This window comes from Mustela lutreola, chromosome 7 (genome assembly GCF_030435805.1).
Source record: "Mustela lutreola isolate mMusLut2 chromosome 7, mMusLut2.pri, whole genome shotgun sequence".
Lineage (NCBI taxonomy): Eukaryota > Metazoa > Chordata > Mammalia > Carnivora > Mustelidae > Mustela > Mustela lutreola.
The window spans coordinates 147,899,732-148,425,486 of record NC_081296.1 but is presented as its reverse complement, the minus strand read 5'-3'; the positions used below and the strand labels follow the sequence as shown (position 1 = coordinate 148,425,486).

General features: G+C 52.3%; 6 protein-coding genes and 1 long non-coding RNA gene across 18 annotated transcripts; 1 reads left to right on the top strand and 6 right to left on the bottom strand.

Annotated features, from left to right (window-relative positions):
* Positions 1–8,890: 8,890 nt before the first annotated feature.
* Positions 8,891–38,895, bottom strand: YY1 (YY1 transcription factor). Its single transcript, XM_059183103.1, has 5 exons — positions 38,210–38,895; positions 20,589–20,751; positions 12,701–12,761; positions 10,906–11,064; positions 8,891–10,067 (listed from the first exon to the last, which is right to left on the bottom strand). The coding sequence occupies exons 1-5, from the start codon at positions 38,874–38,876 to the stop codon at positions 9,885–9,887; spliced, it is 1,233 nt and encodes a 410-aa protein (XP_059039086.1). The 5' UTR covers positions 38,877–38,895; the 3' UTR covers positions 8,891–9,884.
* A 41,492-nt stretch (positions 38,896–80,387) lies between these two features.
* Positions 80,388–81,907, bottom strand: LOC131835397 (uncharacterized). Its single transcript, XR_009355177.1, has 3 exons — positions 81,728–81,907; positions 81,480–81,630; positions 80,388–81,014 (listed from the first exon to the last, which is right to left on the bottom strand). It is a non-coding gene; the product is annotated as an uncharacterized LOC131835397 (long non-coding RNA).
* A 6,403-nt stretch (positions 81,908–88,310) lies between these two features.
* Positions 88,311–107,657, top strand: DEGS2 (delta 4-desaturase, sphingolipid 2). Of its 2 annotated transcripts, none has more exons than XM_059183101.1 (3): positions 88,311–88,422; positions 104,738–105,480; positions 107,038–107,657. In XM_059183101.1, exons 1-3 carry the CDS (start codon positions 88,341–88,343, stop codon positions 107,182–107,184), a joined length of 972 nt encoding a protein of 323 aa, XP_059039084.1. In that variant the 5' UTR covers positions 88,311–88,340; the 3' UTR covers positions 107,185–107,657. The 2 variants fall into 2 exon arrangements, with proteins under 2 accessions (XP_059039084.1, XP_059039085.1); XM_059183102.1 differs by lacking the exon at positions 88,311–88,422 and adding an exon at positions 98,643–98,873.
* Positions 107,658–109,444: 1,787 nt separating this feature from the next.
* EVL (Enah/Vasp-like) lies at positions 109,445–250,249 on the bottom strand. 7 transcript variants are annotated; one of them, XM_059183094.1, is made up of 14 exons: positions 249,570–250,249; positions 161,521–161,689; positions 155,190–155,367; positions 126,126–126,189; positions 122,945–123,012; positions 121,105–121,346; positions 120,348–120,469; positions 117,760–117,820; positions 116,956–117,019; positions 115,759–115,825; positions 115,605–115,667; positions 112,043–112,109; positions 111,448–111,505; positions 109,445–109,932 (listed from the first exon to the last, which is right to left on the bottom strand). In XM_059183094.1, exons 1-14 carry the CDS (start codon positions 249,572–249,574, stop codon positions 109,895–109,897), a joined length of 1,266 nt encoding a protein of 421 aa, XP_059039077.1. In that variant the 5' UTR covers positions 249,575–250,249; the 3' UTR covers positions 109,445–109,894. The 7 variants fall into 7 exon arrangements, with proteins under 7 accessions (XP_059039077.1, XP_059039078.1, XP_059039079.1 ...); XM_059183095.1 differs by having other exon boundaries at positions 121,117–121,346; positions 249,570–249,844; XM_059183096.1 differs by lacking the exon at positions 249,570–250,249 and adding an exon at positions 213,449–213,583.
* A 16,040-nt stretch (positions 250,250–266,289) lies between these two features.
* On the bottom strand, positions 266,290–439,292 carry EML1 (EMAP like 1). Of its 5 annotated transcripts, XR_009355867.1 has the most exons (24): positions 389,237–389,459; positions 340,425–340,607; positions 326,269–326,404; positions 312,692–312,826; positions 302,694–302,722; positions 301,715–301,771; positions 299,045–299,174; positions 295,285–295,434; positions 294,446–294,515; positions 292,001–292,111; positions 291,079–291,174; positions 289,323–289,457; positions 288,561–288,660; positions 287,377–287,531; positions 284,731–284,856; positions 284,328–284,459; positions 281,695–281,762; positions 279,416–279,504; positions 271,683–271,780; positions 271,491–271,578; positions 269,988–270,083; positions 268,489–268,619; positions 266,694–267,850; positions 266,290–266,544 (listed from the first exon to the last, which is right to left on the bottom strand). XR_009355867.1 is itself a non-coding variant. In XM_059183091.1 (23 exons), exons 1-23 carry the CDS (start codon positions 439,112–439,114, stop codon positions 267,725–267,727), a joined length of 2,469 nt encoding a protein of 822 aa, XP_059039074.1. In that variant the 5' UTR covers positions 439,115–439,292; the 3' UTR covers positions 266,290–267,724. The 5 variants fall into 5 exon arrangements, 4 of the variants coding, with proteins under 4 accessions (XP_059039074.1, XP_059039075.1, XP_059039072.1 ...); XM_059183091.1 differs by lacking the exon at positions 389,237–389,459 and adding an exon at positions 439,087–439,292 and having other exon boundaries at positions 266,290–267,850; XM_059183092.1 differs by lacking the exon at positions 389,237–389,459 and adding an exon at positions 408,125–408,233 and having other exon boundaries at positions 266,290–267,850.
* An 8,675-nt stretch (positions 439,293–447,967) lies between these two features.
* Positions 447,968–480,699, bottom strand: LOC131836979 (cholesterol 24-hydroxylase). The gene is made up of 15 exons (XM_059183088.1): positions 480,440–480,699; positions 473,832–473,912; positions 473,207–473,288; positions 467,604–467,677; positions 467,053–467,139; positions 465,868–466,006; positions 465,002–465,112; positions 464,017–464,167; positions 463,743–463,805; positions 462,647–462,719; positions 460,273–460,357; positions 459,396–459,506; positions 449,762–449,850; positions 448,946–449,012; positions 447,968–448,751 (listed from the first exon to the last, which is right to left on the bottom strand). Exons 1-15 carry the CDS (start codon positions 480,559–480,561, stop codon positions 448,584–448,586), a joined length of 1,503 nt encoding a protein of 500 aa, XP_059039071.1. The 5' UTR covers positions 480,562–480,699; the 3' UTR covers positions 447,968–448,583.
* Positions 480,700–482,772: 2,073 nt separating this feature from the next.
* Positions 482,773–515,918, bottom strand: HHIPL1 (HHIP like 1). The gene is made up of 9 exons (XM_059183087.1): positions 515,634–515,918; positions 509,601–510,247; positions 506,897–507,040; positions 504,466–504,794; positions 503,876–504,002; positions 501,134–501,279; positions 498,617–498,698; positions 489,220–489,302; positions 482,773–487,120 (listed from the first exon to the last, which is right to left on the bottom strand). Exons 1-9 carry the CDS (start codon positions 515,901–515,903, stop codon positions 486,564–486,566), a joined length of 2,385 nt encoding a protein of 794 aa, XP_059039070.1. The 5' UTR covers positions 515,904–515,918; the 3' UTR covers positions 482,773–486,563.
* Between the last annotated feature and the right edge of the window lie 9,837 nt (positions 515,919–525,755).

Here is a 525,755-nt window from a genome sequence, read left to right as displayed (position 1 = left end):
ACACCAGTGGTGCAACCTGACGTTAATTTTCTTGAAGGTCTGAGGCCAGGAGTGTGGGATCCCATGGCCAGTAGTGGCTGGTGGACCTTGGCTGGGAGACATCGTGCTCCAGACTGCCCCTCTGTCTGCACTCGGCTGCCCCCTTGGACACCTGTGTCTCCAGCTGTTATCAGGACACTGTCACTGGCACACGGCCCAGGCCTCCTCTAGTATGACCTCAGTTTGACCACATCTGCAAAGACCCTGTACCTGGGCTGAGGACTTCAACCTTTCTGGGGGACACAGTTCACCTCACAACAGTGACCTTCTCCCTGATGAGTGGGTTCTAGTTGGCCACGGTTTTGTTAATAGTTGTATGGGGTCTCGCCAGATAAGCTCTCTTACTTTATTTACCCCACCAGGCTCGGGACAGTCCTCCTGGAGATATCTGAACTCTGAGTGGGGCCGCAGCCCATGGGGCCACAGCGGGGACAGTGGGGCTGGAGCCCTGGGACCAGATGGAGCAGAGTTCCACAGGCGGAGGGCGGAGGAGGGGAAGGGCGGTGTGGGTCGTGGCAGGGGCGATGAGGTTGGAGAGGGCCACCAGGCCAGGTCACATAGCAGTGCGGAGCCTCCTAGGTGTCCTTTCCTGATGGGACCCAGAATGTTCTGGGCTTCAGCGTGTCTGGATGAGAATACCCTTCCAGACTCCCTTGCAGCTGGAGGAGGCCACGTGTCCCAGGTCTGGGCAGGGAAAGCAGTGGCTGAGGCTTCTGAGAAAGATTTGTAGGAGGGACACATGCCCCACGGCACACCCCGTGACTTCTGACCCAAGGAAACGGGGCTGGATGCCCGCAGGGACAGCGAAGGCAGAGGCAGGCCTGGCCCAGTCTGGTCTTCCTCGGGGTCTCTGCCATGCATCATGGCCACAGCCAGGAGTCTGCTGGTGTCCCCCCTCCCCCCCGAGGGGGGGTGGCTAGTAGGCTCTGGTTTGTGCCTTAGAGATGCCACAGGAGGCCACAGTGGTGAGAAGAGGAGGCCTGAGTGCCGGGGGGATGGGGTCTGAACCAAAGGGCAGCCCATGGCTGGGAAGGGAGGGCCGCAGCTGCAGGCAGCCGGAGCACACAGAAAGAAACGGTGATGGATGAAAACCCCCGCCGTGGCAGTTTGAGGGAAACTGAGTCAACGCAGACTGTCTTCCCCCAGCTGCTCCAGTGCTGGAGGCCAGCCATGGGAGCAAGTGCCAGCCACCTCCTCGAGCGCGCACATGGGGACTGACTGCTCTTTCTTTCCCCTCTGGGCCTCCGGCGCAAGGACAGACTGGCATCGTCCCGCTCAGCCCCTCTCCTCGATGGCCACTTTCACGGAGCTGTGCAGCGGCACGCAGAAATCCGGAGCCCCTTGTCCCAGAGCGGGGCCTTCTGAGCCACCTGTAGCCAGCAGGTTCTGCGAGTGAGGACAGCTCAGGCAGCCTCTACCGCCCCCCCACTGCAATCGTCCATTTGCAGCACCAGCTAGGGTGGGGGGAGGGGCTTGCACAGCCCTCGCCACACCCCTGCTGCAGACTTGGCGGTGCATCCGCTGGGCCGCCCTTCGCCCCGGCAGCAGGAGTGTCACGAGAGCCAGGATCGGCCCCGGGAAACGTGGACAGCACTGGGACCCTGGGTGCTCCTTGGTCTCCGCTTCCTTTCGACAACGGCCCCCTACCCTGACCTCCTGGCACCCACCCACCCTGGGGCTGGTGATGCTGGTGTCCACCGTGTCCCGGGCACACCAGAGAAGGGGCAGTGGCTGAGAGCCTAGCCTGTGGGGACACTGGCTCCCACCCTGTCCTGGCCACACTCTCCTGGGCCAGCTGACTTCACTCGGGCTATGACCATCAGTCTTCCTTCAAGGAAGGCCCCACCTGACCCCCGCCCCACAAGGCCACGGTGCTTCCATAGTTTCCATGAAAGTGCCACCAAATGGGAAGCCTGGCAGGAAACCTCTGCAGTGCCAAGCTGCATCTCGTTCCTGGAGCCCCCTGGCTGTGTCACCACCATGTGGGAGGGTTGGGAGGCTCCTTGGCCTGGTGGGCAGACCCTGAAAGCCTCCCTGTGGACATCCCAGCAGGTTTGGGCAGCAAAGTGGGCAGGACTAATACCGGAGTATATGGTAGGGGGGTGGCGGGGGGTGGGGGGTGGGGGGTGGGGAGGGAGGAGGCCATCGGACAGGCCCCACGGGAATTCTGGTTGGAATGTCGTGGGAACATTCACACGATGGGGACACAGGACAGGGAGCACACGTGGAGGGACCTGCTGGGGCACAGGGGTTTAGCGAATGCGTGAGCAGGCGGATGGATAAGGGCAAAGGCTGTGGGGTACAGGCCCCGTGGGGTTCTGCCAGGCAAGTCAGAGGAGCAGGGGCCAAGGTAGGAGGAAGTGAAGCCAGAACAAGGGGCTTGGACAGGATTAGGCTTGGGGAGCCCAGGTTGAGGCTGCGGTGAGACCCTGAGGAGGCAGGAGGAGCAGAGAGCAGGACCCCAGGGCAGAGACTACAGTGGGCAGGTGTCCGGGAAGACAAGGTTTGGGAGCCCCGATGGCCAACGCAGGCTGTGGTGGGGTCACCATGAGGCCAAGAAAAGCCTGGTCAGATGGAGGTGGCCCATCCCTGGGGCCGGATGTTGAGGTCACCAGGGACGATGTGTGGGGGCCAGTGACCAGTCATTTGAACGGGCACAGCGGCGTGTGGAGGGGCAGGGTAAGACGCGAGCCGAAATGCTCCGTGGAGGGGGACCAGCCCACGCCGCCATGCCATGCGGTGCGGCGGTGGGGGTGGGGGGCTTCCGGCCGCGGCTCCCACTGAAGCCCACCGGCCGGGCCGCTCGGCTCCCACCCTCCGCGGCTCCAGGTCCCGACTTCACCAGGACGGCCGTGGTCGGCCACGGGGGACCTCTGTTCGCCCTGCCATCTCCCCCCATCTCCGGGGGAGCCACCCCCTCGTGGTCTGGGGGTGCACCAGGACCCTCCTGGGATGGCTCTGGCGGCGGCCGCTGGCTGGCGGCAGGAGCCTCCCCCTCCGCGACGGGCTCTCGCGGCCCCGGCTACCCTCCCACGCCTCACTAGCGAGCCGGCCTCCCGGCCCGGGCGGAGGAAGATGAAGCCCCGGGGACCCAAGGTCATGCGCACGCGGGTCTGCGCTCCCCCGCACCTTCCCACCGGCCGCGCTCGCGCCCCGGCACGCTCGGCGGCAGGGCCGGCCGCGCCGGAGGGGGCCCCAAGCGTCCCCAGCCCAGCGGGCCCCGGAAGTCTCCGGGCGTCCCCAGAAGGGCCGGCTTCCCCGGGGTCCCGGCCGTCCCGGCCGCGCGCACGCGCACCTGCCCCTCCCCACGCCGCGCAGCGCGAGAGCGGCCGGAGCAGCGCCCCCCGGCGGCCGGAGGTGGAGGCGCACCCGCCGCGGCGGGCCGGGCCGGGGCCGGGTGACCCGGGAGGGAGAGGAGGGGAGGGCCGAGGCCAGAAGGCCTTTGCAAGGCGCAGCACAGGCAGGAGCCCCCGCTGGGGCTGGTCTCCCGGGGTCTAGTACACAAGCAACATGTAGCAACAGGCGATGGGCGTGGGGGGCTCGGGCCAGGTCACTGGCTGCCCGGCGCTAGCGTCCTCGGAGCCCGCCCCGCCACCGCCCCGCCGGGTGTGAAGCGGGTTCCTTAGCCCCTGACACAGAATTTGGCCTCCAGATTGCTGCATGAATGAGCGAACCCAGGAATTCAAGGACAGGGTAAGGCTTGGAAATGAAAACTGCGAAGGGAAGGGGAGGAGAGGTAGAGAGGCTGGAGCCGTGGGTCGGGGCTGTGGCCCGGTTTCCACAGTAGGTGAGAGCTCTGGATTTTGTTCTGCGGGGCTGGGGTTGGGCTGGTCAGAGCCCACTAGGAGGCTGGCACAGTACGGTGACCCCAGGAAGCTGGAGAGGAGCAGCTGGGGCCAGAACAAGGGGTTGAGGCGTGCTGGCCATGGGCAGACCGGGGAGCCAGCTTCCAAGGGCAGGGCTGGGGTGGAGGCCGGCATAGTTCCTCTCCATATCAATAAGGAAGGGGGCTTCTCGGTAAGGGGTCAGAGGGGCCCGTGGCTCTCGCCCCTCCCTGAGGCAGTGCGGCAGAACTCCTCAGTTCAGTCTGGAGTACACGCAACCGTGTCCTCGATGCTCAACACAGTCCTGGGCCCCGTAGGTCCTCTACACGTGGCCACAGCCAGCAGGAGCGTGGAGGGACATTGGCCTCACTGTTACCTGGGGGCGCCCGCAGAAAGCAGCTCCACAGCCCTCGACCTCCTCAGTTCCTTCCAATCTAAAATCTGAAGTTGCCCACATGACTTTTCACCGCGGCCACCCCTCAGCTCAAATCACTCAGCAGCTCCAGGCCTTCCGTGGGCCCAGAACCCACCACCTCCCCGGCACTGTCAGCAGCCCCTTCTGCCATGAACAGAAAGAAGGGGCAGACCCACGAATTACGGAGAGTAAGACTGAAGGTCCCGGCGCGGCACCTCAAACACCAGGGCTCCAGCCAGGGAAGGGCAGAGCGAGGCCCCTCTCTTCGTCTGCCTTTTGGCCAAATCCTCACGAGCTCTCGGTCTAGTTGGTCCAGTTTCTAAGCCCATCCCCATCATTAAGTCCTTTCTGGTGCCGGAGCTCCCAGAACTAACACTAGGGGTCGTGGGCCCCAGTGCGTGAGCATGTCTTTGGGCTGTGCCTTCCGACAAGTGGGTGATGTTCTCCCTGGAACTCGGGCCCGCTAGCCCATCCTGGAGCTGAAAGATGGAGGCCGCGTTTCCGGCTGGTGTGGGTGGAGGCGTGGGAGTTCCCATTCCTGCACCAGAAGGGAAGCCGTGAGGGGCTGTCCCGGGAGGTCCGGGTAGCCATCGGGCCTGGCAGGAGCCTGCCGCCAGGCTGTCATCAGGCTCCGCAGGAGGGCTGGAGGACGGAGGAGAAGCAAGAACCACACGCGTTAGAAAGCTTCACAACATTATGCGTTTATTGTATTTTATAGAGCCATGTTACACATGCGTGGTGCTTCAAACGGAGTTATCGGTAAGTGTTTCTCTGGATGCAAAGCCATCTGATGCTTGATGCCTTAAATACTATAATATTTCTGCATCTATGACCTATGAGCTAAGGAAAAACCAAGGACAATTCCAGAAATGGCAAAGAACATTTAAGAAAAGATGTACATGAGACACAATGCTAAGTCCTTGAGTCAGGGCCTACAGAAGTTACCAGAAAGCAAATAAAAACAGAATTGTTCTATGAAAATGGCTTGACCAATCACCATCTGCAGATCATAGAGCCTCACAACAGTTATGGATGTTGTAGAAAAAGGTTATTCTGTTTGGTACTGATGCCCCCTCCCCTCTGCTCTGTGTGCGAACACTGCGGCCGACAGAGCAGCGAACAGAACACAGCACGGCAGCCGCCCCCTCCCCACCACATCCCGATGCTGTTTCTTATGGCGTCTGAGTGTCCTGGAGGAAAAGCAATTGGATCCAACTTGCCACTTGATGGAAAATCACTGGGACTCAGAAGAACGTGGCACCACCACACACTGGCCCACGGCAGACACCCAGGATGCTGGTCAGAAACGGAAAGCAGGGTGACCGGCCCGCAGTAAGCTAGATTTGCCTGCTGCCCTAAACTAACAGCCATGTTCACGGTCAACATTCCCTTCCCGTGTTGACAAGGGGAATGGAGAAGGTGCATCGACAGGAGGCCACCCACCCCTCCCACATCTCCACAGGGTCCCAGCTTAAACATCTCCTCCAGCACCCTGCTGACCCCTCCACCCTGGAGAGGACACCGTAGCCTTCCAGCCAGGGATACCCGACTTGTGCAGGGGCCAGCCTCCTTCTAGAAGCCCGATGCTGCTGCTCTAATGGGCCTGCACTCACACTGAATTCACGCAACCAGGGAACCTGAACCTAACATGAGCAGTAACCAAGCTAGCCAAGGCCAGTAAGTTCGGGTGCAGGAGACCTAGCCAGACAGTCAACTGCGTCTGCACACGGGAGAGGGAATCTGAAGGACCTTCTGGCAAGTCCAAGTGCCGGCCACGGCATGCATGACCGGAGCTGCAAGGAAGCAGAGCTTGTGGTCTGGGTGGCACGCACGGGCCCCGGCCCGCTGGACTTCCACTAACGGCAGCAGGAGCTGGGACGCGGGCTACCACGTCAGACAAGCGCCCGGGTCTGAGGCCATCTGACGACAGGCGGGCCGCGGGCTTCCGCAGGCCAGCGGCGCAGCCAAGGAGGAAGCCTCTGGGTGGGCCGGGGCATGGAGGGGATGCCTGTCAGCAGCTTCCGCTCCCCCGCTCTACTGACCTCTCGGGATCCTTGCTCTTGCTGGTGGTCAAGATGTCCAGAAAACAGAAGGAACTTCAGGAATCCAAGATTCGTAACACGGCTTTCCTGAGCTCTGCCAATCCCTGGCCACAAAGGAGTCAGACAAGGAGCCATCAATTCTCTCTACCTGCGACGCGGGCGGTCATCGGCTCCCACTCAGCAACTTGGGGGCGGCCAGGTGTTCCGGCGCCGCGGACACACACTGGGAGGTGCGCGATGACAGCTAGGTGGGGCGGGGCGGGGGCAGCCAGCAAGCCCCCCGCCCCCCATCCGCACTGCGGCGACCCCTCGGGGTCTCTGGGTTTTTGCTGAACGGAAGTGACTCTACCTGTGAAGAAACCATCTAGAACTCTGCTTGGCAACCCCAGCAGGCATCGAGATACTATTCTGTCAAAGGGCCTCGCCTGACTCAAGTTCAGCAAAGTGACATTTAAAAGAACCCGCACGTAAAAACCAAACAGGGGGGGAAAGTCTTGATTTTCCTCAAATCCTCAGGCCTCGAATCTAGGCACAGCACACAAACACCATATGAAACCAACAGCGTGAGTTCAATGTCACCTTGGAAAATAAATGTCACTCTGGGGTGACAGTTCTTTATACAAATATTATGCTTCCCCCTAAGCCCCCGCTACCAAAAAAGGGGGGAAAATCATAAGAAATCCAAAAATAGAAAACAACATCTTGTTAAATGTAAACTTATCCTCTGGAGCTTTTATATTACATATGCTAGAAACATGCATTTATTTCAGTTCGGATGTAAGAAAATATGTCTATCAGTAATTACTTACAAATCAGGTTAATTCTCCAGACAAGGGACTCACTGTTAGAAGACCACTTCAAACTGCAGTAAATTACATCTTTAGCAAAATTATAAATTCTAACCACAAGCACGACGGGTTTCGGTTACAGCCCACGAGGACAACGGCTCTTCTTCCACTGCCGCTCCCCAAGGAGCTTCCTACACTAACGGGAATCGAGAGTGCCCCGCCAACCAGGAACCTGGGACACGCCACCGCCTTCAAACCCCCACTTCAACTCCTGTCAGAGATGAACTCTGCAGACCGTGAGAGAAAGACACACGGACAAAGGGGCAGGGGGAGCGACGGCTGTTCCCCTCAGAGACAGAAGGGGTGGAAGAGATGACCAGGGCATCCCCCAAGGGGTCAAGGCACAGAGGAAGAGGGGACCTTGCTCACACGGGAGCCCGGCTTCTCTGTAGGTCTCGGCGTGGCTCGGGGTGAGGGTTGCTGGTGACACCTCCCCACGGTTAAGTCAGCCTGGCCGTGGGCCCCAGGGCGGGAGTCCTGGGGACAGCGCTGGGCCCAGGCTCCCATGTGGCAGTGCTGGGCAAGGGTGGCGTGGTGCCGGACTCCTAATGCAGTCACCGCCCCGAGACCGCTCCCCTGATGGTGGAGAGGGGACGTGAGGGCACTTACACCACGGGCCTCAGGGGAGGCCTCCGCCCCAGGTCTGCTCAGAGAACCTCATGTTGGCACTGGGGCACGCAGCTTCGAAGGGGATCTCTGCCACCGGCTTACCTCTCTCCTGACTGCCAGATACAGCAAAGCCGGGCTTATCCCGAAAACATTGGGGGTCTTCTGATTAACTCAGTTCCATCAAACTACCCAAGGGATACCAGATTCTGAACGAATAAGAAAAAGTGTCTCAAGTTAAATTTGTCATTTAGGATTCAGAAGGCACTTCAAAATTCTGGAGAGCCCCAGGGTCACTGTTACTAGGTCACCGACCGATGGAGAAGCTGTAAGAGACAGGGCTGCGATTCTGACCTGAGGGGTGTCCTGGACATCTGGTACACAGACCTCAGACCGCAGCCAGCTCGCCAGTGACCTCGCGGAGTCAGGCGTGCGGCACACACGGCATGTTTGCGTTTGGAATTAATGCGATTTTTGCTGTATCATGGCAGTTTATAATAGTCTAGCGAGTCTGATACTCGACTCTTAGTAAAATGCAAAAATTATAATCGTACGCTTAGGAGGTCACAACGCGAGAGTTAAAGTACTCACTGAGTACAGTATTCACCATCCAATCACCCTGCCGGCCTGCGCTCGGTGGCCGGGGAGAAGCCGGGAAAGGAAGCCACCGGCACGCAACTGCCACCTGGGCCTGCCCTGAGAGACTCCATGGGACAGAGGAACCAAGGCTCTCCAAGGACAGCCGAGAACCCAAAGCGCTTCCCGCCAGACCAGCCAAGGACCTGCTGGGGCCGCCCTGAAGGCAGCCCGCGCCGGCAGGTGCCCTCGGGTCTCCTCCCCTCTGCTCGTGCCCATCCCGGGGACCGCTTACCTTGAGCGCACGCCCATGGGCCGGGGCGCAGCTGCTCCAGTCACTCTCTTGCTGGGGGTGGGAGGGGGGTGGGGAGGCTAAAATCAAAATCCTACCACCCACGGGGCCCGGTTTGGGGTACTCTGAGGTAGTTCCTTAACTCGGGGTGCCTGTCACCTACTCTCTCCCAGAATTTAGCACGCACAGGAAGTCCTGCAACCTCCATGCACCGCTGCCATCACAAGTCACTGTCGTTGAGTGCAAAATAAAGGAAACTTGAGTTGCTTTATTTAGCTTCCAATTTCTGGGAGGCTCGAGAATTATAATTATGCTGGACAACAAAAGGAAATAAGACTGTGCTTACAGATCTTTTTCTGCCGTATTCTTTCTGTAGGATTGCTGTTTTATTGTTGCCCTTTTCCGTTACATGGGGTGTACACATCAGGTGGTAAAAGGTACAATACATTCTACAGCTGAGCACCACTTTCTGTAACTGAACAGGCAAAGAAATTACACTGAACATCAGCATCTGGCAGTATTTTTCGGAAAAAAAAAAGTGACTAAAATGGGTTTAAATTGATTAACACTATTAAATCACATCTAATATTTGATACTACATGATTCAATACAGCTATACGATACAATTATACAAAATGTGTTAACATCAAAGAATACAACCAAAATTAAGATAGCAAACAAAACCTATATAACTTTTTTTTTTACAGGAAAATACTTTTGAAGTATGCATGTAACTGCCCATTCTTTTAAAGAAAATCTACTGCAAGCAAAGTTATCAACCTCCAGAAAAATCACACATAGCATTACTAAGCATATCCCCAAAAAGTGTACAATATGCACACTTGGAAAATACAAAATTAAAAAAATTGTAAGCAACAGGTGAGCTTCATATTTATAAGAATGTGAAAAGAAGTCCCATTTTTAGCACTGTTGTATAAAGAATTGTCTTTTGATGCGAAGTTCATGAACTGTCCTCCTGTTGGGACCACACTTTACAAAAACACCGTGTTTTTGAAACGAGATTACAGAGCAAGATAGAGCATCTTAGCAATGTCATCTTATTAAAGTTTTTTTTTTTTTTTAATTTTTACTACTTTATCAAAACATGTCCCTTACGTGTGTAGGATTCATTTTTTAAAATTCTTTCCTAGAAACAATATACAAAGGAGGGGCATATTTATTCCCAATCACACTCCTGGAAGATGCTCCCCGGGGTCGAGAAGGGTCTTCTCCGTCTTCTTCTCACTGGTTGTTTTTGGCCTTAGCGTGTGTTAAGATGTGAGATTTCAGGTTAGTTGACTGAGCAAACTTCTTATTACAGCCGTCGAAGGGGCACACATAGGGCCTGTCTCCGGTATGGATTCGCACGTGCGTGCGCAAATTGAAGTCCAGTGAAAAGCGTTTCCCGCAGCCTTCGAATGTGCACTGTCGAGGAGAGACCAGAGACAACCCAACTCAGCAACCGTGATGGGGCCGAGAGGGCGGGCAGCGGGCGGCGGAGAGCAGCCGGCCTGGCTCGCCGCGCACCTCGTGCCCCTGGCTTCAGGGACATGCGCCAGGCCCATCCCAGGACAAGCGGGTGGGGAGCTCTAACTGCACGCGGGATCTCTCCGACACCCAGGCGCAGCCCTCACTGTTTAAACACGGGGTAAGAGAAGCACTTGCCAAAACAAACACCAAGAACCTCTCCTGGGCTCATGTTAAGGTCTCAGCACTGTGCGGGTGCTCCAGATAATAAAATACAGCTGAGCAGGAAGGTTTCTGGTGTCAAGTAGCCGAAAGAGCCCTGTGAAACGGGAGCTGCCCTGCCTGTCTGTCCCTGGAGACGGTTTCTAAAACGAGAGGAACGTCACTGCGCTGACTCCCCACGGTACCGTTTTGGAACTCTCCATCAATGAGTGATGCGGTGCCTTCCATCAACTACGGAAGACAAACTGCTTCCATCCCACAGTGAATGCACTGGAAATGCAGTTTCAGGCTTGCTCTTGAGCAATCCAGTTTTTCTGCTGATATGAAGTACACCCCCTTGACACCCCGATACACCGTGCCCCCCTCCAGGACCAGAGCAGCTGCGCACCGGGAAGGCAAGCGCCAGGGCAGCCCTTCCGGGCTCTCCAATGGGACACCGCTTCGGTTCCTCCCTTAAGAAGCACTGAGAGCCCCGCTGAGAGCCCCCCGGGTCTCCGGGTGTCCGTCTCCCCAGCGCCCGCAGCCCCGCCTCCACCTGCCAGCTGTGTGGGGAGGGGGAAGGGACCAGCTCTACCTGAAAGGGCTTCTCTCCAGTATGAACCAGTTGGTGTCGTTTTAGTTTCGAGCTCTCAACAAAAGCTTTGCCACACTCTGCACAGACGTGGACTCGGGGGCCGTGGGTGTGCAGGTGCTTCCGCATGGCAGAGTTGTCCCTGAACATCTTCGTGCAGCCCTTCGGACAGAGAGAGCAGCTCAGCGGTTCGCACTGCCAACTGTTACGAAGGCCCCAACCACGGGAAACAGCCTTCACCGACCCAAGAACGAAACCACCCCCCGACCCCCACTTCCATTCCTCAGCAGCACAGTAGAAATATTAAATGACTTAAGACAAAACCCAGACAGCTGGAAAAGATCTTCCCGTTAAATGCAAGCCCTTGTGTTACAGACCAGGAAACTGAGGCTCAGAGATGTCTTTAAGTAGACTTGCCCAAGGTCACACTGCTCAGAGGAGCCGAGCTGGGGCTAGAACCCAGCCACACCACAGCTGCCTCAGCCAACTCTGTCCCCAGACCAAGTACCAGAAGCCCCGGCAAACCACGGGGCTGAAATGACAGCCGTCCACCACCGCCTTTGGTGGGCCCCAGACTCTGCGCCGCAAGAGCGGGCTGTCACTCTCCGTCGCACACTGTCCCCTCTTCTCTCTTTGCCTCCTTCCCCTTCACAGAGAAGAAGAGGGTCTCCAAGGAATGGCAACTACAGAAGAAACTGATTTTGTGAGACACTAGGAAAAGGAGGAGCACACGGACACCGGAGCGGGAGGCGTGGGGCGGGCGGGGGGCTCTCGGGACAAGCGCGGCCTGCCCGGTTTCCTCTGTAGCTGCTGTCCAGGGAGGAGCGGGCGGGGGACGGGCGGACAGCACAAGAGGAGGAGGGTTTCACAGGCACGAGGGAGAGGGAAGCTGAGGCTTTGGCACCTTGACCCCTAGGCTGTGTTTCCATTTAGCAAATGGAATTTTTTAAAACATGTAATTTGGAAGTACAAGGAGAAGCTAGAAAGAGCACAGGCACTTAGGACCTAACTGTTTTCAAATGCTTCTTTATGTGTTGGCCCCCAGAGGAACTCATTTTATATCTCAAAATCGCTACACTAAGCGTGTCGAAAAACCACACAAAGAAGCTGTGGGTGGTCGGTCACTCGACGGTCATCGCCGAATGAAACCCATTCTTCCTCAATTACTGATTTTCAAAAATTCTTTATCCCATGAAAACTTTCTGCCCACCTACATGATACTTCTTTTTCTGTTAGTTTTATACCCATCCAATTAAGTGTGAAACAGACCCAACCAACACTTCCAAGTACTTTTTAGGTGATTGTTTTCTTCGAAAGACACCGCATTTGAAAACAATTAGGCACCCCTATAAGTAACACGGAGTTAACAGGGAAAATAAAGAAAATCGTGAAGGGAATGTAGTTTTATGAGGCTTATTTTAGCAGCATCCAAATACTATCCAAATTTTCATAGTGAGTTTAGAGCCCCACAAAGGTCCAAGGGTGAGACAAAACCCAATGTCTTAAGACTGACTTGTTCATCATCCAAAAAGAAGAAATAAAACCCTAACATTGTGTATTTGATATACAGTAAGAGCAAAAACACTGGTGCCCTACAGCAGCCCCATTTTACAGTATTTAAATTTAAGTGGCCTTTACTGAACAAAACTTACATCACATATATAGCCTCTTGAATTTCAAAAACAAAGATTAGAGTTCCTCATTTAATTATCCAATGGAAATAACAGTGCAGATTGATTATGGGCTCTCTAGATCTTCATCGGCGTCTAACGAACACTTTTCCCCTAGCATTACTTACTTTATGAGGGCAAGCTATTGTTCTTGGAGCATCATCTTCTTTAATTTTTCTTGGCTTCATTCTTACCAAAAAGAAAAAAAAAAAAAAAGAAAAGAGAGAGAAAGAGAGATTTGTAGGAGTGGGTAGACTCATCTGGCATCAATCATATAGTCCCTAAAATGTTCTCCTTACAGATACAAACATCTACGGTTACAGTTTGTGTCCAGGAAGGAAGGGATACGACCGACCACACTCACTGGGTGCCCGTGACTGGGGCGCGCCCGCCCCGGCTCACCAGACGTGGGTGCTGGTGCTCACAAAGCCCGAGTCGCGGCCATGGTCTCGCAGTGAGCGAGCTGGGGCAGCGCAGACCGGAAGTGAGGTCTGCGAGTTTCGTGTATCTGCTCTTTCCTCTAAGCCCTTTAAATAACACAAGACCACCAGCCCAAACCACAGAGGAGTCTCTTAGTGGGAGCAGAGCAAGGTGTCCACAAGCAGCTGCTGTGATAACAAAGACACCTTGTGAAAAGGAAGCAGCAGATGGGGGAGGGTCTTAAACACAGATCCTACAAAACTGCTTAAAAAAAAAAAAAGGAGGGTTCGTTTCATACTGACAGACGTTATCTTCGAGAGATAATTTTTTAAAAGGGTACAGAGGAGTCCTTGTAAACAGAAGATCATTTATATACATTATCTCCGGAAAGAAACATAGTAAATGAACTTGGCGTTGGTGTTTTGGGGAGGAGCCCCCAGGGACGGGTGGACAGGTGGGAACACCCCATGCCCTTCCCCACTGCTGAATTTCATCATGCTACTACTTACTTCTGATGCTGGGGGTAGGAGGGAGGTTACTGCTTTTCAAATAAGATTTTTTTTTTTTTTAAACGACAGAGATTTCTGGCCCTGCTTCGGGACGGGGGTATAACAGAGGAGTCCTGATCTTGCGGGCAGCAGAGCCCTGTGTGGCCTGCCCAGGGAGCTTTCTGACTTGGTAGCTTACCTACCTGCTATTTCCACTGAACCAACCTTTGGTCTTTTGTCAAAACTTTCTCTCCGAACACTCCCTACAGATCTGTGTGTGCTAGAGGGTGAGAGATTAAGAGCTCCTAGAGAAGCTAGAAAAGCAGATTTACATCTCCGAGACAGATGTTCCTTCTGTCCCACTGCCTGCCCCCTCACTGTCCTACGTGAGGCTGCAGTTCGCCAATGAGTCGCGAGGTCAGCAGTGCCTTACCAGTAAGAGCTAACTTACCAGCACTCTCTCCTCACAAAAGATCTCTGCGGTCATCTTTAAGTTAGCAAAGGCCCTAGCGCAAAGTCCTTCTTCACTCTGGAGCTGTGAAAAGGATGACCTGAGGATTTTGTTTTATAAAACCTGAACTGACAGAGTCATCTAGTTCAACTCTCCAACCCTGGAGGGGCGTTGTTGAACTAATTTATCTGGTGGCTGGAACTTACTGCTAAGGGGAGTCTGTTCAAAATTCTCCGAGTATTTCCAGCTTGCTATCTGCCCCCTTTCCAACCCGGCAAACACTCACTCTTTCTTCTACTTGGGGGATTACGCCATCAGTAAGCAAGTGTTTTCTGAATGCCTATGGCTATTGCATACAGAGCTTTGAACTTGCCTGTTATCTTAAACACCGTAAACCCTGGAGCTGCTCTGAGCTCACGAACTTAAGACAAAAATCTGGTGCCACTGCGCCACCTGGAGGTCAGAGCAGAGTTTGGAAAACAACAGTGACCCAAATGAATGGGTTCTACTCCAATCAAGTAAGAAAAAAGGGTATTATTAAGAACCAGGCTTCTGTCTTCCCAATGAGTAACATTTCCTCTTTTGATGATTTCACGGAAATGCTCTGTCTCTCTTGGCTGCGGACATGGCTACGTGATCATGTCTGTCCAAATTCACAAGAGTGGTACTCACCTAAAAGACGGTGAATTTTATTGTTTGAAAATTCTATTAATACACCAACTTTTTAAAATGCCCACTGGGTTGACAGGTAAGTGGCAAAGACAACCACTGCCTGCCCCACCCATCTGGGGCTCCAATGCGGGGTCCCTGTCAGTGTGGCACCTGCTGCAGTGGGACAGATGTGACCAGCCGACTCCCCACCCCCAAATTTTCTTAAATTTATTCCCAGGAATTTGTTTTTTTAAAAACCTTTTATCATGGAGATTTTCAAACATACACAAAATTAAAGGGCATGGTCCCCAAGTGCCATTAACCAAACACTCGATTTCTTAAATGTTATCATTAAGTGGGATTTTTCTTAAAATGTCCTTTGAAAAGTGTGGGGCCAGCACGTAGCAATGTAATTGATTTTAGAATGAAAGTTTAAAATGTATTTGGGCAAACACCCCTGGACACAAGAAGGAAATGAAAGGTTTAACTGCAGCTACTCTCAAGCTCCTTGGCAAAGCGGCCTTCCTCACCAGAGCGGCGAACGAGGAGGCAGTGTGTGTTGGTGCCTTTATATATTCGAAGGCAAACGCTGAAAAGGTCATTTTCCAAAAACTAGATTCAAAGTCGGGGGTTTTTTTGGTGAGTAAAGACTAAAATTAATATCTTCGTGGCACCAACTTTTGTAGGCACCAACCTACAAAATAAAAAGAAGTATTTGAAATCCTAAAAAAGTCATTTTTGAAAAGACTAAAATAATATACTGGTACCTGGAACATCCCTTAAACCCACCCAAACTATTCTGAATAACCAAGATCGGCGTTTTTCCTGGATACTTTACACAGGAGGCCACCAATGGCAGCGGGGGACATGGGGACGGGCTTGACGCCAACTCCTACCAGATGCACGACCTTGAGCAAATCACTGCACTTCTCAGCCTCAGTTTCTCACTCTGTAAAAAGGTGGAATGCTACCAGCTTTGTAGCTGCCTAGACTCAAAGACAGCCTGTACGTGAAGCTCTCGGGGAATGACAGCTATTCTTATCCCCAGCTGTGGATTAAATGGGTCTAGCTAAAAATTAGTTCATGCCTTTAAAAAAAAAGGGCCAATCATATTTAACACCCAGAAGGTTCCAGTGCTCCAAGCCACCATTTCTAACTAAAGGGCTGAGAGATTAGAGGAAAATGGCCTAAGCTGAGCAGAAAGGCACCCTGGGCAGATTACCAGTGGTGTGGAGGCGCAAGGTGCCAACAAGGGGAGCAAGTGCACGCTCTGTGCGGCACGGCTGCTAGCCCTGGCTCTCCGCACACTGTGGGCGGGGGGTGGCGGCGGAGGGGCGGAGTGGGGGCAGCGCTGTAAAGGCTGGACTCTGGGACCAGAAGCCTGCAGGAGTCTCCTGGCACCGCTTCCAGCAAGGAGAAATCAGAGTTCTAAGTCAAAGCTTTAGGTTCCAGACACCGAGATGGACCATTTTTGAAGCAAAGATTCTCAAACGAGGATAAGTCTGTCCCCGGCAGCCTGGAAGCCCCAAGGGGACCTGCGCTGGGGGACGGGGGTGGCCAGAAGCCCCAGCGAAACCCAGCTCCAGCTCTCCCCTCTGCAACCGCCAACTCCCCTTCATTCCTGGTGCCGAGGAGAGCAGTGCCCCTGGACAAATCGGACTACTGCTAGACCAAGTACGTCCCAGGGAGGCAGCACGCAGCCCTGCCACGTTCTTTCCACCCCGCCACCCCGGCTCATCCTCGAGCTACTCCTGAGAAGTCTCAGGGCGGACGACAACAAAAATAACCGACTTGTGGCTGACCTAACCACTTTTAATTCTCATCTGGCCAGACCAGAAGTTTCCAAAGGGCTAACTATAGGTAACGGAAAAGGCAAAAAGGCTGTTCATTTAATCTGGAACAAGAACTTGCCAGGTCCCACCTACTGGCCACATTCTGAAGTATTTAAAAAAGGACAGTCACCCCCCAATACCAGGACTTCTTACACTCGTGCCCCGCCCCGTAACTGATTTACTTACTCCTAATTGATTCTCTAGGCTCCGTGCGGCACGAATCTGAGCCATTCTTTGGTTAGTTCCAAGCCCAGTGCAGAAGCCCCTCACCCCAGCACACGGAGGAGAGGGAAAAGCAGCCAACACGCTACCCCAAGCCGACAGCTGAGCCAGGGGGTACAGGAGGAAGAAGGAGGTTCTGTGCGTCTTTACAAGAGAAGACGGGGTCTGGCCCCCAGCAATCTGCAACTTGGTGCCTCTCTTGTCTTCAGCTTTCAGAGTCCCAGTCACCACGGCTAGGGACCCCGGAAAACCCTCTTGAGCGGCTGGTTCTACACATCCTCAAAATGCAAAGACCGAACAAGAGAGGCCATTCCAGGCTCCAGTCTCTCTCACCACCGCCACCGTCCAATTAGAGACGTGACAGTTTCCCGTGATCTGTTCTAGGACTGGGGGGCCGAGGGCGGGGGACAACGGAGATGAGCAGGAGGGCAACCCTCCCCTTCACTTTGTGTACACTGTCGGGATGAGCGGGATCTCATTCCGTTCGGTGCACAAAAGGAAACCTTTGCAGAATGATCAGAAAAGACAACACACTACATTCAGATGATTATGGAAAGAGATCGCCTACTGTGGACCGTAACTGGGTGCTGGGATCACATTTCCTGCTCTGTGAGTCCAATGGAGCAGCTTCAGGACCAAGGAGAGACTTGCAGAATCAGGCCAACAAGTTCTCTGAACTTCAATGACCGTCAACTTTACGCCCACTTTTAGGCCACGGTTTATTAGCACTGCCTCTCTCTTCAGGGGGTTTCTGATTATCTTCCTTTTTACAAAACTCTTCTCCCAAACCACCAAGACCTTCTGGCTTCTTACTCATTCTGCGCGCTGCTGAATGAACTCGAGTTCTCCTGAACAAAGCCCCACAACTCACCGACTGTCTGTTCTCAACTGAATGGGTGTCCAGCCTGCGGCAGAGCTGCCCCCCTAATTTTCTGGTTCGCCAGATTCTTCAGGAAGGCTTCCTTTTGATGTGTGCCGTCGTCTCCCTGAAGTATTATCTTCCAGTAACCCCCTCAGACAGGGTAGGTGCGACATAAAACGAATCCTTAGGTGTCTACAATGGCCACTTTCCTACCCTGTATTTGACCGGCAGCTCTGCTCGATCAAGAATGCTGTTTACAGGGGCGCCTGGGTGGCTCAGTGGGTTAAGCCACTGCCTTCGGCTCAGGTCATGATCTCAGAGTCCTGGGATCGAGTCCCGCATCGGGCTCTCTGCTCAGCGGAGAGCCTGCTTCCCTCTCTCTCTCTCTGGCTGCCTCTCCATCTACTTGTGATTTCTCTCTGTCAAATTAATAAATAAAATCTTTAAAAAAAAAAAAAAAAAAAAAAAGAATGCTGTTTACAGACACTCTCTCTTACAACTCTCAGAACCCGGCTCCACCGTCTGCTGATTATCCACTGTGGGTCAAGAAAGGTCTCATTCAGATCAGGTAGGGTTGAAGGCAGCCCTGAGGCAGGTGCAAGGCCACCTGGGAAACAAGCAGAAGCTTCTTTCTATTTGACAACAGTGACACGCACCCCCTGAGTGCAGGGCTGAAACCCCAGATCTTCTGTTCAGGAAAATGGGGATAAGCTTTCAGATCTGCTGCCTCAACTCAGCAGTGAGGGTGAACAACGCCAAGGGTCACCACACCTAGTCACCTCTGCTCACGACCCCCAGATTCCTGCTCTTTGCGAAATCCCGCCGCAGCCCTCTGCTCCTACGCTGAAATCATTCCGCAACAGTAACTCAGAGAAATGGGCCCCGTCCCTCTCCTGGACCTTCTGAGCAGGCCCTTGGCTTCTGTGATGCCGTACGTACTTAGGGCCCTAAGCCATCACGGCTTGTCTAAACGAGCCCCATGTCCTGCTGCTGGTTCCCTCAGCCACCGATCATAGGGTCTTACCCAGACTTTCCTCTCCAAAACCGCCCTCTCCACACCGTGGACGGCTGCGTCACTCTCAGCCGCAGCCACAGTGCAGAAGATGAGTTAGCCCTGACTTACCTCCTGAAACCTCCAAGTCCAACAGGGATGACTAACACCTAAACCCCAACAATGCCCACCCTGAGCCCCAAACCAGCACCACTCTTCCAATCTCACGCCGGCTGAGGCTTCGCAAGGCGCTGAGCTTCCATTCTAATTCCCCTCCTGGAGACACACAGCGGGGGTGGCTCTCCATCTCTCCCACCATCTCCTGACACCCTGATCTCATTTCTTCTTTCCGTCTGGCCACCGCAATCCTGGCTCAGGCCTTCAGGACCTCTCCCACTCGCGGTCTGTGCCCACGCCAACCCAGCCTGGAGAGAGCAGACATGTCATTCCCTCCACATCAACCCCTGATCACAGAGCCCTCTCTCTACTGCTCACACTGTGGACTCCAGCAGCAGTCCACCACGCACTAAAAACATCCACAGATGTTGCATCCAAATTCCCAGCCAAACCTACTTATTCTTCTCGGAGCGTACGCCGAGTGGGTGTGGAGCATCTCCCTTTCCACTGCGCTCACGCCACACTAGCATTAGGCCCACCATGGAACCCCCCCCAATCCCCCTACCTCAGTGTTTTTCAGGGCTCAGGTCAGACGCCATCCCCTCTACAAGGCTTTCCTGGACTCCTGCCTTCCATAGCTCTATCCGTGGGGACTGCAGCCTCTACCCTCGATAAACTCCAAAGACGTTAACAATAGATGACTAACTTTAAAAACACATGACAATACTAAACACTGGCATGCAATTCGACTCAATCTGCCCCAAAACTCAAACCTCACTGTTAATTCTATCTACAGATTCCATTTTTATTTGTACGGGGGGGTGGGGGGGATGGAGTTACATAGCATACCCGTACTTAAAATACGAAAGCCAACAAAAGCTGGAAGACACAATGTCACGAACAAAAGGACAGAAGCCTTAACACTTTTGTTCAGCCGTGGTCAATGAGAAATAAGTTCAGGTGCAGTTTCCCTACGGCCGCAGTCTCACAGGATGGAGAAAAGAGCACAAACCCCTTTATTATAACACCCCTGGCTCTGACACCCGTCTGACACTTGGAGAAACTGAGGCTCCAAATGGCAGGAGGTCACCCACCTTGTTTTTTTCTCTGGCAGGGCACACTCCAGGGCCTCCAGTCTTATCTACTCCACTCTGCTCGCAAGAGAAAGACAGACAAGGGCGCCCCTGCTCTGTTTCTGGATGGGTGGGATCACAAAGAGATCTCTCTTCCTCCTCCTGCCCTCGCCCAAACGTCCTGGCTATTCCAGGCTCCGTGCAACCTCGGGGCGGGCCACAAACTCATCCGTCTGCCCCAGAGTTGATGAGTTCATTTCACATTTTATTTAAAATGGTCTCTGAGTGTGTTCTCATGTCCTTGTAGAAACTGCCCAACAGTGCTGGGGAACAAATACTACAAAAGGGGAGAGAGGCTTCTGCGGGAGCCCTGCCCGCTTCAGGCAGACACGCCTCCAGACCTTCCTGACTGCCCACCTTGGTCGGTCACAGGGAGCCCCCACCATAAATATTTGATCTCTTCCTGTCATGCCTGCTTCAGTGAACCAAACCCCAGGAGCGTAACTGATGACACGCTGGAAAAGGATCTGATGACTCCTTTCCGGTCAGCTCTGCCTGCCCGGCTCCAAGCCAGGCCCCCGCAGCTTGCTCTAGCTCACAAGGCGTCCAGCTGGTGTTAGGACCCATATTTCCAATCAACCTCTGTGCAATTTTATGTATTCACAAGCAATTAGGAGCTATGGAATTAAGAAGCATTTGCCTCACCTTACTGTCTGCAAGGATCTAAAATGGGGCCACACACATCACTAGCAGAGTTACCCCCACAAACAAAACGAACTGCTTTTGTTTTCCCAAGTTTCCCTGGACTAAGACTACCAGCCACCACTGTAACTTACGCACAAGGAACACAGCTGCCGACTCTCAAGTACTTTCTATAATTAGAGAGAAAGGAAAGTTCTGAGGGCTTACCTAGCGAATTCTGCCAGTTGTTTGGGGTCTGAGAGGTCAATGCCAGGTATCCCTCCAGGAGGAAGCTTCTTCCCTGTCATATACTCTGAATAATCAGGAGGGGAGTTCTCTCCAATGATCTGCTCTTCAACCACTGTCTCATGGTCAATATCTTTTTTTTCATCTGAAACACACCATAAGATTGATTATTTTAGTGGACGAAAAATGTGTATTGGGCAAATACATTCTAAGAACTATGAAAAGTGCTTTCATTAGCAGCTCCGGGAGCGGTGATTTAGAGCTGCTAGCCCAACTTCTTAACCACCCAGTCTTTCTCCTCAGTCTCCTGAAATCCTGGTTCTGCTTCAAGGTCACCAATATCCGCGATGCCCAACCAGCAGACCTTTGCGCTCGTGCTCCTCAGCCTGGCGGCAATGTTCCCCACTCTGACGCGGCGGTCACTTGCCTGGTTCGGCTCCCACTTCTTGAACTGCTCCTTGTCAAGCTTCCTTTCTCCTCCTCCCAAAACTCCCCAAGAGTTCTGCTTTCTGTCCACCCACACATTCCGTTAGCGACACAGCGATGTGGACCCGAGTCTGATGCCCTGCTTCCGCCCTGCAGCCTTCCCTCTCGCGGCTCTCCCCTCCCGCTCTGCAGCCCTTTCAGCTCTTCACGCTGATCCCAGGACCCGGATGCAGGCAAGTTACATACAATCACAGCAATGTGATTTTCATTGGCCCCTCCCACTAGACAGCACGTGCCACGAGGACAGGAGTACTTGTCATTTTCGATCCCCAGGTATCCCCAGAGCCTGGTGCAGTCCGCACAGAACTGGCCCTCAACAGTCGTGTGTTCAAGGAATGCAGGACATCTCTACTTGTACGACTACTGTCACAAATCCAACAGGCTAAAAAAAAGGAATATGGATCCCCGTAATTCATCTCCTACATCCCAAACACCAAATCCTATTGGTTTTTATTTTTTTTAAGATTTTATTTATTTATTCGACAGAGAGAGATCACAAGTAGGCAGAGAGGCAGGCAGAGAGAGAGAGAGAGGAGGAAGCAGGCTCCCCACCAAGGAGAGAGCCCGATGCGGGACTCGATCCCAGGACCCTGGGACCATGACCTGGGCCGAAGGCAGAGGCTTTAACCCTCTGAGCCACCCAGGCGCCCCTCCTATTGGTTTTTAGAAGGTCTTCGCCCTTTGTCCCACGGCCATCAAGTTAGCTCTTACTATCTCATACCTCAACGACTAACATAATTTTTTAACTTATCTTCCCCATTCTGTTCTCTGCCATAATGATGCTATAAAGGATCAACTGATACAGAAAATGCAGCTGATGTATTTCCACCTTGTACGAACCCTTCAGAAGTGTAAATTACACTTGGCCTCCTGGGCCCCCTGTGCCTGGGTCCCGTTTACACAGCTAGCCGGGCCTTCCATTTCTCCTAGGCAGGAGCCCTCCACAACACAACCAGGCCATGCTCCGCCCAGGGCTTGTTGACTCTACTGCTCTGGCCTCAGCTTCTTACCTTTACCTTGAACCTACGTTAGGTCTTGATAACGACACTGACAAACTCTAAATCATGCTGTTCTGAATTTTTGCTGGCCTCGCCTCTTACGCTGGGGTCGAGCGCCCAGAGGCCCAAACCGGTTGGTCTGCAACTATGTTGTGCTGAAAGCAGAAAATAAAGACACTCCAAAGTGTTCCCTGCTGACTGAAACGTCCTGCTTCTCCATGAAAATGTTTCACAAACGGTGAAGTGAAAATTGGCTTGTTCAATTCTCACCCCTCCATCAGAGTTTAAAAAAAAAAACAAAAAACCAACAAACAAGACTAAAGGGGCGTCTGGGAGGCTCAGTCAGTCAGTTAAAGCAGTTGACTCTTGATTTCGTCTCAGGCCATGATCTGAGGGTATCAAACCCCGCATGGGGCTCCGTGCTGAGTGCGAAGTGTGCTGGACATGCTTTCTCCCACTCCGCCTCGGCCCCCATGTGCACACGCTCTCTCTCCCTAAAATAAATCTTAAGACAAAAACAAAACACAAGACCAAACCAAACCCTACAAGAGACATCACTATCAAAATATGATGTCTAGCTGCTTAATATCAGGTTCTCTGACATCAGGGTACAACGCAAGTTAAAGACAAAATGTTGGGGTGTCTGGGTGGCACAGTCAGTTAAGCCTCTGACTCCGAGTTTCAGCTCAGGTCTCAGGGTTGTGAGACTGAGCCCCGTGTCGTCGGGCTCCGCACTCAGCACGCAGCCCCGCCAAGTAGGTTCATTTGATTCAAGCGGTCACTATGTTCAATCACTCAGATGAAAAACAAAGAACAGGATACTTTTTCTTTTTTAAAGATTTTATTTATTTGACAGACAGAGATCACAAGTAGGCAGAGAGGCAGGCAGAGAGAGGGGTAAGCAGGCTCCCTGCTGAGCAGAGAGCCCGATGGACTCTGAGACCTCTGAGACCCAGGGCGCCCTGAGACCATGACCTGAGCCGAAGGCAGAGGCTTATTAACCCACTGAGTCCCCCCCGGTGCCCCGGGCATCCGATACTTTTACATTATAAATGTCTCTCTCCCACCACTCACTTATTTTTCAAAAATTTTAAGTCATCCCCTACACATACGTAGGGTTGACCCTGAGATCAAGCGTCGCCCGCTCCACCAGCTGAGCCATCCAGGACTGCCCCCTCATTCTGGAAAACGTTACACGTCTCTGCCAGGAATCAGAGGGCAGCAGCATCGCACTGAAAGGTTACTCGACAGGCGGTTTTCATTACCGCGCACAGCCCCCGAGAGGCGGGCAAACTCGCAAGTCCACCCGGCACAGGAGAAAGCGGAGGCCCAGACAGGCCGGTGCAGCTCGCTCTGGGCTAATAACTAGTCAGCCAGGGGCCTCGTGAACACAGGAAGCCTCCCTGCCGGCCCCGGGTCCTCCGCTGTCAAGCCCAGCGGCCTTCAGTTCCGAGCTAGAACCATCTCTACATGCCGGTAACCTCCGTACAGACGGCGCAGCCCAAGGGAACAGCCAGATCATTCACGAAGGGCAGGAAACGTGGTTAGCGATCCTAAGTGACAAAGCCAGGACTCTGCACTGTAACCAGGTTTTCTCTCGGGGTTTTCTCACCCTCCAGCCTTCCCCGAGGAGCAACTACCACCACTCGCCTTTCAGGTGCTCCAGAAACGCTCGGGCGGGCAGGAGAGCTGTTTTTCCGCCCTGACTTTGGGTACTTCCAACAGAAGAATGGAAGCAAGGCAGAGGGCCCCTACCGCTGCGAGGAAGCTGTGATGAGAACCACGTCTCCGGTAAGCTGGGACACATGCCGGGACACATTCCGGGATTACCGACTCAGACTAGAGGCGCCACCAGCTGCCTTCGGCTCAGTCATGATCCCAAGGTGCTGGATCGAGCCCCGAATGGGGCTCCCTGCTCTGCGGGGAGACTGCTTCTCCCCCTTCCGCTCCCCCTGCTTGTGCTCCCTCTCTCGCTGCATCTCTCTCTGTCAAATAAATGAATAAAACGTTTAAAAAGAAAGAAAAAGGGATCACAGGCTAGCTCACACTCCCTGCACAGTTCAACGCCTATTAACCGAGGGTCTCCTTATCTGGCACTGTTCCAAGTCCCCCGAAACAAAACAAAGCCTCTGCCCTCAAAGAACTTTTATTCTAGTGGGCGAAGCCGTCTTAGCTCAGGCTGCTCTAACAAAATACCACAGACAGGGGGCTTCGAAAAGAATTTACCCCTCATGGTCTTGCAGACTAAGATGCCCTCCAATTCAGTTCCCGGTAAAGGCGTGCTACCCTGGCTTGTCAAAGAGCCTTCTTGCTGCGCCCCTCCATGGCGGGGAGACGGATCGTCATCTCTGTCTCTTTTTACCTAAAAGGGCACTAATCCCACCAGGAGGGCTCCACCCTCCTAACCAGATTACTTCCCAAAGGCCCCACTGTCAAATACCTTTACGCTGGAGACTGGGACTTTAGCTCATGAATTCTGGGGAGACAGAAACAAGTCAAAAGAGGAAATGCTTCCTGAGGCTTGAGACTCAGCTCTCAGACCCAACGCTCAACAATGCCCAGCACCCAGACGCCAACGCCAGCACAAACTGGAAGCCGTGTATGGAGTGAGTCTAAGCAGAGACCGACAAGTTTTACGATCCCCAAGTACTGCCAGTGGGCCCGACCCAGCCTGACAGCCTTCCCACCACCACTTATGGTTTCCTTTCTATTATTTTATCTTTTATTTACACACACGCACGCACACACAGAAAATCTCAAGCAGTCTCTACACCCAGCACAGAGCTGATGTGGGGCTAGATGTCATAACCCTGAGATCATGGCCTGAGCTGAAATCAAGAGCTGGACACAACGTAACGAGCCGCCCAGGTGCCCCCTCCTTTCTACAGTTTAAACAAATTTTGGTTAAGCAGACATGAACATAATAGTTATCATTTCAACCATCTGTGAAATGTCCAAACCAGTGGCATCAGGTACACTCACAATGCTGTATACCCATCACGACCATCTATACTCGAGACTCCTTGTCCCCAACAGATACCCGGTACCCACTGCACACCTGCCCCGCCCCCGGTGGCCTCTATTCTACTTCCTCTTTCTATAAATCTGTCTACTCTAGGTACCTTTTTTTTTTAAGGATTTTATTTATTTATTTGACAGAGATCACAAGCAGGCAGAGAGGCAGGTGTTGGGGGACAGGCTCCCCGCTGTGCAGAGAGCCTGGTGTGGGGCTCGATCCCAGGACCCTGGTATCACGACCTGAGCCAAAGGCAGAGGCTTTAACCCACTGAGCCACCCAAACGCCCCTCTAGGTACCTTTTATAAATGGAATCAAACAGTATTGGTCCTTCTGTGTCTGGCTGACCACATGTCTTCAAGGTCCACCCATGTACTAGCATGTACAAAACTTCATTCTTTTTCACATTTGAATAATATATTTTTTAAAAGATTTTATTTATTTATTTGACAGAGATCACAAGTAGGCAGAGAGGCAGGCAGAGAGAGAGAGGGTGAAACAGGCTCCCTGCTGAGCAGAGAGACCGATGTGGGGCTCGATTCCAGGACCCTGAGATCATGACCTGAGCTGAAGGCAGAGGCTTAACCCACTGAGCCATCCAGGCGCCTCGCTGAATAATATTCTTGTATGGACATACCACATTTTGTTTATCCACTCATCCACTGATAGACACAGGAGCTGCTTCCCCCTTCTGGCTGCTGTGAATCATGCTATTATGGACAATGGTGTGCACATATGCCACCTACTGTTAGAAACAGCTTTACTGAAGCACAGCCATGCTTGTTTGTTCACATGTTACCTTTGGCTACTTTCCTGCTGCAATAACACTGGCACTGATTAGGTGCTTTAGGATAGCCTATGAAACCTGTATCATTACTATTTAGGCCTTTACAGAAAAAAAGTTTATTGACCTCTCACCTACATGATGGAATTTTACTTAGAAAATAGGATTTAAAACTCTAGTGGAGATTTTTCTAGTGAAACAGGAACAACAGTGAGATTACCCAATGATGGGATTTACTTCCAAAAGAGACATCAACCTGTCTTTAAAACAGGTTAGCCTGGGTGGCTCAGTTGGTTGGACGACTACCTTCGGCTCAGGTGATAATCCCGGGGTCCGAGGATCCAGTCCCGCATCGGGCTCTCCGCTCCACAGGGAGTCTGCTTCTCCCTCTGACTTTCTCCTTGCTCATGCTCTCTCTCACTGTCTCTCTCTCAAATAAATAAATAAAATCTTAAAACAAAACAAAACAAAAAAATAGGTTAGAGAGGGGCACCTGGGTGGCTCAGTGGGTTAAGCCTCTGCCTTCGGCTTGGGTCATGATCCCAGGGTCCTGGGATCGAGCGGCGCATCGGGCTCTCTGCTCAGCAGGGAACCTGTTTCTCCCTCTCTCTCTGCCTACTTGTGGTCTCTGTCTGTCAACTAAATAAAATCTTAAATAAATAAATAATAAAACAGGTTAGAGGGGCCCCTGGGTGGCTCAGTGGGTTGAGCTTCTGCCTTCAGCTCAGGTCTTAATCTCAGGGTCCTGGGATCGAGCCCCGAGTCAGGCTCTCTGCTCAGTGGAGAGCCCGCTTCCTCCTCTCTCTCTGCCTGCCTCTGTCAAATGAATAAATAAAATCTTAAAAAAAAAATAAAGTAAAATAAAACAGGTCAGATTTGAGTCCTATTTTGGAGGAGGATTACACAAGTCCGGGTAATAAACGAGAGGGGGTACGGTGGGAGGAAAAGGAGGTTAACTATGCTTTCTAAGTTTCTGGGTTGCACTTCTGGGGGGAGGTCATGGGCCAAGCAGGAGAGTAAGGGGCAAAGAGACCACGTGCGGCAGAGGACCTGGAGACACCTTGTGGACAGACAGACCTCAAGGAGGTACTTGGATATGCAAGTGTGGGGACAAAATAAATTGAGGCTCAAGAGAAATTCAGACATCACTGGCACATGGCCTCTATTCAAAGCCAGAGAGATAAATGGTATCTACTGAAAAAAATATATAGACAGAGAGGAGAGGGTGCAGAATGAGCACCTGGGTAACGGCAACCCTGAGGGAGACCGCAAAGAAAAGTCTAGATGCTCTGCCTCATGAGTACTGAACTCAGTGACTTACCAAGTGAAAGTGATGCACAGTTGAGGCCGTCCGTCCTGAGTACAGACAATAACCACATGGTCTGTACGTAAAACCAAAATAAAACTGATTAAAGACAATCTGATTCGGATGACCACCACACACACACACCTACACTTCTGAACATGATCCAATACTCTTGCCTTAAAAAAACTTTTGTTGGGTCTTTCTAGATAATTGCCGTGTGCTTTCATAATATGTATTTCAACTTCACATTACCACTTCTGTTACTTATTCCTTCATAAACCGCGTATGCCACGGAAGTTCAGAGTGAACTCTTTGAAGACCAGCACCAGAAATCATCAAAAGGGTCAATAACTACTCAACAACAGGGCGCCTGGGTGGCTCAGTGGGTTAAGCCGCTGCCTTCGGCTCAGGTCATGATCTCAGGGTCCTGGGATCGAGTCCCGCATCGGGCTCTCTGCTTGGCGGGGAGCCTGCTTCCCTCTCTCTCTGCCCGCCTCTCTGTCTACTGTGATCTCTCTGTCAAATAAATAAAGAAAATCTTTTAAAAAAATAAAAATAAAAATAAAAAAATAACTACTCAACAATACAATGTCAGGAAATAAACTATTTATATAAATAGAAATCATATTTTGAAGAAAGCTGCTTGAGAAATGACAAAAGATGTTTGGTTTTATGGTCAGAGAAATTAAAGACAATGTTTGCCATCTTCTAGTTTTTTTTTTTAAGATTTTATTTATTTATTTGACAAAGACACAGCAAGAGAGGATCACAAGCAGGGGGAGTGGGAGGGAGAAACAGGCTTCCCACCCAGCAGGGAGCCCGATGCCAGGCTCCATCCCAGGACTCCAGGATCATGACCAGAGCAAAAGGCAGATGCTTAAAGACTAAGCCCCCTAGGTTCTAAGAAAACATTTTTTTTTTTTTAAGATTTTATTTATTTATTTGACAGAGAGAAATCACAAGTAGGCAGAGAGGCAGGCAGAGAGAGAGAGAGAGAGGGAAGCAGGCTCCCTGCTGAGCAGAGAGCCTGATACAGGACTCGATCCCAGGACCCTGAGATCATGACCTGAGCTGAAGGCAAAGGCTTAACCCACTGAGCCACCCAGGCGCCCCTAAGAAAACATTTTAATGAGAACTTCTCATCAAACCTGGATCAGGTGATTCCAGTACTCACTAACACTGGCTAAAAGCAGACCACCTACAACAACCAGACCAAAGTAAAATGGCCTTAGCTGGAAGATATGGAAAAACAAAATCTAGCCAGTGCCACCTATAAATGGGGCACACATTTTGTATTCAAATGGTTCGGAGGCAGGGGATCCTCTTTCTGCCAACCGCAGGTGCCCTCCGCTACCTCCCGTGCTCCCTGAGTCCTTCCCTCGCTAGTCTCCTCACAGAAGCAGTTCACCATTTCCCACCATCACAAGGGTGAGTGCAGCACTCTAACGTAGTTTAAGAGGAAAACCATTCACTTAACTTTTATTACAGCATATGTTTGTAATCGTTCTATTATTATCGTTAATCAGCAATTTTTTTAAGGTTTTATTTATGGGGGCGGTTAGGAGCAGAGGGAGAGGGAGAAGCAGACGCCCCATGAGCAAGAAGCTGGCCACAGGCTTGATCCCAGGACCCTGAGATCATGACCTGAGCCGAAGACAGAGGCTTTAACCCACTGAGCCACCCAGTTGCCCCTCAGCAGTTATGTTTTGTTTTGTTTCGTTTTTTTCCAATTTTTATTTATTTGTCGGAGAGCACACAGGCAGGCAGAGTGGCAGGCGAAGGCAGACGGTGAAGCAGGATCCCCACTGAGCAGGGGGCCCGATGTGGAACTCGATCCCAGGACACTGGGATCACAACGAATGCCTAACCGACTGAGCCACTCAGGCATCCCTCAGCAGTTAAGTTTTAAGTGGGTGTGGTGCCAGGCCTCTACCGGGGTCTTGGAGCGCACCCCCACAGATTAAGGAGGGGCTCCTGTATAAACAAGCCGGTCCTATCCCCACCTCTCAACTATTCTGCTCACGTCTTCATTACCGAAGCCAGCCTCATTCTCAGCCTGGTTTGAGAGGCAAAGCAGAGACTCAGAATAACTTCGGTCAAAAAAATAGTGATGGGGGGGGGGGGCACCCGCATGGCTCGGTCAGTTAAGCAGCTGCCTTTGGCTCACGTCATGATCCCAGGGTCCTGGGATCGAATCCCGCACTGGGCTCCCCATAAGCAAGGACCCTGCTTCTCTTTCTCAGTCTCTGCCTGCCACTCTGCCTGCTTGTGTGCTCGCTCTCTCTCTCTGACAAATAAATAAAATCTTTAAAAAAAAAATAAAAAAGGCAATGGGACACCTGGCTGGCTCAGCTGGCAAAACATGTGCGTCTGGATCTTGGGGCCATGAGTTCGAGCTCCACGTGGGGGAGGACGACTGTACTTTAGATAAGTAAATAATCTTTGAATAAAGACTCAAATATATTTTTAAAAAGAGAGAGAGAGGGGCGCCTGGGTGGCTCAGTGGGTTAAGCCGCTGCCTTCGGCTCGGGTCATGATCTCAGGGTCCTGGGATCGAGTCCCGCGTCGGGCTCTCTGCTCAGCAGGGAGCCTGCTTCCCTATCTCTCTCTCTCTGCCTGCCTCTCCATCTGCTTGTAATTTCTCTCTGTCAAATTAATGAAATAAAATCTTTAAAAAAAAAAAAAAAAAAAGAGAGAGAGAGAGGGAGAGGATTAAACTAAATGGAAAGGCTGGACACTCCAACAGGTCCATGAAGAGGTTTAAAAAGTGGTCTGACCTGCCCTCCCCAGCCCTACCAAAGCAGCAGCCCTCTGGCCCTGTTCCTCAATGTGGGAGAAAAGGTATCAGGTAACACGGCGACACCTTCCCCTCTGCCCACCTCTCACCCCGCACCCCTGGATCCACTGCTCTCCAAAGCCCAGACCTCCTTCCTTCAAGAGGTCTTTCACTTGTCAGTGAACCTTGCTTGGTTTCTTCGTTTCTTATAAAAGAGAAGACCACCGGTAAGGCTGAAGCCCGAGAATGCTTTACAGGGCAGCCTCGGCATCTAGGAACACAGGGAGGAGAGAGCCAGACCCCTCTGTTCCACTCTCCCCACCCTCCTGGGCTTAAGGGGAACAGCAGGTCCCACACTTAACGGTTGTGAAAGAATGCTCGACTTCTGTCGGGGGAGAGGAAGCATGGAAAGGACATGGAAATTCGGAGTCACATTCCATTAGGTTACATTTTCAGTCTTTGGCTCTTCTAAGACACCACGTGAAATTCTGGACACCACACCGGCTGGAATCTGCACTGTGACCCGGTGATCCCCTTCATATAGAAGCAGTTTACCTAAGAATTCAGTCCTCAGAAAAGCTTGATTTCCCTACACGTTGTTCTCATCTTAGCTAGAATCCGTTATCAGTAGTAGGCTTTCCTTTTTTATCTCAACTGCCAGGAAACTCAAGAGGGTTGACCTTCACACTTCCTTTTTTCCTGTGATCCCGATCTTCTATTTTCACCAACTCCCGTATTTATTTACCAACTACTTACTTATATGGGTTGGCTAGATTTTGTTCCCCCACACCTTTCATCTTAGGCGATCAGCTTCGGTCTGACCTTTCTGGGAGACTTAGGGCAAAAACAACATCACCAACTCACCACTGCCTTCACCCCCCCAAACCTTCACTGGGGAAACCTTGGCGGGGGCCGGGGGGGCGCCGCTAACTATTTGAGATTCATTGCTAAGCAACAGGTAGAAATCAGTCAAAGGCTGTTTCCATGTTTCCCCACTAACAGAGACCTTAGGACAAGATACTATCATTTACTGAGTACCTGCTTCAGGCTAGTAACTGTCCTATCCCTGACGCAGACAAAACCTCAAAGACACTAACTTCATGCGTCTGGCTTAAGAAACAAGCCTTAGAAGTGCCAAGTCATGTACCTGAAGAAACGCAGTTAAGTGGCCGATCTAAGATTTGAAACTAGGATCGACTGTGTAGCCCATGCCTTTCCTAAAAAGGGAACACTCCTGCACACCCTCTCCTCACCCTATAGACTTCTTCCCACCTATGCGGTCCGGCAGGAGGGTGGTAACTCGGGTCACTAGGCTGCGATTCTGCCTTACTGCATAATTTCCATGTGCTGATCGTTCACCCAGTTACGGACCGAGAATCTTCTAAATGCCTAGTGCCATCCTAAGGCTGAGGGTCACAAGCCCACAACTTACTCCCTAGAGGAAGCAGAAAGAAGCAGGTTAAAAGGAAAAAAAAAAAAGCAAGATAGCTTCAGACACTGCTACAAAGAGAATAAAACAGGAGTTTTATTAGGAGTGAGAGTGAGAGTAGAGGACCAGGGAAGGCCTCCCAGAGCGGAGATGTGAACACGGCAGCACAAGAATGGGACATCTGGGGTCACTGCACTGAAGGCAGAGGTGAGAGCAGAGGAACAAGCCCAGGATGGAAGAGGGCTCGCCAGGCCGGAGCATGAAGGGAGTTGAGGGAGGAAGGAGGAAAGAGGGCAGGACAGCAGGGGCCAGATCATGTGCTGCCCGTGATGCGGCGTCTGCGCTTCAACTGAACATGACATGGCATGCGCAGGCTGTGTACGGAGGTGAAGACACAAAATGCGGTATTTACCCTTTTAAAAATCTACAGTTCAGTGACATTAACTATTATCCACACTGTTAGAGGGGTTTTCAAGCAGAGGAGTGAAGCCATCTGATGAAGTCTTAGAAAATTCAGGAAGGTAGAGAGAGTGTACGCCTAGATTCCCCAGACATGCAATCCAGAAGTCTGTATGTGGTCTTTGTTAAGGATCTATAAAAACTGGGGCACCTGGGTGGCTGAGTCTGTTAACTGTAGGACTCCTAGTTTCCGCTCGGGTCATGATCTGGGGTCATGAGATCTTGCCCCACGTGGGGCTCTACACTCAGCACAGAGTCGGCTTCAGATTCTCTCTCCCCCTGCCTCCTGCCCCCCCCAACTCATGCTCTCTAAAATAAATAAATCTTAAGGAAAAAAAAAAAAAGAATCTGTAACATCTATTTAATACAGGAATCATACGTATTAGCACAAACTGTGAGTGAGTTGCCAGCAAAGTAAGAAATTAAAAGCCAACTGTCAACTGGAGGAGCAGCAGCAGCTTCTCCTTCAGAGTTTCTGGGTGCTTAGGCGCTGGAAGACAGAAGGAAGAGAAGAGGACTGAGTGGAGAACTACAAAGAGAGAGAGACACTTCAGGGTGTTTTCACAGGTGCGGTCACCTGTGCAATACCGGAAATTCTGTTCAAGTCCGTGGCTCTCCCAGAAGAGAAAGGGTCCGGGCTCCAACAGAAGAGCAATGGCAGCCTCCTCCCCTTCTCCACGCTTCTTGTATCTAAGGGAGATCATTAATACAAGAAAGAAAAGTCCTTCACAACCACTTACACTGTCTTCATGTTAATCTTAGGAGCACTGTGTAACCTCAAAGGCATCGAGTGATTATCAAGAATTTTACTCAAGGGAAAAAAAAAAAAAAAGAATTTTACTCAAGAGCTCCTAAAACTTCATTCAGCAGGTCCCGCTAAAATTTAAGAGTTCTGCTTTAAGAAAGTGAGTACACTGGTTCCTATGGTCATTCAGGAGTTTGGGAAGAAGTTCTTTTTCTAAAGGAAGTCATTTTACAAGGACACCGAGGTCAGAAGTTAAGATACTCCGAGGCAAGATACTTTGGTCAGTGCTGTGTCAAGTGGAAATCTGATGCTGTTACTAACGTGATTACCAGAAACCACTGGGCCTGTTGTTATTGACAATTAATCACAAATTAAACAGAATGGGACCCATTAAAACGCGGCACTTGGGAATGGGAACGGTCCTCTCATGGACTGTAATGAAGTCCTCCCCACAAAGGAAGGTACAAATGCATATGGTATGGTCAGTTAACTTCCAAAACCTCCACACGCCTTCCCGATATTCTGCTAACAGTAACGACATGAATGCTACTGTCAACCTCGAAGCAGCGTTTCAGATGCCAGATTTTACAAATACAAGGTTTGAATGTTTACCCAACAATACTACAGAATACAACCCACTGTAAATACTCAGATTGAAAAATTATAACAAGTTTTCGCTTTCATATACTCCTATGGGAAGAAGAGCAGAGTTCACAAAATGGTGCCCTGAGAAGAGCGGAACAGGAGTTAACGAAGGAATGAAAATCCTAAGAAATGATCCTTCTAGTCATTGTTTTTGCTAATAACCTGTTACAGGACCCTAAACTTCTCAGCCTTAAGCCCACCTCACTAAACAGACTGCCAACAACAAAAAACCAGGAAGCTTTTGGTGAATAAACACCCAGGAGTCTAGCACACATTTTTAAGTTTATCATTTTACTTATTCTCTTCCAAAGTCTAAAATGCTAGCCAGTAGGTAAGGGTCAGGAGCCCTGACCTTTTCCTGATAGGGATTTTCCTTTGCCAGGAGGGGGAGTCCGCCGCTGCCGGTGAGAGGGAAGACGGCAGGTGAAGCACCTGGAGTCCGGCAGCGCGGAGTCTACATCAGCGAGCCAGCTTCCAAAGCTGCTGGGTCAGGAATCAGGATCTCTGACTTAGACTGCCCTATGTAGGTCACAGGCTTGACAAGATCACTTGGCGGGGCGGAAGGGGGGGTTGTTCTGCAGCTTGGCTCCGTGGGAGTTTATGCGCATGGCATCTCTAGCTAAGGATAAACAGGTAAAGGAGGAACAGGTGGAAAACCCGCACAGGAGTGGCCAATGATCAGGACTAGTAACTTTTAGCAAATTTGGGTTTTCTGAATATAAAGAACTGACAAACAGTTAAATACTTTTCAACTTTCTTTCGCTTTACTGATTTTAATATGGATGGTCTTTTCTGGTCTTAGATGTTTTGCTCAATCCAGCATGAAGCACTTCGGTATTTGGTCTAACAAAAGATAAGTAAAATACCAACAGCCTTGAGTGAAGGTCACGATTTCCAAATACCTGCAACCTTGGGGCGCCTGAGTGGCTCAGTGGGTTAAGCCTCTGCCTTCGGCTCAGGTCATGATCTCAAGGTCCTGGGATCGAGCCTCGGGCTCTCTGCTCAGTGGGGAGCCTACTCCCCACCCCCACCTGCCTCTCTGCCTACTTGTGATCTCTGTCAAATAAATAAATACATAAATACATGAAGCCTCAGATTTTACAGTCTTCTTAGGTTTCTCTCCATACTAAATGTTTTACGGGCACCTGGGAGGCTGAGTCAGTTAAGCATCTGACTCTTGATGTCTGCTCAGGTCATATCTCTGGGTTTTGAGATGGAGCCCCAGATCAAGCCCAAGATCAAGCCCTTCGTGCTCAGCGGGGAGTCTCTCTTTCTCTCCCTGCCCCCTCCCACAGGTGGGGGTACTCTCCCTCTCTAAAAAAAATAAACTAAGTAAAAAATTTAAAAGCCCTAAATGTTTTAAATACTCAGCTTTTATCATGAGAGTCCCTATCTGTCCATGATTAAGCGGTTTAGTTTATAGTTAGGTCTTTAGAACAGTATCAGTCCTATATGATGACAATCTAGGGAAAAACATACAGGAGACTGTGCCCTACGTCAGGCAACATGGAAATGTTCATTCATCATGTGCCAGGAAAAGACCCCAAAATAAACAAGGGCCTTAAAACAGTGGATTAAGCATGTTTAAGACACAGCTGAGGTGTGATGAAACACCAAAACATGCTCAGCCTCACTGAGCCCTCATCTTCTACGCAGAAACAAGCAGGCCCTGCTCTAGTACCTACACTACGGAACCTTACTCAGCCTTAAAAAGGAATGAAGTACACTCGACAATGTGGCTGAACCTTGCACACCGGCTAAGCCACAGACACAAGCCCACAGATGGTTATGACTCCATTTAAATGTCCAGAATGGGCAAAGCCAGAGAAACACAAAGTAGATTAGTGGCTGCCAGGGGCTGGAGGGTGAGGGGAAATGGGGAGTTCCTGCTCACGGATATGGGGTTTCTTTCTGAGATGTTGAAAATACTGTGGAATTAGCTGGCGGTGACGGCCACACAACCTGGTGAATACAGCACAAGCCACGGAACTGCGCCCACGTGAATTACATCAGTTAAAAAGAGGAAAGAAAAAAGCAGATCCACTAGATTCCTTTCCCGTTATTCCAGTAAAGAGATGCCAGTCACACAGACCGCTGTGACTCTGTGGGCAATTAGAGCAACACAGCACACAAGCAAAAGAAACCCGTAAAATCCAAAAGATTTGGTTTCCACGAACGCGCTGGCTCCCACTAAGTTTTTTTAGCCTAGAAACTAACAATAACTAGAGTCCTGAGAATACCCTGTGTACAATTTTTTAAATAAGGACTTCAGGGAACTAAGCTTGGACTTGGGCAAAATGGTCACCTCACAGCTCTTTCCCATCCAAAGGACTGTGCCATGAAACCACAGCGGCGTTCAAACCTTCTATCTAGCCTGGGATCGGATGACACGGAGTCCGTGAAAGCACTGAGCATACTGGCTACCGCAGCCAACACACACACACCGAGAAATTCAGCTTAACAATTAAACTGCTTTGGGGCGCCTGGGTGGCTCAGTTGGTTAAGCAACTGCCTGTGGCTCAGGTCACGGTCCCAGAGTCCTGGGGTCGAGTCCCGCATGGGGCTCCCAGCTCCATGGGGAGTCGGCTTCTCCCTCTGACCTTCTTGCCTCTCATGCTCTCTCTCACTGTCTCTCTCTCAAATAAATAAATAAAATCTTAAAAAAAAACAAACAAACTGCTTTGATTTCTTCACCTATTATCAATTACCTTATATTCAGAACTTGAACTTGGGGCATGCGTAGTTAGTCACCAACTGTCAGGCTTCTCTTGAGTAAATGACCCCAAGCCACAAGGCCAAGGAAGAGGACTAGTTCAGCACAGAGCGGGTCTGAGGAATCAGGCCTTACCATGTCATCGCCATCAAATATTCATAACTACCTTTAGACACGGAGTACTCTGTAATGCGCCAGGCAACTAACTCTGCAAAGAAATGAGCATTAAAATAACCCCAAACTGTGCAACTCTGTAAGAAACCACTTGCACAGGGGAAATAATGACTTTGAAATGCTGACTTAATTGTGAATTAACTCCCATTAGTCAGGCCCCTCAGACCTTCCCCCTCGCCTGGCTGACTCCATCCCCATCACCTCATCCAGTGAACCCTCCATTACCAGGTTTTCTGGGTATGAAGTAAGCAAGCAATTTGAGAAGATCGAATACAGAAAATTTAAAACACCCTAGTTTTCTAAATTTCTATAAAACCAACACGTCCTCACCATGAGAAAAAACAAATTTAGTTTATAGTTAAGGTATCTTTCTAGCAAGATCTCATTTCAGGGGCGCCTGGGTGGCTCAGTGGGTTAAGCCTCTGCCTTCAGCTCCGGTCATGATCTCGGGGTCCTGGGATCGAGTCCCACGACGGGATCTCTGCTTGGCAGGGAGCCTGCTCCCCACCCCCTCTCAGTCTGCCTACTTGTGATCTGTCAAATAAACCAATAAAATCTTTTTTAAAAAATCTAATTTCAGATGGGACCCTGGATTCAGCAAAACTCCGCAACAACGGATTGGCCCGACTCTTACTCTGCGTATTAATGGAGAGAGAAGACTTTGGGTTCCAACACCACGGGGGGCGCACGCTACCAACTCCTCGGAAGGTGTTCTGGTAACCACGGAATAAGCGGGCAGGTTGCGTCTAAACACGCACCTTCACTGCACGCAAAGTGCCCCGACGTCCACGAGCACTCGGAAACGCAGAGCAGCAGCCTCTGCCCTGCCGGAGTCCCGGAGCCGTGCAACTCCGGTAGCTCCCCGAGGGCTCCGCTGCAGCGGCGCCGGCCCAGCCTTCCCCTCGCAGTCAGCCACCCATTCATACTCAGGGGTCATCGCAGTGTGAGGCTCCATCCCGACCACCGCCACAGCCCTACGGGGGGGGCGGGGGGGTCCCCACAACGGGGAACTAGTGTAAGCGCCGGCAGGATCCCTCGCACGTCCGTCCACGGCCCCGGAGGCTGAACCAGCGGACATGGGCGTCATAACCGGACGCGGGCTCGCAGCGTCTACGGCCACAAGCGAGGAAGAGCAGACTTCGACACGCAGGCAAGGCCCTCTGCCCTCTTCTCTCCGGCCTTCCAGAATCTCTCCTCCCCGGGAAAGGAAGCGGGCCGCCTGCCACGCACCGGAAAGCGCGGACACTTCAAGCCCGCGCGGCATTAATCCGGGGACAAACGTCCGCAGCCGGGCAGCTCACCGACCCGTCTCCACGGACACACACCTAAGGTCACTCCCCCAAACGGAGAGGGTTCGCAACAACCTACAAAACCTCGCGGACCCGCTCCCCACCGTGCCGCGGGCGGGGAGGGGGCCCGAGCGGGGACCTCGCCGGCGGCGCGGAGCCCGCACACGCCAGCCCTACGTGCCGCCCAAGTCCCGCCCCAGCCGGCGAGCGCGGGGAGCGCGGCCGCTGGCAGGGTCCGGCCTGCGCGCCGGGCGTGGGAGCGGAAGGCGCGTCTCGGGAGCAGCTGAATCCGGGGAAGGGGGCGGAGCGGGGCCCGGGCGCCCCCCCCCCACTCCGAGGACGGCGGGGGGCGGGGAGCTGGGGCCGGGGGGAGGCGGCGGCGGGCTGCCCGGCCCGGCGTGAGGTCCGCGCAGCCCCGCTGCCCGCGCGCCCCGGGCCTCGCGTGGAGCCGGCCGGGCGGGGGCGGCGGACAACGGGCCGGCGGCCGTCCGTTGGCCCGAGCGCGCCCCGCCCCGCCCCGCCGCGCCGCCCGGCCCCGCCCCGCGCCGCGCGGCCGCCCCGCCCGGGGAAACTACGCCATTGCGGCCTAGCGGGCGGCGCCGCGCCTCCCGCCGCCATCTTCGGCCCGCCGGCCCGCCGCCCGCCGCCCCCGCCGCGGCCCGCCATCTTTTGGGGCCGCCATACTTGCCCTGCGAAGAAGATGGCGGCGCCCATCACACACATAAAACATGGCTTCCCTTCAAAACAAAAACATCCCGGGGGCCGGCGCGCGCCGGCGCTCACCTGAGGACCACATGGTGACCGAGAACTCGCCCTCCAGGGTCTTGATCTGCACCTGCTTCTGCTCCCACTTCTTGTTGCCCGCGTCCGCGCCGCCCGCCGCCCCGGCCCCGCCGCCGAGGTAGCCCTTCTTGCCGCTCTTCTTGCCGCCGCCCTTCTTGACGCGGCCGCCGCCCGACGACGACGAGCCGCCGCCGCCGCTCTTGCCGGCCGCCGCCACGGTGACCAGCGTCTGCTCGATGTAGTCGTCGTCGCCGCCGGCCGGCGCGGGCACCGGGATGAGGATCTGGTCCTCGAAGCCGTCCTCGGCGCGCAGCCCGTCCGAGTCGTCGCCGCCCACCACCTCCTCGCGCGTCTGCACCAGGATCACCTCCTGGTGGTGGTGCACCTGGGTCGGGTCGTCGGTGACGAGCGGCTGCAGCGCGATCATGGGCGGGTGGTGGTGGTGGTGGTGGTGGTGGTGGCCCGCGTGCCCGTGGCCGCCCCCGCCGCCGTGGTCGCCGCCGCCGCCGTCCTCGTCGTCGTCGTCGTCCTCCTCCTCCTCGCCCACCACCGTGGTCTCGATGGTCTCCACCGGGATGGTCTCCACCTCGATCTCGTGCAGCTCCACGATCTCGGCCGGCATCTCCGAGCCGTCCGTGGCGATGTAGAGGGTGTCGCCCGAGGCCATGGCTGAGGGCTCCGCCGCCACGGCCGCGGCGGCCTCGGCTCCGGGGCTACGGGCGGGCGGGCGAGGAGGCGGCCGGCCGTGGGGAAGGAAGGCAGAGGGAGGAAGGCGGCGGGCGGGCGGGCGGGCGGGGGGAGAGGGGGCGGGCGGCGGGGGGAAGGGGCGGGCGCGGCGGCGGCGGCGGCGGGCTTCCCCGCCTCCTCGCCTCGGTGCGCCCCGCGCTCGCTCGGCCGCTGCTTGCCCCGGCGCCCCGCCTCGCCGCGCCTCGGCCGCCCGCTCTGGCCGCGCCTCCTCCCGCCCTCCGGGCCGGCGCTCCGCTTCCCCCTTCCTCCTGCGCCTCCGCCTCCTTCCACACAAATACCAACTCCTCACCCCGAGCCCAGATCTCGCCGCCGCCGCCGCCGCCACACTCCGCTCAGACTCGGCCTCGCGAGACTTCCGCGCTGGCCTCGGCCCGCCCCGCCTCGCTCCCACTCGCCCGCTGGCCCTCTCGCTCCTCCCCCTCTGCCAATCGATCTGCCCGTTCGCCACCGCAGCCCCGCCCACTCACCCGGGCTCCTCCCGGATTGGGGTCGACGGGGCGGCCCCCGCGCGCGCCGGCCGGCCGCAGCGTGTGACGTCAGCGCGCCGCCGCCGCCGCCGCCGCCGCCGCCGCAAGTCGCGCGGCTCCCTCCCTCCCTCCCTCCGCGGTGCCACAGCAGCGAAGTCCGCCGCCCCGGACCCGGGCCGCACTCGGGAGCGGGGCGTCGCCGCTGCAGCCGCCGCCTCGGGAGCCGGTGAGCGGTGCGCGGCCCCCGGCGCCGCGGGGAGGGGGTCTGCAGGGGCGGGCGGGCGGGCCGCGCGCGGGGTCCCGGCCGGCAAGCGGCCCGGGGGCGGCGCGGGGAAGCGGGCGGCGCGCTCGCGGCGGCCCCGGCGCCCAATAAAGTCTGCTTTGACGAGAAACGCCTGTGCTTCCTCTTTCGCGCCGGGCGGCGTTTGCTCGTGGCGCCGGGCTCCGGGCGGGCGAGGGCGGCGGTGAGTGCGGAGGGCCCGGCGGACAAAGGCGGGCGGGCCGCCGAGGAGCGTGGCCGCGGGCCCGCATCGCGCCGCGAGCGCCCGTCCCCGCGCCGCGGCGGGCCGGGGGCCGAGCGCAGGTGGGCCGCGCGGGGCGGCCGGGGCGGGCGGGCGGGGCGGCCGGGCGGAAGCGGCGCGCGGAGCCCCGGGCCCACCGTTGGGAGGATGTCCGTTATCCTTTAGTGACCCGCGGAAACCCGAGGCCGGGCGGTTGGGAGCCCGCGGCCCCCGTCGTCGCGCGGTCGGCTCCTGGGCGTCTGGAAGTTCCTTCTTCGCGCTCCAGCCAATCGGTGTCTGCCTTGACCGCCGCCTTCACCTGTTTCTCACTTTCTGGACACTCCTGGTGCCCACCGGGCTCCGCGTCGGTCTCGTCCTCGGCCGCCCCGCGCGGCGCCGCCGCGTTCCCGTCGCGCGGCGCCGCCGCAGAGCCTGGGCGTTTGCGGGCGCGGGCGAACGGGGGAGGCCCGCGCCGTCCGACTGGCCGCGGGGCCGCCCGACGGGGCTCTGCGCGCCCTCCGCCTTCTGGTTCACCCGGCAGTTGGTTTAAAGCAGTAAAAATAAAGACTCCCTGGGTTTTGAGAACATCTCGGGACGCTGAGATTCTGGGAAGGCGCTCTCTCCGCCGCACTCCTGCGGCCGGGTCAGCGCCGTGCCGAGGCCCGGAGCTGCCGGACCGGGTCCTGCGGTGAAGCCACCGTGATTCTGCGCTGTGCTCGCTCAGCTTCGGGCGCACGTGCTGCGGCAGGCAGGGGTCCTCGATGACGGTAGAGACAAGGCGAGGTGTTCTGGCTAAAGAATGACTCGATCAATTTGGTTCTTATTTCTCAATGCCGTTTAAAGACTTGAGAATTTTAGTGTAAGGAGTGAAAATGAGGTGGTTTTTTTTGTTTGTTTTTTTTTAATCTGAGTTTCAAAACCTGAGTAATTCCCTTTGGAGTGCTGCACCCACACAGTTTGGCAAAGTCAGATCTGTTGAAATAAGTCATTTCTGGCTTCATAGCTTATAAATTGTGCATAAATATTTCACAAGTGAAAACCAATTGTGGGAGAATTTTTTATGTGGCTTGATTTCATTTTCCCCACTCTCCCGTAATTGACGGGAAAATGTCTTTGTCAGTACTTGATACATCCACATGGATGCAAGACAGATGGTGGGGGAGGCCCCGCTTCTAAGCAAGTAGACCTGTAGATGTTCACCGTCAAGTGGAGAAAGCTGGAAAGGGTTTAAAACTTGGGAAGGGTATTCAGTGTGACACAATGTTAAGATGTCCCAAAGTGCTGTCCAGGCGCCTGCTCCATGAATAGCTTTTAAAGATTTATTATAGAGAGAAGGAGCAAGTCTGGGGTGGGGAGGGGCAGAGGGAGAGAGAGACTCAAGCGGGCTCCATTCTCCATCCCCCGACCCTGAGATCACAACTTGAGCCAAAACCGAGAGTGAAGCACCCCTCCACGAATAGCTTTTAAAACTTCCCCCAGGGGCTCCTGGCTGGCTCAGTGGGTTAAAGCCTCTGCCTTTGGCTCAGGTTATGATCCCAGGGTTCTGGGATTGAGCCTCGAATCAGGCTCTCCACTCAGTGGAGAATCTGCTCCCCCACCCCACCCCCCACGGCCTGCTTCTCTGCCTGCCTGTGATCTCTGTCAAATAAATAAATTAAATCTTTTTTAAAAGAACAAAAACTTGCTCCGGAGCAGGGGTGCTTGGGTGGCTCAGTCAGTTATGTGTCTCACTCTTGATCTCAGGCTCAAGTGGTGATCTCAGGGTCGTGAGATTGAGCTCCAAGTCGGGCCCTTCACTGGGCTCACCTGCTTGAGATTCTTTCTCTCCATCTCCCCTACCTCCACCTCCCCTACTCACACTCCCCCTCTCTCTAAAACAAGAGCTGTAGCAGCAAAACTTGCCACAGAGCAGGTGACCTGTTAGCACAGACCTAGAGTTTTCTGTGGTGGAAGGTATTCTTGCCTTCAGCTCTTTAGCTGTGAAGGATCGAATGACTAGATTTGCAAAGACGGTGTGCTACGTTTGCCCTAGCCTGCTTGCGCTTGCTCCTAAAGGTGAAAAATCAATTAAAAAGACAGGTTAAGGGGCCCCGGATGGCTCAGTGGGTTAAACCTCTGCCTTCAGCTCAGGTCAGGATCTCAGGGTCCTGGGATCGAGCCCCACATCAGGCTCTCCACTCGGCAGGGAGCCTGCTTCCCTCTCTCTCTGCCTGCCTACTAGTGATCTTTCTGTCAAATAAATAAATAAAACCTTAAAAAAAAAAAAAAAGCTGACACTTCAGAGCCATGGGACTCGTAGGGATAATTTTCCTGCTTTTACTCTCCGGTTTGGGTGGGATGAATTGAGCCCATGAGTGTTCCCTCTGAATGTCTACAGTCCCTTTTTGTTTTGGCCACAAGCATTTAGACAAACAGCATAATTTAATTAAGCTGGCATTTCTTACACCAGCGTTTGAATGCTTTTACCCTTCCAGCTATGAGGGCGAAGGCCATGGCTGTGTCTGTCTACAGCTGAGTGCCTTGTACGTGGAATGATGGTTTGCTTTTTTGGTTCATCAAAAAATGAAGTTGAGGGCGCCTGGGTGGCTCAGTGGGTTAAGCCGCTGCCTTCGGCTCGGGTCATGGTCTCAGGGTCCTGGGATCGAGTCCCGCATCGGGCTCTCTGCTCAGCAGGGAGCCTGCTTCCCTCTCTCTCTGCCTGCCTCTCTGTCTACTTGTGATCTCTGTCTGTCAAATAAACAAATAAAAATCTTTAAAAAAAAAAAAAAAAGTTGAAAGCACCATGCTTGACCGTTTCAAATGTCTCAGAGGCTCTGACTTTGCACAAGGCTTCCAGGCTACTACAGAGATGAATGTCAGCAACTGCGGGGGGAAAATTAGAATATTGGGAGAATCCTAAAAGTTGTGCTGTTTTCTCGGAGCTGGGGAAGTCCGAGCTCAGTAATGGCTGGGAGATGTGGTGGCAGATACCCTGCCTGGAATGTGCCCTTTGGCCACCTGATCTGGACAAGCAGGACAAAATGCAGACTGTTAGCCATAATCCTTGAAGTCTTCTGCCTCTCTCGTTTCCTAGTCGTTTCTTTCCCGAAACCTCCATTAAAAGTTCAAAGTCAGGGGATGCCTGGATGGCTCAGTGATTAAGCATCTGCCTTCAGCTCAGGTTATGATTCTGGGGTTCTGGGATTGAGTCGCATATGGGACTCCTGGCTCCACGGGAGGCTTGCTTCCCCCTCTCCCATTCCTCCTGCTTATGTTCCCTCTTTCGCTGTGGAATAAATAAATCTTAAAAAAAAAAAAAGCTCAAATTCAGTTTTAAGAGTGTGTGGTTTAGGGACACTCATGGAGAGGACGAAGGTCAGAAGTGAGCAGAAGAATAAAGGATGTTAATTAAAAGACGCTGGTATTTCTCCCCTTTTCAGACCGTGTCTTATTGTGGATTATAAGGAGGCTGTTCAGTCTCATCCCACTTTGTGTGTATCCCTCACAGGTTGGGACTGATTCAGGTAACGAGCTCATGACGCCAAGTAGTTTCCCTTACCAGGAAGGAGTGTAGCTTCTTTGTGAAATCGCTCTGGGTTGTTCTAACGTGTAGTCCTTACAAGGTTCCCTTCAGCAGGCAGTTAGTGCTTTCCGCCTGAGGCGCAGGATGAAGAATGTTAGAGCTATGGGCTTTTTTTTTTTTTTCATTTTGTCCCCAGGGAAAGCAGCTGGGTCACAAGGTCACATTGCCAGGTCAAGTAGAGCTAGGATCTGCATTTTGGGGTGGGGTGGGGGGAGGTTGAATGTTACTCCAATTTAGGTCCACACTGAGTTACCAGTAAAATATTTGGGAAAATCAGGTTGAAATTTCCTGTTTGTGCATCTAAATTAGTGATGCCTAGTGTGTGTCAGTACAGGTCAAACGAAGCACTACAGGTGTGTGCCGGTCTCAGTCATCTAACCTGAGTTCTTGATGGTGGGGTCTGTGAAATCTGGGCTGTGTGGCCAGATTTCCCTGGGGGGCTCAGTGGGTTAAGCCTCTGCCTTCAGTTCAGGTCGTGGTCTCAGGGTCGTGGGATCAAGTCCCACATCGGCTTCTTTGCTCAGCGGGGAGCCTGCTTCCCCCTTCTCTCTCTGCCTACTTGTGATTTCTCTCTGTGTCAAATAAATAAATAAAATCTTTTTAAAAAGAAAAAAAAAAAGGACACTCCCCACGAGATACCCTAAGGACCTGTCTCTTAAGCTGACATTTATGTGTCCTTTTATGTCCTTTACGTTTTTGGTAAAGATTCCTTATTTATTTGAGAGAGAGAGAGAGCATGAGAGGGGAGAGGGTCAGAGGGAGAAGCAGACTCCTGGTGGAGCTGGGAGCCGGATGCGGGACTCCAGGATCATGACCTGAGCTGAAGGCAGTTGCTCAACCAATGGAGACACCCGGGCGCCCTGTCCTTTACTTTTGTAAGATCTTCATCAAATTCTCTTTCTGAGGCCAGTGAATGGATCGGTTACTACCCGTAACTCTAAGGAGAGCTGAAGTCTTTAGTAAAAAACTAACTAGCTGTCCTCCGCTTTGCGGGTCCAGCGGCCCCTGGGGGAGACGCTAAGTCGACTCCTTTGACTTGCCTACCCTTCCCACCTGCGCAGCCAGGCACGTGCCGCGCCGGCCCCTGAGCCGAGTGAGGAGGCATTTCTCTTCCAGTCCTAGGCAGCTTTCACAGCCACACGCTGTTTCACGGCCGAGGCACCACGTTTGGGTGCTTGGGACGGGTTAGTGTGATGGAGTGGGACAGCTCGCAAGGGAGAGCTGCGCAGCACCTTGACCGTGCTGCGAGGGGGTGGTACCAGCCTCCGTGGTGGGTTTTCTCTCTAAAAAGGAGTGACCTGGGGAGTTCGGGGAGTCCAGCTGGTCGTTCCCCTTGCCAGTGCCCCGCGGACACAGCGCCTGAGTGGAATGACAGACTTGTCTTCTTGGAGCCTGTGGCCTGGAGAGGATAGGTGGTGAACGATGGATCGCAGATACTTGCCATGATTCTGGTTGTGTGAAGTCCTAGATGAAGGGGAGGGGGCGCCTGGGTGGCTCAGTGGGTTAAAGCCTCTGTCTTCTGCTCAGCGGGGAGCCTGTTTCCTCCTCTCTCTCTGCCTGCCTGTGATCTCTGCCTAATAAATAAATAAAATCTTTAAAAAAAAGAAGGGGAGAGGTCGGGGATGCTGTCCGATAAAGGCCTTCTTGAGTTAGGGGCAGGCTGACAGGGACTCACAGGTGGAGGGAATCAGCGCCTGACCCAGCACGTGGCTGCCCACCAGTCTATGTCGTTTATGTTAATTTCTGTGTGAAAAAGGAGCAGATGAAATAAATCAGGTGATAAATTTGTAAATACTGGGGCAAACCCATAACACTCATGTGTAGCCCTGGAAATTCAAATTAACAGATTCATCCACAGTAAGTGCTGCTGGGGTTGGCTGCGGTTTTCTCCCTCACACATGGTTCCTCACATCATGTCCTTTGTTTTGCTGGTTTTTTTTTTTTTTTAAAGATTTTATTTATTTTATTTGACAGACAGAGATTACAAATAGGCAGAGAGGCAGGCAGAGAGAGAGAGGAGGAAGCAGGCTCCCTGCCGAGCAGAGAGCCCGATGCGGGACTCGATCCCAGGACCCTGAGATCATGACCTGAGCCGAAGGCAGCGGCTTAACCCACTGAGCCACCCAGGCGCCCTTGCTGGGGGTTTTTTATGAGTCCCCCATTCAGAATTCACACTTGAACTTGGGAATTCATAGCAGAAATCGTTCTGGAATTCCAGGCCTCGCAAGATAGACCGAGAGCAAAGCCGGTGGGTGGGACAGGCGGACGAGTCACCGGAGCTTGGCTCTGGGTCCCCGTGGTGCCGTTTCTTACCCGTTAACATCAGCAAAGGCTCATAACCGCTAAACCCTCCATCTCCTGAGCTGTAAAACAGGCCTAACTGTGCCCGTCTGCGGGCGTTAACCGTGCTGACATGCCCCGCTCGGTGTGAAGATGCTGTACTCTTCAGAACCAGTCGTGCTTTCTTCTCCTCTTCCCTGGGCGCGCCAGCTCCGGCTACTCACCAGAGCTTGGGGCCTGCATTTTGCTTTCGGGCCCTGTTTGCTGCACCAGTGATGTTTGTAGACCGGACCCAGCGATCCCTTGGTTTCTGAAAGTAGAGGAAAAAATCACATACTAGCCAGACATTTTTTTTTTTTTTAAGAGATTTGCCATATTGGCTGTAAGTAATTAATCTCTGTGAGCTAGGTGGGTTACTGTCCATTAAAAGTAGAATAAACAGCTTGCTTTTGTGTTTCCCGAGCGAATCAGAACTCGGTTTCTCCACATCGGAGCTCCCTTTGGAAAGGTCTGTACTGCAGCCCCATCACAACACCCGGGCCAAGTCTCCTTGGGTTTACCCCCTACACCGGGCAAAGCCCCTGTAACACAAGAAAAGTGAGCAGTGAGCCACTGGCGGCCGGACTGCAGCACGGAAGCAGCAGCCTGAGGTGGGGCCCGGGAAGAGGGGGGCGGTGGTCTCCTCTGTGTGCCAGCGAGCCACGGTCTCGTGCAGTGACCGCCTGACTTCCTTGGCACGCCTTGGTGCGTGGCTCTTTCCTTCCTCGGTCACGTGCAGTTTCGAACTTGGAATTTAAAGGACGAGGGTGGGCAGGAAGGACTATCCTGTCTGCACCCTGCCATCCTCTTACTACCCGAGCAGTGGGTTGGGAGTGCCCTTGCGCTATTCGGCACAAATGGCATTGACCTCGCGGCACGAACGCGATTGTGGGTGGCCTGGTTCTTTTCCTAGTTGATGTCTTGACCAAATCCTTCCAGAGGCAGCGCTCACCCTGACATGCGGTGAGGCCAGAGCCGCTCCAGACCCACTCTCTACCATCTCCTCTTCTGCTCCCGCATTTACGGACCCCCTGGTGCCTAATTTACACTCTTCCTCTTGAACCTGAACCTCAACCTGAGCCACGTCAGCCCTGAGCTGACTTGAGTCACCAGCTCTCGGGTCTGTATTTCGGCCTCTGTGATTCCATTTCCTCATTTCTCCCCTTCAGCTGCCGTCTCCAGTCCTTGTCACTCCGAAGAGCAGCCCCACGCCTGGAATCTGAAACCCCAACGCGCTGCCTTCTCCACCCGCCCCCTTGTCTCTGCTTCAGCCTCAGACCTGCAGTTTTCTGATCCGTCCTCTCCTTCGCGGACTGGAAATCCGTGGTTAATCCCCAGCATCCTCAGGATTCTGTCCTGCTCCTGTCTGATAAAACTTCACCCTTGCATCGACCCACTTTTGTCCCTGTACCTCTGGAATCCTGGGGCCTGCTGGAGGAAACGCCACACACATAGGGAGGCTCTTGCTGTAGCTTACGGTCTCCGGGCCCAGTTCTGTTTAACGTCACTTGGCAATTCTTCTTGCTTCGCCTGACCCCACCTCCCTCCATCATTTTGTTCAGCAATTTCCCTAAATTACTTTCCTCAAAGTCCTTAAGAAATATGCTTGTGTGGGGCACCTGGGTGGCTCAGTGGGTTAAAGCCTCTGCCTTTGGCTCAGGTCATGATCTCTGCTCAGCAGGGAGCCTGCTTCATCCTCTCTCTCTGCCTGCCTCTCTGCCTACTTGTGTTCTCTGTCTGTCAAATAAATAAATCTTCTTAAAAAAGAAAAAAATGTGCTTGTGTCCACCCCCACCCCCCCACCCGTAGCCTCCTACTTGAAAATTGGGGGAATCATGATTTGTTTGTCCAGATGCCAGCTGTCCCTTTGTAGCCATCTCCCCTACAGACTGACCAGCCAGGTCCCTCCGTTCTGCAACCTGCATGCTGCTGGCCGAGCCCTTGTCCCCGACCTGTGCTCCGCTCCCTGCCCCCGCTCCTCCGGGCCCCTCTGCCAGCGCTTACCTGCACTCCCCGACTCGTCTCGTTGGACTGCGTCTCTCCTGCCCTTTGAAAGGTCTCCCTCTCACCATCGCCTCTCTTTCAGTTCCCAGCTAGGCGTCCTGAGCCCATCTGTCTTTCCAGCCTTGACTTGGTCTGAGCGGCCCCAGGCCCCCGACTCCCGGCAGTCTGCCGGCCGTCCCTACGCCGACCAGACTGATGAAGGCTCCTCACCTTGTCTTTGCACCGGACACCAGCGGCTGCTGTGTCCCCGGACTTCCCGCCGCGGCTGTCCTCCCCACTCTGCTCGGTTGCCAGCTTCTGCTCATGACTTCTCTTCCTCCTGCCCCGCTCCTTGTTCCGCGTGCGGACCCCGCGCCGACCCCCGCGCCGACCCCCGCGCCGACTGTTCACAGCTTCCGCGTCTATCCTGGATGCACCCCAGCGCGCCGTCGCACACCGCACTGTTCCAGACAGCCCTGCTCGGTGTCCCACGACCCCTCGGACATCCAGCCTGCCTACCCTGTCTGTCCGTCTGCGCCAGCCCTGCGCCCCAGTGATTTCCCCTCACCAGCGCGCCCCAGCTCGGGACCAAATTTGGAAATTGATCTTGGATTCCCCTCTCTCCCTCACCCCCCATGTGAAGCCACCAGATCCTAACGAGTTGACTTAGGCATTTTTCAAAACCAACTTTTCTCCGTTCCCACTCCTGCTGTCCTCAAGTAGGACAGGACTCGCCCCGCCACCAGTCCCCCTTCTAACCTGCAGACGGGACCACATTGCTCCCCTGCTCAGCTTCTCAGGGGCTCCGGGAGCCTCGGGACTAGCAAGACATTCCTGACCCTGCTGCCTCTTTTCCTAGCCTTCACGTCACTTGCAGGCATGTGCACCACGCTAGCTCATACACCTTTCCAGACTGTTCCAGAACGTCCTTCCCTACCTCCTCCAACTTGTACTCGTCTTCCACAGCTGCTCAGGTGACCTCTCTGGAAAGCTTTCTTTGGAAGGGTATTTCCAGTTACCATTGTTCCCACATTATAATGAAAGTGGCTGTTACCAGCTCTGCTTTCCCACAAAACTGGACGTTCTTTGAGGACAGGGACGGTGTGTGGCTTGCATCTTGTTCCTGGAGGGAATCAGGGCCAGCCCAGTGCCGGACACAGGGCGGGCCTGTCCGAGCAGAAGTACTCGGTGATGCTGCTACCTTGTCCTCCTCTCTCCTCCTGCCGGTGGGATGAAGTCCAGACCCTTCGCTGGGTTTGAAGGTAGCATGGCATAGCAAAAAAATAACAGAAGACAGGCCTGGATTTGAATATTTGTTTCCCCCATTTATTAGCTGAGTGATCTTAGAGGAGTTTCTTAATCTCTGTGGTCAGTTTCTTTATCTGTAAAATAGGAATATTGATCTTCCGTTGGAATCATGCCCGGAGCACCTGCTTTTGAGGTGCTAAAGAGTTGCCCCCTCGGTTCTGGTTTCCCTGCCCCCTCTCGCGCCCTCCCCCAACACGGAGCCTCACAAAGTTCTCCTTGCTGGTTTCCCCCCTTTACTGGTTCTCCCTCCATGAAGGAATGCTTTCCTTGGTCCACCAGTGTCCCTGCCCAGTTCAGATTCTGCCTCAAGACATGCCCGGATCCTCAGTTAGAAATAACTCCCATCGCAGATGGTATTTCCAGCTGCTCCACAGGGCGAGAGGTCTTCATTACCTGTAGACGGTTCCGGGGATGAAAGCTTTGGGAGGGCAGGGGTGTTTCTTCAGCTTCGCAGCTCTCTGTGCTTCCAAGCACTCAGGGCCTGGAACATCCTAAGTGTTAAGTGAAGAACTATTCACTTTGGTGGGTGATAGGAGGTCGGAAGAATGCTTCTTCGCTGGGTTAACCTGTTGTCTGCACCTTTAAGGAATCAAACCCTCTGAGAACTCCGAATTCGAGCTTACTCCCTCGTAAGATTTTTTTGTGTAATGTGAATGTCCACATTGGCAAGCAAATAAATACCTAGAAATTAGAACTCTAGAAAATTCATTTCAAATACAGTGAATGATCACCGCTCACTCACCGCTCACTTGAAATTAGTTTATAGTATGAAAAAAGGAAAGATTCTCATTTGTCCCAAGCTACAAGAAAGTGATGTGTGATTTCTAATTATTTCTCAAAAGCATATTCCAAAAGGAAATTCTTCAAGTAGACCGTGCTTTGGGAAGATAATCATATTTTGACCTGCTCAGCAGAAGCTGACCCAATCTCTCATCCAGCTTTTTTTTTTAAGTTTTTATTTATTTAAGTAAACTCTACTCCCTACGTGGGGTTCAAACTCATGACCCCGAGATCAAGAGTTGTAGACTCCACCAGCTGAGCCAGCCCAGTGCCCCTTGGCCAGCCCTTTTGAAGAGAATGGTGTTACAAGTCAGGTCCTGTCATAAGCACCACAACAAAGAGAGAGTCCACATAAAAAGACCATTTCCGGTGAGAATAAATGCCATATTGATTGATGTATTAATCCAGCAGTCAGCAGGTTGACCATGCTGTCGGTGTCCCCGGCAGCTCGAAGTATTTCATAGACCTGCTCACACATCCCTCTCCCAGCTGTAAGTAGTGATTTCCCTCGGCCACCGCTCACTCCTTTTTGGCTCCCCAAACCACTGAATTCTAGATGCAAAGCCCACTCGTTGAGAGAACAGAAGCCGTCCACTCCAGACTGCAAGCGAGGCAGGTGGCTGTGGCCAGGAGTGAGCTCACGGTGTCCGAGTTCATCTGGCCTGCCCTCTGCCACTGTTCCGGGTTGCAGTGCCAGCTCTCTGGGGCCCTCATGTAAACTGGGGTGCCACAGCAGAAAGGTCTAGAAATGACCTGGAGGAACGGCTGACTGCAGTACTGTGTGTCACACGCATGTGTGTTGGGGGGGCCTGTGGCGTCACTTTGTTGCGGGCTGATGATGGCTCTTCTCACCCACTGTCCCTCCCTACACAGCCCCAATTTTTTCATGTCAGGAAGCATGGAGAAATATGATCCCCCTAGGAAGGGGCTGAGAGAGAAATTTTGCTTGGCTGAACATCCAAGGCCATCTTATTTCCTGCAGCCAGTGACGGTTCTGAGAAGGAGTCGGAGGGACTGTGACCCAGTTCTGGCCAATGAAATACTAAGGAGAGTGTATAATATTGGAATGGCTTTGCTGCCCTAATGAAAAAATAAAGCCTCAGGAGAAGACAGCACCCCTTCCTCCTTCCTGCCGAAAAACAAGCATGATGGCTGGGACTGTGGCAGCCATTTTAGGACCGTGAGGAAAAAACTAAGGGAATTCGGTTTGTCAGTCCACCACCATGGACCTAGAAACCCACCAGTACCACCAGGCTCAGGTGAGCTATTGCACGGACCTGTTCTTGACGCACTGGAGCAGGTCAGACTGTTAGTAGTTCCCTCTGGGAACAGGGTGGGGAGTGGAATAGAGGGGACGGTGCACCAGAGGAGAGTCTCTCTTCTGCATGGCTGCAGTGTTTTGGCAATCTGGTGGTCCATCCATGTGGAATATTATAAGCCATTGATTTTTACGTGTGTTGGGGTTTAATTTTGTAAATGGTTTTGATAATGTCAAGAATTGCTGATATAGGGGCGCCTAGGTGGCTCAGTGGGTTAAAGCCTCTGCCTTCGGCTCAGGACATGATCTCAGGGTCCTGGGATCGAGCCCCACATCAGGCTCTCTGCTCAGCAGGGAGCCTGCTTCCTCCTCTCTGCCTGCCTCTCTGCCTACTTGTGCACTGTCAAATAAATGAATAAAATCTTTTTTTTTTTTTAAGATTTTATGTATTTATTTGTCAGAGGTCCCTAGTAGGCATAGAAGCAGGCAGAGAGAGAGAGGAGGAAGCAGGCCTCCCGCTGAGCAGGGAGCCCAATGCAGGACTTGATCCCAGGACCCTGAGACCATGACCTGAGCCAAAAGCAGAGGCTTAACCCACTGAGCCACCCAGGGGTCCCTTCAATCAACCTTTTTAATAAACTGATTTATCAGTTGTTTTAGTCCTCCAGGTCCCCGCCTGTGGGAGCAGGTATCAGAATCCCTGCCTGAGGCGAGGTAGTCACATGTTGTGTGCCCCCCCATGTCTCGGGGACACCCAGGGACTGCTTCCACGTTGTGGCTGTTGTGAAGAGTGCGGCGGTGCACACGGGTGTGCAAATCAGCACGTGTTTCGTAATCAGAATGTAGCCGGGGCTCGGTCCTAGGGCATGCAACTCTTCATCACAGGTTCGTGAGTTCAAGCCCCACATATGGCTCGGCGGCTAATGAGAAGAGAGAGAGAAAAGTAGCAAATGAAAATCTTGGGGAAGCCAAGTTCTCTATATATTGAATTTGCGCCTTTCCCCCATCGTTTCTCGTTTTCTATCAGATCTTTCGGACACTCAGCCCCCAGGAACATTGCCCTGCCAGAAGGGAGACTGGGTACCTGGGTGCTCTCTCCCCACTCGAAAGCCAGACGGCCACACAGGGTTAGCCGCGTCCAGGCGCTCCCCCTGCTTCCTACGTGGGTCCTTCCTGCCCTCGCTGGGCCCACTGGTGACCAGCCCGACGCCGTTCCCAGAGAGGCTGGCCGCCAGCCCCGCACACTCCTTCATACTTCCAAGCCGTGGCGGGCTGGCCGTCTGTTTCCGCAGGAGACGGTGTGGAAGACAGAGCAACCACAGGCCAGTTCACCGATGACCAGGGGCTCCCTGGGGTCCCACCCCCTGGGGGTACCTGGGGTTCAGGGGAGACTCTTCAGGTGGAGAGGTGCCACTGGAGTCGCTAGCTTGGTGGGGGCACAACACTCGGGGCATAAAAACCCCGGGGGTGTCTGGGTGGCTCAGTCGGTTAAGTTTCGGACTCGACCACGGCTCAGGACATGATCTCGGGGTCCTGAGACGGAGCCCCGCATTGTGCTCCACGCTCAGCAGGAAGTCGGCTTGCGATTCTCTCCTTCGGTCCCCTCCAACATGCGTACTCGCTCACTCTCACTCTCGCGCTCGAATACGTAAATAAAATAAAATAAAGTAAACAGAAAACAGCCCTTGAACTGATTGAGTCCAGCCTCTTGAGATACCCAGGCCGGGTGCCCAGGCGTGAGGCTGCACTGAAAACGCCTTTTCTGCCCTCCTCTCCGGCCACCTGGCGCCCCCCCCCCCCCCCCCCAGCCCGAGCCAGCCGTGTGCACTGACCTGCCCTCAAAAACCTCTGGTGGGCGCTGCTCCTCTGCCAGCCGGCCCTCAGCGGCCCCGGCGGCCTTCTCCCGCCCACCCTGCCTTCCTTGCGGGACCTCCTCCAGGCTCTGCCTCTGTGCACTGAAGACAGGCTTCCCTTTGGGACCGGAGCAAGCTGGGGAGCGAGGGCCCCGGGGCTGGAGGAAAGCTGGTGGCCCACCCCTGGGTCGCTGGGTGAAGGGCTTCAAGGCCGGAGCTGGGAGCCGCTTCCAGAAGCACTGTGTTGTTACCTTTCACAGGTCCAGTGAACTGAGCAGGGTTCTTACTTCCAGGAGGAACAGCCTCACCCCCGCCCCCCGCCCGTCCCTGCCTGGGTGGCTGTTGGCCTACTCCTCCCGTTCCCTGCGCCCGGCCCTCCTCTGTGTCCCTCTCCCCCTCTGCTGTTGGCCCTTCCTGTCCCCGTGTGTCTGCCTCCCCTGCACAGCTTCCCCCAGACCCTCGCTCCCTGATGCAGAGGCCGTGTGTGCGTCCCACACCTGTCGCGTGCCAGCCATGGCTTCCTGGGTTATTAATAGAGCCGGTAGATGACTTATGGTTTGGAGCTTTTTATTCCCCTAGAAAAATTCCACTGGGTTATTTTTTTCAGCCAACGGGCTTTCATTGATTTTTCTCCCCATGGATCAATGATCTTGAGCAGAAAAGCTCACCACCACCCTGAGAAATGCAGGCCTGAAAGAGAGTCCCAGAGCTTCTGAGGTCTGTGTGTGCAAAGCTGAGCCCCAGGCCTCTTGCTCACCCTCACCGCCCACCCACAGCGCTCACGGGGAGCGGGCAGCGGCCCCTCGTGCCCCCTCCCCGCCACCCATGCCAGCCAGGGCAGGCGGGGTCAGGTCTCCCGCCCACCCACAGCGCTCACGGGGTCTCCAGGCCACGGCTGCCCACTTCCCTTCCCCGTGCCACCTCTGGGAGGGCAGAGTCCAGGAAGGTCAAGTCCCACTCTCCGGCTCCCTGGTAACTGGGGCTGTGGGTGACAGTCGGGTTCCTTCCATCGGATGCCCAATTTGGGAGGCCGATGGTAAGGGTAAGCGTCGGAGCGTGCCGGCCTGTGCAGGGCATGCATTAAGGGCTGAACTGAAGGCAGGAAGCGGCTCTGCACCCTCCCCGCCCTCCCGTCACTGAGGGCCCCTGCTTTCTGGGAAGGCAGAGGCCCCTCTTGGCACCAGGCTTCCTGGGACGTGTCTTCTGGGCTGCGTGGTGCCCTCGAGTCAAGGCCTCTGCCTTCTGGGCCCCGAGCCACGCTGCAGCAGCGGCCACACGGCTCTCCGACCCCTGCCCGCCTCCACCTTGCTGCGCATGCATGGCCCTGGGGGGGGACCTCCTGCTCCCCCACCTTCTGACCTGAGCCCTTTCTGGCAGGTGGGCCATTCCTGGGTCTCCGGCGCGTGTCTCCAGCCCAGCCCATGGTCCCGTAAGCTAATTTCCAGTGCTGGCCATTGTCCGTCGGAAATACCACCACGGCAGAGAGCCCGCCAAGGACTCAATGTCTGTGCCCACCCCACCCCCGCCCCAGAGTCCTCTGTTGCAGCCTGGTCACCAACATGATGGTGTGAGGAGGCCTCTGAGAGGAGATTTGGTCATGCAGGTGGGACCCTCCCGAGTGGGGTCAGCGTCCTTAGGAGTGAGACCCCAGAGAGCGCCTCTGCTCCTTCAGTCCCGCAAGGGAGAGGCCCCGAGGCCGTCTGCCCGTGGCTGCTTCCAGAATGGTAAGATGGGGTGTCTGTCGCTGGGAAGCCTCCCCACCTCTGGGACTTTGATACAGCCGCCCCGAAAGGAGCACCCTCCCCTCCCGTGTTCAGGCGTGGGTGCCGGTTCCCCCCCACCGTCTGATCGGGAGCCACGTGAGTGCGGGGATTGCTGATCGGGGGGTCCCCACAAAGGGCTCGCTCCGGGCCTGCTGAGGAAAAGCCAGAGTCTGTCTGCCCCCCCCACCTGCAGCACCCCTGGCTGCAGCCTTCCTCCCTCAGGAACCGGACTGAGGGCACAGCCCCTCCAGGAGCCTCTGCCTTCCCAGTTCCCACTGCGGTCGGCCCTTGGTGTCCGGGAGGGGGCAGAGCATACTTCCCCCTCTAAATTCTGCCCAGAGTCCTTGCACATGCTGGGGGTTGCTTGAAGCTGGCCAGGCCCCAGCCTCAGGCCAAGTCGTGGATTGGGTTTTGCAAGGTTCTGATGCCCCAAACAACCCAAACCCGGGCTGGAATCAAACAACTCGGTAGGAAGACCAGGGTCATGGTGTGTGACTCTTGTTCTAAGAGCAGCTTTCTAGACTGACCCTAGGGACAGAACTCGGCATTACGTGAGGCTGGAACCTACATCAGCTCAAACGTTGTAAGCAAGTAATGCTATGACTGCAGTGAAGCCGCCGTCTCAGGATCCAGGTGAGGCGCGGAAGCCCCCGGGCCGACAGGGGAGATAAGTGGGGCAGATGGGTGGAGACTTCCTGGGGCCACTACCAGGCAGTGCCTCCCTGTGGGCATCTGCCCTATGTCGGGCTTCAGGATGACCTCACGGTTTGTAGTAAAGACTGTGCAAGTGGGGCGCCTGGGTGCTCAGTGGGTTAATCCTCTGCCTTCGGCTCAGGTCATGATCTCAGGGTCCTGGGATCGAGTCCCAATCGGGCTCTCTGCTCAGCGGGGAGCCTGCTTCCTCCTCTCTCTCTGCCTGCCTCTCTGCCTACTTGTGACCTCTGTCTGTCAAATAAATAAATAAAATCTTCTAAAAAGAAAGAAAGGACAGAAGAAAGACGTACAAGTTATAGGACGTGGGTGGCTCAGTCGGCTAAGCGTCTGCCTTCAGCTCGGTCATGATCCCCAGGTCCCAGGATCGAGCCCTGCCTCAGGATCCTGCTTGGCAGGGAGCCTCCTTCTCCCTCTCCTTCTCCCCCTGCTTGTGCTCTTTATCTCTCTCTTTCTGTCAAATAAATAAATAAAATCTTAAAAAAAAAAAAAAAAAAAAAAAGACTGCAAGTTAAGTGGGACAAAGCATAGGAGAGAGCTGAGCGGCCTGTGCTGTTGGTGTGAGAGCTCACGTGGCTGGGGTCCCGGCCTCTGCAGCTGGATCTGCCCTACCTTCTGGATCTGGAGGGAGATGGTGCAGGGGACCCCGTGGGAGCAGCCGCACACCCTGCCTCGGGGGGCGCTCCCCCCAGAGCTTCGCGTGGAAGCACAGAGCAAAGCAGCGGGGTGGGCAGCCCTGGCCCATAGTCGACCTGAATTCTAGCTATCTCTGCTGCTAATTCCCTGTGTCCTCGGAGCGGTCCCCTCTGGGCTGAAGTACTATGCTACAGTATCTGTGAAAAGTATCCCCACAACATGGCCCATTTCTGCTGGTTTCCACGTGGACTTTCATCTCTAACTTGCAATAGCGTCCAGGGCTCAGGACCAGAGGACCCAGGACCAGGGGAGACTGCAGACCATGGAGCAGCCCTCAGCAGGACTAGGCACGGGCTCCATCTAACCAGCGTCTGTGGGTGGGGTCCTCTGGCTATGGAGGCCGTCCTCGAGGAAGAGAGCTTTCACCTGGGAGCGGGGTCACTAACCCGCCCAGGAGCTCAAGAATGCCTGGGGACAGGGGCCACCTGTCTCTTGCCCCATGCCCAGCTAGAGCACAGGAAATGCCGGAAATGGTTATGGATCCAAACAGATGTGAGTCGCAGTGGGTGGGCACACAGTTGCATTGAAGCAGGGTCCAGCCCAGACCTAACAGGTGTGCGAGCAGGTGCCGTGCTATGGACAGGACCTGTTCTGGCGAGCCCTGGCAGCTGGCCCAGGGGGCTCTGCTGGGTAGTGACACCTGGACCTCGCTGGAGCCCATGTGGGACGGAGCTGGCAGGTGGGGTGCTCGGCAAGCTGACGTGGCTAGCAGAACCGCACCGGGGTCAAGAAGCAGGCAGCTGGGGTGAAGCATGGAGAGCAGAACGGTGCGGGTTCCAAACTGTGGGACATCATCTCCAGTGCACTTGGGCAGCCGGTCAGAGCCCTGCCAGCTGCGTCAGTCTTAAGACCGTCGTCCCCCAGAGGCATGGGGCAAGGGAAAGGGATTCAACCTTCCTTCTTCCTCTAGAGGCTTCCAGGGGCTGTTGGCTGGGTGCCAGGTGCCTTTCAGTCATCCCGAGGGTCAGGGTACCATTCCCACCATTTCTTTAGTTCTTTTTTAAAGATATTCATTCATTCATTCATTTGACGCAGAGAGAGAGAGAGACAGCCGGAGAGAGGGAGAGGGAGAAGCAGGTTTCCTGTCGAGGAGGGAGCCCAGTGTGGGGCTTGATCCCAGAACCCTGGGGACATGACCTGAGCAGAAGGCAGATGCTTAACCGACTGAGCCACCCAGGTGCCCCTCATCCCCACCATTTCATGTAGGAGAAAACTACAAACCCAGGGAAGAGGGGCACCTGGGTGGTGGCCTTCTGCTCGGGCCATGATCCAAGGGTCCTGCAATCAAGCCCCGAGGCTCCAGATCCAGTGCGGAGTCTGCTTCGGATTCTCCCTCTCCCTCCGCTCCTAACTCCCCACCCCCATTCGTGTGGGTGTGCACTCTAAATAAATAAGTAAATTTTTTTTAAATGATGCCTATTGTTTGATGCCATTGTAAATGGCTGTTCTTCATTTTCTAACTGTAGCTAGAGTTTTCTAGACGTAGGGGGCTCTTTCTGCATGGTAATTTTTATTCCCAGCAACCTTGCTAAGCTCTTGTGTTCTAGTAACTTATCTGTTAATCCTTTGACTTTTGTATAGTCTCTAAATAATGCCAGTTTTGTTTCTTCCTTGGAATCTTTTACCTTTTTTTCCCTATGCCTTAGTGCCCTGTCCAGGACCTCCAGTACCATGCGACCCGCACTGAAAGTGGTGACAATGGGCCTCTTTGTCGTGTGTCCCTGCTCACAGCATGGCCTGTGATGTGATGGGGGTTTGTAACTGCCCCTTATCAGGGCGAGGAGGTCCCTTCCGTTCCTAGTTTGCTGAGGGTTCTTCTCGTGATTGGATCTCCAACTTCATCTACAGCCGTGGAGAGGATGGCATCACTTTGACTTCTTTTTTCTCTAGTCACCGATGCTCAATTTTCCGGTTACCGAAGCAGTCTTGCACTCCTGGGACACAGCCAGCGTGACTGTGTCATATGAGCCTTTCATGTATGGCCAAGTCCAGTCTGTTACTCGTGGAGGATTTTTGCGTCTGTGTTCGTCAATGCGATGGGCCTGCGCTTGTCTTTCTCACACTTTGTGATCGGAGTTAGGTATCAAGGGTACAGACATACAGGGCGGCTTCCTCTATCCCCGTGTTCGGACTTTACCGAAGACCCGAGCTCTTTGCTCCTTTCTAAAGGCATTCGAGGGGGCTCCTGGGTGGCTCAGTTGGTTGAGCGTCCGACTCTCAGTTCCGGCTCAGGTCAGGACCTCAGGGTCGTGAGATCGAGCCTGCTGGGCGCTCCGTGCTCGGTGGGGCTTCAGCCTGAAGTTCTGCTCTCCCTCTGCTCCTCCCTCCGCATTCTCGCTTGCTCACTGGCTTTCTCAAATAAATCCTTTTTAAAAAATATTTTCTTGGAACACCTGGGTGGCTCAGTGGGTTAAGCCGCTGCCTTCGGCTCAGGTCATGATATCAGGGTCCTGAGATCGAGCCCCACATCGGGCTCTCTGCTTAGCGGGGAGCCTGCCCCCCCCCCGCCTGCCTCTCTGCCTACTTGTGATCTCTCTATTTGTCAAATAAATAAATAAAATCTTTAAATATATATATATATATATATATATATATATATATATATTCTTTATTCATTTGAGAGAGAGACAGAGAGAGCATAAGCACGGGGAGGGGCAGAGGGAGAGGGAGAAGCAGACTCCCCACTGAGCAGGGAGTCCGATGTGGGGCTCATTCCCGGGAACTGGAGATCATGACCTGAGCTGAAGGCAGCAGATGCTTAACTATCTGAGCTAGCCAGGTGCCCTAATAAATCTTTTTAAAAAATGCATATGAGAACCCCGCATGGGGCCGCCTGGGCCTGGAGTCTGCTCTGTGGGAAGGTCAGCTCGCGGCCTGCGTTCTTTCGCAGAAATCGCATCCCCTCCTCATCCTGTCAGACCACACCAACTCTGCCCAGACCGTGTGTCCCTGTCAGGGTCCCTGCTCAGGCTTCCCTCGGGAGTCTTCCTGAAGCTCTCACCTGCTCCGGAGAGCCCAGCGATCTCCAAGTCCAGACTTGGAATAGGACACTCTGGGCCCCCATTGGGGACTCCCCATCCCCTGCTGCTGGGCCCCGTGGAGCTTGTGGGACCCCTGGGCTTCCTTGGCAGGGCTTCTGTCTGCTCAGAACATCTACACTGAGCTCAGGGGCTTGTGTGCTGCCCCATCTCTAGGTATGCAGCGCCCAGCTCGACACTGGGGCTCGGTTGGTGCTTGCTGAATAAACTTATGAATGAGTGACAGAGCGGGTGAATGAATGAATGATAAAGCCACGCCTTGCAAGCAAGAGGCTCTCCCTGTGGGCCTCACACTGACCTGTTACCTTCTGAATAAACTTAAAAAAAAAAAGTTATTTTTCTTTAAAGATGTATTGATTTGAGAGAGATTGAGGGAGGGCAGGCAGGGGGAGGGGCAGAGTGAGAAGCAGAAGGACAATCCCAAGCCGCCTCCGCACTGAGCCTGACACAGGGCTCGATCCCACGACCCCGAGATCCTGATCCAAGCTGAAACCATGACTCAGATCCTCAACCTTCTGAGCCGCCCATGTGCCTTAAGTTATTTTTTTTTAAAAGCGGATCAGACAATGGATAACAACAATGGAATATTATTTGGCCATAAAAAGGAATGAAGTAGTGGCTTGGGCTACCGTACGGATGAACCTTGAAAACACGATACTCGGGGAAAGAAGCCTGCCATAAAGAGCCACATGTGTGATTCCATTTATATGAAACTCCCAGAGCCAGCAAATCTAAGGAGACAGCAGATTAACAATCCTTGTCTTTCAGCTACAGGCAGTCATCGGATCGTATCTAAAGGCAGAGAATCGGCAACAGTCAGCAGAAACCTGTCATGTGTCAAGACGAGAGCCAGAGAAAACATCTACAAGAGCACAAACAGCCACTTCTGAGGGAGGACCGGGCTGTGCTGGGCAGGGGCAGGGGACTGCCGCTCGCCAGGATAAGCTTTATAGTTTTATGGGTCCTTTAAAAGCGTGCACCCGTTACAAATTTTATTGGAAATGAAAGCTAGAGGAAGAAGACGGAGGCTCAGAGGGGCGAAGTAACTTGCTGGGTGTCACACAGGATTCAGAGCTGAGCCTGTCCTGAGTTCAGGTTCAAGATGGGGCAGGACCCTGAAGGACTGGCCTGATGCCGGTTGGGGGAGGTAAGCTGTCTGCGCAGAGGGACCAGCCTTTGAGGAAGCAGGTTATTTTCACTCTCAGATGAGGCTGAAGTGAGAGGGATTTGTATCAACAAGTCTCTTGGAAACCAAAAGGCCCTTTTGGCATGTCTGACCTTGCAGGCTGTGTCCTGGGGATTCAATGTCCACCAAAGCCATGGCTCAAGGCCAGCAAATTAGCAGAGTGTGTCCTAAGTAGACTGCCCTGTTTTGCAAGCCCACTGAGGGCAGTCACACATGTGTCAGACAGAAGGGTTGGGTTTGAATTCGGGTCCCAGCATCTGCTTGTCCTCAGGACAGTTGTGGGGGAGTGCTGAGCAAGATCTGGTCTGGAAAATAGGCATGGGTCGTGACAATGTGAAGGGGTAGGACTAGGGGGGACCGAGGAGGAAATAGCATGTGCAAAGGTCCTGGGGCCTTGGTCTGGAGCCGATATGAGTCAGTGTAGCTGGAGAAGGGGTCAGGGTAGCAGGTGACAAGAGGGGGTTGAGGGGGGCAGCAGGGCTTTGAAGGACTTTCAAGGTGGCCATCCAGTCACTGGACAGTTAGAGGAAGCTTGTGGCTGTGCTGAGTGTACACAGCATTTACCTCCCCAGGTGCCCTTCCCTTTCCAATCTGCCCGACCCTGACCCTCCCCTGGGGGTGGGGGACACCCATCAGTTTTCCCCTAACTAGTGCAGTTGAGGAACCCTGGGCCAGCCATTCAGCCTTTTGCATTCCCCCAGAAAGAGGGGATCCCAGTTCCTCACTCCCAGGGCTATCACAGAACTGTAGTCACCCCTGAGATGTGCCTGGCACCAGGCCTGGTACTCAGGTGATGCCCAGGGGTGTTCCTTCCTTAGCCATCATCTCTCTCCTTGGTTCATATCCATGCAGGGCTAAGTGCCTGTCATATACCAGGGTTTCGCCTTGGGGCGAGGAGGTAGAGAGATGAAAGATCACGGGGAGTAAACAAGCAGGCCAGCAGCCCAGGGTAAGGGGGGCGGTCCCTGCAGGGAAAAAGGAAGATGTCCAGGGTCTGCAGCAGCCCCCAGCTGCAGGGTCTGGAAAGATCAGTCAGAGCAAGCCAGGAGAAGGGGAGTCGGTAGGGGAAACACAGGCTAGGCAGAGGACTCAGGGAAGGAGTAGGCCTGGGGCTGGAGGGAGCAAGGGGCGTGGGGGTGGGGGCAGAAGGCCAGGGTAGCCGGAGCGAAGGAGCTGGGGGGAAATTCGAGGCCACAGGAGGGACCCGGAGGGACCCGGAGGCCACAGGGCTGAGATCAGAAGGGACTGGGCCCTCGCAAGGACTTGTGTCTTTATCCCCAGAAAGCCACTCCGAGGTTTGTAAACTTAGCTACGGCCACTGGGTGGGGTAGGGAGGCGGCAGCGGCTGCTCCAAGGCACTGGGCCCTGGGGTCGGCGAGGGGAGCGGCCACCCACCTCTTCCCCAACACCCCGCGGCCCTGGGCGGAGCCCTCGGCCCTGCCACCACGCCCACAACATGGCAGCGAGGCTCCGCCTCCATCGCTGGTTGGTCGGGGCGGGGACACCTGATGCGGAGCGGCCAATCGCCGCGCAGGGTCTCGGAGCCCCGCCCACCCCGGCGCCGGCCCGGACTGTGCGGCGAGCGCGGACAGGAGCACCGGCAGGGGGCGCACAGGGCGGTCCAGGCGGCCCGGACACACCATTTCCGGCTCCAAGGCAAGTCCGCAGCGAGCAGTTCCCGGGACGTCCCTGTGGCCTAATGACCAGTGCCCACAAACTTCCTGTGACGTGTGTTCTCCGAGGCCGCCCGCGTCCGGCGTCCCCGGGCCGCGGTCTGGCACCTCGTCGCCGTCCCACCGCGCCCTGCCGAGCCGCAGCTCCTGGCCTCCGAGGGTCGGGGGCCAGCGGGGACGCCGCTCCCCCTCTGTGAGCTCCCGACCTGCAGGCCGCCGCCTCCGGGAAGCCGGCCTTGCCCGCCGCGCGTGTCCGATGTCTGGCAGTCTTGCAGGCGGACTCCCCGCACGTCCGATCTCCGGGCCTGGGCGTGTCGTCATCTGGGGATGCTTCTCCCAGAGGGCGCGGCCGGGGCAACGGCCCCTCCCCAGCCGGGACCCCAGGCTCGCCGGGGGCCCGTCAAGGCGAGGTGAAGGGCGGAAGCTGGCCGGGGCCGGCTCTCGTCCCGTACCTTCCGCTGACTGCGGGGAGACGCGGGCGGCCCCTCGGGGCGTGCGAGGCTGGGCGGCCGGGAGCCCGCCGGCCCTCTCCGGACTCTCGCCTGCGCTGGTCCGGATGGGGTACGGCTGGGGGCCCGGGCCCTCCAGACGGTCGGGGGTGGGGGCAAGACTGCCCCCTCTGCAAGACTGCCAGACATGCTCCTTAGCGCGCAGGTTCGAGCCACGGGCACGTCGCGCAGCTCGGCGTCGGGGTTCGGACGCGCAGGGGCGCGCACAGCACCGAGCGGGTCCGGAAAAGCGACTCTCCTGGAGGGCAGCGGTCCCCGCTGCGGGGCCACTCCCCCCGGTGGCAGCAGGGGCCCTGCCGAAGCAGGGGCCGTGCCATCCGACGGTACCGCTTCGTCGTGCTCTGGGCGGCGGCTTCCAGGGCACCCAAGGTGGTGCAGGGGAAAGTGCACCTCGCGATCCTTTCCTTCGTGTTCGTGTTTTAGTCCTTTCCTATATTTTATAACTATTTATTTTATTTATTTTTGAAGATTTTATTTATTCGACAGAGAGAGAGATCACAAGTAGGCAGGGGGGGGGGGGAGCAGGCGATCCCAGGACCCTGAGATCTTGACCTGAGCTGGAGGCAGCGGCTTAACCGACTGAGCCACCTGGGTGTCCCATATGTCAAAACATTTTCTTTAAATATATATATATATATATATATATATATATATATATATATATATATAAATTCGAGGGGCGCCTGGGTGGCTCAGTCGGTTAAGCCTCTGCCTTCGCCTCAGGTCATGAACCCAAGGTCCTGGGATCGAATCCTGCATCGGGCTCCTTGCTCGGCAGGAAGTCAGCTTCTCTCTTTGCCTCTGACTGCTTGTGCGCTCTCTCTCTCTCTCTCTCTCTCTGACAAATAAATAAACAAAATCTTAAAAAAAAAAATTTAACATATAGTCGATCTTTGTGAATATTCAGATGTCCAGTAACAAAGGAATAGTCTGTTTTTAGGGTAGAGAGTCTGATATAAATTAATTAAATCTAGCTCAATAATTAAGTTTTAGGTCTTCTCTAATCTTGATTTTTTGGAACACTTATCTGTGAGAGAAGTATTAAAATTTCCTACTACGGGGGCACCTGGGTGGTTCGGTTGGTTGGACATCCAACTCTTGGTTTCCGCTCAGGTCATAATTTCAGGGTTGTGAGACTGAGCCCTGCCTTGTGCCCTCCGTGCTCAGTGCAAAGAGTCTGCTTGAGATTTTCTCTCTCCTTCTCCCTCTGTCTCCCGCCACCGCCCCCACTCCTTTCACCAGCACACATCCTCTTTCTCTCAAATAAAATCTTTATTTTTTAAAAGGATTTTATTTACTTATTTAGCAGAGAGAGAGAGATCACAAGTAAGCAGAGCAACAGGCAGAGAGAGAGGGAAGCAGGCTCCCTGCCGAGCAGAGAGCCCAATGCAGGACTCGATCCCAGGACCCTGAGATCATGACCTGAGCCGAAGGCAGAGGCTTAACCCACTGAGCCACCCAGGTGCCCCTAAATAAAATCTCCAAAAAATACTTCTTGCTGTAGGGGCACCTGGGTGACTCATTCGGTTAAGCCTCTGCCTTTGGCTCAAGATATGATCTTGGGGTCTTGGGATGGAGCCCCTGTCAGGCTCCCTGCTCAGTGGGGACTCTGCTTCTCTCTCTCTCCCTCCCCACCTCACCCCTGCCGGTGCTGTCACTCTCCTGCTCTCTCTCAAATAATCTTAAAAAAAATGCTTCCTGCTACTGATATACTTTTTACTCTTCCTCGTATCCCTTTCGTTGTGTGAGTGCAGGTACGTGTTCCTGCAAGCACCCATACTAACATCTGCTCCTTGGCACTCAGTAGATACGTTCCATCAACATCCTGACTTGCATTCATCATCGTTACAAAATGTTCCTCTTGACCTCAACCAATATTTTGCCTTGAACTTGACTGCTGCTTTCTGTTTGTTGGCACTGCCCCTTGCACCGCCCTTTTATTTTCATTCTCTGAGTCGTCTTGTTTGGGGAGTGTCTCTTGCCCCCAGCTTATAGCTGAACGTGAACCACCTTCCAGGCATTTCCTTGTACAGGTGAGTTAACCCATTTGCACGTATCCCCGTGACAGATCTGTCTCAGTCTCAATTAAGCCGTCTTATTTTATGCTTTCTATTTTTGTAGGCTATAAAATATTTGCTTAATTTGGGTACAAGTGTTTCTTTTGATACTTTTGGAGATTTTGTAGCTGTGTCGTCATGATTACCTTTATAATTTTATATATAACACACTTCATCCTTTATTTCTCTAAAGATTCTCTGTTGGCCCCAACTATGAGTCATGGTGACACTATTAAGATCTCTGTCCTTCCTTCCACCGTCCTTATCACAATATAAATTGAAGTGGAAACAAACGTCATTTATACACAGACACCCTTGTGTCTAGGATGTCATCGATTTTAAGGTGCCCACTTAGGTAGTTCACAGCTTCTTGAAGGAAAATAAAATTCTGACCCATCCCACATGCCCTGAGGAGGATTAACAGTGGCCGTGCTGGAGATGGAATTCAAGGGCATCTTGATTTCCTTCCCTCTGTCCCTATGTCCCTGCCTAGGTTGCCTGAGACCCTTGTCCTCCCTAACACCACTTGGAGGAGGCATCCCGTGTCCTTGCTAAGGACCACAGTACAGTCATGCGTGTCTCAGCAGGAGCCACCGGTGTGGAGGGGCCGGGCTGTGTCAGCCTGGATTTCAGGTGGCCCAGGGCTCTGCGCAGAGACAGCTGACCTCGGATCCATCCTGCCTGACGTTCCTCTTTTCTGAATCTGGGCACAGCCGGCTGACACTAGCTCAGAAGCAAGTCAGGCTTGATGTCCTCCTACTAAAGCATTCTGGACATTTCTCAGGACCCCAGAGTTCCCAGAAGAACCCAGCATTCTCCGGCTCCCGCCTGTGGCTGTGCCAGTCACACCCTCCCTGCTGAGCCTCCTCTAGCTCCCGTGTGCCAGCCAGACCAGAGCGCGGCCATCCCGACCACACCTTGCACTCACCTCTCTCCAGGCCTTTGTTTTGGCTGCTGCTCCCCGCCCCCCGCCCCCCTGGGCTGTTTTTGCTGGTCAGAACTTCACCTGTTCCCTGAGACTCAGCCTGTACATCACCTCCCAGAAGCTTCCGTTCCTCCTCCTCCAGCTCCTCAATCCTGGCTAGGGGAGCTGGCCCTGTGCTCCCTGGACGTTCAGGTTCCATCCTCTGACTCACATCTCTGCCTCCCCTCCCCGAGCTGGGGTGGCTACAGAACTCTCTAGGGAGGGCTTTGGAGTCTGACAGGACGGGCTTTCCCAGAACGCCAGTCTCCAGGGTTGTACAAGGGGATATGGATCAGTGGTCCCCATCGTGCGGATGGGTGGGGAGAGCTGCATCCGGCCCTGGGGACCCAGCAGTGGAGACAGCCCTGCCTGCCAGCATGGAAGAGGCTCGAACTAACATTAGTCCTCGTGGTATGTTCTTACTGTAGCTTTATCGGTGTATTTACATTAAAGTACGGAATCTGGGGGCACCTGGGGGGCTCAGGCATTAGGCATCTGCCTTTGGCTCAGGTCCTGATCCCTGGGTCCTGGGATCGAGCCCCACATCGGGGTCTCTGCTCCATGGAAAGGCTGCTTCTCCCTCTCCCACTGCCTCTGCTTGTCTTCCCTCTCTCGCTGTCTCTCTTTCTGTCAAATAAATAAATAAAAACTTTTTTAAAAGTTAAAAAATTAAAAAAATATAAAGTACAAAATCAGAATGTGAGCAACCAGATGAATGTTTCCTTGCAGGATGCCACCCTGCGACTGCGCAGGTCAAGTGCTCGCACATTTCAGGTCCCCAGGAGCCTCTACTGGGGGCGACTGCTATTTTGCCTTTTGCCACTACAGATTAATTTTTCCGGTTTTTGGTTCTTTATTTAAATGGCACACGCCGCATGTACTCTCTCCCATCTAGAGCCTTTCACACTATACGTTATTTATCTGTATGTTGTTGTAATGAGAATAATAGCACGGAAAGTGCTTAGTTAAGACACTTGGTTGAGGGAATTTGACCCGTCAGCTTTTTTTGTACACTCGAATGTGACCGGAACCAAACCCATTGTTGAAAAAGGCACTGGAGGTGGAAATTGGAACATCAGAGCTCACTAAGGAGCTCATTTTACAGGTCACTGGTATCTGTGGTTTGGCTTGGCTGGTTATAAATGCCCCTGGAGCATCCTGGGGTCACGTTGGGTGGTGGCTGTGATCCTCCCTTAGGGTCATGCTGGGCCCTGCTCCCACTCTTCTCCCCGGCCCAGCGGGGGTGAAGGGCCAGCTCCTTGCCTAGGCTTGGTGTCTCTGCCTGTCTAGAGGACTCCTGCTCTTGTCCTTTGTGGTCTAGACTGAGCACCCAGGAGATGAGACACGCAAGATGCCCCTGGTTTGTTCTCAAAGGGAGAAAATATACCCTCATCTTGCTCCAAAGCCCCCATATAGAAATCTCTGGGCTGCTGGCAGGCCAGGGGGCTCCTAGGGGGTGGATTCCCAACGGCCCCTGTGCACCAGGTCACTTCTAGAGGGACAGGCCATAGCTGATCTTCCCAGCATCTACTCTACAGCTGGGAAACCAAGGCTCAGAGTGCAGACTGAGTCTTTATGCAGTGTTGGATGAGGACTGCCCTGGATCTGCACCTATTAGGTTCCTACTCTGTGCCCTGTATTAGCACTAACAACTCAGATTTAAGATGACCTGTCCGGGCCAAGGACAGCCATGCTCAGGAGAGATGTCCGGGAAATCCTCACCAAGTAAGCGGCCTTTGAAGTGTGAGTGCCAGCCCCAAATAAGGACATTCCCTGCAGAGGAACTGCCCAAGCAAACATGTACCAGCATGAAGGCCATGGGCTTCACTGACAGCAAAGCACTCAGAAGGGGTTTGGATGAGGCTGGTCAAAGACCCTGCTCTGGGGTGTGCTGATGAATGCGGAGACTCTTTCTGGGGCAGATGCAGGACCTCACCTCTAGGCTCTCCCTTCCACCCTCAGTGGAGCCCTGTGCTGGCCCACAGTAAATCCTCTGCGGCAGAGGGATGAATGGGGGCTGAGTGAGTGAGTGAGGTTTAAAAGGAGGCAGGGGGCGCCTGGGTGGCTCAGTGGGTTAAGCTACTGCCTTCGGCTCAGGTCATGGTCTCAGGGTCCTGGGATCGAGTCCCACATCGGGCTCTCTGCTCAGCAGGGAGCCTGCTTCCCTTTCTCCCTCTCTGCCTGCCTCTCTGCCTACTTTTGATCTCTCTCTGTCAAATAAGTAAATAAAATCTTAAAAAAAAAATAAAATAAAAGGAGGCAGGGTGGAGCACCTGGGTGGCTCAGTGGGTTAAGCCTCTGCCTTCGGCTCAGGTCATGGTCTCAGGGTCCTGAGATCTAGCCCCGCGTCGGGCTCACTGCTTAGCAGGGAGCCTGCTTCTTTCTCCCTCTGCCTGCCTCTCTGCCTACTTGTGATCTCTCTCTCTCTCTCTCTCTCTCTCTGTGTCAAATAAATAAATTAAAAAAAAATAAAATAAAAGCAGGCAGGGCCAGGTAGGCAGATAGGGTTGAATGAGCCAGGACCCTTGGCCTATGAGGCAGTTAGGTCAGCACGAGGATTAGTCCCAGGCATGCTGTTTAGTCTTACCTCCTGGAGCAGGCCATTCATGCATTCCACTCTCCAGGGGAGCCAATATCTGGTGGGCCAGGCAAGAGCCTTGGTAGCCCCTGGTTCAATCAGTGATCAACAGGCTAAATGTGCCTGTCTCTTTCAGGATCTCGGCTGCAGTCCCCCCTGTGCCTTTGCTCTCTGCAGAGCTGGAAGTGTCATTGACCCAGACTCTGCCAAGTTGCCCCCAGGACCAGGGGACCCAAGAAGAAATGTTCCAGGAGGAGTCACTGGTGGATGGATTTGTTTTCCAGGACTTTTAATGGTCCTCTCTTGTGGCTGTATCTCTTCCATACAGCCTCTCACCCCCACCCCACCCCCACCCCAGGGCTAGAGACCCTCCCAAGCCTTTCCAGATGACCCTTCCCCACCCAGGAACACAGCAAGATGGCTCCTTCCCACCACCAGGCCTTTCCTCTCCTGTAAATCTGTTTTCTGTGGGTCAGGAACTCTCTTCCTTGTGCTTGGATGCCAGAACCCACGGACCCACCTGCACCTTCAGGAATCACCCGTCCCCACCCCCAGGCCGTGGCACTGCTTTAGCCACTGGAGATCCTCCCCTCCGTTGAACAGGTCCACAGAGCCCAGACCACGTTCCAGGGTGGAGACAGGGCAGGGGTAGGGGGTGTTACCTACCGGCCCCAGATAGGGGACCAATGAACCGGTGTCAAAGAGGTTAAAATGAGAATTCCGAAACCTAAGTTCTTTGCTCCTCCTTTGGCCCAGTGCTGAGATGTCCTCCGCCTTTGTGGTCCTGCGGGCAGGTGGGATGGGGGTCCCTGGGCATGGGCGCCGGGGTTCCTACCCGCCGCAGGCACATCTCGGCCCCAGAAGAGCCCGGGTGGCGCAAAGGTGAGGCACCTTACTTCCGAATCCAAGGGCGGTGCTCCCAGGGGCGTAACCGCTACGTAACAGCGGCGCAAAGGCCCAGGGGCCGTCGGGACCCTGGCGCAGGCGCGGGGCCGCACTGGCTGACCTCCGGCCTGCAAGGGTGCAGGGCGGGGAGCGGGAGGAGGGTGAGGCCCAGGGATGCTGGCCCTGCGGGGTCGCTAGTGTTAAAGCATTAATTAGGTGAGGGATCGCTAGTGTCAAAACATTAATTAGGTATCTTTTATTCTTTTAAGAGATCCGCCCTTGTGAAACAGAGCAGGGGCGGTAAAACAACCACCCTGGTCCCACAGCCTCACCCCCGGGAAGTCACCGCTGCCTCGGGCTTGGGAGCTCCCTTCCAGGTAGAGCAGCTGCTCCGTCGCGGTCGCCGCGCACGCTCACCGGCAGACACCACCCCGCGCGCAGACAGACGCACACCCGTGGGGACACTCGGATTGCAGGAAGAGGTTGGTCGGAATATTCCGGGCTGTGGGTGTGTCCACGCAGACACGTGTCCGGTGACGAATCTACACACACAGTCTTGCAGGTTTTCCGGCTCTGCTCCCCGCCCTCCATCCGCGGGGCGACCCACGTCTCCAACCCATGCATCCCGCTGCGGGCGAGGCGGGGCTGGAGGCGCAGGGTGCAAGGTGGCCGATGACACATTGCTGGGGCTGTCTGGGTGGTGGTGACGCGGTGCCCTGCGTGCGGGCTTGGGGGCTCACCCACGCCTTGGGATTCAGGAAGATGCCAGGGACGTCAGGGCAGAGCCGACCCGAGGAGACGGCGGAGGTCAGCAGCTGGGCAGGGGCTGACCCTGGACCTCCGCGAGGGACCTGTCTGAGGCCTTTGGGGCCCTCCAGATGTGTAACAGTCACCAAGGTGGAATTTCCGCCTGCAGCTGCAGTCCTGCTGAACTGAAACGCCTAAGGGGAGGGCTGTCCCATGTCCAGGGGCTTTGGTGTACATGAACAGGCGGCCCTGCTCACTCCGCCTGGCATTCCCCATTATCCCCCACTCTGTAAAGCTCTGGGGAGCTTTCCTCTTCAAGTCCACTGTCCTCCAGTGGGGAGGGTGACCATCAGTAGGGCCGGTCCGGTGGCTGACAGTGACTTCCACTGTGAGTGTGGGTGCTGGGTGGGGGGTGTTGGGTGAGGGGAGCTGAGCATCTTCCTGCTGCCCCCCCCACCCCCCCCCACCCCCCGCTGGCCTTGGAGTCATCAGCCTCTGCTGTCCAGGGACCACCTCCAGGCTCCAGCACCAGGCGGTGCCAGCAGCACCCGAATGCGATCTGAGCTTCCGACTGGGTCTCTGGGACTGTCAGAGCCAGGAGCTGGCCCCCTGGAGGGTGAATCCTGATGAGACCCACGGACAGGTGGCAGGGAGGAGACAAGAGGGGAATGAGTGTGCAGTGCACCAACCCCAGGCTGCTCCAGTGCCTGCCACATGGTCACACCCGGGCCTGGGGATCCAGCCCTGGGAGACCAAGAACATTCTAGAACGTTGATTTGGAAGCCTCAGCTCTGTGGCCGTCAATACTCTGGTGGAGTGCCCACCAGCCAGACAGGCCCGGGCCAGAGCTCATGCCTCTGCTTCTAGCTGAGCCTGGTTCCTCCTCTGGGGCAGGGGACAGTGAGGGTCCCCAGACTACAGCAGGATTGACCCAGGCTGGCCCTGGCATGGAGCTGGAGAAGGGCCCGACTTCTGGGGCTGATACCACATGATAGGCCCCAAATGTCCATACCCGAATAAGTTTGTTTTTACGTGGTGTGCAGTTGAAATCCCACTCCCCTCCCCAAAACAGGGCCGACTTCTCCAACCGGTTTTTATTTTGTCCTTAAGCCACACGGCTGAAAAATGATTTAATCAAAGTGGAGCCCTGAATTCAGTCTCGGGGCCTGGCTCTGTGCTGGCCCGGCTCCCAGGGTCTGATGGCCTCGGGTGATCTGGTGAGCTTCACAGGCAGCTGGTGACCTCCTACAGCCCCATGCGCTCCTGTTCTCCACAGCTGGGTTCTCCCCTCGGACCCCTGCTAATGACTGGGGGCCTGGTGCCCAGTACCTAGGGGAGGGGAGAGGAAGTTGGGCCTCTAGCTTCGGCCCGCAGATCAAGAAGCTTCTGGGATTTAAACCTGGCGATTCACAGACCTGTACCCCTGGGGATAAAAATATATGTTTATGAAAAATTAAAAAAAAAAAAAAAGAAGAAGAAGAAGAAGCTTCTGGGAGAAGGCAGCCCTTGGACTGGGCATGAGAGATTGGAGACAGCGAGGCAGGCGGGTGGAATGAGAGATCTGGGCACACGGGGAGGAGGGGGTGGGTGTAGGCTCAGCCACGTGTGTGTGCGCGCACGTGTGTGTGCATGCGTGGGAGGCAGGCTGGGGGTCCGTGGTGGGAGAGGTGTGGGGGCAGTGAGCAGCAGCGCCCCCCTGCTCGACCACCTTCCTGACCACTGTGTTGCTGGTTGAAGTCTGTGCACAGGCCAACACTTGGGTGTTTTTTGTTTTTTGTTTTTAAAGATGTTATTTATTTATTGGACAGACAGAGATCACAGGTAGGCAGAGAGACGGGCAGAGAGAGAGGAGGAAGCAGGCTCCCCGCTGAGCAGAGAGCCTGAAGTGGGACCTGATCCCAGGACCCTGAGACCATGACCTGAGCTGAAGGCAGAGGCTTTAACCTCCTGAGCCACCCAGGCGCCCCTTTTCTGCTTCTTCTTGGAAGCTTTTGGGATTTTTGTCTTTGTTGGGCGTTCAGAAATTTCTGCACAGTGTTTCTAGATGGTGATGTCCGGCTTTTTGGTTGTTGGTATTATTTTACTTTGTGTTCCCTTATTTATTTATTTATTTGACAGAGAGTTTTATTTATTTACTTGAGACCTCGAACAAGCGAGAGAGCAAGAGAGGATGAGCGGGGGTCGGGGGCAGAGGGAGAGGCAGGCTCTCCGATGAACAGGGAGGCAGGCATGGGGCTCTGTCCCAGGACCCTGGAATCACGACCTGAGCCAAAGGCAGACACTTAACCAACTGAGCCACCCAGGTGCCCTTTGTGTGTACTTTTGAATTAAAGTACAACATGTAAAATGGATACATCTGGATACAGCTCAGTGAAGTCTTATCTTTGTCTACACTGGGGAAATCACCACCTGGGGCCAGAGGCAGACTACTCACTTTGAGCCTCACTCCAAACCTCACTCCACTACCCCCTACTCCCCTTCATCCCTGGAAGAAACCACTGTTCAGTCCTCTAATACCACAGACTAATTTAACTATTCTTCTCGTAAATGAAAACATAGAGCGGTATGCGTTTGTCTGCTTGTTGTTTTTGTTTTTGTTTTTTAATAAAAATTTTTGTTTGACAGACAAAGATCACAAGTAGGCAGAGAGGCAGACAGAGAGAGAGGAGGAAGCAGGTTCCCTGCTGAGCAGAGAGCCCAATGGGGGGCTCGATCCAGGACTCTGGGATCATGACCTGAGCCAAAGGCAGAGGCTGTAACCCACTGAGCCACCCAGGCGCCCCTGCTTGTTGTTTTTTTTAAGTAAACTTCTAAATTTTAGAACAGTTTCAGATTTACACAGTTAATGGGAAAACAGTGCAGAAAACTCTGTATACTCCATTTCTGTTTCCCTTTTAATTAATTAATTAATTGTTAAGGATTTTATTTATTTATTTGACACAGAGAGAGACACACAGGGAAAGAGGGAACACAAGCAGGGGGAGTAGGACAGGGAGAAGCAGGCTTCCTGCCATGCAGAGAACTGGATGTGGGGCTCGATCCCAGGATCCTGGGATCATGACCTAAGTAAGCCAAAGGCAGAGGCTTAACGACTGAGCCACCCGGCCGCTCTCCCCACCCCCGTTTTTAATTTATTTTAAAAAAGCTTTAAAGTAATCTCCATGGGGGTGCCTGGGTGGCTCAGTGGGTTAAGCCTCTGCCTTAGGCTCTAGTCATGATCTCACGGTCCTGGGATCGAGTCCTGTATCAGGCTCTCTGCTCGGCAGGGAGCCTGCTTCTTCCTCTCTCTCTCTCTGCCTGCCTCTCTGCCTACTTGTGATCTTTCTCTGTCAAATAAATAAATAAAATCTTTAAAAAAAAAAAAAAAAAGTAATCTCCATGTCTAACATAGGGCTTGAACTCCCCGCCCGGAGATCAAGAGCCCTGTGCTCTACCCGCTGAGTCAGGCAGGCAGCTTGCCTGACTTTTTTACTTAACATCTCACATTAGTGTAATAGATTTATCACAACTAATGAGCAAATCTTCATACGCTGTTACCAACTAGAACCCGTACGACATTCAGAAATCCTCAGTTTTTCTTAATGTCCTTTTTCTGTTCCAAGATCTTGGCCAGGACACCACATTGCCTTCAGTCGTCCTGTGTCCTTAGGCCCCTCTTGGCTGTGACACCTTCTCAGCCACTCCTTCCTTCTGATGATCCTAACAGCTTTACGTCGTGCCGGCTGGTATTTGGTGGCACGGTCCTGACCTGCAGTTTGCCTTGATGTCTTCCTCGGGGTCGGACTGGAGTCGTGGGTTTGGGAGAGGAAGACCACAGAGGCGAGGTGCCCTCCTCATCAGAGGATTTATTTCATCGCTGCAAGGGTACTTCCTGGTGACCTTGCCCCCACCCCCTGCAGGTATGTGGAGCGGCTTCCACACTTTGGAAGGAAGTCTCTGTGCAGCCCATGCCTCAGGAGCGGGGAGGTCGGCTCCGCCTCCTTGAAGGTGGGGCATTGGCCTGAATTAGTGGGAATTCCTCTGCGTGGAAGATCTCGCTTCTCCATTTGGTTACGCAATTATTTATTTATTTATTTATTTATTTTTAAAGATCTATTGAAGCAGGCTCCCCAGGCGCCCCTATGCAATTATTTGTTGATACCAGTATGGACTCATGAGATTTGTTTAATACTTTGGGCTATAATCTAATGCTGTCTTATTATTTTGTTGCTCAAATGGTTCTAGCTTTGGCCACTGGGAGCTCTTTCAGTTGACTTCTGTGTCCCTTTGATGTGCCCCATCATTGGGTGTGTATGTGGTGTGTGTGTGTATGCGGCATGTGTGTGTGGCATGTGTGTATGTGGTGTGTGTGTGTATGTGGCATGTGTGGCACGTGAGCGTGTGTGTGTGTGTGTGTGTGTGTGTGTGTGCGCTGAGTACTTCCTTACTTTCTGCTGTTGCAAGATGCTCATCTTGCACGTTCCTTGCTCTGGTCCTAGAATCTGCCATTTCTCCAAGGAGCCCTGGTTCCTCTTGCCGGAGAAGGGTATTAAAAATCAAGATCATGGGCGCCTGGGTGTCTCAGTGGGTTAAGCCTCTGCCTTCGGCTCAGGTCATGATCTCAGGGTCCTGGGATCGAGCCCCGCATTGGGTTCTCTGCTCAGCGAGGAGCCTGCTTCTCCCTCCCCTTCTGCCTGCCTCTCTGCCTACTTGTGATCTCACTCCTGTGTCAAATAAATAAAATCTTTAAAAAAAAATCAAGATCACATGTGATCAAAGGTACTGGGATGTCTTTGCCTCTGGGAGCTGTTTGCTGACAAAGCAAGGAAGTACATGTACGTATTCTAACCCCTGTGTATACGCATCTGGAATTATTTCTACAAGTAACCATCCGTATCTACGTTAAACTGAACCTAATTTTATATTGGTGTCTCCACCTCTGATCAGTTACCACATGGAACATTCTAGCCTCTTCCCCTTGCTTATCTGTAATCTGCTCCAACCTGGAGAAACCTGGTTCTCACCATCCGCTCACCTCCTTTTTAGAACTTAATTGTTGAATTCCAGTACATGTTTAGTGGTTCTAGATTTGTTAGCTGGTGTTCACATGGGAAGCCACTTCATCAGCTCGGTAGGGTACCATCCTGCATCTCCTCATTTCCCGAGTGACTCAGGGCAGCATCTGATTCTCCCCAGTCCTTCAGCGAAGCTGGTTCAGGTTATTTTCCAATTGACTAGATTCTTCCATTGTATTCTGTGTTCTTTCCTGGGATTCCTGACTCCTAAATGGTTTTTTAAAATTGTGTGTACATGGAGGTCTGCTCTGTAATATCAGGGTATATGAATTTTGACAAACACTAGTGTCTTTTATCCACTGTTATGGTCTACTATATCATGATTTCACCTCCTGAAAAATTCCCCTGTGCTGCCCCTGTTCAACCCTCAGCACCCCAGCATCCCCGGCAACTACTGGTCTGTTTATAGTCTTGATAGTTTTACCTTTTCCAGAATGTTATTGAATTGGCATCATACAGTACATAGTATTTTCACACAGGCTGCTTTCACATAGCAGTACGCATTTATGATTCCTCCACGCCCCTGAGTAATTTGTTAGCTCATTTCCTTTTTTTTAATGTTTATTTTTTTTCCAAGTAATCCCTACACCCAATATGGGGCTCACCTCGAGATCAAGAGTCACAGGCTCCTCCCACTGAGCCCGCAGGTGCCCCTCCCCCTCATTTCCTTTGATCTCTGATTGATATTCCCTTCGCCGGGTGGACCACAGTGTGTTTATCCCTTCACCTATTTAGGTAACCAGAAATAAAGCTGCTGTCAGCGTTCACACACATGCAGGTTTCGTATGGGGGAGAGTTTTCACATCAGTTAGATCAACACCGAGGGGTGCAGCAGCTGGATCATATGGTAAGACCTTGTTTAATTTTGTAAGAAGCTGCCACCCTCGGGGGCCCCTGGGTGGCACAGTCAAGTAAGGAAGCGTCTGCCTCCTGGTTTCAGCTCTGGCTGTGATCTCAGGGTCGGGAGATCGAGTCCCGCATCTGGCTCCATGCTCAGTGGGGAGTCTGCTTGGGACTCTTTCTCCCTTTCCTTCTGCCCCTCCCCCATGCTCCCTTTGTTTCTCCCAAATAAATAAATAAATAAAAGCTAAAAAAAAAAAAAAAACAAAGGCTGACACATTATCTTCCAAAGTGGCCATGCCATTCTGCATTCCTACCAGCAATGAATGGGAGTTTCTGTGGCTCCACATCCTCAGTGGCGTCTGGGGTTGGTGTTGTGGATTTTATCCATTCCTGTAGGTCTGTAGTAGTGGCTCATTATTGCTCTCATTTGCATTTCCCTGGTGACAAATGACGCTGAACATCTTCTCATGTGCCCATCGTCACCTAGTGTCCATCATCATCTGTGTCTCCTGCAGGGAGCTGTCCAGGTCTTTTGCGCATTTGTCAGTTGGGTTATTTGTTATCTACTGTTGACTTTTAATATCTGTTTATATATTTTGGACTCAAGTCCTTCATCAGACTTGTGTTTTGCAAGTATCTTCTTATGTTCTCCCCATCCGTGGCTTCTCTTCATGTTCTTTTTTTTTTTTTTTTTAAATATTTTATTTATTTATTTGAGAGAGAGAGGGCATGAATGGAGAAAGGTCAGCGGGAGAAGCAGAATCCCCGTCAAGAAGGGAGTCCAATTTGGGACTCGATCCTGGGACTCTAGGATCATGACCCGAGCTGCAGGCAGTCGCTTAATCAACTGAGCCACCCAGATGCCCCTTCTCTTCGTGTTCTTATAACATTGTCTTTCACAGAACCAAAGTTATACATTTAATGAAGTTGAAATTACACATTTTTTTCTCTTTCATGGGTTATACCATTGGTGTTGTCTTTAAAGATTTTATTTATTTATTTGACAGAGAGAGATTACAAGTAGGCAGAGAGGCAGGCAGGGAGAGAGGAAGGGAAGCAGGCTCCCTGCTGAGCAGAGAGCCTGATGTGGGACTCGATCCCAGGACCCTGAGATCATGACCTGAGCCGAAGGCAGCGGCTTAACCCACTGAGCCACCCAGGCGCCCATGGTGTTGTCTTTAAAAGCTCATCACCAAACCCAAGGTCAGGTAGATTTTTCTCCTATGTTTTCCTCAAGAAGTTTTGTCATTTTGCATTTTACATTTAGGTCTGTGATCCATTTTGAGTAAATTTTTTCCCTAAGATTTTATTTGTAAGTAATCTCTACACTCACCGTAGGGCTCGGGCCTACAACTTTGAGATCAAGCGTGCCGCGCTCCACAGACAGAGCCATCCAGGTGCCCCAATTTTGAGTATAATTCTTATGTAAGGTCTGGTCTAGGTTAATTTATTCTTTTGCATATGGACCTCTGGCGGCGGTAACACCACTTTCTGAGGAGACTGTCCTGTCTCCACTGAACTCTCTTTGCACTGTCGTCAAGCATCAGTTGAGTACATGTGTGTGGGTCAGTATCTTCACTTTCTGTTCTTACATTGATTTGTGTGTCTGTTTTCTTCTTTCCTTCCTTCCTTTCTTCCTTTCAGATTTTATTTGAGAGTGAGGGTGCACACAGAAGCAGGAGGAGCAGCAGAGGGACAGGGAGAAGCAGACGCCCTGCTGAGAAGGGAGCCCCTTACAGGATAGATCCCAGGACCCTGGCCCAGAGTTAAGTCTACAAATCTAGTCCTTTGTTATTACGTCCTGCTGTGGTGCTCCATCTGGCTAAATCTGCATGTGAAAGGCACCCTTCCAAGCTGGTCATTAACTATCTCTAGGAACTGGCCCCAGGAGGGGTGGTCTCCCCGGGGTCAACAAGATAGCCAAACAGGAAAATACCAGAAAAGAAAAAGGCGGGAATACTGTTGGCCTTCTGGTGCATTGACATTGTGTTGAATCTTTGTGGTGATGATAAGGGGACTTCTAGAGCATAGGGCACAAGTTTTCCTGGACAGCATAGAAAAAAATTGTATCATTAGAAAGAATAGGGGTGCCTGGGTGGCTCAGTCCTTAAATGTCTGCCTTGGGCTCAGGTCATGATGCCAGGGTCCTGGGATTGAGCCCCGCATGGGGCTCCCTGCTCCGTGGGGAACCTGCTTCTCCCTCCCCTCTTCCCCCTGCTGTGTTCCCTCTCTTGCTGTCTCTCTCTGTCAAATAAATAAATAAATAAAATATTTAAAAAGAAAGAAAGAAAGAATAGTAGGGAGTGACACAACTAGAAGTATCAGGGCTTCTGGGCTGGCTCATACCTAAGTTTTTCGGTTTATGTGGCACTGTCCAAGGCGATCAATCTGAAATTCCCAGGGTTTCTAACACTATCTCAGTGGGGTTGTAGAGTGTTAAAAGTGTGCACATATATAGTTGTTTGTTTTGTTATTATTCGTTTTTTTATTTCACTAATATTATCGTGGTGGGTTTTTGCGGGGAGTCAAGCTGGCAGGTCCAGCAGTGAGGCTGTCAGAATATGATCTCCTGGTTTAGTGAAGTTTGTGTGAGGCAACGTGGTGTTGCACGTGACCAGGGGGACAGGTGGTGGTGGTCCTGGTGGGAACCGCAGGGCCAGAGATCCTGGTGGAAGGCTGGAGGGTTAGTAAGGAAAGGCAGTAGGGGTTAGGCAGTCCTTTCCTCAGGGGGTCCTGGGGTTGACTAGTATGAGGCAGGTGCCCCCTGGGGGAAAGCATTATCTCCATTGTTTGGCTGGCCCAAAAGAGTGACCTGGGCCAGATTTGCCTTTGGGTGTGCCATGTTTGCACAGACATGTAGGTGTGTGTGTTTCCACAGGGAGCAAGGAGTTAACCAGGATCCTGGCAAAGCAGACAGCAAGTTCAGAAACATCCCAGAATCCCTAATCCTAAAGGAAGGAAAGCAGTCAGGGTCTGCATCCACTGTGCCTCACAGAGGCAGTCTGTGGGTGGGCATTGCTGGGGTAGGAGTTCAAGAGTCGGGGTGAACTTGTCCTGGGGATCGCCAGCAGCCGGCTGGCGGGCCGTGGAGATGTCATCTGCGGTGTGGGCTCGGGTTCCTTCTCAGGGGGGTGGGGGTGTGGTCGCTGTTCCTGGGACTCAGTGGGGTTGGGACAAGGCTGGGTTGGGCTCTGGCAGGAGCCTATAGGCAGGTCCTCCCATCTGGCCAGTTACTGTGGGCTCTTTGTTTCAGCTGGTTTGTTTGGGGATAGAAAAGTGGTGCGGTCTTGGGTTTGTGGGGCTTGTGCTAAGCAAACTTGATGCCTGGTGAGGCAATGGCTCACCTGGAGGGTTTGGGCCTTGGATTACAAACCAGGGAAAAATCCCAGGCCGAGAGTATGGAGACCAGTAACCAACAGGATGATGTTTGCTTATACTTCACAGGTTTTGTGTTTATTCCGTGTGTGTGTGTGTGTGTGTGTGTGTGTGTGTGTGTGTGTTAAGTTTAAGCTCAGATGGCCCCTATGTCAGATGAGCAGCCATCTGGCCCGCAGGACAACCTATGGTTAATGGGGTCTAGGAGGATAGGTGCCCTGGCTCTGGCCGCCAGCCCTTGTGGGATGGGGGCAAGATTAGAAATTTATAAAGATAGGGGAGACAGTCTTAGAGGCCTCTATAGGTTATATAATGTCTTTATGACCATGGAAGGAGACAAATCCCCCTTTAAATGTAGGAAGGGGAGTGTAGGACACTTTAAAATTTGACGTTGAGTTTTGAGTTGCCTAAGGACCTTGAATTTGAAAAGATGTTTGAGGAAACCATTATGTCCCTGAGCTCAGCCTCTCTGGCCCCTCTCAGGGACAGAAAAGTTCTACCGAGTGCCTTTTCCAAGAGCCTAGCAGTGTGGATTCTGAGAAGTAACATGTGTACCTGATCATTGCCAGTCCCGTTTGTAACTCCGGACGGCATAGGAGTGGGCTGGCCAGGCCTTGCTTTTGGCCTCCAGGTATGAGGAAACAGTTGTGATTTGGGGTATCTGTGGGGCAAGAGATTCTGAATCCTTTACCCTCAATGACCCAACAGTGTGTATAATCAACGTGCAGAGGGGGGTGGTTGCGGGCCAAGGCGCCAGTGCCAAGATGGCTGCCTGAAGTCTGGCCAGTTGTGTTGACCATTGGGTCCTGACCTTCATCTGGGACATCCTGAGGGGTGGAAAGCAGCAGGGTTCCAACGAGTGCTGTCATGTTTACGATGGCTGGCAGTGCAAGCCACACAGTCCACAAGCTCTGGTTGATGTTCATTCAGTAAGGGGCGCTGCTGGTTAGCCAAGGTACCTGGGGGAGGGATGGCCTCCCCTCTGGGTGGAGCACATGGCATCTGGCCAGGGACTGAGGACAGGGGAGGCCCAGTGGAATGTGCCAGGAGGCTCAGGTCTGGCTCCTTCCTGTTGTAAGAGGCCTCATCAGCCATTTTGAGCTCCTGACCCCAGCTAAGGGGCAGCTGCACTGGAAGGGTCCCGGGCTCCGGGGCTGTCAGTGCTCGTATTTCCAGGAAAGCCCAATATGGAGAGATTCTGGTTTTAATGGTGTTTAGCACGAGGCTGAGAGAGGCAGTTTCTTTCTTTTCTTTCTTTTTTTAAAAAAATATTTTATTTATTTATTTGACAGACAGAGATCACAAGTAGGCAGAGAGGCAGGCAGAGACAGAGAGAGGGGGAAACAGGCTCCCTGCTGAGCTGAGAGCCTGATGCAGGGCTCGATCCCAGGACCCTGAGATCATGACCTGAGCCGAAGGCAGAGGTTTAACCCACTGAGCCACCCAGGTGCCCCGAGAGAGGCAGTTTCTTGCATCAGAAGCCTTTGGACAACTAAGGGCCATCCGGGGTGGTCCAGAAAGCCCCCAGAAACAGGAGGGGAGGTCGCCCGGGTCTCTGCGGTGAAGGAGTCTCTGAGGCCCGCAGGGAGGGCCCGTTGGCCGAGTCTGGCCGGATCTTCGAGCCTTTCCTGAGCAGGACCCACTGCCCGGGAGCTGATTCTGAGGAGCTGCCTGCGTCTGACTGAAACAGAAATCCTAGAAGAGGGACACATTGTCATCAGAAGCCAGAGAGAACAGACAGATGATGGACCCGAAGCAGCAGGTCCAGTGACACTCGCTGGAGGAAGCGGTGGTCCCCGGGAGGTCACAGCTGCGCTCCTGGAGGATAGTGGATGGTGTGAAGGCAAAGCTGCTGAGGCCCACGGTAGCCTGGAGATGTGTGTCCTGCAGGGGGAAGGCGGCCGGGCTGAGGCCTGAAACGGGAGCTGAGCGGAGCGCATTAGCCGAATCTGTAAGAGCAAGATTCTGCTGAGTTTTACCAGTATCGGGTATGGGGAACGGGGACCCAGTGGCCTGCCTCTAGGCAGCAGCGGCGAGCTGGGGCGATTCCTTCTTCTCCCTCCTCCTCCTCCCCCTTGTCCTCCTCTCTCCGATTCCCTATGGATGTGATCCCTCCTGCCCCCCCCCAAGTCGGGGAGGAGTGGGGCCTTTAGCAGACAAACAGCACAGGGAGGGACCTGTGGGGTGCCCCGGCCCCTGAGCGCGGTGCCCTTGCACGGACTCAGTTTGTGGTCCGAAGTTTCGCAGGTTATCTCGGAGGAGTGCTCCCCCTCCCTGGGGAGGCTGAAGAGGAGGGAGCACGGCAGTTGGGTTTGTCCACCACTTGTCAATGCCTCGGCTCAGGACCAGCCTCGGCCCTGGCAGGGACGTAAGACATACCTCGGTCCCTTCGGAGGGGCCTCTCAGAAACTCACCTAGACCCCTAAGAAAAGGGGGGTGCGCTGCAAGGTCATCCTGTGATCCAGGCAGGTAACAGCTTGAGCAGAACCTAGGGAGGACTCGGCTTCCGAGTTCCGGGTGGGAGTCCACGGCCACGCCAGGCACATGTGCCAGCTGGGGTGGCACCTGCGGGGTGGCCACGGGCCAGGCTGCAGCTCAAGCCTGGTGCAGGCAGTAGGCGCAGCCCCCCCTCCGCACCCCCACGGATGGCCTAGGGACTTACCTGCCCAGCCTGAGCCGGCCTCCCTCCTCTCCCGCCTGCTTGTTTTATAATGTTGATTTTATTATTATTCAGGTGTCATGAGGCCATCAGATTTGGAAACCACTGGGGCTGGCAAGGGAGTCTGTTAGGTATGTTCCCAGGCGGGGCTCATCCTGGAGGCCAGAGCCGGGGGGGGGGGGGGGGGGGGGTGGGGGGGGTGGGGGGGGGTGTGGGGGTGGGGGGGGGGTGGGGGGGGTGAAGAGGGGTGGTCGGGATTAGCCGAGGAGCCAGGGCAAAGCCTGGGCAGGAACCTTTCACACGGTTTCCCCGGGAGTGGCGAGGCAAGGTAAACAGGTTTACCAGTCTGAGTAATTCTGTTCCAGTTGTCTGTCGAGTTGTCTGGAACCTGGCTCTGTGGCAACAAGGGCCGGGAACACTGGCCCGGAGTGTGAGCCCCTGGAGAAGGTGGCTCCGGGCTGCTGAAGGCCCCCAGGCCGGGCGTTTACCAGCGCGAAGAACTGGTTAGCCCTGGGACATCAAAGCATAAGGAATACAGAGAATCCGGAGTGTGGCTGACCCTGTTGGTGGAGCGCGTCACTCCTGATCTGGGGGTCGGAGTCATGAGTTACAGCCCCACGGTGGGTGGAGAGATTACTTAAAAAAAAAAAAAAGGCTAGAGAGAGCCAGAAGGCGCGGATCGTCCCCAGTGTTGGTGCGTCCAGAGCATTTCTGTTTCACTGCTGCCCACCAGTCCACGCGCGGACTGACCATGGGGAGTCTGCCCGTCCGCTCCGCTGTGGTGGGAGGTTGGGCTGTCTCCAGGATGGGGCTTCTACCACGGATGCTGTTATGAATATTCCTATGCACGTCTTGGGTAGACGTCTGGGCCCCTGCGCAGCCAGGGCATCCTGTGTGGTGAGGCAGGGGGAGGAGGTGATGCTTTGGGGGTGTCACTGCAAGTGACCCAAAGTGGTTGAACGAGTTTTAGTCTTGGGGACACCCTGAAGCCTCTTCAGGCTGAAGGCTCGGGGCTTCTGATCTGGGGAGTCCCCATCGATTCCTTGTTCGACAGGATTCATCTGTTCTTTCACTGAGTACATTGCTATAGAGGCTGTCCCCGTTCTGGGCATTAGGAACGCCAGGGGCAGACCCTCGAGAACTAGACGCTCTTTAGGAGGGAACAGACAGAAGCAAGAACGTAAGTGCGCGCTCCACAGATTTATTTCAGATGGGAATAATCATGCTTCCATATGATTATAATCCCAGAGAGAGAGGACTTCGGTAAAGAAGGTAAGACACAGTTACCGCCCCTCCTCCTCTTTCTCTACCCTTCTAGAACTCTCGCCAGACAGATTCTGGGGTCCTGTACCTGTCCTTAAGTCTCTACACTTTCATGGTTTCCATGTCAATAGAGCATTGTTTTTTTTAACTGAAGCGTGATCGACACACAACATCCTGCTAGTTTGGGGTTTACATTGTAGGGATTTGATTATTTTTTTAACTTTTAAAAAAATTTTAAAGATTTTATTTATTTGAGAGAGAGAGAGAGTGCACACGAGAGGGGCAGCAGCAGAGAGGGAGAAGCAGGCTCCCCACTGAGCGGGGAGCCCGATGTGGAGCTGGATCCCAGGACCCTGCGATCATGACCTGCGCCGAAGGCAGAGGCTTAACTGCCTAAGCCACCCAGGCGCCCTGTGATTCAATATTTTGAAACATAACAGTCCCCACGATAGGTCCAGTTGCCGTCTGTCACCACACGCCGTCAGGACAGTATTACTGAGTCTATTCCCTGTGCTCTGGGACATCCCCACCGCTTCCGGTGGCCCAGCCAGTGGGGACCTGTTAATCCCCCGCGCTCTTTTGCCCGCTCTCCAGTCTCCCTCCCTCGGTTTCCTTCTTGTATCTGTGAGTCTGTTTCTGTTTTGTTTCTTAGATTCCGCTTGGAAACAAAATCTTCCATATGTCTCTTTCTCTGACTTACTTCACTCAGCACAATACCCACCAGGTCCGTCCATGTTGTTGCAGATGGCAAGATCTCATTCTTTTTTTTTTTTAATGTTTTATTTTTATTTTTTTAAAGATTTTATTTATTTATTTGACAGACAGAGATCACAAGTAGGCAGAGAAGCAGGCAGAGAGGGAAGGGAAGCAAGCTCCCTGCTGAGCAGAGAGCCCGATGCGGGGCTTGATCCTAGGCCCCTGGGATCATGACCTGAGCCCAAGGCAGAGGCTTTAACCTACTGAGCCACACAGGCGCCCCGGCAAGATCTCATTCTTAAGGCTGATATTCCACTGTGTGTGTGTCCCACGGCTCTGTCCATCATCTGTCCGTGGACACTTAGGCTATTTCCAGATCTTGGCTATTACAAATAATGCTGCAGAGTGGGAGGCATGTATCTCTTCAAATTGGTCTTTTCTTGGGTGCCTGGGTAGTGAGTTGGTTAAGTGTCTGACTCTTGGTTTCGGCTCTGGTCATGACCCCAGGGTTGTGAGATCGAGCCCCGTGTATGGCTCGTGCTGAGCGGGGCGTCCGCTTGAAATTCTCTCCCTCCCCCCTCCTCCAACCACCACCCCCTGTGTGGTCTTTCTTTTTCTCCAAAAAAAAAAAAAAAAAAGGAAAAGTATCTTCTTTTCTTTAGATAAATCCCACAAGTGGGAATACTAGATCATAGGGTAGCTCTATTTTTAACTTTTTGAGAAACCTCCATACTGTTTTCCACGGTGGCTGCACCAGTTCACGTGCTCGCCAGCAATGCAGGAGGGTTCCCTTCTGTCCACACCCTCGCCAAGACTTGTTACTTTCTGTCTCTTGGTCCTGCCGTCTGTGCCAGGTGCCAGGTGATCTCTCATGGTGGTTTTGATTTGCATTTCCTTGATGACACATCTTTTGGTGTCCTGTTGGCCACAAGCCTGTCTTCTTTGGGAAAATGTCTATTTAGGTCCTCTGCCTCTTCTTAAATATTAAGTTGTATAAATTCTTTATATATTTTGTCTACAAACCCCTTATCCGACATGTTACTTGCAAATATCTGCTTCCACTAACTAGGCTACCTTCTTGTTTTGCTGATGTTTTTCTCACTGGAGCAGAAGATTTTTTTGTTTGATGCAATCCCATTTGGTTTTTTTAAGCTTTTACTGCCCTTGCCTGGGGAGACTGCCCCCCCCCCCCATACTGTCAGTACTGCCAAGAGCTTCCTGCCTGTGTTTTCTTCTAAGCGAAGTTTTTTTGCTTTTAAACAAGCCACTTACACCTACCCCTCTCTGGTTTATTTATTTATTGACTCAATGGCTTTGTGCATCTCCTGAAATGGAAATGTCATTCTCATTTCTAAGCCCAGTTCTGCTTTTCCCATAGCTCTGTTTCCCCAGGTGGGACATTCTTCTCTTTCTTGGGGTGGTTGCCCCCTGCCCACACCCCCCCCCCCCCGGGGGATGTGACTCCCTCCTGTGTGGGCTGACCGTGAGCTGTGAGTCCCGGGCTGTGAGCTTCCCTCGGGTTCAGAACAGGAGTGGGAGGGGCTGTACCGAATGCCTTCTGGCCTGTTCCTGGGAATGTGCAAACCTGGGGCAGGAGAGGGCTTCCTGCTGGGACGGCAAATACTACAGTTAAGACTTCTGGGTGTAGGTACCCCCTGCTCCTCCCAAGCAGTGGGAGACACGTAGGCTTACAGTCAGGGTCCCTTCTGGGAGTCAGTGAACCTAGCCCTCCCCAGGTGTGCTCATTGCCTCCGGCCCCCCCCAGCAGCTGCTGCTCCCAGGAGAAATGGGGGCAGGGAACGTTCTGTGTGTCGGCGGGAACCACAGAGGACTGGCTATACAGACAGTGTATGATAAAGATTTTTGAACAAGCAACTTCATTTTTTTTTTAAAGATTTTATTTATTTATTTGACAGAGAGAAATCACAAGTAGATGGAGAGGCAGGCAGAGAGAGAGAGAGAGAGGAGGAAGCAGGCTCCTGCTGAGCAGAGAGCCCGATGCGGGACTCGATCCCAGGACCCTGAGATCATGACCTGAGCTGAAGGCAGCGGCTTAACCCACTGAGCCACCCAGGCGCCCCGAACTTCATTTTTTTAAGTTTTTTTTTTAAAGGTTTTATTTTTATTTATTTGAGAGAGGCAGTGAGAGAGAGCATGAGTGAGGAGAAGGTCAGAGAGAGAAGCAGACTCCCCGTGGAGCTGGGAGCCCGATGCGGGACTCGATCCCGGGACTCCGGGATCATGACCTGAGCCGAAGGCAGTTGTCCAACCAACTGAGCCACCCAGGCATCCCTTTAAAAGTTTTTTTAAAAAAAATTTATTTATTTATTTGACACAGAGAGAGAGATCACAAGTAGGCAGAGAGGCAGGCAGAGAGAGAGAGGGAAGCAGGCTCCCCGCTGAGTAGAGAGTCCGATGCGGGGCTGGATCCCAGAGTCCTGGGATCATGACCTGAGCCGAAGGCAGAGGCTTAACCCACTGAGCCACCCAGGCGCCCACAATGAACTTCATTTTAAAAATAAACTTTATGATCTGTAGAAATACTGGGAAGATAGCATTAAGAGTTCACATAGCTTCCACACCCAACATCCTTCATTTTAAGATCTTGTAATAGTATGGTGCATTTGTTGTAATTAGTGAATCACTATTGGTACATTGTAATTGACTGAAGCTCTAAGTTTTATTCAGATTCTCTAAGTTTTTACCTAATGCCCTTTTTCCAGTAACCCACCTTACAGACAAACATATCTTCTCTGTCATTGCTAGGACCAGGATGTGGCGGGGAGGCAGTCACGGGTGCTGTGATCAAGGCCACCATCTTAAATTCCGTTTCTCTGGTTCAGGCCTGCCTCAGGGACTTGGGAATTTCTTGGTCAGGGCCCAGGATTGAGAGTCATGTATGTTGAACTCCTGTTTGACCCTCCTGTCTCTCTAGTACGTCTTTTGACATACTAGGCATTTGTCCCCTCTTTGGCCTTAGTTTCCTTATCTGTAAAATGGAGGCACTGGGCTAGTTTCATCTGGACAGGCTGAGTCCTGGGGTCAGTGTGTGAATGAAGTTTTCTGATCCCCATCCTGGGGTGGAGGGAGCTGGCAGGCGAGACGGGATTCCAGAGGGCAGAGCTGAGACAGATCTCACTGATGGCAATGTGGGGGCAGACATGCTGCCTCTGGGCTTTTCAAGTTGAAGATCAGGGGCCTCTCCCTGCTTTGCTGCCTTATTCTTGTGTGGTTAGGCAAGGCCCTCTTGAGCTCTGAGCCTTGGTTTACTCACCCGCGAAGCACCAGCTGGTGGGAGGGTCCCTTTGGCTGGGAATAGAACAGGTTGCCCTGGGGAGCAGTGAGTTCTGTTTTCGAGGCCCAGCAGGCTGGGCCAGGGGACCCCGTTGGGTGCTTCAAGGGCTGGTGGCAATGCTAGGCTCTGAGGGTCTTTCTGTTGGACTGGGAATCCAGCCTCCTGCCGGTCCATTTGCCTACACCTGAGCCACCACCTGATAGTCACACGCAGTTGCTCTCCTCTCCCGCTTGGGTGGGACAGCATCTGGCCTGGGGCTAAGGGAGGCCTGCCAAGTGTACCACACCCCTGGGCCACGGACTTCAGGAGGCTGGAGGAAAACTCACCCTTATTACCTCCCTGCCCAGACTGACTACCAGGCCAGTCTGCTACCCCGGCATCTCCCAGCACAGGCCAGGCTCTCCAGGGTCTAGAAAGGTGAACTGTTCATACTCTCCAAAGCTCTGGAGGGGTGAGAGGAATCCCTGAAAAGGTGAAAATGAGGAGCCCTGTGCCCCCACACCTGGACTCTTATTATTTAAAAAATGTCAGGGTTCTTCTAGGCTTCTGAGCCTTTGGCATCTGCTGTTCCCTCCTCCACCAGTGCCCTTCCCTTGTCTAGCTGCTGACTCCTATTCATCCTTCAGAGCCCAGTGCAAAAGACTCCGGGGCTGGATCCTGGCTACCCCTCCCTGTGTCAGGGCACGTCTCACACTGAGTCATAATAAGCCTTTTCCGTGTCCCTGTGTCCCTCGATTTTCCTGAAGGTAGGGGTGGGGCTGACTCACCTCCCTCAGGTTGCCACAGACCCATCATCTGCCCACTGCGTTGCGTGGGAGGGCCGGGTAGGGGACAGGCAGGGGAAGGCAGCATTGCCGCCGTCGTGAATCTCTCCCAGCACCTCCTGTTTACAGGCACTGTCACAGGCGTTTAATCTCTAGCCTCCTGGCCCCTGTCCCCACCCCAGGTGGGCGCTAACCCGACTCGTCCCCCCCGCAGGGGCAGCGGGCGCGCCCGTGCGTCTGGGCCGCGGGGAGAACCGGCGCTCCGACGACCGGCCGCGGGCGAGCCAGGCGGGGTGGGGAGCAACGAGCGCACCGGGCCGTCCCCGCACGACCTGGGGCCCGGGGACTCCCGCGGGTGGCGCGCTGATAGTCCCACGTCCAGCCGACGCGACCGAGGCTGGGGAGCCGCCGCCACCCGCCCCAGATCTGGGCCGCGCCCCAGCCCCGCGGGCCCCGCCCCCTCGCTCCTCCCGGGGCGCACCTGGCCCCGCCCCGCGAGAGGCCCCGCCCCCGCCCCGAGCCGCACTCGGGTCCCAGCGGCGCGCGGCGGGGCAGACAGGTGCAGCGGGGCCGAGTGGTGCGACGCGCCGGCCGCAGCATGGGCAACCGCGCGGGCCGCACCGACTTCGAGTGGGTCTACACCGACCAGCCGCACACGCAGCGCCGCAAAGAGATGCTCGGTGAGCGCGGCCCGGCCCCTGCCGCGGGTGGGGCAGACCCGCGGGGCCGTCGGGAGGCGCGGGCCAGTCCGAGCCCCGCGGTCCCTGTGGCGCCGGCCCCGATCTCCAGCGGGCACTCCTCGCCCCCGCTTCGGGGAGGGTGGGAGCGCCACTTCCCCCTCCGCCCACGGGTCCTCGGCCCGGGTCCCCGAGGGTCCCCCCGCCCGGGTTGGAACCTGCTGTCGCGTCTCGGGCCGCGTCCTGGAGTCCACGTTCCGAGGACCCCAGCCCGGATCCGCGCGCCTGCGGAGCGCGCCTCAGCCGCAGTGTCCGCGTGGTGGGCCTCGAGCCGGTCGTGGGGCGGGGTCCGGGCGGGGCAAGGGTCCGTTCCCGGGACCGTCCGTGCACGGGCTGCGCCGCCCTGCCCGCGAAGGTGGAGCCCGCTGAGCTCAGCCGGGTCCCGGGGTTCGGGCGCGGCGAACCCCTGGAAGGAAGCAAGCGCGCTACGAGAGAGACGACTTGAGAAAAAAAGAATATGCCCCCAAATGCCTTTTGTCTCCTCAAACGTGTATTTTACAGCTTAGTACGTGGTGGCCGTTCCTCTTGTCATTTAGTGCCCTCTAAAGTGGTTTTTGCCAACGCAGTTGTGGTCAGTCAAGCCAGGGGCTTCTTTTAGACTGGGGACGTACAGTGTCCTTGCTGGGGACCACGGGGAACCGGGCTCTCGACTTCGCGGGTTTTTTGTTTTTTTAAATATCATTTGGGAGAGGCAGAGGCAGACAGGGAGAAACAGACTCGCCACTGAGCAGGGAGTCTGATGTGGGGCTTGATCCAGGACCTCAGGATCATCACCCCGGCTGAAGGCAGACGTCCAGCCATCTGAGCCACCCAGGGATCTCCTCCAGCCTGGTTTTCACTAGATGCCACCAAACCGTCCCCACAGTCCCCAGGGTGTGCAGCAGCCTGGACAGGCTACTCTCCCTCCCCAGAAATGGCGGGGCTGTGGCTTCCACACTCCCTCGCCTACACCTGAGGTTGGCAAAGCTTTTCATCAGATTGACTAGGCGACATGTGCTATTTTATTATATTTAATTTGCAGTTTGGGGATGATTGTTTCCAAAGTTTAATTGGCCACTTAGATTTTTTTCTTTGTTCTCTTGGGTTGGTCTCTGACTTGTTGGTTAGAGCTCTCCGTACAGCAGGATTTAACTCTTTCCTTACATGTATTTCCTTGCATGTATTTTCTCCGTTTTGCCCTCACAGCACCTTAGCTTTTCATTCTTTTTTTTTTTTTTTAACTGCATTCAAATGGATTGGCTCCCCCTCTCCCCGCCTTTTAAGATTTTATTTATTTGAGGGAGAGAGAGCACAAGCAGGGCAAGGGGTAGAGGGAGAGAGGGAGAAGCAGGCACCCCGCTGAGCAGGGAGTGCGATTGTGGGGCTCTGTCCCAGGACCCCTGGGATCATGACCTGAGCTGAAGGCAGCCCCTTAAGATTGGCTTTTTATCTTTATAGATTTTTCTCTTTGGTGTCCCGCCCCACTCCAAGACCCATCCTGTTACTTCTAAGGCTTTCAGACCCCAGATACGCAGCATAGTTAGTGCGGGGCTGCTGTGGCTTACCCTGGCTGGTATCCCTGGGTGGGTGGGTGACGTCCGTGGTTTTCTGCTGGGAGGTGGACAGTCACCCGGCACTACTGTGGTCTGATCTGTGGAGCGCCCTCTCTACACCCGTGCAGTCCTGGGGGTCTCGGGGATCACCCGGTCCTGCCCCTCCCGAGAGGGCAGGTGTGTTGGCCACACCCTGCTGCCAAGGCCGGGCTCCATTTCCTTCCCCTCCCCTGACTGTCCCCTGCGTCCTTAACAGCTCGCTGGGCACCTGGCCCCAGGTGGAGAAGGCTGGGAAACTTACCCTGGCTTGCAGAGCTACCTGGAGGAGGGGTCCAGACCCTCTGGGCTGCGGACTCAACTTATCTGAATCTGCAGAATGGGCACAGTCATCGTGTTTGGCAGAGAGGGCGTGACATTTAAAGGAGATTTAGGATGTTAAGAGGTGCCCAGTGTGCTACTCGGCACTCCCGGACATAGAGAAAAGGATCTCTGAAGAGAGAAACCATGGGCCCTGAAACCAAATGGGGGAAGCTTCTGGCCAGGGCGGCAGGGAAGCCTGGAGGACTTGGAGGAGAGGAGGTGATGCGGGCCAGGGAACGGACAGCACCAGGTCTCCAGGGCTGACCCTCCCGGGCACTGGTAGCTCATTCCCATTTCCACTGGGGGCTGGGGATTCCTCCAGTTCCATCTGTTTTTGGACTCGTGAACTTGGCCTTCATGAGCCATTTACCTCCCTCACCAGCATTTGACAGCTCCTGCCCTGCCTAGGTGTCCGTCCGTCCATCTGTCCTTCGTTCCTCTGCCCCACTGGCTCTGTTTGTTTGTTTGTTTCCTTTTTTTAAAAAATACTTGTTTGACAGAGGGAGAGATCACAAGTAGGCAGAGAGGCAGTCAGAGAAGAGGAAGCAGGCTCTGTGCTGAGCAGAGAGCCCGATGAGGGACTTGATCCCAGGACTCCGGGATCGTGACCCAAGCTGAAGGCAGAGGCTTTAACCCACTGAGCCACCCAGGCGCCCCATGTTTGTTTGTTTCATTGAAGCGTGGTTGACATACGCCATTATGGATGTTTTCGGGCACAGTACAAAGTTAGTGCAGTTTCGTGGGCTCTAGGCTCCTTGCTGCACGGGACGTGCCCATCCCCTGCTCACGCGGAACTGTTCATGTGGACTCCGATGCCCTCCGCCCTCCCTCTGTACCCCTCTGGCTCTGGCAAACACCAGTCTGGGTTGGTTTTGTCTTTGGAGTCTGGGTGTGGTTCGGTTTTGTCTTCAGAGGGCGTGTGTAAGTGGAATTGCGCGGTTTTTTTGTAGGTCTGACTTCCTCAGTGAGGGTCCCTCATGGTCCCTTCCTTTGGCTTGGGGAGAGCCGTGTCTTCCTCCGTTCATCTGTGGATGGACACTCCGGCTGCGTCCGGGGCTCGCCTCTCGTACACAAGGGGGCAGCGAACGGAGTGGGGGGCTGTATGTTTTCAAATTTGTGTTTGTGTTTTCTGTGGTTGAATACGGAGCCCTGGAACTGCTGCACCGTGGTGGGGTAGTTTCTAGTTTAATTTTTTGAGGAAACTCCAACCTTTTCCAGAGTGGCTGCCTCCGTCTGCATTCCCACCGACAGCGCACGAGGGTTCCCCTCTCCCCACATCCTGGCCAACACCTGTTCTTACGTTGTGGGTTTTGGCCATTCCGACAGGTGTCAGGTGTGACCGCTGGTCATTTCCATCTGCATGTTCCTGAGGATAAGAAGTGCTGAGCATCTTTCCGTGTGTCTGTTGGTCATTTGTGTGTCTCTTCCATGGAAAAATGTCTATGCAAGTTTCTAATCAAATTTCTCTTGGTTTGCTGTTGAGGTGTAGTTCTTCCTGTGCTCTGGGTATCATCTCCTTACTGGGGACGCGATTTGTAGGTCTCTGCTCTCATTCCGGGGCCTGCCTTTTTGTGCTGATTGTCACTTTCACGGTGCAGAAGTGTTTACTTTGATGCAGTCTCCCTTTGTTTTGTTTTTTTCGTGGATGCTGCCTTTATTTCCGGCGTGGAAGTCAAAGAAATCACTGCCAAGACTGATGTCAGGGAGCTTGTTGCCTAAAGTTTTTGGGTTTCCCGTCTTGCATGCAAGTCTCCAATCCATTTTGAGTTTATTTCGCGCGTGCTGTAAGAAGGCGGTCCGGGTGTGTCCGTGGTGCGTGTACTGTGCGGTTTCCCCAGCAGCACCTGCCAAGAGACTGTCTGCCCGTTGCGTGTTCCTGTGGCCTCCGTGGGCACATCCTCTTGACCAACATGCATGTTGGTTTTTGGCTCTGTTCTGTTGCATTGATCTGCGTGTTTAGTTTTAATGCTAACTTAACTGTTTTGATCAGCTTTGTAGTATAGTCAGAAATTCAGGAGCACGATACCTCGGATGACTTCTTTGTTCTTAAGGTTGCTTTGGCTGTTTGTGGTCTTCTGCGGGTCCTAGCCGTTTTAGAATCTAGTTCAAGGTTCTTAATCTCTGTGGAGCAGTAGATTTCGGAGGGTCTAGAGCATGGCTGTGAGCTCATGCTGGCAGCTCAACACTCCTCACTCCTGAGCCTTGTGACCCTGGGCACGTAAGTCATCAGATGAGCAAACAGAGGCTTGGTTGAGTTAAAAGGGCTATACTCCTTTCAGAGTTGTGCACATTAAATGAGGTAGTGTTAAGTACTTAGCCTTGCACGCAGTGAATGTTGCAGTGTAGCTCGGATGATGATGACCACCTCTGCAGACAGGCCCGAGCTCTCCCCGAGGACTGGAGTACCTCCCACCTCTCATCTCCGGCTGCTTGCGCTGTGCCCAGCCCGGGAGAAATTCTGCGAGTAGCCTAGTAGCCGCTAGTACCTCTTTATGGAAGGGGCAGTGGGGTGGGGTGGGGATCAGAGAGGGGAAGGGGCTTGGTCGGGGCCATCTGCATGGGAGGCAGCCGGGGCCAGGCTGGTGTGCAGTGAACTTGCTTTAGGGCTCCAGCCCCCCCCCCCCCCACCAGGGGCTATTGTGGGAGGGAGTTAGAACCCAGGGGCACCCGCTCCGGGGGGTCGGGGGGACCCGCAGAACCAAAGTCCATCTCCAGACCCTGCCTTCATGGGGACAGGCTCCCCAGGGTACAGTGTCCTGAGTAAATGGAGGCCCTCGCCGCCCCTAAGAGCCACACCTCTCAGGCCACTGGCTGAGCCTCCCTGTACTTTGAAGGCAGGAACAGAGCCAGCAGGACTGGGATCCCAGGGCCGACCAACCGGAGGCCAAGCCGGGCGGAGGTGGAAAGAAGCAGGCTTTGAGTCGGTCTTTAAAAACAAATAGCTTTGTGATTTTTTTTTTTCCTCACGAAAACAGGGCGCAGGCTTAGTAAAACAAAACAAAACCAAACACACACAAATTCAAATAATCAAAGGAAAACAAAAGAGGAAACAAGGAAGTCAGACTCTTGGCAATTGTTGGGTTATTTGGGTAGGAAAGGCCCCTGCTGCGGCTGCTTTTTCAGGGCCCTGGCGGGAAAATCCAGATCTGAACCCAGCTGAAGCCCTCAGGGGAATTCACGACTGCTCCCCACCCTACCGTGGGGCTCCTTTCTCTCTCTGCCCTTGCCCCGGGGGGCATCTGGGCTGCGACTGCTCCCCACCCTACCGTGGGGCTCCTTTCTCTCTCTGCCCTTGCCCCGGGGGGCATCTGGGCTGCCTCCTCGTCAGGGGGGCTTGCGTCCACCCAACTCTGAGATTCCAAGGAAGAGAGTGAGCTCGCTCCCTCCCCGGTGCCCCTGGAGCCTCCGACCTCTGGCTGGAGCTGTGAGTGGTGTGGCTGGGCAGGGGGCAGGGGGCTGTGATGGGCAAGCCCCCCAGTACCACACAGTCAGGGCTGTTCTGTGGGAGAGGAATGGCTCTCCAAGAAAAGGGAGGTGAGCTGTCACCCTAAGTGGTGTGGGCAGCGGGAGTGGCAGGCAGGGTACAGGGGCTCATAGCAGCGCAGGCCGTTGGTGGTCACTCAGGGCTGACACCTGCCTCCTCCTTGGCCTGGGGATATCCTCCCCTGAAATCGTCCAAGGACTTGGCTTCCCTTTCTGAAAAAACCACCTCTGCCCTGGCCTGTGGGGCAGCCCAACTCGGGCCTTTGCCCTTTCTCTTGACTTGTTCTCTGACTTCCGTGGAACGCACCCCATCTGCCCATTTCCCTTACGGTTTTTGCAAATGCTGTTCCCTCTGCTTGAATTCTTTTCCCCCTGTTCTTCAAGAACCAAACTCCTACATGTCCCTCAGGTCTCAGCCTAAATGTCCTTTACTCAGATATACTGCACTACACTACACACACACGCACACACACACACACACACACACACACACACACACACATACCACACACCTGGTATTATGATGCTACTCTCTGGAGGGAACAAAAAAACTACACACAGACACACACACAGAGACACACACAGTATTATGCTGGTACTCTCTGGAGGGAACCAAAAACTACACACACACACACACACACACACACACACACACGGTGTTATTACGCTGGTACTCTCTGGGGGGAACAAAAAGCTCCTGATTTGCAAATTGGCACTTGGCAGTTTCTGCACATACTTCTCTCGTGGCCGATTTCCAGCTGGCAGCGCGCAGTGCGGGCAGAGATTGGCGAAGGGGGGATTGCCATGTGGTGACCTGCACGGCTCCCCCTCCTCCCGGCGCCTGCCCCCCTGTCTTCCCTCACCCCTGCAAGGTGCCTTCACCTCCGGCCCGGGCCTCTTCTGTACCTGCAGACGACTGTGGCCGACAGCTTTCATCCTCCCGGGTTGGAGGCTCCCCATGTCAGGGCAGGCGCAGCTCCAGCACAGTTCCCTCGGCCTGGCCCCTTGGCCTGGCCTGCAGGGCTCCCCAGACAGGCCTGTGACAGGAGGTCCCCAGAGGCTGCCAGGAGGTCCCGGGTTCCCCCCTCCGGCACTGACTGCGACCTGGGACGTGCCACACTCTGGCTCTTGCCGTCCTGGGCTCATGCCTGTCCTCCCGGGGAGCTGGGAGACAACCCAGCAGAACCCGCATTTCTAGGCGGGTTGGTGAGGCGAGGACTCTCGGTTGATCTCACTGTCTGTCTTCCCCTGGGAACTTCTTTCTCCTGCGCCAGCTCCTTTTTCCACCCGAGCAGTCCTAGTCCTTGTTCCCCGCTGGGTAAGGGTTTGTGCGTGACTTCTTGTGGCCCTGTGCTTGGCACGCGTCATAAGCATCAGGCTCCCACTGAGCAGAGCACCTGACTGAGCCCCCCAGACGCCCTACCTTTTCTTTTTTCTGTCTGCTTTCCAGACCTTGACACTCCCTGTGGGGTAAGTCGCTTGCCCGGGGAGCCGGTCCGGGCACGGGCAGCCTCTTGTCCATCCTCTTCTGTCCCCGGCCCCTGAAGAGAGCTGCTGTCCCTGCCACGTGATGCACGCACGGCGGCCGGCTCTGGGATCCCAGCCTCTGCACGGCCCTGCATGCCCCGTCCTTCCTGGGCCTACCTTCCCCCTTGTTAACATGGACCAGCTTTGATGAGGCCCAGTTTACATAACCGTAAATCCCACACGCCGGACTTCAGTGAAGTTGCATAATCCAGTTGGGGAGTATTGTCCTCACCTGGCGGGTCCCTTGTGAACACGTGCCGTTGCCCCCCAGGTTCTCACACCGGTCCTTGGGCTCTGATGTCAGATGCGCGTGTGCTCACGTGTGTGTGTGTGTCCGTGTGTCCCTCTCCCGGGATGCGCCGTGAGAGCCGCACCCCACCCCCAGCAGCCGGGGAACCCCTCCCATCTCGCTGCCAGAGACTTTCAGCAAATGTTTGTCCCTGAACAAAAAGCAGATTTAGGGGCGCCTGGGTGGCTCAGTGGGTTAAGCCTCTGCCTTCAGCTCAGGTCATGATCTCAGGGTCCTGGGATCGAGCCCCGCATCAGGCTCTCTGCTTAGCGGGGAGCCTGCCCCCCCCACTCTCTGTCTACTTGTGATCTTGGTCTGTCAAATAAATAAATAAAAGTCTTTAAAAAAAAAAAAATTAGTGAGAGGCAGGTGAGGGGGGCATGGTGGCTCCTGAAGGCACTTCGGGCCACTTTCCACACGTTCTGTGTACAACCAGGTCCCCAGGGTGCCTCCCGCACTGGTAGGTGTTGGGCTTGGCTCTTCCTGGCTCCAAAGGGGAGCCTGTGGGGAGGCCGCAGAGCTGGGGCGGGGCTGCAGGGAAGCCCTTTAGGAAGGAGATTAAGAGAGCTTCAGGTGCCTTCTTGGGAGAGTTGCCAAGTTACTCAACAGCCGGTGGGGGAGGGAGGGACAGAGCTGGAGCCCCCGGCTGGGAAGCAGGTGGTCAGCAGTGAGCTGCTGGGTGCCATGGAATGTTCTAGACTTGGGAATACTTAGAAGATGAGTAGCAATGAGTAGCAATGACAGGGACCTCCCCTGTAGTCCTTGGACTGTCACACCATGGCACGTGGCCTCTTTGGGGCGGTGGTAGGAGTATGTGGTCCAGTGGTGGCAGGCCTGGGCACAGGGGTGGGTCCAGAGTGTTGGCGGGAAGAAGGCCCTTGTGTTCCTGGGGCCCCTGCCAGAGTCCAGAGGTCAGCAGGGGGCAGGTGGGAGGCCTGCACTTGGGAGGAAGACCCTGGAGCCTGGGGACCTCTCTGGCTGCCTCTGGAGGGCAAGGGAAGGGCCCAGCAGCCTCCCCAGGCACTACCTGCTTCCACCTCCCCTCCCCCTGCGGGCTTTGTCAGGAGAAGTTGGGGGATGAGCCGGTATCTGTGGGGAGGCCTTTCCGGAGACTGGTGTGGGGGCCGTCGGGGTCCACCAGGCCCACCCTCCTGCCCTGCTCTCTGGGTCCTGTGAACAAGTCTGTTGTGTGTGGGGTCCTTGGGATGCGTAGAAGTCACCTAGAAGTCACTTTGCTGGTAGCAGGCTGCTTCTGGCCGGTCCGAGCCAGCACCTTCAAGAGGGAGAGTGCGAAGCAGGCCCAGAGAGGGACAGGGGCTGCCCAGGGAACCCCTGCTGTGGGGGTGAGCCGGGCTGCAGGCAGGTCTGACCTGGGACCCAGCATTTTCTCTGGCTGTTTTGTCCTGGCGACCACACCTCTCAGCCCCAGGACACAGGTTGCCTGCCGGCCCAGCATCCCTGCATAGCTGTTCCCCCCTTTCTGGGTGGGTGGGGGGCTGGGGGGGCTTTGGAAATGAGGCACGTAGTTTCACCTTGCTGTGGGAACCCCGTCTCCCTGTCTCCCCAGCGGGGAGGGCCCGTTCCCGGGCAGGGTGAATGTTTCAGGTTCCCTGCACCTGCTGGTGTCCCAACCCTCGCCTGGGCCCCAGCGGGCATCCTACTGGGGGGGGGGGGCTGGAGCTGGGGCTCCCAAGGCCAAGTCTTGGCAGTATGGGCCTCACCCTGCTCTGTGGGACGCTTCCCCGAGCTTCCGTGGACCTCGGACCCTCCTTCCCGTGTCAGCCCAGCCAGTGCGACTTCTAACAACGGCTGCTGTTCCAGGCCAGGTGCCCAGTTGCCTTGGGCCACGCCCGGGCAGCCGCAGACATTTGCATGGTGCATGGGTCTGTTTGTCTCTGTTCCGGGTGGCCGTCTGTGCTTCCCCCCTGCGTAGCGAGCTCTCGAAGCCTGCCTGTCCCCGTGCATCCTGCTGTCTCTGAGCCGGGGGCCTGGGTGCGCCCGGCAGGCTGGCCAGGCGTGGGGGTCCAGCTCGGGGCCAGGGCTCCTCCATGGGGCTGTTGGGGGTGGGGTGGAGTATGTGCTTCTGTCCCCCCTCTTCGGGCGTCCCCGAGAGGGTAGAGCCCAGCGCTGTGCGGCCTCCGGGCTCTCCCCCTCTTGCTCTCCTTTTCTGGGCCCTGGAAGAGGCCCGGGCCGTCCCGCTTTTGTTGGGCCGGCACCCCTTGCCCGTTCCGTGACCCCTGCCCCAGCATCTCTGTCCTGGCTTCCTGACATCCCTTGTCCCCCAGCTGGACCTCCCGTCCTCCCCACGTCCGCACTCCCCCCTCTCCTGCCATCTCGCCCCAGGTTGTGCGGACGTGGCTCCTGTTGGCGCCCTCATGACCTTGCTAGGTCCGATGGGGCACCTGTCTTGTCTTCCTGCCCTTGACTGTCTCTGACCCCGGGAGAGACACTTGAAGCCCATGGCTGCAGTCACCCAGTCCTTCCGATGCCCCGTGACCTCCACCTCTGGTCTGAGTGGCCAGGGGTTCCCGAGCATCTCCTGTGGGACGTCCCCCCAGGTCCCCCCGCTCCCCAGGAAGCTCTGGGCGTGAGCAGTTGGGATTCACGGTTGCCCTTGTGTGAGGACTGACTTTCTGGCAGGCAGGTCTGGAATAGCCCCACTCCTAAGACAGGGCCTCCCTGGGGTCCCCACGGAAGGCCCGGGGTGTTCAGTGGGGATGAAGTTTTAGAACACAAGTGAGCTTCAGTGGGGAGGAGTCTGGAGCCGAGGACCCAGAAGGAATTCTTGAGTCGTCCTCGTGCAAAATGGAGGTTTGTTCAAGCACGGGGCGGGGTCCGTGGGCAGAAGGAGCTGCCGGCCCAGGCTGTGAGGGCGGCGGATGATACACTGTGGGGTTGGGAGAGGGAAAGAAAAGGAGGTTTCAAAAGGTTTTTTTTTTTTTTTTTTAAGATTTTATTTATTTATTTGTCAGGGGGAGAGTGAGGGAGCACACACAAGCAGGCAGAGAGGCAGGCCGAGGCCGAGAGAGAAGCCGATTCCCTGCGGAGCAAGGAGCCTGCTGCGGGGCTGTCCCGGGATGCTGGGATCCCGGCCTGAGCCGAAGGCGGCGGCTTAACCCACGGAGCCACCTGGGCGTCCCTCAGAACTTTCATATGCTAACGACGACCTGCGGTACCGGAGGCCTTGCCTTTGTCAGGGGAAGGTGGTTTTTCCCCTCCAGCAAGACATTAACATTAAGGTGGTCGGGAGAACGTGCTGCGCGTCCCGCCCGCAGTGGAGGGGACAGGGATGCCGGGCGTCCCGGGGAGCCGGGCCGGTCCGGAGTCCGAGTCCGCCGCGCTCCCAGCTCCCCGGCGCGCAGGCACTTCTGGCCAAGGCCCCGGGGCTCTGCCTTCGCCTTGGCTGCGGGGCTCCTGCCTACACTGCGGTCCGGGGCGCAGGTGCTTGGCCCCTTGTAGGGATCGCCCTGCGCGGCCTGGAGTCCTGTTTGGACGTCGGCCCCGTCTTTTCGGGGCTTCCAGCAGGATGGCTGGGCCCAGTGGCCCTTGTGGCCTGGGGTAGGTCAGAGCAAGCCGGGCCAGGTCAGCCCGGGAGTAGCACCCAGGCCCCGAGACAGAAGATGGGACATGGTTACTCTCGGCTCAGAAAACTGCATTTAGTAGCCGTGAGAAGGCTCGCAGGGCTCAGAGCCCCGCCCCCACCGCGCCATTGCCCAGGTGGGCAGGCCGGATGTTGTCCCTGTCTCCGGTGTGGAGACAAGGCTGGGAGGCAGTGGTGGCGCCTGAGTCTTTGGGAAACTGTTAGGAAAAGGAGGAAGGGGCACGAGGCTCCCTGAAGCTGGGACCGCAGGGGTGTGCGCCCTAGCTCCCCACCCGCGGGGTTACTGTCTTTGTTGGACAGATGGGGCATCTGGGGCCCATTGTCCAAAGTCAGAGCCGCTTCTGGGGAGCACAGGAGTGGCCTGTGTGCTGGCTTCGGTGCCGGAGCTGGGGTCCCACTGCCTCAGAGCATGCCAGGCTGCCTTCCTGCCACAGGTGTGGCCTGCCCTGCCCTCCCGCCTCGGGCTTGGCCGCCTTCCAAGGGCATGCGTGGGAACCGGCCCGAGAGAGAAGCCGCTGGCCTCCAGCTCCCTGGGCCTCCTAGGTGTGCCTCGGGAGGCCTCAAGGGCCAGGCTCCTGGCTGACCAGGGGGGAGGCTGGTGCCCGGAGTCCGCCCCTGGTGAGAGGGAGGCTGGTGGAGCCCGTGGCCTGTGGTCCTGCCCTGCCAGCCACCTGTGCACAGGTCGCGGGGCGCTCTGCGAGCGGTTTCCCTGGCCCTGGGCTGTGGGCGAGCGCGTTCCTGCTGGCTGAGGTGGCCAGCACGTCTCGTCACCCTGGCCTTCGGGAAGACATTCTTTCTCCCACTGTGATCTCAGGCTGCTGGATTCGCCCCTCCCGGGCCCCCAGCCCCAAGTCCGCCCCTGCCCCGAAGTGCCTCTCTGTCCAGGCATCCAGGCCTCCTCTCTGAAGTGTCCCTCGTCCTCTCACGCCCTTTGGGAGGGGAGCAAGCTGTGGTGAGGCCTGCCCCTTGGGTCCCCTCCTGGCTCCCAGGCTGGGTCCTTTTGTCTCTCATCCCCCTGGGCGGGACTGGCCGGCTGGGGGGGGGCTGGGGTACGGGGGCGGGCGGAGTGTGAGTCTCCCTGGCCCTGCGATGCTGGTGCCAGGACGGACCAGGGCTGGGGCCGGAGGAGTGGACCCTGTGACAGGCCCAGCTGCTGGAGTGCTCACTGTTAACTCCTGTCTGGTCTAGGTGCCCTCAGTCTCCCCGGGCCCCAGTGACAGGTAACCACAAGTTGGGGGGCATCAGAGAGCACACACATGCTCTCTAACAACTTGGGCGGCGAAAGCCTGATGTGGGTCTCATCAGGCTGAAGTCACGCGTCCTAGAGCAACGTCCCAGGGAGCTCCGGGGAGGAAGCCCTTTCCAGGCACCTGTGCTCCTGGGCTCACAGCCCCCCTCTTCCTCCACCTTCATGACCAGCAGGGGCAATGGGGTCCTTTCCTGTCCCCGGGGGACCCCCTCTCCTGCCTGCGCTTGCCCTGGGAGGGAGGGCCCTGGGATGACCTTGGGCCACCTGTACGGTCCAGGTCACCCTCCTGTTGCAAGGTCAGTGGCTGTCGTTGGATGCCCAGTGCGACCGTGTTCTCATGTCGGGGTCTGGAACCTCCTCAGCTTCTGGGACTAGGACACGGATATCTTTGGGGCCACGACTGACCTCCCTCTCCCCCACATTGCCAGTGGTCTCTGTCTCCAGCTTGTGAATGGGGTCTCCTGGTTTAAGGTGGCACTGGCCACCCCGAGTCTTCCTCTGCCTGCAGGGCACCAAGCAGCCCTAGAGTCCTTGACCTTCACAGCAGCCAGGTCCCTCCCATGGCGCAGGCAGGAGGCCAGAGGCTGTGAGCCCAGTCTGGGCGGCACCCCCGGGCACGGTAAGCTATTCATCAGCCCAGCGTTCTGTCCCCTCTCAGTCCCCGTGCCCTGGCGGTCACCCTGCAGCCAGGCCACCATTCGTGCCTGCCTGGGCTGGCTAGCCCAGCCCTACCGGGCCTGATCCATTGGCCCTTCCTGTGGCCCTGCCTGTGACCCTGCCTGTGACCCTGCCTGTGACCCTGCCTTTGACCCCGCCCGTGACCCAGCGGGCAGTGCCTGCACAGTCCTGCCACTGAGCTCACCCTGAGCGGCCAGTTTCTCCTCAAGTTTTTCCAAACTGCAGCAAAATACACAGAACCGGCAGTTTGCTGTGGGAACCGACCGCACTGGCATGTCTGATTCCGTGGTACTCACGGCGACGTGCGCCGTGGCTGTTTCCACATCCTGCCTTACGGAGTCGCGCAGACCCATTCCTGCCCCCCATTCCGCCTTCCCCTCCACCCCCTCCTGGCCCCTGCTGACCCCTTCCTAGGAACTGCCTGTTGTCCCCCTCACTCGTCCTGGCCCTACAGTTCGTGGCCCCAGTGGCTGGCGGCTTTCACTCGGCCTCATGCGTTCAAGGCTCATTCACGTGCAGCCTGGGTCAGCACTTTTTCTTTCTTCTTTTAAAGATTTTATTTATTTGACAGAGATCACAAGTTTGCAGACAGGCAGGCAGAGAGAGAGAAGCAGGCTCCCTGCTGAGCAGAGAGCCCGACGCAGGGCTCGATCCCAGGACCCTGAGATCATGACCTGAAGCGAAGGCAGAGGAGCCACCCAGGGGCCCCTCTTTCTCCTTCTTCTTCTTCTTCTTCTTCTGTTTTTTTAAAGATTTTATTTATTCATTTGAGACTGAAAGATACAGAGCATGGGCAGGGGGAGAGGCAGAGGGAGAGAAGAAGCAGGCTTCCCGCCGAGTGGGAGCCCGATGCGGGACCGATCCTGGTGGGATCGTGACCTGAGCCGAAGGCCAAGGCTTAACGACTGAGCCCCCCCAGGAGCCCCTCTTTGGGTTTTCATTTCCTCCGTGAAATGGTGGGAATGGGGGGGCCCTGGGTAGCTCACTCGCGTAAGTGTCTGCCTTCAGCTCAGCTCATGATCTGGGGGTCCTGGGATTGAGCCCACGTGGGCTCCCTGCTCAGCAGGGGGTCTGCTTCTCCCGCTCCCTCTGCTGCTCCCCCTGCTTGTGCGCTTGCTTGCTCTTTCTGTTAAATGAATAAACAAAATCTTAAAAAAAAAAAAAAAATCTTTGGGTCTGTGTAGAGGTGAGCTTGCTGGGCCATACGGGAATCCTACATTCCGGTTTTCCAGTAGCTGCCAGCTGGTTTTCCCCTCCAGCAGCCCCGGAACGCGGCCTCTGGGCGCTCCCCATCCTTGCGGCCACTTGCCCTTGTCTGGTTTTGACTCTGGCCCTTCTGGGGGGCTGGTCACGGCGGGGCCTCCTGTGGTTTTAGTTTGCGTTTCCCGTGACTGCCCACGTGGAGCGGCTCTCTGGGCTCCTGGGCTGGTGTCTGGAGCGGTGCCGGTGCGGGTCCTTCGCCCGCTGCTGGGTGGTTCGTCTTCGCCCCTGAGTTGTAGGAAATCTTTGTGCGCCGGAAACGTGCACCCACAGCGAGGATTTGAACCCGCTCGGAACGCTGCCCTCTCCCAGCCGCCTGGGACACCGGGTCCTGCGCTGCTGTTGGGGCTGAGGTTTGTCACCCGTCCCTGGGCTGGCTTGCGATTTCTGAAGTCCTGCGACTGCATCTACACTTGCTGCAACCATCCAGGCGGGGTCCTGGCGGGTCTGTGGCCCAGCCTCAAGGAGGAGCTCCCGGGATCAAAGGGGCCCGTGGCCTCCTGCTGCTGGGAGGCCCTGGGGTGGGGGTGGGGGCTGGCACTGTCCCCAGCTGGAGGCTACCTCTGTGTGCAGGGGGAGGGCCGCGGCAGGGGGAGCTGCGGGGGTGGGGCAGGGCTCTGGCTCTGTTCACGGTGGGGTTCACAGCCCACCTCGGCCCCTCGAGGGCTGTCCTCAGGGCCGTGGAAATCCCTGCTCCCGTGTCGGAGCCCGCACCGCGGTTTGTGCGACCAGGCGGAGGCTTGGGGGTGGCGCTGGGAGAGGGGCTGCCTGCGGCCTTCTGTTGGCTTCTGGGCAGAGGGGGACCCCAGCTCCCCGCAGCATCTCCAGCAGATGCTGGCTGTTTGCTTACTGTGGGGACAGAAACCCTGTGAAGCACATCACGCCCCTGCCATCACCCACCCGGACACCGAGGCCCAGAGAGGGTGGGAATGGAGCCCGGGGCACACAGCAAGATCGAGGGACCCCAAGAGGGACTTGTGGGGAGGCGGCTCAGGCAGGAGGATTCTGAGCCAGAGTCTCCCTTCTGACTGGAGCAGACTCCCTTTGCTCCCATCGTGTGTTTCTGCTCGCATACTTCCAGGGACAGGCAGCTCATTACATCTGAAGCAGCCTGTTGCACTGCTGGATGGCTCTCAGAAAGGCCTGTGGGCTGGGAGGAGGGAGGAGGGGCCTGGCTCTGGGGACTTTCTGCTGAGCGGACCTGTCACATCCTTCCCTTCCGGGCACAAAGGGGAAGTAACTCCTTGGGTCAGCGGGAGGACAAGGCTGGGCAGGATTTGTCCTGGGCCGGGCTGGTTCCGGGGCCTGTCCGTGGACCAGCCCGGGGAAGGGAGCCCGAGGCTGGGAGCCCGAGGCTGCCCAGCTGCTCTGTGGGCGGGAGGTATGAAGACACTGGAGACCAGCACTGGCTTTCCCAAGGGTGCCCAGGATACGCCCTGCTGACCTGGGTCTCAGTTTCCATATCCATGCATCAGAGCGCTGCTCTGTGTCCCAGGGCCTGGGAACCAGAGCACCGAGCAGACCTGGGTCTGTCACCCTGAGCGTGGGATGACCCCTTGGCCCTGTGCATCCCCACCCCTGGACACAGCACCAGACTCCGTACCCCCTCCCACGGGAAGTTTGTCTTGCCCCAGGGGCACCCCCAGTCAGGGCCTGGCTGCTTTCCGTCCAGAAGGCCCTCCCCTGCTCCGCCCACCCCCACCATCTTTGTCGTTCTCTTTCCTGTAGAACAAACTACAGAAAAGTACAAAAGATTCTGTAATGAGCACCCCCCACCCCAAAATAAATGAATTCAACATTTTATCGTGTTTCCTTAGATCTTGTTTAAGAACTGAAACACCGCAGCCAGAGCCAGAGCCCTCCATGTCCCTGCCCCTGGCCAGCCCTGTGCCTTCCAAGGTTCCTAGCGCATGGGGCAGCCCCACGCACCCTGGCCCTCGGGCCGGAAGCCCCTGGCCCCGCAGCGCACTGGCCTGCAGCTCTCTGCCGCTGCTTGGATTTGGGGCATCATGGTGCTGTGACTTGTGACAGCTGCTCGCTCTTCAGGCCGGTGGCAAAGATACCTTCCCTGCTCTGGGAAGTCTCCCCCGAGCCCCCAGTTGGTGGGGAGGCTGGTGTGCCTGGCTCTGCGGCTCCGGGGATCCCCAGATGTCTGCAGGCCCGGGTTTGGAGGGTCCCCCGTGTCCCTGCGGGGGGCTCAGTGGATGATGGGGGGAGGGAGAGGCCCAGGAGGCCAGCTCGCGGCCCTCACCGTGACCTCTCCTCTGTTCTCCCCGCAGCCAAGTACCCGGCCATCAAGGCCCTGATGCGGCCGGACCCCCGCCTCAAGTGGACGGTGCTGGGGCTGGTGCTGGTGCAGCTGCTGGCCTGCCGCCTGGTGCGGGGCCTGGCGTGGCGCTGGCTGTTCTTCTGGGCCTACGCCTTCGGTGGCTGCGTGAACCACTCGCTGACGCTGGCCATCCACGACCTGTCGCACAACGCGGCCTTCGGCTCGGGCCGCGCAGCGCACAACCGCTGGCTCGCCGTCTTCGCCAACCTGCCCGTGGGCGTGCCCTACGCCGCGTCCTTCAAGAAGTACCACGTGGACCACCACCGCTACCTGGGCGGCGACGGGCTGGATGTGGACGTGCCCACGCGCCTGGAGGGCTGGCTCTTCTGCACGCCGGCCCGCAAGCTGCTGTGGCTGGCGCTGCAGCCCTTCTTCTACTCGCTGCGGCCGCTGTGCGTGCACCCCAAGGCCGTGACCCGCATGGAGGTGCTCAACGCCCTGGTGCAGCTGGCCGCCGACGCCGCCCTCTTCGCCCTGTGGGGGCTCAAGCCCGTGGTCTACCTGCTGGCCAGCTCCCTGCTGGGGCTCGGCCTGCACCCCATCTCCGGCCACTTCGTGGCCGAGCACTACATGTTCCTCAAGGGCCACGAGACCTACTCCTACTACGGGCCGCTCAACTGCATCACCTTCAATGTGGGCTACCACGTGGAGCACCACGACTTCCCCAGCATCCCGGGCTGCAACCTGCCCCTGGTGCGTGGCACACGGCGGGGGGGCCGCAGGGGGCGCTGCCGGGCACGCTCGGGCTGCGGATCGCTGTCTGGCTGCATTCTCGGTTGTGGTTCCTGGGGCGACGCGAGAGGCCCCCAGGATAGGTGGGGTCTGGCTGTAGAATGGGGGGGCTTCTGGGAGGGCAGGGGCTCGTGCGGGAATGAAAACCTGTTTGAACGCAGGCTGGACGCCGTCGGCCAGCCCCTTGTCCTCTCTGCGCGTCCGCTGCCCGCCCCTTCCGGCAGGGTGGCCTGGCTGTACCGCATTCCGGGCTCCCACCTCCCCTGTCCCTGCTCATTTCTGGTCCCTGCCCTGTGACCGTGCAGGGCCCCTTCGTGGCATAAGAGAGGACAGGGTGGGCCTGGCACTCCATGGACCCTAGGACTGGGCCTGAGCTGGAGCCCCCCCAGGTTTGGGGAGTTTCTGGAGGAGAGAGAGGGAGGAAGAGGAGGAGGAGCCGCTGGGCTGGTGGGTTAGAAAGAGCAGGGGTGACCCGAGACCCGGGGTGGCTGGAGGCTCCGGTGGGGAGGGTGTCAGAGCGTTGGAGTCCGTGCGTGCTTGCCCAGTGTGCACGTGTTCCACGGGCGTGAGTGTTGTCCGGGTGTGCACGCGTGTGTGCAGGTGCTGGTATGTGTGTCTGAGTGTGCCGCAGTGGCAGGCACACGTGTGTGTGTGTGTGTGTGTGGTGTGCGAGCACCTGTCCGGGCTATGTGGCTCAGGAGTCCGACCTGGCTGTGCGGCCCTTCTGCCCTCCTCGCGTCCCCTGCATCTCCTGCCGAAGCTGCTGTGGTCCTGCTCTGTGCGGGGCGCTGCCTCAGCCTCCCCCCAGGCCCGTGCAGGGGGCGTCCTTGTTGCTGTTGTGCACATTTCACAGACAAGGCAGAGGCTCAGGCCTGGACAGCCCTGCCTCGGGAAGTAGCAGAGCCGGAATCTGGACCCCAGGTGGTCACGGAAGCTGTGAGCCTTTCCAAAGTCAGGGTTCCCTGCTTGTGCTTCAAGTAGGTCGTCTGGTCTCCCGCTCCCTGATCTTCTCCTCTAAAGCAGGCCGTGAGCCCTGGGTGCGTTCCCCCCCGGGGGAGTGAAGAGTGGTGGGGGTGCCCGTGCAGGCACTGAAGCTGGGAGTGCTTCCTGGAGGAGGCAGGCTGAGGGTGGGGGCAGAGGGGGCAGGAGCGGGGGTGGGGGGGACGCTGGGCGGAGGCGTGTGGCCAGGACTGTGGCTCAGCAGAATTCAAGCCAGGCTGGGCTGCTTGGGGGCACGGAAGCCGGGCCCACCTGGAGCTCCTGGATCAAAAACTCGGCACGGGCTGCGGAGAGGAGGGCTGGGGCTCAGAGTCTGCTGTGTCCCAGGCCGGCGGCACCCGCGTCGGGCAGCACTGAGCTGCCTGGCTCTGCTGGACATGGGTCCCCTGGGAGGCCGTCCCTGTGTGTGTGTGTGTGTGTGTGTGTGTGTGCATGCGTGCAGCTTGTGTGTTCACGCGCGTGTGTGCGGCCGGGAGGCGTGCCCGGCCCCCGTCTCTGACCCCGCTCGCCCTCCTGCAGGTGCGGAAGATCGCCCCCGAGTACTACGACCACCTGCCGCAGCACCACTCGTGGGTGAAGGTGCTCTGGGATTTTGTGTTCGAGGACTCCCTGGGGCCCTACGCCCGGGTGAAGCGGGTGTGCAAGCTGGCTGAGGACCGTCTGTGAGACCTGCTGGCGGCCACCGCCCCGCACCCTCGCTCCCCTGCCGAGGACCTGACTCTCCTTGCCCTCCCCCCGCCAAGCTTGGCGCCCAAAACTGGTTTGGCTGCATTTGGTTCTCACGCCCTGGCTGTGCTCTGTGTCCCAGAGCCCGAGACCACGTCTGGCCACAGCGGGCACAGACTGCAGCCTGGGGAGCTCCCCACCCCCGGCCAGGCCCACCCCGGGCCTCAGGGAGAGCGGCCTGGCCCTGCCCTGGGTGCTCCGGGCCGTGGTCTCTCTGGGGCCGCTTTCTCGGGGGTTTCCGGGCCCCACATTGATTCAGTGTTGGTTTCCACACCCGCACATGTGCGTCCCAGCAGCGGGCAAGGGCCCAGCCTGGCCTCAGAAGGGACCGGCCCAGCCCAGCCCAGCAGGCCGCCTTCCCCACCAGCCCAGGTTACAGTCCCTCTGTTCCCCCCACTCTGTGTGCTTGTGGGGGTGGGGGTGGGGGGTGGTCCCTTGCCGGTTGGCCCCTGCACGCCCTGGGGTGTCCCGTCGTCCTCTGTGTCTTCGTAGACTGTAAAGTGCCGGGTCCCAAGTCCCGGGGGCTCTGAAGCCCTCCGTGTGCAGCTTTCCCTGCTCTCCAGCCTGAGGGCTAAGGCCGCTGCCACCTCTCAGCCATGCCCCTGCTCCACTCCACCGAGGCCTTGGCCTGAGGGGAGCCCTCTCTGAGCCCCCGAGGGGGGTCTCTCCCTGACCAGCTTCCCCAGAAGAGCTGGTTAGGAGCGGGTGCTGCAGGCTGGATGGACGGAGGGTGGCCGCGTGGCCGGACAGACGGGACTGGCAGAGGGACCTGCAGCTCCGGGGGCAGTGGGCTGATGTCCTTGGTAATGACCCTGTCCTGACTGGTGGGGGCATGGCTGAAACCTGGGGGGCTGTGAGGGGTAGAGTGGGGTAGGGTGGGGTCCTGGTCTCCTAGAGGCTGGCAGGCAGGCAGCAGGAGGGGTGCCTGGGGCCCCCGGACAGGCGGGGCCCCTGAGGCTGGGGGGCAGAGGACCACCCCCTGGGCGGGTGCGTTGGGGCTGAGCTAGCTGACCCAGGAGAGGGAGGGCAGGAGGAAGGCGAGTTGCTGCTGCCCCGAGGCCGGGGGCTGGGGGGGGGGTGGGCGGGCTGGGGATGCACACATCCACGCCCCCCCCATCCCCCAGACATAGAGATGGCCCTGGGAAGAGGCGCCGGCCGGCCTCAGGGCCTGCTGTGTGAGGCACCTGCAGCGTGGCTGGAGTGCTTAGCCTGGGTGAACCGGTGGTCTCTCCCCATGCAAACAGGTCGGCCTGAGTCGGGGGACCCAGGAGCACAGCTCCTCCGGCCTGGGGGCTCCCTTGGGGCTGCCGGCATGCCCACTTGCAGGGCTGTGCTGGGGAGGAGGCTGCCCTGGGAGCTGGGTGAGCTCAGTCATGACCTGCCAGCTCCCTCGACCCTCGCCCCTAGAGGTCAGGATTCCTGGGCTTTGGCCAGGAATCTGATGGCCTGGGTTAGAGTCTCTGCTGGACGGGATGGAGGTGGGGCAGCCACTCAGAGAGGAGGCCCAGCCGCTCACCCCCGCAGGCAGAGCCATCCTACTTCGGTCTTCCAGATTGTTTGGAGTACTTCATCCGTTGGGGTGTCCAGAAAACAGCAGTCCCGCCATCAGACGGGGGTCCCCAGCCTTATCCCCCTCTCCCTGAGGAGCCCCCCCACCCTGCCGCCCCAGGACAGCTGGGCACACTGCTGTGTCCCTGGGGGCCAGGAGATGGTACCTGCAGGCCCTGCCCCCTGGCTGGGCCCCTCTTCCTCCTCATCCTGGGGCAGATGCTCTTGGCTTCCAAAGGGGTGCACACTGAGAAGTGCTGGGCTGTGCATTCGGTGTGAGCTGGGGGCATAGGGCAGGGCCTTGGTCCTTTTTGGACGATGCAGCCTGTTACTTCCTGCGGGTTTGCTAAGCCCAGGCCGCCGCTGCCGCACCGTGCTCAGAGTGGAGCCGGCGCTTCCATGCTGCAGGTGTGGGCCGCACTCAGGCCCATCTGGGGAGCGGGGGCGGGGGCCGTGGCCCGGAGCCCTGGCTGGAAGCCGAGCGGCCCCCACTCTTGCTCCCCTCTTCCCCCGTCTGCTTCCAGCCCAGCTGCCCACCAAGGTGGCCGCTTCGTTCTTGCGGGCCACGATGTTGGTGGGCCGTTACCCAGAGGGGTATCCTCGGCATGGAGTGGCCCAGAGCTGGCGCGACAGACTGAGTCGGAGCCGGGGGTGTGGACAGAAAGCGTTTATTACCACGTGGATACAGACACCGCGGTGCGTGGACAGACTTGACCACCACGACGCTGGGGACCGCTTGCCCCTGCCAGCCAAGCTGCTAAGAGCATCACCTAGGAGAAAACTCGGAAACCGTCTAATGAAGCGCGTGATTTGAGGAGTCCTCTATAAACCAAAAGAAATGTACACTTAAATAGGCAAATATAAAATACAAAAAAGGCGAGTAGACCTGGTGTTCTGTGTCAGGTAGAATCTAAAAAAATCCAGAAATTGAACTTGTTTCCTCATTTTAATATTTTATCACAGGTTAAGACGTTTGAATGGAGCACGTCCCGGCTTCAGTGCGTGCGCGTGTGCTGCAGGCCTGGGGCCGGCCGGGCTCCTCGCTGTCCCCCGCCGGCAGTGGGCCTGTGGTCTTGGGCGGTGGCGGCAGGGGCCAGCGGCCCTAGGAGGTGCTGATCCCGCTCAGCTCCTGCCGGATGGCTGGGGGACAGGACAGGGCGGCTCAGGGCGGTGGGGACAAGGCCTGCCTGCTGTTTGCCCGCTCAGTCCTCTGAGAGCCTGAGCTGGGCTCCCAGAGGTCACGAGACAGAGCCTTAAAGCCTCTGGCCTTTCTCCCCAGCTTCCTCCTGTCCCCACCCCTCATGGCTGTCCCCCAGATTGGGGCCTGGAGCTGAAATAGCAGAGTGCTGGGTGCTTCGCTGCCAGAAGGGCTTCCGAGAAGCACCACATTGCTTGCGTTTTCCCACAGGCCCATCGGCCACAGGCAGGACCCACCCCGAGGTCACTTGTGCCTGGGGCTGAGCCCCTTCTGCCTCCCGCAGACCCGGGCACGGGCCGGGGGCCGCTTCCCCACTGGCTCCCAGTCTCCATCCCTGCACACAGGCTGGCAGTGCGCTCACGGTGCGGACCGGCTCTGGCCCTGGGGCCAGCTGGCCGGCCCTTCCCGGGTGGGGCCCCCAGCAATAAAGCGGAGTTAATGGTTGGCCTGTGTCTCGGCTCTGGCTCCGGGCCTGGCCTTGCTCTTCATTCATTAACTCCCTTACCTGCCTGGCCCAGGCCCGTGGGGGGCGTGGACAGACAAACAGGAACCCAGGGCGCTCTGCTGGGGCAAGGACGGGCGTGGCCCGGGCCTAGCTCTGGGCCGGGGTTCCGGGCTGCCTGCCCCATAGTGGGCCCCCACCCTGGCGGGCCGCCTCTGTCTTCACAGCACCCACCCTTTTTAGTTCGTGGAGCCCTCTCTGGCCCACGTACCCCGCTGTTGCTACGGGGCCAGGCCCAGCCTCTGGTGGCGAAGGGAGGCGGGGTGGGCCGGTCTGCGACTCCTAAATGCCTCCTTTTCCTCTGGCTCCAGACCTGAGCCAGCTGTATCAAAGGCTCCGGCAGGAACCGGAAGAACGAATGTGATCAGGGCCCTGACCCCTGCAGCCTGAGGCTCTTGGTTCGGGATAGCACATGCCTGGCCCCCAGCACGGGGCCCAGCCAGCTGGAGACTGCATCAGACCCACAGCCAGTGCTGTCGCTTCTTGGTCCCGCAACAACACCCCCCGCCCCCCGAGGGGAGGCAGCTGCCGCCTTAGCCCAAACCCGGTGATCAAAGGCAGCAGTCTGAGTGCACAGACAGGGAGACAGACAAGGGACATGACTGTTCAGGTGGCTTCCACAGTCTCGCGCTGGAAAGCATTTTGGGACCCCTCTCCCCTTGCACACATTCACACGTTTACCCCAGGCAGGAAGCTGGGTGAGCGCAGAACTAAATGCCACCCCGCCAGGGAGATGCGTATCTTAGACAAGTCACTTAGCTGAGCCTCAGTTTGCTGGACCGGAGAATGGGGTGATGTGGGGGTCAGGGCAATGGGACTGTGAGCATGGAACAGCCGGCCTCGGGCCCAGGATGCTCTCTCTGGCTGGGCCACACCACAGCTCTGCTGCTTTATATCCCTGGGGGACAGGCTGTCCTGCTGCTCCCCGGGGACCCAGGGCAGACCTGCCACTCACCATCGATGATTTCCTCCTTCACTTTGTGGAGCTCTCGGACCACCTCCTCGAGGATCTCCTGAAGGGAGCAGAGTGGGGGAAGCTTTGCCAGGGGCCGTGTGTCCCCATAGGGCAAGGCTGGAGATAATTTTTTTTTCTTTTTTTCTAAGATTTTATTTATTTGACAGACAGCATCACAAGCAGCAGAGAGACAGGCAGAGAGAGAGGAGGAAGCAGGCTCCCCACTGAGCAGAGAGCCCGATGCGGGGCTCAATCCCAGGACCCTGGGATCATGACCTGAACCGAAGGCAGAGGCTTAACCCACTGAGCCACCCAGGTGCCCCATGGGTTGGAGAGAATTTAAATGGGACCCCCCCTCCAGTCCTGCAGAAACCAGGGGTGGGGGGAGCCCTAGAGCAGGCTGGAGTGTCCAGGACAAGGGTGCTTTTCTGGTGATGACGGGGTTGCGGGCCCAGCGCTGCGTGTGGGTGCCCCCTTCCTCTGCTGGCGCCCTGACAGACTTCCTGCTGCTCTGTGGAGCCTGCCTCACTGCGTGGACCCCAGGGGGTCCAAGCCACTGGCTCGTTCATGGCCACACAGGAAAGGTCACGCTTACCTGTTTCATCCGGTCCAAGTCTAAGGCATCCAGGGCCACATCATTCACGCTCCCCACTGGCTTCATCCTGGAGAGGACGGCAGGGCGGGCGCGGTAAGAGGGCGGCAGGGCCTGCCCACCGCGTGGGGACAGCGTGGGAAAGCAGGCTGTGTGGGACAGCCTCCTAGCAGGGCCAAGGACCCAAGGGCCAAGCATGGTCTTCCTCCCATTGTCTTTCAAATGCTTTCTGCTCTGACCTCTGGCCACTCTGGAGCTACTCTAAAAGGATTCTAATGGCTCGTTTCCACCTCAAGAGGGTCTCGTGGGTCCTGTGACGGAACTTCCCAACTCTGGGCTAGGACGGGCTGTTTCTGATCTTAGAGTTCGTACACAGATGTGGCAATGCAGGTCACACGCCGTCCCCTCTGGAGAAACACCTGCTGCTACTCATGAGGATTCTGGGTTGGCTAACCTGAGGCTTAGGGAAAGCTAGTGGTGACGGCATTAAGTACAATTGCAAAATCAAAATTGCACAGACTACACTCCTCCTAAAGGCATCCACTGCTGGTAACCGGTCCGGTCCTAGTGTGTAACTCTTTTCAGGAAACATCCTTGGAAGTGGTTTTGCTCTTTTGAGGCATGGGCTGTACTTATTGAAAAGTTGCTGTAAGGTTAGCTAGTTTGCTCTTCAATGTCTCATACATGAACCATCCCTGGAAAATCCTAACAAAATGCTCCTCTGACCACTCAGTCTTTTAAACCCGTGCGGAAGGATCCACTGCTGGTATCCCCCATCCCCAGGGGGGAATGGCGGTCTGGGCCTGCAGCTCTGGGGAAATGTTTCGTCCCTCAGGGTGAAGGACCGCAGACACACTCCACCATCTGGTCGGGCCGGCCTGGCTGCAGGGGCCGGTCTCTAGGGCGAGAGCGGAGCCTGCTGCTGCGGACAGCAGGGTGAGGGCCCCGACAAGGCAGACCAGGGCGCATGTCTGAAGGGAAGGAGACCACCGTCCTGAAGCCAGGGCTCCCCACCCAGGTCATGGCCGCATGACTGACAGGAGCCTCCACGTGGAAACCACCCAGGCGTCTGCTGATGGACGGACGGATGAGGAAGACACGGGCATGCACACGGGCCCGCCAGCCCCCACAACAGGGTGACCCTAGGGTGCGACGCAGAGTGAAACCGGTGGGGCAGAGACACAAGCACAGCGTGGTCCCGCTGACGTGTGCCATCTCGAGGCCAAACACCCAGAGACAGAGGCAGTGGCTGGCGGCCTGGAGCCAGGAGGTGGGGGGGGTGTCAAAGAGCACACAGCTCAGCGTGGGGGGACGAGGGAGATGTGGGGTCTCCCGCGCACTGTGGGGTCTACAAGGAGGCACACGGTGTCATGCACCCGAAAGCTGCTAAGCCAGCGGATCTGGAAACTGAGGCGGCAGCCTTGTCAGCTAACCTGACCTTGGGGAACGCCTCGCTGCGTACTCGTGGGTCAGCATGCAAACTCGGGCAGTGTTCGATGTCAGACCTTACTGGAGCTCGGAAAACAATCCCCTGAGTAAGTCAAGATCAGTGGTCCAGTGCCCAAGCAGGAATTAAAAAAGAGCAGGGGCGCCTGGGCGGCTCAGTGGGTTAAGCGTCTGCCTTTGGCTCAGGTCATGATGCCAGGGTCCTGGGATCGAACCCCAAATGGGTTCTCCCCTGCTCAGCGGGGAGCCTGCTTCTCCCTCCCCCGTTCCCTCTTTCTCATAAATGTATAAAATCTTAGGGGGGGAGCAAAGAGCATGCCCTGCCCCCCCCCCCCCCCCCCCCCGCCTGGCTGAACTCGAGAAGGAGGCCCAGTGCAGTTCAGAAGGAGCCTCACTGGATCCTGACGGGGACGAGGTGTAGCCTGAGACCCCGACCCCACACATCCGGCCTGCGGGCGCAGTGTCTGTCCCAGCAGCAATTTTCCAGGCCTCCTGAGCAAACTGCTTCACCTCTCGGGGCCTCAGTTCCCCCATGTGCACCAATGCCCCCCATCCCACCCCAAGACGGACTGTCGCCACACACCTCCTTCAGAGCCCTCTGTGAAAGCAGAGGACAGACTGGACTCAGGGGTGGAAGGTCTCAGGGGTACAGAGCCTCAGCCCGAGGGGGAACAGCCCCGGACAGTGTCCTTGCCGGGGCAAGGGACAGCTGGCTGCCCATTGTGCTGCACCTGCGGGAAGTGTTGGGCCCGCTGCGGTGCAGCCCCAGAGGCCTGGGCCCCTCCCACCTCCTGGTCCTGGGGCCTCGCTGGGCTCCGGCCCCCTGCCTGTCCCCCTGTCCATTCACAGCCAGAGGGAAAGTGCTGGTTCCCCACGGTGCCCTGTGCCTACAGCTCGAAGACCAGGCCTCCCGCACACACAAGGAAACTCAGCCTTCCCGCCGCGTGACCTCTTGTGCCCCCTCAGAGCTCACCTCCCTCAGCCTTCCCCACCTGCGCCCCCTGCTAGCCCCCCTGGTGGCTGTCTGTCCTGTGAGCTGGCAGGTTGGTCACAGGACCTCAGCACTTACCATCTCCAGCTTGGAAGGCTGTCCCCGCTCTCTTTGCAAGGGCAGGCTCTCAGCCGGGGCAACTCCGGTGCTGCTCTGAGAGGCCTGCCCCAGCCCACGTGCTAAAGCACGTCTGTCCCCAGCATGGTCTGCCATGCCCCCCCCGTCTTCCACACAGCGCCTTGTGGGCAGCCGCAGCTGCCTTGTGCACAGGCCTCCGGATAGAAAAGGAACTCCTTGCTGGCAGGGACGCGCTGGACCCAGCCCAGCACCTGGCTGGCCACTGAGAGCCCGTTCCTGATGCCTGGCCCGTCGTCCCTGTTCCTGCTAGAGCCGGCCGGAGCTCCCCGAGAGCCTCGCTAGCCTCTGCAAGACCCGGCGCCCCGCTCCGTGGGAAGCGCGACCCCGTCCAGCCTGGGCGTGGCAGTGGAGACCTTTCCCAGCACGGGCTCCAGGGACCGGCACCTGAGGCCACACTTGGCCTGCGTGACCGTGTGGCTGTCCTCCTCTCCCTTCTGGGGCCCCTCCGGTTTGAATATTCCATCCTGCTATCACGCCAGCTTTTGGTTTGGGAATACAGTCGGGGAGACGTGCTTCTTCTGGGGGAAGGCAGCTGTGCGTGCTGTGGGCAGGGGGCGGGGGAGGCCCGTCCGGGATCAGCTGCGCGGCAGCACACGGCTGTGGCTGGTGAGCACGTCCCGTGTCCAGCGGCTGCCAGCACACAGCTGTCGCAGGACGCACGGGTTTACAGGCCTCTTTATGGGCAGGGGAGGAGCGGAGGCCGGGAGAGGCCACCCGGCTTGCTGGAAGTCAGTCGGTGAGCCCGGAGCCGGGCTTCGATGTCAGCCTCACTTCACCGCGCCCCCAGGCTGCGGTCTCTCCCTCCAGGAGGGGACAGCCAGGGGCAGGTCTGCACAGCCCCGGAGTCCCTCCAGCCCTGCCTGCCCCAGGTCTGAAGGAACAGGCCACCCTTTCCCAGAGCAAGTTGTTAGGTGACAGGACACGGGGCAGGTTTGGGAGTGTTAGTCACAGGCAGGGACAGAGGAGGCCCGAGACGGGGCTGTTCGGTACCTAGCGTGAGGCTGCGCCTGAAGGGGGCTCTTAGCTTCGGGGCTCTTGGCCACAGACGGGGTTCTAGGGCACGGAATGAAACAGACACGTGAATTGCCCCGTCGCCTGCCTTGGCCCCACTGACTCGCAGCAACGCCTTCCCAGGGCCGCTCACCTGGACAGTAACGAGGACACGGGTTTCTCCACCGAGTTGCTCCGCTCCCAGGGCTTCCGGCCAGCCTCTGTCAATCCACACAGCGGACGGAGAGCCTCAGAGCTGGGAGAACTCTCAGCGGCCACCCCCCACCGCACCCCAGGCCGCTGGAGGCACCCCACGTCTGAGGGCGCAGAGCTGCCCCGTCGGGAAGGTCGGCTTCGGGTAGAGCTGGAAACCTGGCTCTCTGCTCCCGGCCTCCCTTAGGGCCAGGTGGCCCTTGCAAGGTTGCGGAGGGCCCTGCTGTTACCCTGTGTCTCCCAGCTAAGGACACAGCTCCCAGTCCCTTGGCTTGGTTGCGGCCAGGCTCCGAGTCCTCTCACCCTGGTTGGGTCTCTGCTCAGGAGTGTGAGCCCTGCGGTCGGGGAGCCTCTTAACTGACCTCTGGGGTCGACCCACGACTCCAGCAAAGGGCCAAGTGGGGCGGAGGAAGCGCTGGGCCTGGCATCTCTCGGGACGGCCCGTGGGCCTCACATGGACACCCGTGGCCCGAGACACGCGTCTGCTCCACGCCCTGTGCTCCACACTCCCTTCCTGCTCAGGCCCTGAAAGCTGCTGCTCCTTCCATCTTGTAAGTGGTGCCGGATTAGTGTTCCATTTTACTTCCAGAGAGCTGTTGGACTCCACTGAACTCCCTGGCTTTGCAGGTGAGCAGAGACGCAGAAGAAAAACCCCAAGGGGCCGCGGGGAGGCCCGCTGTGGGTCTGAGGAGGGTCTCCCCAAGGTCACACAGGGGAATGCACACTCGTCCTGCACGCACGTTAGGTGGGGCCACATCTAGGCTCCAGGCGTGTGGCCTTGAGCAGAATGTGTCACCTCCTAGTCGGGAAACACAGACCCCTTCCCCGGGGCAGGGACGTGGGACAGGGAGGCGTGCGCAGGATCCTGAATCCCTGGTGGCAGCTCTGAGGCGGAGAGGGCCTGGAGGGCAGTGTCATGGCGGAGACAGCGACACCAGCCCATGAGCAGCCCTCCGCTGTGCGGCGTTGGCCCGCCTGCCCTCTCTGCCTCTCGCACCTCGCCGGGGCGCACTGGGCCGGCTCGGAGCAGATGCCGCACACAGTGTGCTGAACCAGCGGAGCCCGGGCGAAGTGGCCTCTCCCCACCTGTGGCCTCTACGACCTCGTGCCCGTCGCAGGGCGGGACAGGGCGCCTTACCTGAGGAGTTAGGTGGCTGGCTGGCTGCTCGGGTCCCCGGGGATGGAGAGGTGCTCGGCTCTTCCTGAAACGGGAGAGAGCAGCTCTGCCCTCGCTCTGTTGAGGAAGGCAGTCGGGGCGGGGGCAGGGTGCTCGGACCGGCCACGGGGTAGCATCTGTTCCTCACATTTTCTAACGAACACGTATTGCCTTAAGAATCAGCCAGACAGGGGCGCCTGAGTGGCTCAGTGGGTTAAGCCTCTGCCTTCAGCTCAGGTCACGATCCCAGGGTCCTGGGATCGAGCCCCACGGCGGGCTCTCTGCTGAGCAGAGAGCCTGCTTCCCTTGCTCTCTCTCTGCCTGCCTCTCTGCCTGATCGCGATCTCTGTCAAATAAATAAAATCTTAAAAAAAAAAAAAAAAAAAAAAGAATCAGCCAGACGATGACCACCGCCATCAACAGGCACAAACCGGCCACCTTGGTGGGGAGAGGGCTAGCCCCGGGGTAGGCGGGGAGGCACAAGGCTGTGCGGGGAGACGCGGGCTCCTGCAGAGCAGGGCAGACCTTCTCAGTGGCCGGCCACAAGCGCTGTGCATGAGGGAGTCCCCGCCCGCTCACACAGCCGGCCCGCAGGAGAACAGACGCGGCCCGAGCTCTGGGCACCTTCTGCTCCCTGGTCCCCCCAAACTCTCCTGTCCCTCCTGTGAACCTCCTGGTGAAGTTTCTGTCACAGGAATGTCCAAGCCGGGTGCATGTCTGTGCCCCGAAGGCCCGGTGTCTCCCACCAGCAGGCACTCGGGACGGCAAGGATGGGGGTCTGCTTACCGCTTGGCTTTCATCTTCCTTTTTATCCGCCGGCCTGTCTGTCTGGGAGGCTGCTTTCCTCCTAACACAAGGAGGAAGAAGGTGCAAATCAGCTCCTGAAGGTTCTCAGGCAGACCCAGATGCCTCTGCCAGACACAGCCTGGTCCTCAGAGGAACCTGTGGTGGGGATCTGACCCCACTTTGGTGTGACGGAGGCAAATGTTCAAGCGGCCATGATGACGCCCGGGGGAGTATCTGGGCCTTCTGTGCTCGTCCCATGACCCTGGGCACAAAACGGGTCTGGGCAGGGAGAACAGGGCCCGGGGGACATTCCTACATCTGTTTACAGCACCTGAGGACGGGAAGAAGTTGGTTTGCACCCTGTCCGGGTTCCCTAGGGGCCCAGGTTTGGCCATGTGGCAACTATGCTCCTAGGACACTGAAGGAAGGCCAGGCCCCCGGGGACCAGGAGAGGCATCCCCCGGTCACAGGTCAGCGCTGGGGGAGCATTCGGTCTTCAGGTTGACTGGCTTGGGTAAGGGAACCCCACACCCTTCTGGGAAGGAGAGAGACCTTGGAACTTAGTCCTACAGCCATACCCTTCCTGCTCTGGAAAACCACTGTGAGCCTGCCCCGCTCAGAAAGGGGAGGACCCCGGAGAGCTGGGACTGATGTCCTCTGCTCTGTCTGCCTGCTCCCCACGTGCCTGGACGCCATCTCTCAGCCTCTGAAGCCTGTCCCTATGTCTCAGCCTCGGTGGTTATCTCCATCCGGCTGACTCCCGCATCTACAGGGCCTTAGTGTTCCCCGGAGACAGGCCACTCGGGCTCGCAAAGCTGCCGGAGCACGCAGCACGTGGAACTCAGGAGGCGAGGCTGTCACTGCCAAGGGACAAGCCCGCTGGGAGCTGTTCCTCCTAGACACCGGGGGACGCCTCCCTGCTAACCTCTTCCTCACAAGAAGGAAGCCAATTCTGGGGCACCTGGATGGCTCATTTGGTGAAGTCTCTGCCTTTGGCTCAGGTCATGCTCTCTGGGTCCTGGGATCGAGCTCTGCACCGGGCTCTCTGCTCAGCAGGGAGCCTGCTTCCCCCATTCTCTGTCTGCCTCTCTGCCTACTTGTGGTCTTTCTGTCAAATAAGTAAATAAAATATAAAAAAACAAAACAAAACAAAAACAAAAAACAACACCCTGCCACCCCCAAATATACTTTTACACAAGGCCCTGCTCAGCTCTGGGAGATGGAGCCTGACATGCCTGCGAGCGAGGCGCTCTCCTGCAGCCTGACCTGCGGTCACTCTCCTCCACGCCCTGGGCTCCAGGCCCAGTGGCTTTCTCAGCCTTCCCAGTGCTGTAATACTGCCCACTCGCCTTAGCCTGGAGAAGTGTTTGCTTCCTTTCCTGCTGCGCTTGTGTGGAACCTCCTCTGTGAAGGCCTCCTGGCTTTCCCCAGAGAACGGCTTGCACTGGCATGTAGCCCCGATGCCCTGCGAGCCTCCACGCTGTTGTGTGACAACTGCTCACTGTCCCTGCTTTTGGTTACCTGCGTGCCCCATGGGTCAACCTGACGGCTCCCTTTGCCACTCCCAGCGGATTCCCTCTGCTGTCCCTGGCCATGTGTGCAGGGGCCCTGGGCAGGAACCATTGGCTCGGCCCCTGCTGCAAAGCACCAGGCCAAGCGCCTGCCCTGCGGGGGCCTGGGTTCCCATCATTGTCACAGAGCTGTGTGCACTTAACAAGGGGTTGCCCCACTGTCCGGTTCGTGCGCAGGGCGAGCCCATTTGAGGGCAGGGAAGCAGCCAGAGACTGAGAGGAGGTGTGGGGGGGTGGGAGTCACAGTTGGGAGTGAGGCCCGGGTGCGGCTGTGCACAAGGAGCATTCCGATCGGCCCGGGGAGCCACGGCGCCGGCAACCTCTGCCAGCAGACTCCTGCTGGCGCGCCACGCTTGCGAGGGACAGCCAAGCTCCACAGCCCCTCTGAGAAGGAGCCGCCTGGCCCCTCAGCTGCCGTGTCAGCGGGGGAGCGACTGTGAGGCACAGTGACAGGCCGCTGGCTGGAAGCACGCCTGCTGGTGTGGCGAAGGGCTGAGCAGCCCTGGGCCCCGGCACCCAGCCAGCACGTGGACGGAACTCCTGTTCCGTCTCGCAGGGTGGTGTCCTCTGGGCTCCTGCCACTTCAGAAGGCCCCTCCCTGTGCCCCCCAGCAAGCGCCCCCACAGGACTCCCCCGCAGCTTGCATTCGCCGTGGGACACTTCGGGCTGTGCCGGCTCCGGGACATCTCATTTTTGTTGGGATCTTAAGTGTGGGGAATGAGCCTCTTTCCCCGGAACCGATCTCTAAGATGATCTCCAAATTTCCCTCTGCTCGGAGCGAGGCTGGTACGGGGAAGCTGTGGGAACCAGATGAGGAGGGGCTGAGAGCCGGAGAGGACTCTGCTTGGCTTGCTGCTTTGGGCTGGGCCCTGGAGAAGGGGAGCTTGACTGACAGTCCCCTGCTTGGCTGAGCCCAGGTGACAGTGGGCCCTGGGGCTGGGCAAAGGCTGCACCTGGACACCGAGGAGCAGGAGATCCCTGCCAAGTAGCTGAGTCTGGGGGGCACTGAACACCCACCTCTTGGCCAGCAGCTTGTTCATTTCTTCCATGAGGCCTCCTCCACCACCCCCACTGCTCGCGCGGTTGGTGTCAGACTTGGAGGTCCCGCTGGGACTGGAGCCTCCGGACGCATCTTCTGGCTAAGGGGTAAGGACGCAGCGTTTTAGGCTGGTGTCTGTGGTGGGGTGTCGCTGGGGGCGGGTGTGCAGGCCAGCGTGGACAGGATTCCTACGATGTGGCATTGGAAGAGGCCCGAGGCTCTCCCCATCTCCCTGCCCTAAGCCCCCAGCCTCACAGGTGACCCAACAAGAGCCCAGCAAGGGCCCGGGACTGGCTGGTCCCAGTTAGACACTGCCCAGCTCTGCTGACTCATGTCAGTGCCCTTGCTGAGGTGGGTGAGCCGTGACCGGGAGGAGGCAGTTCTTGGGAAAGAAGCCAAATTCTGTCTTGGAGGTATTGCCAGAACCCTAGCCGCACTCCACTGCCCCGTGGCTGCTCCCCGTTCCAGGCCGCCGGCCTCTAGGGCAGGCGTGGGAGGCAGGAGGACCTGGATCCAGGACACCTGGGCCTGACTCCCAACCCTGCAGCCGTCCACCGCCTGCTGGGCCAACTGCACCCGTGGCTGTGCGTCAGTCTCCCCACTGGCCTGGGGCTGCTGCTTGCCAGGTGGCAGAGCTGAGGGGCCTTCCCCATGCCTTGCAGACGAGGGAAGGCACTGCCCGTTGGGCTGCTAGAAAGCGGTGCCCGGCCCGCCCGCCTGCCCCCGTGGACTTACCACCCCGCTTACCCGCTGGACTCTCCTCAGCTTGGCCCCAGCCAAGGCAGCAGCCAGTCCGGACACGGAGCTCTCGTCGTGGCTGGCGCCCTGGGCTCCTCCGGCTGGCAGTGGGGGTGGGGGCGGGGGGGTGGACCCCGTGGGGGGAGGTGGGACAGGGGGTGGGGGAGGGGGTGGGGGTCCGCTACACGAGAGGGGGGCACTGGCTGCAGAGGACGGGTGCCCCGGTGGGAGGATGGGTCCTGAAAGGCAAGGGTGGGGCTTAGCCAGTCCCCAGTTCCCCGCTGCTACTTCTCTGGAAGGAGGGACAGAGGGCGCCTGGTCCTCTGAGGGATAAGCTCAAGGTGCTTCTTCCAGGAAGCCCCCGTGGAATGAACCCAGCCCTGGTCCGTCACTCCCAACCCTGGTGTCCCCAACATTCTGGGCCTTGGCGGGACCCAGAGGGTCACGTACTTAACATCCCTTGAGCTCAGCCTTCTCTTGCTCTAATGCTGGTCTTCCCATGAGAGACGAAGTGCTTTGGTGGCACAAACTGTATCTCTTGTTCCTTCCCTGTACCCAGAGCCTCCCCAGGGACCAGCCCCTGTGGGTCCCTGAGAGGCAGCCGTGACTGACCCGTGGCCTGTGGTGGGTAACTGAGGCCGCAGGGCATTGTGGGGCATATGTTAGGGAGCCATGCTGAGTGCTGAGCTGTCCTCGGCCCACCATCCACACAGCACCCCCCAGCACCCAGTGAGCCCGCACCGTGTGGCCAGCACGGTGCCAGCGCGGGTGAAAGTGGCCATGGGCTCAGGGTCATGGCCTTGCGGGCAAGGAGTGAGCCGGCCACACAGACAGAGGCGTGTTTGTAATGGTGGCAGGACGGCAGGAGCTCCTGGGGTGGGCACAGGGGGCCCGTGGGGCAGGGGCTCCAACAGCAGAGCCAGTCTTCCCCGGGGAAGTGGCCGCGGTGCTGGGATGGTGACAGAGGGGCAGGAGTTGAGTTTGGTGCAGGAGTGAGGTCGGGGGTCAGAAGAGGGTGGGAAGTGCCAGAGAGACACTGGACAACACGGAAGGGGCCACCTGGAGGCCAGCTTGGTTGGGGCGACGGAAAGGGGTGACGTGTGACTGGGGGCCCCAGGGGTCTTAGTGCAGAAGTCCAGCTGAGAGAAGGTGCTACCGGCCGCGTGTCTGAGGGGGGTGCAGCTCGGTCTTCCGTCAGTGAACCGCGGTGCGCTCCCGGCACAGGGTGCTGGAGGCCAGTGCACAAACGCAGGATCCGGAGGCGCCCACTGGCCGGGGGAGTCCCGGGCTTCCTCATCGGCACTGCCCCCCTTCAGGGAGCCTTCTCCGGCCTCCCTGGGCTCGGGTCCAGTCAACGGTGAGGACGATCCTGCCCCTCGTCCGGAGGGCTCTCTCTGACTCCCGGGGCAGGCGGGGCCCGCCTCCGTGTGGCCTCGCGGCTTGCACGGACTCGGTCACCACGTGGGCGCCGGGACGGCTCAGTGTGCTCCACTCGTTTGTGCCCGACCGGACACCGAGCTCCCTGGGGCCGGGGCCGCGTGTGCCTGGCTCAGTGCGGTGTGTCCCTAGCCCTCCACACGGTGCCAGAGCCACGGCCCATGTCCACGCAGCATCTACTCGGACAGCCAGTGCTGGGGGACGAGAGGCCGGCGGGCGAGGGCCGGGCCGAGCTGAGCTCATCCCCTCCCCCCAGCTCTGTCCCCTTGTCCCTCTGCTTTCAGCGGATGGGACTGTCACAAAGAGACCCAGGCAGCAAGCAGCTCTTCATGGAGGGCGTGAGGAGCCCCGTGAAGGGGCTGGGCGTGACGAGGGCAGCAGGCCCCAGAGGGGCGCTCACCTGCGGCCGAGGTTCTTCTCTCCAGAGACTCCTGCCGCTGCTGCTGGTGCTGCTGCTCCATCACTTGTCTGGAAAACAACAGCAGAGCAAGCCTGACGCCCTGGAGCCGAGAACAATGTGGCTCTGTGTCCGGAGCACGGGCTGCAGTCGGGTGTCGCTGGCACTCCCGAGAGCCGCTGCACGCCCGGGGCTGGGGGCCTTGGCCATGAGCTCGCCCTGGCTGCCCCAGCCCTGTCCGCCGGGCTCACTGTCGTCACTCACAGGAGGCGGGGCATGTGACTGGCTCCAGGTCCCCAAACAGGCAAGGGCTGGTGGCACCCCCTGAATAGGGAGCCCCTCATAAAGGCTGGGGCGGCCATCTGGCTGAGTGACTAAGCTTCTCCCCAGGCTGGACGTGCCCATCTGGGTTTTGGGGGCCTCTGGCCTCAGCAGACCTGACCTCGGGGGCCCCCACTCTTATTGCCCCTAAGTTTCCTGGCGCAGCTGCGGCACTGCCGGCTGCCGGAGAAGCGGCACTAAGGCCGCGCGTCCTCCTTCATTTCACCCCAGGCCCAGCCGGACTAGGCCTCTGTTAGCAATGCTACGTGCGCCTCAGGGGGCACGAACGTCCCGGCGCCTTCAGGCAGAGTGACCTCGGTGCTCTCGCGGGCGGGTCGTGTGAGGCCACCGATGCCCAGATATGTCTACGGAACCTGGGACTGAGAGGCCGGGGCAGAAGGGGGCTGAGGAGTCACGCACACCCTGCAGAGGGGCCGGGCTTCAGCGGGGGTTCAGCCACTCTAATTTGCTCTGCCCGGGCAGCACAGGGCCGGCTACTCTGCGAGGCCAGCAGCCGTCTCCACGGGGCGGGGAAGGCGGGAAGGGCAGCGGGCAGACTGGGACTGGCGGTCGTGTCGCGCTGTGTCCTCGGTTCAGAGCGAGCTGGCGCGTCTCTGGTGGGGGCATCCGGCGCGCAGCCACTGCTCAGCAAGTGCTCTGGGAAGTGGTAAGAGCGCGGAGGAAGGAAAAAACGCGGCTGCTTTCCTCTGCGAGAAAGGCCGATGATACAGCACCTCCTCCAGAGGGACCCGACATCACTGCAAAGACTGCGGGGAGGCAGTGAGCTTTCTGGTTCCTGCTTTGGGACGGTGGCTTTGTGAGCACCCCTTCCCCGGGCCTCAGCTGCTTCTCTGGAGAGGCAGCGACAACACGTGTTCAGGGGGCTCTTGGAAGGGCTCTGTGTGATCCCTACGAGATAACGGAAAAGACCTTTCTGGGACGAAATGTGTTTGAAAAGCTCCCAGCAGTGCTTACATCAGCTTTTCTATCCAAACTGCTGAAACGTCCCCAAACTCCAACCTTCCCAGCAGGATCCACAGGCTTAGATGTCCTCAGCAAAATGAAGGCGCTTGGGAATCCTTAAAAATCAGGTGTGGACTTAAGAACTTGTTTTCGAGAGAATACAAGGTTCTGGTGCTTGGTGTCAACATAAGTCACCTCTCCCTGGGGCCTCCCTCCGTGTGAGGTGACAAGCAGGTGTCACCCCCCCCCCACTCCCGCCCAGTGGCCCGTGTTGACTCCTGCAGTTGAGAGATACGCCTCCAGGGCGTGCTCCAGCCCACGGGCAGCGGACTGCAGGCGGCCTGGAGAAGGAATGCCGGGTGTGGGTGGGCGTGGGTGGGCGTGGGCAGTGGAGGTAATGCAGGGCAGTGGTTAACCAGTTCCGAGAGACCTGCTTGGACCCATCTGCTGCCTACACTGACTCCTGAGTCTGGTGGGGCTCACGCACGCCCTTCTTGGGGTGGAAGCAGCCCCAGGACCTGAGAGGGTGGAGCGGGGGCCAGGCGGGCTGCTGGTCCTGGTTCTCCCTAACTTTTCGTTACTTTAGGCAAGTCCCTCTGCTCTCCTGGCTCGTGTGAGGGACGGTACCTGTAGCAGGAGCCCGGGAGGTCAGGGTGAGGAGTAAAACCAGCCCAAACGTGTAAGAGCCCTTCACAAACGGCAACATGCTGTACTGCAGCAGACCAGAAGACAGGCCCACGGAACTGAGAGACCCGTGGGAAGTCATGAAAGGCGTGTCCCCTGCCTGCAGGCAGCGTAGAAGCACGTTCCCATCTCTGCCTCATGTCTTTGAGGCCAGTGGAGCGAGAACACCACGGTCGTGTTCCAAGAGGAAACAGGCCTAGAGCAGGAACCTGCCCAGGGTTCCAGAGAACCCCGTCACAGCCAGCAGGCTCCCAGAGGTTATCGAGCTGTGGCCTTTACTCCTCAGAGTGAGGGAGAGGCTAGAGGCAGGAGGGCCCTGGAGATCTTCCCAGCCAGCCGAGGGGTGGGCACGGGGCCTCCCCAACTCCCAGCCCAGGATTCCGGGAGCTTAGCTGCAGGCCCCCAGCTCAGCCCCTCTTCTGAGAACCTGGGTGGGGAGGGCCTGCACCAGGCCCAGGTCCCGGACTCAGCTCCCACAGAGCCCGATCCGGAGCCTCTCAGAGACGCAGAGCCCCTGCCAAGGCGACGGCAGGCTGGGCGCCCTCCCTGGCCCTGCCTCCCCTGGCAACATGACCTGGGCAGCTGCTCCCTCCTCGGCCACCATGAACTTTTCTGTAACTCCTGGGCAAGGACACTGGCCCTTCCTCCCAGTTCAGGCGCTTTAGAAACTCCCTGGAGTGCGGGTGGGTGTCAACCTATGGCCCACATCCCACAGGAGCTGCCGGCTCCACAGGCTGGCAAGCAAGGACACCCCCACAGCCCCGGCCAGGCTATCGGAGAGCAGCAGCAGCCCCTGCAGGGCATTCATGGCCTCTGTCCCAGCCGAGGTCAGTGGGCTGGGGTTATGATCCTCCTGAGGCTGTGGCCCCTGCCGGAGGCATCCAGTGAGGGAGTGTCGGGCAGCCCAGCATGGAGCCTAGGCCACAGGCCTCAGGCAGACAGCCCTGGGCGTCCACTGCCCAGCTCCAGCAGCGTGGCCTTGGTCATGTTACCGAACAGCCGCCTCCGGACACGTGGGGGAAGCTTGAGTTCAGTAAGACGGATTAGCACCCGGGGTGCTGCAGACTGGAAGTCTCCATGAGACCACACGTTCCCTTCCTCACCCTGGCAAAGCTGCAGAGGCCTGGCTCCCACTTCCCTTTGGTCAGGCCTGTCCCCTGCCAGTGACCGTCTCTGGGAGTCGAAGGGCCATTGGCACTGCTGGGTGCAGGATTACCTTCTCTGGATGTCCATCTCTTCAGGAGAGGGGCCATTCTGCACCTGACGCTGTGTGGAGGGGCCTGTGGGACACAGAAGCACAGAAGCACAGAGGTTAGCGAAGAAAGGCCCTGGCAAGCGAACCTGGAACTCTCCTGCCTCTGCCCTCCTGGCCCACAGGAGCCGTCCCTGACCTCTCAACAGGCCCAACGCCGCCCCCAGCCTGTCGCCTCAACCACCTCTCTGTCCCCGTTCCGGGGCTCTTCTCCCAGAGCCCATGAACCGGACCGTGTTGCTCCCGCGGCTCAGAGACGGTCCAGCTTCTGAGCCCTCTCCCCTCCCTATCGGACCACAAGGCCGTTCCTCCTAAGACCACCAGCGCACTCGGCCTCACCAAACCAGGAGATCCGTTCTGTCCTCCTCGTGAGCAAAGGACAGCCCCTCGTGGTGGGTTAAGCGTCCGAGCCAGGGACTTGCAGCTGGTCTGGTGCAGCCGCATCCCCGGCTCCTCACTATGATGTGGGGCCATCTGCCCGCCATCTGGGAGCCTGAAGCTGTGGGCACAGCGAGGCAGGGATGGCAGAGGTGGTCACTGGCCAGGCCACACCCTGGCCCTGCAGGCAAGGGCCCAGAGCAGCCCAGGCCTGCTGCAAGTGCCCTGTGTTCCGATGGGGAGTGGGTGCCGAGCCACATTCACAAGAAAAGACAGGCTTCCGCCCCAAACTGAGAAAAGGCTGATTGTTCCTTCTCTTTGCCAGCTCGGGTGTCACTGGGGAATGGCACAGAGTCACAGGGAGAGGGCAGAGTCTGGGCAGGCGGGTCTCATTCTTCCCTGACCACATGGCGAAGGGGCTTGTCTCCTCCCTAGGACACAGTGGCAGCCCACTCAGCCCACAACAAAATCCACCACGTGTAGAAGGCTTCCTGCGCAAGCGCTCTGAGCTGCTGAGCGATGAGCACGTCGTCCCCCGGATCAGGGGCACTGCGGGAGAGACAGCAAAAGAACCTCAGAGCTGAGATGGATCATCTGGAGCAGGCCTCCGGCCAGAGCACAAGAGTCTCCTGTGTGCCTCCCAGGCCGGTCATCCGGCCTGATCCCAGCAGCAGACGACACTACCTCCCGTGACGACAGGCTTTCTGCCGCAGAAGTCTCAAACCCACCCATCCTCAAAGGCCCCGTCCCCACCACGAGGTGGGACACAACACGGGTCGAATCTTTTCATGCCCAAAGTGAGCTTCCACGCTCAGCAGCTTCCAGACCTCGCTGTCCTGGGCCCCAGGATCATCTCCAGTCAAGTTTCAGTAAGCCGCGCCTTGCTGCCTTGCTAGCCCGTGTCCGTGTCCAGTGAGGGAAGGAAGAGATCCAGATGGCAGGCCCTGGGTCTGCTGCTCGGTGGGAGGCGAGGGCCTCCCAGCACTGAAGGGAAGATGCTTCCCGGGGTGGACCTGACTAGCCCTGCCCTTGCTTGGTGCCTTCTGCTGCCCTCAGAGCACGGGTGGCAGAGAAGGGGTCAGCACACGGACAGACATGGCTTCTGTGAATGTTGGCGGGGCAGCCTGGCACGTGACAGGCATGAGATCGTGAGCTTTCTCTCCCCATCACTAAACACATTTGTAAAAGGAAGTTATTAAACATATACCACTTTGCTCTTTTTTTTATAAGAATTGTTTTTTCTGACTGTAAGTAACATATGTGTTCAGGACAGACATTAAAAGATTTAAAACAGGGCGCCTGGGTGGCTCAGTTGGTTGAGTGACTGCCTTTGGCTCAGGTCATGATCCTGGAGTCCCAGGATCGAGACCTGCATCGGGCTCCCGGCTCCAGGGGGAGTCTGCTTCTCCCTCTGACCTTCTCCCCTCTCATTCTCTCTCTCAAATAAATAAAATCTTAAAAAAATTAAAACAAATGAAAAAACAAATCCTTGATAAGGGATCTCTTTTGTCTCCTCCTCAGCAAGGCCCCAGTCCTAGTGCCTTCTGCCTTGTTCTCAGGAAGCAGGGGCAGGGGAACCCCGCTACCCAGCAGAGCCAAGGCACTTCCCTAATTTAACTTCATTTTCACTCTTACAACCCCGCTGGCCGCCGAGAGGACTTGTCCTGGGGAGACGGGATGCAAAAGGGAAATAACTTGCTCCGGGTCGCACAGACGGCAAGTGTCAGAGCCAGACCCACACGACCCACAAAAGGCCACTCTCTTTCTCAGTTACATCATGGGGTTGTGCCCTTCTGGGACACACCACCAGAAGAGCCACAGGACAAGCGGCTGCAGCCCGCAGTGTCCACAGGTCGGACAGATGTCCTCTGACCCCACCCAGAGGCTCTGTGCCTCCACCCGCGTGTCCTGGCCAAGGCAGGAGGGATTTAAGACAACTCAGCCTCCCCTCCCCATCCCATTCTGGGACTTGGGCCTGAGCTGCTCTGCTGCTGGCTGGACTTCTGGAAAACTGAGCTGCTCTGCCTCACTCTAGGGCCTGGCCCCGGCTGCCCAGCTCTGCCTGAATCTGGGGTCGCCCTTCTTCCACGCTGAGCCCATCCTGGAGACCCTGTCTGGTACCTGGTGTAAGGACTGGAGCCCTCGGGTACCCCAGCCAGGCCCCCTCTAGCACTGAGGTCACATGATTTGGGCTCTGCCGGCTACTCAGATGTCTCTGTGTCTGCCAGCCTGGCCTGGTCTCGGTCCCTGTAACTGTTTCCCATCCCTTTGTTGGGACCCCCTGTGACAGCCAATGGCTGTCTGTTGGGCTGGACTTCCTTCCAATACCTTCAGCCAGCCTGTTCCTCCAGAGGGCAGGGAGACATCCGAGAGGAGCCTGGCTGCTCCCGGGGGCTCTGGCCCCCTGCACGGCAGACATACTTCAAAACCAGACAGTTGGAATTTCAGACTCTGCAGAGCAGGAAAAGACAGGGCTTGGTTGCGTGAGGCCTTCCGTTCTTCTCAACTAAGAAAACGTGAGTCTGTTTCGAGCTCTGAGAATTCTCGCCATTAGGAAGCATGGTCCCTCTCTCAGGTGGGAGCTGGGGCCTGGGGAAGGGGCCTGGCAGCGTCACAAGGGGTATCCGCCGCAGACATGAGGTTCCCACTGCCTCCTTCCTCCTGGCCGGGTCCCCTCACTGGCTCCAGCGGCCCCACAGGCAGAGGCAGGGGAGGGCAGGAGGAGGATCTCTCCTTCGAAGTCATCTCGGGCTCTTGCGAAGGCCCTGGCACAGCCCCCTTTCAGGGGCTTCGGTGGGAAATCGCACAGTGAGAACACTGTCCCAGCACTGAGTTATTTCTATGAGTCCCTGTGTGGTGCCGCTGGCAGCCAGGGTGGAGGCCATGCAGAGCCCCCGCCACAGAGTCACCCCCGCCAGCCACGCCCCCACCTTCCGGATCCAAAGGAGGGAGCAGGTGGGGACCCCCGCTCCTCTGCCTCCCACCGCGAGTTGGTTCTCAGGTCTTACGGTGGCCCTGAGATCCCGACAGAGCCCACCGCCTCTCCATCCCCACGTGCCTGCCTTGGCATCTCTCTCCTTGATCGATGCCTCAGGCCGCCAGCGGGACCCTGTGCCTTCACTCTCTCTCCTTGCTTCCCACCCCCTCTTCCACACGGACATCACACCCCCTGGGGTCTGTGGGAGACCCAAGCCTGACCCTCAGGGGGCTGGGGCCACGCTCTGTGGAGGAGGACGCCAGCCCCCGCCCCGCAGCAGCGCTCTCGATCTGCTCCCTGGGCCGGACCGCTTGCTGGGCTCCCCACCCCTCTGTCCTCGTGTGGGGCCCTCACTCGGCCTGGGGACCCTCTGCAAGGCTCGACTCTGTCGTCCGCTCTTCCAGGAAGCCTTCCCACACCCTCACACTCCTCAGTGTTCCACACACAAGGGCCCCTGTCACAACCCAGCTCTCACTAACACGACAGAAGCGGAAAGCAGCCTCCTCTTCTCTGGGCGCTCTCGCGGCTCCTGAGGGCAGACAGCACACCTCGTCCTCGTCACCCCGTGCACAGGGCTTGGCGCACACGGGACCCTGCTCTGTTTTGCTGAGTTGAGTCGGGACGGTTAGAGCGAACGGTGACTGCCGGTCCAGGCTGGGGAAGCACAGCGGAAGGGACGGGGCTGAACGCGCTCAGATAAGAATAAAAATCACTGGAGACATAAGCTTCAGATAAGTGACCCCCAAATTCAGGCTTGTTCAGAGCGGAGGCCAACCAAGGGGGACAGATCTCAGGCTAACGATTCTGTGCCATAACCAGGACCGACGAGCTGCCAACCGGACACCTGAGAGACAGCTTGACCTGGCCTTTGTCACAGGGCATGGGGTCTGATGAGCTCTGCGCGCAGCTGTGTGCGGACGCCCCGCTTTGTACGGGATGGCAGACACTCATCCAGGGGGGTCACATTTAGCCGCCTTGTCCCCACAAGGTACTGACGTGTGCAGGCAGATGGGGGAGGCGCCCAGAGTGGGGAGGGAGAAGGCCTGGCCAGAGCTCTGCCCCTCACCAGTGAGCGGGGCCTCCCTGTCTACAGACTGAATGTGAAGAGGACCCTTCAAGCCAACGGGGGCGCCCCACAAAGCTGCTGCAAGGAATAAACGAACTACATGAAAAAGTCCTCTGTAAACCATAAACTGGTTTGAGACTATTTGAAAACTATTCGTTTTTATTAGTATTCAAAGCAAATTCTTAGGGCACCTGGGGGGGCTCAGTCGGTTAGGCGTCCAACTCCTGATCTCAGCTCAGGTCTTGATCTCAGGGGCGTGATTCTGAGACCCGTGTCAGGCTCCGTGCTGGGCGTGGAGCCTACTTAAAAACTAAAAGCAAATTCTTTGGTTGGCCTCTCCTAGGAGTCCAACATCTCTTGCTGGTCACTGACCTGCCTCTGTCCTCGCACTCTCGAATGGCCCCTGACCCGTCAGGCTGCTGGGACTTTTAGGAATGCGCCCCACTCCCCATTTACAGAGCGCTGCCTTCTCTGGTCCCACGACAGCCCCGCAGAAGGGGCAGCGCGTCTCCGGGAGGTGAGGGGACTTGTGGAGGCCAAGGTGAGGGGGCGAGGGCTCCTGGTGATGGCCTCAGTGTGCCAGCCTGCCGAGCGCGGGAGCTGCTCCGGGGCTCTACCTAGGACGACTTATCCTCTCTCCCTTGCCCCACGTACATTTTGCCGAGGTCAGAACAAAGAGCCCATCAGCACCGCGGACGCGCGAGCCAGAGGAAGGGAAATATGAGCTGGAGCCGCAAACAAAGGTGGGGAGGAGCAGGTGCCCGTGTGTGACCGCTGTGCGGTCCGGCCCATGGCCTGGCAGAGCGCGGCCCATAGGCGAGGCCCACGCTGACACCAGCAGCTTTAGGTCCATTTGCGCCAAGTCCGCTGGACAGGGACGCTTCCTGGGGAAGGCGCGAGCCCCCACTATCTCTGAGGCCCGCTTTCCAGATGGCGTTAAGTCCCATCACACGCCTGCTCCTATAAAGCCGGTGGTGATCCACAGGAGGACTGTTCATCCTTAAGGTCATGAGGAGAAAACAAAGCTAGACGGGGCTGAGGCCAGGCCAGACTCCAGCCATGAGCCTGCTTGGGAGGAGTGACACGGGAGTCTGGGCAGAGGGGACGGGGCTGGTCGTCAGAGGTGGTCCCACAGAGGCCGAGGGACCGGAGGGAGAGTCCATGTGACTGACCTGGGGCAGTGGTGTCAGCCAGACCAAAGGAGAAAGTGGGGCCAGGCCATCTGAGGTCATCTCTGAGTGGTGGCCGCTCTCCCTGGGACCCCAGTGTACTGGGAGCCCCCAAGCAGGGTGTTAATGATCAACATACCCTTCCCAGGGCCGGTCTGAGGTGGGATGAGAGCAGACTGGGCACTGGCCCTTTCTAGAGTCTTCTATAGTGCCTGTCCTGGGTGTAAAGACTTGACAGAGGTACAGTCATCTTTAGGAAAGCCACCCTTGTTTAACAGAAAACCCGGTCGTGTGACTAATTCCAGGAGGATGAACCAGATGTGGCATCCAGGAGGATGAACCAGATGTGGACGATGCCACAGTCCCCTCAGCCTCACTGGGCGGTGGAGAGGCACACGGGTCACAGGCTGGGCCTGGGTTCCGCGTGGCTGCAGGGGCACAGCCCTGTGGGGACTCTGCGAGTACCCAGCTCCCTGTCCACCAGGACCCCGTGTGTCCAGCTGCACGGACCAGGAAAGACGGCGACACGGACCCAGGCAAACAGAGCAGTCTGACTTTTACTCTCCAGGGACAGAACTTTGGTCCTTTGTACTCCCAGCACATACTGTAGCCTGGCATCCGGTCAACACTCAGCACGTGCTGAACGAGTGAACAGCTAGGCTCTAGGCAGACTGTGTGAAGCTTCTCCAACTAAATGTTGAGGCGACATCAGGCGACACATTCTTAAAAAGTTCTTGGCTCTCGGCTGGAAATGGTCAGTGGCCAAGCTGGCGACGGCGCCTCGTGAGCCTTGAGCTAGGACAGCAGGAGACACACCACGGGTCGCCCGCAGAAGTGGTGCTCGGAAAGGACCACAGATGGGATAAGGGAAGACACAGCCCAAGGTTACTGAGTAGTTACTATGTTCTGGGGCCAGGCTCTGTGTGGGGTTCTCCCTGCTAGTCTTCCTTGTCCTTGTGGGCTGGAGTCTTACTAGCACTGCCCCTAAGGGTCCACTGCAGGACCAGACAGGCAGTCTTCCAAGTGCTGGCCCAGGGGCCTCTGGACAGTGCGCATGCTCCCGCCAGCCCCCACCCCTGGGAAGATAGCCCAGGCTTCCCACTACCCCTGGCACCCACTTTCCAGTCCCTCCACATTTCTGGCTGGTCTCTTCCGTGCTGTTCCCATTTATACAAACCCCCTTCGGAGTGAATCTGGGGCCAGGAGACCCAAGTTCTTGCTGGAGTTCTGCTCTAAGTAGTTAGGTGCCTTCGGAAGTCCCTCCCCTTTCTGGGCCTCAGTTTACCACGAAGTGAGAAGAATGGAACCAAAGACCGTCTAGTTCTAAATCTCTACACTGAAAAGGACAAAGAAGGAAATACACCAAGATGGGGACAGTGGTTATCTGTATATTATGAGAGATTATTTCTCTCTTTTTGAATTTCCAAAGTCTGTCCAGGTGGGCTGTATTACCTTAAAATAAAGACACACTTGGCTGGGAGTCCCCAAGGAGGGCACACGTGGGGACTTTATGATGCTCTCCCCATGAGTCCGGTGGTGCAGGGCAGGCAGAGGCCCTGACCGCTCCTGGCCTGGGTACCCCACTTGGGTACCCCACTTTGAATTACACAGCCCGAGCTGGGCAGATAAGCCAGGGCATGGCCAACACCTTCTCCTGAGAGAGGCTGTTCTCCTGCCTGCCCATTAACATTCATGAGGTACTGGGACACCAGCCCCCCAACTCCTCTGGGACACAAGGGACAGGCTAGGTTTCGAGTTAGTCTCTATAGGAAAGGCATCCCCTGGGCCTCCTGAAAAGATGGAACCTGAGCTCCCAGGAGTGCCAGGACAAAGGATCCAGCACCTGCTCAGTGAGGCTTGATGGCATCTCTGGCCAGCAAACGACACCTACCTAATTTGGGCTGGGCAGAGCCCCGAGCCCCGCTGAGGCGCCCTCCTCCCCTCTCCAGGTCTCTGTCTGCCTCCTCCCCTCTCTCCAGAGGGTCCCTGCATTGTGCACTGCCTTAGAGTGGCACCCTGAGATGGAGGCAGCTTTTCTAGACCCGTGCCCCGGCACCCCTTCCCCTCTCATTTCAGGGCCCCCACTGTGAGCAAGCTGGTGTCTGTGTGAGAATGGGGTCTGTGGTCTAGGCCTGAGTCTTCAGTTGCCTCTCCAAGGCCACAAGGGAATCGGTGGCAGAGCTGGGACCAGCGCCCAGGACAAATATCTCCCAGCCCAAGGCTCTGGCTGGACAAGCAGCAGTCTTCACACTCACGCGCTTACAAAGCCAAGGTGGCTTGGCACTAGACAATCCTGACTGCCACCTCCTGCTTATTTATTTACTTATTTTTAAAGATTTTATTTATTCGACAGAGAGAGGCACAGCGAGAGAGGGAGCACAAGCAAGGGGAGCGGGAGAGGGAGAAGCAGGCTCCCCGCTGAGCAGGGGAGCACGATGCGGGGCTCGATCCCAGGACCCTGGGATCATGACCTGAGCCGAAGGCAGACATCTAACGACTGAGCCCCCCCAGGCGCCCCTGCCACCTCCTGCTTTAATGACAGTTCAGCTGCTTGCCTAGAGTTATGCTGGGTCAATCTCCCAGCACCTTTCCTGCCCAGGCCACACCAAGGAACGGAGGCTCCCAGTGGGCTGGTACGTGAGGCAGCCTGTTTCCCTTTACTCAGACCCCTGGAGGCAGCTGAGGTGTCGCCCACCAGACTCCTGTAACAGACCCTCACAGCTGAGGCTGCCAATCATGGTTCCGCCATCAACCCGTGGTGACCCATGGCTAAGGCTGCATCAGAGAAGCCAGAGTCTACATGGCCTGCAGTCCTTGCAGGTCAGCCAATGCAGATGCGGGCTGATTCCAAACAGGAGCTAAGGCCTGGGCCACACAGGCAGAAGCACCTGCTGTCCTGGCAATGACGCAGCCCCCCAGAATCTAGACAGAGCCAGCCTTTGCCCCGTGCTGATGGTCGCGGAGGCCTGTGGAGGCCGCAGCCCCACCTCCCTGCCCCTGTCCTCGCACAGAAGGCCCGGGAGGCTCGGGGAAAAGGAGGACTTGCTCACGGGAGAAGCAGGGTTGAGACCTAGGCTCCCAGGTTCCAGGTCAGGATACAGCCAACCAGCCTGCCTCATCTCCTCAGGCTGCCTTAGGCCACTTTCCTGCTGAAATAACTTCTCTCCTTTCCTCACAAGATCACTTCAGGACACATGACAAACCTTGACAAGAACCTCAAACAAAATAAAGTACGACAAAAATCTGTCACACCTTTACAGCGTGGGTGACAAAGTGCCTTTGCATGATTTTGGCCACTAATCTGCTCAGCTCTCCAGGGTGGAGCCTGTCAGACCTCCTTACAGGTGAGGAGACAGAGGCTGGGAGAGGGGGAGCAACCGCCCAGGGCCACGCACGCCTCAAGTGACTGGTGCCGCTGGGACCGGTGCCCACGTCTCCCGAGCCCAGTCTGCGCCCTGTTGCTTCTGCCCACACTTCTGCAAGGCCTCAGTGCAAAGCAGCGCTTACCCTCTGGTCAGCCACTAATGGGGGCTTCGTCCCAAGATCCAGAGCTCATGTCCGCCACTCCCAGCAGACGGGAGCAGAAGGAGAGGCCCACGAGGAGGAGGGGGAGCCCCCCATGAGGAGCGGGGAGGAGCCCCCTGTGAGGACCGGAGGAGGCCCCGTTCCCACCCCGTGAGGAGCAGGGAGGGGCCCCGTCACCTACAGCTCACTCTGCAAAGCACGGAGCAGTGGCAGTGGCAGAAGCAGAAGCAGTAGCAGTGGGAGGCCCACTCTCTGCTGACCATTACGGGCAGGCCCCCGGGCGCGGTGCAGGAGGGCGCTTCTCGCATCCTGGCCACTTACCTCTCCTTCCTTGGCCGCCCGGCTTATGCAGTGCGAAATCGATACGCCAGCCAGCCGTCAAATGGGCTTCACCACCTCAATCTTTAATGAGGCTTCCCAGCTAACCTATCAGAACCCTCCGGCCTACTTGATGCCAGCAAGCTCTGGGGGCTGGGGACAAGTGTCCAGAGCCCCTCGGGGGTCAGCTCACAGGCCTTGGTGACACCAGGTATCTGCCAGAAGAACCCCCTCACTGTGGCTCTTGTCCCCTGCGGGCAGTGGGATGGCTGGGGCGGCCACAGAGCCAGAAGCCACAGCGTACCCACTGCCACTCCCAGAATGGAACAGGTGAGCGGCCGAAGGCAGAAGCCTGGGCACGGTCTGCCGAGGCCACGCGCTCTGCCCGGGGCGCCCAGCGTCCTGGCTGCTGTTGCTCTTGCCGCCCCTCCTCGCCATCATGTCTGCTTCCTCGCAGCCGAGGCCCGCCACTCCTGCTTTCTCTCCCCGCCCAACCAGTTCCCAGGCCTGCGAGAGCTCAGTCCTTCACCCTGCCCGCAGGCACCTGTCTCTTCCACTGCCCTGGGACGCTGTCCCGTCGTCACAGCTGTGGGCACAGAGGCTGTTCCTTCTGCCGGGTGGCCTCGTCCATACTTCCCTGACTGGCGACCCTCGGGACCTGGAGCCCAGGTGAGGTCAGCATCCCTGGCTTCTCTGGAGGCCACGTGGGGAGTGCTCCCCTTCCTCCTGCCACCTGCTTACCGCAGAGTCCTGCCTGCCCCACTGTGCCGAGGGAGGGCACCCACTGCCACTCCCTGAGCTTCTCCTCTGTGTACTCCGCTCAGCTGTGAGCTCGAGAGCAAACCCCAGGCCTCTCCCTTCTCGTATGCGAGCCCGGCACAGGGCCCGGCAGGAAGTGCACAGAGCACGTTTGTGTGGCCTGCCCAAGGCTGGCGTCACACTCTCCCTGTGGGAACCCGCTCAGCCCCGGTCCCATCCGCCTTTCCACTCTGTGTCCTCTACGGGTCTCCAAGAAACACCGGCTCTCCTGAAAACTGGCCCTCAGGTCTGCCTTCCCTGGGCTGTCTGGGCCCTAGCCTCAGCTTGCTCGAGTGGCGGGGTCTCCCAGCCTCCGGCTCACTGCCCTGAGCCATGTTTGCCGACGAAACATCAGGAAGCCGGTTTGTCCTGTGCCATTCCGCAGCCAGCGCCCCAGCAGGGCCGCTCAGCACCCACGGAATATCCTCACTCTCGGACCCAGGGCCTTCTAGGCTCTAACTTGCTTGGGCCCGCCGCTAACTATCTTCTCCAGCTCCCTCGTTCCCAGCCGGTGCCTTCGTTGGGGCAGACCCCACCGTCCTCACCATCTTCCCTTGTGGATACGGACCGTTCCCTGTTCCCTCTTTCTCCCCCTGGGTATAAAACGCAAATATGCGAAATACACACAAATTCGTAAAGGACGACACTGGACTTCAAAGGAATTTGGCTTTTCTCTCTCTCTCTCTCCCCCAGACACCACCTGGGAGGGTGGCCTGAAGGCCGGCACCTCAGCTCCCGCTCTATTTCCTCCTTGACACAGGGCTCGCACGGTCCTGCCTGTCCAGATCCTTCCCTAAACAGCTGACATCCATTCGAAGGGGCTCTGGGACCTGGGGCTAGCTAGTCACGGTCCGTCTTGGGGACTGCATCTTCCCATCTGCGGGTTGAACTAGAGGCGGCACCCCAGTTCCGACAGCGGCCCCACCGCTTACTACGAGCTCACCATGTGCCAGGCACTGTTCTGGGCGCCTGGACTTGAGGTCACTTAGAGCTAGACGCAGCCTTGGCTCTGTCACTTACTCTTGGCCTGACGGGCTACTGTTCCTTTGTTTTCTTATCTGAAAAACAACCAAAGCGCCCTCTGCCAGGGGTGTGGATCCGTAACCCGTTAGTGTCGGCCTCCAGTCCGATGCAGTGCGACCACTGATGGGGGCTGCTTTCTGTTTCAGGTAGTGCCGTGTGAGTGACACTTTGTGTCTGTGAAATTCTCATGACCCTGCCCAGGAACAGTGTGATCACTACCACATCGGGCCAGGGAAGCCCCGAGACGTTAAAAACTTGCCTACATCAAATCTGTGAGTGACAGAGTCAGACCCAGAACGGGGTCCTGCAGCTTCCAGTCCCACGCTGCCACCTCCCCCAGGCTGCCGCTACAGAAACCGCCTCAGGGAGAGGCCGTCGGGGGCAGGCTCTCCGGGGTGCGGAGTCCGAAAACCAGCTTCAGGTCTGCCCGCTGGAAGTGGGCCTCTTCTTAAAAAGCAGTGCCTGTGAGGGAAAAGGAGCTGCAGGAACGGAAGGGGAGGCCGCACACGTGTGGGCTACAGGCCCAGCGGGCCCACGTGCCAATTCTGCTTCGGCTTCAGTCTCTCCCGGACTTCCACCGCCAACGAGGGCGCCCTGGGTGGGCCTGCGGCCTCGCACGGCCTCCCAGCTGGGCGGTGGCCACACCCACCGCCCTGCCTGCAGCCACCTGGTGCCCCAGGAGCCCAGGAGTGAAGTCCCAGTAGCAGTGTCTGCAAAAGGGAGAGCACATGTGTCCCAAAGCACAGGCCGGCAGGCAGCTAGCGGGACTGGAGCGTGGCCTCTGCAGTCTGACCTTCCTGGCTAGTTTCTCCTCTCTAAAACCAGGTCTGGGAGCACCTGGGGGGCTTAGTCAGTTAAGCACCTGCCTTCGGCTCAGGTCGTGATCCCAGGGTCCTGGGATCGAGCCCTGCATCAAGCTCCCTGCTCGGTGGGGAGTCTGCTTCTCCCTCTGCCCCTCCCCTGCTTGTGCTCACTCTCTCTCTCAAAAATAAATTAAAAAAAAAAAAAAAAAAGAAGCTGGGGTCTTGGCTGATGCAGTTGTGGAGGCCTTCTGCAAACTAGTTAATGACATTTATTTGTTTCTTCAACAAGTGTTTACTACCAATTTTGCACTCCGATGGAAGAGAGCAATAGAGGGACGTAATTTCTAGACGGAATCCTTTAAGAATGTTCTGTTGATGGCGCCTGGCTTGGTTAATCTCCAGCTGTGCCGAGTCCCCAGGTCAGACCTGGTGGCCGGCAGTCCGCCCTGTGCCAGGCACTCCTACCTTCTGCTTCTGAGGCCGCGCTACTCTCTGCCCTCTGCTCCTAAGCTGGAAGGGGCTCCCATGCCGGCAGCAGCCCCTTCCATCTGCGGGTGGGCACCCCGACAGCTTGGTGGTGCTCGGGGGTATGTGGAGGAATGGAGAACACAGGCCATCTGAGATCAGGTTTACTGAAAGGTAAATAATTTAAAATCAGGAAATAAGCACAGATGGTCCATGGAGTAGCACAGAAAATCTGCAGGAGGCTGGAGGAACTTTGGGCCACACCACAACCAGCACAGGAGGGCCCCCTCCTGCCGTGTAGCTTAAGCCCAGCCCCAGGGGTCCTGTCGCCTAAGGGCTGCTGCTCTTCAGTGCGCCACCTGCATCCTCCTGAGCCGTTTCTGTCTTTCCTGCCTCTCCCTGGTGGTCCTTGTGCTTGTGACATGGCATGTCCCTACTTCCGCCCCATAAGCCCGCCCTCCTCCGAGGTCTGCTCTGGGCTTGTACGAGGCACCGCATGACATCTTCCCAGGGAACGCACTTCCTGTGAGCCCTGCCCGGCCTGGCGCCCAGGCTGCCTTTATTAGGGCGCTTGTCTGCACCCCTGCTGGACTCCGAGCACCTCGCATAAGAGAAACACCCTGTACTTAGGCTTCCACATCACCGTGTGGAATTCTCAAAACAATGTGACAAGCTGTTATTATCACCCCGTGTGACAGATCAGAAAATGGGGTTTCAGAGGCATGAGTCAGCCACGTAAATCGGTGGTAGAGCTGGGTCAAGCCAGGAGACTTTCAGCTACACCTTTCTGCCACCGCAAACAGGGCCCGTGTCGCTGTGAAGCTGGGCGACAGGCAGGTGCGCTGTCTGTGCTCTACGGTCGCCGAGGCCGGCCTCCACGGCAGACCATTGCGGACACCACTGGGGAGAAGTCCAGGCTGCTTAGAAGCAGGGCGGGCAGAGCCCAGAGCTCCCAGGCCTCGGGAAGCTGCGAGCCAGGTGTGCACCTTCTAGGCCCCGAGAGGAGCCATGGCGCCCAGGGAAAGAGATCCCGGCGGAGATTCTTCACCTCTGAGGATCTGTTTGTCTGGGAGATGAGGCTGTGAAGGCCTGGGTCTGGGGGGATCCTCCCCCACGGCTCTGGGGAAAGGTCTCCGCTCTAGAATGTTCTACCCAAAGGCTGTCCTTCAGGACCTGGCCCTGCCTATTCCGCAGCCTCATCTCCCACAGCGCCCAGGATGGGCAACGCTCCTGGGAAGGGCGCCAGCCTCCACCGCACGTGGAGCTGCTTGTGTCTCTCCTCTCCGCACACTTTAAGACCCAGATCAGGCTTGCCTGCTGCAGAGGCTCGCCTGCCGGCCCTGTTCCCTTACCTCAGCCTGCGGGCTGGGCCTCCTCCCTCCTCCCCCGCAGGCCCCTCCGGCCTCTGCCACAGCACCTGCCACGCCATGCCGTCAAGTCTCCCTTCTTCCCCTGAGCCCCAGGAACCCCGGAACCTGCTCACTCATCTTTGTGTGCTGGGGCACAGCCCAGGCCGGACGCGCCACGGATGTCTGTGCAGTCACTGACCACACAAGTATCACCGTGCGAGGCGCACACACACCGCTGCCCTGGAAGTCAGGCAACAAAGACGTGCGCGTAATGGGAGCATGGCAGGGAAGAGAGCTGAGGTGGCAGGTGACGATCTGGGGACGTGTGAGCCGAGGTGAGGGAGCCACAGGCTATTGCAGGGAGGAACATTCTAGGCCAAAGGGACATCAGGTTGAAGACGCTGTGTCGGGAGCACAGGGAAGCACAAGGAGGCCAGTGTGACTGAAGTCAGTGGGGAAGCAGAAGCGGGGGAGGTGGGTTTGAAAGGCGCCGGGGCCGAGTAGCCCGTGCAAGCCTTGCTATGGATTTGGGTTTGATTCTGAGTGAGACTAGAAGTCTCTGGAGAGTCTTGAGCAAAGGCTGACCTGCCCTGGGCTAGACTAGAAAAGACCAATCTGCCTGCACGTGAAGAACAGACTATCACGGGCTGAGCACAGAGGCAGGCAAATCAAGGGGGTGTCCGCCGAGAAAACCCCGCCACGTGCTGGCGAAGAAAGAGGGAGTGTGAAGGCAGGCGGCAAACGGGGGGGTGGGGGGGCCTCGGATGCGCGCACGCCGTCCACTCCGGAGACTGCGAGTCCTACTTCCAGGCCGGCACTTGGGTCTGAGTCCTGTGACGATCACTTACTAAGAGATACGAGCGGGCTCCTCTCCTGCGGGAGCTGAACTTGGCAGAGGCTGACCTGTGAAGGGGTCATTCTTTAGGAAAGAAATCGTTGCTAGCTAAGACATCAGAACACGGATGCTGACGAACTTCTGACTTCCTTCAGAAGACACAGGCATTTGGCCACAGAGATGGGCCAGGCTGAGCGCCTGCCACCGCTCCCCTGGGATGAAGCTGGGCTACCACGCGGGAAGCATGGAGGGCGCCAGCCGACGACGAGCGTCTCTTCTGAGAGGCTCTCTGAGTGACGGGAGAGACCTGAATTGGCAGTGAGGAGCCTGGGGGTGTGTCCCTTCCTGGCGTGGCCTTGGGCAAGGCACTTACTGCTCTGAGCCATATGTCCTCCTCCTTAAATGGGGACAACAACCCTCACACCGCCGCCACTCCCAGAGGACACCGTGAGGAGCCAGTGGGACGAGCCAGCGACCGCGCGTGGCGAGGGGCCGGTGCTCTCCTCAAGGAGCGGGAGGGTGAGCCCCTGAGGCACGTCTCAGCTTCTCCCATAGCAGCGTAAGAATGACTCTGCCACTGTTGAGGGGCGGGGCCCTAGCGTGGCCTCCTGGGACTGGGTCCTCCGGGGACAATGACACTCCGCGGGTGTTCTCATGTGCTTTCCAGCTGACGAGTCACATTCCCGTCTACTGTCTCACGGGGCCTCACCACAACTCTGTAGGCGGCCACCGCATCCACGGTGAAGATAAGGCGACGGGGCCGCAGGGGCTTGCTCAAGGCTGCCTGGCTGCTCTGAGTGCTGGGCCCGCAGCATGGGCTTGCCCCCCTGTCACCTGCTGCCAGAGTCCGTGTCATTTCTGCCAGTCACCTGTGCCAACCACAGGCTACTCACATGCCCCAACCCGGGCCCATGGGCAGGGACGGTGAGGCAGACCGTGCAGCATCCCAAGCCCTGACTGGGCCCTGGTGTGCAGGCTGTAGCTACGGAACACTCCAAGCCCCGGACACATCTGCCCACCAGCATCAGAGAGAACATCTGGGGCCGGAAGTGAACTGCAAACCAACCGGCAGCTCTTGGAGGAAGACAACGGAGGGATGTCGGCAATCAGAGCTCCCAGGAAGGACACCAAGTCCTGTGAGTGGGCAGACGGAGACCCCAAGGTCAGGCCGAGCTTCTTCCCAAAGCCTCAAGTTGAAGTCCCAAACCACAGAGCACATCCTCAACCTCGGCTGCTCCTACCCCAGCTCAGTCCCAGCACCACAGCCGTGTTCAGGCCCCGCCATGTCCACCACCACGCACCCCGGACCATCCCAGTCCTGAGCCCGGCCTCCCTCCGTGCCCCAAAGCAGGGGTGTCAGCATCAGCACAGAAGTGGATGTTGTTCGTTAACTTAGCAAATATGGGGGAAAAAAAAAGAGTAACTTTAAATTGTTAGAGTAATTTCCAGGTGACAAAGCACTTTCACGAACGTAACGTCCCGTTACCCTCACAACAACCCTGTGAGGTAGGTCTGAGCCCGTCGTACAGACGGAGAAATGGTCTCAGGAAAGGACCGTGGCTTCCCCAGGGCACACCCTTGGCACAAGCAGTGCCTGAACCCAGATCCACCCGGCGCCGTGTCCGACGTGCCCGCACCTCCGGGCCGCAAACAGCCGTAGGTCCACGAACATGAGTCTGCTTGGGAAGGAGCGCTCCATCGTTTAGGGGTGGCGGTAGGCGGGCCAAGGTGACGGGTGCGATTTCTGTGTGAGACAATTCTATTTGCCATGTCCCTCAATCACAGATAGCACCCCTCACCTTGCGCCCAGTGTCACAGGCTGGTGAGCGATGCTGGTTCAGGAGTGCCGTCTTGGTCTGCAGACGATGGCGTGCTGATGGCAGGAAGCGCCTGGCCACGGGAGGCACATGACAGACACAGGAACAGAGTGGCCAGCTCTGTGGGGCGCTGGAGAGGTGAGGAGCCAGATGCCTGCCCTCAAGGGGCTCACAGTCTAGACCAAGTGGGACAGAGGACTGCACGTTTGGAGCTGAGAAGCGAGCCCCGAGGTCGGCGGGGGCATGGGGAGGCCCCCCCAGCACAGCACCGTGAAGCAGCACACACATAGGCGAGGAGCCCCAAGTACGGCGGCACCGAGAGAGGACAGCATGACACAGCTGGTATGACTCATGGGCAAGGGTTGAGGACAAGGTAAGCGGGGCTTGCCAACCTGACCCCGGCTTTGCAGGAAGGTCATGCTGGATGCGCCAGCGGGAAGGACGGCCTGAAGAAGGGAAGAGAGGCTGGCCGGTGAGCGGCCTGCTACGGGCCTTCGGGGCAGACAGCGAGCACACGGCATGAGTCGGGGCGAGGTGTGCGCACACCTTCATCGGTGTAAGCCGGCGCGATGGAGCACGGGGTTGGGGGCCTGTGCTGGGTCCTGCCACACGGCAAGGCCCTGGGCCTCGATGTGCTCCCTCAGCCTGGCAAGCACACAGCAAGGGCTCCTCACGACATAAGGTCTGGCCAGCCACCCCTCTCCTCCTCCTCTGTCATTCCCAGTGACCTACTGGGACAGGCCAGCAGTGTGCTGGTTTCTGAGGGTCCAGCGACAAACAGGACACTTAATGACACCCACCCCGACCGGATTCCCATGGGACAATGCCAAATGGGGTGACCCTGGTGATGGAGGCAGAAGGAAAACACGGGGGTGGGAGTAGATGAGGCCCCACAGTGGCTGGGAAGGCTTCATCTGAGGGGGAACTGCTGGACGGGGGGTGGGGCCTGAGAGTGGGGGGCAGCGAGCAGGGCCACAGCGGGGGCGCTCTGGGAAGCGTGTGGTGAGCAGGGCACTGGGCGTGGACGTCCCGCCGTCCGGGAACCGCCAGCCCGGAGGCTGGTCAGGAACCAGCCACCAGGGCGGTCAGGAGGGGGCGTGGGAGGCAGCGCGTCACTCAGGTGGGCAGAAAGCGCCAACGGCCTCAGCAGGCGGGAGAGGAAGAGAGCCGGGTGTTTTTCTTAGGGGAAAAGGTAGGTCATTTTCCACAGAAAGGTTTATGAGAAGTGAAATTCAGTGCCACGTCTGAGAAGCCATGACGTAGAACAACGTGAAGAAACGGGGCCGGGCCCGCTGCGCAAGAAGGCGTGTCTAGAAGCCATGAGAAGGCGTGTCTGGAAGCCATGAGAAGGCGTGTCTAGAAGCCATGAGAAGGCGTGTCTAGACGTCCCTCCTGCACCTCCTTCCCATGCCTGTGCTGCCGCCTTTCATGGGATCGGCGAAGGTCCCGGGCGTTAGGACAACTGGGAGAACCCTGCCCACCCAGCACCAGGACAACGAGGTCTCGGGAGGTCCCGATGAGGTCATTACAAGCAAACCAAGAGAGGAAAGGGTGTCCCCTTCCACTCCGCGGGGCCAATGAAAATACCTCCTTCGTCAGGGTTTTAATTCACTCCACATGGATTTCCACAAGCTACCAGGTTTTTCTTTTCCTTTTTCCAGAGCCCGGATAGACAGACCCAATGAAGGGGAAGACTTCTGGTTGCAGCAGCATGTGGTTCCCCGGCACGCACCTGGCTGGGAACAGTAGTTTGAAACTCACAGCCTTCCCCCCAGAAAGCGTAAACAGTTGCCTTCCACTTTCTGCTTCTGTTCCAGCCCCTGCCCAGCCCAACACCAGGCCTTAACCTTCTCGGGCATTCCTGGGTCAAGTCTGGGCCTCAGGCCTATAAAGGAAAGCTGCCTTCTAGCACCGAGTTGGAGACACAAGGTGTGAACTCCTCATTTCCAGCCAGCCAGCCTTTAGAACTTCTGCCATCAGCGCTGGGCTTTGCTGGACACCCTGGATCCCACTGAGATGGGCATCACTGGCTCATTTTTACAGATGAAGAGACTGAGGCCCAGAGAACAGCCCTGCCGGAGACCAGACAGCCTGACTTCGGCCCAGCGATGCTGCTTCACGTCACGGTCTGCTGGAGAGCTGCTGTCCAGGCAGCCTGTCCTGCTACAGAAGTCTGGGTGCTGGGATCTGCGTGCCCCAGGACATCTCGTTGGGGAACATCCCGCTGGGGAAGAGGCTTCTTCCCCAGCTCTAGACACAAGGGCCGCGCAGCAGAAGTGCTCATGGGCACAGACCCCAGCGATCTCTGCAGAAGGTCTCATAGCCACCATGGGGCTTTCTTTTCTACCCTTCCTGACACAGCCTGGCTCAGTCACGACATAAGGTCTGGCCAGCCACCCCTCTTCTCCTCCCCTGTCATTCCCAGTGACCTACTGGGACAGGCCATGACTTTGGCACAAGTTGCAGGTTGCTGGATCTTCTGATTTCAAATGTTTTTTGGGGTCTTAGCGGGAGTTTGAGAAGTGAACCGTCTGTTTTGGTCTGGGGTCTCCCCACTCGGTCCTGAGTTGACAGTAGGAAAGGTGAGGCCCCCGGCTCCTGGAGGCTAGAATGGGGAAGGGCCTGCCCACAAGGGCAGGCTGTTCTACCACTGGGAACGTCAGACTCAATGTCATCAGAACCAAAAGGGAAAACAGTGGACAAACGAAGCTACCACAAGCCTTCCTGAGCACTTTCTTTAGGTCTATTCTGAAAGAACCCCTCCCTGGTCCTAGGTTCCAGGGAAAATCCTTTTTAAGGAAAGAACAGGTGTTTCAAACCTGGGTCTCTGGGGCTAGTAGGAGAGACCTCGGGAGCAGCCCCAGTTCTGCTCCCGACTTTCTATGTGACCTGCAAGTCCTCCCCGGCCCCCAACCCCCGGCTTCAGTTCTGGCATCTGCAGAACGTACGTACACTCTGCTTTATGACGCCCAAGGCTCTCTCCTGGTTCCCACTCACCGGCCCAGCTGGGCCTCAACTGTCTTCTACACCAGCGGTGGCTTCGAGGCAGAAGCTTTGCTCAGAAATCCCCCCCCACCAGCTGGCTGGATGCCATCAACCTGGGGTCTCACTTCAGGTGTCGCTAGGGCCCTGCTGTCCTGGAACACGATACAGTGACTGTGGTAATTCTGGGAGAACCTCAAGTCGTCTAACAGAAGCGCGCAGGACTGGGAACAAAAGGTGAAACAGGGCTGCGGGCAGCTGGGAGGAAACCAGCTGGATTTACTGGACACCCGGGAGCGTCGTACGCAGGAGCTGCGTCCAGCAATCCTCCCACAATCGGGGGCATTATTATATCCGTTTTTCAGACGGCCTGGCTTGCTGTAAGCAGCACAGAAGTCTGAGCCCAGGTGTGGGGAGCAGTACACCCAGAGAGCCTGGAAGCTCCTTCTCCGTTCTCTGCACCTCACCCTCGGCTTCTCATCCCTCGGTTTTTTCCTGAGTAATGTCCTTTAGGATAACCAGTGATCTTGCGAGTAAAATGTTTTCCTGAGTTCTATGAGCCATTCTTGCAAATTAACCAAACCCCAGGGGGGTGTGGGAGCCTTCAATTTACAGCCTGTTGGCCCGACGCACAGGTGACAACCCAGGTCTGACTGGCATCTATCTGCCTCAGCCGGCTGGGCTGTCTTGTTGGATGGAGCCTTAACCTGTGGGGTCTGACGCCACCTCGTGGTGGATGGGGTCAGGACTGAATGTGGTTGTAGGACAGCCTGCCGGCCCGCCGACTGCTTGATGTGTGGAAACCACACACATCCGGTGTCAGATATGAAGGACCGTGGGGAGAGGAGACACAGGAGTGTGACAGGAGTGGCCTTCCTTCCGCTAAGGGACCCTGGTGCCAAAATGGACATTCTTCCCACTGTGGCATGTTGTTTACACCACACCTCCTTGTTTGGGGTGAAGGGGAAAGTGAGCTAATCTAGTTTCTCTTACTGCCTGGCCTCGGGCTCACTGAGTCCCTCTGGGGCTCGGTTTCCTCCCCTGTAAGATGGGCACAGACATGGCACTATCTGCCTGGCTCTGTCACATGACAAGCACACGAGACGCCAGCCGTGATCAAGAAAGAAGGAATCTGATTTTCACAGAACTTCTGGCCCACCCTTTCGGACTCAATAGTCTCTTTTTATTACAAACATTTTATAAGGTCCCTTATGTCATCCCCAGTGAGATTCACAGGTCATATAAACTATCTACATAAATTAGAAAAAACCCGATGCCTTCAGTGTACTGTAAAGGAGAAAAAGAGAGGAGGGACCCACAACAGCGTGCGCGCTGCAGAACGTAAGCGCGCAGGTCCGGCTCCACTAGCTGATGTGGTCCCTCGATGCCTGCCCCTGGCCCGGACTCACAGTGACCGAGGGGAGCCGTGTGCACCACGAACAGTCCTGAGTGACAGTGCTCACGGAAAGCAGAAAACAACTCCTGGTAAAGTTACAAACAAGCTAAAGCACAATTTTCTTCTGCAGTACGTGGTAGTGGCATTCCTAGAAAATTCAGTGCACGTTAAACCCTGGTGGAAAAAAGGGAGCAGTACTTCTTCGAACAGAGCTACGTTCTGGCTCAGATAAGTGAGTTTTTACCTGCATGTGCTCAGTGGGACACGTGAAGCTTCTCTTCACCGCGGAGGCCTGCCGTGCAAGCTGCAAGACATGCACACTCCTCGCCCTCCATTTACTGCGTCTTTGTGTCTCAGCTGTCCCTGCTGTGACCAGCCCTGCCACTTCAGCTCTGGATGACACAGGGGCCACAGCCGGCCTGAAGGCATGTGGAGGACAATGGCTGACTGAGCCAAGAACCGGACTCCTAATGTCTAGGCCAGGCTCCTCCAAGGGCTCAAGCGAACTCCTAGAGGGTCGTGTTTTCCCAGAACCCAGGCACTGGAGCAGGCGAGGCATTCTCCTTAGCTAGTGGGGCTTGGCCGACCTGGTGACCACCACACGCTCCACACCTGTGCTGTGCGGGATGCCCCCGAAGCTGTCCACACCCTCTACCTCCCTGCGCTCCCATGCTGGGGACCACACAGGCCACATGCCGCCCACGGCACAGACGAAGAGATGGAGGCCCACAGAAGGAAAGTGATTGGCTCAGGGCACCTGTCGGTAAGTGTCATTCCAGGCCCAGTATCTGGGTCCACTGACTTCCCCGTCATCATGCCTGTTAGTCCCTGAGCAGACGGCAGCTCACCCAGCTCCACACAGAGAGGGCTGTGACCGGCCACTAGCCTGGTATGAGACCTCAGGGGACAATCGACACTCCATGCTTTAGCTGAGGGAGTGGAGGCCCACAGAGGTCCCTGGGCCTGACTGAGGTCCCACAGTGAGTGAATGGCAGAACCAGAACCAGTGCTAGGCCTCCTGAGTCCCAGTCCCGAACAATAGAACCTGGGGACTCTGTTCCTTGCAGGGTCACTGAGGGCCAGGTCAGAAGGCTAACGCAGCCCCTCCCACCCCAGAGGAGTTCTGGAGGGCAGTGGGGGAGCGAGGGGAGGCAGGGTGTGGGTGAGGCCAGGGCTCTGGCTGCAGCCGCCCTAGTGAGAGGCAGTGGCATCACAGCAGGTGCGAGGCTGGGCTGCAGCATGACCCCTCTCACAGCAGCCAGGCTTGAGCATTACGTTGGCAAAGGCAACATGGGCAGGGAGCCTCCAGGAGCATGGAAAGGGGCAGGAGAGGCACACATTGGGGAGGGGCGTGGTGCACAGAAGTTCCAGTGAGAGAGAAAAGGCAAGTACACAAGGAAGAACGAAGAAGGAATGAATAAAGAGAGGCCAAAGGAAGGAGCTGAGAAGGTGGAGGTGGGCTGAGCTGGATGGGCAGGGCTGGATGGGCAGGGCTGAGCTGGATGGGCAGGGCTGGATGGGCTGGGCTGGGGAGGGCAGGCCTGGGAGAAGCAGAGATAGAAAGAAACAACCCCAGGGAAGGAGCAATATTTGAACAAGCTTGGCATCAACCCCTCTGCCCTTTCTAGATTTGTCCTTGGCTAATGTGCCCTTATTCTACGGGTTGCACGTTGTTTGAAAAGACCACAGTATCAGAAGGCTCTCCGTGTGCCCTTCTTGTCACTTTTGGTATCTTTCCTTCTTCTTTTCTTCAAAGATGTATTTACTTATATGAGAGAGAGACCGCGCGCATGTGAGCTGGGGAAAGGGAACAGGGAGAATCCTGAGCAGACGCCCCACCGAGCGCAGAGCTGGATGCGGGGCTGGATCTCACCACCCGGAGATCATGACCTGAGCTGAAACCAAGAGTCAGATGCTCAACTGACTAAGCCTCCCAGGAGCCCCTTGCTAGCCTTTCTTATTTTAAATATTCCTGAGATAATTTAAAATGGTAACATTACCCACCTCCTCAAACCAGAGCCACAGAATCCCGCCTCTCTGGTTTCTTTCCATTTTTAAAGCAGGGGACAGCAGGAGGATGGGGGCCAGGGCCAGGGCGAGCAGGGAAATACCCTGGCCAGACGTGCCCTTGAAGAGGGGGAAAAGGCTGAGAGGGGCCCGCGCTAAGCAGGAGGCCACCCCACCTGCCACCTGTGCTTCCGGCAGAATCTAGGTCTTCTAACTCCAAGACCTCCCTCCCCTGTTTTAAGAAGCCGGCCGAAGAACAGCCAAGAAATCCCCCTGCGACCCACACGCGTGCCTCTAGATACTGAACTGGAACAAGTTCTCCGGCGAGAAGAGGAGCAGGAACAAAGGACAGTGCGAGGACAGCGCGAGGTCTCCCTTCCGCGGCCGTGCGGACGCGAGGAACCGCAACAGCGCCTGACACACAGCGCGGGTGCGGCTTCCCAGGGCCTGCGGAGGAAGGTGCTTTTATGATGCACCCTGCCTGATCCCTGCCACATGGGGCCAGACTGCCTCCGCTCATCTGCCCAAGCAAACTCAAGAGACCATTGTCCTTCGAGGATGCACACGCTTTGGGAGTGGGAAGTCACGCGGGTATGACTAAAGGCGCAGGGAGCTCACACACGGCCCTGCTGTCCAGCATTTGCTGCAAACAGCAGACAACTGAAATCGCCATTAACGTCCACGAAATGTTCACCTGTCCGAACGAACAAAAACACCAGCTGAAAGGCTATGTCTTCCCTCGTCTTGTGCTTACTGGGATTAGCAAGAGGCGAATGCTCAGTACTGGGGAAAGCTGGGGCAGAGCGTGACGGTCACGCGTGCTGGGGAGAGTATCAGCTAGTGCTCTCATTCTGGGAGACACTTTAGCAAAATAGATCAAAGCTTTAAAAACGTACTGTTTGACTCAGAAATATGGCCAAGAAGTAACGGGACAAGTGTGCAAGCTTGCACCTGTGAGACACACACATATAAATACTCACATAAAGGTACAAGAAGACCCTCTATGACACAAATGGAACAGTGAAAAATGGGGTCAGCTTTTAGGTTTAAAAGCAGAAGACTGGTGACGTCACAGTGCATCATCATTCGGCACCTGGTACAGTATTTGGGCACTCAGATGGCATGGAGGTCGGACCGTCCTGGCACGCAGAGCCATGCACAGCCTAGCGCGACGTGAGAAAGGGTTACGGACAGTAGGCACAGACCATTTCCGAGGAATAGCTATTCAGTCACATGCGAACACAAACACGTCTGGAAGGACGTCTGTAGGGTCAGCAGCACTCATCTCTGGGCTAGAGGGTCACAGGCCACTTTTGCTTGTTTGCACTTTCTCTTTTCCATGATAACTGAGCACGGACTTGCTCAGGGAGCCTGACGTGGAGGCGCCCTGCCTCCCAGGTGTGCTGGGCTCTGCGAGGGGTAAGAGGGCATCCCTCCACTCCAGCGTCCGCACAGGGCTCTGCCCACTCCCAGCAACGGCCATAGCGACACGGTCCCTCAGCAGTGAACGAGAACTCACTCCTGTCCGACAGTGCGCACGAACCACTAGGACTTACAGAAATCTGCTCAGTGTGTAGCCCCCTCCTTCCCCACACTGAGACCGAGGCCCACAGAGAGGGTTTAAGGTTCCATGGTGGGTCAGAAGCGGGCCCACACAGAAGCACATAGAAGCTGTTGCGTTGCTAAGGCTACTGAGCTGTGGACTGGCATCTGCTGAGGGAACAGGCTGCAGGGGAGGGAAGCAGAGCCTGGCTGGGGTGTCCAAGTGCAGCCTGTGAACGTTTCTCCCCTCGCCCGCTAACCGGCTCTACCCAGGTGGGGCTGTGCGCCCGCTAAGGACAGCACCCAGAGCAAGTCTAGGGGAAGCGCTTTCTGGAGCTGACGTCAGTGATGCAGGAGTCGGGACAATGTGGACCCAGGGCACAGAAGCCCCCGTCTCTGGCCATCCTGTGAGGCACTGCAACACACCAGGAGCGGTGCCCACCGCCCAGCCCAGCCCAAGCCCCTGTGATCCCGAAAGTGAGGAGAACCCAGCTGGCCTTCCTCCCTGACCGACCGAGGCAGAGGCATAGAGAAAACACTGGCTATCTCGCCAGAAGCCCGGAATCTGGGTCTCACTTCCACTGGTAGGTTCTGGCGGGTGTGCCACCTCTTTTAATCTCCCGTGCTCACACCTCGCCCTCCACTAACTGTGTGTGACACTAGATCCTGAACTCTGGCCTGGGAAAAGAAGCCAAATTATAAGTACTTTGGAGTGTAAGGAAGTACTTCCTTAGCCAGATAAGGTCTTTCTGTGGCTCTCACCAGCCCCCTGCGCCCCCGGAGCCGAGGCTGTTTGATTAGTGCAGACCTTTTCTTGAGAAGGGCAGGAAGGGCATGTGGGAGAGGAAGCCTGGTTAAAAACAAAGAGCCCGGGCTTTTAAGAGAAACTACAGGTATCATTATTATTACTCTATGTTGTGGGTCCCCAGAGAGCCCCAAGCCGGCTTTGCGTCCCTGTGCTCCACCCAGGGGACTGAGGCCACCGAGCTGCAGGGTGACTAGTTTACTGATCTGTTTTACTTGCTAAACCGGCTTCAGGCTCTCTGGGTTGGGGCCTGAAGTTGACGAATGCGTCTCTAAAAGCTGCTGCTGAGGAAAAGCTGATTTTGTGGGTACAAGGAACAAGTCAGTAAAGAGATCTTCCAAGGGCCCAGAGCCTGACCATCATGTCCACACTGGTGTTAGGCAGCAAAAACAGGACTGTGTTGTGTCCGTTCTTTTTCTGGACTACTCTCAGGAACCCCGGCCGACAGCGCGCCCCACACGGCGGAGAGGCGGGAAGAAGCACAGGCAGAGCAAGGCCCCGCGGCTCCCGGCCGGTCCTCGGTGCTCGGTGCTCTGGGGGTGGACTTCAGCGACCTCTTCAGCCATGGAACCACAGGGAAGTCACCCTCTTTCTGAGCCGCAGCTTGCTTGGGCCCCCCTCTTGCAGGGTGGTGGCGAGAGTCAGGGGAAGGCAGGGGGCGTCCATGGTTCGCTCTGACGGGTGACTTCCAGGTCTATACGTTGGCATCTCATATCTGCCAGGTTCTAAAGACCTCAGAGGGGCCCGCTTGCATCTGCCCCACAGGAGGAGGCAGGGGTGGGAAATGCCCAGTGGGACTCAATGTGAGAAGACGCCGAGTCTTTGAAGGCGCCAGCCGCAGAGGCCTGCCGGGGGGCGAGGCCTGCCAGTGAGGGGAGGGAGGAGCGGCAGGCGAGCTCCTACGAGGTGCCGGACACCACACCGGGTCCTGGAGCCCCCTCCGCAGCTCTGCAGTGGGACCGATGGCCCTATGTGACCAGGAAGAACACCGAAGCTTATAGAAGATGACCACGTTTAACAAGAACAAAAGGCAAGGAGCCAGTATTATTTGAGCGCCTATCACATGCCAGGCACCAGATACTAAGTGCTTTATCAACATCTCACAATGAATCTTCCGAACAACCCCAGGGAGTAGGGTCTAGGATGCCAGGGCCATAGGTGGCAGAACAAAGACTTACTATGAGATCTCGCTGCCCCCAACAAACGCTTTTCATGCTATGGTGAACTGCCTCCTGCCAGGGGAGGGGAGGCTGGGGTTTCCCGACCCGGGGGGCGTCGCCAGAAAAGAGCACAGTGACCCCGCAGCATGAGCACGTCCGGTGGTGGCTGCCGGACAGAGGCACAGCCCCATGGCGCAGGGGCATGCGGCGGCCACAAGCAGCCTGCGGAAGACCGAGCCATGCCCCAGTGGCAGGGGCATGTGGCGGCCACAAGCAGCCCGTGGAAGACCGAGCCATGCCCCGGTGGCTCCCGCAAACACAAAGCTGAGGGAGAGTCAGGCACAAAGAAGGCACTGTACGTAGTACACACACAGTGCGGTTCAAACACAGGCAAAACTGCTCTGTAGTTTCAGAAGCTGCTGTGCCCTGTCCTTGCAGGAGTGGGAGAGGGATACGGTCTTTCTGGGGACCTGCGGCGGCCGGGGCTGCCGCCATGTATGCGTCGGGCTGCGCACCTCCCGCTGCTGCTCGGTAAGGTCACACCTCAGGGCAAGGAAACGCCGAACTCGCTCAGGGGCCCGCATCTCCGTCCACCAGAGGGCACGCCTGCCGGAGCAGGACATCGGGTCCCAGCCAGCGAACTGGGACAGGCCGCCGCTACTCACGGTGTGAGCTGCCAACAAAGCCGCAGCACACGCGGGCCCTACCCCTGCCCCGACGAGGGCGCGCGTCCTGCCCAAAGGAGGCAGAGGAGGTCGGGCTCGTAGCTGACACGCGTGAGGGACTGCCTCCTAAAGGTTTCTCGTTTGGAAATGAGGGTCGTATTAGCTAATTTCCCTGTGACTATGGTAAACTTAAGAAAGCAACTAGTAGTTTCTATTTAATGAGCAGTTGCTTTGCAAGGGTTACTGGTCTGATTAAATTAAAATGTTGTTTTTGACTCTCAGCGTGTCTACCTGTCCAGACCCAATAAAGTCGAGCTCTCACATGCTGGGGCAGGTGAGGCGGCTCGGATCAGAAACCGTAAACCCAGCTCACTTTACCAGAAGTATGAGGCTCTCCGGTGGAAAACAGCCTGAGAAACTGTGTTGGGTGCTTACGATGCTTCAGCTGTGGTCGCGCAGCTTCCCAGCATGTGTCCCAAATTTTCAGCGGGAAATCCATAAACCCTGGAGCCTTTCTGAGGCGGGGAGAACATTCCACAAGTCCCCGTTCTGTGTGTGAGCCCCGGGGAGCAAACTCAAATCGTGTTCTTTATTTACTTAGAAAAAAATCTCCGAGGGTTCACACTGGGTCCCACAGTTGCCATCTGTCAGGACCCACAGGTCTATAAGAGCCGTCTCCCTCTGAGCACCATGTCCCCCTTCCCACCCTGACTCTGGCAGCAGCCGCAATGCTAGTGACACCACAGTCAAGTGCCAACAGTGGTGACTGCTGTGTGTCAGGCAGCCTGCTAGGTATTGTACACTCCACCCAGTGAAAAACTTAAAAACAACCTCTATCACCCCCATCCGACGAAGACAATTGAAGCCCCGAAAATGAAGTAACTTGTCCAAACTGTCCTCAGCCGGAGCGCGGCAGAACCAGGACGCAAACATAACCTTGCTCCTGACTCGCTCTACCAAGGCTAAGACCTCTAGCGAAGCGCGGGACTGTATGCGTGGACGTCAAGACACCTGCACCCCAGAAGGCTTCTGTGTCCCCCTGAAGCTAACATTGCGACTTTCCAATAAGCCACATGCATTTTTGCTCTGCTTAGAAACTTCTGCCAGCCGCGCCCTGCTCCCTCCTCCAGGCCCACTGGTCTACTCCAAGTATCAAGCCTGGCCCCAGCCCCCTTCTAGGTCCTTGGGACCCTTCACTGTGAGGTTTCAAGTCCACTTTCCTTCCTGTGTGTGCCCGAGGCCCCAGAAACACTGCAGGGCACTCTCCCGCATGCGCTGGGTACCTTTGCTGTCCCTCCTCTGCCTTGGGAGCTCCTCGCCCTTCCAAACTGCAGCCCAGGCGTCCCTCTCGGGGTTCCCTAAGTCTGCCCACCCCGAGCTGGAGCACTCACCACGACCCACAGTGCTAGCAGTTCACGAAGCTATCTGCTCAGGTGCATCTTGGGCAGAAGGACACCATCTATGCATTTCTTACCTATTCGGTCTGGCCAGTTTCCTACGCTCAGTGAATATTTGGTACAAGTTCATTAATGACGTGAATGAATGCTTTAATTCAACTTTAATTCAAATTGTTGCTCGTTCCCTCCCATCTCTGCTAAATATGTGTTTTACAAGACCAGTGCTCTAACCACTGAGCTATGGAGTCTGCCCGTTGAAATACGTGTTTTAGAATACAGAAGGAAGATGACGCTCGTGAGCCATCAGGACATTTAGCTTCAGGCACGCATCAGTACGAAGCCGTAACTCACAAACGGCAAGATGTGAGCACCATTCTCTCCTTCAAACTGTTACTATGCCCCTTTGAGGGGGAGTCAGGCAGCAGGCCTCTCTGAGAGCCCACGTAACCTCAGCCTGATGCAGCTACGGCGGGGACCCCAGGGAGCCAGTGCCAGGGGAGGGTGGGGGAAGGAGGGGTCTCGGCACTGGGCCGAGACAAAGCCCCACTTACCTCCTTCTTGGGAATTCATGATGTTCAGGGCGAACAGCATGGCATTGGAGAACGTGGTTGCCTCTTCCTTACTTGCAAAGTTCAAGCCGTAGACCTGGCGGGCATCTCGCCACTGGTGGAAGGTGGGCGTTGCCTGATTGTACTTCAGCCCTTTCACGATTGAATAATTGATCACAACCTGGAGGGGAAAAGAGACAGAAATACGTGTAAGTAAATACGAGGGGAGTCAGTGAGCTGGAGAGCGCGGCTCCAGGGCAGGGATACTGTGTCCCCTGGAACTAGCAGAGGACCGGGAGGTGGGGTGGGGTCAGGAGAAGGGGACAGCTGAGGCCAGGCAGCTTTTCAGGATGACTTCCAGAACCTTGAGGGGTTGAAAACCAGCTACTTCATCTCACTAACAATGCGGTGTAGTCCCGCCCTCCAGATGAGAGGCCTGAGCTGGGAGTCAGGTTCCCCGAGCCCAGGGGCCGGTCCCTCCGTCCAGCCATGTCACCCAAGGCGGTCACGGCATTTCTTAGGGGCCCAGTTTCTCCAACTATAAAATGGGGGTAATAATGCTTTACTGACCTACTGGGGTTACTAGGAAGGCCACACTGTGATGCATACCTTATCTAGATTTCCAGGCCTGGAGACCCTGGGGTAGATTCACCTAGTTCCTATCTATGCCTCCCAAAGCCAAGCACAGTGTCTAACATTTAGGGTGCATTAATAAATGGGTTATTAATTAAAAAGATAACTCAGAAAAGTTAATGCATAGCATTATTAGTCAATCAACAAACCTCAACTGTCTGCAAGGAGCAAGCCAGGCCCAGCAGTGCAAGGTAAAGTAGACCAGGGCTGAGCCCAGAACTTCGGGGGCTCCCAAGCAGTCAGGGCAGCCGCGCCGGGTCTGCCTGAACTCAGAGCTGCTCTCTCAGACAACTGACAGAGAAGGACTTCCAAGTTCTTCAAGGTGACAGGTGGTAAGTGCGGCTCAGGGAGGCAGTGCGAGGCCTGGAGTGCTTATTCTTTACTTGGAGTCACGTGAGCCAACCTCAAGGACTTACGAGCCATCAGTTTTCCGGCCTGGAAAGTGGGAAGAGGGAGCCCTGGCTGCGGCCCGGCCCCCTCATGGGGCGTGTGAGAGCACACAGCAGGCTGTCAGTGCTGAGACGGCAAGCTCCCTACAGAGGAAGTACTTAGGCAGAGTCTGGAGGAGGCTGTGGGCGACGCGATGGGAAAAGCCTGTTTCATGAGACGTTGAGAAGGACTGCTCAGGTCTCCTCGGCTCTGGGGCTGCAGGTTTCTGTGACCTGAAGCTAGAGACAACTCTGCCTGCTGTGCCCCCCTGGTCAGGAAGGGGAGCTCAGGGAAAGTCTCAGAGATGCCGAGGGACGTGGCCAAGCCCCCTACTCGCGGGCTGGGCACTACAACGTGGCCTCTGCTCGACCGCTCTCCTCTAGTGCTCCATCCTGCCGCGCTGTGGCTAAGGCCAGAGGACGGCAGATGTGATATGGCCAACATCCAGGTCCTAGCCATGTGGAAGGTGCGTTTGGGTCACTGTACGGTCCAGAGAGAGAGCACAGGCGAGCTGAATCCGCTAATGAAAATGCAGCTGTTTCACATCTTGACACAAGGTAATTTTGGCCAGCGTCTATACCCCGGTGGCTGGGGTGGGTCTCTCTCTAGGTTGAGCTCCGAATCCTCAGGAAAAGGGCTGGAGGTTTTGTTGCATGTATGCACAGTGACCTCGGGTTAAAACGCTCTTAAGAGGAGAGCACACTCACGGCGGTGTAGGGACCACAGCGAGGCAGCAGACCTGTTCCTTTCTGCCACGGGAAGGCCGTACCGGAAGTTCTGTGTGCAGGTGTTTCCATTTTTGGGCTGTACTTTTAGTGGACATTACAAAACCAGAGCAAGCCGGAAGGAAATGTTTTCAATGGAAGGAGGTCTGGAAACCACGTTATGTCAAGAATGGCTGGGGCGCCAGGGTGGCTCAGGGGGTTAAAGCCTCTGCCTTTGGCTCAGGTCATGATCTCAGGGTCCTGGGATCGAGCCCCACATCGGGCTCTCTGCTCAGCAGGGAGCCCGCTTCCTCCTCTCTCTCTGCCTGCCTCTCTGCCTACTTGTGATCTCTGTCAACTAAATAAATAAAATCTTAAAAAAAAAAGAATGGCTAAGGGATCTCGAAGCACGATGAGAGAAGACTGCAGTGTACCACAACTGCTGCGAATGGTCTGTTTTGGGAAATGTTCAGTTCGCACCTGAGATGACTGTACATTCTGCCATTGTTGGCTATAGTTTCATAAATGCAAATTAGGTCAAGTTGGCCAATGATGCTACTCAAATTTTCTATCTCCTGACTTTCTTTCTGCTTGTTCAGTCAGTTTCTTGGAGGTTATGAACCTTGGACGATTAGAACCTCCAGCTCTGCTTCTGGATTTGTCTATTTCTCCCATTAGATCTGTCCGATTTTGCTTTATATATTTGCAGATATATTATTAGGTGTGTACAAATTTAGAATTATTAGGTCTTCCTTTTAATCAACCTTTCATCAGTGAAAAGGTCCGTCTTTACCTCTCGTAATGCTTCTGGTCTGGAAGCCTCTCCTATTTAACACTAATACAGTCACACCAGCTCTTTCCGGTTGGTAGCCTGCCCTCCCGTGTTTGGAGGGCTTGCCTTTTTTCACACTCCCATGTTCAGCCTGTGTCCTTATCAGCTTTATTTTTAAAATAATTCTCCAGGCTCTGGAAGGACTGATCTGCACAACTGCTGAAGGATGAACTTATTTTAGTTTAGTTTAGTTTAGAGACTGAGAGAAAGAGAAAGAGAGAGCCCATAAGCAGGGGGCGGGGGAGGAGGGGAAGGGCAGAGGGAGAGGGAGAGAGAGTCCCAAGCAGGGGTCACACTCAGAGTAGAACCTGACACAGGGCTCAGTCCCACGACCCTGAGATCGTGACCTGAGCCAAAGTCAAGAGTCAGACACTTAATTGATGGAGATAACCAGGCACCCCAGGATAAACTTATTTTAAAAAGGTCCTACTTTTTTTCCTTAAGAGCCCACAGGTGCCGTGTTCGGGGGAGGGGTGCAGGACCGAGAGAGAGGGCCTTCCCTGTCTTCCAAGAGAAGGCCCAGAAACTCCAAATGTCGTGCACCATGCTTCTGAGGTATAAGCAGCCAAGAGCCCTACAAAAAAAGAAACTTACTCGTGGAAAACAATCTTCCTGATCCACACATTCACCTAGATCTAACACCCCTTGGGGTGCCTGGGCCTCAGTTGAGTGTCCAACTCTTGATTTCTGCTCAGGTCATAGTCTCAGGGTCACGAGACTGAGCCCGCGCTGGGCTCCACACTCGGCAGGGAGTCCGCTCAAGATTCTCTCTCCTGCCTCTTCCCCTACCCCATGCTCGCTCTCTCTAATAAATGAATAAATCTTAAAAAAGCAAACAAACAAAAAACAAACCCCTAGAACCTGTTGGTTGGTGAAGGCTCCTAAGGTCTCACCTCATCTAAATCTCTACCCTTCCACAAAGGCACATCCTTCCCAGAGTTCTCACCAAGCAGCCAGCTAGCTCGTGGGCTTGCAAAGGAATGTGTTCACCCTCCAACAGCATGCACGAAAGAACGTGCTCCTGGCCACCGAGCTACCTTCTTCCTGACAGTGTCCACACAGGACTCCTAGCCCTGTCTCAAGGGTTCAAAGAGAAGCATGCCTTCTCCTCCCCACGCAGCCCGTCGGAGGTTTGAGGGCCGCGGCCCTGCCCCCTTCAGCTTGCTTGCAGACCTCTCACCAGACCAGACACCCTTCCCCTTACAGACTCCAGCTTGTGGCACTTGCGTTGGGTCCCAGTGTTCTCGGTGTAGTGTGACCAGGGCAGAGCAGAGCAGGACTGTAGCTCCCTTCTGGACCTCTACTGTTCATTCAGCCTGAAAACTCACTAACATTTATGGTGGCCATAATTCATTCTAAACTCAAAATCTTTTGATGTTTTCCCACCTGCAATGTGAGACTCGGGTTAGCCCTTAGCGGACGATACTGCCATGTACTTGTCCCTTCTCCCATAAATGATCACCGGGCTTTACGCCTACCCATTTAGCACAGTGGGGCTGATACATGCTTATGCTGTTATCCTCTGGGGTTCCCGGGAGACTAAAGTAATAGACATGAAAAGTGCTCCAGGAACCATAATCACGTTAAACGTGTAACATATTCTGACCTGGTTATAACCTGAGGGATCTCCGTCTGACGTGTCTGATCTTGCAGTCCAGGTAGACTGGGAGACAGATCTGTGAAAATCAGTCTTTTCTCCTGAGGTCACAGGAGCTTCTGTGGACCAGGCTTCTGGCCACATTCTCTAACGCCCTGGCTTCCTAAGGATCCCTTGTGTGCTGCTATGTGCGTGTGCTCATGTATGTATGTACACATGTATGTATGCATGCAGGTATGTATACTATGTACGTACGCTCCATCGCTTTGGGGAACAGAGTCTCAGCCACATTCTAGGAGCCTGTCTCCTGAATGTGCAATTCCAAGTGGTGGCTGTGCTGGTAACTTCTCCGTCAGATTCTGGGAATCTCTTAGTTAGATTCCCACAACACAACACAGCCTCCGAATTTACCCAGGAGGCCACTGAGGACTGCCACCAGTCCCTCCCCGTGTGGGGAAAAGGTCTCCCACACGAGCCTCGGCGCGTGGATTCTGGGGACAGGGGCAGGGAGGCACGAGGCTCCTATGCACAAGGCGCATGTCGGTGGCATGGAATCCGGTTCTCCAGGGCCGGGGCGTTTCCAGCACACCATGCTGGCTTCCTGGCACGCCCTGGAGGGCAGCCATGAGGTGTGAGGGCCGGGGAAACTTGCCATAGTAAAGGGGATCACTCAGGAAACACCCACTGTGATCCAGGAGCTGCACTAGGTAATGGACCTGAAGTCAAAGCACGTAGCAGGGAGGTACTGCTCTGCTATACCAACCCATGGGTGTTGGGGACACGTGCCCATAACTGTCGCCATATGTATCTTGTAATATATAGCACAGTGTACACTTAAAAGGCAGAGACAGAACCAATGAATTGGAAGAACAGGGAGGCAGCCTCCAGAAGGTTTCTAGAAAACCCTTTCTACCATTATGGCTCATTGACAAGGGAAAGTGACACCTCTCAAGGTACCAAGAGTTCCAGGTTGGACCTTTCATTGGGGTTGTCCCTTTCGGCCCCAAGAATCTGAAACTTAACAGGGCCGTTTTGGCCAAAGCAGAAACCCATTCAACAGGCAACATACTAAAAACAGAGTCCTCAGTTTTTGTCCTTTGTCTTCTAATGGCTAACGTGCTGATTCTTACCGAGATAGCAGCTAACCTGCTGCTCAATTTAGCAAGGCCCTGACCAACAAAGGATGGCAGGAGGGGTTATTTGAGTAGAGTTTTTCATAAGTGCCAAAACCGCAGAAGCATTCCTTTCACTGCTGAAAACGTCCTTGTCAGTCTGTTCGAAGAGAGCTGGAGGCAGACCGTGAAGCGGTAGCCAAAGTCACTGTGGCGAAGCTACACGGTCTCCTCCTCTACGTGTGTTTCAGTCTGTGTCACGTCAGAGTACTCGGGTTACACAGGCACAGCTCCTTCTGCTGGGGCTGGCCCTGGGTTTGCACGGAATTAGCCAGTACACTCGCCATCTTGTCTGATTCGCTCAGGAGGTACCATTCGGGGCAGAAACGATCCCAGAGTCTTCAAAAAAGATTTATTTATTTATTTCTGAGAGACAGAGAGAGGAGAGAGAGAGAGAGCGAGCGCAGGAGGGGAAGGGGCAGAGGGAGACGGAATCTCCAGCAGGCTCCACACCCAGCGCAGAGCCCAACAGTGGGGCTCCACCCCATGACCCTGAGATCATGACCTGGGCTGAAACAAGAACCAGACGCTCAACTCCCTGAGCCACCCGGGCGCCCCCAACCATCCTGATATTCTTTCCAAAGGAAGACTCGGGGGCTGAGGAGCCAAACATCTTCACAACACGTCACTTACGGCTGTGCAGGCGGAAGGAGACACTAACATGGCCCGCAGTAGCATTTCCACAGCTGTTTCCCGTCTATTATTTTATTCTAATGGGATAATGACACACAGTGAGGTACACTGCATGTGGATTACTGTCTCTGCAAGACAGATGTGAAAAACAACGTTCAGAAAAGAGTGTGTGCTCAAGGTCTCATACCGTGCAGTCTGAGACCGCGCAGCGTTATGTGAACCCAGACCTTCCGACCCCAAATCCCGACCTTATTTTTTCCTAAACTTTTTTCACTGTGTGTGTGTGTGTGGGGGGGGTACGCCCACGAGCCCAGCCTGTTGCTCCCTCGCTCACCTGCTGATCCTGAAGCTTGACCCCGACCACTCTGAAGGTGTTGCTGGCAGTGTTGTGGTAGATGTTGATGCGGCTGAATCCCTGCTGGCCGGGTTTGATCGGTACCCATTTCTTACTGGTGTCATCGTAGACCATCACGGAAGCCCGGGCTTGGCAGATACTCTGTTCGCTGCAAACCGAGAGAAAAGCTAAGCGTCAGGCTCTGCTCTGAGGCTTTCCCTTTTCTGAACTAGAGGCCAACTGCCCCTTGATACCAAGAGCATCCAACTGTCCCTGGAGGGGCTGATCTATGAGTTCTCATTCTCCAACGACCACCAAAGGAGGGTCTGTGCCAACAGCTTACATGGCTTACAAAAGACGCACAGCCTTCCTCTCAGGAAAAAAGTGCTGGATGAGAAAGGAACTCTAATTCTAATTTGCCGACTGCCGACAACATTCTAGGCACTATGTTAAATAAGACACTGCATTAAAGCACTTACTTGTCACAACTCAGGACAGCCACTCACTGCCCCCATTCTGTGGACAAGCAAAGGGTGGCTCAGACTCTTAGGAAGAGTTTCACGAATTCACACAGGTATTCAGGGATTACATTTGGGATTTCCAACCAGTTCTGTCTGACTCTAAAGCACATAATATTCTTCACAACATCCAGCAAAATGTTCTATTTATGATACCATGACACGATACTATCCTACAAGCTGTGCAGATATCAAATGAATAGACGACCTTCTAGAGAACCCAGCAATACAAGTAAAACTAATAGACAGCTGCATCCAACTTCGCTGAAGACATTCCCTCTGTTCAGAACATGACAGAAAAGCAGGGAAGAAACACTAGAAGCCCCCGGAGAGAGAAGATGGTCATCGTCACGATCAGTGCTACAGCTCCTGTCAGGGCGTTCTGAGGGTGTCTCAGAGCCCGCTGGCCTCTCCACTCGCATAGGAGCCAGATGGCCTAGAACGTGTCGTTTCTTAGTCTCCAGCATATTAAAGGCTCAAACTGAAAAGGTAAGGCGTGCTTGTTCTAGGTAGGCATGCCCAGAAGAGTGAGAAGTGGTGGTTACCAGAAAGGATGGCCATATTAATACAATTTAAGAATTAGAAACAATAGGGCGCCTGGGTGGCTCAGTGGATTAAGCCGCTGCCTTCGGCTCAGGTCATGATCTCAGGGTCCTCTACCAATGACTGGTGTAGCGGGAGCCGGCTCATTCCTGCCTGACGTGCGGCTCTTCCGCGGGGCCCTGCACCAGCCTGACATGCCTCTTACTCAGCCCTGCGCCCTTCCTGCCTCCTGGCCTGGGGCTCCCCCTGCTTGCTCCCTCCGTCCTTCACGGACGGTTCCCTGTAAACCTCTTGCACGTCATCATCTGAAGGGTCTTGGCGTCTGCTTCTGGGAGCACCAGAGAGACACGGCCCTGCCATTGCGCAGGTGGGCCATGCCCATCTGGTTCTCTGCGGGCCCAGAGCCTGGCACGTCACTCACTGCAGAACCTCAGGGCCTAGATGGGACATTCTCCTGTCCCGTGCAGCTTGCCTTCTAAAGCAGTCGCGTGCAGGCGAAGCCTTCGACAGAAACTGCTCTCCAAAGCAGCCCACTTGGTTGCGATGTGGTTTCAGCTGTGAGGCCGTCGCCTCCCTCGTTCTGAGCGACACAGCACTCACAGTCCTTTCGTTACAGAGTGTCTGGAACAGCCCATGACAGTCCACTGGACAACTGAAGGGACACGTGGCCCTCCCCCCACCGTTATCGACAGGACAAAGCTGCCAGTCACTCTCCTCCGGTGAGGCCCGCTTTGTCGCGTGCTCCCGCAGCGTCTGGGTCCCACGTCGGGGTGGCAGGTTTTCATCTCAGTCTGACAAGCACAGATGCCAGCGGGTCAAATACACTTAGTGACGCAGAGGCGAACTTGACAGTTGCTCACCTCAGAGAGCTCGCAACGACCCCGAAAAGGAGACAACTCGTGGCACGCTTTGGTGAACTGGAGGGACTGGGGAAGCCGGGTGACTTTCTGAAGAAAACGCTTCAGACGCAGACCTTCAGCCCCTGGCGAGCTGAGGAAGGGGATGTGGGACTCTCGGTGGGGGAGGCACAGAGCTGGCGGGGGCCGGGAGGCCAGAACAGCGTCTGCGGGGAACCGCAGCTCCTGGGGGCTGGCGCGGGCCTGGGCTCCCATCTCCCCGGTGCTGCAGGAGACGGTGGAAGGTACCCACCACCGTGCCCGCCCCTGCTACGTGACGGTGGAAGGTACCCACCACCGTGCCCGCCCCTGCTACGTGACGGTGGAAGGTACCCACCACTGTGCCCGCCCCTGCTACGTGCTGAAACACCAAGAACCCAGGAACTCATTTTCTTTTTTCCTTCTTTTTTTCTTTTTCTTTTTTTTTTTTTTTTTAAAGATTTTCCTTATTTATTTGAGAGAGAGCAAGAGAGGGGAGAAGGTCAGAGGGAGAAGCAGATGCCCCGTGGAGCTGGGAGCCCGATGCAGGACTTGATCTGGGGACTCCGAGATTACGACCTCAGCCGAAGACAGACGCTTAACCAACTGAGCCACCCAGGCGCCCAAGAACTCATTTTCTTATTCTAGTTATGGCCACAGTTCCTTGTCGTTAACACTTCAGGTTCGAATTGAACTTGGAGTTAGCCAAAATAAGAACAGGTTCTTTTTTTCCTATTTGAATGGCGCCTGTCTAGGCTTATTTTATCACAACAAAACCTAAAGGCAAGAAAATACCCATTTCTTCTACTTACAATTCACCTTGTTTATATCCCTCTGGGATTTCTGTTTTAGTAAAATCTTTTTTTTAGAAAATTTATTTATTTGAGAGAGAAAGACAGCGAGAGACGGAACACAAGCAGGGGGAGTAGGAGAGGGAGAAGTAGGCTTCCTGCTGAGTATGGAGCCCGACTTGGGGCTTAATCCCAGAACCCTGGCATTAGGACCTGAGCCAAAAACAGGCGCTTAATAACTAAGCCACCCAGGCACTCGTTTTAATAAAATCTTGTTTGCTGCCCAGCCTGGACATTGTCTCTGAGCTCCATCGAGACGACGGTCTTCTCCGCATCTTCCCTGGACATGAAAACCCTGTACTAACTAACCACAGGCATCATACGCTTCATTTGTCTAGATCAGTTATCATTTGAGGGCAGTCAGAGAAATGTTTCTTTTAAAAACATTACTGGACAAATGAGTAAACCATTTATGCAAACACACACATGAATGCAAACAGGCAATCCCTCCCCCCCAGCCGTCGCACATAACCGTCCGTCGCCCTGCCCGTGTGGCCTCAGAGCTGCCGCCCTTCCCAGCTCTGAGGAACCCCAAAGTGCAGGAAGCCAGAGGGAAAGCTGAGGTTAGTTCTGAGGAGGGCTTCCTCTCTGACCGGCTGTCTTTCTGTGATCAGAACCACCAGCTGATTAGCGGGGGGAATCAGCCAAAACTCAGTGTCTGGTTTGTTCTCTATGGTGCTGCGTCACTAGGTCGGTGGACTTTTCCTTCTGGGGACCTATAAGCCTGCTCTGAGCAGGAGGAACCACCAGAATGTCTCTCCCAGAAGAAGGTTCTTTTGGAACAAATGGTCCAATCCCATTGTCATCTGGGCTTTCGCACGGGTATTTGTGGGCACAGGAATTTATAAAAAATTGAAGCCTGCATTTCCCTCCAAGTGGCACATGAGACACTGACGAAGCTTTGAAGAACCCTTTTGTTAGGAGCCTTAGAGGAGAGAAACTGTGATTGTGGGTCTCTTTTTCAACAAAAACTTAGAGGACAGTGTGTAAATTCAACTAAGGACAGAGGACATAAGGCCAAAAAGGGAAGAGAGAGGAACGAGGCTACCACAGATGCTTGCTGGAGAACTACGTCTGGGCCTGGGCTGGGGGCTGGGGGCACAGCATGGGGACCCCTACAGCATGGGGACCCCTCAGGCCGGAGGTGGCTCCTGCAGCCCCGGGCTGTCTCTGAGGTGTATCACAGCCCTTTTCGTTGGTCCTGGTCCTTTGGGTCCGCGTACACACCCCTTCCTCAGGAGACTGTGAGTGCCTCGAAGGCGGGACCCCACTGTTTTCCCCTTCGTAACCCTGGTGGCTTCTATGATGCAGACACCAAGTGTGTGTGGAATGCATGATTCTGAGTGAGTGCGTTTATGACCGTGGGCCCGTGGGAACGTCCCAACGTCCCATTTACAGTGCCACTCGGTTTATTCTCAGACAGCGAGCAGCTGCCACATAAAAGCATCTGTTCCGGCTTCCCAACACTGTTGTCTGTCTCAAGACGCCCAGGATCTGAGGTGCTCACCATGCCCAGTGCCGGGGGGCGGCTGCTTCTGCAGGAGCCCTCGGCCTCACCCCCCTGCACGCCCAGGCCTGGAGAGACTAAAGGCTGTTCTGGGTGAGGGTGGGCTGCTCTTCCCAGCCCCTCTGGCCAAGGAACCACGTGCCCTGTCCTCAGATCTCTCCTGCAGGGCCAAGGATTGTACCTCCCTGTCCCCCAGCTCCGCCAGAGCCTCTTGCTCAGCCCTGATGTGGCTGCCCCCTGCAGACAGATCAAGTCATCACACTGTCCCTCTGTCTCCCCAGCAGGACTGGGGACAGGGTCTGCCTGGGGCTACGGGTTTCCCGGGAGGCAGGTTATCTGGCACATCACGGGTAGACCGGGGTCAGTGATCGCCCTCCTGGGAGCTCCTTCTTCATCTTTCACTCAACAGCCGTCACAGGGTTAAGCACCCAATAAGCACCCATGAACGTGAGTTTGGCTGATGTGAGTCCGTGTGAGCAGCTGCCCACTGCTACCCCCGCTGCTCCCTCTGGCTCTTCCTTCTCTTCCATCAGGCTCCTGCCTGCCTGCTTCCCCCATTTCTTTGCCACTTGCTCATGCTCCAGGCCCCTTTGGAACCAGCTTTCTGTCCCTGACGGACACTTAAACAGCTCCGCGCAAGGTCGCTGGCGCACGCTTCCCAGGGCAGGCGGTGCTTCTTGAAGGCTTCTTCGTTCGAGGTTTTCTACTCGCCACTTACAGGAGGGGTGCTTAAAAAGGGGGCCCCAGAAAGGCTTAACGAGTCTAAGAACTCCCTGAAATTATTTGCAAAAGTGAGTGTACAACTTTTTCCAAAGTAGGTTTTCACCGTGTTCTCAAGGGGCCGTTGCTCCAAACCAGACTGTAAAACCACTTTAAAGATTTTATTTATTTTTTGACAGACAGAGAAATCACAAGTATGCAGAGAGGCAGGCAGAGAGAGAGGAGGAAGCAGGCTCCCTGCTGAGCAGAGAGCCCGATGCGGGGCTTGATCCCAGGACCCTGGGATCATGACCTGAGCTGAAGGCAGAGACTTAACCCACTGAGCCACCCACGTGCCCTGGTAAAACCACTTTAAATCTTGGTGCTCCCCAATGTGAACCAGTTAGTCTTTCTTCTCTTTTCACTTTGCACTCACGGTTCTCAAAACTGTGTGTGGCGTGAGAATCAGGTGAGGTGCTCATTAAAACGCAAATTCTCAGACCCTTCCTCCAAAGAGCCTTCCCGAGCGTCAGCACTGAGAGCAGTACCGGGAGCCCTGCAGCCTACATCGAAGACTAGGGTCTGATCCCTGCTCTTGGCAGCCCCGTGGGCCCTCACACTCTGTGCCTTGCCCACCTTGTTCAGGACTCACTGTTCCCATTCTCCATGGCCTCGCTGCTCCAGGGCCTCGTGCTGTTCCCTCCGCCTGGGATGCTTTTCCTAGCCTAGCTTCCCAGTAATTCCTGCTCAATCCTACAGACCTGAGACCCATGTTACTTCTGCTAGAAAGCGCTCCTGGAAGCCCCAGGCTCAGGTAGATGGTCCTTCGTGGAACCCAGTTGGCATATCCTATGCCTTGGCACAGAACAGGTTTCACGGCAGGGGACGTTCAACAGCCTTCTACCTTGGGTTCCTCTGCTGGGCATGAGTGCCACCAAGGCAGGGACCACTTCCTCAAGACAGGCTTCCCTGTGGGGTGGTCAAAGGCTTAGTCCACAGTTCCTGTCCCGCCTGTTTACCTTGGGTGTTCCAGGACGACAGAGCAAATTCCTTGTGCTCTCCGGACACTGGGCTGCCCACACCGTGCCTGGTGCCAAGTGTGAGGAAGGGCGGTCTGTCCATGGCCCAGACGGCAGCTTGGCGGTAAAGCCAGGTCTGATGGCGAAAGCATCCTCCTGACGCTGGGCCAGTTAAAAGGACTTGCCAGAGGGTGCCTGGGTGGCTCAGTGGATTAAGCCGCTGCCTTCGGCTCAGGTCATGATCTCAGGGTCCTGGGATCGAGTCCCGCATCGGGCTCTCTGCTCAGCAGGGAGCCTGCTTCCCTCTCTCTCTCTCTCTCTGGCTGCCTCTCTGTCTACTTGTGATTTCTCTCTGTCAAATAAATAAATCTTAAAAAAAAAAAAAAAAAAAAAAAAAAAAAAAAAAAAAAAAAGGACTTGCCAGAATTACTCAAGAAACTGAAGAAGAAAGTAGTTCCCTCTGCCTAAGGTTTCTTCTCCCTCCTGTGTCCACAGGTCTGCGCCTCACCTTTTCTTTAAAGCTCGGGCCAAGTGCCACGGCCTTCAGCAAACATCTGGTTCATTCCCATTCACTTGGTAACTATGAAGGGAACAGCAGGATGTAAGTCTCTGGGGAGGAAAAGAACATGTCCCTGCCCCGAAGGGATTACAGTCTAGCAGGAAACATGAACACTTACGAAATGGGCATGCTAATGCCGTCACAGGGAAATCACGGGGTTCTGCGGGAGGAATTCTCTTCCGTAAAACAGAGCCAAGAAAATGGAGGCATCTTTCTCTGTGCAGGTGCCCAGTATCCAGTACAGTCCGCGTGCTCAACACGTGTGCGTCTGCCCCTTGGCCCCCTTGTTGGCCTTGTGTCCTCCGATCACGTCCAAGCTTTGCCGATAGCTCTTTGACTTATCGTCCTCCCAAGCAGAGCTGCTGAGGGCAGGCCCCAGGGTGAGCCATCAGCTCCCGCATGGCCTTCCCGATGGAGTCCAGGGCCACGGCCCTCGCGAGCCCAGGCTCAGCAGCCGCTGAGTGAACTAGTTAAGTGACGAGGGAACAGGGGAGGCCAGAGAGAAGTGGCCACAAATAAATGTTCCCAAAGCCAAGCAGAAACAGAGCCAGACTCTGAGGCGGCTGGTAAAGTCCTGACTTGTTTACTTTCAACATGAAAGTGATGAAAGTGGACTTGAAAAGCAGGCTGAGAATCATCTGGAAGGAAGCCCCTCAGCCAGCAGGAGGGCAGCCGCCGCGGGAGGTGGGGGCCATGGAAACCTGTCTGGGCGCTCTGGCATGCGAGGCTCCCCCCAGCAGCACGGCGAGGCACAGAGGGGACCGTCCTCTCCTTCGTCACCCTCTCTCTGAAGCATGAAGTGCCCCTCCTGCCCGATGTGCAGGTCCCTCGTGTCAAAGCCCGTGTGATGTCATGGGATACTCAATGACCCTCATGAGCAAGTGATCACCTTTGTCCCCACGTTACATGAAGTGACTTGTCCCCAACAACAGGCACCACTAGCTCGGACCCCGTCTTCCTCCCTTCTCTGGAGGCCTCTGCTTCTGGCTTCTAGGGCCTTACTCGCTGGGTGCTCCCACTCACCCTTCAACTCTGCCTCCACGAACACACGCCGCACCCCTCGGCCCTCGCCTGCTGGGCCGTCTGCTCCGGGCCCCACCAGCAGAGTGCAGGCCCCCTACCCGCTCCACTCCAGTCCCTCTCTCCAGGGCCACCGCTGGCCTTTCATTTGCCAGAGGGGACAGACTTGCCCTCGTTCTAGTCCTCTTGGCCCCTTGCTGCACCCTTCCATTGGCTGCCAGTGCTAGCAGCTTGGTTCATTTCTACTCTGCCCCTTTTCTGGCCAGTCGTTCCCAGTGAACAGGGGCAGAAAGGAAAAATCTGGGGGGCTGGTGTGAGCCAGGGACCAGAGAGGTATCAGAAACACAGGCCAGGGGCATCAAGTCACACTGTCCATCACAGAGACGGTGTGGGGAGTGAAGGGAGGCCGGGCGTAGCCTGTCATTAGCTGGCGACCTGGCTTCAGGGGAGCACACGCAAGGCTCTGGAAAATGAGGGGCGTGATATTTCTTGACTAGGTTTTCAGTTTCTTGGAGCTTGGATACGTCTGAGGAGATAAACCGGAGCACAGTTTACTAACATGATCGGCCCCCAGCTACCATCTTGGGTGAGCAAATGCTGGCTCTGGTAATGGCACGCCTGTGTGAGCGGAGACTTGGGTGGAATCAGCGTGACATGCCTCTGTACCCACACGCGGAGCTGGCATGACCCCTTATTCTGTCAGTGTCTACAGAGGAAACCAAGGTCTCCAGCAGGTTCTTCCCTGTGGCCTGGAGAATCACCTCGGGTGTCCAGGCGGGACTTGGGTTGTCAGGTTCTGTCCTGTGGAGCGTCCAGAGCTTGGGCTCATCCCCAGGAGGGGCCCCGCCAGCCAGGCCTTGATGCCAGGCAGCTCAAATGCCCTGCTCTGCCGGGTCCCTCCTCCGCCTGTCCTCCGTGTCGTCTCCTGACAGCCATCACTTCCCGCTGAGAAGGAGCTGCTTCACCTTTCCTTACGCCACTTATCACTGTACTGAAGGTCTGCTGGTTTTCTCTGTCCCCCATGAGGATAGTTCTTTTTTGGTTTGTTTTAAAAATATTGTTCATCCCGGTAGCCCCAGTGCTTGTGACTAGTGATTGCTCAGTAAACACCTTCGGATAAATGTCTGCTTTAGCATTTGCCTACACCGCGATGTCTCAGTTCGGTGACCGAGGAACACAGGGACTTGGAATCACAGCTTTGTCAGAGCTGAGAGATAATGACAAGTACTTTATTCAGATGGAGGAAACAGGCCTGGAGAAGGGGAGTGTTTCTTAGGGTCCTGTGCTGTTACGTGGAAGGGCCGTGTCTAGACCACAGATCTTCCTTTCTGCCATACAACAGGGCTTTTCTGCTTTACTTAGTAAAGCATTTTTACCACACGTGACTTATCTCTTCTATGGTTTTGTTTTTTTTCTGAACCATTTGAAAGTTGCAGATACCGTGATACTTCAATCCTAAGGTTTTTTAGCACACATTTCTTTAAAATAAGGACATTCTAATGTATAACTTAAATACTATTATTACATTTAAGAAAATACTTTACTAATAGATAATACAGAGCCCACCTTAAAGTCACCCAATTTCCCCCCAAATGTTTGATTTGTAGGGGTCCATGATCTACCGCATGACACTGGTTGCACTGTCTGCTTTTTCTCTCCTAAGCTAGAATGTTAGGCCATTTTCTCTTTTTCATCGATGTTGACTTTTTTGTGTGAAGAGCTCAGGCCAATTGCCTTGTAGGCTGTCCACGTTCTGGACTGTTTCTCATGACTGGATTTGGCGAGAACCCAGCACAGGTGATGGTGGTACTTACTGGACCCCAGCCCAGCAGGAGGCACCCAATGCTAGTGGCCTCCTCTTCCAGACGCAAAGTGGATTAAGGGAATGGCCACCAGATCCCTCCAGTGGAAAGGTGCTTTCCCCCCTTGAGAATTAGTCAACCATTCATAGGGTGGCTTTTTTCCTTCTAAGTGGCAACAGGCTCGAAATATGTTTAATATGTTTAATATGTTAGGTTCTCAACTTAAAATGTGTATTCTGAAATATTTCATACCTGTGAGAAGTGGGTTCCCACAATCCCACCACTCAGTCTGGGAGGTGGTGTCACCTCAAGTGAAACCGGGCACCTTCGCCCCCGATCTCAGGGCCCCTCCTCTCCCGCAGGCGCCGCTGTCTTGAACTGGAGGCTGGCCGATTCTGCGTGCGCCTCCTGCAGCTCACGCTCATAATGGGCTATTTTACAAAAGAGGTTCTCGAGACTTTTTTGTTACAGGACCGCTTTACGCCCATAAAAACTACTGAGGATGCCAAAAAGCTTCTGTTTACATAGCTTAAGTAGGTCTGTAGTCACCACAGTTGAAACTAAAACTGAGAACTTTCTAAAACACAAGAATGCACAAGCACCCATTTCATTACCTATCACAGTGACCATGTCAACACATGTCATGTAGCTTCTGGAAAGTTCCACCGTGCATTTGTGAGATAAGAGTGAAAAAGGCAAACAATGTCTTCATGTTATTATAAATATAGTTTTGACTCACAAAACCCTAAAAGGGCGGTTCTCCTGACCACATTTGAGAACGGCTGAACTACGGGAACTAAAGCAGTGGGTGAGGCCTGCATGTTTTCAAACGCAGAAACTCAAACGCCGACTGTTTGGGTCAGAATGAAAGGAAGGCTTTGGCCGCACGAAGCCTGAATTCTGCGTGAGCCCAGACATCTTTCCTTCCGTCCGAACTGGTTGGAGGGTCAGCCTGCTCTGTCACCTACCATCGAGATGTTTGCCTTTTCTCTGCTATAATGCCACTGGCCCAGATGCTTGGACAGCTGTTCTCCACTTCTCTGTGGAGTCTAGTGGAATCTGGAAAAAACACTCCAACCAACTGTTGCGAGAGTCTGACATTCTCAGACAGAAGCTGTCTCACACCCACTTCCCACACTTTCTTTCCAGGCCACCAACATCACCCTTTCTGTGGGGAGCCGCCCGACAGTCCATGAGGACACTGGGGCCACTCAAACCTCAGAAATGTTTATAAATTCCAGTACATGCCTGTGTCCTCGCAGTCTGTGATTCTGCTTACCTGTGGAACGGGTTTCAACATAGCCTTGGGGCAGCTACGGAGATCTGGCTGGACCCAGGACTGGGGCAGTAGGCTCATCTCCAAGGATAAATTGATAGCTGAGGAATGAGGCCTGGCTGAGCCCCAGCAGATCCCTCGATCATTAGCATGGCAATCGGCTCGGTTCATTACACACCTGAGCAAGCGCAGGGACAGGCTGAAAGGAGTGACCCATGACCTGGGTGCGCAGTTGCCAAATGACTGACAGACACAGGCGCAGGGTGCCACAGGAGGGCACAGGAGGTCTCTGTGTCTCTCGTGGATGAATGGTGTGAGATCAGAGACTGCAGGATAACAATCATTAGGAGGCCTTGGTCCTAACCTTGACTCTGCAATTCGGGGTGAGTTCCTTCAAGAGGCTACAGCTAAGCTTAGCTTTTGAGAACATGAGATCTGGTTTCAAATCCAACACTGTCAAGTGAGACCACCGTGACCTGGAGTGAGTGACCTCTTTGCCGAGCCCTGTTCTTGCCTGCCAGCTGGGACCAACAGTACAACACCTCAGAGGATGAGGATTAAATACAGCATATATCACAGTGCCTGGCACGGAACACTCTAGAAAGGATAACTGTTGTTCTTTTTTGCCTTTCTGGGTTCAGCCACCAAAGTAAACCACTGGATGAGACTGGCTGCCAGCCATCTTCAGCCCAGGACACCCGAGGAACACCACACACTCTCATGAGAGTGGCCCGGAACCTGTGTGGTAATGTGTCTCAGTTGGAGGCACATCTGATTCTTTGGAACAAGAGAAGTCAGAGAAGTTTCAAAATGCTCTCCAAGTGACCCAGCTACACGCCCCCGGGAGCAGCTGTTGAACAGTGCGCTCTCCGATGGCCCATCTGACTGTAAGCTCTGGACTCTGACTCGCCTGTGACGACAACACATTCGGGAAATGCTCCTCTTAGAGGCAGTCTTCAAGCCCTGCTGTGGAGGCAGAGGTGTGGGTCGGACCTGGGCTGTGTGAGGCTTCTCACACCTTTACGCATTCAACACTGAGGGCAGTGGAACAAGGGGCAATCAGCGCACCCGAGCAGCCAACCGGCTAGCAACTGGACGGAGAGCCTTGGTGCCTCCACCACCCGAGAGCGAGAAAAACGTCTGCTCTCTGGCCTCTTCTCCACCACGCCACACAGGAAGCTGCACTGAGAAGGAGCTTCGGTAGGCCGGGCATCTCCAGCACACACATCCAACGTAGTTAATTAAATCCAGCAACTCGATAAATGTAGCAAAACAGACAAGAGCCCCTCCCCTCCTGGAACTTAGATTTTACAGGTGTGGAGAGAGAGATAAAGTATTAAAAATAATAAATAAGTTATGTAGTATGTTGGAAGCTGATAAGCCTTTAGAAAAAACCAAACACCAACGAAACACAATGAGGACAAGAGGGAGGCCAGGGAAGGGACTGAAATTAGCAGCTCCACCAGAAAGGGGCAGACACATTCTCTCCCGTGGCCCTTCCTGCCACACTCTGGAATCAGCGGGTTCCCACTCAGTGCAGACTCGTTCGACCACCATTTACTGGGAGCCTGTCTTGCACAGGCTCACAACCCCCATGGACCCCCCCAGCTGGCACTCCAGCTGCTACATGGCGCCCCCCACCCCCACCGTGGCAAGGGAAACCACAGGCCACCTGAGTCTGGTTTGATGCACTTCCTGCACACCCACAGGCGACCCAGCGGGGTGTCCTGGGGGCCGCATCTCCACGGTGCATCCCGAGCCCGGCTCTTGCTCCCCACCTGCACTGACTGTCCCCTCCCCAGCCCCAACCGCCCCCTCTCACCTGGACTGGACTCTAAGCCCAGCCGGAGGGCTCCCTGCCTCCGCTCCTGCCACAACACAGATCATGAGCCACTCGAATGACTGGCTTTCCCCGTGCTTACCACCCTCCAAAAGGTTTCCCACGACGCAACAAACAAAATCGAACCCCCTCACCAGGCTTGTGGGCTCTGCATGAGAAGGCCTGCCCACGTCTTGGCTGGTGTTGGCCTTCCCTCTCCCCTGGTTCACGTAGCTTCAACCTCCCTGTTCTTTGACCCTGACCCCACCGGACTCTTCCCGTCGGGGTCTTTACACTTGCTGTCCCTCCCTATATGCCCCCCCCCCCCATGCTTCCATCTCCAGAGTTTTGCACGGTGGCTTCACGACGTCACAGCGGAGGTATTTGGATAAAGGTCCCCCACCTGGGCGCTGGGTGAGGCGACGGCCTGGTCATTTGCAACCAGCCTCTAGTGCAGTTTGGTGTCTCTGTCTCTGGCTTATGGTTTCTTGACTGCGTCCGCTCCCTACCCTGCCCCCAGTGCAGTTTCAGGACAGGACGGTCTTTCTCGTTCCCGTTTTCCTGGCGCCTGGAGCAGCCCCTGGCTGACGCTGACTGGGATGCTTGCTCGGTGCCTTTTTCTTTCTTTCTTTTTAAGATTTTATTTATTTATTTGACAGAGAAAGAGATCACAAGCAAGAGGAAAGGCAGGCAGAGAGAGAGGAGAAAGCAGGCTCCCCACCGAGCAAAGAGCCTAATGCGGGGCTCGATCCCAGGACCCTGAGATCATGACCTGAGCCAAAGGCAGAGGCTTAACTCACTGAGCTGCCTACCTGCCCCGCTCGGTGCCTTTCTGAAAATCATGCACTATCCTTTGGAGTTCAACTGAGGTCCCACTTTCTCCTCAAAGTCGGTCCCGACAGCCCGAACGTCTCAACTCCTGCTGTTCCTTCCGTCTACACTCATCACTGTGTGTGCCGTGTGGCGCTGGGGACTCGCGGGCTCTCCACTCCCGAGTGCTGTCCCCCTGACCCTGTGCGTCTCTGCATGCCCGAGCAGAGCAGCTCTCAGTGTGGAAGGGCAACACGGAGCCAGCAGCCAACACGGAGCTCAAGGCTATGTTTCCCAGCAAGTTGCTCCTTCTCTGCCTTGGTTTCTTCCTCTGTGCAATGGAAGCAGCCCTCAGGACTGCCGACAGAATGAAAGGCAAGGCTGCCAGTGTGTTCTGGGCAGGCCGGACACTGCCATGGGCTCCGTGCACTCCCGCTCCCAGCCCATGGCCAAGTGCTCGGGGATATGCTGCTTGGCTTCTGGGTGGCCACAGTGGGCACCAGAAGAAGTTTCCATGAACCAAAGGCCCTGTGGATGCCTGCTACAGGCACGCGAGTGAACGGAATCTAGATGTCGTACCCCGTTAGGTCAGCAGCAGGAGGACCAAAAAGCCTGCAGGTTTTCCGGTAGCTCTGCTCGTGGCTACTGACGCTGCCCCGCCGGCTGGGTGTGGGCAGGCTGAGCAGGACCCCAGGCTTTCCGCCTGGCTGGGCCACCACCTCCTTCACCAGACCAGTCTTGCCAGCGCTCTCTGCCTCAGTTTCCTGATCTGTGTACCTCAAAACAGACTCGCTAGGAAGTATCCAGACTTCAAGACCAACATTGCCAATACACGTTTTTTTCCCCTCAAAGAGATCCTGAAGAATACTTTACAAAGATAAAAAACAGTTAATTTAGTTGAAGTGGGGGGTAAGAGGCCCAAAGCACCACTGACCTGGTAGCCCGACTGTGGGTCGGCTCTAAGGGTCCTTCAAGATGGAGACTCTAAGACTCTTACTATTTTCAAAAACCTTAAAAAAACCTGTTTTGCTTCCTCCCCCTTTACTTCGGACTCGTTTTTCTGCAGCGGCAGTGGACAGGGTAGAGTAAACTGCCTGAGCTTTTCACACTGTAATTCACAGCTGAGAACGACTCTGGTCCTCACCCACTCTGGAAGTGCACACGCCTTTGAAATCAAAGTATTTGGTTCTCCACAGCTCCACCCACAAGTCCTTCGGAATTATATGAAAATTACTAAAGTGATAGAAAACCGGCTGCAAAGGAGCAGGAATAAAGCCAACGACAAGGAGACAGCGTTTCCCAGGTCCTGGCGACTCCGGGCCAAGAGGAAAGCACTCCGACAGGCTGGCCGAGGCTGCGATGCCCCCTCACCAAAATACCTGCTTGGAGCAGAAGACGTATGGGCCACGATCCGCTCGCCGCGGGGCCAGCTCTATTAGCTCACTGCCAAACGCTTCCAGAACGCCTGCGACCCTAGGCCAGCGCCTCTGCTTTCCAGAGGCTGGCTTCTTCCTCCTCAAAAGCCGAGTGCTGATACCTTCCTGATCTACCGACACGGCCAACAGAACCAAGTAAGGAAACCAGTGAAGCAGCACTTTGTACAGCGAGGGCGACACAAAGTTAGTACTGAGTTAATCAAGTTGACACCCCAAGTTCCCGGGGGACAGAATTGTCTTATCACCGACCATGTTTCCTGGGGTCACAGGGTGGGGAGAATCACAGCTGAGGTGTTACCCCAACATCAGAGAGAGTGCCCACAAGGAGACACACACAGCGTGGCCTGGCTGTCACCCGCGCACAGCCGGAGTGGTGGGAGTCTGATGGCCGATGGCCTCGGTCACCAGTCTCTCAAGCAGGTCAGGACTCTGCTAGTCAGTTCCTGACGTTTCCTATAAAAAGGAACCTCAGTGATTCCCTCTTTGCCCAGTACTCAGGGAAAACAACCTAAGAGAAGAGCCCAGGACCTCAGAGCCAACCACAACCCCCTAGATGGTTCAGAGCCCGTGTATAATCCAAGGCAGCCGTCTGACTTCTGAGCAGTGCCCTCAACACAGAAGCCATTACAGATCACAGACATAGAGGGGCATGGGCCCATGTAATGACACACCAGCAGATGGAGTGGGGGTGGGCTCTCTGCCTAACTTGCCCTGAGACCCCAGGTAAGTCCCTCGCCCTCTGGTCCCTGATCTCCCCCTTAGTATAACAAGAGGGTCTGGGATGATTTCTATGGTCCCTTCAGCTCTACACGATTGTGAGTCTAGGTTTCCTCTTGACATTCCTCTGTCCCCTTTTTGGTCCCCATACTCACCCCGTGGCCATGGCTGAAAGGCTTAAGCACAGGGAACCCTGAGGAGGTGAGTCCTGTCCACCCACAGGCTATGCCGATCAGAGGACCACAGACCCTCGGAGGGCAGCTACTTGATTTTTAGACTCTACTTAAGACCAAACAGGAAAAGGAAGCTGAACCAGAGACAAAGGGGAAACAAACCCCAGTTACAAACTGAAACCCAGGGAGAAGAGACGAGAGGCTCAGAGCGCAGAGCCCCCACCTCCCGGCGTGGGCGGCTGAGCTACCGCGCCACCCCACGGCACTCCCATGGGCCATGGCCCGGCCTTCAGCCCTGAAGCAAGGCTGCAGCCGCCGGCTGGGGCTGGGAGTGGGACCTGCGGTGGTCCCCACCTGCCCCCTCGCCTGCTCACTGCCGCCTTGCTCGGCCACAGCCGCCTGACAGGCCTGGGCCTAGCTCTTTCCACCTGCTACAGAAAGCGGGGGTGGGGGTGGGGTGGGTCCCTGTGGGCAGCTTCGTGGAGGCTTTTGTGAAAAGCCTCGGAGAGCTCAGAACTGCCCTCCCCGATCCTCCGGAGAAGGCGATGTTTAGGGACCTGCTGAAGGTTTACTGTTGACTCTGGTATCAGTTTTGCTCTTCCAAGCGGAGACGCTTGTCTCTAATGCGGAGAGCTCCGTCCGCAGCTGAGGGCCTGCCAGGACAGGCGCAAGGAGCACTGGAAAGCTGGCTTCGTCACTTGCTCACTGCGTGACCCTGGGGCTTTGGCTTCCTCAGCTGTGGGGGGGCTCGCGGCCCCGACCCTGCCCGCCTCCACCGGGCTGTCGTGGACAAGAGGCCTATTCCCAGTCCCTCATTCAGGCCTGTGCTCAAACCAGGAGACGGAATGCCCAAGAGGACGGCAGTCTTTCAAGTCCTGGGCGGGCTTTCGGAGTCTAGAAAGGAAGACACTGCAATGCTAGTGAATACATGTGTTAAAATGCTATCACTGGTTCAGGGAAAAACAGCTCCACAAAGGAAGGAAGGAACAGCTCTCAGGGACAGCTGACAGCACTCTGGATGTTGAACGTGTCTTGCAAAGACAGGTCCTTCCCTCTGAGCTCTGCTGTAGGGGCAAGACACAAATTTTGACATAACTGTGCTTTTCATTTTCCTTGACTTCAAAACATTTTCTCTTTTTCCACAGGACTTCTTTTATCTATGGGTTATTTAGAAGCATTTTAGTTTCTGTTTCTTAAACACCTGTTACTACTACTTATTTCTAATTTAATTCTATTGTGGACAAAGAACATACTTAGCACAACTTGCTTTGTTTCTCCAGGTAGGCTTTCAATCCTTTCAGATTTATGGAGACTTGTTTAGTGGCCCGGCAGGTAGTCTACACAGTGAATGTACTGTGTGCACAAGGACGTGTGTGCTAAATGTGGGTACAGTGTTCTAAAAGTGTCAGGTCAGGTCTAAGTCCTTACTGGTTTACTGATTTGTTTTGCCTAATGGTTCTGCCAACTGCTGAGAGAAAGGGTTAAAGTCTCTAGCTGGTGAGAGTGGATTTGTCTATTACTCTCTTTAATTCTGCCCATTAAAAAAAAATTTTTTTTAAAATTTGACAGAGAGAGAGAGAAAAAGAGAAATATCACAACTAGGCAGAGAGGCAGGCAGGAGGTGGGGGGGGCAGGCTCCCCGCTGAGCAGAGAGCCCGATGCGGGGCTCGATCCCAGGACCCTGGAATCATGACCTGAGCTAAAGGCAGAGGCTTTAACCCACTGAGTCACCCAGGGGCCCCCTAATTCTGTCCATTTTTACCTCATGTATTTTGGGGCTCTTGCTCGGTACATAAACTTTTATGGTTATTGTATCTTCCTGATGAACTGACCCTCTCATCAGTATGAAATGTCCCTGTTTATCACTGGTATCATTTTTGTCTTTAAATTTACTTTGTCTGGTATTAACGTAGGCATTTGGGTTTACTTATTACCTGGTGTATCTTTCTCCACCCCGTGCTGGTTTTCTGTTGTTTCTGTAACAAATTACTGTGCACTTAGAGCTTGTAACACAAAGTTAGGATCTGAAGTTTTGTGAGATAATAGGGTAAGAAGTCTGACATAGGTCCCAAGGGTCTCACTGAGCTAAAATTAAGGCGTTGGAAGCACCGGCTTTCCTTCGGGAGGCTCTGCAGAATAATTCCTGGCCTTTCAGCCAAGGCCCCCCCCCCCCTTCCTCATGCCCCCTCCTCCACTTGCGAACTGTAGGACAGTGTCACTAGAACTCCTTCTCCCATCCCAAGGTCTCTTCCTGACCACAGCCAGGAAAGGGTCTCTCCCCTGCTGGCTTCTTCTTGTCCTTGTCACATCTGGGTTTTGGGGGGGGGGGAGAAGGGCTTTTATTCTTTCCACCCTTACTGAGGTATAACTGACAAAACTGCATTGATACGTATAATTTATCTTTGAGGTGTGTAACTATGACATGCTTAAGGGTGGTTTTCTTTGTATTTTCCCTGCGAGGGGGATTTCTTGGATATGTAAGTTAAGGTTTTTTAGCAAATTTGGGAAGGTTTTGGTAATTATTTCTTCTAGCATTATTCTTCTGCCCCATTTCCTTTCTCCTCTTCCTCCGGGATTCCAACCACACCCATCATCTTGGTATCATCCCACAAAGTCACCAAGGCTTTTAATTTTTTTCAATATTATTTCCCTGGTTTGCAGAATAGGTGATTTCTACTGACCAGTATCCAAGTCCACTAGCCCTTTTTTTTTAAAAGATTTTATTTATTTATTTGACAGAGAGAAATCACAAGTAGATGAAGAGGCAGGCAGAGAGAGAGAGAGAGGGAAGCAGGCTCCCTGCTGAGCAGAGAGCCCGATGCGGGACTCGATCTCAGGACCCCGAGATCATGACCTGAGCCGAAGGCAGCGGCTTAACCCACTGAGCCACCCAGGCGCCCCCACTAGCCCTTTTTAAATACAATCTCTGATCCACTTTTGATCTCCTGTGGTAAAATTTTAAAATTTCATCTCTAGTACCAGAATTTTTATTTGTTAATTTTTTTTTTTACCATTTCCATTTCTCTGTACATTTGCTTACTTTATCCATCTTCTAAGTCTCTGAACATATGTATAATAGCAACTTGGAAGTACTTGCCGGCAAACTCAAACTTCAGAGTCACTTTAGGGTCTACGGATTGCTTTTCCCCTTAAGTAGGGGCCACACCTTCTGACTCTTTCTATGTCCACTAATTTATGATTGTATATTAAGCACTGTAATGTCATAGTGCGGAGAGTCTGGGTAATACAGTCTTTCTTTAGAGGCACTGAATTTGCCCTGGCAGGCAGGTAAATTACTGGCAGATTCTTTTGGTGAAGTCAAGTGTGTATTCTTTTTTTTTTTTTTTAAAGATTTTATTTATTTATTTGACAGACAGAGAGATCACAAGTAGGCAGAGAGGCAGACAGAGAGAGAGGGGAAGCAGGCTCCCCGCTGAGCAGAGAGCCCGATGTAGGGCTCGATCCCAGTACCCTGGGATCATGACCTGAGCTGAAGGCAGAGGCTTTAACCCACAGAGTCACCCAGGCGCCCTTAATTTTTTTAAATTAATTTTTTAATTAAGGCGCCCTTAATTTTTTAAAGTCTTTTAAAATTGTATTTCCATTTTGAATTTAGACCCAGGGTATGGCCCTTACTCAAGGGCACAGTCCCCACTCTACGGTATGGCTGCTCTGGGAAGTTAACTGGACGCTTGAGGACCTCGGTGCGGTCTCTTCATTCAGGCGACTGGACTCTCCTAGGTTTCCCAGCACTGCATGAACTTGGCATCGCCATTCAGTCCTCAGCCCTACAGCAGGTAACCTGTGCCAGGGCTCACAGACAAGTCTCATTCCACACATGCACAGCCAGCCAGCCCTCAGCCAACAACCCAAAGCGAATCCCCACACAAAACTCTATCCTTGCTCCTACCACAAGGGTTCCTTTTCTCTATTTCTTTGTCCTGCAACACCCAGCTATTTTGGTAGCCTTGAATTCCATTATCTGCCGTCTGAGCTCAACTTTGAGCTTGAGCCCCACCATTCTGTGCCCAAACCAGAAAGAGGCCCCAGGCAGAAAGCCAGAGCCATTGTGGGACTTACCGTGTTTCTTGACTCAAGACTAAGAGCCCTGTGCTACCTATCAATGCCTGAAAACAGCAAGAATTTAATATCTTATGTGAGTTTCAGAATCCGTATATTCAGGTGTTTCATATATTTTGTTCAGTTCATAGTTTTTTTTTTACCCCCCCCTTTTTTTGGTCAGGAGAGTAAGTCCACGATCATTCCTGTGTCATGGTCTGAAGCAGAAGTCAATGATTATTAAACTACCAAAGGGTATTCTCTTTCACTTTCTGAGCATTTCCTGAAGGTGCCAGCCTGCGTGTCAACATCTTCACTGTAAGAAGATGCCTTTCCCTTCCATCCACGGTCCTCCAGGCATGTTTCTACTGACTCTTCTTGGCTTCCGTAGATAGAAAAGAGGTAAGAGTGACCCTTCTGAGGGCATTCTTTTAACCCTGTCATCTAGCTTTAAGAATGCACTTATGTAAATTATGAGGACTAAGAAGTATGGAAAGATTTTCCGCTGGGGTGTTATGAGATACGGATTTTAGCCCATGCTCTATTACTGATATCCCATACATCCTTGGGCATTTATTTCCCCACTCTCAATCCTGGTTTCCTCATCTGTTCAATGAAAGGAATGTCCATATTCATAATTATGAATGCAGGTACAACACCAATTCCTAACTCAATAGTGTCAAGGCAATAGAAAATGTAGGAAAAATAGGACAGGCACTGTTAACATCTGAAGAACCAGTCAGTGAGGGTGTTAAGTGATGTCCTGTTTAAGGCAGCACCTTATAACGTTACTATGACTTGAGCTCGACACTCAGTACATGCTTCAGGATGCAGCAGGTGCTAATGCTGACTGCTTGATGACCACACGAATGAACGAACAGGATGGTCTCACGCGGGATACTAAATGCTAAGGCATCTGGCTCTGCATCTTGAACATAGTAAATGCTCAGTAAGCGTCAACTGTATAGGCTTGGATGGAAAGAGATGTTTCCCATGTATCTAGATCCCAAGAGAGAGAAGAATGGTTGATGACAGATCAGGGAACCACACTATAGGACACTTTACTTAAGAGATCAAATTCAAAGGCTTGTTTTGTGGCTTGGGGGAGTCACTTAACTTCCGTGAATCTTTGTTTTGTTTTTCTGTAAACAGACTGTTCTCTCTTCTACTCTCTTGGTGGGATGTCTGAGTGTAAAATGGTCTTTGACTAAGAAATACAGAAAAAAAATTCTGCTTCCTACTACTAGTTTTTCATGAGAATTTGTGTCAAAAAAAAAGAAAAAAAGAAAAAAAGAAAAAAAGACAGTGTTCTGAGTAGAAGGTCCTCGTGTCCTTGGAGTGGAGGACAAGGGGACAGAGCACAGAACTAGTTACCATCAGTGACACATAATGAAAATCTCCCAGCAATGCTGCGTGACCAAAGGCAGTCACACCTGGCTTTGCCCTTCAAGACCCAATTTACATATCACCTCTTCAATGAAGTGTTTATCGAGCCCCAAGATAGACAACGTTATTCCTTCTGTGGTGTTTCTCCTGCAGTTTGTAATATTATCCATTTAATTGTCACAGATGATTGTTCTTTAGGGAGGGGCTACCACATTTTGTTCATCTTTTATCACCAGTTGCGCTCAGCACAATTCTTGGGATACATACTGTGTGTTCAGAATATTCGTTAGGCTGTTCTGCTGAAAAGACCGGTACTCAGGAAGTATGTGAATTACTATTACTATTGTACAGAGAGGGTACTGACATGGTCTTGTTTTTCAAATGTCAGCATCTGGAAAGGGAATGCTTGAATCTGCTCTGCAATACAGGGTACTCTGCCCCAACTTCCATCGCGACCAAGCTCCTGGCGAAACTCATCTGCAGCATAAACAGACATTACCACCCAAGTCAACTGAATGTTCCAAAGAAATAATGATGAACTCACAGGGGAAAATCAGAACATCTTTGAGAAGTGCAAGCACTATATAAGACTCGGAAGAGAAAGAACAAATGAAGTAACCTGTGATATATAATAAGAAATACATTTTGATCTCTGTTTCTGAACACAGATTAATGTCATTGTGGGTGGCAGCAATATTTTGTGTCCGGGTCTTAGTCTATAAAGGTGACCGAATGATGACAATGCCACCAAAAGGAAAGTTTAATGTGACTCTCAGCTCCCCCGTGAAACAAGAGGCATGGTATTAGGGAAGCACCAGTGTTGTCAGGAGGCAGGAAGGAGCAAGGGGAAAGAACAGGCCACAGCCATTCTGGGGGTTTCTGGGGGAAAGGCAGGGCAGGGTAAGCAGATTAGAATTGCTAGTTTGAATAATTCCCACAGGCCAGAGGGGACAGGGGCTGTCCCTAGTTGTTCAGGGTAGCTTCGGTCAGGGGAAGTCCTGGCCTGGGGACTGTGAGTCAGATGAGGGAGGGGGTGGGGATGTGACTGGGAATGGGTCGGCTCGTACCCGAAATGGGGTCCCCCTAACAGTTTACTGTCTATAGGAATTAGCTAGCTTGGTGAGCCTCTCCCTAGGTAGCAAGGTTCCCCAAAGATGTCGAAACATTAAAAAACATTAAAAAAATATAATTAATGGGGGGAGGCATGGGAAGAGACTGCTTCATGAGTATGAAGCTTCCTCTAGGGGAGGTGAAAATGTTTTGAAACCGGATAGTGGTGATGGTTGCACAACACTGAGAATGTACTCAGTAACACGGAATTGCAGATTAAGATGGTTTTAAAAAATAGTTAAAAAAAAAAACAACTGGGGGAAGCAAAGATCTAATAAAGTTTCTTATTGCCTGAGGTTTAATTGTTTGATAAGCAGTAATAATCAATAGCCATTTTTAAGGAAAGCGTATCTGTAACTCAGGAGGGAAATTCCAGATGCGCCAGTCCTTGTATGCGCGGGTATGAGTCTGCGCGGAACGGAGGGAGGGGAGAGAAAACCGAAGACTGAGGAGGCCATGGACACCGAGAGCCTTAAATCAATGACAACAAAAAATAAGTATAAGTGGGGCGCCCGGGTGGCTCATTTAAGTGTCTGCCTTCGGCTCAGGTCACTATCCCAGGGTCCCAGGATTGAGCCCCGCATGGGGCTCTCTGCTCAGTGGGGAGCCCGCTTCTCCCTCTCCCTGCCACTCCCCCTGCTGCTCTCCCAGCTTGTGCGCTCTCTGTACCTCTGCCAAATAAATAAATAAAATCTTAAAAAAAAAAAGAAGAAGTGTGAACAGAGGTCACAGTAAGTTAGGAGTAGCAAGCAGGAGAATGAAAATAGAATGTATGATTTTGAATTTGTATTTTTAGAAAATTTAATATATGTACCCAGAAGGTGGGGCAGGAGAAAAAAAAAGGAGAAAAAGCATTAAAAAACACATAGAGAGAAAATATAGAATAAGATAGCAGAAGCAAGTGCTATTACTCTCATCTCTCACTTTTTTCCGCTTGAGTACCCTCTAGAAATATTTAGGAAAATTATGTATCCTGTTGCATGTTTTTTTGGTGGCATCTGTAATTTTTCCTGAGATGGTTGCAAGGTATTTAACATTTAGAAACATTATACGTAGTATATGTGCATTAAGTATGTTGAATTTACGAATACAACTTAACATGTGAGCTTAAGCTCTTTTATTTTTTAAAAGTTTTTATTTATTTATTTGAGAGAGAGAGAGAGAGCATGAGCAGGGGGAGGGACAGAGGGAGAAGCAGCTCCCTGCTGAGCAGGGACCCAGACATGAAGCTCGATCCAGGATCCTGGATCTGTGACCTGAGCTGAAGGCAGATGCTGAGCTGACTGAGCCACCCAGGTGCCCCAGCTCTTTTTTTTTTTTTTTTTTTTTTTTAAAGATTTTATTTATTTTAGAGAGAGAAAGTGTGCGTACAAGCTGGGGAGAGGCAGAAGGGCAGAGGGAGAGGGAGAGAGAGAGAATTTCAAGCAGACTGTGCTGAGTGCAGGGATCAGGACCTGAGCTGAAAACAACAGTCAATACCCAATACCCAACTGACTGAGCCACCCCGGAACCACTAAAGAGTTTATTTATTTTTTTTTTAGATTTTTTATATTTATTTGACAGAGAGAAATCACAAATAGATGGAGAGGCAGGCAGAGAGACGGGGAAGCAGGCTTCCTGCTGAGCAGAGAGCCCGATGCGGGACTCGACCCCAGGACCCTGAGATCATGACCTGAGCTGAAGGCAGCGGCTTAACCCACTGAGCCACCCAGGCGCCCTAAAGAGTTTATTTTTAAATAATCTCTACACCCGGTGCTGGGCTCGAACTGACAGTCCCAAGATCAAGAGTTGCTCACTCTTCCAACTGAGCCAGCCAGCCATCCCTAAGCATTTCAGTGGATGAAGGTCTGCCAGCAAACTGAATGGGCAGAGCCTGTTTACTCAGTCAAACTGTTCAGCCACATCAAGTCTACTTGCTATAAAAAAATTTTCGACTAATTTTCCAACTCACACGTGCTTATATACCTCAGAGTGAGAGCACAACATCTCTGAAGTCTTTAATTTTAAACAGACAACCAGAGAGATGAGGTGTGGTGCTTGGCCATGAGTCGGGGGCCTTGCTGAAATGGAGGCTTCCCTCTTCAACATTCTCCACAGCCGCTACCCCTGCTCTCCAGAAACTCTCCTTCAGGGCCAATGCAGCCTCACACGAGTCCTCTGTTTGGTCTGCTGACTGCTGGGAGAGCCCAAGGCACTGAATCTTCCTAAGACTTGGAAAGGCAGGGACACCTGGGTAGCTCAGTGGGTAAAGCCTCTGCCTTCGGCTCAGGTCATGATCCCAGGGTCCTGGGATGGAGCCCCGCATCGGGATTCCCTGCTCAGTGGGGAGTCTGCTTCTCCCTCTCTCTCTGCCTGCCTCTCTGCCTACTTGTGATCTCTCTGTCAAATAAAAGAAGTAAGATTAAAAAAAAAAAAAAAGATTTGGAAAGGCAGGTGGTGTGTCCTTCTGCTCGGGTGAGAACAGAAGAATCCTGAAAGGTGGCAGGAGAAAGGGGAGGCAGCACGTCACAGGCAAGCTGCCAGACAGCTCCGTGTCGGGATGGAGGACGTGTGGAAGCCACAACTCTGGGAATGGATTTCCTCACACAGTCCTTGCCCGGGTAGTCTCAGGAACACACGTGGCCTGGTCTGTAGGCAGCTGCACTCATGTGATAGCAGGGACCTACCACAAATGGGTTAAAGATCACTGGTTGAGAGACAGGGATTTTTGGCTTTGATAAAAAACAATGACCAGAGTCAAGCAGTTTACACAAGACAGTTAAAACAACAGGATAATTCAATAATGCAACTTCAAAAATGGAAAAGTTATAAGGCAAATATAAATAAAACAACACCATGTTAGCAATTCTGATATTGGACAAACAGAATTTAAGGAGAAAGACATGATCAAGGATCTAGAGGAATATTAATTAGTAGGAAAAATAATCATGACCATGTATGTATGTATTATAGATGCAACTCTGTAAAGTAACTGAAAAATTTGGGGGATAAAGAGTTAAATAAACAATCCTAGTGAAGACAAAAATACATGATTTCTTGGATATTTTTAAAAATAGAGAGATACAAAGTAAAAAAAAAAAAAAGTGGGAGCCATTAGCTACCCACTCAGCCCTTATTTTAAAGTTTATTTGTTTAAAGTTAGAAAACTCAAACTACAAAAGATGCAGAAGGTAACTTAAGGCCCCTTCCCTCCCCCCTGGTCCTCTCTCCCCAAACACAACCCTTGTTGAGCCCAGGAAAATGGAGTGCGGACTCCAGTTCTCAGTCCCCCAGCCCACTGCTGCTTTTGTTACATCTCTGTGTCCCCTCGAGGAGGATGTGCTACAGTCAGTCCTGCTTTGGACAGAGGGACCTGAACAATGTAACACCTCAAACAGTGATGCATGAAGTCCAGGCAAAGGAAGCAGCCAGCCATTATGTGATACGAGCAGAGCAGGCGAGTCTCTAAAGAGAAGCAGATCTGGGTGCCGGGTGGCTCAGTGGGTTAAGCTGCTGCCTTCGGCTTGGGTCATGATCTCAGGGTCCTGGGGTCGAGTCCCTCATTGGGCTCTCTACTCAGCAAGGAGCCTGCTTCCCCCCTCTCTCTCTGCCTGCCTCTCTGTCTACTTGTGATTTCTCTCTGTCAAATAAATAAATAAAATCTTAAAAAAAAAAAAAAAAAGAGAGAGAAGCAGATCTGAGGTTGTCTAGGACTGGGGGAAAGGGCTGAGGGGAACCTGGGGAGTGACTGCCAATGCGTATAGTGCTCGCTTTTAGGGTAACCAAAATGTTCTAAAATACACTGTGATGATGGTGGCAAGACTGGATATACTAACACTGTGGAATTGTACACTTGAACTGGGCGGAATTCCACGGTTTGTGAATTGTATCTCAATAAAGTCATTATTAAAAAATGCTCCAGGGGTGCCTGGGTGGCTCAGAGGGTTAAGCCTCTGCCTTCGGCTTAGGTCATGATCTCAGGGTCCTGGGATGGAGCCCTGCATTGGGTCCCTGCTCAGGAGGGAGCCTGCTTCCCTTCCTCTCTCTCTGCTTGTCTCTCTGCCTACTTGTGATCGCTCTCTGTCAAATAAATGAATAAAATCTAAAAAAAAAAAAAAAAAAAAAAAAAAAAAAAAAAAAGAAGCTCCAGAGGCACCTTGGGTGGCTCAGTCGGTTAAGCATCTGACTCCTGGTTTCGGCTCAGGTCATGATCTCAGGGTCACGAGACTGAGCCCCGCATCAGGCTCTGCTCTCAGCGTGGAGTCTGCTTCAGATTCTCTCCTGCTCCCTCTGCCCCTCTCTGTGCCCCTGCATGTGCTCTCTTTCAGATACATAATTTTTTTTTTAAATGTTCCAAATGCAGATGGAAAATGCTTTCAAATGAATTATGAACTAACAGGGGGACTTTAGGATTGTTGGAGAATCATCCCACCATTTAGTCTCCCATCGGAAACAGTGCTCAGTAGAAAGGACCTCATCCAGGGTGACGGTTCTAAATTATTTCAGCTTTCCAGAAAGTGAAGAGAAAATACAATGAAGCAAGGGTACTTCTGACTACAGAGGCCTCCCCAGAACACAGCAGGTGTAATGCCCGTGCTCAGGCTTCTGGGCGAGTCTAAGAACTCGATCTGACAACTACTCATTTCTCAAGCCATACACTGAGTACTTTAATGCTTCCAAACCTCCTGCCTCCTCTCAATGGTTTCTAATGGTTTTACTGAGCATTTGAAGAAAACAGGACACTCAGTTAGATTTAGCTGATGACAAATAAAATCAATCCAGAGGAACATAATAATGAGCAACCATTTTTCATCAAATTACTGGGGTTTTTGTTTCTCAGAACTTTTTGTTGTAACGTAGGCAAACGGTCCACATGTTTAGTTTCAGACATAGGTCATTTGTATGACTCTAACACCTGTACAGATCTGCGGAATCCCTGGCACGGGAGACTGCCTCCATCCCTCCCCAAACTCCCTCCAGCTGTCCTGGGGTGGCACCCCAACCCTCACCCCCTCCACGTATTCCTGGCAGCCACTGATGCGTCCTCCAGAGCAGTCCCTTCCTTCTGGAGAGTGCCACACTCCTGGAAGCTACGGCATGTAACCATTTTTATGACAGCTTCCTTCACTCAGCATTAACGCCTCTGAGACTTATCTGAGTTGCTGTGTTTATTCAATGATTTAATTTAGTCTTGTTTTGTTTTTGCCAGCTAGTATTCTGTTGTATGGCTTATCACAAATTGTTTCTCCATTAAGTTCATGAACGTCTGAGTTGGTCTTGGCCATTATAAACAGAGCTGCTATCAACAGCCATGCACACACGTACAGGTTTTTATTGAATATAAGTATTCACTTCCATAGGGCAAACATAGAGGACTAAGATTGCAGGGTTAAGTGGTGAATTTTATAAGAAACAGTTGCACTGTTTTCCAGAATGGCTGTACCATTTCCTTCCTACCAGCTGCTGCTCTGCAACCCCATCAGCCTCTGGTGTCCTCAATATTTTATTTCAGCCATTCTAACACGGATGCAGAAAGCTCGTTGTGATTTTAATTTGCATTTCTCTAATGACAGCTGGTGCTGTGCATCTTTCCACGTGACTGTGCGCCATCTGTATACCCTCTTCAGTGACAGGTCTACCAAAGTCTTGCCCATTTTAAAACACAGGGCTGTTTTCTTACAGTTAAGTTCCAAGGGTTCTTTACAAATTCTGAAGACAAGGCCTGGTGATATGCAAATGTTTTCTCCAAATACATTTCTTGTCTTTTTATTCTCCTAACGTCATCTTTTACAGAGTGACAATTTTTTTTTTTTTTTTTTTTTTTTAAAGATTTTATTTATTTATTTGACAGAGAGAAATCACAAGTAGTCGGAGAGGCAGGCAGAGAGAGAGAGACGGAAGCAGGCTCCCTGCTGAGCAGAGAGCCCGATGCGGGACTCGATCCCAGGACCCTGAGATCATGACCTGAGCCGAAGGCAGCGGCTTAACCACTGAGCCACCCAGGCGCCCCAGAGTGACAATTTTTAATTTTAATTCAAGTCCAATTTGCCTTACTTCATCTTCTGTGGATGGTGCTTTTGCTCTTATGCATGTGGGCTGTTTGCCCAGCCCCGTGGTCACGAGGGCTGTTGCAGGTTTCTGTCCAGCAGTGCCATGGCTGGACATTCAGGGTTAGAATCCATTTCAAGGTAGCCTGGGTGCGACGAGGGAGGACTGGGCCTGGGTTCCTTTTTTTGGCGTATCAGTGTCTGATTGTCCCCACTCCCTCTGTTGACAAGACAGTATTTCTCCACTGAATGGCCTTTGCCAGCCATCAACTGACAACTGATTTCTGGACTTTTCCATCTAAGTGTCCAACATCTCCATAAGTCATCTTGAAAAATCCCCAGGCACGCTGGTCGGTACTGCACACACATCTCATGAGAACTAGACAACTAGTTCAACTAGACAGTGATGGGGTCCTTGACTCACCTATTTTGTGACGTAGGCTGTAGAGTATGTACGCCTTTCCGTGGGTTGGACTGCACATGGAATACTAAGATCAGTTATTGTTATCACAATGCGAGAGGTACTGGCAACCTGAAAACATTCTGGAAGGGGGACTGAGCCGATGAGGCCAACAGAGATCCTAACACGAGAGGACAGGCTGAGGAAAATGGGGCGTCTAGCCTGGAGAGATAAATCGAAAATAACAACACTTGTTCTGGGCCTCTGAAATGGAGCTCCCTGGAAAGAAAGGGTCCTTCTTTCATGTGACCCCCAGCAGATGATAGGGGCAGTGGCCACAAGCAGGCACTGTGCTAGGTACTGGGAGTCTTGGGATGGATAAGATACACTTTTTCTTACAGGAGGGGGGAGCCTCAGAGAAAACTACTTTTGTTTGACATAGGCCATCCAGCCAATTGTAGCAGACTGGACAAAATGACTTGCTTTGATTTTGATTTTGCATGATTGCCAAAGATGGCCTGTCAGCTCTATGTTCAACAAATGATTCGTTCTGTCTTTGGGTCTAATGGCCAAATGAAAGTCCTGAGGTCAGGTGACAGAAAGAAATCTGCCCCAAGGCTTCAAACAGTGCTTGCACAGCTGCATTTGCAAACCAAGCCTCCTGATGCTTAGATCAGGATTCTTGTTCACTATCTGTTAAAATTCTTAATCAGCACTGTGTCTGCTGAAAAGTAAACAACCCAATGCCTTCTTGCAAATCCTGTCTCTGGGCTTCCTCTGACCCTTTAGGTTTTCAGTCTTGCAGGCTCACTGTCTCAGAGGCCTTTAAAAGAGAAAAGGATCCCTCACTTTGAAATTTCAACCCTTGTTTTCAGTGACAAGATAAGAAAAAAAATGATATCAAATCAGACAGGTCTTTTCTGAAGATTTTATTTCTGCTCTGAGCTGCTTCTGGGTCACCTACTGCTCTAATTATGCTGGAAGTGAACCTGGCTTTCATGAGATTCGGATATGGCTGGAGGAAAAAGTTGTCAAAACTACTTAAGATCATCAGTGCTCACACTGGGCTCAGAGCATTCCAGGAATTCACCGATTCATTCCATAATTCATTCCACTGGTTAACCACAGACACACAGGGAGAGCAGACATCACTGACGGATTTAGTGGTACTAACATACCCAGGGCAAGACAGAGCAGGAAAACACTTTGGTTTAAGGCTAGTCTCTCCCCAAGCTCCTCACGTGAGCAGCAAGGAGCAGGAGAAAGGAAGGACTCGAGGCTCCCCGGGCCGCTTCTTCCCTTCTGAGCTGCGCTCCCTCCAAAGGGAAGTAGTGACTCCAGGGCTTCCCCGCGGACAGAGTTCTGGATAGATCAGTGGAGATGACGGACAGGCAGAGGGCCTTGCACACCGAGAAGCACTGCACCCAAGTGAGAGATTTATCCATTTAACAAACATGTGTTGGGCACCGATTAAAGGACACGCATGCTGCCGAACACCAAGGATATCCAGTTCCAGAAAACAGATCCCTGCTCTCGAGAAGACAATGCGATGTGGCAAGTTCGAAGGTGAGAAGAGCACAGGGTGGGAGACTGAGGCTAGGCCTCGCCGGTCTGGGCAGGAAGAGAAGGTGACTGTGAAGACCGAGTGTGGACAGAGAGGATTAAGGCAGGAGAGAGTGCACCAGGTTCCAGAAGGTATTTAATACTGGAATGGTCTGCAGAGTGGGCACTGATTTTATGACCATGACCCCTACTGCATCACAAAGCAGTGGCTTCAAGGAAGCTGTCTCACTATCCCACTATCCCACAACGCACAGCCCCTACAACAGAGTCACCCAACCCGGTGTCAACTGCGCTAGGCCGCGAAAGCCTGCTGTGAAGGAAACTGAGGCCCGCACGTGAGAAGCAATTAGTCCCAAAGGCTGCAGTGGGTTAACGACAGGGCTGAAACCCGCACGCAGGTCTCCCGTGGCCCAGCATCTCAGACAGGTCTCCCAGGTGACAGGGGCAGGGGTCTGCAGCTGGGCAGCACGGGAAAGGAGCACAGAGGACAACACGGCTGACTGACGGGACAAGAAAAAGTCACATCTCCATGCAGGAGCACCAGCACCAGACAGGGCTGCGAGCGAGGACGGCAGAGAGAAAGGGGGGACAGGAAGCAGCAGAGGAAGGAAGTGGGCAGCCGTCGGTCTATTTCTGCTCTCAGACAGAGCCCCCTCTCTCAGCTCTATAGCGATCTGCACTTGAAGAAGCTGGGTGCATCACAACCAGGGATGGGGCGAAGCAGAAATGAATATTCTCACTTCCTGGACCTGGAAGAGTGCAGGGCTTTACCCAAGGCCCCAGAGCTCTGAGGAGAGGGAGAAGTCCCTGGTGCATACCGCTGCAGGCGGCAGGTGCCTCGTGCCAGCGCTGCCCCAGACGCCTGCTCCTTGACTTGCCTGCGGTCCACGGGGGGCAGGACAAGTCTTGAAGGGACTTTGCCGTGAGCTCAAAGGAGAAACTAGGTACAGGAGGGCAGGCCCTCAGAAGCTGCGGAACCGACGTAGGAACAGAGAGGCCCTGCAGACTGGGCTCCACTCCCTGGGTCTCAGGACCAGGGATCTAATGGCAGGAGAGTCCCTGGCTAGTCTGGGCATGCCCGCCCATCCCGACAGAGCCAGAAGACCGCCTTCAGGAGCACTGCCCGCTCTGAATGGAGTCCATTCTATTTTAAAATTTTCTTGTCCTGAAGCCAATGACACTACTTTCAAGTATGGCCAACAAAAACCATTACTAGGAGGGCAGCTGGGATAGCGTAGTTCCTTAGTCTGGGCTGAAAGGAAATAAAATCACTTTGTTAATGAATTATTTTTCAAGAAACCGAAATCCTTAAAAAATCTTTGTCCAAAGTTTCCAGACTGCTGTTTCAAGCAGTTGCACAGATACCTAATTTAATTCCCTCTCATGCTGACATTTCTGTTACAAATGGTACACCAACGTGTGGCCAGTGGTGGTGGTGGCCCGCAGGCCTCCAGATGCCTGCGGCAGGGTGCTACACAGACTACACCTGCTCTGGGGCCTCTGGCAGCCCGGTCACCTTTCAGGGCCTTGCTCCCCTCCTCTGCCACATGAGGGACTGGGTGCGTGGGCCATCGGGGCACACCTGGTGTGGACGCCCCAGAACTATTCTAAGCCTCGACTGGTCTCAGTCTCAGTGTCTTCCCTGCTACTCTACTAATGAAGATTACATACAACAAGGAATGGGAAAGGTTCTTGAAAAGTAGACCACCTCACTGGCAAGAGAAGCGTGTTCGGGAGATGGGACGCTGAGAACTCTGCTTTATTAATCATAGTAACGGGGTCTGTACCAACGCCAGCGGACTCCCGCAGGGCCCTGGGCGCCGGTCCGTCACTTAGGAAGCACACTCATGGGTGTGTCCAGAAGGGTCCTACACGGACGGCACCGTGAGTACTGAGTGGGACTGTCCCCATCTGCAGGAGATACACTGTTCCGCCACAAAGCCAAAATTGTCCCTGTGGCCTCATTCTCACTTACAAGCTACCGGGGTCTTCTTAAAGAGGGGGAATTACGTTCCCTATGACCCTAGGTGTGCGTCCTTTGGGCAACGGCCACCATCTGGCACTCCTTTCCTAGCCTGCGGTACTCTCTCCCATCAGCTTCCGGTGGATTCCACTTCCAGCTCATCAGCCTCGATCTAGCTAACAACAGAGTTCAGGATTTAAAAATTCAGCAACAACAACAACAACAAAATCCCATTATCCAGGCCAGAATCTATGAACCGACGTATCTGTCGTTGACACATGCCACTAAAATCTTTCCTATTAACAAGAGGCACCCAGGTTTGCTGGCGTCTGCACACTGGGTGTCCACACACACAACACTCCAGCGGAAACTTCTCGAAGTCATTGGTCACAGAGTCATCTATTAGACAGTGACTCAATGCAACTTCTCCCTTTGCCAGAGCCTCACGGAGTTCATAAACTGTCACTCATCACGAAACATTTCAGCTGTTACTATTAACACCCCGCCTCTACTTTCACCCAATCTCCGTCTTTATAACACTAAGTTTGCCGACAGGAAATGTGCCCATGATCAAGGTTCTGCCCAAACTGCTTCAGAAGAGACACCGCTGGGAGCCCCGCAAGGGGCCTACACAGGGGCAGACACCCCTGCCACGTCCATCGGTGTCTGTCACCGTGGTTCTGTCCTCTGGGAAGCCTGTGTGGCGGCCCACGGCCAGCGCCTCTGCAGGGCACGGCTGGAGCTGGGGGAGTGCAGCGGGCTGAGGGGCTGGGCGAGCTGGCGCGGGGCCCGTGCTGGCTCCTCTCTGCAGCCCCAGCCCGAGTGTGCTCAACCCACATTTATTTTCCCGAGATTCTGGTCAAAGCCGTCTGGACACTTTTCATGTGGGATCCGGGAGCAAGGGGCTGTTGTTCTGTGTGTTTGTGAACGTGTTTAAGCAAAATCTCTCTTTTTATTTTTTTTTAAATTTGACAGAGAGAGATCACAAGTAGGCAGAGAGGCAGGCAGAGAGAGAGAGAGGAGGAAGCAGGCTCCCCGCTGAGCAGAGTGGGGCTGAGCCCGATGTGGGGCTCAATCCCAGAACCCTGGGATCATGACCTGAGCTGAAGGGAGAGGCTTTAACTCACTGAGCCACCCAGGCGCCCCACAAAATCTCTATGTTTAAGAAATGTTACATGTTGTAAAAATTTAAAAAACCTAAAAAGAGAATAAAACATCTGCCTCCGATCCCAGCTCCCTCAGCTGGAGGCAGCCAGAGGCACACGCTGAGAGATACTGTGGGTTCAGTTCCAGCCCACCGCGATCGAGTGACTACTGCAACGCCGCGATGCCCACACAGATTCCGTTTACACTCTCCTGTAGGCCGGGAAGTGTCCAGCCGCACTGTGTCAAGAACAATGTACATACCTTAATTAAAAATACTTTATTGCTAAAAAATGCTAACCATCATTTGCGTTTGCAGCGAGTTATAATCACTGATCTCAGATCACCATAACAAATGTAATAATGAAAAAGTTTGAAATATTGTGAGAATTACCAAAACGTGAAGCTCTTGAAAAACGGCACCAGGAGACAGCAGGATTGCCACGAACATCCAATTTGGAAAAACAACCTGTGGTATCAGGGAACTGCAGTAAGACGAGAGGCGCCTGTGCTGGGTACGAGTACTGGGCACTCCTTTCATGCACATTCTTTCCCAAGTGCCCTGTGCACCCTCAAGCATGTGTGCGTCCTGCTCCACACCTGCAGTGCATACATGGCCTGCTAAATATCTACAACTCCAACGCACAGCTCCCATTTGTGGCTTGTGCTGTCTTCGCTGGACAGCACTGGTCTATGTTCTCCAGCAATGAGTATCTAATTTCCACCTTATGAAATGTTCTATTTTCTGCAAATTAAAAGCAAAGCTTTCAGATGGAATTTTCTAAGTCGGCATTATAACTGGCACATGAAAAACTAGTTCACCAAAAATGCCAGGGAAAATACACTAAGTCAGATGCATTTATTTACAGGGTCAAAGTTCAGGGTGAAATCTGTTTGGCAATATTCAATTGAAATTGGAAATGTCACATCCAGGACATACCACTAATAAAATTTTTTTAAAAAAAGATTTTATTTATTTGACAGAGATAGAGAGAGAGAGATATGACAAGTAGGCAGAGAGTCAGGCAGAGAGAGAGAGAGGAGGAAGCAGGCTCCCCGCAGAGCAGAGAGCCTGATGCGGGGCTCAATCCCAGGACCCTGGGATCATGACCTGAGCCGAAAGCAGAGGCTTAGCCCACTGAGCCACCCAGGTGCCCCTATAACCTCTTTTTAAAGACGTTTACTGAGCTCCTTCTGTGTGCTGGGCCCTTCAATTTGTCATCATGATGTCCACTAAACATGAGGACCGAGGCTCAGAGAGCAGCTACAGCCCACTCTGAGCCTCCCTGAACCCGGGTCTGCGTACCACAGCACGCTCTGCCTCATTGCTCCCTTGGCTGACATTCTGCATTTTTTATGTTTGCATCACACTTTGCAGTCTACAAAGTACTTTCAGATGTATTACATCATTCAATTATCCAAACTGCTGTTCTGTGCAGTAGACGAGGTTATCCGTCACCATATTCAAAGGAGGACATTACAAGCCTGGGGGAAGAGCTTGCCCTACAGCTCACAGCTAAGTAGAGCATCATCTTACACCAGGAGTTCCGGAAAGAAGTTCAGTATCTTTTCAAAAGTTTCCTCTCTGCTCTACCAACCGTAACTTTCTCCTTTTAATTAATACTGATTGCTTTCCTGGTCTCAGAGTTCAGTGGAACAATGGAAGGAGGGCCTTCACTGTCAGTAATAATCATGTTCATGTTCAAAGACAGTGCAACAGTTTCTAAACACATATTACTGTTTATTATACATTCTTCTACTATTACTGCAGCAATAGCACCGCGACCTTACAGCGTGCTCTCGTATCTATCATTATTATACACATTATTTGGTTTGCTGTGGAACCTGCGTGCGGTATCATACCAACCTGGAAGAGGAAGAAACTGAGGCACAGAACGACTTGCGGATCCAACAAACGAGGAAGACGGGCAGTAAAGGTCACAAACGGCGAAGCGGAGAAGCGCCGAAGAGAGACCTTTCCTCTTGGTCCCTAAGTGCTAGGGAAGGTGTCTGGCCAGCCCCACTTGGGTGCAGACTGGGGAACTGTAAAAGCCAAAGGACAGGAAGATCCATAAAAAGGCTTAATTTCTTGGGAATGAGCTGTGTTCACTGTGTGGGAGTCAGGTTGTGTTTTACCGTTTGGTTCTGTTTGTCCAGGTGAGCTTTCTGAAGAGCTGTGAGCAGCCACCCTCTGCCCTCTCTGTGCCCGAGCGCCGCAAGTCAAAACGAGTGGAAAACAGAACTAGAAGGAATGAGAATCCAAGAGGAACAGGTGTAGCCCGAGTGCAGCCCAAAGCGGGAGGCCGGTCTAGCCAGAGGGAGAGTACGCGGGCGGAGGAGGAACGGCCGGGTGTGTCACCATCAAGGAGGAAGGAGGAGCTCAGAAGAGGAACAAGTACAATAATTTCAGAGTGCTCAAAACCAAGCAGGACAGAGAAAGCAGAGAAACAAATGGAGATTGTGGGAGTCTGCAGAGGGGAGCAAAGTGCCTGCGTCGCGCCCACTCTGTGTGGAGGCATCAGGCAAGCGCGCTCAGGGGCCAGAGACCATCAAGGCCAAGCGCGAGGCGGCGGGGTCGGCCGCACCCCCAGACGCACAGCGAGAAAGAAGAGATGGGCTAAGACGCCAGCTGATTCCCGGCAAGGAAACCACTGGCCACCCCTGTGTGGGGGATGGGCCTCACCATGGCTGTTTCTCTGGAACTTTCTCGCATGGATTTCCCGGACACTTCCGCTGCTCTTCTTCTATCTGTGCTGCACACCCACGTTACTCATTTTATCTCAAGTTCCACCTTATGAAGCCTAACAAGATTGTTGCAATCCGAAAATGACTGAACTTCATCTTAACCAATGGTGGGAAAGCCAGAAAACCTGAAATTATGGGGTAGGCGAGGACCCCTGTTTAAACAGCGTTTATCATCTGTGGGTTCTCCGAAAAGCCCGACTCTTCTTCACCATCTGTTTTTCCTGCACATCTCATAGCTCAGTCGGTGTCCTGGTTAATGATTATTTCCTTCTCTAAACTGTTATGTGAGGGGACAGTCCTTGCTGTATTTGACATAACCCAAGGGAAGTCGTGAAAGTATCAAGAAACTGAAACTTGCTACCGAATTTCTAATCCTTGTGGGTAAACACAGCCATATTCTTTCATGACAGCATCTCTCTCTCTCTCTCTCTCTCACACACACACACACACACACACACACACACACACTGAAATCCTAGGGCACACAGGGTCTGAAGTTGTGCCTGAGACCAGCCCAGACAGCTTCCCACCCCGGCTGGGGCCTCTGCCAAGTCCTTAAGGATCTCAGTGGAGGTTCTAGTATTATTCTGTTTGAGCTCTTTATTTTGAGCTGTTATTAATTTTTCAATTAATAGAACTTATTAAAAAGAAAAAATGTTTAAAGGGGCAGGTGAAACGCAAATGTGTCACAGCCCTGGTGGTCATGACCAAGTGGGCATTAAAGGGGTGGTGGTACTGGCCTACCATGCCCGTTGGCCTCAGTCCCTCACCGCCTCGCCCCTGCTCTTTGATATGGCAGGTCAGGGCGTTCATCCGTCTGCAGCCCAGCAGAGCTGGGAATGTCAGCCCAGAGAACAGCAGGATTAAGATCAGTTAGTCTGAAACCTGCTGTATTAGCTTTGCCCATGCTTAGCAATTCTTTCCACCGGCCACAACTTTTTTAAATTTCTGGTTTCTTCTCCTAATTCTACAGGGCATGCTCAGTATGGTGCTTTATTAAACGTACGGAGCTGGTCGCCAGTGCCTCTGGCTCCCTCAGCAGGTGCCCAGGATCCAGCCCTCAGCTCTCCATCCACAGGCATCCTATCCAGGGCTGATTTCTGCACAGCCTTCCCTGGTCCATACTTTCCCCGTGTTATGGGGCCAGGGAAGAAAGGCAACAGCATAGGAATTAGTAGATGTGAGTTCTAGTCCTGGCTCTGCTACTAACTTCCCTGGTGACCATGACCAAGTTTTGACCCTTTCTAGGTTTGTTCTCATCTGTAAAAGGGAGGTCATCTCCAACTAGCTGAGTATGGTGTCACTTAGTATATTGTAAATGAGCTCTGGGCACTTCATGGCTGAGTCAACAGAAGCTATCCCAGCTGCATCCTCAGGTCTAGCTCTGAATGGATAAAAGAAGATAACTATGTATTGCCTGGACACAGAGGGCACTTAGTGTCACCTCTCTTTCCCACTGGAAATGCCTCACGGGACCCTGAAAAGTGCGCTTCAGGAAAGTGAGAAGCAGACACTGCGTCTAAACAAGCTCTGAGCCAGAGCTTACCCAAGCGGCTCTGCTGGCTCTCAACCTGCCCTTCCTTCCTCAAAGCGCTCCCCTGCAGGCCTTCATGAGCTGTCCCTCAGATGTGGTCCTGAGTACCCTGAACAGCCTTTCTTCCTTCTAATGGTACCTTTCTTTCTTCTAATGGTCTTACTCAACTCAGGCTGCCATAACAGAACACCAGACTGGGGGGCTTAAGCCCCCCAGAAATGTACTTTCTCGCAGGTCTAGAGGCTAGAAGCCCAAGATCAAGGTGCCAGCAGGGCTGGTTTCCCCTAAGGCCTCTCTCCTTGGCTTGCAGATGCCACTTCACCCTGTGTCCTCTCACACCTTCTTCTCTGTGTGCAAGCACTCCTGGCATCTCTTCTTGTAAGGACACCAATCCTACTGGATCAGGGTCCCACCCTCATGACCTCATTTAACCTTAATCACCTTCTTGATTAACCTACTTATCTGATTAATTAAGCTTCATTACCTACTTATCTCCAAATATGGTCACACTAGGGGGTTAGGAGCTTCGACCTATGAATTTGGGGAGGACTCAATTCAGTCCAAAACAGGGTCCCAGACCACAGACCTCAGTTAAACATCCAGATGGATACAAAACTGTAAATATGGTCTGGCAATTCTGAAGATGGAAGGGATGGTCACCTCCCTGAAGAGAAAAGTGATAGAATTTTCATCTGCTCTTCATTTATCTTGCATAGTCCTGTATATATATATATTTTAAAGGTTTTATTTATTTATTTGACAGACAGAGATCACAAGTAGACAGAGAGGCAGGCAGAGAGAGAGAAGAGGAAGAAGCAGACTCCCTGTGGAGCAGAGAGCCCGATGCGGGGCTGGATCCCAGGACCCTGGGAATATGACCTGAGCCGAAGGCAGAGGCTTTAACCCATGGAGCCACCCAGGCACCCCCAGTCCTGTATATACTTTGGGATTCTCTAGGTTCTGACAGATACTAATGGGGAAAAATGGAATTTCTTTTTAGCGGGAAAAAAATAAATAAAGGCTCTGGACTAAGTCTGGCTTCAGCAGAGCCAAGAGCCTGAAGTACACGGTCAATGACGCCATGAGAAATCCATGTCTTTGGCCATCACTGACCTCTGCCTCCCTCTCTGTCAGCTTCATTCTCACTCTTCCTCAAAAGCTGGTGGCCAGGGACTTAAAATCCCTTGGTCCCAATAGCTCTTGATCCCAGAAAAACAAAACAAAACACAGGAAACACCACATTTCCTAACAGTCCTAGCCCAAGTACCATTGAGGACTCTTGGAGAACAGACCTGCCCCCCAAATCTCCATGGCCAGGAGGCTCGGGCCCAGGGGTGTGCCACACCGAAGCAGGGGTGAGGGGCTAGGACCGTGCACACCACACAGCCGCTCAGACTGCTGGGGGTGGAACGCTGGGCTCCTCCACCCTACCCTCCTCTCCAAACAGGCTGCTGCCACACGGTCTCTCTGTAGGCGGAAGAGCCGTGGTGGTCTAAGGAAGGATCTGCTCGCTGCTCACTTCTGTTTAATTTCTAGATCTTTGCGCACCATCTCACCTATCAAGAAACTCCTCCCTGTCTCTTTTGGCCAGGGCTAAGAAACAAATGACCAATCTGAACCAGGTAAAGAGTGCCCTCACCTCTTTCTCCATCAGAAGGAACTGCACTGGCATGCAAACTTGCTGCAAGTTTCTCTTCCCGACAGTCTTTGAAAAGAGGAAACATCAAGAGTAATTACATCAAGAGTGTGACACATTAGAAATTCCTTTAAAAAACACACACGCAGATGGGCACATCTGAGGAAATGAGCAGTGTTAAAAAAAAAAAAACCCAACAACAACAAAACCAACACATGCATGCTGTTGAATGAAATTTACCATTTTGGAACTGTCCAAAAAATTTCTTGCTGCCAGGGACATGTCAGAAAAATACAAAATAAACTGCCTTAGCAGTCCAACTTGGGGTACAACAAAGTGAATGAGAGCAACGTGGTTCCTGATTTTCCAACTGCATGATTTCATTAAACTCCAAAAACATAGAAACCAGCAAAAACACAATTTAGAAGGAAAGTTCAAGGAACAAAACGTCATTTTTTTCAAAGTATCATTTTTTAAGAAGATTCACTGTATGTCAATTAGATCCTGATAAAACTGAAAGAAAAAAAAATCAGTTGTAACACACCAGTTATAGAACCCAGAGACAAAGAAGGCAAAATCCACTCACTCATCCAACAACTGTTAACTGTCCTTCAAACAGCTGGGAGAGGCCGTGCTAAGGTACCAGGACAGAAATGAACTGGTAAATAACAATTAAAAACAACTTAAAAAAATTTTTAAAAAAAGATTTTTATTTATTTATTTGACAGACAGAGATCACAAGTAGGCAGAGAGGCAGGCAGAGAGAGAGAGAGGAGGAAGCAGGGCTCCCTGCTGAGCAGAGAGCCTGACTTAGGACTCAATCCCAAGACCCTAAGATCTTGACCTGAGCTAAAGGCAGAAGCTTAACTCACTGAGCCACCCAGGCGCCCTAAAAACAACAACTTTTGAGTTTCGTTGTTTACAAAGCATTTCTGCATCTAAAATCCCAATTATCGGGGTGCCTGGGTGGCTCAGTGGGTTAAAGCCCCTGCCTTCGGCTCAGGTCATGATCCTGGGGTCCTGGGATTGAGCCCTGCATTAGGCTCTCTGCTCAGCGGGGAGCCTGCTTCCTCCTCCCTCTCTGCCTGCCTCTCTGCCTACCTGTGATCTCTCTGTGTCAAATAAATAAATAAATTCTTTAAAAAAAAAAAAAAACCCAATTTTCCTCACAATGATCCCATTTTTACAGGAAGGGCAAGAGAGACCCCCAAAGAAAAAAATGAATAGCCAATAAGAGCAGGACCCTGGATTCATGCAGTATGAGACTTCTTTTAACTTCTTTCACTTAACAGATTTTGCCCTGAACCGTGCCTCCCATTTCTAATTTCCAGGCTCTGAATCTCCCTCTGTTGCAGCACGATTTTCCAGAGTGTCAACTAAAAACCAAGTGTTAGGCAATAAAAGTTCCTTCATTACACGTATGTGGGAAAGCCAGGGGCAAAAGTCCCATCCCATGGGACTTCCCAGAGCCTTTGTGTTACTGTGTGCTGGGCTCTTCCAGGGGGGCTGGTACACAGTTCTTCTCAAACAACTGACCACGGAACTCCTGTCCCATGTGAAGCCTCTGTATGACTAGGATGGCAGTCAAAAGCACAGGTCCCAGAGACCGATGAGCTTGGGTTCAGACACCAGCTCCGTGTGAGGCTGCTTCTGTGATTCAGCTGGCGTGTGCCTCCGTTTCTGTTATCTGTGAAACAGCAGCTCTGTCCCAGGATCCTTATGAGGACAGTGGTACATGTGTTTATGCATAGGAAGTGCCGAGCAGGTTGCGGTGCTCATAGTTAAGGCTCAATAATGGCGCTGTTTCATTTCCTCCGTGAAACAGTATATAAGACAAACATCGCTAGAGAACCTAACCGATTCTCCTTGTTTTACGAAATCAGGGTGGAGGCAGCCACGAAATGACAAAGCGAGCACTGGCTCTTTAGCTTGAAGATTCGGATCCGATTTCCAGCTTTGCCAGCTAAACACAAGTCTGACACTGGGAAAGCACCCTAGCCTCTCGGAATCTACTGGGGTGCCTCCGAGGGGAGGCGGTAATGGTAACCCCCAGCCCGAAGGCCTGCTGGGAAAACGGGGGGCGGCAACAGAAGGGCCTGCAATACACGCATGGGATCTCGTGTGTACGGGAGTCAGGAGGGGTCAGAAATATTTCATTCAAATACGTGAGGGCATTTTAAGCCTCACATGCATTTTTATTAGCTCATACACTTTTGTAAATCCCGACAGTTTTGGAAATCTACCACCTAGCACTTTCAGGCCTTCCTGCCGATCTACTGCCTAGACCAATTCTGTTCCTTCGAAAGCAGGTCCCACTCACTGGACTCAGTAGCTCTTTCCGAATCCGAATCAGGCCTCCATGCTGCCAAGTGAACAGACACAAGGAAGGCAGGAATTTTTTTTTTTTTAAGATTTTATTTATTTATTTGACAGAGAGAGAAGGAAGTAGGCTCCCTGCCAAGCAGAGAGCATGATGTAGGGCTCGATCCCAGGACCCCAAGACCATGACCTAAGCAAAAGGCAGAGGCCCAAACCACTGAGCCACCCAGGCGCCCCCGGAATGGTCCTCTTTACTGCATGTCCCCCTCCAGGGCCTTTAACAACGACTGGCAGACGGCAGGAGGTTAAAGAGAAAGGTAATAAAAGGTGCGGAGAAGGCAAGATGCACCCAGACTCCCTAAAGTGTGACAGATGGGAGGCAGCTGGAGCAAGCATTCTTTCTCCCTTCAAGTAACCCTCACTCTAGTCAAGCAAATAAGTAAGACTGAGAAAGATTAAATACCGGATTATGAGCGATGGACCTCAAGTGTTATACAGGAGTTTAGGAAGAACAGAGAAATTCGTGTGGATAAAGTGGTCAGGAAAGGGAGTGTGCACAGGGCTAGGTTTCAAAGGACTTCACGGGCAGACAACAAAGGCTGTGGATGGGGAAGCAAGGTGGTGCAGGGCTATATCCAAGCCAGGTTTGCTGGAGCAGCAGGAAGGTTCCTGGGAGCTGAGCTTTAGGAGAGCCTGCAGCAGGCCGTGGAGGGCTCCACGTGCAGGAGATGAGAGAAGCCGGACTGGCAGTGGACAGAGTGATAGCACAACCTGGTCCCCAGAGTAGTGGACACTTTCCCCTCCGTCCGCGGCCTTCTTGAAGCCGGTAGAACCAAAGTCTTCGGTCAGGGCAGGGAGGAGCTGGTTCCCACTTGGTTCACGGCAGGATCTGATGATCATGAATGTTCCAACCAACAGCGGGAAAAGAGGCTATTGTCTACAGCAAAATGCGTCTACTTTCCTCTACCTTGGGCATCTCTACCTTCCTGACTTCAGTAAGGAAGGCGAATAATAAAGCTCCAGGTCTTTGCTCCACTGGGGCTTTGGAAGGGCTCCAGGTTTCTGACTATAGAAGCATCCTCTCTCCGGGAAAAGGAATTTCATCACCGAGTACAAAGATTTCTCTAAATCAGAGTCTGCTGGGTGTTCTGGTCATCATAAAGTCCCCTCACCACACAGTTTTACTCCGCTCCCATCTCCCTCAAGAAGGCTCTATCTCGACTTAATACACAGCTTCTGAACTACTGCATCCAGGGAAAGACGGACACCAGGCCACAACTTGCGAACACTCACGAGGGCGCCCCAGAGGGCCCATCTTCCCACTACTGGTCCCTTCCTGGCACCCCCGGCATGCAGCCTGCATACCAGTGGCCAACAGGGGCCAGGACCTTCGAAGATGGAGGAGCTCCCGGGTTTCTTGTTTTCTCCGGGGCTCCCCAAGGAAACGCAGGTCGCCTTCCCTTCCAGCGCTTGTGCCGACGAAGATGGAGGGACGAGATGATGAAGAATGCACAGCTGGATCAATGGTGGCATTCCGCAGTCTCTGAACCCGCTGACGGAGTGAAAACATTCCTTTCGCTTGTAAAAAAGCACAAGATGAACTCCTCACAGCCAAACGACGAGTCGTGCAGTTACCGAACCCAAGAGAGACCACGAACCAGCGGCAGTTCAGTGCGGACCAGATGCTGTAGTCTGTACCGGCCACACACACCGGCCACACCTGGGTTCCTGAGTTTTAACTCAGTGCACACCTGGGTTCTGAGTTCGTACGTCTCCGGGTCCGGGGCTCTCAACTTTCCAAAGCTCCCATATGGCCATCGTCCTATTCCCTCTGAACCCCATCTCTGTAAACGAAATATGATTTCTCTTTCCTGAGGGAACAAACTAAATCCCAGGCAAGACAAGTGACTTACCCAGTATAACACAGTATCCCTAGAGCTGAGGGTTTCCAGACTCCGGAGCTCAATTCCTCCTGCAAACTCTAGCTGGGAGTGAGGGTGCCTCAGAATTACGGGCAGAGCTGACACAAGGCATGTGTCTCGGTTCTACGTCTGGAAATCTGGACTCAGTAGGGCTGAGGTGCAGCCTGGACCCCTGTGTTTAGACCTTGATGGGCCCTCTCAGTCGAGAACCAGCACACAAAATCCTCGACGTGAGGATCTTCGGTAGTTTCTCCTGACGCCCAACAGAACAGAAGCCCCTTTCCAACGTGTCCTGTCAGGTGGGCAACAACTCCTTCTTGTTGGAAAGGTGCTCGCCACTCTGTTGTCTGTAATTCACTCTGCTCCCCGCCCCCATGGAAGAGACCTCACACGTCGCACCTGTCCAAAGCAGCCCACGTTCCCTCAACAGCATTTATTTCTGACGGCAGGCTCCGGAAATAAAGAGATACAACCCCGAGGGGTACAAAACAATGAGTTCTCAGCTATGGCCGGAGCATGTGGGCACTGAAGGAATGTCCACACTCGGGGTGGGCTCTAGCTCTGCTAGCCTAATTAGACAGAAAGCACCAGACTCTCAGTCTGTCAACTGCAAGGAATTTAATGAATCTCTCAGACCAATGACCCTGTGAGCGGACCAAGCCTGGGTCCAGGCATGCAGCCGATCAGTCACATCATGGTTGGTTCGCTGTGGCATAAACATTTCAACCAACAGGGTTATCTTCCAAGGCCTGATTTCTGACACTATGAGTCTGCCCTCTCTGGGAGGTGCTCCATTCATGGTGTGGTAGTCCTCTCTCCTGGCTCCTGTACAATTTCTAGCCCAGGATGAGGGTCTAACTAAATGCTCTGTAACTTAAGGGAGATTAAAGGAATTAATTTACTGAGTATCTGCTAAGGCACCTTGCTAGAGGCTGCATGTAAGTAATGTCCTTTAATCAACAGCATAGCTCTGGTAGGTAGGCAATACCCCCATTTTACAGACAGGCAAACCAGAGCACAAAGGGTCTGAGTAACTTGCTCATGGTAGTTAAGACTAGTGGAAAAGCCAAAGGGCCAGCTCAGCTTCTCTGAATGTCACACACACCCTGAGGGTGAAAAGGGTTTACCTCCACAAAGTAGTGAACTTCAGGGCAGAAAGTCACCAATCGTGAAGAAAAGACAAAACAGACCTTGGTTACTCTGAGAAGGAGAAAAATCTCTGCTTTTCAGTCCAAGTGTGGCTGGGAGCATACACTGTAGCCCGCTCCCCATTCTGATTTTCATCCACCCACACCCCATACTTCTCCAGGACACACTTAAGACATGGTCCTCCTAAAAGTCCCCCTTAGGTCCATACAGCAAAACCATACCCTCCTCTTCCTCATGTGCCTCATCAGTGTCCCTAAGAAATTCACCTTACTTTTCCAAGTGCATTTGTCTTTGGCTACCCCACTCTGTACTGCTGGTGTTGGTTCAGCACCTTTTCAGGACAGTAAATGTCTGCACATTTGCAGTTTCTACTACAGCTTCTATTTAGTAAACGCTGAGGAAGTGCTTTCTCAGTGAATGGTCATCCCCCTTCCTTCCCAAAGACATGTACGAAGTGTTCAGAACCTACACAGCTGGGAGATGATTTTGCAAGTGCCCTACACAGCCAGCAAGAAGCCCAAGGATCCAGGCTGGCATCCTCTTCTGGGACACATTTCTCTGGGTAATGAGTCCAGTTTAAGTCTATCCTCCAAGTGTTGTTCCGTTGTGTTTAACATAAGAGATTATGACAATGCTAAGCAACAAAAAATGGGTATCGGAAATCAGGACTGTTTTAAAAAGTAACCTCTGGGCCAGTCATATATTAACTGATCAAGCGTCCACTAATTACAAAATAGAAAATACAAACATTATAGCAAAATTTTGTCATTTACATACTTCTTTCCTATATATTATCCTCAAAATAGCCCTTTTCCTATAAATGAAGTAACTAAGGCCTAGAGAAATAAAGTGACTTGCCCAAGATCACAGCTTTTAAGTTTATGTTATATAAACTGAACCCAAGCCTTTGGACTCCAGACCATGATATTGCCTCTCTCTGAGGAAACTCAACACTAATTTTAATACTTACTTAATAAGGGAGGATAGACTGATATTTTTAAATATGTCTGCTTTGCCATTCAACAGCTAAAGTGTTTCCCAAAATAACGTTTTGCTGTGGCTAGTCCAGCACTAGGCAAAACTGTCAAGTCAATGCAATCTGTCCGTCCTTCCGCTCTCCTGTCCTACTTCTCTCTCCCTAAACTCTCCCTCCTCTACTACTTCCTCCAACCAGGTGCTCCTGCTCTTGCCTGTTAGAGACCCACACAGCTGTGCTTTCTAATAGACCCTGGGGGACCACAGACAGTGTGATCACAAGCTCCTCTCAGGGAATGTGACGTACATAATTCGAATTATCTTAATACCTGCAAATGTCAATCTTACGGACAGTGTTCCCACTCACTCCTAAGTCGGTAGTGATAAAAGAGGATGGAGCTCTGCTCCCTGACTGCCAAGAGCTCAGACCACAGGAGGGCAGAACGGTGTGAAAGAAACACTGCTGTACAATCAACCTCTAGGAAGTACTGCAGAGAGACGGGATGGAGGGTCGGAGGAGGCAGGACAAGGGGCGGTCTACTCCACCCTAGCTGGAGGGGTCCTCTCCTCCTGTTCTCTACTCTCCACAGACATGGAGGGGTGCCAAGAGCCAGGCGACAACCGGCTCCGGGCCCACTGGAGAGACTCAGGAAGGTGTGCTAGCTGGAAGACAGAAGGTCAGTTCATGCGATGGCATTGCAGGCTCAGAGTGTCTGGGAAGATGAACTGGAATGAAACTGACTAGACCTTGCTGGGTGACTTCACACAAATTACCCAACCTGTCTGAGTGTCTGTCTTCATTTCTTTCATTCATTTAGTAAGTATTTACTAGATACCTGCCATGAGCAACGCACTAGGGATATAGCACTGAACAGAAATAGATTTTCATTTTTATTAAAGATTTTATTTATTTAAGAGAGGGGGAGGGAGAGGGAGAAAGAGACAGAGAGGGCACAGAGGCAGAGGGAGAAGCAGGGTCCTGCCGAGCAGGGAGCCCGATGCCGGACTTGATCCCAGGACCCCGGGATCATGACCTGAGCCGAAGGCAGACGCTTAATGGGCTGAGCCTCCCTGGCGCCCCTCAGAAATAGATTTTTTAAAACCCTACCTGTGGCACTTACATTCTGCTAAAGAGAGACAAACAATAAAAAAAAAACACAAAATTAAAATCCACAGCACATTGACGGTGGTATGTGGTCTGGTGAAAAGAAAAAGCTGAGTAAGGGGGCAGGGAGTGCCTGCTGGGGGGGCACCTTAAAAAGAGAAGTCGCAGCCATAACCGAGCAGAGACTCCAGGAGATAAGGAAGAACACCGCTGGAGCATCTAGAGCAGAGGCCGGGGGAGGGGACGCCTGGTGTGCTCAAGAACAGGCTGGCGCGACAGAGGGTGTGAAGGACACATGGCGCTGTCAGAGACGGAATATGGTGCCGACGGGGCCAGGGTAAGCAGGCCTGCAAGTTACCCTGAGAGCTGGGGCATGTGCAGGCAGGCAGGTAGCCACTGGAAGGTTCTGAGCGCAAGACTGACACTTGATTTGACATTTTATAAAGAAAAACAAGTGAAGAACCGGGAGCAGGAGGACAAGGCAGACGGGAAGCTGGGAGGTTGGTTCCAAGGCCATGGCGGGGAGTTGGGTGTGAGATGGTGGCAGCGTGGACCAGGTTGGTGGCACTGGAGACACTGAGAAGTGGTGGGACACAGGGCATACTCTGAGGTGGAAGAACTCCCTGTGATGGCTCAGACACGGAGAAAAATGGAGTCAGGGATGACTGAGCAGTCAGAAGGAAGGCTGGGCTGTGGACAACTAAGGAAGGGATGGCTTAGGAAAAGCCATGAGAACAGTGTTAGCGGTGTTAAGTTAGAGATGCCCCAGAGACTCCCAGACAGCAACACCGACCAAGCAGGGAAGACGGGACGAGCGCGGGGAAATGTCGGGGCGGGAGGTATATGTTTGGGTTGTCCGTCTCCCTGAGCTTCTGCTTTCATTGATGTTATGTGGCTCAGAGTCACCATGGGCGAAGAAACCAGCGCTGTGTGGGGCAGAGAGGCACGCACCGATCCAGCCCTACGCCTTCCCCATCCCTGGCCAGCCCAGTCCCCATCTCCCGTTGATGAGGCTTAATTGTTCGCCGCAGTGCTGACAGTCACTGAACTGAAACACAGGTCTCTTTGGTGGACTGCAGGGCCCAGGAAATGAGAGGGGTGAAGGCCGGCTTGGGCTCCACATTGGGTGGGCTATCCTGGCTCGAACTTCAGGTCTTCCCTGATACCACTCATTTTTTTTTTTTAATTTTAATTAATTATTTATTTATTTGACAGACAGAGATCACAAGCAGGCAGGGAGGCAGGCAGAGAGAGAGAGAGGAGGAAGCAGGCTCTCTGCTGAGCAGAGAGCCTGATGTGGGGCTCGATCCCAGGACCCTGAGATCATGACCTGAGCCAAAGGCAGAGGCTTAACCCACTGAGCCACCCAGGTGCCCCTACTACTCATTTTGACTCATTTCCATAATGCAGTGAAAGAGCAAGAAAAGTTAAAACACTTCCCAAGATTAGATATGAATCTGAATAAAGAAAGAGCGTGGCTTGGGGCGCCTGGGTGGCTCAGTGGGTTAAGCCGCTGCCTTCGGCTCAGGTCATGATCTCAGGGTCCTGGGATCGAGTCCCGCATCGGGCTCTCTGCTCAGCAGGGAGCCTGCTTCCTTCTCTCTCTCTCTGCCTGCCTCTCAGTGTACTTGTAATTTCTCTCTGTCAAATAAATAAATAAAAAATCTTTAAAAAAAAAAAAAAAAAAAAAAAAAAAAAAAAAAAAAAAAAAAAAAAAGAAAGAGCGTGGCTGGAGTTTGCTTCCATGAAGCAGACAGACTCGCAGTAGTGACTTTCTGTTTTCAGGTGACTGACACATTCCAACTGTGGATTTTAGATCTTGGAGCTGGAATACCACATTCCTTCTAGAAATAAATCAGAACAAGTATCAGGAATTCTGAGAAACAGTGGTTTCTGATTTGGGTTCCATTATCCCTTGGGAGATTACGGAGCCAAAAATCACATTTAAAACTGTTTATTCTGGGGATGGCAAGTCATGTAGTCTCCATTCTGGGTCTAGAAGGGAAAGAAAACTACAAAGTGTTCCACAAAGCTGTCTCTAGGGGTGCTCAGAAGGCGGTCTCTGCCGTCTGTTGGAACTGGTAAATGTGTACTAAACTATGAATCCAGTGAGCTTCTCATGTAGCAAGTTTTTCTTAAAAAGGTAAAAACACAGGTGAAGTGTGTCTACCACAAAAGCCAGCTAGAACAGCTTGCCTAGTGTTGGAACAATACAGTCTTGAAGTCAATGGCAGGCAAAAAAAAAAAAAAAAAAGGCTCTAACCATCTGGAAAACACTGGCCCAACCACTCACGCTCTCAGGATTCTGCAATTGGTTTGGGCCCGGCAAATCATGACAATCATCTGCACGTTCTAGAGTGAGATCATCCGCAGAGATTCCTTAGGAAATGTGACCGAGTTCTCTGGCACTCCAGCAGCCAGGGTGCGCTGAGGACACTTCCCAGTTTTCTCAGGAGGTCAGCTGTCAGGTTTTCGACATGCTCTTCCGAACTAGCGCACTTGCTGGGCAGCCGGCACCAACATCAGGCTGCCCTTGAGCTAGCCGGGTCACTTGCTTGTTTCTCCTTCCTTATGAAAACGACCTGTGTCAACTGCTTACTTAGTAAGGCCTTACTGTGCATCAAGCAGTTTTAGGCACAAAGGAGACAAAGTTAAAAACACAGGAGACTCGAAAGCTCTCAAGGAACTCATAGTCTACAGAATACAGAATAGAATACAGAACAACGGTGTGTCCATGTGTCCATCAAAGTGAACGTAGCCCGTGTGCTGTCAGGGTTGGGGTGAGTGCATGGAGGAGTATGTGCATCCCTGAGGCCCGGAGAGACATGTGTGCGAAAGCTGACAGAGCTGCCCCAGGTCCTCTCCACCACTGTACTCACAGAGAAAGAACAACATAATGTATAAAGTAAGTTCATGCCATCTCGTTTAATTCTAACAGCATTATAGACTTTCTTAAAAAATGATAAAGAAACTTGACAAGTCCACACAGGCCGTGCATGGCAGAAGCTAGGTTATAAACCAATTCCACAACTCTCAGACCTACCCAAGAGGAGGGGGCTGTTGGGAATATCAACTCCCACCAGCATGCCTGCTTCTGGTCCATCTGCCTGAACTTGATCTGCGGCTTCTGGCTCTGGATTTCTTTCCTCCCTGTACCTCCCTGCCTTTGCTTCAGACATCCCATCTTAGTAATGACAGTCTGCTCTCCCCAAGGCGATGGTTCTGAAAGTCTGGTCACCAGACCTACGGCGTCAGAATTACCTGGGAACTTGCTAGAAATGCAGATCCTCAAGCCCACTCCAGACCTATTGCTGAATCTGAGCCTCTCTGGGAGGGGGGCCCAGCAATGCCGGTTTTCACGGGCTCTGCAGGTGATTCTGCTGAAGGCTAGACCTTGAGCGTCACCCTGACCTAAGCTAAAAAGCTAGTAAGTTCCTCGATAGAGCTTGTGTCACCCCACCACGACCACTCGGCCTGTGACTAAAGAAGAAAACCGTTTGTCTGGTCCGTGCAGCAGTCACAGAATACAATCAGACCCGGCAAAGTTCTTCAGGGCCAGCTGAGGTAAAGCTGGAAGCACAGGTAACAGACCTCCCCCCTTCTGGTCTACTTTCTACAGATGGCCCCCCACTTTCTCAGTTCAGCAGTACAGCAGCCTTCAACCTCACCCCCTTCCAACTCATCAGACCCAGCTTTGGGCTAGGAGCTCAGCAAAGTGGGACAGGCTTGTGGATACACAAGCCTCTTCCCTAACCAGGCAAGGAGGTGAACAGAATCAATACTAACAATAAGATATGAACCTCCCAATTATATTACTTTCTACAATCCCCCAAACTCCTCTGTACTTCTCAGCAGATCAGAAAAACTACTTTTCAAACTGGGATTAGAACCCGGGACTCCTGACTCACTCTCCATGGACCTATCCACCGTAACATGTCATGCTTAAAACAAATTCTTGTTAGTTATCTCATGGAGCTACAGTACAACAGTAAGTGCTGGCACTGTGTAAGGGCACGCCCATGTCAATAGAGCGTGCTACCGCCAGGAAGAGTGTCCTTTTCACAACCCAGTGCATTAGAAGTCATGCAGAGACACTCTCTTAAACAAAGGATAACTTCCTAGATCCAGAGCTCCAAGTTTACAGAAAGGGTGGGGGACAGTTTTTCCAGCTCTGCTTTTCTTCATGCAGATCTGGGGATCGTCTCATCCACTCCCTTGATTTTGATTAAAAGGTCTCTAATTTCCTCTTACAAATAATGAAAGGTGCTTATTCTACTATCATTTTGATGTCTATTGCAGCAACGTCCTTCAGAGGGAACAACAAAAAAGAAGCCTATAGAGACAGAGCTGAGGTCCCCACACACCCACCCCCCTGCCCATCGATATGCTATTTACACTCTGTTCTAAAATAGACCAAAATTCCATTTGAGAAATGAGAGGCTGCTGGGTGTCCACAGGAGACACACACAAACACACTCGCGTCCATGTTCCGAAAGGTGGAAACCACACGATGATCAGATCACCTCCCGTTCCGCCTCCTTTATTTTCATTTCTTAGAAACTATCTCTGTTGGAGCACCCTGCCCCCATTCATACCCGGAGACAAATCCGCGGAGAGGAGGTGGAGGACAGAGAAGGAGTAAGATTCACAAAAGACTCATTTGGAGCATTGATAATTACAGCAGCTGGAGAGCTTACAAAAGCAGAGAAGGACCCTGCTAACAAAACACCATCAGGGCACTTCCCCGAAAACCGGCCAGGCACGAGATTACTACTAACAATGAGGGAACAATCAGAGGCCAAATCAAATCTCAACTAAGCAGGCAGACTTGCCGAATTTTTCACCTTCACTGCTGCGATTAGCATTTTAAAAGAGCCGAAGACTCCATGAGTTTGACAAAGGAAGAAAAACAAAAGATAGCAGGAGACTCATTCTGGATAAACAGTTGCTGCTCTGCATTCCTAACTCTACACCATCCACGGCAGCTCGGCAGCTCGAGAGAGGCACAAGGTGGGGTCCTCAGTCAATGTGCCCCCGACCAAACCGGCAAACCAATTACCCACGCTGCACTTGAGCACACAGTATACCCCCCCCCCCCGCACCACCTCTCTGCCTCCCACCCCCACAGCCGAGATCAACCCCACCGAAGGCAGAAAAGAACGCTTTTTTTGGGTGAGAACCAGCCAGAGCCTAAGCTGTCATTACACAGCAAAAACCTAACGAGAACAAAAACCCAGCGGCAGCCTGATGTAGGAAGCCCAGAACGTACCTGAATTCTTCAAATGCAAACATGACCTAGTCAGAGACAATTTCCTTGGATTGTCTGGTAGCCTTTTTGGTTCGGAGGACAACCATTTAGTCAGTCAGATGGTGCAAAGTGCAGGAAAAAGAGGCGGGGTTTCCACACCCCCCCAATATTCTGAAGTAAAAGGCTTTCTGCAGACAGGGGCCTGCAGCCGCCAGCTCCGCCAGCTGCTGACAAGCGGCAGCTAACAGGGGAGGCAGCTAGAAAACCATGTGATCATTCCAGCAAGTCTGATTAATGCAGTGTCTGCCTAGGCTCCAGGCTGGGAGCTGGAGGAGCCCAGAGAAATAAGTCGAACCCTGGGACTCGCCTGGGATCCTGGGTGAATCACATATATGTGCCCCTCCTCCCCCAAACCAGAAATTCGAAGGTTGGGACGTGGGAGGCAAAGGCCTGCAGGAGTGCCACCAGCTCCCTGCGACCTGCCCGATGGCCTCATCTTCCGTGTCTGCTGCGGTCACCACCAGGTACGGCCAGTCGGTCAGTGAACAGCACAGAGTGATATCAGGCTGCATTTTACTGAAAATTCTTCAGAGTTCCACTCCCAAACATTTGCCCAGCCACAAATGCACAGACCGCTTCAGAATCACAGAAGTCATGTTCTGTGCTACCACTTTACCGTGAACAGCATGACCTTGTAGGTCAACTGTGATGAATGATCTCATTGACTTAATTACTCATTTATTGAGTGTCTAGTATGTACCAGACTCTTCAATTCCTTGAGGTACAAAAATTACTATAATAATTTCAGAACAGAAGAAAAAGGAAAAGATGTCAGCCAAAAAAAAAAAAAAAAAAAAAAAAAAAAAAAGGTTTACCAGTTTGTAAAGCCTGAGCTGGCAAGATTCAGCTGTATTCTGCAACTTGCCATTAAGGAGATGTTCAGCATTTAGAGTGCAACTCTCTATAAAGTAAGGAAGACAGATCTCAAATAAAAACCTGAGTCACTCTTGACTTTCTCTCCCTCACAACACAAATACAATCAGTCCCTAATTCTGATTCTGCCTCCAGAAGGTTTCTTTGAGCCCAGCCCCTCCCACCCCCATGCCCTCAGCACTTCTTTTGGGGCCTTGTGCCTTATAACTGGTCTTCCTCATTCCCTTCTCCTCTTAAATCTGATTCTGACGCCCCTGCCCCTTCTAACCCTGCATTAGTTCTTCAGTACCCATGGGATTATGCAAAAATGCCTCAGCCTCACAAAGAACGTCTTACTTCTCCAACACTTCCTTCCTTCAAAACTGTCCACAAACCCCCAAATTCAGGAAGACAGTCCCCGTCCCCAAAATGTGCCAGGGCCACCATCCTTTGGTCCATGAGGCAACTCCGCAGATGATTCCTTGTTGCCTGTGTGACCTGTGTCCTCTCAGGCATGCTCTGCCCCCAGGGGCCTGCACACCCCCAGGCCAGTCAGCTCGCTCTACTGCCACTGACCCACTGCACACCACCCTGCCGGCCGCACACATCCCTGAGGCCCGTGGGGCAGTGCTGTGCATTCCCAGAGCCTGGCACAGAGCCAGACAGAGAGGAGCCATTCAGTAAAGGTCTGCAGCAGAGACTACCTTTCGCCTCCGCCTTCCGTTAGGGAGGAGGGTGATGGGAGCACAGGTATCCACACACAAAGGTGCTCTGGGACGACTATGCCCCCTTCCCACGTCCTCTCTACCTTGAAGAACATCCAGAGTCCAGAGCCTGACTCAAAGAAATGAGGTGGTAATGGCCAACTGATCAGTGGCCATTTGGGGGGAATCCTGAGACCCCTCAAACCATATAGCAATCATCAACTGAGCTGATCCAGAATGCCTTGCCCAATATTCCTGACAAGACTCTGCCTGGGACCCTCCAGTGACAGCAGCTTCTTGGCAGAATCATGATATAACAGAATACCCCAGAGATCTGGAGTCATTAAATAACTGAGTTTACGTCCCAGATCTGCCACTTCCTGACTCTGTGATCACCGGCCACGCCCCACTCCCTGCGTGCACAGCTGGAGGAAGGCAGGTGCCGGCTGTGCCCCTCTCACAGGATGGCAGTCGGGACCCCACAGGGCAGCACCTGCCGAGCTGTGAGAGCTCCTTGTCGAGTGGCTCAAATTACGGAACGTTCTCCATCCCCGTTACGGGTTTACAAGGCCACCTCTCTGGGACTGATAGCCGGACAATCTCCTCTACGGCCAGGCCGCCCTCCTCAGTGCTGTGTTCTGTCTGCTTGCTGACAGCTCATTTATTTTTTGGGTGGGGGTCAAGGTATTTCTGTCCAGGATTCTCAGGACAGGAGGGGTATGTGTGTGTGTGTGTGTGTGTGTGTGTATGTACAGACACCCCACCCCCCATGTATGGAGATATGTATAAAATCATTGTCCAAAATCCTAAGTTTAAAAAAACAGCAGAGACTACCCAAGGTTCAGGAAGAACAAGTCCCCCACAGCAAACACAACGATATGATGTCGCTATTGACTAACAACCTGGGCACAGTCACAGGGGCACGGGGGTAGGGGCAGCTGCTGCGCAACCAGACACGAGCTCCGGCTCAGGAGGGAAAGGAGCTTCAGGGCATTCTCTTACCAGTCCTTCTCAGCCTCAAGGATGGGGCTAGTAAATAGCAGATGCTCAACAACCACTCCTGACTGAGAGAGGTGCTGGCTGGTCTCACGGCCAGAGCCGACGACGCTGGCATTATCTGCAAGGTGTGGGGAGGAGCACTTAGCTCTTAGCTCCTAGTCGTCTGCCGCCGTGGGCACTGCCCAGATGTGTTTTAGCCTGGCCACGTGGCAGGTCCAGTGTGGCCGAAGCCAGGGGGACGGAGACCTCAGGACTTCATGCCTGTTTTCCATCAGTAACACAAGAATCTCCTCTTGGAATGCTGGTTATACCTTTAAGGGCAATTCATTAGGTCTGAGTTCAAGCAGAGTTGGTGAAAAATCTCCAAATCCAAGAACCAAATGTATGGCAGACAAAATTTCATGAGATCTCCCAATTTACTAATAAGGAAATAGAGGCTAAAGAAGTTAAGTAACTTGCCCAAGGTCATACTGGTGTCAAGTCGCAGAGCAATGATATGGAGCCAGGTCAGCTTAATGCCAGTGTTTGCCAGCCCTGTGCCCTCTTGGGTCCCAACACCAAAGACCCAACAGCTTCAGGTTGCCTCCAGTAGAGCGCTTATCCCGTAGACGGTCAGGCAGCCTGTGGCTCTGTGACAAGGCTGGGCCACAGTGACCATCTGGGGTACTTCCACCCAGCTGGTCCAGTCTAGTGCCTGAATGTCATGGCCAGACACGCGTCTGTAAGGGCTGCAAGGGTGCGTCAGCTGCTGCAGGGAGGAAGGGCTAGGATCTTGGGCTGACACAGGGCCAGACCCGGGATGGAGTGGGCTTCGAAGGCTAGGCACTCCGTTTGATCAGATAGCACCAAAGTGCCAGGAAGAGGGCCACAGTGAGGGCCCACGCCTCCTGACAGCTCCACGCCTACCTGAGAATAGGCCAGGAAGGCACTTCTGTGACCAGAGAATGTTAAAAAACAAAAGGTCATCCCAGGTCAACTGCCAATGACTCAAGGCTCAGACAAAGCCTGTTTCTGCCATGGGACTTTTTTTTTTTTTTTTTTTTGGAATGTTCCTTACATGGGACATAAAGCTGATAAATGTTTCTGGCTGAAGGAGGACTGAAGGGGAAAGGTGCGGCCGCCAGGCTTTCCTCGGCCTCTAGCAAGGGCAGCCCAGAGAATGCCGGGCTTCCAGGACAGGCAGCCCCGAGGGCAGGGGTGGGGCTCATCACCACGTTCACCCTCCTTAATCTGGACACACCCCTCTTTTTCTAGTCTCACTGTAAGAATAAAGGCCTCCTGATGGGCCCTGTTCTCCTCCTGCGGTGACTGGCCACAGTGGGCTGCCTGAGGAGCCTCCAGAGAAACAAACGTGGGGATGCTGAACCCAAACACAGGAGGTGTTTCCAGGCTCCTGACAAGCTGGGAAAGCTAACATTCCTAGGCACACAGTAGGCCTTTGGTCAAACACTTGTTGAATTCACTGAATGTGCTTTTACTGCAGTTGAATTAAACTTTCCAAAAATTTAAAAACAATAACAAAAATCCCTTCTTCAGTTGATAAGAAATGTGAGTCCTACACGCCAAACTAATTCTCTCCCCCAAGTTACATAATTAAGTGAACTTCTACAGTGACATTTAGCTTTAAAAAAAAAGTTGCTTTTTTTAAAATTAAAGTTTTAAATAAAGCCGTCCCTCACCTCTATTTTGAGAATTCTATTTAAAACGAAGAACAACCCCTCAAAGGCATTCTACTACAAAGGAAACACAACTATATTTTTCAGTCTACCACTACTCAACAGGAGGGGTCACTGGTACTGATTCCTGTATTCCGTCCGCAGCAGTCTCTCTCAGCAGATCAGCACTGTCTAGATACCTGTGTCCGTTCCTGGAGGTTAGCTTTGCACTCACTCAACCAACAGCTGGAGGGCCATGACGCTATGCTACTCCAGGGGCTGCAGAGAGAACAGTGGGTACACGGAGGTCCTCAGTCTCCCAGAGCTGGCTGGTAAGGGGGCAAGGCAGATCACGACTGAATAAAGAGATTAGAAAAGAGGGCAAAGGGCCGGAGCTACTGAATTTAACCGAGGTAATAGGAAAGACCCCCTCAGGGGGTGACAGTTCTGGTGAGATTTGAGTGACAACAGGAGACAGTTGTGCAAACCTCAAGGAGGGATTACTGCAGGTGGAAGAATGAGCTGAGGTGGGAGGAAACAAGAGCTTGGCTGTTGCCCTCCTATGCAGCGCGGCTGGAACGGAGGAGTAAGGAACAGAAGAGTAAGGAGCAGAGGAGTTGGAGAGGAGGCCAGAGAGGTCCGTAGGGCTTTAGTAGCCGCGGAAGCCACTGTGGAGTGCGAGACTAGGGAGTAACATGACAGATTTTTGATTTTAGAAGGAACGTGGAAGTGGGGAGACCAGTCAGAAGCTGCCGCAGCAGTGCAGGTAAGAGCAGACAGGGTCTGGACTCCGGGGTGCAGGACACAAGAGCAGAAAACAAGATAGTCTTTCTCACAATCCCATGGTTTCATGTGGCTTTAGGTTAGTAACAAAGCAAAGATGGGAAACACTTCAACAGAAATACTAAGCACCCCATGAAGATCGTATGCCAAATCAGCGCCACGTGAGCAAGGACCTTGTCCCGTCTCTAGGGCTCTACATTAGGGACAGCGCCCGGAATCGCTCCGTGAATATGGCTGGATTCATGAGCCAGCTGTCTGCAGATGAAGAGAATTTCATAAAAAGGCGGACCTGGATGAAGTCTGCATGCTCTTTCTGGGGCAGCCATCAGATAAAGGGCAGATTATCCTTTTGAACAAACAAGTGCATCTGCTCCAATGTCACCCAGATAGAACTTTGCCAAGAAAATCCTACCAGGAACCAGGGAGAATCGCGGAGATAAAAGCGTGTGCGGCAAATTCACATATTCCATCAGGTCCCTACTGGGTCCCTGCCAGTAGGCCCAGCGCCACACGACCTTGAGAGTCGAGGAGGGGCAAGAAGAGACAGTCACACCTGCAGCCTTTCAGAAAGCTGGGAGCAGACCACAGGGCCTCCGAAAGCTCAGGGAGCGTCGGTGTTGGTAAGCCATTATGAAGGCGTCTGCAGCTGGGACAAAGGATTTTCTAGTGACCCTGTTTGCGCTGGTCTCCTTCCCCACGTCGGCTCACGGCTCTTTTCAAGATCCTCTCGCATCCTGGTCCTGGTGTGCAGCAGCCCGTGAGCTTGGAGCATGAAGAGCTGAGCGGCGGTCTGAGCTCCAGCCCTTGGCTGCACAGCCAGTCACCTCACCTATCAGAGTCTCAGCCCACTCGCCTACGCAGTGTGGGTAAAAACTCCCGTCTTCCTCCCTCACAAAGAAACTGCGACGGCCAAATACAACACACAGTGTGCCAATTACATGTGCTAGATAAGGAAATGATCATATTATCATCGACAACACAGGAAATCACCCTTTTCCACTTGGTGCCACTGAGGTCTTGACAAGACAGGAATTTTAAGTGTTTATCCAGGTCACATAATTAGATGACCCATAAATGCAACCAACTATCCAAGTGACCAAGAGAGTTTAAAAACACACGTAAGTGTGGGAATTCAGGGCTAAAAGGACCTCACAGTCAGATAAGTCAAACCCTACTTCAGGCAACAGCCTGGCTACCTAACCAAGATGCTTATCTCCTCATGTGTTCATTCTGTCAAAGTGTAATTTTCAAAAGCTAAAAACTTAACGGTCATATAGTATATAGTATGCTTGTGGCAAGGACTGAATTAAGTCATGATGAGGGAACAGTAGGATGACAAAGCTGGTTCAAAGGTTACACAAGAAATACACAGAGTCAATGGCAAAAAAAAGAATGTTGTGATACTCTTGCAAAGTTAGATCGAAAACTGGCTCATGTCCCACAAAGCAATGACACCAGAACCTTTGTAGTTGTCTTTTCTACTAAACACAATCATTTAGCTCTCTAGCAGACAGAAATCACGTGTAACTCATTCATCTTCTACAGATTAGCATCTAACTTTACAAAACGAAGTCTTCTCCAAAAACATTAGGTGTGGGGCGCCTGGGTGGCTCAGTGGGTTAAAGCCTCTGCCTTCGGCTCAGGTCATGATCCCAGGGTCCTGGGATTGAGCCCCCCATCGGGCTCTCTGCTTGGCTTGGCGGGGAGCCTGCTTCTCTCTCTCTCTCTGCCTGCCTCGCTGCCTACTTGTGATCTCTGCCTGTCAACTAAATAAATAAAAAAACCAAAACCAATATATATATGTATATATATACACCCCCTAAATCTAGCACAGAGCTTTAGTCTAGTCTCCAGCCTGAGCACATTCTCTCCCCCTTTTTTATCTTCTTTCTTTTTCCAACCAACTTATCTTATCAATTCCTTTTTTAGAATTTTTTCTTTAATTGCCATCTTTACAGCCGTATTCCATCCCTTCATTGTGTTTACCCTTATTTTCGTACATATATAACTTTTTCTTTCTTTAAAATTTTGGGAGGTAGTTTCTTCTAAGAGATCAAAATACACCCAAAATCAAGTGGGTGTATTTAAAATCTTTAAAAATCTTTAAACACAACAACCAAAAAAGTTAGTTGTCCCTTAGGTGGGCTTGCTAAATGATGCTCTCGAGTGTACCAAAAGAGCACACTATAATCTTTCTGCCTTTGTACAAGCTGTAGGTAGTTTTCCTATAATATCTCACCACAGCGTATCATCCATCCCCATGAACAGGGAATTAAGAAATTCTTTCCTATCTGGCCCATTTTTGCTTTTTTCCCATTTACATCCTCTTATTTTGTGAAAATCCTTCAAATGACTGAAGTCAATTCTAAATCACTGCCTAGTTTTCTTAATTCAAATCATCCTGGAATGGGAGGTGGTGGTGGTGGTGGTGGTATTTTCCAGAACTTCCAGCTTTCAGTGCTTCTCTGAATTCTCTCCAACTATCACACTTGTGGGTCTCTTAAGACAAAAAAGGGACCGTCTGATTCATAGCTGCTGATTCACAAACCCCTCCCCCTCCCCCAGATCTGGCTATTCTGAAGCACTTACCAAAATTAACTCTAATCCCCCAACTTCACAAACCCAGCCTACCATCCCTTTCCTTCTCATATAATAGTGCTTGGAAGTCACAAACCAAACCCACTATAGAGACACAGGCACACCCAACCCACACTAACTGGCATAATAATGCGAAGTCAAAGAAGAAATCGAGCAGATCAGAGAACGTCCTGTTCATATCTGTATTTTCCACAGAGGGTAGGGAATGGGAACGAACAAACAATTAATTAATTAAATGTTTTAAAGAGCTGCAGGAAGGAAGGAGTGCATCCCAAAGGCTTTGGCACATGAAATGTCTTCCCAGAAGCTAAGTGAGGAAGGAAATTTCTGAGACCAGTCCGGTGGGAGCCTTTGGAAGACAGACACTGCCTTAGTCCGCTCAGGCTGCAGTGTGACCAACTGGGGAGTCTGTAAAGAGTCATGACTCTCTCACAGTTCTGCAGGCGGGAAGGCCAAGATCAGGGTACCAGCATGGGCAGGAAAGTGCCCTCTTCCAGGTCGCAAACTTCTCTTTGTATCTGCACACGGAAGGGGCCAGGGAGCTCCACGGGGTCTCTTTCATATAAGTCCCCCTCCTCACACCACCACACTGGGGTTTAGGATCCCAACAAGTGATTTACGGTGGGACACAAACATTCAGGCCATGGTAGAGACCGAGTGAATGAATGATGTGGGAATTTCTGGCACCTGCTGGCAAGGCAGGGTGGGTATCTCATTTTGAGGGTAGGAAGTAAAGGAGGGGTCTAGATACGTACATCTAAAACCAGCCCACAGAGATGTGAGATCTGTGCCGCCTTCTCTAGAGTCCAGACACCAGAATTGACCATGCAATTCTTTCCCAATTATACAAGCACTGAAAGGGAGAACCTTCATTTAACGCATGTCCTCCCTAGAGAAGGACTTACAGGGAAGACATACAATGGTAAAGAAATCGCATGAATATAAACCTCAGAGAGCTGTAATTTGAGAAGTCCTGCTTTAAATTTTGTTCCCTCAAAAAGCTAGTTATTCTTTCTCACATTTTATTTCTGATAATCAGGCTTTCTCTATTTCTGATTCCTTACTAAAATGTACAAGGTGGTGTTTTTCCTCCTCCAAAATAGCACTGCTTCTTAGTTTCCAAAAACGTTTCATTTGCATAAGTCTTGCAATGGTGTTTATATTCCTCCTTACAAAAAGCTCTGACGCCCAGCCTATAGCCCTGCTGTTAAATTAATAGGTATCGGGATAAAGTGATTAAGATCTTCCCATGCAGCCCTAATGCTGAGCCGGGATTTGCCAGGAAGCTGACTACAGCTGGAGCTGTAGTTCTTTTTTAAAAATATATTTCCGTGAGCACGAAACAATACAAGCACCAGATTGTGGTCCATGCCTCCTTCTCAAACCATTCACTCTCCTATGATGCTACCTCCCCTTGGACCCCACAGCAAATACGGCATAAAAAAAGAAAATGGAGAGCAAAAGGGACACAGGCTCTGGCGGAACCAAACTTTGAGAACCACTGTACTCTATGATGAGAACGTGGAACTTGAAGGGCTTCTTAGATTTCATTAAGTGGCATCGGTGACTCTAAGAAAAATGCCGGTCCGCTTCAGACCACAGAAAGAGAGAAACAGCACCGTCCCCACGGCTCCACAGTTACCGTCATGGATGGAGTCAGAACGGAGTCTCCTGGTTTCCAATGGAGGCACTTGTCCTTTAAACGGGTGCCTCTCGAAAGCAGGCGCCTCCCCCAGCAGTCGGGCATCACCCACCTGCGAGCCTGTCCGAGAGGAACATTCTCAGCCCCTCCCAGACTAAGAATCAGAGACTTCAGGAAGGAGGATGCAACCCAGCAGCCTGTGTCAAAGCAAGCTCGCCGGGGGCCTCGGACGGACGCACGTTGAAGTCGGAGACCCGTGGACTGCTCTATCACCAGGGGCCTCAACTGGGGCCATCTGAAAGGCCCAGGGACTATCTGGCACTGTGTGGAGACACCGTCAGCTGTCATAACTGGGGACGGGGCAATGCTACAGGCCCCTGGTGGGTAGAGGCCAGGCATGCTGCCAACACCCTACTATGTGCAGCACAGCCCTCCACAACAAAGAATTAGCTGGCCCAAAATATCAATCGTGCCGAGGCGGAGAAACCCCACACTTGCTCCTACAGGAGAGACCGAAGTTGCTAACGCTGCACTCTCTCCCTCAGAAGTGTCCATCCCCTCAGTCGGAGGTTCTCCTCTCTGTCATTAATGTGTCCTCTTGGGCTGGGCTCCCCAGCTGGTGTGCCTCCACCAGGTACGGGGCTCTGGCATCTGGATGCCCTCAGCTCCCCATGAGGCCAGAGGCCCAGACCCTGAAGCCAGTCCCTCCTGTGGCAAACAGCTACACCCACGGACCAGGTGTGCCACTCAAGTGCTGTCATTTTCTGGGACAGCCACCATGGGATGAGAGATGAGAAATCAACACGGATCTTTAAACAAAGCTGGATCGACTTCTCATTTCCAGTGATGAGGAACGGGGTGTTTCAGATCAACCCTCCTAGTGAAAAGAACCCGAAAAGCCAGGTCATGCTGCTAAAAAACAAGCTGGCATTTCTAAAGGCATCAAATTGCTGTCAAGATGGCAAGCAACTTCTAGGTTAAAACTGAAAAAGAAAGATGAGGGTCTGAATAGGCAATTGAGCACAGAAGTCCCCTTTTGCCCTGAGGGCACTGGTTGTTCCTGGAAAATGCAAACTTTCACGCTGCCATCACGGGACGAAAGAGACCCTGTCCAGGTGCCCCTTCTTCCTTGGATCCACAGACACCTCCCCAGCAGTTATCCATGGCGCCTTAGTTGAAAAACTCCTGCTCCCTCCACCGACCAGCACCCCATAAGCAAGGGTCAGCACTCACTGAGCTGCTATGATGTCCCCTGCTCTGGCTCTGCCTGTTGCGTCAATTAACTTGACCCTGGGGGAGCAGCATGGAGTCAGGCTCTCTTATTTTTCCCATTTTACAGATGAGGAGACTGAGGGACAGAAAGATGAAACAATTTGCCCAAGATCACACAGTTCAAAGATGGCAGAGCTTATCATACTCAAACACAGGCTACCGGACTTGTAACCACCACAGAACAAGTTAAAACCAAAGGGCACGAAGATGTTGATTTTTGTATGACTTAAAATAGCAATAAACTCAATATCCATCACCAGGGATTGGTCAAATAAAATACAGTATCTACAAGGAATCAGTACGGGGCGCCTGGGGGGCTCAGTCCATTGAGCGCCAACTCTTGGTTTCATCTCGGGTCATGATCTCAGGGTCATGAGATGGAGCCCCTGCTCAAGAGTCTCCCTTTCCCCCTCCCCCTGCTCGTGCTCTCACTCTCTCTGAAATAAATAAATAAAATCTTTTAAGAAAAATAAGAAAAAAAATACTGGGAGCCTGGGTGGCTCACTTGGTTTAGAAAAATAAGAAAAAAAAAAAAAAATAGAGTCACTGCAAACACAGACCTATGGTTAATATTATTGAATAAAAACATTATAGAGAATTGTTACAAAGTATGAATTATTGCTGTATAACAAACACTTCCACAAATCAAACAAAAAAGCACATTACAGAAAAGACCCTCTAGTACAGTGTATTCTCAGGGACGCACGACCACATCCATATGACCCTGCCCCGTGGTCACGCCCTCAGCCTTTAGACTCAGAGATCTTGCCACAACTTGACCTTGGGCAAATTAAATTACTTCATTGTTCTGAGACATCAGCTTCCTTCTGAGCAAAATGGGGTAGCATTTTTATCTCAAAGGGTTTTGGTGAGAACCATGGAACTGCTCAGGCCAGAGCCGCTATAGAACAGCTCAGTAAATATAGCTGCTCTGTTACTATTGTGCTCTTCTGTGTGTATGTACGTGTGCATAGAGATGTCTGGAAGCATGTCAGCAAAATGCTAATAACCCTTATCTCTAGGGAACTGGCATCCTTGGTCATTTGTACTGTATTTTTTTGTACTTTTCTGTATCGCTTGATTTTTACGATGCACGGGAATGATTTTTATAAAAACAGTAACGCCATTTCATATATGCCCTCCCAACATACACATAAGGGTACACCCTGAACAGACTATTCCAACAGCACTAACGGGACAGGCGACACCTCAGAGGTCCCGGGGAAACGAGAAGGGCAAGCTGGGGAAAGTGAAAGGCCTGGGACATCACCAGGCCTCTATCAAACGCGTGTTGAGTGAATGAAGGCATCCACGACCCGAGAGGCCACAAAGCGCAGTAGTACCGAGCTGGAAACTTCCACAGCTGCCATGAAATACCAGCTCCATCCTTTGAGCTGCTACCCCGTGTTTTTTTTTTTTTTTTTTAAGATTTTATTTATTTGAGAGAGAGCTAGCGAGCATGAAAGGGGCAAGGGGCATAGGGAGAAGCCGGCTCCCTGCTGAGCAGAGGGCCTGATGCGGGACTCGATCCCAGGACTCCAGGATCATGACCTGAGCCGAAGGCAGTTGCTTAACCAACTGAGCCACCCAGGTGCCCCTACCCCGATTTTTTAACCCTGCTGATCTTCGGCTGCTGTGAAGCAGGCCTGTGCCAGTTCGGAAGGCCATCACACGGTTAAAGGAGATCGTACCCGTGAATGCAGTGTGCAGTTGGTAAAAGTTCCACAAAAGCTAGTTCTTCTCCAGCCACCACAGGCCCGGGTGCGCCGATAACAAACGGGGCGGCGCGGGACAAGCGGTCTCCCCAGCCTTAGTTTCCTCACTTCTAAAATGAGAATGACATTTAGCCGCCTCTCGGGGTGCTGTGCTGATTATGTCCAGGATTCCTGCGCAGTATTAATGGGAACACTTGCTAGGTTACGGGAGTGTTTTTGGTCCGTTTATTTTACAGCCTCTTGGCTTCAAAGAACTAATTTTAGAAAGACTTTAAAAGTCTAACAAACATGCTAATTTTATTAATTGTAATAATTTACTGACCTTGCCCAGAAAAGCCCAATTCCTGTCTGCCTTGATGGGGCTGGAATTGGTACCTCCCGAGAAACCCGGGTCCAGCTTGGCCCAGGGTCCTGACTGCCCGGCACGGAGCAGGCGAGGGGCTGCAGTGCCGGCACCCACGACTGCAGTTTGGTTCCCCGACGACAGATGGGAACCCTCGCTTCTTTTCCTCGGTCTAAGATGAAGTGCTAACCTCTTCGAGGTGCCACAGGCTGAAACCCTTACACAGCGGGCACGTCCCTACTCTTGCTATCAGACCATCATGAGTGCTAACACTTACAGAGCGCTCTGAAAGCGTTTCTCAGACATTGTCTTCTATGGTCAAAGAACCATCCAGCAGGGTAGCTGAGCCGGGGATTACTATCCCTATTTTAAGAGGAAACCACGGATCCAGGCAGTTAAGCGAATCAAAGGCAAGCTCTGCACTGTCCACCATGCTCAACAACAGAAAGGAAGATTCTATAGTCCATCTGTTTGGGAAAGACGAGGAGGGAGGAACATAAGCCGGGCCTCCAGCCCTACTCAGGAGTACGGCCAGGGACGCCAGCGAGCCAGCAGGGTTTGGAGTTTACTTACATCGGAATCACATCTCCCTAATGAGACCAACCAAGAAAAGGAGACATTTATGTTTACGGCTCACATGACTTGGTTCTGCCCTAATTTTGGACGACCAGCAGCCTGAATCAGTCTGTCCTCCTGAGTCAGAAAGTCCCCCTAGAACCCCAGGCTGTGGAAGCAGAAGGGCTCTGAGACACGAGATCCCCCCCTTCATAAGCAGATACATGGTAGTGACGAGGCTTAGCAGAGGCCACAACTCTCCAACATCAGCAGCAAGTTCAGGCAGAGCCAGGCCTAGCCCCTAGCTCCCCTGAATCAAGGCCCAGCTCCCTTCTCCCATCCTCCACGGGCAACCACTTGACTCCCATTCCCACTCCCAGGAATCCCCTGCCCTAACCCTTTGTCCTCCCCGGATCATAGTCATGTACCCTGACCAACGGACACTGAGCAGATGCCACGGGTGACCGTGGCAGTAAAAGCCCCCGTTTCCAGACCTTTACTATACAAAGGATGAGCCCACCTGCCAATTAATATGTGCAGGAGGCCACGACCTGGTCTTTTAGAAAAGAAACAACCGACAGAAGAAACTCAGTTGTGAGTCCAAACATCTACATGACCCTTTCCTTCCAGCTTCTTCGCTGAAAGCCTGAAATTCTCAGTGAGAAGCCCGATAGCTATGCCAGCCCCACCAGAAATGCCAAGAGAGTGACATTTGGGCAAACAATTATATTTACAAGTGGTTAAAAAAATGAATGCAATAATGAAGATGGGAAATATGGAGTATAAACTGAAGGCTTGGACTGCGGATCAGTCTCTGGAAGTCTCTGGAACTCCACAGGCATGAATTTGTAAACAGTACAAGCTTAGGATGTGCGGTGGGGCCCCAGCTTTCCTGCTAAAGGCACAAGTGTCTTGTCTTCTTGTGCCTCAGACTCCTCACCCATAAAGAGAGAGACAGTACTATTTTGGATCCCTGAAAAAAAATAAAATAAAATTAAGAAAAAAAAGAGAGAGAGAGAGAGAGAGAGATAGTAGTACCTACCCTCAAGGGTGACTGCAAAGATTAGAGACAATGTATGTGAAGTGGTTAGAAAAGTGCCTGGCCCGTGAGCAGTGCTCATTAATACCAGTACTGCTATCATTATTACCAAGGGCATTAATTAGGAAATAGAGTTCAGAACTTCTTGCCAAACTACACTTTTAAACTCAAAGTTCACATTTTGTCATATTTTCACAAACTGTAGTTACTCTCCATAGAAAGCAGACTTCAAAAGAGAGCACTAGAAAAAAGTAACTTTTAGTCTTAAGGAAGTTTTCTGAACTTTGCTGGTATCCTGGTACATGCCAGAAGATGTTTGTTTGTTTCCCCCACAACTAAAGCATTTACTCCATCACTGTTCCTGTGAACACTTCCCCGAGTAGGTAATTGTCACTCATGCTCCTAGGCAAATAACCAACCTCAGTGACAGGGACAAGAGGCAAGAACAGGGTCCCTTGCCAGTACTTTCCCAATTCTTTACCATTCCCCATGCTTCTGCACCCATCATCGCAATCAAGATGAGACCTACCGTAGAAAATAAGCTGTTTCCAAAACACTTGGTATAAATGAAGCCATCAGAACACAGGCAAAACACAGTTAAACAGAAATGAGCTTTACTCTATTCCGTACCAAGTTAAAAATGAATGAGTAGAGAGTCCAATGATTTTCAGTATAGATGCTAAGAAAACTCATGGGGAAAAGCATGTCTTTTTCAACAAATAGCACTGAAATAATTGGAAATCCACAGGCAAAAATGTGAACGTAGGCCCTTATCTCACACCATACACAAGAATTAACTTAAAATTTGAGATCATAGGCTAAGTGTGAGAATTAAAAGTATCAACCTTCTAGAAGCAAACACAGGAGAAAATCTCCCTGATTTGGGCACAGGCAAAGAATGATCTATAAAAGACAACATTGGGGGCGCCTGGGTGGCTCAGTGGGTTAAGCCTCTGCCTTCGGCTCAGATCATACTCTCAGGGTCCTGAGATCGAGCCCCGCATCAGGCTCTCTGCTTGACGGGAAGCCTGCTCCCCCACCACCCCCAGCTGCTTCTCTGCCTACTTGCGATCTCTGTCAAATAAATAAATAAATAAAATCTTAAAAAGAAAAAAAAGACAACATTGGTAAACTGGACTTCATCAGAATTAAAAATATACGTACATCACTAAGGAAATGAAAGGACAGGGCGCCTGGGTAGCTCAGTCAGTTAAGCATCTGCCTTTGGCTCAGGTCATGATTCCAGGGTCTTGGGACTGAGCCAGTGTCCGCTCCCTCTTCAGCAGGGAGTTTGGTTCTCCCTTCCCCTGCTCTTGTCTGTGCTCCCATGCCCGCTCCCTGTCAAATAAATAAATAAAATCTTAAAAAAAAAAAAAAAGAAAAGAAAAGCAAACAAAAAGGAAAGCTGCACTGGGAGACACTGCAGACTGTAGATCTGATAGCAGCGCACTGGGAGACACTGCAGACTGTAGATCTGATAGCTGCGCACTGGGAGACACTGCAGACTGTAGATCTGATAGCTGCGCACTGGGAGACACTGCAGACTGTAGATCTGATAAATGACTTCTATGTAGAACATGTAACAAAATCTCAAAGTCAACGGTGAGAAAACAAGCATCATGTAAATGGAAAAAAACTGCATACCAAGGACTGGCTGGCTGTGTGGCTAAATAACCTAGACAAAAAAACAAAACAAAACACACACACACACACACACACACAAAACAGAAGAACTGATGGAAGGATAGAAAGAAAGCGACGTGGACAGAAAAGTGACGCAGCAAGTAACGTAAAATAGTGGCAGGAATGTCGGTGTTTACTAGGCAGTTCAATTGCTCTGAGTCTGAAAATGTTCATGATAAAACGTTGAGAAAAGGTAAGCTCTGGAATATTTAACGACACAAATAAGTCATTAAACACGGCATATTGGCAAATAACAGTGACAAAGCTGTGTGCATAGTACTCATCTGCAATATATACATTTTTTTAAAAATGCGTGACTATAGAAAAGGACACAGAGCAGAAAGCTACAGTGACTATCTCTGGATAAAGTGCTAATGAGTGCCTGTCCTCTACTCTCACTGCTTACCCATGTTCTTTAAATTTTCCATGGTGATTAAATGTTTTTATGATTAAAAAAAAAAAAAAGAGGTGCCTTAAGAGCAATTAAGAAACAATTGCAGGGCACCGGGTAGCTCAGTGGGTTAAGTGTCTAACTCTTGATTTCGGCTCAGGTCATGATTTCAAGGTCATGGGACTGATCCCCAGGTGGGCTCCGCGCTTAGCCTGGAGAGCCTGAGATGCTCTCCCTCTGCCCCTCCCCACGCTCACGCATGCTCCTCCCTCTCTCTCTCTCTCAAATAAATAAAAGCTTTGGAAAAAGAAAAAATTACAGATACGATTAAAATTTATTTGATCACACACGCAGTGACAGAAAACACTGTCCTCCAAAAAAGTTTAAAAAGTCTTAATTCAACATACATTCAATGACTAATCCTTTCAGCCAGCTCCTGTGCCAACTGCTGAACTCCGTGGCAGACGCGGACACCACTGACTAGGGCTGCGCAACCTGAAACGCATGTATCAGAGAGAGAGCTGATAAAGCCCCGGATTCTGTCCTGGTCACACGGTCTGGAGTCAGTAACTGTTAAGGAGCACCAACAAGCTGGAGACCGCTGACTGTTACACAAGGGTTAAGTGAGCCAAGTGTTTAACCCAAGGTGGAACAGATTTTGAGGAAATGACACCCAGAGCCTAATAATGTGCGTGCTGTTTTGGATGATGTAGAACTTGAACTTCTTATCAGCAGAAATTTCGGAGAAGTAAATACCAGCTAAGTGTAACAAGAAGAAGGAACAGATAGCTAGGGCCGACTGGGGAGTCCGCTACGCAGCCTCATGACCCAGGGAACACAAAAGCAGAAGCTGGGTGAATGCCTGTCACCACGACAGCTACGATCACATTCACTCATTCAGCACGTATTTACTAAGTGCTTATGATACAACGTGGAAGTTCTACAGTCTGTGCTGTCCAACATGCTAGCCACCAGCCACATGGGGCTGTCCGTCACTTGAAACCTGGCATTACAATCAGGAGGAATATCATATGCAAAGAACACGTGAGGGTAGATTCCTCATAAGGAGAGTAGAGGAAATTAAGCTGAAGAGGCAGAGAGGCCAGTTCACGCAAGACTTTACATACTATGCTGAGGAGTCGTGACTTCATCCAGAAAGACAGAGAACTATCCTAATGAGACTTAGGAAGAGAATGTTAACTCAGATGTGATTATTACCAACTTAACAAAGTACAGAGAGATTTTTAAAGAGGTAAACAACAAAAGTGGAATGCAATTAGAGTGTTTTAACAATGATGAAGACCTAACTTAATTCAGTATCATGCTCTGGGGAAGGGGACAGACGAAAGAGATTTCGAGCCACAACATGGCCGCTTGGATGTGGCGGGAGGGAACTGAACGACTGGCAGGTCTCCACTGTGGACGCCAGTGGACGCCTCACAGAGAACGGGAAGGAAAACAGTGAGTTCAGTTAAAAAACAGATTTATTGAGAAACAAATTTTTATCCCATGATAGTCATTCACTTGAAGTACACATTTCATGATTTTTTAGGGTATTCATAGCATGGTGCGACCATCGCTGCAGTCTACATTTAGAACGTCTCCGGAGCGCCTGGCTGGCTTCATCAGTACAACATGGGCCTCTTGATCTTGGGGTTGTGAGTTCCAGCCCCATGTTGGGGGTAGGTCACTTAAGAAAAAATTGTGGCTCGGTCGGGTAAGCGCCTAACTCTTGATTTCTGCTCAGGTCATGATCTCAGGCTCAACAGACTGAGCTCCGCGTTGGGACTCTGTGCTGAGTGTGGAACCTGCTTAAGACTGTCTCCCTCTCTCCCTGTCCCTCCCTGTGTGAGAGAACTCATGTGCTCTCTTCTCTTAAAAAAAAAAAAGAAAAAAAAAGTTTTCGTCATCCCCCCAAAGAAACCTATTAACAGCCACTCCCATTCCCACCCCTTGCACCCCAAGCAACTACAAAGCTGCCTCGGTCTCTATGAATTTGCCCTTTCTGGACATTTCCTATACATGGAGTCACACAATATGTGGTCTTCTGTGACTGGTCCCATTTACTCAGCATCGTGGGCTCAAAGCTCATCTACACTGTGCCAGGACTGGTATTTCCCTCCGTTTTGCTGCGGACTAATATTCCAGTGCGTGGCTATACCACACCTTGTCGGCATTCACGGTGCACAGACATCTGGGCTGTCGCTGCTGTCTGGCTGTTAGGAATAATGCTGCGATTAACATCACATACGAATTTTGTGTAAACCTGTGTTTTACTTTCTCTTGGGTATACGCCTAGGAGTGGAAATGCTGAGACATACGGTAACTCTGTGCATTCAGGATTTGAAGACTTGCCAGACTGTTTTCCAGAGCTGTGGCACCCTTTTATGTTCTCCCCAGCAAAGGGGTAGTGTTCCAGTAGGGGACTTACCCACATAGCCATTTAGTCAGTGTGTGACAAGCATGTGTGTCCTCACCAACCCTTGATACTAGCGTTTTTATTCTAGTTCTCCTAGTGGGTGGGGAGGTGGTGTCCCATTGTGGCTCTGGTTTGCATTTGCTCATGTCTCAAGGAGGCTAAGCACCTTTCTGTATATCTTCGAAGAAGCGTCCCTTGAAATCACTTGCCCATTTTTAAGTTGGATTGTCTTTTTATTATTAAGTCTTAAGTATTCTTTATATGTTCTAGATCTAAGTCCCTTACTGGAGATAGGATTTGCAAATATTTCCTCCCATGCTGTGAGCTGTCTTCCCAACTTCTCAACAGTAGGAGGTGAAATCCAATTTATCTATTTTTGATGAAATCCAATTTATCTATATTCTTTTTATCATTTGTGTTTTGGTGTCATTTCTAAGAAACCACTGCCTGACACCAAGCCATGAAGATTCTCTCCTATTTTCTCCTTCAAGAGTTTTAAAGTTCCAGATCTTACACTGAAGTGCATAATCTATTTTGAGTTAACTTCTGCACCAGAAGTGAGGTAGAGGTTCAACTTCATTCTTTTTTTGTGGATATTCATTTGTTTCAGCATTTGTCAAAAAGCTCTTTTTTCCCATTCAACTCTGTCACTTTTCTCAAAAACGTATTGGTCAAGAGGCACCTGGATGGCTCAGTCGTTAAGCATCTGCCTTCGGCTCAGATCGTGATCCCAGGGTCCTGGGATCGAGCCCCACATTGGGCTCCCTGCTTGGCAGGAAGCCTGCTCTCTGCCACTCCCCCTGCTTGTGTTCCCTCTCTCACTGTGTCTCTCTCTTGTAAATAGATAAAATCTTAAAAAACCAACAACAACCAATTGGTCATAAATTTAGCCACAGTGGGGCCAGTGTCAGACATGCCGAACTGAAGGTGCCTGTGCGCTGTCTCCTTGGGACTGAGCTCCCCATGTAGAAAACCATGGCTTCTACCCACAGCCTAAGGATCGGCCCAATGCGCCTGATAAACACTCAGCGATGACCCATCTGTGCGAGTCACGGCAGCGTGGCCTCGGCAGCCACGGACTCAGATACTGGGAGGAACATCACTCTTTCTTCTGGGGAGGGGACCCGCTGGTTTTCCTTCCAGGGCTGCTCTCCTGTTGGAGATGCTTCATCTGATTCCGTATGTCGCTTACAGCTCCATTTTATGTAGTGACACGAACTGAAGAGAGCATTTTCCCTCTTCCCAGGAAGGGAAGTGTTTATACACCGGGCCCCAACGCTGCTCTGTGGGAAATCCCAGCCGGCAAGAGAAGGCGAGGCCCGCGGGACATGATCTGTCTGCAGGCACACAGGCTCCAAGGTGTGGTGTGTTTCCATTTGGTATAAAGGGTTTCGTTTGCGGCCGGGGCCAACATTGTTCTGTGACCAACCCCGTTACAGAATTTAAATTTTTACATTGCTAATGGGTCATGTCTGAGCTCAGTGAAAGGAAGGCCCTCAAAAGGGACACTAATTAGAGATAAATCATGAAAAACTGGAAGAACTGAGGATATTAAGCTAAGGCAAGGCTTTCTGAAGACCACTGGTCTTTAAGCACTGAAAAGCCAACAGGAAGAAAATGAACCAGCTCAAAGAAGTGCGAAAGGGAAGAACCAGAACAGAAGATGACATCTCCTAGCCTGGCCCACTGCAAATGCAAAAAAATAAAAATAAATAAAACCAAAAATTCGCACCTCCTTTCTGACATTTTGGTTTCAGGCTCGGCTCCCCGTCTTGGCTCTCTCTCTCTAAAGGCCGGCTCTTACTGACGTCTGTAGCCTTGTCGTGGGCCCACTGCCTTGCATGTGGTAAGCACTCAACAGGTGTATTTCAAGTAAAAATTTAAGCAGATCTGATACGCAAAAGCAGATCCGTAAGTAGTAGCCATGTAAATTTTCAAACAAATAAGTCTATACTTTCTAAAAAATCACATTGACTATAGTAAATGTAAAATTTTAAAGTATTTTTCAAGAATTCACATTTATTGAAATGATGTTTATGTTAAATATTTAACACCACCCTTACGGTATAAAATTACCTCCCTGAGTGTTTACGCTGCCTAACCCAATCACAATGTCCACGTCTCCCAAGGATAAAAAAGCACAGTAAGATCCAAACACAGCATCAGGCCCTCTTTTAGCTCTCAGGTCTAAGAGCCTGTGGTCATCATTCCAGCTCCTCTCCTGTCCCAACATCAAAGCTGTCCAGGATGGGATGGAGCAGAGATGCTCACAACCGTGCAAACACAGCTGAGGACACGAAGCAGACGCACCTGCTCACCATTCAGACCCGGAACACCCTGGCTGGAGTCGGAGGCAGCCTCGTTGGACCTGGGCTGGCCACGATGAACAAGGAAAGGTACAGCACATTGATTTCCTTAAACATCCTACTCTCAGTTCTCTTGAAATCCAAGTCGGGGGCGCCTGGGTGGCTCAGTGGGTTAAGCGTCTGCCTTCGGCTCAGGTCATGATCCCAGGGTCCTAGGATCGAGCCCTGTATCGGGCTCTCTGCTCAGCGGGGAGCCTGCCTCCCATGCTCTCTGCCTGCCTCTCTGCCTACTTGTGATCTCCATCTGTCTGTCAAATAAATAAATAAAATCTTAAAAAAAAATCCAAGTCTGATGATTTTATTTTGTCTGTTCCTGTTGTCTATATTTCCCCTTGGTTTTCGGTTAAGTTTTACCTCTCAAAGATCTGGTCATTTCTGACTGAGGGCCACCCATTGCACAAGAAACCACGCAGGTGGTGGGAGACTCCTCTGAGAGGATTTGCTCTTGCTTCCAACGGGCAGGTAGGTCGGGGCTACAAACAACCCCACGTCACCTGAGGATAATCAGATATTGATTCCTCCCATTCTGAGAGGGCCAGTCTCCTCTGGTTCACCCCTGTCCCTAAGCAGAGCCCACAGCAAAAACCTGGCGAGTTTATGAGGGCTCCTCCTCCTTGGCGGGTTCTCAACACCAATGTCTCCCCAGCCGTGTCCCTCTGCCTACAGCTCGAATCATCTTCTCAGGTGACAAGTGCGAGATTCCGGCACTGTTTCAAGGGGAGAAACGGGGCCAAACGTCAGGCATACCCGTCGGCCCTCTCCCGATTCTTTGTTCTGCGCATCCTCCTGCCTGGGAGCTCTCACACCTTCAAACTGATCTTCTTTCTTGACTCTCCACCTTCTTCTTTTCTTAGCAGGACTGGTCCAAACAACCCAAAAAACCACTGCCAGAAGAGCCCCCAATCCAGCACATTTAGCACAACCTGAGTTTGAGACCGCACTGGCTTTGAAATCCAAGGCTTTCCCAGGGAACCACCTAAATCAGGACCGAATGAAGCAATATGGGTTATGGGAAAAACGCAATTACGGCTGACTGCCAGAAAACCACACATCCTAACTCAAAGCTCCCGAGCAGGGAGCCCAATGTGGAGCTCCATTACAGGACCCCAGGATCATGACCTGGGCTACCCAGGTGCCCCATCATTATGCATTTTAATCAAAACTCTAATGTGTTTTATGAACTGAGGGTGTGAAACTCCTGTCAACAAATGAGACAGCTGTAAACTCGCAGGCCAGGGAACAGCACTTGGTTGTGCCTTTTCCCCCCGCTCGGCCCTCGGCCTCCCCTGCCCGAGGTGGGCTGACACCGCAGACAGGCTGAAACAATCCAACGATCTTACCACAAAGTCTCAGGTTCACCCCTGAGCTGTACTTTTTGCTGGACTGACAGGAGGAGCTAAGGTCAAGGTCACAAGACTGGACAACGCAGAAGTCACGACAGCCCTTGCTCCTGACCACATCGGCCCGTAAGTAAAGGGGAGGATGTGGACAGAGGACAGTGCGGAGTCAAGACCCGTGCTTCCTGCCCCTGTTGGCCCACTGCCCCGTGAGCCTCGGCAAGTGACTTCCGGAGTCTGGAGTCTTTCCCCATCTGAGAACGGAGGGCTTCACATATTGCTCAATGAATCATTATTTGTAATGATATAATTAAATATGATTATTTGTAATGATATGATAATGTGACACTGCTGGGTGCTGGGACTACAGTGTCAGAAAGATCAGCCTTGCCCCTGACCTGGTGGCTGACTGGGTCAGCAGTTCTCCACTCCGGCTGCTCATGTAAAAATAATCGAGAGACTTTAACAATAGAACAAAACAACAACAGAACACCTTATCCCAGATTCACGGAGCATTCTGAGGGAGGGCCCCGGCATGGGGAGAAGCCACGGAAGAGATCCTTCCCAAGCATTTCTGATTCCCGGTGAGGATTAAAGCCCACCAGATTTGGAGGATTTCTAACTTTCTATGGTTCTACAAATCAGTATTTTTAACAGGTCAAAAATCTCCAAAATAAACTGCTTTCATCAGTAATTTCGGAGGAGGAGGATGAAGGGTAGGGATTGTCTTGATGGGCTAACAATGCTATCCTCAAAAGTGATACTTCCTGTGAGCGATCTCTAGCCTCACTCATATCTCTTGGAACCATATTCAAAAGCCATATGTATTATGTCATCAATGAGAATTCTCCCCAAGGGGTATATAGATGCCGGAGTCATTCCATTCCAGATTTGCTCCTTTGGGCTAAAGCACTATTTCCCAAACTCTAGTCATTCATGATCAGTGCTATTACTTAGACTTTTTCTTTAAAATCAATGCACTAGAACAATAAGAGTGCTAGCCCTACTAAATATGAAAACCTATTATAAAGGCACATTTATTCATGTGCCTCTTTTAATTAAAGAGGCACATGAATAAATAGAGACCAATGGGATGTAACAGAAAATCCAGAAATAGGTCAAATTAGTTAAATATGACAAAAGACAGCATCTCAAACCAGTGGGAGAAAAATGAAACTTTCAATAAGTGTTTTTGGGAAAAGTGAAAAAACAGACAAAAAAAGGATAAAACTGGATCCCTCCTTCCAACTGTATACGTCATAGCAACTGGGTCAGAGATTAAAACGTCTGGGTACCACAAAAAGAAAAGAAAGCATTCAAGCACTAGAAAAACCCAGGCAAAGCCAACCTGGAAGGATCGGAAACTCTGTAGCAATGGCTGAAAATCAAGAAGCAATGCACGAGGGGATGAAAGCAATGAAACAGATTTCCTTCTATTTAGTAATAATATTCGCAAGACCACACGCACAAAGCAACCTTTCTGCATGGCTTCCGCTCCTCCTGCCTCACTGGTTCTGATTCTAGCCACCACTGAAGTGACCAGTCTCGCCCAGGCTCTGACCTACCTTCCCTGTCCCTGCTCCGGCCGATGCCATGGGCTATGGGAAAACAGTCCACAATGACTGCTGACTAACAGAAAATCACACATGGGAGCCCTCTCGGGGCCACCCACTGTCAAAGGCAGACAGTAGCTGATGGGTCTATGCTTCTCCCTTTCACCCCACAAATGCGAGTCCCGTGCAATGCAGTCATCAAGTCGGCAGCTTAAAGCAAGGGCCTGATCGGGACAGAAGGCCTGTGTCGGCTCTTCCTCTTTCCATCGCCCTGCCCTCCCCGCATTCCTGCTCCCAGGGGGAACACTCCCTTGAAAGCTCCTCTCACGTGGGCCTTTGTCTCAGATACAGCCCTCTGGGGAACTCAGTTAAAATACTTTGGATGTGATGCACTATTTTCTTCTAATGCATATAAAAATTATTATTAATATTTAAAAAGCACTCATCAGGAGAAACAGCACAACTCCCTACTGCTTAAGTGTGTGCCATGAGCTTTCTTAAAAAGGGGGCGAAGATGGGGCGCCTGGGTGGCTCAGTGGGTTAAGCCGCTGCCTTCGGCTCAGGTCATGATCTCAGGGTCCTGGGATCGAGTCCCGCATCGGGCTCTCTGCTCAGTGGGGAGCCTGCTTCCCCATCTCTCTCTGCCTGCATCTCTACCTACTTGTGATCTCTCTCTGTCAAATAAATAAAATCTTTAAAAAAAGGGGGGGGGGGGACGAAGAGACTAACTTCACAAGGGCAATACCTGAAAACATGACATCAGCCAGGTGACTGCGGTCAGTATCAGCAGCCGTAGACCATGTCGCCGGAGCATGCCCTCTGCGTGATGTGAAGAAATGGCACCTCGGCACCTTGGCTCTGTGGTCTTCCTCCCAGAATCCGCAATCCCACTCTAACCCTGAGAAAAACCTGAGACAAATTCCAACAAGGGGCATCCTACACTAACCTAACCAGTTCTCCTTGAAACAAGTCAAGGTCATCAGAAATAAGGAAAGGCTGAAAAACTATCAAAGCCAAGAGGAGCTGAAGGAGCTACAACAATGAAATGTGCTGTGGTGTCCCGGATGGGACCCTGGAACAGGAGAAGGACACAAGGTAGAAGCCAGGAGTGAAGTTTGGACTTTAGTTAATAAGAATGTGTCGATATTAGCTCATTAAGTATAACAAATGTCCTCTAAATGTAAGATGTTAGTACCAGGGGAAATGACACCATTTAGATGTGTGCAGGGTAGATGGGAACTCTCCATACTATCTAATCAAATTTTCTGTAAACACAAAATTGTTCTAAAATATAAATTCTATTAATAGAAAGAGAAAAAGAGATTTTAAGAAAGCATTCCTCCACCTCTGGCAATGCGATCTGCGTTTTGGAAGAACATTCACAAGTGATTCCCAGGCACGGTAAAGTTTGAGAAACATCCAAGACACCAAAAGTTACAGCACATAATGTCCCTACATGGAAATAACAGGAAAAACAATCCAGCCACACATCAACAAACAATCACGCCCCACAGCAGCCGTATGGGAACAATGGACTAAAGCACCATCACCCCAGTTGGGCAGTAAGTCATTATTCACGTAATGAAACCGCTCTCGTTTGGATGCCAGCTTCCCCAATTTGGGGGTGGATGCCTGGAACGTTGTACTTGGAAGGACCCAGGCCTAGCTGGAATGACAATGTCATGATTCACTAACCATTTTAGGCATAGGTGGCAGCATCAATATTGATGAAGTATTTACCAAGTGCCAGGCACAGTGCTAGGCTCTAGGAACCCAACAGTGATCAAAACAAGCATAATCCTCCATGAAGTATAGGAGAAAAAAATGTAAAGAATTATAAATATAAAGAGTTAGGGAAGAGGAGATATGGGAGGTCATGCAGGCAAGTAACAGGGAAGGGCCTTCAGGGAAGGGCTCAAGGATTAACTCCTGGAGGAAGTGACGATACAGTCACTTACTCGAAAGAGAGAAAGAGAGTCCATGAGCAAGCTGGGGGCGGGGCGGGGGGGGGGCAAGAGGAAGAGGGAGAAGCAGACTCCCTGCTGAGCAGGGAGCCCATGTGGGATTTGAGCCCAGGACCCCGGGATCATGACCCAGGCTAAAGGCAGATGCTTAACTGACTGAGCCACCCAGGTGCCCCACAGTAACTATTTCTTTTTCTTTTTCTTTTTTTTTTTTTTTTAAGATTTTATTTATTTATTTTACAGAGAGAGAGATCACAAGTAGGCAGAGAGGCAGGCAGAGAGAGAGAGGAGGAAGCAGGCTCCCTGCTGAGCAGAGAGCCCGATGAGGGACTCGACCCCAGGACCCTGAGATCATGACCTGAGCTGAAGGCAGAGGCTTTAACCCACTGAGCCACCCAGGTGCCCCCTACATTACGTTACTACGTTACATTAACTATTTCTTAATGTAAATGTTCTGGTACAATGATCTCTTCTCCCCCCAAATAGCCTGCCTCCTTTTTTGTCTTTATTCTAACAGTTCTCCTTTGAATCTTTTACAGATAATCATTTTTAGAAATTGAAGCATTAGTAACAACTATGGCTTCTAAACCAAAAAATTACCACTTATGGAAGATGAGTGATTTAGTGATTGACAACGAGCAGAATATCTGAATTTAGAATTGTTCCAGATTTTTCAGGGTTTTCAGGGTTGATCCAGATTTTTCAGGGTTGCAGACATAACGAATTGGGGTGGGGGAGGTAGGTAACTAACCTTTATTGGACACCACAGGCTAAGAACTTTTTATGCATTCTCGACTGATCCTCACAAAACCCTGTGCGGGAAGTGGAATTATCCTCAGTACACGTGAGAAAAATGGAGGCTCATAAAGGTTAAGTAATTTGATCAGTCAGGTAACGAGTGGCTCTGGAGCAGAATCAGGTCTGACTCTAAAATCCAGGCTGCTTAGAAAATAGGGGGCAAAGTGTGGCATAACACAACAGTTTTTTAGAAAGTTTGTCCACACTCCAACATGAACTCCAAATGAAGAGAAAATGCCTTTCACACAGCCTTAAAGACAAAGACACACGGTCCACCTGCACGCCTCTGTAGCTATAGAAGAATTGGGAACGGGGCTCCCCCCACTGGTGAGCACATGGAACCACACCATTTACTTCTGACGTTTCTCTAGTCCTTTGTTTTAGGGGGGCACCTCTAAGTTAAGACAGGATTAAACTTCCTTTTACTAACTTTATCTCTTTCTTTCTCTCTTCTCTGTTTAAAACTAACATTCTGATAATGTTAATTATAAGAGAATATATTTGCAAATGACATATCCGATAAAGGGTTAGTATTCGAAATTAAAATTAAAATATTTATACTCTTTGATGCCAGTAATAATACCATTTTACTAATTTATCTTAAGGAAATAATCAAAGATCTGCCCTAAGAATTATGTGCACAGACATTACCCACTGTGCTATTTACAATGATGAAATCCTAAAAGCAAGTTAAAGGTCTCAAAATTGGAGTGCTGAAAGTATGGTATGTCATATAATAGATACTATTCGCCTACTTAAAATATTTCCAAAGACTATTTAACAAGGGGGTAATACATACATGTTAAATGTAAAATATCCAATACAAGCACACCGTCCAATATCAATTTTGTGAAAATGTTCCCTTATGCATGTAAAGGAACCAGAGTCTATGTTTAATGTGGTTTTCCCTAAATAACAGATCAATGCTGATTTGTATCGTCTTCTCTACCTTCCTATGCTTTCAAATTCTCTGCATGTAATATATACCACATTCAAATCAGGAAAGTTATTTTTCTAAAAAGTGAGAGAAAACTTCCAATAGAAATTGTTTCTATGGTGATCTCCTTTTGGGATAGGAAAGAGAAAACGAAGAGTTGTTTGCTGAGGGGGCCACTGCCCTTCCCAGCCCCCCACCCTGAGGTCAGCTGGAGGTCCCCTTCATATTACTCTAGCACTTATGATACAGTCATTTAACAACTTAGTTACCATTAAGCTTATAGTCTACTGCAAAGTTCAAACTTAGGTAGTATATAGATTCCCTTTAAAGGGAACCTGATTTATTTTCATGCAGTTTATTTATGTACAATTACAAATGTAAGGTTAAATTTATTATGTTTACAACTAGATACAAACAAAATGACCACAATCAGCAAAATTCAAAATGACAGTCCTTTAACAAAAGGATGATTTTGCTCATATTAAAAATCATCATCAGGGGCGCCTGGGTGGCTCAGTGCATTAAAGCCTCTGCCTTTGGCTCAGGTCATGATCCCAGGGTCCTGGGTTCGAGCCCCGCATCGGGCTCTCTGCTCAGCGGGGAGCCTGCTTCCTCCTGTCTCTGCCTGCCTCTCTGCCTGCTTGTGATCTCTGTCTGTCAAATAAATAAATAAATAAATAAATAAATAAATATCTTAAAAAAAAAATCATCATAACCCACAACTATATAGTCAATTAATCTTTGAAAAGGCAGGAATGACTATCCAAAGGAAAAAGACGGTCTCTTCAACAAATGGTGTTGGGAAAACGGGACAGCAACGTGCTGAAGAATGAACCTGGACCTCTTTCTTCCACCACACACGAAAATACATTCATAACAGGAGCGCCTGGGGGGCTCACCTGGATTAAGTGTTCAACTCCTGGTTTTGGCTCCTGTCATGACCTCAGGGTCATGAGCTCGAGCCCCAATCAGGGGGTCAAGCTCCCTGCTCAGCAAGGAGTCTGCTTAAGACTCTCTCTCCCCCTCCCCCTACTTCTTCCCCCACCCCCGTGCACATGCAGGAGCTCTAATAAATAAATAAATCTTTTAAAAAAATAAATTCAAAATGGATTAAAATCTAAATGTGAGACAGGAAACCATTAAATCCTAGAGGAGAGCACAGGCAGTAACCTCTTTGACATTGGCTGTAGCAACTTCTTTCTAGACACATCTCTGAAGACAAGGGAAACAAAAGCAGAAATGAACTAGTGAGACTTCATCAAAATAAAAAGCTGCTCAGTGAAGGAAACAACAAAATTAAAGGGATCCTGTGGGATGAGAGAATATATTTGCAAATGACATATCCGATAAAGGGTTAATATTCAAAATACAGGGGCACCTGGGTGGCTCAGTGGGTTGAGCCTCTGCCTTCTGCTCATGTGTGATCCCAGAGTCCTGGGATTGAGCCCCGCATCGGGCTCTTTGTTTGACGGGAAGCCTGCTTCCCCCTCCCTCTGCCTGCTGCTCTGCCTACTCGTGATCTCTGTCTGTCAAATAAATAAATAAAATCTTAAAAAAAAACACATAAAGTATTTATACAACTCAAAAAGCTCCACAAATAATCCAATTAGGAAATGGGTAGAAAACACAAATAGACATTTTCCCAAACAAGACATCCAGATGGCCAACAGACACATGAAAAGGTGTAAAATATCACTCAGCATCAGGGAAATGCAAATCAAAACTACAATGATGTATCACCTCATACCTGTCAGAATGGCTAAAAACAACACAAGAAACACATGCTGGCGAGACTGTGTAGAAAGGGGAACTCTCCTGCACTGTTGGTGGGAATGCAAACTGGTGCAGCCACTCTGGAAAATAGTATGGAGGTTCCTCAAAAAGTTAAAAATAGAGCTAGCCTATGACCCAGCAATTGCACTACTAGATATTTATACAAAGAATACAAAAATACTAATTCAAAGGGAGACATGCACCCTGAGGTATACAGCAGCATTATCTACAATAACCAATAAAGGGAAAGGGCCCAAATGTCCATGGACTGACGAATGGATAAAGGAGATGTGATGTGTGTGTACAGATACACGCATGCACAAAGAAATACATATAATGGAATATTACTCAGCCATAAAAAAGAACGAAATTCTGGCATTTGCAATGGTGTGAACAGAGAGTATTATGCTAAGTGAAATAAGTCAGAGAAAGACAAACCCCATATGATTTTACTCATAGAATTTAAGAAACAGGGGCGCCTGGGTGGTTCAGTGGGTTAAGCTTCAGCCTTCGGCTCCGGTCATGATCTCCGGGTCCTGGGATCGAGCCCCACACTGGGCTCTCTGCTCCGCAGGGAGCCTCCTTCCCGCCCCCACCCCCCGCCTGCCTCTCTGCCTGCTTGTGATCTCTCTCTGTCAAATTAATAAATAAATCTTAAAAAAAAAAAAAAGAATTTAAGAAACAAACAAAAAATGAGCAAAGGAAAAAAAAAAAGCAGGGGAGAGAGGGAAACCATGAAACAAGCTCTCGACTACAGAGAGCGGCTGGGCGGGGTTGGGTGAGACAGGTGAAGGGGATTAAGCAGTGCACGTGCTGTAACCAGCACCGGGCACTGTATGAAGGACTGAATTACTGTACACTTGAAACTAGTACTACACTCTATGTTAACCGAAATTTAAGTAAAAATTTAAAATAAAATACAATAAATGGCACTATGATTCATGGTGACTTCTTTTCACCAGCTCGGGAAATCACCAGCATAAGCTCTTAGAACCATTTCCATACATGTCTCACACAAAGCACATTGGAATATTGCAGGCTTGAATGAGTATTTTCTCAAACACTCTGAGATAGGTTTCTAAACTGCTCTGTATTCTCCGACAAATTACTGACATTAAAATTTCCATTAAAAGTAAAACTCGGGGTGCCTGGGTGGCTCCGTTGGTTGCGAGTCCAATTCCAGATTTCAGCGCATGTCATGATCTCAGGGTCCTGAGATGGAGCCCCGTGTTGGCCTCTGCACTCAGCATGGAGCCTGCTTGTCTCCTGCCTCTGTTCCTCCCCTTGCTCACACGCACACACTCTCTCTCTTTCTCTAAAATAAATAAATAAATAAAATCTAAAAAAAAAAAAAAAAGTAAAAACTATTGTCTATGAGGTCAATAAAGCAGTGGCACCAGCCTAAAAACAGGCAGACAGAACAACAGAAGAGAGCCAAGGTCTTCCTAGGCTCCCTAATAGGACTTCCGAGGACTCCCTCCATGACCTGGGGAAATGCCCTTCTGTTCCCATTCCGCAGCGCTAGGTTCAGAAATGTACTTGGACCCACATGTGTTAGCCAGTACAGGCTCACGGTGATAAGTAAGGACTGTGTCTGTGCCTGTGCATTCGTGAGGATGCATCTTGAGCCCTATGCCTTTCTTAGACACTCCTGAAAAGGGATGCTTTGGAAACTATCTTGCATACCTTTATGAACAGGTCTCATCTCCATACCCCCATGAGATTATCTAGCAAGAAAAATGCATCACTTTCACTGAAAAAAACTCAGGATTGAACAGAAAGCAAAATACTTTTCATGGATGAACCAAGTTGCTTATAAATATCCCAATCAAATGAGCTGACAACAGAGGTAATGAATATACTCCTTTGACTAATTTAGGTCCTTGTGCAAAAGCCAAGTACTTGGGGTACAAGTCCATGTACGCACGTTGGTGCTTAACTATAAACAGTCTGTGACAGAAAACCATGGTGAACTGTCAGCAGCATTTAAAAAAAACAAAAAACGGTGTAACAAACTATAGAAATGATCCCTGAAAAAAAATCTGTGTAAAAAACAGACAACTTAAAGAAAAAGAATAATGAATGGCCCATTTTGGAAAAGCCATTTATAAACTTTCATTTCTACAGTCATGCCATTTTATCTGATCCAATAGAACAGAATATGAGAATGCTATTATGCTATTGTTGATCAGAAGATTAAATGTTATACTCAAGAGGACCAGATAAAGGGTAATTTTTAATAAACAAGGGAATTAAAACAAAAGAAAGAAATACAGAAAAAAGAGAGGAAAGCACCTGCTTCCAATATCTTTTGCATCACAGTAATGACCTGCGCTAAAGTGCCATTTTTTCAACTAATTACATATTACAGGAAAATAAAGATTTATTTTTGAGATTATCTTGATTCTAAGAGTATCTCACAAACTGACAGTCTAATAGAGTTAACATACACATGAAAATAGCTGTTATTTATTGATTTAAAGAGTTTATTTATTTACTTGACACAGAGAGAGAGAGCGTGCGTGCACAAGCAGGCAGTGGCAGACCCTGGGATCATGACCTGAGTCAAAGGCAGTGGTTTAACCGACTGAGCCACCCAGGCTCCCTGAAAATAGTTGTTATAATTCTCCACAGCTTCTATAGCCTGCTAGCTTAAATCTCCTGCAGAATTCAATCCTGAATCAAACTGCCCCTAACCCACATGAATGAAGAGCTTTTACTACTAACAACCTTGGACTAAGTAAATCAGAACAATGTCTAACCGAAGAGAACTAGAAAAGCAGGGAAAGAATATAATAAATGTTTGCATGGATGCCTGGAGGAGGAAGAAACATCAGAGTCAGGAAAGTGAGCTCAGTATTCAGAGCTACTTTTCCCTGGGGGTGTTTGCCAATTCCTAAGGGAACGCTAAAAGTTTGTTGTTGGCTTAGGGAGGGAAGGTGCTAGTGGAGAGCTGAACCCTGGGGGTAAAGGTGGACCAAACAGGTTGGTCCTCACAGGGACTGCAGCTCGGTTTAGAAAGAGCTCGATCCCTGAGACTGCACTGAAGTGACTCCAGATCCCAAGTGCCCCATTCGTCTGACGAAAGCAAATGTGGATTCTCCCTGGCAGAGGAAAACATCACCTTAGATCTCCAATAATTTCTACAAAATAATTAGGCAAATTCAATGGCCAGCACAAAATTAAAAAACAACAACAATAACAACAAAAACTAGGCACATAAGGAGACAAGATGAAATGAATGAAAACCAACAGAAAACAGAGAGCAGACAAGACTCACAATTAATGCCATAATCGGACACACCTTAAGATAATTATGCATACCATATTCAGGGAGATAAAAGACAAGATTGATAATTTTGGCAGATAATGGTAAGCTATAAAAAGAAAACCACATGGAAATTAAAGAATTGAAAAATATATAACTGAAATGAAAAACTCAACTGAGGCATGCCCAGCTGGCTCAGTGAGTAAAGCATGTGACTCTTGATCTTGGGATTGTGAGTTAGAGCCCCATCTTGGGTGTTAAAAAAACCAAAACCAAAAAAAACCACAAAGGGGCACCTGGTGTCTGTCAGTTAAGCATCTGACTTCAGCTCAGGTCCTGATCTTGGGGTCCTCAGATAGAGCCGCATTAGGTTCCCTCCTCAGTGGGGAGTTTGCTTTTCCCTCTGCCTGTCCCTCTGGCTTGTGCTGGCGCTTGCTTTCTCTCTCCCTCTCTCTCTCTGAAATAAACAAATAAAATCTTTAAAAAACGGGACGCCTGGGTGGCTCAGTTGGTTAAGCAGCTGCCTTCGGCTCAGGTCATGATCCCAGCGTCCTGGGATCCAGTCCCATATCGGGCTCCTTGCTCGGCAGGGAGCCTGCTTCTCAATCTGCTTCTGCCTGCCATTCTGTCTGCCTGTGCTTGCTCTCTCCCCCTCTCTCTCTGATTAAATAAATAAAATCTTTAAAAAAAAAATCTTTAAAAAACAAAATAAGAACCCCACCCTGAACTGATGGTTTAATATAACATTTATAGCAGAAGAAAAAGAGATAAGTGAGGAGATACCCAGAATGAGGACAGAGAGACAAACAGAAAACACAGAAGAAAGGTTAAGAGATAGAAAATCCAATGAAAGGGGCGCCTGGGTGGCTCAGTGGTTTAGGCCGCTGCCTTCGGCTCAGGTCATGGTCTCAGGGTCCTGGGATCGAGCCCCGCGTCGGGCTCTCTGCTCGGCGGGGAGCCTGCTTCCTCCTCTCTCTCTGCCTGCCTCTCTGCCTGCTTGTGATCTCTCTCTGTCGGGTAAATAAATAAAATCTTTAAAAAAAAAAAAAAAAAAAAAAAAAGAAAATCCAATGAAAGATGTAACATGTTTAACTGGAGTCCCAAAAAGAAAGGTGATATAGAATGGGGCAGATGTATTAATGTATTAATGGCTGATGACTTCCAAACCTAATGAAAGATGTTAAGGCCACGGATTCAAGAAGACCTAAGCACTCCCCAGTCATAAGTTAAAAAAAAAAAAAAAAAAAAAATATATATATATATATATATATATATATATATATATATTAAAAGTCCTACCAGGAACAGCATAGAAAAATTGCTAAAAACCAAAGACAAAGAGAGTATTTTAAAGGCACCCAGAGAAAAAGACTGCTTTCAAGAGAATGACAGACTTACAAGTGGCTTCTCAAAAGAAGTAGTCCAAGTCAGTGATAATGAAATGTCTTCGAAATGCTTAAAGAAAACAATGCAAACAAAGAATTCTTTAAGTACCTAAAAAGCCCTTCACAATGGAGGAAAATGTTCTAAAATTAGATTGCGGTAATGGTTGCAAAACTCTGTGAAAATACTAAAAACCATGGAATCGTATACTTTAAATGAGCAAATTTTATGCTGTGTGAATTGTATTTCAGTTAAGCTATTGTTTTCTTTTTTAAAAATTTAATTTAATTTTTTTATGTATTCCAAAATTCATTGTTTATGCACCACACCCAGTGCTCCATGCAATTCATTCCCTCCTTAATACCCACCACCAGACTCACCCAAGACCCATCCCTTTCGCCACCAAAACCCTCAGTTTGTTTCTCAGAGTCCAAAGTCTCTCATGGTTTGTCTCCCCCTCGGATTTCCCCCAACTCCCTTCTCCTCTTCATCTCCTCATGTCCTCCCTGTTATTCCTTATGCTCCAGGAATAAGCGAAACCATATGGTAACTGACTCTCTCTGCTTGACAAACACACAGTAAGACTCTGTCACCCCACACCTGAACTAAAGGAACACTAAAGGGTATTCTTCAGAGAAAAGAAACGGTCCCACATGGAAATCTGGAAGATGAGGAAGAAGGCATTGAAGAAATACAGGGAAAAGATGACCTTTTTGATAATCAGTGCTGAATAAATGGTGCTGGTAAAAGTGAAATGTAACCCTTTTTCCACAAAAAATCAATTCCACAAAAAGTTACACACGCACAAATACACAAAGTTACACAAAAACAAATTCCAAGTGGACTGTGTAGATCTTAATCCAAACGGCAAAACAGTAGGATTTCTGCAAGGTGTTATAAGAAGCACTCTTCTTGACTTCAGACTGGAACTACAAATTAGGAGAGAAAAGCCGTGTAAATCCCAAAGAAAAATGGGCAAAACATCTGAACAGGCACTTAATAATAAAAGAGGCTACCAAATAAACACGAGCGTGACCTCCTGGGTCGGCAGGAAAGTACAATCTAAAACCACAGCGGGATACACTTCGCACTCGGTAGGATGGCTAAAGTTTAAGACCGACAATACCTAGTGCTGACAAGGACGTGGCGTACAAGAACTCTCAAACGCTTGCGGGAAGGAGTATAAATCGGTCAAATGCTTTGGAAACGTGGTATCATCTATTACATCTGAAGACATGCCAATCTTTTGACCCAGAAATTCCACTGTTACGTATGTCCCCGACAGAAATGAGTGCGCGGGGGACACAGAAGTGTATGCGTGATAGCCAAAAGGCAGACCCAAGTGAAACGCCCACCGCCAGGGGACTGGGCAAACTGCGGAGTGTTCACGCAAGGGGCTGCTACAGGTTGGCGAGCAGATGGATGAACCTCGAAAACAACTTGGGCGAAGGCAGGCGGACACAAAAGAACACTCACTGTACCGTTCCGTTCACGTAAAGTTCACAACAAGCAAGACGAAACCGCAGACCCCGTACGTGCGACGGGCTGCGTGTCTGGAGGCACCGTTACCCCGAAAAAAGGCAAGGGGGTGACTGCCCCGACCAGCGAGGGTCGCCGGCCGCGGCAGAAGGACTCCGGCTCGCGGGCGCCCGCAGGGCTGTATTTCTCGGCCTGACCGCGAGCAGCGCCCCGGCCGGCGGACGGCTCGGGCCGGGCTGCCCTGGGGTCCGGCACTGCCCCGCGCGCGAGAAGCCAGGGAGAGGGGGCGCGAGACGCGAGCGGCCGCGGGAAACCGCCGAAGCGGGGCTCGCCGCGCGGCCGGGGGGCGCCCGGGAGGGGAGGCCGAACGGCCGCGGCCCGGCGCCGCCACACCTGCCCGCCGGCCCGGCCCCCCGCGCCGCAGGTGCCCCCCGCCGCCTCCACCGGCCGCCCGCGCCGCCCCCGCCGCCCCGCCCGCTGTGCTCGACGCCCCCGCACCGCCCCCGCGGCGCCCGCGCCGACGCCCCCGCGCGCCCGCCCCGTCCTCTCCCGCCGCGCGGCTCGTCCGACTCACCTCATTGTCGCTGCCGGGGCGGGCGCGCGGGGCCGGGGGCGCGGCGCGGGGCGCGGGGCGTTAGCGGGGGAGCCGGCCCCGGGCGCGGCGGCTCCGCGTCTCGCTGGGCTGCGGGGGGCAGCGGGGGAGCATCTTCTCGGGGCGGGCGTCCGGGCCGCTAGCTGCGGAGACGGGCTGCGGCGGCGGCGCCTGACAGCTGGGCCCCGGCCCCTGCCATCTTGGCGGGCGCGTGCCCGGGCCGGCGTGTGCGCGCGCCGCCGGGGGCAGGGCGGGCGGCGGAGGGGAGGGGGCGAGCGCGCGCCCGCCTTAACTCGGGGCGCCGGCCCGGGCGGGCGCGGGCGGCGCGGCGACGGCCGAGGAGGAGGCGGGGCGCGCGCGCGGGCGGGCTCCGCCGCGAGCCGGGACTGAGGGGGCGCCCTCCGCCCGCCGAGGGGGGTGCGCGCGTCTGCGTCCCGCCGCCCCCGGCCGCCGAGGGGAGTGCGCGCGCGCGGCGGCCCGAGCCCGACACAAAAGGCGCGGGGCCCCGCCGCCCGCGCCTCCGGGAGCGCCGAGCCGAGGGCCGCGAGGGGCGGGGCGGAGCTGCGAGGGGCCGGGCTTCTGGGGAAGGAGGACCCGCGGCGGACAGGCCGGAGCTTCCGGGGCCGGGCTGTGGGGACTGGGCTTCCTGCGAAGGACGAGCCGCGGGGGGCGGGGCTTAGGACAGAGGGGGCGGGGGGACCAGCGGGGGGCGGAGCCGTGAGGGTGAGGTGGTGTCGTGGGCGGGGCGGGGCGCCAGGCCAGCACGTGGAGCGCAGAGCCCCGCCCAGCGCGGGGCGCCCCCGGCATCCACCAAGGGCGCTTAGTATGCGGGCGTCCGTGTGAGTGGGCCCGGGGGTTTCCCCCCAACTTGCGCCGCTCCCCAGCTGCTCGGACGAAAGCGGCAGCCGGGATTCGAGGGGTGTCGAGGTCACCGACCCGTGAGCCCTCTTTTTGTAAATAGCCAGATCTGGGACCAGAGTCGAAGCTTTGGGGTTACAGCAACACGTGGAGGACGTCCCCTAGCCCAAGGGGCGCCTTATGAGGCGCCCCCAAACCACACCTGTGAAAAATCACAGCACAAAGTAGGCGCTCCCGGCTTTCACCGGTTAAGTTCCCATCCTTCCTAAAGGTTAGCGATCTTCACTGCTGGCTAGAAACCTTCCGGGGTCGCACTCCCCATATCTAAGTCGTGCTTTCTCGGTTCTGCCGCTGATGCTCCCTCTCCTGTCTTTCACAGTAACATGGAAATCATAGCCACCTTCTTAAAAACTGAGTCGAAACAAAAGCGTATCAAGCATTTGGCGACGTTTGGAATTTAGGGCGGGGAAGGGTCGCTGTTTTACTCCTGACCCGGATGAAGAGGCTCTGTGAGTTTTGTGGGTTTGCCCCCGGTACAAGAAGTGGTGGAGCCGGTTCTCAGTCCAGGATTTCTCTGACTCAGAATCCCAGTGCCCGTTCGTTCTGGTTTGCTGCAGCTGAACGTGGTTCTCGCGGGGAGGAGGAAGGCTCTCTAGGTGCTTACTCCCCTCCGTATCACCTACCTCTCCCTCCGCATCCACCTGTCACGAGTTCCTTAGGGACTGATGGTCACATTTTCCCTTTCTATTTGTTGGAGCTGGAGTCTTCAAACTCAAAAGGACACATTTGTCCCCCTACGGTCCTGTTAGCAGGTCCAGATGGTTTCGGCTCCTCCTCACCTTATTTGTCCTCCTCATTCCGGGGTCCAGGTTGGCTCACTGCTACAGAAGGGACTGGTTCGACACTAAAGATGACTAAAATGGTCAATCTGCAGGGCACCTGGAGACATGCAGGGGTGTTCTATATAGGCAGTGTTACCCTTGGTCAGTGCACATTGGACTGTGCGAGATCACCACCCCTGGCCCATGGGATATTGGCTCGTTTGTTCCCAGCTTGATTTATTGGAGCTTGTGGCCCACTCTGACCTCTCTGGTGCCTTGGAGTCCGGTAAGTTGTTACTATCCTGTAACTGGAAAAGCATCACAGGGCCCTGTTGGTAACAGATTTACTCTGGAACATTAGCACCAAAGATTTGGGACATACACCTCCTGTCGATCTTCTCTGCTAACCACCAAGATCCTGGAACAATAAAGACAGGAGGACAGAGAATTCTGATGCTGGAAGGGAACTGCAAATCCTTCTGTTGGTAGGAGATGGAGGGGTGGGACCCCAAGACAGTGAAAGGGGTCCAACATCACTCAGTGAATTTGTAAGATCAGCTGTGAGGCTCCTGGAGAGATCACTTCCTGGGTCCTGTGTCTGAGCCTCAGAGGCTTCATGAGCAGCAGGCAGGGCTGGGGAGGACAGGTAGGGACCACTTGTGCTCTAAGCAGAGGGCTGCTCCTCCATGAATGGGTGTTGGTCGTGCCCACCCAGCCCAGGATGCTTAGGGAGGAGAACGCCACGTGTTGCCGCTCCACTGACAGTGTAGACCCTTCTGAGCCTCCCTTTGTCACCCCACAGATGGGACTCCTACATCCTTGTAGGCATGGCTGCGGAACAGCACAATGTAGGCTCCTGAAGTCTTTCCACCCTCCTCCCAGCAGCCTCACTCTTGCCTCTTTGTCCCCTCCCCACTAACTATACGTTTTTGAAACGAATCTACTTAGCATGTTTCCCATTTACTGAAAAAGCCTTGATTCCTTAAAGGCACATGAATTCATGTTTTACATTCTTCCGATAAAAAGACCATTAACACTATTTTTGACACATATGGCCCCCAAGTGATTTGTGTCTGAAGGTCACCATTCCTCAGATTTGAAAAGATTGCTCACCAAAGCCAGTGACTTTGTGACACGTGACGTGTGGGGGTGTAGGACACGTAGCTGGGCTTACTACCCATGGGTCAACTGGAAGACCCTCCTGGACTGGTTTTCCCATTTGTGGGGGAGGCAGGAAACACAGGTGTTCTGCTGTTAGCCCTGGCTAGCCATAGAGCCACGTAATAGAGCCAGGAAGCCCTCAAAGATATCTGTCTAACCTCCTGTCTGGAGGGTGAAACTGAAGCCTGGTCAAGTCACACAGGCCAGTGGATGAAGAGCCAGATGGACACATGTTCCTGCAGACCCCACGTTGCAAGACTGCCGACCTTACCCCCTGCTCTCTCCCTATTACTTGAGGCTTTCCAGACTGGGGTGGGGGGTCACTGTTGAGGAACCAACCCTATGCACCACCTTCTCTCTCTCTTGGTGTTGCCAAACAAAACCTCACTCACCCCAAATAATCAAAAGAAACACAGTTGTTTTCGATGATTCACCAATGAGACCATGTCTGGTTTATATTAACAGCAGAAGTCAATTACTGCTCCATGCCAGAACCCAGAGTGAAGACATGCTTCTTTGAAGTGAAGACAACAGATGAATCAGAGAACCTTGGGGGCCACCTGTGACACGGCACCTTTTTTTTGAAAATCTGCCTTTGCACCATTAACCTCATTGACCAACTCACTTATTACCAACAGTGTCTTCCTTGAATATAACACAATTCATTTTCAATCATTCATTCATCCAAAGTTTTTGAGCACCTATGTATCTCGGCCTTGCTGATGCCCAGGACGCTGCCTCTGTCTACCTGGCAAACCATCTTCAACCCCCCACTCACCTGTCACTTCTCTCTCAGAACCCAAAACACCCCCTTTCCCCAGGGCTGCAGGCACCATCCTCCATACTGCTTGGGGGTTTGGGGCTCGGCCCCATCACACCTTCACCGTCTCATATTGCGATGGTCTTTTTGACCTGCTGGCTCCCCCGCTAGACCGTGAACTTCATGAGGACAACTTGCAGGTCTTAGTTCTCTTTTGACCCCATGTCTGTTACAGCACAGAAGTGAGGAGACCCTGTTGTCTCTTTGCCCTCATCCAAGCAATGCCTGCAGGAGGGGGTCATTTTGGAAATGCAAGCTCCTGCTTGTGTTCCTGTTCCATCTGGCAGGAAACAGAAACTACTTCTGGCCCATTTTACCTTCCCCACACTCAGGGATGGCCTGTGGCTCATAGCTGGAGCTTCTCTTTTGACTCCACCTCTGGGGCTTTTCAGCTCAAAAAGCAGCTCTCCTGAAAGTCCTGTTTCACCCTCTTGAAGGCTCAGGAAGAGGCAAGTCTTGGGAGAGGGGCCTGTGGTGGTCATGCTGGGGATGACTCCAGCTTCCTGCTGAGTGTCTCAAAGACCTGGACCAACTGAGGGGAAGCTTGGCCAGATGTATGTGTGTTGGGGGCTGGAGAGGAGGACCTTGTGTGCCCTTCCCATAGAGGGCAACTTCTTAGTGCCACTCTTTGCGATGAGAGAAGCAGATTGAGGACCCAGGTTGGAGCAGGCCTGCTTTTTTGGAGGTGCCTGTAGCCAAGTCCTGCCCTCCCAGGCTGCCTGAGTGTTTCCACTCAATTACGTTCAGAAAGCTGAGCCAAGGGCATCCCTTAGGCCACGCTGGCCAGCAACCCAGGAGAGAGCTGCTAATCCTTTTCATGGGAGCCCTAAGGCCTTTGGGAAAGAATGTCCCATCCAGCCCACCCTAGGGAGGCCCAACCTCCCTTGGGCCTTCCCAGCTCTGGAGATCAGGTCTCAGCTTGAGGGGGTGGGGGAGGTTGTCACCGTCATCCCTGGGGAAGAGACTCCCTGGCCACTCCTCTCTCCTAGCTGTCTCACACCTGCTTAGAGATCCTGATGGCCAGGCCTTTGTGGGGCTGAGGGGACCTGCCTACAATGGGCTGGGAGGCCTGGGCCTCTGAGCACATATTTTAGAAGACTTGGGAAATCTGAAATCTTTGATCCCCTCACATGATGTTCTACCAAGAGAAAGAGAAGTCAGCAGGTGTCATGTCTAATGGAGGGAATGATAGAGAAGTTATAAGAAGAGTCAAGAAGATCTTGCTTGAGAGCAATATGAGAACAAAAAGTAATTCTTAGGAATAAAAACATTATTTTCAAAATTGAAAAAGTTAGTTAGAGGTAGTAAAAACCAGAAAAGACACTGATCTAGAACAAGGGTTGGCACACTTTTTCTACAAAGGACAAGATAATAAATATTTTTGGCTTTATTGCAGGTCATTCAGTCTTTGTCATGACTACTCCATTTGGCCACTGCAGCTTGAAGACAGCCATAGCCAATCCATGAATGAATGGATGTAACTGTGTTCCAATATCACTTTGTTTACAAAAACAGGTGGCAGGCTGGATTGGGTCTGCAGGTCACAGTTTGTTGACTCATGCCCTAGGGGATCAAACAAAAAATCTATTTCACAAAGCAGACAGAGTACAAGATACAGATACAATGCAATCCCTGTCAAAATCACCCCCTTTATTCTTTTCCAGAAATTAGCAATGTGATTCAAAGACTCCTTTGGAAATGCAAAAGATCTAGGACAACTAAGACAGTCTTGAAGGAGAACACAGTTGGAAGATTCATATTACCTGAGTTCAAAATTTACAGCAAAGCTATAGTAGTCAAGTATAGTACTGGCTGGCAGAGGGTTAGGTATAGATACAGATTGATTGATGGAATAAAGAGTCCAGAGATAAACACTTACATTGATGTGCAGTTGATTTTTAACAAGGGTGCCAAGATAATTCAGTGGAGGAAAGAATTATCATTCAATAAATGATGCTGAAACAAGTAGAAATCCCTACTTCACATCATATGCAACAATTACCTTAAAATGGTTCATAGACCTAAATGGAAGAGCCCAAACTATAAAACCCTTAGAAGAAAACAGCTGTGTAAATCTTTCTAACCTTGGGGCACCTGAGTGGCTCAGTGGTTTAAGCCTCTGCCTTAAGCTCACATGGGGCTCTCTGCTCAGCGGGGAGCCTGCTTTCTCCTCTCTCTCTGCCTGCTTCTCTGCCTACTTGTGATCTCTGTCTGTCAAATAAATAAATAAAATCTTAAAAAAAAATCTTTCTAGCCTTTGGTTAGGCTAAATTTTCCTAGCTATGACATCAAAAATAAAAACAAGAACAAAAACCCAAAAAACAAAGAACAAGTAACAAAAGAAAAAACAGATACATTGAATTTCATCAATATTAAAAAACTTCTGCTGCAGATAATACCATCAAAGTGAAGAGACAACCCACAGAATGGGAAAAAATATTTGTAAGTCCTATCTCCGAAGAAGGTTTGTACCTAGAGTATATAATGAACGCTTCCAACTCCATAATATAAATACCAATAAGCCAAGTAACAAGTGGGCAAAGGGTCTGAGCAGCTACGACTCCAAAGAAGATCTACAAGTGGCCAATAAACATATGAAAAGATGCTTAATATCATGACTGTCAGGGAAATGCAAATAGAAACTTCAATGAGATACCACTTTACAGCCAATAAGATGGCTATAAATAAAAAAATAATAAGAAAGTAGAATAAGAAAGGAAAATAAGTAGGGTTGGCAGGTGGAGAAATTGGACCCTCATACATTCTAGTGGATTGTAAAATGGTGCAGCCACTTGGGAAAACAGATTAGCCCTTCTTCAACTCTTCGACGCTGTGTTCCCCTTTCTCCCAAATTCATATGTTGAAACCCTACCCCAGCACCTCAGAATGCATTTGGAGATAGGAACTATAAAGAGGTAAGTACGTTAAAATGAGGCCTTTAGTGTGGGCCAATCTAACTGATGTCCTTATGCTGAGGGGAGATTAGGCCCCCCAGAGGGATGCCAGGAACAGAGAAAAGGCCATGTGAAGGCATCTCAAGAAAGTGGCCGTCTGTATGCCGTGGGAAGTGGCCTCTGGAAAAAACCAGCCGTGTTGGCTCTGGATCTGGAACTTCTAGCCCCCAGGCCTGGGAGGAGATAAATGTCTGTTGTTTGAGGCCCCCTGCCCCCCGCCCCCTCTACCTCCATGACCCCTGCCCCCCGCCCCCCCTACCCCCAGGCCCGCCCCTGCCCCAGCCTGGGATGTTTTGCTTTGTCAGCCCCAGGAGATGAATACCGTGCCAGGGACTGTGGAGTTTCTTCTGGGGGTGATGAAAATATTCTAAAATTACATAGTGGAGATGGTTGCCCAGCCCGGCGGATATACTAAGAACCACTGAATAGCATTCCTTAGGTGGGTGAATTGCATGGGATGTGAATTACATCTCAACAAAGCTGTTTGGAAAAAGAGAGCTCACCAGGTGTTTGAGAGGATTAGTGTAGAACGACACACATTTAGACACAGTCTGGTAGAAATGCCTGTTTTTCTCTCCCACGCGGATGAGGCCCTCAACCAGGAAGGAGTTCAGGCCTGCAGTTCCCTTTTCTCAGGGATCTGCAAACGTCTAGTTTCAAATTGCAGGCAAGAAGTCCGATAACCAGCCCGGGTCTCTCTTTACAAGATGTATTGGCTTCCGGTCCCTGCCATACAGATGACCAAAGCTTGCCGGCTTCAAAAAACACGTATGTATTCTCTTGCAGATCGGGGGGTCGGAAGTCTGATGTGGGTCTCACTGGGCTGAAATCCAGGTGTTCGTGGAGCTGTGCTCGGTGGGGAGACTCTGTTCTTTGCCTTTCCCAGCTTCTAGGGGCTTCCTGCATTCCTTGGCTCGTGGTCCCTCAGGAAGGGCCATCTGCAAAGCCAGCATCAAGTACGGATCAAGTCTGGGTCAGAGCTCTCTGGCTCTGCTCTCACATCTTCCTTACCTCCTCTTTTCCCTCCCTCTGCTCTAGTTACAGACCCTTGCAATTATATTGGGCACACCTGGGTAATCTGTAGTACTCTCCCTGTTTTAAAGCCAGCTGATTAGCAACCTTAGTTCTACCTGCAACCTTAATTCCCCCTTGGGCGTGGAACCTACATATTCATGGGTTCCAGAGGTCAGGACTGGACATTTCAGAGTGGCGTGGGTGTGGGCATTTCACACACAGGCAATCTGTTTTTTCTCCCAGAAGCTGAAGGGGGTTTCTTGTTGACCTTGGAGTTTGGAAATTTCACCAGAGTTCAGGGACACCCCAAATTACCGTAAAAAAAATAACAATAAAACTTTAGCTTAGAAATGTAAAAATACTCTTCGAGATAACTTTAAGCTGAAAGAAGAAATCAGTACGAAAAGTACAAATTAATGAAAATGAGAAAACATCAAAGCAACACTTACGGGATATGGCGAAAGCATACCTTATACGTTTTTACTATACAACAGAGGGTATACATACATGCTTAAAACACAACAAAATAGGGGCGCCTGGGTGGCTCAGCAGGTTAAAGCCTCTGTCTTCGGCTCAGGTCATGATCCCAGCGTCCTGAGATCGAGCCCGGCAGCATCAGGCTCTCTGCTCAGCAGGGAGCCTGCTTCCTCCTCTCTCTCTGCCTGCCTCTCTGCCTCCTTGTGATCTCTGTCTCTATCAAAATAAATAAATAAACAAATTCTTTAAAAAAAAAACCACACAACAAGATAAATAAAAAAATTATGAGGGGGAACTTATCAAGATGAAATCTGAAAATAACGAATCAGAAACATGAATCCTGAGAAATGAAAGTAAAATCCACTTCTTCAAGATGAAAGGAAATGGAAAACAGGCAAAAACTAAGAGTAAAAGACAGGAAAACAAAAGTACGGAGCACTAGGCGTGAGAAGGGATTTATAATTGCAGGGTGAGCGAGAAAAAAATAGCTGCATTGTTTTGCAGTGTATGTAACTGTAGGGTCATTGTGTTGCATTAATATAACATTAACATTAACTGACATTAATATAACAATGGATAAGAAAATAATTACAAGAGAATATTGCTGTGGTTTTACTTCAATAAATTTGAGGATCTACATGAAATGGATGATTTTCCTGAGAAATCGGGGAGAACGCTGGTGTTTGGGGCACAGGCTTGGCGGGTGCTGGGAGATGCGAGCCGTCTCTGGGGCCTCCTCCGAGGACGAGGACCTTCTGCCCTGAGACTGGGAATGGCCGCTGAGCCGGCAGTCAGCAAGACAGCAGGTGGAGAGTCACCGGGGAGGGGGCTAGGCGCGGGGCGGGAGGACCCGGCTCTGCCACCGCTCGCTGTGTGGCCCTTGCTGGGCGTGGACAGTGGACTTGGGAGACCCCTGTGGCAGCTGGAGGCGGTGGGGGCGGGGTGGGGAGGAAAGGAGAGGTGGGTGGCATGTTTAGGGGGTGGACCAGGTCGAGGGTTTGAACACAGGATGAGTGTTTCTGGTCACTTCCACCCTCTGACTGCCCCTGCCAAAGCAGGGACATTCTCACCCACGCCACAGAGTGGATTTTCCTGTAAGGTTTCATCCTAATAAAGCTGTTGCTGTCCAAAGTTTGAAAACCAGGAGATAGCCCCAACCCCTGGGGCTGCTTTCAGTCCTGATCCTTTCCCAGCATCCACTTGCTTAACCGTCTGGCCTCTTAGAATTGTAAAGATGTTCATTATTCAGTCCCCCCACAGAGATAGGTATGAGTGTGTGTGTGTGTGCACGTGTGTGTGTGTTTCTTCTTTAAAAACCCACTGCTTCCTTTGGAACATAATTTAAACTTGCCTTTCCCAAATGACCAAGAACTAGGCTAGCGCGCAGGGGCTGCTGGGCGGCGAGGCAGGCAGCGGGTTTCCGCACACACGCCCGGCTTTCTCTTCTCAGAAGGACGGACGAGGTTTACAGCCTTTAGGTAAAAATAGCTTGGTGCGGCTTGTGCCAGGAAGACATTTAGAAACGGAGGGAGGATTCGTTTGCTAAAAAAGAAAAAGCCTCCCAAATTGCTACCATAATTTTGGAATTCACTTCTGCAAAACCTATCAGGGGTCATAAAGATGTTTTTGCTCTCAAATTCAGTAAAAGCACTTCTGGGATTTTGCCCTGAAGAAGCAAGTCTAACTAAAAAGAAAGGCTTCATGGACAAGCTGTTCTCTGCGGTGTCGTTTGCAATAGTAAACCACTGGAAGCAGGAAAAGACACTTGGGCTTAAGGGCAAAGGGTCAGGAATCTAATCCAAGTCCAAATGCTCCCCGTGGCAGCCCATGGCCCTGTCCATTTATGCCTCCACCTGACACTGGCTGGTAACCTGTCCATGCCGGACCCTGTGCTAAGAAAGACCAGGGTATGTGGTACTGAGTGTTTATGCCTTGGGGAGCTTACCACGGAAAGGGTACAGGCAGTAGACTCCACTTGTAACTCAGTGTGACAAGGGGAGGATCCATGGGAGGGATCAGAACCCAGATGAGGCACTCCGGAAAGGCTTCCTGGAAGAAGTGTCTCATGAGCTGTGTTATGAAAGTTACTGTGGTTGGAAAAATGGGAGGAAGAGCTTGTGGGCAGACGCACTGCGTGTGGGGACAGAGAAAAGCTCAGCTGTGAGAGCAGAGGGAGAAAAAGGGGGAAAGCAGGGAACAGGCCCTGTTTGCCATGGGGGGTGCTTTCTCCTAAGAGCTCTTGAAGGATTTTAAGCCAGAGAGTGATGCCTTTAGAAAACTCAGCCCGACTGCCCTGTGGGGTAGGGCTGGTGTGGCTGCAGGTGGGGGGGGGTGGTGATGCCACCAGCCCGGGCAGAGCCGTGCTGGTGGGAGAAGATGGGCACATGGGGGCTGGCTCCTGGAGGGACAGGCGGAGTGGTGCAGTGGTTGCGTATGAACTCTGAAACCGACTGCCTGGGTTCAAATCCCAACTTACTCGCTGTGTAGCCCTCAGCAAGCTAACCAACCTCTCTGTTTTCCTCATTGTGGAAGGAGGATCCCTGTGGCAGGGTTGTTGGGCGTACTGCAGGGTCCCCGTGCGTGAGGTGTACCCAGCCGTGACCGGCACGAGTTGAGTGATGCTGTTGGACGTGGTGCGGCTGATCCGGGCAGTGAGGCGGAGACAGGCATCTGGACGGATGCACGCATTGCTGGCTTGGGCTACTGGGATCTGGGAGTCCAGGGTTTGGGGAAGGAAGTGGGTGAATTTGGTCTGGGGCATGAGATCGTGGCACTCGTGGCTGAGCTGAAGGACAGGTGCGCGAAGCTAAGGACATGGACGCAGAGATGTGGATCTGAGCCTTATCCTCATTGGAGAGGTGGCAGACCTTGCGAGCCGATGGGGTGGCCCACGGGAGGGGGGCCCTGGCAGAACCTGCAGCACCAGGGACAAAGGCCTCGGTAAGGGTGGCCTTGATTCTCTTGTCTTGTCACCGTCATCAGTGTGGGAGGACTGGACAGTCGCAGCAGCCAGTCACACAACCGATGGGAATTATTTATAACAAGTCTGTAATGACACTGGGAAATGCTTACAATGGTGCAAGAGAAAAGCAACATAAAGCAGCATCCATGCACTACGTCAGCTATGGAAACACGTCCGGAAATGTCCGCAGAGAAAAAATACGGGAAGGAGACGCACTAAGAACCTAGTAGTGCTGCTTCTAGGTGGTGGGATATGCCAGGGCGTCTTGATTTTGCTATGATACATCTTATCATTGAAAAATACAGTAAACTTCATTTTATTTATTTGTTTTTTAAAGATTTTATTTATTTAGTTGACAGAGAGAGGGCGCGCATGCACAAGCAGGGGGAGGGGCAGAGGGTGAGGGAGAAGCAGGCTTCCCGCCAACGCAAGAAGCCCGATGGGGGCTCGATCCCAGGACCCTGAGATCATGACCTGAGCTGAAGGCGGAGGCTTAACTGACTGGGCCACCCAGGTGCCCCTAAACTTTATTTTATAAAAGGAAACAAACTAGAGCAGTGAGGCTCTCTCCCTGCCAAGGTCACAGTGGCCTTGGGCAAGTCCCTGTTTAACAAGGGCTCTGGTTTCTGTGTTTACAGAGAAAGGGTCTTGCTGAACAAAACATTGTTTCTTTCCTCACCATGTGCTCCCAGGGACTCTGCCTTGCAGACCGTCTCCCCCAGATGGCCACAGGCTTGGGTCCTCACTCTACCACTTAAATCTCTACTCAAACCACTTTACTGACTGCTCAGGCTCAAGTATCCTCCATCACCCCTGACCCCTCCTGGGACCGAGCCCCACGTGGAGCTCCCTGCTCCTCGGGGAGCCTGCTTCTCACGCTGCTGGTGTGCTCTCTCTCTCTGTATCAAATAAATGAAAATAAAATCTTACGGACGCCTGGGTGGCTCAGTGGTTTAAGCGTCTGCCTTCACCCCAGGTCATGATCTTAGGTCCGGGGATCGAGTCCCATGTTGGGCTCTCTGCTCCACAGAGAGTCTGCTTCTCCCTCTGCCTGCTGCTCGGTCTCCCTGCTTGTGCAAATAAATAAATAAAATCTTAAAAAAAAAAAAAAAAAAAAAAAAAAAGAACAAGATCCTCCCTTGTTGGCGGGGGGAGAGGGTTTGTTCCAATGCCCCGGATGTTCTTCCTCGGACCCTGACCCTCCCGCTGCTGACAGTATAGATCAGGGAGGCTGAGTGCTCTCGAGCCAGGTGCACAGAGCGAAATAAACTGGCCAGGAACTCCAGGATAACAGAAAAGCACCCCTGTGCCTTGTCGCCCTTCTGAATCTGGCCTCGAACCCCTTCCTATCAGGGGAGAGGAGGAAGTGGAGAATTGTTGGGCATCTGGGTTCCCTTTCACTTCTCTGTTATATTAAGCTTCTGCATGACTAACTTTCTCCCACAGTGTTTCCCAAGATGGTATGCCGCGGAACATCGATCCTGGCCAATAATCAGCGTCGTGGGGGCCGAAGTGCCCAGTGCATGAGTATGGGAAATGTCAGGGTCAACAGGCTTCTTTGTTACAGAATTTCCAGTGTGTTACAGAGGCAACCTGCGCCTGAGTCACACCATATATAGAATGGGGCACTCCCAAAGTCACGCGGAGAGCCTGCACGAGCAGAGCGTTAGTCTGAGAACACTGGTGGGGGCGGGGGACACAGCTTGGGAGAACCTGGGACTGTCAACCAAGCAGCCTGGGGCAAACTCCTCTTTCTAGCCCTCTGCCTCTTCCTGATCAAAGGGAGGGGGGCCAGTGACGCTATCTCTCAGCCGCTGTGCTGCCTTGTAGCCTGGTAGCAGGCACTCCGCTGGTGCCCAGGGTGAAGACCGGGCAGAGTCTTGAGAAGCGAGCAGGTGTGTGCCCTAGAAAACCAGCGGTCCCCCTCCCGGGCAGCGATGCCAAACTCTTGCTCATGCACAAGGAAACTGCAGGAATCCTGACGGCAGCAGTTTGTGTAACCAGCTGTTGAACTGACATGCCAGTCCAGGAGCCAAGATCCGACAGAAGGGACGTCTGAAGGTGCTGCTGGGCAGAGCTTACCAAGGACGTTCCCAAGAGACCTCTGAGCCTCCCTCATCCATGTTATGGGGACAAAAGTGTCTGGCAGTAGAATTTAAAAAAAAAAAAAGTCTCTGTAAGGGGAATTTCTTTGGGGCAAAGTTGAGCTGTTGATTCCAGCCCCCTTCCTCCCAAGAGGGAGGGGGGAGCTTGGTGGGTGGCCCCTGGGATTGGTGAGCTGATGGCTAAAAATCGAAAGGCAGGAGGTGGCTCTCAGCCAGATGTGCAGAGAAGGCTGTGTGTGGGGGGAAGGAACCTCCTTCCCGCCAGTCTCAGGGCCGGGGGGGTGGGGGCCACAGAGGTTTCCTCTGACTGAGGTAGAGAGCCTGGATTCTGCCCACAGGGCCTCCTGGAGTGGGGTGGGGGGCTCCCACCAAAAGAGGACTGGGGAGCGACTCTCGGTGATCAAGGCCTGCTGGGAGTGGGGGGGCACGAGAGGCCCCTTATCCAGTGTAAGGGGACTCAGGGTGAGGCTGTCTGCAATGTTGGGGCTCCCCAAGATCCTCGAAAGCTCCCTGAGGACAGTCGCTTGAAACGCCTGCCCCATCCAGCGAGTGGAAGTCCGACAGAGTCGTGGAAGCATGTTCTTGCTCTGGCCCCACACTCCCCGCCTACCGAAGTCAGAACCCACAGCATCGTTGTTCCAGCCAGAGGAAGAGAAGCCGGCGCTGATTCCCGCCACAAGGTGGCGCCCCTGCAGCCCGCGGAGCCCGGGGAGGGGGTTAGGGTCCAATTCAGCGGGGAGGGTTGCCTTTGCCGTCTTCATCTGGCAGGCGCTGCGGCCCTTACTTTGCTCTCAGCCCAGACAATCATATTTGTAGCTAATTCGTCCACATCCTGAACTCAGGCAAATCTGTGTTCACGGGACCCCAACCTCACCCCTCCCTTGGGCTTCCTGAGTGGAGGGTGCTCACATATCCAAAGAGAGCAGGAAGGTACCTAGGCCACCCTCCCCACCACCAGCCCTCCCAGGTTCCAGCTGGAGCAGCGGGGACCCTCTGGGAGGAGCTGGAACTGCCGCTCCCTGGAAACAAGGCTCAGCCCTCCAAGGGGAAAGAAGGTTTCGGAGCTGGTCCTCTGTCTGGTCTCCCTCTCACCGGCCAACCAAGGTGGGAAGAATCTAGGTCGGGTGACCCAGAAGGGGGCATCCCCAGGGACCAGAGGCAGGGTGTGGGGAGGGGCAGGGTGCAAAGCGGCATTGAGCTGGGGGTCAGAGTGGGCTTTGGAGAAGGGTCCTGAGCTCAGCTGCACACGGGTGCTCGAGCCCCTGTGCCAGGCTTCGAGGTGGGCTCTGCATCCCATGCTTTGCCTGGTTGGGTGGCATCCCCGCGTGATGCTTGGCATGGAGACATGGCTGGTCTGACAACTGGAGAGACCAGAAGGTGGACTGGGTATCAGACCATCAGGACTCACTGTTGCCGGTCAGTGGTGATGGTGTTACGGTGCTTACTGAAATAAATTGTTGTGGGAGCTGCAGACGGAGGCATTACAGGACTTGGACTTGCTTTGAAAACATCCCAGTCTTCTATGTCATCCAGATTTGGGGAGACAGAGGAAACAAGATTCTCTGAATGTGCATAATTTTTGAAACTTGGTGAGAGGCTCTACTTCAGTGTATGTTCCAAATTTCCCATAAAGTTATATATATATAAAAAAAGCAAAACCACAGAGAATCAGTATGTTTCTTGTCATTTTCACCAAACAGCTCCCTCCCAGTTGTGCAGTTAGACCCCCTTTGAGGAGGCCAGAGGAGCTCAAACGTTGCTTCTTCTATGGGCTCTTCTGGAAGCCTTAGAGATCATATGATGTTAGTCTGTTCCCAGATGACAGAAAACATGGTTAATGGGTGCAGTGTGTCACTTCTGGGCAGTGGAAGTAGTCATTCAAAAATTTAGGGGGTTAGGGGCGCCTGGGTGGCCCCTGGTTGAGCATCTGACTCTTGATTTCAGCTTGAGTCATGATCTCAGGGTGGTGAGATCGAGCCCTATGTCAGGCTCCACGCTGGGTGTGGTCCTCTCTCTCCCTCTTCTCTGCACCGGCCCCCCGCACTCTCTCAAAAAAAAAAAAAAAAGTTGGGGGTGGGGAAGGTGCGTGTGTGGGCTCTGGAGTGAGCCCTCTCCTTGCAGGCAGCCAGTGCTCCTCTGGGTGCCCTGGGACTCTGAGTACCCCTGGCTGGGGCAGAGGCCCTTTCCTCACCCGACTGGACCAGCTTCCCGCAATCTTGGCCACACCCCAGTGTCAGACGTGGCGCTCTTCTGTGGCACTGTGGCACCTGCTGCTGGACTTCTGTCCTTAGTCTGCTAGCCTACGCTTGCACTTGCACTTGGATGTCACGGAGGCCCTCCCCTCGCTTTACCCTCTCCCAGGGGTCATCCACCTTCAGACTCGCAGTGCTCTGCATCTTGGCCAATGACACGGCCATTGGACCACAGAATGGGGAGGGGCCTGAACCACACCCACCGGCCATAGGCGGTCCTTCACCTGCTGGCATGCCTCCCCTGGAAACTTCCCCCGGACCAGCCCTTCTCCACAGCCGCCGCTTGTAGCCTGGTTGCCGATTTCAGCGCCTCACGGAGATTCGGGCAACAGCCCCTCGGCTGTCACTCTTCATAGCCCAGCTAAGCTGATGGGGCCTTGGGCCACTGGGAGGAAGAGGCCTGGCAGCCGCCCCTGCTTCTGGGCCTCTTGTCCTAGCGGAGTCTTGGATCTTGGAAGGTCGTTATCTCAGAGTTGTGAGGTTGAGCCCCACAATGGGCTCTGTGCTGGCTGTGGCGCCTGCTTGAGAGTCGCTCTCCTTTCCCTCTCCCACCCTCCAAAGTAAGTAAATAAATAAAATATGGACAAATCCGAACAGTAATAGTTTATATAAATATCCTTTTTCCTTTATGAACCTGGAAAAGGGTGGAATTGTATAAAAATAAAAGTAGATCTTATAAGATCAATAATGGGTCCCTTTCCCCTTCCTCAACCTGGTGATTCCCCTAATTATTAACGTAAAGGTAATTGTTTTTGCCAGTATTACATAGCCAAGTAAAATAACAACTAGGTATGGTAATTAAGCTGAAAAAAATTTTTAAGTTAAAAAATTTTTTTTTTTTAGAAATTCTAACCCCAACATGGGGCTCGAACTTATAGCCCTGGGATCGAGGGTTGCATGCTCCTCCAGCTGAGCCCGGCAGACATCCTTCAGCTGAATTCCTTTTTTTAAAAAAAAGATTTATTTATTTTAGAGAGAGAGAAAGCACATAAGCAGGAGGCACAGAGGGAGAGAGAGAGTCCCAAGCGGACTTCACTGAGTGCACGTGGAGCCCAATGTAGGGCACAGTCCCATGACCCCAAGACCACGACCCAAACAGAGACCAAGAGTTGGATGCCCAACCCACTGTCACCCAGGCACCCCTAAGCTGAATTCTTTATAGTCCTCGAATCTGATGATGCTTACACACTGTATGCCAGCTAAAGTCCCATTTGCAAATGACCCAGGTGAGAACAAAAAAAGTATGTCTATGAAACAGAATATAGTGTGAATCATGTCTAATTTTAAATATTTTAATTTATATATTTTCATGATTATAGGTCAATAAGAAATCCTTTTCAGCTTTAATTTCATTATAGAATATATTTGATAAGGATACATACAAACAGATTCATCTTTAATACACGTCTCTACTGGTGGCCCGCACTTGCGCCGCAGGCTGGAGATGGGACAAACATGCCTCCAGATGTGCTTAGTCAGCCACTCTGGACAACCAGCGCCGTGGAGTTCAGGTAATTCCATTCATTTACTTGCCTAGAACAAGTAGAAATCTTAGTGTTTGTTTTTAAGTCTGTTTATTACTCTTCTGTTTTTAAAATCTGAGATACATTCCCCAATGTAAACAATAAATTTCAATCTGTCACACAATCAAAATGGATAAGGCCTTGACAAACGTAAGCCACCTGTCTGACTCGTCAGAGTGCAGTCTTATTTTGTAGTGTAGAGAGCCGTCCACGCACAGAAGACAGGAAAAGAAGCTGCCCTTGGCACCCGGTGGAACCTTCCAGACTTCTCCCCGCCGCAGGTTTATTGTACACTTCAGAGATAGTGTTTTGACTTGGTCTACTTGGTCTTAGAATACAAATATACAATGTCCATAAGCGTAAAATAGTAAAGCCTAGCCTTACATCTTTAGGATGAATTTCTACAGTCCTATACAATACCAGATCATGCCGACTCGGAGACGGAAGAAGGTGGCTTAGATGTCTCCACCGCTCCTCCGGGCAAGTGAGTGTGGGACAGAAGGGAGTGAGGCGGGGGCCTTCCCTGGGGTCGGCGGACAGTGTCACTGAGACTCTACGGTGCCTGCATACCCTGCTGAAGTGCGGAAGTTACTCTGGAGTACAGTCTGCGTAGCGCAAGAAGACTGCAACCCTTTTCTCGCCAGCCTCCTGGACGGAGGTCGGAAGGAACCCTCGGAGGATGTAACCAAATGAAGCCGCATGTGTGTTTCCCGATTCAGCTGTGCAGCTCAGTCCGCCTCGCTCTCCTCCGTCATCCCCTTAGGACCAGTTACTCAATAGTGATCCCAATTCAGTACCTCATTATCATCATAAATATTTGACTTAGCGAGCTAGGTGGAGAGAGTAAAGCTTATGTACAATATTTTAAAAGGCATTTCTGTGACCATTTTTGAAGGGTTCGTAGAAAAGTTATGAAGGATATACCAGTCGCTTCTGTTGATGTCGCCGTAATGTAAACCCTGGCATGTTGTTTTAGTATGAAATGTGCACTGTTTTATATACTGTACAACCGAGGAGAACCGTGAACCGCTGCTCTGGTGTGATGCTCACTGATTCGCTAAGCTAAGGTAACCGGTAGAGGGAGTGGTTTTCCTGAGGTCTGTCGGAACTTCTCAGACAGAACAGAAATCACAGTGGTGGAGCCCAGCACGCGTGCCTGCCCCTGTCCTGCCCCCGCGCTTCCTGCTGGACTAAATGACCCGCCACTGCATGATGCTGGTGTCCTTGCCGCCCGTGGAGATGAGGTGGCTGTCGCCACAGAGGAAATCGACGTTGGTGACGTGGCTGCTGTGTCCGCTGTACACGTGGCTCGGAGCCTGGGGAAGAACGACAGAGAAAGAGCTTAGCGCAGAGTGTCCCGTGCAGTCGGAAAGTCCTGGAACTGTCCGCTTGCTCTTCCCTCCCGCAGCTGCTCTCGCACGTGCACCTGCTTCGTGCACAGGCGCAGTAGGGGCGTGCCGACAAACCGCACGGAGGCCCTCCCTGCAGCCCCAGAGTCTGGCCTCGTGGGGGGACAGAGACGGGCAGGGCACACGTTCAGGGCCCGAGCGCTGTACCAGGCCTGGGACCGCCCAAAGGAGGGACCAACCAGGTGCCCCAGGTTGAGGGGGAAGGCGAAGGGCTTCAGCTCTGGGAAGGACGGGGCAGGGGGATCTTGGCACTGGTGCTGGCTCAGCTCCAGCAGGGCTGGAGCAGAGAGAGGCTGGTGGGGGGCGTGAGGCCCATGAAGGAAGCCACAGAGGTGGACAAGCCAGCTCCAAGGGCTCTGTGGGTGGGGGTTCTCCCCAGAGAGCAGTGGGGAGCCCAGAAGAGCTCCAGGACAGCGGGACGACAGGGTTGTGTCTGCATGTGAGACTGGCAGGTTCATGCAGGCGACCTTTCTAGTCAATCACCAGACGGCCAGGTGGGGCCACGACGCAGGTGCCCCGAGGGCAGGGTCCGGGGAAGACCATACCCTGAACTGTGAGCAAGGATAAGAGAACAGGTGCACTTTGCCGAAGTCATCGCCGGTGGACAGCAGCTTCCTCTCGTGGGCCCGACACACGGCGTTGATGTCGGTTCCGTCAGAGCCCTCCGGCCACACTCCTGAAATGAAGGCCACTGACAGAGCTCTGAAGTCCAGAGAAACCGGGGCACGCTGCGCAGGGCCCGCCACTGAGCTGCCACAGAGATCAGATCGCCCGGAGTCCCTGGCTCTCGAAGCCAGGGCCAGCTCCCAGCCTGCCCATGATCGTCTCCGTCGTGGCCGCTCCCAGATCACTGGTCCCAGGCGAGAGCCACGGCAGGCTCTCTGGGCTCCTATGACTCTCGGGGGCCCCTTCCTTCTGGACCCCACAGCACAGAGCATGTCAGAAACTCTGGCTTGGGACACAATGCCTTTCCTTTATTCCCAAAGCATCTGAGGGGAAGCTGACCAGTCGTCAGCCTACAGTTTCCTAACTTTTGGGTTTTTGGGGGGAACTCTATATGAGTCTCTCCAAAGGATGGTTTAACCCGGTATGTGCCTTTCAGGTGTTTTTTTTTTTTTTTAAGATTCTCTTTATTTATGAGAGAGAGTGTGTGTGTATAGTGGAGGAGGGAGCAGAGGGAGAGGGACAAGCAGAGTCCTTGCTGAGCATGGAGCCCGAGGACGGGGGCTCGGAGGGCTCGATCCACTGCCCTGAGATCATGACCTGAGCTGAAATCAAGACGCTCAACAGACTGAGCCACCCAGGTGCCCTCGGTGTTTCTCGGTATCTGCCCTCTGTGGCTACTCGGGTGGCATCCGGCAGGTGTGGCGTCTGCCTGCCATGCGTCTGGAGTCTGGCGAGGGGAGGAGGCAGTGTCTGCTGATCATTGCTCTGGGAGACCCTTTTGGTCCCAATAACTTTGCATCTGAGACAGCTGACTGTACCTCCATTTCTCAACTGACAGATCTAGATTAAAGCCAGGAGTTCCTAGCATTTATACCAGAAAATGATAAATGCTAGCTCTAAAGAGATTTGTGAAATTCTGACCACCTTACTGACTTATGGTCTTACATAAAGAGATTATAAATATTGTCTTTTCTTTTTTATTCTGCTACACTGTGGTAGTTTATTTTATACCATTTATAAATATATTCCAATCTCAACTTTACAGGAAGTGAAAAATTTAAAGAACCAAAAAAAATATAACTAACAAATGATAAATAGATTGAGTGCCATCTGGCCTATCTTTCTAGGAAGTCTGGCACAACCTCATAGAAGATTCTAGAATATTATCTCAGGACTCATACAATAAGTGTTAAACCTCTCTCTGGTTCTCGCCTGGCTCTTCCCCTGGGAGCAGCAGGGAGCATGTCCTTATAGGGTTCATGTGGCAACAGAGCAGCTGGACAAAACCGGCGACCATGAGAGCTTGTAACTATTAGAGAAATATTCTAAAAGTGGATACATGTTATTTTGAACTGAATGGAAGCTTCAGAAAACTTACCAAAGACATGGAACCCCAAAGTGCAGGTGTAAGTAGCCCACTCAATGTCTCTTGTAGTTTCCACACTTACGACTTGCTTACAAGCAGAGGGAACCCCTGGAACAAGCAGATCCAAGTCTGGTGATGTCTGAGTCACAGGCCCCCTTCCTCCCCTGACAAGGCTGGCCCTTAGAGCCCTGTCCAGCCAGCGACAGAGCCCTGTGGAGTGGGACCCCTTCCGCTTCCCAGCCCCGTGGGAGCTGGGCTCACGGCCGCAATTGTGCACACCTGGGGCCTCCGGGTACCACCTCCCATCCATTTCCCTCTTTGGGGCTGTTTCCTGCAGTTTGGCTTCTCTTTGACCATCCGCAGGTACCTTGGCCTCCAATTGGTCAGTGTCTCCCTTCCCCGCTCCCCCACAGAGCCCTTGAACAGCTGCCACAGGCTGTCACTCAGGCCCCCCAGCTGTCTCCCAACACACACACACACACACACACACACACACACTCACCCCTGCAGCCCAGGGTTAGGAGTAGCAGCTTATGGAAACCAGTCATACCCAGGTGATTTGTTGTTCCTCAAATGAGCTCTCACTCATAGCATATGAGACCGTCTGAGAAGACTCTAGACCCATGGCCTATTTCTGAAGTCTCTCCCCCTGATTCTGCCCTGTGTCAGGCAGCACCTTGGACAGGGCAGGGAGGGAAGACCGGGTACCACCTGGCATGTGCTATTTCCCTCTTTCCTCCAAGCCAGCAGTTCCACCTGTCTGGGTTCCCCAGCAAGTGGACAGTTGCCTCCCTGTGCACTGGCTCTTGATGCTGTGGCCTCGTGTCTGAGCCCAGATTTCCTGTCTATAAAAGGGATAAGCCTGGAGAGCTTTGGATCATGAGAGAAAATGTATATAAAGTTTTTAGTACCATCCTGCAGGCTGCACACGAGACCCTCCTTTTGCCCCACGATCCCCGTGCTTAGCCCAGAGCTCAGCACACAGCAGGTGCCGGGCACACGTGTAAGGACCAGTGCATGGGGTGTGGCCTGTGCTCTGGAAGTGCCAGCCTTATCATCCTTGGTGTCCTCAGGTCCTGCCTGGACACAGACACTGCCAGGAGGGGTGGGGAGAGAAGCAGGAGGGGCCCCCGGGACTGCTGTCCCCCCAGGCAGGAGAGACTTCACTGTGTCTGCCTGCTTGGGATGACGCCTTCACAACCCACTCTTTCCCGCCCCACTTGCCCCCTCGGGCGTCTCCCTCCAGGGTTTGGCATCCCTCTCCTTGGAGCCCAGCATCTTCTGCTCCAGAGGGGCCCACACTACCCTGGGCCCCTAAGGATCTCAGTGGTGTGCAGGCTCTTAGAGGTGGCCCTTCCCAACTCCCCTGCGTTATAGAAAAGGCAACGGAGGCCTGGAGGCGACGGCACAGGCCGAGGCAGTATGGGAAGTGGGGTTTTGCAGGAGACCCCGTTTTGGTCTCGGAGTGAATGTTCTATGTGATCCAAACCCAGACAGGCCCTGGGGTGTACTCACAGTAAAGGATTTCATAGTCTCCAGAATTTGACACGAGGAATTGTGAGTTCACAGACCAGTCCAGGTGGGTAATGAAGCTGGAATGACCCTGGGAGGGAAGAGAGGGATGTGTTTCATGTGCCTTGTAAATTCCTGGCACGGCAGACACGTGGTGACCACACACATCCCCGCGAAAATGAGAAGAGCGCCTACCGAGCACTTGCCAACCCGCGTGTACTTCCTCCCATTGTCGCTGACCCCGTAGATGTAGATGCAGTTGTCATGCGAGCCGATGGCTAAGAAGGTCCCATCTGCAGAAATACGCAATGACGTTGATTTTTTAAAAAAGATTTTATTTGTTTATTTGACACAGACAGAGATCACAAGTAGGCAGAGAGGCAGGCAGAGAGGGAGGGGGAAGCAGGCTCCCTGCTGAGCAGAGAGCCCAACGCGGGGCTCGATCCCAGGACCCTGAGATCATGACCCGAGCCGAAGGCAGAGGCTTTAACCCACTGAGCCACTCAGGCGCCCCTGATGTTTATTTTAAATACAAACACTTATCAATGACAAGAAGTAATGCTAGTGACATCACAGACCTAGAAAAAAATAGCCAAATCAGGGACTTAAAGAGAAAAGTTTGCTTTTCGGGGAGTCCTATACCACTTCCAAAGCTGTCTTTTAGAAGTCCACTCCTGGGGGTGCCTGGGTGGCTCAGGTCTGGTCATGATCCCAGGGTTCTGGGATCGAGCCCCACATCGATTCCCTCTCCCCCGCCCCCGCCGTCTCTGCATGCTTCTCTGCCTACTTGTGATCTCTGTCTGTCGAATACATAAAATTCTTAAAGAAAAAAAAAAAAAAAAAAAAAGAAATCCACTCCTGACCAGATCTCTCCCCTTAGCAGCTCCGTCCCTGCCACTCCCACAGGGAAGGACCAACACTCGTTCCCTCAGTGATGGGCTGAGAAGAGCCTCCAGGATGGGGCCACCTCGCTCCTCACTGAGCTTCAGGCTCTCAGACCTCTGCACATACCGTCCTCCCTCCACCACGCTGCCCTGCCTGAAAGGCCCCTCCCACCGCACCTCTGCACACACTGCCCTGCCCTGCCTGGAAGACCCCTCCTACCTCATCTCTGCACGCTCTGTCCTCCCTCCCACACCCCTGCCCTGCCTGGAAGACCCTATCCCCCTCTCTTCCAAATAGGCCATCAGTTACCATTTTCGCCTGGGGTTCCTGGTTTTTCAGGAAAGCCTAAGGAATGGGGCTTCGGTGCTTGTGTGGAAACACAGGGAAGGAGCTCAATGTAGCATAAAAGCAGAGCCCACCTTCGTAGCCGGCAGAGGAGCTGCCAAGTGTGAAGGCACAGAGGGGCGATGCAGGATATGTTGGGAAGGAAACAAGGCCCAAGAGCCTAATCCAGAGAAGGTCAGACTTTCCTGAGGCCAGGAAGCAGAAGGAAGGAGACCGGAACCATGTGTGGGGCGGGCACCAGGGTCTGGAATGGAACCCAGAGGAGCAGGGTCTCTGTGCACCGGCTGGGGGACTGCAATGCGTCCCTTCTCACACCAAACACCAGCACCTCCATCCACAGGGCACGGCAATGGTTCCATCTCATAGCGATTCAGAGGATTCCCTGAACAGCATCTGGAAAGGTCCTGGGGGTCACTGGCCATCGTAAGTCATTAAGAAAGGTTCTCCCCCCCGAACACTGTCATCAGATTTTCCTTCTGCAAGGTAGGGAGTCCTACAGGAAACAAACCATCAGGAAACGTTGTTTCAGGAAGTCCTAGCCTGGGCCAGGTCAAAATAAGGGTGTTGGCAAGACCAAGTCAGCCTGTCCCAGGTGGGAATCCTGATGGAATAGGGGTAAACAGGCCAAGGACAGTGGAGGCCGGAGGGGGAGACCATCTGTGGGGATGGTCTCGAGAAGGCCGCAGAGCTGCATGGGAAACCATCCACCCTTGAGTCCTCCAACTGACAGGGCCCTGACAATACTGATGATGATAGACACTAAAGGCTAATGATAATTATTATCAAATTACAACAGTTCACATTTATGTAGTGTCCACTAGGTACCATCCTAAACTCTTCCTATATTCTTCCTGTATTCATGTATTTCATCCTCATAAACCCTGAAGACAGGCAGATATTATGCCCATTTTACAGGAGAGAAAACTGAGGCAAAAAGTGGTAAAGTAATTTGCCCAGGGTCACAGAGGCTTACGGAAGCTGGGATTTGAACCCAGGCAGTCTGACTCCAGAGCCTGGAGGACTTTGTTGCTGATTCTGCTGCCCCTGTGACATAGATTAAGGGCAAAGCACGGCTGAAAGCCTGCCACGCGATATGTCGGCATGCTGGCTTGTACACTTCTAAAATGACCTCAAGGTAAGAACTACCATATCATCTGTTAACTTTCTTTCATAGTGGAGCCATCTGTTATAATTTTAGCTGCTCCAGCTCTAGGGTTTCAACTATTCTAGGTACCTCCTGTAAGTGGGATTATACAATTTGTCTTTTTGTGTCTGCCTTATTTCACTCAGCGTAACGTTCTCAAGAGTCACCTGTTACAGCATGTGTTACAATTTCCTTCCTTTTCAAGGCTGAATACTATTCTGTTGAATGGCTAGACCACATTTTGCTTCTCCATCCATCTACTGATGGACACGAGGGTTGCTTCTACCACTTAGAATAGTTCTCATAGAATAACAGTGCCATGAACATGGTGTACAAAAGCCTCTTTGAGAAAAGGGTCCCCTGGTTAATGAAGAAAAGCTCCATGGGGCACCTGGGTGGCTCAGTTGGTTAAGCGGCTGCCTTCAGCTTGGGTCATGATTCCAGGGTCCTGGGATTGAGCCCCACATTGGGCTCCCTGCTCCAGGGGATGGCCAAGATAACTGACTAGAAATGCAAATATACTCCCCAAAGATCTCCGCTCATGTCCACAGGAGCTGGTAGAGATCTGAGGGCTTCCTAGGAAAGAGAGTGCAGACAAGGGCTTCTTGCATTTCAAGAAGATTCAAATAACCAGAAAATGATGACAAACATGTAATACGCATAGAAGAATGCGAAATATTTGCCAGAATTAACAGTAAAATATGATACTTAAAACATCAAGAATGAAAAGCATTCTGAGCTGAGTAAACATCTTCTCAACATTGGAGAAAAGGTTCCAAGGTGCCTGAGGCGGGGGGTGTGTGTGTCTGTTTAGGGTGACAAGTGTGAACTTTGCTCAGGCACCAGGAAAACACATCTGGAAGGGGTGCTCCTTTTCTAATGATACAAGAGGAGATTAAGAACACAGCTCTGCCATGACGTAGAGAGGATGACCGTTCAGCCTATAAAATAGAGAATTCCTACAAAGCAGTAGAAGCTCAGTCTTGGCCAAGCATGTCTAAGGACAAAACTTCTATTTCTGAGAATGTTTGTGTAGCTGAATATCCTGCATATCACAGAAAAATAGCATTTCCTAAAACACAAGCATCCAATGACAAGGCCTAGAAGCAAGCGCCTGCCCAGCAGCCATGAGCCCTCCTGGCACCCACACTGTCAGAAGGACTCAGGCTTCCACTGAGTAATGATGAGTAAACAGCTCCACCTGTGATAACTATCCCAGACGGAAAGAGAACAAATATACTTCAGTTCACAATGGCATCCAACCCACCACCACTGATTCATCATTGTTAAGGGGTACAGAGAACAAATTCATTATTTTGGAAATTGGTAAATAAAGTAAAAGCCACCAAGCAGGGGCACCTGGGTGGCTCAGGCAGTTAAGCGTCCAACACTTGGTTTCCACTTGGGTTGTGATCTCAGGGTTGTGAGATCATGCCCCGCGTCAGGCTCCTTGCTCAGCACACAGTCTGCTTAAGACTGTCTCTTCCTCTCCCTCTGCCCCTCCCTGCTGCTTGCACACACTCTCTCTCTCAAATAAATAAAACTAAAAAAAAAAAAAAAAAAAAAAAAGAAATCAGGCATTTAACTTGACTTTCCTTAACGAATGCTGCCATGCTTCTGGATAACAAAGTAGATGATCAGCAGTTTTTCTTTATGGAACTGTTATATCTAATAAGTGAAGAAGAATATCTAACATCGCCAAACCACTCATTTGTAGCCCTGTGTGGATTTGGAGATTGGGCACCAACAGCTCTTAAGATCACACAAAGTGAGAGAAGATGTGACTCTCTGGTAGCTGGAAGACAGTAATACAAGCAGAACCTAGATGGAATCCAGCTCTAGAAGCAAACATCACATCAGAGGAAGTCCAAGGGACAGAGGAACACGTTAATAGGACACCATGGGGACACACTCAGCAAAATCCAGAGTGGAGAAAACAACTACAGGAAAAATGAGCCCATTCCTTCAAGTGAACATTGTACACATGAGAAGGGGGGAGGGGGTGGAGGAGGGAGAGAGAGGACAAGCAGGAGGAACTGTGGATTAAAAGGGACTTCAGGGGCGCCTGGGTGCCTCAGCCTGTTAAGCGTCTGCTTCGGCTCAGGTCATGATCTCAGGGTCCTGGGATCCAAGCCTGCATGAGGCTCTCTGCTCAGTGGGAGCCTGCTTCTCCTTCGCCCACTTCTCCTGCTTGTAGTTCCTCTCTCACTATCTCCCTTTTAAACAAATAAATAAAATCTTTCAAAAAAAAAAAAAAAAAAAGGACTTCAGAGACATCCCAGGCAGTTACTATGTATGAGACTTTCTTGGATCCCAATTTAAACTGTTAAGAAGTCAAGTGAAAATTTGAATACTGACTATTCAAATACTTGATGATATTAAGAAGTTAATGCTATTTGAGCTGAGCAAGTGACAGTGACACTGTGGCTATGTTAAAAATAAGTAGGCAGGGCTTCCAGCTGTGGCCCAGGGAGAAGCCTGGCAAATCCTCTCCCCATAAAGCGATTATAAAGACGTACAAAACCGACCAAAATAACCATTTCCGTACTCTGGAAATGATCAAAGGCATAAATCCATCCGAGAAGTGTTTATGCTTAAAAAGCTGCTGGGGGTGCCTGGATGGCTCACTGGGTTAAAGCCTCTGCCTTCAGCTCCGGTCATGATCTCAGGGTCCTGGGATCGAGTCCCGCATCGGGTTCTCTGCTCAGCAGGGCGCCTGCTTCCCCCTCTCTCTGCCTGCCTCTCTGCCTACTTATGATCTCTGTAAAATAAATAAATAAAATCGTAAAAAAAAAAAAAAAAAGCTGCTGAACCTGGGGGGAAGGACAGCATGAGTCCCTGGGGCGCGTGCCTGGGGCGGTGCTCACCCCGCCCACCGGCTGGGGGGCTCCGAGGTTCTGGCCGGGCAGGGCCCTGAGCACCAGCGGCTTTGTTTCCGTGGTGAGGCGGCTCACTCCCTACAGAGCTCTGGGCGAGGCCTCTGCCCTGCAGCACTGTGGACAGAAGTGACCATCTCCAGGTTGGTGGAGCGGTGAGCACCGTGATTCCCGCAGGCTGCACTCAACGCTCGCGCTGGAGTGAGTCCATTGCGGCGGTGGGAGGCCGCGCGCATGCGTGTACGTGCCTGCGTGGGGCAGCCTGGAGAGAAGCCCGGAGCTCGCGGCCACGGCGCGGTTGTGCGCATGCCCGGGGAAGACGCCGCCGCGCCAGCGGAAGTAGGAGCCAGGCCGACCCGGAAACGGCCTGAACTCCGGACACGCCCTGCGCGCACGGCCGCGGGCGGAGGATGCGAGCCTCCCTGGCTGGCGGTGTGGGGTGCGGCTCTGGCCTGTCCTCCGTCCAAAACGTGTGAAGCCAAACAGAGGGCCGGGAAGAGAACTGACAGGTCCCGCGGCGTCAGCGGGAGACGGCGAGCCTTCCCTCTCGGCCACGGCCGCAGCAGTCGACCGGACAGGACGACCGCAGCGACACATGGGTCAGCCTGGCGCTGGCCGCCAGCGAGTCCCACCGACCCGTAGAGGGCACGACGCACAGTCTCCTCAAGTGCGCCTGGGACACGGTCCGGGACGACCAGTGTCAGGCCGTGAGAACAAGTCTCCATGAGGCAAGCCTGATTAGAGCCACACAAGATATGCTCCGGCCGCGACAGGAGGGGACATGGGCAATCCCCCAACGTTCGGGACTCATCAGCACACATCTCAAGAACCCGCAGGCCCAAGAAGGAATCATTAGGGAAGCTAGGAAGTGCTTTGAACGGAATGGACGTGGAAGCACATCTATCAAAGTCTATGGCATGTGACTGAAACCGCGCGAAGGGAAATACTCTGAGAGACAAAGGAGGGGAAGGGGCCGAGGGACAGGGGGCGAGAGAATCTGGAGCAGGCTCCACACCCAGCGTGGAGCCCGGCCCGGGGCTGGATCCCACGACCCTGAGATCATGACCTGAGCCTAAACCAGGGGTCCGATGCTTAACGGACTGAGCCACCCAGGCGCCCCAACAATCACCTTTCTGAAAGAAAGCCAAGGGGAAACCTGCAGGACTTGGGCGCGACACGAAAAGCGTGATCCCTCCAAGAAAAGCCTGAGAAACTGGGCTTGAGCAGAATGGAAAGCGTTTGCTCCCGAAGACCCCATTAAGAAGACGGGAAGACAAGGCACACCTGGGAGGAAACGTGCAAGTGGCAGAGCTGGTAACGTAGACACGGACCCTAGAAAGCGCTCTTACAACTCAAGAGTAAGACAGACAACCTGAGTAGAAAACAGGCAGAATACCTGAAAAGGTATTTCACCAAAGGTACGGGCAGGATTGACAGGCACAGGCGAACATTCCCAGCGTTTCCGAGTTTGGGAGCCAAGTTAAAACCACGCGGGATACTACTCCACCCCTACCAGAAAGGGTCGTCGTGAAAGAGGCAGGTAATAACGGGTGTTGTGGAAATGCAGAGAAAAACCCGAATCCCCACACGTTGCTGGTGGGAACCCGAGACCTTGTAGACTCTCCGGCAAGCCGTTGGGCACCGTTTCATAAAATGTTGGACAGATTTACCACGCCATCCACCAGTCCTTTGCCTAGGAATTCACCCTCGAGAAATGAAAACAAACCACAAGGAGACCTACAGGGAGTGCTCCCAGGGGCACTCTTCCTATTAACTAGAAACCAGACACCACCCCCACGGCCGCTGACGGATGAACGGATAAGCATATAATGAGGCATATCCACAAAGTGGAATCCTCTCTAGCACTTCAAAAGGAATCGAGTATGGACACATGCTTAACAACCCAAATTAATCTCAAAAACCAGTATTCCAGGTAGAAGATCTCTGTAATATATGATTCCATTGATAGGGAATGTCCGGAAAAGGAGATTTATAGAACAGACAGCACATCAGTGGTTGCCTAAGGCTGAGGGGTGGGAGTAGAGCTTAATCGCTAGGGGGCAGGGAGGAAAGTTTTGGGGCAATGGCAAGGTTTGTGGTGACGGCTGTATGGTGGCCTGAATTCACTCAGAATCTGTCAATTACACCTGAATAAAGGTGTTAAAAAATAAAGAGGCCTCATCTTTTCAAGATGTGTTTGGTCATATTAACAGATGAAGGGCTAAGTTCTGGGAACTGCTTGGAAGGGGCTCCGGCGAAGCCAGAATGGCTAAGCGTGGGTCCTGTCTGCAGCTGGGTGGTGACCGCCCGGACTCAGTACGCGAGTCGGTCTAATTTTGTCTACGTTTGACAGTTAGAAGCAGGACAGTTTAAGCTCCGCTCAGGCGGCTTTCGAGATTTCTTCCTTTAAAGACATCCACGCACGGGGCGCCTGGGTGGCTCAGTGGGTTAAGCTGCTGCCTTTGGCTCAGGTCATGATCTCAGGGTCCTGGGATCGAGTCCCGCATCCGGCTCTCTGCTCGGCAGGAAGCCTGCTTCCCTCTCTCTCTCTCTGCCTGCCTCTCTGCCTACTTGTGATCTCTGTCTGTCAAATAAATAAATAAAATCTTAAAAAAAAATTGTTAAAGACATCCACGCAGGATTTCCTAACTGTATGGCCAGCGGACTGCAGCTCTCACCTGGGGAGTAACGCATGACGGACAGCTGTTCGTTTCCGTCCGTGTGAACGGTGACCAGATCTTTTGTTTCCGTGTCGAACACAAACCACCTGTTGGAACACGAGAAAAAGCACAGTAAGTTGTTTGGTGAGAAGATAAAGGAAGACTAGTACACTTGACAGTAATGTTAAAAACCATTCCTCTTGGGGCTTCATAAATACTCTGTTGGCTTAACAAGAACGCTTATTCTCGGCTTTTCTTTCAGGCAAAGTTCCTTCAGATAAGCATTTCCTAAAGAAAAGCAGCACGCTGGCTTTCCTTTGAAATGATGTGGTGACAGGGACCTCAGGGCTTGAGTTTTGTCATGTGTATCTCAAAGGACAGAAAGCCCGGAGGCTAGGCCCCCTCGCCAGGGGAGGCAGTAAAGGGGCCCCTGCATGGGTTTCCCCAGACATCTGGCCCCAGAGCAGCAGGGTGGGTCCCAGGGGCTGGGCTGGGCCAGTCTTGGAGTGTCTGGCCTCCCGGGAGTGATGCTGGCAGCAACAGCCCAGGGAAAGCCTGGGTGGAGAGGGTGGCAGAAGGGTGGCCATGGACCTGGTCTGGGCTCCACATCCTTGATTATAAAATGAGGATAAGGGCCAAGTCCACCGTGGAGGCACAGTGTTGAAGCAAACCCTAAGGGATACAGACGTGCTTTCTATCTGCCAACAAGGACTCGATACTCGGTGCATGTAATCTCCGGCCTGTGTGTTCTCGGTGGTGACAGTCACGGACTCCAGTGTTTCCAGGGATGGAAAGGACTGTGGGTGCCCTGTTGTGGCAGCTTCAGACCCAGGGGACCCCAGACAGGGGACACTCCACGGGCTCGGCCAGAGAGCAGTGCGAGTTTCTCTGTTTCCTAGTTCAGGGGACGGGCTGACCCTCGAAATTTGGATTTCGCTTCTCGACTTGTGTCTTCAATAACCATTTACCTTTAACGTGCTGTTGACCATGAACAGAGGCCAGAACATAAGTGCAGGGGCTGGGGCTGATGGGCTATGCTCCAGAGCCCCGTGAACGGCCCCATCCAGAGCCAAGGCTGGCGCGAGGACCAGAATGTGGGAGGCAGACACGGCGGGAAGCACTAGAGTCCATGTGCCCTTTCTCCCACCCACGGGACCTTGTCTGTGATTCTGGGCATCCTGGTGCGGCTCCCAGGCCCTGTCCCACCGCTTACAGTCAGCACGTGGCTCTAGTGATCACTGGCTGTCAGCCACTCATCAGAGCCCGTGGAGTCTGAAGCTTCCACCGTCCCCGGGAGAGTTAAAAGGAGGGTGTGTGTGTGTGTGTGTGTGTGTGTGTGTGTGTATGAATGTGTGGGTGTCGCACACAAATGCACACACGGCAAAACATTTTTGTGAAGAATTCTGTTGGCTATGAGGTGCCCCGCTCTTAAGATGTTGTGACCTGTGACTTATAAATGGTTCCTCTTCCCTCATACACACTCCATAGTCCTCCCAACAGAGTCTAAATGGTTTGCTTTCTAGAGAGAAAGGGTGGGAGGAAATCACTCAAACTATCTGAATTAAACCTCAACAAGCATATATGTACCATGACAAACGATATGAAAGTGTAATCAAAATGTACGAAACATTGAGCATCAGAGCCACCAACACCCCAGAGAACAACCCCTACGCCACCTCCTCCGACTGCCAGGGCCACGTGTCTAGGCAGGTAATACTGTCACGGTTTATGATGTGAAACTACTCAGAGAGGTTGTCTGGCTGGCCCTGACACACAGCTGCTGAGTGGTGGAGCCGGGAGTCAAGTGCAGGCCTACTGGCTGGCCTCTTGGAGACTCTTGGTAAATACACGTTGGCAGAATCTGAGCGCGAGGCTCGGGATCTGGGCAGTTTCTAGAATTTCGAAAGGGCAGCAAGAAAAGCATTTTTAAATTCTTGGGGCTTTGAAATGCTTTCTCTCCCAATTCCAAAGCTGAGGCTCCTCCCACAGCCTGCAGATCAGGGCTTGGGGAGCTCCACAAATCCCCTGGAACTGTAGGCAAGCATGTCTGTGTGTGCGTGTGTGTGTGCACGTGTGCGTGTACATGTGTGTCTGTGCATGGGCAGGAAGGTCCAGAGCTTTCATCAGATACCTCCTCCCCCGGCCTGTCCTGAATGCGAAGGTCACCGTCTTCCCTGTTAGTTTTGCGTTCTGGCTTAATTCTCGGGCGGTGGCTAGAAGCTGGATGGGGTAGCCACCCTGCGCCTGACCCTGGGGGACCACAGACCCAAAGCGGAGCCCTGGCGACACGGACTTACCTGCCAGTCAGTGTTCCCACCGCAAGCACAGACCCTGAAGGATGAAAACCAGAAGACTGAGCTGGATCCTAAAACATTGTAAAGGAAGTGTAAATTGATGGCCAGACACAGCACTACCGCAGAAAACACACATGCACGGCTGTTCCAAAGGGGCTTTGTGGCCCCACTGAAACAACAAGGCTCTCTGAGCTCCCAAGAGAGGAAAATGTTCTACTCTGGTGAAGGTCATGTGTCTGTCACACTAGGTATGGGTCCCTTTAGAGGTTTTCCTCTTTCTGTCTGAATTATCTTTTCATGCCTACAGGAATCAGAAGACAGACCAAACATAAATGCTCTTTCTCCCAGTCCTGGCAGCCCCTTGGGTTGACCCCCATGGTGTGCCTGATGGCCCTGGAACAGGACCGCCGAGCCCGATGCCAGTAGTGGATCAGAGCCCCCTGGGGCGCATGCTGCACACTCGGCAGGCCCGCAAGGGTCTTGAGCCAGGAAGCACATTCAGGTTTGGATCCAGTGTCCCTAACGTGTCCGTCACTAACTCTGGCACAAGGTGGGATGGAACCGGTGACAGAGGAAGAAGCAAGTTGTCAAGTCACAGGAGAGGGAGAGTTAGAGGAAGCTCGACTGGGAGACTGGGCAGATGCTTCCTGGTGCTGAGACCCTTGGAACTGGAGCTTCCGGTCCAGGAGGGATCGGGCTGGTGAAAGAGGAAGTGGACACCCCGATCAGTATTTTCTGGGATCAGATGCTACGGGGATGAGAGTGTGACCCAAGAGGCCGAAGCGACCCAGTGTGGGGCGTATTTGAGGAATGATGGGGAGAAAGGGCATCCCAAGCTGGGATGTCCCGGTGGGATGGAAGGTGTGTGGATGTCACTAAGGAAGGCTGTGCCTCCACGGTCAGGGCTGAGATCACGGGGAAACAAGAGCATGGTGACACTGACTGTTTTCTTTCCGTAGAGAGTGTGACATGACTGGGGTGCCTGGCTGGCTCAGGCGGTAGAGCGTGTGACTCCTGATCTCAGTGTTGAGTTCCAGCCCCACACTGGGTGTAGAGAGGACTTAAAAACAGTAGAATCTTTGAAAAGTGTGACATCATTGAGTCTGCTTTAGATAGAAGGTCCCTTGGCGGAAGGGCTTCGAATGGACCCAAGCGAGAGGGACTGGTGACAGGGAGACGGAGAAAGCAGCACCCGTGGGAATGGAAAGAGACGGGCATCGAAACGTGACCGCGTCAACTGGAAAACGAGACGGCAGGTACTGACTCTGCTCTGGGCAATGCGTTCTTCCGGTGGGAGCTGCAACCAAGCTCAGGGCCGCCCCGAGATAGAGAGAGAGCCACCTCCGCTTGGAGCTTTGCTGTGTCATTAATTCTCTCAGGCTCCTTACATTTCCCCATTGAGGACACTGAGGCACAGGGAGGTTCTCGTCCAAAGCCACATGGTAGTGGGTTAAGGAGCGAGGACTTAACCAGAGATCTTTCTGGCGCCTGGTTCTGAGCCCCTTCCCTTCTGTCGGGCTGAGGGGTGACTGGTCAGGGGAGCAGGAGGGGGATGGAGCCTCTGGGATTGCTTTCAGGGGGGCTGCGGCTGAAGAGCAGCAGGGGAGGTCACCCCCCCCCCCCCGCTGTGTCCCCCCATCTGTTCCTCCAACCCCCAGGGGGACAGGTCCAACACGGGACACCGCTTCCTTCAGCCCATCCTGCCACCTGGGCCGACCCAGTCTTCCGTCTGAGGGGTTCGGGTTCTGTCACTTCAGTGCTCAGCTCCACCAGTGGCGGCCAGCTCTAGGCCCTTGGTGACCTTCTCGGGGGCAAGGGGCCAGGGGGTAAAAGGCTGAAATGCAGATGTGGCATGCTGGGGAGTGCCAGGCCCTCGGTGGGGGCTGCGAGGAGGAGTGGGGGCTGCAGAGGGCGGGACACGTCAGCAAGGACACGGGCTACACGGACGTACGGTGCTTCACAGTCTGTTCCACGCAGGGGAAGACCGGGGTCAGGCAATCAGACTGAGCTGCGTGTAAGCGCTGGCTCTGTCACTTGCTGACCTAGCGGCCACGGCCAGCCAGTGGACTTGGCTAAGCCTTGGCTTCCAACCTGGTCACCTGGCTCCCTCGCGGGTGCAGGCTCCAGCTCCTGCATGCCCAGTGCCCGGCGCTCAGTAACTGTCCCGCTGCTGGCTCCACGCGGGCAGGACAAGGACATCCCTGCGCTCCAATACGTAATCTGAGTTCCTTCTGTGAGGATTCCAGCGAAGCCCACTGGAAGTCTAAAGCCCGAGGGTCAAACTCCAATCATAGAGATAATTACATTGGATGCGTAAATTCTCCTTGCAAAGGTGCGCTGTAGGCGGGGCATGGGCTCACAACAGGCTTCTGAGCACGGAAGCTGGTGAAGGAACAGGGGAACCCCCCAACTCTGCAAGGCTAGCTTGCTGTTGAAAAACTCACCAGCAAACTTCAGGATGACACGGGGGGGACCACTTGAGGCCATGTTTAAACCAATGTTGGCCAAACGGAGTGAACTGGGTGACATTTACTTTGGGACAATTTTCTATCTCTATCCATTGCATGCAAAAACATAAACAAACGTGTTCCAGATGAACTTTCATAAGAAAAACGCTACATAACGTGCATGTCTACCTCTATGACTTTGTCCCAGACGGGCCGGTGACCAACAGCGTCCCAAAGAGTGGCGTGCCTGTCATGCCCGCAGGTCAGAAACTGAGGTTTGGAGGCGTGGATGGCCAGTCCCCAGAGCTCATCGGTGTGACCCTGCAAAGGACCAAGACAGAGGAAGCTCTCTGAAACACTCGGGGAGACTTGGGGGCGGGGCCCGTGGCATCTGCACGCCTTCGGCTGCCCTCCCCAGTTTCCCTTCCCACCCGACCTAAGCCAGGACAGCAGCTGAAACTGATGCCAAGGAAGGCTTCGCTGCTAGAAGACAAAGGGATCATCCCATGTGTGCAAGCCTCTCTCATGCTCTCTGAGCCTCTGATTCCGCAGCCGGTGAAGGCCGTGCTGGGCCGGCTGGGCGGGAGCGCACCTGAGTGATGGGTGTGAAGTCCCCTGACAGAGTGCCCTGCAGAACGAAGTTTCTAGTTGTGCCTATCAAGATCACGTCGCCCTTCCCCTCGGTCACTGTCCGGATCGGGCCAAACTGTTCTGGAATCTGCATTGAGAAGAAAACATCGAAAATGTCCTTAAATATTAGCTCCACCATTCCAAGTGTGTGTTTATATATCATGATGACAGCCCCTCCCTCCCCCCTCCCACATACACACGTGCACATATGCACATGCACATGTGCACACATGCACACATAACATGGAGAGAGAGCAAGGTCCTGAGCTGGGACTTGTTGAGTGAACAATCAAAACCCCACATTGGACATTTAAACTCCAAACATGTATGTAAGTGTAAAAGAATTGGTAAGAGTAAGGTTGTTAAACAAAAACAGTGAAAAATGAAGTATCTTTTTCTTGGTTGCAGTAAAAAATTAGAAACAACTCTTTTCTTCGTGGCTTTGGATAGCAGTAGCAGGTACAATTTGGAAAGTAGAGAACAGAATAATAAGCCGTAAGAAGAGTTCCTGGGGTGCCTGGGGGGCTCAGTGGGTTAAGCCTCTGCCTTTGGCTCAGGTCATGGTCTCGGGGTCCTGAGATTGGGCCCCACATCGGGCTCTCTGCTTGGCAGGGAGCCTGCTTACCCCCCCCCCCCCCACTGCCTGCTTCTCTGTCTACTTGTGATCTCTGTCAAATAAATAAAATCTTAAAAAAAAAAAAAAGAGTTCCTAAAATTTACTGTAACTTAAAATGGTAAATTCTTTGGCAACTCCGTATGACTTAGTTCTGAAATCCACTGTTCATGTCGGTAAACGTATGGAATTACCTAAATTTTAAGACAAACAATTTCAAAATATGCCTGCCAAGATTAATTTGCTGCATGATGAAATAAACAGAGGTTCTTGCACTTTATAAAGGAACAAATGTAGAGACCCTGCTGGGGGACTCTGGGCACCCCAGTTCTGGAAAGGAAAGACACCGCCTGCTCTCTCACAAACCTTCCATCTCCAGCGCAGATGGCACACATTTGGGAAAAGGTGACGATAATCCATGCTAAGGAAGAGGAAGGCATGGATGCTAAAAAAATGATGAGAATCTTCTAGAAACTGGATGACGCTTTAAGGCTTCTGTTGCAGTTACGATTTAACATAGGAGCCCAGGGCGCTTGGGTGGCTCAGTCGGTTGGGCGTCTGCCTTCAGCTCAGGTCATGATCCCAGGTTCCCGGGATCGAGTCCCACATCGGGCTCTCTCCTTCATGGAGAGCCTGCTTCTCCCTTTCCCCCTGCCTGCTGTTCTATCTGCTTATGCTCTCTGTCAAATAAATAAATAAAATCTTTTTAACATAGGAGCCCATTCAGTGAAATGCTGGTCAAATCTTAGGATAGAGAATGGCATCACGATGAAAATCTCCATGAACGCGGCGGCGATTTCCAAAGCTCACCCAGAGGCCTTCCTTTATTAACAGCAATAATCAATAGAACCGTATCAATACTGCCAAAGCAGTGGGCCACGCTGCCCTCTGATAGAACGGGTTACAGGATGTAATGTGATGTGTTGTGAGTGTTGTACACACCCACTCAGAGGCTGGAGAAGGTCTATAACGTGTCCACTGGACGCTATGGATAGGGACCCTCAGCTTCGCACCGATGCCTGCCCTGATATGTGCCTGCTCCTAGGTCCCCAGGGCCTGAGGGAGGGGGTCCAGTGAGTGTGTACGAGGCAGATTAAACTTCTTTCCTGTGGTTCCTACTGGTGTGCAGGGTAATAAGATGGTAAAATCGACAGTGAAAGGAGAGAGAGCTTTAGAGAATATGTTGGCACTCAGCCATGAACAAGGTAAATACTCAGTAAATGTTAGTTCCAGGTACTGATGTCTCCAGAGTCACACCTGGAAATTAAAGTGGAAAAAGATGAAAGATTTTTTTTTTAAATTTAAAAGATTTTATTCATTTGTTTGAGGATGGGGGAGATGAGCAGGGGAAGGGGCAGAGAGGGAGAAAGAAGCAGACTCCCCGCTGAGCAGGGAGCCCAACATGGGGATGGATCCCAGGACCAGGAGATCATGACTTGAGCTGAAGGCAGATGCTCAATGGACTGAGCCACCCAGGCACCCCGAGAAGAAAGGTTTGAATGAAAAATAAAAATGTGGATAATATTCCCTTGGAAAGGTAAGACTGTTCTCTTACAAAAATATTCTAAATGGGCAATATATTACAACCTAAAATTTTACAAACTTAATTCCATTTTAGTAGTTACACTTAAACTGCTTCCAATGATTTTAATAAAAGCTTTTTTATTATTATTATTATTTTTTTTTAAGATTTCGTTCATTCATGACAGAGAGAGGGAGAGAGGGAACACAAGCACAGAGGAGCTGGAGAGGGAGAAGCAGGCCCCCACCGAGCAGGGAGCCTGATATGGGCAGAGGCTTAACTGACTGAGCCACCCAGGTGCCCCAAAATGTTTCTTTTTAATAAAGTTTTATCTAAACCATTTTTTGAAACAGCAAGACGAAGAGTTCAAACTAACAAGGAAACTGGTTAGTGTACCAGTTTCGGGAGGTTCGAATTGAATTTTGAAAAAAAAAAAAAAAAGAATTTCGATAACGCTGCTTGCTCTACCTTACCTCAGTTTTACGAAGTTTCTGATAGTTTCCGTTCCAGGAAATGAGCTTGCGGTCCTTCCCTCCTCCTGACACCAGCGTGCCGTCCCGTAACATACAAAGTGCAAAAATGCCCCCCTCGTGGGCCCCTTGAACAGCGTAGCTTATCCGATTCGTACCTAAACACACCAAGGAAACCATCCTCAGGACGTTATCCAAGAGGTCGCCTCCGTCCCTCCCATTTCTCTTTGGTTTTAAAGTGGCATCTTGTCGGTTAGGACATCTCTGCAGTGTGCATCTACAAGGGACGCAATTTCTAGAAGCTTGTGCAGCAGCAGACAAGCACGCTCTGCGCTATGTCATGATCCAGGAGGACACGCTCCTGGAAAGCTGAGGAAGGAGGGAGCGTGGCGAGACTGTGCACAGGGAAGAACGGGGGCTTGGGTTCACATCCTCGACAAGTGGCTTCACTGTCCTACACCTCAGTTTCCCCTTTGTGTCCTGCTTATCCTGTCGGAGCCTGCTAAGGGTGAAACGGGGTGACGTGGGAAGCACTTGCCCCCACAGTAGTGGGGACACTAGGGAAGTCACCACGTTACCCTGAAGTCACATCCGGAGTCTGTTTCTGCCTTCACCCCAACCCAAACTCTAAGCCCTCTGAGGACAGGGATGGTGTGGTTTCCCTTTCTTCCTGCTGCAAACGCTCGTTGAACTTGACCAGATGGGTGTTTTCTGAGTAATGAATCCTCCTTACGCGGCTGTGGGCTCCCTGACGCCACGGCCTTGCGATCATCCGTGTGCTCAGTGGCTAACGTGCCGTCTCGCACACAATTAGTTCTCAATAACTATCTGCCAGAAGCCGCGGAACCAGGGAAGTTATTTAAGTGTCTTATAGCTAAGTAGTCACTGACACCTTCGCCGTTATAATTGGTTAATAGAACTCTTATTAAAGCTATCCCATCAAAATATTTTAGGCTTAAAGAGCCTTCTGCAGTGATAGAAAGTGCACAATTCTTGCTATTGTTTTCCTCTGTTCTAGTTTTAAGGTTTCAGGTTACACACGCACCCATATTTGTAGGCACTTCTTAAACTTGGGGTTTAGCTGTAAGTCTGTTAACTCCGTTCACAGACGGCTCTTAGAGAAGTTGCGTTTAGCCTCGTATAATATTCGCCCCCCATCTTTTGCTCTGGGGACAAGTCTGTGTTACCTTTTCCCCACACCAAGATGTTGCCGCTTGAGTCTCCAGTGATGGTGTCACCGTTTTCGGAAAAAGTCACGCAGAGGACAAACTTTGGCTTTTCTTGCTTCTGCGGGATGTTGTAAATATATACACGTATTTAGTCAAGACACCCTCTAATTTGTATTCCTCTGACCTAAAGGCACGGTGCTCCAAAGCCGCACGTGCCTTTCATTTTCATCTACTGTTAAATAACGTATGCTGCAAGACTATCTGATTTGAAACAGTGAAATTTCTGGCAATTTTAAAGTTGCAGACAGTTGGGGCAGAGGAAGGTGTCATGGGACGGGCTGTGTTGTCCTGACTAGAGCTTCAGAACAGGGCCCCGGCACTGGAACAAAGCAGTCCTCTAACTGGGCCCCTGCCCGGAAGGAGGCGCTGTCCCTGGTACTCACAAGCACCAGGACCTTCTTGGTTGTTCTTTGCAAGGACCATGCATGGTGGGGGACACAGCACCCGGCCCCCAGAGCAACTGTCCCTGCGCTTCTCCCCTTGTTGGTTCATCTTTCCTTCCTGGCATCACCAAGGATACCCACAGAGACACAGGGGGCCCTCAGTTCTGTGAGGGGTCCCTGGGAATAATCTTCATCGCTACACCCACCCCCAGATAGATGTCCTGATTTGCCAATCACAGCAACTTCTGGAAACTGCGGTACACCTCACTGCTCCCAGAGAAGCCCTGACCACATGCACCGCTCAGTCAAGACTCAAACAAATGGAATGTAACATTACCTCGAATAATCCTTGCTTCTTAATAAGGGAGTTTCCTTCTAATGTCCAAAAGTAGAGATGTGATTTTCCGCAGGTAACTATTATGTTAGTGTCCGTGGGGTGGAAATCCGCAGCAAACACGGCTTCGTTAGAACACTTTGAGCAAAACAGGAGAATCGAATGTCTCAAATCTCTGGACACGTCAGAAAATAAGTGACAGCTGAGCCACAGACCGCTTGTCCGGGCCGAGCCCTAAAGCCTCTTGATTTTTCTCCCCACTGAGCTCACCTTCCATAAACACTCAGCTTATGTTTGCTGGGTGTCATATCCTCTCCTTGTCTGTCTGTCTCCCCCGCTGAGCCGTAGCCCCGAGGACAGGGACCTCAGCTCCTCTCTCTCTATGGGGGGGGGGGGCGCCCAGCAGGAGCGGGCACGAAGCACGCCTTTGCTGAAGGGCCGGGTGGAAACTTAAGGACTCAAGAATTTGCTCTCATCTCCCGTCACGGATTCCCAGCTGAGGCTGAAAACAGAATCACCTGACGTATGTTACAACGTGGTGTCAAGCCTCAGCCCCATCTGGGGATGGGAATTTTGGCAGGGACCCAGGAATCTGGATTTTATCCAGCCCCATCGCTCCTGGCTGACTTTGGCTGTCCTGTTTGCTCTGGGATTCCCTCCTGGTAATTCCCAGGACTCTGCTGGTGGCTTGGTGACCAGGCCGGGGCTCCAGGGCTGGGGATCGGGCTCTTGGGAGTCACTGCACCGTCCCCGACCTGTTCACTGGGTTCTCAGCACCTGCACTTGGGCTGCATGAATCTGATCCTGATTGTTCCTTCTGCTTGAAATTCAGTCACAAGCCTTAAACCTAGGTGATAATTTGCCTCTGACCATTTTCAACCCAGCAACCTAGCAAGAACTTAAATACTCGACCAGAATGTTAGCAAGCTGGTGTTAGGAAACATGCCAGATTAGAATACGGACCCAGCATCCCAGACACTCGAGGGAGAAAGATAAGGCAATGCCTGGTGGTCCTGACAGCCAGGAAGTAAAGTGGTCTAAAGCTACCAGGACAGGATGGGGACTCTGAAGTCAGGTCTGTAACGACCGGGATCCATTCATGATTTCCAAAGAAGGAAAATACAAGAGAGCAAAAGGAAAGCTGCGGGACCTATCGCACATGATGGACCGGGGGTGGTAAAGAGAAGCCCAGCGCACGCCCGTCGGAAGGGCCCCACGGGGAGGTGCTGGGGTCCTCCAGGGGCGCTCGCCTTCACAGAGGCCACTCAGCTTTGGCCAAGACCCGTACTGGCCACGCTGGCCTCTCCCTCAGCCCTGGCTGCTCCTGACCCGTCCCCATTCCCCTGTCCCCGCCCTGTAGCACAAGGGGGACACCTCCCATACCGCCACACCTGCAGCGCCCCCATGACAGCGCGAGCACACATGTGTGGAATAAAACGAGGCAGCAGTGAACAGGGAACACGGGAGTGGCTCCGAAGGGGAGGGGCTATGACGCGAGGAAGGAGGAAACCTTAGGGGTGTCATGAAGGCGGAGGAGACCCTGCCAGGACTTGGGACCGAACCCTGGGAGGGGAGAGGGGCGGGCTTGGGATTCCGGGGGGCTGGTGTCAGGTCCGAGGGCCGGCCCGGGAATGGGGAGCCTGTGGCCCATCGAGAAAAGGAACCCAGGTCTGGGAGCCAGCGGGAGCCAGTGGGAGCCAAAGGCTCCGTCTGCTTGGGGAAATTACAGTGGAGCCCGGTGTGGGGCTAAGAGAGAGACCTTGACGTCGGCCAGCCGCTCCTCCTTCTGCCAGTCCCACACGGACAGCACGTGGTCGTTGGAGTCATCCACGGTGCACAGACTGCTCCCTCCGTTCTGGAAAACAAAAGGTGTTCCCGGGAAGGCTGCATTTGAGAATACAACATGTTAAAAGTGACTAACAGTGAACATTAATTTTCCTTTTAATAGCGTGCATTTGGGCTAAAGAATACGTATGCACCGCTCTGAGACCTGCTTTCCGGCCACTGCGGGATGGCGGGTGAACGTGGGTGAGGGAGGCACGTGAGCAGCGGAGAGCGGTTGGGGGTGGTCCTGCCCCATTGGCTCTATTAGGAAAAGTCCAAAGGGGCTGCAGGGCCCCCTCCTGGAGGAGCCGGTGTCCACCACACACACAGCATATGTCTGTGACTAACGCGTAGGGTGACCAGGAGGCTATGTGGGAGCAAAGGCCCTGGGGCCGCGGCACGTGCTGTTTTGAGGGAACACATGCACATGTGAGGGACTGTTTTTCTGGAACAGTTTTTTCCAGGGTGGATCTGTTGAATGGGCACATCCTGAGGAAGATGTGGAGGAAGATCTGGAGACTACGAGGCTCCTTTGACTCCTGCTAATGGACAGGCAGCCGGCGTGGGGACAGCAGAGACACTAGGGCCGCTTGTCAAGGAGCAGGTGAAATTCAAGGTCACCGCCCTGAGGAACACGAAGGCAGCGCTGCGGGGCCTCTTCCCGTCAGGTGTGTGACCCCGAGGGGACACGTGTGACCTTTGAAGAGGCGACCTAAGGTGCAGGATGGTGTCAGCCTGCAAACCCACGCACACACCCGGCAGCCAGCGAGTGTGTTAACTTCCTCCCTCTTCAACCCTGACCTGCTGCTCTCCTACCTACGGACAAGGGTGCCCGCGCCCACGGGACTCGCACTTACAGATTTTGAGAACGCGATACAGGTGACGGCTCGGTCGAAAAACCCGACTCCAATGACATGCAGCGTGTTCAGTGTCACCGAATCCCAGATGCGCACGTGTGGGGGCAGTTGCTGTTTAGAAGGAAATGCGGAGAGAAAGTCGCTGGCTGCGTGGGGCATACACATCTGTCTTCACCTTGAAGCTACAAGACTACTTCAGTTCTGTCAAAACGAAAGGTCTTTTCCTGCATTTGAAGTCTCTGCCTTTGAGCATCAACGAAACATGGCTGGTGGCTGCCGGACATTGTGGCCCCTGAGACCAGCTGAACGTCGGGGCAGGGCCAGCGGGTTTTACGTTTTGAATAGCCCATTCTTCCTGACTGTACCGCAGGAACGGAGGCTCCCCCTTGCCCACCCAGATGAGCCCAAATTTTTAAAAATGAAGAATGACAAGGAAAGCGGGAACTCACCCAAGGGCTATTCCTGTGAAGTCTCTATTGTCACTAAGTGTAAATACACCTAAATCCAGCAAGTCAGTCCCCACCAAATAGTACTGAGAGTTTAACACTCTTGGGCCTTGCAAGAGCAAAACGGGCAATTGATTATGCACAGGTGAAATTTAGAATCGTTACCATTAGTTCAAAGCCCTCTAAGTTGTGTTCCAAGATGAACAGTCCCAATTTTTCTCTCCCTCAAGAGAAGAAAGTGTCCTAGAGCCATCAGCAGGCGGATCGGGAGAAGAGCTAGCATTATACCAGTGGACAGAGCGGGGTGACCCCTAGCCAGGACTTGCTCTGAGTAGCTGTGTGTCTGTGATGGTCAGACGACCTCTCTGTGTCTCTGTGCGCCTGATCTGAAGGCTGGGCTGGGAGAGCCATTCCGTCTTCCCCAGCTCGAAATTCTGATTGGATTTCAATGCCAGAGACAGAGATACCCTTTCAATCCACTAGAGGGAGGAATACAAGGTTTGCTACCATTTTCAGACCTGAAAGCCACTTCACATTAAAAAAATAAAAAGATATTGGTGCCTGGGTGGCTCAGTGGGTTAAGTCTCTGCTTTGGGTTCAGGTCATGATCTCAGGGTCCTGGGATCGAGCCCCACATCAGGCTCTCTGCTGGGGGGGGAGCCTGCTTCCTCCTCTCTCTCTGCCTACTTGTGATCTCTGTCAAATAAATAAATAAAACCTTAAAAAAAAAAGAGAAGACCCTATTCCATTTATGTGTTACATCATTATAAACTGATTTCCATGGTTCCTGTTATTTCTTTTTACATACAGAATTTTATTTTTATTTTTTTTAAAGATTTTATTTATTTACTTGACAGAGAGAGAGATCACAAGTAGGCAGAGAGGCAGGCAGAGGGAGGGGGAAGCAGGCTCCCTGCTGAGCAGAGAGCCCGATGTGGGGCTGCATCCCAGGACCCTGAGATCATGACTTGAGCCAAAGGCAGAGGCTTTAAACCACTGAGCCACCCAGGTGCTCCTTAAGTATAGAATTTTAATGGGAATGAACACAAAGTTAATATTTAAAATTTGATGTTATTAAAGTGTTTTCTGAAAAATGGCAGCATTCATGTTTCAGGAAGAAAACATGCTGCTAAAAATGGACATGTGTGGGGCGCCTGGGTGGCTCAGTGGGTTAAAGCCTCTGCCTTCCGCTCAGGTCATGATACCAGGGTCCTGGGATCGAGCCCCACATCGGGTTCTCTGCTCAGGAAGCGGCGAGCCTGCTTCCTCCTTTCTCTCTCTGCCTGCATCTCTGCCTACTTGTGATCTCTGTCAAATAAATAAATAAAAAAAATTAAATTAAATTAAATTACATAAAAAAAAACTGGACACGCTCCGTGTAATGAGGTTCGTCCCATGTACTGTACAAGAATAAGCTGTGCAAAGTAGATAGCAAAGAAACTACCAGGAGTTTTGGGTAAGACATGGCAAGGACCACAGACTGTGGTCAAGAACCAAGTGGAAGGCAGTGTCACGTTATTTTCGGTTTGTTAGAATCCACTAGTTCCTACTCTGATTCCTTAAAATTCAAGTTAAAGCCTTGCCAAGGTGCTTACAAAACGTGGGCCCAAATTCTCCTGCAGCCTTTGAGGGCTCCAGGGTGACGCCAGGAGTACAGGGTACTCGGGCTGAGGGTCTAAAGTTTGCTTGGGACACCTGGGGGTCTCAGTCGGTTAAGCCTCTGCCTTCAGCTCAAGTCATGATCCCAGGAACCAGAATCGAGCCCCCCATCGGGCTCCCTGCTCAGCGGGGAGTCTGCTTCTCCCTCTGTCCCTGCCCCTGCTCATGTTCTCTCTCTCAAAGAAATGAAAAAATAAAAAATAAAAAAAATTTTTTGCAACAAAAAATTTGAATCAGATACTTTATATCTAGGTGGACTTATTCATCAGTGAAATGCTTCCGAAAAAGGATACCCAGTTACCCGCTCATTAGAGAAACGTGCAAAGATCCCGCAACTCGCCTTTCCATCCTTAGATGTGCCTGCAACTTGTCCCGTTGCGATGGTGATCCTGTCGGGGTGAACTGCTAGGCTGGGAAAAAAAAAAAAAAAGAGTATTTATAGAACAGCTGCTCTTTAAAGATAAGACTTACTTTTCTCTTGGCCAAATACGATCTAGTCAAAAAATTTAAATATGAGACTGACACGGTGCCTGACTTCTCAAGGACTCAGGATAAGCTTCTTGAGCACACCAACACCTTTGGCCAATTAGTGTCTGTTTCATTCTACCCTTTCTCGAGAATTTCCAAACTCAAGGAGAAAGCATCCTTTGCTTGGGAAATACCAAGTCTCCAACGACCACCTTTATCAAGTATGTTAAGCAGCAGAAACATCATCTTTTTCCAACAGGATTTTTATACTTGACCAGGGCTCTAGGACGGATAGAATTAGGGAAAGCCGCCCATTCAACCACCCGTCCTTCCGAGATACATAAAAGCTCTATCAAAAGCTATAGGTGACTTATGAGTGAATAAAAAGTGAACGAATTATAGCCCACCCAGGCAGAAGCGTGGACATTTTTATTTAAAAAATAAGAACTCCCAATCAGAAGCCATTAGCATCTTTGCTAAGGAGGCCTCCAAACAGGGGTCTGTGGGAAGCCTGGGTGACGCAGTTGGTTGCGATTACATGTTACATGGATAGAAAAGAAACGAGTCTCTGGTGTCCTAGACAGCCAGCTCACTAGCTGACCGCCAGCTATGACTGCGACCCTAAGGGAGAGCTCTTCTCTGATGGTCTCTACTTCTCTCTCAGCCCTGGCGTCTCTGCTGTGGCGTCTGCTGCACGGGGTAAGGACCCACCACTTCACGTCGTCGTTGTGGCCAGTGTAGTGTCTCTGCAGCTGCTCCTCCACGTTGTACAGCACCACCACAGAGGCAATGAAGTACACTGTCTCCCCCGTCGGGAGCAGGTACAGGTTGTTTCGGCAGTCGCGGCCCCTGTACCCATAGCTTGGCGTGGGTGTCAAGAGAAACTCGATTTCCTTTGAGAGCGGACAATGCGTCAGCTTTATTCACCGGGGACAGACAACACAATTCCTTAAGACCCTTCCCATCTATTTCTCTTGGTTTCAGTAACATGAGACCGTAAAAACTCGGTGCCAGATACATGGGACTCTCAACAGGTACTTGTAGGGCTGGAAATGGTCCTCGAGCCGAGGTGAATAGGTCTTTCTAAAAGATGGGGCTTTGTTTTTAGAAATTATGTTCATCTTGAAAGCTGAATTTTTCAGCTGGATCAAAAATGTCACTTGTTATTTTATTTATTAAAGGTCCCTGGAGGGGCTATTGGTGAAGTCGCCAGAAAGTGAACTATTTTGAACTGAGTCAATCAATCCTAGACCGTGGGAGCCACAGCCAGGGCCAGAATTCTTTGTTGAATTGTTTGGATTATCCTCGGATGCCTGGCTTCTTTACAACTAGTCTGCCTTTAAATGTTGCCAAGGTTGGACTGTGAGTCTCTCAGTTTTGGGGCTGTGAGTTCAAACGTGGGCCCACGTTGGGTGTAGAGATTACTTAAAAATAAAATCAGTTAAAAAACTCAATTTTGGGGCACCTGGGTGGCTCAGTGGGTTAAAGCCTCTGCCTTCCGCTCAGGTCATGATCCCGGGGTCCTGGGATCGAGCCCCGTATCGGGCTCTCTGCTCAGCGGGGACCCTGCTTCCTCCTCTCTCTCTGCCTGCCTCTCTGCCTACTTGTGATCTCTGTCTGTCAAATAAATAAATAAAATCTTAAAAAAAATTTTTTTTTGCCAAGCTGGTTTCCTGAAAGGCCTGCTCCCCTAACCAGTTTGACTCAAGAACTGAAATCACCGGGGCACTGTACTTTGACACTGTTTAACACAAATGCTGGAATGTTTTGCTCCAGAATTTGTTCTCTGAAAGTTGTCAGACCACCTGCTCAGCTCTACCTCCATGTCTCGGGGTCTAAACTATATTCCTTCTCCTTCCTACTTGGGTGTCGGCTGTCATAGGTGAGGGCTCAATTGTAAGGACAGGAGAGAACGTGGGGCCAGTGGGTCACCATCTCCCAAGGCTTATCCCATGCCTCCCTCGGCCAGTCTGGGGACGGATGTCACCACAATGCCGCGGCTTCACCAGAGGCCTCGCTGTGGTTCTAGAATCCCGGCCAGCGAATGAATCGAATCCCTAGGACAGGCGGTGGCATTTGCAGCTCGGTTGGAACAAAATAGATCTGAGAATGCGGGGTGACTGCGTTGTCTCAACTACCAAGCCCCGTGAGCTCAGAAGGACTGTTCCCCAAAAACCTCTGCATTCTGACTTTCTTTATCAAGTATTCAAAAGTAAATTTTAAGATACTAGTAACTGACTTGTATAACTTAGTTATTGAGTCAAACTTATTTTTATTGTCATCATGGAGCTAAATCTTTTCAATTTTTTTTCTTATGTTATAAAAGTACTTGTAAAAGGTGCAAGCAACACTCCCACATACGTACAGAAAGGGTCAACAAACACACTCCTCCTTGCCACAACCATCCTACCTCCTTGGAGATCACGACCTCTGGGAAGGTTCTGGCGTGTACACTGTCTAACCCCGAAAACTATTTTGGGAGCAAAACATCACTTGAACTTAGATGCGAAGAATGAATCTAACAGAAGTCCCATTTATCTGAAGTAAATTCCACTGTTTTACATCTTGAAAATATGAATAGTCTCTGAAAAAAATATGTTTTGAATGGTGCTTTCCAGCCATGATTGAACCTAACATGTAAACCAGTATTGACTTAAAGAAGAACCGAATCACTGTGATTTAAAGCGTCAAAAGAGATGCCCATAAATGCTTATGAGACCTGAGTCTGAAAATGTAAAAAACATGTCCCCAAAGAATATGATACCATCATTTCAAATAGCAATTTTTCCAACTGAATTGATACCACCATTGATTTAAACCAACTTCCTAGAATTTATACCCAGGGCTTGGCATCCAACTGGTACTCAATGAAAATCTATATGAGGGTGAAGAAAGGCTTTGATCTTTGTCTTAAAATCTGCATGGACTGGAGGGTTTGCTCTGAAGTTAAACAAATAAAATAAAATAAAGTAAAATTAAATAAGGAAAAATAGAGCAAAAAATTAAAAAAACCCCGACGCTTCATTCACCCTTTGTCATAGGCTCTATTTCTTTGTGTTTCAGGCTGTTTCTCCTCGGAGCTCATTCATGTTTCCAAATCTCATAGGATGAAGGCTCCGGCAGCTTTATCTCAAGAAGGTTAGTCCTAGGGCAGACTCGGATTTCTGTGGCTTAGATTTTGGGCAGGGGAGGACTTTTCTTTCTCTTAAAGCAGCATTCTATCTGTGCTAATGTGGACTTTCTTTACGCCCACACTGGACCCCCTACATTCAGTACCGGGGTGTTCCTGGTTATTCCTTCAGATAGTCTACCAAGGCTGACCAAGGCCCCCGCTGGTTTGAGGGGGAATGTCTGTCTTTCCCTCCAGGGTGTCTAACACTCCTTGTCTGGGTGTAAGGACTTCCTGCCACACAGTGTAGTTCAACCTCTGAGAGTCTCATTTTCCTAAGTGTGTAAGTCTGGTGTCCTCCTGCGTGTCCTCTGCGTCCAGGTAAGCAGGCAGAGCTCTGGCTTTCCCACCTGCCCTGTAGAGCTGGCCGAGCCTATAACACCTACTATTAAAAACAATCCATTCGGGGTGCCTGGGTGGCTCAGTGGGTTAAAGTCTGCCTTCGGCTCAGGTCATGGTCCCAGGGTCCTGGGATCGAGCCCCGCATCAGGCTTTCTGCTCGTCAGGGAGCCTGCTTTCCCCTTCTCTCTCTGTCTGCCTCTCTGCCTACTTGTGATCTCTGTCTGTCAAGTAAGTAAATAAAATGTTAAAAAAAAAAAAAAAAAAGATCCGTTCTTTCAATTTCATTAGAATCCTAAACTTTGCCCATTTATGATTATTATCAGTAAGACTGCTTTTTTATTAGTTTTCAACTACATTTATTCTGCCGGAAAGATTAAGATTCAGGCCAGAAAGTGATGCATTTTCTTATGACTCTCTAAACAAAACAAAACAAAACAAAAACAAACAAACCCCATCCAGCATTTAACTATTTTCTCTTCGGGAAAGTAAGGTGGACGTATTTGAGCCAGGACTACAACCCTTCCTTCGGGACTTGTAAGACAGCGTCCCCCACAATCAGGAGCCCTCCCAGAGCCTCTCTTCTGCTCGAACACCAGACTGCGTGTTCACATACAGGCCTTTTTGTTAAATTAATTTTTTAAAAAGTGAGAATAGAATACTTTGGTTTTCTTAAAACTTAAGAGAACGTGGGGCACCTGGGTGGCTCAATCGGTTAAGCCTCTGACTCTCTGATTTCAGCTCAGGTCATGATCTCAGGGTTGTGAGATCGAGCCCCACACTGGGGTCCGTGCTCAGTGCGGAGGCAGCTTGGGATTCTCTCTCTTTTCCTCTGCTGCCAAGTAAATAAATACGTGCTTAAGAGAACTTAAGTTACACCACTTAATTTTAAGTTAGATTTTAAGCTCCGGGCATGAATCAACTTAAACCTCGTGCCAGGTCCGGTCAGTAAATAAAGGATACACCCATTCCAGCTTCAGTCTCTTGGTCGGTAGCTCTACTTTTGCTTCCAAATTATAGGAGTCCACTTGGTCTTTGGGCATGTACATGGTAACGGGGCGTCCCCGAAGAAACATTTTTACGTATCCTTCTTCTACAAAAAGAACATAGAGATCAGTAAGACACCTCAGTGCCCTGTGCCTCTGAAAACAATTGTTCTTTTTTCTTTAGCCTTTTAATGTAAAAGCAAAAACTTAACCTCCGTGTGATTTCTAATTAATATGGAACCAAAACACAATGCTGAAGAGTTTAAAACAAAAGTTTTTGCCCTTTTTATGTTTGACAGTCTGCCTAAATACACGAAATACACGAGAAACCGTAAAAGGCAGGAAAAACTAGATTCCATTATTTTTCCACATGAGACTTGGTAGCTTGCATTTTCTTTATCATCAGGAGGGGGAAAATGCCACCTCAAAAAATTACAACTAACACAAGAAATCCACTGAAATTTTTTATTGATTTCAACGTATGTACAATTTCAGTATCAAAATTCGTAAGATTTCCTTCGATATTTAAATTGGTTTGGTATAGTGCAATGTAATGCAATATAGTGCAATGTAATGTATCTTTATGTGTCTTTTACAGTGGACAGCCTTTTCGAGTGTAAAGAACACAAAATCGGCAGAAGTACATGCCAGGGTGCACGCGAGAAGGAAAATGCTCAAGGAAAAACTAGAAAGAAAATAAAAGAACAAAAGACCCAGTAGAGAGAGGCATCGTGAAATAGAACCTTCTAGAACAAACATTTTTATAATAAAATCACTTGTGGCGTTTCAGGAAACAACGGGGCAAGAGGAACACCCAGAGGCATAGCAGCATGGGGCAAGAGTGGTTTTACAAAGAAATCAGGTGGGGTTTTCTGCTGGCACCCGGGAGGTGGTGAGACCAGAGAGAATGTCTGTGAGCTCCTGGTGAATTCGGTTAAAACTCACAGCAGACCAAACGCCCGGGCCCCTGTGGCAGTTAAATCGGGGAGTTGGAACCGGTGTGGCAGCACAGAACTCAACAGAGAAACACCCGTGGAGAGGAAACAGGTGAGGTCACGGAGGGGTTACACCGCCAGAAGCACGGCATTTACGGGTTAGTTTTGTAAGTCTTGTCCCCAAGGAGCTTCAAACAACGCCACATGCAATATGGCCTGCAGGTTAAGGGGCCGTCCTGGCTGCATGTTCCCGTGTGCGTGCGCTTCTGGGCTCACATGCACGCGTGGGACGCTCGCTCACTCTGCACAGTCGGACTTGTGACTAAGAACCCTCACGTGCTCGTCCTGCAGACGCCACGCCAGCCACTCAGGTCCCTGGACCTTCCTGTGAAGACGCCACCGCCAGGCTGTCCTCCCCAGATCCCCTGGGGCCGGCCTTTCTCAGGTCTGGCACCCCAGGCTCTCCTACTGCTCGCCCGGGGCATTTTCCATTCTGCTGCCAAACCATCGAGGCCCAGAGTGGATTTCAGCGAGTCCCTCCTCCACGCAAAGTCCTTCGCCCGCTCTGCCACCTGCTGGCGTCTGGCGCCCTGCCTGCCCTCCCATGGGGTCTCTCTGGCCGCAGCACCGGCCCGTCTCCTCCTGTCTGGCCAGATGTGTCTCCCGCACTCTGCTCTGGGCCTCTGCCCCTGTGGATACCTCCTCCCTTCCTTAATCCCTCACCCGAGTCTGAGCTCATGGGGCTGTGTGGCCGCCACACCTGCAGGACCCAGGAGCCGCCGGTGGACGACAGGAGGGGAAAGAAAGCAGGGACGTGTGAGCTCGGAGCTAGAAGATACGCGGTCACATGCACTCTCCTTGTACGAGAGGAGGCAGAGCGCGTGGATGGGGAATAAAGAGGCTGTTGTGCCCTCTCTGCCGCTCGGCGGAGCCCTCCGCAGCTGCCACAATCGTGCGCGTGAAATACTGGGTCTGTTACAGCTGTGCACTGGCGAAGTCATCACAACAACGCTTGCTTAGCACAATTATAATCACTGACTGGGGGAAAAAGCCCCGGGGTTTTGCCTTGGCACTGTTTTGCGCTGGTAGTTCAGACGTTCTACATCTAAAGTCAAAACGCAGGGGCGCCTGGGAGGCACAGTCGGCTGAGCGACCGACTCCTGGTTTCCGCTTAGGTCGTGATCTCAGGGTCGTGGGATGGAGCCCTGCATTGGGCTCTGCGCTCAGCATGGGGTCTGCTGGAGATTCTCTCCCTCTGCCCCTCTCTCCCCAGATAAATAAATCTTAAAAAAAAAAAAAATCAAATCAAAATGCAGCAAGGGAAAGCAAAAGTATTTTCCAGGCATGTTAGGACAATAGCTCACAGCGGCCAACCAGAAGGCGTGGAAGGGAAGGCCAGCAGTGGTACAAGACACCAGGTCAAGCAGTGGGGCATTCAGCACTGCCCTATAGCTCTCTTAAGTTTTGTCTGGTGTTTTCAAAGTGCCTGCAACCAGCCAATAATCAAGCCAGATCAAATGTATAAGCTACTTATTAAAACCCATCCAAGTCAATGCACGGGGATGCTTTTAACTGAAAATAAGTTGGAGTGGCTCGTGTGCCCAAAACATTTTCATACCAGGAGAGTATCTGCTTGCCTGTATGAAGAAGTTTCTGCAGCCTGGGTAGCAGCTTTGCTCAGAGAGCTATGAGGTTTCAGAAATGCCGCCTACCTTTGCAGTGTGTCACCCGGCGTTTCCCTTGTGATTTCGGAGACAGGGACAGAAGCGCTAGATAAAGAGATGGCAAGAACTGCGAGAGGGACCGGCCCGCCCGCTCGCTGGGGAGCAGCCTCGCTGGGGAGCAGCCTCGCTGGGGAGCAGCTGGCTCTCCGTTGGAGCCGCTGCCCCACCCCCGGCAGGAGAGCCTGCCTTCAGTGCAGGGGTGCAGACCAGCGCGCTCAACGCCTGGCTTGGGGCAACTACGTTTTCAGGGCGTGATCTCATGCCTCCTGAAAATGAAATGAATACTCAAGCACATGCCAACACACACAGACACTGACTTCTGTAGAGGTTTCGATTCTGAACTGAAGAGGAAAAAACTGGAAAAGTTAAAATGAAATGATTGTACTCAACTGATGCCGTACTTGTCAATGGTTCTGCATTTTAAATGCATCTTTAAATCAGGTTATGATCCTAAAAACAGCATCTACCTTATTGCAAAATGTGTTAAAAAAAAAAAAAAAAGGTAAATGGAAAGTCCAATGAACTATTAGTTTGCAGTTTAGGAAATCAAAGGCAGAAAGAGAGGGGAAAAAGCTACTTTTAGACAAAGTTATAACATAATGCATCAGAAAGCTTCCCTTTCGGAGAGAGGCAGGTGTTGAGCCGGAAGCCCCGAGGGTCAGGGGGGACTATCAAGGCAACACAGTGTTTTCCTCCAGAAATTCTGCCTCTGCTTTATTGGTGGCATTTTGCTCTTCCTCCTTATTGGTGCAACTTAAATCGGGTTTAAGGGGGTGAATAGAGGGTCCAGTCTTTATGACCGTTGTATGGCCGGTCTCTGTGGCCTGAGCCCCGCCGCCCGGCTGCCGGCTGCTGGCACTCAGCCCGTGAGCCCCACCACGCGGACAGCGAAGGTGACAAGCTACTTATCCATCCCTCGAGTCCTGAGGGGAGTGTGGGGCCCACACAAAGATAAAATCCAACTTACCTGCGCTGAAGACGGGCTCCTTGGGTTTGCTGTGGAGACAAAAGGGAGACAGGTTTAGAGGGAGGCTTGGGGGGACGGTGAGCCTCGCTCACGGGGAGGCCGGTCCCGGAGGCCACACGGGTGACGGTCGTTAAGGAGAAAAACAAAACCACGTGGCAGCAAAAAGGAACATGGGTAGAGGAGCGTGTCTGAAAGCGGGTGTGAGAGGCTATAATCCCAGCCTTCTCCCCACGACTGAGCTGTGTACGAGAGCACGTGAGGCTCTAGGAAGAAAATGTGCTTCACCAAGACGGGAATGGCCGCATCTACAGGTGTAAAGCTTTGCTCTCCTTCCCCGTGCTCTTCTGATAGATTATTTAAGTAATCTATTTAAAACCAGCGAATTCCTGACACAGGGCCTTCTGCGTAAGGACCCTCAGAGCTCAGCTCCTAGCAGGGCAGCTGCTCTAAGAAGAAAAAGACGACAAGAATACGGATATCAGGGGTGCACCCGTCTCAGTGCTGGGGGACCCCGCCGCGCACTTCCACCTGGAAGCACTTCCACCTGCAGCTGGGACCACCCCGACTGCACCTGGGGGAACCAAGCCTCCGGTGTATTCAAGGTCATCCCTAGGGGCAGGCTTCCATGCGGGGAGCTCCCACAAGGAGGGCCCTGGGTAGAAGGATATGCCTGCTCCTTCCCGCAACAAGCACCTGCAGGGAGAGATTACCCCCCCCACCAGGCCAGGGAAGGGACTCCTGGGCAGGACACCTCATGTGTCCTGTTCAAACAGAGAGCCAGTGCCTGGTCCCCTGTCTGCGAGACTCGTGTGTCTGCTCCGTGCTCCCCTGTGCCACCTCGCTTCCCAGAGGACCTTCCGCTTTCACACTCCGAACAAGACAGCCGGTGTAAAGGAAAGCTCCCCCCCCCCCCCCCGAGAGAGCCGGAGGAAGCACACTGATGTGTGTGTGCGCCATGTTTTTTTAGAAAGTACCTGAGCCGACAGAGCTCTAATACTACTTTTCTCCTCCGTTTTTTCCAAATACATTGAGAAACACCACGAGTAAGGATTAGCTGTGACCTGGGGATGCCCGGGAGGCTCAGTCATTTGGGCGACCAGCACTTGATTTCAGCTCAGGGCGTGATCTCAGGGTCGTGGGATCGAGCCCCGCATCGGGCTGCACGCTCAGCACAGACTCTGCTCAAAATTCTCTCCCTCCTGCTGCTCCTCCCCCAACCCTCTCGAATAAACAAATGAAATTTTATAAAGGAAAAGAATTAGCTGTAACCCCACAATATAATAAATGCTATTATCAATGTCCTTTATTCCCAGAAAATTTTATGCCATACAGGGGCGGGAGGAGGGAATGGGGCTCTGGACTGATGCTTTAGAAACGCTCCACTCAAATGTGTTTTAAATAGTCGGATCCGTGGCATGACGCTGACATTTGGTCACTGAAAACTACTCTGGAAGCACGGGACAGTCTTGACTGTGACAGTCTGTCTTCCACTAGCCTCGAAGGCCCTACTGTCACCTCTCCCGACAACTCTCTTTCTGTCCGCCTCTCCTCTGTCCCCTGGTCACTGAGTGAGCTGCCCTGTCCGTGGTGGCCCTCGCTCGTGCCGGACCTTAGCTCCTGTGTCAAGCCTCTGCCTTGGCTTCCCTGCCTCCTGGACACAGGTCCCACAGCCCCTGCATTGTCTGGACTTTGAGCCACTGCCCGGAGAGGCCTCTCTGATAATCTGTTCTGCAACCCCCTCCGGTGCTGCCCCCCATCCCCCCTACCCCCCCCCCCCCCCGGCCGCTGCTGCAGGGAGGCGCTTCCAGAGGGCAGGGACCTCTGCTGGTCTCACAGCTGGGTTCCCTGCCTGCACCTGATAAGGCTGGGTCGTGGGGGGGTGCTTCCCTTGGCTCCCCCATGGGGTCCGCAGACTTCACCGTGCACCGTGCCTCCAGGGCTATGGGCTCTTGGTCTTTCCTGGAGGGGTGGCTGGCTCTTGCCCAGCATCTGCATGAGCCCCTCAGGGACAGCATTTCTCCTGGTTCCTCTGCTCTGCCCTCGGACTACAGCAGCCTGACGTGCCTGTGTCCCAGAGAGGGTGTCCTGCACTCCTGACCTATCCCGAGCTCACTGCAAGTCCACAGAAAGGCAGGAGAGTGTGTGTGTGTCCCTGGTGCCAGGGGCTCCCAAGACTTCCAAACGACCGTGCCCATCTACACTCAGCTTAATTATCCCGTGAGCTGTTTTTTCGACTGTTTTCCCGACGTACGTCCGGGAAGGCTCCTCTCCTGTCGCTCTGCCCAAGATGAGCACAGCCCAAGACAGGCTTGTCACCGTGTGGATTTCTAGTTCAGCATGATTACTCTGCGACCTCAGCTCCAGGGTGGGTTTAAAATAGCCATGGTTTTGCAGATTACCAGCCTGGGTTCCCTGTCCGGATGGGAGCGACGCTTCTGGGATCACCAGAGTCAAAGCAGGAGGCTGACCTCTGACTTTCACGTACTATTAGCTTCCCGGGCGGGGGAGGGCACGCGGGGTTAACGTTGAACCGCAAGACTGCAGAGCAAGCAGACTGTTAGAGGGACATCAGGACAGGGAATCGAAGACACGAAGGCCGTTTTTCCATCATGACTTTGATCACGAAAACCAGGAACACAGGAATAAGCCATCCAGAACCTTTCCCGGAGACTGAAAAGTGCAATTATGAACTCTGTCCTCAGAGAGAGAGATCCACAGGGCAGTCTGAATTCCACACACAGGAAGGCCCGTGGACTTTTGAGGCTGATTTTGTAACAAAAGAAGAAGAATCAAAGGTTCTCTGTGAAAACACCAGAAACGAGAGCGCCTGGGTGGCTCAGTCGGTGAGCGTCTGCCTCTGGCTCAGGTCATGATCCCAGCAGGGAATCTGCTTCTTCCTCTCTCTCTGCTCTCACCCCCTCCTTCACGCCCTCTCTCTCCAATAAATAAGTAAAATGTACTAGAAACGGCAGTGTGAGTGTTAACAATCGAGGGTCACAGAGAGAGGCCCCAAGTAGCAGCGTTGCTCCTGAACTGTGTCTGAACTGTGCATCACATTTGCTCTGAACTGTGCATCACATTTTGGGCTGATCACATTTAGAAAGGATACTACTGCTGTGTTTCACTATTCTAGAAAGCTACATTGTTATAGAATATACACTATTTACTTGTGAACCCGTTACTGCCATCTGCGCCAGCACCCTTCCTAAACGGCGCCGGAGTGCCAGGGGAGAGGGTGTCCCACTCCTGTGTGCATGTCTTGTAGGCACAAATGGATGGACAGACAGTGAACCTTTGCAACTAGCAGCAGAGGGACGAGCCCCAGAAGGGACGATGACGACAGCGATCCAAGATTAAAGACTCGACGGCCTCCAGTCAAAATCCATTCAGAACACCCGTCCTTTCCAAAACTCGCCGTTGGCAGATTGCCAGCGGACCCCGGGAACCCCATGCTGTTGCCTGGGCTGCAAGTTTGCTTGGTCCCATCCAGTGTTGCGTGACTGGTCTCCTGTGACCAGCTAAGTAGGGAAATGTAAGTGTGCCCCGTGGGGAGGCTGACGCAGGCGTGTCCCCCCCACCCCCCGCTCCCCCTGGAATGACTTGAGCACGGAGGAGACAGGATTTCCCCTCTGCTGGGCAGACCTTCGCTTCTTGGCTCTTCTGCACTGGGCGGTGGCCCATCCCTCCAAAATGAACAGTGTTGCAGTCGGGTATGGCTTTTACGGCTCTGTTTTGGCAGGAAGATCTGCTGGAAGAGTTTGGCTCTGTGTTTCCTTGAGCAGCTGGCTCAGGAGACGATCGGAAGGACTCTCAGACACTATAAGCAGTACCTGGGGACTCACGGAGGAGGCGAGGCAGCCGAGAGCCTTTGCCAGACCAGCAGCTGGATCTGGAGGAAACTAAGCCACCGAGCAAAGGAACAGTTCCTGCTGGGAGCTGTGAGCTCGCACCCACGCAGCAGCTACAGCCACCTGGGTCCACGTTGTGCGTTACCAACGCCCCGATAATGTCCACTGTGGACTCCGGGAGCAGTGGTTGTCTGTCTGTTCATCTGCTAACACTCCTCTGCCCCAAGGAAGGCTGGGTGTGCACAGGGAGGCACGTCTGGCGGAGAACTTGCTCGGACTCCAATGCAAGCCGTATCCACCGTGCTCCTCTTCTGCGGTGGGATCTGCACTCGGCACCTCCGTATCTGTTACCTAATTTGTCCCACGTGCCTGAAAGGGCTCAGGGGCCCAGGTCCTGTGCACTGCAGGTCTGACATCCGAGTGCCATGTGTGAGGGGGCCCCCCGGGGGGCCAGGATGAGAGCAGAGCCAACACGCGTCCAGGGCTGTTTGAGGAGAGACGCTTGTTTTTGAAAGTGACCGCTCAGGCTCCATCAAGGAGGACACCATTCCAGGGTCCAATGTGTTATTTCCCTGAAACTTACTCACCTGTGAAAACTGTTGTTCTTGGCACACACGCCATGAGTCCTTCTGAAAAAGACCCACTTGAAATAACGTTTCCACTGGAAATCAAAATACTTTACCGCGTAAGTAATGACTCTCCATATAAATGCCCTTACGTGGCTTTCTGCTAGAAAGAGGGTCATTTAGGAACCATCTAAAAGAGTTTAGAAGTCACTGGAGACCTCTCTGGGAACAAAGACTGTTTCATAGACATTTGCAGCCAATACTTCCAGCTTAATGTGGCAGAACGAGCCCAGATTTTGAAGTCAGCGGTTCCTATACTCAGGTCAGGCAAGAAGCTTTATCTCTGTAAGCCTTACCTTCTTTCATCTACAAAATGGGACTAAATCCACTGTCAGGTACAGGCCAGATCAGATAAAGTGTGTCACAGAGCGCCCGGGACACGGTGATTACTTAATGTCCCTTCCCTCTTCCGAATTTCATGGATAAGAAGCTGCACATTATTTCCAGGCCCTCTGCCTGCCAGCCTCCTAATGATAACAACATACAGAATATTAGCACTTATCACTTTAACATTTATTAAAAGATAAATGGCCCCACAGCTTGGAAAGTGAACCCCTTTTTCTGTAAAGGGAAGATGCGTAACTCAAGTCACCTCATTTCCAGTGCAAAACATTTTGGAATCCGAAGGGTCGTGTCAAACCTGTCTACCAGTAGGTGGTGCTGTTCACACATTTTCTTAAGTGACTTTTTTTTTTTTTTTTGGTCTGTTTTTTTAAAAATTAAATATATATTCTTTCATTCGTGCCAGAAATATTTATTGAGCAGTAACTGGCTGCCAGGCCCTGTGTGAGATGCTAGTGATACAAAGAATAATAAGGGGCAACTTCTGCCTTCCCAAAGCTCCAGGGAGGGCAAGAGGCCTGCGTGGCGATGGGGTGAGCGGGGAGGAAGTTCCAGATAAAGCGAATGAGCAGGCACTCAGCAATCAGAAAGGCAGCTGACTCAGACCCAAGAGCCAGGGCAGGCTTCCCAGAGAAGGGGCATCCTGCGCTGGGTCTTGAAGCATCAGCTGGAGTTCCTCCAAATGTACCCAACCATCGACCCCCGCCAAATATCCAGACACATACACGTCATGCAGTTTAGAAGGGGAAAACCCTCCACTCACTAAGTGCTAGAAGGTGTAATTCATTAAGCTATGTATTTCTTTGTGGGGGGGTTTTAGCCTTTTAAAAAAAAATCTGTTTTATAATACAATAAGGATATTTCTTTTTTAAAAGATTCTATTTAAAAAATAAAGATTTTATTTATTTAAGAGAGAGAGAGTCGGGGAAGGTCCAGAGGGACAGGGACAAGCAGACTCTGCGTGGAGTGCAGAGCCTGACGCAGGGCTCGATTTCACAACCCTGAAATCATGACCTGAGCCGAGATCAAGAGTCAGATGCTTTACTGACTGAGCCACCCAGGTGCCCCTACACAAGAAAGGTTTTTCTAAATATACTATCTTCTTACTTAGATTTGCATTTCTTTAATTCAGACTGGGTTTGATCATGGGGGAGCACACGTTACTTGTGTAATACACCATTTATCTCAGAGAAAAAATTCTTGCTGGGGACAAGTAAGAGCTGGTGTTAGAGACGCATGAATATCGGGGCCCAAGAGAAGAAGGGGTGCCAGCAGACAAAGGCCCTTGCTGCCAGCCTGAGGGTCAAGATTCAGATTACAATCTCAGTGATGTTCAAGTAAAACAACAGATTTTAGCCCTGAGGACCTCGAGGTGTCACTGAAAAGACTATTTCATTGAACACTAGAGCTGGAGGAAGGATGGAGCTCAGAGTCCCCAGCTCAGGGTTCTGGACCCTACAGTCTGGATAAAGCAGCTGGAACAGGCGTTCAGGTAGCTCAGGTAGTTCAGGTAGCCTCTAAGGGGGCATTTTCACATCCTTGCTATGTTGAAGTTTTGTTTTGTTTTTTTTTTTTTTCTTTCCACTTTTGCTGACTCTTGAGGTGGGAGTTTAAGTGTGTGTGTGTATGTGTGTGTGTCTTAATAATAAATGTGTGTTCTAACAAGGTTTCCAGCTGAGACATTTCTTGTTCCAACAAAATGAGCCCATTACAATAACTTTTTGATGGAATCAAAGTATCTAGTTTACAAAACTGATATATGTCACTCCAGTTAGAATTACAAAGAGGGGGAAGGACCAGTTTTCTAACTGAAACACTCAAGCAGTCAAGCAACATTTTACATAAAACTGCATTCTAAGTAATAGTTGTTCTTCTGTCTGATAATAACACTTTTTTTTTTAAATTAAAAAAAATCCCTATTGGGTTGCTACAGAGGCTATGTTAGATAGCACAGGTCGTTCATCAGAATGTTACTGTTGATTTCCTATTTAAATTTAATACGTACTTCATTACAACACAAATCACTATGTAACTGTTAATATTTATCATCAGTAATCCATAGAGTAAACATTAACCTTGCCATATATTGCTTTTGTTTTTATGTAAGTCTTGTTGGTGCGAAGATTACATGCTGTTGTTATAAGCAGAGTATTTTAAGGTGTTAGACACTCGAAGACAAGCCTACAAGGTCACAAGAATGACCGTCAAATCCAGTGACCACTTCCAAAGAAAATGAGACACAGGAACATTGATACTCATAAAAGAACATGGTTTCTATGGAAGTAAAACACACCATTATTTTCAAGTAAATTAGTCTATCTCGGAAACTGTGAACATTGAGGACCTCAAAAACACGATTATTTTATGTTTGACATGAGGATTTAGACGAGGTCTATGGAGTGTTCATATTTCCTGGAATTCTCATCGAGAACTATACGTGCTGACGTGGGATTGTTTTCCTGGAGCGAGAGGAAGCTTTTTCCAATTTCCGTACAAGGGCCACATGCGCGAAGACGGCTCTGCATATGGTGTGTGGCAACGTGCGCTCGGGAGCCAAGAGTCTGCTTCTCCCAAGAAACGGCCCCGGCGTGGGTGCGCGGCGCACTTGCTGCACAAAGCCGGGCCCATTCAGGGTCACCCCTGGGCTCACTCTCCCTCCCTGCATGCCGGCCAGCTCGCCTGCAGCCCTGCTCACTTCTGGTGCAGCGCGGACAACCGTGCAGACGTGTCACACTTTCTGACCACCCCCTGACCCCTGACCCCTGTTCCCCTGAGCCCTTCTAGATCTTGCCCGAACTCAGGTTGTGTTCCTGGGACTGCATCACGCACACGAACCTCAGTGAATGTGTGTCGGACCAGAAACAAGGCTAATTGCTTCCACCCCCACGTAACCCCCGTATCTCACAAGTGAGGGAAAGAAAGTTCCCAGTTCCAGAAGCCTTGTCAACGATCCTCCTGTGCTCTTCTCGGGCCTCGTGCTCTCACAGGCGCCACCACCATGATGCCTGTGACCAGGTGCCAAGCCTTGGGCTGGGGGTTCCCCTCGCAGTCAGTTTGACAAGATTTGAGGCGACTGGGTCTGAGATCCCTCAGGCACCCAAGTGAAAGCTGAAGCTTGGAGAAGTTCCTGGTTTACAAACCCAGACCTTTCTTTTACTCTAGAGTTTGTGCCCTTTCCATTTTGTCTTGCTGTCCCCAGGAACCGCATAAGACCAGCTCTGAAAATGGACGACGGCCTCCTGGAACCATGGACAGACAGACATTGGAGTGATCAGGAGATGAGCACACCGTCTTAGAGCACCAAAGACCATGGTGGTTTAAAGACGGTTATGTCAGGCCACGTCCCTACAGCTTTCTCTGAACACTTTAAGACCCAGCCACTGGGCATTGGTCCGGGAGACTCCAGCTCTGGTTTGGGGCCAGACCAATAGAGCCCAGGATGGGGGCTGCTCACCGGGGAAGGGAGAGGAGGAAGGAAGTAAAGAGTCAGGCAGAGACTGAATCACCAACTTGACCTTCTCCGTGCTGCTTCTTCCTGTCTCAGTTACTGGGCTATTATTCCCTCGGGCCCCTGAAGGTATCTGCCACACCAGCAATTACCTACGAGAAGGCAAGAACTTTCCTTCTCAGGTGTGTGCAACTCAACTGTTCAGTGGCACACAGGCCTCAACTTTTTCTGGGTCCGAACGAAACAAAGGATTTATTTTTAAATGGACATGTTTAGTTGCTTGAGTTATTTTTAGAAAATAAGAAGATTTTCCCCATCCCTCATTTCCAAATCAAAATTTCCTACCGTGGCAGTAAAAACAAAACAAAACCAAACAAAACCTTTTGCAAATATCTTTTATGGAAATATTTACCCAATGCATTTATCAATGCCATAGGATTTGAAAGATAAAACAGATCTGGAGTTTGCACAAGGCAGATTCTCTTTGGAAATTCTTAATAAAAATCAGATGTGCACAGAAGGAGCCAAGTTTTTAAGAACTGCCAAGATCTAGACATTTCAGGCCAACTTCCAAGCTTACCCTAAACTCAGAGGAGCCTGCGGCAAGGCCCGTTTACGCTCTATTGCCAACGGAGCCACGTGGCCTTATTTCTAAGATATTATGGTCCAATTAACATAATCTTCTGATAAGAAGTACTAACAGTCTAAATTAGAAGACAGAGGCCCATGTCAGTCTCTGAGGCTGTTATTTGACAGTGGGGGGCCCTAACCTGCTACAGTTGGGGAAAGTGCCTGCATCTTTTCCACAAAAGGTACCTTTCAGGGATAAAACTCAAAAAGAATTTAAGGTTCCTTGCAGGGCTGAATCCGAGTGGATTTACAAACTTGGAATTTTTACAGCCTGTGGGTTGGAGTCGATTGCTTTATGACTAAGCCTTCTTCTTACATAAACATTTGGGGGGAAAAAGCCACGTTTAGCCTGCGAAGCTGAAGTCCCTTCCTCAGCCTTGCTCAACAGAGAGAGAGTAGAACGATGTTTAAAAAGAGAATAAAGTGCAGCGTCAGGTATGTGCCCAGAGACACCGGTCTCCCGTGCCCCACACGTTAGTACACCTGACACGGGCCATTAAAACGGCAACAATTCCCTTTCACTAATAAAAGGCTACTAGTAGTTGTGTAGGTGATTATCATGATCCATGATAAATTAACCTCAAAGGGAAAGTTCAGAATTAGAAGTAAGCGTGTTTTGTGAGACCAGAAAGAAACGGTCCTATACCTGGTATCGGCTCCGTATTAAAAATGGTTTCTGACAAATGATAAAACTTCAACTTTTCATCCAGTCTGCCTTGGGAAATATGGTTGACAAAGTTAAACAACCCAGTGAAACTAATTTCAAAATGGCAGCAGAATGTACTAGAAGTATAGAGTGCTCCATAAGGAAATTCAGAATGGTTTTTCCCCCAGTTCCCAAGAATTCTTGGGAATTCTTTCTGTCGGCACCAGGGTGGTGGGATTTCAAGATCTTGCCCTCTAGCTGGACAGTGACGGTGGGAGCTGGGTTGAGGGCCTGCCGCCACAGGCCAGTGGCTGAGTGCCCGCAGCGCTCTCCGAAGGCCTGCCCCCCGCGGAGAGCTCGAAGCTCGCGTGCATTTTAGGGGATCTTCTGATTCATCTCTGGGGAAAAGAAGTAACAGAACATGCCGACAGCAGGAGCCCAGAGGGGAAGCCCCTTACCTCTCACTGTTCTTCTTGCCGCTGGAAGAGCTGCTCGTGGATCCTGTGCGGTTTCGGTTTCCTTTGGAATCCCCATGGCTTTCCTTCCGGCCGCCAGGAGATACTCTCTCGGAGGAGCTGGTCCTCTTGATGGTGCTACAGGGAGAGGTAAAGGGCATCGAGATTCTTAGTGGGGAGCTTTTATTTTACTGCCAAGCATAAAAATATATTTTTATGTACTTTCACATGGCTATTTAAGAGCTCGGCTCTGATCCTACCTATAGAATGTCTGTCTCTATGTGTGTGTGTCTGTCTGTCCATATTCTTCACTGCAGAACGTCACTTGGAATCAATGCTCTGTTCGCTGCCTTTGGAACAGTGGCAACTGGTACCCAGTTCAATGTCACAGCAGAAACCACGAGGGAAATCCCCCCAGCCACGGCTGAGCGCACTCCAGCAGTTTCGCAAGAAGGAGCCTGCCCCGGAGCAGGGTTCAGTCTAAGGCAGGGGTGACACCCCCAGAGGGCATTTGGCGATGTCTGGAGACATCTTTAATGGTCCCAGCTGCAGGGAGAGGGCTGCTACCAGCATCAAGTAGGTGGACAGGCCAGGGATGCTGCCAAAAGTTGCACAACTCCCCGGACAACCTGGCGACAAGAACCACCCAGCCCCTCAAAGTTCACAGCGCCGAGACGGAGGAGCTCTGGTCTAAGGGCACATGTGGGACAAATGGAAATAGGACACCCCCGGTAATGACTAACACGGTCCACCCTGTGTGTGATGCCCCAGTGTGGAGGTAGCACCCCTGCAGGGTAGCCAGGGGGAGCCGGATGGGTGGGGGTCTGGGGGCGATGTCTGGGAAGACTTCCTGGAGATGGCGAATTTCTGGGAGAGATGAAATGAATGGCATGAATGTGTCGCCATCCCACAGGCGGGGAAAGATGTGCTAGGAGAGCGGCAGACCCATGTGGCACGAGGTACCTCAGCCAGAACCCGGGCTGCTGGTGGGACGCGCAGCGCCTGGAGCACAGCCGTGAATTAGGGGTATCCCTGTGACGTCCAGGTCCTCACCAGCAGGCCACGCGTTCCTCGGGACCCTAGCTCGTGGGCCTTCTTATGTACTTTGAGAACCTGGTACAGAAGTTTGATGTTCATTCAGTGAAAAAGACCAAAATAAGTGAATCAGTAAGTGGGCATATCACAGAGAGCCCGTCGCGAGGCGCTCTAACACCTGCTCTCGGTAAGAGAGGAGCGGGCTGGCCGGTGGGCATGTAAGCCAGCCCGTGGAGAAGGCTGGAGAGGCAGGAGGAGGAAGCCAGGAGAGGGGCCTGCAGGCAGGAGAGGGGCCTGCAGGCAGGAGGAAGCAGGTGCAGACAGAGCCGGGGCTGTCGGTGGAGATGGGACGAGAGACACTAGTGCCAGGTGGCTGCGACAGGACGGGCCCAGGGAGGGTGGCCGATCAGACCCCATTTCAACCGGGGAACACGGGAATCACGGCAGTTACGACCAAGGCTACACTCCTGGGGGGAGGGTCTGAGGCCCCCTTTCTCCTAATGACACAGCACAGCTGCGCAATGGCGTTTCTCAGTAGCCCCCCCCCCCCCCCCACACACACACTCTGACTCGCCTGTCCTCACCCCCTTCCTTCAGGCCAGGTTCAGTCCCTTTCCCTTTGGAAATGCTCAGCACTCAGAGAAAGATCTCTTTGCATGTTTTTAAAACCTGCATGGTGTATCAGTTTTTTTGTTTTTTGCGTATCAGCTTTTGAAAAACCATTGCGCCCTCTGGGTGAGCAAAAACAAGCCACGTGACCGTCATTGTGATGACATCGGTGCGCTTTCCGCACAGACTTTCCGGGAGCTAAGGAAGCTTCGGATCTGGAGCACCAGAATCTCACAACTGCGATCTGAACGGGGATGCCTTAAGGTCAAAATTGTGCATTTTTAGAACGCTCAATTTGGGGACAAGGAAATTACAGATCTTAGGAGAGCACTGCGTTTCTCAAATTTGGGACTAAGGTCTAAAAATTCTAGAAACCTTTGTGCTTAAAGTTTAATTTCTTCCAGAGACAAGACACAGTGAGCTGATTTAACTTTGCGGGATCTTTCTCTGCCAAGCACCTAGCATGGGGCTCGGAGGCAGGCTGCCTGGTCCCCGACGGGCCCCGCGGGAGAGCAGCCGCGGCAGCAGCCACCAGCCTGAGCGTCACCCACGTGGTGTCCTTCGGGGAGTTCATGGCAAGTTCATGGCAACTTAAAGACTAGTATAGAAGACGCTTCCAGGCTCTTCCAGAAAAGCCATGAGTGTTCATCAGCTACAGCAAACATTAACCGATTTTCTAATAATGCTGAGCTTAGCGGCCTGATCTACCAGGGGGCACCAGGGATGGGAACAAGGAACTAGCAGGTGGCAGGGACGGGCCATATAAACTAAGAACTTCTCGGCTGGCATATGGGACTTAATCGAGTCCCCCGCAAAGGTCAGGTGAGCCCCTTCTACAGATGAGGACACAGAGGGACACAGGAGCTCCAGTGGGATTATTTCTCTCCTCGTTCTCTCTGCGGGGCTTCCTTACTCAGGCCTGCGCACGGTTCAGGAGCTACATGCACACAGGGCTGAGGACCTGCTGAACATCTGAAAATCCAACGAACGTCAGTCATTAACACGGTTACAGGATCTGAGGCTAGACCAACAGGAGACCCTGAAGACCGACGTGCTGCAGTGGTAACGAGACCTCCGGCGCCCACACTGTGCGCTCAGCTGAAGGGCTCCTCGCCTTGGAGTCCTTCTACTTGATCCGCACGTGTTGAGGAGACCCACAGACCTGTTCGATCTACGCGCGAGAGCCACGGGGACAAAGTGGAAGACAACCGAGAGTGACGACGGAAGCATGGAAAAGTATTTTGCGAAGCTTCAATAAATAACAGAACACACAGCACACACCAAAACGAGAACATTTCCGTCTGCCTGTACAGACTGGGACGTAATTCATCACGGCTCTTCCCAGATATTAGTCATCTGCATATTTGCATTAAAATGTGAAACTTAAAAAAAATATATATATATATATACACTATTGTTGGATACAGAGGAAAAACAAGATATTTCCTTTTGAGAGCCAAGAGCTCTTCTGAATTAAAGAGGATTTACCAGGACTCTAATCGAAGGACAGAAGAGAAAGCTGGAAGACGAGACATTCACAGGATCGAGGGCAGCCAGAGGGAGGAACACCGCACACTCACTGCGAGAAGCCTCCTTCGATAACCAGCAGCGAAAAATCGAAGAAGTTATGTTTCCTCTGGACAGCAAGGGAAAATATTTCTCTTCATTGTGAAAGTGGTAGAAGGTCTGGCTTGTGAGAGACTGTACCATAATGGAATACATTTTTTAGCACTTAAAGCAAGTAAAACATTTCTGGTATAAAAATGCATGGATCCCATCTTTTCTGCCTTTTGCTCCTGGTCTCTTCCCCCAGGGCCAAACCAAAAACCTTCTAAGTTCTGAAAATAAAATGGTTCTTTATATTTCATTCTGCACCCATTTGAAGGTTTTTGACAATTTAAACTGAATTGTAGACTTAATGAAAGTTTATGCAAGGGTGACTGGTGGTAAGCTTTCTTCCTACGGTTAGACAGTAACTCTGAGCAACAAGCTACAGTTATGTGTCTCTCATGATGTGATCTGGAATCAAGGATTGGCTTTCCAGAATTGTGTAAGAAGATCCCAAACATTTACAATTGAAAAAACAGAAAACAGACAGCGCTTGCATACCACCAGAGGTCTCCTGAGATGTCGTCTGTCATCACCCACTGGGGTGATGATCCTTGATTAGAGCAATTATCCACTCAACAGATATTTTTTCTTTTTTTCTTTTTTTTAAATATTTTATTTATTTATTTGACAGACAGAGATCATAAGCAGGCAGAGAGGCAGGCAGAGAGAGAGGAATGAGCAGGCTCCCCGCTGAGCAGAGAGCCCAACTCGGGGCTCGATCCCAGGACCCTGGGACTAGTCCCTGGGACTATGACCGGAGCCGAAGGCAGAGGCTTTAACCCACTGAGCCACCCAGGCCACCCAGGCACCCCTCAACAGGTATTTCTGAGGCACTGGCCTTACGAGGCACGCCGGGCTGAGCACTGGTGAGTCGGCACGGGACAAGGACCGATCCGGAATGTGTCCTGCAAGTTACGATTCCTTTTTTTTTTTTAAGGTTATATTTTGGGGTTAGGGGGAGACAGAGGGAGATCACAGAGGGAGAGTGAGGGGAAGAAATAGACCCCCACTGAGGAGGAAGGGCTGATGTGGGGCTTGACATGGGGGCTCGATCCCAGGACCCTGAGATCATGACTTGAGCTGAAGGAAGACACTTAACCGACTGAGCCACCCAGGCGCCCCAGCAAGTTCCAATTCTTGCAGGAGATCACTCATTTCAGTAATTACAAAATGCTCTTATCTCCCTCTCTTCGTCATGTCCTAGGAAGGCTAGTGGTCTTGGAGAATCTGACGGATCTTCAGAAACTTCTGTTCTACCATGTGAACCCAGATCCCTAAACCCAGGGGGTGACTGTGTCACTTCTGATCAAGGGACAGGGGCCAAGTCATCTTCCTCTGTTCAATGGCAGAATGACTCTATCTCTATTTTGCTACAGAAACAGACTCAAAAGGTGAGTTCAACATCTACATTTCAATGGATCTGACTTATAAGGAAATATATCAGAAGTAATAATAATAATTAAAACTCCCCCCAGAAAATCAGATTTCCTTTTCTACTTTTTGAGATTGCGTGCGTGTCCAGCATTTACAAATGGGTCTTTCTAACAGGTGTAACCATTTTCCCAAAGCACTGTCAGTTGTTTATTTGGAAGTGATAGATGCTTATCCCCCCTAATTTACACTTGGAACAGCGTGTTTTTAAAATAATGCTCTGTTTTGTACCAGTTTTGTTCTTTTGATCTCTCTTCTCACAGCTCCACTATTGTAAAACTGTACTGAGGAGCAGAAAGAATGAGTGATTGTCTCTGTTCTGAGCCAGTGGAAATGTTACTCTATTGTCCGCGTTAGCACCCCGCTGAGCTAGGTATGACCTAGAATGTCTTCCCCGGATTTTCTGCCTTTTTTCCTTTGACTAATGGAAACAAAGCTTTTCCCAAGGATTCCAAATCAAGCCCCCAATCGAAGTCTTAATTGGTGACACAAAGCACAACCACTGGGGACTGGACAATTTCCAAAGGAGATTTTGTTCTTAAGCACCAGGCTGAAAAAACCCATAGGACAGAAAACAAACATATATCCATCCACACAGTGCAGATGCCCCGACTTGGTTAATTTGAAACTCGGATTATAGAAAAATTCCTGCATGATTGTAAACATATTTGAAACGTCCTGAAAGCTATTTTATTCTTAATATTCAGGATGCCCAGAGTGCTTCTTGCTCTTTTCAGAATTCTCTCCTAATGAGAGATCTATAGGAACTTGACCACAGAGGAATAATTAGAGGCTACAGTTTGGGTTTCCAGCATACAAGTGGATGGGAACTCACATCCACGGATGCCCATAAAAGCCAGAAAAACAAAATTAATGGATCATCATGTCCTACCCTGAAAACCAAGAGTCTTGGACACTCAATTGAGAAAACCACGTATTACTGGTTGGCTGCTTGACAACAGCTGATTAGACGAACCAAACTGATTATTCTGTAAAGTAAAAAGAAGCATCTGCAAAGGCCTTAGAATATTTCTGGAAGGAAGGTTGTTGTTTAAGTGTTGACACGTACACAGGCACAAGATATGGCGGCTACAAATAACCAGGCTTCCTTCCTCCCTCCCTTCTGTCCTTCCTTTCCTCCTAAGCTAATCTTGCTGAGAGCAGTCACTAACCATGAGCTCTCGTGAATAAAGCTGACACGGGGGCAGAGGACCCAGGCCTCTGCTCACAGCAGATGGCCAGTTCTGTCCTTGGAGTCCAGCCCCTGAGCCCCTAAGCACTCAGCAGTCCTATCTCCCAGACCTGCTGCCACAAGGTCCCATCAGCTGCTCCCATCGGCACCCACGGGGACATCTCAGAACATCGCTGTCCTGACAGCAGCGCGCAGACAGCATGGGCCATACAAGAGGAATCATTTCCAAACGGTAATTATATCAAGTGCTTTTTATGAGCCGATGTAAATGCTGACCTGGACATCTGGGGGAAACAGCCTAGCATCGTGGGAGGAGCACAGGCTCTAGATGCACGTGAACCTGGGTCTGAGCCCCTTCCCAGCTCTGTGCCTGTGGGACCTGGGGACGTTTCCTCGTTTTTCTGAGCTTCAGTCTTCTTATAAAATAGAAATAATAATATCTACCTTCCAAGTCATTTTGAGGACTAGTGATACCAATATTAAAAACATGGTACTTTATATGCTTCTGTTATTATTGACGAATGATTTCTGCCAGCTTCACTGACTTAGGGGGGCCCAAAGCACCCACGGATGCCTCTGTGTTTTCACACCCCGGGGAGAGCATCCGTCCGGTTCCGGAGCACTGCCTCACTTCTCTGGTCAGTTCAGAAACCTACTCCCCAGCCTTACCCTACTCTGAGTACACGTTTCAAACACTAGAACTGAAAGTACAATTTGCCAGGAATTCTAGCATTTATGCCACATTAATCTAGCATTAATCCTACGAGGTCTAAGAAAGCCATCCACAGTCTATAAAGTGAAGAGCATTATCACACTACATCAAAGTTACTTAGGACCAGAGAGAATTCTACAAAATCAAGGAGCAAGAATGTTGGAAGTAAGCTCTCATGAAATGAACTGAAAGCCAGAAATTGTGTTTGTATTTCAATTTTTCCTTTCCTTTTTTTTTTTTGCCCTGAAAAAAGTTTTTATTTTACTTAAATTCCAAATATATAAGAGGTATAAATGATAAAATTCTATTTTATCCAAGAATAAAGGGAAAGAATTTCTCATTTTCTATTAGTAATTTGCTACTTTATTTATTTTTTAAAAAAGAAATTTTTTTTGAGTAGTCCCCACACCCAATGTGGGGCTCAAACTTACGACTTCAAGATCAAGAGTCGTAGACTCTACTGATTGAGCCAGCTGGGCACCACAATAATTTGCTACTTTAAAAAGTCACCCTTGAGGGGGTGCCCTGGTGGCTCAGTCAACTGGTTAAGCATCCAACTCTTAATTTCGGCTCAGGTCAACATCTCAGGGTTGTGAGATCGAGCCCCATGTTGGGTTCTGCACTGGGCATGGAGCCTGCTTAAGGGTCTCTCCCTCTCCCTCCATGTGCACGTGTGTGCTCTCTCTCTCTCTCTCAAAAAAAAGTCACTCTTGAAATACAATGTCTCGCTCTTGAATAACCAATGTGTCGAAAAGGAAATCACAAGGGAATTTAGAAAATAACTATAAACAAATGAAAATAAAAACAAAACACCCTAAAACTGTGGGATGCAGAGAACACAATACTGGAGGGAAGTTTACAGCAGTAAAGATATGCGTTGAGAAGAAGGATTTCAAACAACAACCTAACTTTCTACCTCCAGGAACAAGGAAAAGGAGAACTGAAACAAAAGTTAGTAGAAGTCAAGGACCTAATAAAGATTAGAGCAAAGATAAATAAAACAGGGAATAGAAAAAAAGAAAAAAAAATCAATGAAACTATATATTTTTTTAAAAAGATCAACAAAATTGACAAATCCTCAGCTTGACTAGGAAAAAAGAAAAGAGACCCAAATAACTAAAATTAGAAATGAAAGAGGGGATTTTATAGTGGATGCCACAGAAGTGATAAGAATTCTGTGGGACTACTATGAGCAATTATATGCTAACAAAGTGGATAACCTAGAGGAAATGGATCCATTCCCAGAATCATACAACCTTCCAAGACTAAATCATGACGAAATAAAAACCCCAACAGACCAATAACTAGAAGGAAATTGAAAAAGTAATAAAAAAAATCTTTCAACAAAGAGAAGCCCAGAGCCAGAGAACATCACCAGAGAGTCCTACCAAACATTTAAAGGTGAATTAACACCAATTCTCCTTAAACTTGTTCAAAGAACTGAAGGGTGGGGGGTGGGGGTTTTCTTCCAATCTCATTTCATGATACCAAAACCAGACAAAGACACAGGAAGGAAAACTATTGACTTATATCCCTGATGAAGCTTGAAGCAAAAATCCTCAATAAAATGCTATCAAAGTGAATTCAACTGCACATTAAAAGGATTACAGGAGTCTCCCCCTCTTCCATGGAGTACATGTTCTAAGACCCCCAGTGATGCCCAAAATAGTGGGTAGTACCAAGCCCTATTTTTACAGCTTTTTCCTATAAGTACATATCTATGATCAAGTTTAATTTATAAATTGGGCACAGTAAGAGATTAAAAATAATAATTAAGAATAAAATAGAACAATTATAACAACATACTATAATAAAAGTTATGTGACTGTGGGCTCTGTCTCTCAAAATATCTCTCATTATACTCTACTCACCCTTCTTTTTGTGGTGATGTGACACAGTACCATGTCTATGTGATGGGCTGATGTGATATGAATGAGGTAGGCACTGTGACATAGTGCCAGGCTATTGCTGACCTTCTGGTGGTATGTCAGAAGGAGGGTCATGTGCTTCTGGACTGAGGCTGACTATGGGCAGCTGAAATTGCAGAAAGCAAGACCACAGGTAAGAGGGAACCATTAGACCATAGCCCAGTGGGATCTAGACCTGAAATGCAAGGATGGTTCAAAATACAAAATCCAATGTAATACACCACATGAAGGAGAAATACCACATAGTGAAGGAGAAATACCACATCCCTATCTTAATGGATGCAGAAAAAGCACTTGACAAAACTCAACATTCTTTCATGTTAAAAACTCTCAACAAATTAGAAATAAAAGGAAACTGTCTTAACATAATAAAAGTTCACAGCTTTTAAATTAAAAGCTCACAGCTAACATCCTATGCAACACTGAAAAACTAAAAGCTTTACCTCTAATATCAGGAACAAGGCAAGGAGATCCACTTGTGTCACTCCTGTTCTACACGGTACTAGAAATCCTAGCCAGCACAATTAGATAAGAAAGAGAAATGGAATCTACTGACATTAGAAAAGAGAAGCAGTTATCTCTGTTTGCAGATGGCATGACCTTACATGTAGAAAGTCCTAAAGATTCCACACACACAAACATTTTAAACCTAATAAATAATTTAAGCAAAGTTATGGGATACAAAAATCAGCAAAAATCAGTTGCATTCCTATACACTAAAAACGACTAACACAAAAAAGGAAAAAATCCCATTTGCTGCCCGATCAAAAAGGATAACATACTCAGGAATAAATTTAACTGACGAAGTGAAAGACTTGTACATGAAAAACTATAAAACCTTGCTAAAAGAAATCAAAGAAGACATAAATAAGTGGAAACCCACCCCATTTTCATGAATTGGAAGACCAAAATGATTTATAGATTCAATGCATCAACGTGGTATTTTTTGCAGAAATAGAAAAAAAAATCCTAAAATTTAGAAGGAATTTCAAGGGATCCTGAATAGCCAAAACAGGCTTGATAAAGAGGAACAAAGTCGGAGGCTTCAAAGTATCTGATTTCAAAATAAGCTACAAAGTAACACTAATCAACTTGGTGGGGTATCTTTATTAGCACAAAGAGAGAAAATAGATCAATGGAACAGAATAGAGAGCCCAGAAATAAACCCCTGAGTATGTGGCCAAATGACCTTCAACAAGGGAGCCAAGGGCACACGACAGGAAAAGGACAGTCCTTCTCAACAAATGGCAAAGGGAGAACTGAATAGCCACACGCAGGAGAATGAAGTTGGACCCTGACCTTAGATGATACACAAAAATTAACTCGAAAGGGGTGCAAGACCTAAATGCATGACCTAAAACCATAAAAGCCCCAGAAGGAAACACCAGGGGACATCTTTGGGATATTGTATTTGCCAATGATTTCTTGGATGTGGCATGAGGAGCAAAAATAGACACTTGGAACCACATCACAATGAAAAACTTCTGTGCATCAAGGAAACAACAGAGTGAAACGGCACTCTACGGGACAGGAGGACATGTTTGCAAACGGCATCTCTAATGAGGAGCTCACACCCAAAATGCATAAGCAAATCCTACAGCTCTGGAAGAAGGACAGGAAAAGGAATAATTTAAATGATCATTTAAACAATAATTTAATTTAAATAAATAATTCAAATAATTAACATTGGCAAAGGGCTTGAACAGACATTTCTCCAAAGAAGATACACAACAGCCCACAAGCATGTAACAAAATGCTAAATATCCAGGTAACTGGCTGGCTCGGTCAGTAAAGTCTGTGACTCCTGATCTCAGGTCATGAGTTTGAGTCGCATATTGGACATAGAGATTACTTAAAAAAAAAAAAAAAAAAAAAAAAGATGCTCAGTGTCACTTATCGTATGAGAAATGCCAATCAAAACCACAATGAGGTATCACCTCATATCCATTAGGATGGCCACTTGCAAAAGAACAGAAAATGACAAGTTTTTGGCAGGGATGAGAAGAAATTAGAACTTTTGTACTAAATGTTGGTGGTGGGTATGTAAAATGGTGTCGCCGTTATAGAAAACAGTATGGCGGTTCCTCAAAACATTAAAAATAGAATTACCTTGTGACTCAGCAATCCCACTTCTGGGTATATACCCAAAAGAATTAAAAGCAGGATTTTGAGGAGCTATTTGTACAACCACAGTAACTGTAGCATCATTTACAACAGCCAAGAGGGAGAAACAAGCCAAATGGCTATCGACAGTTGACTGGATAAAGAAAATGTGGGGTGTGGGGGTGTGGGAGTGTGTGACACAGACTTAAGAAAGCAGGAAACCCTGGGGCACCTGGGTGGCTCAGTGGGTTAAAGCCTCTGCCTTCGGCTCAGGTCATGATCCCAGAGTCCTGGGATCGAGCCCTGAGTCAGGCTCTCTGCTCAGCCGGGAGCCTGCTTCCCCCTCTCTCTCCGCCTGCCCCTCTGTCTACTTGTGATCTCTCTCTCTCTGTCAAATAAATAAATAAAATCTTTAAAAAAAAAAAAAAAAAAAGAAGACAGGAAATCCTGTGAAATGCCACAACATGGATGAAGCTGGAGGACAGGACGCTACTTGAAAGGACTCGGTCCTTTCAAGGACGAATAAACGGAAAGGGACGAATAAACGGAAAGCAGTCAGAGTCCCGAGACAGAAAGCAGAAAGGTGATTGCCAAGGGCTGGGGATAGGAATTACCATTTAACAGGTGTAGAGATTCGGTGTTGTGAGGTGCGCAGAGGAGAGGGGGTGGGGCTGGGGGAAGCGGGGGCTGGGGACGGAGGAGGGCCTCGTCCTGACGAGCGCCGGCCTTCGTGCGGAAGCGCTGAATCGCTCTACAAGCAATTCTCATTGAAACTAAGACAAGTCTGTAGGTTCACTGGGTTGGAATTAAAACTTAAATAAATAAATACATAATTTTAAAAAGAAACAGAAAGAAAAGATGAAAGACTTCCTGAGATCTGAGATCTGCTGCACAACATAGTGCAACAGTCCTTAACGCTACTGAACTGTGCGCTTACAAATGGCCGAGACGGTACATTTAATGTGTATTATAACAGATGGCAATCGGAATCCTAAAATAAAGTCGGCCTTGACCATCTTTGAAATCTAGACCAAAAAAAAAAAAGGTAGTCCGTATCTACTGTCACCCGTTAGAATGCAGGAGAGGTCACTTCACGCTGATTAGAAAAATGATTCAAGCAACTATCACACAGATACAACATGAGGCTAAGAATGTCATTTTTAGGGGGCGCCTGGGTGGCTCAGTGGGTTAAGCCTCTGCCTTCGGCCCAGGTCATGATCCCAGGGTCCTGGGATCAAGCCCCACATCAGGCTCTCTCCTTGGCGGGGAGCCTGCTTCTCCCTCTCTCTCTGCCTGCCTCTCTGCCTACTTGTGACCTCTCTGTCTCTCTCTGTCAAATAAACAAATAAAATCTTTAAAAAAAAAAAAAAAAAAAAAGAATGTCATTTTTAAGTTTCAAAAAGCCTTGCAAAGTCAATTTTCTTTTTTTTTTTTTTTTAAAGATTATTTATTTGACAGAGGGACAGTGAGAGAGAGCATGAGAGGGGAGAAGGTCAGAGGGAGAAGCAGACCCCCCGTGGTGCCAGGATCCCAATGCGAGACTTGACCCCAGGACTCTGGGATTGTGACCTGAGCTGCAGGCAGTCGTCCAACCAACTGAGCCACCCAGGCGCCCCAAAATCAATTTTCTTAAAATTCCCAAACACTAAGCACATGAAACTCTATCTGATAAACACACAAGGGAAGTTCACTTGTTGAGTGAGAGCACGAACACTATATATTTGAAAGAGAGAATGGGATGGCCACGCTCCTCCAAGTCACAGCCCAGCATCTGATCCAAAGCCTGCAAGCCCGCTGGTGGTCCCTGTGTGGCCCGGAGCCTGCTCACGCGCCCTGACAGGGTCCCTGCTAGGCAGCTGGTACCGTAACGAGCCCTAAGAGCTTCTACGGTGGGCTCACTGCAAGCCCAGCAGGCAACATGCTCAAGAATTTCTTTAAGGTTTTCTAGACTCTATTACCATCAGGTGTTTAATTTTCTAGAACCTAACAGCTTAGACAAGTGGCCTGGCATATAAGATACGAAATTTTAATATGACAATCATGACATTATAGAAACGTTACAAGCAGACTATGCTCTATCTGACAGACAACACTCATATGTACAACTTCACCATTAAACACAATTTTTTTTTTAGATTTTTTTTTTTATTTATCCATTTGACAGAGAGAAATCACAAGTAGACAGAGAGGCAGACAGAGAGGAGGAAGCAGGCTCCCTCTGAGCAGAGAGCCCGATGCGGGACTCGATCCCAAGACCCTGAGATCATGACCTGAGCCGAAGGCAGCGGCTTAACCCACTGAGCCACCCAGGCGCCCCTCACCATTAAACACAATTTAAAAGTATGAGCTTATCCAGATTTTATAGATAAAAAGTTAAGGTTGGTACGGCAATCTGAATTTTGCTCTATGCCAAGTATAAAGCTGGGAAGAGCATATCTTTCTTTTTTTTTTAAGAGCATTTTTTTAAAAGATTTTATTTATTTATTGGAGAGAGAGAGAGAGCGTGAGCAGAAGGAGCCACAGGCAGGAGACCCCCACTGAGGAGGGAGCCCGATGCCGGGCTCGATCTGGGAACCTTGGGATCATGACCTGAGCCAGAGGCAGGTACTAACCGAGCCACGCAGGTGCACCTGCATTTTTTTATTAGTTTTTAAAGAGCATATTCATTTTTAACACAGGTTACACTCCCATTTGGGTTTTCAAGAGACCCTCGAGCAAAAATACAAAATGGCACACTGTGGTGTTAGCCAAAGAGGTTTCAAAGACAGTAAGATTAAGTCTAAAAGAAGCAGAAAAATACATTTACAGAGGTCCTGATATGGCAACACACCAAACATCGTACTTTTATTGAGTTTTAACTCAGACAAGAAATTAAGAGGTGTCACATAAAAAGGCAATATTTATTTCAAACCTGAGCTGGAACACCTTTTCAAGTTGGGTTAAGGTACTCGGTACCTACCTTTTGGTTGAGGCGGGCACAGCAGTTTCTTTCCTGGTCCCCGAAGGGGATGGGAGGGAGCCACTAGGTTTCTTTGGTAACACAGTGCCGTTGTTGACAGTGGTCCTTAAAGGCAAGGTCTGCACCAGTGGTCTTGCTGTGAGACAAGCAGAAAACGTAATCAGAGCTTTCCTCCTTTGTCAAAGTAACTTTTTACAGAACTCAAGGTAGATGGGGCGGCAAGGGACATCGATTTTAAAATGCTGGCAGAACTGACAAAGGTGCAAAGAGAACTCAGAGGAGACTGTCAACAAAGGGTGCTGAACAATGAGGCTGGACACAATCTCCCCCCTTATGTGGAAACGCACTGGAAATGGACCGAAGACCTGGGGTAAAATGCAAAACTGTAAAACTTCTAGATGAAAACACAGGAGAAAACTCTGTGTCCTTGGGTTTGGTGACTTTTCAGATACAACACCAAAAGCACAGTCCCTGTAAGGAAAAAAAAATGATGGCTTGACTTCATTAAAATTATAAAAATGTTTGCACCGTGAAAGACATTGTTACAAGGATGAAAAGACGAAGCCACGAACCGGGAGAAGATACTTGCAAATCACGTATCTGACAGAAGACTTGTATACAGAATATAAAAAAGAATGCTGAAAACTCTGCAGGCAGAACACAAGCCGCCCAATTAAAAAAATGGGCAAAAGATCTGAACAGACACTTCACCAAAGAAGATCTACAGATGGCAAATAAGCATATGAAAAGATGCCCCGCGTCTTTTGTCATTAGGGAAATGCAGATTAAAACAATAATGAGATATCTCTATACACCTATTAGGGTGGCTAAAATCCAAAAAACAAACAAAATAGCGATTGCTGGCCCGGACCAGAGCACCAGGGACTCTCATTCATTGTTGGTGAGGATGTGAAATGGAAGGCACGTTGGAAGACAGTTTGGTGGTTGTTAAATGAGCCCATCATCACGTGGCATGAGGTCCTCAACTGATCTGAAAACTTATATCTCTATAAAACCTATATTTAATACTTACAGCAATTGTATTCATGACTGTCAAAACTGGAAGCAACTGAGATGTCCTTCAGTTGGGGAGTGGCTAAACAAATTGTGGCCCATCCAGACAACGGAATAAGATTCAGGAAAAAAAAAAAGAAAGGAAGGAAGGAAGGAAGCAATATGCATAGACAGGGACGAGCCTTAAGTCCTCACTGCTTCGTGAATGGCTCCATCTGCATGATGTCACTGAAGGCAAAACTACAGAGACAAAGACCAGACCAGTGGTTGCCAAAGGTTGGCCAAGTCAAGGTGGGGAGCTGAATTAGGGAAGATGTGAGAGCATTTGCAGGTGGTAATCTGTATGAGGCTGTATGGTGGCTAGGTGACACCAAGCATCTGTCGAAACCTCCAGACTCTTACAGCACAAAGAAGGAAATTTAATGTATGCTGATGAAAATCCGTTAGGGGCTGGGGGAACCCATGATGGAGAAAAGAATGGAACTATGCCACAAGAATGTGCTCTAACCTCTTGGAAGGGGGTGGCCAGGAAGGTGCTGTGGAAACAGGGAGAGAATGTAAGATGGCCAAGGAGCCCATCTGTGCACTGTGCTTGGATCAGTAATGTTGTTTTCCACCAGGCATGGTCGGTCAGCATCCCTGAAACCACTGTCATGCGCCCAGCAGTGAACAATTACGGAGCGGCAAGGAAGATGGTGGGAGCCCAGCGTCTCACTGTTGCAGAGGGAGGGTACAGACAAGCAAGGGGGATGGCGCTGAACCAGCTGACGGTAGGAGACCTCCCTATGAAGCCATGTTTAGCCTGATGCGGCGACAGGTACAAATTATACCTATGTATGTAAACATGGGTCAGTAGAAACACACTTCTTTTCTTTTCTTTTTTTTTTTAAGATTAATTTATTTGAGGGAGAGAGAGAGAGAACATGCAAGCGGGGGGAGGGACAGAATCTTCAAGCAGATTCTCCACTGAGCGTGGAGCCTGACATGGGGCTCGATCCCACAACCCATGAGGTCATGACCTGAGCTGAAACCGTGAGTCGGATGCTCAACTGACTGAACCCCCCAGGCGCCCCAGGATAAACATATTCCTCAGCTCTGCCTGCTGAGAATACCGGACGCAAGGGCACCCAGCACCCAAGCCCTGGTTACTAACACAATTCCACAACAACTAAGAACCAGGACTCCTCAGGGAGATGTCCAGATCTGGGGCTGGGGCAGGGCGCTCCATCATGAGCTTGGAGCCACCTGGACAGATAGAGAGTCTGGACGGGCTCGGAAGCAAGAGTAAAGCCCCAAACCGGATACAGATGGGGCCAAGTCAAAGGGCCCCAGGAGTCCACTGAAAGAGCGCCCCTAGTGGCCAGAGCTGGGACCACTTCAGTGAGGAATACAGAGAGTAGCACCAGATTATAGCCCAAAGCATAAAATAAATACCTAGGATTCCAGACTGACAGAATGACTGGATAAATAATTAAATGGGTGGGAAAAGATCATTTCTCTCGTGCAGAATTCCAGATCATTTACGTAGATGGTTTATCCCCAAGGAGGTGGCGCACAGTCCTCTATTCGGCGTGGGTTGCATGGTGACTGCCTTCCACGCAGCACAGGGTGGCGGCAGGGCGGGCAGTCACTTCACTGTGGACAAACCTGGTGAACTGTATTCGGGCCAGCGTCACGGTGATGAGTCACGTCGACAGTATGGTCCCTGGACAGGATGGGACAGAAATACCCTTTCCCTCTACAGGCTTCTCCCTAAACCCCAGGGCCTGCCAGACAAACCCAAGTCAAAAGACAATGAACTCTCCGACCAGGGCTTCTCCAAACTGTCGGTCGTCAGAAAGAAGGAAAATCTGGGAAACGGTCAGTCTAGAGGAGCCTCGGGAGAGAGGACGATCGAATGTAGTCCCGGAGGGGATCCTAGAACAACAAAGGAAGGATGTTAGGGAAAAACTAAGGAAATCCCGATAAAGTGTGCCTCTGATTAATAAAAAATGTGTCATTAGGGCGCCTGGGTGGCGCAGTCGGTTAAGCATGTGACTCTTGATTTTGGCTCGGGTCATGATCTCAGGGTCGTGGAACTGAGACCCACGTCAGTCTTTGCACTCAATGGGGAGTCCGCTTGAGGATTTGCTCTCTTTTTGCCCCTCTCCACTGCATGCTGTCTCTCTCTCAAATCAATCAATCTTTTTTTTTTTTTTAAAGGTGAAATAAGAAATAAAGCAAGTATCATTGTGGCATACGAATGTAAAATGTTACTCGCAGGCGGAACCAGGTGCGGCTGATGGCAACGTTCTGTATGATCCTTGCAACTTTTCTGTAAATCTAACGCTATTCTGAAATCAAAAAATCGATTTGAAATGCTAGTAGAATTTATTTTGTGCATCACAGAATTAAACCTGCCTTGACTGAGGTTCTTGAAAACAATGGCAAAACTGCACAGAATGTTTTTAACACACCGACACCTTTTGGTTCCTAAGGCAGGGAGTTGGGCTTCTTTCTTTTTTCAGAAGTGACAGAGAACAGCAAAAAGCACAGGCGGTGCCCCACCACACTCTGCGCGCTCTCCTTCCTCACCTCCTGAGCACCAGCCCACCCGGGGGCCTGGCATGCTGGGAGCCAGCCTCCCTCAGCAAGACACCGCGGCTCCCGAGCCGGGACCCCCATCTTCTCTCCCATCTGCCATGCCCCCTGGACAGGACCCTTCTCCCCTGCAGAAGGAAATTTATCGTCACCGTCATTGTCACTGCCCTGCCTTCTCTCTCTGCTTTGCCCACTACTTCTGTTTCCATTCTGGTTTTTGTTTTTGTTTTAGTATATGGACGGGGCTAACCGGAGTTCCCTCAACCTTCCATCCACCGGAACCCCTGGATGTGACCTTATTTGGAAATAGGTCTTTGTCAAAGTAATTAGTAAAGATGAGGTCATACGGGATTAGGGTGGGCCCCGAACCCAGTGATGGTGTCCTTGTGAGGAACAGAGAAGGAACACAGAGGCCCCGGGAGAGAAGGTCAGGTGACGGCAGAGGCAGAGCTGGGAGCGAAGCATCTAGAAGTCAGGGAATGCCAAGGATGGCCAACAGCCACAGAAGCTGGGACAGAGGCCTGGAACAGTCTCTCGTAGAGCCTCCAGCAGGCACCGACTGGCCGTGCCCACGCCTTGCCCTCAGCCCAGGGATACTGGTCCTGGGTGGCCGGCCTCAAGCAGCGTGAGAGAGGGAGTCTGCTGTTTCAGGCCGCCCAGTGTGTGGCCCCTGGTCACAGCAGCTGTAGGAGGTGAGGAGGATGCATCTGTCAGTCGGCTGTCCCTTGATTCCTGCTGCTCCTGCCTGTGCAGCCTGGCTCCGAAGCATGACTCCTAGACCCGAGGGAGGGTCTCCTGGGAGTTTGGTCAGCCCTGTCCAGGCTCGTCTCCCCGTGGCCCTCACCTTGACGTCCCTCGCCACCATCCCCGACGGTGCCCCGGAGCCGCCCACGGTGGTACAGGTGGTCAGGACGACACAGAACGGAAGGGCAGCTGCACATGCTCACTGTGGGGCAGAGTGGGACCACTGGCAGGGTGCGGTCTTGTCCTCCTGGGACCTGCATGGGCGGGGGCTCCTACTTCACACCCACCCAGAGAGGAGAGGACGCAGTCCGACCCCCGGGTTACGGCGCTTCCCACAACCTCTGCAAGCTGCTCTCATTCTGTCCGTATGGCTTTATTTCTCCCCCTGCGTGCCCAGAGTCTTCCGTGCGCCCCCCACAAACCAACAAGCACAACAATGCCACGTCCTTAGCTTTGCCTCTGCTGGGCTCGCGCACCTGAGTGTGCCCTGACTCACCCAGAGGGCGCGTTACAGTACAGATCGCGGGGCTCCAGCCCCAGGGTTTCCGATGCTGGGTCTGGGGTGCAGCCCGAGAATCTGCCTTTCTAACAAGCTCATGGGTTGTGCGGCCATCACTCTGGGGACTACACTTTGAGACCCACAGCCGAGGCCATTGTGCCCCCGTGTCATCCCTGGCCTCCCGATGGTCTCTCTGAGCTCCCGCCCCCACGCCAGTTTGTACCTGGCAATTTATCCCTTGCTTATATACTGCGGGGGGTGGGGGGGGACGCTAACCTTACTTTCCAGAGTAACAGTGGACACCTGTGCTGGGGGGGTGTCGCCTAGATCTCACCACCCTGTGTATGTGCCAGGGAGGCAGCCTTGGGGGACAGCTCTGTCCTTGGGCTGAGAGCAGAGCAGCAGCCCTCACGCCCCTCCCAGGCCCCACGGACCGAGGGAAGGGAGCAGTTGCCTGAACGTAAAGCGAGAAAACCTGCTTGGGGAGCAGCGGCAATGCTCAGGGAGGACATGGCCCCCCGAGGGACCCCCGTGTGGAAGGAGCCAAGGAAGAGTAAATACTCTGGCCTCTCTCCCTCCCCTCCTTCCAAGCCCCAGCGAGGGCTCCCGATGCCCCAGACTAACTGGGAGGTGGAGGCCAAGGGCCTGCCGGTGAGGTCCCCACGGGTCGGCCTGCAGGGCAGAGCTGGTTGGAGGAGGGGACAGGAAGGACCCAGAGGGGCTCACAGAGGACATCTGGCGCGTGTGCCCAGACTGCCCACCCGTCCCCTCACGCTCGAGGTGAGCCTCCTCTCTGCTTCCAAAGCCCTGGCCTGTGCTGCTGCCCCGGAACACCGCACGGCAACCGCCTGTTATTCCCCTGTCCCCTCCATCGACGAGGGAGGCTCCGTGAAGGTGGCACGCCTTCCCAGAAGGTGTTCAGCCAGGATTTGGAGATCAGCCTGTGCTGGATTTTAAGAACAAAGCCTTGCTTCCAAGAGAAGGCGTTATGTTACCATTTCTGAGTCATTATGAAAATTTCATTTCTTCTTGAGTCATAATTTCAAAGTTCAGTCTCATAATAACCTAGTTCTGTCTTTCTCCCAAAAAGGGGGCTGTGATTGTAGAAGCCCACGAAAGATCAGCTCCATGGGCAGGTTCTCTGACCTGGGGCAACAGATCTTGTACATTAAACTATGACAGAGGATGCCTGGGGGGCTCGGTCGGTTAAGCGTCTGCCTTCAGCTCAGGTCATCAACCCAAGGTCCTGGGATCGAGTCCTGCAATGGGGTCCTTGCTGAGTGGGGTTCCTGCTTCTCCCTCTCCTTCTGTTTGCTGCCCCCCAACCCCTACTTGTGCTCTCTCTGACAAATAAATAAAATCTTTTAAAAAATGATCGATAACAGGGCATCATCAGAAACAAACAGAATCCTTTAAGTTCTGATGAGAAATCATAAAAGAAAAGCCGAGGATGGGGCAGGGACACGGTGACCGTCCTTGGAGTGACGGAGTGGATGAAGAGATCTCGTTAGGGCCACACGCCTATCTGGGTACTATCCCCCGGTTTTGCTCGCCACTCACTTGGTTAATAGCGCTGGAGCTGCCCCCAATGTGCCTGCAACCAAGTGGCCATTGTGCTCACGATGCCTCAGCAGGTCGCTTCCGTGCTTCCTCACCTAGATGCGCTCAGCCACTCAAGGAGGAAAGGGGGCCGCCATAAAGGGAAAGTTCCGGAAGAAAAAAGTGCCTCCCGGTGTCCAGTGTGAACAAGTACCGGCCTGGATGGGGAGGACACAAGAGCCACTACAAGGGGTCATTTTCAGACAAGTGATCTTCAAGACCGAGGAAGAGAAGCAGCACAGGGAAAGGTTCAGACATAATTTCCTCTCATCAGGTGTGAAGATAAATGACTCCTTTGCCACCACGTGACACTCAGAGATGAGACATTCTTCTGGTTCATAAAAGGGATCTTTTAAATAACATTTTAATTGTTCCTAGGGGCAAAACATAGACACACGGCATGAAAGAAGAATTTCTCAAATAAAAGGGGAAGGAATGATAAACGGTGTGTATTCAGAATGCATTCGTTGGAGCCGTATCAGGACGGTTGGAATCTCAAATCTCGTGGGAGACTGAGAAGCACAGAGGACTGGAAGGGTGAGACAGGCTGGCCTCCCTCGCAGTTTGGCTGACTTACGGAGGCTCGGAGAACTCACGACCCTTCGAGCCCCAGCTTCCCTGTGAGCGACCGGTAGCCCCAGCCAGCCTGCAGGGCCACTGCAGGGATCAGGAGTGAGAGTGGGAGCTGTGCGCAGCAGGTCCGGGCTGCTGCAGGCACACAAGAAGTGGGGGCTCTCATCCTATGGCTACAACCAGATGATGAAATGCGTTTGGCCATCAGGGTGCAGCTGAACCCCCGGAACGTGATGGGAGTGGAATTAGCGTCTCTTGTCAGTTACGGTCAGAGGCACCTTCGGCGGAGTCAGACCCACGAGTGCCCTCAGCCACACCCAGCACACCCAGGCACGGACAGGGGACGATGCTTGGTAAAGTGAGGGCGGCAGGGGAGTGTAGGTAGGGGCAGGACCACAGGTCTGGGTACGAGGGCCACAGTGCTAGCCCCAGTGTGTCCCCAAACTGGCAGTGTGACCCGAGGTCCCATTTTTAGTTCAGATGTGCTCTAAGGATGTCTCTTCCCACCCTGAAATCGGATCCTAATGATGTAGGAAGAGTGCTCTGAGTTTCCATGACTTCGCCACCCTGAGTTGGTTTGTAGCCAGACCTGACAGCCCACCAGGGAGCTGAGCCACAAGGCAGACATGCAGGACCAACAGGTGGTCGTTACTTGGCACATGCTTTCAGAGAAGGTCCTCGATAAACTACCAGGAGTTAAATTTTCTGCAAAATGACTCCACAGCATGGTAGCTGAAAGTCTCTGGCTCTAATAAAAGTATTTGCAATATCAGGTCTAAAACAGTCACAATTAAGCCTGAAATGAATTTCTTTTAAATCCTTCTAGGTGGTAGGATTGGAATATTCAGACTTCAAGGATGACTACCTGTGATGACGTATTTTCAAAACTACCGTTGATATAAATGCAGAAATTCGAGGGTAACTAGTCAAACCTACCAATGCTTATTATCATAGATGTTACAACCTGAAGACCAAGAAGCCCTTTTCATTCACATTACAGCAATAACTCAATATGCAATATTTGATAGATGAAACATCCCCGTAGGTTTCAAAATAAATTTAATTATGCAAGTGTGACTATGTATGTGGTTATGTGTAGAAATTCAAAGTTTAATTTTAGCATTTCTTACCATTATGAATCTAGACTTCTTAATTATCCATTTATTTTATTTTGTTTATTTTTTTAAAAATTTTTATTTGACAGAGAGAGCAACAGCAGGAGCGGGAACACAAGCAAAGGGAGTGGGAGAGGGAGAAGCAGGCTTCCTGCTGAGCAGGGAGCCCACTTTGGGGACTCGATCCTAGGACCCCGGGATCATGACCTGAGCCGAAGGCAGAGGCTTAACCCACTGAGCCACCCGGGTGCCCTAATATTTTATTTATTTAAGAGAGAGAGAGAACGAGAGAGCACAGAGGGGGAGGGACAGAGGGAGAGAGATTTTTTTAAAAAAGAGGATCTTTATATCTTGGGAAATATATACTAACATATTTATAGATAAAATGATACAATGTCTTGGGTTTGTCTTAAACTAATCCTGATGGGGTGAGGGAAGTAAGTCACAAGGGGATAATAAATGAAACTGGCAACATGTTGATAAATAATGAAGCCAGGTAAAAAATAAAAGGTATTTTTCTTTCTACTTTTATATACATTTGAACATTTCATAATATAAAGTTCTTTATTTTATTTTTTAAGATTTTCTTTATTTGTTTTAGAGAGAGAGAGAAAATGGGGGAGGGGCAGAGGGAAAGGGAGAGAAAATCTCAAGCAGACTCAGTGCAGAACCTGATGTGGGACTCGATCTCACGACCCTGAGATTATGACCTGAGCCCAAAATCAAGAGTCAGATGCTTAACCGACTGAGCCACCCGGGCGCCCCATCATAATACAAAGTTTGAACGCAATCCTTCTTAGTCTCTGGGAAACTGAATACATCTACCAAGCCTTCTCATAATTCATTAATAATGCCTATCTAAACCGGGGAAGGCAATTCATGGGGAAAATGAGAGAAACCACAGTGTGTTGTCTTAAAAAAAAAAAAAAACCCAAAAGCGGGACACCTGGGTGGCTCAGTGGGTTAAAGCCTCTGCTTTCCACTCAGGTCATGATCTCAGGGTCCTGGGATCGAGCCCTGCTTCGGGCTCTCTGCTCAGCGGGGAGCCTGCTTCCTCCTCTCTCTTTCTGCCTGCCTTTCTGCCTACCTGTGATCTCTGTCTGTCAAATAAATTAAAAAACAAAAACCAAAACCCAAAAGTTATGCTCCGTTGTAGAGCCGTCTGTAAGTTGAAAGACAAGGAGAAAGCACAGTGTAGGAGAGAGAGGGACTCAAACTGCTGACTGCACTGAACCGGGATAAAGAACTAGTTATTTGTTAATTTCGTTCGCTGCAGAGCGTGTACAATTTTAATTAGTGAGTTGTGCCTCGCTCCTAAAGTCTGTGAAGGGACCACACATAATGTCTCGCACCATCACGTGCCAAATACGAGCGATGCTGTGTGGGACACTTTGCAGATCTTGAGAGGAGAGCTCTCGTTTGAAGTCCTTTGGTTATTCATTTCCTGAATATTTGGTTTGATCTGAATAATGCAAATTGGAGTGATACTGTTAAGCAGCACAACACAGATGGTGGGAAGAAGGCATGTCCAGCCAGGCCCTGGGGACCAGTCCCGGATTTGTGTAACCCGGGGTAAATAATCCAATTTCCTAGAGGCTGTTTTCTCATCTGTAAAATGGGCCTGACAGCACCTACTTCAAAGACCTATGGAGCGGGGAGACGGGATCACAGATTCAAAATATCTACTGCGATGTCTAGTACCCAGCCAATCAATAAATGGTAGGTACACCCATACCTACTGATTCTGAAAATCAGGAGTGAGCATCAGGGTAGCAGAGGCTACTGAAAGGTGAGCTGCAGGCTGCTTTTAGCAGTGGCCTCAGGGGCTAAGTCCTGACACCGGAAGGTCTTGATGTCTCAGAACAGCAGGACCCATGTGCAGATGAGCATCTCTACCAGAAAGTTTTGGTTCTACTTAGTAATTCTCTGATCTGTTGATTAATGGGGCTCAGAATATAACCAATAAAAAAGGCTGCAAAAGGTATGTTAAAGTTTACAGAAGGCAAGCTTCCAGATTATGGTCTGTACCCACAAGCAAAATGTAAAATGAAAATTGGAATTACTTGCTAGTTAATGCATAACAAAGTGGACAATCCCAGATACATGGGACAGTGACTACATTTTACAGTGAAATCTTATAGCATTCCCCTAGCACTGAAATGGAAATTAGCCATGCATGTATACAATGGGCTTATTATGAATTTAACTCCAAACCACAATTCCTTGTCTTCTTGAGAACATGCGTGAGCCAATGCTGGCCTCAGGACATTTGCCCTGAGCCCTGCTGTTGTTCTCAGCGCAGTGAAGATCAGGGTCAGGAGTAAGAAAGGAGTAATTTTTATTTTTTAAATTTATTTTATTTATTTGAGAGAGACAAGGAGCACACAAGCCGGGTAAGAGGCAGAGGGAGAAACAGACTTCCCGCTGGCCTTGATCCCAGGACCCCAGGATCATGACCTGAGTCAAAGGGAGATGCTTAACTGACTGAGCCACCCAGGTGCCCCAGAAAGGAGTCATTTTAAAAACACAAATTTCTTCTGCTTATTACACTAAAGAATATTTAGAAACCAACTAAAAGATATAAAAAGAAAAGCAATCCCAATCCTACCACTCAGGAAAACAAGCCATCAGTGAACTCTTGGCTCAGTTCTTTTCCGTCTTTTTGCACAGATTTTAACTATTTACTCGAATTATGCCACGTATACATGTTTATATCTTGCCCTTGACTTTATGCAAAGTACAGGCACTTTCCCTGTTGTTACCAATAACACAGACACTCTTCACGATGAGGCCGTAGGAAGGGCGGGCCCTGACGGCTCGTGCTCCTTCCATCCCTTTCTACCCGTTCATCCCCCAATAGCATGCTGTGGCCATGAACTCTACTCACGAAGCTCTCCTGAACTTTTACTCACAAGAGCACCTCGAAGGGGGTCTTTCTCACTGCTGGTGAGGAGCACTTTCATATTGCCAAGAATTTTAAAAATATGTGCCTTCACCAACCAGCTGATTCCCTTCTCTCCACTATATGGTCACCCAAGCTCAGCATCATTAAAAAATGCCAAATGTCTCCGTCTGAGAGTCCATCAAATGTAAGGAAAGCAAACCTCGCAGGCTGAGGTTCTCCGGAGAACAGGGCGAGTGGCCCTCAATATTCAAACAACAACAACAACAACAAAAACCAAAGGCAAAAGAAAAGAAGAACAGCGCAATTTGGGGAGCTCAGGTAGAGACTGAGCACCTCCTGAGGCCCAGGGCAGTATCACTGGTTAAAAATCCCAGGGGCAGGAGAATGTTGTCAAAGCAGAGTGGTCCGCGACGTAGCCCCCCTGTGTAAACTCCACGTCCACAGGCCCCGCATCGGCTGGGTTGGCCACAGTCTGCCCCCTGTCTCGGGAAAGCCATGAACTTGATCTGACCGTGATTACTTGCCCGAGACTGTAGTTCTCACTATTATGCAAGTGAAGCCCCACGAAGAATAATGAAGTAAGTCAAAGCTAAAAGGTTACAGAACTTTCTTGACATAAGTGAAGTTCTGTCACAGAGAGAGATTAGAATCATGATGGAGGGACTCGCAGGCCACACTGTGGCTACTGTGCAGACCCGGCACCCAGCCTGGGCTGTCTCGGAGCTGGACCCCGCTGAGCGCTTTGAAAGCTCCCCGCCCCCGGGGTGGTCACAGCCGTTTCTGCCACAGGCAAACAGCTCAGAGATGTACACCCAGAGCTCGAAATGCCGAACCCGAAGCTTCTGACCAGTTCGTTCGCATGCCGTGTGTCCCATCTTCTTCAAGTCTGCATGGGGACGGCAGGCCAAAATAATGGAGAGTGTGAGACTAAAAATAATGGGGCCTTTTACAAGAAAAGGAGGTTTGCTTCCAATCCGTCTTGTGTGATCCCCGAACTGGAGCTGTGGCTACTGAGGACAGCTCTCCAGCTAGAGGTGCACAGGCATCCCCAAGGCTTCCCCCAGAAGGGAAGCCGGGACCCAGAGCTTCAGACAGGCCCCCGCTTCCCTGTCCTGCAATCACCTGCTTGGGGGAAACTGGCCCACTGCACTCCACTCACCAGCTTTCTTATCTCTGTTCTATCTCTTGGGGGTGACCCCCTGGCTAGTATGCTCCGATTTACTTTTACTCGTGAAGAGAATCTTATACAGAAATAGAGCTCACTATGAAAACAAATTACTCTCTTAGATGAACTTTTATAAAAACCAAACTTTACTCTTAATCAAAAGAAGAAAACTCAGTAGGTGTCTTGTATCATTTTTTCCCGAATTAAAAAAACAAAAAACAAAAAACAGAACTTTTGGAAGTCTGACACTTTATGGGAAGCAACACTTCTGAATATACTCTTTAGGGTTTTATTTTTGGAAAGCTGAGCAGGTCAGGAATTCCTAAAGTAACCTGCTTTCTGTTTAGAATACCCTGATTGCTCTAACTTAGCAGGAAGAAAAAAACAGGATTTAAAAGGATTATTTAAGGGGCACCTGGGTGGCTCATTTAGTTAAGCATCTGACTTCAGCCCAGGTCCTGATCTCGGGGTCCTAATCAAACCCCTGTTCAAGCTCCCTGCTCAGTGGGGAGCCCGTTTCTCCGTCTCTTTTTGCCTCACCGCCCCCAGCTTGCGCTCTGTCTCTCAAATAAGTAAAATCTTTTAAATAAATAAATAAAAGGGTTTTTCAAGAGGTAGTGTTACATGGTAACAGATGGCTACACTTGTAGTGAACACAGCATACAGAGATACTAAATCACTATGTTGTAAACCTGAAACTAATGCCACATTGTACGTCCACCATACTCAGATAAAAATAAAATTACGGAAATCTGGAGACATTGCCCAGCACATATCTCTTCATGGAGCTGGTGATAATTACCCAGAAGGACAAAGAAATAGATTTCTTTCCATGGAGATGTGAAACGTAGCCAAGTACTTGAGAAAAAAGTAACATATGCACCATCAGACAGTACTCTCTCCTGACTCCAAGAAAAACATGGTAACTGTGAAATAATTTGTTAAATCCAAACAACCAAAAAAAAAAAAAAAAGAAAGAAAAAAAAAGCCAATTTTAAAGGGACATTTACATGCCAGTGTGATCTCAAATGTTTTAATCAAAGGGTTTTAAGCCACGATGCATTCTGTTTTCTAAAGTGAGCCACGAGGAGCAGACGATGAGCGGTGGATATGGGTTGCAAGCAGACATCAGGGACTGACTGCGACTAGCAAGACAGAAGCTTTTATGAGACGTTGTACTTCCAAATTTTAAGAAGAGGGTCACTACAAAGTTACTTCAAACACAAATATTGCTTTTTTTATGTTTCACACACACACACGCCACGGGGAAATGAAATGATGATTTGAATTTGCTGGAAACCCACTAGGTACGGGATTCTGTAGCAGGCTCCGTTCTCCTGGACAGCAGAGCAGGAGGTTCGAAAGGAACAGGAGGCTGTGCCCGGGAGGAGCGTACTAGCTCCAAGCGGGCGCAGTGAGGGATGTTCTAAAGTCCTTGCGGGTTCTAAACTCCTCAGGGAAGGGCCTGCCCTCTGGGCCCCCAGTCCTCGGCTCCGAGCTCTGCTGTGGCGTAGGATAATTAGCTATTGGCTGGGCTGAACTGAATGGTAGCAGACAAGCTGAGTACAGAGAAAGAGAGGAGAGGCACTGAGAAGTTTCTAGGGGGAACAGCCTCTGGGAAGCCCACAGGATTGTGGGGTTTTTGGTTCTAGGTTCTGCCTCGCAATGTACTCCCGACCTAAACTTGTCAACAGTTGCCCCCAGCCGTCCACTGTGGGTGGTTCCAAGCCTTTCCTGATCACCTACACGTGTACAGCCCTGGGCTGAACAGCTCACTGACTTCCAGCCAAAGGAACCCTGTCCCACCTCGTGGGAGGGTTCTGGCAACCCTGAGACCAGCTCGTTGATATTTTGGTCTCCTGTCTCCGTCACTGGTCACTGCTGAAAACCGCGTGTGTCCGCTAGGGACAAGCCCCTGCTCCAGCCCAAGTGTCGGCTGCTCTGCGCACCAGAAATGCCCACCTTTGGTAGGTCCTTTCCTGTTCAGCACAGCCTGCTGCTCCTCCGTGATGTTGAGCCGCCGAACCACGTCCGCCAGTGCCGATTTGAGCAGCTGGATGTCGTCTTCTTGCATCTGGACGCGCTGCTCCAGGGAGGCAATGCGGTCTGTCACCTCCATGCTGCTGGCAGCCGAGGCGCTGTCATCTAAACCAAAGGAGAGGAAGCAGGGACTCTTTAGTGCTCCCCAGAGAAATCAGACCGGCCCCCGTGTGCACACACACGGCTAAAGCATAACCGTATTTACCGACAGAAGGCAGCTGCTCTTAACGCAGAAACCATGGGACAGCGCGACTACCCAGAACTACGACCCCTCATTCTGCTACGGTCTCTTTCATTCTGCTTGTGCTTTTCATTTCTTTTTAGCTGTGGGTTTTTTTTTTTTTTTTTAAGATTTTATTTATTTGTTTCAGACAGAGAGGGAGAGAGACAGAGCACAAGTAGTGGGGAGGGTCAGGCAGAGAAGCAGACTCCCACTGAGCAGGGAGCCTGATGCGGGGCTCGGTCCCAGGACCCTGGGATCATGCCCTGAGCCAAAGGCAGACACTTAACTGACTAGGCCACCCAGGCGCCCTTAGTTGTGGTTTTATTGGTCACTATATTATTCTAGATACAAAGCAATGTTATTTTCTTTCCTATGATGTCAGAGACCTCAGGGGTGGGGGCAGGGGGCAGCTAGGGTCACCCACTTCAATTTCGCACACACTGCAGAAATCCTTCTAGCTTTCGAGCTGTCGTTGCTAGCAGATGGGGTGGTCCGACAATCCTACGACTACACTATCTCCTGAAACCAATATTACGCACTGTATGTTAACTAACTAGAATTTAAATAAAAATTTGAAAAAAAAATCTTTCTGCATGATTTCACGATGTAACTAATGTATTATCTTTCTCAGGTAACATAGCTTTAACATAGCAGTTACCAACTGCTTTGGTTTCGGGATTCATGTGTATTAGTAACAATTACTGAGGACCACAAACAGCGACTGTTTGTGTGAATTCTGTCCATCAATATCTACGGTATTGAAAATTAAAACAGGCATTTTATAAATATTTAATTATGACCTATTTAAAATGGCAAAAGCACGACACGTTCAATAGCACATTTGTATGGAAAATTGTTGAGTTTTTAAAAACAAAAATAGTTTTTAAAAAGATTGACATTTTGAATATCTAAAAATTTTCTTTAATGTCTGACTTATTAGAAAATAACTGGATGTGTTTCTGCATTCAATCTGCTGTGATATGCTAATTCGGTTGGAATATATAAAGAAAATTTGGCCTCATGCTGACATGTAGTAGGAAAAGGAAGAAGTACTTTAATAGCCTCTTCAGATAATTAGGGGTAATCTTGTTATTCAGTCAAAACACAATAGATGGTAACATTACAAAAGTTAGCCGCAATGCAGAATCTAAGACCATATAAATAAAATTGTTTTACGTTGTTAAAAATGAAAAAACACAAGACTACACTATTTATCAGTCATGCCTGCTAAGGTCTGGCTATTCGGACAAAGCAACATGAGAGGTCAGATCTGTTTGGTAAGCATCCCCTTACAGCGATAGCCATCCTAGTCTATCACATTGAACCATTAATTGCCAGTTCCTTATCAAGGCCTCCCCAGTTCCACACAGTCTCTTTGTCTCCGGAATTCGTTTCATGCCATTCCTCCTTTCATCCTCTGAGCTTTGGTCACACTGACCTCTCGCAACTGCCCTAACAGCTTTGGTATCTGCTGTTGCCTTTACTTGAAACATTTCTTTTTCTCTCCCCCCGCCCATCTTTCCTTTTCCTTTTCTTTTAAATTTTTATTTATTTATTTATTTTTGAGAGAGAGAGAGAGAGAGAGGCGGGGGGGGCGGAGGGAGTGGGAGAGAGAGAATCTTAAGCAGGCTCTATGCCTAGCACAGAGCCTGATGCAGGGCTCGATCTCATGACCCTGAGATCATAACCTGAGCCCAGATCAAGAGTTGGACACTCAATGGACTGAGCCACCGGTGCCCCTACTTCAAACACTTCTCCATGGGCTCTTTGAAGGACCAAATTCTTCTATTCTTTAGGTGTCAGCTCAACTGGAGCTCTCAGTGACCTTCCTAACCTAAGGTCAGTCCTTGGATCACCTCAACCTAATTTATTTCTTCTACAACATTACTGTGCTCTCATTAGCTTATCTCCTGTCCTCTGACTAAAACATAAGCATCATGGAGTTGCTTCTACCTTTAGGCATGACAGACCCTTTATGGACAGCACCACCTGCCCACCTGCTCACAGAGGGCAATTTTAAGCCTGGAAATTAAACAACTACAACCAAACCAAACCAAACAAAACAAAACCCAAAAAACTACCTGAAAGTACTAGAGAGGAGACATAGGTATGTAGACTCTGTTGGGGGGGGGGAGGTTTCACACACTCACTTTGAAAAATAAACAAGTAAATCCCTTTTGTGTGGCTTCTAGCCAGATCTAAGCAGTACATGGCAGGGGTGAGGGTATATGTGGGAAACCCTGTAGCCATTTTGTCTGAAGAAAACCAAGAAGTGAAGTCCAAGAACTGTGAACACTGAGGAGAGGGGAAATTCCAGAAGGGAAGACACCAGAGGGGGATTCCCAAATTCTTTCTATCTGAGCTTGGGCTGACCCAGGAATTATACCCACATGGAATAGACTTAAGTACCGTCCCTAACAGCAGAAGAGCAGAACTCAGATGAGAGGCACAGCCCAAGAAGCAGTGTGAAGTTCAAGTCTAGCCAAGGAACACAGCCACCAAGACAAAGAGAAGAACACTTCTCAGAGGAAAACAATAGAAGACAAAATCTCTACAACTTAAGATTTGTAATGTCCAGGATATGATCCAAAATTGTTCAACATTCTAAGAATCAAGAAATGAAACACAGTCTCAAGAGGAAAGAAAATAGATTGAGTCCGACTCCAAAACGAACAAAATATTGGAACTAACAGATAAGGAAAATGAGATATTTCCAATGAATGAAAACTTCAGCAGAGAAGTGGGAAGCATTGGCACTGAAACAGAAACAATAAAAAAATGAACGAAATAAAAATTCTAGAACTGAAAAACACAAGTTTTGGAGTAGAGAATTCACTGACTGGATGCAGCTACATGGACATGATGGAGGAAAGACAAGTAAACCTGAGACTGAGGAGGGGACATCTCCAGGGTGAAGAACACAGAGAAAAGAACTGAGAAAAAAAATTAATTGAGTCTCTTGGGGATTTGTTAGATGGTCTCAAATAGTCCAACATATATTACATTAGAATATAAAGAGAATGAGGCAGGAAAAAATATCTAAAATATAAAAGGCTCCAAATATCCTAAATTTGATGAAAGATAGAAATGTAAAACAACAAAATGCTAAACAAACACAAAGCAAAATAAACACAAGAACCCCACCTCCAGGTATTGCACAATCAAACTGCTGAAAACCAGATGCAACACACTTACTGAAAGCAGCAAGAGAAAATGGGCATAGTATATGCTGGGGAAGGACCATGCAGACTAGAAGACAGTAGAACATCTCTAAAGTACTGAATGGGGACGCTTGGGTGGCTCAGTTGGTTAAACGTCTGCCTTCGGCTTGGGTCCTGGGATTGAGTCCCACATTGGTCTCCCTGCTCAGCAGGGTGTCTACTTCTCTCTCTGCCTCTGCCCCTCCCCTCTGTTTATACACGTTCTCTCTCTCTCTGTCTGAAATAAATAAAATCTTAAAAAAAAAAACAAAAAACAGAGTACTGAATGAAGAAAATTCAATCCAAAATTCTATAACCAGCAAAAATATCCTCCAACAGTGAAGGCAAAGAAAAAAAATTAAAAATAAAGGGAAACTGAAAGAATTCATTGCCAGCAGATCAACATTATAAGAAGTACCAAAGGAAGTTCTTCAGCATAAAGGAAGATTATATAGGAGAGAAAGAAACTCAGACAGTCAAGAAAGAGTGAAGAACCCTGGAAATGATAAATATCTGAGTGAGTTCAAGACTTTTTTTCCTTTTTGCATTACTTGTTAATGTTCTTATAAATCACTAAAATGCTGAAGATGAAAGTTATAACATTGTCTGCTAGGATTCATGAGGGGTGTACGTGTAATATATATAACTACCATAACATAAAGGATGGGGAAAGTCTGGGTCTATAAGGCTTTAGCATTTTACATAAGATTTTAGCAGTAATAATAGTATAATAGTATACATTATCAACTGTGAAAAGTTAAAGAGGTATATTGTAATCTCTAGAGAACTACTAGAGAATAATAAATAAGGATAGCTAAAAAAAAAAAAAAACCCAACAGAAATATTAAATTGAAATTCTATATTCAAATAATCTGAAAGAAGGAGGGAAAAGGGAGAGAGGAACAGAAAGTAAACAAATAGGGGGAAAAAAGGAGAAAGAGAAATGTAAACTTATTACAGCAATAATTACATTAAAGTAATAATTGCATTAAACACATCAATTAAGGGGTGTCTGGGTGGCTCAGCTGGTTGAGTTTAACTCTTGATTTGGGCTAAGGCATGATCTCAGGGTCCTGGGATTGATCCCTGTCTCAGGCTCCATGCTCAGCAGGGAGTCTGCTTGAGATTCTCTCTCTCCCTCTCCCTCTGCCCTCCCCCACCCACATGCTCATCTCTCTCTAAAATAAATAAATGGGGCACCTGGGTGGCTCAGTTGATTAAGTGGCTACCTTTGCTTGGGTCATGATCCCAGGGTCCTCGGATCAAGCCTCACATTGGGCTCCCTGCTCAGCAGGGAGCCTGCTTCTCCCTCTCTCTGCCTGCTACTCTGCCTACTTGTGCTCTCTATCTCTCTGTCAAATAAATAAATAAAAGCTTTTTAAAAAGAATTAATTAAAAAAAGAAAAAAAGAAAACCAACACATTAACAATTCAAAGTCCAAGAATGTCAGGGGGAGAAAAGGTAAGACCTAACTATATGCTATGTACAAGATACACACTTTTTTAAAAAAAGGATTTTATTTATTTATTTGACAGAGAGAGATCACAAGTAGGCAGAGAGAGAGAGAGAGAGAGAGAGAGAGGAGGAAGCAGGCTCCCTGCCGAGCAGAAGGCCCGATGCAGGAGTTGATTCCAGGACCCTGAGATCATGACCTGAGCCGAAGGCAGAGGCTTAACCTACTGAGCCACCCAGGCGCCCAAGATACACACTTTAAATACAAAGACACAGGTTGAAAGAAATGAATAGAGAAAAGGACACAGCATGCAAATAGTAAGCATAAGAAGGCTAGAGTGCCAATATTGATAATCAGATAAAACAGATACCAAAAAATGGTACTACCAGAGATAAAGAGGGTCATTTAATAATCAAAAAAGGATCAATTTATCAAAAAGATAAGACAACCATAATAATAGAGTTTTAAAACACATGTAACAAAACCAGACAGAATTAAAGTGGGAAATAGGCAATCCCACAATTATTCCTGAAGATTTTTTCACTCCTCTCTCTGCAGCTGATAGAACAATTACTTTAAGAAATCAGTAAAGAAATAGAAAGTTTGAACAGCATTATAAACCAGTCTGACTTCCTGGATAGTATGGAAAGCTACACTCAACAATGGCAGTGCACATGGTATATTTACTGGGACACATTGTGTTCTGGGCCCAAAAAACAGACCTGAATGAAGTTAAAGACTAAAAGAGTATGTTTCCTGACCACTGTGGCATTAAATTAGAAATTGAAAACAGTAAGAGAACCATGAAAACTGCTACTACTTATAAACTACACACTTAAAAAAAAAAAAAGATTTATTCATTCACTTACTTATTTGAGAGAGAGAGAGAATGAGCATGAGTTGGAGAGGAGCAAAGGGAGACTCCTGCTCAGTGTAGACACCTGCTGAGTATAGAGCCCGATACAGGAATATATCCCACAACCCTGGGATCATGACCTGAGCCTAAGTCAAGAGTCAGATTCCCAACTGACTAAGCCACCCAGGCACCCCGAACAACACACTTCTAAATAATCATTAAGTCAAAGACAACATCACAGGAGAAATTAGAAAATATTTTTAACTGAATTATAGTGAAAATGTAACACACCAAAATGTGTAGATTGCAGCAAAGCAGGTCTTTGAGGAAAATTCATAGCTTTAAAATCTCCTTATTAGGAAAGAAGAGCATTCTCAAATCAATGATTCTCAGCTTTCACATTAAGTAACTAGAAAAAGATGAGCAAATTAAAACAAAATCAAGCAGAAAGAAGGGAAATAATGAGATGAAATCAAAGGGATACAATATGGACAAACAATGAAGAAAATAAATGAAATCAGAAGCCAGCTCTCTGAAAACATCAGTAAAATGTAAGCTCCATAACAGAAATTTTTTCTGCTGGTCCACTGCTCTGTCTTCCCACTATGTAGCACCTCTTAGGAACTCAATAGATACTTGGTAAATGAATGGATAGCTGGGTAAATGGGCTCTCTTACGAAGCAGGCATCAAATTAGTTGCTGGGGATATGAAGATGATTGGATTGACATAGTTATTATCCTTCAAAAGCTCTTTGTGTAGTAGAGAAGACACATGTCCACTAATGTCTAAGACAATTTGGTAATCATATAATTATAATTATATAATGTGTAATTAATATATATAATATAATTATGTAATAATTATATAATTGAGAAATATATAAAATGGCAAGTGAACATAGAGAAGGGGATATTGAATCTATCTGGGAAAACAGGAGCCAGTAGGGGTTGGCCCTGATGGACAAAATCATCTACATGGAAATCAAGAACAGTGTTTAGGCGATGGAAATACTTGGAACAAAAACATGGAAACAGGGAAGCATAGTGAGTACTCAGAAAATCATGGCTTTTGAAATTGAAGTCTACCACTTTGTAGTTTCTGCTTACTGGATATAAATCTGCCATGCCCCTAAATTCAGGTTCTGTCAACATTCTGGGTAACAGATCCTTGTTTCATACACAGAAATACTGTTCAAGTATGTCTATGGCACTCCCAAGAGTTCCTCACAACGGTAGAACTCATCAAACATTCACGTGCGCTTTGGACTTCTAAGATCTTACAAAGAAAACACTGTACAAGTCTTTAAAAATATGTACACACCTATCTGTCTAAAGAAACCAAACTTGAGGTACGAGTTTGCAAATGAACTTCACACACACTCCTCACCCTCCAAGAACTACAAACTCGGATCTCTACGCTCCTAAAGGAATCGTATGTTTCAGTTGGGAACACTGGTGAGAATGTCTTTGTTTTTTCTGTCTGTGTAGATGAATGGAGACATAGAAATAACTTTAAAAATCTAGTAGAAAGAAAACAAACACCCCAATTTAAAAATAGACAAAAGAGTTGAATAGACCCTTCACCAAGTGGCAAACAGGCACACGAAAATGATGTTCAGTGTTCCCGGCCATTGGAAGAATGCAAATTCAAACCACAATGAGGTGTCACTACACAGCTCCTAGAATGGCTAAAATACAAAACGCCAACTAAACCAGATGCAGCCAGAATATGGGGTACAGAACCTCTCTTATGTCCTTGGTGGACACGTAAGATGGTAGCTCACGTGGGAGAGCAGGTTGGCAGTTCCTTTTAAAGTTAAACCCACCCCTAGCTGGGGACCCAGCAATCCCCAAGCACTTACTAGAGAAATGAACACCTGCACACCAAAGTTGAGAGCGTCTCTATTCATACTTAGTGAAAACTGGGAACCGTGAACGGAGTAATAAACAGGAAGGAACTACTGATACCGGGGTCTGGGTGGACCACTCGCTACGCTGCATGACGGAAGCAGTCTCTGAAGGTGACACTGTATCACTGCACCATGGGACATTCTCCAAAAGACAAAACTACAGTGAGGGAGCACAGATCAGGGGCTGCCAAGGCTTGGGTTGGGGCCTGGCACTAGCAAGTTTTGGGGAAAGATGGAAATGTTCTGAAGCCTGACCGTGGCGGTAATTACAGAGCTCTATTCTGTGTCAAAATATATAGAACTGTCTCCAAAAAGCAGATTTGTTGGATGTTAACACAAAAAATTAAATAACTTTTTGAGAGTGCAAGGGAGATATAGTCTGCCCATTGGCTTTGCTGGTACTTGGCTTGTGAAGGTTGGTCGCTTTCATCCCTCGAGATCTCAGCAAAGAAATATTCCAAATGGAATACTCGCTGCTCACGGGAAAGAGACCATCCTCAAGTTCTACGTAACTTCTTGTGACTACACAACAGCTCTGTGTGACTCCTCCATCCGTCCTGTGACCTGGATGGGGAAGCAAGAAAGTCCCACGTGATCAAGCCAAGCCAAATGGAGGGGAGATGAGGGGAGACACAAAGGCATCCTCCTCCAGGGAAGCGGGAAACAGCTGAACAAAATCTTTTAACGTGTGAATAAAAGAAAGGAGGACAAGCCTGTGTAGCAGGTGTCACATGGGGCCCCGGGCCTGACAGACCTAACTGGGAAGGTCTCCGGCCTCAGGAAGAAGGCAGGGAAAGATCTATGGACTGGGAGAAGCCATCGTAGAGCAAGTTCGTGTTGGAGAGTACTTCTGGGAGGGGGGATATACTCTGGTCATGGACAGTGTGGACTCTGGACGGTGGGGTCGCCTGGGGTCAGATGCCAGCCCTGCTACTTACTAGCTGTGTGACCTGGGGCAAGTTATGTGTGCCTCAGTTTCCCCATTTGTAAAACAGGGACAATAACAGTGATGTACTCTCGCGGGTTGTTGTACTATTCAATTAGTTAATGCACGTAGAGCACTTGGGATGCATTTTTGCATATGGTAAATGCTTTATAAAGGCAAGCTACAATCGGGCCACTGTTGTTGTTAGTGTTCATTATTATTACCAAAAAAATCACTGAAGTTGCGTATAACATTTCCTGCAAAATTCCTATGTGTGTTGTCTGAACACTGTTATGCAAAGTAGCACTGGAAAATGAATTAGAAATTAGTGTCTGATTAATAGTGTGTGTTTTCTAAGTCACAAAAGAATCTGGCAAATGGACCTGTGCATTTCTATGACTTGGCGGTTTTCTGAGTAGACAGCAGGTGTGAGAGACAGTGCGCACTGACTGTGGGGGCGAGCACGGCACCGAAATGGACTAAGTCGGCTGGTTTCACCCCACCTCGCACTGTCCAGCCGATATTATACCTCGGACGGCATTCCAAGGCGGGCAAGGCAGGCCCATCCCGAGTTCTAAACATTCACAATGCAAAACGGCATCACTGTGGCCTCCGTTAGTTAGTTCTGTAGATGCCTTTCATGAAAGTGCATAGATCAGACTTTATTTTAATTATGCTGCCAAATGTGTATAAGAAAAAAATTAAATTTTAATATTTTACCAAAAAAAAAAACAAAACAAAAAAAAACCCATACTGAAAGCACAGTGCCCCAACCCCCAATGTTTGCCTTTAAATACAAGCAATTAAAAACGGGAAAGTCTGGTCTGCTTCAGAGAACCTCTATTTGCAAGACTTGCTGAAGTTGGCCCTGGGACCTAATACCCGTGCTCTGCAAATCCTCCCGCAGCCTGCACTGGATTTTCCTGCTTCTGCACCCTGGGTGGCTACTCTCAGGAACAGACGGAAGGTTCCCGGGCCGCAGCGTGAGCTGTCCACAGTTCTTAACCTTCTTGCGTATGGAAAAGGCCAGTGTAGATCACATGACTTTACAAATTCAAGTTCAGCCGGCAAAAAACTGGGATGTGATAATGAAAAATGAAACCCAAAGCCTGGTCTAACCAACACAAACCACTTCTTGCCTCGGGACCTCTCCCAGGATTCCACGGCTTGCGATGGGGGGCTCCTGTCCATTCCACCAGAGCAAACCTTGTTCGATTGCGAATCCAGCATGAGGAGCCCCTTAGTGAGTTCTGAATTTTAAAATAACGTTCGTTCCTGTAGCTCTAAATTCTACCCAAGCATGTCATTAAAACAGTATTAACAACAGAACTGCTTTATCTTCAAAGTTTTTGCATTCCTGTCCAACATCGTTGCACTTTGTGGAGTTGGGGGAAGGGGCTGAAAAAGACCAGCTTCTTCACGTTTTCACCTCTTGGGCTTTTAAACTTATGTCTGAATTGGAACTAGCTGCTGGATCTTGGTGCCTGCTGACATCCTCAGGAAGTCACCGGGGATCTGTTTACACAGGACACGCAGAGAGTCCCTTTATCTCAGGATCAGGAAACCATCAGTGATCAGGCTGCAGAAACTGACAGAACAGGCAAGGGACAGACAAGATTTAACCTGCGGTAGAACCCAACCCACGGCGGGGTGAGGCCCGTGGCGAAGAGGTCTGAGCTGGCCTACTGCTCTAGAGGACACCCTGTATCCTCGGCCAGCGGCAGACCCCCTCGGGGCCATGGATCCCAGCCTCGGGTCGGCGTTCTGTCCAGGTCCAAACCTCGGGGAGGCTGACACTCAGTGAATCCTGCTCTGGACTGCCTGGGCTCTGGGGCCCGAGCAAGAGCACTGCTTTGGAGTTCGAATTGGGCAGGGTTCAGTCCCCGGTGTGTCACTCACTAGCTGTGCAGTCTTGGCAAAGGACTTGGCTGCTCCAGCAGTAACACCACCTGTCTTTGGAAGTTCTTGTGAAGATAAATGTGGGCTTATACCAACATCTAACACGATGGTGGCAAACAGATGCTCAACACGATGGCAGAATCACTACCGTTCATCATGGCTAGCACCCCTGTTCATAACAGCAAATGTGAACACTGAACTTCAGGGAGGTCAGCACTGACAATGGCTACTGGGCAATTTTTGCACCTTGGGTCAACTGAGGAAATACGACATTGACCTAAAGTAAGGCAGGGTCCCAGACAAGCCCTCCTGTGACAGCTCGCCGTGAGCGGCCAGGGATGGACTGAGCATTACCTCCACAGCCCCATCTCTGATGTGATTCTCATGAGAACCTCGCCTTATGCCCGCTTCTGCACTTCAAGAGGGGATACAGGTCCAGGTAGGTCCTATGTCACCCCTGACTCCAGTGGCAGGGAGGGATCCTGTGGCTCTGCCCTTGCCCTAGATCTTCATGTAGCCAGCTCTGGATGTGACTTTTAGGTTTAATTACTGCTTGACAGTAAAAAGTAGCACAAAAAGATCCAGTAACTTGTCTTTTATAATTTTATTTAAAAGGCAAGGGAAGTGCACTTTGTCACCTGTTCATAGGATTCTCTCATTTCGTAGAGAGAAACAGGCTCTTGACTCTGTAATGTTGGTCTCCGAGTAATGTTCCTGGAGGTCAAAGGGGGACTATTAATTTTAAAAGGCTAACTTAGAATCTGTCCCCTTTATCTTGAGATGTTCTCTCTTTTCTTTAATTCTTTTTTTAAATCTTTTTTTTTTTTTTTTTTAAGATTTTATTTACTTGGGTGCAGGGGAAGACCACGAGCAGGGGGAGAGGCAGAGGGAGAAGCACACTGCCTGACGAGCAGAGAGCCCGGCGCAGGGCTCGATCCCAGGACCCTGAGATCATGACCTGAGCCGAAGGCAGACGCTTCACTGACTGAGCCACCCAGGAGCCCCTCTTTTCTTTATTTAAAACTGTAAAGAGAGCCCCCAAACCCCACCATCTGCCCTTCCTCCCCGACCTGCTACTGTCAGACGCTCTACCTCAGACGCATTCTCTCTCGTCCATATGACACTCCCCCACTCAGGTGTCAGCCCCGTCCCACAGATGAGGTTGGAGAAGTCAGGTTTCTCATTCGTCTCTTTTAAATCTTATAAAGATGGAAAGTGGCGCCCAAGTCTAGCTGGAGGGCGCCTCCTCTTCCCCCCACACGCGTTGCCCATCTAAGTGACAAGCATTAATTCCAGGGGGACTTGTATGATACTAAGTAAAATACACATAGAATTTTTGTTTTGTTTGACCTCTCTTGAACTATTAGACAAATGCTATTTAGAGAAATATCTCGTTACCAGGTTTTAGCATTTTAGGTCATATAAGCACTAAGGAGTAGCAGTTTCTCACTCACTGATTTGCCGGCCGACATCTGTAAAAGCTCCGTGTCGTGTGAGCTCGACGGTCACACTCTGAGTCATTCCCGAGCATCCACTCGCAAAAGCAACGTGGATACGGTCAGTAAAGGAGCCACGTGCCCTCTTTCTCCCGTGCCGTCATTTCCAGGCGTGGATTCCAACTGTGCTGTCGGATGTGCAGCCCTGCCCACCACTCCTGGCCGAAGGGCGCCAGCCTTCTCTCTGCTCTCAGACTCCCGGTTCTCCTGTGATCGCCTCGGTCTGTCAGATGCTCTGAGTCTTGCCCAGCTCTGGGCTGGACCTGCCACCTACGCTTTGACTCCGAAATTCACCGCTCACTAGAAAATGACAAGACCTGACCCTCTCTGTCAATGACCGTGTCTCGATGGGTACTCACACCAACATCCGTAGCCTTGACCGGGAAGAATTCTACAGCAGTCCTTGACTGAACCAAACTGTGGCCCCTGCCTATCGAAATCTGGAGAGCAGTGGCATAAAATAAAGGTCTTTGAGGAGTCTCAGGTTGTGAAAAAGGGGTGTTGGAGGCCAGAAGAATACACCTAAGACCGAAGACCCTGAGAGGCACCATGGGACGGGGTTGGAATTTCAGTGACACGGAGCTTAAAGCCAACAGACTTTCCATCCCGTTTGGTAAGTGCCCCCGAGCATCCTTCCGGGCCAGACCCAGGCAGCGAACACCATGACCTTCCCACCTGTCGCCCGCTCGGTCCAGCAGAGGAGACGGGCCCACAAATACCCATCACAGAAATACGGGAACACGGAGGAGAGGGCAATGACACAGCCCTGTTCCGCCCCCACCCCACCCCGCCCCAGGCCCGTCCCAGACTTGGCCGGGGCCCAGCTGGAGCCGTCCTGTGAGGACCAGACACGTCTGCATCAACGCGCAGGTGAAGGCGGGAGGCAGGACTCAGGGGCGCTGCCGGGCTTCAACCGTGAATAACGAATGAAGCAAAGAGAGAGTGAGAACAATCACAGGAAGAGGAGCCTCGGAATTCTCTAGCTGAACATTTAGAAAATGGGTTAATCACTTATCTTGAGGGAGACTCTAATTTCATTTTTCCTAGCCAGAGTTATCAAGCCAGCAGAGACTTTTTCTGTGAAGCCCTGAGACTCCTTGAAATGTCTGAAAGGATTAACATGATTAACACTACACACACACACACACACACCCCTGCAGGAGCCCCCTCCACACACAGGCACATACATACACGTGCTCCCAACACACACGCACACTTACATGCATGGAGTGTGTGCACACACACTCATGCACACACCCCTACCTTTGCAAGTAATTTTGTTTCTTGTTTCTGCTAGAAATGAAAAGACTTAGAACTTGAAGGTTGTTAATTCTTTTTTTTTCACTTTCCACTTTTAAAGCAAATGACATCCTGCGGTTGAGCTAAAAAGAAACCCCCAAGAAGACATGAAGTGAAGACATGAAGATATGATGCTTTAAAAATTGGCCTTCGCTCCAAAGTCCAGTAGTGTGAAGAACATGGAGGTCAGGAGGGCGTAGCCGGTCCTTGGGCGGTAAATCACACAGGGTTGCCAATCCCAACCTCAAAAGGAAGGATTAAAAATATGGAGGTGGGGAATGGGAGAGCGGACAAAATCATGAGCATAGCATAGACCTTGAAAGAGATCTAAAACTGTCATCTCAATTTTATTTTAGAAGGAGACTGTCCCAATATTCACCTGTCACATTTGTCCACTTCTAGATAGCTACCATGTGGTCAGGTCCTAAACGGACTTAACAGAAAAGTATCTAAAGAGGTCACTTCAATAAATTTTTATTTGATATGATGGTTTTAAACCATTTCAGCAAAAAGAATAAAAATAATAGAATAAAATAAAAGCTAATCTTATCTTCTTATTTTCTTTAATTTCCATTAGTATAACATGTTCCAATGTAAAGTACTTTATGGTTCCATTCTCCCTAACACCAGGCGTCTTCTAGACGGGACTGTTTCCGTTTGTTGCACACAATAGTCCCCTGCATGTGAGTTAGTCCTTCAGCTGTTGGGAGGAAAGCCAGAAAGGCAAAGTTTAAATGGTTGAAAATCCATGAATAGGGCAAAAGCCATGTGACTGGTTCTCCAAGATAAAACCTCCTAAAACACACAAGGTAGCAATCTGTCTTCAAGAAAATTCAGTAGGTGGGTTTGGCTCAGGAAAGACATTAAAACTGAAAATGCCTAGGTTCTCACTGAATCTAGGTCTTCTCTTTCAGGTTCCTATCAAAAAAGTGGGGGTCACAACATTCTGAGGTCAGAATCCAAAGGACATCTGAGTCCTATCCACTATCCACATTCTTTAGCTGTCTTCCATATATAAAATGCTTTCTCTGCCCTTTTATTGATATTATGTACCTACTTTTTACTCAAGTGCCATCGACTTATGCATCCACCGTGTGTATCATTCTACCTACAACAGCTAAAAGGAACCAACAAAATATATTACACAAGCCTTTGAAGACATTCGTGGCATCAGACCACGAAGGACAGTGGTCGCTCAGAAATGCTCAGCAAAGAAGGGGACTCTACAATTGCCCTGCATAGAGCCCAGAGGCTCCTGAAGTGAGTCAGACCCTGTAACTGTCCCACCGGTAGCCTGGAGTTTCCCAGAAGTGATGCAGGGAAACTGAGGTAAAGCCTGAAGGTCTCCTTAAATTGGGAAGACAGAGCTGGAAGCCCAGAAAAATCCAGGAGTCCACACGGCAGAACATTAGAAGAGAGAGCCACAAGGAGAGAACATTTGGGACATCTCAGAGAACAATCCCAGGTATGGATCTGCACTTACGTGTGAGGAAAAAAGATGGGCCAAGAACCACCCAGAAAGAGTAGAAAGAGCAGCCACCAGAGCCTACACAGGGCTGGGAACAGTTCCTGTCATCAGCAGCTACGGTGGAAAACCATACACTCCACAGGGCATTGGGTGGAGAGCCCAGAGGATTTGGCCTGAGACTAACTGCTGGTCCCCACCCCGCCCACCCAGAACAAGGCTTGAGGGCAAGACTCAAAAGGATCAAACTATTTCCAAATAACAACCACATCCCAGAACGGAGCTTAAAAGTATGTATAGGAAGATAAAAATACCTAGCTCATAATGCCTGGTATCCAAGGAAAAATGATGACCAGGAATTCTAAGAAGCAGGAAAACATGACCCATAATAAGGGAAAGAATCAACCAAGCAAACTAACTCAGAAATGACAGCAGTGATAGAATTAGACAAGGAAAATTATACAATTATTATAACTGTATTATATCTATGAGAGCCAGAGGAAAGACTAACTATGTTAGATAGAGGCATGGAAGATATATATATATATACATACACATACACACACACAGACACACACACACACATTTTTTTTTTTTTTAGTTAACTTTTTACAGTTAAACTTCTAGGGATACCTTGGTGACTCAGTTGAGCATCTGGCTCAACTTCAGAAGACTGAAAATAGCCATCACAATACTGAAGAAAGGCCACAATGTTAGAGAACAGATACCCCCCGACTTTATGACTTATTAAAAGCTACAGTGATCAAAACATCATGTTATGGTGAAGGAACAGACATACAGTCTAGGGCGCCTGGGTAGCGCAGTGGGTTAAGTGGTTTCATTCAGCTCTGGTGGAGATCTCAGGGTCATGAGATCGAGCCCTGGGTCGGGCTCTACGCTCAGGGCAGAGTCTGCTCAGATTCTCTCCTTCTCCTTCTGCCCCTCCCGCTCACGCTCTCTCTTTCCCTCTCTCTAAAATAAATAAGTGAATACGTCTTTAAAAGAAAAGGAGAGGAGAAGGTGAAGGAAAACGGCCTCGCCCGCCGCAGAGACCCCACGGAGGCGGAAGAAAGGACGTGATACGCTTCCGAGCAGAAATCAATGAGCTAGGACAAAAAACAATGGGGAAAAATCAATAAAACCAAGAGCTTGTTCTTGGAGACAATAAATAAAATTGACAGAACTGAATCCAGATGACTCAGGATAAAAAGAGACCGGGCACAAAATATTAGAATCTGGAATAAGAGGTAACATCATTACAAACCTATAGATACTAAAAGGACAAGAAGGGTATAATAAGAACTTCATACCGATACATTCAACTTCAATAAAATGGAAGTTCTTTGAAAGATAAAACTACCAAAGCTAACAGATAATCTAAATAGCTTTATTAAAGGAACTGAATTTATAATTAACTTTTCCACGAAGAAAACCCTATACCCAGATAACTTCACTAGTGGATTCTACCAAACATTTCAGGAAGAAATAATACCAACTTTATACAAAGTCCTGCAGACAGCTGAAGAGAGAGACTGTTTCTCGATTAATCTCTATGCCAGCATGACCCGAACATCAAAATCAGATCTGTTACCAGAAAGTGTGGGTTTGCGGGCGGCACAACTGCGTCTCTGATGTTCTGCTGCGGGAATCCAAAATGGTGCCACCACTTTGGAAAGTGGTTAAACCCACACCCACTGTTTGGGCCAACCATTCCGCTCCTTGGTGTGTACCCAAGACAAATGAAAGCACATGTCCACTCAAACACTTGGACACAAAAGTTCAGAGCAGCTTGGTCTGTAATAGCCAAAAACTGGAAACAGCCCAAATGTCCATCACCCAATGAAACAAGTGTCTGCAGAATGGATCCACTACTCAGGAATAAAAACATTTTACTGATAGAAGCGACAGCGTGATGAGTCTCAGAATAATTACACTAAGTGAGAGAAGCCAGAAAATAGAGTAGGTGCTGAATGAGTCTGTTTATACAAAATGACACAAGATGCAAACTAAGCTATAGGGTCAGGAGGTCAGTGGTTGGAAGGTGCGGGGAGACATGGAGGAGGATGAGGGGCACAAAAAACTTCAAGGGGCTAAAATCTTTAAAAAAAAAATTTCAAGGGATCATGACGTGCACTCTCTTTATTGCGGTTCATGGTTTTACAGATACATGCATACGTCAAAATTCACCAAATTGTCCACTTACATATGTTCAGATGACTATGCATCAACGATACTTCCATAAAGTTTCTTTTTTAAGGGGAGGTAAGCAGCAAAACGAACAAACAACCACTTCCCAGTCTTTCAGTAAAAAAAAGAAGAGAAAAAATTAAATATATTTTAATGAATCTAGAAAACCTACTCGTGTGTTACAAGATATCAAAATCTTCATGAAATGATGCAGGATGCAAAAAGAGAAAGAAAGAAAGAAAGAAAGAAGGAAGGAAGGAAGGAAGGAAGGAAGGAAGGAAGGAAAAATATTCTGTTTGAACAAAGAAAGGAAAAAAGATAAATTGGACTGTTTCTGGACCTAAAGGTTATAGCAGATTTTTTTATTTTTTAAAAAAGGAGAAGATTTCTAATCAGCCAGGAATTACATATTCTAGGAATCATAGTGCAACTGTATTTCTCCCACCTCCCACCCACCCCAATTCTATTCTCTTAGACTAGCTTTCAAAATCCCACTGGGAATTCCTCATTCCAAATTCCACAGCTGCTGACAGTCCCACCGGAGCAGTGCCTCAGGGCGAGGATGCAGAATGTGTTCTGCCCCACCCACCCTTGGGGGCTGCTGTGCCCGTCACCACCAGTTCCCCCTCCATGGAGGGGGATACTGACCTCGAGCACCCTACTAAACCATGGAGCTGAGTATTCAGATCTAGCCAAGAAGACATCTGGCTCTCTACATTCAAAACCCTGCTTCCAACCCCAATCAAATACACTGGGAAATACAGCTCAGAGTACATTTCCGTAATGTTATCACTTTGCAAAGCGTTTCTGAGTAACAGGAATTGACCATCGAATTCTCCAATTTCTTAAATGCATGTGAAAAGGATACCTGTGCATTTGAGCGGTAGCATTTTCCAAAGTGAAACTTTGCAGTTTGATTTTTTACTTGAGATCCATTTAAAATTCAATCTGAAACATGAATACTAGAAAAAAGTACAAGAAAGTCAAGAGACTGGGAGTGGGGAGGAACAGGAGATGATTAAAATAACCTTGTCACTCTAGACCCTCAGAGAATAAGCTTCCTAGAAAGTCAAGTATTAGGAGGAGTACACATTTTCTAGGAGCCCACTTTTTAAAAGTTCTGACCATTTTGTTCAAAAACAAAAAGAAACCACCCAACAAAAAAATGGGCAAGGGACTTGAACAGACATTTTTCCCAGGAAGATGCACAAATGGCCAATGGGCACATGAAAAGATATTTAACATTATTTTGGTCATTAGAAAACTGTACAGCAAAACCACAATGAAACACCCTTGTGCACGTGCTAGGATGGCGAGAAGCGACAAAACTGAAAGTAACAAGGCCTGGCAAGGAAGTGGAGAAATTAAGTGCCACGCACTGCCCCTGGGGAGAACAGGGCGGTGGTTCCTGCAGGAATTAAACACAGACTCACCATTTCACTCCTGGGCTATACACCTAAGAACTAGAAACAGGGACTTGAGTTGATATTTGCACACTCGCATCCAGACCAGTGTTATTCACAATAGCCTAAAGACCGAAACACCCCAGTGTCGACTTGCTGATGAACGGATAAAGAACATACAGTGTAACCATACAATGGATAGTATTTAGCAATGAAAAGAAATGAAGTTCGAACACCTGCTACAATGTGGATGGAACTTGAAAATATTATGCCAAAGTGAAACAAGCCAGTCATAAAAAAACAAATAGAGCATGATCCCAGTTATATGAAATATCTAGCCTGGGCAAACTCAAAGGCAGACAGCCAGGGGCTGGTGGGGGATACAGCGAAAGAAGGGGGCTATTGCTTCGTGGGGACTGAGTTTCTGTCTGGGGTTATGAAAAAATGCTGGAAATAGACGGTGGTGATGGCTGCACAAGTTTGTGAAAGTGAGTCACGTCGTCAGGTTTGTACACTTTAATATGGTTAAAGTAGCCAATTTTGTTACATATATTTATCACATTAAATATATATATGCAATCTTTCTTCAACCATTTTGAATGACTGGCTTCCAAGAAAATGATATACAGTTCACCCCTGAACAACAGGGGGTTAGGGATGCTGACCCCACCCCCACCAGAGTCCCAAATCCACATAGAACTCGACTCCCCAACAACCTAGCTATGATTACCTGCTGCTGACGGGAAGCCTCACAGAGAACAGTCTAGTAACGCACAAGCTCTATGTTGTATGTACTGTGCACTGTATTCTTACAATAAAGCAAGCTAGAGAAAAGTAAATGCTATTAGGAAAACATAAGGAAGAGAAAATACAGTGACAGCACTGTGTGTATCGACAAAACCCCCCAACACAGGTGGACCCGCGCCGTTTAGCCCCACATTGTGCTGCTCAGGGGTAACCTATACTCGTGCATCCCCGCCCCCGTGCCAGAAGCAGTGCTGGGTCGGGGAGAGGCGAAGTGCAAATCCTCGTGGGCACAGGTGACACTGCCAAGAAAAGTGTAAGGGCGAGAGTACAAGCCAATGTTCCCCAGAGGCACGGATGGGGCTCTAAGGGGAGCTCGGTGCATCTAGAGGGCATCCTGGTGCTGAAGTCAGTGGTGGCTGAGTTTTCAAGGACCAAAAGCAGTTTGCCAAATAGAAAAAAGAAGGCATCCCAACAGGTGCCTGGTTCAAAATAGCAGCTGACGAGCCTGCACCCCTATTTTTTGAGTTACAAAAATGGAACAAATGGGGGGGGGGGGGATGAGCTCATGATGACCGGGGCCATAAGGAGAAAGAAGTGTGACTATCAGACTATCAGCCATCGAGGAAATGAGCCCAGAAATCAAGAACCAGCCTGCAAGCACAGGTACAACTTCCAGTTCCTGCCTTCCTCTCTCTGGGCGAGGGCCCTGCAGAGGGTCCAGACCCTGGGTGCAGGCTTTCTGCTAGGATAGTTGCAGTACTCCTGCTGACACGGTCCAGCAGCCTTACAAGGGTGGGATCGGTTTCTTGGGGCTGCCATAGTGAGGACCCACAGCCGGGGGTCTTCAACAATAGAAATGTATTTTCCCAGTGTTCCGGAGGCTGGAAGCCTCACGTCGAGGTGCTGGCAGGGCTGGTTTCTCCTGGTGAGCAGACACCACCTCGTCCCCATGTCCTCACAGGGTCTTCTCTGTACCCATCTGCCCTCCAATCTCCCCTCTTACAGGATGCCAGTCATATAGATCAGGGCCCATCCTAGGGACCTCCCCGAACCTCCATGACCTCTTTAGAGACCTTACCTCCAACGACAGTCGCCTTCCGAGGTGCTGGGCGGTTAGGACCTCAAGGCCCAAAGATATTTACGCACGACTAGTCCCCACCAGGTCGGGCTGCTCTGCCCAGGGATTTAGAGCCTGCTAGGGGCTCTCCTGGCAGCAGGACGAAAACCATGTTCTGCACTGCCCTCCTGATTTTAACCACAATAGTGTACGATGCCCTGCTCCAAGTGAATAAAAGACTCATGACATCGTATCTGGAACCACCTCGAAGAGCCCTCTGCAGTACTCTGCACCACAGTCACACGCACGCCTTCTGTTCCTGACTCACTTTCCCTCTTTGGCCTCAGTGTGCATGCACGCTGGCTTTTTTCCCCTCCACAATGCCATCACATTTGTAGCGCTCACAGAATCCTCAAATAGTCTAAACAGTATTTTCATTTTTTTCCCCCTAAGATATTTTTCAAGGAGCAGGACAACGTGACCCTGGGACACCAGCACTGGGCTCTGTGGTGCTGGTCTTGCTCCAGCCGGTGAACGAGGGCGCGTGTCCGGGGCACCAGCATTCTCACAGCCTGGTGGGAACCCAGGGAGGTGGTGACGCGCTGCTTTCGTAAAGGTGCTCAGGGCAACTGGATTCGGGGGAGGGAGGGGTCACGGAGGACCCCAGCCCTGACTGCTTGCTGCTCCACGAACCCCCACCACTTGTCTGCACCCTAGCCCTGCTCAAAATCAACAGAGGCGAGCACCCTCGACATGCAGCAGACAGTCAGCCCTCTCAAGAACACAGGCTCGGGGAGGCAGGCACAATGGCCAGTTACTATTTAACTGTGCCAAGGGCTTCCAGCAGCTGGAGGCACGGATCTCCGCTTGCTCACTGCAAAGCTGAGCAGCCAGAGAGTCGGAGCCCCTGTGAACAGAGATGCGTCGGGTCTAGGAGACTTCACTTCCCGTGCTCTCTCCAAACATACCCTGCCTGACCGTTCCCATCACTGTCTACAGGGCAGAATTCTGGAACCCGTAAGTGGAAATCCATGGTGCCTTTTACATGGCAAGGGGCTGGCTAGAGCTAGTGATGAGTGTGGTGAACTTGGAAGTGCTCAGCCCTGCTCCAGGTGCAAAGGGTAACAGCACCCGTCCGTTAGGAGCTCGGAGCTAACAAGGAAAACCACAGGAAACCGTCAGTCCATGGGCTACAGGGAGCGATGGGACAGAGGTGGCCAGAAGGTCCCGGGGGAACTGGGAGGATCAGAGAGGTGGTGCAAAGGGCAGACACTGAAGACAGGTGCTCAGCTCTGCCATGTTCTAGCTAGGAGATACTGGCAACGGCTTGATCTCTCTGAGCCTGGGTCTTGTGATTGTAAAGTGTTACATATATTATAAGTGCTCTCTAAGTGTTACATAGAAGAGTGAAGATAAGAAACAATGCCTACTAAAGTCCTCCTCCTAACAAATCACAACTCTTCTTGTTTTAGCCTGGGGCAATCAGGGAGAGCTTCCTGGAGGAAATGGTGCTGAATGCTAGTGATCCACAGTGACAACCAGACTGCCTAATCCAAATTATTTCTGTCACTAGTTTACCTTCTTTAGAGTACTTACTACTCTAGGAAATTCCCTTGCTCATTGACTTGCTTCCTTGCTTGTGGTCCCTCCCCTGCCCCCCTATTAGGCCATAAGGACCTTTTTGTTGTTGTTCTCTTCACTGCTCTTTCTCTAGAGCCTAGACGTGGGCTTGGCCCACTGGAGACACTCAGTAAATATGTGCTGGAGGAAACAGCAGACTGTCCTCGGGTGCTGTTCTCGCCCGCAGTCTTTCTGCACACGCTGTTGCACCTGCTTGTACGAGAGGCAAGGCACCGTGATAGGTACTATGTGATCACTCTATCCAATTTTGTAGACAACAGAAATTCAGGCTGAGACCCACGGTCTCCTCCAGGCCTTGTGATTCCAAGACCTGTGATTCTGCCACACTGACCCACCGGGAAGGGGCCTGGCTCTGATGGCTACGCTGGGACCTGGCTCTGGTGAGGCCAGGAGAAGATCGACCCCCACGGCAGCCAACGAGGCCCACGAACGTGGCAGATGCTGCAGGGAGCCGGGAGCCAGGAGCCAGCCCAGGCATGGGAGAAGACACTATCCTACTAGCAGCACGGTCCCCAGAGCAGCAATTTTATAAAAAGAAATGGAGTCAGTATAAAGACGCGAGCTACGCATCCAAAGGCCGCCTCCCCCACCGTCCCCTGGAACTGACAGGCATGGCGGATGGGGAGTCTCAAGCTGGAAAGGCAGGGGGGCCTTGGTCTTCTTCCCGGAGGAGGTGGCTTCTGGAGGCCCAGCACTTAGGCAGGCGGGAGCCCAGCCTGTCAAGGCTTTGACGCTCCGGTGCGAATCCAGAAGACACAGATGGACTGGACCGGTGACAACCAGCATGTCTGGTGGGGCAAACTGGGCCAAAAAGAGGAAGTGCTAAAATATGAGGAGGCTGGAGGGAGGTGTCAGCAGGCTGAAACGGGGACCAAGCGATGGAAATCAGAAACACAGCCGACCGCCGCGGGGCACGGCGGGCTAGCAAGTCCCTCCAACGGAGCTTCCTCTCCTGCTACCCTGTGCAGGCAAGTTCAAGTCCAATGTCTCCCATGGGGGATCTGCATCAACACAAAAGGAAAATCAATGATGTTTCAAAGTGGGACAGACAAAGGGGACAGGTCCTGGAAGTCCTCGTGCCAGAGGTGTCGTACAGGGGACGGTACAGAAGGAGAACTGATGTGGACGGATGAAGGAAGGAATCAGAGCCAGAAGCAGGGAAGGGGTTGGGAGGGCAGATCTCCTGCCCCCGCCACACCCTGGCAGGAGCACAAGGACTCACTCAGCTACCATTCAAATGACGCGCGTGAAAGTACTTCGAAAATGTCACGGTGCCCTCTGTATGTAAGCGGTTATTACTGCTGGCATTATTCAAACAACTGAATGTTGTTACATGGGCTGCTGGGCCCCCCCTTACACACGCACACACACGCACGCACACACACGCATGCATATTCTCTTAGCATTTCTCCTGCTTTCTAATTTCTCCTGCATATTCTCAGCATTCTCCTGCATTTGGTACTCAAAAATACCATTAACGACAGTGCCATGTTCTAAAAAAAGTGAAATTTTTTTTGGAAAAAGAACCTTAGAATGATAAGTACTTCAAACTGCACTGAAGAGACACATTGTCTGCTCTCCGGTTAGATGCCAGAGCTCCTATTTGCAATAATCTGCAACCCCCTCACAGGCTGCAAAATGCCTTTGTTCAGAAAAGAGCAACGCAATCTCTCATTTCTGCACACCAGGCTGTCTGTCTGCTCACATCACTCAGTGCTCCACGGTGATGTGCCATCACTCGAGGCCGCCGCTTCATCTGCCCTTCTGATAGGGAGTGAATACTGTGGCTATCTGACCGCAGATATGCTTCCTGTTAATGGTCTGTGGTTAGCCACGGAAGTACATTATGGAATCCACGTAGGAGCAAATCGAAATGTAATTGTCGGTCCTTATCTAAGTGATCTTTAGATCTGTTCCAATTCCGTTTCATCATTTGTTGTCACATGGGGGAGAATATCTCGAGTTGGAAGAAAGTAAGTGTCCCCTCTCTCCTGGTTCAGAAGACAGCAGTGTGACAAAGAGAAAGAGCCCTTGAAAGGCCCAGGCTTGAGGCATGTTACCCCAAAGAGACCATTGAACCCTAGACTCAATGCCCTCGTCTGTATCATAGGGATAGTGACCCTATCTCGCGGGGTCACCATGTTGAGACACTCACATTTAAAGAGCTTTAAATAAAAGCAGGACAGATTTAGAGGTCTGTGCCAGAATGCGTCCAGCAGTAGTAAAGCCGTTAGCACCCAGCCTCGGCCTCCGCCTGCCAACAATTTCGGAGGATGGTACTTTCCTAAAGCAGGTGATTCCACAGTTAGGAAGTGCACCGGCTTTGTCAAAATCACAGCCGAACCCTGCCCGTGGCTCTGTGTGTCTTCCCAGCACGGCCACCTCCTTTCATGCTCCCCCCATCGCCTTGGCAGCAGTGTGCTTTGGGTCCCTCTCCGGCAACGGCTGCGGCAGAGCCACTCAACACAGTTGTTACCCAGAGCTGGACCCACGCAAACCACATCTTCGATTCTGAGCCGACCTGCGGATCCTCGTCTGATGTCCCTGTGCGAGTTGTACGGAGGAGCGAGTGTGCTCATAGGAAGCGCATGAGGTTCGTGGGGAGAGAATGACTGTCCCTCTGATCGGACGCGCTCCTGGTCTGTCTGGGTATGTGTAGGACTGGTTTGCTAAGAAGTCATTGCAAACCAAAGAGTAAAACCCTGATGCAGAAAGAAAGTCTGGAAAGGTGCCCCTCTTTATCCCCGAGAACCCTGTCCCTGCAAGGTCCCTACCTGTCAGCTGCGCACTGACACTTGCCAGGAAGAACCAAGCTGCACAGAAGTTTCCTTCTGAAGGTATTCTCACCTGCAGCGTGGTGAGCGACTGGCTTTCCACGACGTGTCAGCATTGATCACAGCAAGAGTAAGACCCTACAGTCCAGTTTCAGTCAATACAAAACCAAGAATGATTTAAAATAAAATAAAATAAAATACTATGTTAACCCTCCTCTGCCTTCAGAAAACACAGTGTATAGGCAGAGCTAAAAAGCTTTAAATGAAAATATATTTCAAGATAGATGAACGTGCGCACCTCCCTCCCAGGTGGTTGTTGAAACCCTCGCTGCCCAGTTCCCTGGGCAGACGACAGCGACTCCTGTGGCAGGTTCTTCCGGCACAAGCCCCCCAAATGCTGAATTACAGGGGAAACACCTCTAGTAGACATCCCGATTGTTAGTGAATTGTCTGTGTGCCGCAAGTTTGGAATTAGGAGATTCTTTTGATCCTTTTTAAAAAATATATTTATTTTAGAGAGAGAGTGTGAGTGGGGGGAGGGACAGAGGGAAAGAGAGAGAAGCAGACGCCCCGCTGAGCGTGGAGTCCTGCCTTGGGGATTGAACCCACGACCCTGGCATCGGGGCTCTCAGATCACGACCCGAGCCAAGCCCCAGAGTTGGATGCCCAACCTACTGAGCCACCAAGGGACCTCCTTTGACCTTTAATCCTTCTTGATTTTAGAAGTACGGAATCACATTAGAAAAACATTTTTAAACATAAGGAGAGGGGCGCCTGGGTGGCTCAGTGGGTTAAAGCCTCTGTCTCCAGCTCAGGTCATGATCTCAGGGTCCTGGGATCGAGCCCTGCATCAGGCAGTCTGCTCAGCGGGGAGCCTGCTTTCCTTCCTCTCTTCTGCCTGCCTCTCTACCTACTTGTGATCTCTGTCAAATAAACAAATAAAATCTTAAAAAAAAATAAAAAGTAAGGAGAAATGCAAAACAGGACACGGGGCTGGCTGCCTGGTGCCCAGCCATCGTTCAGGGTGGGCGGGGGCATCACCAGGGATGCTGAGCACGGAGAGGCTGAGCTGCCCCATTCCAAACTCCCCCTTCTCCCCATCCGTGTCTGCTTCACCTACTGCTGTGGGTGGAAACCTCTAGAAAATGCTCCTGACACGACAGCTCTGAGATGAGCACGTGTCCCTCCGCCCCGCCCCACGAAGCCACAGCTACAGGGAAGATGACACCTCCAACATTACAATTCCGTCTCTGGCCACTGGACAGAATGAAAATCCTAATTTCTAAAACATCATGAGTATAAAGAAAGAAGAGTAAAATGCCTGAGAACTATGAAACCATAGATGGGGAAAAGAGCTGCTCTGTTTGCAAAAGCAAAATAGCTGGGCTGGGGGAGGAGGGGTAGACTGCAGACTGAAACGGGTATTTTTAATCACGCTGCCCAGACCTGAAGTCTGGGTCTAGCTGAGAGACAGAAATACGCGTGATGCGGCCGTGTTGCTCGTGAAGGGTCCCGCTCAGAACGTTACACTTAGAAGCCTGCTCAGATCAGAACGCAGCGTTTAGTGGAAGACTGGAAGCTTCTTCACCTTTTCTCTACTTTCTCCTAGAGATGTCAGGACCAGAAAGACCCAGGTCTTGGGTTTCTTTCCCCCCAACCTGCCGACCCGCCCTGACTCCTCTCTGCACTAGAGCCTTTCTCCTCCTGGGTGGTCTCGTCAGCTCTTGGGGCTTCAGCCTTGACCTCCGTTCTCTACGGATGACTCCGCAGTTGAAGTCTCTGTGGCCCAGACTGTCCCCATCTCCAGACCTGACCCCATCAGCCCATGGACATCTTCACCTGCAGACACAGACACACACGTAAGTATATATACGTGTGTGTGTGTGTGTGTGTGTGTGTGTGCGCAGAGATGAATGTAATCCATGAAGTTAAAGTTGCCATTTTGGCTGTCATCACCTTCCCGCACTCCCTCACCCCTGAACACACTGCTGACAGCCCGTCATTAATCTACAGTCTCGGCCTGTCCTTAACTGTTTCCATATTTCCTCCCTCAATGTCAAATCAATCATCAAATCCTGCCCACTCGAAATTTTTCAGCATTGAGACTATGAGACAGCTGTCCGATTGTCAGTGGACCCCAGGTCCGTTAGCCCCACCTTGCTGGGTCCTGGGATTCGCTCTCTGGGCTCCTGGGGCACCGCAACTGGCTCACCTACCCACAGTCTTACCAGCCTTCTTCCCTCCCATTCTTCGCTCCATCAGAGTGATCTGACCACCTCACAGCGCCGCCCAAATCCTAGCAGTCTCCCTGTCTTTGGGAGAAAATACTTAGCACTTGGGATCCAGCTTCTGCATACACGGTTGCTGCCCACACCCCCACCAGCTCTGGGGCTCCAAGTTCCCCAAGGACTTCAGGCTCTCTCCTGCTTCCAAGCCTCTTCCCAAGCCACTTGATCTTCATGGAACCCCTTCCCCTGTCCTTTACTTGGCTTACTTCTACTCTCCGAAGCTCAGCAGATCTTTGCTATCTCCTCCAAGAAACATTCATCACCACCTCTAGATCCGTGAGCTGCGTTGGGTGATTCTGACCATTATCACCTCACTGCTTGACCCATTCTCCATCAGACTGTGAGCTTGAAAACAGGGACTGTGATGTTTCTCATTGGTACCTCCACTCCCTAGGGGGTCACCTGGCACAAAGCCAACCCTCGGTAGAGATGCCGTGTGAAGGTGCTCCCAGTACTGGTGGCAGTGGTTCTAACAGGAAGGTCCAAGACCCCTGAGAGCCCAGGAGGCCCCTTTAGGAGGTCATGAGGTCAAAACTATTTTCATCATAATACCAAGACTTTATCTGCCTTTGCCACTGTGTGGACGTGTGCAGAAGTGGCGGCGGGTAAAACCACGGGCATCTTGGCCCAGTCGAGGCGGTGCCACCAGGTCACTGGGCTCTTTGCTGTCACTGACAGTAAAAATGCCAAGTGCACGTAGGGATATCTTTGCTGAAGCTGCAAACAACAGTGATTTTAATAGAACTCACCCCATTAAGAACATGTCTCTAATAATCTGAGCGACAAACGGCAAGTACAAATGGCAAGTACTTCTGCTGCGATGACCAAAGTCCACTGGTTGTCCTGGTTGCAAAGCTCTGTGCAACTGTGCTGGACCTTTCCCCAGGAATCAGCATCTCCACCGGCAGGAGCAGCTGAGAGACAGAGCGTGGCTATCTGGACGTGAGTGCTTATAGTCATTTTCTCAAGCATGAGTGGAGTGACCTTGATCTTTCAGGAACGACAATTGACAGTATTTGTTGCCAATGATAAAAAACTGAGCTTTCGAGAAAAAGACAGAACTTTGGAAAATTTGTACCCGCGTCCGTGAGCTTGATAGCTTCCCAATACTTAGTCTTTTTTGACGGTATCGGTGGTGACATTGAGCCCTGTGATCTTGTTGGTATCATGTAATGAACCGTGTCAACCCTTGGGTGAGCCCCACCATCCAGGGCGTCAGTGGTTTTTCAAGCGACCAGTGGTTTTTCAAGCGACCAAAACCACGCAGAGGTCCAGGAGCCATTCAGATGCTAGATGGACCAGAAGGTGTGACCTCTGACCCCCAGTGTCAACCCAGAGGACCAGGGGAAAGATAGGCACACACATCTCCATGACAATGGGCTCTCTTCTCTCCTTCGGAACTGGCTTGTGAGCCCTCACAGTGGGAAGTGTGCTTTGTACTTGCAGCTGACCAATATGCCATTTCAATGAAGGCTTTCCTCATGTCAAACAAGATCTAGAACTTTCAAACCTGGACCAAACTGAGAGGGGATATGGAGAAAGCCTGGGGAGCAGGAAGCCCAGGAACTGGGCCCCAGCTGTCACCAGGGACACCAGGTGAGCTGAGCAGAGCATCCTACCCTAGGAACCCCATGTCTGCATCTGCAGCTTGGAATACCCATGGCCTGAGCGCAGTGCCCCATGGGAATCCAGTAAAACACAGGGAAAGTACCTCCTGTCGGACCTCTGACTACAGGGTCCCCAGGCCACACTGTACGTCTCCCCGACAGCATCTGGTATCAGTAATAACCCTCTGAAAGGCGGGGGTGTAAAGAAGATCAATGGGACAAACACAGTATTAGGAAAGAAAGGGGAAGGGGTGCCTGGGTGGCTCAGTGGGTCAAACCTCTGCCTTCGGCTTGGGTCACAGTCTCAGGGTCCTGGGATTGAGGCTCTCTGCTCAGCGGGGAGCCTGCTTCTCCCTCTCTCTCAGTCTGCCTCTGCCTACTTGTGATCTCTGTCTCCACCAAATAAATTAAAATCTTAAAAAAGAAAGAAAGAAAGAAAGAAAGAAAGAAAGAAAGAAAGAAAGAAAGAGGGAAAGGCCAGGAAAAGGGAAAAGTAGAACAGCGTGTAAACCTTCACACTCTGAAGTAGCAGCAGACACCCTGAGAAAGCACTCGCTACACAGGAAACCCCACATTCTCCCTCCTTGAGATCTCTATCTTGCAGGAGCCACCTTTTACCCCCGAGCAAATACAGAAAGTACTCAGTGAAGTCCCAGAGTCTGAAATTAACATACGGAGATCTCTTGCGTTCCTATACATGTAACAGAGGAGCAGAGAGAGAAATGAAGAAAACAACAGTACAATGGCACCCAAAAGAATAAAATACCTGGGAATAAATTTACGCAGAGGCGAAAGGCCTGTACTCTGAAAACTGTAGAACACGGATGGAAGAAATTGAAGATGACACGAACAAATGGAAAGATATTCCATGCTCGTGGATCGGGAAAACCAATATTGTTAAAATGTCCTTACCATCCAAAACATTTTACGGATTTAATGTAATCCCTACCAAAATGCCAGCAGCCATCTTTCACAAAACTAGAACAAATAACCCCCAAATTTGTGTGGGACCCCCGAAGACCACAAGTAGCCAAAGCAATCTTGAAAAAGAAGCAAAGCTAAAGGCATCACAAGTCCAGATTTCAAGATAAACTACAAAGTTGTGGTCATCAAGACAGTATGGTACTGGTACAAAAACAGACACACAGAGACCAGAACAGAGAGCCCAGAAATAAACCCGTGTTTATATGGTCAATTAATCCACAACAAAGGAGGCAAGAATATACAATGGTGAAAAGACAGTCTCTTTAACAAATGGTGTTGGGAAAACTGGACAGCCACATGCAGAAGAATGCAGCTGGAACACTTTCTTACACCACACAGAAAAAATAAACTCAAATTGGATTAAAGACCTAAGTATGAGACCCGAAACCATAAAATTAATAGAAAACCTAGGCACTAATTTCTCAGACATGGGCCATGGCAACTTCTTTCTAGATATATCTACTCTGGCAAGAAAAGCAAAAGCAAAACTAAACTACTGGATGACATGAAAATAAAAAGCATTCACACAGCTAAAGAAACAGTCAACAAAACAGAAAGGCAACCTGCGGAATGGGAGAATTTGCAACTGACATCTGATAAGGGGTTAATGTCTGAGATATATAAAGAATGCATACAACTCACCTCCCCCTGCAAAAATGCAACTAAAAGATGGGCAGCGGACACCAACAGTTTTCCAAAGAAGACATACAGACGGCCAACAGACACATGAAGGACGCTCAGCATCACTGACCCCCAGGGAAATGCAAATGAAAACCACAATGGGAAAAAAAAAAAAAAAAAAAAAAAAAACAAACAAACTGCTGTGAGATACCCCCGCACATCTGTCAGAAAAGCTAAAATCAAAACCATAAGAAACAACAAGGGTTGGTGAGGATGTGGGGGAAAACCCAGTAGACTGTTGGTGGAAATGCAAACTGGACAATCACCGTGAGAAACAGTATGGACTCTTCTCCAAAAGTTAAAAATCGGGCTACGGTATCATCTAGCAATTCTGCTGCTGGGTATTTACCCGAAGAAAACAAAACCACTAATTCAAAAAGATGTACACAGTCTAATGTGTATAGCAGCCTTATTTACAATCGCCAAATTATGCAAGCAGCCCAAGTGTCCATTGATAGATGAATGGATAAAGAAGATGTGGCGTGTATATTACGCACAAAACACAGACTCTTGACTGCGGAGAACAAACTGATGGTTGCCAGCCGGAGGCGGGTGGGGGACGGGGAAATAGGTTAAGAGGGTTAAGAGTAAACTTTCCACTAGGAGCTCTGAGTCACCGATGGAACTGGTGAATCACTATGTTGAATATCTGAAACTAATTAACACTGTATGTTAATTATACTTGAACGAGGAAAAAACCACACCAAATGCTTGTCTTAGATAGAAGCTTCTCCACGAGACAAGCAATGTTAAGTGTCACCAACATGATTTATCTTTCAAACCATAAAGAAGAGACAGAAGAAAAACCAACAACACCCTAAAAATCCCCTTAGTGTATGGTAACCCACCAATAAGCAACTTGGAAATGTTCCTCCATGATCACTTAGGAGTTAAACTACAAATCTCTAGTTCTGCCATCCAACCAGAAATGTTCTCCCAGACCACAGAAAGTATGACAAAGACCTGCTGAAATCTGGCTATTGAACATAAATATCTATTCATTCCCATTTAACAAAGGCAAACAAAAAGAAACCATTGTTTATAGACAAAAGAGAGATCATTACAATTTTCTCTAAAATACATCAGTGCTAACCACCACACAACAAGGGATACGTCACCACCGTATTAGAAGATGAACCGTTTGTTTCTAAAAACAAAGCCTCGTGGATCTGTTTAGGGGAGCATTCAAGCTCACAGTTTTCAAAACGATAAGGCAATGCCCCAAACCCCGAGCTGTGGGTTGTATAGGAAAGTTCTGGAACCAAAGCAAGAGAGTGTGAATGCTGGTTCTGCCACTCCCTTAGCTGTGCGACCCTGGGCAAACTACTAGGTCTCCTTGGGCCTTGGGTGTCCCACCCATAAACGTGCACTAACTCAGCCTGCCCAGCCACAGGACTGCCGGAGAGCAGAGAACGCGCCGACCCGGCACAGTACCTAGTACCAGCTCGCTCGGATAGGACCACTGAGACCTGCCTGCTTGAGGGACACCCTGCAGAGGAACAGTCGTGGCCTAGGAATGTGGGAAGAGTCATCTTCATGGATGGGAGGTGACTGTCCATACCGTCCACATAGTCCACATCGGGGAGAAGAGGAGAAAGAAGGGGAGGAGGGAGGGGTGCAGGGGAGGGAGGAAGAGGGGAGGGAGCTGGACCAGCTTCAACAGACTCCATGGGGCGAGAATGCAGGCCTCCGTGTTCGAGAAAACAGCCTTAACTTGTATTTTAACAAACTCCACTCTTTGCCTTATGACCTATTAATTTAAAAACTGCTTTATGATAAACTTGGTTCCTTTGATTTTCTTTTTGGGTTCTTATTTTAAGGTAAATTTCTGCCCTGAGGCCTGGCAGGTCCCCACCATCTCTAGGCTTACAGAAAAATGACAACGGCTTTGCATTCTTTACTGTTGGAGGGGGAGAACAGTGTGGTCTCTGAGTTAGGAATTACAAGAACACAAAACACTGCAGAAGTCTGTAGGGGTGTCAGATACAGGACCGTGGCCCCCGTGGGTCCCCCTGGATCCCGGCCTCAAACCCCATCAGCACCTCCATGCCCTGTGCAAAACGGAGTCTGCGTCAGAAATCCCAGCGCATAAACCTGAGGATCCACGTCGTCCAAGGTTTATTACCTCCAGTTGATAACTTACTACTGACCGGGATTAGGACAATCATATGCAAAGTTTACTGTCTCTTTACATCTCTACATTTTATCAACAGGTAGTTAACTTCTGTCAGTCTGAGAATCTACCAGATTGTCCTTTCTGCAACCAAAACCCATATAAATGTACATGTTACAACGTCTGAATTTTTGCTTTGAAGATTTTTTTTTTGAAAGCTAAGCAACTGTTGTATTTTTTTCCCTTAAATCAAAGCCAGTATTTCTCTTGCACGAGTTTGTCACTTGTTGTTCCCTCACCAAGAAACATGAAAGTGACAGGGTTGCTATTTCAGAGCACACAAAACTGGTTCGGCCATCCACGTAACCCTTTTTGCTGGGCATAATAAGATTAATCATCTTTCCTCAAGAAAGGTAGCTAGTGAAGATTCCCGGGCCAAAGAGGGCCCTTCGTTTCCAAGGGCGGCACCTAATTTATTCAGCCTCGAGGAGAAAGACGTGGGGCTGACAGTGTGGAACGGATTTTTTGGCAGAGTGAATTAGAGATCCTTTGGCTGAAGGGCCCTCTGCCCGCGCTCCCCTTGCTAGCAATGGATCCGGGGAGAGAATCATTACACTTAAAAAAGCTTCATCCCTTCACTTGCTTTTAAAACCATGTGAGAATGTTTAGCTAAAGAAAAGCAAATTGTGACAAAGCGGTCGTAACTGAGATGCTAGCGGCTGGGAACTCCAAACTATTTGGAGCCTCCATTCAAAGGGTTATATTATTTCCTTGACCCCTGAAACCTTCAGCAACCCTGCCGAGAAGCCTGTGCTCCCCGCTCCCACCCACCTACTTCAAAAGGGCCCTAAATCTTAACACTCTGAGTCTTGTTGGTATGGAGGAAACCTCTGAGGCAGACAAATTGGTAGAACCATTGTCTGGGGAGGGAAGAGAGCCGGGCACCCTGGGAGTGCACAGTCAACCAGAAAGGGTCACCGAGAGGCTCCTGGCAGGGGACAGGCTCCCAGGAACACCTGAATGCCGCCCTCGAGGGCGCAGATGCCGACTCCCCAGCCTCCCAGTTACCATTTCTAGCTACAGAAGGTCAAAAAAGGAAACGTGTGAATGTTGCCTAAAATCTACATTTTTGGAGTTAGTTAAACAATGTGCATTTGACCGACCTGCCTCAGTCTATCCCCAGGTGATCTGGGGACACAGCCCAGTAAGCGCCCGCAGGCACAGGTGACTAAGACACACCTGCCTGCGGGGTGGAAAAGCCCCTCCCCCCCCACTCCCCGTGTGGGCAGGGTGAGTGCGGTTGTGCCTAAGGCAGAACCGTGCAGACTAACTCATGGGCAGGGAGCAGGGAGCCCACTTTGCAGCGCAGAAAACCGAGGCACACTGAAGTTCGTGGCTTTGTCCCTGGACTCTGAAAAGAGCCCCCGCTCCATTAGGATTGGGCTTTGAAAAGATGAATCTCAAAAGATAGAAATGGGTACAAATCAACAAATCGTTAGGAGGGCTGCTGGGAGAGCCCCGGGGTGGGGTCACCGGCTGGAGAGCACAAGCATGCGGTCTGCGGCTGGAGAGCTGGGTGTCCCCAAACCACGCAGCACGCGCCCCCCCCCCCGCCCCTGCTCCTCTACTTCTGGAAGAGGCCAGCCCCAGTCCCACCGGGAACAGTGTGAGGAACCCCAACGGCCTACCTACTGGAGACAGCAAGCAGATGCCAAACGTCACTGTTGTTTTCGAGAGGCAAGCGCCGGGCCTTGTTAAAAGGAGACACACAAATTCGTGGGGACAGATGCAAGGGAGGGTGGGTGGGAGAGAGGAAGACAGCACAGTCCGGGCACTCTCCCTGAGCTCTGCTTTCTTGGGACAAAATTCCCCACAAAATCAGGCACAGCTGGCCGCCTGGCTCTGTGGGCACCTGGCTGGCCCTGGGGCAGGCGGCTGCCCCATCTCGGCTTTGCAGTTCCCTCTGGGGACCCCCTGCACCTGTGAGCCGGGCTTTCCCCTGAATGTCGGCCAAGCATCAGGCCAGTGTGCAGAGTGTCACCAGGAAGCGCCCTGGCCATGGGGCCAGCTTGGCTGTCGGGTCCCAGGGGCTCACAACCCCTACCCCCTAAAGCCCTGGTGCCTGATATGCTTCTGAATGCAGATTCTGACCTCCAAACAGAAGCCCGGAACACACATCTATTACCCAGTAGCCCCAGAAGCCCCTGAGGTAGCGTCCATAAAAACATACTCAAAAATACAGGAAAGCAGAACTCGCATCTAAGAGAAAGAAATATAAACCATTAAAACCACATGCTTCAATTCAGATGAGCTGGGGTTTTTTTCCTCACCAAGTGATTTCAGAGCAGGCCAAGACTAACAAACGAGTTACTAAAAAACATTTGGTGCTCAGAGCCTTCTGGACTTTGAAATCACAGATAAGGGAGATGGGCTGACTTAGTAGCTCCTTCTTCCTTGGGGCTGCTGGATCTCGGGGCATCCGAGATCCAGCCTATGCTAGGGGTGGGTCTAGCAAACAGGCAAAGCCCCAGCCTGGGCTCCAAGGCACCAGTCCGAGTGCCGGACACACTTCTGGCTACACGTCGGCCGGGATGAAAAACCATGCGCAGAAGGAGGTGCCGCTGTGACTCCCAACACTTTCTCCAGCCTTTAAGAACCATTAGATGGTGATTTCAGAGAGAACAGGAGTTTAAAAAACAAAACAAAACCAAGGCACTCTACCCAGAATGTGGTCCTGAAGTATAAGGTCCACGTTCAGTAAATATGGTATTTAAGAAGACAAGGAAATTCACACTTTCAAGAAAATGCTATGGAATCCCGTAACCTTATAACGGCTTACGTGTTAGGCATCCAGGTTTCTAAATGTCAGCTTTTCCTAAAGCAGAGCGCATTAATAATTTTCAAGACCCAGCGAACAACAACAACACTTGCAGACTAGGAGAGGCAGTTATCCAGGCCTTGTTTTGTTTCTAAACAGAGTGCTCTGCTAAAGGTACATTACCAGATGGAAGTAATTGCTCGGGCGAGGACCGGGTAGGGAAGGCACGGCTCCAAGGGCCCGGGATGGAGACCTGCCCGTGGGGCCTGTCCCTGCCCGAGCGGCTGTGGTGAGCAGGCAGCATGCGTCCGTCTCCCAGACCCTGTGTCCAATGCGTGTCATGCCAAGAACTTTACTCACCTCAGAGCCTGCTTGTGAGAATTAAGTGAGAAACAGATCTGAAGGAGCTTCTGGAACTCTAAAACACTAGAGGGGAGATTGTTTTCCATTGGGGTTGTATTTTCAGGTCAGTAAAGAGGATGAAAATAGCATCAAAATTACCCTTGAAAACTCCCTTAGTCCAAAGTGCCTGGCGTATGGGGTTCTGTGCACAACTGCCCCATCTCTCCATAAATCCTTCCAACGCTGGAACAAATGACAGTTGGACCATGTTTAGAGGCCGTGGTGAATAGAAATCGGGTAAATAAAACAAAATAAAATTGTACATATGGTTTGGTTTGGGGTTTTTTTTGAAGATTTTATTTATTTGGGGTACCTGGGGGGCTCAGTGTGTTGGGCCTCTGCCTTTGGCTCCGGTCATGATCTCGGGGTGAAATCAGATAAAATCTTAAAAAAAAATTTTTTTATTTATTTGACACAGAGAGAGATCACAAGTAGGCAGAGAGAGAGAGAGAGAGGAGGAAGCAGGCTTCCTGCTGAGCAGAGAGCCCGATGCGGGACTCGATCCCAGGACCCTGAGATCATGACCTGAGCAGAGGCTCAACCCACTGAGCCACCCAGGTGCCCCTGTGCATATGGTTTTATTCAAAGATCTAGTTTCCCACCAACTACAGGCACACACATGTGCCGTCCATGAGTGCTGGGAGTCTGTGCGCTGACCCCACCCCATGCTCGTTAAGGGGCTTCGGTGCGCACACGCAGCTATCACACTCCTGTGAACAAGGAAGAAGCGGTTCTGGTAACACTGTAAAGCTCTTCAGGATTGGGAAGTTCTCCCTTGGCCTTTCGTGGTGATTTAAAGGTAGCACGGCCCTTTCTAAAATTTTACCGTCAACTTTTCATTCGACAAGCACCCATCAAACATACTCGGCGTGCAAGGCACCTTGCAGAGCAGCAGAAGGGAGCGAAGCCGAGGACAGCATAGGGTTTTGCCCTCACGGAACTCGCGGGCTGCTGGTGGGAACCAAGGCTGTGCAGCCAACCCCAGCCCTGCGCACGCTGGTGGGAGCCACGCACCAGCCACACGTGTATGTGCCACAGTCTGGAGGTGCAGAGGAAAGCAGAAGTAGCTCCGGGTGGACGTGGAGTTTGCTAGGGGACGGTCTCAGCGGGGCCCGGGGGGAGCTGCACCTCAGCGTGGGAACAGGAGGGGATGAGGTCGAGAAGTCCTGACCACCGAGCCACGGCAGCTCCCGGCGCACTGGAGGAACGACGCACATGGTAGGCAGAGGGATGGGCTAAGACCCCAAATCCAACATCGATGGGATGCCTCCGTGGCATCAGGAACCAGGCTAGATCAACGCTGCTGCGACCGTCAAGACAGCAGGAGGGTGATGCTCACTGCCCCACACGGACCTCTCGGCCGTGGACCACAGCGCTGGGCCTCTCGCGTGGGCCCTCCACGTCCTCCCGCCGCTCCTCTGCCCTGTCCTCCGCGCCGGGAGGCTGCTGGGGCTGGGGGTGGTGGAACAGGCTCTTTAGAGTCTGCCCAGCGGGGCACGGAGAGGCGATGGGAGGGAGCGAGGAGCGTGGGGTCAGGGTGTCAACGCCCCAGGCTCCCTCAGAGTGGACAGAATCGAGATCCCAGCGCAGACCTGTCCTTCTCCAAAGCCCACGCTCTGACCCTTGGAAAAAGTGCTTCGTTGATAGACCACCGAGGGTCTTGGAAGAGATGCACATAATCTTTTGTGCTATTTCTCAAGAGCTAATGATTCATTTTGCACACAGGCAGCCTTGGCTTGTTTTTTTGTTTTTTGTTTTAAACGGTCCTGCAGATGAGACGCTCGCATCAGACAGTCATGTCATGGATTGTGCCGAATGTGTAGCAGCGATCTCTAAAAAAGAAAGAAACTCAGGAGATATTCCAAGCCTCCCGCCCAGATCCCTCCTAGATCATGGGTCCCACATCTGCTGTTTCCTTTCTTAGGTTCTTAGCTAATTGCGAGAGAATGCACGCTATTGGTGATCAGAAGGCATATGTCACGGAATTTCTTTAGCAGACATATGCCCCTCATCATTTTTTCTAAACTGCTCTAACGTTTTTTCCCAACCTCCTCCATTCTTAAGAGAACTTAGACACTTGTGACCCTGCTCGGCTTGTGGGGGGCCCCTGTTGATGTTTCATGGGTGTTAAGGACTCTGAGCCTAAGCCCTGCTTCTAGAACTCTGCACCGCCCTTCCGGAGCCGGGCCTCATAGTGACGCTAGCTTGGGGGAAAGAACACACTTTTTATTGCAGGGATCCCAGAGATAAGCAGCTTAGACTTTAAACAGTCTGAGCAGAGCTGCTGGACGGCATGTGGGTGTGATCAGCAGACGCTCTGACAGCCTTGAACTTTGAAGTAATTATCCCACTCTTTATGCCCGACTGTGAACCCTGAGTTAGACAGGGTTCAGTTTGGGCATTCTAGAACTTCCTGAAACAAGAGTTTTTAAAAAGTGTTCAGCAAGTGAAATAAGTCGGACTCCCGGCAGATGAATGGGGGTGCCGGGGTCTGAGGGCGGGACAGGGGGTCTGGGTTTAAGGGAGTTTCAGTTCTGCACGATGACAGGTGTTCTGAGATGGACAGTGGTGACGTGACTGCTTAGTGCCACCCGATGGCAAGCATCACACGGTTAAAAGGGTGTGGCTTAGGCGACATGCATTTTACACCAGTTAAAGATTTCTTATAAGGGTTCGGGGGAAAGTGAGGGAGTAGTGACAGTACAAGGGGTGCTAGAGAGCAGCGAAAAGCACCAGAGCTGCCTTCGGGGAGACTGACCAGCATCACGGAGGCTGGTGACAGCCGTCGCAGGGGCCGCTCAGAGAGAACGACGAAGCTTCCTCGGCAGGCAGTCACCAGACTAAAACGGCTTGGCCTTTGGGTCAGTGTGTGGGCACAGCGGGCCTGCGGTGTGGTCGTCTGGGGGCCGCTGGTCCAGAGCGACAGCAAGGTTTGCAGTGAGACTCAGGAGGCTGGGGCCACTGGGTGAACTGGCTTCGAGCCGCTGAGCTCCGGAGGCTTCTGGGGCACGTTGCTGGGTTCTAACAGCCGAGGAGCGGGCAGGTGACGAAGGACAGGGAAGGCAGGGCCCCGACCCTGAGGATGCCCGTCAGGCAGGCGGCACCTTCCGGCACAGCGGGAAGAAGTCCGGGTGGCAGAATCCAAGGCCGCCTGCGGGGAGAGGAGGCCCCGGGCCAGGGAGGCCAGGGGGAGGCGGTTCCAGACCCAGCCCCTGTCCTCCTGGCTACGGGGAACTTCCGTGGGACTCTGAACAGCTCAGAGATAAACGGGACTTCCGCCTCAGAAAGTGCTGAAGCGGGACGATGGGAAGGGAAACGGGGGGGAAGACAAGGAAACGTGTCCTGAGACCCCACAGTGAACCAGACAAAGGCACACAGGTCTGAGCCAGGGTTCGGCATGTGCCCCCACCCCTGGCGAAGCAAGGCCCAGACCGAACACATCCCCTAGGCCCCCTCCGTGTCCGTGATCGCCCCCACCCCGACCCATCACTTGCTTGCCGAGCAGAACCGAGCACTCAGCAGGCTGTGGACAGCGGAGCCCAATGCCTGGGTTCAAATCCCAGGTCTGCCAAGCACTGGCCGGGGGACCTCGAGCAAGTCACCCAAAGCCTGGGGCCTCTGCTGCCTCATCAGTCAAACCCGAGACGGTAACAGGCATCACCTCTAAGGGGTGTGATGAGGATGGAGGAGGGGTACCCGAAAAGCACCCGCCGCGCCTTGCGGAGAGCACCGCCCCTCCCCCAGCCCTCTGCAGCCCTGCAGGCCCCAGCCCCACCTCGGAGAGCACAGGCTCCAGGCTGGACACGATGACTGTGGCGACTGTGGCAGGAGCACTAGCCGTCCGTCCAGGATGTGGTATGAACGCATATTCTTATGTAATTAAATTATATCCACTCGCTACCAGCCCATTTTCAGGGAAGGCGAAGAGAGTGCGCATGGAGCCAGATCTGCCTCCGAGAGCACTGGCTGTGGGCAGTCCTGCTTAATTACCTTCTAAAGGACTAATTTGGTGGAGCCAGGCTAGCAGGTCATTATCTTTATTAGGTTCCCCATCTGGTCCCCGAGGAGCGGCTCCCGCGGGACGGCATCGCGAGGGGCTTCCTAATGGAGCGGCGTCGCTCAGCCCCGGCCCAGGGATTCTCAGCTGTTTGAAGGGCGGTAATTGGGGCTAAAGCGTGTCCCTGTCCTGCTGCTCTAGTGCAAGCGAGTCCTAAGTCCGGCCAACCGTTTCCCGACGGGAGCATATTTTTCTAAGAATGGTAAAAATTCTTGTTACACAAAACAACTTTTTCGGGGGGCTGTTTCACCGCCAGATCTCTTCTGATGTTAAAAACGCTGGTTTTGCCAAGAACTACTTCACGGTGTCAATTACTTTGGCTGAAAATACTGTGTTTTAAGCCTGTTGAACCGCCAAGTGCTTTTCGCAGACGTTCCTCCTGCGCCTTCGGGAGCTGGCGTCCAGCTCCCGGCATTCTGGGCCGTCTGTGCCGACCAGGCTGGGCTCGTCCCCGTCACATGTCACCTGCTGTGGGCCTTTCGCGATGAGGTCCCCTGGCCTACAGTGCCTTCCCTTCTGAACACCCAAGTCCACTGGCTCTTTGATGTGGGGAACGGCTGAACGTCACAGGATGTATGCACGTATGCACACCCACAGGACACGTGGGCCCACCTGCCTACCCGGTAGCTCTACACATAAATACACATGCTTCTCAGGCATATGGAGAAGTGGCGTGAGTCCATTCTCCAACCACAATTTATTTATTTATTTTTTTTTTTTAAGATTTTATTTATTTGATAGAGAGAAATCACAAGTAGACTTGGAGAGGCAGACAGAGAGAGAGAGGGGAAGCAGGCTCCCTGCCGAGCAGAGAGCCCGATGCGGGACTCGACCCCAGGACCCTGAGATCATGACCTGAGCCGAAGGCAGCGGCTTAACCCACTGAGCCACCCAGGTGCCCCTCCAACCACAATTTAGCGTGCACCTGCTACCCAGGAGCCGTTTTGCTGGTGTGTGTGTGTTGGGGAGGGGGTCTCCGGGATGATGGCAGCCCCTGATCCCACTCAACCGGTGTTCAGCAGGAGACCCCCTCGGTCCCAGGTGTTGCTGAAGCATGGACACCAAGAGCATTCGCCAGGAGACTCTGCCCGGAAGGTGGTGACAGCCTCGTGAGGGACGTGAGACTAAGCCGCAGTGACAGGCTTCTGGGATAATCCCGGTAACAGAGATTTATGCCAGATAACCACATGGCCACGAGGGGAAGACCTCACTCTGCTCAGGCAGGTGGGAGCCAGGAGGAGCCGGGAGCTGGCTAAGCCGGCAGTCCCCCACCCCGAAGACGCCCTGGGAGGGAGGGGGTGCTCTGAAGACTTTCAGTCAGGAGCCTGCTACAATCAGATCTGTCTTCCAGAAAGAGTATTCCAGAAACGTCACCGTTCTCCTTAGGTGAGCTCATCTGTGCCATGGATTCGGCTACTACCTACTGATGGCTCTCGAATTTTTTTTTTTTTTTAAAGATTTTATTTATTTTATTTGACAGAGAGAGAGATCACAAGTAGGCAGAGAGGCAGGCAGAGACAGAGGAGGAAGCAGGCTCCCTGCTGAGCAGAGAGCCGGATGCGGGGCTCGATCCCAGGACCGTGAGATCATGACCTGACCCGAAGGCAGCGGCTTAATCCACTGAGCCACCGAGGCGCCCCACGAATTTTTTACTCCTGCTCCAGACTTCTGGCTCTAGACCCCACAGCCCATTCGGCCCTTCAGCTGGCATGTTCCACAGGCCCTCACACCCGCAAGCCACAGCGGAACAGTCATCTGCCTGCCCATCCTTCTAGCTCCTTTTTCTCGGCAAGTGGCCGTCACTCTGGTGAGCCAGAAGCCTGACTCCCTCCTCTCCCTGCCTTGGACGACACCAGTCCTGGTGAGGCGGGCCCTCGGCACCCCTCAAGTGGAAATCCCCATCACTGTCCCCTGGCTTCACTCCACGGACTCCCGCCTCCACCCTCCCCGCCCCTCCTGGCCTACCCTCCACGCTGCAAGGGGGACCCCTCTTTCAAAAATCCCTGAGGATCTGGCCACCTCACTCCCTTGCCTCAAAATCCTCTGCCACATTCTCTCTGCTCCTCAGAATAAGACCAAATGCCTTAATGTGGCCGAGAAACCCCAAGTGTGGCCCAGAAGCCCCACAGGACACTCCCAGCTTCATTTCAATCCACTCCTTGCTCTTTCCCCCTATGAGACCTTTCCGTTTCCAAAAGGTGCTCCCACCGTCCACTTGCTCATCGCTTTCCCTGGTCTGGACGGCTCTTCCCCCGACCCCACCCTCTCCCCACCCCCTTGCAGGGTTTAACTTCCACCCTCCCCGGAAAGAAACCCCAAGGCACATCCCTCGAGTCCTGTCCCCGGCAACACTCTACACGGTCCCTGATACTTAGGACCGTCCATCCCGAGGCTCATCACGTCACTCATCAGAAGAAAGCAAGGAATGTCTAGATCCCAATGAGCAGTGCAGGGTTCCGGAAGGCAAGGGCCACACTGACCATGTCCATCCTCCAGAACCCCCTTCCATCACTGAAATAACGAGCACCGTGAATATTCTACTTGTTTAATAAAAAAGGAACACGCTGAAGGGGGCTGAGACTGCAGGCAGAAAGACTAGTTTGGGGCCATTTTCAAAAACACAGACAAAAACCCAGCCGAGAAGAGATGAGCCTCTGAACTGAGCAGAAGGGCTGGGTTGTCGGATGCTGGGGGAGCAGAACCCACAGGGCCCACTGAGACGGAAGGATGTAGCACAGAAAAGTCCAGGACAATTCTCAGGGAAATCTAGGGTAGTCTATTAAGTCCAGAGAGTTCAGATCTTTTCCAGAAAGCTGGCAAAATAAATACTGCATTTTAAGACACAACTAAGTGTTCTGCAAACATATGGTTTTCCACACCAAGAGCATTTTCCAATAAATATACAGCTGTAGAGGAAACAAAATTGGAAGTGCGCCTACCTAACTCTTCATTTAAAAAGTAGGACTTTAAAGAAAGATAAACTCTTTCAAACAGCTTTTTCTTTACAATAAGCCAAAGAGGATGGCACCTGTGGCCACTCAGACCCCAGGACACTCCCAGGCCAGGACAGCACTCAAACAATTACGTTGCTTCCAGCAGAAGAGTAAATGCAGGTGTCAAACATCTAGTGAGAAATTCACCAAGCTTCTGGGGGCAGGAGCTGTATTGATTCATATTACACAGCATTTAGAGTTTACAACATAGTTTTTTTGATTACTAATGTTTCTGTTGGCATTTTTTAAAAGATCTTATTGATGTGACACAGAGAAAGAAGAGAGATCACAAGCAGGCAGAGAAACAGGCAGAGGGAGAGGGAGAAGCAGGCTCCCCGCTGAGCAGGGAATCTGTCTGATGCTGAGCTGGTCCAATGCGGGGCTCGTTCCCAGACTCCCTGGGATCATGACCTGAGCCGAAGGCAGACATTTAACCCACTGAGCCACCCAGGTGTCTCTCTGCTGGCATTTAAAACATTTTGCTACTATCAGAAATCCTCTAATAATAAGCTAGGATTTTAAAGATGAATAAAAATATTTTCCCTGAAAGATTTTTAGTAGCACAAATACCATTTATTTCAAGTCCCAACTAATAAAAACAATGCTTTAATGTAGAATTTTCAATGCCACCTTGATGAAGTTTTTCACGCTACTGGTTTTATGGCCTGAACAGACTGTAACACTAGAAAGCAAGATGTTCTTTCTCTGTCCTTATCTACCGTCCACTCAACCAAAGTGTTTATTTCTTAAGAGAATATATGAAAAGGCTTACGCTATCTCAGAAATTAACAATAACCAGCTAATGGTTATTTTTTAAACACGGTTTTGTGATTTTTCCACCAAAATGCCCGGTTTTGTTTATAACGCCATAAATGCTTGTGGTTTGGCTATAAAATAAATTCCTTGCCGGGCAGAGTACCACATGTATCAAGAAGAAATTCTTACTTAGCACGGGGGCTTGCTTTGCACTTTCCATGAAAGCATTTTCTTTTGATTTTGCTATCACAGAAAGCCCAAGTCAGTGCCCGGTCACCACACAGGAATGCAGAAGAGGTTTGAAAACACTTCCTAGTTTTGAGTTCAGATGATTTCCTCACAGGAGCTCCTTGATCCTGTTGTATACCCAACTATGTGCCCACGTGAAAAGCCCAACCTAATCCTAGTTAGGAGGAAGTCATGTGTTACAGATGCCAAAAGATATTCAAGATTTTAAATAAATTATTCTGAATTTTCAAAAATATAAGTCCCTAGAAATTTAAAAGATTTTCCACCTCAAAACTAGAAAAAATAAATAGCAGTAGCTCAAAAGATGATGATAGATCAGGGAACGAATGGATCGTTAAACTCTGTGTAGGCTTCAGAAGGAATTTGATAGTCTCTCAAGACACCTTCCAAAGGAAGATGGAGAAAAGGCTGCTATCCAGAATCATAACCCTTTAAGACGGTGACCAATTTCGACATTATGATAGCGCAGAAGTATTTTATATGAGCACCATGATTATTTACAGCATCACCACCCAGATTACATTGTATTATAAATTGACAGGGCTCTGTCTTCTGGAAGAAACTCCCCCTCAAAAAAGAAAGGTAAAAGTAAGAAAATTAAGGACTTATCCATCATACATATAAAAAAGATAAGAGTTTTAAGTGAAAATCAGTAAGCAGTCACAACGTGAAGTGGCAAGCAAAAAGGCTAATATCCTCTTAGGCTGCATTACAGGAAGTATAAACTTTAAAATAAGGGAGGTGAAATATCCTGCTCTATTCTGCTCTGTTTAAAAACTGTGTCTGGAATACCACATTCAGTTGTGTCCAATTTTAAAAGGTCCATGGACCTTTTAAAGAAACACATGTAGATCAGGCAATCCAAAATGATTAAGAGCCTAAAACTGTATCTTATAAGGCATTACTTTTTTCCAAAGGTAATGTTTAGTTAGGAGAAGATTTCAGAAAGAGCTATCATAATGGTTTTCAAACATGTAACAACTTGGTATATGGAAAAGAGATTAAACCTATTCTCTGGACCCAAGAGGCAGAACTTGGGCCAAATTTTGAGTGCACACAGGAACCAAACACCTGAACTATCCATAGAAGTGATGGCCTGCATGGAGAGATAGTGCGTTTCCAGTCCCTTGGAACTGCTCAAGCAGAGACTGAATAGCATTTGGAGCGTTCTCACATACAGCAGAGATTCCAGGCCCTGCAGGGGCGGGCGGCCTGGATCGGAGGGCCGGCCTGCTGTCCTCTTCCTACCTCAACTAAAGCAGCTCCATGTTCATCTGCTTGACATTTGGGCTCCTGGGTAAGTGGTACTTTGAAGAAACAGCTCAAAGTCTGAAGAAAGGAAACCACAAGATGAAATGTCTGTTAAGTCCCCTCAAACACCGAGATTCTTCTAACCTACTGCATCTGAGCAAGGGTGAGTGCAGACCCCTTCTGGTGAGCTCTAATTGAAGAAAAGTATCCAAAGTGACTCACATAAGTGAAATGGCAACATTTTATACTTTGCTCCCACTTCTTTCCTTCTTTGATCCAGCTCAACTCCTTGTTGTTTAATCCAAGGGTGTAATGTAAAAAGAGGATGATATTTAGATTTCAAAAAGTTCAGATTGGTTTCCCCAAAACAGTAAAAGCCAGACTTAACCACATGACCCAGCAATTCTGCTCCTAGGTACCTACCCAAGAAAGATGAAATCATATGTCTACACATAAAAGCTTGTATGTGAATGTTCATAGGATCATTATTCAGAATAGTTTTAAAAAAGTGGAAGCAATCCAAATGCTCATGGACAGGAGAATGGATACATAAAATGTGGTATATCCACAAAACAGAATATTATTTGGCCATAAAAAGGAACAAAGTACTGACATGTGCTACAAATTGGGGCAAACCTTAAAACATGATGCTTAGTGAAAGTAGCCCAATGCAAAGGTCAACTATTAGCATGATTCCATTTACGTGAAAACATCCAGAACCGACAGAGACCAGAAGCAGATTAGCAGTCATGAGGGTCTACAGTGATGCGGAAATGGTAGGAACTGCTACCCAGGCTTCTTTTTGGGGTGGTGAAAATGTTCTAAAATTAGGTATCAGTGATGCTGATACAGTTTGGTCAGTATATTGAAAACCACTTAATTGTACACTTAAAAAGGGTGAATTTTTATGGGATGTTAATATCATCTCAACAAAGATGTTACTGAAACAAACAAACGGAAAGATTCAGACTGGCGCCCAAGCCTCACTGGTCATGCAGCCTTCGAGAGTCACCAAATGTCTCTCTCTGTTTTTTAAGATTTATTAATTTATTTTAGGGGGGCAGGGCAGAGGGAGAGAGAGGAGAGAAGCAAACTTCCTGCTGAGTGCAGAGCCTGCCCTCTCCATGTCACAACCCTGAAATCATGACCTGAGCCGAAATCAAGAGTCGGACCCTTAACCCCCAGGGCCTCCCAGGTACTGCATCCCCAAATCTCTCTGAGCCTCAGTTTTCTCATACATACTATGATTTACCGCACAGGGAGGCTTTGAAGAAATATGGAGAAAAGAATGGTAAGTATTTCCCAAATCATGAATTGGCGTATAAATGATAACTTTCCTTCACTTTTCAACAACGGTGGTTTTTCTTGGAGCAATAAAAGAAGTTTGTGGTTTCTCGCTCCTTGAGCAGAGTTCTAAATACTTCGGAGAAAAAAAAAATGCTGCATGAGTTTCCTCCTAACAATGAGGGCGCCAATATCTGAAAGATGAGAGTGACCCGTCTTTGGGGGAAGGCTAGACACCCCCTGACTTTACACTGAAAATCCACTGCAAATTAGATAGGAGACAGAGCATAGGAAAAAAGGAAGAGAGGAAGACTAGGAGTGCATTCATTTGAACAAAGTTTTCCTTCTCGTTCCGATAGACATTCGTTTTCATCTTTATCTCCCGGAGGACGCTGGGACAGTCATCCAGCTAATAAGCATGGGTTGTAGTTGCTGAGGCTGACCTAGAACTATGGCTTCTTAGCGGCTGTCATTATATCGGAAGCATGAGGTTTCATCAACATATGAAAATGGAGGAGTCCACATATTACCCTGTTGTCAGCTGGGCCATTGTCATGTAAATCTCTAATTTAAAAAGAAAAATTTTTTTTTCTCAGTGCAGCTAATGAAATACACACATGTTTAGTTTCATTCTTGGTGAAACGGTGTTTCCTTGATCCGCTGCCTTAATGGAATCATCACAGTAATTAGCTAAATTGTATTCATTTATACTTTTCCTTAATGGAAGCCTCTTGAAATGAATAATTTCACATGAAAACATCTGTTGCTGGCGACATCATTAGTTAACGCCCATTCTGTCCCATAAACTACTCTTGCTGTAAAGTTTATTCATATGGTAACCAAAACATAATAAAAACAGAGCTGAGAACTTTCTGAGAAAAGAAATTCAACAGCTATGATTCATTCAACTGTGTTAGGAAGTGATCTTATGGTTTGATTCTAGCTATTTGAAAGTGATTTTTCTTCAACTGTTACCCATACAATACAGAAGGGCTGACCGTTACCTTCTTCTAGGCCTCATTAGCAGGAAGCTATGTTACCAATCTCTCTAAACTAGTAATTAACAAGAAAAGGCAGAAAACCCAAACAGTCAGGAACAGATGTGTAGGTCTACTTGAGGAATGAAGTGCTTTTTAGGAATGAAATAACCAGGCTCCCTAACAACTGCTCAAATAAAAATACCTAGGTTCATCTGCATAACCTAAATCAAACTGTCAACACATATGCCCACATATTAATTTTTTAAAATCCTTCATGCCTGAAATTCATTTAATATAATTTTTCAGCCACATGCCTTTCACAACTAACATAAGGAGAATTCTCTCATAAACGCTTGAGAGGCTGTACTGCCTTTACACCAAAAATAGTAATTCAGATAGGATGGATTGTAGGTCATTTAAGGAAACCATTCAAAATTTAATTGGGAACTGTATTCAGCGTATGGGAGAACCAAATGCTCCCATAACTCTAAACTGTAAGGGATTCCAGTGGCCCATGGAGAACCATGTGTGCCTCAACATCTTCAGAAGACCAAAAACACAGGGGCTCTGCTCTGGGAAACTGTTGGTATATCTGGAGAGTCAAAACTTCCTTTAATTCCACTGAAGAGAGCATTACTAAGTTAATGAAGGCCTGCATGTGCTTAACATGAAAATTAATCACTGCTGAAACTATCAGAAAAATTATTCCATGAAAAAGATAACGATCAATTCCACCTGAGGTCAAAATATCATCATGGAGGGAAAAATCCACACAGTCATCTTTATGGCTCCAGCAAATACCTCCTATTTGCAAACAGGTGTCAAAGAGCTGGAAAAGTTCCCCTAAATCACAATCACGATTGCAAAATAAATTGCTCAAGTCGTCAATGCACCTAGAATTCTAAATCATTCCGATCGCACTACAGGCGAATTCTGTAAAATACACATTGTTTCTCCTTTAACAAACTTTTGGGACCCACTGATCAAGCAGTAAATCCAACGTAGGAAAAAAAAAAAACCTGGTTAACTTTTGATCATGAATTATCATACATCGTGTTCTCCTAAAATATGCTGCGTGATGTGAAAATCTTTTTCCACCCTGCCAGGGAGACTAAAATCTTTCAAGCACGTAGGATTTTACATTTTGTAAAAGATGCCACATTGCCAGTTAAGACTGTTTCCTTCCTGTTTAAAAAAAAAAAAAAAAAATGCAACAAAATCTAGCATCCCGTCAACAAAACAGTGCGAGCACTTTCCAGCCAGGTTCACTCCGCCCGCGCGCTGCGCTGCACCGGGGCGATTGCCCCAAAGGAGCTCGAACGGCTCGCGAGGGTCCAGCCGCCCCCGACCCGGCGCCGGTCTCCGAGGAGGTCCCGCTTCCCGGGGATTTCTTCCCCGAGCTCCTCCTGCGGAGCCTCGCGGGCGGACCCGAGTCCGGCAGCCGCGAGCAACACGTCCCCGCGCCCGCGGCGGCCCGGCCTCCCCACGCGCCGCCCGGCCCCGTGCGCTGGCCCCGCGGGTCCCGGGGCGGGCCGGGCGCGGACGCGGGGCCGGCGGGGCGCGGGGCGCGGGCGGCGGGGGCGAGCCAGGCGCGGCCCGCGGGCCTGCACAATGCGCCCGCGGCGGCGGGAACCGCGCGCCTCCGCCGCAACTTTGCGCGGCCTCCCGCCCCGGCCTCGCCCCGCGGCCCGGCCCGCCGCCCCCCGCCCCGCGCCCCCGCGGCCGCCGCCCCTCACCGTTGCAGAACTGGAGCAGCGAGGACGTGTCGTACAGGCTGCTGTAGCTCGAGAAGCCGTCCTCCATGCTGAGGCCGCCGGGCCGCGCCCGCTCCCCCGGCCCGGCCGCGCCGCCGCCGCTCACCCCCACACTGAGCCGAGCCGAGCCGCGGCCGGCGCTGGCGCTGGGGCCGGCCCTGCTGTGGCGGCGGCCGCGGCCGGTTACCATGGCAACCCCGGGCCCGCCGCCGCCGCCGCCACCGCCGCGGCCGCCGCGCGGGCCTGACGCCGGCGCTGCCCGCGCTGCCCGCCAGGGGGCGGCCTCGGCGGGGCGGCGGGGCGGGGCCGGGGGCCGGGAGCTGGGGACGCGGCCGGCCCGCCGGGGTCCCGGCGCGCGGGGGGCCTGCGGGGGCGTTGCCGCCGGGCCCCGCCTCCTCGCACGGCTGGGGCGCCCCCGGAGGGCGGGCCGCGGGGGCCACGGGGACAAAGGGAGCGGCGGGGCGGGCGCGGAGGGAGCCGGGCGCCGCCCCGGCCGGGGGAGCCCTCCCCTGCGGGCGCCGAGGCCCGCGCTCCCCGGAGGCCCCGTCCGCGCGCTCGCCTGCGGCTCCAGGACCAAACCTGGGCCGCGATTCGCGCCCGGAGCCGCTCCACTCCGGGCCACGTCCCCCGGCGCGGCGCGCCCCTCTCCCCACAGGTCCCCCGCCGCGGCGCGCCCGGCCCCGAGGGAGGGGTGACCCCGGGCGCGGGCTCCGCTCGGCGCTCTGCTCGAGGGCGGGGAGGGCCGCGGCTCAGCTCCCGCGGGCCGCAGAGTCTGGGCGGCCTGGGCAGGAGCCACGACATCTGCTCCGCTCCTTCCCCTTGATCGGCCCCCGCGGCACAGATTTGTCACATTACACACTTGTTAACCGGCTCCGGGAGCCGCGGACGGCCCGTGCACTGCCTCGGGAAGACAGAGTTCCGACGAAATTCCGGATCGGGGGAGACCCCGGACCAGCCTTCTGTAACTTTTCCAGCACGCGCGCACACGCACACACACGCGCGCACACGCACCTCACACGCGCCCACGCGCGCACACACGCACTGCATTAACGACCGGAGCTCCACCACGCTCCGCCTGAAGTCCGGGTGCTGGGAAGTGGGGAGAAGAACACGTTCGCCAGTGACCCTCGGGCCGGAGGGTGCAGAAGACACTGCCAGCATTTGTGCTCCTGGTTCCATTCCACGACGGTGACAATTCACTTCCGCCTCCTAACTACACGTGACTCGCTCACAGGTTCTAATTCACCTACATGCCTGAATGGTTTCAAGTCGTAGGTATTCGCCGGCAGGGCCTGAACACCCCGTGGGTGACATGAGTAAAAAGTTACCGTCAGGAGTGCGAGCGGGCCTCACCGGGCTCAGAGCCGGGGCTCTGTGGCTGCAAGTGGCACGTTTGGCTTGTGGGTTCGCCACCACCGGCAGCGCAAGCTGTGGGCGGAAGGGAGGTTGAAGACCTCCTGGACCTGGTCAGGGAGACCAGGCACAGAGGACAAGAGGGATCGTTGACGAGGGAAGTGTGTGTAGGACCATGAAGGGCTGCAGGCGTCGGGTGGAGCGTGGCCCAGAGCTCCAAGGACAGTGGGAAGCCGGCATTCGTGATCCTGGGTCTGCTGACAAGCCAAACGGCTGCTCTGGGAGGAACGAAGAGCTTGTATTGCAGACAGGTGAAAAATGAGATTGCACCGGTGGGGGCGAGCCAGGTGGGATGGGCCCCGGCCTGCAGAGGACCTGAAGGCAGCCGGTGGCAGACAGAGGAGGGAGGTGGGGGCAAGAGGCTGCTGGAGCTGCTTAGAGAGAGGAGTCTGTGTGCGGACAGGACAGCGGGGGGTGGGGGGGTGGGTGGGGGGGGTGGCCAGGGCCGGGAGCTGGGGAGGCCCAGGGCCTGGCGAGGCCTGAGCGCCTCCACAGTCAGAGGGACCTTCCTATAGGACAGACAGCTGAAGAGGCAGGAAAACCGATAGAAGACAGCACGCTTCCCGCTAGAAATGATCCAAGCAATTTGGAGAGTGGAGAGGGCGTCCCAAGGAAAGAATGGGATTCGAGTAGAAAATGTTTAAAAAAAAAAAAACAACTTTCTAAAGGTGAAGGTGGTAGGTCAACCGAAGCTGGCCAGAGCCTTGGGTTGGGAGGAGAGAAAGTCCGGAGGAGTTGGAAAGAGAGGCCGGAAGCTCGCATGGCAGATAGTCTCATCAAACTGGGAGCACAGAAAGTAGCAGACGGGTGGGTATTTTCACAGGACTCTCTGCAGGACAGGTCAAGGAGGACAGGGCTGGGCAAGGGCCCTTGTATCCGGTAGCAGAGGGCTTGCCGGATGGCCTGGAGCATCTTAGTGAGCCATGGGGTGGGGGGGGAGCCGGGCGGCTGGTCATCAAACGGAGAGCATACGTGGGTGCACATTTGAGAACTTTGGCAGGGAAAGGAAATTCAGGCCAACTCCAGAGGGCTGGGGAGGCAGAGGGGTCACATAAAGCCACCCCTGCCACCGCCCAGCACAGATGAAACCTCCTCGTCTCGGAAGCAAGAGGTAGGGGGCACCTGGATGGCTCAGTCTTTATGCCCTTGACTCAGGTCATGCCCCCAGGGTCCAGGGATGGAGCCCAACATCAGGCTCCCTGCTCAATGGGAAGCCTGCTTCTCCCTCTCCCACTCCCCCTGCTTTTGTTGACTCTCTTGTTGTGTCTCTCTCTCTATCAAATAAATAAATAAAATATTAAATAAAAAGTCAGGCAGGTGCTATAGAGAAGGGGCTTTGGAAGCACAGGGATGAACACAGGTGCACTTTGATCTTTGCTCTGGTCGGTCTTCTCGTTTCCCACACTCCCCACTTCAAACCCAGTCCTAATAGCCCCTCCACTCCACTTTGCAGTTTTGTGCATGAGAATACAGCAGATAATTGACATGAAAGCTGACTGCAGCATTCCTCACATTGGAAAGGAAAGGATAATTATGAATAAATGATTAAAACATGGCTCTTCTTAAGAATGTTAATATTCTTGATTTATCGTATTCAAGGAATGATACTGGACCACAGCTAAGACGAGTTAAGAACAAAGAAAATTCAGAAGCAGGGCAGGAGAGAAATTGAGCTAGAGATTTTCGTAGAAGAGCTTACTTCCGCTAAAGCAAAATTACAAACAACAGTGAAGAACTCAGTCCACTTGCTTTTCAGATGATAAAGATCATTATTACACTCTTAATCTAGAATACTTAACGGCTATGTTTTTCCCACAATGGCAAAAGCTCACTCTAAAAAAAAAAAAGCAAAATTTAGTATAATTACAAGGATATGCATATTAAGTCAATTAGGTATAATCTACACAGCATTGAAAAAGATCCATGGGGAAAGTCCAAAAAAAAAATCTCTGAACGCTTAATTAATGATGTGTGATTTTTGTGCCCAAACATTTTAACAGATTGTTATTCCCTGTCACTTTGAGATCATTTATGGCTCAAGACCAAGAACTGTTGTCACTGTGATAAGTGACATACCCTCTCCAGGACAACTTAACCACAGCATTCAGTGGCATTAATAGCAGCATATTGTACAGGACATGAAAAAAGAGAAAGGAAAATAGGAGCTCTGTAGCCTCTATTCGTGGGGAAGTAATTTTTAAAATTACCCAGAAAAGTAGCTTGTGTACCTATTGTTTAATTCAATGTTTCTCCAGAAATAGTTGGTACAGTTCTGGGCACCGTGCTTGGGGCTGGGAACACAGCCACAGAACACAGTACTTTCCAGACTGCAAGTTGCCGTGTGTCGTCGATGTAAAGAGTCATAGGTGCACTTTTTTTTTTTTTTTTTTTTTAGATTTTATTTATTTGCCAGAGAGCGAGAGAGAGCAAGTGAGTACACACAAGCAGGCAGAGAGGCAGGCAGAGGCAGCGAGAGAAGCACATTTCCTGCGGAGCAAGGAGCCCGATGCGGGACTCGATCCCAGGACCCTGGGATCATGACCTGAGCCGAAGGCAGTGGCCTAACCCACTGAGCCACCCCGGCATCCCTCATATGTGCACTTTAAAGAATGAAGTAGGAAGTCTACTTCTGCGTCTGTACCCAGAGGAATTAGGCTGGGTGGCTAAGTCGCTCGAGTGTCTAACTCTTGACTTCTTGATTTTGGTCCAGGGTCATGAGATCAAGCCCCACATTTGGCTCAGTTCGGAGTCTGCTTTCGATTCTCTCCCTCTGCCTGTCCCCAACTCGTGTGCGTGCTCTCTCTCAAATAAGTAAATAAATAAATTTTTTTTGAAAATAAATAAGATACAAAGAAAGGAGACTTTGACACCTGCTACAATGTAGATGAACCTTGAGGACCTTATGTTAAGGGAAAGAAGCCAGTCACAAAGAGACATATACTAAGTGATTACATTTACACGAGGTCCCTAGAGGAGTCAAGTTCACAGAGATAGAAGTAGAATGGTGGGTGTGAGGGGCTGAGGGGGATGGGAGGGAAGTGAGTGTCCAACGGGGACAGAGTTTCAGTTTGGAATGATGAGAAATTTCTGGAGATGGAAGGGGTGCTTATTACACAACAGGGTTATTGTACTGAACTGTGCCCTTACAAGTTAAAATGGCAAATTTTATGCATATTTTAAAACCAATGAAAAAGAAATGGAATAAGAAATATCAGAATACATTGAACTCCCTAAGAATAAGGGTTTTTACTTGAAACATTGGTTTTTACTTGGAATGTGTACTGAGTCGTGGTGTAAAGTGTGTTTCTCCCTATAGGACACGAAGTCAAGGAGACAGGCAGATAATAATGAATTGTGATAAGTGCTAGGAAACAGAAGCAGAAGAGAGAAGAGTTTCAGATTATTCCAGAGAGCGTGACTACCGGACGGAGGGTAAGAGAGGGAATCAGAGCAGGGGAAGCCGTTTCAACAGATCAGGACCCAGGACCAGCTGAGGAACCGCCAAGCTCACCCAGCAGGAAGAATGGCCTGCTCACATGGCGGTTCTGATTAAATTCTAAGATCCAAGGAAAGCTGCCCTTAGGTTAGTGATATGGGTTAAACTGTGCCGGTCCAAATTCATTTGTTGAAGCACTAACCTCTAGCCCTTGGAATGTGACTTTCTTTGGAGGCAGGGTCTTTATAGAGGTAATGAAGTTAAAATGAGGTCATTAGGTTGCAGTCATCATCCAATGGGACTGATGTCCACAGACGAAAAAGGGATTAGGACACAGACACAAACAACAGGAAGACCACGTGATGACACAGGTAAAAGGCAGTCGTCAACAAACCAAGCAGAGACACCTGGGACAGATGGTTCCCTTGTGGCTCTCCGAAGGAGGCAACTAAGCCTTCACCTTGATTTTGGACTTCTAGCCTTCAGAACAAAGAGACGCTGCTTCTGCCCTCCCCCAGCGTGTAGAACTTGGTTACAACGCCCCTGGCAAACGAACAGAGTCAATATAGAATCCCAATGTCAAGAATTAGCTATACCATAGATCCAGAAATTCATTACTGATATTGGAATACAAAATACGCTTCCTATGATAAGATTGTCCCTGAATCAAACGAGAGGCAATCAGAGATGCCTAGCCTCAGAAAAGAACATTGAACTCTCGCACCTGCCTGCCAAGACCGCTGTATTTCCCTACAACATCCCTGACAAATGCTCCCTTGGCCATTTCAAAGCTGAAAAGCTTGAATTATGGAAAAGATGGCTGGTTATTTCTATCCCAAATCGCCTTCCCCAAAGCATCCTTCAGTGATCCCACTTTCGTCCGGTCCATCTCATCTCCCGTGTCCTGGTGCAGCCTGTCTATTCCGAGACGCTGCGGTCACAGCCTGTGTCCTGTTTTCCCGGCTCTGTTTTGTGACTCCAGGGTTAGCTTGCCCAGAGAGGGTTAATGATGGCATTTCATTCTCTGTTGCCTACCCCATTAAGTGCAAATATCTTGGCGCAGACTTCAAGTGTGTCTGAGCTCCCACGGCAAATGCTGTCTTTGGCATCTGACACACTCCTGCCACACCACGCTATCGGCAGCTCCCGTTCAGAACTCTCAGTCATGCCGTGCACTTGAAAGCTCTGGACCTCTGCCCGTGCCCCAGCCCAGAGTGCCTGCCTTCCCCACCCGCCACCACTGAAGCCAAGCGATCCTGTCCGCTGCGCTTCCAACATCTGCTGGTATTTTACTCCATCCCTTATGTTAAGTGGCCTCGCCTGTAGGAACTTGTGTGTGTGCGCGTGTGTGTCCATCCATCCCAGGAGATTAGATGCCCCAAACATCCCTCATGCTGGGCATAGCTGGCTCTGAGTACACGCTGAGGAATGAATGAAATGACTGAACCCGCTAGACAAATTCAGTTGCTCCTCACACACAATAGGCTTTCAAATTCTTTTTAAGACTTTGAAGAGAGCGTTCCTGCTTTCCAGGCTGAAGCCCTCCATCTCCTCCCTGGCCATCCCGTGATGTACTTTCTCAACCCCTTGTCTCAAGAGATGCCCACCTGTCTCAAGTGGGCTCTTTTATCCTGAATCCTGGCACCCAGAGCAGAACACAATAACCTCAGAGGGGAGACCTGTGTGACCCTTCCCTTGAACAACCTGGATGTCATGATTCTGTTAATGCGACCGAAGTCCATATTGATTTTTTTCTTTTGGAGCAGTCAGGATATATACTGTTGGTTCCTGTTGAACTTCTGGCCAGTGATAAACCCATCAGTCTTTCCAAATGAACTGCTGTTGCGCCTTTTCCAACCTGTATTGAGCTGATCGATTAAAAAAAAACTAAAGATGATTTATCTTTACCCTGGTTAAATGTCACGTTGTTGGTGTCAACCCATCCTCTTAGCCAACCCAAATCTTTAAACTCTGAACTCTGGTATGTAGCGCATCAGCATGCTGGCGACAGGAAGTGTGCAGTACCAAACCCTTTAGTGGTGATTGACAAAGCCACCCCCCCAAGGAGGGGGAGGAGCTCTGCAGGCCGCATCTCCAGGAATCTATTCATCTGTACCTTAAACATGTTTGTCCAGCTCAACATGAAATTCCCCAACTGTGGGGCGCCTGGGTGGCTCCGTGGGTTAAGCCTCTGCCTTCGGCTCGAGTCATGATCTCAGGGTCCTGGGATCAAGCCCCGCATCAGGCTCTCTGCTCAGCAGGGAGCCTGCTTCCTCTTCTCTCTCTCTGCCTGCCTCTCTGCCTACTTGTGATCTCTGTCTGTTAAATAAATAAATCTTTTAAAAAAAGAAAGAAAGAAAGAAAGAAATTCCCCAACTGTTCACCCAGCCCGTTCTCTGTCGTGCACAGTGTTCAGTGAAGGATCTTTACCAGTGCTTTGTAAATCCAGTCTGGTAACCCCGTGAAAAACAGAGAACAAAAGTTGGTTTGGCTCTTGGGGACGGCCTTTCCTTCCAAATCATACACATTAGCTCCTCAAAGATCCGTTAAAATTTTGCTCAGAACCAATATTAATATCAAATTTATCATCCGTATTTTCCAGAATCCAACTTTTTCTGCTTTGGGGGAAATTATGACACTTTTCCCTTCCCAGTTTTCTGCAACGCCCGTCTGGTGAGGTTCAAGATGGTTTGTCGACGTATTTGCTGTCACTAAGGAGCCTCTGTCATTTCTCACCTGCCTTTGGGCTCTTGACAATGCCTCCAGGGGGGTTTCTTCTACTCATTCCAGTTTTATAGCTGTTCTCCCAATGGGAGAGAAAGAAACCCACAAAGCGAAGTCCAGGATATGCAGACAGCTTTCGGAGTCCTTCGTGGCCCCTGTTCCTCTCACGGTCCTTCACGATTGTTCGCCAGCCCCCCAGCAGCTGGCATGGAGCCTCCATAGCGCTCACCCTGGCTTCGCCCCTGGGAGCCTCGTCCTCACGTTTGGGGGCAGATCCAAAGCCCATCTCACAAAGGTGAGTCAGCTGCAGTGCGGGGAACCTGACTACCTGTGCAGCACCTGTCCTGGCCAGGCAGGGACAGCTGAGATACGCAGGTGCAGAAGCCGCACACACAGCTTCTGTGTGTGGAGAGCCTCTCCGGCCTCATTACCCCACAGCGGCACCGCAGAACCGAGAACATCTGAGCCTTCCAACTTAATGTGCTCGTAGTCCGGATGGACACGAACACTTCTCATGATCTGAGATACCCATGGCTTTGTTCCTCTCGGGTCATTCACTCAAAAAGGTTCTTGAGGATTTGCCTCCATCAGAATAATTTATGAATCTGGGAGTTTCTGAAATGAAGCAGAAATTTACAAGTCATATTCCATTTTCCCCCTTTTAAAATTTTGTTTCCTCGAGGAGACTCGGCATTGTGATTGTCTGGGTTTCTGAAGAGTCATACGGGTGTTGCAGCCGATTGCGAACAAAACGTCCGTTGCACCGGCTCCGCTGCATGACGTCATTTTTGGGAATCTGAGTTCGTGTTCTCCATTGTGTTACCCGCGAGGTTTCATGGCAGTTCTTGGCATACGACCGACTAACCACAGTTAGAGACACCAGGGTTAGGTCGGCTGTTTGTCCCGGAGTGCGAGGCAGCTGGCCTTGGGCCCGTGCCCGGGGTGATCAGCAGCAGTCCCCCTGGGACTCTGGGGTATTCTGGTTTGGATGACAAGTTATACGGTAATCCCAGCTAGCGTGGAAAAACTTAGAATCTATCTGTATCGTATGTTTTAAAAATTACTGAGATTCACACAGGTGTATTCAAAGTTCTACCTTAAACTGCCTCATGGCATCAAAGCTGCAAGAAAGAAAGTTGCCAGAAATCTGAATATTTATCTGGAACGCCAAGTAAATAGACCTGTTTCTGAGGTTTGCCTGGTTCCTTCCCACCACCCGCAGCAGGGGCTTTCACATCTCTGTGGGCTAGCCACACGGTACTCATTTGTAATTAACCAAGAGTCCTGGAAGACTTGCCAAAATATTTGCCTTTGGACTTCCGACTCCAGCTATCCTACTGGAGAAGACGAAGGGTTAAAGGGTCTTCTAACGAGGGATCACTGGCGAGGCCATGCAGCTCCCCTCTCAGTCATGGCTTGTTCACTGAATGCTTCATCTCAAAGAGGGAGCTGACCATTGGTTCACTCCCTTGCACACACTGAGGGACTACTGTGTGCCCAGAACAGAGGACACAGAGGGGAATAAGGCGCCAGCGCACCCCCTGGGGGTCTCAGGGTCCAGGAGGGAGCATATGCATGGGAACACAGCAAACAAACACACAGGAGGGGACCAAGGCACACAGGAGCCCGTCGGGGATACACCCCAGTTGCCCTCTGTGAATCAGCTCCAGCCCAAGCTACAAGCCTGTGGGGTAGGGAGTACTGCCTCAGTTTCACACATAGGGGGCTGCCTAGGTGGCTCAGTGTCGGACTGTTGATTTAGGCTCAGGTCACAATCTCAGGGTAATGGGGTCCAGCCCCACATAAGGCTCTGTGCCCAGCGTGCAGACTGCTTGTCCCTCTCCCTCTGCTCCTTCCCCACTCCCCCACCCCTGCTCTCTTTAGCTCTCTCTACAAAATAAATAAATAAAAACTTAAACAAAAAAAAAAATTTTTTTTTTTTTTTTACACATATAGGGAAACTCCCCTGTAGCAGAGGCAGGTGCCGGGCCTGAGGTCACAGGGCTGGTGAGTGGTGAAGACAAGATTAAAATCTGGTCTGATCAGGCCCAGACCCTCCCTGTTGTGCTTTGACGATTCCCTCTGCCACTGAGGATGAGATAAGAGCCAGCGGGAGGGAAGGGGAGACTTCACTCGAGTAAAAGCTGACGCCTGCTGCCCGCGGGAAGGAAGAACACCGAGATAAGGTAGGGGGCCTCGGACATCCTGGAGGGTGCAGCCCCAGGTCCAAACGCACCTTACTCATCGTGCACATGCAGAAAGTCTTTGCTGCTTGGGCTTGGGACACGTGAAGGCATGAGGACTACTGCCTCCCCAGTGGCTGGGGCAGATGGAGAGGAGCCCAGGGTGGATGGACCCAGAGCTCCAGTCCTAATGGCCTGGGAGACAAGACAGTGGCAAGACAAGGGAAAGCCATCCAGGGAAGAGGCTTGCATGCCCAGCCTATCTGGGAAATGGTAAGCCATCCAGCTCTGCTCAAGTCAAGCGTGGGAGAGGAGGTCAAACTGGCGGCCCCACTGGCAGGGGGGAGGCCCCTACCTACAAAGGGGTTGGGCTTGGCCCAGGGGCAGTAAGAATCCCCTTGAACACCACACAGTTAGGCTGTGCTTCCAGAAGGCTGATGGGGCAGGGCATGTCAACTGGACCAGGAGACCCTGAGGTCATGAAAACAAACTAGTGGATGCCTAGCATATTTCCCAGTGAGGTGGTAAAGGCCTGGGTGCAGGCCTCCCAGCTGGGTGGGAAATGGGCTGGTCAGACCAGGTTGCTGATTCAGAGGACACGGAGGGAGGATGTCTTCTAAGAGACAAGGGGTTGGGGGCAGAGTGGGTTGTCAGGAAGGGACGGGGGGCCTGCAAGAGGCCATGGCTCTGGCAGTGAGGATGCCACTGGGGACACGGAGGCTGGACAGCTGAGCACTGGCAAGGCCTGAGGACTGGAGGTGGTTAGGACCAGGCAGTCACAAGGGAAGAGGGGAAAGGAGCAGGAAAGCCCACCTCAGGGGCAGCATGGGGAAGGGACATTGTCAGGACGGGAAGAGCAAGCAGAGGTGTTGGGAGGAAGAAAGACTCAGAGGAAGGGAAGGTGGTGATGATTCAAGAACGCGGGAGGTGGCTACTGGGACAGGCTTCCGGAGGACACAGTATGCAGGAGAGTGTCCTTGGACAGGAGGAGGGAAGGCACATCTTCTGGGAAGAAGAGAGGGTGAGAAGGATAAAATGGGTGTAAAGCCACCAAAAAGTGAGATTTCATTCATTTGTTCAACAAGTCTTGATTGGCAACATAATTATCCTCGAAAAGAAGATCTAATAGTGGCTTTCCAGGGGAAGGAAGAAGACCGAGCATGTTCTTCTGAAGCTCTTCACACCCACAGGCAGAGAGGACAGAAGGGGAACCACAAGCTGGGGACCAGGACAAGACAAGTCAGGGCTCATGTACCCCCAACAAACTGCAGCTGAGGCCAGTAAGGGTGGGACAACCAAAGAAGCACCCCATTTGCTACCACAGAGCCCCCCCACACACACAAAGAGTCAAGCATGGGCAGCACCACTACCTATGGAAATGAGGGGCACAGAAGTATTGGCCAAAAGTATGCTTAGGAAGCTGATACAGACAGAACTGTGTGTCCTCGAATTCCTGAGGCCCTAACCTGAGCGGCTATGTGTAACCTGAGGGCTCTAGGAAGTAATTAGGGTCAAATGAGGTCATGACGGTGGGCCCTAATCTGGTAGGATTGGAAGCTTTATAAGAGGAAGATCTCTCTCTGCCCACCACCCTCTCCAACTCCATCATGTGAGGACACCATGAGAAGACCACTGTCAGCAGGCAGGAAGCGCTCCCTCCCACCCGCAGGAACCAGCATTGCTGGCACCCTGATCTTGCACTTCCAGCCTCCAGGACTGGGAGCAAATAAATTTCTGTTGTGTAAGCCCCTCTGCTTGTCAAGGTGTTTTGTTATTGCAGCCCAAGGTGACTTTGACAAAAGCAGTTAGACCCTTCCTGATGCCCTTCTTCTCTCTGCAGAAGATTGGAAGTTTAATCTTGGCAACAGGGGAACTAAGGGGTTCTCTACACCAATGGATACCAGGGAGCACCATCCTCAAAAGGAGAAAGAATCCATTGCCTAAGGCTGAATGAGAAGCCATCACCCCAATTTCTTCCCACCCTCGGCTCTGAGAATCTGGGCAGCCAAGTATCTGCTCTTCAGAGCAGAGTATGGGAGATCCTACTTCAGGGAATATGACAGACTCAGGAAAAGACCTGGAGGTGGGGAAGGTCAGAAATCACAGGGAAGTCTCTCTTGTTGATAAGTCTCATCAGTGGATTTGAGAACATATAAAAGGATAAAAGGAGGGGGATATGAGGAAAGAAACAATATGGAGAACAGAAGAAAATAAAACAATCATCGACATTCTCAATGATCCAAGTTATTGCAGCTGCAAGATGAGGACAAGGTGATAGAGTCAGATGATAAAAGAGAGTTTTAGGGAATCGAAGTATTACCGCAGAAATAAGATGTGCATAGAAGAGGCTAAATAGAGTTAAGGAAATCTCCTCCCAAAATAACACAAAAAGATAAAGCAATATAGAATGTAGGGGGGGGGGATCTAGTAATCCTATTGGAAAATTCAGTGTCTAAAAACAGGAATTTCAGAAAGCAAAAATAGAATTAGAGAAATCATCAAAGAAATAATTCAAGAAAAAAATCCCAGGACAAAGGAACAGAGATTCCTAGATTGGAAGGACCTACGACATGTGCAACACAATGGAGAGAGAGAAAACCAAGTTTCTACCCTGAGACACTCTAGAACATGGGGGATAAGGAAATCATCCAGAAAACTCCCAGGGTGAACAAAGGGTCTCAGACAAAGGATAGAGAACCAGAATGGATTTACTTGGATTTCCAAGTAGCAATGCATAGCGCTTATTACCTGCTGATGATAAAGAAATGCAAAAAGTTGAGTCTTGGAGGGCTGCTTGTTTTCAACCTATGATCACAGGCCCAGACAAACCAGCAGATCAGGTGTGTGAGTAGACTCAAGATATTTTCAGTCCTGCAAGCTCTCAAAATTTAGCTCCTGTGTGCCTCCATTCTCAGGAAGCTACTGCAGGATGTGGTCCAGCAAAACAAGGGAGTTGCCAAGAAAGAAAAAGATATAGGATCCAAACAACAACAACGATGACAATAGGGAATCAGATCCAGCAGAGAGGTGAAAGGAACCCCCAGGAAGATGGGACAAGAGATCTCAAGACATCAGCTGTTCCATGCACAATAACTGTCGTTCTAGTAGGTAGCCAGTCAGATGCCTGCCTGAGGACGGAGGTACTGGAGAAATGACACCAAGAAGATGGAACTGGAAACTATTGAGAGGAGATTTACACAGAAGCTGGAGTATTTGGGAATGACTTAGTGACAGATACATGTAAAACCAAAGACAGTTAGTTATTCCAGTAAAACAAACAAAAAAAAAATGTAGAAGAAAGGAAATTCAATCATATACTACACGGCTTAACCATGGAAAGCATTGCATCATCAGAATAATATAAACACATAGTGATCAAATAAAAAATAATGACATGACATAAACTTAACCAAGGAGGTAAAAGACCGATACTCTGAAAACTATAAAACACTGATGGAAGAAATTGAAGATGACCCAGACAAATGGAAAGATATTCCATGTTCATGGATTGGGGAAACCAATATTGCTAAAATGCCCATACTACCCAAAATGATCTACAGATTCAATCCAGTCCCTATCAGAGTACCAATAACACTTTGCACAGAACTGGAACAAATAATCCTAAAATTTGTGTGGAACCACAAAAGATGCCAAGTAGCCAAAGCGATCTTGAAAAAGAATAAAACTGGAGGTATTACAATTCCAGATTTCAAGATATACGACATTGTTGTCGTAATCAAAAAAGTTTGGGGGGCACCTTGATGGCTCATGCAGTTGGGCATCCGATTCTTGATTTCTGCTCAGGTCATGATCTCAGGGTCATGGGATTGAGCCCCAGGTGGGACTCTGTGCTCAGTGGGGGGTCTGCTTGGGATTCTTTCCCTTCCTCTGCCCCTATCACCACACATGTTTGCGCTCTCTCTCTCTCTCTCTCTCTCAAAAATAAATCAATCTTTAAAAAAAATGTTTGGTACTGGCACAAAAATAGACATATAGATCAAAGGAACAGAATAGAGAGTCCAGAAATAAATCCATGCTTATATGGTCAATTACTTTATGACAAAGGAGGCAAGAGCATACAATGGGGAAAAGTCTCTTCAGCAAATGTTGGGAAAACTGGACAGCTATGAGCAGAAGAATGAAGCTGGACCAGACACAAGATAAACCCAAAATCACTTAAAGACCTAAATATGAGACCCCAAACCATGAAATTCCTAGAACACCTAGGTAATAATCTTTTTGACATCAACCATAGAAACATTTTTCTAAATATGTCTGCTCTGGCAAGGGGAACGAAAGCACAATTCAACTATTGGGATTACACCAAAATAAAAAGCTTCTGTATAGCAAAGGAAACCATCAACAATGTATAAAGACAACCTATTGAATGGGAGAAGATACTTGCAAATGATGTATTCAGTAAAGGGTTAGTATCCCAAATATATAAAGAACTGATACAACTCAAAACCAAAAAAACAAATAATCCCATTAAAAAATAGAGAGAAAATAAGAAGACATAAAGGGACTTTTTTCCAAAGAAGACATATGGATGGCCAATAGGTACATGAAAAGATGCTGAGCATCACTCCGCATCAGAAAAATGCAAATCCAAACCACGATGAGAGATCACCTCACACCTGTCAGAATGGCTGGAATAAAAAACACGAGAAACAAGTGTTGCCAAGGATGTGGAGAAAAAGGAAACTGTGCACTGTTGTTGGGAATGCATACTGATAGGCTTACTGTGGAAAACAGCACGGAGATGCTTGCAAAAAAATTAAACATTGAACTAGTATACAGCCTAGTAATTCCACTACTGGTTATTTACCCAGAGAAAACAAAAACACTAATTCACAAAGATGTATGCGACCCTATGGTTATTGCAGCATTATTCATTAACAGCCAAGATACAGAAACAGCCCAGGTGTCCACCAACAAATGAACAGATAAAGAAGAGGTAAGATATATTCTTATATTTATGCACCCATAAAAAAGAACAGAATCTTGCCATTTGCAACAACATGGATGGGTCTAGAGGGTATAATGCTAAAATAAGTGAGAGAAGGAAAATACCAGATTTTACTCATATGTGAAATTTAAGCAACAAAACAAATGAAAGAAAAAAGAGGCAAAAACTCAGACTCTGACTATAGAGAACAAATTGATGGTCGGAGGTGGAGGTGAAATAGGGGAAAAGGATTAAGAATATACTTATCATGGGGTGTGTGGGTGGCTCAGGTGTTTAAGCATCTGCCTTCAGCTCAGGTCATGATCCCAGGGTTCCGGGATCAAGCCCCACCTCAGGCTCCCTGCTCAGGAGGGGGTCTGCTTCTCCCTTTCCCTTTGCCTGCTGCTCTACCTACCTGTGCTCTCTCCCTCTGTCTCTGTGTCAAATAAAGAAATAAAATCTCTTTAAAAAATAAAATACACTTATGATGAACACTGACTTATGCACAGAATTGTTGAACCATTACATTATACTCCTGAAACTAATATGCCACTATGTTTTTTATACTTGAGTAATAATACTAATAAATTAAAGCATGACTACTACACTGGATAGAGGGGGAGGAGTGTGTGTGGACGTGTGGGCGTGTAACGAGCCACGTAAATGAGAGCTAGGTCTTCATCCTCCTGAACCTTCATTCCTGAACCTAGAAGATCAGGAAGAATCAGGATGCTATTTCAAGAAAGATAAATGCATACCAAAAGGAAGAGATACAATATTTGGAAGTAGCAGTTACGTCTGGGAGGTTCGAATGCGGGGATAGCAGGAGGGAGCTAATTGCCCTTTTTTTTTTTTTTTTTTTTTTGGTATTAAGCCTTGTAAATCTACCTGGTTTTTAAAAATATGTGCACTATGGCTTTAATGAACTGAAGTTAATTATAAAAGCTAATGTGCATTTTAATCTAACTTCCAGAGCTTCAATTTGTGTATTTGTTCTTTAGTTTGTTTGTTTGCTCGCGTATTCATTCTACAGACATTTACTGGGAACCTTCTTCTGAAAGTCAGGTGCTGTAGCAATGAAGGTGAACTCTCAGCTCCTGCCCTTAAAGGACCTTCCTTTTTAATAGGAAAAACATCAAAGAGGTTAAAGATTTATGTGTCTTTTTACTTTGTTTTTACATAGTAGGTGGGTTTCTGAAGAACTCTAATTCTTGCACTTGAAAACTGGCGGAAGGCTTGGGACAATGTAGTTGGAGCTTCCAGTAAGAAGGGCCTTCTAGTAAACCTGCCAGGAAAAAAAATCCCCATAGTGTGTCAATGTGTAGGCTCCTATTTTTAATATATTGGCCACTCTGACAAGAAATAGAGGTGTTGGCAGGAAAGGTAGTTTGAGAACAAATTTATGGCCAACATATAGCCATTTGGGAAGAGAGGGATTAATTTATGACCAATATTACGAATGACAACAACTTAGAATTCATTTATATACTATATACTGTGATGTGGTCCTTAATTACATGATTATGTGCATTTTTGATGATGTCATTTACTGATTAAAAACTAACCATATCCGATGAATGGGATAATGACATGTTCATCTAGACGTCATTTGGATTCTGCAGTAATTAATTTCACAGGTTTTTACACTTTCTCTACTTAAAACAGATAGGACTTCCCTCTTTTCAGTTCCAACTATGAGGACCTCAAGGACACACTTTTCTACATATTTAATATATGAACATCTGTTTTATCTGCTAAGATTTTATTTTTGCCCAAAGGACATTTTATTGCACCAAATTACAGCAGCAGGAAATATTCTTAAAAGATAGCCATAGTTTGGGAAAACCATCTGTTTCAAATGGAAGAGTAAAAACATAAACTGTACCATGCAAATTTGCTAAGAGACACTTTCTCCCAAATGCTACCTTTTGTGCGATGACTATAATGTCCTGGACCCATCTACAAATGTTGTGTTCAAAGTCTTTGTTGCTACCCCAGCACTGCCTTTATTTGGGAAACAGCAGAGGCTCAGAAGTTAGACCCCTGTTTTAGGCATGCCTCCCAAATTGGTCCAAAAATGATATTCAACGAAGTGCATCCCATGGTAATGGAAATGTATCCTCCAAGCATGGCCAGGTTGGTCTGCTAAAATGCAGCTCGAATGCCATCGCCACCCTGCTCAGAAGTCCCCAGGAACCCCCCACTGCCTGGAGACCGAAGAGTAACCCGACCTGAGAACTGATGTGATGGGTTCAAGTCAGACCCTCCAGTGGGGAGTCTAGCACGTCTCAGCCTGCTCACCTGTGACATGAAACCCTTCATTCTCGGGGTACACACCCACCCACTCTGTTCCATCTCAGACTTCATGCTGTTTCTTCTCGTTGCTGCCTGCTACAGACTGAATTTTGTCCCCCAATTTGCTATATGGGAGCCCTAACCCTTGATGCACCCTCATTTGGAGAGAAGGAGGGACTCAAGGTTAAATGAGGTCACGGGGTAGGGCCCTCATGTGACAGGACTGGTGTCCTTCTAAGAAAAGGAAGACACGAGAGCTTTCTCTCTTCTCCATGTGAGCAGGCGATGGGAAGGTGGCTATCTGCAGGACCGGAGAGTCTCCCCAGAAATCAGACTTGCTGGCACCTCCATCTTCACCTTCCAGAGGGCAAATCTCTGGAGTCTAAGCCCCCCAGGCTGTAGTATCATGTTACAACAGCCTAAACAGGCTGCGGATACACTCTGCATTTTCCCAGTCACCTTCTCTCAGGGGTCATCTCAGATGCCTCCCATTCTGGGGACCCCTCCTCCCTCCTTGCCAGATGCCCCACCCCCTCCTCTGGGCCCCTGTGCCCCCAGTGCCGTGGAGAGGAACTCCAGTGTGGGACCTTGTCTGGGTGCCCAGTGGGCTCTGCATTCTCTGAGAATCCAGACCGGATCCCTCCTGATGCTCCGTAATTAGAAAATGAATTTGCCATGGGCACACAGCCTCCTGGAACTTTACGAGCGGGCTGTGATGCTCTGCCTGTCTTAACACTGTGCCAGCAGGCTACGTTCCTAATTATATAACAGTATTAGAATATAAAAATGCATGTCAGTATGAAGAAAGGAACAACCTCTTTTTTTTTTTTTTTTTGTATTTTGTAACTAGAAAATCTCTTTATGGTCACTGGACTCGTTTCCATTTTAAGCTAATTAGTAAATTGCATTTCTGGCTCTTTAACTGACTAGGTTAAATTTAGCTCATCTTTCCCCTCAACTCAAGCTGTCAGTGGGATTTGCAATTAGAATTTTCGCTCTCAACTTTCTCCACCATTCAGGGGGATGCCAGCAACGTGCCCACCCCCCACCCCCAACCCCCAACCTCCCACCCCCCTCTCCAGCCCTTTCTTTCTGCATCTTCTTCTGACCCAAGGCTCCCCAAGGATGCACCAGGACAGCTCCTTACCCCTGTGCTTGTGGGTCACCCATGAGCAAGGCTGACATCCTTGGCTTGTCCCCACGAGCAGACAAGGTGTAAGTGGGCGGTCATGCAGCCAGCAGCCCGGCATAAAGATGGCCCAAAGGACTTCATGAACTCTGCAATAGCCGGTATGGCCAGGCCTGCAGCAAGGGCCTGGAGCCCCTGATGTGTCTGGCAGGAGCCCTTTCCTTGCTAGACATGGGGAGGTCGGAGGGTCCCTGGAAGGAGGCCGGGTGGCAGGACAATAGAGTGCACTCAGCGGGGGACTGTGAGAAGAGGCAGCCTTCCAGCAATACGGAGCGGTACAGAAATGTCCTGAGTCCTAATAAGTACTTGAATCTTAACAATGGCCACGGCCAAACCAGGTGCATCAGCTGACTCCAGGCCCTGCCAGGACCCTGTGGCAAAGAGCAGGGATGGGTGCTAGGCCGTGCCCGCATGGCTGGCTCTGGTGACCAGACCCTTTCTGAGGGCGAAGGAAAGTCCTCCACCCCTAGAATCCCACCCTGTCGCTTCCAAGCCCTCTGTTCTTTGCTTGGAGCTCTGCCTCACTCCATCCCTCCGACCCTGGCCCTTCTTAGCCCTGAGAACGGCTCTTCCCCGACCCAAGCTCTTCCTGCCCACCCCATCCACCCTGGGCATGGTTCAGAGGCCCAGTACCCTGGCCCTCAGCAGGACGGCCTGAGGTTGGGAGGGAGAAGATGCTCACCCAGTCTTTGCGAAGAAGAAAGACACCTGGCCAGTTCCTCCCGGCGGGAGCCCCTGGCCGCCCCTCCTCCAAGGGGGCTAGGAGGCAGAGACCAGCCTCAGGAGCAGAGCACCGGCATCCTGCTTCTCTCATCGTCATTAAGTAAGATGGGCTGGTGATTTCCAAGCAGAGAGGCATCCATTATGCAAGCACTAATGGGGCTCTGGGCCTCCCAAGCGGCTGGGAGCAGGGCGGGTCTGCGGGGGCGGGGGTGGTGGGAGCACACCCACCTGGCCTGGCTGGCGGGGTCCTCTTCCCGTCCCCGTCTCTGTGCTCCACCACAAGGCCCTGCGTATCTGGGTGGTGGCAAGCAGGGCAGAGAAAGCCACCCCAGGGGACGGGCGGCAGTTAGTGAAATGAGCTCAGTGATCTGGGGAGCCTACGGAGCACAGATGGGATCTGGGAGCAAGCGCTGTGTCTGCAGTCAGAGCTACTAGGAATTTTGGTGAATTTTCTGCGGAAAAACTGGAAAACATTTTCTCTTTTTCAGGTGTGGGACCCTGGGCAAATGTCCACCCTGTTCTGGGCCTGACACAAGAGGGAGGGGGATTCTGAAACCTCCCAGTGTCTTTCTAGGCCCGCCTCCGGTGTCCCTGGCTGGATCACAGGCTCCCAAACACCCCACCATGGAGTGCGTTTTCATGATGCACAGAATGAATTTGACTTCAGTTCTCTGCCTTGTTCTGAGATGGTCTAGCTGGTGTTTTGTGATTTTTTTTTTTTAACAAAATGATGGCTTGAGTAGATGGTCATTATTTTTAAATGTCCTCATTTAGTGAAATAAAAAGTTTACACCGTTATGTTGCTGCCTTGTGGGGTCAGAGCCATGCAAGCAAAAGCCTGTGAATGACGTGTAGCAGCAAACCCTGGACCCTGGAGGACTCTTACTTTGGGTTTTGGTCACTGCAGGACCTAGGGTGGGGGCAGGGGTGGAGGGGGAGGGGAGGGGACACAGATGTTCACCCATCTGTGAGAACGTCCATTACGACGACCCTGCTCCCAGGATGTTCAAAAACTGGGGCGGGGGAGGGGAGACCTCTTGCATTTTTTTCAATGAGCTCTTCTAGTAAGAGCACCTGCCCCTTGCCTGCCAGACATTAGAGAACCATGGGTCAAACTGTGGGTCGTGACCCACTCTTAGCTCATGAAATCAATTTAGCAAGGGACTGAAACCAGCATTTTTTAAATGAAATACCATGGAGCAGAGCAGAAAATATCAGAGTATATCATGTGTAAACATGGAGTAGGGTAAGTATTGATTCAGAAACTATTTGTTTTAAATATCTAGTCAAATATACATGTATTTGACTATATATTCAAATATATTAATATATTCAAATATACACATATATTCATACACACATGCATATATATGTTTTCATCTTCTGCATGGAGGAGTAAATTCCTCACAAACCAACCTTCCCACAGACAATGTCTACAAATAAACAAACTATGGACAAAATAGCAAAAACAACATCTTGAGGGTCCTGGAGAGTAAACATAAGCAGGCGGGTTTTGGAGAAACATTAAAACCTAGAAGAGGGGTGCCTGGGGGGGGGGGGGCCCAGTCAGTTAAGCAACTGCCTTTGGCTCAGGTCATGATCTCAGTGTCCTAAGATCCACATCAGACTCCCTACTCAGTGGGAATTCTGCTTCTCCCTCTGCCCCTCATTCTGTTCATGCTCTCTCTCTCTCGCATTCAAATAAGTAAATAAAATCTTTTTTTTTTAACCTATAAGAATCAACCCACATAGGGCAATTTCCCATTTTTGTGGCTTTTCCCTGGAGGCAGGCACATTTGTGATTGGGGGACAGGGTTGTAGATTTCAGTAGGAAGCCTATTGTCCCTCTGGACTGAGGAACCAGAAGATGGAGGCTTGGACAACCAAAGTGGCTGGATAGTGGGGAGGAACCCTATAATGGAGAGAGCCAGAGAAGGAGTACATAAAATTGTGTGTGTTAACTCTGCCCAAGTTTCTGGCCAACCTCCAAACCACACAGGTGTGTGGCACATTAAAAGCAGCTTGAACTAAAATCTGGGCTCCCACCCACCACAAGTGTTTGAATCTAACCAAGTTAGTTCCTGCTGAAACAAAAACATCAACCATCTTCAAAACAATGTCACCAAATCCAGAGTCTCTACAACAGAACACCCATAATGTCCAGAATACAATCCAAAATTACTCTGTATATGCAGAGCCAGGAAAATGCCACCTATTCTCAAAAAAAAATGTCAATCAATGGAAACCAACCTTAAAATGACCCGGATATTGGAATGATTAGATGAGATCTTTAAAGCAGCTATTATAACAATATTCAGTGAGGTAAAGAAAAATATGTTCTGGGCACCTGGGTGGCTCAGTGGGTTAAAGCCTCTGCCTTCGGCTCTGGTCATGATCTCAGGGTCCTGGGATCAAGCCCCACATTGGGCTCCCAGGGAGCCTGCTTTCTCCTCTCTCTCTCTCTCTGCTGCCTCTTTGCCTACTTGTGATCTCTGTCTGTCAAATAAATAAATAAAATCTTTAAAAAAAAAAACAAGAAAAGTATGTTCTGACAAAGAAAAGATAGGATGTCTCAACCAAGAGATATAAAATATAAAAATGAACTAATTGGCAGCATTATTCATAATAGTTAAAAAGTAGGAAAAAATCCAACTGATGAGTGGGTTAACGAAATGTGGTATATTCGCAATGGAATATTATTCAGCCATTAAAAAAATGAAGCAGTGGTATAGGCTACCACATGAATAAACCTTGAACATATTCTTAAGTGAAAGAAACCAGACATAAAGACCACATATTTTATGATTCAACTATAGGAAATTTCTATAATAGGAATTATATATAGGAGATTTCTATAAAGACAGAAAGTGGATTAGTAGTTGCCAGCACCTGGAATGAAGAGGGAATGGGAGTGATTAACAATGAATATTGTGGGTTTTTTGGGAGTAATGAAATGTTTTAGAATTATGTAGTGGTGACGATTGTACAATTTTGTGCACATACTAAAAAACCTCTGAATTATACATTTTAAGTTAATCAAATGAAAATTTCAGAACTGAAAACCACAGTATTTGAAATGAAAAAATTCACTGGACTCAGAATGAGAAGGAAAAATAATCCATAAACTTCAAAAGGGATGAATAAAAATTTTCCAATCTGAAAGAGAGAGAGAAAATAAAGACAATAAAACAGTGCCTCAAGGAGAGTAAAACAATATCAGAGGTTTAAGAATTCCAGAGGAAAGGAAGAGAACAGGGTGGAGAATGTTATCTGAAGAAATAATAGCTGAAAACTTCTCACACTTGAAGAAAAACACAAATTAAAATTTCAAGAGACTCAGCACATCTGAATAGGATAAAGAAAGCTATGTCTGGGACACATCACAAAACACTCCTGGAAACTAGATCAAGGCAACAGCTGGAAAGCAGACAGAGGAAAAACAATGCATTATATACAAGGAAATCAATCGTTGAATGACTGCAGACATCTTATCGAAAACCATGGAGGCCAGAGGACAGTGGAACAACAGCTTTGAAGTGTTGAAAGGAAAAAGACTATCAACCCAGAAGTCTATATCCAGCAAAAGTATTCTTCAAGAATAAAGATAAAATAAAGACACTTTATTTTCTTTTTTAAAAGATTCTATTTATTCATTTGACAGACAGAGATCACAAGCAGGCAGAGAAGCAGGCAGAGAAAGAGGAGGAAGCAGGCTCCCTGCTGAGCAGAGAGCCCAATGTGGGGCTCGATTCCAGGACCCTGGGATCATGACCTGAGCCAAAGGCAGAGGCTTTAACCCACTGAGCCACCCAGGTGCCTCAAATACAGACATTTTAAAATAAAGGAAACTTCGGTCACTCGTGCCCACCAGACCTGTGCTACAAGATATGCCAAAGGAAGTTCTTCAGTCTGAAGGCAAAGGAAGAAGGAGAACATCTCAGATTTTCATGAATGAATGAATGGCATCAGAAATAGCAAATACAAAAGACCATTTTCCTCTTTACTTAAAAAGTTATCCATTTCTGGGGTGCCTACATGGCCCAGTTGGTTAAGTGTCTGACTCTATTTTGGTTAAGCTCAAGATCTCAGCTTAACTGAGTATGAGTTGTGAGTTTGTGAGGTCATGAATTTGAGTCCTGTGTCTGGCTCCATGCTCAGTGCAGAGCCTGCTTGAGATTCTCTTTCTCTCCCCCCTCTCTCCATCCCTCCCCCTGCTTCTAAATAAATAAATAAAAATATAAAGAAAATTACCCGTTTCTGTCTGAAGCAAAAATTTTAACACCGTCTTGTGGAATTCATAATTGATACAACTATAATACATATTGCAGTGGCAGTGTAAGGATGATGGGAATGAGGATAAGTGCACCAAATGGATGCAAAATTCTTACATTTTATGTGAATCACCCAATTTTAACCTGAAGCATAAGTGAAAAATTAAGATGTATGTTATAATCCCCAGAATGATTACTAAAAAGACAGAGTGCGAAGAGGTGTAGCTAAAAAGTCAATGGGTAGATTAAAATGGAATTTCCCAAAATATTCAAATAATTCCCAAAAAGAGCATCCAGGTGACTTAATTGGTTAAGCACTGGATGCTTTATTTCAGCTCAGATCATGATCTCAGGGTCAGGATCGACCCTTGCATCTGACTCTGCACTCTGTGGGGAGTCTGTTTCAGGATTCTCTTTCTCTCTGCCCCATGCCCCATTCACTCGAGCTCTCTCTCTCTAAAATAAATACATAAATCAGTAACTAAATAAATAAATCTTTAAAAAATGAGCAGGAAAGGTGAATAAGAGAAATTAAAAACAGAGGTGACAAAGGGGAAATAAAAAATAAATTATGTTAAGTGGGAACAGACAACCACTCCAGTCAGAAGGCAGAGGTTACTAGAATGGGACAAGAAGTGAGACACAGGTAAACATATATGTCTACCAGAGACCCATTTTAAATATGAAGTCACATTGACAGAAAGTAAATGGGTTGGAAAGGATGTGACATGCCAGTCGTAGGGATGACCAGGTTGGAGTAGCTCTATCAATACCAGACAAAATGGGCTTCAGGACAGAGAATATCACTTGAGTTGAAGAGAGACACCATCTAAAGATGAAAGAGTCAAAAGAAGACATACCCATAATAAAGGTGTCTGTGCCAACTAGAGCCTCAAAGCAAGACTGACAGTTCTAAAAGGGAGAAATAGGGACTTGCAGCCGGTTCACTCAGTAGAGCGTGCAACTCTGGGTCTCGGGGTTGTGAGTTCAAGCCCCATATTGGGTATAGAGATGACTTAAAAATTAAAATTCTTTGAAAAAGTAACAAAGGGGAGAAATAGATAACTTCACAATCATACAAGAAATTAATATCCCTCTCTCGGCAATTTATAGAACAGTTAGACCATTTTTAAAAAAATCAGTAATGACAGAGGATCCCAACACATCTTGACCTAATTGATATTTATACATACGGGTTATGACATAAAATATATTTCCTACTATGACTCATTTCTAAAAAAAAAAAAAAAAGACAGAAAATCACTCTGCTGGGGCAAACACTAAGGACGAAATCATAGCCACCTCAAATTCAACATCTAGTGGGTGAGGCAGACACAGATCACTCCCATCACAGTGGAAATTGCTAGAGGCAAGGGAAGGACTTAATGTTTATTCCATCGGTGCTGGGTGCCAGGCTCTACGCTCAACACCTCACACGGTTACAGAATTCTCATTATTTGGCCAGGTGCTTTATGACCCCCATTTTACAGATGGGGCACCTGAGGCCCAGGGAGGTAAAATTACTGGTCTAGTGTCAGAGCTGGAATTTGAAGTGGCCCTGACTCTCCGAAAAGGACCAGAAGGAGACAGAGAGGGCAATCTCTTCACTCTGGAGGAAAGTGGGGAACAGCATTACAATGGGGTTCAGATGTCATGTGAACCCTGTGGACACGAGAGGAGGAGACAGGAAGGTCTGTGTGTGACATTTATGGATGTCCGGTGCCTGGAATTCGAGGAGCAGGAGGGATGGGTAGGACCTGAGCTGGAAGGGTGACGGGGGCTAGATCAAGTCCAACTGGCCCCTGTTTCTATTTCCAGGTGAGAAGGGAGAAAGGGGATAGTAACCAAATAAAGGGGCCTTGAGTGTTTTGCCTGCCTGCCCCTCCTTGGTGGGGACCGGGGGGAGTTTTCTCAGCCTTTAAACTGAGTGTCTCCAATGTACCGTCTCCAGAAAACCTGAGCATCAACAGCAGGTACATTAGAGGACACCACGACGTTTGTCCAGATCCTGAAACACCTACGCCTTGTCCTTGGTCCAGACTGGTGTTTTAAAGGGTGGGGATGGGTAGTGTGGGGAGCTCCCCCTTCCTGGGTTATGAGGCCCCCAAAAGAGTGACGTCAGGCTTGGACTATCTGCTCTGAATGCACGGCTGGGGGTGAGAAAGGGACCCCTGGACATGAGAGAGGCTCTTGTTTCCCTCCCACTGCCGAGACTCTGGCTTCTCTGCTCTGACTTCCCAAGTGACCCTCTCCTGCACACACTCCTCCAGAGCCTTCTCCTCCTGGCACCCAGGGCAGGGTTCCTGGAACCAGAGCCATGACCTTCGAGACAGTGCTTTTCTCGGCATCTCAGGGATGGGTTCTTCCCGCGGGAGGACCTTAAACTGGGTCAGTTTTTTGCACAGGCGACCAGGATACCATCTGCAGAACAGGTCTTACTGTCTGCTCACTGACAGCCCCAGTTCCCCGAGTCCCCAGCACAGCTGCAAAACCCCTGCTGAGCTGACTCGCCAGAAGAGAGGGTGATCACTCCTCCCTTCTATGCCTCTCAAGTCAGTTGCTGGTCAAGTGGGTTCTGCGGAGAAAGGACCAGAAGAGGATCCTCTAGCGGGATCCCCTTAGTGGTGGAGGGGTCGGCAGCTCTTGGCTGTCTTGACTCCATATCAAAACACCCAGCCAATGCCAGCTTGAGTCACTCTGGAGCCCTAAACTGGGGACAAAAAGACACAACCAACATTGGGGGTTTTTCGAATGCACTTTGAAGTTTCCCACTTTGGCCAGCGGTCTGGTGCCCAGGACACACGATCTGAGCACGGATTCTCTTTGTGTGCATTACTTGAGTGCTGTAGCGCATGCAGTCATTCCTGACCTGCCTGCATCTGTCTACTTCCCTCCCCTTCTACGCTCTGGACTCACGAAGCTACTGACAGCTCCTTCAATCCCAGCCGGCCGCTGTGCGCCTTTGCACACAGCTGTCCTGGCACCACGAAATCTCTTCCTCTGTGGCAGCCTGGTCAGTGCGGCAGTTTGAGTCCTTCACCCTCAGCCGGGACAGCTGCTCTCCGAAACTCTCTGAGACCCCACCCCACCACACAGAATGTCCCCTTCCCTTTTCTGGGTCACCTCTGCCGACAGAGAGGTTCTGAGACGTTCTCATAACACGTGGCATTGTAATTAAGCAGTTTCGCAGCTGTAGGACACACCACTTTGGAACATTTCTGAAATAGGGTTGAATCTTCCATTTCAGTGTGCCCTTGTAAGTTAAGTGTGCTTCTCTCTGTCCCCCACCCACAGGAAAGGCTGCTATGAAATCAAAGGCCGGTCTCAGAAGTGGGGTGACTCAGCTCCCTCCTCCAAGTTGTGTCCGTGGCCCCACAGCCTGGTACAGATTGAACTTGGCAAGTGCTTGCTGGATCCAAGTTTGAGCTCAATGGAAGTATTTCTTGAAGCCTGCACTAGGAAAAGTCGTGTGTTCTGCAAATTGGAGGGATCAGAATGACACAATAAAGTTCCTGTCCTTGATGAGGTCAAGGCTGCTGTGTGTGTGAATGGGGGCTTTGGGGCGGTCGGAAGGAACACAGCCAAGAGCACCGCCAGTTAAAACCACCTGCGGCAGCACCTTGGCCGGTACTAAGGGGCTTTGAATTTGAGGAATTTGGGGGGATTTTTTTAAAATAAAGTTTTACAATTTGTAAATGTCTTTCATTTTCTCAATCAATTCCACAGAGAACCCTAGTTGCCATTCTGCATCTCATTTCACAGAGAAAGGAACCAAGGTTCAGAGAAGGAAAGAGCCTTGCCCCAGATCAACAATCAGAATGTGCCAGAAGCAGCCAGAAAGTGCTGAAACCAGGACCAGTTGCCCAGCTGTTCTCATTCCCTGACTCCTGCTCTCTTTGAGCCTGAGAAAACTCGGCTTGGTGGAACCTACCTCTTCCCTTTAAAATAGAAACATGTAGCCCACTCTCCAGCAGAAGGTCGGATCTCAGCTCTGTGAAATGAGCAGGAAACTCTGAAGTCTCTCCCTATGCCTTCTCCTCACACGGTCACCATGGCAATGGGAAAATATTATGCGGTGAAGGAATTGTGGGAATATGAATCAGCAAAACCAGCAAGAGGACCTTGGAAAACTGTGATTCCCAGTGGACGGGCCGTGCTTTCAAAGCACGCACTCCAAGATGAGGGACTACTCTTTGCCTCCTGTAGAAGCTCCACGGCCCGGCCTCTCTCCATTAGCGACAGACCCGCTGTCTCCGTGCAGATGCCGGCCTCCTGCTCTCTTTACAAGAAAGGCTTGGGCCGTTTGTGAGCAGGACTGCTGCTTGGCAACACAGACTTGTGGGTATCTGCTAGCTTCATTGCATTTTAAACATTTTCCCTTGCCAAGTGGAACAAATTATTGATGCGGATTTGGGTGGATATTTAACGTTGTCTAATGCAGTTTCAACGATGAAGAGTTCTAACCTGGCTTTTAAGTCCAAGATAATGACGCTATTAATCAAGCATTAAATAGTGTGAGAGGGTCATGACCGGCTCATCCCACCGTTGCTAAGCCTCCCTGAAATTCTCAGTCAATCTGTGGGTGATAAGAAATACTGATCCAGTTCCCCAAAATAATTATGCATAGAATTGCCATAAGATCTAGCAATCCCACTTCTGGCTGTGTACTCAAAACAGTGCGAAGCAGATATTTGCAAGCCTGTCTTCACAGCAGCACTACTGACGAGAGACAACAGGTGCCCAGGGACAGCTGAATGGAGAAACAAAAGTCAGTGTATCCATAAAACGGAATAGTATTCAGCCTTAATGCGTGAAGACATTCTACCAAACACTAATTCAAAGGGATACATGCATCCAGATTGCAGAAGCACCCCAAGTGTCCATCGATTGATGAATAGATAAAAAAGAGGTCATGTCTAGATATCTACAATGGAATATTTCTCAGCCCTGAAAAAGAATGAAATCTTGCCATTTGCAACGACATGGATGGAGCTAGAGAGTCTTGTGCTAGGTGAGATAAGTCAGAGAGAGACAAATACCGTATGGTCTCACTCACAGGTGGAATTCAAGAAATAAAACACGAGCCAAGGGAATAAGAGAGCACGAGAGAGACAAACCAAGAAACAGGCTGGTAACTATGGAGAGCAAGCGGGTGGTTACCAGAGGGGAGCTGGGCGGGGGAAGTAGGGGATGGAAACAAGGAGTCTCGCTATTGTGATGACCACCAGGCGACGTGTGGAAGTGCTGAATCCCTATATTACACACCTGGAACTCACGTAACACTGTTAACTATTCTAGAATTGAAATTTTAAAAAAAAAATTTTTTTTAAGGTAAGGAAATTCTGGTGCTTGCAGAGAATAAACTTCTCTTCACCTAAGGTCGGGGGGGGCAGGGAGTAAGGGAATTCTGACCCCCGCGCCTAGCATGGATGAACCTTGAGGACATTAATGCTAAGTGACAATCACAAAAGGCAGTCACCTAAACCGGTCACAAAAGACAAATCCTGTATGATTCCACCTCTATGATGTCCCTAGAGGAGTCAAATTCATAGAGACAGAAAGTAGAACAGTGGTTACTGTGGGCAGGGGGAGGGGCGAGGCAGAGTCAGCGCTTAATGAATAATGAACACAGAGTTTCTGTTCTGTGGATCAGCGATCAGAATGGAGAGTTCTGGAGACATGACGGAGGCGAATTCACAGTGTGAATGTGCTTAACGCCCCTGAACTGCGCACTTAAACACGGGTAATGTGGTGTGTTTTATCACAAGAAAACAATGCCAGTTGAGGAACGGGTAAGGCCATGGTTTGGGTGTCCCGGGACCCTGACACAGACCTCCCGCCGGCCAAGCCAAAGGTCTAGCATCCGTCACCCAGCATGCCAGCTTCCGTGGCCATGCACAGTTCGTCCCGCTTTTTCTGCCCTGGACCTGGCCTGCAAGGCTGGTGGGGGCCTCTCTCCTTTCTTCCTCTGCTCAGCCACCAAGTAGTTTCCTTCCAGCAGCACCTCGGGTGTCCCCTCCAGGAAGCCTGCTCTGACCCTCCACGGCCCTCTTTGCCCTCGGTCTCTCTACAAGTCCCGGAGCTCCGCTGGGCTCTGGCCTTTGAAAACAGGAATGCAGAACCTAACACCAGCCGCACCGGGGAGCTTGTGAGAAATGCAGATTACCGCCCAGTGACTCAGAATCTCTGGGCTCAGCCATCGGAGCTTTAACAGTCCTGCAGGTGAGCAGAAGCGCAGCCCCACCCTCTCCCCTCCCGCTCCTTTTTCACCCCATACTTCTTAACCCACAGCTGCGCAGAGAGTGAGCACGAAGGGCCTGCCCTTGGCCCCGGGGCAGACTGAGGTGCCATTCCCATGCGGAGCCCCCTGAGGGAGGCAGTTCCATGGCCTTTGGTCTCTTTCCTTCCTTGCCCTGCTGTCCCTGCTCTGGAGCCGGTTCTCCTGGAAGCATGGCTCTGGGGGCCCCACGTCACCCACAGGGCAGCAGCTCCTTCCCGCTTACCCCTTGGAACGGAACATGCACGGGGCGTCCCCCGCTGCGCATGGTGACCGCCATGGCTTAGCGTCGATGAGAGTATCTTGAGAAGAGTTCGGATTCCTCCCAAAGGCGTCCGTCCTTCCAGCCAAGAGAGAGGGATGTCTGTAGGACAGAGGCTCTTTGCTCTCCACACAGACCCCTCCCACCCTCCGTGGGTGTCGCGGCGAATTCACACGTTGACCCGGCTGGGCCAAGGGATGCCCCGATCAGCGGTCAAACGTTATTTCTGGAAGTGTCTGTGCCGGTGTCTCGGGAAGCACGTGTGAATGTACAGCTGCGTAAAGATCACCCTCCTCGGTGTGGGGGGACCCCCGGTCCCCTTGGGGCCTGAATGGAACAAAAAGGTGGAGGAAAGGCGAGTGTGCTCGCCCGGACCTCATCTCGTCATCTTGGCTCCGCCCCTGGATCACCTGTGCTCCTGACTGTGGGATGCAGACGGGGACTCACACCCCCTGGGACTTACTGGCCCCCAGGTGCTCAGGCCTTCGGACTGGATTGAGTTTTTCCACTGGCTTTCCTGATTCTCAAGCTTGGAGGCGGCAGGACCTCTCAGGCTCTCAGCCTCCGTAACCAGGTGAGCCGATTCCTGCAGCGCATCTCCTCTTAGAGACACCTGCGCGCGCGTCCTGTCGCTTCTGTCTGTCTGCAGAGTCCGGGGCGTTCATCCAGGGGCTCCTCAGCCCCGACTCTGTCCCTGTTCAAGGCCGGGCCCCGACTGGCCCCACGTGGGTGTGCAAGTGGGGGGCAGAGACCGTTCATTGGGCAGAATACGCCTTTCAGGCCACCACCTGCCGCAGCCCTTTCCTGGAAAGAACCAGCCTGTACTCAGGAGCCTTTAGATACAGATCACAGCAGCGTCTTAGCCAAGGGGCAACACGGACGCGACTTCAGGTTGTCATCCACAGAGAAAGAGCAACAGAGGCGCTGTGGCTTCCCTGGCTGAGCCCTCCACCCCCACCCCTGCCCTGCACCCCCAGCCCCCTCTGGGAGGTCACACCCCACAGGAGAGCCACTGGCTGTGTGGGGGCTGGATCTGGCCTCGCCCCTCCCACGGCCCAAGGCTGAGCCTCATCCTGCCTCCTCCGAGCCTGGTTTCCCCGCGGGCAGAGCGGGGGCAGCACGGCTCCCCGGCTCAGAGTCTCACACGAGACCTGGCCCCAAGGGCAGGCAGGGCTGCCATTTTCCTGGTCCAGCTGTCTAGGGGGACACACAGGGCAGCAGCCCCAGCTTTGTGCTCCTTTGGGGAAGCGACCAAGAGGAAGGGGTTCTGGCAGGCGGAGGTCTTCTGAACAAGGGCCCAGCAGGAGCAGCTGAGCTTGTGTCCAGTGGGAAAGGCCACCCTGAGCCCCAGGGATGGGCAGGACGGCACAAGGGAGGACACTTAGGGCTGAATTCTGGCCCCGGCTCTTCCTGTCCATGGGACCTGGCGGAGGTCAGTGGCCTCTGTGAGCAGCACTTTACAGTCTGCAGGGCTGCGGAGACAAGGAAGGGAAAAAGAGAGAGGGAGAGAAGGAAGGGGAGGAGGGGGAGGCGGGGGAGGCGGGAGGAGGGCGTCCCCGGAGGTCGCGCTGCAAATCCCTGGCCGGCCTGGGATTCCTGCCTGGCTCGGGCGCCCCCACTCCGCTGCCTAGACCTCCGGGCTGCAAACCCTCTCCTCCTCGAGGAAGTGCTCAAGGCCCTGAGCTGGCCTGCGGTCCAGCAAGAAGCAAAGTCCAGCCCCAACACCTAAACCCTGCTTTGGAGGGAGGGCCTCCCCGGGTCAGTGACCTCTGGGAGCCAAAGCCTCCCCCTGGCCCGGCCTGGTCCAGCCCAGCAGAGCGGGCGTGCTGACCCGTGTACGGGGCCGAAGGGGCGTCCCCCACAGCCCTGAGCGGCCAGTCCACATCACTCCCCAAGCTCATTTCGTTTTAAAAGATTTTATTTTATGTATCCGAGAGAGCGCGCAAGCAAGCAGTGGGGAGAGGAGCAGAGGGACGGGGAAAGCAGACTCCACGCTGAGCACAGAGCCCAACGCGGGGCTCAATCTCAATCTCACGACCTCGGATCGCGACCCGACCTGAGCGGAAATCAGGAGTCGGTGCTGCACCGCCTCCGCCCTGCAGGCGCCGCTCCCACACGTGTTTTTATTCGTGCTGAGGCTTGAAGAGGTGAAGGAACACCAACAGTAAAAGCCAAAACCCGTCGACCATCTGTCCAGCTCAGCAGACGCTGCAGAGGGAAGCCTCGAGGATAGTGACGCCGACTACAGCCACGCTCGCTGCGCACGCGGGGGCCGCCCCGAGCTCTGTAACCCCGGGAACGGCCCAGGGAACCTCACTGTGAGCCCTCCGGTTGGTCGGCCTCCCTTCGCTTCTGCGATCGGTCCGGCTGTGTGTCCTGCCCTTCTCGCGGCTGAGCGCTGCTCTCCTGTGGGAATGCGCTGGTCTAGTTACCGATTTTTCGCGTCGACAGGCACGTAGCCAGTGTCCAGTCGGAAGCTTTCGTGAACTTGCTGCTGCCAACATTCTTGTCTTTCAGTAAATACATGTATTTCTGTCTCTTGGGGCCATCCCTGGGAGTCGTAGGTGTGTTCCTGCATGCTCGCCCACACGTACGCACACACACAGACGTCTACAGGCATCCCGATGGCATCATTCTGCTTTAGCAGCTAATCTCGGTTTTCCAAAATGCTTTTAGGAACTGACAGTCCGGCCGGAAGGCGTGTGAGTTCCAGCGGCCGTGGCTCTTGCCCAGCCTTCGTAGTTGCAAATACAGGACGTCGTCTAAAGCAAGCAACGCCCATCTAGAGTGCGGGATCTAGAACATGTCTGGCATCAGGGTAGTGCCTGGAGGAGGTCTCTGGGGGACTCGGGGGGTCGCATCCTGTCTCTTGGTCAGGGTACTGGTGACACAGGCGTGAAAAGTGGTGACACTTTGTGAAAAGTCACCACGCAGAGCACTTACAACACGCTCGCTTTGCTGTATGTTTGCACACTAAATGTGAATCTTTAAAGAACACACTGAGGGCACCTGGGCGGCTCAGTCAGTTGAGTGTCTGCCTTCGGTTCAGGTCAGGATCCCAGGGTCCTGGGCTCGTGCCCCGTGTCGGCTCCCTGCTCCGTCATGGGGAGTCTGCTCGTCCCTCTGCCTCCCTGCTCCTGACCATGCTCTCTCTCTCTCACGCTTTCTCTCTCTCAAATAAACAAAATCTTAAAAGAAACAAAAGGACACTTACGAAGAATTCCAGGCGCAGGTGGCATTGTTGCCCTGCTGGGACGGTGAAGACGCCGACGGTCCAGGTCACTGCCAGGGGGTGGGGTCCCTCTCCTGACCCATCCCCACTTCTGTTCAGTCGTGGAGTTGGTTCAACCTCCGTGGTGTTTCTCTGACTGGCCATCAGTTTCCGCCGGCGTCAACCCTCAGGCTGGATGGCCCCCTGCTTGCCTGTGGCTCCCCCAGGTCGGGTGTGGGTCGATCGGTGGCCCTTGGGCAGCATCTGAACCCCCTCCCTGTACTTACTGGCTGAAGACAAGGACAGAGTGAGACACGGTTTGCTCAGCCGGATGCGGGATGGGTGATGCCAGTGTGGGGACCGTCGGGCTCAGGATGGGTGCTTCCTTGGTGGGGACAAAACGAGCAATGGGGCTGTAAGCGTGTGTCTGGGGGCAGAGCGGGCTCCCATCCTGACTTCGAGGCCCTTTCAGTGAGGCTGGGGAGGGAAGCGCGTTTCCTGCCGTGGGAGGCTAGTCGTGTGGACGAGGGACGGGTCGGTAGCTGCCCTCCATGTGACATGACGGAAGAATTAAATCAGTAGATGGATGAAATTCAGTTCCTTTGAGCAGTGACTTTTTAAATCCCTTCGCAGTGACGCCCAAACAGAAGGGAATGGTTCCAGGCACTCGGTTCCGCAGTCATTAGAAGCAGTAATTCTAGAGTTGACACAGCAACGTGAGAAACACTCAGGAGGTGATGGTGAGACCGAGGGACGGGAGACGCCCTCTAACGGGTGGCTTGTGGGCACCGTCCTGCTCAGCAACCGGCGTGGCGGGGAGGGAAGCCCGCAGGCCAGCACGCGGCATCTCCAAACGAAGGGACCGCCGTGATAGTGGTTTCTTGTTCTCTGCGTCTCGAACTTTCCGTAGAGGTTTTGCTTCTTGTAAGTGTTTGGGAGTTTATTTTTTGAAAGATGGAATGGTTTCAGCCTAGGTTTTAGCGCTCTCCGAACCTGCAGTGCCGCCTCCCAGCCACTCACCAGGACAGGCCCTTCCCTCTCCGGCTGAGGCCTGGGTCATGACCAGGAAGGCAGGAAAGGAAGGAAGGCTCTGTTGTACCCATACACAGAGGCTGTGAGTAGCAGAAAAGGAGCTGCCAGTCCCAGAAGGATGTAGACAGAAAAACACAACCCCCCCGGCGCAGCACTATCCTCAAGGGTGGCTGAGGTGTGACCCGTAAGACATGGAGGAACATCCGGAAAGGCCCGGGGAAGATGGGCCCAGGGGTCAGCAGCTGGGCAAGAGGAGGGACGGACACGGGGGAGGGGCGGCCTCCATCCCGCCGAGCAGACCATGCAGAGCTCACCTTGAACCCTGACTGCCCCTGTGCCCACTGCTCACATGGCAACCATCTGGGAGGCCGAGGGTGGCTCTGGGGGAGGGCAGTGCCTGTGCTCTCCCCAGACACCTCCTTCCCTTCCTGCTACCCCCTGGGTTCTACCCTGACTCTCAGCCCAGGGCTCATTGCAAGATGCGGGGCCCCTGGGACCGGAGCACGCTCCCATTCAGAGGGATACGAGCCCTTGAAATCTAAACAACATGTAAATCACACGTCTGGGCGTCAGCTTTTCAGCTGTGGGAGACTTTGTGCGGTCCGACTATCAAGGTCTACGATTCTGAAGCGAGTTCCCGGGGGGTGGTGAGGGCACACCTGCTCTGCCCTCTCCGGACGCGCCAGCCTTGCCAATTTAAAGAAGCAACAGCCAAGTAAACTCCAGATTCTTAGAAGGCCAGAGTGCCATGTTTGAATGGAGCCCAGCGGCACCCCGCAATTTCATTGTCATGGGGAGGGAGGGCGTGCAGGTCTGGGCTTTACAAGAAGGGCTTGTGAGCAAGCCTTGTAGGGACCAAGCACTCCCCGCCTTCCCTGGCCTCCCCAGGAAGCCTCCCTATCGAATGCATAATTTATGAGGATGATCCATGCATATTCATGAGCTCATCGCCTTCCAAGGCCAGTGGCTGTCTCTGAAAAATCTCCCATAATGAATTATTGCATGGGAAGCTGCGGGCTGGGCTCAAAGCAGGACTCAGTCCTCAAAATTACTATTATCTCTAAAACTTGCTTTGAAGAAAATGCTCCCAACTGTGCCTACCTCTGGTCAAATGTGGGGGAGGTGCCAGAACGGAGCCTCCACCATGGGAACCCTGGAACCCCCAGGCTGCACAGAGAGGGGCGCACCAGTAGCATTTCAGGGAAACCGAGGCAAGTCTCCCTTCAGCCCGGAAAAAGCAACGTGGGTAGAACTCTGGAATAAGCCCTCTTAAGGCTCTGTTCACATAATAGCAGGAGCCCACAAGCCCCCTGGCAGGTTCTTACCCTGTCTGGACCTCAGTCTTCCCCATCTGCGGACTGGGAGGCTGATCCCTGCTCGCACCCACTCTAAGACGTGCTTTTCACAGTTGAACGCCTCTGAGCCTGGAGCGAGTTCACCCATCAACGCCTCGGCGGGCGTCGGGGTACGGAGGGCAGGTTTTCCCTTTCCTAGTGGTCCAGAGGAGAACGTGCGTCCGACAATCAGTGCGATCCTTGGCTCTGAGGAGCACAGGCATCCTTCATCCTGCAGAGCTTGGCAGACACCGCGATTTTTACAAACGAGCGCTGTGGCCATCCTGTGTCGGGCAAGTCTCCTGGTACCATTCTCCCAACCACATTCGCTCACTTCATGTCTCTGGGTCCCGGTCTGATAATTCTCTAGAAATTTCATTATTCTTCTTGTTATTCTTGTATTTGTTAAGGCGATCGGGGCTCAGCTGCCTGGGTGGCTCAGTCCATTAAGTGTCTGCCTTCAGCGTGGGTCATGATCCCAGGGTCCTGGGATCCGGGCCTGTATCAGGTTCCCTGTGCAGGGGGGAGTCTGCTTCTCCCTCTGCCCCTCCCCCCTGCTTGTGTGAGCTCACACTCTCTCTCTCACAAAAATAAATAAGTGGGTAAATCTTTAAGAAAAACAGGGGATCTGTGTTCAGTGATCAGCACCCGCTGAAAGTTCAGCGTGGTCAGCATTTCTTAGAAAGGAATATTTTCTAATGAAGGTACGTGCGCTGTTTTCTTGGACACTTCCTAGATCATTTATATATGCCATGCGAACGAAAACATCCATTTGTCTTGTTTTATAGTGACCGTCCCTGTATCACGGCGGTCTGGAGCCCAACGCACAGCATCTCCGAGGTGCGTCTGTGCAGCCCTAAGCGCTCCCTTCCAAAGCCCTGACTGCTCGGGGCGGGGAGCCCCGGGCTTACGAACAGGTGAGAGACCAAGGCCACCTCACGGAGTGCGCAGATGGGCAGGTAGCAGGAAGGTTCCCCTTCCCACTCCTGGATTCGTCTGGGAGAGAAACCTGTTGGCAGAAATCCTGAAGTCGACATTTGATTCGGTGCGCTTTGTGGTGTTTGAAGAGTGAAATAAAGGCCGGTTTAACTTAGATGTTGGAGTAGGCGTGGGAGGGAGTGTAGAAGTTTTCCCAAACTAGTCACAACCTGGTTAAAATGTTACTCACGAAACCCAAGACAGTGATTCAGCTAATACCCCATCTGGCATTTCTTGCTTACAAGCAACTCACATGTGACTCAACTTTGATTCTGCTTTATTAAACATTAACCAGCACACTTCCTGAGCCCAATAAAAAGCAGTCTTGAAAGCCTCACCACGCAGGAGCATGTGTGTATGTCTGTGATTGTACGTATGTGTGCATATGCGTGTGTGTGCATGTGTGCATGTGTGTGCGTGTGTGTGTGCAGTGGGCAGGCTCGTCCAGGAGCACCCAGGGTGTGTGGCCTGCATGTGTGCAGGGTTTGGCCTTGTTGATGTGTGACCTGTGCTGTCACCCGGGGCCCCAGGCTTGATTTGATGTCTTGCTGTCACCACCTCGTGATCCTTGATGATTCTTTTTTTTTTTTTTAATTTTTATTTATTTATTTGACAGACAGATCACAAGTAGGCAGAGAGGCAGGCGGAGAGAGAGGAGGAAGCAGGCTCCCCACAGAGCAGAGAGCCCGATGCAGGGCTCGATCCCAGGACCCTGGGATCACGACCTGAGCCGAAGGCAGAGGCTTTAACCCACTGAGTCACCCAGGTGCCTCTCCTTGATGATTCTTGAACAGGGCCTGCGTGTTCATTTTGCACGGGGCCCTGCAAATTATGTGACCGGTCTGGGTGTATGTGCGTGCGTGTGTGTGTACGTGTGTGTGTCTGCACGTCTGGCTCACTTGTCCCGGGCAATGTGGGCGTGAGCATATGGATGAGGAGCACGTGTGAGGACTGGAGAGCGTGAACACGAGGAGGGTGTGGAGAACCTCACAGATGGGCCAAGGGGGGCCGGAGACCGGGACCGTGAGCCACAGGGGAAGCCCGAGATGCAGATCCCAGGAGCCTGGGTGGGGCTCAGGAATGCACCATTCTGGGCAGCACCCCCACCCCACGCAGCTGTAAGGACCAAAGTTTGAGAACCCCAGGCTGTACATTTGGAGCACTGAAAAGTGAGGCCTGCGATCCTCTACAGGGAGGTTTTAGAACATCCCGGAGCTCCAGCCAGCTCACCACCCACCCTAGCATCTCAAGTTCAGGTTCTTAAAGGAACAGAAGCCTGCCAGGAACACCAAGGAGTGGTTGGACACCAAGGCTGCTAACCTCAGGGAACCCCGGCCAGAGGCCTCCCTTGGCTGCCTGGGCCCTGAGCCAAGCAGTGACTCATGCTGGAGGGGGACGGAGTGGCCTTGAGGGCCAGCCCTCCCCTCCCACCTCCCTGCAGCACAGGGTGGGGCCAGACCTGCTACCCGTGACTTCTCCGGTTGATCGGTGGGGGGTCTCGCCGCGGACCCTGTTCCTTGGTGCCATGCTCCTGCCCGTGTTCTGGGCCTGGCATCCCACACCCAGAGCCGCCCTGAATCTGAGTGATGATGGTCATCGGCAACACCTGTCCCCGTGGTGCCATCTCCAGCAGCACAGGGAAGGGTCCTCAGGGCTGGTGCTGACCCTTGGACTGATGGCACCTGGTGACCTCACCCAGGGTAATTCCCTTCCGGAGTTCCATTTCACTGAAAGCCGTCCAGGGTCAAGACGCTATCCCCTCGCTGAGTACAGTAATGGCAGGGAGAGGGCGACCCCTCACCAGCTGGCGACCTGACAGGTTCCTTGAGCTCTCCGAGCCTCAGTTTCTTCGCCCCTGTGCCAACTCTCTGCTGGGGCTTGACTCCTGCCCTCTGCCTTCCTCGGGCACACCTCCTCCAGGCAGCCCCTGCTTGACCAATGGACGCGTCTCAGTTTCCCCACCCCAGCCCCATGGCGAGGGGGCTATGGTGACTGAGCCACTGATCATCAACAGTGCAAATCAGAATTGGAGTCCTACAAGCTCCGGGGACCAGGAAAAGCCCCCCCGTTTCCCTGGAGGGGAAGTGGCCCTGCCCTGAGTGCTTTTTTCTATAGCTGCCACTGTGAGGCACCTACTGTGTGCCAAGAACCCCGCAGACCCCCTGCTGGAGCCTTTGAAACCATCACAAGATGTAGGTGGGGATGTCATAGATAAGGAGGCGAGGGCTCAGAGAGGCTAGGCGTCTTGCCCAAGGACACACAGCCAGTGTAATCTGAGCTTGAAGCCCAGGGCCTTCACTGGGACCCTAATGCAGAGATACCTGGCCTCTCAGAGCCAGTGTTAGCCCAGCCTCAAGACCCTTTGGGCCTCTAGGAGCCCGATGCCATCTGAGGCTGCCTATCCCCATGGTTCCTCCCTCCGCTTCCCGACATAGCCCCGGTGGCAGGGGGCCCAGTGCCAGCCCTTCCATTATTCACGCCTCCCTTCGGCCGCCAGCAGGGACCTGGTCCAGAGGCTCAGGCTTTGCCAGGAGAGATAAGGCGCCAACACCTGACTCGTCCTTCTCTGAGCTCCATCTCGATTTTCCCAGAGAACACAAAGGCTTGTTGTTGCCGGCCCAGTGCCGCAAGTTGACCTCCTTCTCATGAAAGGAAGAGAAGCCATTAGCAGGATTAAGAGCGGTTAGATGTTTTTAAAAAGACTGATCAGATTTACAGCTTTTCCTTGTGACCACCTGTCCCCCTGTAACCACGCCGGTGTCTGAGAGGCAGGCGCGTGCCATCTGCAGGGGTCTGGGGTGGGGGTGTGGGGGAGGGGGTCCACGTAGCACATCCCAGCCCCGCTGCTACCAGTCCCGCCTTAGAGGTGGGGAAACTGAGGCTCAGTGAGGTGGGGAAACTGAGGCTTGCTCAGACCACTCAGTGGGTGGATGGCTTTGCCCGTGTTCTCTGCCCCAGGACGGCAAGCTGACTCATCAGTCCTCAAAACAAGAAACAAGTGAATTCGTGTGTGCAAACCCGGCCCACCACCCCAGAAACTCTAACTTTACAGCTGGGCAAGCAGAGTTCGAAGACAAGAAGGCCAGACCACCAAAGGGAGCCCCAGGGAGTCGGTCTGCAGTCCCTGCGCCTCACCCTTCCCCCGTCTTCTCCTCCAGCATGGAGAGACCCCACCCCGGGCAGACCCCACCCCGGGAGTCGAGGCCTGGCCTCACCCAGAAGTCACGCATGCCAGTGTTGGGGGAAGCAGGGGTGGGGGAGGCGGCGTTCCAGGCTGAGAGTGTTCCTCTCCCCTGCAGACCGCACCCCTGCCCCAGGATTAAGGGGATGTCACAAGAAGGGACACAGTGTGGCGGTGTCTAGTGCCCCCACCTCCAGGGCTAAGGCTTCAGAGAGCACCCCCACTTCCCACATCAGGAAACTGAGGCCCAGAGAGGGAAAGGATTGTCCGTGAACCCCAGTGACGCAGGGAAGGGACGAGGGAGGTCCTCACATGTGACGATCCACACCCTCTGACCCCCAGTTTTCTTGTCCATAAAGTGGGAGTGAGGGTAAGCCCTGGTGGTGGGACTGTGGGGGAGAGAGAACAGGGTGCACAGAGGGGCCTTGGACGGGTCTGGACTCTAGTGCTTCCTTCGTAAAGGTCGCTGCAGGAGGAAGAGCAGCCAGCAGCGTCGGGGGAATGACGAGGCCATTTGCTGAGCAGCTACTATGTGCCAGTTGCTGGGCACGGACGCAGACGTGGATGCCGCCCTCACCGTGATTACCATCTTGTAGGGGCAGGGCAGGAAGGGAGAGGCTAGGACAGAAGAAAGGCTTTGCCAGGGAGGAGGAGGTGTTCCCGGAGGAGGAACCAAAAGGTGAGAAATGGCCCAGAAAGTGCTGAGTTCTAGCTCTTCGCTGTACTTGGGCGGGAGGGTGGGGGAGGGCTGGCCGGTCCCCTAGAGAAGCCGTGTGTGCCAGGTGAGGGGCTTAGACCACGCTCCAGTGGAGAAAAGTCCCCAAGAATTCCCACCCGCTGAAGTGTCAGGGGGCTTGGGTCACAGGGCTGGGAAGAGAGGTGCCCCGTGGGATGGGCAGGTGGTGGGGGGCGCCTCTCCGGGGGAAGAGGCAACACCCCTGTCTTTGCAGGCGGGACCCCCTCCAGGTGTTTGCCTGCCGAGCAACCTTCCCGCGTCCTGCTCCTGGCCACCCTCAGGCGGGCCCTGAGTTCCAGGCAGGGAAACTGAGGCTCGGCCAGACGCAGTCACCTGCCGTGCGCCTCCCACAGAGGCCTGGCTCTCACTTACGCTCCCTCTCGGCTTCCCTGAGGACGTCGTCCATCACCCTCATAATTTCGGGTTTATTTCCTTATTCAGGCTCCGCTATTTTTAAATTTTTTTTAAACTGCTCTTTCAAAAAGTCTAATTTTTTTAACATGTTATTTTTGAAAGGAAGCATCTCTTCCTTCTTGCGGTCAGGGCCCACGGGGCTCCCTCTCCCCCCCGACCCTGCTTACTCCAGGCCTTCAACCACTTTCTTCACAGGGGGCGGAAAGGAAGGGGAGACAAGCTGCCCTTGGCCCTGGGCAAGCTTCGGTGCAGCAGCCAAGGGCGGTTCAGGAGGGAGGGAGAAGAGCAGGGCTCCGAGGCCAGGAAGGTATGGGGTGCAAAGCTCTTTCTTGGGGGGTCTGAGCCCCTCAGGCTGCTTCCCTGGGTCCCCAGCCAGAGCCCTGGGAGGCCACAAGCTTCTCGGGCATCTGTGTCGGTGCCTGCAGCAGGCTAAAGGCGCCAAGCTCTACTCCCTAGGTCCTTGGAATGTTACCATATATGGGGAAAGGGTCTTTGTAGATGTAATTAAATTAAGGATGGGGTGGGGGGAGGGACTCTCCTGGTTTTTCCAGATGGCCCTAAATGCCATGGCAAGAGTATCGAGGGAGAGCGGCACACAGGGATCAGATGCAGAGAAGGGGGACCACGTGACCGAGGAGGCAGGAACAGAGGGACACAGCCTCCAGTCGAGGGCGCAGGAAGAGACCAGGGTTGGCTTCTCACCCGTGAGAGCAGAGCCTTCCTCACACCTGGTCTCGGCCCAGTGCGTCTAATTGCAGGCTTTGGGCCTCCTGAATGGTGAGAAAATTAATTTCTGTGGTTTCATGCCACCAAGTTTGTGGCTATTTGTCACGGGAGCCCCGGGAAGCAAATGCAGAGCCACAGCCAGACTGATGACCACCGCCCCCCCCCCCCCCCCCCAACACACAGAGAGGCAGAGGCTCCAAGAAAGGCCTGGTCTCCTCCTTCACTGGGCTGACACTCAAGTGTACAGACATCGAACAAAATAAAGCTATTCTCCGCTGGAAGCCCTGTCCCGCCTCCCTCCCGCCTTCCCTGCTTTCTCCTGAGCACCTTTCCCACGAGAAGGAAGCATGTGTAGACCTGAACCTTCACTCCCACCTCTAGAATCCCCCTGACACCCTGCCCTTGACCATGAGCACTAGTCCATTCGTGCTTGGCAGCCACCCTCTACGGTACCATCAGCTCCATTTTACCCACGAGCAAAGGCCCAGAGAGGTTCTGTGACTTGCAAAGGTCACACAGCACTGGGTAACTGAGCTCGAACGCCAATGCCAGTCTCACTGATTCCCAGCCACACTCCTGTCCCTGCTTCTCGCCTGCTGCCCCGAGGGGCCGTGGATACAGTGGCAGCATCCACACCCAGCCCCAGAGCTTGGAGTCCCCTTGGGGCACGACCCAGGATGGCAAGCTGCCCCAGGGCCATCGGGGTGAACTCTGCCTTTCTCCCACTGGGCCCAGAACAGAACTGGACTTGTTCCCTCCGGGGCAGCCTAATGAGCTTGCTATCTGGAGCCAGGTTTGCTTTCCGCTGTGACGAGGTGATTGTGTTCCCTCACCTCCCGCCCAGCTCCCGGCTCAGGTTACAGCCACACAATCAGGTTGACCATCCCATCAGCACCTCCGCCAGGCCCCAGGCTCCTGCCCAAGCTCGTGCAAGGATGCTCCTGGCCTATTTCCAGAGCTCTCCATGGACAGACGGAAGCTTGCAAGTCCAGGAAGGGCAACATGACCAGCCTGGAGAGTAATCAAGGGGAGGCCAAACAAGATAAGAAACCCTTACAGGTATCCCTAGCCGGAAACCCGAATGGCAGGCAGGCTTATCTTCCCCGAGCCTGCGGTCTGGACACCTGCCTCATCTGGGTTGTACAGACGTGGCCGGCTCACTTGGCCGGCCCAGACGAGCAACTGGGGAAGAAATCACCAGGGCTGGACCCGTGTCAGTCACCGCCTTCTCTGATGAGGTTTGTCCCTCTCCTAAATGGGTTTGGAACTTGCAGAAACTTCCAGTTTTCTAGCTTTCTCTGACTCCTTCCATCCCACCAGCCTTCAGGGGAGGCCCTGTAAGCCCAGACCGCAGCTTCAGGCAGGAAACATTTGCTGGGCAGCTGCTCTGGGCCAAGACCCTGGCATGATCTCAGTGAAACCTCACCACAGCCCGGGACGCGGCACTGCCCTGGTCCCCATTTTACAGATGAGGACATTGAGGCTTACGGTCTCAGAGCCAAGGGGGTGATGCTAAGGAGCAAAGGAAAAGACACTCCACACCACCAGTCGCGGAGAAAGGCCAGTCAACACCACGGTGAGACACCCACCCGCTCAGATGGCCGGAATCAAACAGGTAACAAGCAGTGTCGGTGAGGATGTGCAGAAAGGGGGGCCCTCGTGCACCCCTGGGGTGCTGTCCCTGCGGAAGATGGTCCAGGGGTCCTCAGAAGGTGCCACGGAGACACCCTCCAGCCCAGGAAGCCTGTTGGAGGCGTATGCCCGAGAGAGATGGAGACATCTGTCCCGAATCGTGCGCTTGTGTCCACGGTAGTGTTGGTCATCGCAGCTGAAACGTAGAAATGGCCCGAACATCAGTCACCTGGTGCCTGGATAAGTCACGTGTGGTCTCTCCACACGACCGGAGGACATTTGGCCACACGACGGATGAAGCACGGACACAGACGCAGGGGGAGACTAAAAACATCCCACGAGGGGAAAGGCCCCACGCTGCACGATTCTGCTTATAAGAATGAAACGGCCACAACGGCGAATCCGCAGAGACAGAGACAGGAGTGACTGGGGCGCCGGGAAGGATTGCAAAGGGGTGGGGGTCTCTTCCCGAGGTGATTAAAATGTCCCCAAGCGGGCTATGTGAGCGCAGTGGTACAACCCTGGGAATGGAGTAAGATCCACCGCCCTGGACACTCGAGGTGGGTGAACTGTGGGAGATGTATGAACCACCGCTCAATAACGCCGCTTCCAGAACCAGAAGTTACGGTGCCGGGTTGGGCCCCAGGGCGCTGCCTGGAGCCTGCAGCCTGAGCACTGCTGGGGACTCAGAGGGGCCTGAGCACAAGTCCCCTGAGCACATGACCCCCCAGGGGCCTCCATGGGCCAGGGCCCCAGCTCTCCCTCACGTGGCAGGGCCTGGCAGGACCCATGCACACAGGATAAGCCTGATAAGTACCGCCAAGTCAGGTGGTCCACTGAGACCATGGGCCCCTCCAGAGAAAAGCAGAAGGGAGAGTGTTTTCTGCAACTGCACCGTGCGCTGACACGTTTTTCCATCTGAAATAAATCAGGCGGGAACCCCAGAAGATGTGTTTAAACTGGGGCGAGAGCTCTCTAAACAGTCTGGCTTCCAGGCGGGACTGTGGGGGCCTGGGCTCAGGGGAACGTGATCCCCAGCAGGGAGTTCTTCCATCCCAGCTTTAGGAATGCGGTTCATATTTAACTTATTTTAATCACTATAATATTAATCATATTAATCGATGAATAAAAATTATATTTAATTACTAATATTAATGTTTTAAAATCCAGCTTTGTTTCTAGCTATTCGGTTGACGTCATCGACCCTTACGGAAAGGCATAGAGCCAACCTCTAGTGTTTGCAAATGTTGGGAAGCCAGGTCTCCTCTCATACGAAATGACACGCGGCGTTCACGACCACAGCCCTCCGGTTCCGCTGGTTTCACTCCTGCGGCCCCTCCTCAAGCGGACGGCGAGCCTCTGCGCGCGGGATCAAGGAAATAGCGTCTGCCTCAGAGAGATGGCGCTCGGACCCCTAATCCCCCTCCCCATCTATTCCCACCGTCATTACCCCTGAGCTCAGACCCCCGTTCTTCATCCCCGGGCCGTGGTGGCCGAGCGGGCTCGGGAGCTGTCCGGCCAGCACCCCCTCCGGTGCGCGAGCAAATAATAAATCAATGGAGCTTCGCGGCAATTAACGGCTCATGTTTCTCTTGGTTATGCTTTTCCTTATTGGTGTGGTGACACAATCGCTCCGTCGCTTATGTCTGTGCTTTTAAATGCAAATTCAAATCTGTGGGAAAGAACACGTTTTGAAAAATCTTGTCCCTTGCTTTGTGACTTGCATGGTGGAATGATTCATAATTTGCATTTCAGATGCTTAAGGACCGCAGCTCCGATGATACGCTCCCAACATTTCATAATTAAAATGGATTACTTTTTTTTTTTTTTAAAGTCAGTTGGGGACAAAAGTCCAAACAGAGAGCGGTACCCCCACTCCCGGCCATTAGGTGTGGCCATGTGACATGCCCAGCCAATGACATGTCCGCAGTGGCAGGACGGGCGACTTGGGCGTGGGAGCATTTGTCTCCGCGGTGTCTCTGTCTCTCTGCCGGGCCTCATAACCCAGAAAGCATGGGTCCGTATGGAGGCGTCAGGCTGAGCTCCCACTTAGGCAACCCGCCCAGGAGTTACCCAGATCTGCAAAGGACTTTGCATGAACAGGAAATACACCTTTGTTGCTTTAAGCCGCTGAGATTTATGTGTTTTGTTTTTTGCTTTTGTTTTCTTCCCAGCACACATTGAGTCTGCCCCAGCCCTACAGTCAGCAAAAAACAAACGGTTTGCCTTTCAAAGATTTGAAATCAGGATTGGATGAAAATGGGTATCGCTAACTCATCTCAGCCACCAGTTTCCTTTATCTTTTTCTTAAGATTTTATTTATTTATTTAAGGGAGAGCCCATGGGGGACAGGGAGAGAGAACCTGAAGCAGACTCCACACTGAGCACGGAGCCCAAGGCAGGGCTTGATTCCACAACCACAAGATCATGACCTGAGTCCAAACCAAGAGTCGGCAGATGCTTAACTGACTGAGCCACCCAGACACCCCTTGGCCATCAGTTTCTGTCTTTTTTTTTTTTTTTTAAAGATTTTATTTATTTATTTATTTATTTGACAGACAGAGATCACAAGTAGGCAGAGAGAGAGGCAGAGAGAGGAGGAAGCAGGCTCCATGCTGAGCAGGGAGCCTGATGTGCAGCTCGATCCCAGGACCCTGGGATCATGACCTGAGCAGAAGGCAGAGGCTTTAACCCACTGAGCCACCCAGATGCCCCCAGTTTCTGTCTTTTATTTTGACCCCCATGTGTTTTTACAGACCAGCTCTGGGCCCTTGCCAGGTCACCCCCAGTCCCCTGGAGACAAGCATCTGTCCTGTGGACTTCCGTGATGGCCCCCACACTCAGTTGCTAAGTCCCCTACTCCCCCATCCCTCGCTTCCTGAGTCAGCCTCAGCCTCTCTCCCCAGGACCATCCTTGCCAGCCTCCTTCTGGGCCTCTTGGCCTCCAGATTCTGGCCCCTGCCCCACACACATTGACGCAATCCAGGTATCACCAGCTCGGGTCCTCCCTGGCTCCCTATTGCCCAAGAGATGAAACCCGAATCCACTTACCTGTCTAGAAAGAGGGAAGCCCTCATCAACAGGAGGGGACACCCTAGAGAGATGACAAAACCCTGAGACCAAGCCTGCCTCTCCTGGGGGAAGACACTTCCTTTCCAAGAGCAGGACCTAAACTAAAATGTTTTGCTTAAATCTCTTTGTAGACACGGCTGCAGACCCCAAGGCCAGATGGTAAACAAGGAGACTCAAATCCAGGCCAGGACGAGGAGGGAAAAGGAAGTGGGGTTCTCTCTGGGTTCTGGGGATGCTGGAGGAAGTGAGTGGGATATGGGGTGGCCTACTGCAATGTCAGGTCCTCCGCCCTTGGGAAATAACCCTTGTTACCAGGCAAAGACAGACACTTGGGGAGCCAACTATGGGACCTTTGGGGGGACCCCAGAGAGCTGTTGACCCCCTGGGTAAATTGGCTCAGAACAGGTCCAGGAGCTGCAGAGGTGAGGGAGAGGATAAAGACAGGGGACAGGCAGTAGCTAGTCTGTCCACTGTCTACTGTAATGAACCAAGGGGCCATGGCCTCGGGGAGAGTTTATGCAGAAAGACAAAGAGAGTCACTCTGTTGGCTGAGCCCTCATCACGTCCTCATCACATCCCCCAAAGCGAGGCGAGTGGAAACCCACCACTGAGGCTCAGAGAGGCTAAATGCCTCACCCGAGACCACAGAGCCTGGGGACAGGGCAGTAGAGCCGAGATTCGAACCCTGGGCTCGGAAGGACTTGCCCTCGTTGCTCTGCTGAGAATAACAACGGCCTATTCTGTGGAGCTTGGAATTGTAAAACGGTTTTGCTGGAAGCCCTCCCAAACACGTGGGTTCTGCCCGCGCAGAGGCTGGATTCTCTTCCTGCAGAGTTCTGCCGGGAGGGGAGGGGCCGGCCACGAGGTCAAAGGCAGGAAGGGACAATCAACAGACCCAGAGTGCCTGGAGCCAGCACCTTCCGGCCCCTCCGTCCAGGCCACACCAGCCCTTAGAGACACTGTCTCCAGACCCAGCAAGGGACATGGAAGGGCCCCATTTTACAGATGGGGGAACTGAGTCTCGATGGGAAAGGGGCCCGTCCCATGCTGGGCTTTGCTCAGGGGCGGAGCCAGGTCTAGAATCCAGACAGCTGTGAGGGAAGCCCCTTCCCTGGACGGCGTGTGCCGGCTGGCAGCTTCCTGCTATAAATACAACATTGCCTCGTGGTAACCTTAGCCTCCAGGCTCCCCTGTCCAGGCGCAGGGCCACAAGTCCTGGAGTCGACCGCCTGCCACTCTGCTCCTGCCCCGTGCACTTTTCTGGACACCCTAACAAGGTACCACATTTTGGGGGGCACAGATTCCAAATTATTGGAGCCAATCCTGAGCTAGCTGCGTCCCAAAGGAGAAGGGCTGTAGTTCAGATGAAAACCACAAGGGCCTACAAGACCCCCCAGCCCCCACTGTGGGTGAGCGGGGTAGGATTTCCTGGATGGGTCTGGGGAGGTGGGTTCGAATCCTGACTCTGCCATGTACCAGCTGGACAACCTGGGGCCAGTCTATTTGCCTCTCTGAGCCTCAGTTTCCCTACCTGTATGGTAGAGTTCATGCACACCCTCCAGGGATCAAACAACATCTCCAAGGTGGCCAGGACAAGATGCAGCACGTAGTCTGTCCCATCCATTCTCCTCTTTGGCCGCAGCTCACTTACTAGGGGACAGTAATTACAGTTACCCGTGCTGGCAGTAAGCCGGGCGTCATGTCAAGCAGGTTATATGCTCTCCGCCACTTAATCCTCATTGGGACTTGAGGAACTAATGTCCTATTATTGTGCCCACTGGACAGATGAGGAAACCGAGGCCCGGTGACCTTCAGTAACCTGCCCATGGTCACACAGGTCACGGCTGGGCAGCTGAGAACTTTCTTGCTACAGACAGAGGCCCAGGGACTGGTTTCTGAAAAGAGGTAGAAATCTTTCACAGTATCCTCCGGGACCCAACCACTGCCATGGGGTTGGAATCCTAGAAAGTCTTGACCTTCGGACAACACACTCTAGGAGACCCCCCAAACACGCACACACCCTTGCACCCAGGTGTTGCCTCTACTGCCAACCAGATTCCCCAGCAAGTCCAGCACAGCAGAGAAAAAACCATCCCACAGGGCTCTGTAGGAAGCCAAGCCCCACGCTCGCCCAAGTGACCTGCCCAGCCAGGGTGGGCACAGCCACTACCGCGCCTGCCGGCCCCTGCCCAGCTGACCCTTTCCTACACTGTACAGGGGCATAAAGGCCATGTCTCCTCTAGCCTCCTGGACACACACACACACATGCACACACACACGCACACGCACACGCTCGGCGCCCATTCCATCAGCCCAGCAGGCTAAATACTGTTCTGGCCTTCCTGAAATACCCCTCTCTGTGCGGGTGCTTTTACAAGCTGCTAAAAGCAGGGCCGTGTCCCTGGCGGAAGGAGAGAGCTATTCCGGGTCTGTGTCAGGTGCTGGCAGAGTCAGCCAGAAAGGGCCCGTCTGCCGCCCCCCCCCCCGCCCCCACATACCGGCTCCTCGGCGGACAATTCTTGGCAGCCTGGACCCCTAATGCCTGGCGGAAGAGGGTGAGGTCAGGCCAGTTTTGTCGGTGTCCCCCTCCCCAACGCACACACACTCTCGCTCTCTGTTCCAAATCTGACTTGGCCCGGCCCCGGCGCCGGGACTGTCTACCAGACACCATGCCAGGAGGACCCCACCGCTGTCCATCACAACCAGTCCAGGACCCCCAGGCTGGCCGAACCTGTCTAGGCACGTCCCCGCGTGGCGTTGCGGGACAGATAAGGACTCCAGGGGCCACGGACGTGCAGTGGCTTAGGCAAGAAGGTGCGGCTGGAGTGGCCAGACCGGGAGACGCAGGCTCCTGCCTGGGACTCTCCACCTGCTGCTTCCGCGAGGCCATGACTGAGTGCCTCGATACAGATCGGCGGTCGCTCGTTCTCACATTCAGCCTTCACAACCACCTGCGGGGAGGGCTGGCGCTGCCTTTTTTTTTTTTTTCCACTTGGGGATACGGAGCTTCAGAGCAGGGAAGCTCCTTGCCCCAGGTCAGTCACCCAATCTAGAAGTGAGAGAATTGGGGATTTGAACCCGGGCCGCCTGGAGGAGGCTGTCTGCAGCCCTGGGCCCACTATGGCCAGCTCAGAGGGATGTCCATCTCAGACCTGCCTTCAGCTGGGGGAGCTGAGGGCAGCTAGCCAGCCGCACAGGCAGCCAGTCCCCTGGGGAGGACAGAGGGTCTGTGTGCAGACTACAGTCTCTGACTGGCCCTCTGTCTTTGTGTCCCGGGCCATTTCCAACCTAGGGGATTTGGGGACTCCTGGAGGGCCTGCCTTGTGCAAGCAGACCCAGGCCTCTGAACTTCCCAGAGGTCTCCGACCTTTGGGGAATCAGCCAGAAGCTAGAGGCCCCCCCACCCCAGGCACATGTTCACACACACTCATTTGCATGCGGTTCCAGGGGTCTGTGGCTCCCCGTGCCCAGGCACAGTCCAGCGCCCGCAGCACCATGGAGCAGCCCCCGACTCCCTGGCTAGCGGCGGGAGGGGTTCGCAGCGGGCACAGCTTCCTGCTCCAGCCCCACCGGGAAGCCCGCGGTGCAGCAGAACTTAGCTCCGAAAGGCCAGTTCCCCTTCCAGGAGCGCAGCAACCCCCCACCCCCACCCACCCCAGGCATCAGCTAGGAGGAAGGGGGTCCAGCCCCACAGCTGCCTGCAGCCTGGGGCGGGGGTGCCCAGTGCCCTCTGCACCCAGCAGCATTGGTCCTGCAACCGGAGCCGTGGTGGGTAAATATAGCGCTGCCACTCACCGGCCGAGGGGCCCTCGCCGTCCGACATGGTGCAGGAGATGGGCGGGCAGTCGGCCACCAGCCTGCAGGGACGCTCAGAGCCGTCAGTGGCTGTCACCCACCTGGTGGGGCTTGGGGCTGCCGGGCCTGCTCCGTGTCCAGTCCCCAGGCAGCGTCCCGCCGCAGCCGGCCCAGCGGCCCCCCCATGCTGGGCTGGGCAGATAAGAACAGGCTCTCCAGCCAGGAGCCCGCCGGATTGGTGGATAAATCTGGGCCCTGCCCTCTCCTGCCCTGGGCCTCTCCCGGGCAGCCTCGGAATGTTGCCTGAGAAACTGCTGCACCCCTGGGTACTTGGTCAGTCCCCAAGACCCCAGCCCCAGCCCTGGAGACCCCAGAGTGCCTGAGTCGCTCTCTCTGGGAAGGGACCCACAGCGCCGGTGAGGGGCTTTTATGGCCATTGTAGAAAAAGTGATGCCGCCCACTGAGCCCACGCCTGGTGCTGCCACACGTGTCTTCTCTTTTTTTTTTTTTCCACACGTGTCTTCTCACTCAGCTATCCGGAGCAGCCATGACCCACCCAAGGCCACCCGGCCAGGGAGGGGTGTGACCAGAGCCGGACTCTGGAGCCCGACTGTCTGTCTCCAAGGTTACGGGAAGGCATGGCCCTCGCCTTTGTCTGGCAGACCAAGAGCAGCCACTTCTGGGCACCTCCTGGGTGCCAACTGTTCCTTGTGTGCTGGGGGTGCCGGAGGGGGATGGAGGTGATGGCCTGGGGGAGCCACGTGACCCAGTGTCCGGCACAGAGTGGGGACTCAGGAAATACCGGTTGGGAGGAAACATCTCAGCAAGTGCTTAGTATACACTTGCTGTGTGCTTGCCTAAGAGGTAGCGCAGGCCTTCTCCTGGGTCCCCACAAGGGCCTGGGCCAGAGACGAGGGCAATGAGGCAAGCGGAAGGCTTTGGGCTCCACTCCCAGAGACATCACCCTTGGGCTGGGCATCACGGGGCCCCCTTGGGCTCAAGGCCTACCTGGTTCTGCCTGCAGGGCACAGAAGGAGGGAAGTGGCTTAAAGAGGAGAGAAGCTGGTAATCAACCCCAATTAGATACAGGAGGGCTTCCTGGAAGAGCTGACCTTTGAGTTATGTCTTTGAAGACTACGAAAGCCTTTTCAGGGAAAGAGAGGGCATTCCGGGAAGAGACCAGCAGGTGCGAAGGTAAGAACTGGGGAAGCCTGACTGGAGACGGCCACGCATCCCTGGCAGGGGCTGGAGGTCATGGTCATCCCAAGGAGAGGAGGCTGGGACTTGTGGCTCCTCGGGGAGGCTTCAGGGCTAGGGAAGTCAGGGGAGGCTTCTTGGAAGGGGGCAGAGGCTGGTGCTCAAGGGTCCAACAGCTCAGAGGCATACAGCAGCCCTTCAGACGCCCAGGCTTTTCCCAGCTCAGACACCTGGGGCATGAACACAGGAGGGCTGCCTTTTGGTGATGGGGTGGGGGAGACCTGCAGAGTCACACTAGCTGTCAGAGATAACAGCGTAGGAAGTCAATCCCTGTAAGGTTGTTCCAGGCCTCCCGGCCTTTGCCTGTGCTGTTCCCTTGGTCAGGAATTCCCTGTCCCCCTCCCCCTTCTCCTCCTCTGTGTAGCCTTGTCTAACTGTCCTTGAAGGTGGGCCGGGGCCCCTGCATCCTCCTGCACAATGTGCCCTCACTGTGGTCAGTGCCTGGCCCTGGTTTTGCACACCTCTTGGTTGGCTCTTGTTGTATGATAATGAGCTCACCATCCCTGGAGGTATGTAAACAGGGCTGGACAACCACTGCAAGAGGACATGGGGAGGGAGTTCAAGCATCGGACTGGGTTGGTTCAATGCCTTTGGGGCCCCTCTAGAGTGACCAACTTGTCCTGGTTTCCATGGGCTTTGCCCTGCTTCGGCCCCGGAAGTCCTGCCTGTCTCCTGGGAACCCTCCATCATAGGCAAACAAGGACTGTTGGTTGTCGTGGGTCCCTCCTGAGATTTTTAAGTGAGAAAAGAAAAAAGGGAGAGAGAGAGACGAAGCAAGGCAGGGGCTGTCCCTGGAAGCCCCCAGCCCCCTCCCCCCGCCCTGGGCAGGGCTCTCCTCCCCACCCACCACCGGATCCCACTCCCGGGCAGCTCTGGGAGTGAGTGGAAACTCACTGAGTGGAAACCGGATGCAGGTCAGCAGGGAGAGGAGAGGCTCCTGAGGGCGTCCTTACCTGCACATGGGGCAGAGTCTCACCTGCTGGGTTTCGAGGATTACCTGAGATGAAGCCCAGCAACAGTGTGGCCATCTCTGCAAGGGGCAGCTTCATCCCCAGGGAGGTGTGGGACCAGGAAGGGGCAGTGGAGCCCACCCGCCAAGCCCTCCACTCAGCCCTTGGGTGGGGTCAGACCCGCTCCTGGGGTCGTCCAGGAGGTCGTGGCCCCTTTCCGCACCTCTGCCTCTGCATCGGGGGAGTATGTAGGAGCACCTCCTGTGTACTTGGCCCTGGGCCAGGCTGAGGGCAGGAAGAACTTCAGAGTCCCCAGCGAGAGGTGTGCCTGGTCCCAGGGGGCCACGCTCGGCCCTCGTCTTCTGCAGCACCTGCTCTGGGCAACCTGGCACAAGTGTTGTGGACAGAGGAGCACATGGGGAATGCGCCTTCGGGCGTCCGCTGACTGCCAGTAGCCCAGTCCAGGGGGACTGGGTTGTGCCCAGGGCCGGACACACTAGGCGGTGCCACAGAAAGAGTCCCGCCAAGCCACCTGGCATCCCAGACCGAGGCCTTCCCTCACCTCCACCGCTGCTGGGGCCACCGCAGGACCGCGGCCAGGATGCACGGAGGGTCAGCGCGCCCCAGGGCCGAACGCCACTCTGCCAGCCCTTCTTGGAGACAGGGACAAGCCCACCCCAGCCTCCGCTTCTCATCCGAAAGTGGGAGGCTGCGGTGGGATGAGCCCCAAGGCCCAGATGCCCTGGAGGGACCCTCCACCTCCCCACCCTGTGGCCAGCAGCCTGTCCGGCCCCTGAGTCCCACCCGAACAGGCCGCCCGTGTCCCCCCGCTAGAGCTGGCTCCCTTCGCACAGGCCACTTCCCCTTCCTGTCCCGACCCCAAGCACTTTCCTGTTGGTTGTTTTTTTATTGTGGGAACATGTGTTGGGGAAAAAAACAACTCGATTCCTCTGCTCCTGAGGTCACCACAGCAGCCATGGGCCACGGCACGCAAGTGCAAACGTGTGGCTGTGTGTGCGCTGGTGAACACGTGTGTGACAATGCACGTGGGTGGGCACGGGCCAAGTGAGCACGGGCGTGTGCACATCTATGTGTGGGAGCGCGTGTATGCGTGCAGGGGAGTGGGGGGGTGAGCACGTATGTCGGGGGGTGTAAACACATTTATTGGACTACAGTGGGGCCAGCTCTGAGCGAGGCCCCTTCCAGGCCTGCCTCACATCAAGGTCTCAAGGGAGGACAACATCCCCCGCCCCACACTGCAGCCCTGTGCTTCGAAGAGGGCGCCGGAGGAAGGGAGGGTCCGGGCTGGCCTGATCAAAGGTGGAGGGCGCCCCAGCCTGATCAAAGGTGGGGGGCGCCCCAGCCTGATCAAAGGTGGGGGGCGCCCCAGCATGCTGGGTCAGGGAGGAGACCCGTGTCCTGCCTGCTCACCTGTTCACCCCAGATTCACATGGACACCTGCTGGTCTGGGGGGGGGGGGCAGGAACTCCTCCCTGCTGGAGATCCTGTCTTCCTGGGCCTTGGGCCCCCCACAAAAGAGAGGCAGGAAAGTTTTGAACACAGAGCCTCGCCTGGGCCCTCAGTGGCCATGACATGAGGAAGGACAGTGTAAGTCCACACTGGGGGCCTCCTGGGTGTGTGAGCTCGGGCAGGGCCCCTCACCTCCCAGACATCGAAGGGAGGTTGCGGCCCGCGGCACTGTGAGGGCCTGGGCACCGCGGGGCCTCAGGACCCTCCCGGGGTCTGCTCGCTGCCTTAGGTTCCAACAGACCCTCCTCACAGCGCAGGTCGCAGCCTGAGACACACAGGCATGGCCGCTGGGACCCACATAGAGGAGACAGACAGGCCGTGGCAGGGAGGCTGCAGAAACGCAGAGATGCGAGACACAAGTAGACACAGAGACACACGGGCGGTGTGGCTCTGGCAGCTGCTTTCCCGCCCCCGGGGGCCCCTGTCCAGCCCAGGTGCCTGAGGCTGATGGCCGCCCGGGGGGCCTTGGAGGAGCCCCACAGCCTCCATGCTCGCAGCCCGCAGAGAAGCTCAGAGAGGTGTCCAGTAGCAGGAGGCGTTCCTGGGGTAGGAGGGTGGGGGCCGCTCTCAGGTCCTCGCGGGCAACGTCCTCACCTCTGGGTGGGGGCCAAGGAGCAGCCGTCGTTTGGGGAGTGTGCGGGGTAGGAGTAGCTCCGGGGACATGGGGCTGCTGGGGAGGCTCTGGCCTCCTCCTGGGGCTCTGGGGCTCACAGCAGGGGTGAGACCCCCCACAGGAAGAGTGAGGCCCCGCCTCCTAGGGGCGGGCTTACAGCGTAGCGGGCTCAGATCTCCGAGGCGTGAGCTGAAGGCATCATCCGCGTCTTCACCGTATCCCAGGCTCCTCCTCACCCAGGGTCTCAGGGCCACCAAAGGGGCTCAGATAAGGGCTCTCCCCCTGGGCATGGGTTAGAGGAGGCCTCGCAGAGCTGCTGGCATCGTCCCGCTCTGTCCCCAAAAGCAGAAACCAGCAGAGGAGCTGGGCCCAGAGTCGGAACAGGAAGGGGAGTCTAGTCCTTTGCCCTTGCCTGCACAGCGTTGACCCGGGGACCCTCCACACCCCACCTGGGAGGCCAGGCCCCCGCACGGAAGGCCCCAGTGTCCCCCTTGTTCCTGCCTGGCCTCACTGTCGTGTGGCCCAAGGACCACCCTCCAGGTCAGGCTTGGGAGCTCAGCACAGTACGGTAGGGGCTGCCAGTGGGTTGGGGGTCTGGGGCACCTCCGCAGGGACTGGCACACTTGCCCCTGGCTACCTAGTCAGGCGGTGACTCTACTCTGCCTGGCTGGCTCAGGGTCCTGCCCACCAGCAGGGACTACCTAAGGTGGGTAACACCAGGGGGGTGACCATGGCTTCCTCAAGCAAGGACAGGAAGTGCAGGGGAAGCCGTGTTCTGGGAGAAACAAATGTTCCTCAAGCTCCAGGCCAGGGAAGGGCCTTGACCCCACGTGTGCCCACCCCAGCCCTGATTCAGGGAAGTGGCCCTCGGGCAATAAGTCTCCCTTCCCTGCCAGAAATACCCCCAGTGTCTGCCCCTCCCCCAAGCTCCGGTTATATTTAGAGGTCCAGGCGGAGATGCCCAAGGCTGTCTGGAGCCCAGGATGACTTCTGGGCAGACATGTGGATTTAGGAGTCATCTGCCCCAGGGGGGTGAGAGCCTCCTTTGGGTCCTACATTCATCAGGAAGCCTGCTGAAGAGGCAGGATTCTTGCCCCAGAGGAAAGCAATCGTCCTTGCAGAGGGGAGGAAACCTAGGAAGAGGCACTGGCTTGAGCACCCTCTTGCTCCTGTCCTGAGGTCCCCTCCAGGTGGCCGTGCTCTCTCTCATTAATCATGCAGGAAACACACACCCATACTGTTCATGAGGCTGACCCGGGGTGGCTCTACCAAACTCTGGACCACCATAAAGGACACCAGGCCTGACTGGCCAAGACAATCAGGAGGCGCCAAGCTCCATCCAGAACCTGCCTGGGGGGGTCAGCTAATTATGGCCCTCTGTCCACTCACGTTGGCTACCTCTGAGGCCCAGCAGGGTCACTAGGTGACTCCAGAGCCAGTCTGCGCAGCAGAGAGGAAGAAAACCTCCCACAGCTGCACCAGGCTTCTCAGCCCCAGCGCAGGCAGGCCAAGGCTCTCGGGTCCAACCACCAGCCTGACCTTGGCCACAGACCACCCGGGAGGCCCCCTCATCACCAGCTTCCAGGACCCTCAAGCAGTAGGGCCCTGGTGGTGGCTTCAGTTCGGCCAAGAGCAAGTTAAGTGTTAGAGCAGCTCCGCCCCGAATGGCCCTTGCCCCGCCCCCCCCAGCTCTCCCAGGCAGGAGGAAGCCGCCTGCTCCCCTGTCCCCCTCTCAGTGTGCTTCTCCTCCGCGGGGCTTTTCTTGCCCAAGCTCCCCGGGACCGGCCAGCCAGCGTCTCACCGCCAGACCCAGCCCATCGCCAGGAGAGGTGGCGGTCTGGGCACGCCCGCCTGCGTGGTTGTCCCTCTAGGGGCCCACCCGCTGCGCGTCTCGGCGGCCCCACCTGCGACAGGGGCATGGCGACGCCCGCCTGCCCACCCGCACCCGAGTGGCCTGCGGACCCCACAGACCACCCTCGCCTGGGCCCGCCGGAGTCTGCGCCCTGCCGGCTGGCCCCGCCCCCAGGAGGCTGGGCCTGCGATGCTGCGAGCCCCGCCCCTCCGGGCCTCCGGTCCCCGCGGGAAGGGGAGGCACCGCCCACTCGGCCTGCCGCGGCCGCGCCGACCCGAGAGCTGCGCCGGGGCGCCACCGTGTGGCTCTTCTGGGAACTGCACTGCCTGGCCTCCCAGGAAAGCCCTTCCTTCCCTAGAGGTCATTAGCGATAAAGATACTCACGCTCTAAATTCTCCCATCAGTCTTAGGATCTCCTATCAGCCGTCCTCCTTTACAGACGGGGAAACTGAGGCCCAAGTCGCATAAACATAAAAGGGACAGTGCAGGTCGGATCTGACCCCACGAAGCCTGGCTGCAAGGCCTTGGTTTTAATCTCTTCCATCTGGCCTGGGTCCCCAGGGTTGACACCATCTTTGTGCACACTGGAGTCTCCCCAGGCGGCCTAGGAAAGGCTTCGGGGTCCCACCCCAGCGGCTGATCCAGCTGGCCCAAGCCACTGGTCGACACAGCCAAGCCCGAGAACCACGTGCTCACTCAGAAAGTCCTTTTAACAGAGGAGAAAGTGGCTCCGGAAGGTCAGGATGGGTGCACTGACCCACAGACAGTGACAGCTGAGCAGCACGGGGCGGGACACAGGCTCTGCTCTTCCCACTCACCTCAGGCCTCCAGCCCCGGGAGGCAAGCCCAGGCCTTCAGCAACAGGGTTTGCTGAGATGGTGGAAGGCCAGAGTGCCAGGGGCTACAGGTTTGAGTCTTTACTCCGCTATGGCCTGGCTGTGTGCTGTGGCCTTAACTTTCTCATCTGTGAAATGGGTCATACTCAGGAGGACTTGAAGAAATAATGGTGTGAAGACTCAGGTTCAGCAATGGATAGATATCTGCTAAGTCAGAGCATGGTAAAGGCAATTTGAAGTTTCAGTGGGAGCCAACCCCTCCAGGCAATGCGAGGTCATGTCCCTGGAGTGCTGAGGCTTGGTAGCCTGTGGACCTCTTAGACATACACTGAAGGAAGTTCTGTCCTGTGGGGCCAAGCTGAGCCATGGCAGGACGTAGGGCATGGAGCAGGGAGTGCTGGTGGAGAACTGGGGGGTTGGTGTGGGGTGGCTGGCTTGGGGGCCTAGTGGGGTGTGCCTAGGGCTGGCTTGGGGGCCTAGTGGGGCGCGCCTAGGGTACGTGTGGGCCATAAAGTTTGTGGGATGGGGGCAGCCGTGGGGCTGTTGGAGGGCTGCAGGGGGGACTGGTGAACCTCAGAGACGGCTGTAGAGGATGGGGCCTAGGGGTCCCTGCACAACAGGTCCCTGGGAGCACAGCAAGGCTGAAGGCTCAGAACAGTGGCATTTGGGTAGCCGTGGGAAGGGGCGCTTTAGAGCTGAGGAGAGACAAGCAAAGGTTGGGTTTGGTCAAGCGCTGGAGGCAGAGCCCAGGCACACTGTTCTTAGACCACAGGAGGGTCGGGAGCCCCCCAGACGGGAACTGGGTGGGAGTGTAGCTTGAGAAGCGCCTCACCCAGTGCTCAGTGTGGCCGGAGGGCTGGGGGAGCGGGAGCACTCCATGTGCAGGCCGTCTGCAGCTACAGAGGGTCCTCGAGGCCGGAGCCTCTGCCCAGAGGCCAGGCAGACTACTGGTACCAGTCTCATGACCCACCTGGGCTGGGGGCCTAGCTCTACTCTCGTACAATATACCCACCTGTACTGGCATGTCACTTCTTCCCCTGACCCTCGGTTTCCTCTTCTGCAGAATAGGAAGATCGCCTCAGTTCAAGACTGCACAAGCATTGAGTTACTGACGTAAAGCAAGGGCCAGCCCAGATCTATGCCCTCCCTGGTGCAGAGAGGGGCCCTTTCCAGGGCAGGTACCCCAGGCAGTGGGCTCAGGTGTTTGGTTTTCTCTGCAGGAAAACATGCTCCCATGTGCTGAAGGAGAAACTCAGGGGGTCCTTTTCCTTGGATGGGCCCAGAGGATGTGGCTGGTCTAGTATTTACTGCCCCTTGGCCACCTCTAGGCCCCGGGGAGAAAAGAACGGCGTCTTCACCCACGCACCTCCCCCACTGTGGGAGTCCCAGTCTCGCCTCCTCCAAGCTGGTCAGGAGGGAAGCGCTGTGCCAGAAGGTGCGGAGGAAGGGAGCAGGTACCAGGCCAGGCACTCAGGTGCCCTGCTCCACCAAGCTGTCCCCAGGAGAGGTCCTGGGGGCTCTAGGCTGTGTGAGGCCCTCTGGGGTATCAGCGCCTTGTTGGGAGTCGCCTAGACCTCACAGGCCCCAGGGCCCTGGACCCTGTCAGTTCAAGCTCTCAAAACCCTGCCTGCAATCCCAACCTCACACCACACACAGAAACATGGTCTTGCCTCCAACAAAGAGAATATGTTTCTCCTAACACAGAAAGCCCCTGGGCAGTCTTCTCCCAAGATGTCTGGGATTAGCTGCGGGGTTAGCTTCCAGGCTGCATGAGCCCTCGGACTGGCCTCCACATCACTCTCATTTACCAGATGAGCAACTGAGGCCCGAGCGCTCTGGCTGGGTTTCACCATTCATTCATGCAGTCGACACATATTTATTGAGCATCGACTCTGGGTCAGGCCCGGGGGCAGGCTCAGAGACGAATCATACACAGACCTGGCAGCCCACGAGGCACTCACAACCTGGCAGGGCGGCCGGTCACATCAAAGGACACTCACAATACAGTGTGGTCAGTGTGGTGTTAGAGGTAGCACAGGTGACCAAGGGAGCACAGAGTAGGAGGGGCCCCTGGCCCGGCCGGGGGGTGGCAGGGAGGGCTTCCTAGAGGAGGTGACACCTGAAGAGGGTTTTAGGAAGTGAGCAAGAGTTAGGGTATGTGGCAGGGGGAGTGGCCTATGCAAAGAGGTTCGGGGTAGGAGACCGCACATCTGGGCAGCAGCTGGGAATTAGGCAGGGTCCAGTCCAGGAGGGGCGTGGAGTTAGCAGTGGGCAGGGAGCTCTGGGTGGGGGGGGGGGGGTTGTGAAGCAGGTGGTGGTTAGCAGGGGACCCACTGGGAGCCAGCGTGGAGGGTGCCCCTGAGGAAGGGGGCAGGGGAGCAGGGTGGGTGGCCATGGGGCTGCAGAGGAGCGTGGGTGTGGCACCCTTGCCCGATGAGTCCCATCCACCCCAGGTCCACTCAGCAGGGTGGTGGGGGTGCGGGCTGCCAGCCCCGGGGCCGCAGAGTGCACAGCACGGGGTCCAGCGGCTTGAGCGTGGCCTGCTCCTGCAGCCCGTAGCGCTGCCCGGGCACCAGCCGGAACTCGAGCCTCTGCAGCAGCTTGGCCATGACCACCTTCACCTCCATCTGTGTGCGGAAGTGAGGACGGGCAGGAGGCCCGGGGCATGAGCGTGCAGCAGAGCCTGCAGCCGGCTGGCCCATCCCCCCGCCTCCCCCCACCCAAGGGTCCCAGAGCAGGGCTCGGAAATGCCTCCTGGCCCGGGATGAGACACCAGCCCTGAAGCCAGCTTCCGGCAGAAACCCCAGCCCTGGACTCCTACCTGAGCAAACTGCTGCCCGATGCAGGAGCGCGGTCCCAGAGAGAAGGGGAAGTAGGTGAACCTGGGCCTGCAGGGAGAGAGTGGTCAGGAGGTGGCTGCCCAGCCGCAGACCCCCCACCCCAGCGGTGACAAACCCATCCCCCGCGGATGAATGGCTATGCACCACAGCTGGCTTGTGCACGCACTAAAAACATCAACAGCTGGCTCTGTCGGGCTCTGCATCAGCATTTTCTCATTCTAGCCTTCTCTGGAGCCTTCCAGAAGGAGTCGTTATTATCCCCAGTTCACAGAAGGAGGAACTAAAGAGCTTGCAATCCGATGGCACTCCTATGTTCGACCAGTCACATATGCAGCTCTGGGCAGGGTCTGGGTCTGGACGCAGGTGGCCTGTCCCCGGACCCTGGCCACCACCCCCAGCCCCAACTGTACTTTCAGGCATTCACCCCCATAGCGAGCTGCAGAGGGAGCCAACAGGATTCCCATTTCTCAGATAGGACCATCAAGGCAGGGGGAGGGACAGTCCTCTGGCGCCAATCACAGTGTTTCCCAGTACAGGGGAGGGGTTATGAGCATGGGTTTTGAAACCAGTCTGAGCTGGCCTCAAACCGCAGCTCTGCGGCTCCTGGCTGTGTGCCCTTGTTCAAGTTACCTCACCTCTCTGCACTGTGATTTCTTCTCCATGAAAAGGAGGCAGAGCAGGGAATCGTGACTCCCTCACAGTAATCTGAGAGGCTACATGGGCTCAGGGGTCACTGGCAGTTCAGACCCAAGGTCCCTGGGCCACTCTTCTCGCACATGCACAGCTTGAAGACTTACTTGGGTGCTTTGGGGCTGAAGCGATCAGGGTTGAAAGTCAGTGGGTCCTCAAAGTACGTGTCCATCCGCCCCATGACATAGGTGCTAAACTGAGGGGAGAGGATCCAGCTGTCTCTGGTTCCAAACATGAGCACGCTCACACCTCCCCGACCCACCGGGGCCACCTCGTGGAGGGACCAGGAGCACAGAAGACCCCCCTCCCTCTACTCCACCCACACATGTGGGCCAGTGTGGGACTCCACCAGCATCTGGAAAGTGCCTCAGGTGACGGGAGGGGGCAGCCCAGGGTACCAACAAGGGCCAGCTGGCTACAGCATCATCCCATGCTTGGCCCTGTGCTGTGGTGGGACCACAACTAGCCCTGTTTTACAGATAAGAAAACTGAGGCTCAGAGAGAAAATTGCTGACTTGCCTGAAGTCACCTGGCCAAACTGAGATTCAAACTCAGGTCTGCTTCAAGAGCATCTTTTTCAAGATCTCTGAGAGCCATTATTCAGCACAAGGTTTGCATCTGGGGCTCAGGGGGGGTGCTGGGGAGGGGAGTGAGGCAGAGAACCCGCAGGTCCCCACCACGCTTTCAGTTGTCTCCCTACTGGGGTTAATGTTCCATGCCCCTAACCTCCATGGGCCATATGTGTCCCCCATAACTTGGGCCCTGGGTCCCGACCTCTGCCTCATTACTCCTGCACAGTCTACGGCCATACCACCCTGAACGCGCCCGATCTTGTCATTACTCCTGCACAAAAGAGCGGCTTGAGCCCACTCTGTCCCCTGGTTCTCTGTGTTGAGCGTCCAAGGCAGGCAGGGTGAAGGGAGAGCCTGGAATGAAGCTCTGAAAAGTGAGGGGGAGCATGAGGTGGAGAGGGGGTCTGAGATCAGCGAAGAGCACCTACTGTGTGCTAGGGATTTGTGCCAGACATGTGACATATGTCATTCTTTGACTCTTCTCAGTAAATTATGACTCAGGCATCATCATCCCCATCTTACAAGGAGGGCACTGAGGCCCAGAGATGACTCAGCCTGCCAGAGAGGGTCTGGGATTGGAGCCGGGGTCTGCCACTCAAGGCCCTCACATCTTACCCCTGCCCAGCCAGACGTAAGGGGATTCTAAACCACCTCCTGGGTCACAGGCAGGTGGTACTGGTGCAGGGTTGTGCAGAAAAAAAGGAGGGGGCAGATAAACAGAATAAAGAACACATATCGGGAAGCTCTCACACATGCTGGAGAGGGCATAGCAGAGTCCTGGGAAGTCTGGGTGAGGGGGAAGGGGAGAGGGGGCTGCCTAATGGATAGAACCGGAGGCATGTTGCTTTCCTTTATAAATAAAATCAGATCATGTGCTGGGCTGAACTGTGTCCCCCCAAAAATCTTATGTTAAAGTCTTAACCTCAGAATGTGATAGATAGTCTCCTTAAAGAGATACTCAAGTTATAATGAGGTCATTAGGGAAGACCCTACTCCTGTCTGGCTCATGTCCTTAGAGGACAGACACACATAGAAGAGGTCTTGGGAGGACCCTGTGGGAAAGTAGCATCTGCGAGCCAAGGAGAGAGGATTCAGGAGAAACTAATCCTACCTCGAACTTGAACCCCCAGCCTCCAGAACTGTGAGAAAGGACATTTCCACTGCTAAGTACCCATCTGTGGTGCTTTGTTCCGGCAACCCCAGGAGACAGAACCATATCCCTACCTCACAGCATACACAAAATCAACTCCAGGTAGATAGGAACTTAACTTGCAAAAGAAAAATGTGAAATTGTTAGAAGACATTCTAAGCGACAATGCTGACCTCAGGATGGGGGCTCGGGGCCGGGGGGGGGGGGGCGGTTCCCTAAGACAAAACAAGAGAAGGCACCACTATAAAATGAAGAACTTCAAATCATTTAAAACGCTTTAGCAAAGAGAAGCCACAAAGCTAAAGACGAAATTTGGAACATACATACCCGACAAAGGATTAACTTAAGAATTTTTAAAGAGAGCGCTGCACAGGGATGAGACAACCCAGAAGAAGAAAAGGAGCACAGGGCTGCAAGCCTCCCAGTAAGGAACCAGGAAAGTGCAAATCAAGACCTCAGGGAAGTACCTTCCTTGCACTTACTCCATTGGGAAAAAAAAAAAAAAAAAGGCAGCTGGACCATACTAGGTGCTGGGGAGGATAAGGAACCACATCTATGGGCATCTGGGTTGGCCCAGGTGCTCTGGAAAACACTTTGGCACTAGTTTACCAAGCTGACCATTTAGATATCCCACATCCCAGCCCTCCCATCCCTGTCTGCCCCACCCACTGGTCATGCTGGCAAGAATGGTCACCAGCAGTGCTCAGGAGAGCAGGATGCCCCCTGACCCAGAATCGAGAATGGGGTGCTGGTCTACACACAGCAGAATATGATACAGCAGGGAACTGAGGGCCTGCAGTCACAAAGCAATCCTGGGAGATACAGAAAGTCAACCACTTTCTGAAAGGTAGGACGTGCAGAGAAGTGAATCCAAAGTGAGGGGAAGATAGACCACGGGGGGAGGGGCTGGCTCCCGGGATGCAGTGGGCAACGGAGCACAAAATCAGAACTTTTAGAAGTCTGCTCCACTGAGGGACAGCACTCCAGTGGCTAGGCGAGGGTGAGCCCTTGCAGGGAGTGTGGTCTCAAGTCCTCCGGGGTCACAGAAGGATCAGGGCTGTTTGAGTATGGCAGAACTCCCAGGTAGCGGAGCAGGGAAGCCAGCTACAGAGACAAAGCTGAGGAATGAGCTCTCAGCTCGTGGTTGCCTTAAACCATGATCCATGGCATAGTCAGGCCACTGTTCTTTGAGCAGGGACCCCACAAGTGGCACATCTGGGAGACTCACCTTCCTCCTCTGGAGGCAGGAATCTGCTGGGTTTGGAGACTCCAAACGGGGCTGTGTGCCAGAGACTGAAATGTTTGGTCTCAGGCCAGGTGAGCCCAGAGCACGGCTGGAGACCAGGGAGATGGGAGTGATTGACCCCTTTCCTCTGAGGGCGCACTGAGGTGTGGTGGCCCCAGCTCTTGGCTCCTCCAGCTGGAGAATGGGAGGCCTCAATCTTCATTGCTGTCCTCCAGAGCTCTATGGAAAGCTTTCAGGGAACAAAAGCTCCCAAGAGCGAACCCAAGAAGATCACTTTGCCTGGCCCCTGGCAAGGGCAGTGCGATTCTGCCTCGGGCAAAGACATTTGAGAATCACTGCAACTCAGAAGATTAGCAAGAATATCCAGCCAAGACCAAGGTCATCGATCAGCGAGAACTGTGAAACTCCACAGCTCAGGGAAAGCAGCACATAGAATTCATGGCATTTCCCCCCATGATCCTTTAATCTTTCAAAGTTAAATTAAAATTTTTTAATTTTATTTTTTTCTTATTCTGATTTTTTTAACTTTTCCTCTTTTAACATTTTTTAACTAGTTTATCTTAACACTACCTTTCTAAAAAAAATATTTTATGCCTTCATTATTATAGTCATATTTTATCTTTTATTGTATTTAACCTTATTTTTTTTTATACATATAGGGTTATTTTTTCCTAAAAAATTTTGGGATAAGATTTCTTCTAAAAGATCAAAATATACTCTAAATCTAGCACATGGCTTTATTCGAGTCTCCAGCCTGTGTACATTCTCTTCCCCTTTTTTAATCTTCTTTCTTTTTCCAACCAACTTATCTTATCAATTCTTTTTTTAGAATTTTTTTTAAAATTTTCATCTTTACAGTCATATTCCATCCCTTCATTGTGTTTACCCTTATTTTTGTACATATATAACTTTTTCTTTCTTTAAAATTTTGGGAGGTAGTTTCTTCTAAGAGATCAAAATACACCCAAAATCAAGTGGGTGGCTCTGTTTTATTCACCAGTTTAATATGTGTGTGTGTGTGTGTGTGTATAAATTTCTTTTTATCCCCTTTCTTCTCCCCCCAGTTTAGGGTCTCCTCTGATTTGGTTAGTGTACATTTTCTGGGGTCTTTGCCACCCTTTCAGTATTTTATTCTCTCATTCATATATTCTTATCTGGATAAAATGACAAGGCAGAAAACTCACCACCAAAAAAAAAAAAAAAAAAAAAAAAAAAAGAAGAAGAAGAACAAGAAGAACAAGAGGCAGTACCAAAGGTTAGGGATCTAATCAATACAGACATTGGTAATATGTCAAATCTAGAGTTCAGAATGATGATTCTCAAGGTGCTAGCTGGGCTCGAAAAAGGCATGGGGGATATTAGAGAAACCCTGTCTGGAGAAATAAAATCTCTTTCTGGGAGTAAAAGAACTAAAATCTAACCAAGCTGAAATCAAAAAAGGAATTAATGAGGCGCAATAAAAAATGGAGGCTCTTACTGCTAGGATAAATGATGCAGAAGAATTAGTGATATAGAAGACCAAATGATGGTGAATAAAGAAGCTGAGCAAAAGAGAGACAACCAACTACTGGGCCAGAAGAGGAGAATTCTAGAGATAAGTGATACCATAAGACGAAACAAAGTTAGAATAATTGGGATTCCAGAAGAAGAAGAAAGAGAGAGAGGGGTAGAAAGTATATTGGAGCAAATTATAATAGAGAATTTCCCTAATATGACAAAGGGAACAAGCATCAAAATCCAGGAGGCATAGAGACCCCCCTCAAAATCAATAAGAATAGGTCCACACCCCATCATCTAATAGTAAAACTTACTAGTCTTAGTGACAAAGAGAAAATTCTGAAAGCAGCTCGGGACAATATGTCTGTAACATGCAATGGTAGAAATATTAGATTGGCAGCACACTTATCCACAGAGACCTGGCAGGCTTCAAGGACAGACACGATATATTCAGAGCACTAAATGAGAAAAATATGCAGCCAAGAATACTATATACAGCTAGGCTATCATTGAAAATAAAAGAGATAAAAAGCTCCCAGGACAAAGAAAAAATAAAGAATTTGGAAACACCAAACCAGCCCTACAGGAATTATTGAAAAGGTCCTCTAAGCAAAGAAAGAGCCTTAAAGAAGAAGACAAGAAAGGAACAAAGACAATATACAGTAACGGTCACCTTACAGGCAATACAATGGCACTGAATTCATATCTTTCAATAGTTACCCTGAATGTAAATGGGTTAAATGCCCCAATCAAAAGTCATAGGGTATCAGAATGGATTTTAAAAAAACCCATCAATATGCTATCTACAAAAAACTCATTTTAGATCCAAAGACATCTCCAGATTTAAAGTGAGGGGGTGGGAAACAATTTACCATGCTAAGGTACATCCAAATAAAGCTGGGGTGGCTATCCTTATATCAGATAAATTATATTTTAAGGCAAAGACTATAATAAGAGATGAGGAAGGACACTATATCATACTCAAAGGGCCTGTCCAACAAGAAGCTCTAACAATCTTAAATATCTATGCCTCTAACATAGGAGCAACCAACTATATAAACCAATTAATAACAAAATCAAAGAAACACATTGACAATAATACAATAATAGTAGGGAAACTTAACACCACCCCTCACTGAAATGGACACATCATCCAAGCAAAAGATCAACAAGGAAACAAAGGCCTTAAATGACACACAGGACCAGATGGACATCACAGATATATTCAGAACATTTCATCCCAAAGTAACAGAATACACATTCTTCTCTAATGCACACGGAACATTTGCCAGAATAGATCACATCCTGGGTCACAAATCAGGTCTCAAGCAATACCAAAAGATTGGGATCATTCCCTGCATATTTTCAGACCACAATGCTCTGAAGCTAGAACTCAACCACAAGAGGAAAGTTGGAAAGAACTCAAATACATGGAGGCTACAGAGCATCCTAATAAGAATGAATGGGTCAACCAGGAAATTAAAGAAGAATTGAAAAAATTCATGGAAACAAATGATAATGAAAACACAACAGTTCAAAATCTGTGGGACACAGGCGGTCCTGAAAGGAAAGTATATAGCCATACAAGCCTTTCTCAAGAAACAAGAAAGGTCTCTAGCCCTAAACCTAAAGGAGCTGGAGGAAGAACAGCAAAGAAAGCCTAAACCCAGCAGGAGAAGAGAAACCATAAAGATCAGAGCAGAAATCAATGAAATAGAAACCAAAAGAACAGTAGAACAAATAAATGAAACTAGGAGCTGGTTCTTTGAAAGAATTAATAAGATTGGTAACCCCCTGGCCAGACTTATCAAAAAGAAAAGAGAAAGGACCCAAACTAATAAAATCATGAATGAAAGAGGAGAGATCACAACCAACACCAAAGAAATACAAAGAATTATAAGAACATATTATGAGCAACACTATGCCAGCAAATTAGACAATCTGGAAGAAATGGATGCATTCCTAGAGACCTGTAAACTACCAAAACTGAACCAGGAAGAAATAGAAAACCTGAACAGACCCATAACCAGTAAGGAGATTGAAGCAGTCATCAAAAATCTCCCAAAAACAAGAGCCCAGGGCCAGACATCTTCCCAGGGAATATTACCAAACATTTAAAAAAGAACTAATACCTATTCTCCTGAAACTGTTCCAAAAAATAGAAATGGAAAAAAAAACTTCCAAACTCATTTAATGAGGCCAGCATTACCTTGATCCCAAAACCAGACAAAGACCCCATCAAAAAGGAGAATTACAGACCAATATCCTTGATGACCACAGATGCAAAAATTCTCACAAAAATACTAACCAATAGGATCCAACAGTATGTTGAAAGGATTATTCACCACAACCAAGTGGGATTTATTCCTGGGCTGCAACGTTAGTTCAACACATGCAAATCAATCAATGTGATACAATACATTAATAAGAGAAAGAACAAGAACCATATGTTACACCCAATAGATGCTGAAAAAGCATTTGACAAAGTATAGCATCCTTTCTTGATCAAAACTCTTCAAAGTGTAGGGATAGAGGGTATATACCTCAATATCATCAGAGCCATCTATGAAAGACCCGCAGCCAATATCATTCTCAATGGGGATAAACTGAGAGCTTTTCTCCTAAGATCAGGAACACAGCAGGGCTGTCCACTATCACCACTGCTATTCAACATAGTACTAGAAGTTCTAGCCTCAGCAATCAGACAACAAAAAGAAATTAAAGGCATCCGAATCAGCAAAGAAGAAGTCAAACTCTCACTCTTTGCAAATGATATGATACTTTATGTGGAAAACCCAAAAGATTCCACTCCAAAACTGCTAGAACTTATACTGGAATTCAGTAAAGTGTCAGGATATAAAGTCAATGCACTAAAATAAGTTGCATTTCTATACATCAACAACAAGACAGAAGAAAGAAAAATTAAGGAGTCAATCCCATTTACAGTTGCACCCAAAACCATAAGATACCTAGGAATAAACCTAACCAAAGAGGCAAAGAATCTGTACTCAGAAAACTATAAAGTATTCATGAAAGAAATTGAGGAAGATACAAAGAAATGGAAAAATGTTCCATGCCCATGGATTGGAAGAACAAACATTGTGAAAATGCCCATGCTACCTAAAGCAATCTACACATTTAATGCAATCCCTATCAAAATACCATCAATTCTTTTTCAAAGAAATGGAACAAATAATCCTAAAATTTATATGGAACCAGAAAAGACCATGAATAGCCAGAATAATGTTGAAAAAGAAAGCCAGAGTTGGTGGCATCACAATTCCAGACTTCAAGCTCTATTACAAAGCAAATATCATTCTCATCAGCATCAAGACAGTATGGTACTGACCCAAAAACAGACACATAGATCAACGGAACAGAATAGAGAGCCCAGAAATAGACCTTCAACTTTGTGGTCAACTAATCTTTGACAAAACAGGAAAGAATGTCCAGTGGAAAAAAGACAGTCTCTTCAACAAATGGTGTTGGGAAAATTGGACAGCCACATGCAGAAGAATGAAACTGGACCATTTCCTTACACCACACACAAAAATAGACTCAAAATGGAAGAAAGACCTCAATGTGAGAAAGGAATCCATCAAAATCCTTGAGGAGAACACAGGCAGCAACCCCTTCGACCTCAGCTGTAGCAACTTCTTCCTAGAGACATCGCCAAAGGCAAGGGAAGCAAGGGCAAAAATGAACTATTGGGATTTCATCAAGATCAAAAGCTTTTGCACAGCAAAGGAAACAGTCCACAAAACCAAAAGACAGCTAACAGAGAGGGAGAAAATATTTGCAAATGACATATCAGATAAAAGGCTAGTATCCAAAATATATAAAGAATTTATCAAATTCAACACCCAAAGAACAAATAATCCAATCAAGAAATGGGCAGAGGATATGAACAGACAGTGCTGCAAAGCAGATGTCCAGATGGCCAACAGACACATGAAAAAATTCTCAACATCATTCAGCATCAGGGAAATACAAATCAAAACCACAATGAGATACCACCTCACACCAGTCAGAATGGCTAAAATTAACAAGTCAGGAAACGACAGATGCTGGCGAGGATGCAGAGAAAGGGAAACCCTCCTACACTGTTGGCGGGAACGCAAGCTGTTGCAGCCACTCTGGAAAACAGCAGGGAGGTTCCTCAAATAGTTGAAAATAGAGCTACCCTATGACCCAGCAATCGCACTACTGGGTATTTACCCTAAAGATACAAACGTAGTGATCTGAAGGGGCACATGTACCCGAATGTTTATAGCAGCAATGTCCACAATAGCCAAACTATGGAAAGAACCTAGATGTCCATCAACAGATGAATGGATAAAGATATGGCGTATATACACAATGGAATACTATGCAGCCATCAAAAGAAATGAAATCTTGCCATTTGCCACAACATGGATGGAACTAGAGGGTATCATGCTAAGCGAAATAAGTCAATCGGAGAAAGACAATTATCACATGATCTCCCTGATATGAGGAATTTGAGAGGCAGAGTGGGGGGTTTGGGAGGTAGGGAAGGAAAAAATGAAACAAGATGGGATTGGGAGGGAGATAAACCATAAGAGACTCTTAATCTCACAAAACAAACTGAGGGTTGCTGGGGGGAAGGGGTAGGGAGAGGGGGGTTGCATTATGGACATTGGGGAGGGTGTGTGCTCTGGTGAGTGCTGTGAGATGTGTAAGCCTGACGATTCACAGACCTGTACCCCTGGGGCTAATAATACATTATACATTAATAAAAATAATTAATAAATAAATTTAAAAGTAAATAAAGGCAAAATGCTGTAACTGAAAAAAAAAAAAAAAGATTTTTCTCCCCCTCTGCCTCTGCCCCTCCCTGCCCCTCCAGTCACACTCTCTCGTGCTTGCTCTTTAAAGAACAAAAACCAAAAACAAACAAGTAAAGGAGAGGAGGCGGGAAGTCACCTCCACGGGAGAAGGGGTGGTGGAGGAGAGAGAGAAGGAACTGGACAGCCCGGGGTCAGCTGTGAAACTGGGCACATCTTGTATCTGTCCCTGGCCGGCTATGTGACCTCAGGAAAGTGACCTAAGCTCTCTAAGCCTCAGTGTCCTCAGATGTAAACAAGGTGCCTCCCTTCCAGAATCATCCACTGTAACTTTACACTGGACTGTGTGAAAGGGAAGAGAGACCTCACATGGCTATAGTGCAGCTTGAATGAGAACCCCCAGTGGTGACAATGGGGCCACGGATATCCCGACCTCAGGGCTGGGGGCAGGCAGGAAGGGCCCCCACACACCAGGAGTGGAGTGTTGCCAGGTACTCTGACCCCGTCAATCAAGGTCTCCTCCTCCAGCAGGCGAAAGGTGCCCCATGCTGGCGGGTACAGCCTCAGGGACTCTTTGAGAACCTACAGAAGCCACACGGGGAGACAAGGAGAGAAGTCAGAAGATCCCCCAGATCACGCTAGTGGCATGCCCCGGACCCACCTTTGCTCCCACTCCCAGGGCTGAATATGCACCCATGTCTAGGACTGGGTCCCAGACCCCTGCAAAGTTAGCCTCAGCTTCTTGTCCAACCCTTCTTGTCACAGGAGAAACTGACACCCAAAAGGAGAAGGGAGTTGGGCAGAACCCCTGTGGCGGAGCCTAGACCAGGACCCAGGCCTTCTCTCTGAACCTGGGCACCACCATCCCAGAGGAGCCCCCCCTGAGCTCAAGCCAGGCCTCCGGCTGTGATCTGTTGGGGTGGGGAGGGGGCCGCTGAGTCTGGCCCCTGGAGGCCAGCTTGAGGCTCCTGGAAGTGCCCAGCCCAGCTGGGAAGTGCAAACAGCGTCATTCCATCAAGGGCTGCTTCCCCACCGAGGCTGCGCACTGGAGTCACCTGCGAGGCCTTTACAAAGGCTGCGGCCCCTCCTGACCCACCTTAACCTGCCCCAGTGACTCTGATGTCATTGATCCGTGGCAGCTCTGGTCATGGGAATTTTTTTTTTAAATCTCCTGGGACATTCTCACGTGCAGTGAAGTTAGAGAAAGGGTTCCAGGTGCAGAAGGCCTGGCTTGATGAACCACCCCCAAGTGCCCAGAAGCTTCTCTCCCACCCCCACACCTAGGACAGAAGGCCTGGCTTGATGAACCACCCCCAAATGCCCAGAAGCTTCTCTCCCGCCCCCACACCTGGGACAGGTACTGCAGTCTCCCCAGGTCGTCACAGTCAAGGTGCCTCTTAGAACCGATGACCTCATCCACCTCCGCCTGCAGCCTGTTGGGGCAGATGAAGATAAGCTCGTCCCCAAGAAGAGGTTCCCCCCACCGCCTAGTTTTAGGAAGGGGGGATGGAGGGGAGCAAGAAGTGAGCCTCCTGGGACAGCCCATCGCGTGCACGCACACACATATACACGCACGCACAGTCCGCCCCTTTGTTGAAGACATCCAGGAACTGCCGTGTCCCAACCGAGATGCCTGAGCAGTTGGCAGCTGTGTTCAGGGCCTGTACAAATTCCCCCTTCGTGCTTGCTGCTTGGAACTGGTGGCAGAAAATAAACGCACCACGGATCCAGCTCTCTGCACCAAGCAGCCTGTCTCAGCCTGGCTCGTAGCAGCCGACAGCTGGAAACAGAATGAGCAGTGCAGAGATGCTGGCTGAGTAATGACGGGGACCGTTAGAAGAATATGCAGCACCAAGAGTGGGTTTGGACCACGTCACACCCACGAGGAAGGCAGAAAAGAACAAGAGTTAGCAAGGATGTGGAGAAATCAGAACCCTTGTGCACTGTCCGTAGGAATGGAACCCGCTGCAGGTGTATATGGAAAATAGGATGGCGGTTCCTCCAAACGGGAAATGTAGAATTACCGTATGCTCCAGCAGTGCCATTCTGGGTGTGTGTGCCCCCACATAGAAAGTAGGGGCTCGTAGATACTTGTACTCCCAAGTTCATGGCTGCATTAGTCACAGTAGCCGAAGGGCGGAAGCAACCCCAGTGTCCGTCACCAGATGAATAGACCAGCAAAATGTGGTCTGTCCATGGGGTGCCTGGGCAGCTCAGTCACCCAAGCATCTGCCTCCAGCTCAGGTCTTGATCCCAGGGTCCCCGGCTCGAATCCCATGTCCTGCTCCCTGCTCAGTGAGGAGTCTGCTTCTCCCTTCCTTCTGTCCCTCCCCCTGCTCCTTCACTCTCAAATAAAAAAGTCTTTTTACAAAATGTGGTCTATTACAATGTAATATTATTCAGTCTTAAAAGAGAGGGAAGTTCTGACACCTGCTAAAACAAAGGCGGACCTTGAAGACATTATCCTAAGTGAGATAAGCCAGACAAAAACGTCCGTTACTGTGTGATTCCTGTATGAGGTCCCCAGAGGAGTTAAATTCACAGAAACAGAGAGTAGAATGGGGCCACGGGCTGAGGGCATTGGGAAGCTAGTGTTTACTGGAGACGGTGTCAGTTGCAACGATGAGAAAGTTCTGGAAATGGTTGTGATAATTGCACAGTAATGGGAATGTGCTTAATGCCGCTGAACTATGCCCTTAAAAAATTACAATGCCCAGTTTTATGCATGTATGTGTGTGTTTGTTTATATCCACAATATAAAAGAGCGGATTTGGGAGAAGAGTTTATAATAAATAATGTGGGGCGATGCGATAAAACACATGGTGAAATTCAGTAGCTAGTTGTGAGCTGCCTCCAGGGGGCAGGGCACTGTGGGTAGAATAATAATAATACTGGTAATTGTTATTATTATTATTAGTAGTAGTAGTATAACTTTTCTGCTTTCTCCAAATTTTTATAAAGAGCATATTTATGTTCTTTTTTTATGTATCTGTATTTACGTATCTGTATTACAGATACAGTTAAAACCCTAACCAACCACTTTATCCTTCACATCTGCCCTTGGACACTGCCCATTAATAACTGTAATCAAGGCTTTCCCCACCTCCAGGGCTCCCACCCCCAAGCCTATCAGGGTTTTCAGAGTGCTTTCACATTGGTGCAGTTGGTTTGCGCAACCGTTTGCATTTAAGGAAACCAATGGCCCAGCTCAAAGGCCATCTCCAGGCACCCTCCATTGTCTTGCAAGTTGAATATAAGCCCTTCCTCAGTGCTGAGTTGGGAATTCTGTTCAGTTCTCAGTGCCAGCCCCTGGCCAGGCACTGAGCATGGTGTGGAGAGGGAAAGAACCATGATCCCTGATTTTTTGGAGCTTTAATTTCATGACTGAAATAGACTCAAAGCAAACCGGCCCAGGAGAAAAAGGCATTCATGAGCTGGAAGGAAGCTAGGAGGGGAAACATAGAATGACTACTTTAGGGGTGTGAGAAGGCTTCTGTGGGGCTGGACAGGGAGTTCTCTAAGAGAAAAGCAAGGAGAGGAGCTTCCAGAAGAGGGACTGGCATGTGCAAAGGCCCTGGGGTAAAGAGAAGCAGGACACACTGGAGGAGGCTCCGTGGTGGGAGGCTGGAACTGTCTGTCTTCTAGGAACAAGATATCAGTGAATCCCTTCACCAGCTTCAAGGGGAGCCACTACCTGACCCCCAAATCTCCCCATTCCATACCTTGCCAGTATTTCAGGCTGGCGGGACAGCTCCATCACCGTGAATGCCAAGTGATTGGCAGACGTCTCATGGCCTGTAGGAATGGAGAGGGGCAGTTCCACACGGGGCGACCGGGCTGCTGCTGGCCCGGCCCACCCGCCTCTGAGACCCTGAGCATGTGGTGGCAGTTCAGGTCCTCGCTTCTGCCCCTGCCCCTGCGCGTACAGATAGGAAGGAGAGAGGCTGCCCACCCGCAGATCCCCTGCGCTCGCCAGAGTAAGTCCAATAAACGGCATCTGCTCCCAGGCATCTGGTTTTTACACCCTAAAAGCTCCCTCTGGGGCACCTGGGTGGTTCAGTAGGTTAAGCATCTGCCTTTGGCTCAGGTCATGATCCCAGAGTCCTGGGATCAAGCCCCATGTTGGGCTCTCTGCTCAGTGGGGAGCCTGCTTCCTTCTCTCCCTCCACTGCTCCCCCTGCTCATGCTTTCTCTCTCTCTCTCCGGGTCTCAAATAAATAAAATCCTTAAAAAAAAATTTGATGAGCAAAGGAATGAAGTTGCCGGGCACATCTTTTTATGCTGGTCTGAGGAAGGCCTCCCCACAAATCCTGAGTGGGGCGGAGCCTTGAGCTCACATGGCCAAGCTCTCCTGCCAATAGGCAGCTTCACAGGGTGCCCGGGTGCTCAGTTGTTAAGCATCTGCCTTCAGCTCAGGTCATGATCCCGGGGTCCCAGGCTCGAGCCGCCCCACATCAGGTTCCCTGCTCAGTGGGGAGCCTGCTTGTCCCTCTCCCTCTCCCACTGCTTGTGTTCTGTGTTCCCTCTCTCATTGCATCTCTCTGTCAAAAAAAAAAAAAAAAAAAAAAAAAAAAAAGGCAGCTTTATGACCCCTCATGGTGGCCAGCTCTATCACCAGGTCAGCAGCCACCAAGAAGGCCTCCCGGACCTCCCCGAGCAGAGAGAGGACTTCTGCTCCCCTATCCCAGCCCCTCACTTCTGCATCTGAACTCTGCACAGACAGCCTGAAAAATCACCCCAAGTCAGGGTTTAGGGGATGCCTGGTTCCCACCATTCCTGCAAAGTCCTGAGCCTTTGGCCACCCCTGGAGGTACAGACCAGCAATGAAGAAGGTGACGAAGTTGTCCAGCAGGATTTCATCATCCTGGGCCCCCTCTTCAGCTGAAAGACAAGGAGGGTCTCAGGGCCCGGCCGCCGACACCCGCTGCACGCACACCCCTCCCTCCCTCTCCCTGCAGCTGAGCAAAAGGAAGCAAACGTCCTTCTCCCCGAAAGTCAGAGAGAGACACTGGGAGTCGAGTGTGATCAGCCACCGTGATGGGGGCACCCCTGCCGCCCGGCCCTCTCCAGGCCCATGCGGGAGCCCTCGAACCTTTGAGGATCTGCGTGAGGATGTCGGCAGGTACTTCCTCCCCCCTCTTCAGGGCCTCCCGGCGGCGCTGGACCCAGTCCTTGCCAACCTGGCGCAGAAAGCGAATGCTCTCCCGGGTCTCGCGGAGCTGCTTCCACTTCCCTGGCATAAACTGAACAGGGGCTCCCACTCAGGACGCCAACCAGGCACACGCGTCCACCTCTCCCGCTCCCCCAACTCTGCAACAGCTTTAGAAACCCACTGCGGCCCTGGCAACCTGGGAGGTGAGAAGATTGCGCGAAAATCCTAGCAAAGAGGAAGCCTCCAAGGAGACTTGACCAACATGGCAGGCTGGGCCCAAGCATCGGCTTCCCCTTCCTGTACCAAATCCCTAGATATGATGGGAAAGATGCCTGGAAAATAAGAAGGGATGCCTGAGGATGGAGGCAGCTAGGACTGCGAGGAAGGAGGAAGCCACAGCCAGAGGGGAGTAGGTAGAATCAACAGCAGAAAAGATGGGGTGGCATCAGGGGACCCCCAGCTCAGAGGCTGAAGTCCCAGGGAACAGGAAGAGGCCCTGGGCATCTGTCTGAGGATCAACTCAAGTACCACCTTTCTCCTTCTTCCTCTTTCATGCCTGGAACAAGGCAGTGATAGCTGGAGCTGCAGCAGCCATCTTATAACAATGAGCTGATGTGCTGGAGACAGCAGAACGGAAAGACAAAACATTCCAAGACCATCAGACACTGTGTCGCTATCACAGCCATCCTCCATGGTCTGTTTCAGGATGATTTTACATGAGAGAAAGATGAACTCCTAATTTACTTAAGTCACTTTGCTTTTGATTCTCTATGTTAGAAGATGTATGCAAATCCTAACAGATTCACCTCGCTCATACCAGTGCTCAAAACCCATTCTGGAAAAAGGTCACTGGAGGAGGTAAACGTCCAGCAAACTAGGACGCCAGTTCTGGTGGCTGGTCACTGGAGGGGGGTGCAGGCAGTACCTTCGCCAGAGTGTTTCGAGATGCAGAAATCCCCTCCAGGATCAGTTTCACCTTCAGGGACAGAGGCTTCTGGGCACCCAGCAGCATGCCTGTCTCCATCCCAAAAGCTGCCTGGGGGAGAGAGAAGAGCGAGGTCATCCCTGGGTTGGTGGGAAGACTTGAAAACCCAGCGCAGAACCTGGCACTGCTCAGCTAGAGAGACCCAGGCCCCAGGGCTAAGGGTTTACGTGCGTCATGTCATCAACTAACTCCTTACGATGACCCATAATGATTCCAACCCCCCGGAAGGCAGTGAGGACCACATGGCACACAGGAGCCACTCCACAAACTTGGTTTCCCTCCCTGACGAGATGCGTTTCCCCAGAAATGCAGGCTTCCTTGGTGTCCCTTCTATACCCAGCCTCCCAGTGAATTACTGAGTGACAATGACCCTTCCGTCACCATCTGCGTGCCCTCCAGCTGCCTGAGCTGCCCTTACCTGGGCGGGGGGAGTTATTGGGCCACTGCTGAGCCTACCAGGGTGCAGAGCCAAGCCAGACCCAGGGTAGGCACTTAAGGGGAGGTAGGCTCTGGGCTGGGAGGCAGGCAGACGTGAGAGCCAGTCCAGCTTCTGCCACTGACCCAACAGAGGCCAGTCCCCACACCTCTCAGGGTCCACTCGCAGAGAATGAGTTCGCAGGTGTGGTCTCACGAGAGCGCATGTTGAATATTCAAGGAGGTACGAAGCTCCCCACCCAGAGCAGGGGCTGACCGGTAGAGGAGGAGGCGGGGTGGGGGGGGGGGATGCCAGGAAAGGGAAGAGGGAGAGAAGAGCAGCCCCTGACCATGTCGGACCCCGCTCCCATGGCCCACCAGCCTCCCATCACCTTGGCCAGGATGTCCATGGTGGTGCAGGTCAGCATATCCTGCATGGACACCGGGGTCTGCCCATCAGCCTTGGCCTCCAGAATCTCCACCAGCTGCTCAGCTTTCTCGTTGAATGTTTCCATCAAGCTGACCAAGGAGCTGGGGGAACAGCATTGTTGAAGGAGCCAAGAAATTGGAAACAACTCAACTATGTCTATTGACTGAATGGATAAGCACAATGTGGTATGTCCAATACAATGGAATTCCAATTGATAATAAAAAAGGGAAATTCTGGGGCACCTGGGTGGCTCAGTTGGTTGAGTGACTGCCTTTGGTTTGGGTCATGGTCCTGGGGTCCTGGGATCAGGTCCCTCATTGGGCTCCCTGTTCTGTGGGGAACATGCTTCTCCCTCTGCCTGCCACTCCCCCTGCTTGTGCTTGCTCTCTCTCTCTCTATCAAATAAATAAAATCTTTAAAAAAGGGGGGGGGGACGCCTGGGTCCTGCTTCTCCCTCTGACTCTGCCTGTCACTCTGTCTGCCTGTGCTTGCTGTCTCTCTCTCTGACAAATAAATAAATAAAATCTTTAAAAAAAAAAAAGGGGGGGGGAATTCTGAATCATGTTTGGGCATGGATGAACTTCCAAAATCTTATGCTAAGTGAAAGAAGCCAAAAGAAATGTTGTAGGATTCCCTTTATACGAAATGTCTAGAATATGAAAATCCACAGAGACGGAAAGAGGATTAATGGTTTCCAGGTGCTGAGGCCACTGAAGGGAAATGGGGAGTGCTTGCTTTTGGGGGTGATGAATGTATTCTAAAATGGACTGTGGTGATGGTTGTACAATTTTGTGACTAGGCGAAAACCCACTCGATTGTAAGTGATGAATTGTATGGTATGGAAACCGGACCACAATAAATGCTATTTAAAACATAAAATGTAGCCCAAAGTGAGAACTATGATAAAGAAAATGAAAAACCCAGAGGAGGGCTGATGTGGTCTAAGTGGCGGAGTCCCTGGGGGGGAGACCCCCACCCGCAGGCGTCACTGCCGCTCACTCCGTGATGTTCAGTCCTACACCACTGGCAGCCTGCCTTGCTCTCTCTCTGACTACTAATGCCCTCTCCTCTCTCCCTTCAGCTGGGGGGAAGCCCGTCCTGTGAAACCCACCCCCTTCCCAAAGCCCGCCATCTTGGAGACACTCACCTGCGGCTGAAGGCCAGGTCCATGACCCGGCGCTGTTTGTGCCAGCGCTCATAGTCACATTCCGACACCAAGCCTTGGCCAAAGAGTCTGCGGAGACAAAGGTCTGACGTGAGAAATGGGGAGGAAAGGGGGACTGATGGCTTCATGCAGATGGGATCCCCTTTCAGGATGGTGGGAATGTTCTGGAGCTACACAGTGGTGATGGCTACACCATACTGTGATTGGACCAAATGCCACAGAATTATAACTCCAAAGTGGTTAAAATGATGACTTTTGTGAATTTTACCACGACAAAAAATAACTAAGAAATGGGATGGCCGTGTGCCCCAACCTTGCAACCCCCCCACCCGCCCATCCGCTATGCAAAGGGGAAAGAGGAGAAGGAAGGTGACAATGACAAGAGCGGTGGCCACTATATGGGGCACCTGTTGTATGCCTGGAAGCCAGGGCTCAGGCCTTCATGCTATGCCCAATGCCCTGGGCCCTGCGGCCCCCCTGCCTGCCACCAGAGAATTTCCCGTCCTCTCCCCCAGCCCCTCCTCAAGCCTTACCTCTCACCAAACACAGTCTGGATTGCGTGGTACATCTTGGAGTCCTTGTTGTACTTGGTGGACATCAGGAACTTCTAAACATCCCCAAAAAGCCAACATGAGCTCGTGCACCCGTGAGAGGCTACAAAGGACTAAGTAGTTTTCTGAACTCTTGGGAAACAATGCCCCAGCAGTCACCATTACCTGAATCCCAGCTGTGGCATGAGGACTTCGTCTAGCACAATCTCACCTAACCCTCCAGGAACCCTGCCTTCCAGCAACAGCATCTTGTTTGGGGATGAGGAATGCAGGGCACAGAGGGGTGCCGTGATATTCCTGTGGCCACACAGTGAGAGTGTGTGGGGGGTCCTCAATTCCGTGCCCACGCATGGACCTCAGGACACACCATCTTCCAAAGCAGCGAGAACCAGAGCGGGGAAGGGGAGAAGCTCAAAGGGAGACCTTCTGGGACACAGGAGAGACCCTCAGCACAGATTCAGTATCATTAGTGCCAACCTAGGCACAGAAGTCAAGGAAGGCTTCTTGGAGGAAGGATCTCAACTTGCCTCACCGCAAGCTCGATGGTAGCAATAATAACATTGGCTGACAGATCTTGAGCCAGTACAGCCAAAGCTCAGGCTTGAATTTGGAATCAGCTGGCTTGAATTTGGACCCAGGCTCAGCATCTTGGTTCTACCACTTGTTAACTCTATGACCACAGGCAAGTTGCTCATCTCCTCTGCCTTCAGCTTCCTCATCTCCCCTGATGGGGTAAGAAGAGTGCCTGCCTGGGAAGGTTGCTGTGAAGAGTAAATTCACTCTGCATGAAAAGTCTGAGAGCACTGGGACACAGCAGCTGCTCCATAAATGCCAGGGCCACACCAGCATCCTATAGCTCACTTAGTGCACAGTCATCCCGAAGATGTAGGTGCTATTTTTATGCTCATCTTACATATGATGAAGAAACTGAGATTTAAAATGCCTGAGGTCACACACACGGTGAATGTCGGACCTAGGGTTTGAATCCAGGCAGTTTGCCATCGGAGAGAGGAAAGAGAAGACTGTGATCCAGGCAGAGAAAGCCCAGGCCACATGCTGCCTTCAGGCAGAGGAAGAAGTGGGGAGGGGCAGCAGCGGGGCTGGATCCCAGAGGTCTGCCTATGGCTCACTGAGCTTTATCCCGTGGGCACTGGAAAGAAGCAAGGCGATATCTCTACTCTACATTAATCCAGGGACTGCTGGTATCTGGGAGCTGAGCCTAGGGGGGTGTAATATCAATTTTTCAGGGAAAGAAAACCCCCAAAATGGTTGACTTTGGATCATGAGCCATATCCTGAGAACCCCAGCCCCCATCCCCGAAACACTGTCACTTATAAACCAACTTTTGTCACTATCCACTCCTACAGTTTCCATCCCTATGACAATAAAGGCTCAAGTCCCAGGTCCCTCTAAAACATCCCTAAATAACCCAAGGTCTGTGCTAACCCCCCAACCTAAACTGAGGAATCTCCACACTGAGGTACAGCAGCCTCAACACAGGCTCCAATCATGTGTCCCCATAGTAGGGGGTCCCCATGTCTGCTGTCCCTGGGGCTGGGGATCCTTTGAAGGCCCAGTGAGCTAGGTTCTGGGACATGAGGGGTGAATGCGGCACCCTCAGCACCTTTGCTGCCTTCTCTGAGTGTCCATACTGACAGCACTCTTCTGCACATTAAGGGATAACTGCTGGGAAGTTGACCTCTTGCCATAAGCAGTAAAAGAAAATTTTTTTAAAGGCAAAATGCATGAAATGTCTGTTTTCAGACACTAGACAAAAGGACGTGCAGGACTGTGAATCCCAAGAGAAGAAAAAGGAAAAAAAAAGATGTGAGCCGTACAACCTAAGATTACTCCAACTTTCTATAATTTCAAGATAAAGGCAATAAAATATAAAACTGAAATATAGCCCAGCAGGCTTTCCAAGTTGGTAAGATAGAAATCAGAATCCAGACAGGCCAGAGGAGGCTAGAATTTATAAGACAGAGCACCCGAGGGAAGGGAACAATGCATAGGAAGAGGTCCTATGCAGAAATCTGCACAGGGATCCCCTACATCTTTGGATGAATGACCCATACATGCACATAGTGAACACAAGACCAAATTCAAAACAACTTCTAGGAAAAGGAGAAATATGGAGTAACTACAGGCTAAACTATTCTCAGAGCCTACACAGCCCAAGAACTGTTCAACTTCCCAAAGGAATGAAACAAAAGTGAGCACTCAACAATGTACAACTCACAATGTCCAGGGTCCAACATGAAATCACTAGACATGTCAAAGAGCAGAAAAGTCTACCTATAACCAGGCCCAGAAATAACAGAGATGACGGAGTTTGCAGACAGGAACTTCAACACATTTATTACGAATATTGCAAATACTCCAAGGAATGCACATATCCAAGAAGTTCGAAGACTCCTACAGAGCATTAACAGAAAGAAAAGTACACCAAGGAAGATCATAATCAAATTTCTGACACCAGTGATAAAGAAAAAATCTTTAGAGTAAACAGAGATGAAGTAGTATATCAGTAGACTGATATAAGTTAAAGATTATACTATAAATCCCAGGACTACCACTAAGAGAAAAAGAAAGAGGGCCAATAAGCAAATGATGGAGATAAGATGAAATACTAAAATATACTTAATCCAAAAGAAGGCAGGAAGGAGGAGAGGAGAACAAAGAACAGATAGGACAGAGAACAGTAACAGTACGGTAGATTTAAACCTCACCATATCAATGATTATATTAAATATGAATAATCTAAGCACTCTAATTAAAAGGCAGAGATTGTCAGACTGTAAAACAGCAAAACCCAACTATATGCTATCTATAGGAAACCCACTTTAAATATAAAAACCCAGGGACACCTGGTGGCTCACTCCTTAAACATCTGCCTTTGGCTCAGGTCATGATCCCAGGGTCCTGGCATTGAGTCCTACATTGAGCTCTCTGCTCAGTGGGGAGTCTTCTTCTCTCCCTTTGTTCTCTCCCCCTCTCTCTCTCCCTTTCAAGTGAAAAAAATAATCTTTTTAAAAATGTGTGTGTATATATACACACACATACCCACACATTTATATGTGTGTGTGTGTGTGTGTGTGTGTGTGTGTGTGTATATATATATATATATATATATATATATATATATATATATATGAACCCAAATGGGTTAAAAGTAAAAGGATGGTAAAAGATCAACTCTTCAACACTAAGCAGAATACAGCTGGAGTAGCTACAAGAAATGGAATATTACCAAGGATAAAGGGGGACATTTCTAAAGATAAGAGGGTCAATTCATCACAAAGACATATCAATCCCAAATGTGTTCATGCCTAATAACAAAACTTCAAAATATATGAAGCAAAATAGATAGAACCAAAAGCAGAAATAGGAAAACCCATGATTGTGGTCAGAGTTTGACATTCCTCTCAAAATAATTGCTAGAAAAACTATACAGAAAGTCAGTGAGGACTTAGAAGATTCAGCTAACACTACCAACCAACTTCTCCTGACATTTCTAAAATATTCCATTCAACAATCACAGAATATGCATGCTTTTTAAGTGTTCATAAACATTCACTAAGGAAGATCATAAGGGAGGTCATAAAATAAGCTTCAATTTGTTTAGATCAATTGAAATCATGAAGAGTATTTTCTCTGGCCTCATGGAAATAAACTAGAAATTAATAACAAAAGGTATTTGGAAATACCATAATATTTAGAAATTGAATAACATAATCTAAATAATCCATGAATCGAAGAAGAAATCACAAAGGAAGTTAGAAACTGTTTTGCACCAAATGAAAATAAAAGCACAACATATTGAAATTATGTTACATTTGTGCTAAAGTAGTACTTACAGGAGATATATGGCTGTAAGCACTTATATTAGAAAAGAAACAAGGTCTAGAATCAAATTTCTCATCTTCCACCTTAAAAAATTTGCACAAGAACAAATTAAATCCAAAGTGAGTAGAGGAAGGAAAAAATAAAGAGCAGAAATTAATAAAATAGAAAATGGACAAACAATGGAGAAATCCAATAAAACCAAAATCTGGTTCTTTGAAAAGATAAATAAAATTGATAAACCTTCTGCTACCCTGATGAAGAAAATAAGAGAAACCCAAATAACTGTTTGTAGGAATGAAAGAAGGGATATCACCACAAAGCCAGTAGATATGAAAAAGTTAATCAATACATATTATGGACAACTTCATACCAATGATTTTAACAATTAGATGAAATGGACAGATGTCTTAAAAGACATGAATTACTAAACCCAAGAAAAATAGAAAATTGGAATGGCCATAAATCAATTAAAGAAAGCAAGTAATTAAAACAAAACAAGAAGCAATTCCTTCAAAGAATATGCCAGGCCCAGATGGCTTCACTGGTGAGTCTTATTATAAACATTCACGGAAAAAATAGCATTACCCCATACAAATGCCCTCAGATGACAGAGGAGAGGGGACATTTCCCAACTCCCCTTACAAGGTCTATTAAACTGATTCCCAAACCAGACAAAGGCATTTTAAGAAAATAATAAATATAGAAATAAAAAATTCTTGGCAGAAGATGAGTAACTTGTATCATGACCAGGAATGCAAGGTTGGCTTAACACTTGAACACTAACCAATGCATTCATCATATTAACATATATCGCTCAACTTTTCTTGCTGGGCATCACCAAGTTCTTTGCATGTGGTTTTTAGTGCTTTAAAAATGCATAAACTGTGTCTATATTTGAAATTAATTTAAAAAAAAATGATTTTCAGCATCCTCTTAGAGACACCATGGTGGTTCAGTCTTTTCTCCTGATCTGGACCCTCTGTCTCCTGCCAAGAATCACCCTGCTCAGCTGCTAAGTACCCAGCGTGAGAACAGAAGCACTGACGTTTATTGGGCAATTGCTGGGTATCAGGCACGGGCTGGGTGACTCACACGTGTTATTTCAGCTCCAGCATCATCTCTATTTTATAGATGAGGACACGGAGGCCCAGAGTGATGGCAGAACCACCAGACTTGAGCCCAGTTCAGCCAACTCCAAGGTAAATGATCTGCTGGCCATTCTTAGTGCTTAGTACCCACATGGCAGGTGTCCTCCTGTCCATAGTACAGACTGATCCATGCTCCCTGTTTCTTCATCTCTAACGTGGGGGCTAATGAAAGGCTCTCCCCCTGTGAGGATTAAATGGATTCATAATCGTGAAGTACATAAAGAAGTGCATGTTTATGTATCTGTTGTCCCTTTCTTTGTAAATAAATGTTTATATAAATATTTGTGAAATAAATCAATTGATCGTTAATTCTCATTCTAGTCCGGAGACAGAGGGGTTAAGATCCCACCTTGAAAATGAAGGAACCAAGGCTGAAAGAGATGAGCGAGCTAAATGTGTGTGCTACCTGGGCCACATTCCCAAACAGTGGGTGGTCAGAGAGAAAGACACCACTCGTTTCTGGATCCTTGGGAAACCAGCCCAAATGCTGGTGCCTCCAGGACATATCTCCTGCAGTCCCTGGGATCTGAGTTTCATGCCCCCAACCTGGGAACGGAAGGGCCCTCCCCACGGAACTACTCGGCTTCCTACCTTGACCGACTCAGGGCTCGTGACGATGACCGAGGTTTTGTGGAAGACATTGACCCGCACGACAGGGCCATACTTCTTAGCCCTAGAAACCAAAATGACCCAAAGGAGGCTGTCAGCTATGGGAGACATGAATATCACCATAACCATCACCACCCAGCGGGAGGATCAGGGTGTCCCATCCTAGGACTCCCTGTTAAGTCACACACGCCCCCCCACCCCCAAAACACACACTGGGTCTCCGTTTCCACATCCATGAAATAGGGTTGCTACACTTCTCCTTTGCTGGGAATCAAGCCAGATCACGTCTTTGAAAATGCTTTGGCAAGTGTAAAACACCACCACATACACTGACTATTACCGAGTCACACCCCCCACCCAGATTACAGATGAAGAAACTGAGGCTCAGAATGTCTGATGGCTGGTCTCAGGTCGCACGGCTGGCGGAAGGCAGAGCTTGCCTTCTGAACCAGCCTCCTCTGCCTCTCCACTCAGGGGAGGAACTTTGGGGGTAGCAGTAACCTGGCGGGGGAGGGGGGATTGTATGCACTGGCCTGAGGGACAGGGGGTGGTGCCCCATGAGGGACCTGGGTTGGAGTAAGGGCAACAAATGACAACTGGGACCCACCAATCCAAAAACACATCTTGAAGCACGCGGCCACAAACCTCATCCTTCCTCCAAAAGTAGGGGAGATGTCCTAGAAGGAAACTAGAAGAAACAGGAAATATTAAGATCACCAGAAGTCACCGTTAAAGAGTGCCCCCCTTCCTACAGGACCCCGTGAGGTCGGCGTTATTAGGCCCACTTCGCAGATGGAAGGACTGAGGCACGAGGAGGTATGGTGCTGGCTCAAGGGCACCGGGCAGTAAGAATGAAGGCAGAACACAAAGTCAGGTCTGGCCAGCTCCAGACGTCTCCATAGAGAAGACAGAGAAGGATGAGACCATCTCCCTGGTGCAGGGGCGGGGGGCTGGCACGTGGAAAGTGGACAGTATTATTGTGCGCATTTACCTTGAGATATCCACTGAACATTGACTGCAGGCTGGACACCATCCTCCGCCTCATTCCAGCTGACCCTCCCTACTGCCGGGGGGTAGATCTGTTGTTAACCTGTCTTACAAGTGCGGCAGCACAGGCACAGAGGTGATCATCTGCTTACCGTGGTACGGTGGGGACCAGGCCACCCCAAAGTCCTTCTCACCAGGGGATTGTTTGGTGATGCTAAGTCTGCAGTGTGTGCATAAGTCTGGTGTGATCACCAGCATGTGATCAAGCCTGTTTGGCGTCAGCTTGTGGCAACTTTTAAGGTGCTTCCTATCCCCTGCATGACTTACTCCAGTCAAGCTCACTGACTGCACACCATCTAGAATGGACAACAAAACTGCAGATGGGGTTTCTGGGTCAGAGAACTCACCTCCTGGTGGGAGATGGAGAGCACATAAACAAATAGGTAAGTAAATATGCAGTCGGAGAGTGATGGGAGAAAAAGCTCAGGGGTGGATAATCAGAGGCAGGGTCAGGAAATGGCCCTGTAAGAAGGTAACATGTGAGCTGCCACAAGTGAGGGACTTGGCTGCCCAGGTATCTGGGAGAAGAGCATTCCTGGCCAAGGAAATAGCAGGTGCAAATGTCCTGAGGTAGGAGTGTACTTGGTAAGTTCAAGGAACGGGGGGCAGGTGTTGAAGCTGGAGTACAGTGTTTAAGGGAGATGTGGTACAGAATAGGTTTCCCAAGGTAGGGGGCAGATCACCCATAGCCTTGTGGACTGCTGTCGAACTTTTGCTTTGACCTTGAAATTGGGGCCACTGGAGGGTTTTGAGCAGAGCAGAGACAGGGTCTGATGGGTTTTCAATGGCTCACAGTCACAGCTGCTGTGCTGGGAGTAAATGGGATGGATGGAGGGCAGGAAGGGAGGCAGGGGTACCAGCGAGGAGCTGTGAAAGGGGACACGGCTCAGACCCGTGCAGTTGAGAAGCCCCATTTCTAGTGTACATTGTAGGAAGAGCAGAGCGGACTTGCTGTGGCGGTGGGTGTGAGAGTGGTGTCAGGGCTGACCCAAGTCTCCTGTGCTGAGTGTCGGAAGGATGAATGGGGCTGCCATTTACTAAGGTGAGGAGGACTGAAAAGGAGCTGGTGGGGGGTGGCAGACCCCACCGTGCCCACCTCTGCCCACCATGCCCCCAGCATGGAGACTCTGCCGGGGGGTGCCCAGCTCTGCCTGCCGGAAGGGCGGGCCAGAAGTTCCTGCTCCACACCCCCAGGGCAGCCTCCACCAATGACCCTGTGCCCTCCATCTGGGTGCCCTCCCAGAGCTCCCCGGGGAGGGGGTGCCCCTCAGTTGCTCCCAGAGGTAGCTTGCTTTTTTGGCTTTCTGACCTCCTCCCTCTAATTGCCAGCTCCCCTCAGGATCACCCCCCCAAAACCACTTACAATTCCATTTTTGTCTCAGGATCGGCTCCTGGGGACCAACCTGAGACAAGTGGTTTAAATTAGGCATTGGGCTCTGAACGTGTCACGTCTGCAGAGGAAAGCTACTAAGGGAAGCAGCAGGTGAGTACGCACTTGAAGCCAGGCTACAGATGGGAATGTGACAGTCTGCAGCAGAGAGGCAGCACTTAGAGCCCCGGCAATGGAATCAGACCCCACCGGGGTTAGTGTAGACGGGGAAGAGACCCAACGACTGAGCCAGGCCATCAGGCAGCAAAGGGACCACCAACCAGGGAGACTGCGTGGGAGCTGCTAGGGAGGCTGGAGGCGAGCCGTGGGGAGTGGAGGGGGAAGGCTGCAGAGAGAGCAGGACAGGGAAGGGACCGGCGCCCCCCCAGGCTGCCCTGGGGCCAGGCAAGACCAGGACTGAAGTGTTTTTGTGCATGGAGCTACAGGGGTCACTGGTCACTGCGACCTTGGCCAGAGCAGGGTGGGCAGAGAGGCCGGGTGGCGGGCCCAAGAGAGGAAGAGGAGGAGGAATGGGGGCCCAAAGGTAGGTGGGCTTCTCAGGGGGTTGCTGAGGGGGTGCAGAGCCAGGGGGCGGCAGTTGGAGGGAACCAGAAGGGAAGAGACAGGTGGTGGGTTTTTTTCCTTTTTTTTTTTTCTTTCATTCTTTCTTTCTTTCTTTCTTTCTTTCTTTCTTTCTTTCTTTCTTTCTTTTAAACAACGTGTTATATAAAAATGGGAATGATGCAGGAGACAAGGAAAACCGCTGGCAGCGGGGGTGCTGCTGGGTGTTGCTGAACTTAGGGGCCGGCTCTCCTTGGCCGCAAGCCCTGAGGTCCGGGTGGGAAGGGCGCGTGGGCCCAGGGCAGGGAAGGGGCAGCAGCAGCCCGCGGCCCTGGAAGGAAGTTCTTCCAGGCTGTTCCATTTATTCGGGAGGTAGGAGGCAGGAATAAAGGCTGAGAGCGGGGATGGAGGGGGAGGTGGCAGGGACCGAAAAGAAGCACGAGCACTTGGAGAGTGGGAGGGCGGGTGCCGAGGAAAGAAGTGCCGCGTGGCCGCGGGCGGCGGAAGTGCGCTCCGGGTGAGCACCGTGAACTCACTCTGCTCCACCGCCGGAGAGACGGACCCTGGACATCGCACAGGACTGGCTGCGTTTCCAGAATAATCTAGGGTCCGTGGTCCCTCGCCTTAGCTGCACGTGTCGGGAGAACGTTCTGTTTGGAATCGCCGGAGCGAGAACAGAGTCTCGACCCTCCTCACCCTCCCAGGCCTGTCTGAGCACCTCCACTGGAAACACTGGGGCCCGCTGCTGTTTGGGAACGAAGGGCAGTGACCCCTCAAGAAGGCCCAGGGGACAGAGTGGCGTGGGGTCCCCCCCCCCCGCAAGAAAGGAACTAAAATCCGTTCCTTCCAGGTCCTGCAGGGGGCGCTGGGGAGGCAAAGGCCGCGCGCGAAGCTCGGGGAAAGGATGCTGTTGCGCCGCGCCTGGGCTGGGGGTGGACGGGATGCGGCGGAGCCGCCCAGGGAGACGGGGAGGAGGGTGAAAATCCCCCTCCCGGCCCGGTCTGTGGCACTGGGGTTGGCACTGGGGCAATCCAAGGTTTCCTGAGGGCAGAGGAAAGTCTTGGCTGGTGGAGAAGCGGAGGTCGTCTGGAGAGCCCACTGGGAGGCGAGCCCCAGGGAGGAAGGGAGCCCCCACAATGGCTGAGTGAGGGTGAGGGGCCATGCCTGTGCCTCCTGCCAGAATGGGGTGGTGAGCGCTCAGCTGGGCACCCGAAGGTGCTTTGGACGTGCCACCCAACGGAGCCAGCAAGGGGTCACCACCATCACAGGAGCCAACTGGCAATTTGTTGAACAGACCCCACCTCGGGCAACCTGGCAAGTAGGAATGGGAAGAGGGAGATGATGCCCCCCAGGAGCCACCCTTGAAAAACCGATGCCAAAATAAGTAAAAACTGGAAGAGAGAGACTTTTTTGTTGTCAAGTTTACATCCATCCCACGCTACCGGGAGAGTGGGGGCTGATGAGGAAGTTGAGAGCAGTGAGAGAAAAATGAAGAAACCACAAGTATTTGTGTGGGATCCGAACGTGGGGTCTGAGTTTTCAGCTGTTACACGGAGGGTTGCAGTAGGATGTTGTCTGTGGGGAACTCCAGGAGGGCATCCTGGAAGAGAGGGCATCCTGGTGACTCCCGCTGAATAAGGAGGAGGATGGGCGGGGCGGGGGAGCACAGCAGCTGCCCCTTGTAAGGCTGAGGGATGCTTGCCTGAAAGTTGGCAAAGCCTGGAAGCACCAAGCGGCAAATGTTAGTACTAGACACTCGATATGTACACTTCTTTGCCAGTCATGGTGTTGCCAATCATGGTTTGAGGATCCAGCCTTTGAATAGCAAAGCAGCTGATCTGTGCTAGAAGAGGTTCCAGAACTTTCATTTAATGCAGTTTTATATGTGACCACCAAACAACTGTCAATCCCCAATCTTTTTGCATATGCCTCATTCAGTTCAACTCCTTAGACTAAAGCGCCCAACTATAATTATATTTAATTATATAATTAAGGATTATATAATTAACCTCCTCCCCCTCCTCCACCCACCCACACGCACCTGTAGGTCACACGTAGATTCTGCAGTGTAGGATTTGGGGGAGAATTCAGGCATAAAAGGGAAGAAATACAGACACATACTACTACACGGACAAACCTGGAAAACACGGTACTCAGTGAAAGAAGCCAGCCACAAAAGGCCACATCTTGTATGACTGCATTTATATGTAATGTGCAAAACAGACAAATCTAGAGACAAAACAGATTAGTGGTTGCTTAGGGCCGGGGGATGAGGGGTCAGGGGAGATGAGGAGCAACAACTAGTGGGATTCTGTTTGGGGTGATGGAAATGTTCTGGAACCAGCAGTTAAGATTGAACAACTCTGTCACTATACTAAAAAGCACTGGTTGTACACTTTAGAAGGGTAAATCTTATGGCACAGTTTTATTTTTAAAATGCAACTTAAAAAAAAAAAAAGAGAGAGATGGGCGAGGGGCCAAAAGGGGCTTGATTTAAGTTCTGCCTTCTCAAGACAAAGAGACTAGACCAGGTCTGCGGTGCTGGAAGTACATGGGTTTACGAGAAGACCAAGTCATGATGAGACCCAGCAGAATGAGCACAATGTTCATTCAACCCCAAGCTGTTCTTGGCTGATTTGAAAAGTTGGAAGGGTGACAGTGTACCTAACAGAGCTGGTAGGCAATTTCTACCACCCACTTTGAATCACTGTTTATTGAGTGTCTACTATGCATGTACCAGCTGTGGCTGTGCCAGATGTCAGGAACATGGTAGTGAACAAGACAGACACAGGCCTATGGGAAAGACAGACACTTAACAAGAGCTTGCACAGATAATTACCCAACTCTTACAATGACATAGAGTTTACAAAGCGAACATGATATTTTCAGGCATGGAAGCAGGTGGGACCTCCCTGAGGAGTTAGCATTGAAGCCAAGCCTGGAAGGTGAGGGGAAGAACCATCTGAGTGGCATGGAAGACAGAGCTGCTAAGCACGGGAAAAGGAAGACCCCAAGTGGGCGAGGGCACCTGGGAAGACAGAGAGCCAGCAGGGAGAACAATCACCTCCCTGTGTCACCAGCCACTGAGATCTTTCCCAAACCCACCAAATAGATTCAGGCTTCCAATGCCAGTTCATCTGGCTTGGGCTGGAAGTGGCCACCTTCCAGAATGTTCATATCCTGAGGTTTTAAAAAGTGTGTCTAATACCATTGTTTATTCATTCATTCAACAAATATTTATTGAGCATCTGCAATGTGCCAGGTGCTGGGGATACACGAGCGAACACACAGCGTCCCTGCCCTCCTGGGGCTCACATTCTAAAGGGGGGGAGACAGACACAGTCAACAGGTGAACAGACAGTCAACAAGTGAACAGAAGGTAACTTCAGGGGTGATGGCCCCTTAAGGAGTTTGCGGCTAGGTGGGCTTTTACACGGGGTGGATGGGGAACAGCAAGACCCTGGAACTGCAGGAGGGGGTGTTGCAGAAAGACAGGGGCAGCAGTGAGCAAGCCGGGGGGTGGGGGGGATGAAAACAGAACAGAGTGGGTTCTGAGAGCTCAGCAGGGGCCTTGCTGGCCATAGGGTGGACTTAATCTAGAATTAGATTTCCTTCTAAAGTGATGGAAAGCTTTTGGAGCAGAGAAATGACACGTTTGATTTAGCTTCAGAAAGGTAAGCTTCTGTTTGGGGGGGGGGGGGTAGGTAAGTTGGGTGGGGGTGGGGGACAAGGATGGAATGGAAGTACTTAGGAGAAGACAAAAAGGATATACCAGGACAGAAATACGAAGGGGAATGTGACCAGAGTAGAGTGTGTTGCAATCCAGGTTGAGTGACCCCGTTCCGAGTCTTAAAGTTAAGAGTGCCTACTTCAGAGGCAAGGCTGACCCAGGCTTAATCTAGGCTTACCAACTGTGTGACCTTGGGCAGGTGACTTTGCCTCCGCGCGCCTCAGTCTCCGCGTCTGAACGATGGGGTAACAATAGCGCCTACCTAACAGGGTTGTCGCTGCCATCACGTTTGTGGGGCCCAGCAGAGCGCGGTGGGCGCCGAGCAGCTGCCGCGGCTGTGAGTAATTTGTTACTAAGAATAGTTAGCGCCCCTCTCCCGGCCGCCGTCTCCAAGCGGCCACGCGCAACGGCGAGGCTGGACCCCCGGCCCCGACGCCGGCTTGGACGCGGTCCCCCGGCCCCCCATTCGAGCGCCCCATCCAGGCCCCCGCCCCCACCCCCCGCTCACCTGGGCCGCGGCGGCCCGGGGATGTGCTCGTAGCGGCTGCGAGCGCGGTGCACGAAGGTGCAGCAGAGGCCGAAGGCGACCAGGACGGCGCTGCCGAGCAGCAGCAGCAGCCCGGGGCTCATGGCTCCCGGGCAGGCCAGGCCAGGGTCGGGGCCGGGCACCGAGGGGGCGGGAGGCCGCGAGCCGACTCAGCTGTCAGCGCCGCGCGCCGCCTCGGCCCGAGGCCCGGCGCGACCCAGCACCGCCTACTCCCGCTCGGCTCCGCCCCCGCCGGTTCGACCCCTCCCAGGGCGCTCCGTCCCCGCCAACCACGTCTCCGCCTCCAGCCCCCGCTCTCGGGGCCCGCCCCCGTCCCTCCCCAAGCCCCGCCCCAACCTCAACACAGCTCCAGCTCAGGCCCCGCCCAGAGCATGGGATTTCCGCCAGTCACAACGCCGTTTCTGGCTCAGACCCCCCATGCTCCGCCCCCTCCCCGCCTCCCCAGGCCCCGCCCCCAGCCTCTCAAAAGCTCCATCCCCACAGCAGCTCCGCCCAGAACGCGTTGTCCTGGGCAACCCCGATTCCTCCGCGCTTCCTGCCCCGGCGGCCGCGCTAAGTCCCGCCGGCTGGTTCCGCTCCCCGGGGCGCCCTCAAATAACGGCGTTTTCCGCGCGCGGTCCTAGGCCCCCTCCCTTCTCCCTAAAACCTTCCTGGGAACCCATCCCAGCCTCCACACGCGCGTCTTACGCCGACCGCTCCCACGCCTCCCTCTGGAGCCCCCAGCCCCAAAGTGGTTCCCCCCGCCCGGCCGGCCCCCGCCGAGCGCCCGTGGTCTCCCTGCAGGGCCCACGGGCCAGGTGGCGAGGACCCCGGGGGCAGAGGGGGGCCGTGTGGGCGAGCGAAGAGCGCCCGGCTGGACCAGAGTCGGTCGGCCCTCCTCGCGTCGCGGCACCTCCGCAGCCTTCCAGACCCCGGAGAGTCGGGTCGGAGGCAGTGACCCGGGTCCCCAGGAGCCGGAGTCGGAGCGCGCGCAAATCTGGGTGCGCGAGGTCGCTCGCGACGGAAGGCGACAGATGTGCCCGCGGTGGCCAGAGGGCGTTTGTTAGGTAATAACCGAGACTTCCGTGCCGTTTATGTAACCCTCTTCTCGCCCGCTCGGGTGTGACGGCGGATGCCCAGCGCCGCACTTTCGGTTCTCGATCCCGCACTGGGAGCGGGGGGCGGGGGCACCCCGAGCGCGAGCCGTGGATGGAAGGGCCGGCTGTGCGCGCTCCTAGTCCCGATAAAGCTCCAGCGGGCTGGGGGCTGGGGGCTGGGGGCGGGGGGTGGTGCCCAAAGATGCTGCCGGGTCCTGAGAAGGGGACATGCCGCTGCCCCGCTCGTGGGCCAGTCGCGGAGAGGCTTGGGGGCTGGGAAACCGAGGTCTGTACCTCTTCCCAGGCGCAGCCGGGTCAGTCCGCAGCGGGGACATGACTGTGCGGGGGGGGGGGGGGGATGCAGGGTGACGGAGAGGGCCACGCTTTAAGAACTGGACCCAGAAGAGACAGGAATTCTGTCCGCGACCACCGCAGCCTGGGCGTCCACCGGGGCGCGGGGAGCCGGGCGCATCTGCCGCTGGGGCGGGGAGACGCTAGCTTGCCGGGGCGCCCCCATGTGGCGGTGAGAAGCAGCCGCTGGCTGGTCCTGCTTTTGGCCGGGGGGGCAGGTTAGACAGACCCTCCTGGGCTGTGAAAGCTCCAGAGCCTGGGGGCAATTTGAAGGGAGGACCCCCGACCGTTGTTTTCTGAAGACAGGGCCAGATCTTAAACTGCTCTGGGCACCGTCTGGGGTCTCACATGAGGCAAGCATGGGGCAGCCTCAGGGTACATTTGTGAGCCTAAGCCCGGCCCACTAGCGCTAAGGACAGGAGTGGGCGTTAAATCTCTCCTGCGTCACTCAACCCCCGTAACCTCTGGCTCAATGTGACCGGGGCTCACCTGGCATCTCTCTCAACAGAGCACCCCTGCCCCTGACCAGTGTCTCTTCCCCATGTATCAAGTCTACTGTTGTCCCACTGCCGCCTCATCTGATTCTCCCAGGTCTTCTGTGGTCACATGGAGAGCGATGAGAGAGAGGGCACCCCAATGCGCAGGTGGGTCTCCTGCCCTTTGCCTGGGCAGGCAGGACTACAAGCTGCCAGCAGAGGGCACTGCCTGGAAGCACGTGGCCAACAGCCTGGCCCTTCCCCAGGACGGTCTGGACAGGGCTCTCCAATATGGTAGCCACTGGCCAGATGTGCCAGTCCTGCGCTTGAAACATGGCTAGCCCAAACTGAGGTGTTCTGTGTGCATAAAATAGACACTGGGTTACACTGATTGCATATAAAAAAAGTTTTTAAAATCGCATTAACATTTTTATGTGGATTAACTGTCAAAATGGTAATTTTAGAATATGCTGGGTTAAAGAAAATATATGATTAAAATTAATTTCACCTATTTCATTTTGCTTCTTCAATATGGCTACTGGGAAGTTTAAATTGACCTCTGTGGCTCATATTATCGGACAGTGCAGGTAGAGACGGTGGTTCTCAAAATGCGGCCTGTAGGCCAACAGCATCAGCATCATCCTGTGTCACAAGGCAAATTCTCAGCCCCGTTGAGATCTACTGAGTCAAAAACTCTGACAGGCCTCCAGCCCCTCGTGTTTTCACCAGTCCTGCAAGAGTTTCTTGCTCACGTTTGACAGAAGACGTATTTCCCCAGCAGGTTCGCTGGGCGAGGCTGCAGACTCCGAAAGCTGGCTTCTCCAAAGCCAGGCTCTAAAGGGGCTGCCCTCCCTCAAATGGTACAAAGCTGCTTCTCCCCTGAATACAGCACCAAGGCCTGGCCCAGCTCAGGCTTGCTAGGGGGAGACAGGCACACAAGGAACAAGCGAGGCCCCTCAGAAGCCTGGGGTGTTGCTACCCGAGGCTGACACCCCAGATGCCGTCCTGGGTGCCGGCCACCCCTGGACATCCCCGCAACACTGGACTCCAAGGGCTCAAGAACTAAGCTGTGTGATGCTGGGTAGAAGCAGCCCCTCTCTGGGCCAGGTTCTGAGAGGTTACTCTAACTGCTGACTGGAAGCCCGATGATGGGGGGTGATGGCCGAGGCTGATCCAAGGATCCAAAGGGAGACTTCGCCAGGGTCAGCCCCTATCCCCAGAGACAATGAAGGACTCCGAGGCTGGATCAAAGTCTCTGGGGACTGAGTCACTTGGGAATGCTCCCTTGGCAGCTGTAGGCAGTGGAGTGAAAGGAGCACTGGACAAGGAGTCTGAAGCCAGATCTGTCACTCTCTGGGTTTGTGTCCCCATCTACCCAATGACAGGGGCCAATGGGAAGGGGGGACACTGAATTCAATGCTCTTCAGGCAGCAGGGTGACAGTCCAAAGCTGGGGCTCCAGGACCCTCCTGCCTACTTTTCATATAGTCAAATATTGACTATATGACATTAAGCAAGTAACAAAGCTTCCCTGGGCCTCGGTTTCCACATCTGCACAATGAAGGGTGAGCAGAACACTGCTTGCATGGGTTCATATGACGATTAAGTGAGTGGGTGCTGAGTACAACTTTTGCAGCAGTGCCCGGCACGTAGTGAGAGTGCAGCAAACGTCAGCGGTCCGCCCTTGTTGCTATTTAAGGGACAGTGAGCCTGTGTCAACCTCCTTGTCAGGAGGCAGGCTGAAGCCTAAGCCTCGTTTGGAGCCTGAGGGGTCAGGAGGTAGGGACTGGAGCAGGGGAGCGCCCCACCCAGAGGAGTGGAGGGCCTGAGACTGCTCCCAGTTGCCTGCCAAACAGTGGTGACACACAGGGCCCCGCTGAGGGCTGGGGCACTCCACCACTTGAGGGGAGGTACCAGGAGCCCCAGATGGTGACTTCAGGCTATCACTGTTGAGCAGCTGCGGGAGATACCTCCTGTCACTTCCGTCCCACTTCCCTGGCCACACCCAATGGCATCGTGGCCTTCAGGCCCTGAAATGAAGAGGGGCCTGGACAGGCGGAGGAAGGGCAGGGAAGAGCACGGAGGAGCCCCAGGAAGATGCCGTACGATCCCCCTCACCACCACCACCATTCTGGGTCTGGGGAGCCAACAGCTTGGGTCACCCCACTGGATATGGCCACAGCACTACCCTGCTCTGGAGGGCCACCCCTCTACGCTGGGCTCTAACCTTGGCTCAGCCCCATCTGGGACAGGCCTGGGACACTCAGCACCCCCCGGGCTCCTTTCTCCATGGATGCAGTGAGGAGTTTGGCCCTCCCAGCTCCTAGCATGGTTCAGAATTTCCTTGTGTCTGGGCAAGATGCCTATTAGCTACTGCTGGGCAGTGGGAGGAGGCAGGGGTCTCCACCAGCGGCTTCCCAGCCCAAAGTGGGCAGAAGCCCCGGAGGAACCCCTAGGTCTAGCCCCCTTGAGAGCTGGCATGGCAGACCCAGGTTCAGGCAGTGCAACGAACGGTCAGGGTCCCTCAGGTGCGAGAGCTAGGCCGTGTGGCCGTGTGGGTTCTCATCTGGCTTCCCCCTTCCCTGGCTGTGCACCTCAGTTTCCCCATCTGTAAAAGGAGGGGGAGAAGGGGCTGCTCAAAGGCTCCAGTGAGTTCAAACATGCCACACTGTCCTCAAAACGGTGCCCCGCACACAGGCCATGCTCAATGGCATGGCTCTGGTTTCTGCACGGGGCTCCATGGGGCCAGGCAAACAGTGAAGGCCCAGGGCCCTCACCAACCCCACTCAAGGCAGAGGTGTGAGGGGTCCGAGAGGTGACCCTGAGCTTTCTTCAGCAGTCCTGTACTCCACACTCAGCTTTGGCGAGCAGCCAGGAGACCCCCCAGACTCGCCCGCACCATTGTCTCTGCTGGGGGCACCACCCTGGGTTCTGGCTCAGCTCTCAGAATAATGGACGGGCTGGGCTGGGCTGACACCCCCAGAGACCTCACAGACCCTGACATGGGCTATACCCTGTCCCCACCGCCCAGAGACCATCTGCTTATCCCCTCTGCTCCCCTATCAGAGGCTTAGCCCAACTGTACTTGATGCATGGGGGCAGGATGGAGGCCCTTGGTGGGCAAAGGAACATCCCCCGTGAGCAGGAGGGAAGCTCCAGGCCTAGCCCCCTCCTCCACCCCCATCTCCAGCCCCCAGTACAGGTCAGAAAGAGGAGGCAGGAAGGGGGTTGTAAACAGTCACGTCTTTAGCACAGCTTCGGGTGACAGCATCAGTAGTCTTTTTGGACATTTGCGGGGGTGGGGTGGGGTGGGAGATGCTGGAGGAATCAGAGGGTCCCCTGGGATTTCACTGCACAGTGTGGGGATGGAGATAAACTAAGGTGGCTTCAGTGGCCTCAACATAGCTTTTAGAGAAAACTGCTACTCCACTCACTCACTGGGGGCCACGGTGCTTGGAGTGCCCAGGTGGGTGGCTGCTGTCCCACGGAGTCCCCAGAGCACGCCCGTGGAACCAGCATGACAATGAAGTCCAAGATGACCAAGAGGCTTCTCCCAGGGGTCATCCAGAAACCCCCGCCCCCAGCCACCCCTCCCCAGGCAAGCCTGTTCCTTGCTCAGATGGCCATGGCCCACAGTTCACCCTGGACCCATCTAGCTGACAGCTTCCCTTTGCCCCACTGGATACCTTCCTGTTCTCCTCAGAACCTCTCTACCTGCTGGGCCACCTGCCCATGCTCTTTGAGTCACCTTCCTTAGGCCATGTTCCAGATGGTCCAGGGCCTTCCATTCTAGCCCTGGGCAGGTCAGGCCTGATGCCCTCCTTCAGTCTGCCAGATATGCCTCTGTTAATATGGCCAAGGACCATGTCTGCCCTTCACAGGTAGTAGCCCTCAGTACTCAGTGTCCATGGCCAGACTATATTCCTAAACGAACCGGAGATGTTTGGAGGTAAGAAAAGAAAACCTGGGGCCCGTGGCCACACAGACCCCAACACGCTGTGGCTTCTGGTCTGCGGGAGACACACAGGCAGGGACACAGAGCACGTGAGCACTGCACACACCTCACAGGCGTCCACAGGACAGCGTTACAGACGGGACGCCTCTGTCTGCAGAGTGGTGCGGTGCTGTGGGCACTCAGGGCGGGGAAGCCCTGCCAGGCTGCGACCGGATGCATGGTGCTCGCCTACAGGTCAGGGTCCTCGTGGCTGCACACGACGCCCGCGTCCTCCTGGTGCTCGCAGTTGTGCGTGCCCAGGCCGGCGTGCGTGCACTCCAGCAGGTTGCGCTCGGTGCCGGCGCAGCGCACGTCATCCAGCAGGATGGGCAGCGCGTGGCCTTGGCCAAACTCCGCGCGCTTGGTGGCCCGCTCGGCGTGAGCAAAGCCCAGCTGGCGGCACACGACGGCAGCCGCCTTGATGTCCCAGCCGTCGTCACACACGGTGCCCCAGCGTCCACCCGCAAACACCTCCACACGCCCGCGGCCGGAACTCAGGCCCGCGGGCCGCACCAGGCGCACCGCGCCATTTGAGGCCGCGGGGTCCGCTGTGCCTGGTCGCCTCCGCCGCCCCCCGCCACCCCTCCGGCCCCCAGGCCGCTGGGTGGGCCGTGCAGGCCGCGGGGTGGGCCGTGCGGGCCGGGGGGTCGGCGGGGGCGGGGCAGCTGTGGGGCGTCCATGGCGGGGCGGCTGGGTGGGTGCACGCGCTGTGGGCCGTGGGGTGCTCTCTGCCCTCTGGATGAACTCTGTGCAGAGGAAGAGCCTGCGGTCAGAGGGACCCCCGCCGCCCAGTTGTGCCAATCGGCTTCTGGGATCTCCCAGCACTCCTAGTCTTGCCCTCCTGGGAGTCCCTCCTCTGCAAGCAGGCATAGGGGAACAGCCCCTCACACTGTCAACTCATGAGCCCAGTGGAAAAGAAGTGTGTAGGAGGGCTTCTGGGGCAAGTGACACTTTCTGGTTCCAGTCTTTGGTTTAGGGCTGAGGCAGCTGAGACCCACTGATGGGGAAAATCTGCTGAGGATCTAATGACAGGCAGGATAGGAACTGAGCTGCCAAGGGACGGTCAGGGCAGGCTGGAACTCTCCACTCCACACTCCCAAGGCTGCTCGCTGGCTGGGGGCTGGGGCCCACATGACCAGAGCCAGTGTGAGGTCCAGGGCCCCCCATCTACCCCACCACAGGGCCTGGATACAGTGAGCACGGGGAGCCGAGGTGAGACCCCGTTTGTTCCTGCCGCACCCCGACATTCACACCCGGCTCTGGTCAGCCACGGAGATAAACCTCACCCTGCCTGAGACACTCCGCCAGGAGAGGTGAACGCCCAGACTAGTTCCTTACTATGGGGAGGGACCCCAGCCAGGGTCACCAGTCCGAAGTCCTCTACCCCCCACCGCAGTTGAGATGAAGGCTGAGAAAGGGCCTTGATTCAAGGCAAGGAGTAGGTCAGGGCCAGGAGACAGGGACATGGGCCAGATGCTCCCCCTCCCTGCGCCCTGGCCCCCACTCTACATGCAGGGAAGGACTTCCGGCTCCGCGCACTGCCAGGGAGCCTTCTGCTTTGGCTCTTGCTGGTCCAACTGCCCAGAATCCCCCACCCCCACCCCCAGCGCACCTTTCTCTATGTTCTGGCCTCAACCCTCAGCCTGCAGGAGCCCCCACCCCTGCCCTGCACGGTTCTGGGTCCGCATGGCAGCTGGCACACACTTCTGTAACAGCCCTGGGACAGTAACTGACTCCTCTGTCTGTCCCCGCCAGGACAGAGTCTGACTTCTCCGGTGGCCCCAGCATCCAGCACAGAAGGGGTGACTATCAAAAGTGCCAGAAACTGCTGAATGAATGGAAAACTGGTCCAGGCCTGAAACCAGCTGCAGCTAGAATTAACTTCCTCAAACACTGAGCTCATTCCTTCCTCCAACTGTCCTCTGCTGGGGACAACCCTTTCTCAGGGTCGCCTACCCTCAGCTGCCAAGTGCCCAGCCTCCCCCCTTGCTGCTCCCCTGCTCCTCAGTCAACCAACAGGTCCCCTATCTATTGGGCCACTGGACCCACTGAAGTGTTTCCTTTGGCTTGCAGGGTGATTTTTAAGCTTTTGAGCCAAAGGTGCCAAAATTTACAAATGGAGAGATTGTATGTAACAACCCAAGGAGGCAGGGACCTTGTCTGTCTGGCTGAGCGGTCTGTCCCTGGCAGGAAGCACATGTGTGGGGTAAGTGACTGGACAGACGGACAGATGGATGGATGGATCCATCTCCCACTTCTCTTAGGACCTGGATGGCCGGGCAGCCCTGGCTCTATGTTCCCACACAGCCCGGGCCCAGGGGAACAGACCCGTCGTCATGCCTACCCTTTCGGTTGGCCCCAGATGCCAGGGGTCATCATCTGTGGCCTTGCTTGGCCCGCAGGTCCTGAGGGTTTGCGCCCACCTCCCTCCCCAAACAGGTCAGACAGGACCAGCTTCCTTCCAGCAGCCCCAGGAGGTGCCCCTCCCCCTACAGCACCTGCAACTAGGATGACTCCTTCCAGCCTCGCTCCCACGCCATGTACCGCGCTCTCTGTCTGTCCCAAGGGCTCTGAGTGTACCTGCCCTGGCACCAGCCACCCCTCCCCATCGCTTGTCCCCTCTGAGGCTTGCAGCACCCTTGGGGCCACTCACCCATGGCCTGGGTTCAAGGAGCTGCACCTACTTTAACTGAGCATCTCATGGGTGCCATTCCCAGGGCTAGGCATTGGGGCCCAGAAAGGGCCTCCAGGGCCAGCGGGAAGGACCCGTATCTGGGGGGGAGCAGCTGGGTCCTGGTCGCAGGAGCTCCCCTCCCCCGCTGTGACCGGGCTGGCAGGCACTTACTCTCTCTGGGCACAAACGGGATGAGGCGGCTCTTCACCTTCACCTGGGCAGGCTGGATCCGACACTTGCCGGGAGGTGCCCGTCTGCCAACACACGGAGGTCATGAGTGCCACCCTGGGAGCCTGCCCTGAGCCTGTCCCTCAGACGCCCGCTCTCCCCTGGTAGCCAGACACCTGTGCATTCAAGGGGATGTGAGCAACGACGGTGGCCACCGGCGGAGCACCTGCCGCGCGGCCCCAGGACAGAAGTCCTGATGACGCTCTGCCTAGAGTCCAGCCCGCATCTGCTTTTCAAGGGCCTGAAGGCCAGTGGCTCAGCCTCTCCTGAGCCGCCTCTGCTTCAGAGCATGAGCTGTCTTGGGAGCGTGAGGGGAAGTCACAGCTCTTTTCCTTCCACCACCAGCCCGGCTGCTGCCGGAACCGTGACTGCAGCCTGACCCCCGCACCCCACCCTGGCCCCCACGCCCCATCCTGGCCCCCGCACGCACCCCACAGCCTTTGAGGAGCTGTCTCTGTCTCTGCTCCTCTGGCCCTGGATTTTGGTGATGCCGCAGTGGAGTGAAAGGTAAGGTCATCTATAGATAAAGGGTCGGAGAAAGCCGCAGGGCTGGCAGCAGAGCGGAGGGATCTGGGGCCTAGAGGGCGGGGCTTCAGAGAGGAGGGAGACCCGCTTCTGAGAAGGGTTACCCAGTCTCTGAATCGAGTCTCCAGGACTCTGAGTCGGGTCTCCTTTGACATCCCCGAGGGGCACAAGTAAGGCAAGGAATTCCATTTTAATTAGCTTTTGGCTGTGGATCTGTGAGTCTTTGAATGGGACCGACACTATTCTGGGACTGGCCCACGTGGGTCCAGACTTCAATAGGTTCCAGCAGCACAAGGGAAAAGCCCGAGGGGTGAAGTGGCCATGTGACAGGAGGTAGCTTCCAGACAGGCTTGGCCAAAGAGGGAAACTGAGGAGGGGTATGGGTCTTCCCCCCCCACCCCCGAGGTTGAAGAAACACAGCCAGGCACACAGGCTTCCCAAAGCTGCAGAAAGACTGGGTTTTGCTCTGAAGCCCAGATAATACCCACATGCTTCAGACAGACCCAGCACGGTTTTGTTCCGTAAGGAAATAATGTTTTTTTTTAAAAAAAAAATCTCTGTTAGGGAAAAGGTAGGAGATGCACCCCTAAATGCTACAGTGGTTTTGTCTGGGCAATGAGGGATGCCCACACCCTCCTCGCCCACTGCCCGCTCCCCAGTTCTTCGTTCCGGTGTTCATCTGCAGCCTCTTTGCAGGATGTTGTGGGTGCAAAGAAAGACATGCATTCCAAAAGAGAAACACGAAAGAGAGGAGGGAGGGAGGGAAGGAGTCTGGTTTGTTTCTGGCTCCCTTGAGCCGGAGAACCCCCTAAGCCTCAGGTCCCTTCAGTTGTACGGGGGGAATGAGCCAACAGCGAAAGAAAGGTGCCTTGTGGCAAAAGGAGAGGGTAGGTCGAAGGCAGCATCTGGCATGAATTACATGCTCCATATATGTGATATTTCCTTAGAGAAGCACTCTTTAAAAACAAAAATGGGAAATAAGCTTAATGTCCCAGGAGCGGGTAAGGTAATTGTGGCCCAGTGACTCACCAGCCAATTACACAGCCATTCAAGATGATGCTTTTGAGTGATGTTGCAACGTGGAAATGTTTACACAAAATAGGGAAAACGAACAAAGAAAAATGCCACGTTTGCATGTGGTCCTCCGCATTGCCATAAATCCCACAGGCGCTAGCAGATAAAGCCAGAGGGGACCTGGGGGACATGGGAAGGAGGCATGAAAGGAGGAAGTCCTTATGTGTTTCTTGATAAATAATGATGTCAATAATGAATAGATTTGTGTTAAAAAAAAATGTGGTCAACAAGGAATGATTGAGAAGCTGTCACAAACCAGAGGAAGCTAAAAAAATGTTATGACCAAGAAATGTGAGATTCTGGAGAGGATCCTAGAACAGAAAAAGGAGAGTAGGGGAAAACTAGAGAAATCCTGTAATTAATAGAAATGTGGCAACATCGGTCCATTAACTGCGACTAGCATACCATGACTTCCAAGATGCTAATGACAGAGGACATCGGGGAGGCGGACACGGGAAACTCTGAACTATCTTTGCAAATTGTCCATCAATCTAAACCTCCTCTAATTTTTTAAAACAGTTTTTTGGAAGCGTGGTGGTGTTTCAGGATTTTTCCAAACCTAGGATGTTTCAGAGGTTAGGGCAACTGTCCACGTCGGGGGGCTGCTGAATGCTGGATGTAAGTGGATGCTTTGAGGGCCCTGGGCGGGGGGGGGGGGGTTAGTGCTGGGGGTGGGTGCCGATGTGCCTGTTGGGCTGGCAGGAAGGGCTACCAAAGATGGCGAAAGTTCCCGCCACAAGACCTGAGCTCAGACAGGAGAACAAAGGCCCAAGCAGGAATCTGAGACCCCCGCCCCAGGCTCCTGTGGACCAATGGGATCCCGATGAGCAGGCGGGATATCCAAATAAGGGAAACTTGCCAAAAGACCCCTGAGCTTTCCCCAAGACCCCTTAAAAGCAACTTTCCTGGCTCCCCTTCTCCTGAGCCCTGAAACTTCGCCGGAGAGCGTTTTTAATAAATCTTGCCTTGCACCCACTTTGCCTGGTGTTGTGTTTATCTTGCCAGAAAAAAAAAAAAAAACCTTACATTTGGTGCCGAAACCCGGGAAGGAGATTGAGCCCCCACACAGTGGGGAGGCTCTCTCCTTTCCCTGGCTGAACCGGACCTGCCTTTCCGAACGCCACTTCCGAAGCTGTGGTGAGTTTCCCTGATTCCACGCCTCCTTCCGGAAAGCCCTGCCCTAATCGCGGCCGCGTCAGGGTGGACCCCGCCGGTCACCAGGTGACCTCCGTGACTCCGAGAGGCTGGGAGACGTCCTAACCTCTACGGCAGTCGACACAGTTTTTCCTAAAACATCCCGGGGGTGTTTTAGGCCTGCTGGCCAATCTTAAAACCCTGGAACTGGATCAGGACCTGTGAAAACGACGTTACCGTACTGTCGCTTGGCCACAATACCGATTAGACAATCAGTCCCAATGGCCTCCGGAAGGCACGTTTAACTATCAGATTTTCATGGACCTAAATAACCTCGGCAGACACCAAGGCAGATGGGCCAAGGTCCCTTATGTCCAGCTTTCTGGACTCTGCGCTCTCGCCCCTTCCTCTGCTCTCACTGCTCCACCTCTCAGGTCCTCTTGGCCTGCTCCCCTCCCCCTACCCTGCCACCCACTGCTCCCAAAGACTCGGACCTCTCCTCCCCGTCTCCTCTCTCTGAACCCCTGGAGAGCTTCACCCACCCACTGACAAGAGGGCCTCTGGTTCCTCCTCCTCCTCCTCCTCACCGCGATCCTTCACCCCAAGGTCCCTTAAATTCAGGATTTCTGAACCGGCGCTCTCGTCTACCCCTCCTTCTCCCCCTCCCCACTCCTATCCGAACTCCTGACAAATTTATCCGCAGTAAACGGGAAACTCCAATCAAAGTTTACTGAAGGTCAAATAGGCTCTTGTTATTTGTTAAAATCTGCTAGCAAAGAGATGAGTAGAACTGCTGGTTACTTGTGTCTCAGAGTTTTAATGGGTCATTCTTAAGGTAGCTTTCAAAGTCTTTGGTAACCTTTAACAGAATGGGATAAAATACCAGAGCGCTGGTCCTGGAACTAGGTTTACGCTTTTGAAATCTGTTGGTAAACACCTTTTGTGTTTAATTGAATTCTGTTGTAACAGCCGCAGGGCTACTGTTTGAACTAGATCCTTTCGTATAGAATGGAAGGGGAGACTGATCACCTCCCATTAGCCAGGGATACCCAAAGGGGAGGGTGTCCAATCTGTTTGAACCTGAAGAGTGCCTGACTGCGTGAATGTGTCTGTGTGGCTCCTGCCGCACTAAGGCTCGAAAGCCCCCCGCTGAGTTAGTCTGGCCCCCCAAGGGAGGTTGCTGGAGTTGAGGAAGTTTGAGTTCATGCGCCCTCCTCTCTACAGGACCTTTCCCAAATTAAGAAACGTTTGGGCTCCTTTTCGGCCAGTCCTGATAACTATATTAAAGAATTCCAGTATCTGGCCCAAGCCTATGACCTCACCTGGCATGATTTACATGTGGTCCAGACCACCACCCTCACCATAGAGGAGAGGGAACACATCCAGGCTGCTGCCCGGGAGCACGCGGATCAGGTCCAGCTCACTGATGCTGGAGCCCGGGCGGTCCCAGCTGTAGAACCAGGTTGGGATTATCAGGATGGCCAAGATGGCCACTGGCGCCGCGACCGCATGGTCCAGTGTCTCATAGCCGGCATGCAGGCAGCCTCTAATAAGGCCGTTAATTACGACAAGATTAGGGAGATTGTCCAGGCCCCTACGACAACCCCACCATGTTTCTTAACCAGTTGACCGAACCTTTAACCCAGTACACTCGCTTGGACCCTGCCTCTCCTGCGGGGGCCACGGCCACTGGCTACTCATTTTATCTCTCAATCGGCACCGGATATACAGAGAAAGTTAAAGAAGGCTGAGGAGAACCCCCAGACCCCCATTTCTGACTTGGTGAAAATGGCATTTAAGGTCTTTAATTCCCGTGAGGAGGCGGCTGAGCTTAAACGACAAGCCATATTCCAGCAAAAGGTTCAGTTGCAGACCCAAGCCTTGGTAGCAGCCCTGCAGCCGGCCGGCTCCGGGAGCCAGCAGAGAGGGGCAACCAATCGCACCCCACCAGGGGGCCTGTTTCAAATGCGGGGCCGAGGGACATTGGGCTTGCCAGTGCCCCAATCCAAAGCCGCCAACTCGGCCTTGCCCTCAATGCCATTTGATGGGCCACTGGAAATCCGACTGCCCTAACCTCAGGGTATCTTTGGCGCCTCAACGTGGGGGACCCCCCGAGACAGTAAGTCTGGCCTTTCAACTGCTTGGATTGGAGGACGACTGACGAAGCCCAGACTCAGCCACCCCTCTCACCCAGGCTGAGCCCAGGGTTAGGCTCCAGGTAGTGGGTAAGTCCATCTCTTTTTTGCTGGACACGGGGGCTACCTACTCTGTTCTGCCTTCCTACTCGGGACTTACTCGAACCTCACCAATTACTGTTATGGGGATCGATGGGACCTCCTCCAATCCTAGGGCGACCCTTCCCCTTACCTGTAGCCTGGATGGGTTTCCCTTCCCCCACTCGTTCCTATGATTCCTTCCTGCCTGGTCCCTCTACTGGGTAGGGACATTCTCCAGAAACTAAGGGCAACTATCTGCCTCTCCCCTTCCTCTCCTCTATCCACCTCAACCCGTCTCATCCTACACCTCTCCACTCCCTCGACCCCCGCTCCAGATGACCTACCTACTGTAGACCCTCAGGTGTGGGACACCTCAGAACCCATCATTGCTTCCCACCTTACCCCGGTTCAAGTACAGCTTAAGGATAACTCTAAGTTTCCCTCAAGCTCAGTTCCCTATTTCCTTAGCCCACCGCCAGGGCCTGAAACTATCGTAGAACGGCTTTAACGTCAGGGACTCCTGATCCCCATCATTTCCCCCTTAACCCATCCTCCCTGTACGCAGGCCCTCAGGGGCTTATCGACTGGTACAAGACCTTGGGCTTATCAACGAGGTCGTGGTCCCCCTCCACCCAGTCGTTCCTAACCCTACTGTCTCGCGTTCCCCCAAACACCTCTCACTTTACTGTACTGGAGCTCAAGGACGCTTTTTTCACCGTCCCCTTGCACCCTGATTCCTATTTTCTTTTTGCCTTCACCTGGGAGGATCCTGACACGCATGCTTCGGGACAACTAACTTGGACTGTTCTACCCCAGGGGTTCAGGGACAGCCCTCACATTTTCGGCCAGGCCTACAGACTTAACAGCAGTGCGTCCTTAAGGCCAGTACTCTCCTACATATGTGGGTGACCTCCTCCTCTGTAGCCCCTCCCTCTCGGTCTCCCAAGACGACACCTCCACCCTACTTAGCTTTCTGGGGGCCAAGGGATATCGAGTACCCCCCTCTAAGGCCCTCAACATGACCTTAGGGCAGCCCATCACGGTCTACTCTTCTGCTGACTCACAGAGCTCCTTAGCCACCGATCTCTGGCCCATCTGTCTCCAGCTATTCCATCTGCTATTCCTAGAGAACCTGCATCTCTCTCTCTCTACCTCCCCCCCCCTTAAACCCTGCAACTTTACTGCCTATACCCTTGCCAGATAAGGGATGGATCTACATCCAGGACAGGATTGCCCTGCCAGGCAATCTGGTGCACACCTTGATTACTGACATCCACCAATCCCTCCATAGTGGCCCATAGGCTCTCCACTAATTTCTTCAGCCATTGTTCTATCATCCTTCCTTATCTAAGGTAATCGAAGTTGTCCACAGGGCTTGCAAAACCTGTTCCCGGTGAATTCACAAGGAGGAATCCGCAGACCAGGGCCTAACCAACAGCTCCGAGGTCATCAGCCGGGGGAAGACTGACACCTGGACTTCACTCCCATGCCTCGCCATAAAATACATTCACAGGCTGGATCGAAGCATACCTCATGGCCCGGGAAACAGCGGACATAGTGGCTACAATACTCATCGAGCGCATCATCCCGAGGTTCGGATTGCCCCGGACCCTCCAGTCGGACAATGGACCTGCCTTCATCTCCAGTGTAACCCAACAGGTAGCTGAGAGCCTCAACATAACCTGGAAACTTCACATCCCATACCACCCACAGTCATCGGTAAGGTAGAAAAGGCCAACGGGCTGCTCAAAGCCCAGCTCACCAAACCTACCCTAGAAACCCATCTTTCCTGGCCTACACTTCTGCCTATGGCTCTCACCAGACTCCTGGCTACGCCCCGCAGGTCTTCAGGCTTAAGCCCATTAGCCCTCCAGCCATTTCCCCGCCTCTTTTATCCTATCTACCTTACCTCACTCTACGTCCTGGGGATACCCCTCCCTATTGACTGGCCACTCCCCAACTTCAGGGCCACAAATAATACGGTCCATATGGGCCCCATCGGGGGAAACATACATACTATTAATGTGTCCTCCCTTACCACCGCAGCGGCCATATCACTCACTCCTCCCTCCTGTACTGTACTCCCTCGGGAATATTTCTCTTGTGCCCTCAGGGAATCTATCGCTGCCTGACCACTAACGACTCCCTGGGCTGTATATTCATTCTACTATCTCCTTCTACCACCATCTACTCTGAATCCCAGCTGCTGTCCATCCTATTTCCCCAACACCATGGAGGAAGGGCTGCCTTCCTCCCATTCATAACAGGGGCACGAATAGCCACAGGGGTGGCAACTGGAACAGCGGGGATAGGAACCTCCATAGACTTTTTTCTTACAAACTCTCCCAAGCCCTGAATGATGACACGGAACGGGTTGCTGACTCCCTCACAGCCCTACAGACGCAAGTCACCAGCCTGGCAGCCTTAGCTCTACAGAAGCAACGGGCCTTAGACCTTCTGACCGCCGAAAAAGGGGGGACCTGACTATTATTAAATGAAGAATGTTGTTACTTTGTTAACCAATCATATAGTTACCTCCAGGATCAAAGAACTCAGGGATCGGATCCAAGCACGGTGGCGAGACACGTCCTCCTGGGGCCTGGACCCCTACAACTGGGTAACCTGGCTGCTCCCTCTGGCGGGACCTGGCTGCTCCCTCTGGCGGGACCTGTATGCATAATCCTCCTCCTAATCTCAGTTGCTCCCTGTCTTTTCCGGTACTTGCAGGGTCGCCTACAAGAACTTGCCCGAATATCCATCAATCAACTCCTCCTCCAGCCCTACTCTCGCCTGCCCACTTCCGACTACCCCCATGACGATGCCCCCTGTCAGGAGGAAGTAGCCAGAACCGAGTCGACGCCCCTGACACCATTATATTAAGCAAAAGGTCGGAATGTTGGGCTGGCAGGAAGGGCTACCAAAGATGGCGAAAGTTCCCGCCACAAGACCTGAGCTCGGACAGGAGAACAAAGGCCCAAGCAGGAATCTGAGACCCCCGCCCCGGGCTCCTGTGGACCAATGGGATCCTGATGAGCAGGCAGGATATCCAAATAAGGGAAACTTGCCAAAAGACCCCTGAGCTTTCCCTGCCTTGGGCGCAACTTCCGCCACTCTGCTTTCCAGAGTCGCAGAACCTCGCCCGAGGGTGCCCACCTCCTCCCGGCGCAACTTTCCTGGCTCCCCTTCTCCTGAGCCCTGAAACTTCGCCGGAGAGCGTTTTTAATAAATCTTGCCTTGCACCCACTTTGCCTGGTGTTGTGTTTATCTTGCCGGAAAAAACCTTACAGTGCCCACGTGGGGCAGCTCGCCCAGGTGCTGAATCACGGCGCGAAGCGGTGGGAGCCCAGCTGAAAAGCAAAACTCAAAGGGCTGAGAAGGACTGAGAAACCCAATCACCCATTCATTGGCTAAACATGCCCGCGTCTCTGCTCTGTGCTCCCGACCAGGCCCAGGGCCCGCACTGCCTCTGAAGGGGTGGAGGGGCAGAGCTAGCCCTGGAGACTCTCCCGCCAGGGGAAGAGTACAGATTATGGTTCTGAGTGGTGAGAGCCACGGGGAGCACCGGACAAGGCCTGGCTGGAAAGGCCCCTCTGAGGCAGTGAGGCCTAAGGCTGAAGGGGTAGCTTCATGCAGTCATGGGGTCAGAGCAGGGCTCTGGAACCAGCTGCCCGTCCCGAGTCCAGCTCTGGCTCTGGCTGGGAGGGGGTGCCCACTTTTATAGGATTTTCACCTCTGTAAACAAAGCGGCTGAGCCGTCCAGGAGTTTTACGAGGAAGGAGTCAGAGCACTGCCTGGCACCGAATTAGCGACTCTACATAGAAGCAGAGCAGATGGAGACGGGCACTGGGAGGACCAAGGAGGAGTTCTGGAAGCCCCGGCGTGTTCTAGACAGGAGCGGTGGTTTGGGTTGCCCAGGCAGAGGGGGGGCTGCAGCGGGGAGGGGAGCCTTGTGGTGGGGACAGGCGGAGATCAGGGTGCCTCAGAGGCAAGTCGGGGGCTCGGGGAGGTGGAGCAAGGGGTGCAGTGGCCCAGGAAATGAGGGGGGAGGGGGGAGTCAGAGAGGAGAAATGACGGGGTCGGGTGGACAGCAGGCCAGAAAGCGAGGTCAAACCCATGATTATCTGGCCCAGGCGGTGTCCTTGGCACCCCCTACGGTGAGTAGAGCTAGATTTGAGGCAGTAGATCCAGGTTTGAGCCCCGGGTCTGCCCCTCACCAGCACTATGGGCCTGGCCGGTCACTACCCTACTCTGGGTCTCAGTTTTCCCTTCTGAAAAATGGGACTATGGATAACACCCTCCTGTAGGGGGTGGTGGAGAGGAAAACAGGGCAATGGAGGTGAGGAGTGCTGGCAGACAGCAGGAGCCCAGGCAGTGCGGTGGGCAGGGCTCACCTGGAAGGGTCGATCACCTTGTAGACAACCCCACGGGCCGCTGCGGCACTCGGCACACCTGTCGACATGAAGTACAGCTCCCCTTTGGGCAAGAAACCAGGCAAGGAGTGAGAACACTGCTTAGAATATGGTCCCGGCCAGGACCCTGTCCCCTGCCCTCCTGCCCCGCCCTGGCCAGCTCCCCTCAGGCTCTGAAAGGGACCCCAACCTCAAGGAGGTCTGCGAAGCCCTTCAGTGCCCAGAGCTGAAACCAGAGGCTGAGAAAGGCAACAGTGTCCCCAGCTGCCGGCCGCTCTGCGTGGACCTAGCCATGTTCTGGCCCGGCCGCTCTGCGTGGACCTAGCCATGTTCTGGCCCGGCCGCTCTGCGTGGACCTAGCCATGTTCTGGCCCGGCCGCTCTGCGTGGACCTAGCCATGTTCTGGCCCGGCCGCTCTGCGTGGACCTAGCCATGTTCTGGCCTCCTCCTGGAGACCCAGCCCCACCCTCGTCCCTGTCTGGCCTTATGCCCGGTGCACACCCCTCTGGGCACGAGTGAGGGTCCACAGTCCAGCTCCCCAGCAACCGCTGTTCCTGGAACTCAGGAAGGCCTGCTGCCCCCGAGCCCGCCCATGCAGGACGCATGGGGGCTGGGGGCCCAGACACAGCCCATGCGTGATGTGATGGCTCAGCCATGCTAACACCTCTTTCTCTGCAAGACAGTGAAGAGTTCTCACAAAGACGGGGGCCGTCCCCGAGGAGAGACTAAGACAGGCAGAGAGCTGCGAACTCTGAGGAAAGCATCTTTGTGGGGATGAGTGCAGTCAAGGAGGGCTGCCCGGGGGTGGGGCCAGAGAGTCAAGGCCCCGGAAACCTAGGGATCTCAGGAAAGGCAAAGCCACTTGGCGGGCCGACTTGTGTAACTGGGGTAGACCACGCTGCGGGGGGGAGCAGGGGGCCGGGGAGGGCAGGGTGCTGAGTGCTCAGGGACCTCTGACCGCCCCCCAGAGGCACAGGCATGAATTTGCTGTGCAGTCTTGGGCTGTCACTTCCCTCTCTGGGCCTCTTTCTGGAGAGAAGCCTCTGGGAGCCACTGTCCCCTCCTGGGCTATGCAGCCCTCACACCAACTGTCCAGCCCTGTGGAGCGACCCAAGACTCCTGCACGGGCTGCTACCTTGGGCTGGAATGCCCTTCTCCAGGGCCTTCCGTTGGCTGACCAAGCTGAAGCTTAGGGCCCTCCTCTGGGAGGCCTCCGGGCGGCAGGTCCAGTGCGGTACCCCCAGCCCCACCTTGGTAAAGTGACCAGGCCCACTCCTTGGCCTGTCAGTCGCATCTGCTGGGAATAACGGCCCCCAACGCCATGCATAGGCAGGGAGCCTCCCCCTCCCCCACCCAGCATTGCCCAGCCCTACCCAGGCCACACCGTCCTCTTCTCTGGGGTGTAGACTGTCCCTGGAGGACATCGGGCCAGCAGAGGTCCTTGTTTTGCAATTTGCAAGTGTCAGAAGAACAACTGGAGAGCCAGAGCCGGTGGCTGGGGGAGGTTTGTTTGTGTTGGACCCCAGGGCTCTGTGCCTTCCAGGGGCTGCCTGCCCAAGCTCACTAGCACGCTGTCCCTGGGCCATGTGCTGTCCCTGGGCCGATTTGGAGGAGGCTCCTCCTGGCTAAGGTTACTTGATGTCATTCAGATGGCTGAACGGAGGGCCCCTTGGGAACTGCACCTTCCAGGCCCTGCCCCTGGGGCACCTCCTTCCCAAACACATTAACCCCCTACTGACCGAAAGAAAGGGCTTTCAAAGCCCAGTGGGCTTGAGAGGGCAGTGGGGGCTGGGACTGCCCTTTTGAAAATTTAGACTGTGATGGTGTCATCCAACAAAGGTTTCCCAGACTTAGGCCTGGGGGCTCTGGGCACTGGGCCCTGCAGGGGACACCCCTCCAAAGGCCCCTGGGTGGGCGTTGCCTAGCAACCCTGCCAAGCATCCCCCAGGCCCCACTGGGGGCCCCTCAGCTTTTGTCCAGGGACAATCGGGGCCAAGGACAAAGGGGCTGGAGCAGGATCCAGTCTCCAAGGCCCTTCATCCTCTCTCCTCCCTCCCTGTTCCTTGCATCGAAAATACAAGAGCCTGAATGGGAACCCACTAACAAGAAGGTGGTGTCCACCCACTTTCTGAAGATCATGTGGCTTAATTTTACAGGCCAGATTTCTTGGCCATCAGGTGCCCAGGGCAGTGAAGGTCTGGGACACACTCTTCCCCCACCTGCCTGCATTTCCACCATGACAAACCCCTTCCTGGTCCCCTCACTCCACAGCCCAGAAGCAGGTCTGCTGGAAGTGGGGGTTGGGACTGTGCTCCCACCTTCCAGATGAGGAGACAGAAGCCCAGGCTGCTGAGGACCGACACCTGAGCAAGGTCCGCCCACTTGCTCCTCGGCCAGAAGGCCTGAGACTCCGCCCAGGTCAGAGGACCCATGGGGCAGGGGAACCGTCCCACGCATGTGGTCCAGAACGAGAGGCCTTGGGGCCTCAGGAGTGCTCACCCGCCTCATCCTCAGCAAAGGAGATGATGTGAGGGTAGTAGTTGTTAATGAGGCCCGGGAACACACAGGTCTGGCCTCGACCCATGCAGATCTCGCTGTACCGCCACTGGCCTGTCTCCACGTTCTCTCGAAGGGACATCAGACGCCTGCAAAGAAGCAGGAGCTGTGCAGTCATGCCTGGCAGGGGAGCCCCACCCACAGTCCATCCATGCACCCACCCACTCATGTGTTATTCATGAACCAGGACCCTACAGCATTTGCAGGATCTGGTGTAAAGTAAGCGTGCAAGGGCCCCTTGTTCCAAAAGTACTAAGGATTTCAAGACAGCGAGAGCTGAACATGAAACCAAGTGCAGGCCTTCGGAACACGGGGTCCTGGCAAACGCACGGGCCGCAACCCACAGTGCAGGCTCTCGACACTCCCCTGTAGTCTGATGGTCAGGATCCGGTGCCCTCATAAAGCTGGCCCAGCCTGCAGCCTTCCCTGGGTACCTCCTCTGCACCAGAGAAGGGCGGGGGAAGGTGACCAGCTTGTCCCCTACCCAGTCAGCTCAGCCCCAGCTGCTGACCCACGGGAGGCAGTCAGGAGCCGAGGAATTCTCCAGGGCTGGTGATCAGAAGTCCGGGCAGACTCTGGAGCAGCCTCCACTCCCACACAAGGTGGAGCTCGGGCATCTTCAGAGTATATCCATCTTGCCCTTAATTCCCTTCTCCCGTCAGTCACCAGACCCTGCTTGGACGTACCCTCCTCTGGGAAGCCCTCCTGACTGCCCCTGCACTGGGAGCCCCCAGCACCGAGCACAGGCTCCCTGAGGCTGGACTGGAATGGACCAAGCATGGGTCTGTCTCCCTGACTTGGGCGCAAGGTGCTTTCAGCTCTGTTGCCCTGACTGTGGCATAAAGCCGGACCCAGCAGAAGGGCTTGGGAAAAGCTAGCAAAATTAGTTGAATCTCTGTGGACAGGAGGCTTCAGCACTCCTAGGGGACAGCAGGAGGGGGAAAAGAGAATCAGGTACAGAGAGAGGCTTCAGGGCACCTGGCTGGCTCAGTGAGTGGAACATGTGTCTCTTGATCTTGTGAGTTCAAGCCTCATACTGGATGTAGAGATTACTTAAAAAAAAACAAAATCTTAAAAAAAAAAAAAAAAAAAAAAAAAGAGGGCTCCTGGTGGCTCAGTCAGTTAAGCATCTGCCTTTGGCCCAGGTTGTGATCCCAGTGGTCCCAAGATCAAAGCCTGCATCAGGATCCCTGCTCGGTAGGGAGTCTGCTTCTCCTCCTCCCTCTGCTTGCCACTCCCCCTACTTGTGTGCTCTTTGTTAAATGAATAAATTTTTTAAAAAGAGAGAGAGAGAGAGAGAAAGAGAGGCTTCATCTAGACCCATTCCCAGATGGAAAAGCTGAGCAGGAGAGGCAGACCCTAAGGGAAGAGGCCCCAGCACCCAGAGGCCCAGGTCAGGCTTCTCCCTCGGCCCCAGCTGGCCATGTGCAGGCCACAAACCAATCTCACAGCAGCAGCCTGCAAGAGATGGGAATTATCTGGCTAGCCTCGAGCTTCCATAGCTCCGGGTGTTTACTCCTGGGGACCCTGTCCAGGTGTCCTCATGTGGAGAGGCTAGGGTGGGAATAATTTTTTTTTTTTTTAATTTTGCTTTTTCTTTGAGGAGGCTCCACGCCCAGTGTGGGGCTTGAACTCAACCCTGCGATGAAGGGTCTCCTGCTCTACCACCTGAGCCAGCCGGGAGCCCCAGCTAGGAATAACTAGGAGCCACCAGATACTGAGCGCAAACTAGATTCCAAGTGGTGTATGTGTCTTAACTGACTCAGTCCTCCAACCCGAGGAAGCAAGTACTGTTATCATCTCCCTCTTACAGATGAGGACAGGGAAGCACGGAGAGGTGACGTAACTGACTCAAGGTCTCACAGCGACTAAGTGGGCCAGGATCCGACGCAGCAATCTCAGATACATTTTTTTTTTTTAAGATTTTATTTTTAAGTCATCTCTACCCCCAACCTGGGGTTTGAACTTATGGCCCAGATCAAGAGTCACATAGTCTACTGTCTGAGCCAGTCAGGTACCCCATGAACTTAAAAAGAAAGGAAGGAAGGAAGGAAGGAAGGGAGAGAAATCCTTACTTGGAGCCCCTGGCTGGCTCAACAAGGCACCAGGGACCCCCACAGTCAGCCCCTGGCTGGAGCCCCAGCTTCCCCCTCCCCAGCAGAATGACCTCTCCAGACTCTTCTAGAGGAATTCTCCCCAGAAACCCAGTCAGTCCGTGAAATGAGAGGCAGGTCCTGGCTTCTGGGGAAACCAGGCGGCCCAGAGTCTGTTGAGGAAGCTGTTCCTGTTGCCCCCACCTCCACCTGTGCCCTCCCTGCCCCCCAGCACCGCTGTCAGGCTTGGAGCCCATGACTGTCCGGTGGGAGGGGAAGCCCAAGGGGGCTGCACGTCAACAAGCCTCCCATCTGTGGCTGGGAGTCGAGCCTTCATGGCGCTGCTCGAGGCAGCCAGCAAGGCTCGGGAAGACTATCCGGAGACAGGGGGCGGGTTAGGCTGCTTCCTGAGATGAGACTCCCGACTTCCTCCCAGAGGAGGACACCTGCTTGGCTCCTGCTCGGAGGTCCCAGTCGGAGGGCAGCGATCATGTGCCCCCTGCGGGCACCACACACAGTGCACCCGTACCCTGCTTTCTACAGCAAGCCAGGGGCAGCAGCTGCTTGGCACCGGAGCCCATGGGCCACTTACCCACTCATAAAATCGCCAAAAATGTAGAGGCCGTTCAGGTTGGGGTACTCGCAGCCCCGGTACACATAGCCTCCGGTGACAGACTTGCCCAGTTTGTGCGGGTAGGCGAAAATGGGCAGGATGTCATCTGCAGAGAGGGGAGAAGCTGGGATGAGCTTGCCGGGCAGCCCCTCCCCCACAATGAGCGTGGTAGGTGGTCTGAGTCTAGAGGGGCAAGAAGAGGTGAAGTCACCGGGAGGGCTGGAGTTGAGGGCCCCACGGAGTCAGGAAGGAGGAAGGTGCTTAGGGCTTGGATAGGGTGGGGAAGAGAGAGCACGGGTTTGCAGGGATGGGGTGGGTAGGGAGAGCCAGGAGCAGCCCTGCAGCGCTGGGGAGGCGGGGAGAGGCAAGGGGAGATCCAGGATGGGGGTGCACCAGGTCCGGAGGCAGGCACTGGCGCACACCCCATGGCATGGGGTATGAGCATCTCCAGGAGCTCGGGGAGGTCTCGATGCGCCACGGGGGCGCGGGGGGCACAAGGGAGGCACTGAGCACAACCATGGGACGGGGGATGCAGAGCCGGGGAGGTGGGCCCCCGGGGGCGCGGTCACCGAGGGAGGCGTTGGCGCAGAGCTTGCGGTCGTAGCACTCGAAGCCTTCGCGGGCGCGCCAGCCGTAGTTGCCGCCGCGCTCCACCAGGTCCACCTCCTCGAACTTGTTCTGGCCCACGTCTCCGCAGAAGAGGCGCCCGCGGCCCGCGCCGGTTGCGGGGTCGCCGCGGTCGAACGAGCAGCGCCACATGTTGCGCACGCCCAGGGCGTAGACCTCGGGCCGCGCGGAGGGGTCGTCCACGAACGGGTTGTCCCGCGGAATGCGGTAGAGGGGGCCGCGCTCGTTGCGGTCCACGTCGATGCGCAGCACCTTGCCCAGCAGCGCCGACCTGCGGGGCGGGGGGGGGGGGGGGGTGGACAAGGCGCAGCTCGGCTCAGCCAGAGCCAGGGTTCACCCCAGGGCACCCGGGGCAGCCTACGGAAGGTGCCGGGCCAGGTCAAGGCCAGCCTAGGCTGTGGGGCCAGAGACCCTGGTTCAAGTCCTCCCTAGCTGCTTACCAGCTGGGTACCCGCATTCAGGCATGCATGCGTTCATTCATTGATTCAGCATTTCTGGGGCACCTTCTCATGTGCCAAGCAGCGGGAAGCGTTGGACATACTCACCCTCTCCTGTCCCATCTCATCCTCACCACCAACCTTTTAGGTCGGTGAGTACCACTGTGATGCCCTCTTAGAGATGGGGCAGCTGAGCTCAGAAAGGTCACATAACGTGCCCTGTTATCACACGGCTAGTAAAGGGTGGGCTGTAAAAGGTGGGCACACACAGCAGGACCCCAGAAACCCAGGCTCGAGGCCACAACACTCTTCCCAACTTCCCCATGCCTGTCTCCTCGCTGCCAGGTGAGGGTGCTCCCTTTCCCTCCTGTCTTCTTACAGGGTTGTCCCAGGGAGTGAAAACACTCCCCCAAGACTCAGATGAACAGTTTTCTTCCAACACTCAAGACAGTGACCGGAATGTGGAAGGGGTTCATTCAGTGTTTGGCGAGTGAACGGCCGTAATCGAAGTCAAGTGCAGAAGTACAGGGGAGGGCTCAGGCACGGGGAGAGAAAACGCTGCAGATCTCAGCAGGAAATGGGAGGCTGGGGTCCTTGCTTTCTCTCTCACCATTGAGGACATGAGGGGGCAGAACGGCCCCATGTCAGACAGGCCTCAGCAGCCCTTCATCGCACATGCCACACCCACCACCAAGGGGGACAACTTGCCACTCCCCCAGGCAGCTCTGGGCTGGTTGGGCCACTCCCATGGCACCAGGCAACATGAGTTTCTGGGGCCCCAAGAGCGAGGAGAGCTCTCTAGAGCACCTCCTTATCACCCGGCTCGTGTCTTCGCTTTGAGCACTCTAGTGCCCCCCCATTCCTGCCCTGCCCCACTGCTTTTCCGGCAGGACTGAGCAGTGTGCATGGCTGTGTACCCTCATTCCAGCCCAGTGTCCGCACCTCAGCCTCCAGCTCACCATCAGACGTCTCAGCAGTGCCTTCTTTAACCCTGGAAGGGGCTCCCACCCAGGAATCCCCCATGGTTAATCCCCCATTTGTGGTCTCTTATGTCTTGCTCTGAGGAGCCCCCTGACGCGCTCCAGCCCGCTGGGCACGAAGCTTCCGATCCCACCCTGAGCCCCCACGCCTCGCAGCCAGCTTTATGATGCAAGTGGGCAAAACTCATAGCAGCAAAATAATGTTTTAAGTTCCGTCCAATTATCCCCAAATCCTTAATTTCTATTTTCCCCACTACATCGCTAAACACATCCCAAACATGAGAAGGCTGCAGGGATTCTTACACTGTCACGTATGAAAGCGCACGTCATGGACTGCGAACACTTTAATTACTGTAATCAACATCACCCTCGCTATTTTTACTTTCTGGGCTAAGGAAGGTTTTGTCATTTTTGCTAAGAGAATGGAAGAGGCTGCCCTAGATATCCTCATTGACAGCGTGCGTGCGTGTGTGTGTGTGTGTGTGTGTGTGTAGGAGAAGATCGAAGATCAGCAGGCCATCTTCTCAAGCCCAGAAGTACAACAGCAAGCCTGAGCCTCAGTTTCCCAAACAGCCCTGCTCTGACCAGCTCACACTCCCCATTTGGTCTGGGAAGGCTCCCTTTCCTTCCTCTGATTCGAGCAGGGCTGGGCTGACTTCCCAGAGGCTCTCTGATGTCCTTTATCAGGCATCCGTGACAAATGGGTTCTATGCCTGCCCCTTGCAAACACAATCACCTTTCCTCCTCATGACAAGCCTCCCCCTGGAGATTATATTCTTCTCTCCAACCGGTGAGTAGAAGTGACTTGATGGGGGTCCCCCACTGGCTAGCTGCAGACTGAGCTGGGACCCCAAGCCCTTTCTACTTACTGCCCTATGCTGCATGGTTGAGGAAGGAAGTCCCCCTGCAGAACAGTATATAAACCAACCCACTGGCCAGCCCAAAGCAGAACATACTTGTTTTGAGCATTTCCGAACTTCCCAAAGGGGTCTCCGGCCATCCCGCCATCACCAGTAAAGATGTAGAGGTACCCATCATCCCCGAACAGCAGCTGGCCCCCATTGTGGTTCGAGGCTGGTTCTTCGATCTCCAGGATTATCCTAAAAGAAGACAGGCGACACCCATCAAACAAAAAAACACCAACCTCAGCCAAAAACACAAAACAAGATCACACCAATAAAACCTCTCTCTTGGATGCCATTTTGCACTTGAAAAGACTTTTCATATATTTTGTAGCAGGTGATTTTTGTAAGGGTCTAGTAGGCTGGGCAGGGATAATTCACTCCATTGTGCTAAGGAGGAACCAGAGGCTCAGAGAGGTTGAGCAACTTGTCCAAGGTCACACAGCCCATAGGTAGCAGGGCTGGGACTAGAACTCAGGTCTTCCTACTGTTCCCCACTTCTACCTCCCCAGTGCCCAAGTCACTGGCACAAAAGGTTTCTTCTTAATCATAACTACCTGCCTACCAGCCACATGAGACGAGCACTTTCTACACACACCTGTCATTCGTTGTGTACTGTAATTTCTAAGGAGGTGGGCTGCACGGGGTGGGTTGTGCTCAGTTACACACTCAAGCCCTCAGGGATCTCCTTTAAGGCCGTGGCCTTCTGCTGCATGGCCAGCCAGCTGGCTTCTGGTTAGGGTTCCAGTGGAGAGTGGAAAGGCAAGAAGACAGGAGAAGTCGCACTTCGCTGGCTTCTGGCACTGCCTCCAGAAGGGGTGGTTGCAGGAATGGGAACAGTGGCTCGCAAAGGGGGACTCTTGGGTTCCACCCAGACATCTTGGTACCAGGAGCAGCAAACTTAGCAGCAGAAAGACGTTTTCTGTTCTGATCCCCCGGGTTCTTGCAATTACTAATCTTTAGGTCACTTTGACCTTCCCCTTTTCCTTCTCCAGATCCTCCCAGTTCCTTTGTAGCCAAATCCCTGTTTGCTTAGGCTTTCCAGGATAGGTCACTGACTTAACTAATCTCTTATTAATACTGAGAAGAAAAACCAAGGCACAGGAAGGTCAAGTAACTTGAACCCAGGACTTAAGGGCTCCAGAACCAAGACTGGAAATCTCTCCATCGAGGCCAATATACATCACTTGGGGGGTGAAACAGAGCCCCAGACACCAAGTCCTCCCTGGAAAGGACAGCTCGGACTGTGAGACGTCCACCTACCACGGGGATCCCAGCCCTGGGAACCAGGACTGACAGCTGACTTGGGCAAGGGTGACCACTTGGTCTTGGCCCCTCCCTGAGCCCCTACCTCTCCCTGTGTGAGTCAAGTTAGAGGCTTGTGCTTGACAGGTCCCCAGAGGACCCTCACTGAACACTCACTCTGAAATAGACTCCTCTCTATACTGTGTGTTCCACCTTCTGTTTTTACCAGGAATCCTTTTTGAAAAGTTAGCAATGAAGCACATCCATTCTGTCCCTTTGTCTCTCGGTGTGAGCCATGTGATAACTTGGTATCTCTTGGAGAACGGGTTGCTCAGCCTCGTATCAGATAATGAGAATTATGCTTTCTCCTTTCGCTCTGGCTGTCAGGATGCTCACAGTCAAAATTAACGCTGCATGACAAGACCTACATTAGCCTTCATGTTAGCCAGCCTATTTGATTCCTTCTCCTTTTTATACTTTCAATGTCAAGATTTTAGTTTTATTAATTGTCCAATGTGCCATTATTTGCCTTTTTGCCTCAGATCAGTCCTGTTCGGCCCCTACCTGCTCTCTAAGTCAAAGACTCGGATCCTGCAAACTACATTTCCCATGCTCCTTTGCTGGCTGGCCTGCAGCTAGGGACAGCCAATGGAAGGCTCTGGCAGGAGACTGGAAGGTGGAAGGAAGGGAGAAGCCAGGTTATTTCTCCCCAGCGCCCGCGCTCACGCGCTTGCCTTCTCTCTCTCTCTGCTGGACAAGCCTTGGCCGCAGCTACACTTCCTCCCTGGCTCCACTGCCCAGACCCACTGTGTTTCCAGCTGCCTCCTGCTCTGGGGCTCTAGCAACCCCACCTTCTCACCTCGACCCTCCAGCCCGAGAGGTGGAGACAGCTTCCTCCGGGAAATTCAGGCTTACCTTACTTCCTCCCCAGGTTGCTCTTTCATTTCTAATGCCTGAGGAACTAATTTCCAGTATCCAGTCCTGCCTGTTGACCTACTACTTGGCACGGGATTTATTTTCCTGTCGGACCCAGACTGATGCAAATGCCCTTCATGGGGGGCACAGATAATACACAGAGAGCGGGCTCACGTTGAGGGGGCTGAATACACCTGCTGGGGTGGGGGGGCAGAGGATCCGGGGGAGGGGAAGTGGAAGGTGGAGCTCAGGAGACAGACACACCGGGATTCCAGCTCTGAGGCTTCCCGCTGTGTGGCCTGGCCGGTGTTTCACCTCTCCAAGCCTCCACTTCCTCACCTGGGAAATGGGGAGCCTACTGCTACCCTCATCGGGCGCTAGGAGAATCGAATGCAACAAACCACCCGCAGTGGCTGATCCAGAAGTCTGGACATGATCCTGGGGTGCCGAGCCCAAAACACGGGCTCAGCCCCCCTCACCGGGTGTGATGGAGGGTTTAAGACCGGTGCAGGTCCACCCTGTGCGTACCGGCCCCCGCCAGCCCAATCCCAGCCCTGCCCCCCTCCCCGCCCCGGCGGGGCCCCTCCAGGGAAAGCACCTCTCCGAGCCGTGGTCCACGGTGTTCACGTCGTCCGCGGACACCCGGAACTCGCTGATGCGGATCCATTCGTCGAAGCCGAACCCCACGGAGTAGTAGACGTAGAGCTTGCCGTTGTGCCGGAAGCTGGGGTGGAGGGCTATGCCCAGGAAGCCCCGCTCGTCGCCCTCCCAGGGCGAGGTGAGCACCGCCCGGCTGATGTTCAGGAAGGGCTTCTCCAGCCGCGAGCGGTTGGGCAGGTAGGCCCACACCAGCCCCACCTGCTCGGCCACGAAGAAGCGGTGGGTGCCGTCCTGTGCGTGCACCATGGCCACGGGGTTGCGCAGCCCATTGGCCACTTCCTCCAGGCACAGCTGCAGGCAGCCCTTGGCGTCGGCCACCACGCGGCCCAGGTTGGAGTTGAGGTTCTCGTTGACCAGCAGGTAGGGGAAGCAGTAGTCCACGTCGTCCAGCGACAGGTAGCGGCAGAACTTGGCCCGGTTGCCCTCCAAGGCCCAGAGCTCTCGGTCAGGCGACAGGTGGCGGAACAGGCCCCGACACGTCTGCCACATGTCCAGACAGTAGTCCTCGCAGAGCCCGGGCACAGTGCGCAGGGGCGTGGACGGGTCCTCGGCATCGTAGAGGTGGGCCGCGTACGGCGAGCATTCCTGCAGGGACAGGGCCAGCCCCGGGATGCTGTGGGCAGGTGCATACCAGCTGCGTGACCGCTGGCCCGGTACCCACCTGCTAGAGCCTCAGGCTGCCAGCCTGTAAAGTGGGGACAACGCCATCTGTCTAGCAACACGGGAACTCTCCTCGCTGGCTGCAACCCTCACCCTCCTGTCCCCTTACCCTCTTCCCCTTGCCCTATTGCTTCTGTCGGCACGAGCAGCCACAACCATTACTACTACCGCTAGCGGCAGCAGCTGACCTTGAGCCCCTACTGGGCGCCAGAAAGGGTCTGAGACAGTTTTACATACGATGCCCCAGCCCTATATCGGCGTGACTTACTCCCCACTTAAGGGACAGCTCCTCAGAGAGCACACATCCCCCACCCCAAGTACCTCTTAGCCTCCGACTCTGCTTAAACTGCCCCCCACCAAGAAACCCCAAATAAAAAACCTTACCAGGACTCGGTATCATAATAAAACTTAATGTGTCTGAGTGTTTACTGTCTATCTTCCTTGGAACCTAAATCCTACGAGGGCAGGTGTTTTGTCAGTCTGGTCACTGTGTGTCCCAGAACCTCACAGTGCCTAGCACAGAGCGGGGCCAGAGTGAGTGCTTAGGGCGTGTGCTGGGCACTAACTTACCTGACCTGCCCTAGACAGTGAACGGGCGCTCCTTCCTCCATTACTCAACCTTCACAAAGGCCCACGAACGGAAGAGTGCTGCAGACGGGGGACTGAGGCACAAGTCCCCCCGCAGTGTCATTCAATGCCATTCGGTCAGTGCGGAGGGGTAGGGGTTTGGTCTGGGGTCAGCCCCGCCCTCCCCAGCTCTGAGGAGTCTGTCTTGTGGCAAGCTGGTTACACGCCTGCCCACGTGTCCCACCCCCCTCCCCCACCGGCCCCAGCCCTTTCTTCCTCCCTTGCTCAGAAACCTCAGGTGGGGTCTTGAGCTGACCTCTTGCTCTGGGGGCAGATGGCGCAGCCACCCTCGGCCTCCCTGGCCCCTGCTGAGGGTCCCCCACTGATGAGACACTGGGGGCCCCACGCAGTACCCCTATGGGCACGATCTGGAATATGGAGCGTTCATGCCTCCTGGGGCCAAACTTTGAGCCCTGGGAGGAGGGAGCTGATGGATAAAGTGTTCTGCCCTCCACCCTGTCCAGCAGAAGGTCCTGATTCACGGTGGGGATGGCTTCTTCGAACCACGCTCCCCCTCTGCTGGCTGGGCCAGGCTGGGTTCCAGCAGGAGGCCTCCAGGGACAGGAGGGGGCAGACTGCCCTCTGGCGTGTGTGTTCAGGCCCTGGGCCAAGGGTGACGCCCTCCCTTTCAACGACTGTGGTCACACCACGGCCTTGTCCTCCTGGCACATTAGTGCTACTGTGAGGCTGAGGGCCACTTGGCGACGTGTGGTTGGTCTCTGGTCAGCCACTGTCCCGGGCCCAGACACGAAGACCACGTTTCCCGTGTCACCCTTCGCTGATGAGGTCGCTACGCAGTACCATCTCCCTCACGGCCCCCGGGAGCCTCCCACATGTCCGGCCAGCAGCTCTGGCTGGGCTAGGAAGGGTCGGCACGCACACACGCCTCACTTAATTTTTGCAAGGTAAGGTCATTGCGACTCCCATTCTATAGATGAGGAACTGAGGCTCTAGGAAGGCCCTGTGCCAAGAAGTGGTTACACCAGGGCTCAGACCCAGCCCTCATGACTCCTGGACCGCCGCTCTCCCCGGATTAGTGAGCAGTGTTTCCTTTAGCAAGCACTGACCGGACGGACACAGACTATGTGCTAGACACCGTCCTCAGCCCCAGAGACATGACAGGACTAGAAGAGACTTCTAGAAGCCAGTCTGAGTGCCCTCCACTGGTCAAAGCCCAGCCCAGAGCTAGAGAGGGAGCAAAGAGGCCTCCAGGGACAGCCAGGCTGGAATTTGAGCCTCCACGCACCCAACGCTGGGCCTGGCAAGCCCTTACTCGTGGCCTGTGTACTCTTACTTAAACACAATGCAAACTTGGTCCTCAGACCCAAGCAATCCAAAAGCAGGACAGGACAGGGGAGTGTCGTGATCACTGCTGGCAAGGACAATCAATGGAAGAGGCAGGAGAAAACCCAAGAAAAACTGGTACAGTATCACACTGCTCAGCCGCCTGGGCCATTCAGCGTGGAAGCAAACAGCCTGCTGCCCAGAAACAGCCACTGTGGGCTTGGGGACATCCGTGACTCACCGCCCTGAGTCCCCAAAATTTCTATAGTCTACACCTGTTCCTTAGGAAGGCTGAGACCTTGCACACGGTGTTCTCTTGGGAGGATACTTCCTCCTCTCCCATTTCCACATCTGGCAAACTCCTATTTATGGCTCCAGGCCTAACTGAGAAGCCTTCTCGGACTCCCCCCCACGCCCTCCCAGGACTCCCACCCCTAGCCCTATTGCATGCTCTCCAGGCTCTCTGCCCGCACCTCAGACACAACATCATCAGAATGTAACTGTGGCTTGTGGGGTGAACTTTCCACTTGTGCTGGCACCTCCCCATGGCGAGAGAGGACTCAGCCGGTCTGTCTGCCTAGGACTTGATTATCTCTTGGTATGTCTATCTGTCCCGCAGACTATGAGACCATCCAGCACACAGTGGGGCTCCAAGAAAACAGGCAATATGAGAGAGTTATTAAGGGAAGGGCTTTGGAGTTAGAGTGTACTGCAAACTGAGTTTACTATTCCCTGTGTGACCTTGGGCAAGTTCCTTAACCTCTCTGCGCCTGTGTCATCGTCATCCGTAAAAGGAGAAAGGAATTCCAACCTCATAGTTGTTGGGAGGAATAAATGAGATGATGCATGTGTTGTTCAGTAAATGCTCAAACTAGATGAACTCTCAATGTTTCCTCTTCCAGGAAGGCTTCCCTGACTTTTCCAAGGAAAGTACAGCCTTTGTCCCCATGCCCCATAGTGTTCAGTCACCCTTGGGAAGGCTTTTATGTGTTCTGATAAGATCGGTGTGTCTGTCTCCTGACTTGAACAAGGGGACTTTTGAGGCTGGGCTTGTGACTTGCCAACTGCCTCTGGGCCCAGGACCCAGCACAGGGCCAGGTCCTAACAGGCTCTGGGGAAACGTTGGTCCAGTACATGTGCCTGCAGGAGATGTTCCACATAGATTTCCATCAGAAACCAGATTGGATGACTTCTGGTTACACAGAGAGGCAAGCTCAGTTATCCAGGAAGGTCGTGGTGTGCACACTAGGAACCTGGGGGCCATGTGTCCCAAGCTGCCTTTTTTCCTCTTGATGACACAGGCATTGGCTGGATAAGGGCGAAGCCCTCAGAAAGAGTCTGAAGGGGCCACAAGGGACAGTCACCCTCCAGCTAAGGAGCCATTCTGGGCGCCTGAAGGAGTTGCAGGGGCCTGACGGGGGGCAGGCTCTGGAGGGGACTGTGGGAGCGAGCATGTTTCCATGGGACCCCGCCTCCCTACGGCAGATGCGAATGCTTCAGTGTAAATAAGGCCCGTGGCCACCTCCCAGGGTGGAAATCAAGAGGTGATGAATCCAGACAGGGCCCTGGCTCACAGGCATCATGGGCCTCCCCCGAGCACTCTCCTGCCCTCCCTGCCAGAGAAACTGTGATCCAACCTCCACTCCCATCCAAGTTCACTCCAGACGTGAGGTCACTCTCAGAGACGCCTGGGGTAAAGGGCTAGTGGCCATTCCACCACTGGTTGCCCAAGGCCAAGCCCTGCTGGGAAGATTCTCAAGGAAAGAGGAGAGCCTCCTGCAGCGAGGGGTAGAAGGACTGACCCTTCCCTTCCTCCTCCTAGGATCCGCCCACCTGATTTGCCCTGCTGAGCCTAGCATGTAGTAAGTGCTCAATTACCAAATGTGGCGTAGCTACATGAACCAGCGTGTGACCACAGGGGGAAGGGCCGGGTTCCAAGGCGCCCCCAGGCTAGTGAGACAGATGCTTGACCAGACCATTCTGGCTCCCCTGAGATGCCCAGCACAGGGGCTTTGCACTCTGGTGCTCCCCAGGGCTCCCTTCCTCATCCACTCCCAGGCCTTCTTATTTCTGACCCAGATGGCCCACTCACATGGCACCGAGTGTGCGCCAAGTGCCCAGCATGGCCATGCCTGAGCTGTGTGACCACTGAGCAAGTCCCTGTCTCTCTGGGCTTTTTCTGAATTGGCCTCTGGGCCCCACTGCGTCCCTGCCTAGGGCTGAGAAGCCACTGAAGGCCAAAGAGGCACTAGAGAAATCCCACCAGAATCCTCCACTGAGCCCTGAGTATGTGCCCTTTAGTCTGTGTGGCAACTCTGAGGGACGGCTAGGAGTGCCCCCATTTTAAAGATGATGCAATGATGTGCCGTGGTGACCTCCCCACGGCTGCAGAGCCAGGAAGCGGCAGGACCCAGATCAACCCAGTAAGCCTAACTCCAAGCCTGCCCTCCTGCCCTTCCCCCGGCTGGCTGCAGGCTGTCAGCGAGGCTGCCTGGCAAGACACTTCCACCCAGGTCTCACTGCCTGGACAGTGGGCCAGGGCCAGCCTAAGGGCTTTCTGGCCTCGACTCCATTTCCCCAGGGATTCTGGTCAGTCACTCCAGAATCAGACCCATGCAGGAGGAAAAGGAGCAGCCAGAGCACAGTCCTGTGGGGGCAGAAGCAGGGGCTCTGCCCTCAGAGGGGATGGGACTGAGAGGTTAACACCAAAGGGATATGTCCCTCAGGTGGTCTGAAAGGATGAGAGCCCCTCTGCCTGGTGGGGGCGCTCCCAGGGAGGGTACAGCAGGAACCGGTGGGGGCGGGAAGGGCCAGAGACGTCGCCCTGGCTCACCCAGGGTGTGAGCGCCCCTTACTTGGTCCAGGAAGGGGGCGGGGGCTCTGAGATGGTGTCCTCAGGGCAGGGGAGGGGTCCTCACTGGGAGCAGCGTCCCCCATACTCCTCTACAAACCCAAGTCTAGCTCATCACCCCGCTCCCTGCTCCCCGCAGGTCCAGACTGTTCCCGCCTCACCAGGGGCAGGGGGGGCGGGTAGGAAAGCATTGAGAGGGACAAAGCCTTCCCATCCTGGTAGCCCCATAAGGGCGGGGCTCCTGGAGGCCGGGACACTGAGGGGCTGACTTCAGGAGGTCCCGGAACAGAGGGGACCCCCGAACTCCAAGGGAGCGATGACATCGGTGTGTCTGGTCCTCTTGCTTCCCAAGGGGAAACTGAGGCCGGGAGAATGTCTAAGTCACGAAACTAATGAATGGCAAAGTCCGGCTCCCCGCCCCGCGCGGGATGACCCCGCCCGGGGCCCGCGGTTCCAAAGCCCGCCGCCCGCCCTCTATCGCCGCCCGGCGGGGGCTGTCCCCGGCGCCCTCCCGCCCGGCCACCGAGGCCCCGACGCGCGCCGGCTCACCTGGCACAAAAGGTCGAGCGCGTAGCCGGCGCACGCGGCCCACTCGGCGGCGTCCACGCGCGCCGCCAGGGCTCCGAAGCGGCCGGCCAGCGCCGCGTCCTGCTCGGGGGTGCAGCAGCCGAAGGCCGAGTACTGCGCGCAGAAGCGCAGCGGCTGCGGCGGCCGGAAGGGCGGCCTGAAGTCCAGGCACTGCGGGTGCGCCGCCGCCCCGAGCGCCCGCAGCGCCAGCAGGGCCAGCAGCGCCCCCGGCCCGGCCCGCCCGCCCGCCATGCCGCCGCCGCTCCGCCCCGGCCCGGCCCGGCCCGCGGAGGAGGAGGAGGAGGCGGCGGCGGCGGGGGGCGGGCGTCCCGGCCCCGCGCGCCCCGGGAGCCCCGGGGGGGCGGGGGGAAGGGGCCTCGAGGTTGGGGACCGGCGCGGCTGGGAGGACACCCCTGGTCGGGAGACGCCCCGGCGGGGTTGAACGAGGAGGGGCGCGGCGCGGAACTCGGAGCTCGGCGCCAGCTCTGTTCCCGCTGTTCCAGCGGCCCCTACCTCCAGGACCGGGAGCCTTTCTTAATACAATGGCGACGGCCTGGCCTCGAGCGGCCCCAGGTGCAAACGGTTTCCCGGTTCCGCCCAGGCGGCGGCTTCCCAACGCCCCCGGACCCCCGACCCCCACCCCCGGCCCGCCCCCGCCCCTGGCGCTATTTAGCCCAGGAGATGCGGAGACTCCGTCCTGCCGACTGGGCCGGGGAGGGACACAAGGGAGCCAGTGGCCGGGAATTCTCACCGAATCACTTAAAAATAGGAGTGCGACAGGGGAAGGGGCAGGCGTGCTGCCCGGGACTCCTAGAAGTGAAACCGAGACCTAGATTGGGGAGGGAGGATGGGGCCGCTCCCCACCCCAGGCTTCTTCCCTTTCTCCCTGCCTGAGCCAGCAGATTTCCCTACAGCTGTGTCCTGCTGGGCACCTCGCTCTCTGTCCTGCAGCCCCTGCCCCTGCTCCTGCCCTACATCACCCGCCTGGGTTATGGGTCCGGCCATACAGATGAAAGAGCACAGGCTCCAGAAGCTTGGAGAGCTCACCAGCCTCACACAGCAAGCTTGTCCAGGAGAGCCTTCCGCGGACCTGGAGAGTCACAGAGAGATCTGCTCACCTGCAGCCAAAGTCTTGGAAGCCAGAAACTCCTAGGATGGCTTGAATGGTCATTTTTGGGAACCGTGGGGGGCTGAGTATGGACTAGTGCCAAGTGAGAGGCTCCTGGGGGGAGGGCCACAGTCCGAAGGAGGAGGGATTTGATCTCCAGAAAACTCTGCAGAGGACAAGTTACCCCCGTGAACCGTAGCTTCAGAGTTCTCGGTATCAAAGACTTGCTTTCCAGGGGAAAAGGCAGTACCAGAGACTTATTCACCCTGGGGGGTGGCATTTTCCCAATTCCGACCCCCTCTAAACTTGGAGGCTTACTAAGAAACACTAGTGAGTGTTACAGCCCAAGGACATAAGAAATGTTACAGAACATTTCTCCTCTCTCTTTACCGCCACCGAACAGTCTTCCAGTGTAGTAACAATGGTCACACACTTGATCTAAGGGAATCATAGGATCTCAGGGTCTTAGGAAGTCTCAAAGACAACAGGGGAGACCCAAACAAGGCCAGCAGGGGAATTTGAAGCTGAGAGTTCCTACAGCTACGCCAAACAGAGCCCAAAATGCAACCCCAGCCAAGAAAAGACACAGTCTGAAGAGAAAAAGCATTCAGAGCCAGACTCGGGTTAAGACACAGAATTTGGAACCATCAGAGAATTTAAAATAAGTATGATTAATACGTTATGGCTCTAATGGAAAAAGTTGACAGCGTGCAGGAACAGATGGGAAAGGGAAGCGGAGAGATGAAAACTTGATGAAAAAAACTTAAAAGAAACTATTTCAAAAGGAATAAAAAACACTGAAACAGAAATGAAGAACGCCTCTGATGAGATCATCAGAGGACCCGTCGCTGTCAAGGGGAGACTCAAGTTGCTCACGGAAGACGTGTCAGTAGGGACTTCCTAAACTAACATACAAAGAGGGGAAAAATGTTAAAGAGGCAAACAGAGCAGAACATCCAAGATCTACGGGACCATTTCAAAAGGTGAAACACATGCGTGATTGGAAAACCAGGAAGTGAAGAAAGAGACAATGTAGCAGAAGAAAAATTTGAAGTAATAAGGGCTGAAAATGAAAGTTAATGGCAAATACCTAACAACGGATCTGGGAATCTAAGAAAATGTAAGGCAGGATGAACACCGAACAAATTGACACCTAGGTGTCTCATATTCAGAACCAATAACAAGAAAAGCTTCAAAGAAGCCAGATGGGGGGGTTTGGGGGGAAACACCAACTCCTTACCTACAGAGGGACAAAGGAGCTCCATACCACATCGCTGATGCAAGCAGGAAGAGCACAGAGCAGAAGCTTTTCAGAAACAATAGAAAAAAAACCAAACCAAAATCCACCCAAAATTCCTCACCAGTAGACCTGCCCTACAAAAAAAATGTTAAAGAAATTCTTCATGGAGAAGAAAAATGATAAGAGTCAGAAACTCAATGTATCAGATGATGATAGCATATGGTTGGGTAAATGTGTGACGGCAGGACTGCTGGGCGCAAAGCAGGATGTGGAATACTTCTTTACAAGGTACCTGCACCATGCAGGGAACAGAACGGTATCCATTGAAGGTGGACTTCCATTAGATAAAAATGTCTATGTCCTACAGGGGAAAATTCTCTGCTGGACTTTTTCTATAAGTCTAAAATTGTTCTGAAATAAAGTCATAAGTAAAATGTAAATTGCATACTCTAGACCAACCACTAAGGTCATCCTAAAAAAGAAGCACAACTGATATTCTTTGAAAGGAAGTAAAATGAAATCATAGTAGTAGATGCTCAATTAAAATCAGGGAAGGCAGAGAAAAAGGGGGAAACCAAGAACATGTGTAATCATTAGAGAACAGTTTGGAGGGGCGCCTGGGTGGCTCAGTGGATTAAGCTGCTGCCTTCCGCTCGGGTCATGATCTCAGGGTCCTGGGATCGAGCCCTGCATCGGGCTCTCTGCTCAGCGGGGAGCCTGCTTCCCCCTCTGTCTCTGCCTGCCTCTCTGCCTACTTGTGATCTCTCTCTCTGTCAAATAAAATAAATAAAATCTTAAAAAAAAAAAAAAAGAAAGAAAACAGTTTGGAATGGTAGTGTGTTAAGATATTAATCACTTTAAATGTGAATCGTTGATATAAAGCAATTAAAGTTCATAGATTGTCAGAGTGGATTAAAAAACAAGGTGCAGGCACCTTTGGGTGGCTCGGTCATTAAGCGTCTGACTTAAGCTCCAGTCGTGATTCAGGGTCTCAGATCAAGCCCTGAGACAGGCTTCCGCTCATCAGGGAGTCTGCTAAAGGTTGTCCTTCTCTCTCCCCGTTTTTACCACTCCTCCCACTCATGCTCTGTCTCTCTCTCTGTCTAAATAAATAAATAGTAAATCAATCTAAAAAAACAAACAAAAAAATGAGGCCCAGCTGTTGGTTATGTACAAGAAACCCAATTTAAATGTAGAGACTCAGACAGGTTGCAAATAAAGGGGTTGAGAAAGATACTACACACTATCATTAATCAAAAGAAACCCAAGTCGCTATGTTAGCTTCAGACAAAGCAAACGTCAGTATTAGATCTGGGTTCTAGGGGCGTCTGGGGGGCTCAGCCGTTAGGCGTCTGCCTTCGGCTCAGGTCATGATCCTGGTGTCCTGGGATTGAGGCCTGCAGCAGGCTCCCTGCTCAGTGGGGAATCTGTTTCTCCCTCTCCCTCCGCTGCTCTCCCTGCTCATTCTCACTCTCTCTCTCTCTCAAATAAATAAAGTCTTAAAAAAAAAAAAAAAAACCTGCGTCCTCTGGGGGCGCCTGGGCGGCTCAGTGCTTAAGCATCTGCCTTCGGCTCAGGCCATGATCTCAGGGGCCTGGGATGGAGCCCTGAGTCAGACTCCACGCTGTGCAGAGTCTGTTTCTCTCTCTCTCGGCCCTCCCCCACCACCCCTCATGCTCTCTCTCACAAAAAAATAAAATCTTAAAAAAAGAAAAGAAAAGAACTGGATCTTCTAGTCCCTGCTAGACTCACCTCCCCGAGGGCAGGTGTCATGGCTGTTGACCCCCCCGGGTGGAGCATCTGGCTTGTGCCGAGCATTCTGTCAATTTTATGGACTCATCGGCACACGGGTTGGATGAAGGAAGGAGTGAGCAAGTGAATGAGTGAATGAATGAATGAATGCTCAGACTTTGCTGTCTCCGTGAGGCTTGAGCTCCTCCCACAGCCTTGGGTCAGATGGACTGGACAATCTCACCCAATGCCTTCTGGGAGTGAAGGATGTTATGGGGACACAGGGAGAGGACACTGCCTGGGAGCAGGGACAAAGCTGGTCCTTTGAGCCTGTGTGTTCGCAAACCCCAGGAAACAACCATGGAAGCCAGCCCCGTGGCTGAGGAAAGCCTCTAGATTTCCCTCCCCCGATACAGGCTTTATGCTGTCAGCAAATGATCCAGGGCCCCTTGGTGCCCATCCAGAGGTAGCGTGGCATGAAGGGGACACAGCTCTGCTGTGGACTCCCCCGCCGACCCCATGCAGGACCGGACTCCACCCTCAGCCCTAGTTTTCCCGCCTCTTGCGTGAGCCCAGGCCACTGCTAGCCTCTCTGGGTCCCAGCCCTTCGGTCCTGAGAGCTGCCTGAGGGTCCAGGAGCTTTGTCCACATTTCCAGAAACCTAGTGGGCACTGTTGGCTGCCCAAACCAGGACACACAGGCCAGCAGGACACCCACTTCTGTCCAGACTGGGTCAGTTGGGACAGCTATGCCATCAGCTCCTGGCAACCAGACCTCTCTTAATTACGTGGTCATTACTTCCTTCTCCAGAATGATCAGAAGGCCATGGGCAGCCTGTTCGTCCACTGGGCGACCTGCCCTCCCAGTCTCAAGCCCTGTGTTGAATAGTCCTTTTCTTCCAGGCCCCAGGCCTCCTGTGGCCATCCGCTGCAGCAGAAGAACATGCTAGGAGGCACCTGGCGAGCCCTGGAAATGAGTCGGTCATTGCCACTCTGGCAACTGGACGGACTAGCCTGTGTGGTGTGAATTATGGCTGGACAAGACCTGTGGCCAGCAGAGGTCTCAGACCAGAGCTTAAGGGCTTTTGTAAACATTTGACACCTACAGAAAACTATAAAGAAGAGAGGAAAGAACACCCAAGATCACACCACCAGACTTTGCCAAAGTGACTACTTCGCTGCCTTTGCTCCAGAGGTCCTCGGTCATTTTAAGACATGAGGGTACTGTGAGCCACAGGCGGGAAGCCGTGTGAGTTAATAACCAAGAGCAATGCGCTCGAGCCCTGACTTGGCTTACTGTGACCTTGGACAGGCCATTTAACCTCTCTATGCCTCGGTTTACTCATCTGTGAAATGGGGAAGGTGGGCGAGGCTGTCAGAAGAGAGCATGGCACAGAGTGTGTCCTCAGTGAGTGGGAGCAATTACAGACCCACGCCCGCGCCCTCCCACCAGCCTCATGGCCTGTCCCTCTGCCCGCACTGGAAGGTTCTCCTGAAGGTGCAGACCACAGGCTACACAGGTCACCTGCTATGTTCTTAAACTTTGTATAAATGATCTCTTGCTGCACTTTTCCTTTTGTGACTCGCTTCTTTGCCCTCCGTCCGGTGTTTGGGATCTGTCCCCACCAGTCAGGGCACCCTCTCTAACTGCTGTCTGCAGTGTCCATCTTCGTACATGCCGCCTTCTACGGATGTCACAAATCCCCGAAAGGCAGCTCAGACTGTGCCTGAAGACCGGCCTGCTAGCCAATCTGCTGGTTTCTCAGAACCTCTATTTTTAAGTTTAAACCTGGAAAAAGAGGGGCGCCTGGGTGGCTCAGCGGGTTAAAGCCTCTGCCTTCAGCCCAGGTCATGATCCCAGGGTTCTGGGATCGAGCCCCGCATCGGGCTCTCTGCTCAGTGCAGAGCCTGCTTCTCTCTCTCTCTCTCTGCCTACTTGTGTTCTCTGTCAAATAAGTAAATAAAATCTTTAAAAACAAACAAACAAACAAATAAATAAATAAACCTGGAAAAAGAAAAGCAGAAGACAGAACTAGTGTTTACCGCAGACTGTGGCTTGCCGGGGCCTCTGCCCAGACCACCTCCTGCCGGCCTCACACCCGTACTACACACTGTACGGGGGAGCTGCCGGGGACACAGATCAGCCCTCAGGTCCCAGTGGGGCCACAGAAACGGGGATTGTCCTCCCCCCAGATGCTACCCCACCCCCACCCATGGGCTGGCAGGACCCCCCTGGGTCTCCCTTGTTCTTCTGAACTTCAGGGGTCTCACAAGAACTTGGAGGCACATCTGCTGGTGTGCTGTGGCCCCACCATCTCCCTCCCTGCCCCGCCCACACCAGGCTGGGTTGCCCCTGCTTTCTTCACCATGTGCAGATGGGGAAACTGAGGCACAGCTTGCTGACAACAAGGAATTGTAGTGGGGTCAGGAAGTGGAGAGGTCGGAATCTGAACCCGGGCTCAGTGGCAGGACCCTTCCCTGAGGCCCCTAGGGTGAAAGCCCAGGTGGAGTCACAGAGGGCTGTCCCTGGGGCCTGCTGGGTCCTCCTGCTCGCCACCAGCGTGGGGACTCAGGGTCCTCCGTGACACCTCTCAGGACTCAGGTTGGCCAGCATCCGCTGCTTCTTCACTGCTCCCTGTGGCTTTGACCGAGTGGCTGGTTCAGTTACAAGCACACAGGAGGTCTTGGCGCCAGCACTCTCGTCTTCCTTCGGAGTGGGCACTGCCTGCTGATTGTCCAGGGCCCTGGCTCCCCCAGGAAAGTGGCCCGGACACCAGATAGCCCTGAGCTTCGATCTGCACTCTGTTTCTGCCTTGACCTTGGGGGAGTCCCACCCTAAACCTCAGTGTCCACATCCGCACCACCAGACAGCCCAGATGTTCTGGGGAATTGAGATTTCTAGGGTTCTCCTTTGACATTTCCTGTGCTCTGTTCTGCGGACCAAGGGTTCTGGGTCTTCTTATCAGGGGTCGGGGCTGTATAGGGTGTCGCGGTCAGGTAAGTTGGGAATCGCCCCATTCCAAGCACCTTCTCGAGATTCAAGACATACCTCTGCATGCTAAAGGCTCTGAAAAGTCCTGCAGCCAAAGCCTTGTTCTTACATTTATTCAAGTAAGACATCTGATTCCCAGCATACCTATTAATACTCTTCTCCTCCGTTGCCTTCATACACAACTAAGGCAGAACTCTCAGAGCTGTGTTTCCTTGTCTGTAAAAAGGAATTTTTGCCTGGCAGGAGCAGAGAAGAGTTAGGTGGAAGATGCCATGGCAGGGGCCCCAGAAGGGGCTGACTGGTGCTGCCTGCCCCCGGCATCTTGAGAGCAGAGCCACCTCCACCCTTTGCCCCAGACAGAGGCCCACGCTCGTTCCTGCACAGAAGCCCCGGGGGAGACCTAATGCAAACTCTGTGTCCTGCTCCATGGGCTTAGGGCTGGGAGAGTTTTTTGGAGGCTACCATGAGAGCTCCTGCCCCTGGGAAGCCGAGTGCAGACTCCCCATCCTCATCCTCAGGTCCCAAGAGGAGTCAACACCAGTTGTGCTCCTGTCCTGTCAAGGTCCCAGACCTGGGAGCTACGGCCTTGCCCTACTTTGTGCCCAGTGCTCTTCTCACACACTGTGCATGGTTTGCTCAATCCTGTCCTGGGCATGCCGGGGAGGGGGAATCCCAACCAGAAAATAGCAGAGTACTTGTTTCACAACCAAAGTTCCAGGGAAAATCCATGGACATCAGAGCTGGAAAACAGGCTATTAGTTTAAACTTTTTAATTAAGATTTATTTATCTATTTATTTATTTGAGAGAGAGAGGAGGACCACGGGAGGAGGAGCAGAGACCGTTTCAAGCACTGAACGCAGAGCCCAACGTGGGGCTTGATCTCACTACCCTGAGATCACAACCCTGAGATTCCAACCTGAGCCGAAACCAAGAGTTTGACACTTTCTTCTTCTTCTTCTTCTTTCTTCTCTTCTTCTTCTTCTTCTTCTTCTTCTTCTTCTTCTTCTTCTTCTTCTTCTTCTTCTTCTTCCTTCTTCTTCTTCTTCTTCTTCTTCTTCTTCTTCTTCTTCTTCTTCTTCTTCTTTTAAAGATTTTATTTATTTATTTGACAGAGATCACAAGTAGGCAGAGAGACAGGCCGAGAGAGAGGGAAGCAGGCTCCCTGCTCAGCAGGGAGCCTGATGCGGGGCTCGATCCCAGGACCCTAAGATCATGACCTGATCCGAAGGCAGAGGCTTAACCCACTGAGCCACCCAGGTGCCCCCAAGAGTTGGGCTCTTAACGGGACTGCGCCGCCTAGGCGCCCCCAGGCTACCATTTTAAAGACAGGAACGGGAGGCTGCCTCTTCCCTCCTCTGCTTTCTCTCAGTCTCCCACAAGGACGGGAGCCCCGAGTCCGTGGAGACAGCTCTCCTTACCTGATGATTCAATAAGTGGGAGAGGGAAACCTATTTTAGGACATTTGTCAAGTCTCATCGGATTGTCACACCTCTGCCCAGAACCCTTCCACAGTGACCCATGGGGCTTCCCAAAAGCAGTTTGCATCATAATCCTCGCTGCAGAGAGCCCCTGGCTGGTCTCAGATCAGGCTCACCCCCACAGCCCTGGAGGGCGAGGTGATGCAACACCACAAAATAAGGAGACAGGGGTTTTGGGCAATAAGGCTTCCTCTCCATTGTTACAAACAGGGACCTGCCCCATGTGGGGAGGGTGAGTCCTACTTTGGCCTCAGAGTCCTGGCCATTCCTAAAATTCCAAAAACTGATCTCTGAGGTTGCTGAGAGCTGGAAACATGTCCCCTGGCACCCAGAGAGTGCTCAGCTAATAGCAGACAGCTTACAGAGAGCCAGAAGTTCATCCCAGAAGAGGGAGTTTTGAGCAGAGAGATCTGTTCCAGCCCACAGAGAAAGGATCTCTCCAGACCGGGAGTTGCCCAAGTAAGGGGTAAGCTCCCGACCACCAGAGGCATGCAAGTAGTTGCTGAGCAGCTTCCTGTCCGTGCTACTATAACTGGGAGGAAATTCAGTCCCTCCCAAGGTTCTTTTTGTCACTGAAGATCCACGAATGTTCAAATCTTGCATGCATTTTTAAGTACAGGCAATATTTCCATATAGTTCAAAAATCAAAAAGCACAAACTAAACCCAGTGAAAATGGTTCATTCCCACATGTACTCCAGCCCCCCAGCTTGCCCTCCAGAAGCCCGTGGTGATGCCAGCTTCTTGCATGGTCTTCTAGAGTTTATGCAAGCATCTGCATGCTTGATCATTATTTTAAAAATAAATACACTTTCAGGGTGCCTGGGTGGCTCAGTGGTTAAGCGTCTGCCTTCGGCTCAGGTCATGATCCCAGGGTCCTGAGATGGAGCCCGCATTGGCAGCCTGCTCAGCGGGGAGTCTGCTGCTCCCTCCACCCCTCCCCCCTGCTTGTGCACGTGCGCTCTCTCTCTCTCTCTCTCATGGTCTCTCTCTCAAATAAATAAATACAATCTTTTCTTTTTTTTTTTTTCTAAAGATTTTATTTACTTACTTGACAGAGACAGAGAGATCACAAGTAGGCAGAGAGGCAGGCAGAGAGAGAGGAGGAAGCAGGCTCTCTGCTGAGCAGAGAGCCCAATGCGGGGCTTGATCCCAGGACCCTGAGATCATGACATGAGCCGAAGGCAGAGGCTTTAACCCACTGAGCTACCCAGGTGCCCCAATAAATACAATCTTTAAGAAATAATAAAAATAAAAGTAAATACACTTCTTTCCTTGACAATGGATTTTGGGCAGCAGCCTGCTAACCCAGTCTCCTCCAGGGGTCCGCGTCTATAACATGGGGTAACGCCCACCTCACAGGGCTGCCGATGATGATGGTTCCCTGGTGGCACCCAGCCAGCTGCCTGGCACAGTGCTGGGTCCTGAGAAAGGTCCCACATCAGGGGATGTCCAGGAGCGAGAGCCCGTGCCCATGTGGCTGCAGAAACTTCTGGGGCCACCAGGGGGCTCCTTGGAGCTGCCCGGTTGTGCTAGTGGCCACACAACCACCGGAGA

Coding starts and splice junctions, on each gene's coding strand:
- YY1 (XM_059183103.1), bottom strand. CDS start 38,876: ATGGCCTCGGGCGACACCCTCTACATCGCCACGGACGGCTCGGAGATG. Junction 20,752..38,209: donor GGTCACCATGTGGTCCTCAG/GTGAGCGCCGGC, acceptor GGTGTGTTTCAG/ATGAAAAAAAAGATATTGAC. Junction 11,065..12,700: donor CAATAGCTTGCCCTCATAAA/GTAAGTAATGCT, acceptor CTCTGTCCGAAG/GGCTGCACGAAGATGTTCAG.
- DEGS2 (XM_059183101.1), top strand. CDS start 88,341: ATGGGCAACCGCGCGGGCCGCACCGACTTCGAGTGGGTCTACACCGAC. Junction 88,423..104,737: donor GCGCCGCAAAGAGATGCTCG/GTGAGCGCGGCC, acceptor TTCTCCCCGCAG/CCAAGTACCCGGCCATCAAG. Junction 105,481..107,037: donor CGGGCTGCAACCTGCCCCTG/GTGCGTGGCACA, acceptor GCCCTCCTGCAG/GTGCGGAAGATCGCCCCCGA.
- EVL (XM_059183096.1), bottom strand. CDS start 213,471: ATGTTTGCATTTGAAGAATTCAG. Junction 121,347..122,944: donor GAGAAGAACCTCGGCCGCAG/GTGAGCGCCCCT, acceptor CTTGCCTTTCAG/GACCCATCCTCCCACCGGGG. Junction 109,933..111,447: donor GAAGGAGGAAATCATCGATG/GTGAGTGGCAGG, acceptor CCTGTCCCCCAG/CCATCCGGCAGGAGCTGAGC.
- EML1 (XM_059183089.1), bottom strand. CDS start 389,444: ATGGTAACCGGCCGCGGCCGCCGCCACAGCAGGGCCGGCCCCAGCGCC. Junction 295,435..299,044: donor AGACTGAAGCTGGAATGGGT/GTATCCTTTATT, acceptor ACCCACGCCAAG/CTATGGGTACAGGGGCCGCG. Junction 284,460..284,730: donor ACTTCACACCCATCACTCAG/GTGCGCTCCCGC, acceptor GGTCCTTTGCAG/GGTCACACCGATGAGCTCTG.
- LOC131836979 (XM_059183088.1), bottom strand. CDS start 480,561: ATGAGCCCCGGGCTGCTGCTGCTGCTCGGCAGCGCCGTCCTGGTCGCC. Junction 465,113..465,867: donor CCATGGACATCCTGGCCAAG/GTGATGGGAGGC, acceptor TCTCTCCCCCAG/GCAGCTTTTGGGATGGAGAC. Junction 460,358..462,646: donor CAGCCTGAAATACTGGCAAG/GTATGGAATGGG, acceptor CTGCCCCAACAG/GCTGCAGGCGGAGGTGGATG.
- HHIPL1 (XM_059183087.1), bottom strand. CDS start 515,903: ATGGCGGGCGGGCGGGCCGGGCCGGGGGCGCTGCTGGCCCTGCTGGCG. Junction 501,280..503,875: donor TTTGGCGATTTTATGAGTGG/GTAAGTGGCCCA, acceptor GCTTCTTTGCAG/GCGTCTGATGTCCCTTCGAG. Junction 489,303..498,616: donor AAGGTGATCGACCCTTCCAG/GTGAGCCCTGCC, acceptor GTGTGTTGGCAG/ACGGGCACCTCCCGGCAAGT.